The sequence below is a fragment of the Capra hircus genome, chromosome 18, assembly GCF_001704415.2.
Source record: "Capra hircus breed San Clemente chromosome 18, ASM170441v1, whole genome shotgun sequence".
Taxonomy (NCBI): Eukaryota; Metazoa; Chordata; class Mammalia; order Artiodactyla; family Bovidae; genus Capra; species Capra hircus.
Genome location: NC_030825.1, coordinates 25434807 through 26011522, shown reverse-complemented (window position 1 = coordinate 26011522; position 576716 = coordinate 25434807). Strand labels below are relative to the sequence as shown.

Here is a 576716-nt window from a genome sequence, read left to right as displayed (position 1 = left end):
CTATCAGGCTCCTCTGTCCATGGGATTCTCCAGACAAGAATACTGGAGTGGGTTGCCATGCCCTCCTCCAGGGGATCTTCCCTACCCAGGAATTGAACCCACGCCTCCTGCATTGCAGGCAGATTCTTTTACTGCTGAGCCATCAGGGAAGTCCAAAACAGTGATATCTGCCTGGAACAGTGCAGCCTGCAGGCACCAGCTATTACATCAGAGTGTGTAAAACAGACCAGCTGGAGAAGAAGGTCTTTAACCATCGTTCTGTCACTGTTTGATGTCAACCCAGTCACCCCCATGCCCCCAAGTCTTGATTTCCTGATCTTTAATACAAGAGATCTGGGCTAGGTAAGTTCCAAGTAAGTATTCTATCCTAGGGTCTAGAGCTGGAAAGCAAGGATTCATGTTACTCTAAAACCTTCCATATGAACACTATCAGTCCAGACATCCCACCTGAGGATTCTCATTCTGGAGAAAACTCTCACAAGTCGTTAAGCTGAGAGGGACTCCCCTTCCGTGTACAGAAGTAAGAGACCTCCAGGATAAATCATCTCCCATTCCCTTGTCCAAGATCTCAAAGGACCTGACACCTTCTGTGTGCCACTTCTGGGCCAAGAATCGATACTGCAAACACTTGGGTCACAGTCCTAGTTCTGTTAATAGTTGACAATGCAACTCTTAAACAAGACCCCTGTATGGACTTATTGCCCCACCAATAAAACAGAGTTCATGATCCTGCCTATCTCCCTGGACAATTGAGAAGAAGGAGGTAAAATGGAAAGACATACTTTGAGCAGAATAAAACTCCCTACCAAGATAAGGGAATCTTACCTTTGCGGGAGGAAAGCCAGAGACACGTTACCTTCTAAATCCTTGGGGTCCAGAACCAACCTTTTTTCCCCCGCGCTTGTATGGTGCTACTCAGACCACTAGATGGCGGTAGCTATCATTTGCAGATTCAGAAAGAAGGGTGTGGGAGAGCCAGGGGGCCGCCTGCTTTAAGAAAACTAGGCCAAAGCAGGCTCGTTACATCACCTCTAATGGAAGCAGCCAGTTCAGTCTGGATTTTTCTTTATTGCAGGCGATGGTGCAGGGAAACTTCCTGGTTCCCTGTGCTGAAATTAGCACATTTCAGCACTAATTCAGGGCTGAAATCAGTCTTTATCTCCCAGGGAGAGGTCCTAGAGTCTGTCCCACCTTCCCTGGGTACAGGCCTTTCTCCTCCTCCATCTGCCCCACAGTACTCTCAGCCCCATGCTTGAAGTGCACTTCTTGTCCTACCTTTAACTCTCAATTTAGTTCTTCAAGCACTCATGTCTGCTTATAGCCAGGGCCACTGTAAGTGTACCAGGCCCTAACCTCAAAGGAAAAATGGAGAGCTACAGGCTGTTGAGAACCTCTGCCCCTCACTTGCTAAATGCATGGTTTTGAACAAGACATTCTAATTCTGTTCTTTACTTCCCTTAATTTTAAAATGGGATTAATCATTGTCTTTTTAAAACCACGAATCCTGGTTTTTACAGCTCTTGGAACAGGGTCTGGCATGTTGTAGGCAATAGTAATGATTCATTGAGCACCTAGTGGGTACATTATCTGATTTAATGCCCATACCAATGGTCCAGAGAAGTTAAACAATATGGCCAAGGTTGCACAGCATCTCAGAAGTAAAGGCAGGATTTGAACCAGGTTCTGTCTGACCCCAGGAGCCCTGCCTTCTGCTGCTCTTGAAGAGAGAAAACAAGCACCCAAATGTAGGAAATGGAGAGATGAGTGAATCAGCAAACTGCACTGTCAGTCCCAGGGTACCTGCAAATCAGCCGTCCTGAACTGTGTCATTCAGGTCTCAGAGATCTCTTGCGGATCAACTCTAGCACTCCCTTAGGCTTTGAGAACTGGGGCAAGACCCCTTATAGAGGCCGCAGACTTTTTCATCTATAAAATAAGGCAGCTTGATAGATCACTACTGTGCACCTGCTCAGTTGTCAGAATCAATTGGGGTCCTTCTTAAAAGGATGGATCTTTGGGAGGGACCCCACTTTAGAGATGCTAAAATAGACTCTCCAGGGGAGGGATTGGAACTTCAATATTTTTAACAAGTGACTCTTGATTCTCAGGACCAAGAAAATTAGAAGAAAACATCCTAGGTCCGGATGGTCTTAGAAGTTCTCCCAGTTCTGTCTATATTTCTGCACTACCTCTCATCTGGGCTCCTGACCCACCACCACGAACACCACAGACCCTCTCCCTCTGTCCTCCCATCTGATCCCCTGAGTATCCCACCCCACATGGACTTGATCACTCCTTCCTTCCTGTAAGGCACTCAGCTTCTCAAGGGAGCCGAAGCTGTATAAATAATAAATGGAATTTACAGTAGCATTTAGAATTCACTTAAGCACTAGAAACACAGTAGCAGTGAAGTCTTCTTAAAAATCATCCTTTCATTGGGTAAGAAAGAACAAAGATAGCTTCTCTCTTGACTTTCCTAACATACAAATCTGGATATTTTGACATGATTTGATTCTCAGTGTCCACAATGTCCTTTGGAAGGTACCATTTCCACTGTCAGAACAGCAGTGCCCTGCTGCCCCAGTCTGATATACCCAGGAGCCCTAGGCCAAAACATGCTTCAGGCCAAGGACAGGGCTACTAGCCCCATGTCCTGGAGGAAGGCCTTGTGGAAAGACTGAGAAAGATGTACCAAAGCAAAAAGCCAACCTCAGCCTTATAAAACCAGATTCTCCTGTGAATCCCAATTCTTGCTTTTCCTGTATGCATAGTCCTCAAATGGTACTGTTGAGCAATGCTGGCTTCTCATTTCTCCTTCTTTCTGCGACAGTCTCCATCTCAGCCTCCACTAACCACTGTCCCCAGTACTCAAAATTCTTACTGTTAGGCTAAGTCTTTGAGTTAAGGAAATGTTTTCTGGGAGAGTTAGTACCCTGGGCTGGGTTTTGGAAGGCTGGTGCAGTCCACTATGGCCATGATAATGCAGTGTAACAAGCCATCCCAATACTCAGTGGTTTAAAAACAGTTACTTATTCTCACTCACACATGTGTGTTGACGGGGCAGCCCTGCTGATCTCATTCGGCTGGTCTCAGCTCAGCAGTCTGGCTATGGCCTTCGGTTTGGCCCAGGTCTGCTTCATGTGCTACGCTAAGTCGCTTCAGTCGTGTCCGACTCTGTGCGACCCCATAGATAGCAGCCCACCAGGCTCCCTCGTCCCTGGGATTCTCCAGGCAAGAACACTGGAGTGGGTTGCCATTTCCTTCTCCAATGCATGAAAGTGAAAAGGGAAAGCTAAGTCGCTCAGTCATGTCCAACTCTTGGGACCCCATAGATTGCAGCCTACCAAGCTCCTCTGTCCATGGGATTTTCCAGGCAAGAGTACTGGAGTGGGGTGCCATTGCATCCCTCAACTCTTGGACCAGTGGACTAACTGGAGCAAGTTTCTCTTGTGGTGAATGGCAGAAGCCAAAGAAGGCAAGTCCTCAGCTCAAGCTAATCTCAAGCCACTGCTGGCATCACATTGGTTCACAGTCCATTGACTAGGGCAAAAGGTAAAGTATACACCCTGCTCTACAAGAGGCCAGAGTGCATCAGAACATAGGCTGAGTGCAAGAAGGTAAGAACAGAAAAGGAGTCAGGCACCATGGCTTTAGTCCCTGCAGGTGAAATGACACAGGGACAATGTGAAATGATCCTGGAGCAGCTGGATCAGGCTCATATGGAATTAACTCAAGCCATAGAGGCATGACCACAGTAATGTCTCCATGGGGAGAGGGGTGGTAAGGAAGGAGAAAATGTAAATCAGAAAAAATAAAAAATCAACAGTCTCCAAGTAGGCAGCACATCACTGCCTGGACTTTGACTTACTTAATGCCTTCTCTCTCCATTTCCCAGGGTGAAAACCCACGTGAGAGGTGCATGACCTCTTCTTTGTCACAACTGGTTGTTTCCTTTAGACAAATCACAGCTTTATAAAAGATCAGACTGGGAAGCGACTCTGGATGACCATCTTATCCCACCTCCTCAGCTTCCAGAGAGAAAAAGAGTCTTGTGGTGGGTCATTAGTCAAGAAAGAAGCAGAATGAGGAATACTGACTGTGCTTAAGCAATTTCCCCACTTGATACTCCTTCAAACAGCCGGGTAATTAAGATTTCATGTATTCAACAAACACTTGCTTAGCACCTATTCTGTGCCAAGCACTGTTCTAGGTGTTAGGGATAAAGAAGTGAACAAAACACCTCTCCTGAAGTTTCCATTCTACTGAGGGAGGGGGCACAGGCAACAAATAAGCAAAAAGTAAATTCACTGTGTGGTGATAAGCATGGTGACAAACAAGCTGAGTGAGGGGAAATAAGTGTTAACACTGGGGCTGTAGTGGGAGGAAGGTGGTGTCGTATACAGATGGTCAAGAAAATTCTCACACATGGAGATGACATTTGATCAGTGCTATGGTCTGAATGTGTCCCCCCACCCCCCAAAGTCATACACTGAAATCCCAATCCCTGAGATAATGGTATTAAGTGGTGTGGCCTTTGGAGGTGATTAGGTCATGAGGGTGGAGCCCTCCAGATTGGGATTAGTGCCCTTAAAAGGAGACCCCACAGGGACTTCCCTGGCAGTTCAATGGTCAAGGATTCACACTTCCATTGCAGGGGACATGGGTTTGATACCTGGTATTGGAACTAAGATCCCAAATGCCATGTGGTACAGCCAAAAAATAAATTAAAATAACAGAGAGACCCCACAGAGCTTCCTTGCCCATTCTGCCATGTGAGGATACAATGAGAAGTCTGCAACTTGGAGGAGGGCCCTCACCTGACTATGCTGGCACCTTGGACTTCCTGCCTCCAGAATGGTGAGAAATAAATATTTTCTGTTTATAAACCACCCAGTCTGTGGTGTTTTGCTATAGTAGCTCGAACAGATTAAGACAGTTAGGAAGCTGAAAGAAGCAAAGGGGCAACCGAGAAAATATCTGGGCCTTTTTGGCAGAGAGATCAACAAGCACAAAGGTCCTGAGTCAGGAATGAACTTGGCAGGGAGCAAGGTGAGCAAAGGAGATTTTGTGGTAGAAGAGGTCAGCAGGACAGCATGGGGGCAGGACCGGGTCATGGAGGGCCTTTGGGGCTGGAACGGTTAATTTATGTGTCAACGTGACTGGGCTACGGATGCCCAGATAGCTTCTAAAACATTATTTCTGAGTGCATCTGTGAGGGTATTTCTGGATAAAACTAGCATTTGATTCAGTATACTATGTAAAGAACATTCTCCGTCACCAATGGGGGTGGGCATCGCCCAGTCTCTTAAGGGACCACGTAGAATAAAAAGGCAAAAGAAAGAATTTCTTCTCTCTTTTCTTGAGCTGAGACTTCCATTTTCTCTTGCCCTTGGACACCGGTGCTCCTGTTCTCAGGCCTTCAGGACTTACACCAGTGCCCCCTCCCCGGCTTGATCCCCCACCCCTCCCACAACCGACATTCAGACCTTCAGCCTTGGACTAAATCATGCCACCACTTTCCTGGTTCTCCAGCTTGCAGACGTCAGACTATGAACTTCTCAGCCTCCATAACCACATGAGCCGATTTCTGTAATAGATCTCCCCTTTATATCCATACCTATATACCTGTATCTATATCTATGTCTACCTGTATCCTATTGGTTCTGGTTCTCTGGAGAATGCTGACAAGGGCCATAAAAGAACTGAGAATTTGCTCCAGATAAGATAGGGGATATTGCAAGGTTTTGAGCCAAGGAGACACATGATTGGATTTTGGTTTTAAAAGATCACTTTGGACACTGTGTTGAGAACAGACTGTAGAGGCTAAAGGTGGAGGCTGAAAGTCTGTTTGACTTGGCAGCAGTTTCCAAGCCAGCAATGGTAGTAGTGGCTGGGACCAGGGGTTGGCATCCCTGGTGGTGAGAAAGGGTGAGATTTGGGATTATTTCGATGGTAAAGCTGAGAGGATTCCCTGACAGATTGAAAGTATGGTGTTAGAGATAGGATTCAGAAAAGACTCCAGGAAGAGTTTTATCTTGAGCAACTGGAAGTGGTAGTCACCCTTTTCTGAGTTGGGGAAAGCTATAGAAGTAGATTTGGGTAGGCAAATCAGAATGCAGGTAGAAAAGGCAGTTACTTCCTCTGCCTCCTGATTGCTGGGGTCTAGCCTCACACAACTCAGCTATCCACATCCAGGGCAGGTTAAATGGTTTCTGTAGCCAAACACACCCACAGTGGTACTTTCCTCTGACAGACTTAGTGATTTCCAGTAAATTCTTGATTCTAGGATGGGATCTCCAGGAAGTAGACTCAGATAAAGTTTAGCATGCTGGAGGACTTTTTTAGAGAGTCCTCTTGGGATCAACAGCTGTGGAATGAAGGAAAGGAAGCTGACTGGGCAGAGGAAGTGATGAGATGCAGTGTCAACAGAAGTGTGAGGAGATCTGAAAATGAGATAATCCTTCAGAACTGCCAGAGCTGGGGTGAGAAGCCTGGGCAAGGGAACTGCCTGCTGCCCAGGAAAGGATGTGACCTGAGAAAGAAGTCACTCTCTTCATCTGAGGCAATCCTGAAAGGGCTGAGAGCTGACATCTGTATTCCTAAGTCATTGCCAGAGCTGGGGAAATACATTCTTTATTTCAGAAGGAGGATCTGGGTGCTGGATCAAAATGTCCACCACATTTCCTTGTGTAAGTCACAGGAGGCACGCTAGTTTCTCTATGTCCAGTTCTTCTGCACTAACTCATGGCTGGTCAGCAAGTGGCAAATCCACGTGAGTTCACAGAATTTCCAAGCAGTGGTGAAACAGAAGAATATCTTAACAATGGAAGTGAACTCAGAGGGAATTCTTAAGGATGCCACAGTGGAGCCATGGGCTGTCACGCAGCTGTCAACCCAGATCCTGTAGTCACATATTTTACAGTCTTGGTTTAACACATCAGTCTTGGACTTGATGGTCCAGTGGTCACGAATCCGCCTGCCAATGCAGGGGACATGGGTTCAGTCCCTGGTCTGGGAAGACTCCACATGCTGTGGAGCAACTAAGTCCGTGTGCTGCAACTGCTGAGCCTGGGTGCTGTGACAACTGAAGCCCACACACCCTAGAGTCTGCATTCTGCAACAAGAGAAACCACCGCAATGAGAGGCAGCTAGAGAGGAGCCCCCACTCACTGCAGTGAAGACCCAGTGCAGCCAAAAATAAATAAATTGATTAATTAATAATTTTTTTAAAAACAGGCTTTTAAAAATTAGTTTTCACTATATGAAAAACTCAGGAAGTTAGGTAAAAATTGTGAATCAAGTACAATCTTTACATTCTCCTTCTTATCCTAAATGCTTAGAAAGAAAAATTAAAAGAAAGAATAATAATAATCATAAGCATTGATGATTATATAAATAAAATACAATATAAATAGACTATATGCTTAATAATATAGTGATATATAATAAAAATCCATAACAGTATTGAAACAAGAAGGGATGCTCAGACTGAAAACTGTTAGGAATCCCTTAAAAGACAAGGAAGGATAGGAAGGACTTAAAATAGACCACCACCACCCAGATCCTCCTTCTGAAATAAAGAATGTATTTCCCCAGCTCTGGCAATGACTTAGGAATACAGATGTCAGCTATCAGCGCTTTCAGGATTGCCTCAGATGAAGAGAGTGACTTCTTTCTCAGGTCACATCCTTTCCTGGGCAACAGGCAGTTCCCTTGCCCAGGCTTCTCACCCCAGCTCTGGCAGTTCTGACTTAAGATAGGACTTAGGACTTAAGATAGGAAGGACTTAAAAAAGAAACCACATCTTACCTAGCTGTACAAAGGAGAAGCTTTCTACAAAAAGTGGGGGGAGCAGCCTCAGGAGGTCCAAGGATGATCAATAAGGTGATTGTTACCAAAGAAACTCAACACTATAAAAGAAAAGTACTAAATTTAATAGTTGAAAACTACATGTAGCATGAAGAACTAAATTCAACAAACTGAAGAACTAAAAACCCATGGAAGGAATCAATGAAACAAATGAAAAAAGACTTTAGGAAAGTCTAATTAGTATTCTTATGTGAGGCGCTATTGCATATATACAAAATCATCAACTAGAAGTCTTGGAAATAACAAACTTGCGTATTGAAATAAAAAACTCAGCATATGGGCTGAATATCAGAATAGATAGAACTAAAGAGCAAATTACTAAACTAAGATATGGAACCAACGGCTTCTCCCAGAACAAAGCACGGAAAGCAACAGAGGTGGAAAGTAAGAAGAAAGTAGAGAGATGGAGAATGAATCCAACGCGTTCTAGAAAAAGGGGAAAACTAAAATGAAGGATAAGTACTCAGGTAAGAAGTCAGGGGGAGAAATTCTGGAAAACAAACAAACGTGAAAGTCTCTAGATTGAAAGGGCCATCAAGTAAGTGGTGAGCAAGTTAAAGTTTAAAAAGATCTACATTTAGGTTGGATGGCATCACTGACTCAATGAACACGAGTCTGAACAAACTCAAGGAGATAGTGAAAGACAGGGAAGCCAGGCGTACTGCAGTTCATGGGGTTGTAAAGAGTCAGACACGACTTAGCGACGCAAGGCCGACGTTTAGTTATCTTGTGGACATTTTTACAAGAAGAGACAAGTTGTCCATCCAGACAAAACTGATTCCTCGCAAAGGAATGAGAATCAAGTGTTATCAAAATTCTCACTGGCACCACTGAATGCAACAGGCAGTAGAACAATAGTCCTAGAGATCTAAGGGAATTTATTTTTAACCTGGAATTTGATGTTCAGTAAAACTATCTTTGAAGTAAGAGAGGAAATAAAGATACTGTCAAACATGCCAGAAAGAATTCTTAGACAAGATGGAACCATATAAATGAAAAAAGGAATCCAAGAGGGCTTACATATTTTATCCAAATATGGGTTTCAAGTCACGTTAAGAAAAGGAATCCAAAAGAATTAAGAAATCTTACTAATGGAAATGTATGATGATATTAAAACAGAATCATTAATATTTTGTAACTAAAACCCCAAACCCTATCAACATGTTGAGTGCTGGAGAGGAGAGAAGAAAGATTAGCAGGAGAAAGGAAGTAAAAGGCGTTAGTATTCTTCACTGAAAGAATGTAAGTAGTGCTTGATTCTAGATATCATTGTGCCTCTCAAAAACTCGCCCAGCCTATTACAGTTGATTGAAAGTATGCAAATGAGATCCATGACTTCCAAACATTAGAGAAAAACGGAAAAGAAAAGTACATTTAATAATTTTTTTTTTAAAGAAAAGGGCAAGAGAGAGACTTCCCTGGTGCTGCTGTGGATGGAAATCTGCCTGCCAAAGCAAGAGACGTGGGTTTGATCCCTGATCCAGGAAGATCCCACATGCCCCAGGGCAACCGCGCCCGTGTACACCACGACTGGGCCTGTGTGCCGAGACTACCGGAGTCCACGCGCCTAGAGTCTGTGCTCTGCAGCAGGAGGAGCTGCCACGAAGGGCCGCCCTCGCACCCAGCGCAGAGCGCCCCAGCTCGCCGTAACTGGAGAAAGACCGTGCGCAGCAACGAAGACCCAGCACAGCCGAAAGTAAAGATAAAATAAGTAAATATTAAAATAAAAAGGCGAGATGGGGGGAACCACGAATGTATGATAAATAAAAAGCACGAAAATTGGCAGGAATAAGTTAAAAATACATTAGTAATATCAATAGCATGAGTGGCTTAAATGCCTATTGGATGAGAGAGACTATTAAGTTTAAAAATAAAAGCTTATATGCGAAGATTAAAAGTTAAAGGATGAAAATAGCTATGCCATGCAAATACCAATAAAAACAAAGTAGGCAGAGTTGTAATAATATCAAACCAAATAGAACCCAAGGGAAAAAACAAGAAAAGGAACTGAATAGTCTGGGGCAAGACTGAGACTTGTGGGGAGGATAGAAAGTAGAAAGGACACAGAGTACATCAAGAATGGGGAAAAAAACATACTAGATAAAGTATATTTTAAATTAAAGAGAATATATGTGCTAATTTATACCAAAGCATTTGGAAATCCAGATGAATCGGATAATTTTCTAGAAAGCAATAAATCACAAAAATTGGCTCAAAAGAAAAAAAATCATGAAAGAACAATAATCATATGAGAAATATAAATAGTCATGATAACTCTATCCTCATAAAGTGCACCAAAGTGAGAAAATTTACAGTTTTGAATGTCCTACAAAACATTCAAGAAATCCAGAATTCCGTGCCATATATTATTCCACTTTAATAAGAAGACAGAAATTACCCAACTCATTTTATGTGGTTAGCATAATCCAATTCCAAAACTGGACAGGGAAAACAGATACAAAAGGGGAAAATCCACAGGCCAATTATAGCTTATGATAAAGACGCAAAAACTCTAAACAAAATAACAGAATATTAAAACCAGTACTGCATTGTGAGCAGGTATATAAGAAAGAAACAGTAAAACAGCATCCAGGTTTCTGACTCGACTGAAATCCTTTCAACAGATCATTTCAACTGATACTGAAATTTAATAAAATTTAACATCCATTTCTGATTTAAAAGAAAAAACTGACTTAATAATGTTCTCTACTATAGACCCACAGCACACATCAAAGTTAATGGTAAATTACCAGAAACAATCCTATTACAGTCAGGATTAAGGCAAGGGCACCCATAAACTCTGCCACTTTTCAATAGTGTACTGAGGGCTTACTTGTGGCGAAAGACAAAAAAAAAAAAAAAAAGGAAATAAACACATTGCTGAACAGAAAGAGACAAAACGAACAGTATTTGCAGTCAATATAACCATCTACCTAGGAAACCCACTAGAACCAACAGGCTAGTATAATCAAACATAAATTTACCCAGATGACAGATATAAAATCAGCACACAAAATTAGTAGCTCTCATATTCCATAGCAACAACTAATTAGAACATGCACTTTATAACCTGATCCACAAAAGGGAAAAAAATAACCTGAAAGACATCTCAGACAAACTTAAAAAATACCAGCAGAAGAAGCTTTAGGACATGAAGGAAAACCTGGATAAGCATGAAGGCTGCAAAACTGCTAGGGTGGAGTAGAGCTTAAATTTTGTTGTTTGTCGTTGTTTAGTCACTAGATATGTCCGGCTCTTTTGTGACCCCACAGACTGTAGCCTACCAGGCTCCTCTGTCCATGGGATTTTTCAGGGCAAGAGTACTGGAGTGGGTTGCCATTTCCTTCTCCAGGGGATCTTCCCGACCCAAGGATGGAACCCAAGTCTCCTGTTATCTCCTGCATTGTCAGGCAGATTCTTAACCACTAACACCACCAGGGAAGCAGAGCTTAAATACCTGTCTTTTAAAGCCCTATTTGTCTAACACTAACACCAGATTCTAGCTCAGCTGGTAAAGAACCCACCTGCAATGCAGGAGACCCAGATTTGATTCCTGGGTTGGGAAGATCTGCTAGCAAATGGATAGGCTGCTGCTGCTGCTGCTGCTGCTAAGTCGCATCAGCCGTGTCCGACTCTGTGCGACCCCATAGACGGCAGCCTACAAGGCTCCACCATCCCTGGGATTCTCCAGGCAAGAACACTGGAGTGGGTTGCCATTTCCTTCTCCAATGAATGGAAGTGAAAAGTGAAAGTGAAGTCGCTGTCATGTCTGACTCAGCGACCCCATGGACTGCAGCCTACCAGGCTCCTCTGTCCATGGGATTTTCCAGGCAAGATTACTGGAGTGGGGTGCCAATGCCTTCGCCGGAATGGATAGGCTACCCACTCCAGTATTCTTGGGCTTCCCTTGTGGCTCAGCCGGTAAAGAATCTGCCCACAATGCGGGAGACCTGGGTTCCATCCCTGGGTTGGGAAGATCCCCTGGAGAAGGGAAAGCCTGCCCACTCCAATATTCTGGCCTGGAGAATTCCATGGACTATATAGTCCATGGGGTCACAAAGAGTTGGATACGACTGAACAACTTTCACTTTCAGGACCAGATTCAGACAACAAAGGCCTAGACCAAAAAACTTGCCTTTTAAGTCAAGTGTACAGGGCTTTGTAGATGGAAGGCTTTGTTAGCAATTGGGAAAATTAAGAAAATGTCTTTTCAGGAAGAAAAATGAGGGCATGCACTGGGAACAGAGGAGAGCAGAAAAAAAGACTGGGGGACATGGAAAACAAAACTTGCAGACTTGATAAAGTTCAAGTTCATTGTGGGCCCTGACCAAGGTGAGACCTGGAGTGGAAGAGGAGGAGGTCTCTGTCCCCACATATACCCCTCAAAGCCGTGGTGGCCAAACAGATGGCACACAGCACATTTTTGAACTACTTTTTAACACAGCCACTTTTTTTTTGCCTGCTTGCTCTTTATTCCTCTAGTCAAAAGTTCCACCAGCTGTCACTGTCTCAAAGAAAATGTCAGGGGTTTGTGGCTGCCTGTGCCTCTCCTCAGGGAGGGGGCCAGGGAAACTCAGCCTGCTGTAGCCTGGCTACAGGACAGGTGAAGCAGCTGAGAGGGTGGGCTCCTCACCAAAATAAACCCACCAAGGGGGTCCACAGCCAATCCGTCTCCCATAGTCACTCGGTCCAGGTGGAAACATACATACTTCCCAAAGCACTTTTCCTCCTATTTCCTTGCCTCCTTCCTGACATTCCTGAGAGGCCAATATTATTCCCATTTCAAAGGGAGAACAAAGGGGAAGTCTGGCTTCAGGGCTTTCAAGCTGTGTGACCTTGGAAAACTCCTTTTCCCTCTCTGGGTCTCAGTTTCCCTGCTGCAAAATTGACCAAAGGTCCTTCAAAGTCCTCCCAATCAGGGTCGCACAGAGTTGGACACGACTGAAGCGACTTAGCAGCAGCAGCAGACAATTGCCTAGTATCAGGAAAACAGCACTGGGACTTCCCTGAGGGTTCAGTGGCTAAGACTCCACGCTCCCAACGCAGGAGGCCCAAGTTGGACACCTGGTCAGGGATCTAGAACCTGCATGCCACAGCTAAGATCCTGTGTGCTATACCTAAGACCCGGTGCAGCCAAATAAACTAAGAATAATGATGATGATGAAAGGAAGACAGCCCTGAGCCTTCTCTCTGAATGACAGCTCCTGCTGCTTCTCTATGTTTCTGCTAAAGAGGATACACCAAGGAAATCAGAACCTGGGAACTGGGGGAAGCTACCAAACTAGGTCCTGTTCTTTTAGCATTTTTTTCCCTCTCCAAACACCCATCAGTAACCTCTTTAAGTGACAGCCAAATAGGACAGTTGGTTTCTTGCTGAATCAAAAGAAAGAAAGACAAAAATTTGATGAGTAATTTGCTGAACCTAATCTCTGCTCCACCCCAAACCTTTTGAAATTACACATTTAAACTGATTTAGAGAACTTTAAAGATGCATTTAAAATTTCTTTCCCCCTTGTTTAACTATATAATTGTTTTCACTCATAATAATCTTCTCTCGGAGGCGTATGCTTGACTTATTTAATAACTCCTTCTCCACATTTCAACTAATCCATTAGTGATATGGAGCTCAACATTCCATTACCCACAGTAAATTTCTGCCATTAAATAGCCACATGTCACATGGAGGAAAGGAGATACCTGGATGGCCCTGCCGACCCAGGGCAGCATCGGAGCTCAGCCCCGGAGCCTGCTCCAGGTCTGCCTCTGGGTTCCTTATTCCAGCCCTAGGAGTCAAGATATTGATCCGGCCAACCTGGAGCTGACCCAGAAAGACAAAGTAGGAGGGGCCATTCCAGAAGGGGTGGGGCTGGGGTACAGGCAGTTGGAGCCGAGGCAGGGAGCAGGCAAACAGAGCGGGTAGCCAGGACTGCCCTTGGGCTTAATACAAGGCCTCAGCAGCCCAGCTGGGCTTGACACAGAGCCCCAGTCCTCCTGCGCATCGTGTACACGGCACAGCTGATAAAGAAAAGTCAAACGTGTTTACTGCTTTTCTCCACCGTTGCCAGCTGGCTGCATTCTCAGGGGGCACTGAAGCTTGGCTTACAAGCTGATGGCACCTCTGCTCATTGACAACAGGCAGCTCCATCATGGGGAGAAAGAACAGAATCATTAACTGGGGAACCTTGGAGTCAGAGGGAAAAGAGACCTCAGAGGCCATTGATTCCAGGAGTTCTCAAGCTTTGCTGTGTGTCTGCATCACCTCTAGAGATGGCTGAATCTTTAAGGAACACCCAGGTAAAGCTAATGCATCCAGAAGTGATCTGGTTTCCTGGTTCTCAACATTAGCTATATGATATAATGACCTGGGAAGTTTTAAAAGTACCAATTTCTGGCCTCACTCCATACCAGTTAATTCAGAATTTCTGGCTATAGGCCTGGGACACAAGAATTATTGAAAAGCTACCCTGGTGATTACAATGGGCCATCAGGATTGAAAACAACTGATCTGGGCATCTTACAGAAAATATACCATGGCCCAGAGAGGTGTTAAAACTTGCCCCATGTCCCAGAGCAAGTGAGAGAGAGAGAGAGAGAGAGCAAGCTGTATAGAATCCAGGTGGCCGTTAGTCCGATGTGAGCTCTCGGCGCCTGCTGGGATATGTGAGAGTAAGGAAGATGGCCAGCGTCACCCAGGAAGCTTGACGCTCTGAAATGTCAGCCACTCTGCAGGGGATGAGCGTTCAGAAGATTGTGCCCTAGATAGTGTCAGAGCTGCTGACCCAAAACCACACTTTTAATAGCAAGAGTCCAGATCCCATTTGTAATGCCTCCTCCTTCCTTTTGGATCTCAGTGCTCATCCATCAGGCATCAACCACTGGTCCTTCCCGGTCTCTGCACAGAACGGAGCCATGGAAATGAGCACACTGTCTTCTGCACCTTAGGGAGGCATCCCAAATATTGTGAGTGAATGGCAGGTTTGGTAAATCTTATTTCCTGTCCAGACTGTGAGTGCTCTGAGGGCAGCTCTGAGCCCCCTTCTCTTGCATCCCTTGGCTTGTGGTTCAGGACAGCAAGATAGAAAAGGCTCCACATGGCCCTGGGCAAGTCACTTCTTTGCAGGAGTCCCATCCGTAATATCTGAATCCTAACACTCACCTCCTAGGACATCGTTAGGATTTAAGTGAAACATCAGAAGTGCCCAGCCCAGAAAGTGAAAGTGAAGTCGTTCAGTCATGTCCGACTATTTGCGACCCCATGGACTGTAGCCTATCAGGCTCCTCCATCCATGGGATTTTCCAGGCAAGAGTGCTGGAGAGTTTTGCCATTTCCTTCTCCAGGGGATCTTCCCAACCCAGGGATTGAACCCGGGTCTTCCACATTGCAGACCCTTTACCATCTGAGCCACCAGGGAAGCCCAGCCCAGAAGGGAAGTACAAAAAGTAGTTGACTATCTCAATTTCTGTACAGGAATGGCACATCAAGGGAGATGCTGAACTAGGATTGCCTGGGTTCCAATTCAGTCTGTACCACTTCTTAGACCTGAAGCTTTCTGACCTTGACTTTCTCTTCTGTATGATAACTGCAAGAGACACAAAGGATTGCTGTGAAGGTTAAATTAGAGGGTGCATTTAGGGCTTCCCTGGCGGCTCAGTGATAAAGAATCAGCCTGCAATGCAGGAGACGCAGGTTTGATCCCTGATCCTGGAAGATCCCACATGCCACGGAGCTACTAAGCCCATGTGCCACAACTAGTGAGCCTGTGCTCTAGAGCCCAGGAGCCACAACTACTGAAGCCTCCATGCCCTAGAACCCACGCTCCACAATCAGGGAACCCATTGGAGGGAGACACCTGGGCACCAAGCTAGAGAGTAGCCCCTGCTCCCTGCAGCTAGAGAAAAGCCTGTGCCGCAGAGCCCCAGCACAGTCAAAAATAGATAAAATTATGTAAAAACAGAAAGTGCATTTAGAGCACTGAGCACATGGTAAGCACTCGGTAAACATTAGCTATTATTACTACTGCTGACCCCAGCCTCCTTCATGTCATTTTCAGATTCATATCCCTGCAATTTATGTAAACTTGCTCCCTGACTCATGGCAGGTGCTCCATACTTGTTGGTTGAGTATCCAGGATGGTCTAGAAATGACTCATAATTGAAACAGTGTCTTGAAGAAGAGGTAGACACTTTGCCAGGGGCAGGCAAGCTACAAACTGTAGGCCAAATCAGTCCCCATCTGTTGTTGCACAGCCCACGAAGTAAAAATGGTTTTTATACTTTTATATAGTTGGGGCAAAATCAAAAGAATAATAATATTTTGTGCAAAGTAAAAATCAGATAAAATACAAATTTCTGTATCCATAAATAAAGTGTTCTTGGAACACATCAACACCCATTCATTTATGTATTGTTGATGGGTGCTTTCCCTTGCTCCAGTGGAAGAGCTGAGTAGTAGTGACAGACCATAAGGCCCACCAAGCCTAAAATATTTATTTTTAGGTCCTTTACAGGAAAAGGTTGCCAGCTCCTGTGATAAACATTTAAAATATTTTGAAGAGTTGAGAGAGAGTGAAAGTAAGAAAGAAAAGGAAGGAGAAAGAAAGAGATTAGCTTGGTGGAAGAGGAAGCTACTAATAACCTGACTGAGCCTTAGTCCATTTGGGCTGCTATAATTAATTGCCATCTACTGGGTGGTTTAAACAAAAACATTTATTTCTCACAGTTCTGGAGGCTGAGAAGTCCAATATCAAGGTGTTGACAGGTCTGGTGTCTGGACTGCAGATGGCCATCTGCCCGCTGTGTCCCCACAGGGCAGGAAACCAGCTCTCTCCTGTCTCTTTTCACAGGGGTACTAATCCCATCATGAAAGCACCCCTCTCATGACCTCATCTAAACCTGGTTTCCCCTCCAAGGCCCATTTCCAAATACCATCACATTGGAGATTCGGGTTTCAACATAAATTTGGGGAGGGGGGAGAAAACACAGGCATTTAGTCTATTGCACAGAGTTATCCAAAGAGGATATATAAGGCCTTGAAAAGGGTCATTTGTTCCCACTCCGTTGGACACCTACTTCTGAGATACTTTTAGGGGTTGCAAGCATTAGAACAGGGAGCTGGTAGATGATCTTTAAGCCTCTTCCACCCCTGAGATGCCCAGAATTTATGACTCAGATGCCCTCGAGGCCAGAGAATTCCAAGGTGACTCTACTCCAGGGGTCTGATGCCTTCAGGCTATCCCATTACATTCTTTCTGCACCACCAGTCCTGGGGTAAACCAATAGCTGATGGCCATTACTGACAAGAAAAGTTATTTCTGATTCACCAAGTCTCAACGCTTTTGATGAGTCATTCTCCCAATGAAAAGTGATATTGCAGTTATATATGATTTTCTGTCGCCTTTCTCTGTGGAACCACATTGATCTATTTCTCATTCGAAGCCATAAGGTCCTGATATACCTGCAGTCTGACCTTCCATCTGAAAAAGTCCTATCAGCTCTCTTGACTTGAGAACTCCCATCATGGGATAAACAGGGGCGGATTCTGATTAATGTTAATAGCTCAGCTGGTTAAGAATCTGCCTGCAATGCAGGAGACCCCGGTTCGATTCCTGGATTGGGAGGATCTGCTGAAGAAGGGATAGGCTACCCACTCCAGTATTCTTGGGCTTCCCTTGTGGCTCAGCTGGTAAAGACTCTGCCCGCAATGCGGGAGACCTGGGTTCAATCCCTGGGTTGGGAAGATACCCTAGAGAAGGGAAAGGCTACCCATTCCACTATTCTGGCCTGGAGAATTCCATGGACTATACAGTCCATGGGGTTGCAAAGAGTCGGACATGACTGAGCACCTTTCACTTTCCCTTTCCTGGGTATAAGCACAGAGTCTGCTCTTCAAAACTGTTCTACCCACGAAAGGTTGTTTGAGGTGAACAAATAAAGTAAAGCCACAGAAGGAGCAAACAGAAGCCCTAGATAGCTTAGAGTAACCTCAGGGGATCAAAAGAGCTGGAGAACAGGTTGGTGTGATTAATAAAATTTTCTGTCATCTCAGAAGGTATGAGTCAGGTTTTATTGTAACAATGCCATGCAACAAACAGTCCCAAAATTACAGCGCCTTACAACAAATAAGCAGTCATTTCCTAATCATGGGTCACCTGTAGTTGGCCATTCTCAGCTGGGTTTAGAAGCATTCAATAAATGAGATTGGACTCATGCTTCGGGATGTTTCAGATCTCCTCTGTGTGTCTTCCATCAGGGCTGGGGCATGTTCTTCTCACAATGCAGAACACAGCTCCAAGAGGGCTGGAGAAACTCACTAAACCTCTTTAAGTCTCAGCTTGGAACTTTCACAAAACCTCCTCCCACATCTCATTGGTCAGAGCAAGTCATATGATCAAGCCCCACATCGATGGGGCATGGAAGTATACGACATGGAGAAGCCATGCTGCTGCTGTTGCCAGGGCATAAATGAAGGAAGAATTATGGACAAAAGCACACTGCAGGATGGGATGACCTGAGTGCCTTTACTTCCCAAGCTTTGCTGTCAGGATCCATTTTCTTTCTCACTTGGTAGAGCTAAAGGATCATGAAGGAATCTCCGTCTGATGATGGAGGACATGGCTGGTGTGGACCATTGCTGGAACACCATTGGTCCCATCTACTCCTGGAGATAAGGGAGGTGATGAATAATGAGAGGTGAAGCTAACCTTTATGAGAGGTGAAGCTAACTCCTCTAGAATGTGAAGAAAAACTGACTACATAAATACATTTTCCCATCTCTCCACCTGCTTGAAAGATTCTGTTTAACTGGTTAATTCTAGTTAGTTGGCTTCCAGTTTACTGAGATTATATCTTGTAAGCATTTTTATCACCCACTTAGCACGTGGTGTTATTTCTGAATAGCCAGGATAATGATAAAATAAAAGACTACAGTCCTTTTCACATGCTTGCTTCTTAACTGTTTAAAATTAGCTCTTTTGACACAATCAACCATTCTGTGAAGTGAGAACAAAGGAAAGATAAGAACTATTTTAAAAGTGCTGACATGACACCATCAACAATAGCCCAGCTCCAGTTCGGGCCTTCTTGGCTGCTTTGACAACCCTGTATGATCACAAGCCTGGATTAGACTTGAGGGCACCAAACCAGGCACCAGGAGATGGTGCCACCATATGTCCGTGAAGCAGAGGTCTAGGGACAAAGCCCTGAAAAGTGGCATGTAGACCAGGAGCATGACACAGACTAGAATCCTCCTGATGCTCTGGGTTCCTTCATGGGGCTGGCTTCCTTGAACCAGTTTCCTACTTGGCATGGATGCCCTACAGTCTCCTACTTAGGGGTCCTTGTTAACCCTGAGAGTTTCCCTGAGCAGAGAAATAAATACATGGCCTTGCATTGTCCCACCTGGAGAAGGGAATGGCTACCGACTCCAGTATTCTTGCTTGGAGAATCCCATGGACAGGGGAGCCTGGTGAGCTATAGTCCAGGCGTTGCAAAGAACTGGACACATCTAAGCATTGTCCCTGACCCATCTTATTGACAGCAGGTGAAGATTCATCTTGACCACCCCAGGCAGTGGGAAGATGGCCTCTCAGAGCTAGCCTTTGTTCCCTCTCCACTAAGGCCTTTTATGCCATTATTCATCAATAGAAGATCGACTCTCACCACAGATTTTTTTTTTTTTTTTGGCTATGCATGCTGCATGCGGGATCTTAGTTCCCCGACCAGGGACTGAGCCTGTGGCCCCTGTATTGAGAGCATGGAGTCTAAACATTGAATCACCAGGGAGGTCCCCCACCATAAAATTTTAAAGTAGAAAAGAAACACATGTTACATGGTCTCTTTCTCTCTTCAGCTGTCAAGGTGTACATGCTTGCTTGCATGCTAAGTTGCTTTAGCCATGTTCAGCTCTTTGCAACCCTATGGACTGTGGTCCGCCAGGCTCCTCCGTCCATGGGATTCTCTAAGCAAGAATACAGGAGTGGGTTGCCATGCCCTCCTCCAGGGGATCTTCCCAACCCAGGGATCAAACTCTAGTCTCTTATGTCTCCTGCACTGGCAGGCGGGTTCTTTACCATTAGCACTACCTGGGAAGTTCTATCAAGGTGTACACCTCATACTAAAAGAATAGTCCACTTCACACACATAGTAACACCAGCCACATGACCCTGGCTAACCAGCTAAGCCTTCACTTCTTAAGAGCATCATTTGTAAAATGGGAATCAGTCTCACCAGGCTGCTTGGAAGTTGCCCAGAGATTTGAGTTTGAGTCTTTTATCAATCTTTATTTCTGTAACAAGTTAGTTCAGCTCTTTCTACTTTAATAACCTCTGTTATAAAATGGGAATACTAGTTAATCATTAAGGGTGCCAGCTCTAAACATCCATGAAATGTCATCAGATTGTTCAATTAATTTGATTAACCTACAGAAGATTTTCATATACAATAAAATATACAGTGTATTAGAACTATCATTTTAATTAGTATGCCACATTATATAATTTATGTACCTAAATTGCTTTTTGTCAAATACAGGTGTGCTAATACACCTGGAAATGATGTGACAAGTTGTGTCCCAGTACACACCTCTGAGACTTAATTTGATTTGGAGATTAATAAAGCATGGAAGTTGCCCCTCTCTTGAGGTTACAGTGTTTTAAATACCGATTGCCTTGTGAAATGGATTTGGGGACTATTACAGCAATCCAAGCTGACCAGAGGGGAGAAAGTTGCCATTGCAACACTTTGTTTCCTGATGCCTGCTTCAGTCAAGACGCGACAATAGGCTGTGCTCTGGCCTAAGGAGAGGGGCGCAGGTTCACTGCCTCAACTCCCACCCAGCTAGACCAAGAACAGACTTGCTTTGGTGGTGGATTGGGGCCCAACAAAGGAAGGGTTTTCCAGGCAGGAATGTGAGCTTCATAGATGCAGGGACTGAATCTGCTTGCTGTATAGAGCTGGGCACACAGGTCATCAGTGATATTTGTGGAGTGGAAGAAGTAAGGAGCAGTAAGACTTTATGAAGATTCCAGGAGGACCCAGGCAGAAGGTGAGGTGACTTCTTGCTGGGGATATTGCCCAGAGGAGTCATGCATTTGTTGCAGGAAGGGGAACCCCTTCCAGGGCTGAAGAGTGAGCTCTTGTCTAACACTCGGAAATGAATTATCCAAGGAGACAAATGAGCTGACAAAGCAGGAGATGTTATTGGTAAGGGGTGCCCAGGCAGAGAGCAAGAGGGTAAGGGGAACCCAGGAGGACTGCTCTGCCATGGGGCTCACAGCCTCGAGTTTTATGGTGATGGAATTAATTTCCGGGTTGTCTCTGGCCAATCACTCTGACTCCAGGTCCTTCCTGGTGGCACATGCATTGCTCAGCCCAAAATGGATTCCAGTGAGGAGGATTCTGGGAGGTTGGTAGGACACATGGGATCTCCTTTTGACCTTTTCTTGATGGTGGCTTGTTATTTCCCTGCGCCTTACCAGGACTTCATGTCATAAAATAACTCATGGAAGTGGTTACTATGGTGCCTAGCCAGGGTGGATGGTTTGAGTCAGTTGTTCCCCCTAAACACATTCAGTGGGGACCAGGGATCTTTAAGGTCTATATGAACCCTGAGATTCTACCTGGACCTGCAAGGATGAGTGCAAAATAGGCAGCAGATGGGAGACAAGACAGTCCCTTTTCATGTAGGTTCAGAGGCACGATGTGGTGTTGGCTGGTTCACATCTGGCTGGGTGCCTTTCTCTTCTGGAAGAGGGACTCTTTATTTATTTATTTTCAATCTATTTATTTTCCAATTGAGGGATAATTGCTTTACAGAATTTTGTTGTTTTCTGTCAAACATCAACATGAATCAGCCATAGATGTACATATGTCCCCTTCAAGAGGGATTCTTTAAATTTACCTCTGTCTGAGCTGCTGGTGGAATGAATCACAGAATTCAGTACAGGGTGGGAGAAGCATGGTCTAAGCTATAGGCAGGACCATAAGAAGAATCAAAGCTTGGACCCTATATTAGTTTCCCAAGACTGCTGTAACAAAGCACCACAAACTGGTGGCTTTAAACAACAGAAGTTTATTCTCTCACATTTAGAGAGGCTAAAAGTCTAAAATCAAGGTGCTGGCAGGGCCATGCTCTCTTTGAAGGATTCAGGGAAGAAATCTTCTTGTCTTCTCCCAGCTTCTGGTGGTTGCCAGCAAGCCTTGGAGATACTTGCAGCTGTAACAGTCCAGTCCCTACCTCTGATTTCACATGGCCTTTTCCTCTGTGTCTCTGTGTTTCTCTGTCCAAATTTCCCTCTTGTTAAAAGTACAGCAGTCATGGGATTAGGGTTCACTCTAATCCAGTATGATCTTATCCTAATTAATTACATCTGCTAAATTCAAAAGCAGAGATATTACTTTGCCGACTAAGCTCCGTCTAGTCAAGGCTATAGTTTTTCCAGTAGTCATGTATGGATGTGAGAGTTGGACTGTGAAGAAGGCTGAGTGCCGAAGAATTGATGCGTTTGAACTGTGGTTTTGGAGAAGACTCTTGAGAGTCCCTTGGACTGCAAGGAGATCCAACCAGTCCATTCTGAAGGAGATCAGCCCTGGGATTTCTTTGGAAGGGATGATGCTAAAGCTGAAACTCCAGCACTTTGGCCACCTCATGCGAAGAGTTGACTCATTGGAAAAGACCCTGATGCTGGGAGGGATTGGGGGCAGGAGGAGAAGGGGACGACTGAGGATGAGATGGCTGGATGGCATCACGGACTTGATGGACGTGAGTCTGAGTGAACTCCGAGAGTTGGTGATGGACAGGGAGGCCTGGCGTGCTGCAATTCATGGGGTCGCAAAGAGTGGGACACAACTGAGCGACTGAACTGAACTGAACTGAAGACTCTATTTCCTAATAAGGTCCACATTCTGAGGATCCAGGTGGACATTAAGTTTTGGGGGGACACTGTTTGATTCAATACAGCCTGAGGACTCTGATAGGACACTCTCCAAGCTTGGAGCATGGACCTCATAGCCTAGTCTCTCCAAACCTGCAACCTCTGCCCTCCTGGGGCTCCCTCTGACAGCTTCTGCAACTAACATGCTGGCCTCTGGGGGCGCTGTGCCTCCTTTAACCCTCCCTCCGCCTCCATCTCCCCACCCCAGCCCGAGTTACAGATAGCCAATCTAAAGGTTCCCTCAAGTTCAGAGGGAGGTTCTTGCTTTGCTCCTGTTCGTCGCCATAGGGCAGAGATTCTCTAAGACCCCCACCACCCAGAGTGACCACAGGGGCATGAAAATACCTGAAGTCACGTGAACCCAAGAGAGGCAGATCGCTGAGGACAGCGTTCCTTCCTTCCCGCTGTCCTGAATGTTCTGGCCCCTCCCACAGTGGCGTTCTGGCCCTTCCCCATTGGGAGGGGGCATAGCTTGATTCTCCTGCAGTAAACCTCAGTGTCTGGGTGTCGTGGAGCAGGGCTGCTCTCCTGCTGCTTAGGCCTGAGATCGGTGGAGCAGTGGAAGAAAAGATAGTGGGTGAAATTAGAACACAAAAGGACTTCTCCCTCCCCCTGGTAGCCAGTGGAATGCTGTTCTATTGGTTCCATGTGATGACTGAATTGCCTTTTCACTGAGGGATGAGTAGATCTTTAAAAGGCAGGTAATGTAAGCTAATGGTTTCAAGAAAATGCAGCCTATCAAAGGGACCATAAAAGAAAGTGGTGTTAATGGTTATGCTGCTAAGAATCTAGGGAGCAGCTCTCAATTTAATACTAAGAAAACCTCCCAGGTGCCTACTGCTACCTGCTCCCGTTGTCTCTCTCAACAACCTAATAAACTGGCAGAAATCAGTCACCCCCACTTCACAGATGGGGACGTGGATCTTCGGAAATCTAATATGAACTAGCAGGAAATGGCTCCTTAAGAGTATCCACACAGTACCTTTGGTTTACAGATGAGGAAAATGAGATCAGAAATGGTCACACACTGAGCCAAGTTTACACAGCTGGTAAGATGCCCAACTGGAATTCAAATTTGTCTGACTCTGAGTCCAGGGCTCTTTACATGACACTGCGTGATGATGTGGTTTGTGGTTTGTTCAGGTTCCCACAGTTAGTGGGTATTAAAATGAAGACTTCAACCAGGTCTTCCAACTTCTGGTCCAGCCTCTTTCCCACTGTGTTCCTTGAGGTCTCAGCAGGAACTTGCACGCAGTCACCAGCTCAGTCTCCTTTTTGCTTCACCTTCATAGATGATCACTCCAGGACTTTTTTCCAGGAGCTGGGACTCCATGGGTCCAGGCAGGATCGGAGGCCCCATGCCTAACCACTTGTTGGAAGGGTAAGTCCTGATCTTTACAACACAACCAGGCTATGTTCTCAAATTGGGCCAGAACATTTGTTATTTCGCATCAACTCTGAACACTCAATAGAAGAGAAAAAGTGGGACACTTTGGAACTGGCTTTCCTCTGTGCCAACAAAGTGCCATTATTTTAACTTCATTTGTGTGGTACAAATGAGAAGGAGATAAATGTCGTGTTCTAGCCAGAGTCTATTAGTGGGTATGGACTGCAACATGGAAATACTGTGCAATCTGGCTGGGTAAGGAACAGGGAAGAGCTGCACCCAAATATCTCGGCTCTTAAATTCCTGCTGCCTGGGATTTCTGAACCGTGAAGGAAGATAAAAATGCACGTGGTATATTACACAGCTACAGCTAGTTGCCTTTATATTTTTTAATTACATACAAATTCTGATTGGGTAACTTTGGGCATGTCTCTCAATCTCTTTGGGACTTAATTTTCTCATCTGTAAAACTGAGACAATATCTGACCTCCCTGCTACACTACGTATTTTGGTGTTAGAATTAAATAAGAAAATGAATAGAAAATTGCAGTTGTTCCACAGATGTTATTGATTGTACATTATGTATTGTAGTTACACAAAATAATTAGGCACCTAAGTAATCTTGCTTGCTTGCATAGTCGCTTCAGTTGTGTTCAGCTCTCTGTGACGCTGTGGACCAAGGCCTGCAAGGCTCCTCTGTCTATGGGATTCTCCAGACAAGAATTCTGGAGTGGGTTGCCATTTCCTTCTCCACCTAAGTAACCTAGATTCATGTTATAAGTATGTGTCTGCTGTGCTCAGTTGCTTCAGTCGTGTCTGACTCTTTGGACTGTAGCCTGCCAGACTCCTCTGTCCATGGCATTCTCCAAGCAAGAATACTGGAGTATGTCGCTGTGCCCTCCTCCAGGGGATCTTCCCAACCCAGGAACTAAACCCATATCTCTGGCATGCTCCTGCATTGCAGGCAGGTTCTTTACCCACTGAGCCACCTGGGAAGTCTATAAGTATGTAATTCAAACTAAAATATGTTGCCTTTTCACCTCCCTGATGTAACTAATCCCATGAGATTCAATAGGAAAAAGGAAGGGATGCTTAAGCCTCGATTCTTTTGTTTTGATTTAATAAATTTTCACTGAAATACAGTGTATCATATAAAAAGTACTTGATTAATTTTTCCAAAGTGAACATACTTACCATCAGCACCCAGATCAACAATTATTATCAACCCCTCAGAAGCCTCCCCTAATATTCCTTCCCACTTAACTACCATCAACTCTTCCCCAAAGTTACCATTACTCTGAATGCTAATATTATTACTAAATTTAACTGTTTGAACTTTGATAAACAGAATCGTACAGTATATACGCTTTGGGGTCTGGCTTCTTTCAATATTACATTAGTGGAATTCATCCAACACATTTTGTATAGCAGTAGCATATTTGGTTTCATTGTTGTATAGTATTCCATTTGTGAAAATACATTTATCCATTCTATTGTTGATAGACTTGTGCATTGTTCTCAGTTTGCAGCTAATACAAATAATGGTTCACATGTATATACATTTTTGTTGAAGATGTAACTGGGAGAGGAACACTGGGTTATAGAGTACTGAGGGCTTAGCTTTATCAAATATTGGCAAATATGCCCCAAAGTGATTGTTCTAATTTGTACCCAGATCAGAGGTGTGAGTTCCAGTTACTACACATCCTTAACAGCACTTGATTTTTTTTTAAACTGAGGTTACATTGGTTTATAACATTATATAACATTATATTTAGACTTCCGTAAATACTACAATGTACTTACCACCAAAAGTTTAGTTTCCATCACTGTACAGTTGATACCCTTTACCCATTTTGCCCTCTTCCCACCCCCATTTCCATTCTGTTAACCCCTACTCTGTTCTTTGTATCTGTGTTTTTGTTGTCGCTTTCTTGTGTTTGTTCATTTAATTTTTTAATATTCTACATATGATTGAAGTCATATGGTATTTCTCTTTTTCCATCTGACTCATTCCATTTACCGTAATACCCTCAAGATCCATCCATGCTGTCGTAAATGGCAAGATTTCACTTTTTTTATGGTCGGATAGTATTATTGAGGTTTTGCATGTTTTTATAAGTGGTAAGGCTAGTCATTTCTCTTACTTATGAATACTTTTCTTATTATTCTGGTTTGTTTATTTTTTCAAGTGAATTTTGGAATAAGCTTCTTTGATTAAAACAAAACTCCAAATATCTTACTATGCTCACATTAAATGTATGAATTAAATTAGGAAGAATTGGCCTTTTTTTTGAGAACTAATATTTTATTTGTAAGTTTTTCTATCCCTTTCAGTTTTCACTTGATGTTTGTATATTGATCCTTCTTTCCTGATTTTGTTTTCTAATGATTTAGCTATCTTAGTTTTTCAAAGAACTAGACTTGCGGATGTCCCTGGTGGTTCAATGATTAAGAATCTACCTGTCAGTTCAGGGGACACAGGTTTGATTCCTGGTCTGGGAAGATTTCACATGCTATGGGGCACATAGCCCCATGCAGCACAACTACTGAAGCCTCTGCACCTGGAACCTGTTCTCCACAATAAGAGAAGCCACTGCGATTAGAAGTGTGCACACTGCCAACTGGAGAGAAGCCCCCGCTAGCCACTAGAGAAAGCCCACACAGAGACCCAGAGCGGTCAAAAATAAATAAATAAAGATTTTTAAAAGAACTAGATTTGGGATTAGTTTGTTAGTACTGTTTATCTGTTTTCTAATTCATTAATTTCTATTTTTATCATTAGCACTATTTCTGATAGCTTTCAATTTATTTTTGTATGGTTTTTATAACTTTTTGAGCAGTGCTTAAATTTGTTTTTTATTCTCTCTTTTTTTTTGTTTGATTATGATTTTCCTGTCTACATTGATTTAGCTGTGTATTCGTTTCCTGCTGCTGCCATTAAAAAATACTGTATACTGGGTGGCTTAGATAATAGAAATACATTGCCTCACAGTTCTGCAGGCAAGACATCAAAGACCAAGTTGTTGGTAGGGTTAGTTTCTCCTAAAGCTATAAAACAGAGGAGTTCTATGCCTCTCCCCTGGCTTCTGGCGGGTTGTTGGCAATCTTTGGTGTTCCTTGGCTTGTAGCATCACCCCCATCTCTGTCTTTATCTTCACATAGTGCTCTCCCTGTGTGTGTCTTTGTGAACAAGTTCCCCTTTTCATGAGGACACTAGTCATATTGATTTTGGGCCCACCCTAATGACCTCATTTTAACTTGATTACCTCTACAAAGGCCCCATCTCCCTAAAAGGTGACATTCTAGGTACTGGGAGTTAGAACTTCCACATATGATTAGAAGGTGGGACACCATTCAACCCATAACAGACTGTGTCCACAAATCTGCATAAAGAGTACTTTCATTATTGTTGTTGCCTAAGACAGTCTTCCATTTCTGTTTTATTTCCCTCTTTGAGAGTTTAAGAGAGCCTTTAAAAAATTTCCACATGGAAGGAACTTTCTCCTTTCTATTTTGTTATCAGTGTTTAGTGAATTGTATGATATATAATTTAATAGTTACAAGATGTTATCCAAACTGCATCTAAATTTGAGAATTTATTGAAGATTTATTTATGGGTCAATGTACAGTTGGTTTCTATGAAAACTGTCACAGCTTTTGGGGAAAACAAAATGTTTATTCTTTGGTTACACAGTTTAATTAGTTCTATCTCATTAGTTACTTAAATATTCTTATCTTTATTTATTTTTGTCTTCTTGATCTATTCTTACAGAATGAATTATATTCCTCTTCTACTTATATATGTCTGCCTATTTCTTGCATCTCTTGTAACTTCTGCTTTATAAATGTGGAAACTATATTATTTGGTATATTGATATTTACAAATGTTGTCTTAGTCAAACTCATAAAATCAGAGTAGATTGGTTGTTACCAGGCCCTGGGGGGTGGGGAAAATAGAAAGATCAAAAGTAGAAATGTTTTTGCTATAAAATGAGTAAGTTCTGGAGTTCTCATATACAGCATGGTGACTATAGTTAAAATGTTATATTGTATACTTGAAATTTGCTTAGACAGTAGATATTAAAAGTTCTCAGTGCAAAAAAGTAACTATGTGAAGTGACATGTGTTAAGCAACACTATTGCAATCACCATTTCACATATATATAGATGCTGCTGCTGCTGCTGCTAAGTCGCTTCAGTTGTGTCAGACTTTGTGCGACCCCATGGACTGCAGCCCACCAAGCTCCTCTGTCCATGGGATTTTCCAAGCCATTGCCTTCTCCGATATATATATATATATATATATATATATATATATATCTCATCATGCTGTATACCTTAAAATTATACAATGTCATTTGTCAACTGTATTTCAGTAAAGTTGGAAGAAAATATTGTCTTTATTGAATTAGACTCCTTAGATTACAATATATCTTTCTTTTTCATTTAATGATCTTTGTACTGAATGTCACCTTATCTGTCCTGTTATTGTTCAGTCACTAAGCTGTGTCCAACTCTTTCAACCCAATGGACTGCAGCACACAGGCTTCCCTGTCCTTCACCATCCCCAGAAATTTGCTCAGATTCATGTCCTTTGAGTCAGTGATGTTATCTAACCATCTCATCCTCTGCTGCCCTCTTCTCCTTTTGCCTTCAATCTTTCCGGCATCAGGATCTTTTCCAATGAGTTGGCTCTTCACATCAAATGGCCAAAGTATTGGAACTTCGGCTTCAGCATCAGTCCTTCCAATGAATATTCAGAATTGATCTCCTTTAGAATTGACTGCTTTGATCTCCTTGCGGTCTAAGGGATTCTCAAGCATCTTCTCCAGCACCACAGTTTGAAAGAATCAATTCTTCAGCACTCAGTCTTCTTTATGGTCCAACTCTCACATCTGTACACAACTACTGAAAAAACCATCGCTTTGACTGTATGGATATTTGTCGGCAAAGTGATGTCTCTGCTTTTTAATATGCTGTCTAGGTTTGTCATAGTTTTCCATCCAAGAAGTAAGCGTCGTTTAATTTAATGGCTGCAGTCACCATCTGCAGTGATTTTGGAGCCCAAGAAAATAAAATATGCCACTGCTTCCACTTTTCCCCATCTATGAAGTGATGGGACCAGATGCCATGATTTTAGTTTTTTTAATGTCGAGTTTTAAGCCAGATTTCTCACTCTCCTCTTTCATCCCCATCAAGAAACTCTAGTTCCTCTTCACTTTCTGCCATTAGAGTGGTATCATATGCATATCTGAGGTTATTGATATTTCTCCCAGCAATCTTGATTCCAGCTTGTGATTCATCCAGCTCAGCATTTCACATGATGTGTTCTGCATATAAGTTAAATAAACAGGGTGACAATATATAGCCTTGTCATATTCCTTTCCCAGTTTTGAACCAGTCAGTTGTTCCATGTCTGCTTTTGACGGTTTCTTCTTGACTTGCAGACAGGTTTCTCAGAAGACAGGTAAGGTGGTCTGGTATTCCCATCTCTTTAAGAATTCTCCACAGTTTGTTGTGATCCACACAGTCAAGAGCTTAAGCGTAGTCAATGAAGCAGAAGTAGATGTTCTTCTGGAATTTCCTTGCTTTCTCTAAGATCCAATAAATGCTGGCAATTTGATCTCTGGTTCCTTTGCCTTTTCTAAACCCAGCCTGTATATCTGGAAGTTCTCAGTTCACATACTGTTGAAGCCAAGCTTGAAGGATTTTGAGCATAATCTCACTAGCCTGGGAAATGAGCACAATTGTACAGTAGTTTGAACATTCTTTGGCATTGCCCTTCTTTGGGATTGGAATGAAAACTACCTTTTCCAGTCCTGTGGCCACTGCTGAATTTTCCAGATTTCTGACATATTGGGTGTAGCACTTTAATAGCATAATCTTTTAGGATTTGAAATAGCTCAGCTGGAATTTCATCACCTCCACTGGTCTTGTGTGATGTTTCATAAGGCCCACTTGACTTCAGACTCCAGGATGTCAGGTTCTGGGTGACTGACTACACCATTGTGGTTATCTAGGTCATTTGACCTAGATAATCACAATAAGAAAAGTTATGACCAACCCAGATAGCATATTCAAAAGCAGAGATATTACTTTGCCGACTAAGGTCCATCTAGTCAAGGCTATGGTTTTTCCAGTGGTCACGTATGGATGTGAGAGTTGGACTGTGAAGAAGGCTGAGTGCCGAAGAATTGATGCGTTTGAACTGTGGTGTTGGAGAAGACTCTTGAGAGTCCTTTGGACTGCAAGGAAATCCAACCAGTCCATTCTGAAGGAGATCAGCCCTGGGATTTCTTTGGAGGGAATGATGCTAAAGCTGAAACTCCAGTACTTTGGCCACCTCATGCGAAGAGTTGACTCATTGGAAAAGACCCTGATGCAGGGAAGGATTGGGGGCAGGAGGAAAAGGGGATGACAGAGGATGAGATGGCTGGATGGCATCACTGACTCGATGGACCTGAGTCTGAGTGAACTCCGGGAGTTGGTGATGGACAGGGAGGCCTGGCGTGCTGCGATTCATGGGGTCGCAAAGAGTCGGACACGACTGAGCGACTGAACTGAACTGAACTGAGGTCATTAGTATAGTTTTTTTGGTATAGTTCTGTGTATTCTTGCCACTTCTTTTTAATCTCTTCTGCTTCTGTTAGGTCCTTACCATTTCTGTCCTTTATCATGCCCATGCTTGCATGAAATGTTCCCTTGATATCTCCAATCAAGGAGAGATCTTGAAGAGATCTCCAGTCTTTCCCATTCTATCATTTCCCTCTGCTTCTTTGCACTGGTCACTTAAGAAGGCCTTCTTATCTCTCCTTGCTATTCTCTGGAACTCTGCATTCAGTATATCTGTTCTGAACTCCATCTTATCTGATATTGAGATAGCTACCTTAACTTTCTTTGTGTCTATATTTCCCTGGTGCATATTTGTTTTTCTGTGGTTTTGTTTTACATGTATTTCTTACATATAACATAGGGTTGGGTTTGCTTTCTGATTCATTCTGAAAATCATTTTATTGCAGTAAAATTTACTCTAATAACAGGTCAGATATGCTTGGTCTTTGTTCTATCATATTAATTTTACCATGTTGTGATTGAATAGCTATAGTTTTTAAAAATATTTCATTATGTGGTCTATAGTTATTTTGTGTCTTGTTACTCTGATATTTGGAAAACTCAGCAGTGGCCACAGGACTGGAAAAGGTCAGTTTTCATTCCAATCCTAAAGAAAGGCAATGCCAAAGAATGCTCAAACTACCTCACAATTGCACTCATCTCACACGCTAGTAAAGTAATGCTCAAAATTCTCCAAGCCAGGCTTCAGCAATATGTGAACCATGAACTTCCTGATGTTCAAGCTGGTTTTAGAAAAGGCAAAGGAACCAGAGATCGAATTGCCAATATCTGCTGGATCATTGAAAAAGCAAGAGAGTTCCAGAAAAACATCTATTTCTGCTTTATTGACTATGCCAAAGCCCTTGACTTTGTGGATCACAATAAACTGTGGACAATTCTGAAAGAGATGGGAATACCAGACCACCTGACCTGCCTCTTGAGAAATCTGTATGCAGGTCAGGAAGCAACAGTTAGAACTGGACATGGAACAACAGACTGGTTCCAAATAGGAAAAGGAGTACGTCAAGGCTGTATATTGTCACCCTGCTTATTTAACTTCTATGCAGAGTACATCATGAGAAACGCTGGGCTGGAAGAAGCACAAGCTGGAATCAAGATTGTCGGGAGAAATATTAATAACCTCAGATATGCAGATGACACCACCCTTATGGCACAAAGTGAAAAGGAACTAAAAAGCCTCTGGATGAAAGTGAAAGAGGAGAGTGAAAAAGTTGGCTTAAAGCTCAACATTCAGAAAATGAAGATCATGGCATCCAGTCCCATCACTTCATGGGAAGTAGATGAGGAAACAGTGGAAAAGGTGTCAGACTTTATTTTTGGGGGCTCCAAAATCACTGCAGATCACAGATGGTGATTGCAGCCATGAAATTAAAAGATGCTTACTCCTTGGAACGAAAGTTATGACCAACCTAGATAGCATATTGAAAAGCAGAGACATTGCTTTGCCGACTAAGGTCCGTCTAGCCAAGGCTATGGTTTTTCCAGTGGTCATGTATGGATGTGAGAGTTGGACTGTGAAGAAAGCTGAGTGCCGAAGAATTGATGCTTTTGAACTGTGGTGTTGGAGAAGACTCTTGAGAGTCCCTTGGACTGCAAGGAGATCCAACCAGTCCATTCTAAAGGAGACCAGTCTTGGGTGTTCATTGGAAGGACTGATGTTGAAGGTGAAACTCCAATATTTTGGCCACCTGATGTGAAGAGCTGACTCACTGGAAAAGATCCTGATGCTGGGAGGGATTGGGGGCAGGAGGAGAAGGGGACAACAGAGGATGAAATGGCTGGATGGCATCACCGACTCAATGGACATGAGTTTGAGTGAACTCCGGGAGTTGGTGATGGACAGGGAGGCCTGGCGTACTGTGATTCATGGGGTCGCAAAGACTCAGACATGACTGAACGACTGAACTGAACTGAACTCTGATATTTAGAAAGATTTGTATTTTTGTTCTAACAGTCGCCTTTACAAGTATCAGTTCAGTTGTTCAGTCAGGTCCGACTCTTTGCAACCCCATGGACTGTAGCATACCAGGCTTCCCTGTCCATCACCAACTCCTGGAGCTTGCTCAAACTCATGTCCATCGAGTCGGTGATGCCATGCAACCATCTCATCCTCTGTGGTCCCCTTCTCCTCCTGCCTTCAATATTTTCCAGCATCAGGGTCTTCTCCAGTTAGTCAGTTCTTCGCATCAGGTGGCCAAAGTATTGGAGTTTCAGCTTCAGCATCAGTCCTTCCAAAGAATATTCAGGACTGATTTCCTTTAGGATTGACTGGTTGGATCTCCTTGCAGTCCAAGGGACTCTCAAGAGTCTTCTCCAACACCACAAGTATAGTACCATTTTAATGCCCTTAGCTCTCTATTCCCTTAGTTAGTTCTTTGAAGTGAAGTTGTTCAGTCGTGTCCAACTCTTTGCGACCGTGGACTGTAGCCCACCAGGCTCCTCTGTCCATGGGATTCTCCAGGCAAGAATACTGGAGTGGGTTGCCATTTCCTTCTCCAGCTTTACCACAAGCAATAGTGGAATGATTGTATTTTCTTTCCTTCCCTTGTCATATTTCTTAGTTTTCCTACATAGCTCATAGATGAGGCCACCAGTGATAATCAATAAACATTGATCAACTACTATACTTTTCTAAAAACAAAACCCAACAAAACAGACCACTCAGTGTCTGGAAAAAAATCTCTTTCGTCCTCTGCCTGAATATCTAATGCTGGCTTGTCTAGAACCAGCCACAAGTCCTGTTTGAAAACATTTTCCCTGGACGTAAAGACAGGAACCTGGACCTTGGAAAGTGAGAATTGCTGTATGTAGGTGCACCTGTCATGCCCACATTCTCCTCTTTGATTCAGCCCCTGATTTCTCCATCGCCCAAGCTCTGAACAATCAGAGCAGCAGTAAAACCAGCAATAAGTGGGAGTAACCAGGACTGGATCTCAAAACTGTTCCGAGGACCTGGCCTCATCAAGTACAAAGTTACAAGATCGAAAGGACTAGAGGTACAAGTCAGGAAATAGAAGTACATTTTAGAGACACACCTGATTACCAGAATGAGTCCGCAAACAATAAGTGCTGGAGAAGGTGCAGAGAAAAGTGTTCCCTCTACACTATTGGTGGGAATGTAAATTGGTACAACTACAACCACTATAGAGAACAGTATGGAGGTTCCTTAAAAAGCTAAAAATAGAGTTGAAAATATGATCCAACTATCCCACTCTTGGGCATATGTCTGGAGGAAACCATAATTTGAAAACATACATGTACCTCAACGTTCACAGTAGCAATCTTTACAACAGCCAAGATATGGAAGCAACCTAAATGTCTGTTGACAGAGGAATGGATCAAGAATATGTGGTACACATATACAGTGGAGTATTACTCAGTCATAAAAGAATAAAATAATGCCATTTGCAGCAACATGGATGGATCTATAAATAGAAGTTCCCATATTAAGTGAAGTAAGTCAGACAGAAGAAGACTAATATCATATCACTCATATGTCAAGTCTAATAAAAAATGATACAAATGAACTTATTTACAAAACAGAAAAAGATTTACACACTTTGAAAACAAACTTACGGTTACCAAAGTGGAAAGGTGTCATGTCAATGTAGGGCAAAACCAATACAGCATTGTAAAGTTAAAAAAAAAAAGGTGGAAAGGTGGAGGCGAGGGATAAATAAGGAGTTTGGGATTAACATAAACACACTACTGTATAGCATAGGAAATTCTACTCAATATTCTGTAATAATCTAAATGAGAGAAGAATTTGAAAAAGAGTGGACACATGTGTGTGTATATATAACTGAATCATTTTGTTGTACACCTGAAACTAATACAACATTATGAATCAACTACACTCCAATATAAAATAAAAATTAAAAAAGAATGAGTCCAAAGGCTTACATGACCTACTGCACCTGCCTTACCTACCTATAGGGTGACCACTGGTCTTGATGAACAGTTTTGCTTTGTGCCTGTTGAACCAAAGGATTTCAGTTTGGATAACAAATTATAGACTCACCTCATCCCAAAACCATGTGTGTGATTGACAAAGGTGCCAGGTAGTCTTGGTCTTCGTTTTCATCATAACTGGAAAGCATACATGATCTGCCATTGACTAGCTGTCTTTCTGGCTAAGTTAAGTGTCCTAATCTGTAAAATAAAGACAAAAAGAGAGTGAGTTTATTGAGCTCAAGAGTCTCTTTTGTTAGTACATCAGAAGTGTAGTTTTACTCAGCTTCGTCATTTTTTTCATTAAGATCAAATTATTTAGGTCATGGCTATTTTAAGAGTCAAAATCAAAATGGACAAAAAAGCAATCAGTTGTGTGATTATATGCAGACAAGAACCATTATTACTGCAAGAGGATTTCTGGCACTTTCCTTTAGAAAAAAAGAGAATTAAGCATTCTATTGATTTTTAGAGTTAGGTTCATAGAAAGGTCTTTTCCACCAACGCAGTGATGTGTACAAGGTATACAGTGTCCCTGAGGACCGCAGGTCCTGCTTGACAGGAACTAGGATTTGAGAGGGATGGTTCATGTGCTCACAAAAATCTCCAGCATAAGAGTTTCAGGCAAAAGCCAATATGTGGGAGGCTCTGAGGGCCTTAATTAAAAGGTCAATCAATTTTTTTCCAAGGTAATTTTATAGTGTGCATTAAAAGAATTCATGATCTGTTCTCTCCGTTTGGGTGGAGTTCAAACCTACTGGAGCACATGGTCCTGTGTCTAAGGAACAACAAGTAACAACAGATACTCATTAGACAAAGTTGCATCAACCTGACAGACACTGCAGTCCACCCCCACTTTCAACTTCTTTTAGAATCTATCTTTAAGGGGAAAAGTCTCTCGATAAGACTCAGAGCTTTGGACTCTCCTGTTTGGGAAAACTTTTCAAAGTATCTCAGTACACATCCCTTCTCTCGAATGAGTTGGTCATTTGCCTAATTCTTCTCTAGATGCTGCCACCCCTCCAGACCAAGAGTCAGCAAACTTTTTCTGTAAAGGGCCAGGTAGCAAATATTTGGGGTTTAGCAAGCCATATGATCTCTGTAGTAACTGTTCAACTCTGCGGTTGGAGCCATAGATAATACCTAAAGAAATGGGTATGGCTGTGTTTTAATATAATTGTATTTATGAACACTAAACTGGAATTTTAATTTCTTATAATTTTTATGGGTCATGAAATGTTATTGTTTTGATTTTCTTTCAACCGTTTGACAATATAACAATTGCTGTTAGCTGGCAGGTTGTACAAAAATGAGTGAACCAAACTGGGCCCATGGGCCATAGCTTGCCAACCTCTCTTCTATATCATGAACAACTTGAGGACAAGGACTCAATCATAATCATCTTACTATCTCCTAGGATTTCACTCAGTATCTGACACTTTTGAGGCATCCAAAACAGTGGAGGAAGAAGTGAGCAATGGAGACCATGAAAAAGACAGCAGATCCATCTATCACACTATAAAATAAGCCCTTCACATTGTTCTGTGTATGGGTATTGGAAGGGAGGATGTGTGAGGGCTAATAGTATCATTTTGGAGTCAGAAAGACCTGGGTTTTACTCGCAGGTCCACCATTTTCTGGCTTGGGGCCAGGCAAGCAAGTGAATATCTGGATGCATTGTGTGTGTGTGTAAATAATAGAAAAACAACCAATGGTGGTTTGAACATAGCAGATATTCATTGTCTTGCTTATCAAGAAGCCTAGACATAGTGGTTCCAAGGCTTGTTTGGTGGCTCAACAATGTCACTGAAGTCACACAGTTTATATTCTGACATCCTGAGCCATTGGCTTTTCATCTATATGTGTGTCACCTTTGGTCACAAATGGCTGTCCTAGTTTTCAGCTTATTTACATGTTCAAGCCAGGAATATGAGGAAGTGCCAGCTCAGTCTCCTCTCATCCTGCCATCAGGAGGCCATTGTCTTATCTAGAACATTCCAAGCAGGTATCCTTTATGTTCTCTGTGTGCAGACCTGGGCTGTGTGGCAAAGGAGGCGAGCCTTTACTGTGGGAAGCAAGGGAAGATGGAATTGGGAACGGTTTGGGGAGACCCTTAACAGTGTCCATCTCACAGTCTGTTGTGAGGACAAATGAGGTGACGTGTGAGAAGCACTGGCACGTGGGTACTCAGTCAACTGCGGCTACCATTATCAGTAGGACTAACAATAGTTTCAAAATCCTAAAATACAATCCCTACAGTGTCAGTATGAAAACTGTTATTTCTCAGATGAAGTCAGAAAGCCTCCATACTCTCATTTCACTGTAATTACATATAGTTAAAATTAATGAATATTGAGTTGGAAGAGAGAGAATGTGTATGTGTGTGTTGGGTTATTGATTTATTTCATACTACATATGTACATGGAGCTATATATACACATATATGTGCATTAAAATTAAATGAGAAAAACCGGGTGATGCCAGGTATGCTCCACATCCCGCTTGTTGAATTAGATAACTCAGTCACTTTCCCCAGGCTTAAAGTCTGAGTCATCCTTCCCTCTCTCTTTGCCTTCCCTGGCCAGTCAATAAGCCCTATAGATTTTTCACTACAATATGCCTCATATTTGTCCTCTATTTTCCAGAACCCAAGCACAAGCTTTATCACCTCTTGTCCAGATGACTGCAATAGACTGCTAAGTATTCTTTTGTCCCTAGTTGTTCTATCTGCTACCAAGCCAATCCACTCCCTCCTTCTTCCCAGAGTTATCTTCCAGAAGCAAAGCTCTGACCATGCCATTTTCTTGCTCACAATCTTTCAGTGGTTTACCAATGCCTTCAAATTTCAAACTCCTCATGTTATTCAAGGTGTTCCTGACCTGTCCCCAACCTCCTTTCTTGCCCTCTCTCATCCTCACTCACTCTTCTCCTCACATGCACAGTACAGCTCACTTAGAACTTGCCTTCTGTTCTCTGAACCATCCCCTCCCCCACCCCCATGCATCGTTGCTCACACTGCTCCATCTCTGCTTTTCCAGATATAGGAATGATGGGTAGTTTCCATTTTAGGTTACATTGAAAATGTGCTTGTGGGTAACTACAAGAAGTTTGGAATTTTATGGACTATAATTTGTGTAAAACTGTCTGATTAAATCAATAAACAGTCAATCATTGCCTCTGATGTTTTTCTAGTCCAGGGATAGTCAAATGTACTGACGATCTACAACTTAAAATTGAAATGCCCTATCCATCAAATGAGTTAGGAAGGAGACACCTGATTCAGGCCAGCAGGCTCAGCACCTGGACATTGCAGCGAGCTGGTTGGAGCTCAGCTTGGTTCTCCCTTTATAGAGATATCAGAAGGCTTTTGTATGGCAGAGGGTTGGAGTTTTCTGTGCTGGTCCAGGCGGTGTAGTGGTAAAGAATCTTCCTGCCAATGCAGGAGACATAAGAGACGTGGGTTCAATCCCTGGGTCGAGAAGATCCCCTGGAGAAGCAAATGGCAACAAGCTCCAGTATTCTTGCCTGGAGAATCCCAATGGACAGAGGAGCCTGGTGGGGTACAGCCGATGGGGTCGCAAAGAGTCGGCAATGACCCAGTGACTAAGCAAGTGCGCGCACGCGCGCACACACACACACACACACACACACACACACACACACACACACAAATCAGGAAGGGAGCCACTGCATTTGGTGCCAGGTGCTGTGACAGATGTGCCATTCTGTTGTCTAGTTAACTCTCCCAACAGCTCTGTAAGGTAGGCATGCTTATTATCTCTGTTTTCTAGTGGAGATGAAAGAGTCAAAGATGAATAAATTCTTAAGGTCACAATGCTGGGGTGTAAAACCAAGTCTGTCTGACTCCAACATTTTCTGTACATCTTCTTGTGTATCCAAGATTACACGGCAGGTAAGTGACTAAATTTGGATCAGCTTCCATCAAGGATGCCACAGAATGCATTTGTACAGAGGGCAAGAAACTGGGCCAGATGAACTTGGGAAATCTCTCCCAGTAAGGGGATTCTAAGAGTCGATGCTCATGGGATGGGCCATCAGAAGAGGACTCCTCCTCAGCTGTTGGAGGACTTTTCTTCATTCAGATCTAATATGAAATTCAAGCCAGAAGAGCTCAGCTATCACTCTTCACATGACTTCAGTTTCAGTGTAGTTACTTTCAGCATCAACCTCACTCCCATATTCTAGCATTTTGCTGTTCAGTCACTCAGCTGTGTCTGACTCTTTTACAACTCCATGGACTGCAGCACGCCAGGCTTCCCTGCCTTTCACTATCTCTCAGTTTGTTCAAACTCATGTCTGTTGAGTCAATGATGCCATCCAGCCATCTCATCCTCTATCACCTCCTTCTCCTTCTGCTCTCAATCTTTCCCAGCATCAAGGTCTTTTCCAGTGAGCAATGCCACTCCCCATGATATATTGTTTCATGTTTGTATGATGACATGAAGTTGCTCTGTCATTTCCGACTCTTTGTGATCCAATGGACTGCAGCCTACCAGGCTCCTCCGTCCGTGGAATTTTCCAAGCAAGAGTACTCGAGTGGGTTGCCACTTCCCTCTCCAACGTTTGTATGACTAATCCTTAAAGACAGATCACAAAAACTAGACAGTAGTAATCAGCTCTTTTCCTCTTTGTGAGCAAGTGTAACTCCAGCTTTTCCTGTTTTACATAATTACTCTCACATAATTTATCAGGCTAGAGATTGTCTGAAGTTTGGTTGATCTAGACTAGGTTCAATTAGGCTTGACTCCAGGCCATGAATTAGGTCTGTTTCACGTAGTTCTTATTCCTCTGGGGCCAGCCTCTGGGGCATGTCTTCCTTATGGCAATGAGGAAGCACAAAGGAGGGTAAAAACCCAGTCACCCAAGACATTTCAAGCCTCTTCCTGAATCACATCCTCTTATTTCCCAATGGCCGAAAAGTTATGTGGGGACTTCCCTGGTGGCCCAGTGATTAAGAATACGCCCACCAGAGCAGGGGACAGGGGTTCCATCCCTTGTCTGGGAAGATCCCACATGCCACAGGGAAACTAAGTCTGTGTGCCACAACCACTGAAGCCTGTACACCTAGGGCCCATGCTCTGCAACATGAGAAGCCACCGCAGTGAGAAGCCTGCGCACTGCAGCTAGAGAGAAGCCCCTCTTGCCACAACAAGAGAAATCCCACGAGCAGCAAGGAAAACCCAGTGCAGCCAAAAAATAAGTAACTAACTAAATAAATAAAAATTTAAAACTTGTCAATGTATACACGCACATACAATATACACAGATACGTGTGTATAAACACACACACATGTATGGGAATGTGTGTCTATGCGTGCATGGGTGCTTATATGTACATATGTACCCAAATTGGCACACAGCTGCTGTGGTCACTGCAGCCACAGACCACAGTCCATCTCAAGCCACACTGACTGCCCAGGAGCTGCGGGCTTCTTCACACTCTTACACGTTCTTTTTGGAAACAGATAAAGAGGTCATTCACAACCTGTGGTCGAGTGTGAGCCTCTCCTCTAGGCTGTCTCCCTTCACTTGACATCCAAGACCCCAGAATCAGCGCCAGGAATGTGGCCAGAGAATTCAGTCGTGCAGCTTCAGTCTTCAAACAGAAGAGACAGACTTTGGGGGTTCGATCCACCAGCCAAAAATATAAGACACAAAGGAGGGGGTATATCTTCAGCCACAATTCAGTAGCTGAACCCCTCAGCCCTTGAGCTGTCTGTTTTAAATACTGATTACAGTCTGTCGTATCTCTCTGTTGTTTGCAGGGAAGGGTTGGGGTCTCAGTCAATCTCTCCCTCTTTCCCTCAACTTTTCTATGACTACTTCCCTGAGGGCAAAATGCCTACTCCCTTACATCGCTTCAATTCTTCATCTTCTTTTTCATTTCCTCCCATTTCTTCCTGTCTCTACTTCTTTGTAATGGTAGCTACAAATACTTGTGGGAAGTTTCTTAATTATTTAACACATTTGTAGTCAATTTCCCAGATTTGATGAGCGTGCCACCCTGGAGCTCTCCAAGAAGCCAGGCCTCTCATTTTCCCCACCAGCCCTGGCCCTCAGGGGTTTAACATTTAATGGTTCTCTCATCACCTCACCCTGTAATTCACTAGTCTGATTTATTATACTTGGCTGAGGACCTGGAACCTACATTCAGAACAGGTTTCAGCTGTATACGTTGAAATTAAATGGCACATCTCTAATTGGGGGCTTCTCATTTCACGTGCATGTGTGCATGGTAAGTCGCTTCAGTCATGTCCAGCTCTTTACAACCCTATGGACTGTAGCTCGCCAGGCTCCTCTGTCCATGGGATTCCCCAGGTAAGAATACTGCAGTGGGTTGCCATGCCCTCCTCCAAGGGATCTTCCCGACCCAGGGATCAAGCCCTCATCTCTTATGTCTCCTGCTTTGGCAGGCAGGTTCTTTACCATTCACACCACCTGGGAAGCCTCCCTTATTTCATGCATGGCACCAGAAATCAAACATCCTCTCTCCTGCTTGCTTTTGTGTGTGTGTTGGTGTATTCCTAACAAAAGTTTAAATTCCTAAAAATTTAATTTAATTATTCTAAAAAATCTTGGCTTTAGACAACTTCTGTAGCTAGTAGATTATGCCAATAAAAATTTACTCTATACTTACTATGTGTAAGATGTTGGTCTGGAGATGCTGCTGCTGCTAAGTCGCTTCAGCCGTGTCCGACTCTGGTCGACCCCATAGACGGCAGCCCACCAGTCTCCCCCGTTCCTGGGATTCTCCAGGCAAGAACACTGGAGTGGGTTGCCATTTCCTTCTCCAATGCATGAAAGTGAAAAGTGAGAGTGAAGTCGCTCAGTCGTGCCCGACTCTTAGCGACCCCATGGACTGCAGCCCACCAGGCTCCTCTGTCCATGGGATTTTCCAGGCAAGAGTACTGGAGTGGGGTGCCATCACCTTCTCCGTGGTCTGGAGCAGGTTGGGGCAAATTATAGCCCATGGGATTTTGTAAATCAAGTTTTGTTGGAACACAGCCACATCCCTTTGCTTATATATTGTCCACGGTGGCTTTCAAGCCAAAATGCCAGAATTGAGCACTAGCGATAAAGATCATATGGTCTGCAAAGCCTAAAATATTTATTATCCAGTCATGGTCTAGACACTGGACAGTTGGCTGCAAGCCGTCTGAAGAATCTCACTAGTTCTTGTAGCATTCACTGCAAACATTGCTGTTGCTGTTGTTTAGTGACTAAGTCGTGTCTGACTCTGGTGACTCCTAAATCTGGCAGCTCTCTTTGGACCTCTCTCCCAAGTTCCACAGTTACATTTGCAACACTTTTTAGACAGCTCTACATGCCATCCCAATATTCTACTGACTCCTCAAGCCCAGTCTCCCCATGTGAACCTCTTCTCATGGTGTCACCACCAACAGATCCTGGGTTTCAATCACCTGAGACACCCCTGGATCTTCCCTGTCCCTCAGCTGCACATGTAACCACCACTACTGCATTTATGTATCTCATTATCTGTCCCCCTTATGTCATCCTTGCCGCCACACTCCCTTAGTTTCCTGCCTACACCAGAGCAGACGTTTCCCCTCTTTACCCCTGGGATCACCTCAGACCCAAGGGTGAGGACCAACCAAACTGAGGCGGAAAAGAAGCACATGATACGTAACTTTTCATATGATTTGGGAGAACAACCCTTATACTCTGAAAATAATAAGAGTCAACACTTACAGAGCACTTACTATGCTTCAGGTGCAGTTTTATGTAATTTCTGTCGTTCAACATTTTGATCCTCATAACAGTTGTACTAGTTAGACACTCTGACAAATTTGAGCAAACTCTGGGAGACAGTGTCCATGGGGCTGCAAAGAGCTGGACATGACTTAGCTACTGAACAACAAAAAACAACAACTTTCCCATACCCATTTGACAGATGGAGACATTGAGGCTTGATGACATTGAATAACTTACATAAATTCACAGGGAAACAAGGAGAGAAGCCAGGATGCAAACCGAGAAAGAAGGGCTCCAGAGTTCATGCTCTTAACCACTGTGCTACACTGCCTCTGCTGAGCCCAAAGCTTTATTTATTGTGCCAGGATCACCAACATGGAACCACAAGTCAGTCTGGGTGACAGCTTCTTTACTGCCTGGATGACTCCTGAGAAAAATGTAGATTATTCTGACCCAAAGGACTTTATACTGGTACTCCAGGAGAGGGGCTGCCCAAACCCCAGGCCTCTCCTTCTGGTGTAGAAGTGGGGCCCAGGGGCTCAAGACAAAGATGAAACCCAGAAACCCCAGAGCTTCATTTGTGAGAGAACAGCATTTCAGAATGTGGCTAGAATAGTTAGGACAATTATAACACTTAAGCAGACTTTCTCCTGCATTTGTCTGCAATAAAATCCATTACCAAGTTGTCTTTCTGCTCCCTGATCTGTCTGTCACTCTTCAAGCTTTTATCATGAATAGCAACACTTAAATATTCAGCAAGTGCCCTGCAGAGCACTAAATACCAAAAGCACACATAAAGGTCACGGTCTCAAAGCCCTCCTTACTCCCGGGAATTTACAGTTTAAGAGGCAAGACCCCAAAGCTGAACCTCATACGACGTGGCCTAAATATGCAGAAAGAAATTATTTCTTGCCACGTTTTTTTCAGTTTTGACTTTCTTCTGTCTTTGTTGGGTATTGCCAAGAGGAAAAGGCAGGTAAAGTGACATATTTAATTCATCTGAACAAAACATATTAAGAATCTACTCTGTCCAAAGCTTTATGCTTAGTACAGAAAAAAACAGGAGTGCCAAATAATTCCTACCTTCAAGAAGTTTCTTTTGAGCAGAGAGATGAGTTACATATCTATGTAAATAATAGTACCATATCATTGCCCCAGAAAGTATACACAAGGGAAATAATAATAAAAGCCACTCATTGAGTCCCCGCTATATGTCAGGAACTTTATGTTCAGTGTTGCAAGCCTTCTGACATCTCAAAAGATCTTTACAACAGCTCCGCAAGGCTGGGATATTATTAGCCCCATTTTACAAATGAGGAAACTGAGGCTAAGAGAAGTTGAGTAGCCTGCCCTACAAGTGGAAGAGCTGGGATTTAGATCCAAGTCATTTGGACTCTGGGCTTCCCAGGTGGCACTAGTGGTAAGGAACCCACCAGCCAATGGAGGAGACATAAGAGATGTAGGTTCAATCCCTGGGTTGGGAAGATCCCCTAGAGGGCATGGCAGCCCACTCCAGTATTCCTGCCTGGAGAATCCCCATGGACAGAGGAGCCTGACAGGCTACAATCCATAGGGTTGCACAGAGTCGGACACAACTGAAGTGACTTAGCACGCATGCACATGCATTCAAACTCCAAAGCCCATAGTAGATACACTGTCTGAGTTCCTTTTTGTCCCAAACAGTGAATAGAATATTAATAAGGATTAAATGGGCCAGTCAGTACATCCCAAGCAGAGGGAAGAGCCTGAGGGTGAGCTGGGGGCACAGAAGACTGTGAGGGGTGTGCCTTGGGTGGAAAGGTGAGGGAACTTGGTGGACGTAAGTCATAAAGGCAGGTTGGGGTTTTGACTGGATATTATAGAGGGTCTATCGTTTGATGCCTGCTGGCCTACCAGAATGGTGGCTTCTCCAGAGCACATTGCATTTGGGGACATAAAAACAGCCTCACAAAGCTCTGACTTTTTCTGATTTTAAGCCAAATCATGTTCTTCTCCCTCAGCACTGCTCCTATAACCTTTTTTAGCACAACCACATCTTCAGCAATTTGAAGCCAAGCAAACATGGTCATTCGGGACAGGTCACTTGTCCTTGCGAGGGGCCTTCATGCTCTGGTGACAGAGATAGTTGGCACGCGGCTTCCCTCCAGCTAACCCCTTTGCCCTCTGAGAAGAGTAGTTACTGCCTTGCATCTCTGCCTCATAAAAGGGGAATGGAATTGGCTGTGGGCAATCTGTTGGGATTGGTCTGTGGCATGTTGCATTAGTGTTTGAAGTATGGTCTTCAGAAAGTATGTTTCCATTTGTTGTACTTGACCATGATCAGAGAGTCAGCTTCAAAGAAAAGAAAGAACAGAGTTTGAACTCTACTTATTGGATGAAAAGCAGATAAGCAGGGGTAGGGCAGGAAGCAAATTGTGGAAGAGACTCAATCTGTATTTTCAATAACAATGGCCAGTTAAACACTGCTCAGATTATGTCTGATGTGCAGGAAGACTCCAGGTCATTGGAGGAAGGCGCATGAATCCAGGAGACAAATCTCCACACAATAGCAACCTCAAAGGTCAAAAGAGGTCAGATTTGATCGCAGCTGAAAGGAACAATGGAGATTAGCCCCTCAATTTTTTGTATTTTATTTATTTTTTCATATTAGAGGATAATTACTTAAAAATATTGTGATGGTTTCTGCCAGGCATCAACAAGAATCGGCATTACATGTACAAACGTCCCTTTCCTTTTGAACCTCCCTCCCACCTCCCTTCCCATCCCATCCCTCTAGGTTGTCACAGAGCACTGGCTTTGGGTTCTTTTAAAGCTGGAACAGCTAAAGCCCGGGGGTGCAAAGACTTAGTCAAGGCCACACAGATGGTGAGCAATGGGACGAGGTTTGAAGTATCTTGCTTTCTAGTCTTGGGTTTGTTTGACATCAAGCTGCCCTCTAGGAGAATGTGACTGTGAGCAAACAGTAAATGTTTTAAGATGTCAGAAACCTGGGTGTGGGTGTAAAAGGCCAAGGATGGCTTCAAGGAGGACATGGAGCGATGTAAAATAGGTGGAGAGCAGAGGGCATTGTAGCTAAAGGGGGAATGCCCTCTACCTGCCCAGAATGTGCCAAGCCTGGTATCTCAGTGTCAGGAAAAGAAGTAAGCAGATTCTTGTGGCCAAAATAAATTGCTACAGCAGTAAAATTAAATCCCCTTTCCGGAAGAAATGGAAACCTTTGTAAGAGATGAGAAATCTAAACCTTTGTGCCTCAGCTTAACTGATTTAAGAAACCAACAGTTCCTTGCAAGGTTGAAGAGAGAAGGAAGAAAATACTAGGCTTGCCTCCTCACTTAAAGGAAGAGGATTTTCCTGCTGGCAGCTACACACATCTATGAAGCACCTCAAGGGCTGTGTCCCTAGTAGGACAGCCAGAGCAGAGACAACTCCCCCCCAAACCTCGAGGGGCCGGGTTGAGCTTCCCCTGAGTCTGACTTATTCACCAGTGGGTGACAAGGAGCTCAAGAGACCTGAGTCACCCTTGCTAATCGTTTCATTTCATTGGCCCATAACAAATCTCCCTCAGCCAGAATGGGATGCAACCTCTAATAAAATAATGCAGGTGAGATAGCAGCTACCATGGAGAAGCATTTATATGATGAGTCTGGATGAAGAGTGTAGAACCCACGCCCAAAGCAGGATGACAACAGTGATGTAAACTATACACAAGGAGGAATTAAGACTGAAAAGAAATACTCATGCTATTGTGTTCAGTTAGTGGGATTATGGATGCTTTTATAAATCTTTTAAAATAATCTTTATTATTCTTTTAAAGCTTTAGTTATTAATTTACTGATGGCTGTGCCGGGTCTCTGGTGCTGCACACACACGTTCTCTACCTGCAGTATGAGGGCTTCTCGCCGTGGCGGCTTCTCTCAGTGCGGCGCATAGGCTCTGGAGGGCAGGCTCGGCAGTTGCGGTGCACGGGCTTAGTTGTGTGCGGACTCTTACCAGGGCAGGGATCAAGCCTGTATCCCCTGCACTGGCAGGTGGATTCCTAACCACTGGACCACCAGGGAAGTCCTAAAACAATTTTTATTACAATTACATGTGATTTAAAGAAAGATAAATACATTTTGCAATACTTTTAGCAACTGTGCTTGCTTCTCTCTGCAAGCCACTCCCAGCATACATGGAGCCAGTTAAAGAAATAGGCAATGTTTTCTTCAGCACTCACTCCCCTCCCCCAATGCCCTCTCTTTAATATCTTCATTTTATACCCTGTATTATCTCTCTCAGGCCTAATTCTGTAACCATTATCACCGACTCCTGACTTCTCCCTCTCCTTCTTCCTGCCCCCTACCTTACCAAAATATTTCCTAGTAGTGAAGCTGTCCCCACTGTTCAGCAGTGCAGCAGTTAACCTGGTGAAGGAAGGTGTTCATAGAGGTAGGTGGCTCTCCAGGATAATATTAATATATTTTCTTAATACCTGGATAATCTCCAAAGACAGACGCTGTCAGTTCCTTCTGTCTTTGCACACATATGTTACTCCCTCTCCTTAGAACTGTGCTGGCCTTGATGAACTGCTTGACCAATAAAATGAAGTGGAAGTACCATGCTGGGTTTCTGAGATCAGGTCATAAGAAATCTTGCAGCTTCCTCCAGGCTCTCTTGGAACACTCACTCTTAGGATACTCTTTTCCAGCAGTCAGCTGCCATGTGATGAGAAGTCCAAGCCACAGAAAGAGACTAAGTATAGATGGTCCAGTATAGTCAACAAGTATAGACAGTCCAACAGCTGACATCAACTGTCAGACATGAGTGCAACATTTTGGACATGCAGCCCAGTCAAGCCTTCAGATGACTGCAGCTTCCGCCTGCATAGGATTAAAACTGTATGAGACCTCAAGTGAAAGGCACCCAGCCAGCTCATTCAGTCCAAATTACCAACAAAAATAACAGCTGGATGTTTTCAGACATCAAGTGTGAGGGCGGTTTTTTTAATGTATCAGTAGACAGGAGAACATTTTTTTAAATACTTTTTTTAGGTAGGATGACAAAACTGCAGTTTCTATGGTCCTTGATTTGGTGGAAGATTCTGAGAAGGATGCTTTTCTGCTCAATCATTTCTTTAATCATTCATTCATTCACCTAACGTACACATTGTGAAGAACACGTCATATAAGGCACTCTGCCAGATGCCAGGTAGTACAGCAAAGGATCAGAAATAGCCCATGCAAAACCTGTATTTCATCAAAGGTATTGACATGTTATATAAAAGTGTTACAGTTACTTGAATTTGGATGGGCCAGGTGGACAAGATCTGAATATATATGCATGTTTGGGTACAAAGGCATCGAAGAAAATGAGAATAATATGATGATGGCAAAGCTCCTGAATCAAGACAGCAGGGAGTAAGCAAGGGAAGCAAGAGAAAGCCCTCTAGTTTGATTAGAAGGTAAGGAGCCCTAAGGAGAATGGTGGTCAATAGGGCTGGCTGGGAAAGAGGGAAACTGGCCCTTGAGCAGGTCTCATCTAAACCACATGATCAATATGTCCCTGAAGGCTAAGTTCAATGTGATCTGTGTTCTCTGCCACAGACCAGTCACTGATTGCTTTGCTGAGAGACTAGAGACTAAAGAATGCAAGAATCAAGTCTAAATAAATCCCCAAGGAATTCAAACTGCCCATCTTCCTGTGTATAAATCATGGCCCTCAATGCATTTATGAGCTGTGGCAAAATTTACCACCCATTGATATTGATGATGGGCCCATGAAGACGCTATTAGGTGGGAAAAGATGGTTATAGCTCAGAGTTAATGGGTGAACGAATCAACCCCACTAAACTTCTCGGAAAGGGCTAGAGTTGGAGCTGGATAAGGGCTATAGACATAGCTTCCAAAATATAAGCTGACTTAGATCCTAACACCGCTGGTAAATGCAGTGTGAACTTGCAAGTCACTCTTCCTCACTGAGACTCAGTTTCTCCACTTGCACAAGGCAGAGTATCGCTGAGGTTGCTTTAAGCTCTGATATTTCATGATCCTAAGGTTGGACTGTGAAGAAGGCTGAGCGCTGAAGAATTGATGCTTTTGAACTGTGGTGTTGGAGAAGACTCTTGAGAGTCCCTTGGACTGCAAGGAGATCCAACCAGTCCATTCTGAAGGAGATCAGCCCTGGGATTTCTTTGGAAGGAATGATGCTGAAGCTGAAACTCCAGTACTTTGGCCACCTCATGTGAAGAGTTGACTCACTGGAAAAAACTCTGATGCTGGGAGGGATTGGGGGCGGGAGGAGAAGGGGACGACAGAGGATGAGATGGCTGGATGGCATCACGGACTCTAAGGACATGAGTCTGAGTGAACTCCGGGAGTTGGTGATGGACAGGGAGGCCTGGCGTGCTGCGATTCATGAGGTTGCAAAGAGTCGGACATGACTGAGCGACTGAACTGAACTGAAGGGACAGTGACATGTTACATGAATGGGAGAAAAGGGGTGACATAGGACCTGACTCTCACACATGCACCATCAACTCTAAACTCATCCATGGAATTCTCACCGAATCCTAATGACATCATTGTTTGGGGTGCAGTGCATGACTTGGCGCTTGGCTGAGAGTAAAACTAAACCTCAGATACCCACAGAGGTGACTTTTCCCCAGAGCATCTGAAGCCCACGAGCCCACGTTTCTCCCTGTACATCTCACTCCAGAGGTCAAGGTCCATTACTGCATGCTTCAATGTGATGAGGTTAGATTTAGCCTCATGCATAAAACACTGTCATAATTCAGTAGGAGAGGGGGCATTCTTATCAGATTTCCTTCTCTGTCTCCTCAGGAATGTAATATAACTTCTTTTCACCACACCATAAATTTACTTCAATGAGTCAAAAAATCAGCTTCTCATCAATATTTAAACGGGTCACTAACAGCCTGTATTTTACTACAATCTCCCAACTTATGATGGTCTGACATGTGATTTTTTTTGACTTTACAATGATTGCAAAAATGATACAAGTGGACTTCCCTGGTGGTTCAGTGGTTGAGAATCCACCTGCCAATGCAGGGGACATGAGTTTGACCCCTGGCCCAGGAAGATTCCACATGCTGTGGGGAAACAGCCTGCGGGCCACAGCTGCTGAAGCCCTCATGGTCTAGAGCCTCTGCTCTGCCACAAGAGAAGCCACTGCAAAGAGAAGCCCACACATCTCAGCTAGAGAGTAACCCCTGCTTGCTGCAACCAGAGAAAGCCCATGCACAGCAGTGAAAACCCAGCACAGTCAAAAAATTTTTTTTCAAAATTTAAAAAAAAAAATTAAAAATTAAATGGGATTGGTAAATATGTTTTTAAAAAGCAAGACATATTCAATAGAAACCATACATTAAATTTTGAATCTTGATCTTTTCCCAGGCTAGTGATATGCTGTAGGATGCTCTCTTGTAATGCTGGACAGAGGCAGCGAGCCACAGCTCCCAGTCAGCCACACCATCACCAGGATAAACAGCCAATAACACAACCATCACATACCCGGACAATCATTCTGTTTTCCACATTTAGAAAAATTTTCAATAAATTACGTGAGATAATCAACACCTTATTTTTAAATAGAATTGTGCTATGTGATTTTGCCCAACTGTAGGCTAGTGTGTTCTGAGCATATTGAAGGTAGCTGAGGTTATTAAATGCACTTTTGACTTAAGATATATTTAACTTACAATGGATTTATCAGGATGTAATCCTTATCAAATCCAGTAAGATCTGTATAAACAAGAAGTCAGGAAGTTCAGGATAAAATGAATTACCAGCTCACTGATTTACAAGATGAGTGCCCTCAGTTCTTTAATTTGAGGAAAGAGTAGAAGTTTATTTAAGATTACATGAAACTTCACGACAAGGCAGGCCTCAGTATCTCTAAGTTTGAATACTGAGATGCGCTTGCTTACACACCGAAAAGGGCTCCTCGGGGACCACACAGAGACACAGCGTTTGCTAGCAGCAGGGTGTGGTCACCCTGTGCTGCTCCAGAAGTGATGTTCCCTTCACCATCGCTGTGGGTTGCCACCCTGTCAGTCAATTTAGCACCACGTGCCACCTTTTCTCTCTTTCCAGGTAACCAGGTAGGATTCAGAGGGAAAGATGAAGGGTGTAGGAAACCCCCCACTCCTCATCAATTCTGACTTGTGGAAAGTAGTGGTGAAACGGGTCATCCAAGCAAAGTTTACTTTGGACTCTTCACTTTGATGCATTCCTTGACGTTTGCCTCCAAACTGTCTCCTCCTTCTTCCTTTGAACAGATGAGAGTTTAAGTAAGAAAGGGTAGGGTTTTGTTTGGAGGAAAGACAACTGTGTAGAAAGACAGCCTGATGCCTTATTCCAAAAATCAAGAGACAAGGGACTTCCTTGGTGGTCCAGTAGCTAAAACTCTGCACTCCCAATGCAAGGGACCCGGGTTTGATCCATGATGGGGGAACTAGATCCCAAACACTACAGCAAAGATTGAAGCTTCCGTGTGCTGCAACTAAGACCCAGCGCAGCCAAAGAAAAATTAATAAATATTAAAAAAATAAAAATCAACAGACAGTTCTGAGAATCAAGAGATAGTGACTAAAAGCCAAGAAATAATGGCTAAGACACTGAAGCCTCATTGCTGCTGCTGCTGCTGCTGCAGCTAAGTCACTTCAGTCGTGTCCAAATCTATGCAACCCCATAGACGGCAGCCGACTAGGCTCCGCCATCCCTGGGATTCTCCAGGCAAGAACACTGGAGTGGGTTGCCATTTCCTTCTCCAATGCATGAAAGTGAAAAGTGAAAGTGAAGTCACTCAGTCGTGTCCGACTCTTTGAGACCCCATGGACTGCAGCCTACCAGGCTCCTCTGTCCATGGGATTTTCCAGACAAGAGTACTGGAGTGGGTTGCCATTGCCTTCTCCAGAAGCCTCACTGTCTGAGTTCAAATCCCACCTCTGCCTCTCAGTATAAGTGTGATGTTAGGCATATTACTTAATCTGTTTAGGTTTATAAAACAGTTTCCTGATCTATAAAACAGTGAGAGTAACAATGCTTACTGTATGGGGACGCAGGGATGATGAAGTGCCGTGACACACAGAAAGCAATAGAGCAGTTCCTGGCATATGCTCCAAGTTTGCTCTTTTATTCCTGTGAAGGGTTCTGTAGCTACCAAGATACCATAGTGGTCCAGTGGCTAAGAGTCTACACCCCCAATGCAAGGGGCACAGGTTCAATCTCTGGTTGGGGAACTAACATTCTACAAGCAGCATGGCACAGCCTTAGAAAAAATGTTAATAAAATACAAAAACATTCTTTTTAAAGAAAGATAACAGGACTTTCCTGGAGGTCCAGTGGTTAAAACTTCACTTTCCAGTGAAAGGGGAGCAGGTTTTCAATCCATGATCAGGAAGCTAAGATCCCACATATCTCGTGGGCAAAAAACCAACATAAAACAGAAATAATACTGCAACACATTCAATAAAGGCTTTTAACATGATCCACATCAAAAAAAATAATAAACGCCAGATAACCATAAAATTGAGCTGGTTCCACACCAGCTGGCCTCCTAGAAGACTGTGACCACCCCCAAAGAATAACCTTTCCAGGTCCTTCCCACTACAGAACTATACAAGTCACGGCCAACTTCCAGCCTCAACCCCTGGGTTGAGGAAGGGGAGTAAACAGTGGAAGAGTTGAGGCTGCCCTGACATGTGCAGGGCACTGACAAAAGCTATGACTAGAAAAACCAAGGTTTGCTTGATTCCCATGCCAGCTCTGGCTTGGACTATATGAGTGATCCCTGTGGTGGCTGTCCTGGATGACTTCCACGGTCCTTTCCAATTCTAAGATTCCGACCCCCTGGAGCCCAGGGAGATGCTGGCTGCCATGGCTCCTATGTCTTTGGAAAATCCTGGTCTGCAGCTTTCATGCCCGCTTCAGTCCATAGGACTGGGCTCATTCCAGGTCCCAGCTGCCTTCAGTTCATACCTCTCTCTGTCCTAACATGAGATGATGTCATTGGAGAGTTTGTGTCCTTTAAACCTGCCGCATTTCTAGGTACCCAAATATTCTGGGACCCTATGAACCACAGGCCATTAATCACATCCTTTTTGCCTTCACAAAGATTAGCTCTTTTCAGGGGAAACACTGAGATAACTACATTAGACTTGTTTTTCAGCCCTGCCCAAAATAACGACATATGTTTTCTGGGTTATGTCAGCTCACTGAGCTGTCAAAGACACTTGAGAGAAATCAAATGTTCTTCGACGATAGTGTTGTCACACACCTCACACGTAACGTACTCGCTGCGTCTTTTAAAGCCCCACAGAGTCAAGAAAAGACAGAGGACAGGAGTGCAGGAAAGAATCCTATGTGTACTCAAGCATTATTCCTCCAGCTTGAATCTATGAGCTTTAAAGATACATCTGAGGGACTTCTCTGCTGGGCCAGTGATTAGGAGTCTGCCTTGCAATGCAGCAGACATGAGATCGATCCCTGGTCAGGGAACTAGGATCCCATGTGCCAAGGAGCAACGAAGCCTGCTCACCGCAATTAGAGAGACTGTGTGCCACAAGGAAAGATCTCTTGTGATACGAGGAAGATCCTGAGGGCCATAACTAAGATGCAATGCAGCCAAATAAATAAATGAACATCCAATAGAATCTCAGTTCTTACCTGAATTAAGCTAGGTAAACTAGTTGGCAATCCGCATTGAGTGAGAACTTTGCTGAGTCAGCAGAAAGGAGACTGCTGCACACTTGGTGCTTTCCCTGCTCTCCTGACTTGGCAGTTAATGGGCCTCTTGGTGACAAATGAAGACACAGAGTGACTTCCAGCATTTGTGCTAGAATGTGAATGACTTGTGTAAGGAGCTTTATTGGATTTTAGGCAGGTGAGTGATAGCCTTCCCACATCATAAGCCCTTGTCAAATGTATCCTGACTGATTGATATTTTCTCTCACTTTATGGGCTCCCTTAAGGAATGAATTCAGTTGAAAAGAACAATGCACAATTTCTACTTAATTAGACATGTTTTCTATAAAACTGAAAATATTTATTAAGATATACAAGTATAGATATTAATTTGAATTACCATAAATGCCATACTTAAATGTGCTGCTTATTTCAAACCCAGACACGTACATATGTGTATATAATTAGATGCTTTACTCACTGAGGCTGGACTTTCTGGAGTGACTATTTAAACTAGTGGTTCTCTACCTTATGGATATTCCTGGACATTTTGAGAATCTCTTGGAAGTTATCAACCCCTCCCTGCAAAATGCATCCACAGACAACATGTTGCTTACATGTTAAATACAGATTCCCTGGAGCCCATTTACAAACCTTCCTCTTTCCCTCCACTCCCAGGGTCTATGGACTCAGGTCAAGTGACTTAGCAGCAGCAGCAGCAGTGGAGAAACAGCCATAGAGAATAGACTTATGGACATGGAAGAGGGGAGGAGAGAGTGAGATGTATGGAAAGAGTAACATGCAAACTTACATTACCATATAAGAAATAGATAGCCAACAGGAATTTGCTGTATGGCTCTGGAAACTCAAACAGGGGCTCTGTATCAACCTAGAGGGATGGGATGGGGCAGGATATGGGAGGGAGGTTCAAAAGGGAGGGACTATACATATACCTATGGCTGATTCATGTTGAAGTTTGACAGAAAACAACAAAATTCTGTAAAGCAATTATCTTTCAATAAAAAAATAAAAACAAACAAACAAAAAAGAACCTCTGACTTGGTTCTCAGTCCTAGATCGAGCTTAAATACTGTGCTTTTCTCTCCTTGGGTTTTTAATAGCACTATGAGTTTGAGCAAAACCCCTTCCCTAACCCAAATATAGTTTTAAGTCCGAGATTCAGAGATGCTTAGCATCAAAAGGTCACATGTATTTTCCTTATTATGGTTTCAATTGCCCTAACAAAGATTTATTTCAAAAATGAATGTTGTGCCTTTATTTTCCTTCTAACTTGTCTGTCTGGGAAACTATTTTTTTCACCTTGTAGCCAAGAAAAGAAAAGAAAAGAGAAAACTACTGAAGAATAAAAATGACTTGTTAATCTTCAGAAAACCCATGTTTTGGTTTCCTCTAATTAGTAGAGGTTAATTTTCCCTCTCTTTAGACAAACATGTTTCAAGTTCCTGTACTCTTTTCTAATCAAAAGTCTAAAATATGGTTATGACTCTTTCTGTTGAAGGATAACTGTTTTACAATGTTGTAGTGGTCTCTACAAAGAAAGCTGAGCACTGAAGAATTGATGCTTTTGAACTGTAGTGTTGGAGAAGACTCTTGAGAGCCCCTTGGACTGCAAGGAGATCCAACCAGTCCATCCTGAAGGAGATCAGTCCTGAGTGTTCACTGGAAGGACTGACGCTAAAGCTGAAACTCCAGTACTTTGGCCACCTCATGCGAAGAGCTGACTCATTGGAGAAGACTCTGACGCTGGGAGGGATTGGGGGCAGGAGGAGAAGGGGACGACAGAGGATGAGATGGCTGGATGGCATCACCAACTCGATGGACGTGAGTTTGAGTGAACTCTAGGAGTTGGTGATGGACAGGGAGGCCTGGCGTGCTGCAATTCATGGGGTCGCAAAGAGTCGGACACAACTGAGCGACTGAACTGAACTGGACCATACGTCAGGTTATGATTCTCATTAAAGACTCCTCTGTGATGTAAACTCTGTTGCCTTTGTTGCAGAGTTCCTCTACCACCATCTTTGAAAGGAACACTATCACTTTACACAGACCACAGACAGGTGTTAAACAGATATACTCTTTTTATTAGGCTGTATGTCTTCAAATCTGGTGTCTGAAATGGTTATTCAGGCCATTCAAATTGGACAAGGCAGAAAGTGAAGCTCAGAGCTAGTTTTCAGGTCTGTGGAAACAAAGCCGCTGATTCTAACCTTGCAGAATTGCCAGGAGGATTAAAGGACACAGTGTTTGTAAAGTACCTGGCACAACACCTGTTCAGTTCAGTTCAGTCACTCAGTCATGGCCAACTCTTTGTGACCCCGTGGACTGCAGCATGCCAGGCTTTCCTGTCCATCATCAATTCCCAGAGTTTGTTCAAACTCATGACCATCAAGTTAGTGATGCCATCCAACCATCTCATCCTCTGTCGTTCCCTTCTCCTCCTGCCTTCAGTCTTTCCAAGCATCAGGGTCTTTTCTAATAAGTCAGTTCTTCACATCACGTGGCCAAAGTATTGGAGCTTCAGCATGAATATTCAGGACTGATTTTCTTTAGGACTGACTGCTTTGATCTCCTTGCAATTCAAGGGACTTTCAAGAGTCCTCTCCAACACCACAGTTCAAAAGCATCATTTCTTCAGCGTTCAGTCTTCTTTATAGTACAACTCTCACATCCATACATGACTACTGAAAAAACCACAGCTTTGACTATATGGACCTTCAGGTGTTGACTATATGAACAACACCTGTTACACAGCTGCTAACAGAAACTGTCCAATGGGCTCTAGCAAGGGAAACTACAACACCACGGACAGCTCCTTGTGGTCTGCCATTTTGGAGGCCTTCCTAGATGAGCAAGATTCTATGGTTCTTAAAACGACCTTGACCACTTAGACAACCTCTGGCTTTCTGTGACAAGGGATTCATCCTCTTCTTTATCTCTGTGTGCACCTCACCAGATGGGAGGCTCATCAAAGGGATCTAAGTTGTTCAGAGGTTTTGCTGAATTAGAGACTTGGGTTTCTTTTCAGTATCCCATGGTGAAGTCCCCAGCTGATGATTCTTCATAGATCCTTTTTCCCTCCAGGCAAGTCCAGGGGAGTTTGGGACTCTTTGTTCTGACTCCACCCTAAAGACTGTATTTCTTGACTAACCATCCATTTCTCAGGGAGAATAATCTGGCCCTACCCTATACCTTCCTTGGTCTGGTGTGTGGGCTTCAAGGGCAATTTCCTACTACATTTAGGACAGCCAGCTCCTACAAGTGAAAATACCAGCCAAGGCACTATCTTTCTAAATAAAACGCTGACTAAATGTTAGCAGGCTTCTTCATCAGAACAAGGCAGGAGCTGTGAGGGGGCACTGAACAAACATGTCGATGTGCTCTTTGCTGACAGTTGTCAGCTGCTTGGACCCCTGCCACGTGCTGCTGCATGTGGTTGCCCACCCAGGAGCACGTGCATGTACGCCCCATTCCCCCACCCCTCTCCAAGAGAGAGTTCTTGACTCTTTGGTGCCAGCACTACTTGTTAGCAATATAGGTGGTTCTGTAGTTTTGCTCCAGAAAAAATATATATATTTTAAAATTAGAATTTCATAAAGTGAGTGTCACTTTGTTACTGACTGGTATTCATTTTCAATGGTCCCCTGACTGCAAATGTCTCTAGGTACTTCAGATTCCAGCCAGTCTGTCTCCTGACAAACTAGTTCTGTTAGTTGTTAGGAGTTTGATCATCACTTATCAACTTTCCCTAAGACATGTATTAGTACTATTTCCCTAGACAATAGTAATAGCCTCATGCTTTTCTACCTTTTTTTCTCCACTTTCAACCCAGATTATACAAAGCTGCCAGATTAATTTTCTTAAAAGTTTACCTAGGCATATATAGCCCTGCTTAAAATTCTTGTTTTTATTTATTTATTTTAAAATTTTATTTTAATTTATTTATTTAGACTGTGGTAGGTTTTAGTTGCTCATGCAGGCTCTTCATTGCCCTGAGGCATGTGCTATGTTGGTTCCCTGACCAGGGATCATACTGGTATCCCCTGCATTGGAAGGCAGATTCTTAACCACTGCACCACCAGGAAGCCCCCAAATCCTTGTTTTTAATGGCTCTTCATTGGCTACAAAATTACAAACAAACTCCTCACCCTGGTATTCTTCTTGATATGGCTTCAGCCAGCTTTTCCTGCTATTTTTTTCTAGTAATTACCCCTGCCATATGCCATCTGGATTCATTAATAATTCCTAAATAAGGGTATCCTTGTAACTTTATTCATGTTTCTTGTCTTTCTGGAACAAATTCCTCTTTCTTATAAAATTTTTCCATTTTTCTGGATACAGGTATATGTATGGCTGAGTTGCTTTGCTGTGCACCTGAAGCTATCACAACATTCTTAATTGACTACAATCCAATATAAAATAAAAACTTTAAAAAAATTCTCCCATTCTTCAAAGTCACCACAAACCCCATTCCTTTGTATTATCTTTGCTAGGTAACAGTAAAAGCTAACATTTAGTAAGCACTTAGGACATGCCAGGCACAGGCTAAGTGCATTATAGGCATTACACATCATTTATTTCCAGCAAAATTAACCTATTATAGTCTATGTTTTGCAATATTAGGAAGGTTTAAGAAGTTGGACTTCTTGCCCAGAGTGTTAGAACTACTGAGTAGTGAGGCAGGCTTTAAACCCAGGTAGCCTGAGTTTGCAGACCTCAGCTTTAAATCACTCTCCTGTCCTGCTACAGTCAACCTCTAGCATTTGATTAACTCCTATAGTATTTTCCTTACTCCACACCTATCTTATATTATAATTATCATCTGTGTGTTTTTCTTCCTTTCCTTCACTCTGGATAGTGAACATATTACCAACTTGGCTCTATTCATTGATATCAATAACCAGCACAATGCCTGAAACTGTAGCGGAAAGAACTTTGAAATAGCCACTAAAATATGCAGGTATTTTAGATGAAAGAGGGAACCTGATCTATTCCCAGAGGTCTGTGATTATGAGAGGGAGCAGGGTAAATTTCATTGAAAATACATTCTGCAGCCCTTGAGAAATGCCTACCTGCTCGGGGCAAGAGGTTAAGGAGCTAATATCCCTTCAGTCAGGGGGGCTGGCTGCAGGGGGTTGCATTTTCCACCCTTCCTGTCTTTCCTTGTCCAAAGGGACTGTGATGGGACAACAGCAAACCCACTCAGAGAGCAAGAGTCAGGATGCGGTTCACCTCAGAGAATGAATGTATGGCCTGGGAAGCCAGCCAAGCCTCTGGCTGAGGCTGAGCTGTCCAGAAACTGGACCAAGGCAAGTAAGGATGCAAAGGAGGGGGCGGACAGCTGATCCATTGATGAGGTTCTTTCATGCTCTGGTGGTATCAGAGTCCCAGCACCCACAAATTAGGTGATTTAAGAAAAATGTGATAAAAGTACCCTTCTCAAGAGTACAGTAAGGTATAGGAAAGCCATAAGGGTGGTGCTGTGTCCTGGGGTGTGCAGCAGTAGGGCTATTACACCCCCAGGTCTGAAAGCCAGGGAAGGAATGGAGAACTTGGAGGCAGAGCAACTGTCTGAGAAGAGCAATGACGTTCAGTCAAGGGACATGGCAACTCAACACAAGGTTGCTAGCAGGAAAATACCCCAACTTGACTCTTCTTTCTCCCTCTAATCTACATCTTCACTTCGCCATTGGTTGAGCCTAACTATCATGAGAGAGCAAGGAAGCCCACTGATGTCACCCATAGAGGTCAGCCTCCCCAGGCACAGGGCTGGAGGGTGGATCTGGAAGGGCCAAAGAAAGACAAGGGAGTCAGAGCTATGGCCCAGCCTCAGTGACCTTGTCAACAAGGTACAGACTCTCAGAACAGGTTATGGACTGAATTGTGCCTCCCCAGCTGCAGTCCATGGGGTTGCAAGGAGTTGGACATAACTTAGTGACAGAACAACAACAACCTGTAAATTCACGTTGAAAACTTAACCCTCAGAGTGACTATATTTGGAAATAAGGCCTGTAGAGAGGTAATTCAGGCTAAATGAAGACATAAGGGTGGGGCCTAATCCAACAGAACTGGTGACTGGTAAGAAGAAGAAGAGACACTGGTGATGAACACACAGAGGAAAGGCCCTGTGAGAACAGAACACGATGTCTTCTTGTCTGCAAGCCAAAAAAAAGGCCTCAGGAGAAACCAACCTGCCAACACCTTGATCTTGGATGTCTAGCCTCCAGAACTGCAAGAAAACAAATTTCTGTTCTTTGAGCCACCTAGCCTGTGGAATTTTGTTACGGCAGCTCTAGCCAACTAAGACAGAGCAAGAGGGAATATTAGATAACATCCTACCTGACACTCTTACGTCACAGGGGAGGAGTCTGAGCAGTAAGAGGAGATGTGCCTTCCCTAAAACTCCAGTCACCTAGAGGCAGATTGGGACTAGAACCCAACCTGGCAGACTCCTAGGCCAGGTCCTTCCACAACACCCAGAAACTCCAAGGTGGTGATCATGAGTGAAATCCAACTTAGTTAAACATTTTGTTAGGCTTATAACCAGTACTGAGTTTTAACTGAGTTAGTTTCCAACTGTGAAAAATCAGGAGATTTCACATTAGTATCTAGATATTCAACTTCTCTTTAAACATCAGAAGATGCAGGGATTCTGGGCCCATGCTCTAGCCTGGCTATGCGGAGCCTGAACTAAGTTAAGCACTCTGCTTCTAAGACATCCAAAGCAACGCGTCCACCAGGTTGCTTTACTCAGTTTCTGTCTGGCTCCCGTAAGCAACTTCTACTATCAGCCCCTGACCGCAAGCTATTTTTCAAAAGGAACACACATGGCTACCAATAACTAATCAATAGGCTGCACCTCACAGGAAATACATACAGTCAGTTGAGACTTGGGAAGTAAGACTGTCCTCAGAGAGTTAAACTGTGAAGTCAGCCCACAGTTGTGTAGGGCAGAGTTAGGCTAAATTGTCTGAGAGAGATGAATGCCCCTTAGGTGTGCCACACAGGACAGGAACCTGACTGCATGTGTGACACACTGAAGAAAGAAGGTGTCAATAGGCCTGGGGCTGGCCAGTCATAGAAACTTAGAAAGTAGAGTCAGGGATTTCCCTACCGGCACAGTGGATAAGAATTCACCTGCTAGTGCAGGGGTCATGGGATCGATCTCTGGTCCAGGAAGATTCCACACGCTGAGAAAAACTAAACCCTCGCATCATAACTACTGAGCCCACACTCTAGAGCCCGCAAACTGCAACTACTGAGCCTGCATGCGATGACCACTAAAGCCAGTGTGCCTAGAGCCTGGGCTCTGCAGCAAGAGAAGCCGCTGCAATGAGAACCCCACGCAGTGCAGCAAAGAGCAGCCCCAAACTGCCACAACCAGAGAAAGCCAGGCAAAAGCAATGAAGACCCAGTGCAGCCAAAAAGAGATAAATAAAATAACAATCTAAAAAAAGAACAGAAAGAAAATAAGAGCCAGAGCAAAACCTGCTGACCACCACCAGGCAGCATTGAGGAAGGAAGAACTATAGTCAGAAATACAGCTGGACCATTCCCAGGACAGATAAGATCTGCCATGCCATAAGACTATAGCCCATTAACAATCTGAATCATCTTTTGCTACTTACTCTGGGCCCATGCTCATCAAACCACCGCCTCATCAGACTCTTGCTACCATGTAGAAAATTACTAGTCCCTCTTCATGCACCCAGGGATGGGTGATCGCTGGTTTCCTTGCGCTTCCACATGCTCATTTTCTGATCGATTACATCAGTTTTGGAAGATTGATGAAAGGCTCACACCTCTGAAGATCAATTTGACTCTCTGTGCCCTGAAAAACCTAGTTTCTAAGCCTGCAAGATTGAGAGCCAGATGTTCCCCTGGAGGTCTCTTGGGAGCCCAGCAAGCTGGCCTTCCTGGCGAGTTTCCTCTCTGCTCCCTTCCTCTGTCCCCACACATGCCAGAACCTCATCTTTGGCCATATGGCCTCACTTAATAATAATAGTAATAATAATACATAAGCAATTTAACAGGGGTCTTCTTAACACAGTGCCCTAATGAAAAGGAGAAATACTTTAATCTGCATATCTACGTGTGGCTATTTAATTAAAATTAAATAAAAATTTAAAATTCAATTCTTCAGTCATACTAGCCACATTTCAAGTATTTGATAGCTACATGCAGCTAGTGGTTGTTGTATTGGACAGCTCAGTTGGAGAACATTTCTAGCATTGCAGAAAGTTCTTTAGGATAGTGGCAAGATTGATGATAGAATTCAGATAAGACAGAGAGATAAACATAAGCAGAAGGACTCCTTGTTGTTGTTATTCAGTCACTAAATCATGTCTGACTCTTGGCAACCCTGTGGACTGCAGCAAGCCAGGCTCCACTGTTCTCCACTATCTCACTGAGTTTGCTCAAATTCATGTCCACTGAGTCAGTCATCTCATCCTCTGCTGCCCTCTTCTCCTTTTGCCTTCAATCTTTGCCAGCATCAGGATCTTTTCCAGTAAGTCAGCTCTTCACATCAGGTGGTCAAAGTATTGAAATTTCAACTTTAGCATCAGTCCTTCCAATGGATAGTTGGGTTGATTTCCTTTAGGCTTGGCTGGTTTGAGCTCCTTGCAGTCCAAGAGACTCTCAAGAGTCTTGTTCAGCATCACAGTTTGAAAGCACCAATTCTTCAGCATTCATTCTTCTTCATGGTCCAGCTCTTATATCCATACATGACTACTGAAAAAACCATTGTTCTCAACTCACACTTCTGTTTCTAGATTCTGCATCTGTAGGTGAGGCCTGGCCACTTGCAGGTTCATAGTAAGTGATGAGAATGAGTGGTAAGAGGCTCAGGTCAGTTTCCCAGGGATACTGACTGACTGCCATGCCTCACCATCTAGAGATTAACTTGAACCTCAGCTGAGAGGGAGTTCTTTACAAACCTTTCATCACTCAGGCAGCTGAGTGCCTGCAAAATTGCCAAAGTTTGGACTAAGCTCTCAACACCTCGTCACCACGATCTCATACCTACTGAAACTCCACAAAGGGGGGTCTCAGGACAGATGAGGGCTTCCCTGGTAGCCCAGTTGGTAAAGAATCTGCCTGTAATGCAGAAGACTCTGGTTCAATTCCTGGGTCAGAAAGATCTGCTGGAGAAGGGATAGGCTACTCACTCCAGTATTCTTGGGTTTCCTGGGTGGTTCAGCTGGTAAAGAATCCGCCTGCAATGTGGGAGACTTGTGTTCAAGCCCTGGGTTGGGAAGATCCCCTGGAGAAGGAAAGGCTACCTGCTCCAGTATTCTGACCTGAAGAATTCCATGGACCATATAGTCCATGGGGTCGCAAAGAGTCGGACATGACTGAGTGACTTTCACTTTCAGGGACAGATGAGGACCAAGTTCTCTCATCCAGATGGCCCTGCACAGGCTTCCCAAGCAATTAGTTCATTTGCTCTGTGTCAGAACTTGGTGAGAATGGCAGGGCAGGATTACAGATATTACAGATGAGGAAACTAAAGCTCGGGGGATTTAGATAAGTTGTCCTTGGTCAAGGCTGAGAAGTTTCAGGCGAAGTCAGGATTTGAGTCTTGATTTCCCAGCTCCTGGGTGAGAGCTTCTTCTGCTTGCACTGTGGTGCCTCTTTATAAACAGCTTCCCACCCTAGTGCTCTGTGACAGCCTAGAGGTGGCAGGATGAGGTGGGGGATAGAAGGAGGTTCAAGAGGGAAGGAACGTATATTTATTTATGTCTCATTCACATTGTTTTATGGCAGAAACCAACACAATGTTGTAAAGCAATTAACAACTATCCTCCAATTAAAAATTTTTTTAAAAAAGAAGAGCTCCCAAGTTTGCAAACCATTTGCCCAAGTGGCACAGGGTTTGGACACATGGTACAGAAGCTGGAAGAAGGAAGGATGTCTCTGTACTTCTGTGCTCTTCATGGCAAAGCAGTGGATGAAGATACAGAGGAGTCCCAGATTAGAGGACCAAGGGGAGAACAGAGGGAAAGGGGGGAGGGACCTAGGAAACACATTTCCCTTATAACAGGAGCTCTGCTTTCCAATCTGTAGTGCAGGGAAAATGCTAATTGTCCCTTCCCAACCGCGCAGACAGGCTAGAACAATAGAGTGAAACCATGGATGAGAAAATCATTGGGAAGATGGTCAGAAGCTCAGAGGATTATAAACCTCCTGCTTCTCAGAACCCAAACAAATAAAGCTAAAATAAACAGACATTTTTCTCAGCCTTTTACTTTCATGAAAGAGATAAATGTCAAAGAAATCAGGCTTACATCAGACAGATTATATATAAATTTACCCCAGGAGTCCACGTGTCAGCAAAAGTTCAGTTCGGCCTCCTATATTTGCCCAGTTGGAATCCTAAATAATGAGAATTACTCATAATAATGTAACAAGACCCTACCAGGCTATGATGGATCTTCCGAATCATGAGAAGCAGTCCTAGGACTTTCCTACAGCAGATTTCACTGCAGTATAGTTATCTGGACACCGGCAAAATGTACTGCGTAGTACATGTGACAGTCCTCTTTCAACAGAATAGTGTGCGTGTGTGTGTGTGTGTGTGTGTGTACTGTTGGTGCTCAGTTGTGTCTGACTCTTTGGACCCCATGGACTGTAGCCCTCCAGGCTCCTCTGTCCATGGGATTGCCCAGACCAGAATACTGGAGTGGGTTGCCATTTTTTTCTCCAGAGGATCCTCCCCACCCAGGCATTAAACCCATACCTCCTGTGTCTCCTGCATTGCAGGCATATTTTTTTTTACTGCTCAGCCACTGGGGAAGTCCTTGACAGAATATTACATTTTTTTTCTTATCATTCTGGATGATGGGGGTGTTAATCTACTATGGAAGAATTATTTGGATTTGTCTTTGAGCTTTTTGAAAAAAGTGGGGAGAAAAATTCAATTTTCCCTGAGTTTTATAGGCTGCCATGGACAATGCTTTAACAAGATTGGGTGAGGCAAGTCTCACGTAAAGATAAGGTTCTAGGGATAAAAGAGAAAAACAGACAAAAGGGAAAATAGTGTATGTTTGTGTGTGTGTGTGTGAGAGAGACAGACAGACAGACAGACACAGGGACAGAGAAGAGAAAGAAGGAGAGAAACTGAGCTAACAGTAACACCTCTTCCAGTAAGTCCTGGACCATCAAGATCCTCCTTGTGAGCAAAGGGATTTCTAAGACCCCCAGAGAGTTTACAGGGCTCCATTCAATGCTCACAAAGCAGAAGTCTACATACAGCTAATAGCCTTCCCCAGTCACGCCAATTCCAATCTGAGAAAGAGTCTTTCTGAAGCAAAGGCAGGGCAAGTAGCTGACAAGACCAAACTTTATCGAGTGTCATGCTGTCTAATGCAATTCTCCAGGCAACATTTCTTGACTTTTCACATGGTTCTCATTTCAGCTCAGGCTTATTGATCTCCTGCCAGATGATCCAGATAGCTATATGTGCTGTTTACTGAGGTGTTTTGATTGGTGCCCTGTATTAACCACCCTTCAGCCAAATGGGGATCCCATTCCTTCTCACCTCTCTGGTTTCCCCTTATCTTGTCATTAGAACAGGATGTACACCTGGAGGCTTGTATTACACTTTGAGGGATGTGACTCTTGTCCTAAGTTATCTTGCTATGGTCTGAATATTTGTGAAGCTCCCAAACTGATATGTTGAAACCCAGTTTCCAAGGTAATGGTATTATGAGATAGGGCCTTGGGGAGGTGATTAGGTCATGAGGGTCAAGTCTGTGAATGGGATTGGTGCCCTTATGAAAGCTGCCTGAGAAGGCTCCTGTGCCCCTTCCACCATGTGAGGCCGCAGCCAGAAGTAGCAAATCTGCAACCCAGGAAAGGGCCATCACTAGAACACAACCGCATTGGTACCTGATCTTAGACATCCAGCCTCTAGCACTGTGATAAATAATTTTCTGTTTTTTTCTAGTCTATGTTATCTTGTTACCGCAGCCTGAATGGACTAAGACATACCTCTTCTCCCCAAGTCAAAACCATCTAATTCACTCACTTAACAGAGGTTTTAGTGACCACTAAGTGTTCATACCAAACCTGTTCCCTTCAACACAGTTAAATTATTAGAGTTCACCTAATTCCAATTTCCTATGTAAATGTCTGTGTGTGTGTATTTAGGAAAAGGGTTGATATATTAGTGTATACAAATATAAGCTACACTCTGTAAACAAACAAGAGAAATGTCATTGTGACTATCTAGACTTTTCTATATTCAAAATGTACACATTTCTAATCTCTCTGGACTCTAGAAAGGGTTCTCTAGTGATCTCTATCTACGGGTTTTCCCTGACCTTGACAAGAATGGAGCTCCAGGAAGACAAGGATTAGAAGGCTCAAGTGGAAGCCTTGCCTTCTGCAGGGATCACAGGAGGAGAAATGGAGAAAAGGAAGGATATAGATGCCATCAAAATGAACTGAGTCAACAACTGTGGAGACAATGTCTCATCGTGGACAGAATAAAGTCTGAGAGTCAAAATGGCTGGGCTCCAGTTTCGATCTGCCACCTACCTACTTACTGCTCTTCCCTGAAGGCACCTAACCTTTCTGAGCCTCAGACTTTTATCTGGAAAATGAAGATGAAAAGTGCCTATGTCCCTCTGAGAAAGAATTGAGGCTACACTTGTGAAAGTACTTCATTAAGCATGGTTTCTGTCAGGCTTCACTAGGGTATGCTGTAGTGACAAACAACCCCCCAAAATCTCAGTGTAATGCCCACAAAGTCTATTTCCTTCATAGCACGTTCTCCATGGCAGTGGGGCCCCACTCCTCATGGTCTCAAAGACCCCGGGGGTGGCAGGCTCTGTGCTGACAGCTGTTCCACAGCCCCCAGGCCAGTGGGAAGGGAACGTGCTGAAGTGTGCACAGACTCTTAACTCTTCCACTGGAAGTAACCCACTTCACTTCTGCTCACATGTCACTCACTAGTCAAGTCACATGCCACACATAACTTCACAAGAGAGAAGGGCAGTTCTTCCATTGTTGTTTTCAGTTGCTAAGACATGTCCGATTCTTTCGCAACCCCATGGAGTGTAGCCCGCCAGGCTCCTCTGTCCATGGGATTTCCCAGGCAAGAATACTGGAGAAGGTTGCCATTTTCCTCAGGTTGACTCAGAGATTGAACCTGCGCCTCTTGCATTGGTGGGTGGAGTCTTTACACTGAGCCATCAGGGAAGCCCTGTGTATCCCACAAGGATCATTAAATGATTATTACTTAATTCTGGTCCCTGTATTAGTTGAAATAGAAAGTGCCATCATCGTCCCCTTTGAGATGCCATCACTTCTTGCTTGACTCTGCATCATCAAGAACTATCCCAAGTTGCATCCCAAATGTATCCTTTTCAGTGCTGATTTTTTCAGCACCATTCTCTACCTCAATGTCTAGACTAAAGACCAAGTCCTTTTACACAACACTCTTCAGTCCTCCCTGCCCACACACTGTACACCTTTCTCCTCATCCACATACCACACTATATCTTCCCTTCCACCTCCTCATAATCCCATAGAGCTGAAAGACAGTTTAAGAATCATTCGCCTAATTCCCATATTTTACAAATGCGTGAATGAAGGTCCAGAAAAATTACGAAGCCTCTCTGCTGGGACCACATATGTCCAGGCAGAGCTCAGGATCCTGCTTTTAGAGTAGCTCTACTTCTAGTCTTCCAAATTCTCCCCTAATATGGAGCAGAATCTTACCATTCTCCTTACAGATGACTATTGCTAGATGTTTAGAATTGATAAAGACAATTATTAGCTGATGATTTACGGTCTGATTACTGTAAACTTGACAATGGAGATCAGATGACTGAGATTTGTTTTCAGAGTTCTTTAAATGAAGAAATTTTCTGCCCAAAAGTTGGCCAGTTTTTGTTTTAGAACCATATACTCTGGAGTTCCCTGGTGGTCCAATGGTTAAGAATCCACTTGCCAGTGCAGGAGACAGGTTCAAGCCCTGGTCTGGGAAGTTTCCACATGCCACGGGGCAACTAAGCCCATGTGTCACAACTACTGAACCTGCGCTCTAGGGCCCAAGCGCCACAACTACCAAAGCTCTCACACCTGGGGCCCACGCTCCAAAAGAGAAGCTACCACAGTGAAAAGCCTGCTCACTGCAACTAGAGAACAGTCCATGCAGCAAAGACCCAGTACAGCCAAAAATAAATACATACACACATAATTTAAAAATGACAAAAAAAGAACATTTTACCATGACTTCTTGAAGTGTCTTCTCCAGAAGTTCTCAGCTTCTCAAAGGGAAAAGCATTAAACTTACTCTGCAGTTGGTGATAGCCTTGCTAAAAGTTCTAGCCTTTCCAGTACAGTCACTGGGCACTGAACACTGATTTTTGACAAGTGTATCAGAGTACTGAAGGGAAATAGATGGCATAGTTTCATAGAGGAACTAGTTACACAGTTGCAAACAAGATGGAGAGAAACCACAAGAAATAGTGCAGTTCCTCAGAGACAGCAGTAGCAGGGGAATTTCACCCCCAGGCCTTCAGGGGTGAGAAAGGGGTCCAGTCATGGGTCCCAGAAGCAGAGAACAACTATGCAGGAAGGGCCACCTGATGGGCGCTGTGGTTTTCAGCTGAAGGCAGCAGCTGGTCTGTGGTGAAACCAGAGGGAGAAATGCAGGGATTGATACCCTGGCTTTGCTCTGCTTCCTCCTTCAGTGTTTCCCACCAAGGCTCCCCTCAGGCCAGAGGACAAGGAAGCTCTTAGATTTAGTCCAAGCAGATCACTTTCCTGAGTCAGAGAATGATGGGTAAACGCACCTGGAGAGGTAAAGGGAATATTTTTCAGCACAACTTATCCCAACTCTATCTCTAAAAGTTGTCTTACAAATATACCCAAAGGTAAAGATTCTTCCAAAGACCAGCTCCTCTTCCTGCCTCCAAGTAAAATACTGCATACAATCCTGAAAGGCCAGAACTCCAATCTTAAATATTTAGAGATTCATTTTCTCACAGCTGTCATTTGCAGGGAAAAATCTTCTCATCTAATTTAAGCCCATCTTGCTACATGTTAAACTCATCCGAGGAGCTGAAACATGGTGACTCCACTGGTAAAGAGAAGCACAGTGGATTAAGAATGAGAAGATGGAGTCTAGTCTTTACTTTGTTGCTGTCTGTGGTACCTGAGGCAAATCATTTCATCAATCTGTGCTTCTCTTAGCCTTTGGGTATTTCACCAAAAGAAAATTATTGTCTTTTAGGTGGTCTAGAAAAAAATCACACTGACACCAGGGAAATTTTTTTCATGATTATATCATATATCATAAAATATAAGACTTTTCAAGATATCCTTGAAGATGACCATTTAATACTTCCTCTCACCTAGTCATTTATTTAACATGGTCTAACCTTATTTTTTACAGTTTTTTCTCATAAGCTGTGTTTTCAGCTTTCTAGAATTTTCCTTGGTCCTCATCAAAATGAATTTATCTCTCATTAACTTCTTTTTTAAAGTATCATTTCTAAGGGAATAAGTCTTGGTTGCTTAAAGTATTCCTGGGTATTTCGGGGGCTTCCCAAGTGACTCAGTGGTAAAGAATCTTCCTGGAGATGCAGGAGACGTGGGTTTGATCTCTGGGTTGGGAAGATCCCCTGCAGGAGGGAATGGCAAGCCACGCCAGTATTCTTGCCTGGAGAATCCCATGGACAGAGGCTGAGCATGCTGTCACAGCGCTTATACCACTTGCAATTTTCTCCTCAATTCACTGGCAACAGAGTCTTTTAAATGTCTTTCATTTGAGAATGTCTTGATTTTCCCCTTCAGTCCTGAAGGATATTTTCACTGGGTATACTATTTCTTTCAGTATTTTGGGGGAAAAAATACTGTGCTGCTTTCTTCTGGCCTCCATGGCTTCAGTTGAGAAATCTGCTATTATTTCACTTTTCTCCCCTAGATATAACATACCATACTCTAGTTCCTTTCAAGATTTTCACTCAGTTTACAATCTTCCTGGTTCTTATGCGGCAAGTTATTTTGTATTGAAACTTGGACATTTTTTGTAGTAAGTTATGAGACTCTGGATCTTATTTAAACCTTTTGTTTTAACTGGCTTTCTCTGACATCACTCCAGCAGAAAAAGGGATGATGCCTGTTTGTTACTTTCAGACAGAGGTAAAAAAAAAACAGGTTTCCCACTCAGATCTTGTTGACAGCCAAAGTGAAGCTGGTGATGAGGGAGCTGCTGTAGCTGCTGAGCAATGGCAGGCGCTCTGGCTCCCCAGATAGTTTCCGCTAGCATCAGGGAGGCACGGCCTCGTTCCTGCTGGGTGATGGTGAGAGGCCTGAATCTCCACTAAAACGCCTCTGGAACCACTCCAGCACCGAGGGAAGAGAAGCCTCATTACTGCCAAGTATAACTGGAAGTCCAGTCTCCCATACTTCCCTAGCGGTCTCCACTGACACCATGGTTGCAGAAGGGAAGAGCTGGCCCACCAGATCATAGGGATGAACGCTCCAGTCCTCTGCTCAGCTTTATCTGACACCAGCCCAGCAGGGATGTTGGATGCCTCATGACCACCTCAGAAGGGTGATAGTCAAGACTCCTCATTTGACCTGTGTTGGGATTGGGCCATAGCCTTTTTTCCATGGTGTTTGGCTAAAGTACAGATTGATTACTGTCTAAAAATATTTCTTGTCAGGCTGTCTTTTTCCCAATACAATAGTCAGAGACAGCAGGATTTTGTTGGGGTTTTGTTTGTGCTCATGGTGTTTCTGGGTTGCTGAATTCTTCAATTTCAAACTTGGGACATATGACTTATAAAGAAAACCAGGAAACTCACCACTGTGTCTCTCCTTCTTGAGTCCCAAGTTCTCAAGCCAATCTGTCTTCTTCCACTTTTTAGAACCTTTTCATGCTTGTGTTGTATAAAGTGCCCAGGATTTTAGTTGTACTTTGCAGGAGTAATAGAGAAAAGTACATGTATTCCATCTTCCCAGGGGTGGGAGTTGCCCACTGTATATTTTTAAAATCTGGATTTACTGCCATTTCAAAAACATTTAAAAAACCAGAAGATTTCAAATAACAATCCAGAGATCTGGCTTCTCTTAAAAAATTAGAATAATCTGGCAATATTGGGCCCTCTCTCCAAAATGGAAACAAGTGGCTAGAGCTGCACTGTCCATTAAGATAGCCCACTAGCCACATGTGGCTATTATTAAAGTTTAAATTTAAATTAACTAAAATTTCATAAATTAAAAATTCAATTCCTCAGTCACATTAGTCACATGTGACTAGTGGCTGCCATATTGGACAGGGTAGGTATAGGACATTTCCATCAATATAAAAAGTTCTACTGCACAGCACTGGGCTTACATGTGATGGGGGCACGCCTGCTCCAGTTTGCCAACTCCCCACCACTTGATAACATATAAGACCATTAGACCTCATCTGCTGACAAATTTGTGTTTATAATCCTTGGCTTAAAAGATCAGTAGATTTTTGACTTGTGAAGATACAGGAACAAGCAAACCAGATGGAAAGCACAGCAGGAGCAATGACACAGAGGAGGAGGAGCTGTGGTCCTGGAAAGTCAAGGCAATTAGATTTGGATAGACAGTGGGAGAAGAATCGGGGAAGAAAAGCAAGGTAGAGAATGCCTTAGCAGAAAGGAGACATGGTTACAGTCCCTACTTTACCTCTAACTAGCTGTGGGACCGGGCTCAGAGATTAACCTCTGCTCTACAGGCCTCATCAAACCTCACCTTGGACCATTCTAGCCTTTGCTCTCTGTGATCTAGCTAGGTTGACTTTCTCTCAGGTCCATGGATGCCCCAAGCAACTTGCTTCTTTGGGACCTTCACACTGCCTGGACCAAACTACATCCCAAGTTTCACCCCCACATGCTGGGCCAACTCCACTCCACCAGTCGACCTCAGGGAAGCTTCCCCTAAACCTCAACTAGGTGAGGTTCCCAAACATTTGTGCTCAAAGTGCCGGGTTCAACTTCACTGTACTCATCACACGTCCACCATCACCTACTAGAGAAGGTATTTATCTGTTTATCTCCCCCTCAACCTGGTTCTGAGTTCTGTGAGACCTGGGACCACAGCCATCATGTTTACTGCAGTTTCTGAACTGGCAGAGCAACTGACACAGAGTGATGGGCACAGAGTAAACACTTGCGCAAACACGAATTGCATAACGGTATGAAAGTTATTCATACCTTACTTTCTGTCTCACCAAAATGGAAGCAATAGCAATTACTGCCCCTGCATTACAAACATGTTTGGAGGAAAAAGCAAGGTAGAGAGGTTATTTTTAAATTTAAGACCGAAAAGCTACAAACAATTTAATTATTGAAAGGAAAGCTGTTCGTTACCAACCATGAAACTCTGGTGACCTGGTTAAAAATGGATATGCTCCAGAACTCAGGGGCTAAACTGAGGCTCCAGAGTTGATAGAAAGTGACTAGAGAGCACTGCTATGAGCTTTCCCTTAGTAATAGCTGATTGATTACTGCATGTTTTGCTTGGTTTTACCTATCTCGTGGGCTTCCCTGGTGGCTCAACAGTAAAGAATCTCCCTGCCAGTGTAGGAGACCAGGGTTTGAACCCTGTGTTGGAAAGATCCCCTGGAGGAGGAAATGGCAACCCACTCCAATATTCTTGCCTGGAGAATTCCATGGACAGAGGAGCCTGGTGGGCTATAGTACATGGTGTTGCAAAAGAGTCAGACATGACTTAGTGACTAAACAACAACAACAACAATCTTGTAGCTTAATTTGTTTTAATCTAAAATTTTATAGATTTCATTCCATCTGGAGATACATTTTATGTCTTAGCTAATTACCTCCAAGTCAATCAAAGAGTAACAAACCTTCTGGACCTCAGTCTCCCCATCTGTTAAATAAGAATAATAATCGATGCTCTATTAAACTCACAGGTTTGTGGAGATAACTGAGACAACTCATAGGAACACAGCTGACTATGTTCAAACTATAATGTGCTGTGAAACAGTTCAGTTCAGTTGCTCAGTTGTATCCGACTCTTTACGACCCCATAAATAGCAGTATGCTAGGCTTCCCCGTCTATCACCAACTCCTAGAGCTGGCTCAAACTCATATCCATCAAGTTGGTGATACCATCCAACCATCTCATCCTCTGTCATCTCCTTCTCTTCCTGCCTTCAATCTTTCCCAGCATCACGGTCTTTTCCAGTGAGTCAGTTCTTTGCATCAGCTGGCCAAAGTATTGGCGCTTCAGCTTCAGCATCAGTCCTTCCAATGAATATTCAGGACAGATTTCCTGTAGGATTGACTGGTTTGATCTCCTTGCTGTCCAAGGGGACACAGTGGGGTGTTCTTATCTAGAAGCAGTACTTCAGCTTCTTCCCCAGGACATCGTGTTTGTCCTGTGAAAGGATCGACCCAAAAGTATCCAATCTGAGGAGCACTGAAAGAATTCTGACCTCCAACAGTGCCAGGAAGATAACAAATGCATAGCAAGCTTTGCTAGGACTATCTTTTGTGTCAGGGGACCCCACCTGGGGAAAGCTTGGGACAATGACTACTTCTGACCCACAATCAGACACCAACAACCAAACACTGGGTGCTTTTGCTTCACCTCCTGTGGTGAATAACTGCAAAGGCAGAGTGAAACAACACCAAGAGGGATAGATCTGTTGAGCCTCACAATGTGTGAGTGAGACCTTTTGTTTTATTTCCACGTTCCTATCCCCCTCTGGGACAAGGTGAGGCGGGGATGTTGGCAACATTCACCTCTCAGTACAGCAGAGGGCAGTGGTGCTCTCACTGCAGTCCACACCCAATCCAGTCTGGAAGGCGGGGCAGGTCCTCCAGGGTGTGTGCGCAGGGCAACCGCTCAGGAGGACGGGTCTGGCTCTCTGATACTCGGAATTAGCCCTGCTGATCCTCCTTCCTCCCCAACCCCAGTGACCCCCCAACCCTGGCCAAAATACACACAAGCATACATACACACATTCAGACACAGAGACATACGTACATACACACACACACACCCACACACACCCACAAACACACACAGAAGGAATTTTCCAAATTAATCCCTACAAACTACTGTAACTTAAACCATTTAACATCTATATAGGACCAAAAAAAAAAAAAACCAACAACAACCTGGATTATAGCTTAAGGTTCGGAAGCCTGAAGCTGTCCTTTAGCCAAGCAAAGAGATGAGTTTGTTCTACGCGACAGCCAGGAGTTGATGTGACTAGTGTCCTGAGGTCCATGCTTAGTTGCTCAGTCCTGTCTGACTCCTCACAATCTTATGGACTGTAGCCCACCAGGCCCCTCTGTCCATGGGATTTCCTAGGCAAGAATACTGGAGTGGGTTTCCATGCCCTCCAGGAGATCTTGCTGATCCAGGATCAAACCCGCATCTCTTCTGTCTCCTGCTTTGCAGGTGGATTATTTACCCTTTGAACCACTGGGGATTCCCCCAGAGGTCAACAAACCCTATTCTAGCCCCAACACTGCCACTGTGTGTCTGATACAACTGAAGGCCCCTCTCTCCCTGTGCTCCAGGTGCCTCTACCTGAAATGAGGCTGTCAGTGGAAACTTCTTGACTCTGTGTTCCCCCTGCTTCCTTCATCTTCCTAATGGCAGACAGGGGAGGTGCTCTCTCTCTAGTCCCCAAGCGGGGCATAAAACTAGAAGGGCTTGGGCGAGCTCCTTGCCTTCTTTCTAAAGGTACTTAAAATGAGTCTGGGCACCTGTGGAGTGCAGGGCATGGTTTTAAGGTATGTGGGTTTATTCGACTAAATTAGAAATCAGGAAAGAGGTCAAAAGGAAGTCAGGTGATGATTTTAAAGAAAACTGAATCCGTCCTGTCATTTACCTCTGATAGGTGGGATCCCAGAGGAGCCTGGGTTAATGGAGGGATTCGGAGTTGGGGTATTAAACCTGCAGTTTTTGCTCTAGGAAATAGGCTTTAGAAGGATGGGCTGAGGGAAGCAGGGCCAGATTTCAACAAAATTATGAGGTCGGTGACTTCTGTTCCGTGTTTCTCCCTCCCATTGAGGGCACCTTCATGACCCATTTTCAGGAAAGCCATCCAATGGCTTCGTGACAGACACAACTCCCTCCTGACTACTCCCAGGCACTGCTTCCCGTCCCCGCAAAACTGCCCTGGTTAAGCCTAGTTCTCTAGATGTCACCTGATTTCAATGTAGGGAAATGCCTTTGGGTCCCTAAAAGCCACTTCATTTCAACAAATAGGTGTTCCTATCTACGAGGGGCCAGACCTGTGTTAGAGACAAAAATAGGACGTGGTCCTTTCCACAAAGGGCAGCTCCAAGGGTGACACTTGAGAATGTCCCTTTCTACCTCTGTTCCCTGACTATCGTAAGCAGTGAGCTTGCCCACTTCAGGTGGACTTGAGATCCAAGTTGGCTTTGAGCCCGCCCTTCCACAGTCCTACAGTCGTCCAGCAGGAGCGAGCGTTCTGCCAGGGCCCGTTCATCATCTCCTCCGCATATTGAATTGAACATCTGAACCCAAGAGCTCACCGTGTCTTCTCCATTTCCGATCACAGGGTCCAAATGCCCTGCTTATTGATAATGCATTTGGAAATCTGTTTTCTTCCTTCTCTGAGGGAATTGTATAAAATGTCCATTTCCTCAAACCAAAGCATTTCCAAGAGAATTAGCCAATTTGCTGATGTATTAAAAAATAACAGCGTAACAAAGGAAGAGACGGCTTGGACTGTGCAGGAGACCATCAGAAAATGAATTCACAGATTTTAAACTTACAAAGCAGAGTATCCTAGTGTAACGGAGCAATAGTATGTGCCCCTATTTTTGCAACTGAGGCAACTGAAGTTGCCCTTCTGTCAGTCAGAAGACCCGGATTATCATTTCTGGAGGTTTGAGGATGGAGCCCTCCTAACAGAGCTCACGTCTTTGAGCATTAGCATGGTACTGCTCTTAGTATAGGAGAAGACAAGCACCCCACTCCAGTACTCTTGCCTGGAAAATCCCATGGGCGGAGGAGCTTGGTAGGCTGCAGTCCATGGGGTCGTGAAGAGTCGGACACAACTGAGCGACTTCACTTTCAATTTTCACTTTCATGCATTGGAGAAGGAAATGGCAACCCACTCCAGTGTTCTTGCCTGGAGAATCCCAGGGACGGGGGAGCCTGGTGGGCTGCCGTCTATGGGGTCGCACAGAATCGGACACGACTGAAGCGACTTAGCAGTAGCAGCTCTTAGTATGCTGGGTGTGGCTGGGAGGACTGGGCACTCATGCCCAGTGGCTCAGCTCTTACCACCTGTATGGCAAGTGAGAGGTGCTTAGAACACCAGGCTTTTCATTAGAACCCCACAGAGGGGATATGAGGAGCAATGGGGAGAGTGGCTCTGCCCCCAGTCCCAATGGCCAGGATCTGAGCCAGGTACCTTCCCTTCTCCAGGTCTCAATTTCCTCACCTATAAAATTATAGCTTTGGCTCTTGAACCAGACCTAGTCTGTAACAAAGTTTTTGTTGAAGTGGGGAAAGATGAGGACTGTGCAGTCAGTGCCTCTTAAAGCCAAACATATTCTGTTTAAGAGACTGTTCTCAACCTTGACCTCAGGTTTTTCTTATGGACTTCCCAGGTGGTTCAGTGGTAAAGAATTCACCTGCCAATGCAGGAGATGTGGGTTTGATCCCTGGGTAGGGAAGATCCCCTGGAGTAGTAAATGGTAACTGACTCTAGTATTCTTCCCTGGGAAATCCCATGGACAGAGGATCCTGGCGGGGTACAGTCCACGGGGCCGCAATAGAGTCAGACACGACTTAGCAACTAAACAACAATAATGTTAAAACTTCATTTAAAAATTAGATTATCATACAAACGAATGACAGTTAAGTTTTATTTGCTTTGTTTTGTTTTACTGTCTCAAGTCAGGAAAATGGAAAAAAAAAACAACACTGCAATTCTTTTTCAGTCCTCAAAATATCTTATCAGTTGTACTGGCCCACCAAATTGAGAGGATAGAAACCTATAGATTGGATAGTCTCTAAGCTCACTTATGGTTGATTTCCACCCCTGCTGGTGGTAAGCTCAGCACTGCCCTTACTAAGAAAAGGAGTAGTTGTTTGTCTATTTTTCTTATGGTCCTCAACTGCACCTAGATTCACAAGGCAGCTTTTAAAACATGTTAAATCCCCAGGGCTCTCTCTCCCCTTGTTGTTCAGTTGCTCAGTTGTGTCTGACTCTTTGCAACCCCACAGACTGTAGCACAACAGGCTTCCCTGTCCTTCACCATCATCTGCCAGAGCTTACTCAAACTCATGTCCATTGAGTCAGTGATGCCAGCCAACCATCACATCCTCTGTCATCCCCTTCTTCTCCTTCTGCCTTCAATCTTTCCCAGCATCAGGGTCTTTTCCAATGAGTCAGCTTTTCCCATCAGGTGGCCAAAGTATTGGAGCTTCAGCTTCAGCATCAGTCCTTCTAATGAATATGCGGGGTTGATTTTCCTTAGGATTGACTTGTTTGAGATCCTTGCTGTCCAAGGGACTCTCAAGAGTCTTCTCCAGCATCACAGTTCGAGTGAGGCCCAGGCAAGGAGAGTGAGGCCCAGGTAAGGGGAGTGAGGCCCAGGCAAGGGGACTTTGTTAAAAGGCAATACCACTGATGTGAAGCTGGGAATGAGAACCACGGACAGAGGCATTCACAGGCCTGACTGTATAATAGTATTACTTGAGAAGATGTTCATAAAAATTCAGATTCCTAGTCTTTACTCTGGATTTACTAAATCAGAAGAAACTCTAGAGCTCAAGGAATCTTCATTTTCAAAAGCTTACCAAGCAAGACCATTGCAGCCAGGCTCCAGATAGATCTTAAGTACAGGTAACTATTACATATTAAATACTGAGGAACCTCAGAAAGTCTCACTGCTCCTCTAGGCATCTTTCTGATATAAAGGTAACATTTGAAATGTCAGCACTTAGGATCCATTCATTGCCCCATAGCATCTGCCTTAAGAATGTCTCTGTTCAGAAGGTCAAGGACGTCATCCAGTACCTTTCATTCCAGACAGATCTCTGAATTTGTGGAACTGGAGGGGGAATGGGCAGGCAATGCAGAAAAAGATGAGAAAGTGCCAGAAAGATAGATTTCTCTGCCCACTCCCTTGTCCTGCCTGGCCCCGGGTGTGTTTTATATTTGAACAACTTTTCAGGAGTTGTGGCTGTGATGCAGACTGTCTATATACTCTACGACACAGACCCCCAAACCCCACGTACGATGCAGCCAGGCCACTGGCCACAGAGGGCCAATGCAACTTCCCAGTGACAGCAAACCCGGAAGCGAGAGGTTCAGCAAAGCTCTGGTTGTCTTCAATTAATATTTGTATCAGCTTAAGCCTCCCTCTGAGATGCTGAGATCTCTGTTTGCCTTGTTCCTAAGCAAGGCCCAAAGGAGTTGGAAACCTTCACAAAATTATATTAAGGGTCCAAAGGCTTTTGCATGAATGAAGTGGTTGAGATAAGATCTATTATAAAACAGACCTATGATCAAAGAAGGCAAGGAACTGTATCCAGAGCACTGTGCCACTTACCTCCAAATCCTCATGAAATTCCCATGAGAGCACCCAAGGTTGAACTAAGGTCCTAGAGAGTTGCTACCCTCAAAACACCTCCCACCAAAACCAGCAGCCCCCACAGATCTGTCCTTCTTAGCCCAGACTTCCAGCCCAGGGTCAGGACATGGTTGTTTAGAAAAGGCAATGGCATACTTCAGGATACTGAACTGGTTCCTGAGGGATGAACATAGAATCTTTCATTCATTCAACAATTCATTCAGCCCTAACTCTGTAAAAGGCACTCTTCTAATCACTTTGATATTAATTAATTTACCTTAAAGTATCTTTTAAGATAGGTATCATCATTAGCTACATATCATAGAGAAAGAAACTAAAACACAGAAGGCTAAATCAGTTCTAAAAAAAACACACAGGTAGCACATGTTGGAGTCAGGATTCAAACCCAGAAAGCCTGGCTTCTGAAACATCTGCCAGACCCTGAGCTAGATAGTTTTGAATATAAGGGTGGATCGTACCACAGAGTCCCAGGATGGTGAAGGGTTATTTTTGAGGCCAGAGAGCAGTGGGAAGGGCTATGGGAAGTAGATTCCTCCTTGATACCCTTTGGCTTTGGGAAAGCCTGTTCCCCTCTCCAACCCCAGCTTATCTACCTATAAAATGTAAGGACAGTCTAAATATTCTCTAAAATGTTCTTAGCTCAAAAAAAGATAAAAATATAAAGTAGTGGGCTAGACAGCGGAACACAGTGGGCAGGACATTTTATATGGATGAGGCAGAAGTGGTATAAAGAGGGGATGCAGGGCTTCCCTGGTGGCCCAGCGATTAAAAATCTACCCTTCAGTGCAAGAGACATCAGTCTGATACCTGGCCTGGGAAGATCCCACATGCCACGGGGCGACTGATCTCATATGTCACAACTAATGAGCCCCACTCTGGAGCCCCCAAGCCACAACGATTGAGCCCACGTGCAGCAACTACTGAAGCCCACATACCCTAGGATCTGTGCTCCAAAACAAGAGAAGCCACCACAGAGAGAAGCCCCCACACTGCAGCTGGGGAATACTTCCTGCCGACCGCAAATAGAGAAACCCAGAATGCAGCAGTGAAGACCCAGAGGGGATACAACCCCTCAAAGCTGTAAAGAGCCACTCTGTCCTCCATAATCTGAGGGAAACCACATCTAGTACCCTTCTTTAAAATCTGGGAGGTTCATGCAGTACCCATGAGAGGGCAAAGGGAAAAAAACAGGAGCAGCCTTCCCTCCACTCCCCAGTGAGTTTCCTTTAAAAGATGTATCAACTCTCACTAAAAAAGAAATTAGACACGCGGGCAGTTTAAGATAAGGACTTTGCTGGTCATTTCAGTGTACATGTTCCCAACAGCCAACAGTATCAAATATTCATCCCCATCTGAAAGTAACCCTGCCAGGGCATCTGAAAAGTGCATTTGCTAAATACCTAAACATCTGGACAGCAGCCTTTCCAGAGGAATCAGAGCCAGAGAAAGCAGAGCCAGAGCTCAAAGTGACAGAGCAACTAGCTTAAGCAGATGAAAGGACAGAGGTGGCCAGAAAAGATCACCCCAGCTAGGCTGCCATTGAGTGGGGTGGGCTGGTATGAAAAGAGCATTGGCAACAAGCCTCTTGTTTACAGCAGTCTCTTCGGCTAACAAACAAAATGTGTTGGTCTTTCTATCACTCCAAGGTCAAAAATGAACCTTCTGTCCCGTCTTTATTCCAATCAGAAGATCTAATTCTAGGCCACAATTTTGGCTTGGCAAAGCACAGCCAACACCCTTTGAGATGTGCTGCACTTCTGTAGATTAACTTGGGTCAGTTCCCACAACAGCAATCAGCCTGGGACCTGATTCTCTTGGCTGAGCATAATCTCCAGCCACGGATACCCAAGACCCCCTCTTCCTCTCCTCCTTGCCTCTCCTTTCCTCTTCTCCATCTCCCTGTCTGTCTCTCTTAAAGCTATCATGAACTTTTTCAAAACAAATACAGTGAAAACGGTTCAGAAGCTCCTCAGAAAGGTAAATATAATGTTATCCTGTGACCCTGCAGTGATTCTTCTCCTAGATATCTATCCAGGAGAACTGAAGACATGTGGCCACGCCAAAATGTCCACAGCAGTGCCTCTCACAATAGCCAACAGTGGAAACAACGCAAATGCTTGTCACTGGGTGAATGAATAAACAAAATGTGGTAAATCCATACAATGGAGAATTATTTGGCCCTAAAAAGGAATGGAGTACTTATATGCTGTAGTGTGGATAAACCTCAAAAACATTATGCTAAATGAAAGAAGCCAGTTACAAAAGACCATACATCGTACAATTCCATTTATATGAAATGTCCAGAGGAGGTAATCTGTAGAGGCAGAAGCAGATTAGTGGTTGCTTAGGGATGGAGTGGGCTTCCCAGGTGGCTCAGTGTAAAGAATCTGCCTGCCAAGCAGGAGACGTGGGTTCAATCCCTGGGTTGGAAAGATCCTCTGGAGGAGGAAATGGCAACTTACTCCAGTATTCTTGCTTTAGAAATCCCACAGACAGAGCGCTACAACCATGGGGTTGTAGAGTCCATGGGGTGTCAGAGTCGGATACAACTTACAGGCTAAACAACAACAAGGGCTGGAGTGACTGCTTACAAGTATGGGGTTTCCTTTTAAGGAGACAACACTGCGCTAAAGTTAGATTTTGGTAGTTCTTGAACAACCCTGTGAAATACTGAAAAAAGGAGCCATACACTCTAAGCGGGTGAATTACATGACATATGAATCATAGCTCAATAAATGTGTTTTTAAAATGAATATACTACTTATATATACCTAGAAATGCAATATAATAAAGCTTACAGGATATTTAAGTGGATTACATTTTTACACAATTTTAGAGAAAATGGATGTGAAATTTTCTATTACCTCTTTCTTCCTTTTCTCACTGTGGGGAGATGTTCTCACAAAAGTGGGAAGTAATTGCCTAATGCCTTTCACCTCAAATTTCAGTTTCAAACAGAAGTAAATCAGATATTTTTGTGATAGACACCACAAGAAACGAATATTGCTTCAGCCAAAACCAAGAATGATGGAACCTGAATATATTGAAGGATTTGTCATTTTTAATACAATTTGAGAAAACAGAAATTTAAGTCAGCTATAGAAGTTTCCATATAGCCAAAGCTATGGTTTTTCCAGTAGTCATGTATGGATGTGAGAGTTGGACCATAAAGAAGGCTGAGCGCTGAAGAACTGATGCTTTCGAACTGTGGTGCTGGGGAAGACTTTTGAGAATCCCTTGAACAGCAAGGAGATCAAACAAGCCAATCCTAAAGGAAATCAACCCTGAATATTCATGGGAAAGACTGACGCTGAAGCTCCAAAACTTTGGCCACTTGATGAGAAGGGCCGACTCACTGGAGAAGAGCTGACTCATTGGAAAAGACCCTGATGCTGGGAAAGATTGAGGGCAGGAGGGAAAGGGGGCAATAGAGGATGAGATGAGCGTCTCTGACTCAATGGATATGAATTTGCATAAATTCCGAGAGATAGTGAAGGACAGGGAAACCTGCCGTGCTGCAGTCCATGGGGTTGCAGAGAGTCAGACACGACTCAGTGACTGAACAACAAGTTAAAATGAGGTGATTCAAGTGGCCCCTAATCCATTATGACTGGTGTCCTCATAAGGAGACAGAGACACACAGAGGGAAGGCCATGTGAGGACACCTGGAGAAGACAGACACCTACAAGCCCAGCAGAGAGGCCACAGGAGAAACCAGCGCTGCTGGCATCTGGATCCCAGACTCCCAGCCTACAGAACCATGAGAAAAGGCCCTGTTGCTTAAGCCTCCCCCTTGCTGTGACAGCCCTAACAAACAAATATAGTAAGAGTAAGATAAGATAATCAAGTGGTCTTGTATTAAGCATCACTTATGAGCTCATACTTCGGAGAAGGCAATGGCACCCCACTCCAGTACTCTTGCCTGGCAAATCCCATGGACAGAGGAGCCTGGTGGGCTGCAGTCCTTGGGGTCGCTAAGAGTCGGACACAACTAAGAGACTTCACTTTCACTTTTCACTTTCATGCATTAGAGAAGGAAATGGCAACCCACTCCAGTATTCTTGCCTGGAGGATCCCAGGGACGGGGGAGCCTGGCTGGCTGCTGTCTATGGGGTCGCACAGAGTCGGACACGACTGAAGCAACTTAGTAGCAGCAGTATGAGCTCATACTTATGTTAGGTTCTTCCATCTATAGGAAAACCCAAACACTTGGTCTCTGTCTCAAGAATCTTATGATGAATTAGAAGAAACATAAGTTCATAAGATGGTGACTATACTACTCAACACTTTTCACTGGGAAAGGAGAGCTCAACAAGCTATGGTCAAGGCAGTCTTATACTAGAAGACGTGGGCTGTAAGTGGGTCAGCATCCACTATTCCAAACAGTAATAAACAGTATTACTGAGTATAAACAGTATTACTGAGTATAAACAGTAATAAAGGGCCAGCAGTCTTGATAAGATGGAGCTCACTGGAAACCTTACCCAGAGGAATTACAAGAAATCAATGGCACAGAAGTCATTTCCAGCAAGGTGAGAAGGCAATGGATGGGTAAGAACTGGAGGCACAGAAACAGAGAAGAGGAGGAAAATAAAAATGATCACCATTAGGAAGAGTGACAGGACAGAAAAAGAAGGTGGTTGTTTTGCTTTTTAATTTTTATTGGGGTATAGTTGCTTTACAATCTTGTGTTAGTTTCTGCTGTACAGTGAAGTGAATCAGCCATGTGTATACACATTTCCCCTCTTCTTCGGATCTTCTTCCCATTTAGGTCCCCACAGGGCACTGAGCAAAGTTCCCAGTGCTATACAGTAGGTTCTCACTAGCGGTCTCTCTCATACATAGTATTGTGTACATATATCAATCCCAATTTCCCAGTTCATTCCACCACCTTCCCTTCCTCCCTTGGTATCCATACATTTGTTCTCTACATCTGTGTCTCTGTTTATGCTTTGCAAACAGGTTCTATACCACCTTCAGTGCTTATTCTGGTTCCAAATTCCTGGATTTGTGGGAGAAACTAACTACATAGTCTGAGGTAAAAAGAGGAGTGAGAAGTTGAGGAAATGGATGCAATCTTCCATGCTAAGATGTGTCTTTAAAAGACAACTCTGTCAACAATGTAAGGAGTGGATAGAAGGCAGAAAAAGAAGGCAGAGAAACCAGTTTGGATTATGGTTATAATTCATTCACGAAATGACAGGAGCATGAACTAAACAGCACCAGCTGTACTGGAGGAGAGAACACTGAGGATGCCTTAACCCCTTCTCCACTGGGAGAGCTTCAACTCTGAGAAATAAAGAGATGAAAATCTGTCGACGGACATTGCTTGGTGGTATTGATTGAGCCATGTTAGGCTATCAATTCCTAACATTTCTTCCTTGTGTTGTAAGACATGGCTATTTATCTTCAGTCTTCGATCCTGGATAAGATGATTCTTTGCTAGAAAAGAAAATCTAAGAGATAAATGAGGGCCTACAAGTGGCCACACAGCAAGAACCACTGTAGTGTCACTATCGAGGTCAAAATACCTAACTCAGTTCCACATAGGTATCACAGACCCTGTAGCAACTACAGCCTTAGCCACACTTTATGACACTGCTTATATTCTGTTATGTTGTGTTTTTTTTTTAAACCATTTACTGTGAGTGAACCTGAGTCTCTATGTTGAATATATAGTATAAGTACAATGAAGATAGTTGGCCTTGACTGTCTTTTGCTTCAGTGACCCTGCCCCTGTCATGAGGTCAAATGTTATTTACTAATTTCTCCTACCTAGGGGCACCTGTTGGGAATTAGATTCAGTAGCCAGAGTGCAGCACGCTGGGGAGACAGCAATAGGATGATGTCATTCTCTTGGGGACACCATGTCAGGCTGCCTTGGTGCTTCAGAGCCCAGGTGTTTAATTCATTAACTACTGTTCAGATGGGTGACTGGGGAGATACCTGAAATGATCCGCTAGCTGTAACCACTGAGGGCAGAGACTGACAAGCTGAGGAAAGCAGGTCATTAGCAAAGGTGAGTTCTGTGGCCCCTTCACTCCTCGTGACATCTCACAGAGGCTATGGAACTGTCTTCCTCAGAGTCTTTATGAATGCTCTTTAGTGGCAGGAAGATGGGCTCTGTGACCACCAGAGACTCTGATGTTCATCCACCAGACGTTGACCATGAGTCTCTGTCCCCCTTTTGGGTGAATCCAACTGGGACAAGTTGGTCACCTTATGAGATTCTGCCTTCTAAACCTTGTCATTTGCTCATCTGAGGTGACTTTAAGCAAATCCTAATTTCTTCATGTAGCAGAGTTGCATCCTGTTGAAGCCAGCCAGCTTGACATGCTATTGGGCCCATTGCTTTATATTTTGGAGTCCAAAATTGCTTTACACTTTGGAGTCCAAATATTTATAAGAAACAAAGTTGATTATATCAGTGCCTTGATGCACACCATCATTATCACCTCTTGCATTTCTCTACCACGTTTCCTTCCAAAGGATATTCACAGCTATGGTCTCCTTTCATCTTAACAACATTGTGAAAGAGAAAAGGTAGGTCAAAGCGTGTTAGTTGCTCAGTCGTGTCCAACTCTTTGCGACCCTATGGACTGTAGCTCTCCAGGCTCCTCTTCCATGGAATTTTCCAGGCAAGAATACTGGAGTGGATTGCCATTTCCTTCAAAGAGACATGGAAACTATCCTGATCCCCATTCAACACACAAACAGAATCCCAGAAAGAAGTGACTTTCCTGAGGTCCCCCTGTGAGTGAGCAGGTGATCCTGGCCTCTGAGTTACTGCCCGGCAACTGAGAGTCCTCGCACTGGAGTAACACTGAACGCTGATGATGCACAGCCCCGTGGTGTCTTTGGTGCCCTACTCTGGCTCTGGTCTCTCTTAGAGAGCAGATTCAGTGTTTCACAATCACATGGGTCTTTCTTTAAGTGAACACTGATGAGACTTTAAAGGTGGAGTAATTGGGCTGATAAGATAATGAGCCCTAAAGTGGATAATAATATTGAGCTCTAGAAGGGATAATAGTATTGATCTGCCTATCAGGCCTGTTGGGAGGATTAGCTCACTGGCAATTGGGAAGAACTTTGCAATGAAGGAACATAAATGATAGCACATTTGGGAGTCCCCTTGTTCCCTTTGGAATAACTCCCTGGAGTGATTTAAGCAGTCATAAGATGCTATGGCAACCTAGGCCTGCCTAATGGAAACTGTCATTTCTATATTCCTCCTTCAATTCCATATTCTTTACCTCAACCATCAGGAGAGGACTTGTCTTCTTTAAAAATGAAGTACAGTGAGAAAGCATTGACTTTTAGGCTTCTGGTGAGAAGCACTGTCATGGGGGAAATTCTAGGTGCTTTTAAGAACACTATCTAGAGACACTCTTGTCTGTGGTCATCGAAGTAATGGGTGGAAGAATGATCCTTAGAAGAGCAATCAGAGATGGCTGTGAAGGGCTCTGCCAACTGGGGGCTCAAGAGAGGCTGATACGAGGCTTTGGGTTTGTGATTCTTTACTGTCGTCAGGGAAACATTAGCTCTCTCTCACGCACTTCCATAGTTCATGTGGGAAAGCTACTCTGCTGTTTTCACGATGTCATTATTATAGTACTATGGGTTTCAGAGTAGGTGTTCAATACATGCTGATTGATGGATGTTCTGGTGTTCGTACATGTATCATTGCTTCCCCACAAGCAAGTTTTTCCTGTTTTGGCAAATGCTTTGCCATATTCTCTCTGTCCTAAAGCCCTTGTGAAAAACACATGAATGAATGCAGTGATTAGCTCAGGGTCAAAGCTCGAAAATGGCTAAACCAAGATGGCCCCAGAGCTTCCAACACCAAGCCTAGATAGAGGCCCTTCCATTCTGCAGCCTGGCCAGCCATAGCCAGGTTGCAATCCAATCACACGCCTTCCGGAGGACTGTAATGGAAAAACCACTCCTGGGCTTCTCCTTCACTCTCATGATACCCCCATGGTCACAACACTCCTGACACCAGCTGTCGGGAGTGGCTTCCTCACACAAAGCAATGCTCTGCAACACTAACTGGAGTGTCCTGCAATTCGATTCAGTTCTAATACTGACTGGAGCTCGTGTAGATCCACAAGATTGCCCCTACTTCAGACACCAAGTGCAGTTATAAGAGGTAGGTCCCCAGGCTACCCACAAATTCTACCCATCTTGGCTACAAATTACAAGTTCCCATGACCCACCCCCACCCAGGATTCAATTATTTGCTAGAACAGCTCATAGCATTCAGGGAAATAGTTACTTACTGTACTGCTTTATTACATCATACAGGGTATGATACAGTATACAGGCAAATAGCCAGATGAAGAGATAGATAGGGCAAGGTTGGGGGTGGGGTGGTCCTGAGTGCATGAGCTTCTGTCCCTCTGGGTTGGGATGCATTACTCTCCCAGAACATGGATGTGAACCATTCTGGAAGTTCTCTGAAGCCCACACTGTTGGAATTTTTATGCAAGCTTCACATAAGCACAATAAATTATTAACTTGATTTCTAGCCCCTTTCCTCTTCCCCTTTCAAGAGGGTGGGGAGGTGGGAGGAGATGCACTGAAAGTCTGCATTTCCCCCATGACCGAAAGTCCTAAGTTTTGAATCATGGTTTGGTCTTTCTGGTGACCAGCCCCATGCAGGAGCCCACCAGGAGTCACCTCATTAAAACAGAAGACAGTCTTCAGTTCAGTTCAGTCATTCAGTCATGTCTGACTCTTTGCAACCCCATGAATCACAGCACACCAGGCCTCCCTGTCCATCACCATCTCCCGGAGTTCACTCAGACTCAAGTCCATCGAGTCAGTGATGCCACCCAGCCATCTCATCCTCTGTCGTCCCCTTCTCCTCCTGCCCCCAATCCCTCCCAGCATCAGAATCTTTTCCAATGAGTCAACTCTTTGCATGAGGTGGCCAAAGTACTGGAGTTTCAGCTTTAGCATCATTCCTTCCAAAGAACACCCAGGGTTGATTTCCTTTAGAATGGACTGGTTGCATTGCAACCATCTCCTTGCAGTCCAACGGACTGGAGTTTCAGCTTTAGCATCATTCCTTCCAAAGAACACCCAGGTTTGATTTCCTTTAGAATGGACTGGTTGCATTGCAACCATCTCCTTGCAGTCCAAGGGACTCTCAAGAGTCTTCTCCAACACCACAGTTCAAAAGCATCAATTCTTTGGCACTCAGCTTTCTTCACAGTCCAACTCTTTATCACCCTGTAAATTCCAAGGGATTTAGCAGCTCAGTTTCAGACGCTTCTATCACTCAGGATATGACAAGGGTTTTAGAAGCTCTACATCAGGAACTAGGGTCAGAGACTAAATGTCAGAACAAAAGATTCTCCTAGCGCCTCTATTTAAAAGGGTTTTAGGTGCTCTGTGCCAGGAACTGGGGACAGAGACCAATATACATATTTCCTATTACTTCCCTGTGCTTGTGTTTATTTTCTCTGTGTTCTAACCAGCTGAGCTAAGTATGCCCTTAACAGTGGTGAACCACTCCATGGAGGCCAGCATGCCAGGAGCCTAGCCTCCCTGGTATCCGCAAAGGGTCCTCTGGTGGACACCTGCATGCCTCCTTTTACACAGAAAAGTGAAGTTCACTTTTGTATTCCAGTTTCTTGCATTCCCCCTCCCAGCTTTTCAATTTCTACCTTCTCAAAGGCATTAAAAAAAAAAGTTTTAAAATTACTTAGAAATTGAAGCAAGATTGCCTAGTTATTGATTCAAATTTTGGCAGGTCTGACTCAGAGCTGTCTCTTTCATTCCTGCCACCAATTCTGTTGGCTGAAGAGGGATTCCAAGGATCTGGGATGTAATCAAATAACCCAAGAATCCCCATCTCCTCCCCGAGAAGGGGAATTTAATATTTCCATCCTACTTGAGGTTTCATTACTAGGATGTTACCTGGAACTTCAGTTTTTCTCTCTCCATTGTGGGATTTTGCTTAAGCTAGTATTTTTGGTTCCTTGCTCCTGTATCTTGACAGCAGACAACAAACAACCTCTAAATATTCACAGAATGGCAAGAACTGGGTTTAGTCGGCATTTTGGCAGATAAACACAGTAACAGTGGCCTCAGAAGCCCTGCTACTGGGGATATGATAGGGAATGTGCTGCGGCAGAGAAATCCTACACTTTGTGCCATCTTCTGCATAGAGAAAGAATCTGTGTCTATTGCATCTTATAAGAAAAACGAGATATCAAGAGACAATAAGATAATAGTAATGAGTCAGTTTGTGTGTTAAAAGGTTTGAGACATAATCATACAGATCTGAATCTACTTATTTTCTCAGCTTACTTTAGCAAATTTTCTTTGCTTGGTTTCTATGGAAACTGGAAGCTGCACATGAGCCAGAGACACTCAATAGTCTTCCTTGGCAGGCATGTCCATTTCAGATTTCTCTGCTTTAAGTGATAACCTATTGTAACTACTAGGAGTAAAATAATAATAATCTATACACTGTACTCTCAGAATCATCACTGAGGTCAGTGTTGATGGCTACCATTGTTGAGCCCTTGCTGAGTTCCAGGGCATACACTAAACAATTGTAGACCTGAACTCACTTCCCAGTAGACCTGTGGGTTTGCTGTATGTAACTGTCAGTCCAGCCAGTAGAAGGCAAACCACTCCAGGTATTTCCAATGGAAGGGACTGGATACAAGGAGTTAGTTACGCATGTGACAGAATAGCTGAGAGGTCAAACTGAGGGCTGTGAGGCAGCTCAGAGAGGAGTGAAAAAAGGAAGGAAGCTGCACCAATTCTGAGGCTCGAGAGACAACAGGAGGAGGTAGTGTTTCCAGTGCCTAGAAGTTGAGAACTGTTAGGAATGAGAAATATCATGAGGACTGCATACAGGAGTTGAGACCGTTGAGGCAGGGGTTGCCTGGTGGGTCCTGGAACTACAGAGGAGACACAAATACCTACTACCAGCACTTCACAGGAAGCAGAGAGGGAAAGAGAGAGAACACCCTGGCTTCTCTCTTCTTCTTGCCCTCATTTCTAAGCGATCTTCTGTCAAGACTTCCTACTGACTGAACCTGCACAGAAGCCAGAGGGCAAGAGATCTGGGAAATAAGTTCCTCTGTGATACAGAAGAGAGCAGAGGAACTGTGGGGGTGCATCTGAGAACAAATTAGCAGTTGGTTAACAGATTATCTGGAGAAGGAAATGGCAACCTGCTCCAGTATCCTTGCCTGGAAAATTTCGTGGACAGAAATTTTCTGCAGTTCAAGGAGGGCTGCAGTTCAAGAGGTCACAAAGAGTTGGACACAACTGAGCAACTGAGCACCAGCACCAGCAAAGTATTACTATACCCATTCCATGGATAAGAAAACTGAGTCACAGGCGATTTTCTTAAGACAAATGCTAGTCAGTTAAATGAGTCATTATCTGGTTAGGAGTATATGCTCTCAACAACTTTATGATTTCCTTTCTGTAGAGAGGAAAATGACTTCCCCATGCTCATGGCAATTCTGTTTCACTTGCCCTTCACCTCAGTAGACCCAGTGGATTATGAGAATTTTAAACTGCGGTGGTCAGTTCATCTGAAATTTGCCCATTTGGGGGGTCCTGGATATTTATTTGATGTGTGTTTATTCCCGATGTTTCAGTCTGACCACATATTGTCATCTATACCTTTAGTCATAAAAATGTGAAAAGGGCCATTTACTCATTAGTGACACAGACCTAAGAGTTAGAGGAAGATGGGACTGGTGTGAAATCTCACCTTTCTCATATTTTCTAGAGAACTGGACTATGAGGCAATGGGGGAAAACGGACAGAAATTCCAAGTTCCTATTTTCTCCCTTCATGTGTGACCATTTGCCACTGCTAAACCTGTAAGAAAAATTTATCAGCTTTGTCAAAAATTTCTATCAATTCATCATGCTTCTGAACTAGGGGAAGAAGACCATTTAGCTGAAAGATACCTTGGAAAACCTAGCAGAAAACTATTTCATTTAATAACAAGGGTAGACTCCTCTCAAAGGCATTCATATTTTAAGAGAGTTTACTTTAAAAACCAATAAACCTTCTAATATAAGTATTTTCAGTGACTGGTTATGGAGGAGAACTCTTTTTTGATAAATCATTCTACTGTTTTTCTTTAAATTTATGCTCTATGTGCAGGAACCTCTGTATTTGGAAAGCATTTTGGGCCTTTGTGGGAATTTCAATAAGATAATACACACAGAGCTGCTGGACCACAACAGGCTGTTAAATGATTGTATTCATTGTAGTCATTGTCATCATCACCACCACAACTATGCCTGATTTTCAAAAAGGTGTACAGAAAGACTGGCATAGTCAGGAAGCTTTCTGCAGGAGAATGGCCTTCTGCTAGGTCTTAAAGGCACTTCTTTTACTTTTAACATCTACAAGTGTCTAGTCTTTTCAGGTAAAGACATATAATAACCAATTTCCAGGACCTGAAAATCCAGATGGCGGCAGAGAATATATGACAGGTTCATATTTGCTACAATTTCAGTCTGGACCGAAGGAAGAGGGTTTGATTATTCAAGTTATTTTAAAACTGCTTTAATTATACTTTGTTGAAACCCTAAGAGTAGGTTTTTAAAAAGTAAAAAACAGCAAAGAACCTCAGCACTCTGTTTTTCCAAGATGATTCGGTTTCAAGAGAAGTTGGTAAAGCGATCTGATCTACCTGCATCGAGCTATCCTACAGAGAAAAGCTTTCTGGAGAGACATACACACACAGAAATAGGCCGAATCTTTCCTCCCCAGAACCAGATAAAAAACAGTTACCTTCCTCATATCATGGGAAGCGGACCCATCTCAGCCCTTGTTATTGGTGCCAAGAAATGGTATCAAAGGGAGGAAAGCTATGCTTCCACCTTCCCATGGAAAATTCCAGCTGGAGGAAGGGGAGAGACAAAAGGCAGGGTTTTGCCCAGGAGAGCAGGCACACAGCTAAGCCCCTCCTTCAGCAGCCTTGCTGCCCTCACTCAGACCTGGCCAAGCACCACTGCAGAGGTGACGCCAGCCCTGGTGTGGAAGGAACACTTTGGAGGGTGGTGACAAGGCTCTCAGGTTGTCAGAGCAACAAAGCTCCCTCCATCTTTCCAGGCCTGAAACCATTCATACTCCCTTACTCAGTCAGAGTGGAAGGTGGCAGACTCTTCATACTTTTAGGATACTGATATGTAAAGCTCTCCTCCAGGCATTACCCTCAGGCTGCAAATGGACTATCTGCTGACCTAACAGCAGGGCCACGAGAGGATGGGCATCGTGAGCAGCTTGTCTGGACCGCCCCACGGTGCTGTGCAAGTCCAGCTTCTGCTGTATTTTTTTGGGCCTCTACTTCCTGGAGCTTCACACTCTCCACTGGGCTCACATGTTTTCCTTCATTTCCATGGCCCCAATTCTACCTCTCAGTCCATCCATGATAACCACAGAGGCTTTCCAATGGTCACTCCTTCCTCTGACCTCTCATAGCTTTTAATTTAAGAAATTAGTTGCTTTTTACACTGATTCTTAGATATGTCTTTATTTTCACTCTACTGGTTACTGTGTTTCCACTGTGTTTATGCTCAAAAACACTTGCTAGATAAATGAACAAATGACAATTTGGAATCAGAGAAAATGGTCCAGGCATGGTTCTGTGGAGAGTGTGACTGAGGAGGGCTCCAGGAAAGATGCTGGGAAGCCTGGAGGGTGCCTGAGGAGCATGCCATGTGCTCTAGGGCAGAGAGGCCTCAACAGGAGAAAGAGGGGCTCTAAAAACAAATCCTGACACCTGACAATGCCTGTAGACACCTGATGGGTAGTCAGGATCCCTTGGTTTGCAAGTCACAGAAAGTTAACTCAAACTGACTTAAGCAAGAAGGGAATTATTGGCCTTCATGGATGAGAAGGATGCTGGAGTGGCTCAGAGAACAGAAAGAAGAGTTCTAGGAACCAAAACTCTAGGCCAAAAGGCCTAGGTGGTGCAGTGGCAAAGAATCTGCCTGCCAATGCAGAGATGCAAGAGATGCAGGTTTGATCTTTGGGTCGGAAAGATCCCCTGCATGCGGAAGTGGCAACCCAGTCCAGTACTCTTGCCTAGGAAGTCCCACGGACAGAGGAGCCTGCTGGGCTACACTCTGTGGGGTCGCAAGAGTTGGACATAACTAAGTTAAGGACAAGAAGAAGGACAATGGATGAGAAGGATGCAGGAGTGACTCACAGAATGGAAAGCAGAATTCCAGGAACCATAACTCTAGAATAGAAAATGCAAACCCACTGAAATGGATAGAAAGTGCCTTTCTCCTCTCCTCTCCTCCTTGTGTCAAAATCTCAGATATGTTCATCTCACTTGAGAACTCTTTCTTTTTACTCTCTCTCCTCCTTCTCTTTCTCTCTCTCCATCTCTATCTCATTGTATCTCTATCTCATTGTGTCTCTATCAAAGTTCCTTTCTCTTTCACATGAAAGAATTTCTCTCCACATATCAGAGAAAACAATTCTTGGCAACTCCAGACATATACTTTTGGTGATTTAAAATGAAGGAAATGAAGGAAAACTAGCCTTCCACCTCCAATCAGAAGATTCCATGCAATGTTGCCAGTGAGCCTGGATGCTATGCACACAGCCTTCCGATGAGTTACTGTAGTGTGACGACAGAGTCTAGACAACATGACTGATGGCTGTACCAGGACCACATGGAGGGAGGAAACAAGAACACTAGTAGCTCATGTTGTTAGCAAAAACCAGGGCCTGGGTAAGAGCTCTAGGAAAGGGTGGAGAGAACTTAGAACCAGTTTCGGGCAGTTCAGTTCAGTTCAGTTGCTCAGTCGTGTCCGACTCTTTGCAACCCCATAGACTGCAGCATGCCAGGCCTCCCTGTCCATTACCAACTCCTGGAGTTTACCCAAACTCATGTCCATTGAGTCCGTGATGCCATCCAGCCATCTCATCCTCTGTCATCCCCTTCTCCTCCTACCTTCATGTTTCTCAGCATCAGAGTCTTTTCAAATGAGTCAGTTCTTCTCATCAGGTGGCCAAACTATTGGAGTTTCAGCTTCAGCATCAGTCCTTCCAATGACTGATCTCCTTTAAGACGGACTGACTGGATCTCCTTGCTGTTCAAGGGACTCTCAAGAGCCTTCTCCAACACCACAGTTCAAAAGCATCAATTCTTCGGTGCTCAGCTTTCTTTCAGGGGTGATATCAAAACTAGGGATAAGCAGGCAGCAAAAAAAGAGGCCTTCCCAAAACTTTCTAGGCTTTTGTCTTCTAGGGACATGCCACCTAAAATGATCTCAGCCCAGTAACTTACAACATGTCAACACAGGTATTATGAAATACCTTTCATGCTAAAGCTAAAGCTCCAATACTTTGGCCACTTGATGCAAAGAGCTAACTCATTGGAAAAGACCCTGATGCTGGGAAATATTGAAGGCGAGAGGAGAAAAGGGTAGCAGAGGGTGAGATGGTTAGATGGCATCACTGACTCAATGGACATGAATTTGAGCAAACTCCAGGAGACGGTGGAGGACAGAGGAGCCTGGTGTATTGCAGTCCATGGGGCTGCAAACAATTGGACACAACTTAGTGACTGAACAACAACAACTTCAAAATTACAATACATCGACCTCTAGGTCTTGTTTTTGGTATGCTCATAAAAAGCATATATTACTATATCATTATTTTACTTTATAACAATTTAAAACCTGTATTTCAATATAACTGGCTTCCTTTGGACTCCTATGTATTTTGTGCACATCAAAGCATTATTCTGAGAAGGGGTCTATAGGCTTCACCAGATTGCCAGAGGGGTCTATGGCACAGAAAAGGCTATGAGCCCCTGTTTTAGTTGACTGTCAGATGCTGAACCGCTTGGTTTAATCCTCTAATTTTTACAGCATTTCCTCTATTTTCTGTATTTTTGTCTTTTTGTTCTACTTTCTGCACAATTTCCCCAATTTGATCTTCTGATACCATTCTCTGACTATTTTATTTCTGCAGCATTCCCCTTGATAATATCCTGGTCTTATTCCAGAGTTGTTCCATCTTCTCATCTATTAGGCTATCAATTCTAGGGTGTAATTTATTCCTGCTGATCTTTAGCTGTCTGCTCACATAGGGAAAAAACACTACAAAGCGACTGGGATTTCTGTACACAAATGAAAGGGTTATTGGATGGTGGCTTCACTGTGGGGTTTGCAAGCAGGGACCATTTCATTGTGGGATTCCCTACATGTCAGAATCTGTGACTTTCCTTTTGGGGAAGCCTATCTATCTAGAGGAATGTTCTAATTCCATGCTTGGAGGGAGTAGGCATATAGGGTCAGCATCCTAGCAGCCCCCCAGTAAGGACCCTAGGCCTTACCCCTCATTCTCCATCTAGCTTCCGGCTCTTCTCTGCTGTCTCTTGCTCTTCTCTCAAACTGGATTCTCTCTGGTTCAATTACCCAGGAATTAAATCTCCTGTTTCCTGCTGGAGCAGAAGAGAAACAACTGTCTGGCTGTTTGGACTGGGGAAAGAGACCTCCTGAGATAAATCTTCAGCCTTTTCCTCCTATGTTCCTTCCCACCCTCTCCCAGCTTTGAGAGTTGATTGGTGCCTCCTGTCCCTGAGCCTTCCAACTATTTTTGGAAGCAAGCAGGCCTGCTTCTTCTTAGCTGTCTCCTCTGTGGGCATCATTATCCACTCTGGCGAGACAGCACTCAACCCCCTACTCTTCATGTATTGTTGATCTTTCTTGTCCGGTATCACATTCTCTCCTTTTGTCTTTGTCCCTGTAGGTTTATACCCCTTCTTTTAGTGGGGCTTGGGGAGGGACCAGAGGTTATAGGGCATAATCTGCCATGTTTATCCACATTTCTCACTTCAGCCCAAAGAATAAAAAAAGACACCATCAGCCTTGTACTGATACTTGTTGGGACTTTTATGTACAACTCAGTGTTTCCGTGAGGGAATGGCTGTCGTGAGCTTTGGCTGGCACCCAGTAACCAGTATGTCAGTTCCCAACCTGATAATGATTACCCTGAAACTGCAGGAACTGAACCATACGATTATAAAGGAAGGAGAGAAATCCAGTGTCCAAAAGGGCCATCTTCAGACTGAGTTGGGAATGTCCACCTCTTCCAGGCGGACTGCCCAGACGGAGGGAGCAGAGGTAGAAATCACCCTCTCTGTCCCCAAACACGATACACACTTGACAGCCCACCTAACATTCTCCTCATAACTGCTTCCCCAAAGCCTTGCTCTGTACTTCAATATAACCACAAGGTTTCACTGTTCTGTTTATATACTGGTTCTATGGATGCTATTCTATTGACAGTGTATCCTCCTGAGGCAGTTTGTGTGTTTGCTGAATAGCTACCCAAATATCTCAATTCAAGCACAAATTCTTGCAGCACCAGATTTAAAATATTGATATTCTGATGAGGAGAACAAATTAAGTTGAGAAGGACAGGAAAGAAATCTGATATACTTCCTTGTTTTTTTTTTTTAAGAACAAGAATGCAAGCATCTAAAATAATGTGTCTAGACTCTTATACATATTTCTTGAAAGTAAAAGGAAAGTCTTGTATTTCTATGGCACTTTTCTTCAGAGGGTATCAAAGCTCTTTCCTTTAAAATTATACAAAAGAGAGACTTCCCTGGTGGTCCCGTGGTTAAGAATTTGGCTGCCATTGCAGGAGATGCGGGTTCAATCACTGGTCGGGGAAGATCCCACATGCTGTGGGGCGACTAAGCCTGCTCACCACAGCTATTGAGCCTGTGCTCGGCAACAAGAGAAGCCATCACCGTGAGAAGCCTGTGCATCACAGCTAGAGTGTAGCCATGCTCACTGTAACTAGAGGAAGCCTGCGCACAGCAGCAAAGACTTAGCACAGCCAAAAATAAATAAATTAATTAAAAAATTAAAAATAAACTATACAAAAGAAAACAAAGGCTCCAGATACAAATGTTTTGGTGTCTGTGCAGCAAGTCCTTGTTATTATTTAAAGACATGAAAACATAGATCCTTAGACAGACTGGAGCTGAGTTCACTTCAAAAGCTGGGGCTTGGAGGGGACCGAGGATTTCTTTCAAAGCCCTATGGCCCCACCATGAACCACTGAGCAGCTGGGAGTGCTGGCCCCTCAGGTGTTGCCACAATCCTCCTCGGCCTCCACCTGAGGCTGGGGTTTAAAAGATGAAAGATGGACCAAGTGAAACAAGGTGAATGGTTCCAATTATGACGAAAGAAAACAGAGTATTTTGAAATTTGCCAGAACTCTGGGTGGATTTTCTGTAATATGCATCATGGTCATGGGGGCTATTTTCTGGGATCTGATGAAAAATCAGAGGTGAGTTTTTGGTTTGAGGACATTTTTAGAAATAATAGCCTAATAGCTTAAAGTATAAGGTTAAAAAAAGAAAACGTCCTGGCCACAGCTTCCTACTGTACTGACAAGAAAGTCCAGTGCTGGCCAAATGTCATCTGAGCCATAGGCTTACTACACATTTTATTGGAGTAAAATTAAGTAGAACTGGCAACACAGAGAAAGGCCACAGTGAATTATTTGACCACAAGTTGTCACATCAGGGCCATTCTGAGACTGCTGTGCCCCCACAATAGACAGGTCCAGGTGGAGAAACTCCCAGAACCCTGCCAATCTGTGGGAAGAGGCTGTGAGCACCGTGGACAGAGCAGCGGCCAGTGGTGGACATTTCCATATGGGAGAAGTATCTCCCTGGAGATATCAATTACAGGCTAGAGGATTGTAAAATTCCTCCACTCTAGAGACCCACTCTAAACATAAACTACACGGATAGTGGCTTTTCACTCATTGATGTGAACAGAAATCAGAGCTGGTTGCTTCTCGTAAATTTCAGAATCTTTCTGAAGGAGAGAAAATAATGGGTGTTATATTCCTCTTTTCTATACTTAGGCTTTTTTTTTAATCTAATACGTCTTTTTAATTTAATTAATTAGTTCATTTATGGCTGAACTGGGTCTTCGTTGCTGCGTGGGCTTTCTCTAGCTGCGGCGAGAGGGGGCTACTCTCTGTTGCAGTGCACAGGCTTCTCATTGCGGTGGCTTCCCTTGCTTCGGAGCACGGGCTTTGTAGTGCAGTTCATGGGCTTAGTTGCTCTGTGGTATGTGGGATCTTCCCCGACCAGGGATTGAACCTCTGCCCCCTGCATTGGCAAGTGTAATCTCATCTACTGCACCATGAGCAAAGTCCCTGGATTTAGGTTTAATTTATTAAACTTCCACCCAAAATATAGGACCTGGGTCACCACCAGGTAAGGTTATGCAGGCTGTGCTCTGAACTCCAGGACATTCTTACATCATAAATAGTAACTATAAATGAAGCCTGATCAGAGACGCTTCCCATTTTCAGACACTGTCATCACAAAGCACCATATAAAAGTTACACGATGAAAGAACAGACCCTAACAATTACTGTCAAGACTAACTACAGTCTGAGGCTCCAGTCTCAGGGTCTCTGAATAACCATTATTCTAGGCCAGGTTCTATTGCCAGAAGTAGGGACATGAGTGCTGTGGATGTTGCAGGGTCAACCCCAGGCAGGCCTGTTTCCATATTAGCCTCCACTTCTTCCCCAAGGCTGCAGCTCCCCCTAGCCCCTGTGGAGGCAGCCTGGCCGAACTCTGGATGCTTCCTTTCTGATCTGACCAGGATATGCTCTAAGGCCCCCACAGAGACTATAACTTTCTCTCTTCCAAGTGCAACACAGCTCTCTGGCTTCTCAGAGCTGACTGCCTCCCTAATACCATCTTTGCAAGGGTATCATCAACCACATCTGGGCTCTAAGCATCCTGGAAGAACAGCCTACAGTCTTCTCAGAGCCCGTCTCTACCCATCAGCTGAAGTCAGCCGGCACTTCTGGCTCCATGATTTAAATACATGGACTAATTTTGTCCTGCCTGGTATTCATCGTGACCTGTCAGTAAAGTCATGGAAATTCATCCTGCAAGAAGCATACCCCATTCTCCATGGAATAACAAACCACTTTAGCTGCTCCTCAAACCTCTGCCTTAAGCAGACACTGAGCACTGAGCACTCACAAACCCAGCACACTTCATGCACACTTCATATGATGACCATTGAAATATATATTCATATTGACAGCACATCACTTTTATTTATCTAAGCCTTGGGCACCAAGACCATGTGAGTTTGAAATATTCTAATAAACAGTCTTTCTGATTTCAACCTCTATTCTTCTTGCTCACAATCACTCTCCAGCAATGCAGTATTCCATTTTCCTTTCCCCATCTTCATTTCTATGAAGATAAAAGCATTTGAAATCAGTAGTTGAAATTACCTACATTTCAACCACTCTGTTGGAAGTTGAAATCTCTTTGTTTCCCTTCTTGATTTCTCTGTGCATACATAGTGTTAGATATAATTGCCTTTCATGATCTAAGATCATGGTGATACTTCCCCAAAAGACAAGTGAAAATGAAAACCATTGTCACCATCTTCACCAACATCATTATTGCCATCTACCATGATCCTGGTGAGCCTTTGCATCATTTTGGCCAACCCTATCTAGTGTCTGATAACTTCTCAGGTAAATAAAAGTCCTGACACCTGCCTGGGTTTTGTCCTCTCAGTCTGTCCTTCACAGCCACACTGTGGAGTACTTTCTAATAATAAAAATAATAAAAACAACAACACTTGTTTAAGTGCTTGCTATGTGCCAAGCACTGTTCTAAACCAATTGCACCTTGTATCTCATTTAATCCCCCTGAAATCCCTTTGCAGTACCTATCATCAATATCCTCATTTTACAAATGAAGAAACTGAAGCACAAGGGATTGAGCCATTTGGCCCAGGTGACATGGCTGACAAGGATTCAGACCTAAGCAGTCTAGCTCCAGAGCATACAGGCTGAGCCCTAACACCACCAGGAATCTGTATGAACAGCCATCACTTAGCTAAGCTGGAGCAAAGCAGTGCACAGTTCCTCATGTTTATCGACAGATCCCTCTTTAGAGACATGGGTTCTCAGAGAAAAAATGTTCTGCACCTCACTGGATCTTCCCCTGATGGTACCACTATGCTGCTGGCCAGACCAGACCTGCAAACCTTCAAGGGACTCTAGTGAAATGTCCCTCTGGCCTGCCCCAGTTCCCTCAGCATGCGCAGTGTCCCCCAGGCCCTCATTCCCACCTATCATCTTTGGATCATGGTCTGTACATCCAGCACTGTGTTTCCAGGCAGCCCTGCAAGTTTTCACAATCCATTACCTCCTTTTCCTGCCCGCCCTACAAGTTTCACATGCCCGCCCAATCAGTCCATCTCTATGCTAATTGCCCTTTCAAAGCTAACATTTCCAAATGGCAAGAGAAGTTCAGAGTCATTTAAAGGAAAAATAGGCATACATGAGACGTACCATGAAAATCTTGGACTTAAAAAAAATCTCATCCTTACTCTGGCTGTAGAAATAGTGAGCACAGGAGGCCTCCTATTTATTGTTTTTCCCACAGAAGCCAGTTTCAGTTCAGTTCCCACTGTTTCATAACACGAGAGCTCAACTTACATACTTCCAAACAGAGGGATGGGTCCTTGGTTTTGTTTTCTTCTTTCCTCAAGAAAAAGCCTCAATCTCAGTTGCAGGCTTAAATAGACTTAATACCCATAAGCCCCATAAGCTCTGGCATGCCACAAATAGTTCTTTTCATCAGAAACTGCAAATCACAATTCTACTGTAAAATCCAGAGCTGCTCTGATAGCTGCCCAGGGCACTGAGCATGGGGCCTCGCATTTAGTGGCATTTAATAAAGATTTGTTGATGGACTGCTTGATCTGGGTCTCCCATATCAGGTGTAGCTTGAGTTTCTTAGATTTTTTTTTTTTAAGGGATTTCAACTAAGATTTAACAGTCTGGTGCAGTCTTAATGCACCAACTTCTCCATTCCCACAGACCTTTAGGCCCAGGATCTTAAAACCTATTTATGATGCCTGAGTTTCAAAGCAACTATGGGACCAGAGGGCAAGAAGGCAGGCAGGACAATCCAGAAAAAGCCCCTACACCGTCTGGGCCACAGCACAGTGTCCTCATGACAGAGGGGTCCTCTAGATGATCAGAGAAGAGTAAACCAAAACTCCATTGTGATGGTTGAGAGCTTTGGAGTGAGGAATCCAGACTTTATCACTCATAGCCTTGTGACCTTAGGCAGGTTACTCAGCATCTCTGTGCAGAAGCTTCTTCATCCAAGCAGTTCAGAGGATTAAATGAGGAAACAAGTGTGAAGCCCTTGAGACAGTATTTGGAATGACAAAAGCATCATTTGTATTTTAAATAACTAGTGTAGCAATACAGCAAAGGAAATTTTACCATGCTTTTAGTGTTATAAAAACTGAGGGTCCATACATACCAATTATGGGAGCTTAACTCACCAGAACGTTCAATTAAACAGACACATTACTCTCCCAAAATGCCAGACAAATTAGAGCTCATGGTTCATATGAAAGAGCTGAACAGAACAGAAACCAAGTAGGGAAGTGAATTTATTTATAAGTGAATTTAATTGGGATCCCCAAAAACTAAAGGTGCTAAATACTGTGCTTAATACTTTTAAAATGAAGTTGTAACTTCAGGGACAGGCACATCATATGAGTTATTCCAACTTTTAATAACACTTTGTCATCACAATGGGCTTCCCTGTTGGCTCAGCTGGTAAAGAATCTGCCTGCAATGCCGGAGACCTGGGTTTGATCCCTAGATTGGGAAGACCCCCTGGAGAAGAGAACAGCTACCCACTTCAGTATTCTGGCCTGGAGAATGCCATGGATGTACAGTCCATGGGGTTACGAAGAGTCTGACACAACTGAGTGACTTTCATTTTTCATCACAGTGGAAGAAAGAAAGCTGAGTTACTGATTTTCTATTTCAGTCATCAGACTTTAGCAAGAAAATTTAAGGGAGAGGGATAGATATATACAGTTAGAAAGTGATTAAGACCATGTAAACACAGCTGTTGATTAAAAAAAAACACAGGTAAGGAAATTCCTAGAAAAATTAAATGTAATAAATCAGCAGGCAGGATAAAATGGATCCCTAAGCAGTGAAGAAACTTATTAATAGACTTGCTGAACCACTAACAACTCAGAAAAGTAATAGTGAGCTAGGACAGAAATTTTACAATATGTCTTGATGTGAGCTTTGGAAAGAGAAGACTTTTGGGTGACTAGTAACTTCCAGGGAAAGAGGAGCTGTGAAATGACAAGGGTGGAAGTGGCAGAGAGTTTCCCTTCTTGGCCTCTCTCTGTGGTTACGACATCATGTTTCAAGGATGGATCATTGTCAGAGTTAGAATAACCTGAAAGAAATCAATTCCCCGAGTATTTATTGAGCTTCTCTCATGTCCGAGGCACCATGCCAAGTGAGAGATGCAAAGATGAGCAAGTTTGGTCCTAGATCTCCAGAAACATCCAGACCATGAGGGACAACAGCTGTGAGCACAGTAACACCAGGTAAAAGGCAATCAATAACTGTAGCCGAGTTACACACAGCACATACACTTAAACAGGAGGGAGGTGAATTTACACCAAGAATATCAAGGATAGCTTTCTGGAGGTGGTATTTGACCTGACCTTGAAGGATGGATAGGTAAAAAGCTTCAGGCATGGTAAGAGCATTCATTCAACTGTTCATCCACCTATCACCCATCTATCCATCCATCCAACCATCCAACTATCCATGCTATTAACAAATAGTTACTGGGCACTTTCAAGGCAAATAGAAAGGGGAAAAGTGGAAACAGTGACAGATTTTATTTTCCTGGGCTCTAAAATCACTGCAGATGGCGAATGCAGCCATGAAATTAAAAGACACTTGCTCCTGAGAAGGAAAGCTATGACAAACTTAACGTAATAAAAAGCAGAGACATCACTTTGCTAACAAAGGTGTATATAGTCAAAGCTGTGGTTTATCCATAGTCATATACAAATGTGAGTTGGACCATTAAAGAAGGCTGAGCACTGAAGAGTTGATACTTTCAAACTGTGGTGCTGGAGAAGTTTCTTGAGAGTCCCTTGGATGGCAAGGAGATCAACCAGTCAATCCTAAAGGAAATCAACCCTGAATATTCACTGGAAGGACTGACCCTGAAGCTGAAGCTCCAATACTTTGACCATCTAATGAGAAGAGGTGACTCATTGGAAAAGACCCTGATGCTGGGAAATACTGAGGGCAGGAGGAGAAGGAGGCAATAGAGGTTGAAATGGTTGGATGGCATCACCGACTCAATGGACATGAGTTTGAGCCAAGTCTGGGAGATAGGGGAGGACAGAGGAGGCTGGCATGCTGCAGTTCATGGGGTCGCAGAGTCAGACACAACTGAGTGACTGAACAACAACTCTGGGCACTTACTTTCTGCCAGGTACTGTGCTGGCTGTTGATGGCAGAATTTTGAGTAAGAAGAGACAGAATCCCTACCCTTGGGAGCTTCTCAGGAGGCAAACATTGACGAAAGCATAAAACCTTCAGATATAAACTGCAGTGTAATATTGTCATGAGGGGTGGTCCAAGGTTCTGGCTCGCTAGAGTCTAAGGCTCTAACAGGAACATTTGACCATGGCAGAGAAATTATGGAAGGCTTTGACTGTGAAGTGATCAGTGGAATTGAGATCCTAGGGGTTAAGGGTAGGGGGAGAGTTGGAGACACCCGGGGAGAGTTGGAGACACCCAGGCAGAGAGAGAGGATGGCAGCATTCCCAACTGAGGAAGTGGTGCATTTCACAGTGGGAAAGAAGCAGTGAGAACAGGTTGAAACAGTCCAGGAAGGCTGGAGGGTGTAGCATGGGATGAGCAGTGTGCAGAGATGAGGCCAGAGGGAAGAGCGGGGCATGGGGGTCTTGGAGCCTTGATGAGAAGCTCCCAACCTTTACTCTAGGAAATATTCTTAGACTACTTTAACTAGAAACAGTCTTAGAAATATTTTAATTGGTGTCATTATATGGGTGGGGGGAGGCAAGAGGTGGCATGGTGAGAGTTTTATTTTAGACAGATTGTTTGGCTGAAATGTGAAGACTGGGGGCTTCCCTGGTGGCTCAGTGGTAGAGAATCTGCCTGCCAGTGCAAGAGATGCAGGAGACATGGGTTCGATCCTTGGGTTGGGAAGATCCCCTGGAGGGTGAAATGAAGACCCACTCCAGTATTCTTGCCTGGACAATCCATGGACAGAGGAGCCTGGCACATTATAGTCCATGAGGTCGCAGGATTGGACATGACTGAACGGCTAAGCACACACGCATGTGGAGACTGGATTAGGGCCACAGAGGGTGAGCCAGAGGTTCAGCATGAGACACAGTTGGTGGTGGCCAGGACTGGGTGAGCAGCAGTGGGGATGGGGAGAAATGACCTCAGGAGATATGTAAGGCTAAGTCAACAGGACCGGAAGGCAGGCTGCAGGGCTTTGGTATGAGAGAGGGAGATGTCAAATTTACTTCTGGTTTTTAGACCTGGACAAATGGAAGCACTGATCCTAGGTAGGGCAGAGCGTGGTAGAGAGACTAGCTGTGAGGAGCCTGAGGTGTGCAGGTGGGGTCAATATGTATTTCCCCCAGTAGACTGTTAAGTCCCCCAAGGGCAGGACTCTGCCTTTTTTAACTCAACATTGTGTCCTTGGCAAGCAGTATGGTGTCTGACAGACAGCAAATGCTCAGTAGCCATTTATTGAGTGGACAGTTGGATGAGCGAATGATTTTTTGAGGTGCTTTAAGACATCTGAGGCTTGATGGCTCAGAGGGTAAAGAATCCACCGGCAGTACAGAAGACACAGGAAACTTGGGCTCAATCCTTGGGTCAGGAAGATCCCCTGGAGAAAGGAAATGGCAACCCACTCCAGTATTCTTGCCTGCAAAATCCCATGGACAGAGGAGCCTGGCGGGCTACAGTCCAAAGGGCTGCAAAGAGTTGGACATGACTGAGCGACTAAGCACAGCACAAGACAACTGAGAGATGCTGGGTAGAAAGCTGGATAGATGGGCTGCAGTTCAGGAGAGAGGTCGGGACAGGAGCTATAGATGCATGATCTACCCCAGGAGGGTAACTCCAAGGAGAAGATGAAGAGGTCCTGGATTCAGCCTTCAGAAATTTCAACAAAACAGGTCAGGGCCAGGTAGCAGAAGGAAGGCGTACGAAAAGGAGAAAGAGAAAGGGCAGTCAGAGAGAGTATTTCTAGAAGGAAAGGGTGGTCAATGGTGTCAATGGCAAGTAAGATGAGAACTGAAGAATGTCCTTTGGATTTAGCAGCACTGAGGTCATCAGTGACCTTTGTGGGAGCTGTTTTTGTGAAGCAATGGGGTGGAAGCCAGATTGGAGGGGGTGAGGAGTGGGAGGTGATGAAACAGCCACAGGGAGTAGACACAAGTCTTAGGAGAAGTTTGGCGGTGAAGAGGAGGAGAGAGGCGGGGCGATGCTGAGCAAATGCAGGAATGTGCCCAGCAGGTTTGAGACGTTAAAACAGCCTAGACTGCAGTGTTACGTGGCAGCCTGGATGGTAGGGGAAGGGTGTTTGGGGGAGAATGGATACATTATATGTATGGCTGAGTCCATTCGCTGTTCACCTGAAACTATCACATTGTTAATTGGTTATACTCCAATACAAAATAAAATATTAAAAACAAAAACACCGAACAGTCTAGTATGGCTAGAACAGTGATACCTGTGCCTTTTTTTTTTTTTTCTGTCCCAATATCTCCTGAGGAATAGACATCCCAGGTTCTTAACAGAAATCAGACTATCATGAGAAGGAGCTGATTTCATTGGGGTGATGAGCTTGAGTTTTGGAGATCTTAATTTTGGGGGGCTTATGGAGCAGGCAGGGGAGAGTGATGTCAGTATGGTGGTGGGAAATACAATCTAGGGCAGCGCTGACAAACTGCAGGCCCCGAATCCAGTCCCTCATTTATTCTCAATATGCCAGCCCTTGAGCTAAGAATGGCTTTTACATTTTTAAAAGTGAAAGTCGCTCAGTTGTGTCCGACTTTTTGCAACCCCATGGATTATACAGTCCATGGAATTCTCCAGGCCAGAATACTGGAGTGGATAGCCATTTCCTTCTCCAGGGGATCTTCCCAACCCCAGAGATTAAACAGGTCTCCCGCATTGCAGACATATTCTTTACCCTTACATTTTTAAATGGTTGAAAAATCAAAAGGAGAATAATATTTCATGATATGTAAAAAGTGTATGAAGGTCACATTTCAGTGTCTGTAAATAAAATTTTATTGGAATTAGTTTATAGCCACACTCATTCATGTATATATCATCTAAGGCTGTTTTTGTACCACTGCCATAGAGCTAAATAGTTGCAACAGACCAATCGGCCCTCACAGCTTAAAATGTTGACTATCTGGCCAACCCTTAGCCAAAGCCAGACGAGGGCAATCAAAGCAATTTCCTGACAGCCAATTTTGGGGAAAGCATCAAGTTAAAGGGGTCCAGATCACCCTGCACATTAAAGGAAACCACTTGCTGGCCATTTGTGGAGAGGGGATGCCAACAGTCTGATAGCTCTGGGTCCAGGAGGGGCATCTGTCCCGCCTCATCATGCCCCCTGCTCACTGATGTCATGAATGGGAACCCACAGGGCTCAGCGTAAAGGAGACTTCTTCAGGGAAACATTCTCCTTCCCTTCCCCAACTGCCTCTCAGCCATCTTAAACAGAGCTCCTTGCACGTCTCCATTACAGCATTTATTGCCATGGTAATGAAATAATTATTTGTAGAATTCTTGGTTCACTGCCTGTCTCTCCCTCTAGGCTGGGAGCCACTCTGTTGTAATGACTAAGAGAACAGATTCGGGAGACAGGCTGCTCGGTTCGATTCTGGTTCTACCATTTACAGGCAGGTTATCTGCGGCTCATTTACACTCTCCTGGCTTTGGTTTCCTCCACAGTAAAATGGGGACAGTGAGAATCTGTACCATTTGGGGAGGGCTGCAGGATTAAACAAGATAATAAAATAATAAGACACAAGCTGCTTGGAGCAGTGCCTACGATCTACTAAGTGCCCAAGAAATATATCATTGTTGGTAACTGTTTGGATAAGGGAAGGAGTCGTAAAGGAGTGGGAGAAAACAAAGGTAAAACCTGAATTTGGGGGCAACTGTGGGGACAGTGATGTCATTTCTGGAGATAGGAAACACAGGAAGCGGAGGAGGTTTGGAGAATTTGCCGTGTCTGAGGTGCCTGGGGACAGCCAAGCGACAACACAAGGCAGACAGGTAGATGTGGGGCTCAGCAGAGATTGTGGGGTTGAGTGAAGGGTTGGAAGAGTCTGGAGGCTTGAAATAGCTGGGAGAAATAGCTGTGGGAGAAACATAAGACTGCAGGGTTGTGGTTCTGGCCTATGTAAACAGGCAGATGGCAGACCAGGGGGTTTCTCAGCCCTCATAATTGTGTTAGCCAACTCCTCATCATAAATCTCTTTCCATACCTCTATATGTAGCCTATTGGTTTTGGAGAACTCTAATACAGTATCCTTGGGTACAATTTCCTGAAAAGCCTTCTGTAGGTGAATTCAAGTTGCTAGTGAATGCCACTTTCTCCTGTCTCACCTGTCTTACCTGAGAAGCACTAGGAAAGGGGAGACTTGCAGGGAATCATTGCTACTCTCCCCCTACCCAGAATCTTCTCTCCTGTGGGAGTTAGCAGCTAGAAGAACAGAACTATAGCAGGAAGAAATCTCTAGATATCTACACATCTAGCAATTGGACCTTTTTACCTTCCCTTTTTGACCTTCTTAACAATTCTAATTAAAATATCCTCATGTTATAGGTGAGGACTCTGGGGCTTGGAGAAATGAAATTCCTTGTCCAAGATCATACAGCTAATAAATAGCTGAGTGAGGATTCAAAATTAGGAAGGTCTATGTGGTTCCTAGCAACCCACTCCAGTATTCTTGCCTGAGAAATCCCACAGACAGAGGAGCCTGGCAGGCTATAGTCCATGGGTCACAAAGAGGAGAACATGACTTAGTGACTAAACAGCATGTGGCTCCTAAGCTGCCCTTGGCAGGATTCTCCAGAAAAATAGAACCAATAGGTTGTGTGTGTGTGTGTGTATGTGTATGTGCATACACAATTCTGGATGCTGACAAGTCCCAAGATCCACAGGGTAAACTGGCAAGTTGGAGACCCAGCTGATGCAATAGCTCCAGTCCAAAGAACAGCAGCACTGGGATCCAGGAAGAACCATTTTCCTGCACATGAGGGAAATCATGATGGTACTGCCTTGCCCCTTCTTCTTTTCTTTGATTTTTCAGCTCGGAAGTCTTCCTGGGTTTGATGGTCATCTCCTACCTCTCAGGCCTCCTCTTCCTTATTTTTTTATGGATAAAATATTTCATCCCCCCAAATATTTTGTTTATTCCTATGAGCATAATGGCTCAGCTATGAAGCTCCCTTGACCAACCCTTCTGCTGGACTGCCGAGCCATTTGTGACCTGCAGATACAATAAATTCAGAGACTACATAATTGCTGCTTAGCCCATGGGTCACATTAACTTGGCCTTGTGTGACTCTTCATGATGGTTCCTAGACACAACAACTGAGTCTGTGACCAGGGAGCTCATGGAGGAAAGAAAGCATGGTTTCTAACACCTTATAACAATGACATCTTATTCCCAAAGGAGGAGGTCCAAGGCTTTGGACTTCACCAGGTGCTTTGATTCTTCAGGAAACCCCTGTCCCAATATCATTTTCTAGCCTTAAACACCAGCAAAACTTCCCAGATAGACAGACCCATAGAACTTCTCTAACTCTGTTTTGTGTTCAGCACTTATTAACTCTGTGATAACCAAAGAAATTTATAAGTGGCTCCTAGAACTCTGCTTTTGATCATGATGGAATAACTGGTGCCTGGCAATATACATCTTTATAATACTGAGCAAAATGAATGAAACACTTCTTTAGACAGTGAACAACATGTACAACCCTAACCTTAATCAACAAACACATGAAATGATGCTAAACATTACTAATTACTAGAGAAATGAAAATCAACACTATAAGGAGGTTTCACCTCACATTGGTCAGAATGGCCATCATCAAAAAAATCTACAAACCATAAATGCTTGAGAGGGTATGGAGAAAAGGGAGCACTCCTATACTGTTGGTAGAAGTGTAGACTGGTACAGCCACTGTGGAGAACTGTATGGATGTTCCTTAACAATCTAAAAATAGAACTACAACATGACCCAGCAATCCCATTCCTCAGCATATACCAGGAGAAAGCCATCACTCAAATAGACACACACACCCCAATGTTCATTGCAGCACAATTTATAATAACCAGGACCTGCAACCTAAGCATCCTTCAGCAGAGGAATGGATAAAGAAGACGTGGTGCATGCATACATTGGAACATTAGCCAATGTGGATGAACCTAGAGACTGTCATACAGAGAGAAGGAAGTCAGAAAGAGAAAAACATCATGTAATGTCACTTATACATGGAACCTAGAAAAATGATACAGATGAACTTATCTGCAAGGCAGAAATAGAGACACAGATATAGAGAACGAATATAGGAACACCAATCAGGGAAAGGGGTGAAATGAATTGGGAGATTGGGATTGATATACACACACTATTATGTATAAAGCAGATAATTAATGAGAACCTACTGTATAGCACAGGAACTCTAGCTGATGCTTTGTGGTGACCTAAATGGGAAGGAAATCCAAAAAAGAGGGGATATATGTATATGTAGATCTGATTCACTTTGCTGTACAGCAGAAACTAAGGCAACATTGTAAAGCAACTATACTCCAATAAAAATTAGTAAAAAAAAGAAAGTGAAAAGCAAGCCACAGTCTGCGAGCAAATATTTACAATACATAAACCTGATAGGACTTAGATAAAAATATAGAAAGAGCCCTCAAAACTTCACAATTAAAAAGACAATCAAACTTTTTTAAAGGTAAAATTTTCAGTAGATAATTTCACAAAAAATGTGAATGATCAATAAGCAGATGAAAGTGTATTCAAATCTTAAATCATCAAGAAAATTCAAATTGTAACTATAATGAGATGTGACTACATAGTCATTAAACTTTAAACGGCTGACAATGCCAAGTATGTGGTGAGGCTGTGGAGCAACTGGGACTTTCATACTACTGGTAGGCATGTAAAATAGAGTAATCACTTTGGGAAATGATTTATCAGTTTCAAAATAAAATTAAACATGCACTTTCACTCCCAGGTATACACCCAAGAGAATAAAAACATGTCCACACTAAAACATGTGCATGAACACTTATAGCTGCTATATTCACAACAGCCAAAAATTGGAAACAATCCCAATATCAATCAACATGTGAAATTATAAACAAGTTGTGGTATAGCTAGTGGAATATTAATCAGCATCCAAAAATCATGAACTCTTGATACACACAATATGGAAAAATCTCTAAAACACTGTGCTGAGCAAAAAAAAAACACAAAAGAATACACTCTTTGTGACTAAACTTATGTGGAGTTCAAAAACAGGCAAAACCAACCTGTAATAATAAGTGGGTCAGGGGGTGAAGAGACTGACTGTGTAGTGGCACAGAAGGACTTTTGGGGTGTTGGAAATGCTCTCCACCTTCGCTGTGGTGATGATTAAGTTACATGGGTATGTACATTTGTCAAAACTTACTGAAAAGTTTTAAGCAGATAGATTTTATAATGTATGTTACACCTCAACAAATTTTAATAAAGAGGTTTTCATTCCTAAAAGGAGACTGTAGTTCAGTTGGGGAAACTGGATTGGAAATGAGAAGGAACCCTTATAATCACTCACAAGTCAGAAGGGCATTGGGTACTAATTTATACCTTGCACCGTGGTGCTGTGGAGAGCTCAGGAGAGGTAGGTGAGCAGTCAGTATACCTTTCAGAGGGAACCCATCCCAGGATCTGGAAGGAAAGGGAGAATCTGAGGCGTGGGGAGAAGGCTTGGGGTCTCCAAGGACAGATTCTCCATAGTGGTGTGGAAATGTGGATGGCCTCCACTGTGGTCATGCAGACGACTGTAGTTAATTCAGATGAAGTGAGATATGGGAAAGGAATAGAATAGAAAGTCTTAGAAGCAGACCAAAAAGCACATAAAGCTGAAGATGGGCATTCTTGTGAGTTCTGCGCTGGGCAATGGCAAATGGGAGCGACCCAGCTGCGGCAGGTTATCAGAGACCAAGAATCCGTGAAGGAGGCCCTTGCAGGTGTGCAGACATAGACGGTTACAGGCACACTGTAGAGTATAGACCTGGGGAAACACAGGGAGGGGAAGAACTGAGAACAGTCTGATGAGCACAAGCCTTTGGGAGCTGCTGACTCTATCTTCAGAAACTTCTGAGCCATGGAGGGGCAGCCACCCCCAGGGAACAGAGCTCAGACTCTGAAGTCCACACTCTTTAGCTCCAAGCCTGGTTCTATTACAAACCAACTTGGCGAAATTTTTTAAAGCACCTCAAATTTTACTTTCCTTATATATAATATGGGAATAATAATTCTTAATTTGTGGGATTATTGAGAGGATTAGAGGTAAGGTAGGTGGAGCATCTGGTGCAACTACTACTACTACTAAGTTGCTTCAGTCGTGTCCGGCTCTGTGTGACCCCAGAGATGGCAGCCCACCAGGCTCCCCCATTCTTGGGATTCTCAAGGCAAGAACACTGGAGTGGGTTGCCATTTCCTTCTCCAATGTATGAAAGTGAAAAGTGAAAGTGAAGTTGCTCAGTCGTGTCCGACCCTCAGCAACCCCACGGACTGCAGCCTACCGGGCTCCTCTGTCCATGGGATTTTCCAGGCAAGAGTACTGGAGTGGGGTGCCATTGCCTTCTCCGATCTGGTGCAAAGGAGATATTAAATGACAGACATTGTGATGAGTCCTGGGCTGATCAGAGACTCCTGGGACCACCGTATAAGATGTCTCCTTTCAGAAGGGTCTTGGCCGGCGGCGGAGGAAGGGGTGGTGGGGGCCACAATTTCACTGGATGAGTGAAATGAAAAAATTAACATACACAGAAACACACCAGTATACTAGCCATCAAGGACAAGCAACACAAGGTGTAAACATATTTACATATGTGCTGTGTGGGGCCACAAAAAGAGAGGTGAGGTGGGGTCCTCTCACTAACAAAGGACCAGGGGGTCTGATTATGGGTCAAAGGGGTTCATAATTTGAAGTTTCTCTCTTGGGAGAAGGATGCCTTTTTAATTTTCAAATTGACTGAGAGTAGCCTACTTAGCCCAACATCTCTGTCATTAAGCGGCCCCCTCAATGCTCTGACGCAGGCGTCTGGCTCTTGGAGAATCCTCAGAGACCATTGCTCCAGAATATTATCACCAGGGAGGGGCATGTGGTGGGGATGTCAGGCAAGCACAAACTTAATGTAGCTGCTCAGATCTAGGGAAGATTATTTTCTCTATGTTGAAATAGGCAGGCAGGCATTTACTGATATCTAGTGTTTACAAGGTGAGCACTGTGCTAAGAGGCTTTATCTGGATTGTCTGGAATAACCATTCGTTCATTCAACAATTATTTATTAAGTTCCAACAGGCACTGTGTGGGATGCTAGGGATGCTTGGGGATCAGGGTGACAGATAGGTAAGCAGATCATAACCATGAGGGACAAGTATCACCTGAGAGTCTGGAAGACTCCGGCAAAAGCGGGTGAGTACTTTTGTGCAACAAAACCCAGGGTTCCGCAAAATACAAGCCCACTTTTCCAGCTGGATACCAGCTCCCCACTGGAGTCACCTTCACCTCCTCTCTGTCCCTCACTAACAAAGCCAAACCAGATACAGAGACGTGAACTGAAAAGGTGTAAAGGACTTACAGGGCCAATTGCTCAGCGTCCCCCTTTGAGCAGGAAACCCAGCCACTGCCGTCCCCACAGACCCCATCTCCTCTGTCTAGCTCTTAAGAGTTGACTCCAGCCTGTAATAGTCTTTCCCCCACCTTTCGCTCCCACTAACAATATACTTAGGTGCCAGAAAGTACTTTACCAAGCTAATTAGAGCTGTGTGTTAAGTAAGAGTCAATGATCTCTGAGCAAGGGCCCAAAAGGCTCCTCTGTGTGGAAAGAGAAGCTCTGTAATGCAGAAGCCAGCTGCTCAGGGATCTAGCTCATCTCCTCCCCGTCTTGTTCCAAACGGATGATCCTGCCTCCTACCTGGGTGCCACAGATGAGGTTAAACAACTGTTTGGATGAGCATGACCCAGGGTTGCCTTAGTCTATTTGAACAGCACATGGGAGAAGATGGAGGGGCGAGAGAAGGGTGATGTGCACTCGGCCGGCAGAATCTCCTGCAGGAAATCACTGACGCCAGCCGGCATCTCCAGGCCTCTGCCAGGCTGTTTCTCCCGCTCTCCTATCTCTCGGGGGTTGGCCATCCCGCTGGGGCTTGCCAGCTCTGAAAGACAAAGAGGGCAAAGCTCTCAGCCTGCTGTGTACCTACCTTCAACACGTCCCCCCACAAAATCACCCACAAACACTGGTCTGGCCAGGGGTAGGGGTGGGAGGAAGTGTGTGGCAATCCTCTTTTCTTTAGAAATAGGATTGGAAATGGGGTAATCGTCTAAATGGGCAGTCCTGATGAGTCGATAAGCATAACTCCCATTTTTATTACGGTGATGAGGCTGCCTGAGTGAGGGTAATCCCTCTCCTGGGCTCCGGGGGAGATTGCCAGGCAGCCAGTCGCCACCCCGCCCTCCACCACGGCTGCATTAGTCTGATGGGAAGAGGCACTGAGCTCTAGACGACTGCATTTCATAATGGCATTTAAAAGCCCAGATCCTCGGGTCATGCCAGAGTCCAGGACACTGCTGACCAAGCTCCCTCTCCCCTTGACACTGGTCCCCCAAACACTGAAGGGAGAGATGGTCTGAAAGCAGGGCTGCCCTCAGTCATGTAAGGTGTAAAAGGCATGAGGAATAGACCCCAAATTAAAATGGCTCGAGCAAACAGGGTAGCATGGAAAAACCTCTGGGTTCTAGCCTCAGCCAAGCCACTAAGTCTTGAGTCCTCAGTTACCTCAACTGCATTATGTGGTTTCTCGGTTTCCTCGTCGGCATTTCTGCTTTGCCATGTGAAAGAGAGATTCATGACTCTCCCAGCTGGCCGGGAATTCCACCCTAATAGAGTACTTCCTTTGTGTTTGAAAGGATGTTTTATCCTTTTACACCTCCCTTGAAATTATAATCTTCCATTTTACTAATGAATGCCTTAAGGGAGAGGACAACCTAGTGGCAACTGGAAGAAAGGCCCTGAGATGAGGACAGGCAGGCGAGGGGTGGCCTTGTGTTCCAGGAAAAGGCAAGGGGTTCAGGAAAGGAATCAGAAAGACCCCCAAGGTCACATCATCTGGGGCCCACCGTGTGGGCAAAGTCCACATGGCAATGGTTGAGGTCCAGGCAGATGGACTGAGGTTAGGGCAGCTGGTTCTGCTGATGGCAGGTCTCTGGACCTTCAGAATAAGTCATGGACCTTGTGTGCTCATTTGGCTCCTGGGTGGAGTCTTTATCGCTCCCCATTCACTCATTTACTCAAGCACAGATCAGTCAAGAGGCCACAAGGCATGGCAAATTAAGACTGGATTTAGATGCAGAAGCTGAGCCCTAGCTGCAGCGCCAACATTTACTTGTCACGTGACACTAACAAGGCATGTCACCATTCTGAGCTGCAAAATAAGGCAAGTGCCTGCCTTGCATGCTTCACAGTCAGCCTTGCTACCATGCATGCCTCCAGGGGGTGTCGTTCCGTGGGGGTCTATAGGAGTGGCACCAGTCAGAACTGGGCAATGCAAAACTGGCACAACCAAACGTTGCAACCCTGCTTGTAGTTAAAAGATATCAAATGACACATTAGCCAAGAACACTATTAAGACAACAGTGTTATTATTGGTGTATTGGTCATACTGTAAAAGGCGATACTGATCCACAAAAGACATTTATAAAAAGTTAAAATTTCTTGGCATCAGGATTTCCCTGGTGGTCCAGTGATTAAGACTCCATCTTGCAATGCAGGGGACATGGGCTCAATCTCTGGTGGGGAACTAAGATCCCACATGCCCACGAGCCACAGTTAAAGAGTCCATACGCCACAATGAAAGATCTGCATGACACAATGAAGATCTAAGACCTGACACAGCCAAATAAATTGGGAAAAAAATTTTAATTTAGTGGCATAAATTTTAAAAAATTAAAAACTTAGTGGCATAATCTAGTTTCGTATTCTGTCTAACAGTGATGGAGCAGTAGAACAACCCATACAATCCTAATGCTGTTGTTGTGATTCAGGCCTACAGGACCCACAAAAAATAATAAGCAGGGGCTTCCCGGGTGGCTCTGACGGTAAAGAATCTGCCTAGAGAAGGGAATGGCTACCCACTTCAGTATTCTTCCCTGGAGGGTTCCATGGAAAGAGCAGCCTGGTAGGCTACAGTTCATGGGGTTGCAAAGAGTCAGACACAATTGAGCAACTAACACTTTCACTTTACTTTCCCTGGTGGTCCAGTGGTTAGGACTCTGTGCTTCCAATACTGGGGGCCCAGGTTTAATCTCTGGTCAGGGAACTAAGATCCCGCAAGCTGCACAGTGCAGCCAAACAAAAAAAGAAAGAAAAGTGTAAGCAAAATAAGAGGTGTGGCCCCAAGCCCAGGTCTGACCTGGTGGTCCCAAGACCACTCTGCCCTCCATATTACACCCATTTCAAAATACCCTTCATTTTAAGACACCCAGAATCTCAGTTAAGCCAGGCCTCCACTGATAGACTTCTCAGATCAGGACTGGAAGGTGGGGATCAGATATGTTTAGCCCCAAAGGAGGTTCCTCAGATTTCGCACCCCTCACACACCAATTCACCATCAGCTCAGGGCAGCAAGTCTAAAGAATATCCACTCCTCTTAACCTTCCACAGGCCACAACTGCCTGGGAAAGGAGAAAGACCCACAGATTCATGACTCCACCACACTGCCACTACCCCATCAGTTTCAAAACCCTCTCCATTCTTCCCCACATCGGTGACCTTGGGGTCAGACAGATTAAATATGTTAAACCATGTAAAGCCCCTTGATCCACTGTTTCCATCCTTAAGGGGGGAAAACAGAAATGGGAAATACTAAAAGCATTTGTCCCCTCCTCTCCAGTTTTCCTCTCATAGCCCCAGGGCAGGGCATCTTCAGCAGATGCTTCCAAAAGCGTTGCCCTAGTTCTAAGATCTTCTGCCTCTACGCTACATTCCTCCTCAGAGCTACTCCTCTAACACACAGCTCCTGGGCTGTCACATGCTTGTGTCCCAGGCTGCTCAGCACCCCCGTGCCTAGGTGACAATATCCTGAGCCAGCTTCACCTCTGGCTACTTCTTCCCCTGGGGTGGCCCTCCATTCATGAACAACCATTGTGCATTCACTCGACCAATGCATGATTAACGGAAGTCGTAAGGCAATGCGCTGGGTATCAGCACTGTGGCAGAGAGCAAACCCAGCCAGGCATCCCAGAGCCTACAACCTTCCAGGGAAAACAGACACGCATCAAATGACCACAAAAGTACATGTATGGTTACAAACTGATATTTGATAAGCAAATGTGTTCAGAAATATACACGGTGGAAGGGCTGAAGTAGTCTGGGGGATCAGAGAAGGTTCCCCTGAAGGAGTGATATTTGAGCGATATCTGAAAAATGAGAAGGGACAACTTAGGCAATGCGGGTGGGAGGGGCAGCCGCAACAGAAGAGAGGATTCCTGCCAAGGGAGTTGCCTGGGCCTGGGGCCGCTGAGGAGCAGAAAGAAGGCTGGTACTGCTGAGCACAGAGGTGGGGTTGCTGGTCCAAGGTGCGGCAGGGAAGTCGCCAGGGGTCAGTTTATGAGGGGTCTTAGAGGCTCTACTGAGGGTATGGGTCTTTATCATGAGAGAAATGAGACAGCATTAAGAGGTTTTATGCAGGGGAGGAGGGGAGTTAGGGAGCGTGGGACATAATCAGATTTGCCTTTTCAAATGCTCACTCCAGCTGCTGTGGGGAGAAGGGGATGGGGGCACAGAGTGGGTGTGGGGACCCAGTGAGGAGGGAACTGCATCCCTCTCAGGCAGGTGATACAGATGTAAACTTGGACTGGGAGCTGGGAGTGACGAGTGAGCCGAGAAAATAAATTTACCAAACCCGAGTATAGCTAACCAGATGGATGGGCGGTGCCATCTGGAACGATGGAACATCGGAAGGTGACCAGATTGGGTAAAAAGATCCTGAGGTCAGTTGAGGACATAATGGGTTTCGGGAGCCCTTGAGGCCTCCCCGTGGAAAGACAAGTGATAGATGGGTCTGGGCTGGAGATGTACGTTTCCAGAGCCATCTGCACCCAGATTGCAATGGAAAATGTGAACATGAATGAGACTGCATTATGTCACCACGGTCACCTTCTCCCTCCAGTTGCTCCAGCTGTGCCTGCCCACACACAAGAAGAGCAGGTCGCTGCTGGTTCATAGTGACCCCTCAGGCCTCTGTACTCACTCCTGCTGCTATAGGGCTCCTTGCATCACTTTGTGGCCACTCCTTTACATGTCTTCCCCACTAATGGTCCAGCAACACCTTGGGGACAGAGACACCGAACACCAAGCTAAGGAGTTTATACTTGACCCTGTGGTAACTGAGCATTGCCTAGAGACATCACTCTGTGATGGTTAATTTCATGTCAACTTGCGTGGCCCTCAGCGTTGCCCAGATTAAAAGTTACTTCTGGGTGTCTGTGAGGATATCTCCAGATGTGATTAGCACTAGAATCAGTGAACTCAGTAAAATAGGTTGCCCTCCCCAATGCGGGTAGGCATCATGCCGTTCATCGAGTGTATGAATGGAACAAGAGGTGGAAGAAGGAGAAATCTGCTCCCTTCTCCTGCCTCACTACTTAAGCTAGCACATCTATTCTCCTGCTTTCAAACTGAGATTTACATCATCAGCTCCTCTGGTTCTCAGGCCTTCAGACTCACACTGAATTATACCACTGGCTTTTCTGGGTCTCCAGCTTGCAGACAGAAGATCATGAGACGTCTCAGCCTCCATAATGACATGAGCCAATTTCTCATAATAAATCTCATTTTAGATAGAAAAAATAGATGGGCAAATAGATCATAGAAAATTGAAGAGAAAAAGAGAGAGAGAGTGAGAGAGACAGAGATCCTATTGGTTCTGTTTCCCTGGAGAATCCTATTACATCTTTTTCTCCCCAAAGCAATGCCATGGAGAGTGGGGTTTCAGGATTAGTGCTCACCAAAGCGCCCACTGGCATCTGTAGGTCTATGAAGGACGACACTGGACAAGGAAAACAACTAAATATCTTTGTGCTGACATGGTGTGTGTTCAGTCGCTAAGTCATGTCCGACTCTTTGGGACCCTGTGGACTGTGTAGCTCACCAGGCTCCTCTGTCCATGACATTTCTTAGGGAGGGATACTGGATTGGGTAGCCATTTCCTTCTCTAGGGGATCTTCCAAACCCAGGGACTGAACCCATGTCTCCTTCATCACCTGCACTGGCAGGCAAATTCTTTACCACTGAGTCACCTGGGAAGCCCTTTGCTGACATGGAACCTCAGATAACAAAGGCTCATCCCTTACATTTGTATAATACCTAAGAATAGACATTTTGTACTAATACATTTATTTTCACAACAGTCTCATGTAATTAATAGGATGAGGAGACAGAGCAGTTAAGGGCTTTGACGAAAATCAGAGAAAACTCACAGAGGCAAATCTAGGACTGGAACTCAAGCCACTTCCTCAGAACCCAAAGCTTGAGGGTGCCCAGCCTCCTGGCACTTGCCTCGACAGGGTCCCTCTTTCACCAGCCACCACACTGACTACCTGAGTCTGCCAGCCCTGCCAGGTCCTTTCCCAGAAAAGACAGAGCTTTGGAACAAGCAGTGATGACATTGATTATCCCAAACCCGAGGCAGGGGTGTCTGGATCCTTTCCTGAATGCGCTTGCTCAGCAGCACCCCTGCCCTCACCCCTACCACCCCTCATTCCAAGAAAGATATGTACGGTTGTTCATTAACAGGAAGGGAAAATCATTCCCTGTGGATTTCTGCAGTCTCATTTTCCTAGCTTGTCAAATGCCAGCAGCAAGCCAGTCTGGCTGCACTGTTAGATTGGCTCTCTCTTATTTTGTAGTGTTTTGCAGATTGCAGCAGTCTTTCTTTTTTCTCCCAGTTGGGCAAAAACATATCACCTTTGAGCTTCCTGGTATATCATTCAAAAGATTTCTCTGTTGAACTTGAACTGCATAATATAGTATTCTCGTCTGCTATCACAAGTCATATTTTTGTCTCCAAGAAAGAACACGAAAGTTATTTTAAACACCATATTCTGTGAGAAAAATATAGTTAAATAAATAAACAGAAAACTTTTCAATATGCCATGCAAAGCCTAAAAAGCATGCTGTTCTAAATATGATAATTTCCAGTTATTATATTTACATCCCCCCTCCCTTTTTTTCCTCCTTCAATTCTTTTGTCACTAAGGAAGTTGGAATTTGTGTCTTTTTCTCAAAGACCTGTCTCTTGCTGCTGAGTTTCTCTACACCTGAATTCACACATCTCCCACATCATGACAATTACTTCCATGGTAACCACTCATGACATCATAGACACAAGCTGACCGCCAGAGAAACAAGAGCTACTGAGACCCTGCTGGAGGCATATGGCCTGTGTGATCTAAGGGATTCCAAGGCAAGAACAAAGGGAACTTTGTCTTGAGGTTCTAACGGAAACGTCATTCTTGAGATCTATTCTTATATTTTAATATTTCTTGGAGCTTCTCACTGCCCAGAAGCCTGTGAATATGGTCAAAGGGCCATGATATTTTTAAAATGGCGCCACAGCACCTGCACCCAAAAACAGACTAATAGGACCAACAGACTTCAGCCTGAAGACATAAATCCCTAACAATGGTATTTCTCACAGTCAAAAGAGGACTCTTCAAACGGTTCCACAGTTTTACAGGAAATGATATATTCATGGAAAGTCTTTTTTTCTTTAACTTTTTCTTAACTATCCACTCCCCCACCCAAATAAATCGCTCAAAGCCTCAAGCCAAGGTTAACAGTTCTTAATTTTGCAAATAGCAGGCAAAAAGAAGTGTGGACACATCACCCGTGTGTGACACGCACACCACACAAACAGCCCAGAGAAGAATGGACGTGTTTTGTTGCAAGGCAGTGGTAAGATGCGAGATGAATGCTAACATCCAGTTTTCCTGGGCATGTGTCTCTGCAAACGGCCCCAGCTTAGGGACTTAAAATCTTATTCCAAATACTATTAGATATATCAGGGCTCTCAAAATATGAATTTCAAGTTGGAAACATCAAAGCACATTGTTTACTGAAAGCACTGTGGCTTCCCCCACTGTGGCTTTCGTAAGATGTTAGTGTAAAATTCAGGCTGCTTTAATCTCTGAGATTGAAAAAAGAAAGAAAGGAAAAGAAAAGTGCAGCTTAAAGAGAAACTGAACACATAATCTGGGAGCTAAAAAGTAAACATTACCCAGTGAGCTCCTCAATTTAATTACTGACCTGAGAATTTCAATTTACATGTGTTTTAATTATCCACAGAAGGCCTCACCTATTATTCTCTGAATACAAAACTTAAAAGCAGACAAAATGGAGGAGGAAAGGCTTATTCAAGGGCTTCCAAGGATTAATCTTTGCATTCTTCTCATTTTTTTCCCGAATTTGGTAATAAAATTTGTCACGGAGTATTTGATCTTAGGGAAAAACTGAGCTCAACTTGGTGAACACAAACTACTTCTAACCATTATTTTAGCAAATAATTTCAGAAGCACAGGGCTCTAGCAGAAGGCTATATAGATCTCTGCATAGAACTCTGCATGAATAAAATAATACAACTGTTTCCTATTTGCTTTATCCTGTTGGCATCATCAACTCAATGGACATGAATTTGAGCAAACTCCAGGAGATACTGGGAAGCCTGGCATGCTGCAGTCCATGGGGTCTCAAAGAGTTGGACACGACTGAGCAACTGAACAACAACCTGTTTTCTTACTGAGTGAATGAGTGGGTGAGTGAATGAAAGTTTCAGAACTCCATTACTCATCATGCCTTTTATGTCCTTAAACTTCTACTTGCATTTTTAGAGTATGTTAGCTTGTTTTGCTTGCCCATGTTGGGTGGTCAGTTTCTACCAATAGAAAAAGAAGAGCAAAACTTAATTTTAATTGATGTTAGTTAAAAAAATGTCACTCCAGATTTCTAAAAAGTAGAATTCTCAACATGATTGGGCATTGCCAAAACTTTAAGGAGGCTTTGAATAGCTATAAGTGACTTATCACAGTCTCACAATGGAGAAAGTATTTTTTCATTGTGAAGGAAAAACGTTTTTATTAAGGCTAGAGTCCCTGGTTGGCAACCCAGCTAACCAGTCAACATCTGTTCAAGCAGGAGCTGCTACAATGGGTAAGGAACTCTGCTAAATGCTTTCAGGAATAAAAAGCTGTCATATGGTTTTTGAGGAGTTACTTAAGAGAAAGAGGACCTCTCGACATGTGGAAACCATCAGTTATAGTCAGTATGTGCTTTGAAAGTTCCAAGGAAAGAAGATCACTTCTGAGTAGGAGGATCATTGTTGGGTTCGCAGAAATCTAATAGTGTTAATCTGAGAGGATTCAGCAAGAATCCATGGAGAGACATAATATATGCAATGAACCAGACCCAGAAGTCTGGGTGTATTTAGAATAATGAGCAGAGGACTGGCTTTGTTGAGCGTCTGTTGTGGGCAGGGTGCAGAACAGAAAGAGTACCTTGTGAATCAAGCCACATATTTAAGAGTGGAGAATATGGTCAACCTATACTCCCAGGATCTGAGTGAAAGTCAGAGCAGAGGAGGAAATGGGTGGCAAGAGTCTACAGCAAGAGCTCTCAAGGAGACATCCACAGCTTAAGGTAGAGACATGGTCACTGTGTGTTTCTCAGGCAGGAGACAAGGGAAAGAAGAAATGTGGTCAATCACTAAGCCATTGAGCTGTGAGAACCTGCCCAAGTTTGTCCTGTTGGTCTGGAATGAGTTTTTCTGGGCCCCCCAAAATGGCAGCGGCTTCCACCCAGTAGCTTCTTAAAGGCATCACTCTACTTCCAACACTTGTACCAGCCATGACATATTAGAATGCACTGGCTGCTGCTTCTGGGATGGCCACAACCCAAAGACAGCTTGTTAGGAACCATGTGCTTGCCAACCACAAAGTCCTCAGGTCTTCAGCAAAGTTGGGGACACTTGGCAGGATCTTTGGTCCCCAAAGTAATGATGGAAAGAACTCTGGGCTAGAAGTCAAGAGAGCGAGTACTGGCTGATCCTTGCCTGAGCATTAACTGCCTGTGGACTCTAGGCGAACCTCTTCCTCTCTCACAGTCCAATGTCATTCATCAAATGAGAAGGTTGGACCAAATACTTACTTCTATATTTTTTATTCTGTGAACTGGGGTCTACTGACTGTCCCAAGTTCATGTAGCTACATAAAAGTGAGAGCCTAGACCAAATTCTGGGTCTCCTGTCCTATTAATCCAGTATTCTTTTCACAACGCTGGGCTGCACAAGCAGGAGATGTTAATGGAAACAGTTAACACTAAGTGGCCACTGCAGGCCAGTGTGTCTGTACTCTCCCCAGTTAGTCCTCATATCAATCATTTGAGCTGAAGTTGTCAAATCACTTTACTGATAGGAAACAAACCCAGAAAGATTAAGACTTTTGCCTATAATAACAAAATGAGCCCACGTAAAGCCAAGATTTGAAGTCAAGCAGTCCAATTCCAGGACCCATTATCTTCATCTCTACTCTCCACACCACAGGCTAGAATTAGAAGGAGCAACAGAGCTACATAAAAGACATGGGACCTTAAAATAGAAAGCATGGCAGTCTTCCAGTGGTGAATTCACACTGCAAGTATGAGAGCTTTCAGGAGAAATATTTTTGGTCAGTGTTGCTTGCCTGCATACCTCCCTTTCCCTTCCCACAGATGACCACATGAACAGTCCCTGGGGGATCATTTATGAGCCAGTGGTCTTCACTGTGGTCTGATTGGAGTATGGATAATGACCACATAGAAAATCAGGAGTCAGTGGCCTCCTGGCTGACAATCCCATCTTATAAGACAAGGAAAATAAAAATCATCACTAAGTATTTTTACTACAAAATAAAACCTGAGAGGAGGCATCCTCTTGAAATCAGGGAACCACGCCAACGTCACCCTTAGGTGCATAAGTGAACATGGACTAGAACACATCTCAGACTCCTGGCTGCGGTGAGTCAGACATTATTTTAAATATAATAGAGGGAGAAGGTACTTACAAAACTCTAAAATTTCATTCAGATGACTATGCTACACAATCTCTATACTTTTTACCTACGACATCAAAGATCGCTATTCTAAGAGGTTTATGAGTTGTTTTTGAGTAGATTTTCCTGTTGCTAATAAAAATTGCAAGAACCCTGGATGAAGGCTGGTAACCTTTCTTGTAGTCCAGTGCTTCCACCAACTTGCCACTTGACCTTGGCCGGTCACGTGACTCTCCTGAGCCGTGGTTCCTCACCTGGGGTGAGGGGGCTGATCTTGTCCCAGTTCTGTAGTTCTGGGAGCCAGCCAAGGACCAAGAGCCCTTGAATCGTGTTTAGCTAGATTAGAGCCACAGAACAAAATTGTGATCCATGGGGATTCAATTCAAGTAAGAGACGAGAGGCTGTGAATGCTCTTCTGAAAAAGGAATTAAGTTCAGATAAAAATCTGCGCCTCTGTCTGGGTCTGGAAGCTTGGCTTGGTACTGACCTGCTGTCAAGCCTTGGGGGCTCCTCAATCTATCCACACAGCAGGGACAGTGAAGGCTCCTTCCCTGGAGGGATGTTTGCATGAAGCAAAGCATTGCAATCCTAGGTGACCTCCCTGGAGGGAAGGTTTTGCCTCCTTCTCTGGGAGAGCTTTAGCAGTACAGATAGAGTACATGAGGTAATGAGCTGGGTAGAACATGGCTGAGAGGAAAGCCAGATACGATGCCGGTGAAACTTTCTGGGGTGGGAGCAGAAGCCCCCTATCATACTTCATGATTCTGCCTCATCAGACTATGGGTTTTCCCATAGTTCTGCCCGAAAAACTCCTTGTTGCTTCTTGATGGCCATACACTTGGATGATCTACCTAACCTTCCAGTTCTGGATTATGTTTGCCAAAACCTGTATTTCTCTGAGTTTCTAGGATCTTCCTAATGCTGTCCTAGGGAAGCAGGTTACCATTATTCAGAGTTCAGTACTATTTTCAATACAATACAATACTCTAAGTACAGAATTATACTTAGGCACTTTAAAAAGAACTTCACATTTCCAGCTAAGAGTGGAAGGCACTGTTCCTGTTCATTAATGTGCTTTCCTAGACATCTCTATTTATCTACAAAACAACCTTAGGAGGTCACATTGTTATTTCCATTCAACAGATGAGGAAACTGAGGCAGAGAGAGCACACAGTTTGCCCAAGACTAGCCACTTGGTAAATGGTAGGGCTTAGCTTCAAACTCAGGCAGTGGCTCCAGAAGGAATGTCCTTAACCCCTAGGCTTGCTGTTTCAGCATCAGCCCTGCTCAAAACTGGAGAATTCATAACATCTCTCAACCTGAGGAAAGGATGCTCGAGGTCTGTAGGCTTTCAGAATTATCTGGAGCACTTCATGCTCTATCAGACTCTCCAAGGCCCTACTAGTTTCCTCTGAGTTTTCATCTGAGTCACTGAAGAGTACTCTTCAAAGTAGGATTGTAAGTGACAGCATAAAATGTATTCAAGACCAGATACCAAATCTTGTACCAGTTTAGACCTACAGGTAGAGACAACTCTGTCTAAATATATATTTATATAAGCCTTTTATCATCACTGTATACCAACATCTATTATTTTTGACTTCTAATGGATGGTCAACAAGTGTTAAATTAATAAATTTATCAATAAATTAATGAATAAATAACTTAATCAAAAATTTCAAGTTAAAACCCTTTTTTTAATACACAATAAGATGTTGTTATTCTTGGAAAACACATATCTTCAGTGTCTGCCATGTTCCTAGCACTATGCTGGCCATTGTATGCGCCAAAAGGAGGCAGTTAAGAGAAACCCCACAGTTGGAAGTTACAGTTGAAGTGGGAAAACAACTAGACTGCAATATATTCTAACTTCACAGAAACATTTGACACTATCCCATGTCTCAGGATAATCGAATGTGTTCTAGATTTATTCTATATATTTTAATTGATTTGAGCTAGGTAAATGGTCAAATCCATTTTGGAAATGAGAAAACGAAGTATGGAAAAGTTAAGTTAATTGCCAAAAATCACACATGAATGAAAATTTCTGCACTATGGATTGCTATTGGGGAAACTGTTTGGTCAAGGTAAACCACATTTTTTGTAAGTGGATTTGTAAGGGTTTTGTGATCTTGGCTATTAAAGTCCACAGACAGGCATTATGGCCACGTATCTCATACTTATATATAGTACCTCACACTTTCCAAGGAGCTTTACATATATTATCTCATTTATCTTTATAATAAGTTATGATATAATGCTATTCTCATTTTACAGATAAAGAAACTGACACCCAGCAGAATTGAGAGACATGTCCAGGGTCATTCCATGAATTAATCAGAGCTGGAAATAGAAAAAAAAAAATCTCATTTGTAATTTAGGGCTTTTTCCTTTAAACCCACACTGGTATAATAAATGGTATATAACAAAATGTTTAGTTTGTGCTCCGCTGCCAATGAATCTATGTACATAAGTTTTTAAAAAGTGATTGACATGAGCCTCGTTAGGCCTGCAAGTTTTGAGGACAGAAAGGCATAAGAGGATCAGCAGGGGTGGGGGGGGTACTCTCCAGGTCAAAAGTACTATAATTTTATGATCCTACAGAATAAAAAATAAAGAGAAGACTACTTTGCTGATAAAATGGGGATAAAGAGTAAAAATAGTCCAGAAAATGTGCTTCGAATAGGAGATCCTACAAAAATTGGTCCTAGGAGTCCCCACAAGATCTGCAAAGAAGAAGCCCTCAGAACATGCTCACTGTTTCATGGAAGCTGGAGTAACCCAGACCCAACCTTCTTTCCTAAGAATGGTATTTCAACCTAGAAGCTTCTTATTTAAATTGAAAGGTGGAAAAGACAATTACTTACTTGATCAGTAGAGAATTCCAAAGATAATTTACTCCAAGTAAAAGATTTCATTGCTAGATATTACTTATGATTGAACAATAGGTATCATTAGGTAAGAGAATTTTGAAGAGGAATGAGTAAGCTTCTCTGCAGAAATGAATACAGAAATCTGTCCTTGATCATCTTGATCAGAGTAATGACAGCAGGAGTAGGAAACCTACAAAGATGTTTTGATAAACTTACTCAGTCGGGTGCCCTAATATTTACATGTAAGTTTCAACTAAGGATTCTTCAAGGAAGTAAAATAACTCAATAGTTGTAAAAAGACAGACTGCCCCTGTTTCAGCTCCTTTCACTTGCTAGTATGTAATTTATCTATAAATTGTTACTCTCCTCTAGTTCTGACTATATAAATTTCAAATGAGATGAATTAGGACAGGATCAAAGATAAGAACTCAAGTTGAATAGTACTTTAGAAGATAGCTGCCATAGAAGATGGCTTTTAAAAACACATAAGATGTTTAGGAGGAATGTTCCATGGTTAGGAGGATATTAAAAGGGAAAAGGCATCCTTCAAGACACGTGTTTTCTGAAAACTATACAGTTCTTTAGGAGAAGGTCTTGGACTACGAAAAATAGTTGGCAAGAGATGGCACCCTATTACTGCATACCACTGGGAGTTTAGGCTAGAATTTACAATTTTGGCTTTAAGCAGGACACTCAGTGTCCTGGCCATCGTCTATAAAAGATTGGCTGTGAATTTTGCCAAGGACTTGTTCACATTTCAGCTGACCAAGATTTTTAATAATTGTATGACTTCCAAACCACCTATTCTGAGGTCTTCTGCAGCAGCCCATGGGAAACAAAAGCCTTCATACTCATTTCTATTTCTCCTTTGACTGGCTCCAGCAAACAGTCTCCTCTCTCTAGGGATTCTTGATAAATATGTAGCACATAAAGAGAGCAAGGCAGGGGTTCAATCTGTGACAGGAAGGATAGAAACCATGGTACCTTCATAGGACTCTCAACAGATACTCACTGCACAGAGGGCTTGAAGGAACTATGAGATTGCTGTTACTGTGGCAACCATGCATGCCTAAATGAGCAACAAAATTAATAGTCCTAACAGGCTTTGGTGGCATCAACAGGATGACAACATTTGCGTTTACTAGGGGGATGTGTACTCTCAATTGCAATTCTACTGAGATATGGTTCTCACATAAAGAAAAACAGTGTCCATTAAGGGCAAATAAACAGAATAACCATCAAGTACTTGCCACATAAACTTCTCCAAGCCAAGGGCAAGGGCCATGTTATTCTGCCTTCCTGCTAAAGTTAAAAGGCACCTTTCAAGTTCCCAGGTCTTTTTGTGACATTCTATTTAATTTTATCATGCTATTGCTAGTCTCCTATCAAGCTTTTGTTGTAAGCAGATAAGGCTAAAGGGGGAGCTGAGAGGAAGCAGAATGAGACTCAAAAAGGAAGAAAGTAAAATTAGCTATAACGCATAATTGGACCCTGCTTGGCCTTGAAGAAGGCACAATACATGTTAATTAAGTAGATTAATATGTTGTTTGCTGAAGGGGCTATTCTAGACAGCAGGAAGTAAGTTTAAAACAGGTAAGAACTGTTTTTTTCTGGACTAAAGTTAGTTAAGCCATTGCTCTGAACAACTGGATAAATTTTATCCTTGGATGGAGATAGGGAATGGGTGGGGGGAAGAAAACTTTTCTTGGGATGTTAGATGATATTACAAAACCCACTGGGCTAAACAACTTTTAGATCATGAAGGATTTTCCAGAAATTTCCCAGTCACTGTTCTATTAATTGATCCGTGTATTGGCCGTGCAGATAAGTTTAACACTCTGATCCAATATAAGACAGAAGATTTATTCCCCAAATGTTTATTACAATTATGTGACAGAATTGGTTACTCCAAGAGTTGAAATGAGACTGTTTCAGGTTAAATAACTTGTCCAAAGTTCTGGGAAATGTCTACATGGGGAATAAAGTCTTCATCAGGTAGTATTGAAATGACGTTTAAAGCCTGGTACTAATGAGCTGGGCTACATGCGTGGGTTGGCTGCCTTAGAACAGAGGCAGGTCAGCTCTTCAATCAGACATGCTAATGCCAGTCAGTCCACACAGAAATACATCCAAGTTTGCCAAAAAGTGTAAGTAAAAACACGTAATGTGCTCCATGCAAACCCACTGGGCCTCAGAGTAAGTGCGTACACTGCTAATAGCAGATTCACGATTTCACCTTCTTTTTAAAAGAATAAAGCACACACACATACCAATGTTTACAAATCTCACATAACAAATGATTCCTGAAAAGTGCTCTAAAGTAGATATTTAAGTACTATAGAATGAGTCAGATTCATACTGGTATGAATGAATTTTATGATTTTAGAACTTTATGATTTTACAATCAGCCAAACACATGGTAAGTCTGAAAACAAATAGGCAAATAAATAAACTCCGCCTTCATTACAAAAGCAAAAGGATATATTCTTTAAATACTGCATTATGAATTGTGAGAGATGCATGTAAGGATAAGCTGTCATCTTAAAGTTCCTTCCCCTTTCTATGCACCACCCATAAGAACCTGCTGTTATGATAAGCCTATAATATATTTTATAGAACATATGTAGGTGACAATATAAAAATAATCATATAATATTTATAGTAAAAATCTTCCATGGTTAATGTCCTGTTTCTCTATCTGGGTGTCTGTTACATGGATAGATTAATTTTATGAAAATTCATTGAGTTATATACAATTTTCTGAATGTATGTTAGACTTCAGCAGAGTTTTCTGAAAATTTTTTCTTGTGACTGCACTGCTGAAGTATACGGGTAGTTGTATGTTGCTTTAGAGCTAACAAATTTATTGCAATAAGTGTGAATGTGAAAAAATTTTCATAAAGTAATCATATTTTAAATGCATCACATAAATTCATTATTTAAATAAAAGGTGTGGATTATATCAATAGCTCTGGCTTGGCCACTAACTAGTGGTTGAATCTGAGCCTCTTTGTGCCTTATTTTCTCTCTCATCTAAAAAGGGTTAGATGAGCTACAGTCCAGCGTCATTTCCAGCTTCAGTGTTACATGATACCCGGTAACGGGCCAAATGAGAAGTGAGAATTCTTTGGTGAATCTTTCTGTAAAGCAACAAGCCACTTCCTGGTTTATCTCTTTTGCAGACAAGCGTTTCATGAGGGGTGGGGAGACAGCTGGAGTGAACAAAAGCTTGACTAAAGTGATAGTCTTGACACATAGGCTCTGTTAACCACAAGAAAGCCTCTGTCTAGTCATATAATTCTGGAGTCCCAAAGAAAGGAGAAGCTGCTGGGTATTTCCTCCATTAGAATCTGACAATTCACTACGATGAGGATTAACCTCTTCCTGCCAGAAGAACTGTGCAGTTTTCAGTGGAACTAAGTTTAGTCAAGGGCTTCCCAGATGGCACAATGGTAAAGAATCTACCTGCCAATGCAGGAGATGCAGGTTAGATCCCTGGGTTGGGAAGATCCCCTGGAGGAGAAAATGGCAACCCACTCCAGGATTCTTGCCTGGGAAATCCCATGGACAGGGGAGCCAGGCGGGTTCCAGTTCATAGGGTCACAAAGGGTCAGACAACTTAGCGACTCAACAACAACAACAAAAGTTCAGTTAAAAGACTACTCCTTCCATAAACATTTATTGAGCTCCTGCTGAATGCCAAGCTTCCTGGTAGCTGCCGGGGATGAACTGGCAAGACAGGCCGATGGGATCCTGCCCCATGGATCTCAGGAGTTTGTGGGAAACAGACAAGTGAACAAGCCACTGCAGGCGGCCTTGCATGATAAGTCTATAGAGGGAGAAATGGGAGGTGTGACTGAGCAAGCCCAGGAAGAGCACATAACCAGCTGGGGCAGGAGGTATCAGGGAGGTTTTCTGGAGCAAGTGATGTCTAAATAATGAGTAGGAGCTAGCCACGTAAACATGTTTAAATCACATGCTGAGAGGCAGTATAGCCAAGAGTAGGCTCAGGAGTCAGACTACTCAGCTTCAACTCCCTGTGCTAACACTTTTAGCTGTGTGAGCCTGGGTAGGTCTCTTACATGCTCATTAAGCCTCATTTTCCTCATCTGCAAAATGGGAATGATATTACTCAAGGGTTGTTGTAAGGATTAAGTGAGAGAATCCATGTGAGCCCTAAGACAGTGCCTAACAACTACTACTACTACTGTCATTACTAATAGACAGATGTGGGAAAAGGACAGCACGATGCCTGTGCATAGACTGGCCCAAAGAGGACCAAGAATGTAGCTATGTGGTGTCCTGAGGTTAGTCCAGCCCAGCTGGAGAGAAGACAGGGAGGACGCCATGAGACGAGGCTGGCATGGAAAGCAGGGACCAGTGGGCAAAAAGCCCTGAGGGCTGTGTTGAGGAGTCTGGAGTCCATCCTGCAGGAATGAGAGCACTGAAGTGTTCTAAAAAGAGAAGTTCATGATAGTTCACTACCCACATTTATCAATAGAGGAGAAGTGAGCTTGCTTACATAAAAATTATTTTACCCCAAAGAATTGAGAATTCCACATCCACTAGCCATTTCCTCTCAGAGGATGAGCTCCGGTTGGAATTCAATAGCTTACTAACATCCAAGGATTCCCTTCTGTTGGTAGGTTGGAGATGCTGGATGCTCAAACAAACGCAGTTAATTCTGGAGAGGCATCACTGAAATAATGTAATTCAGCCGGAGACCCAGTTCAGAAAATTAACATAGTATATCTTTTCATGAGCCATGAGCTGTAATATACAGCAGACCTCTCTTGAGTATTAAACTTGCTCTATTAGATTACAGAAAATCCCAGACAACTAGCCCTGCTCTGGCTGGAGTTTTGTAGAACGTGTATCTCTTTTTCCCTACAAGGAAGAGCAAGTGTATACCACAGCTGCAGAGCCTTATGTAACACAGGATGCAAGATACACACTTCTTATCCTGACTAATAGGGACCAACTATGGCTTCTTGGGATGGATGTAAGGACTGACATGACTCAATATTCATAAATGATATGGAAGAAGAAATAAACAATAAACCTCTAACTCAGACAAACTTAAATGCTTCTGGGTAGTTTAATGCCAAGGTGCCATGGACCAAATGTAGGGGGAGTGGGCAGGAGAAGGGTGGCAGATGTGATGCAAGTGTATTTTGAATAGAATGATACAAATCCTCCTAGTAAAAGGATGAACTGCCAATTAGAACCAGAAAGTGACACCTGGAATTACAGTGTCCCCCTCATTAGGCTGGCTTCCCTCATGGCTCATATGGTAAAGAATCTGCCTGCAATGTAGGAGGCCTGGATTCAAGCCCTGGGTGGGGAAGATCCCCTGGAGAAGGAAACGGCAATCCACTCAAGGATTCTTGCCTGGAGAATACCCTGGACAGAGGAATCTGGTGGGCTACAGTCCATGGGGTCACAAAGAGTCAGACATGACCGAGCGACTAATACTTTCACTTCACTTTCTTTCCCTATTAGCCACTGAAGCCAGAAAATTTGGGGTATCATCAAGGAGAGGACTGAAAGCAGGAGAGAAAGCAAACCACCATTCTTCAGTCCTCTCAGCCAAAATGGAGGCGCATCTACTCCTGAAAAGCTCTGTAGCTTGATGGCTATGCACCAAGAAATAGAGAACAGAACCTGCTGCCATATTTACACATCTCCTGTTTGTCCACCGGACTCAATGAAATCACATATACTATTTTGCACACATCAATAGTATTTGTTAAACATTAGTAGCAAATGCCGTTTTGTTCATGCATTTGGTGAGTAATTTGCTACAAACCAGCTCAATGCAAATAGCCACACTAACAACTGGGGGCAATATCAAAGATGAGATATGTACACTGAACTCAAGTGGCTTACTGCCTAGTAGATGAACTATGGACATTAACTATAGCACAAGGCACAAAGGAATAAAAACCACAACAAAAAGGAGCAGTTAAGTGTTATAGTAACATCCTACACATATTTAGAGGACATTATGTCAAAAAATCACACACACACACACACATATACATATATATACATATAAAATCTATTTGTATTTAATTGCATTCATTTTAAGGCTTAACCTGGACTGTGATGGTCATTGTTATTTTACTGACAATTCCATTCATGCCCAAAGCCAGTGGCTGATATTGATCAGCAGTTCATAGCGGCAACAGGAAGCTGGGAAGTTTCTGAATGAGGCTGAACTCCAGAGCTATTACCAATAGTGAATATTAAGAGGATGAATTTTTTTTATGATGCCAGAAAGTAGAAAGGCAAGGGAGCTTTTGAGTGAGATCAGCCATTGTTTCTGCTGTCTTAGCCTTCAGGGCACTTGGTTTCTTCTGCAACTGCTAGAAAGTAAAAGAGCCATGCTCAAAAGCACTCTTTAATGGAGGGGAATAAAAATCAGGCTCATTGTCAGGATCAAGTAGCTAACATCCTGTTGCCAGCTAAGTCAGCTTATAGAAGTCATTTACTATATTAATACCAAAAACTCTGTCCTCTCTTGCCCTAGCCCATACCAAAGGTACACATTGGATTTAGGAGATTAATCCTGCTTGCAGAACTGCCAGCTCCCTCCAGCTTTCATAATCAGAGTTCAGGGGGGAAAGTAGTGATACTGTCATAGGGCTTGAGAGAGACATGTCTTTGAGAATATGAAATTTCCATATCCTCAAAGTAAAATACTCCAAGGAAACCAGGTATAGAAAAAGGATTTTTCATTTGTACTTAGATACACATAGGAAACAAGCTACCTTTGCAGTTATCAATGACTTTAATTAATTACCTCTTTAATTAATGCAAATAGATAGACTTACTCTGTTCTCCATTGTTTCTACCATTACTTTGCTTTTGCCTCTGGGTGTATTAGTTGGGGGGAGAGGGGTATATATATATATATATATATATATACACACACACACACATATATATGTGTGTGTGTGTCTCAGTCAATAGAATGCATTTAACTGAGAATTGAGTTGCTATGTGTAATAAAATCACCTTTCAGAACAGAATAAATCTCTTAAAATCACATATTTAAAGAATATGAGGACTGGAAGATGGCGGAGGAATAGGACGGGAAGACCACTTTCTCCCTCACAAATTCCTCAAAAGAGCATTTCAACGCTGAGCAAACTCCACAAAACAACTTCTGAATGCTGGCAGAGGACATCAGGCAACCAGAAAAGCAGACCATTGTCTTCGAAAACAGTGAACCTCTCTGGAAGTCCCTCAATGTGGAGAAACTTTTCATCTTTAACTTAGATGTTTTATCATCGGTGCTGTATAGATGGAGAAATCTAGAGGCTACTGTAAAAATAAAACTGAAAACCAGAAGCAGGAGGCTTAAGTCCAAAGCCTGAGAACATCAGGGAACTTCTGAATTCAGGGAACATTAATAGGAGTTCATCAAACACCTCCATACCTACACTAAAGAAAATGAAGAGTTTCCCTGATGGCCCAGTAGATAAAGAATCTACGGGCAATACAAGAGGCCCAAGAGATGTGGGTTCAAGATCCCCTGGAGGAGGAAATGGCAACCCACTCCAGTATTCTTGCCTGGGAAATCCCACGGACAGAGGAGTCATGGTTCCTCTGGGTATCTTTGCAGTTCGAAGGGTCGCAAAGAGTCAGACATGACTAAGCACAGCAGTATTAAAAATTTTAGCATTGAAAGCAGTTGAAATAATCTATCAAGGTATGTTACAAGTGATATGTAAGATTTTTTTTTAAGTTGAATATATGACCTCTATTTCAAAAGACACAATCTAGTTGGGAAGACAAGTTTTAAAATATATACAAAATAATGGCTCAGGAAACTCAAACAGGGGCTCTGAATCAATCTAGAGGGGTGGGATGGGGTGGGAGATGGGAGGGAGGTTCAAAAGGGAGGGGATATACGTATACCTATGTCTGATTCATGTTGAGGTTTGACAGAAAACAACAAAATTCTGTAAAGCAATTATCCTTCAATCAAAAACTGAAGTAAAAAAAATTATGTATATATACAAGATAACTATAAGACTTAAAAATATTAGAATAGGACCAACATGTCTAAGTCTCAAAAGTTTAAGGGGTAGAAAAGAATGAGTGTAAATGTTAAATTTCACTTCCAAAGAACTTGGGGTTGGTAGAAAATCACCAAGGCTTTAGGAATTTCTACTTTTCAGCTAGACCCACTGTGAGACAGGGTAAACTTGTCGACCCTACTAGGCAATAGTTTTGCAGTTTTGTGTTCCGTTTTGGGTATTTTTAATTTTACGGTTTATGCTAAATGTAACAACATTTTTTTAATATTGTAAATATTCTTTGCCATCCCATCCCTAAAGATGATTATAATAAAAGAGTTTCAATTACTTAGAGAATATGCACAATGTTCAAATCATATTTCATCTGGTTTCTTTTATTTTAAGGAGGTATTACCTTTTCCGGGTTCTGTAAAATAGGGGAGCTACAGAATTACAAACCCATTCTGTGCTAAATAGGATAAGCATGCTGTTTTGGAAAAACAGTGATTCCATTTTGTGGGTGATTTAATTAACAACTGAATTTGTAGCTTCAGTTTAAATAAAATAGAAGTCTTAGTTGCTAACCAAAACAACACTAAAACTTGAGTTTTAAAATGTCGTAGTTTGGGATTCTTAGTTCTCTGTCTCCCTTCTCTCTTTCATCTCTATTATGCAAAGAGCCCAGAAAGTCACAAAACTTAGAAGAGACCTCAAAACCAAGACTGAACATTTGGATTCAAATTGCAGAGGAGGAAAAGGAACATTTTAGAGAACTGTGGTGGATATGACTGTTGTTATTGCTTTAAATCAGTTTGAGCACATGGTGCATTTTAAGTAAGTCATTTGCCTGGCTTGTGTTATTTTTTATAAATAAACATAAAAGTATAATCTTAAATGCATGGTGAGAATACAGACAATTGCTTTTACTTTTATAATTGGGAGTCAGCTGTGTCTCAAAATACAGTGAGTCTGAAAACCAGCCACTCTGGGGATGACACACTGTATGCATTTAAAATAACACGGGAGTAGGACTTCCTTAGTAAAACAATAGACCTGTGGTCACTGCACTGGTGTCTGTAAGTTTCTGTTTTCTGTTTCTAGAGTTCCCAGCAATACGGACAAAGATATTCATGTTTTTTTAAAAATGCTGATGTCGTTGCTGTTCAGGCATTAAGTCGTCCAACTCTTTTCCACCCATGCACTGCAGCACCCCAGGCTTCCCTGTCCTTCACCATCTCCCAGAGTTTGCTCAAACTCATGTTCATTGAGTCCGTGATGCTATCTAACCATCTCATCCTCTGCCGCCCTCTACTCCTTTTGCCTTCAGTCTTTCCCAGCATCAGGGTCTCTTCCAATGAGTCAGCTCTTCACATTAGGTGGCCAAAGTACTGGAGCTTCAGCTTCAGCATCAGTCCTTCCAGTGAATATTCAGGGTTGAATTTCCTTTAGGATTGACTGCTTTGATCCTCAATTATTTTGTTACTAATTTTAAAAACTAAAGTATCCCCAAACTATCCAACTCCACATTCACACACACAAATTATAGCATCATAGTTGAAAGCTTCTAAGTCTAATTACTGTGCCAATATTAAGATGATAATACACCCCATTCTGTATTACTCAAAGACTAATTATCTAGGCCAGACACTTAAGCTTGTCCCTATTCCCTTGGTTTTCTGCCATTTGGCTATTTTAAGGTTCATTAGCCTCTTCACACTCAGGGCAGAGAAAATAAAAGAAGATGAAACTCAAATCAGCAAACTTAAAACTTTTCACATGATCTAGTAAAAATGATGGGAGGAGAGAGGAGAGAGAGTTAATGTGACATTCAAGGTTCTCCGTATATTCATTTACTCACAATGTTCTCTTTCTCCAGTGATAAGCTGACCAGATATCTTGAATTAAGCAAAATAACACTTGATTTTGACTCCTTTTTTTTTGACTCTTTGACCTTCCTATTCTTTCACTTTATTGATTAATTTTGTACCACGGATGCCAGTTCTTCCTCCCTTTGTCCTTTCTTCTCCTTTTCCTTTCTCACTGTCAGCAGGAGCTACATTTATTTACTAAATGGCACTCCTTTACTTCTGACATTGAAGGGAATCCCTAAGAGTTCCAAGCCTTTCCCATCACACTTTTAACTCAACTAACTTTGTGAAGCTAGCCCCTATATAACCTAAATGCCCATACTTAGAACAGTAGCTGGAAATACTATGGTATACCTATGCTTAAGGAGAAGGCAATGGCAACCCACTCCAGTACTCTTGCCTGGAAAATCCCATGGATGGAGGAGCCTGGTATGCTAGCCCTAGCAGAGAATGGGAGGCAGCTCTTTAACCCCTCCCTGGATTGCAAGTTTTATCATGTCTTCAATACCCTATCTGAAATTTTGGCACTTTAGCTATTCATGTAGATATTTAAGATGACCTATTATCCAACTCTCCCTTAACCCCCTTCCCACTATATATATACTTATGCAAATGACAAAATCTTCAGCCATTGAATACAAACCAAAGCATTCATTCTTCAGTCCTGCCTCCCCACAATTGGTTGTTCACCAGCCAAAGGCAAAACAGTTTCGTGAGGCTCAAATTGTCAAGAATTTAATCAAAAGCTTACACCACAGAGAGGATGGATCCCCAGAGAATAATATGCCAATGAACAAGATCCCTCAAACTCATCAAATTCATCTTCCATTGGCTTTACGTAGGCACCAAGACCTCTGTTAAGCCTGCAATTTTCTGTCTGACATGAGGAACCACAGTCTGCTAAAGAGCCCAAAACTTGAAGGGTAATGACCTGTTCTTCTCCACACCTCTAAATTCTAAAAGGTATATCATAGTTTCAGGATAATGAGGGAAGAGCAGGAGAATTCATGTTATAGGTAACATGCTCATTCTTATAGTCTATTCTAGTCTGGTCTATGTGATGTGATATGATGATTCACATAGCTATTTATCCATATCTATATCTCACAGAGACTAAGTGGTTTAAGGGCATCATCTCTAATCATCAGAGCAACCCTGAGATAGGTACTATTAATATCTATCACACATGAAAAACTGAAGCTCCGCTTAACAAGGAAATGACAGAACTGGCTTCAAATACAAATTGTCTGAATCCAGAGTCCATGCTCATTCTATTACATTATTATTACACAGCCCAACCCTGGGCTTCTTGCCCATTTATCTAATCTTATTCTCCCATTTTTCCCATACCTCAAGCTGTCACCAGCCAAATCTTGTTGGAGTCAGTCTATAAATAAACCCTCATTTCTGTGTAACTGATCACTTAAGACCACTCTAACTTCACCCTGACCTGCCTCTTAAGAAACCTATATGCAGGTCAGGAAGCAAAAGTTAGAACTGGACATGGAAAAACACACTGGTTCCAAATAAGAAAAGGAGTATGTCAAGGCTGTATATTGTCACCCTGCTTATTTAACTTCTATGCAGAGTACATCATGAGAAATGCTGGGCTGGAAGAAGCACAAGCTGGAATCAAGATTGCCGGGAGAAATATCAATAACCTCAGATATGCAGATGATACCACCCTTATGGCAGAAAGTGAACAGGAACTAAAAAGCCTCTTGATGAAAGTGAAAGAGGAGAGTGAAAAAGTTGGCTTAAAGCTCAACATTCAGAAAACGAAGATCATCATGGCATCTGGTCCCAGCATGTCATGGGAGATAGATGGGGAAACAGTGGAAGCAGTGTCAGACTTTATTTTTGGGGGCTCCAAAATCACTGCAGATGGTGACTGCAGCCATGAAATTAAAAGATGCTTACTCCTTGGAACGAAAGTTATGACCAACATAGATAGGATATTCAAAAGCAGAGATATTACTTTGCCAACAAAGGTCCATCTAGTCAAGGCTATGGTTTTTCCAGTGGTCATGCATGGATGTGAGAGTTGGACTGTGAAGAAAGCTGAGTGCCAAAGAATTGATGCTTTTGAACTGTGGTGTTGGAGAAGACTCTTGAGAGTCCCTTGGACTGCAAGGAGATCCAACCAGGCCATTCTAAAGGAGACCAGTTCTGGGTGTTCATTGGAAGGACTGATGCTGAGGCTGAAACTCCAATACTTTGGCCACTCATGAAAGAGTTGACTCATTGGAAAAGACTCTGATGCTTGGAGGGATTGAGGGCAGGAGGAGAAGGGGACGACAGAGGATGAGATGACTGGAAGGCATCACCGACTCAATCGACATGAGTTTGGGTGAACTCCGGGAGTTGGTGATGGACAGGGAGGCCTGGCGTGCTGTGATTCATGGGGTTGCAAAGAGTCGGACACTACTGAGCGACTGAACTGAACTGAACTGTGAACTTCACCCAGGCTTTGGCATACAGATTATAGCTCTTTCCAAGATTCTCCAACCCAGGCCTAGATTCCCATTGATAAGACTCTTTTCCAGATGGACTTTTTACAAACTCTATCATGAAGAGCAAGGGACAAGACTATAAAATGGTATTGACTACAGAAATGTAAATGGCATATGGAAGCATAGATGACAAAGAAACAAGAATACAGTATAAAACATCCAGGAAGTTTACATGAACAGCAAGATGCCAGTGAGTAATGAAATATAGCAACAATTGATACAGCAATCAAGATAAGTAAAATAAAATATTATACACATTCCTGAAGACCCCAGGTAGACTTGAACACAAGCAAAGATTTCTTTTCTTGGATAGGATGATGCAACCTCATAAATATGTTGGCTCTGCCTAAGTTTAGTTATAAATGTAATTCAATATCAATAAAAATATCAACAAGATTTTCTATGGAGTTAGATAAGCTGAAACTAAAGTTCACATGGAAAAACAGTCATGCAAGAATAGCCAGAAAAATACTGTAAAACAAAAACCATGAGGTCATGGTAAGAGGGGGAAATAGCTCAACCAGACATTAAAATATACTAGAAAGCGTGCAAGATCCTATTTAGCCTATTTAGGTTAGATAAAGATTTTTAATCATGGTCCAAAACCCAGAGGTGTTATAAGAAAAGATTAATAAATGTGACTACATCGAAAATTTTTTATCTGGCAAAAGAAAAAACACTAGAAACAAAGTTAAAAGACTTTGACAAATGAGAAAATATTTGCAACATATACCACATACAATGGGCTAATATTTCTAATCACTTCATGGCATGGTCCCATCACTTAATGGCAAATAGAAGGAGAAAAAGTAGAGGCAGTGACAGATTTCATTCTGTTGGGCTCCAAAATCACTGCAGATGGTGACTGCAACCACGAAATTAAAAGACGCTTGCTCCTTGGAAGGAAAGCTGAGACAAACCTAGACAGTGTATTAAAAAGTAGAGACATCACTTTGCTGATATAGGTCTGTATAGTTAAAGCTATAGTTTTTCTGATAGTCACGTATAGATGTGAAAGTTGGATCATAAAGCAAGCTGAAAGCTAAAGAATTGATGCTTTCGAATTGTGGTGCTGAAGAAGACTCTTGAGAGTCCCTTGGACTGCAAGGAGATCCAACTAGTCCATCCTAAAGGAAATCAACCCTGAATATTCATTGGAAGGACTGATGCTGACGCTGAAGCGCCAATACTTTGACCACCCGATGTGGTCAGATGTTTTTCATTGGAAAAGACCCCGATGCTGGGAAAGATTGAGGGCAGGAGGAGAAGGGGGTGACAGGATGAGATGGTCAGATAGCATCACTGACTCAATGGACAAGAAGCTGGGCAAACTCTAGGAGTTAGTGGAGGACAGAGAAGCCTGTTGTTCAGAGAGCTGAACAACAAAAACATTTCTAATACATAAAGAAGTCTTTAAAATTGAGAGACAATGTGCTAAAAATGAACAGACACACAGAGAGACCATGATTTAAAGTGGCCCTTAAAAGTGAAAGTGAAAGTTGCTCAGTCATGTCCAACTCTTTGCGACACCATAGACTGCAGTCTGGAATTCTCCAGGCCAGAATACTGGAGTGGGTAGCCTTTCCCTTCTCCAGAGGATCTTCCCAGCTCAGGGATCAAACCCAAGTCTCATGTATTGCAGGCAGATTCTTTACCAGCTGAGCCACAAGGGAAGCCCAAGAATGCTGGAGTGGGTAGCCTATCCTGTCTCCAGGGGATCTTCCCAACCCAGGAATTGGACTGGGGCCTCCTGCATTTCAGGTGGATTCTTTACCAACTAAGCTAACAGAGAAGCCCCTTAAACATGCAAAAATGATCAAACTCACTCATTAGAGGAATGCAGATGAAAACACTGAAATATCAATTCTCACTTATTAGATGGGTAGAAATTTGAAAGCATGACAACATATCCTCTCGGCAAGTCTGTGGGGAAACAGACACTCTCATATATTGCTGACGGGAAGGCAAACTGATATAACCTTTCCGGAGAATAATTTGGCCATATCTAACAAAACTACGTATGCATGTACCTTTTGATCCAGCATTTCCACTTCTGGGAATCTAGCCTGATGATGCATCTCCGACAATTCAAAAATACAGATTCACAAGATTATTCATTGCAACACTGTAGTTGCAGGATAGAAGAGACAATCTAAACGCCCATACTTAGGACAGTAGCTGGCAATACTATGGTACTTCCACACAATGGAGTACTGCGTTATGTGTAGCTGGAAACAAGGATAAGGAAAATCTCTACAAACTGGTATGGAGAGATTTCCAGGATACATTGTTAAGCAAAAAAAAATAATAGAAGAGAAAATTACAAAGAGTATCTACAGTATACTACACTTCAAGTAAGGGAAAAGGGGAACGTAAGAAAACATGTATCTGCCCATTTGTGCAAAAGGAATACAGGAAGAATTAACCAGTAACGAATAAGCATGGTTACTTTCTGGCTGTTGGTGGGAATAGAGAGGAAAAAAGAGAGCAGGGAAAGGGAAGTAAGGCTGGTAGGAGCAACACTTCTCTGAATACATCTTTTTATATAACCCTGACTCTTAGAACTATGGTGCAGTTTCACAGTACTATATACTCTGTGGATAATGAGAGGCAGCTTTCCTACTATCAGAGAAAGAAGTTACGACTCAGGAGAAGGGAAGGCCAGAACAAACCCTATAGCATTAAATTGGAATTGGAGGTATCAGTACTCATTCATGGATTATAATACATATACAGATGAGTGTGTGTTTGTGTATGCATGTTCAGTTACCAGTTGTGTCTGACTCTTTGTTACCCCATGGACTGTAGCCTGCCAGGCTCCTCTGTCCATGGGATTTTCCCAGCAAGAAGACTGGAGTGGGTTACCACTTCCTCCTCCAAGGGATCTTCCTGACCACACAGATATAAGTATATGTGTACATGTGTGGTTGTCTACATACATACATTTCCTAGTTCTGTCTACTTGAGAGAGCCTGGAAAAAATGATACCCAGTAGCAATAAGAATACCTAGCGCCCAAATTTGACAGGGACCAGGGCTCCCTGGAAAAGTGGCTGGTTTCAGAGCTGGGGCAGGAAATATACAAGATGAGCCTGGAACACCTTGTGGAGAAAGGTAGTGTTGTTTGTTTATTGTTTGGTTGCTCAGTTGCGCCTGAGTCTTTGCGATGTCATGGACTGTAGCCCCCAGGCTCCTCTGTCCATGGGATTTCCCAGGCAAGGATACTAGAGTGGGTTGTCATTTTCTTCTCCAAAGGATCATCCCAACCCAGGGATCGAACCCATGTCTCCTGCATTGGCAGTTGGGTTCTTTACCACTGAGTCATCAGAAAAGTAGAAAGAAAGAAAGTGAAGTTGCTCAGTCGTGTTTGACTCTCTGCAACCCCATGGACTGTAGCCTACCAGGCTCCTCCATCCACAGAATTTTCCAGGCAAGAGTACTGGAGTAGGTTGCCACTTCCTTCTCTACAGTAAGTAGGGTGAGGTGAGGTGAAGTCGCTCAGTCGTGTCCGACTCTTTGCGACCCCATGGACTGTAACCTACTAGGCTTCTCCATCCATGGGATTCTCCAGGCAAGAATACTGGAGTGGATTGCCATTTCCTTCTCCAAGGGATCTTCCCGACCCAGGGATTGAACCCAGGTCTCCCACATTGGAGGCAGACGCTTTAACCTCTGAGCCACCGATAAATGCCTTACAGTAAGAAGGGAAGTGCTCAAAAAAAGTGACACAGAAGTCAACCTGAAGGAGCTCCCAATGGCCAAAGATGGGACAATGGGAACAATAAAAAGATAATAATAATAGTAATGGTTTATAATCCCTAAAATATAAAATAAATATCCATGATTCAATATTAATCTAAATAATCAAGCAAAACTAAGCAGGGGATAACCCCTGGATGAGAGCATGGCAACCCGCTCTAGTATTTTGCCTGGAGAATCCCCATACACAGAGGAGCCTGGTGGGCTGCAGTCCATGCATCATAAAGAGTCAGACGTGACTGAGCAACTAAGCACAGCAGAGCACAAGCAGGGGATAAGCCCGTTACAGAAAGACAAACTTTGTAATATTACTTTTATATGACATTTCTAAAGTAATAAAATTCATGGGGACAGAAAGTATTGATAGAATGGTAGAGGCAGGAGCTGGAAATCAGTGTTTAACAGGTACAGAGTTTCAGTTGGAGAAGATAAAAACATATGTGGAGATGGATGGTTGTGATGCTTGCACAACAATTTGAATGTACTTTATACCACAAAATTGTACATTAAATATGGTTAAAGTGGTATATTTTGTGTAATATAGATTTTGCCACAAAAATTTTGAATGCATTTAAAAAGCAAAAATGAAAATAAATAATAAACAAAAGAGAAGGCCTAGCTCTTTCTTAGAGTCAAAATCTAATTAATAAATGTAGAAGAAATAGGGAAAATAAAATCTCCAGCAGACAAACATTAGCATACTAATTGCTGCAGCAAGAATTATAGATAAATGTTAAAAATTCTTGGGCAAAAGTATGACGAGAAACAGAATGTTTGCATAGTCAGAGTATCTCCCCAAAGATACTTATTAATTACAAAGGGAAAAATAGTAACTTTGAAGTGTAAAAGCTTGGCAGACACCATCTTGGCTATGTGATCAAAGTTAACACCATCCCTAGTAATGCATATTGACACGGAGAACACAGCATTGATTCTGTGATATTCCTGCCAAAATGCATATCCTAAACCCAATCACGAGGAAACATCAGACAAACAAAAATGGAGGGACATTCTACAAAAAGACTGGTCTCTAAATACCCAAAGAATCAAGATCATTAAAATCAAGGAAAGACTGAGGAACAGTTTGGGAATGAAGAAGACCTAAAGGGACATGACAACTACATGTCACTAATTTCTAATTATTTCCTATAAAGAATATCATTGGGACATTCAGAGAAAGTGAAATGAAGCCTGAATATTATTAGATGGTGGTAATATGTCAGTGTTAATTTCCTGGTTTTGATGGTTGCATTATACTCATATAGGAAAAAGTCCAAATGTGCAGGAAATGTCCACTAAAGTACACAGGAATAACAGAACATCAGGTCAGCAAAACATTCTTTTTTGTGGTAAAGGAAGTTACTTTTCTTAATTTGAACATATATAAATTTGTAATCTCAAAATAAAAAGATAGTAACTATTATAAAGAGATAGAAAACTAGAAAACATGGAAGAGTGGGAGAAGCTCCAGTGAGTGCCTCGTGGAATTCCAGAAGCAGAGAGTAGGGAAGCGGCAGAAAGGCATCATTGGAAGAACTAACAGCTGAGAATGGCTAAGAATTTTTCAGGCTGAAGAGTAAAGAAAGACATGAGTCCCCAGAGAGAATGTTTATATCAACTGCTGAGACAGAAAAACAAAAATAAACCCACATCTAAGCATACATAGTGAAAATTCAGAACAGCAGGGATAAAGAAAAAATCCTAAATGCTACCAGGAGAGAAGACAGATTACCTACAAAGCAGCAGTCATTAAACTGAAAGCAGGCTTCTCATCAGCGAATTGACGCCAGCAGACAGTGGGGAAATAGCTTCCAAATGATGAGTGAAAATAATGAGAATTGTCTATAGAGCAAAACCAGTGCTGCTTCAACTGAAGTAGGTCATGAAAGTATACACTTCAGCGAGAAGAAAAATGAACCCAGAAGGAGTGAGATATAAGGGGCATAATTAGCAAAAAAATTAACAAAATGAATTGGTAAATCTATTTAGGTATTGGTTGCTAATGATAATCAAAACAACAACAACAACTAATTTTGTACCTTTAAATACTGGTAAAATTAAAATCCTGGATGACAATAAAATGGCAGATTCAAGGAAGGATTCTGTGGGTAAAGTCTGCTAAATTCATTGTCTTGCTCAGAAGGAGACAGAGATACTAAAGAGTGATGGAAAGCTTAATGTGTATGTTTAAAATGTGAAGAAATTATTTTTAAATACCCAGGCTCAAAAAATTTTAAACTGCTGGGGAGGAGATGGAGAAAAGAATAATAAAAATGTATAAATCTCAGAGCAATAAAGGATAAAAAAAGATGTAGGTAAAAAGCTTGGTAAATAGCAAGTAACATAAGATGGTGGAAATAGGTCTAACCATGTCATAATCACAATCAAGGGAAACAATAAATTCAGCTATTCAAGAAAGTTGCGGTAACTATGGATAAAGAAACAAACATTAGCAATTGGCTACTTCCAAGAGATAGACCTAAAGAAAATACAGAAAGGTTAAAAATAAAGAGATGAGAAAAGGCAAATACTAACAAAAGAAGGGCTTCCCTGGTGGCTCAGCAGTGAAGAATCTGCCTGCAATGCAGGAGACATAGGTTTGATCCCTGGCTCGGGAATATCTCCTAGAGAAGGAAATGGCAACTCACTCCGGTATTCTTGCCTGGGAAATCCCATGGACAGAGGAGTCTGGTGGGCTACAGTCCATGGGGTTGCAAAGAGTTGGACATGACTTAAAGATTAAAAAACATCAAAACAAAAGAAATCTAGAGAGCAATACTGATAGCAGATAAAATGGAAAATAAGGCTAAAAGCATTAATGGAGATAAAAGTCTTCACTTTAAAATGAGTTTTTTAAAGTCTCCAAGCAAATATAACTATCATGAACTTGTATGCATCTACTAATACAGTTCAAATTGTATGCATCTACGAATACAAATTAAAAGGTGATACAATCACAAAGAAAATTGGATAAATTCTCATTTATAGTGGGAAATTTTAACACAACTCTCTTAGACTCTGATAGAGAAATCAAACAAAACAATTAACAAACATGATATATTTGACAGCTACATTAAGAGAACACTACACCAGAAGACTCTTTGAGAGTCCCTTGGACTGCAAGGAGATCCAACCAGTACATCCTAAAGGAGACCAGTCCTGGGTGTTCACTGGAAGGACTGATGCTGAAGCTGAAACTCCAATATTTTGGCCACCTCATGCGAAGAGTTGACTCATTGGAAAAGACCCTGATGCTGGGAGGGATTGGGAGCAGGAGAAGAAGGGGACGACAGAGGATGAGACGGCTGGATGGCATCACCGACTCGATGGACATGAGTTTGGGTGAACTCCGGGAGTTGGTGATGGACAGGGAGGCCTAGCGTGCTGCGATTCATGGGGTCGCAAAGAGTCGGACATGACTGAGCGACTGAACTGAACTGAACACCCCCCAAAAGAGCGATTATACATTTTTTGATGTATATGTGGCATATTTACCAAAAAAATTAAGTCACAAAGAAAGTTTAAACAAAATTCAAAAAATCAGCAGTACATAGTTTGCATATTCTGACCACAATGCAATTAAATTAGAATCAAGAAGAAAAGACAGTAACAATAAAACACCCTATATTTAGAAATGATTTTGCACTTTTAAATAATCAAATGTTAAGGAATAAATTACAATGGGAATTATAAAAGGTTTAGACTGAATGACAGTGAAAATACTTGTTCTCTGAAAGTGCTCCTTCAAAACTCCTAGGATGGGTGGGCAATACCAACCCTGAACCTTCTCACCTCTACTCCCCTAGCCCATTCACCTAGAGCTAAGGCTGCAACAGGCAAATTTCCTTTCTGCCTACCTTGAGAATATGAGTGGAGTAGATTTTTTCCAGTTTAAACACTAAATGGTCACTTTTCAGGTCCTGGACTCATTCTGGAGGTCTTTAATCCAACTTCTCATCTTGCTTGAAACCTTAGCTTTCTCTCCTACTCCCCATTTGGATCTATTAAAAGTGAAACTCAAAGGATTAAAAACAACAAGGGAATCTAAGGTTTTTCTTACTTTCTTTCCACAATACATCTTAAGATTTTTAAAAATGTTTTATTCAGCATTTTAGATGTTTGTATTAGGGGGGCTTCCTGGAATAGCCAGTCTCCTTTTGCCCCAAATGGAGTGCCACCAATAATCAAGTTACCAGCCCCCCTGTGCTTAGCTTCCTCTTCTATTAAATGGGGTTAATAATTTATCTTATAAATTTGTTGTGGGAGTCAATAAGTAATGCATGGAAAGCTCCTGGCACTAGTAAGTGCTCAAAAAAATAATAAAATGCTGACTATTACCAGCAGCAATTATAGTGTGAACTTGGTTCCAATAAAGCAAGTACCCCCCTCAAAAAATCAATATCACAGAGCAATCTCACTGATGAATATACATGGAAAATTCTCTAGTAAAAATATAAGTTAAGCAAATTAAATCCAAAAGGGTATAAAAGAGCACAAAATAGCCAGTAGGTTTATCTCTGGTGACATCACTTAAAAATGGAAATTAACCAATATAGTTGACCATAACAAAAGATTAAAGGAAGAATCTACATGATTATCCTAACAGATGCAGTCAAAACAACATAGTTTAATCAGCATTCATTATAATTACTCTCAACAATGTAGGAGTAGAGGATTTCCTTAATAGATAGTCTCAATTAATGACATCATTCAAGATGCTTCTATTCTTATTTTTTCTGCACTTGATACAATATTCTTAGAGAAATGTTAATGTGTCTCACTATGATTATATATTTTTTTCTTTTCCCTTATGTTTCTTCTGATTTTTTGCTTGATGTGTCTTTGCTTCTTTGCTGTTAGGTGTTTAATGGTTTATGATGTCTATCTTCTTCATGAATTGTACCTTTTGTCATTAAAAATATTCACCTTTGTTTCATTTAAAAATATATGAATAAATAAATTTAACAACAAAAAATAGATAGCTACAAAATACTAAAAGCAAACATCAGAAAGCAGTGTTTCCACAGAAGTTACAAATAAAACAAAGAAGTCTGCTTTCACTGTATTTAATATTATACTGGAGTTTCCAGACCTCTGCTGTCCAATAGAAATTTACTGAAAGCTACATATGCATTTTAATATTTTCAAGCAAGCACATTTAAAAAAGTAAAAAGAAACAGCAGAAATTAACTTTAATAATATATTTTATTTAACCTAGATATCCAAATTAATATCATTTCAACATGTAATCAACATAAGAATTATTAATGAAACATTTCACATTCTTTTTTCACATTAAGTCTTCAAAATCTGGTGTGTGTCTTACTCTTTCAGCACAGCTCAGAATAGCCACATTTCAAATGCTCAATAGGCCCAAGGGAAAAGGTGCTAGGCCTCATATGTAATCAAGGAAACTCACCAGATTGACAAAAATGTAAAGGTCTGACAATGACAAATTTTGGCAAAGATAAGGAGGACTCATACATTGCTGGTAAAATGTTCTACCATTTGGAGAACAATATTAATACCTGAAAATGTGAATAACATTCACCTCGATGAGTCTACTTCTAGACATATACTTTAGGGAAATTCTTCCCTGTGTAAATTAATATTTTTTAAGATGGTCTCTTCAGTATTGTTCGTATTATAGTAGGAAGAAAAATCGGAAATGCTCTAAATAGTCACAGGTAGAAAAAGAGACAAATTGAGGTATGCTTACACAATGGAATAATATATAGCAGCTAAAACAAACTAAAATAGATCAAGTCCCAAACCAATAATAGAACAATGTGTACAGCATGATAACATTTATGGAGAATTTACCAAATGTATAAAAAATACTACATACATATTAAGCAGATTCTATAGCTGCTGCAGCTGCTGCTAAGTCGCTTCAGTCATGTCCGACTCTGTGCGACCCCATAGACGGCAGCCCACCAGCCTCCCCCGTCCCTGGGATTCTCCAGGCAAGAACACTGGAGTGGGTTGCCATTTCCTTCTCCAACGCATGAAAGTGAAAAGTGAAAGTGAAGTCACTCAGTTGTGTCCGACCCATGGACTGCAGTGCACCAGGCTCCTCCATCCATGGGATTTTCCAGGCAAGGGTACTGGAGTGGGGTGCCATTGCTTTCTCTGGATTCTATAGCTAGTAAAATATAAACAATATAGTGGATGATTGCCCAGCAGAATCATAATAGTGGTGCCTCTGGGAAGAAACAGAGGGAAAGAAATAAGTTGAGAAAAGAAGACATCAAAGATTTATCAGTAAAGCATTACTTCTTTAATTAAAATAAATCTGAAGCAAATATTACAGTGTCACTTGGAAATTCTGCTTGATGGCTCCATTGGTATTTCACAGTATTGTCTTCAGCACTCTTGTATTTTTGAAAGTTTTCATAACAGTAATCATAAAGTCCTTCTTGCAATCCTTGTATTAAGGATGAATATTTCTTACTAACTCTAAAAGATCAGAACATTTGCTATTAAAAGGAAACAAATGTAACTCTACACATGATCTGTGTGTATACCCACACATGGACACACACACGTACGTGGCAGAAGTCCAGTCTTCTGCTATCAGACATGCCATGACCTGTGTCCAGAACTGTCTGGCACATAACTGGCATTCCATTAGCACAGGTTCGATGAATGCATAAAGTGTGTTGTGCTGCTGGGTGGGACTTCAAGAGTCAATTTGCATGATGGGAGGTTTGCCACTCATGCACTGTGATTGCTTAAGAATGAGAATTTGCTTTTGCAGGTACATTTGAGGGTTCATCATGGGGAACAGAATACTCCAACTGAGGTCATTGCTTTCTGGAAAGAGGAAAGATGTCTAATTTAAAGGAGAAGTGACTTGTCCCTACTTTACTCTGAACACAGCAATTCTCCTTTGGTAGCCAAGTGACAAAGTGCATCACCCATTGGATGAGCATGAGCGAGAGGCAGAAAGGATGTTTTCCCTAATTCCTCAGACACAGCATGGCTTTGACTCAGAAAGGACTCCAGGAGACTTGTATTTATGTTGGTCCTTCAAGAATTTGCCACAGAAAGCTGCATATAGCTCTACTGGTAGAGCTTCATAGCAACTTGATCTGACATCACATAGTTTTTTGGTGTCTCTTTCCCATACAAAACATTTATGTAGCATAAAAGCTGAATCTAACAATAATTTATAGAAAGATAAACAGATGAAAGATGGGTGACAGATAGAGATAATGTGGATAGATACAGAGATATCTTCCCCTCACTTGAGAAGATTTCCACTCTTAGATAAAATAAAGCCGCCAAAAGATTGAACAAATATGCCAAAACTCATGAGACTTCTCTGTTAAAAAAAAGGTGAGAACCTCAGGAATGTTTTGCAATTAACCATGCTCCATGCATAACAAACCTAAATATGCGAATTGGCAACCAGATCTGCAGATAGTGTAAAGAAGCGGGTTTTGGGTGCTTCACGTTGTCTTTTTTGGCTTCAAGTTAAGAGGATCAAGATGTGGTTTCAATTTTCGATGTGCTAATTATGTTTGTCAACTGTGAGCTTTGCTTAATTAATTAGTCATGCAAATTTAACTTTAGTATTTTTGCACATCTAAATCATTACTATAGCAATTAAAAAGCTGCTTTGATTAGCTCCTTCACAGTGTGTAGCACAGCATCCTTTTGTCAACTTCCTTTTGACAATCTAGGTTTGTGTACTGTTTAGAGAAAATGTATTCTATATGTTTGGGAAAAAGTAAAAACCAAGACAGGTGACAGTGAAGGTGGCCTAGCAGTGAAAGATAAGTCAGCAACTCTTGGCACCACACAATCAGCAAATGCAGACTAGAAACTGTAATAGCACATGTTCAGGAGGAGTTCCCAGGGGTGGAGAGAGTTGGCATGTGGAACAGTCAGGAACATGAATCTTTTGATAAATTAAGCTGAAAAGATGAGAAGTAGAGATTTATATGTCTTTGCCCTAAAATCAATGTCAAAACTTATAAAGCATCAAAGGAACCAGGCTGGTCCCTGTCTGGGATACCTAGCCTGACCCTCATCAGCTCAGTTCAGTTCAGTTCAGTCGCTCAGTCGTGTCTGACTCTTTGCGACCCCATGAATCACAGCACGCCAGGCCTCCCTGTCCATCACCAACTCCTGGAGTTCACTCAGACTCACGTCCATCGAGTCAGTGATGTCATCTAGCCATCTCATCCTCTGTCGTCCCCTTCTCCTCCTGCCCCCAATTCCTCCCAGCATCAGAGTCTTTTCCAATGAGTTAACTCTTCCCATGAGGTGGCCAAAGTACCGGAGTTTCAGTTTTAGCATCATTCCTTCCAAAGAACACCCAGGGCTGATCTTCCAAATGGACTGGTTGGATCTCCTTGCAGTCCAAGGGACTCTCAAGAGTCTTCTCCAGCACCATAGTTCAAAAGCATACTGCCACAAAGACAGACATATAGATCAATGGAACAAAATAGAAAGCCCAGAGATAAATCCACACACATATGGACACCTTATCTTTGACAAAGGAGGCAAGAATATACAATGGAGTAAAGACAATCTCTTTAACAAGTGGTGCTGGGAAAACTGGTCAACCACTTGTAAAAGAATGAAACTAGATCACTTTCTATCACCGTACACAAAAATAAACTCAAAATGGATTAAAGATCTAAATGTAAGATCAGAAACTATAAAACTCCTAGAGGAGAACATAGGCAAAACACTCTCAGACATAAATCACAGCAGGATCCTCTATGATCCACCTCCCAGAATTCTGGAAATAAAAGCAAAAATAAACAAATGGGATCTAATTAAAATGAAAAGCTTCTGCACAACAAAGGAAAATATAAGCAAGGTGAAAAGACAGCCTTCTGAATGGGAGAAAATAAGAGCAAATGAAGCAACTGACAAACAACTAATCTCAAAAATATACAAGCAACTTCTGCAGCTCAATTCCAGAAAAATAAATGACCCAATCAAAAAGTGGGCCAAAGAACTAAATAGACATTTCTCCAAAGAAGACATACAGTTGGCTAACAAACACATGAAAAGATGCTCAACATCACTCATTATTAGAGAAATGCAAATCAAAACCACAATGAGGTACCACTTCACACCAGTCAGAATGTCTGCGATCCAAAAATCTGCAAGCAATAAATGCTGGAGAGGGTGTGGAGAAAAGGGAACCCTCCTACACTGTTGGTGGGAATGCAAACTAGTACAGCCACTATGGAGAACAGTCTGGAGATTCCTTAAAAAATTGCAAATAGAACTACCTTATGACCCAGCAATCCCACTTCTGGGCATACACACCGAGGAAACCAGAATTGAAAGAGACACATGTACCCCAATGTTCATCGCAGCACTGTTTATAATAGCCAGGACATGGAAACAACCTAGATGTCCATCAGCAGATGAATGGATAAGAAAGTTGTGGTACATATACACAATGGAGTATTACTCAGCCGTTAAAAAGAATTCATTTGAATCAGTTCTGATGAGATGGATGAAACTGGAGCCAATTATACAGAGTGAAGTAAGCCAGAAAGAAAAACACCAATACAGTATACTAACACATATATATGGAATTTAGGAAGATGGCAATGACGACCCTGTATGCAAGACAGGAAAAAAGACACAGATGTGTATAACGGACTTTTGGACTCAGAGGGAGAGGGAGAGGGTGGGATGATTTGGGAGAATGGGAATTCTAACATGTATACTGTCATGTAAGAATTGAATCACCAGTCCATGTCTGACGTAGGGTGCAGCTTGCTTGGGGCTGGTGCATGGGGATGACCCAGAGAGATGTTGTGGGGAGGGAGGTGGGAAGGGGGTTCATGTTTGGGAACGCATGTAAGAATTAAAGATTTTAAAATTTAAAAAATAAAAAAAATTAAAAAAAATTAAAAAAATAAATTATGAAAAAACAAAACAAAACAAAACAAAAGCATTAATTCTCCCGTGCTCAGCCTTCTTCACGGTCCAACTCTCACATCCATACATGACCACTGGAAAAACCATAGCATTGACTAGATGCACCTTTGTTGGCAAAGTAATGTCTCTGCTTTTCAATATGCTATCTAGGTTGGTCATAACTTTTCTTCCAAGGAGTAAGTGTCTTTTAATTTCATGGCTGCAGTCACCATCTGCAGTGATTTTGGAGCCCCAGAAATAAAGTCTGACACTGTTTCTGCTGTTTCCCCATCTATTTCCCATGAAGTGATGGGACCAGATGCCATGATCTTCGTTTTCTGAATGTTGAGCTTTAAGCCAACTTTTTCACTCTCCACTTTCACTTTCATCAAGAGGCTTTTTAGTTCCTCTTCACTTTCTGCCATAAGGGTGGTGTCATCTGCATACCTGAGGTTATTGATATTTCTCCCGGCAATCTTGATTCCAGCTTGTGCTTCTTCCAGCCCAGCGTTTCTCATACTCACTAATAAATACTGTGGCCAGGTGGAGCTAGGGCCATTTCACACTTTAACAAGCCCAACTGTCAGAAACATTTTATAATTTTAGCTTGAACTTCCTTTTAATTGCTAAAATGATGTGTTTCCCCATGAACCACCTGTGTGGTTCATGGATGCAGTATGACCCTCCTTTCTCCAGAGTGAGAATCTGACACATACTGGGATTTAATTTATTTCTCCCACCCCACATTGGACAGTAGTAGCAAATTTAAGAACACAATCACACACAATCAAGTCGTTCAGGCATGTCTGACTCTTTGTGATTCCATGGACTAACAAATATAGGTTTTTAGCCCTCCCTGAAGAGATATATGTCAACCAGATCTTTCCACCTGTTCCTCTCGCCATCAACTTTACAGGCCAGAGGATGGCAAATGACAGTTATGATGTTTTAAAAGCACGAAACAGCAACTATTTAGAGAATATGGTGCCATTTCTCATTTTAAAGTCATCCCCAAAGGCTAATAAGTTCACACATTTGGTTTCTCTCAAAGGGTCACCAGCACATCTCTAATAGAATCCAGCTGTGGAATAGAGAATAATATAACAATGTTTCACCTAACAAGTGGATGACCCACAGGTGGCAAATGAAAAACTACTGCTGAATGTTGTAAGGTACATTTAAAGAGAGGTGGGGAAACACCTTTGAGTGACTTATGGAAAACTCAGTGCCAACAAGGATAAATAAAAGGATGGAAAAAGATGGAGAAGGGAAGGGTTTCTTATAAAATCTCCAATGAGTAAACAAAACAAAACACAACCCTATGCGTTTCCTGAGCACTCCAGAACAGGTGATTAAGGTATCAGTCAGACTGAAACAAAGGTGGCCCTGTCATTCAGAAATGTGAATGTCTTAAATAGAGAAATATAATAACTAAAAAGGCATGACTTGAATCCCACAATCCCTTGATACTCCAAATCCTCCAGTACCCTGAAAAAACAAATTGATTTTCAAACACTTCTCAATAAATTTGTCTCTTAAAATATCCCAGATATTTGGATACACAGATACATGTACACATATGTGCTGAATACATTCCAATTATATTCGAGTCTTACTCTCTCCACCTCCTCACTTCTCAGCCCACTGCAATCTGGGTTCCACTGAAAATGATGCTGCTAAAGTCACCCAAACCTCTCCATTTGCCAAATCAAGGGAAGACTTCTGTGTATCTCATAAGTCTTTCTGATAGCACTGGACAGTCTCTCCCTTCTTGAAATTTTGTGACCAAAGCTTCATTGGTAACACTTTTTCCTGTTTTTTCTCTCTCATTCATTCATTCATTCACTCTCTCTCCCTTCTCATTCTCTTTCACTGCCTCTTCTAGCATTCCTAAAAGGTGAGAGCCCCAGGGGTTCTACTCCAGTCCCCTTCTCTTTCTCCTAGATTCCTAATGGTAGATCTAAGCCAGAAGCCTGGGAATTATTCCATTATGTCATTGTCTTCATCTCCACATTCAATGTACCTCAAGTTCTATTTATTTCATAACTTCTTCTGTCCAGCCTCCCTACTCTCTAACGTTTTGTCCAAACTGCAACCAGAGTGAGATTTCCAAGAAGCAAATCTGATTATATCACTCTCTTGCCTGACACCCTACAGTGTGTTTCCCCACCAAATATAGCTTTGGATTTCTAACTTGTTTTTAAGGAATACTTTCTACCATTAAAAAAAATTATTTTCTAATTTGAGAAAGATTATTTTAAAATGTGTTGTTTTCTGCCATACAACAACATGAATCAACCATAATTATACATATATCCCCTCTAACTTTTCTGCACTGAGAGAAGGGGAATTGCGTATAACAGCACAATGCCTGGCACCTAGTATGTGCTAAATAAACATTTGTTGAGTAAAATGAAGTCCAACTTAAAACATGCACACATGTGAAGCTGAGTGGTTTCTACTGAAGTAGGAGTAGGAGCAACTTCCTTCCTGTTAGGCTGGATCACATTCCCACCAACACCTCAGGTGCATCTGTGAATACTCTGATGTGCTAGAGCATACCTGGAAAACTAAAAACCTGAGTCTCCTAACTTGGCCACAGACCTTTAGCAAAATGATTTTTACCCATTCTCCAACATCATTTCCAACTGCTCTCCATTTTCATCTTCAAGCCATGCCTGGACATGCAAGGGCTTTGCACTTGTAGTTCTTTCTGCCTAGAATGTTCTTACCCTTCTTGATATCCTAGAAAACCCCAACCTATTCCTCAAGACCAGGTCATTCTGATTCCATAAGGAGAATGTATCGTTCCATTCCTGCCATAAACATATCTCATACATATCATTTTATAAAGCTGCTGCTGCTGCTGCTAAGTCGCTTCAGTCGTGTCCAACTCTGTGCAACCCCATAGACGGCAGCCCACAAGGCTCCCCCATCCCTGGGATTCTCAAGGCAAGAACACTGGAGTGGGTTGCCTCCAAGGCATGAAAGTGAAAAGCTATCATACTCTAAAGCAATTCATGTCTATAGGCACATATGCACTACTGGGCTATGAAGGCAAGAATTATTTCTGTTTTTCCTTTATAACCCAGGGCCTAGCAAAGTGCCCAGCTGTTGTTCAGTCACTCGGTTGTGCCCAACTCCTTTGTGACCTCATGGATTGTAGCCCACCAGTCTCCTCTGTTCATGGGATTTCCCAGGCAAGAATACTGGAGTGGGTTGCCATTTCCTTCTCCAGGGGATCTTCTTGACTCAGGGATCAAACTTATGTTTCCTGCATTGGCAGGCAGATTCTTTACCACTGAATCACCAGGGAAGCGGCTCAGTAACCAGGAGTTATCCAATACATGCTTGCATGAATAAACAATATTCTATAGGAACAAATCATTCTTTTAGTTCATATCCTTTCTGTAATGAGGTGGAGAATAAACAGTTCTTAACTCTATCAGGTCACATTATTTTGTCCCATGTTAAAAAATGGCCAGCTAATCTATGTTTCAACAGAAATGAATTGTGATTAAGCCTTAAGGACTCACCTTAATATTTAGGAAGAATGTTAGTCTTTTTAATTGAAAATAAGATGCCTGAAATCTAATGGATTATTATAACTGTCCTCCTGGGAACTATTGAAATAACGTCTTACATCTTAGATTTTATACAATGAAATAAACAAGACAGGAAAAACATGTGGTTCATATTCGTGCAATGTGGATGAGATCAACAGAGCAAAATAATCTGATCCCCTAGTAGATTCAGATGAGGGCCATCTCTTTAATGATATAAAATAGGAAATGAGAAGTATCAAATGCAAATTTTAAAAATTTGATAGCAAAATTTAACTCAAGCTATGCAAAAGAGTCTTTTTCCCAGGCCATTAAAAAGTATCTAATTCTTCTCCATTGGTCTCCAGAGTCAGTATTTTGCATCAATACTTGTATTAGTTTCTTATGATTCTGAAATTCAATGTGTTGGCCTGGTGGATGATTTTGTCATTCACTTTTAAGGCAATTTTTCAATTATGTAGCAGAGAATCATATTTATCTTTGACATATATCACTCAATCACGCTACAGTAACAAGTGGTTTACCTACCACTTTACTGTTATTTGCTGTTTAGTCACTAAGCCATGTTCGACTCTTTCGCGACCCACATGGGCTTAGCCTGCCAGGCTCCTCTGCCCACGAGATTTTTCAGGCAAGAATACTGGAGTGGGTTGCCATTTCTTTCTCCAGGGGATCTTCTTGACCCAGGGATCAAATCTGTGCATCCTTCATTGGCAGGTGGATTCTTTACCACTTTATTAACTAAAAATTATATGGTATAATCCAAGACTTCTGTACATATGAACATAATGCACTTGATGTTCACAAAAATGGCACTGCAGGACCCAGAAGTACCCTCTGAATCAGGGAACAGAGATGAAATCAATCCGTTGACTTTTCCTTCAAATCCAAGTGTACATTACTGTATTCTAATTTCCTGAAAAATTATAATTCTTATAGAAAATACAGGGAGTATATATGTGTATATGTGTAGAATATTTGTTTGTAATACCCAGTCAACCAATCATGACCTGTAATGGGAAACTTACTATAAATTTGGTGTTCTCAAAGTATGCTCTAGAGACCTTTGAGGAAACTGGATAAATTTTCAAAAGCTCCATAATGTAAAAATTACATTTATAATAATAATAAGATATGATTTGTCCTTTTCCTTCTCATACTCTCACAACTTGGAGTTTTCCAAAGGCTACAGGATTGGAACAGATTGAATGTGGAAGAAGATAAGAGAATCCAGTTGTCTTCTGGAGCCAAACATTAAAGATATTTGCAAAATGCAAAACAATCTAATTGTGTTTTGGAAAATATAATTACATTTCATAAAATATGTTATTAATATTAAAATGAAATGGGAAATTTTGGAATTTATTGTGCTTCCTAAATCTGATGAGTTGTCTTTTATCTATCCTGTAAAATTCTCACCTTATCAAACATTTCCTATTTCCTCCAATCTCTTCTCCACCTAGAATGCCCACACAATGTATGCTGATCTTTTTCATGTTCACATGTTCATCATTTTTCATATTTTCCACCCTTGTAACTTTGTACTTCATTTTGGAAACTTCCTTTAGATCTTTCCAGTTTGTTAATTTTTTTCAAAACTGAGTCTAATTTTCTTAATTAACCCTGCTATTGCATTCCAAAATTTAAGTTCTGCTTTGTTTCTTTTTTAAATCTGTCAGGTCTTGTGTGTATTTTGAGTTACATGTTACTTCTGACATATATTATTTCCTTAAACCTTTTAAAAATATAAAATTCATTTAATATTCATTATCTGAAAATCCTGCTAATAGTGCTGTTTTTCTCTTACATTTATGCATGGAAATCTGTCCTTTCCTGTACAATGCAACTTTGGATTGTGTGTTTATGTTCAATCAAATCTTTTACCTACAGGAGCTAGGTTGAAGACACAAGTCTTTAGAGAGGACTTGTATTCACTTCTATTAAGCACCCAAGGTGCCCAAGGTAGTATATATTAGAACCCCCTCATCCACTTGAGGGCATGTCTGTGGCTATAAATTCTTAGGAGAAACTTTTTTTCCAACTGTATCATCAGGCTAGGCCAGAGAATTTGCTTTACAATCTCTTCTTGCAGGTTTTTTTTTTTTTCTCCAATCCATCTTTTCATGGCAGATATAGTGCTTGGAGATTTCAGTTTCATGTGAAGGTCTTGCTTTCACCGTGATTCTCCACTTTTGCTGTGACCAAAGTCTTATCTTCATGTGGCTGTTAAACACTGAGCATCCTGGTTACCAGGAACAGCAAATGTCCCTGCACATCTGTGGCTTCAGTGACTGCTTCCTCTCTTGCTTTTCAGCAACTTCCATTTTGGTCCCTGGGGATTTGCCTTACTATTTTTGCAAGCCTAGCAGATGAGATATTTGTTACATATTGTTTACTATTATAGGTGTCTTTTCCAAGAAGGTTTTCAGATTATCTAGTTTGCCATATTGGTGTCTTTTTTGAGGTTTTCAGATTACCTAGTTTGCCATACTGCCCAAGAATATAAATTGGTACAAGATTTCTGAAAGGTATATATAGCTTGAAATACATATACACCTTGACCTAGAAATTCTACTTCAAGAAATTTATTCTTTGGATAGAAATTTGGTAATATCAATCAAAGTTTAACCCAGTAATTCTGCTTTATAGGAATTTATCCTAAAAAAATATATGTACTCATACTTGAATAGAATGCCATATGAATAATACTATTTGTTCCAGTAGGCTTAGCAAAAGATTAAAGATTGTAAACACCTCAAATGTCCATCATTGGGAGACTGGTTGAATAAATTACTTCCACAATATTCTGCAATAGTTAAAGAGAATTTAAAAGATCCATATGACCTGATATGGAAAGATGTTTATGATGCAAGTTGTCTGATTTCTTTGCATAAAAAAGTACAAGGTATATATGTGCTTATATAGTCAGTAGAAGCTTCTGAAAAGATACACAATTAACCATTAACAGCAGTTTCTTCTCTAGGGAGTGGAATTGAACCATTGCTATATAAACATTGTTTCTAAATGACTAATTTGCTAATTTAAAATGATTTTTTAGCAATTTATTAATATCAACTTCTTACTACTTTACTATCACCAGCAGTGTTCCTGGAGGCATATGAAAATAAAGTCCTGGGATTTCCCTGTTGGTCCACTGGCTAGAACTCTGCCCTCCCAATGCAGGGGGCCAGGTTCAATGCCTGCTTGGAGAGCTAGACCCTACATGGCACAATTGAGAGTTCAGAGGCTGCACTTAAAGATCCCGTAAGCTGCAACTAAATCCTGAGTGTCGCAACTAAGACCTGGTGGAGACAGATAAATAAATTTTTAAAAAAGAAAGTAAAGTCCTTCTCTCCAAAATGTTGTACAGCTCTTATCATCCACTACCTGTCTGTCACTCCTCGCCAGCCCCTTACCTGTCAATTATTACTCCAGATAATCTTGTTGTCCTCTGTTGATGTCGCTAGACCACTCACTACCTAATGCTCTAAATACAGTGCTACAGACTGAAACGGATAGATTTCTTACTCCCACCTGTCCTGAGAAGGAATGGTTTGTGGTGTACATGAAAGTCTTAGATTTTAAAGGCCACACTAATGCATAGGGAAAGGAAGGACTCACTGAAGACTAAGTGAAGCCAGGCCTATTACTTTGACTATGTCACAGTTTAATCAGCAGGAGATACTTATTTCAACATCTGAGTTCAGATGTAGCTTCTGGCTAGAGCCTGAATTTTCAATGAGCAACTTAATTTGTAAGGACCAGTAGCTGAGTTAGGCACATATGCAGCTGGAAAGATCTTTGGGCATGAGCCTGAAGGCTTTCCTTTGAACATCTTCATTCTTTCACAGGATGAACTCCTAGTGATGACAGCATCAGAGTTACTTAATTTCCTGTTATATTTAAATGCACAAATACTGTGACACAGCCATGTAATTTTACCTAGCTTTTCACATACTGAAATGCTACTTCCTTTCTCATCTTCCTTGAACTAGGCTTCAAGAAAGCCTATGTTAATGGAAGCTAATGCTTCAAGGAAGCATTAGCACTATGATGAAAGCAGGCACAGATATTATTCTACACCTGGACTACAATTTTCACCATTTTGTGATGCTATGTCATGAACTATATGTTTAAGATATTGTTGCAGAAATAGGTTGTTTTGATTATGGGAGGATTGTTTTATTGTTGTGGTTTTTTTGAAGTTTATTTTGTTTTGAGAAATAATGGAGAAACAGATCAGAAGAAAAGAGAAATTTTCCTTTTATGAGGATGATTATTTCCCTTTTGAGTTTTTCCTAATAGTATTATACTATTTAAATAGAGTTCAAAAACATGCAAAAGAATACTATACATTATCTCTGAATGCATGCATGCAAATCAGTGATAAAACCATACTTGCCTATAAACAGTATAAAATTACAGGAGATTTGTGTCTTATATTTTCCCACAGCAAAGCCTTAGATCATGATTGGATGTAGGGCATTTATTGAGGGGTTATCCCAGGGAGTAGAGTGAAGGAGCAGGGAGAATGAGATAGAAAAGGAGAAAGCCAGGAAAGGATGTGTGATTGAAGTCATTGCTTTAGGCAAAATGGTTCACCTTTACTGGGACCTGAGAATTGCCTCTTCTAAGGGCATTAATACAGGGTTCCACCTCCTTTGGTTCATCTTTTTCCTGAGGGTGTTATTTCTCCCACACCTTTTTTTCCCAAGAAATAGTTTCTGACATGGTTTGATTTCAGCTTTCCTGAAGTATAATTTACAAATAAAATTGTAATATATTTAAAGTGTACAATGTAATTATTTGATAAATGCATATATTGTGAAAAGTTTCCCACAATTGAGTTAATTAACACATCCATCAACTCACATATTTACCTTTCTTTGTGATGACATTTAAGTACTATTAAGTACTATTCTATTAGCAAATTTTAATTATACACTAACAGAGTTATCAACTGTAGTCAGCATGTTATACATTAGATCCTAAGACCCTATTCATCTTTAACTGAAAGTTAAGTACCTTTTACCAGTCTCCCCTAATCACCCCAAATCCCAGCCCTGGAAACCACCACTCTATCCTCGGTTTTTGACTTTGACTTTTAAAAATATTCCACATATAAGTGATACCATGCCATATTTGTCATTGTCTGTCTCACTTATTTTTCTCTCCAGTAATCCATTGTTAAGTATTTAGAAACAAAACTGATTTTTGTGTATTAATATTATACCATACAACTTTACTGAACTCATTTGTTAGTACTAATAGTTTATTTAGTGGAGTCTTTAGGATTTTCTAATGTATTATCATGTCATCAGCAAACAGAGATAATTTTACTTCTTCCTTTCCAATTTGGATGCCTTTATTTCTTTTTCTTGCCTAACTGTTCTGGCTAGGCTTTCCAGTATTATGTTGAACAAAAGTGATGAGAGTGGGTATGCTTAATCTTATTCCTGATCTTAGAGGGAAAGCTTTTATCTTTTCGCCATTGAGTATGACGTTAGTTGTGAGTTTGAAATATACCACCTTGATTGGGTTAAAGTGTGTTTTACCAATACTAAGTTTATTGAGTGAGGTTTTATCATAGAAGAATTTTTATCATAAAAGAATTTTGTCAAATGTTTTTTTACGTCTATTGAAATAATCATGTGATTTTTATCCTTCATTTTGTTAATGCAATGTATCTAATCTATTGAGTTATAAATGTTGAAACATCTTTGTATTCCTGGGATAAATACCATTTGATCTTGGTGTATGGTCTTTTTAATATACTGCTGAATTTCGATGGCTAATATTTTGTTGAGGATTTTTACATCTTTGTTCATCAGACACAGTAACCTATAGTTTTTCTTATATTGTCCTTATCTGACTTTGGTACTAGGGTAATACTGGACTCATAAAATGAGTTTGAAAATGTTCCCTTCATTTCTATTTTTGGAAGAGTTTGAGAAGTATTGAAAAGGATGGGTATTAACTCTTTAAATGTTTGGTAGAATTCACCAGTGAAGTCATTTTATCTTGGACTTTTCTTTGTTGGAAAGTTTTGATTACTATAAGTCTCCTGACTACTAACTGGTCTGTTCAGGTTTTCCATTTCACCATGATCTCCTTTCAGAAGGACAGGGAGGCCTGATGTAATGCAGTCCATGCAGTTACAAAGAGTCGGACATGACTGGGCAACTGAACAACAACTCCCTTCAGAAGTGTTAATATTTACGCATTTAGGTGGGCTCATGTTGGGTGCATAACTGTTTACAACTGCTATATGCTCTTGTTAAAATGATCCCTTTACCATTATATAATGAGAACATTTTTGTCTTTGCTACAGTTTGGGGCTTAAGGTCTGTCTTCTCTGATATATACAGCTACTCTTGCTTTCTTTTGGTTTCCATTTGCATGGAATGTCTTTTTTATCCCCTCACTTTCAGTCTATGCATTTCTTTAAAGCTGAAGTGAGTCTCTTGTAGAAAACCCAACCCAGCATACAGTTGGGTTTTCTTTTTTATCCATTCAATAACTCTATGCTTTTTGCCTGGAAGAGTTAGTCTCAGTTCAGCTCAGTTCAGTCGCTCAGTCGTGTCTGACTCTTTGAGACCCCATGAATTGCAGCACGCTAGGCCTCCCTGTCCATCACCAACTCCTGGAGTTCACTCAGACTCACGTCCATTGAGTCAGTGATGTCATCCAGCCATCTCATCCTTTGTCATCCCCTTCTCCTCCTGCCCCCAATCCCTCCCAGCATCAAAGTCTTTTCCAATGAGTCAACTCTTCCCATGAGGTGGCCAAAGTACTGGAGTTTCAGCTTTAGCATCATTCCTTCCAAAGAAATCCCAGGGTTGATCTCCTTCCAAATGGACTGGTTGGATCTCCTTGCAGTCCAAGGGACTCTCAAGAGTCTTCTCCAACACCACAGTTCAAAAGCATCAATTCTTTGATGCTCAGCCTTCTTCACAGTCCAATTCTCACATCCATACATGACTACTGGAAAAACCATAGCCTTGACTAGACGGACCTTAGTCGGCAAAGTAATGTCTCTGCTTTTCAATATGCTATCTAGGTTGGTCATAACTTTTCTTCCAAGGAGTAAGCGTCTTTTAAATTCATGGCTGCAGTCACCACCTGCAGTGATTTTGGAGCCCCCCAAAATAAAGTCTGACACTGTTTCCACTGTTTCCCCATCTATCTCCCATGGAGTGATGGGACCGGATGCCATGATCTTCATTTTCTGAATGTTGAGCTTTAAGCCAACTTTTTCACTTCTCCTATTTTACTTTCATCAAGAGGCTTTTTAGTTCCTCTTCACTTTCTGCCATAAAAGTGGTGTTATCTGCATATCTGAGGTTATTGATATTTCTCCCGGCAATCTTGATTCCAGCTTGTGTTTCTTCCAGTTCAGCGTTTCTCATGATGTACTCTGCATAGAAGTTAAATAAGCAGGGTGACAATATACAGCCTTGACGTACTCCTTTTCCTATTTGGAACCAGTCTGTTGTTCCATGTCCAGTTCTAACTGTTGCTTCCTGGCCTGCATACAGATTTCTCAAGAGGCAGGTTAAGTGGTCTGGTATTCCCATCTCTCTCAGAATTTTCCACAGTTTATTGTGATCCACACAGTCAAAGGCTTTGGCATAGTCAATAAAGCAGAAATTGATGTTTTTCTGGAACTCTCTTGCTTTTTCCATGATCCATGTAAAGTGATTATTGATAGGTTTGGCCATTTAGTTCATTACATACTGGCTGCTTTGTAGTTCCTTCATTCTTTTCTTCCTCTCTTGCCTTCTTGCATTGTTATTTAATGACTTTCTGTACCGGTATATGTTGATTCTTTTTCCTTTATATTTTGTATTTACTATAAGCTTTTTGTTTTGTGGTTACCATGAGGTTATATAAAATAGTTTACAGTTGTAATAATCTATTTTAAGCTGATAAAAACAATTTAAAATGCATACAGAAGCTCTACATTTTTATACTCCCCCTACATTTTATGTTTTTGATGTCACAATTTACGTCTTTTTATACTGTTGCTCCATTATCAAATTATTGTATTAAAGTTTTAATACTTTTGCCTTTTAACATTTTTACTAGTTATAAATTTACCCATCATCATTACAATATTAGAGTATTCCAAATTTAATGGCATATTTACCTTTACCAGAGAGTTTTTTACTTTCATGTGCTTTTTTTGTGTTACTAATTAGCATCCTTTCATTTCAGCTTGAAGAATTCCTTTTAATATTTCTTGTAAGACTTGTCTAGTAATAATAAAACTTTTCAGCTTTTCTTTGTCTGGAAGACTCTTTATCTTTTCTTCAGTTCTGAAGGTCAATTTTGCTGGGTAGGGTATTCTTGACACCCTGTTTGACAGGGTTTTTTTTTTTTTTTTTTTCTTTTGTTACATGGAAAGTATCATCCCACTCCATTCTGGCCTGCAAAGTCTCTGCTGAAAAACCTGCTAATAATTTTATGGGGGTTCCCCTTGTACATAACAAGTTGCTTTTAAAAATTTAATTGTAGTATGTCTGCATGTGGGTCTCTTTAGATTCATCTTATTTAGTATTCATTTGACTTCCTGGATCTGGATGTCTGCTTCTTTCCCCAGAGTTTGCAGCCATTATTTCTTTGAATATGCTTTTGCTCTTTTTTTTTTTTTTCCTTTTTTCCTTCTCAGACTCTTATAATGAGCTTATTGGTCCACTTATTGGTGTTTCATAAGTCCCTTAAGCTATCTTCACTCTTTTCCATTATTTTCTTTTTTCCCCTCTTATGGGATGAATTCGACTTTAAGTTTGCTGATCCTTCTTTCCACTTGGTTAGTCTGCTATTGAACTCTACTGAATTTTTCAGTTTAGTCATTTTACTCTTGAAAAACATGATTTGTTTGATACTTTTAATATTTTCTATCTTTCTGTTGAAATCCTAACTTTTAAAATGTATTGCTCTCCTGACCTTGGTGAGCATCTTTATGATTGTTATTTTAACTCCTTATCAGGTAAATCATTCATGTCCATTTCATTAAGGTTGGTTTCTAGAAATTTATCTTGGTTTTTTGTTTAATACATCTTCCCTTTCCTTGACTTGTTTTCTGCACATTAGATAAAATAACAACCTTACTGAATCTGAATAGACTGGTTGCAAATATAAGATGAACATCATCAATCAATCTGCCCCAAGCTTCTGGTGGTCTCTCAAATTTCTGTAATTGTCCAAACCACTGTCTTTGTTCTTACTGGCTATAATAGAGGATATACCAAGATTTATCAGTGTTCCAAAGGGGAAGATCACAGTCAGCACATAGATGCAAGCTGACTAGAAGCTAGCTAGACCATCAGATAGCAACTAGGAAAGTATGTAGTTAAACCCCTCCAGGGAGAACTTGGGAGATGAGCATTTTTGCCTGTTCCCTCTGCACTGAACCCGAGTGTATAGTCATGGAGGAGTGTGCCTGAACCTATTTAAAAACTGTTTCTTGCTACAGTTCTATGTGACCCATAGGTTATCAGTGCCAGGTGATCCAGAGGCCCATCCCTCCGCTTGCAGTTGCAAAAGCTGGGGTGCCAAGCAAGGCACAAGTTCCTTCCAGAGAGATATTGGCCATCTGGTTTTACCACTAGAATGAACCATAAGGAGAAGGTGAAAGAGACACCCACCAGGCTCTGTGGGGGATTATAGCTAGCCCCCAGATGTGTGCAAATTAGAAACCAGACCCTTGGGCAGTAGGTTGTAAAGTATGTAGCCAGTCTGCTTCAAAGGAAAGAATGGAAGATGGGCATCTTTGCCTGCTCCATATGTACTGAGCCATGGAAGGACAGCCTCAGGTAGTGCTCACTTACACATTAAAAACTACATCTTTGTTGATCATAGTCCTGTGGGTCTTGTGGATGAAAGTCCTATTGATTTTCAGAGTTAGGTGTTTTAGAAGCCCATCTCTTGATTAGGGAATGTTAAAGGCTGGGACCCTATATATGTAATCCAAACCCTCTGCACCTCAGGAAGAAGCTGGGAGTTAGATGTTCACTCCCAATTGTATGGTGCTGTGCCAAGGATGGGGCTTGGCTATAAAAAGAGAGTATATTTTAGCCTTTCCTACTCATTTCGGTGTGGGTATTTTTTCAGTTACCTGATTGTAGAAGTTACTCAGCTAATTTCTAAATGTCTCTCAGAGGGAATTGCTCTATGTGTAGCTGTACATTAGGTGTATCCATATGAGAGGGAAGTCCCATGTTTCTATCTTGGTCTCTCTTCAATTTTTAGTTTTAGTTTTAGTCACATCAAAGTCCGTGAGATTTGACAGTGAGGTCTTAGAGGATACAGACATGTTTAAATAAAGATAGCTCTATGTGTAGCTGTACATTAGGTGTATCCATATGAGAGGGAAGTCCCATGTTTCTATCTTGGTCTCTCTTCAATTTTTAGTTTTAGTTTTAGTCACATCAAAGTCCGTGAGATTTGACAGTGAGGTCTTAGAGGATGCAGACATGTTTAAATAAAGATAGCAGTTTGTGAGATAATGTGGTCTATGGACACAAAATAAAAATCACACCAAGCCAGATGGTTTAATAGAAAAACATAGATAAACCTCTAATGATCATTATCTTCAAGTTTTTCAAGAGAATACAAAAACATGGAAAATTTCCTAACCATTTTAATGAGGATGATTAACTGTCATCAAGACTGAAAAAGTAAATTAGAAAGGAAATTGCTAACTCAGCTCATTTCTGAACATATTTACAAAAATCATAAATAAGATACTAGCATACAAAACCCAATAATTTACACCCATAAATGTAAATATATGTATACATATATATAGTGTTACCAAGTAAAATTTATCCTAAGAATTCAAGTCTAGCTTAATATTAGAAAATCTTTTAATATATTTTAACACATTTACAGACTAGAGGAGAAAAACCATTAATTCCCTTATTACATGTAGAAAAAGTATCATTAAATTTAGTACATCATCATCATAAAAAAGAAAAGTCCTCAAAAAATCAGGAATGAAAGCAGATTTCCTAACCTGAAAAAAGCATATTTTAAAACTCTATAGAAAATGTCACAATTAATAATGAAACTTTAGAAGCATTTCTCTTGAGACCAAGAAAGAAGAGAAAAATGGTTGTTATCACAATTATTCAACACTGTCCTGGTAGTCCTAGCCAGTGGAATAAGATGGGAAAAGAAATAAATGAAACTTCAAAGAATTACAAAGTAATTATTGTTATGTAGGTCCAAAAATTTATGAAGGCCTTGGGCTGATTAGAGATATTTCTACACAGAGTAAATCTTCCTTTCTAAACTAGAATTCCCAACTACACTTCCCAGACTCCTTTGCTATTAGGTATATAGAACTGGGTGTTGAGCACGGTGTCATGTTATTAATTATGCTTCTTTCATACTCAGAAGAGCTCTGATTCGGATGATAAACCATACATTCATCTCAATTACATGGGCAAAAAAGCAACATGTAGAGATTTGTTTGGTAGTAGCAATCATGACATAGATCTTTAGCCCTTAGCTATGGAAGCCTGAGTTTAGCAACTTCTGTATTAGGGTGGAGAATATACAGCTCCAGAGCCAGTAGCTAGCATTTAAACATGCATTCGAGGTGATTCTAATGCATGCCCAAGTTTAAGGGCCATCTCTCTCCAAGAATTCTTGTCCATATGCATAAGAAGAGATACCTAAAGATGTTTACCACAATACTATTTGTAATATTAAAAGAAGTGGAAAGAACCCTGGCATCTTCAGTAAGGCAAGGGATAAATGGCTTTATTTATGAATGAGCTAGGGATAAATCTCAACAATCTAATGCTCAATGGAAAAACCAAGTTGTAAAAGGACTTATATGGCATGATGCCATTTGTTTAAAATTTTGAAACACACAGGACCACAGAATATTTTATGATTTTTACATAATTTTTTAAAAACAGAAAAGTATTAAGTGAATCCCACATACCAATTTGGGACTAGTGGTTACTTCTAAGGAGGAAGAGAAGGAAATGGTTTAAGGGCATCCTTTAATATTTTATAGGAAAATATGCTAGTATTTTAGTATTTATTAAAACTGGGTGATGGGTTCATGATTTTGGTTATACTTCCCATATTTTTCTTCATATTTAGAAAAATCAGAGTTAAAATACATGTTTATTTTTTGGTTAACTTTCACTTGATAAAATGCTTTTATAAAACATCCAGCAATGTGGCTGTGTTTCATTTCCAGAGACCTACTGTCAGACAGAAGCTCAGTCCACAATCAAAAGTAAAATGTTAGATTAAGCACCTCAGTAAATATGTATTTTAAGTTCAGTTTGTATTCAACTTGACCCCTGGAATTGCTGACAGCCAACAATTTAGGGAGGACAAAATATATTAAAACTACAGGAGTAACACACGTATGGGACAGGCTTGCCTTGTATATTACATGAGATCTAATGTTTCTTAAATAAGGAGTCTGGGTAAAGCATTTTGTAAAATAAATAATTATCCTTGAATCCACTAGTAAGTTCCTGAAATATTACATATCTATAAAAGCATATAAACTAGAAAACTCAGCTTTCTGCCATTGCTAAAATTTTATATCACTGAAGGGGTAATTCAAGAACACCTTGGGGGAAGAAAGCCAAAACATGAGACTAACCTATCTATTTATCCATCTATGTTTTTCCTCCATCTATCCATCAGGTGCTCAGGTACACATCTAATATGGTTATCACACACTGATTCCAGACTGTGCCAGCATTTAGTATTCAAGTGAAAAATCCATGACTGTTAATTTATAAATACTACATTGATGTGTAATGAGTAACTATTTTAAGAAATGTATATGTTTCTAGGATTTTATTTATTTAGTCTTATAAAATGTATTACTCAAGTGAACTTAATAGAGTACACATAATGTTTTTACTAATCTTATTGTATGAAATATTTATGTATTGTTAATATTTACCTACCTAATCAAATATTTATAACCTTGAAGAAATGCAAAAACTGCTAAAGTGTGAAGATCTCTGAGAAATGGTACTCATGAGACATCAGAGAAGAACTCACAAAGACTAGGAGGTTGAAATGAAGTGTTAGGAAAAAAAGAAGGCAGAAAAAGTGGAAGAAAGGCAATTTTAAAACAGACAAGAGTGAAGCACTGTAGTAGGAATCATTAAAGAGAAGTTCTAGGTTCACCTCCTTAACTAGGTGTAAACGAACATAGGTAATATAAAAGATGAGAAGTACTACTCTGCAGACTACAGCTCATGATACTGGCACAAAAGTTAAGTCCATTGAACAAATTCATTAAATGTGGTCATGGTGGGATATTTCCCTGTTCAGTTCAGTTCGGTTCAGTCGATCAGTCGTGTCTGACTCTTTGCGACACTATGAACCACAGTATACCAGGCCTCCCTGTTCATCACCAACTCCCAGAGTTCACCCAAACCCATGTCCATTGAGTTGATGGTGCCATACACTCATCTCATCCTCTGTTGTCCCCTTCTCCTCCTGCCCTCAATCTTTCCCAGCATCAGGGTCTTTTCCAGTGAGTCAGCTCTTCACATCAGGTGGCCAAAGGATTGGAGTTTCAGCTTCAACATCAGTCCTACCAATGAACACCCAGGACTGATCTCCTGTAGGATGGACTGGTTGGATCTCCTTGCAGTCCAAGGGACTCTCAAGAGTCTTCTCCAACACCACAGTTCAAAAGCATCAATTCTTTGGCACTCAGCTTTCTTTACAGTCCAACTCTCACATCCATACATGACCACTGGAAAAACCATAGCCTTGATTGGACGGGCCTTTGTTGACAAAATAATGTCTCTGCTTTTTAATATGCTGTCTAGGTTGGTCATAACTTTCCTTCCAAAGGAGTGTCTTTTAATTTTATGGCTGCAATCACCATCTGCAGTGATTTTGGAGCCCAGAAAAATAAAGTCAGCCACTGTTTCCCCATCTATTTGCCATGAAGTGATGGGACCAGATGCCATGATCTTAGTTTTCTGAATGCTGAGCTTTAAGCCAACTTTTTTCACTGCCTTCTTTCACTTTCATCAAGAGGCTCTTTAGTTCTTCTTCACTTTCTGTCACATTTCCCTGTAATATGTACTTAGTTGTGAGAGCTGTTTCATTGCATACACAAGAAGTAAAAAAATAGAGTACAGAGATGAAATCACAGTCTGCATTTAGTCACAACCATATAGCTCCCTCAAATTTAACAATTAGACCAATTAAGTATTGTGTTTATCATCCAATATAATAAGAAAAAATGTGTTGCTAGTTTATCAATTACAATTAAGAGCTGCTAGGACTATTATGTTCAGTAGTTTATGTCTTGAATCTTTTTAAAATAATAAGAATCATAATGCAAACTTTCACAGAGTAGCACAGGTTTTAAACAGGAAAACTTGAGGTTGAAACAGAAAAACCTCCCAAAACTTTAAAGTAAAGGAGATGACAATCATCACAAGCTTACACTCAATGTCTATCAGTAGTTGCTTTGCAGCCCTAACAAGACTGGTATGTCCTCTTAACCGAGGGTGTTGACTGTAGTGTGTTGGAAAAAAAAAAAAAAAAAAGCAAATCTCCCTGAAGTTCTTTCCAAATTAGATGGGAACCAAATGTGAGGGGCCTTGAACCAAGGAAAATACCAGCTGGTTCAGGTACAGTTAGAAATGTCTTGGTTTGTTTGTTTTTGTTTTTTGCTGGTTTAAGCCTTTAAATATATAGTACAATTTGTTTCTAAACAAATTGATTTGTTAGGTGGAGCTTAGTCTTTGCTCGCGTTGGAAAGAGCGTTATTCAAAAGAACCACCCAAAATTTGGGGCTTATATTCCATTCCCCTGAGGCAAATATTTTAAAATATTTTAGCCATTTCTCTTTGTGATTATCTTCATATTTCTAAATATGTGTTACATCTTGATTGATCAGTTTTGGACACTGACTATGTGATTTGGTGAGAATGTAGCTCACTTTCATCTATCTTCCTCTCTGTGTTTTCCCATCATAAATATATCCCATGCTTTCCTTTTAAATAAAAGCAATACAATTTACGTTAATTGAACATTTAAATACTGCTCACTGCTGAGTTAGATGGTTGACCATGATTACTTCTCCTTTTTCTGGAGCCAATACTTTTTCCTCCTTAGAATCTGTTAGGATTTTTTTGGTTGTTGTATTGTTCTAGTGGCTAGATCTTCCCATGCCCTTTAATGGCAATAATTCAGCTTTCCATGCAGTGAAAGCAAACAGATGATCACTTTCCCTGGAGCCCTCCACACTCCCTGTCAGTCTGGACTGATTGCTCTCTAGGCTTAATACACAGCTGTATCCTGGGATTTTCCTTCAGGACCACACTAAGGATTCCCTATACATTCCTCCTGTTTTCCAGAATCCCACACCTTTTCTTTCTTGAGTTAACCTCTCATTGTGATGGAGTACATCCACCTGCAGCTTCCTGAGAAAAGATTAATGGATACAGAAAGAAGCTGAGGGATTTCACCATTCATGTGCACATTTTAACCTAATCTCCCTGTTTTCAGTCTAGGATCTCACTTCTCAATAGGTTCTTACTAAATGAAAATTATTTCAAAGAAAGCAACTTTTAAAGATAAAGCTTTATTTCATTTGTAAGAACTAGGATCTGTTGCAGGGGAAAAGGGGATTTATAGGTCACAAACTTGTAGTATTTGGAGTAAAGGGTCTTTACTATAAGTCACAGCATAGAAATGATACAGTTTATGATGTAAGGGCATTTTTCAGTACATGATATAGAAAGAAAAGGTCTTCCTGGACTGGGGTGGGGATGAGGGGCAGGGGTATCTAAGGGTAAAATAGCCAGAAAGTGGAGTTTAAGTAAAAATCTACTTTTTGCTTAATCATCTTGGAATCAAAACCCCAAGGGATAATGGAAACTCTCGGGCCTTAGGAAATGTGGTTGGGCAGAGTATAGCCCAGGAAATGCAATATGAAGGTCAAGGCCAAATGTGCTGAGAAGATGCCCTTGATTTAAATCAGATCTAACTTATACAAAGTTAGAGTGATGGGAAAAACAGAGAATGTGCCTTGGCTTCTATTTCTCTCCTAGAAGTAGCCTCGGGTTCCATACCATCTTGGAACAGCATAGTTAGAAGCAATATATCTTATGGTACTCTGGTTAGGCTTGGGCCAGGGCACAGAGGGGTGCCTGCCTTCTTTGCCAGTCAGCAATCTGAAACCCTGGTGAGATTTTTCAGGTTAATAACAAACACATTGCTGACATGGGTGAGGATATGGAAGCTGAACATGACTGAAGACTGTTCACAAAGGGCCTATTTTCCTGTTCAGATGATCCCTTTTTATCTAGCTGAAGTGAAAACTGAGTTATTCATTCTAAAATACAGTGGGCCAAGAACAAATCTGTCAGCGAGACTTAAGTAAACAAACTTTTGGCATTCTTCTCAGCAAGTCAGACATCCTTTCTCTTTTTCTAGAGCGCATATGAAAGCCCTTAAGAGACTCTGAGTGAGGCATTCAATGACTGATCATCTGGTAACAGAAAAAACACCTGGGCTGAAGCTTGCAAAAGAGGCTTCTAGTCTTGTGCACTGTATTGGTGGGAATGTAAACTGTTACAGCCACTATGGAAAACAGTATGGAAGCTCTGCAAAAAAAACCTACCATGTCATTCAGCAATTCCATTTCTGAGTATATATTCAAAGGAAAAGAAATCACTATCTCAAAGAGATATCTGAACTCAAGTGCTCATTGCAGTATTATTCACAATAGCAAGAAGTGGAAACATCCTCAGTATTTATCAACTGACAAATGCATAAAGAAAATGTGAAAGCTATATATGATAATAATGGAATACTATTCAACCGTTATAAAAAGAAATCCTGACCTTCGCAACAACACGGATGAACCTAGAGAGCAGTATGCTAAGTGAAATAAGCGAGACACAGAATGGAAATACCACATGATCTACCTTCGTTGTTTAGTCGCTAAGTTTTGTCCGACTCTTCACGAACCCCATGGACTGTAGCCTGCCAGGCTCCTCTGTTCATGGGATTTCCCAGGCAAGAATAATGGAATGGGTTGCCATTTCCTTCTCCAGGCGATCTTCCAGACCCAGGGATGAAACCCGCGAATCCTGCATTGGCAGGTGGATTCTCTGCCACTAAGCCAGCAGGGTACAAAATTTCAATTATGTAAGATAATAAGTTCTGAAGATCTAATGTATAGCATGGTGACTACAGTTAACAATACTGTACTGTATACACACTGGTTCCAAATAGGAAAAGGAGTACGTCAAGGCTGTATATTGTCACCCTGCTTATTTAACTTCTATGCAGAGTACATCATGAGAAACTCTGGGCTGGAAGAAGCACAAGCTGGAATCAAGATTGCCGGGAGAAATATCAATAACCTCAGATATGCAGATGATACCACCCTTATGGCAGAAAGTGAAAAGGAACTAAAAAGCCTCTTGATGAAAATGAAAGTGGAGAGTGAAAAAGTTGGCTTAAAGCTCAACATTCAGAAAACTAGGATCATGGCATCTGGTCCTATCACTTCATGGGAAATAGAGGGGAAAACAGTGGAAATAGTGTCAGACTTTATTTTTGAGGGGCTCCAAAATCACTGCAGATGGTGATTGCAGCCATGAAATTAAAAGACACTTACTCCTTGGAAGAAAAGTTATGACCAACCTAGATAGCATATTCAAAAGCAGAGACATGACTTTGTCAACAAAGGTCTCTCTAGTCAGGGCTATAGTTTTTCCAGTGGTCTTGTATGGATGTGAGAGTTGGACTGTGAAGAAAGCTGAGCACCAAAGAGTTGATGCTTTTGAACTGTGGTGTTGGAGAAGACTCTTGAGAGTCCCTTGGACTGCAAGGAGATCCAACCAGTCCATTCTAAAGGAGATCAGCCCTGGGTGTTCTTTGGAAGGACTGATGCTAAAGCTGAAACTCAAATACTTTGGCCACCTCATGGGAAGGGTTGACTCATTGGAAAAGACTCTGATGCTGGGAGGGATTGGGGGCAGGAGGAGAAGGGGACAACAGAGGATGAGATGGCTGGATGGCATCACCGACTTGATGGACAAGAGTTTGGGTGAACTCTGGGAGTCGGTGATGGACAGGGAGGCCTAGCGTGCTGCAATTCATGGGGTCGCAAAGAATCGGACATGACTGAGTAACTGAACTGAACTGAACTGTATACTTGAAATCTAATAAAATAGCAAATCTTGGGTTCTCATCACACACAAAAAAGATGGTTAACTATGTTGAGTGGTATGTTAATTACCTTGATTATAGTGATCACAATGTATTTGTATATCAAAACATCATACACTCCACCTTATACATTTCTATTTGTCAATTATACCTCAACAAAACTGAAAAAAGAGTGGTTTCCAATCTATTTTCTCGGTAACTAACTCTGTGACCTTAAAACAGTCATGTTTCTTCTCTCAGCTTCAGTTAACTCATTTGTAATTGAAGGGGATGAACTTGCCTTTCTCCTATGGGTCATCTGTGTACTTCAGCAGAAAAACCAGCTGAATATTTTTAGGTAGCTCAAATGAATAAAAATTAGATTTCAATCACATTGCTGTTATTAAGTGGCTACCTAATCAGACCCCTCCTTCATCCCAAATTCATCTGTAATGATTTAAATTGTAACTTACAGGTTTTGAACTGCTCGCTTATTTATTCCCCCCTTTTCTCCATATGTGGTAAGTGGGACAGGCATTCTATCTCCATTGCTTTCTTCCTGGGGAAAGGTACAATTCTTACGCTACGGTCCTGGTAGTCTGTGGCAGCAATTCTCCAGAGGGCACCTATCACAAATGCTCACTCCTGGGCCCTACTCTAGAACTACTAAATCAGAAACTCTGAGATTCAGGCCCTGGGACTTGCTTTTCTGACAAAACACCTCAAGGTGAGTTTTATACATTTTGTGAATTCAAGAATCACCAGTTTATGGAGAAACATTTGAGGCCCTATTACATGTCAGGCACTATACTGCTTTGCTTTTATTCTTTCATTTAATCCTCGTAACAACTCAGTGAAGAATATATAGTTTGTAAATAAACTTTTTTTTACATAATTTTAGATTTAAGAAAAGTTGCAAAAATAGCAGTGATAGTATCCACCTGCCATAGTTTCAGTGGCCCCTATTGCTATTATTTACATTACTGTGGTTAGTGCTTCAAAATGGAGAAACCAACACTGGTAAATTAGTATTAACTAAACTCTATCGTCTTTTTTTCTTTCCTAGGATCTCGTCTAGGATACCACATTGCATTCAATTGTTGTATCCCCTCTGGTTTGCGACAGTTTCCTGTTTTTGTTTTTCATGACCTTGATAGTTTTAAGAAATGCTGGTCAGGTATTTTGTAGAGTGTTCCTCAAATTAGGTGTGTCTGATGTTTTTCTCACAAGGAGATTTGGGTTATGGGGTTTTTGAAAGAATACCACAAAGGGGAAGTCTTTCTCATCACATAAGAGGGTACATGATATCCATGTGATATCACTTGGTGATGTTAACAAAGTATATGTTTGTAATCCCTACTCAACCATTTAGGAAACAAAATTTTATCAAGTGTTCTGCAACTGTTAAGTGATGAAATTGGGGTAAAATTTCATTTTTTCCCCCCTCTGTCATTTTGGTTGCAAGTGACCATTCCAGCTTTATCATCCCTGCATAAAACTCTCCATTTCAGCTTGACTTGTCCTTTCCTTATGTTATTTTATGCTCTACTCAACCCCCATGCTTTCTAAGTCCTTCAGTGTTCAGATCACTGTTCAGATATCCAATCTGCTCTTTGAAACTCTCCATGACCCCCAACATACTTCTCTTTCATAAAATCTTGAAGTGCCTTCTATCTGCCCCTCTAATCTTTCACTTTGCATATACTGTCTTAACCTCTGTCTTTCCAAGCTAAAATGGAATGATAATGGAGAGACCAAACTACACGTGACTTCAAGTGCTCCTGAGTTCAGTGACCTTGGTATCTCACCAACTGTTCTTACCTCTTCAATCTTCCACACCATAGTCAGAGGAATGCTTCTAAACTGCAAACCTAATTATGCCATTACCTTATTTAAAACTCAATGCCTGTAGACTATTTACAAAATAGTGTCCAATTATTTGATTCTGATATATGAGGCCCTTCATGCTCTGCTCCTTGGCTACCATTTCACCTTGTTTCTAGCCAGCACCCTGCTCACAACACCACATCCTGCACTTCAGTCAGGAAGAACTGGTGGCAATTTCTAAGTAGCCTGTGACTGTTCTGAGCCTTCTGCCTTTGCATCTGCTCTGTTGTCAGTGAGGATGCTGCTGCAGAAGACTCTAATTCAAAGTGGTCGATAGAACAAAAACAGCTATAACATCATGTGACAGGAAGTTGAAAAGATTGTTCAGAACCCAACAATATCATTGAAGATGCTGGTTCTTTTTACTGTCTCTTTGCTTTGCCATCCTCAGAAATTTTGATTTGCCCTCAGATTGGCTCCCTTCATGTCACAAGATGACTGCGGTGGTTCTAAGCATCACTTCCAAGAACAGCAATATCGGGGTCGGGGGGTGGCAAGGAGAAGAGCTATCTCTTTCAGTGTTTCCTTCTTAAGGGCAAGAAGCATTTCCTAAGGCTTCCCAGCAGGTTTCCTTTTATATCTCATTGGCCAGAATTGGTTCATATGCCCAGCCCTAGGCTAATCAAACAAGAGGAGTGGACTTACCATAAATGGTTTAACCAATCAGCACTTCCTTCTGAAGGCAGCAATAGGATCACTCTCCCTTGGGTCAAGCAGGTGAGGAGACACTTGAGCAAATTCTCGGCACTTCCAGAAAGAAAGAAGGTAATGTGTGCCGAGCGGGCAGCTGATAGTGGCTTCCACACTATTCTTGCTGCCTTATCTTTCTTGTCTACTAGATGGACTCTTCACTTTTAAGACTCACTTTGAATATTACCTCTTCCAGGAAGCCTTCTCTGATATCATCAAGCAAAATGGACTGCTTCAATCTCTGAGCTCCCATATTATTGGGGTCATACCTCTACTACAGCTCTTAATATACAATTCTGCTACCTTCAGAAAAAGTGAAAACTTGGAAAAAGGCACCATGTTCCATAAGGCTTTTGAGCTCAAGCTTTTGAAAGAAAAAGAGAGAAGGAAAGAGGAAGGGAGAGAGGGAGGGAGGAAGCAACTTAAATTCTCTGAGTCTCAGGCTGTTCACCTGTTAAAATAGGGATAATTTTAATTCCCAATGACTGTTTTTTCCAAGTTTTTTTTTTTTTAATGTGGACCATTTTTTGAAAGCGCCTACTGAACTTGTTACAACATTGTCTCTGTTTTATGTTTTGGTGTTTTGTATGTGGGATTTTAGCTCTCTGACCAGGAATGGAACCCACACCTCCTGCATTGGAAGGCAAAGTTAACCACTGGACCAACAGGGAAGTCCCTTGCTAGTTGTTTTAAAGATTAAATGGGACAATATACAGAAAGTACCAAACACAGTTCTTAACATAGTTTTCCTTACATTTTTGGAGAACATGTACTCATCTTGTGTTTTTAAAATACCATCATCTCACCTTTCACACACATTTCCTAACAGAATGCTTTGTATATACATAGTTGCTCAATAAATGTGTTGATAATTTGCATCAATCTTAAAAAATACAGATTACTGAATAAATTAAACAACCAGCCTAGTTTGCCATGTCCTGATTTCCTTTATTAGACTGGCTTAGAGAACTTTTTAATAACATTTCCTAAATTCTCTATTAACAGAACTCTTAATTGAGGCTTTTCCTACAACTATCCAGAACATTAGCTCTGTGCTCACTGCTTCAGTGACCTTTCACTAGGCACTCTTTGCTTTTCCACACCACTCTCTTCAGTATTCTGGGCTTCATTTCAGATCTGTCCTTCTGAGGTATGCCTTCCTCCCCTTCCTAACACTTCTTTGTGGCTAAAAATAGGTGATGTCCCTTCGGAGGAAAAACACTTGGCAAATCAGCTAGCTTTAACAGGTACAGCTTTAGATTGTCTCTGCAAGATTGAGGCATGGATGGATTAAATAAAGGAAGAAGTTCGCCACCGTTTCTTTCTCTCTATGTACCCCTGCATTCCTCAAAGTTTACAAAATATGTAAAAATAGAAATACCACACTCATCAAAAATGCACAAGCTAAAGGATGCTGAGACTTTGCAGAATGCTAAAGAGTAAATAAAACAGCCAGCTCAGAAGATCATCAGAAAGCATGTTGAGGAGACATTTGATTAAAGGGCCCTACGCCATCCAGCAACCTGGGACTGGAGCTGTTGATTATTGTGATTTAACAAATGCTCTTTTCCATGGAAAAGTGGAGCATGTAATGGTGGCCAGTTTCCTGTAGACTATAATGGATATCTGTAGGATGTCTCTCACCTAGACTTGCTCTTGATATGATACTATACTCTCAGCTTGGGTTCTGCCTACGCTTAGTTCCTTATACACTCTGTGAAATTTTGTGACATTAACCCTGAAAGAGGCATCAGCATATCACCTAAAATAGCCTTCTCGTTGATCAGATATTTGCTTTGAAATACTCTTATTTCCCTGCATGTGAAAACTGTCTACCAGATACCATATTTAATACTCCTTACCTCTGGCATACATGTGAATGAATATATATGTATGGGTCGATTCTTATCTCTAAGGGGATCAGGGCATGAACATGTAGTTTTAATGTCCTTTTAAAATATTTATTTATTCATTCAACTTTTGGCTACACTGGTTCTTTGTTGCTGTGGGTGGATTTTCTTTAGTTGCAGCAAGCAGGGGCACTCTCTAGTTGCTACGTGCAGTCTCCTGGCGGTGGCTTCTCTTTTTGTGGAACATGGGCTCTAGGGTGCAGAGGCATAGTTGGCCCACAGCATGTGGAATCTCCCCAGACCAGGGATGGAACCCATGTCTCCTGCATTGGCAGGCAGATTCTTAACCACTGGACTACCAGGGAAATCCAAACATGTTGCTTTATTCGTGCACTAATTTGTATATACACATACCTGAAAATGAACGTTTTTACAGCTTGGCACTTCTGAAACTCATCTCAAGCTGCATTGTCCTAATTTCTTTGAATGAAAGTAGCAAAGTTGCAGCACTAACTAAAATTGCTCAAAGGCCTCAATTTACAGGTAACTAGTCCAATTTAGTATCAAATTAAATCCTATTCTGTTTCATCTATTAGCAGCTGTGTCGACCTGCCTGTCAACTACTATCTTCTGATCTTCTGTCTTTAATTCAAAAATCATTCTACCTTCTCTTTATTTTCTAGAGTTCATGCTAAGTTCCCTGCCTGTTGTTTGGTATTGCACACACATTCCTATGGTCACAGTTTCCGTAGCTTGATTTGCGTGGTTTCTGGTTATCTGTCAAAGAGATTCTTCAGGCGTATAAATAGTCCAAACAGTGAATCACAGAAAAATGGGTATGGTGTCAGGGTAAGGTGTGAAGAATGTGAAGTATTCCTCAGTGAAGATTGATATTATCATAAAATCATAAGGCAAAAAAGAATAAATCAACATGCCAACAACAATATCACTGATGGGCCATCCAACTATTAACATCTCCAGTGTTGGGGGACTGAGAGCCATCCCCAAACATGCCTTCTGATCATGACAACACTCTCTTGTACATCAAAGTCATATGTCTTGCTGTTGTTTCTCCCACTCAAGTATTCGTCAAAAGTCCATCAGAGTGTTAACCTATAGTGGTTAGCCACTGAGTCTCTGAACCCCTTGAGAATCTAATGAAAATGATGGATCTATTTCAAAAATTGCACATGCAAAATTAATTTTTTTTTCAATTTCAGGGAGCTCACAAGTTCTGTGATGCTCATCCATCCATGGACTCCCTGGCAAAAATTCCTCACTATTGAGGACTTGTCCTGGGTACAGAAGCAGGGTAGAAATAATCCATGGTTTCTTCCTTCAAGGAGCTTACTTTCTAATAGCAAATGCTTGTGAAACATCTCACAGCAATAAGGCAATATACGGTAAAGTACTCATCATACACAGAGGGACAGAAAATTCTACCCTTGCTTATTTAGCAGGACAGAAGTCCTTATGTGTGGCCACCACACACTCACATTTTACAAGGGAAATAAAAGCCTTCTACTGTGTTCTCAGAAGCATCATCTGATGGCTAATACCAGGACAAAGGAGGAGACTGCTGGTCATGGTCTGGTACATGGCACTCAATAAAAGTTTGGTGAAGTAAATGACCCAAGAATAAAATGCCCCTTGATCTTCTGAGGAGAAAGTTGAAAAGAAAAATAAAAATATTTCATTCTTTTCCAAGCTTTTTTAGGAATAGCATGCTCTCCTCCAGGGGATCTTCCCCACCCAGGGATCAAACCCAGGGCTCCCACATTGCAGGTGGATTCTTTACTGTCTGAGCCACCAGATTTTTGCTTAAGTAAAAGGATATTACATAAAGACAAAATCTTGCAAGGGGGTCAAAGTAGTTAAAACTCTACCAACTATAAATGACATATTCCCTTTAACTTCTTACAATGTCTTTCTCCAGAAAAATCAAAGATTTTTGCATTATGTAAAGAGATTTGAAAATACGAATTAAAATCCCAGCTCTACCACCCAACAACTGTGTTACTTTGATCAAATCACCTAGCCAATCTGAGCCTCTATTTTGTCACCAGTAAAACCGGGGTAATAAAACCAGCCCCATTACCTTCCATGGTTGAAAGAGGTTTGCATGAGATGATGCACATGAAAAGAGCCTTTTAAAAGTCTGTGTCTGTTCTAGGCAATATAGCTTCATCCAGAAGAGATGCTTACCTGGTGATAGTTGGGTCTCTTTCCACTTGCTCAGCATCATACTTCTGAGGTCAGATTAGAGTAGTGGGTGTAAGAATTAAGATCACTCCTGCACCTCAGTTCAGCTCTACCAGAGTCATAATCAGCTAAAAAGCATCTGAGTTACCCCTCATTTCATGAACATTCAAAGCTGTTTATCTGGAGGAAAGCAAAGACGTATATGATGATTTGTTCCAAAGTCTAGGGGGGCAGTATAAACAGTCAGCAGCTGAATTCAGAGACTCCAGGGCTCCCACTTTGTTATTCAATAGCCAATCAACAGTTCTTAACACACTAGATTATAAGTATATCTTTATAATAGGGTTGATAAACAAACTTAATAAAGGGGGAAAACAGTCCTTATTTTTAAAATTAACATATACAGAGTCCGGCGAGTTCAGAGAAATAGCAATTCAGAAGTGTAATCCTGGACAGATGGCTGCTCTCCACATGCTATCTCTGAGAAGGATTTTTTCAAGGTAAATAGAAATAAATGCTTTGTGTACCAAAATACAGATCTCACAAGAAGCATTTTCCAGCATGAAACAATTTTCTTATTAATTACATTTTTATGACACAGACAAAAACTGGTGTGTGAGCTACTTCAAGGCATTCACTGTTATTTCATCATTAAATTACTCTTATTACTAGACAATATGTTCAAGCTACTTCTAAGATATTCAAGTTATTGTAAATCTGCCCATTTTATCCCTTCATTCCTACCCCACCTTCACTTGGTTCTTAACAACATGAAGCCAGTTTGTCTCTCTTTGAAATGTGCCTTTTAGAACCAATAAAGTATGAGTATGTTTAAAAGAATAATACATATTATTGTTTAACTTATTTACTCACCAAATGTACTTCAGGGATCTACACAAAGGGTAAAAGACAATTCTGTCACTGATTATATGACATGAAAGACAGCTCATAACTTCTCCTAGCTTCAGTTTCATCATCAATAATAATAGTACCTGACTTGCTCACTTGACAAGCCTGTGTATGAATATGCTCATTTGTTTATTCATTCATTCAACAAATACGCATCGAGCTCTACTCTGTGCTGAGCACTGGCATGGTGCTACAGATAACATAGTAAACCAAAGACATGTCCCAACTTTTTGAGGCTAATTTATCATTATTCACAGAGGGAAACTAAAGTGAGAGGTCTTATCTGAACAGGAGAGTGAGAGAAAGACATACTAATTTTGGAGCCATTAGAGGCTGGCTTCCTTTTGCCCAGAGCTACAGGTTAGGCTCCAGAGAAATGGCATGGATGACAAGAGAAAAACTTTATCAAATATGCAAAAAGGACCACCTCATAATTGATTCATATCCATACTGGCACAAAACACAAGTTAAAATACAATCCAAAACATTTTTTCCTCTGGGTGTGACTTTTTTCCCCAGAACTGCTCGTAGTGTTTTTTTTTTTTTTGGAAGGGAGATGTTATAACTTTAAACACATGTTTAAACTTTAAATGAGTAAACAAATGTAGCATTCTAAACAACACAGCACGGTGTGACATCTTCTCTAGTTCAGAATTTTCCAAAATGTGGTACGCAGACCATTGCAAAACATGAAATTATTTTAGGTAGTATGTAGACAAAATTTTAATAATCATATATCTACTTTAATTTATATCAGAAAAAAACATAATATATCAAAACCATGATTTCACTGATATTCAGGCTTTAGTATGAGGCTTAAAATAGGTAGCACTATATACAGTCTACTTTATACAGCCCACATGAATTACAGGAGCAGGGCTTAGGCAGGCCCATGAATGTTTTCCAATCTTCCATCATAACTTTAGAGACAGAGGAAGAAGTAGAAGTGAATTGAATTTTGTATCTTCAATGTCCACATGTATTGCAGCAATCTATCCATACTGTTACTGAAAACAATAGAGATGGTCTTGCGGGAAGTACTGACTGATACAGCTTGTGTCCCTTGCTCCTTTAAGGCAATGTTGTGCCCACTGGGATGAGATTCTCAAATTGGCTAACCCTAAGCTTTATTGCCCCCTCTGGAATCTGGGGCTGGAGCAAATCTACTTAAACTATATAAACTAACAATGGAGGAGATGTGATTCTACAAAAAGAAAAGTGAAGGACAGTTCCTTGTATGTATAACGAGTAGAACAAGTCTTACATTAGAAATTGTGGTGTCAATTAAATAAATATTTTGCCCTATTGACTCAGGGAGTGGCTCAAAGAAAGTGCTCACCAAATGGCGGCACTAGTAGTGGTAGTAATAATTGCTATTATTATTTGTTAGCATGATGGTTGTTGTTGTTGTTATAGTAGTGGTTTTCTAAAGCAGTTTCAGGGTCACATTTCTAACTTAATTATTCTATCAAACCAGAAATGAAGGATAATTATTTGACTATAACCTTTGGAGAGTCATTAATCCAAGGCGGCACTCAGTTCAATTATATCCTTAATTTGTTTATCATCTCCATGCATAATTAAGGCACTCAATTATCACAAAAAATTTTAAATGTCTTACCAAATAGCTTTTGATTTGTTCTTAAGTGACAGTTTTATCATAAAATAATTTAATCTAACGTATGCAACAATAGTGTTAGTATTTACAGTAATACTATATTTACAATAAATTGTGATGCATTTTTCATAGAGTCCTTGCAATCTTATGGGTTAGTTTAAGTGTTTATAGTTTCAAAATTAAAAGTAGTGATTATCTTGATAAAACATATCAGCAAGAACTTAGTAATATGGGAATGCAAACTAGTACAACCACTATGGAAAACAGTGTGGAGATTCCTTAAAAAATTGCAAATAGAACTGCCTTATGACCCAGCAATCCCACTGCTGGGCATACACACCGAGGAAACCAGAATTGAAAGAGACACATGTACCCCAATGTTCATCGCAGCACTGTTTATAATAGCCAGGACATGGAAACAACCTAGATGTCCATCAGCAGATGAATGGATAAGAAAGTTGTGGTACATATACACAATGGAGTATTACTCAGCCGTTAAAAAGAATACATTTGAATCAGTTCTGATGAGATGGATGAAACTGGAGCCGATTATACAGAGCGAAGTAAGCCAGAAAGAAAAACACCAATACAGTATACTAACACATATATACGGAATTTAGAAAGATGGCAATGATGACCCTGTATGCAAGACAGCAAAAAAGACACAGCTGTGTATGGCGGACTTTTGGACTCAGAGGGAGAGGGAGAGGGTGGGATGATTTGGGAGAATGGCATTGAAACATGTATACTATCATGTAAGAATCAAATCACCAGTCTATATCCAATGCAGGAAACAGCATGCTTGGGGCTGGTGCACGGGGATGACCCAGAGGGATGTTGTGGGGAGGGAGGTGGGAGGGAGGTTCATGTTTGGGATCACATGGACACCCGTGATGGATTCATGTCAATGTATGGCAAAACCAAAACAGTATTGTAAAGTAAAATAAAGTAAAAAAAAAAAAAAAAAAGAACTTAGTAATATTGCTAGAATCTTTACTTTTTAAAAAGCGCATTCTGTGGTTAGGAAGAAGAGTTAAGCCAAACATGAAGACTAAAAAAAAAGAAACAAAGTTGGTTATCCCTCTGTAGATCAAGGATAGTACTACATACATCTTTTAAGTAAACCAATTAATTGAAGATTTACGATAAGACAGACATAAACATAAAATTAACCAAAATATTTCTAGTTAAACAATGTATGAATAAAACATATTTGGTTCATAATTTTATGAGTAAAGATCATCTGCTAGATTATCATGAAAAAACACAAAAATATAAAGCATTGAAAAATTCAATTTAAAAAATATAGATTCAATATATTTCTTTTATAAAGACCTATAAGATCTTTTAGAACTAAAACCCCAAAAAGATGTCCTTTTCATTATAGGGGACTGGAATGCAAAAGTAGGAAATCAAGAAACACCTGGAGTAACAGGCAAATTTGGCCTTGGAATGCAGAATGAAGCAGGGCAAAGACTAATAAGAGTTTTGCCAAGAAAATGCACTGGTCATACCAAACACCCTCTTCCAACAACATAACAGAAGACTCTACACATGGACATCACCAGATGGTCAACACCAAAATCAGATTGATTATATTCTTGGCAGCCAAAGATGGAGAAGCTCTATACAGTCAGCAAAAACAAGACCAGGAGCTGACTGTGGCTCAGATCATGAACTCCTTATTACCAATTTCAGACTTAAATTGAAGAAAGTGGAGAAAACCACTTTCTAGACCATTCAGGTATGACCTAAATCAAATCCCTTATGATTATACAGTGGAAGTGAGAAATAGATTTAAGGGACTAGATCTGATAGACAGAGTGCCTGAGGAACTATGGAATGAGGTTCGTGACACTGTACAGGAGACAGGGATCAAGACCATCCCCATGGAAAAGAAATGCAAAAAAAGCAAAATGGCTGTCTGGGGAGGCCTTACAAATAGCTGTGAAAAGAAGAGAAGCAAAAAGCAAAGGAGAAGAGGAAAGATATAAGCATCTGAATGCAGAGTTCCAAAGAATAGCAAGAAGAGATAAGAAAGCCTTCCTCAGCAATCAATGCAAAGAAATAGAGGAAAAGAACAGAATGGGAAAGACTAGAGATCTCTTCAAGAAAATTAGAGACACCAAGGGAACATTTCATGCAAATATGGGCTCGATAAATGACAGAAATGGTACGGACCTAACAGAAGCAGAAGATATTAAGAGGTGGCAAGAATACACAGAACTATACAAAAAAGATCTTCCTGACCAAGATAATCACGATGGTGTGATCACTCACCTAGAGCCAGACATCCTGGAATGTGAAGTCAACTGGGCCTTAGAAAGCATCACTACGAACAAAGCTAGTGGAGGTGATGGAATTCCAGTTGAGATATTTCAAATTCTGAAAAATGATGCTGTGAAACTGCTGCACTCAATATGCCAGCAAATTTGGAAAACTCAGCAGTGGCCACAGGACTGGAAAAGGTCAGTTTTCATTCCAATTCTGAAGAAAGGCAATGCCAAAGAATGCTCAAACTACCGCACAATTGCACTCATCTCACATGCTAGTAAAGTAATGCTCAAAATTCTCCAAGCCAGGCTTCAGCAACACGTGAACTGTGAACTTCCAGATGTTCAAGCTGGTTTTAGAAAAGGCAGAGGAACCAGAGATCAAATTGCCAACATCTGCTGGTTCATCAAAAAAGCAAGAGAGTTCCAGAAAAACATCAATTTCTGCTTTAGTGACTATGCCAAAGCTTTTGACTGGGTGGATCACAATAAACTGTGGAAAATTCTGAAAGAGATGGGAATACCAGACCACCTGACCTGCCTCTTGAGAAATCTGTATGCAGGTCAGGAAGCAAAAGTTAGAACTGGACATGGAACAACAGACTGGTTCCAAATAGGAAAAGGAGTATGTCAAGGCTGTATATTGTCACCCTGCTTATTTAACTTCTATGCAGAGTACATCATGAGAAACGCTGGGCTGGAAGAAGCACAAGCTGGAATCAAGATTGCCAGGAGAAATATCAATCACCTCAGATATGCAGATGACACCATCCTTATGGCAGAAAGTGAAGAGGAACTAAAAAGTCTCTTGATGAAAGTAAAAGAGGAGAGTGAAAAAGTTGGCTTAAAGCTCAACATTCAGAAAACGAAGATCATGGCATCCGGTCCCATCACTTCATGGGAAATAGAAGGGGAAACAGTGGAAACAGTGTCAGACTTTATTTTGGGGGGCTCCAAAATCATTGCAGATGGTGACTGCAGCCATGAAATTAAAAGACGCTTACTCCTTGGAAGAAAAGTTATGACCAACCTAGATAGAATATTGAAAAGCAGAGATATTACTTTGCCGACTAAGGTCCGTCTAGCCAAGGCTATGGTTTTTCCTGTGGTCATGTATGGATGTGAAAGTTGGACTGTGAAGAAGGCTGAGCGCCAAAGAATTAATGCTTTTGAACTGTGGTGTTGGAGAAGACTCTTGAGAGTCCCTTGGACTGCAAGGAGATCCAACCAGTCCATTCTAAAGGAGATCAACCCTGGGATTTCTTTGGAGGGACTGATGCTAAAGCTGAAACTCCAGTACTTTGGCCACCTCATGGGAAGAGTTGACTCATTGGAAAAGACTCTGATGCTGGGAGGGATTGAGGGCAGGAGGAGAAGGGGATGACAGAGGACGAAATGGCTGGATGGCATCACTGACTTGATGGACGTGAGTCTGAGTGAACTCCGGGAGTTGGTGATGGACAGGGAGGCCTGGCGTGCTGCGATTCATGGGGTCGCAAAGAGTTGGACACGACGGAGCGACTGAACTGAACTGTTATTTCTTTTACCTTCATTACTGTAAACCTTGACAAATTTCAGGAGAAATGAGACAAAGTGGGTGAAATATTATCTAAATACCATAAACTTTAAGTATTTTAGAACAAGTCATTGAAGGAATTTTAAAATTCTGAAATCACTGCAGATGGTGACTGCAGCCATGAAATCAAGACGCTTACTCCTTGGAAGAAAAGTTATGACCAACATACACAGCATATTCAAAAGCAGAGACATGACTTTGCCAACAAAGGTCCGTCTAGTCAATGCTATGGTTTTCCCAGTAGTCATGTATGGATGTGAGAGTTGGACTGTGAAGAAAGCTGAGTGCCAAACTATTGATGCGTTTGAACTGTGGTGTTGGAGAAGACTCTTGAGAGTCCCTTGGACTGCAAGGAGATCCAACCAGTCCATTCTAAAGGAGATCAGCCCTGGGTGTTCTTTGGAAGGAGTGATGGTAAAGCTGAAACTCCAGTACTTTGGCCACCTCATAGGAAGAGTTGACTCATTGGAAAAGACTCTGATGCCTGGAGGGATCGGGGGCAGGAGGAGAAGGGGACGACAGAGGATAAGATGGCTGGATGACATCACTGACTCGATCGATGTGAGTTTGAGTGAACTCTGGGAGATGGTGATGGACAGGGAGGCCTGGCGTGCTGCGATTTATGGGGTCGCAAAGAGTCGGACACGACTGAGCGACTGAACTGAACTGAACTGAATTGCTCCTGATTTTTTAAAATGTAAAAGTGATTGCCAAAGGAAGCAAAGAATAAGTTTATCTTATAGTTAAATCCTATCTGTCAAATAAATTATAAATTATAATAAATATTAAATTATAAAAATAAATTATAATAAATATAACCTTAGGTCTCCTACCTTTAAATAGTGAAGGCAGTTATAAAGTCCCCTGGAGGGCAAAGCCATTTCTGTTTGTGGCTTTTTTATGTTCGAGTGCTTCCTCACTTTGAATCAGTTTTTTAGGAACACCAAATACCAAAGTGTACATCTATAGTATATACTTTATTAGTGATATAAATGCATGTGGCTTTCTACCAAAAACCTCAACTGAATTAAAAGAAGCACTGGGGTTTTGGTTTTAGTAAAGAATTGTGAGCTCCTTTTTCTTTAGAACATTTACATCTATGTTCACAAGGGATCAGTTCAGTTCAGTTCAGTTGCTCAGTCGTGTCTGATTCTTTGTGACCCCATGAATCACAGCACGCCAGGCCTCCCTGTCCATCACCAACTCCCGGAGTTCATCCAAACTCATGTCCATCGTGTTGGTGATGCCATTCAGCCATCTCATCCTCTGTTGTCCCCTTCTCCTCCTGCCCCCAATCCCTCCCAGCATCAGAGTCTTTTCCAATGAGTCAACTCTTCCCATGAGGTGGCCAAAGTACTGGAGTTTCAGCTTTAGCATCAGTCCTTCCAAAGAACATCCAGGACTGATCTCCTTCAGAATGGACTGGTTGGATCTCCTTGCAGTCCAAGGGACTCTCAAGAGTCTTCTCCAACACCACAGTTCAAACGCATCAATTCTTTGGCACTCAGCTTTCTTCACAGTCCAACTTTCACATCCATACATGACCACTGGAAAAACCATAACCTTGAGTAGATGGACCTTAGTCGGCAAAGTCATGTCTCTGCTTTTGAATATGCTGTGTATGTTGGTCATAACTTGCCTTCCAAGGAGTAAGTGTCTTTTAATTTCATGGCTATGCATTGGTCTCTAATTTTCTTTTATTGTAATGTTGTCTGGTTCTGGTATCAAGGTGATACTGGCCTTATAGAATGAGTTGGGAAGTATTCCTTTCTCTTCAATTTTATGGACGTGTTTGTGAGAATTTTTTTTTTTTTCTCCTCTTCCTTGAAAGTTTAGCAGAATTCCCAAGTGAATCTAATTGGGCCTGTCATTTTTTTCATGGGAATATTTTTAACTACAAATTTAATTTCTTTAACAGATATGAGGTCATTCAGATTATCTATTTTTTCTTGAGAGGGCTTTGATAGTTTTTGTCTTTCAAAATGAATTTGCTAATTTCTTTTAAGTTGTTGAATTATTAGTATCTAAGTTTTTTATAATACTCTCTCATTATCCTTATTAATACTAGCATAATATGTAATGATGCCACTTCTCTCATTGTTGGAATTAGTAATTTGTATCCTAAATCTTTTTTTCCTTAAGAGTCTGGCTAGAGGTTTATCAATTTTAACTGATCTTCCCAAATAAGCAACTTTTTATTTCATTTCTTTTTCTCTACTTTTCTGTTTTATATTTCACTGATCTTCGTTCTGATCTTTACTCTTTTCTTTCTTTGAAATAAATGCAAAGTGCTGATGGAGACAATAATTCATACATTTCTAAAACACCCTGTTTACTTCACCACAAGAAATTAGAACCCAAATTATGAGCAAAATCTGGACTCTAAATTGTGGTATACGTGAATGACTAGTCAGAGTTCAGTTAGCGAGGTATTAGAACCTCTATAAAGTTTTTAATGAGTAGAAAAACAGAAACAAAAATAATATTCTAAAATGTAACTGATTATAATATTCAGAAATTCCTCATGGTAAAGCAATTTTTTCATGATCTGTCAAAATCAAGTTTGGTTAGTAATGGTATGGGGCCTAAGGAAGGATCAAGTCCCAGCGAATAGAACTGTGGTCTCAAATTGTGGTTTTTATACTATCTACTCCAAAATTATTTAGGGGTATGTGTTTAAATGCAGATGTCTAAGCCTGATTTCACAGAGTTACTGAATTACAATCTCTAAAGGTAGAACCCCAGAACCTGCACTTCTAATAAGCACTCTTGGTGATTTTCATGCACATTAAAGTTTGAGAATGACTATATGTAATCCCATTGGGACCAGGCAGGATATTAGGTCTACTCAATAAGCACCAAAAATAAAAAATCTAAATATGCAGGCAAGATATGGTATCAAGGGAATCTGACAGTAAGTAGATGGTTCATGCAGACTACTATAGGAGTGGGAGGAAGGCCCTACAATGTAAACATGTGGAAATCCAAAAGAGGAGCAATTTGTTAGGAGTCAGGCACCGACAATAGGTAAAGTTTCAAGTAAACTGACGATGGGCATCAGAGAAATAGCAATTTGTAAGGATCCAGTTGTGCAGACTTGGGTTTCAGGATTTGGTTCGAAGTTCCATGAGGTTGAGAAGATCAAAGAAGAACTCCAATCCCAAAGCAGAGTCAGAGTCAGATACAAGAACCTAACAAATGCTATTACCTGAATCAGTCATAGGACCAAGTTGAGAGCCTACTACTCAGGGCCAGCGTAAGCTCAGAGAAGGACCATTGCAGAGACTTATTTGAAGGTCAGCCACTGAGTAGCTTAACAAGGGGTTCTTGGATTTCTCTGCTTATGGCCTGTATCAGTCTGGGACCTGTTACAAGGGTTAGCTTCCCCCAGGGAGCTAAGTGCTCCTGATGAAAGAACTGGAAAAGATCTACCTGACCCAAGTTCTCATCTCCTACTTGAACTCTTTTTCAGACATAAGCCTCAGGATGTTGCCACAGAGGTAACAGTGGTTTTTCTCAATAGTTCTAATAATGGCAGCCAGCTGTGAAAGAGGCGGATTCCTAAATAGTATAGGTCCCTGAGGTGAACAAGGGGCACCTGGATTCCAGAGCCAACAGCAAGTTCTCTTCACTCCCAAGGAATTCTGAAATATCACAGCCTAGAGTAGAGAAGCCAGGTCCCCTCTGTGCAACTCCACTTTTCTTTAAAGTACCAGATCACTTTTTCAGTGAAAGAAAAACTAATTTTTAAGTCACTGTTGAAGGAACCCATAAATCCTCTCTTCCATGCTTAAGTTCCTTCATGCTTAGAGACTGATCTCTCTAAGCACAGGCTGAATTCCTCCATTCCCTCGAAGAAACCCTTGCAACAAGTAGGCAGGGAGCAACTAGTATTCATTAACCAAATGATTACTAACCTAGCAGATATGATTTGGGAGTGTGGAAAGTGAGGGAAGAATTGGGAGAACTGTCAGAACCAGTGCCAAAGAAAATCGCAATAAGAGCAGGGCTGAATAGAAGTCGGAGAGGCTGTTGGGAGAAGGCCGACCACACTTCAAGCTCATCTGCCCCTTTGGTTACTTACCCCTGGCTGTCTCACTCCTGGATCTATGCTACTCCCTTGGCATTCGCCCCGCCCCCACCCCCACCAGCCCCATGGGATGTTTCCCACTCATCCTATTCACCCACAAAGAAATACTCTCAAAATCAATTGGGTGGTGATTACGAGCCATTATGTGCCTGCTGTGCTTATGGCACCCCACTCCAGTACTCTTGCCTGGAAAATCCCATGGACGGAGGAGCCTGGTAGGCTGTAGTTCATGGGGTAGCTAAGAGTCGGACACGACTGAGCGACTTCACTTTCACTTTTCACTTTCATGCATTGGAGAAGGCAATGGCACCCCACTCCAGTGTTCTTCCCTGGAGAATCCCAGGGATGAGGGAGCCTGGAGGGCTGCCGTCTATGGGGTCGCACAGAGTCGGACATGACTGAAGCGACTTAGCAGCAGCAGCAGCAGCAGTGCTTAAAGAGACATAAGGCAATTTGGAGAAAACCTTTCAAGATAGGCTTTAAAAAAAATTCTAGTATATCCAGGAGTGGTATCACTTCTAAGTTGAAAAATCAGAATCAATCTACAGTCCTTACAGTCCTTTCATAATACTGGCTTGTTTTGTTTACAAAGATGTTATATTTCTAAAGCAAATGCCATTAAGAAGTATGAAAAATTCACTCTTGATCTGAAGAGAAAAAAACGAAAAGGGAACCATTTCAGTAGTGGAACCAACAGACTCAGATCAAAGAACTGAACGGGTTTGTAACGTTTTCTTGCTTTGCCCTGCGGAAGGACCTGTTGCTCTCCCTTCAATAGTTTCCTAAATGTCCCTCTCCAGGGTCTCTGTTCACTGAACTCAGAATTATGGATGTAGATCAGAGAATATGTTTAAAATTCAACTCCTCAATTGAGGAAATTGGGGCCTGGAAAGAAAACAGAATTTCCCGAACCAAGATTAAAAGTTTTGTTTCTCAATTCCTAGCCCAGTGCTCTCTTCCCTCTGTTGACTTGATGTTAGTGGTTTGTTTGGTTTTTTTTTTTCACTTTTGAAAATTACTTTCCCAAACATATTGGGACTAAAATTTTTCAATATCTTCCTTTAATTATTATATATATCATCTACTCCCTATTTCTGGTTGTTATCTTTATGAGGGAGAGAGTGTTGCAAAACATGGAGAATATTTTGACAATTATGCACTACAAAGATAACCTATTTTATATAAAGAACTACAAACAACTTGGAATAAATATCTTGGGATCATAAATTGTTTAAAGTTCACTTATAATGATCAATAATATCTGACAAAGGGGGAGAGGAGTATTGAGTAAAGCAATAGCTCACTAAATTATAAATAATATAATTGGTTTAGGTGCTATTTAAAAGAGCAACTTAAAAAGAACCTGAAAAAGAGTATATATACATACATACGTATAACAATCACTTTATGTATACCAGAAACTAACCCAACATTGTAAATCAACTATACTTCAATTTTTAAAAAAGAGCAACTTAGACATAATCTTTGAACTTTGGATCTTAGGCATAATGCGACAGAAAGAACACTGTTTTGGAATTCAGAAAATTAGGGTGACCATCCTGATTATACAATTTACCAGCTACATGATCTTGAATAAATCACTTGAACTCCCATAAGTTTACTTTTATTATGCATAAAATATAAATAGAAATCTTGGCTATTTCAAAGGGTTGTTAAAAGAATCAAATTAAATAATGTGTGAGGGAGAGTGCTATAATTCAAAGATCAGGGCCTATATGCACTGTGATGGCAGGGGACCAAGTGTGTTATATTCAACAATGTATTCCCAGTGCGTTCCCGGAACAGAGTCTGGTACACAGTAAACACAATAAATATGTATTAAATAAATGAAGGCAATGATAGGGAAATTTTCATTCTTATCATTCTTTTCTAACTGGAGAAATGTTTATCCTGGGATTAATCCAAGTACTGGAGTGGAGCAGAGGTGGGAGAAGCAAAAAAGAAGGAAAGAAGGATTCACCAACCCTTTGATTCACATCTCTGCTAAAACAGAAACAGAGGTGGCAGAAGCAAAGAAAGGATGATCAAACTGAACAATCCCCAAATGTACCCTTTTTCTTTCCCTGCACCTATTCCATTTCTCAATCCATGAAAACTACTTCCACTATTAATCAATTTTTTAAGATTGCCTTTGGCCATCTACATCTTTAATTTTGGCCATTTTATACCATTACATTCAGTGTTTTCATTGAAATCTGCATATGTCCTCTCTTTGGTCACTAGAAAAAGTGCTGTTATAAATTTACTATTGGATGTAACTAATTCAAAGTCCTCCCTCCTCTTTTTTCTTTCCTCTTCTGTTAGCCTTCTCCAAAGGCTACAGTGGCCAAGGGGAAAGACAGCCAACTGCAAGCTTCCTTGAGAGGAAAACCAGTTCTTTCTGCTTCAAGGTCTGAATGATCCTAGTTAAAAGTCCTACAGGACTGGCTGGAAACACATCTCTCTCTGAATTACCCTTCTTCAATTTTATTGATGTGCTCCATCACACACACAGGAATTTCATAAAAATGTTTTTCCCTGCCACAGAGGTCAGGGTTTTACAGGGCCTTGGGGAATAGATAATACGCCTAAATGTCCACACAACTGAAGAACCATGTTTCCCCACTGGAACACTACGTTCTCAGTACTTGGCAGACTTTGGGAACACCCCAAACCACATGTGCTTTAGAGGATGCAGACAGGTCACAAAATTAAATCAGTCTGGTCTGGCCAAACACCCTCAACCTACTTCTAGTAAGTTTGAATTAATTGATAGCTTAGCCCTCTTCCAGTCACACTGGTTACAGACGATCCAAACTGGTTTTAACTGAATTCATATAAACTCACCTCTGTTTTGCTTTCACAATTGCAACTGTTAGGAACAAACAAAAACATTTTTATCTTTAAAAAGCAATGCAGTAATAAGACTGGCCCTTGAGCTTACAGAAGACTAATGAGATAATGTCTAAAATGTGTTTGAGCTGCATGTGTGAAAGGCTCTATGGAGATAGAAAATATGATAAATAATGCAAGAATTCTTTGTGTCAGGAAATCTCCTGTCTTCTGGAGGACTCAATAAATATTAAATAAATACTTTACAAACATGTACCTGCTAATCACCCGAAGATGGGCACAATAAAGGACAGAAATGGTAGGGACCTAATAGAAGCAGAAGATATAAAGAAGAGGTGGCAAGAATACACAGAAGAGCTATACAAAAATTACCTTCATGACCCAGACAATCACGATGGAGTGATCACTCACCTAGAGCCAGACATCCTGGAACGTGAAGTCAAGTGGGCCTTAGGAATCATCACTACAAACAAAGCTAGTGGAGGTGATGGAATTCCAGTTAAGCTACTTCAAATCCTAAAAGATGATGCTATGAAAGTGCTGCACTCAATATGCCAGCAAATTTGGAAAACTCAGCAGTGGCCACAGGACTGGAAAAGGTCAGTTTTCATTCCAATCCCAAAGAAAGGCAATGCCAAAGAATGCTCAAACTAACACACAATTGTATTCATCTCACACGCTAGCAAAGTAACACTCAAAATTCTCCAAGCCAGGCTTCAACACCTCAACAGTATGTGAATGGTGAACTTTCAGATGTTCAAGCTGGATTTAGAAACAGCAGAGGAACCAGAGATCAAATTGCCAACATCTGTTGGATCATCGAAAAAGCAAGAGTTCCAGAAAAACATCTGCTTCTACAAGGGCTTCCCTTGTAGCTCAGTTGGTAAAGAATCTACCTGCAGTGCAGGAGATGCGGGTTCAATCCCCAGGTTGGGAAGAGCCCCTGGAGAAGGAAATGGCAACCAACTCCAGTATCCTTTCCTGGAAAATCTCATGGACAGAGGAGCGTGGTGGGCTGCAGTCCATGGGGTCGCAAAGAGTCGGACACAACAGAGTGACTAACACTTACTTACTTACTCTGCTTTATTGACTACTCCAAATCCTTTGACTGTGTGGATCACAACAAACTGTAGAAAATTTTTAAAGAGGTGGGAATACCAGACCACCCGAACTGCCTCCTGAGAAATTTGTATGCAGGTTAAGAAGCAATAGTTAGAACTGGACATGGAAAGGAGTACATCAAGGATGTATATTGTTACCCTGCTTACTTAACTTATATGCAGAGTACATCATGAGAAATGCTGGGCTGGATGAAGCACAAGCTGGAATCAAGATTGCCTGGAGAAATATCAATAACCTCAGATATGCAGATTATACCACCCTTATGGCAGAAAGTGAAGAAAAACTAAAGAGCCTCTTGATGAAAGTGAAAGAGGAGAGTGAAAAAGTTGGCTTAAAGCTCAACATTCAGAAAATGAAGATCATGGAATCTGGTCCCATCACTTCATGGGAAATAGATGGGGAAACAGTGGAAACAGTGAGAGACTTTATTTTGGGGTGCTTCAAAATCACTGCAGATAGTGACTGCAGCCATGAAATTAAAAGATGCATATTCCTTGGAAGAAAAGTTATGACCAACCTAGATAGCATATTAAAAAGCAGAGATATTACTTTGCCAACAAAGGTCCATCTACTCAAAGCTATGGTTTTTCCAGTAGTCATGTATGGATATGAGAATTGGACCATAAAGAAAGCTGAGCACCGAAGAATTGATGGTTTTGAACTATGGTGTTGGAGAAGACTCTTGAGAGTCCCTTGGACAGCAAGGAGATCCAACCAGTCCATCCTAAAGGAAATCAGTCCTGAATATTCACTGGAAGGACTGATGCTGAAGCTGAAACTCCAATACTTTGGCCACCTGATGTGAAGAATTGACTCATTTGAAAAGTCCCCAATGCTGGGAAAGATTGAACACAAGAGGAGAAGGGGACGACAGAGGATGAGATGGTTGGATGGCATCACTGACTCAATGGACATGAGTTTGAGTAAACTCCAGGAGTTGGTGATGGACAGGGAGGCCTGGCGTGTTGCAGTCCATGGGCTCACAAAGAGTCAGACACAACTGAGCAACTAAACTGAACTGAACTTACAAACATGTACCTGCTAATCATATCAGTCAAAGCTAGCTCAGGTAAATTGAAAAGTCCTATTACACTTATTATAACAAATAAGAATCTTGGTTTCTGATGAAAGATTTTCCAAGAAAATGCCAACAGGGATCAGGGCCATTAAGTAATGCCTTTACTTTAAGCCAAGCCTCCAACTTCAATTTCAGCTCTTGGTCAGTTTTACCAATGTGAAAGCACCAGCGCTAACCCCCTTCAACTTTCTACTTAATTTAAGCCAAATGCATCCCTGTGGGAGTTTCCTGCTATCCTAAATTGAGAAAAATCATAAAGCATACCCTCTTTGGGGTTCTTGAACCATCAAATACACTCAACAAATAATGTTCTCAACAGTGACTGCATAATGGACTTCAATAACTTAAGAGCTCAACTCAATTACCTACAAGTCTTCAGGAAAGTCCCTTCATCTAAAAGTACAAAAATCCTTTATTTCTTCCCATGTCATCTTTTATTCTAACAACGATAAACTATTTTTTTTCATAAAGTCCACAAAACAACAAATGAGAGAAGAAATTTAGGGAAAAATATTCTGATGAGAACTTCAGAGACATTTGGTATATGCTCTTCTCACAAGTTCCTAAATACCAATACATTTCCCATTTGTTTGTTTAAAATCAGTATCATTTTTCAGAAACTTACTTGAAAAGAAGTCATCACCTCTTTGAAATCACCCAATCACTAAACGCTTTCTAGAATTAAGTCATAAAATTTCCATTAGAAAAACCAAAAAGTCTCAGAACTGGGAAAAACTTTGCTATATGATCTGCTTTAGCCCTTGCATAGAGACAGGTGAATTTGGTTAATAATCATTAGAACTGATGATCTGTGGACAATGGGCCATGCTTGACCTTTTGGGATATATAGGAAGTGATAACTCCCTCCCCTCATAGGAGTTTAAAGTCCAGTGATGTGTTTCCTAAGTGCATCTCTTGACGGAGAATGTATGATCTTAAAAATGAACATTTCCAGGCTCCACCTGAGACTCACTGAATCAGAAATTCTAGACATTGAATCAGCAATCTGCATTTTAGAAAGCAACCCACATGGAACTCTGCTCAATGTTATGTGCCAGCCTGGGTGGGAGGGGTGTTTTAGGGAGAATGGATACACGTATATGTATGGCTGAGTCCCTTCGCTATTCACCCGAAACTATCATAAACATTGTTAATTGCTGTACCCCAATACAAAATGTTTTTGGTGTTAAAAAAAAAAACAAAAATAAAATTTTTAAAAAATCCAAAGAAAAAGAAAGCATCCAAAATAATTTGTATACACAATAACATTTGATAATCACTGCTTTGGTAGGTCTGAGAGATGTGCACAAAATAATACTAATATCACCCAGAGAAGCACTGAATATTAATAGGTTAATTAATTAATAGGGGTTAGTCCTATTAATATCTTCTAGGGAGATAGGCAATGGCACTTCCATGCATTGGAGAAGGAAATGGCAACCCACTTCAGTATTCTTGCCTGGAGAATCCCAGGGATGGGGAAGCCTGGTGGGCTGCCGTCTATGGGGTTGCACAGAGTTGGACACGACTGAAGCAACTTTAGCAGCAGCAGCAGCAGCAGCAGGGACATAAAGGGAATTGGATCAGCATCTTCCCTAATGCCAGATATTTATCAGAAACTCTAAGTCGTGTCTTAGCCTTGCCCAGACGACCTTCTAAATTATATTCACCACTAAGTTAGAGTGTAAGCTATCAATTAAAAAAATAAAATAAAAACCCTAATGCAGAAACTTAAAAAGTCTCTAGTGATCTACCATTCTCCCCCAAATGCCTAATACATATGACATTTAGTTTGGTTTCATTTTGCTCATGAACCACATATTTTAGTCTATTTTCTTCCTGTGAGGAGAATAGTGTTCATACTGCTGCTGCTAAGTCTCTTCAGTCATGTCCGACTCTGTGCAACCGCATAGACGGCAGCCCACTAGGCTCCTCTCTCCAATGCATGAAAGTGAAAGTGAAAGTGAAGTTGCTCAGTCGTGCCCGACTCTTAGCGACCCCATGGACTGCAGCCCACCAGGCTCCTCCATCCATGTGATTTTCCAGGTTAGAGTACTGGAGTGCGTTGCCATTGCCTTCTCCAATAGTGTTCATAAGGAATAGTAATTTTCATAAATTTTTCCTTTGACAGAAATACAAAAACTACCAAAGAAAATTTAAATTCAGAAACAGGTAAGATATTTGGACTTTATATATGTAAATATATGTAATCGGAGAAGGCAATGGCACCCCACTCCAGTACTCTTGCCTGGAAAATCCCATGGACGGAGGAGCCTGGTAGGCTGCAGTCCATGGGGTCGCTGAGAGTTGAACATGACTCAGTGACTTCACTTTCACTTTCATGCATTGGAGAAGGCAATGGCAACCCACTCCAGTGTTCTTGCCTGGAGAATCCCAGGGATGGAGGAGCCTGGTGGGCTGCCGTTTATGGGGTCGCACAGAATCGGACACGACTGAAGGGACTTAGCAGCAGCAGCAGCGATATTAATTAACACAGATTCTCTACAAGACCTAACACTTTGTGTACAGAAAAATCATTTAGGGAGTGGCTACCAATGCAGATTTTAGAGTAGTCTGATTTGGCAGAATTAAGATTAACTGAATTTTTAACAAGCACCCCAGTTGGTTCTGATGTGAATGGTTTTGAAACATTCCAGGGATTTCAAGATTGCAGGAAGCCAAGCTCATGTCTAAACCTCTCTTTGAGTCTAAATCAATACATTAAACACAGTAGGTGGTAAATACATGCACATTTGATTAAAGTAACCACAAAAGGTAACAAATAGGGAAATTCAGTTCATCACATCAGAGCCCATATTTTGTAAGTCAGAGCTGGATCTTGCTTATATCATAAATTACTGTCCTCCAGAGTTAGGAGCCACATGTATAAAAGCAACTCATTGTAGGCTTTTGTTGTTTCTTTTAGAGAGAGTTATAAAATATGCTGACCATATACTTTTGAAATTAAAAACATGCTGAACAGGCTATAGTTGATCTAAAGTGGGGTAAATGAAAATTATTCTTTTGGTCAACAGTAACAATCAGAGAAATAATTCCGAAGATCATATAAAATAAAAGTAAGTGAAATCTGTCCCTGATTACTCCTGATGTTAGGACTGTTAATTTCCTCATTCCCACAGGAATTAACTGTGGACAAATTAAACATGTATGGCATTATCTAATCATTAATAATTCATTGAGAACTGAGATGTTGTCATCCTCACTTCTTTTGGCGAGGGAGACCAGAATATGATTGGTTTCTGGAGTTGTAAGCTTTCTGTGAGTCTAGGAAGCATTACATATATAGACATATATATAATAAGTACATGCAAAATGTTATCTTTCAAATGGTCCACAAACCTGTAAAAGGAATCTTGGATTAGTACTTCATGACTGTATGACCTTGAACAATTTATTCAGTCCCTTGGAGGCTCTGTTTTCTCAGCTGTAAAATGGGAACCCAGGCTGATATGGGCCCAGGCTCTTTCCACTCAGCCATGATGCTCCAACACCACAGTCCCTAACTGAGGTTTACATGGAAGGATCACAAGAGATAATTTTCATAAAAGTGCTCTGTAAGCTGTAAAGCACCACACAGGTGAAGTGGATTATTATTAGTATTTTATGAAGCCCAGCTATTAAGATGCAAAGTGACCCAGGAAAAGAAAACAGTGTACACAAACCTGAAATACAACATCTACAGTGCCTAGAACATCACGTTGTTCATGGCAGGCAGGTGCTTAATAAGTACTGAGTGAGTAAAGAAAAAACACAAACACAAGTTTGTATTTCCACCATACTAGGTATGACACCAATAAGGAATAAATATACCAAAAATCAAAGACAGTTTGATTCAACCATATAAACCACAATGCCCCAAGAGTCTAAGTTCTTAAAATAAAAATTACTTGACATGAAGGAGCATTAAAATGTAAAATATGACCCACCATTTACAAAGAAATGGCTATGGTCTTACCTCTTCATTATTTCAGATGCAGGTTTTCAGGGACTGCAGAATCTGGGTGAGGTGGCTTAATTTTTTTCCTATATCTGATAGATCTGCATAATCATCCTAACAACCTTTAAAAGAAATAACAAATTATACAGAATGTTGGTTAGCTAAGCTGTTTGAATCTGGGAGACTGATTTTTAGTGACACCCAGATTTTAAAGAAACCATATTTTTCCCCTAAACTCCCCTCCTTTACACACAAGGTAGGGGTGGGGGTGGGGAAGAAGGGAAGTTATTTACTTCATAAAACAATTCTCTATAGGGGACTTTTGTTAGTTTTCTAGAACATGTAAAATGTGATCTAAGTGTAAATATTCAAATTACATTACATACAACTTTTGACATAAATAGCTATTTGTGGAATTAGGCAAACCCAAACTGGGAAACAACAAACTGAAAAATACAGGAGGGAAAATGTTTTCTTCTGGGTGGGCCTTAATTGCCTTTTTTTCCCCATTGCAAACGTATTTTTATGTTGGGTAACGTTTCTAAAAACAGGGGTGTTTTTTCTATTGTTGAAATGAAACAAACAAGTTCGCTTTTAGAGCCACAAAAATGCCCAACTGTTAGGAAAAAAACAACAACAACACGTTTTCCACTGGCCGCCTGCCTCTCCTATCCCCATGCAATCTTTCCCATTGGCCCCTTTCTCTAGGAGTGCCCCTGAGGCTGCCTGATGGAACTGATTGTAAAACCATTTTGTGCAGTGAGAACTATTTAATAGTTTCTTCAAAATCACCCAGACCACACAGAATATGCCCAACTCTTGGAGACGTGTACGTGTTTCCTCAGTATTGCATGAGCTGTACACTAACTGACCCAGGTTTCTGGGTTTTTATTTTAAAAAGAGATGGGGGAGTATTTTAAAACAGGAAGAGGAGGAAACTCTTCTCTTACCGAAAATTTACTCAAATTCATTTAACTTATCTGTGTTTTGGGAGATAGGCTACAATCAAACTAAACCCTCCAAAATGAGAAAAGCAAGTGTTGAGGAAGTAAGCATCACTCCATGAAAACCTGTCCTGCCCATCGAAAAGCTTCTCAGCATGGGAACTGTCGCGTGTGCTGCCCCCTCGTCCGGGAATCACGGAGCAGGGTCCGCGAGGGCAAAGGGAAGCAGAGGCTCCTTGAGAACTGGCCCTGTCTTTGTCTTAACCGTCTGTGTTCCTCTCTTCACAGCCTACTTCTCTCACATACTAGGTGCTCAATAAATGTAGGACGCAGGAAGCGAAAAATCCGAATCTGCCCCCAATCCTCAAGGGCGAATGACAGGGAACGCAGGTTTCCTCAGAACCACCGTCTCCTCAGTGGGGCCACCTGACCTCAGCCGTTACGGCCCCAGCAGCAGGAGAGCAACCAAGAAGGTGAGCTGCCGGAGCCAAGATGGAGAAGAAACGGGAGAGGCAGGGAGGCGGCGCCGGCCCGCAGCTAGTGGACCCACCTGACCGCGGCGCGGGCCACCCAGCCCCGCGCTCCCATCGACCAGAGGCCCGGGGCCGCCGGCGCGTGGGGCCGGGGCGGAGGCGGGGGCGGGGAGGGGCGCCGCGGCGCGAGCCCGGCCCCCGGCCCCGCCCCCGCTAGGCCTGCACGAGCCCACCTCTGGGAGCCTCGGGCCTTGCGGGGAGTGGGGGGAGGGGAGGCCGCGCCACGCGCGCGCCGCCGCTAGTTGACGCGGGCCCCGACGCGCGCGCCTCCCCCGCCCCCCGCCCCTCCCGGTCCCGGGGGCCCGGCGCGCGGCCCTGCTGACGTCAGCGGGCGGCTGGCGGTGCGGGGTGCGCAGAGCCGCTGGCGCACTCGCGCGCTGCGCTCGCTTGTTCCCCCCTCCCGGCCTGTGCGCGCGCGCTCGCTCGCTCGCTCTCCCTTCATTTTTTTCTCCCCTCCCTCCCAGCCTCTCTCCTCTCTCTCCCCCTCGAGCTCCTGGCTGCCCGCGGCTCCCTCTCGCTCTCCCTCTCTCTCCGGTAGGCTCCGTCGAGCGATGCGAGCTCTGGGAGACAGCGACGCCGCCTCCCGCTAGAGACCTGCCCCCCGGCCCGGCCCCGTGCCCAGCCCTGCCCAGCGCGCGGGGGTCGGCGAAGGCGCCGCGGACGCACCAACGGCGGAGGATCCGCGATGCAAATGCACTAGCGGCACCCCCTAACTCACTCCCTCCACACCCCGCGCCGCCTCCTCCTCCGGCAGCAGCGGTAGAAGGACCCACCCTGCCCCCCCACCCCACCCTCCGCCGACTCCGGCTCCTGCCTCGACTATTATTTTATTTATTTTGGGTCGTGCACAAGCCTCAGTGCCTGCAGCCCGCGCCTCCTCGGACCGCGGGCGCCTCCTCCCTCGGTTCCGGAGCCCGAGACCCCGGCCACCTTCGCCTCGACACCCCCAGAGCCCCGCCAGCTGCCGCGAGTCTCCGCGGCTGGGAGCTTGTTAGAGGCTGTCTTTTTGGGGGGTTCTGGTTTCTCGACATTTTTGTTTTCAGCCAAGGGGAGGCTATCGTGATTTTTTCCCCTTTGAGCCCAGGTTCTGCTCTTTGGGGGGGTGGGGGGCGCGCCGAGCCGGGGAGCCGTGCCAGCCGAGTCGTGCGGGCTGTGGCAGGGAAGGGGCCACCATGGGATGTACTCTGAGCGCAGAGGAGCGAGCCGCCCTCGAGCGGAGCAAGGCGATTGAGAAAAACCTCAAAGAGGATGGCATCAGCGCCGCTAAAGACGTGAAATTACTCCTGCTGGGTAAGGACCGGGGCTGCCACCCCCATCCCTCGACCCCGGCCACTCTGCACCCCCCAACCAGTCCCCCGACCCCGCTCGCTCCTGGGGAGACCTGGCCCGCGAGTTGGCACCACGATGTGCCCACGATCGCCCACTCTTTAGCATGTCTTACCCCCTTCCCCCTGCAGCCCCCCCCCCCGCCCCGTTCCCCTAAGCTGACACTCACCAATTTCCCCCCCCCCGCTGTCTGTCCCAACAGGGGCTGGAGAATCAGGAAAAAGCACCATTGTGAAGCAGATGAAGTAAGTCCCTGTGGTATTGGGATTTGTACTTTTATTAAGCGTAATTTTTAAAATGAATTTTATTACCTTGTTCACTTCACATCACTCTCCAGGCCCGGTTTTTAATTCGTGTACACACACACACACACACACACACACACACACGCCCCTGAATTTGACTCCCCTCTACCAGGCCCTGCGTTGGTTCTGGGTCCTCCACCCCAGCTGCCGGGGTGGGTGTTTTTTTTTTCTCCCCAAGGGGGTGGAGGGAAGGGGAGCGCCTGTAGTTGTATGAATGACAATGTCCGCCATATTGATCAGAACATCACATTATTGGCATGATTATGGTCATTACTCTTGTTTGTGGGACGTTTCCTGTGTATGGCTGCCTCCATTTCTGTTTCTGTGTCTCTGTTTCATTCTGCATATCTCTCTCTCCTTCTTCCACCCCCCTCCGCCCACTCTACATCCATAATCCCATTTACCCCTGCTCTTCTCCTGGGGCAGTGATTTTTGAACTTGGCAAAAACATGGAGGGGACCCAGCCCTAGGCTGGGGTGGAGTATCAGGTGTCTGCTGTTCATGGATTTGGTGCTGAATTAGAGGCTGTGGTTTCTGCCCCCTCACCTCAAAAAGACGAAGGTTGGGGGAAGGGGCATGTGGTAGGGGCAGGGGTGGACTTCGAATCGAATGAGACTGGCACAGATGTATCCAAGGTAGAGGTGGAAGATAGGACGCTGGATGTGAGGTTAAATGCCCGCCCCTTGCTGCCCCTTCCTTCTCCCCCACCTTCCCAGCCTTTGCTCTCCTGACACTGGCAGTTTTCGTTCACTCTCTGGCCTTTATCAATGTAGTTATTTACACTCTGCATAGGCTGTGTTCCATGTAATCTACCCACAATGCGGATTTCAGGCCCCACTTGCCACACCACCCCCTTCTGCCTTAGATATCAGTTTCCCCTCCTAATTAACTGGAGGTGGATTTGAGTGATGGTTGAAAATTAAAACAAAATGGGATATTCCTTCCTTTTCACACTTGCTCAGTAAGGAGCCTCGCCCCTCCTTGCTATACTCCCGGGCTTCTTGCCCCATCCACTCCTGGTTAGCAGTTCCTGGTGAGCCCACAGGCAGCTTTGCTTGGGGAGGGGGTGTCTTTAGGAAAAGGGAGTGCGCCTCGGGCCTCCTGGCCCTGCTGCTTCCGTTGTCTTGTCAGTTCGGGACGGAGGAGTTCGTTAAGACCGTTTAGCGAAGATTCCACGTCGCTTTGCTGTGACACCTTCGTGCACACACAGCTCCTAATTAGGGGTTGCTGTGCAGTAAACAAAAATGATTATTTTTCAACTTGACAGAATAGCCGAAGTAATTGCATCCCGTAGGAAAATAATGGAAAATAAAAACCCCTTTCGCAGAAAGGTGGGTGGGAGACAGGGACGAAGCATGCTTGCGATTTCAAAACCAATATGCAAAAAATCTTGCATGTGTAACAGGCATGACAAGCGGGTTCTAGGAGGCGCCATGATGGTAGGGAGTAGCGACTCGGAGACAATTTCTCCCGTCGGCTTGACATGTTCTTATTTTTGTTCTAGAGCTCCCTGGGGCTTTCTTTGCAGAGGCCCCTCGGCTTGCCGCACCCCACTGAGCTATGGGTAATTTGGCCTGGGGCTTCTCTGGAGCTTGTGCAACCCAAATGGATGGGGAGGCGGGGCCTGGGGAATTGCACTTTGCAACAAGGTGCATATTGCATCTGCCAGGAGCTCTTGCAGGTCGGTAGATGCAAGCAGCACCACACCTTTCTCCCAGCGGGGGACATTTCAAAACTTCAGAACTCTGTAATCTGCAGTGGCCGACTTGAAGCCGGGTAGAAGCCCCAGCCACCGGAGCGGGGTGAGGTTTCAGGCGCTGCGAGTGGTGGACAGCGCCCAGCCGAGGCCGGAAAAGTCGATGAGGCTCAGCTCGGTGGCGCTCGGCTCGGCTCGGCGGATTCTGGGCGCGGGGCTCGGAGGGACTCGGCAGTGTTCGGAACCGAGCTGGGGCCCCGGCGGAGAGAGCCGAGCTTCTTCGACGAGGGGACCGAAGGCTTTCGGAACCACTCGGGTGAAGGGAGAGGGGATAAAATGACGGGTAGGCTCCAGTCTGGAAATTAACTTTGCATCTGCCAAAGCAACTCCTTACCTGCTTTTCCTGAACAAGCCCCATAAACTAGGCTGATTTAATAAGAAGTGTAAAAATATATACCGACTTCCCTGAAGGGTACCTTTCCTTTTTTATTCAAAGAGAGCCACGCTTTCCAAGGAGATAGGTGTGCCATTTTAGAATGAAAATTCCTAATTGTGTAATGAAGGCTGTATTTAGACTTCCCTGGAAAAGTCTTAAGGGACTTATAGTTGGTTACACGAGAGAAAAACAATTTAAAAAAAATCAAGCATTAGATGTTTCGGATGGTTAAATCAGATGACCTGGCACTTTTTCTCTTTTCCCTGCACTCCCCCGATCCTACCCCCCTCCCCCCCCCCCCCCATCATCCCACAGGACGCCTTTTTGGAGAAAGATCAGGCAAAGTTGAGATTTTTGTAGGTAAAACTGTGAGTATATTTTCTAAAATACATCAGTTCTGTCTAGAAAGTGAGCAGAGTTTGCTCACAAAAGGTCAGTCAGAAAGATTTCTGGCCCACCTAAATTTTGCAGCTAGGGTACCTGCGCCGTGTCCTGCTGAAGCATTCATGAATGGCTGCTCTTCCTATGAGCCCTCCAGCTCGGCTTGAAATAAATCAGATCAGGGCCTTGTGCCAAGCTGGATGCAGAACTTGTTTTATTAACCACAAAATGTGGGATTGGTGTCACTGTATCCTAGTGACAAATTCCTGTGAGTCCTCCCTCGAAGAGGTGATTTTCCAGATCACCACTTGGCTGAGCATCAGTTGAGTCAGGAGAACTGTACTGTTTTCTGGGTGGGGCTGGCCCTGAAAATCTAGGTGGCGTTTACAGAGTGCAATTTTGGGCTTGCCTGGGCAACACAATGGGTGACCAACCTATCAGACCATACTTAGGAGTTAATCAGGATGCTGTTTTATTTCACCTGGGCAAAGGCAGTTAGCGCGTTCTCTGTGGGTGATGTCCTGTGAGAACCTGATAACTTCCTAACAGGGACTAGGGTCTAATGGCTCAGCCTTTTGCATTGAGAAGACTATTGATAGGGAAACATCTCTAGATTCTTTGAAGTCAGCATTTCCAAAAGAGTAAAGAGCCACTCTATTCAGCCTACCTTCTTATCCGTCTTATGGCATGCTGATTATAAGAAGGACGAGACTTCCATGTATGCCCCTGCTAACTGAAATTGTATGGAAAAGCCTGGCTGCAGATGCTGCTTAGAACAAAGTGTTAACACCCATATCAGCTTAGGATATCAGTGCAGGGAGACTGATCTTTGAAATTCTTTTGCCTGACATTTTGCAGTGGGAAATGTGCATCCACCAAGAGATGCCACAGGTTAGATTGTCATTGAAAACCCTGATCCCTAATACTTTCTTAAAATTTGCATTTGAATATAGCTTGCTAGGTTTTATTCCCCCCACCTCCCCTTTCATGAGTGGGCTTCTCTGGTAACTCGGCGGGTAAAGAATCCACCTGCAATGCAAGAGACCCAGGTTTGATTCCTAGATCAGGAAGATCCCCTGGAGAAGGGATAGGCTACCCACTCCAGTATTCTTGAGCTTGTCTGGTGACTCAGATGATAAAGAATCTGCCTGCATTGTGGGAGACCTGGGTTTGATCCCTGGGTTGGGAAGATCCCCTGGAGAAGGGCATAGCAATTCACTCCAGTATTCTTGCCTGGAGAATCCCTGTGGACAGAGGAGCTTGGCGGGCAATAGTCCATGGGGTCACAAAGAGTCAAACATGACTGAGGGACTTAAGCACAGCAGAGCACATGTGATCGTGAACCAGTGTTTGGTAGTTCTCTGTCAGATAATCCAGAACATTTCTGTACTGAGAAATAAGCAGTGATCATTGAGATAGCAAAATACATTTTATACATACCATGAGTAATCAGTGACTTTTTTGTGTGCAGCATTTTAAATAATTTTGCCTGTTAGGAGGTCATGACCTCACCTGTGATACAGCCTCGTCATTTTTGCAGTCAGGGGACTTTTATTGAGACTAATCAAAGTTTTAACAATAAGTGTTAATTTTAATTAATCACCAAACCCTCCCAAAGAACTCTCTCAGGGCATTATATGTGGAATCAACATAATCCCTTTAAGCAACTTCCCATTCTGAACAAACATTGACAACTACTTGGACTGTCTACCTGATGAAAATGTGAAATGAACCGTGAAGTAGCTGCGGGCACCACAGTTTGTCCTCATTTGAGGTGTTGAGCTTTCTCTGATGTCCTGTTTGGGCTATCTGTTGTCTCTAGAGCATTTAGTGAATTTTTAGGGGAGCTAGAGAGTCCGAAGGTGGCAATGAGGCATGGCTTGCTAGCTGGTAAGCTTTATGTAGATGGATGCAGTAAAGTGGAACACTTTGGATGTGTGTTCTTTTCCAAGGTGCTTGCTCAGTGCCATTAGTAAATCACAACTTATGGATTTGCCTGGTAAAGATGTCATTGCTCATACAAATAGCCCTGCCCTTACAGTAGGAAGCGATTCTGAGGACAGACCCTACCAGACAGGGAAGGCGATTTTAAGATTGCCGAAAGCTGGTAGTTTCCTCCTACCAGCTGACTCTGACTTTGTGATTCGGGTGTGGATTGTTTGGCTTGGGTTCAGGGCAAGCCTGTGTTCATTCAACACACTGCTGTTTGGCACCTGCTAAGTGGCAGGCGTGAGTGGAGATGAGTAGCAACTTGGAACCGTCGGTAAAAGTACAGTGGTCTGGAAGGGCGTTTCCTGCACATCCCCAACGGGTCCCATGTTGAGGCAGCATTCCCCTGAGAGCTGCTCTTCTAGATCTGTGAACTTGTTTCTGCAATCATCTCTTTGGCTGCTCTGCTCGCCCTCCCCTTCCTCCTGTCTCCATGTTTATCCAAATGGATGCACTTTGCTCTCTGGAGACATTGTGAGAGCAAACAGAATGTCAGATCAAGTAGCAGAAGCATTCTCTTTTGCTGATGGATGGTGCTCTCTTCCTCCTTACTGTTCACTGAGCTGTAAACACCAGCAGACCTTCCTGCCAGAAGAGTAGCCCACAGTCCACCTGATCTCCTCAGGAATCAGCTGTGGAATTCTTGAACCTCTGTCACCTGTCGGATTCTGAAATTGAACCCGTGTGCTTATTGAAAGGGTGTTGCCGATGAGATTAAATGGATGAAACTTCATACAAGATTGACAAGACTCCAGAGAAATCCAGAATTTCTAGTCTCTATTGTAGGGCTAGATTAGGTTTATAGTGCCCAGAGTTAGAGGACTTTTTTTTTTTTTTTAAGTGCTTGGAGCTCCCCAGATTATATTGTGCATCTTAGCCACACCTGCTAAGGACAGGTTCATTTACATTTTTCTGCAGCTCACAGGGCCTGTTAACACTGGAGATTTAATATGAGCAGAAGAAGGTCTTATTTTTCTGATGTATGTTCCATCCATCTAATTCAGGGACTTGGTTTCCTCTCTCCAGGTGTTTTCAATCTCACATTCCTTAGAAATCTAGACAGACCATGATCACAAGAGCACATTTCAATCCAAAAGACAGTAGACAAACTGCTGAGATGATTTCAAACTGAAAAAAAAATTTTTTTTGAAAGGATTACTCCAGAATTTGACACTAGCAAAGAACAAATTTTGATTTTGAAAAAATTTTTTTTAATTTTTGAATATATTTAAACACATACTACATGGATTTTAAAATGGCTAGCAGATGCTATATGAAGAGCACTTCACCTCACTTTATTGATTGCATTGCCATAAAAAGCTTTAAAGTGCTCAAACTCCATTCTAAGAATTTATTCCAACCAGTATCACATTCTTATTTTATTTTGTGTCTCTCATTCATGCACAGTAGTGGATAGGAAAGAAATCTCTTGAGAAATGGCAGGAGGAAGGAGCAGTGGCCTTCTACAGGTTCAAAGAGATAGGTAAGGTTCCTGTTGAGAAAAGTGGTTTAGCTGGTTTTTAAAACCGAGAGGTGGTTAGCAGCTTGGACTCTGTAACCAGGCTGCTTGACTTCATATCTTGACTCTACCACTCACTAGATGCCTGCTCTTAAACTTCAGTTTTTGTGCCCCAGTTTTCTTCCATGTGAAATGGGGTGGACAGTAAAAATAACTAACAGGGTTGTAAGCATTAAGGGATGCAATATATGAAATGCCCTTATAACAGTTTTTGAGAAATCATCTTACAAATGTCAGCTACAGTTTTGATTCCTTTGATTGATGAGTGGGTGTTTCCTTCCCATATGGAATTCTCAAGGATGTGGGCCATAGCTTGCCGGAGAGCCAGAACAGGGGTGCTGTGGTTCACGCTCAGGCCTTTTTCCCCTTGCCTGCTCTGCAGCGTCAGTTATATAACTAACTGTGTTGTCATAAGTGATGTGACATTTTTGAAGCCGCAGCTGCTTCAGCCCAGGAGGCTGGAGTGATGTTACAGGGAGTGGAAGAGAGCACTGGACCAGGAGTCGAGACAAGTCGCTCTGCTCCTGCCTCTCTGGGGGCCCCGTTTTGTCGAGTAGTTGGCCCAGTGCTGCCCCAAGCTCCTTTTCTGTTCTAAGTGGTCAAGGAAACTGGGAATTACCTCTAAGTTCAGGGTCTTGAGGTCTTTGATGCAAGGTTCTAAACATAGAAGAATCAATTCTGGCTCCCTCCTGAGTAGGGGTTGGGGGTACCCATGAAAGCTCTCTTAAGGCCAAGATAATTGCAGAATAGCAACCTCAACCACAAAGCTTTGTCAGCCAGGAAAGTCAGAGTCCTGAAAGGCATTTAGAGAAAACCACCTCTAACCAAACTTTTCATGCAGACATGCTTCTCAAACCAAAGAGGAGGATCTGAAAGTATCCTGTGATTGAAAAACAAGATGTTTCTGGGAGGAGGAACCCAGTGACATGTCAGAGGAAGAAGTGGTTTGTCTGTGGCTTCCAGGATGCTTAGCAAAAGAGACAGCCCTGGCTTCTACCCGAGATGGGATGGCTGCATAGACAAGAAGGAACCTGCCCAAGTTCAGGTGCTCAAGCGCCATGAAGTCGAGGGATTTGTAGAAGGGGTAAAGGGTAGGGTCAGGAGGGCTGTGTTTTAATTTTGGTTCCTTCTCTAGCTTGACTTTGGGCAAGTCATTTAGCCCCTCTGAGTCTGTCTGTTCATCTCTTCCTTAGGATATGGGCTAGAATTTCTCAGGCTTCTTTCAGGTTTCTAGCTCAGTAACTGCAAAGAGAAACCTAGAAGCCTGAAATGCAGGGGGAGAATAGTGGGAGTGTTTACCACCCACAGCTTTTTATCTGCGGAGCCATCTTTAGTTCTAATTTCTTTATGGAAAAGAGGGAAAACGTTGTGCTTCTTATAGCACCAAAAATAAAATCCTGCAAGGCTAATAGTCAGTACCCTGATTTTGTCCCCCTGCTCACTTGATTTCTCAACCAAGAATGGAGAAAAGGGGAATAATATATATAAGGATAGAGGTCCATGGCCAAGAATTTACCCTGGATTCTCTGCTGATGGCTTGACCAGCAGATAAGTTTTCTGTGGAAAACTGTTACTTATCGGAACAACTTTCCCATGCTGTAAGATCAACCTGGGCCACCTGCCTTCAGAATCGTAGAGCACTAATATTTATTACACATTAATTAGATGTTGATGTGTCTGTCTCCCTTCCTAGTCTGGGTATCCCCTCCCTACCAGAGCTCCCTAAGAGAAGGAATGGTGACTTATTTTTGCCCATCATACAGCACTGAGCCCAGTGTCTGGCACAAAAGAGATGCTTAATAAATGTTAATTTAAGAAAGAGAAAGAACTGAGGCATGCAAAGAATGTGAACTCATTTCTACATAGGACTGAATAATAGTATTGAAAGCCTTTGGTCTTAAATTGTGTTCATCATTTTCAGTCCCCTGTTATCTTCATTTGTTTCTTCTCATCAACCCATGATGAAATAGTCATCAGTCCCATGTTACAGATAAGAAAGTGAGGCACAGAGAAGCTAGGTGACTTACTCAAGGTCACACAGCTTAGTAGGTGACAGCAATATGTTAAGATCATGATTTGTCTAACTCCAAAACCTGTATCCATTCTATTCTAACCCTGCACAGCTGTTACTAGATCACTGCTTGTATGGGCAATAGAGAGCTGGCAGTCTGGGACACTGTACCATCAGCAGATGGGGTGGCATGAGCCTTGGTTGAGGTCAGTGGCTGAGAGAAGAGCAAGTGCTTGGTTGGTGCTGGATCCCTTCTGGAGGTGGTGGTCACCATGGCATATCACATTGATTCTCAGTGCTCCCTAACCACCATCTGGACAGCTCCTGAAATAATTTCCATTCCAGCCTCAGAAGTGTGGGCCTTTAGTAGGTGACAGCAGAGAGGAACTGCCACTGAAGGCTCTGACTCTGGTGGAAGGAAGTGGTCAGAGAAGAGAAAAACAGGATAATAGGATATCCATCCATCCATCTGCTCACCCAGAAGCATTTACTGAGCACCAGGTATGAGTTAGACATATATATGGAGGTATGGAGGAAGGTCTTAGTCCCTGCTCTTGCAGAACTCAGTCAAAAGGAAGATACGTGTAAAAGACACTTCTACTTCAGAGCAGGAAGTGTCATGAGGCTGTGGGAGAACAGAGGGTACCTTCTCTAGGCGGGAGGTTCAGGGACATTGGCCAAGAGAAATGCCACGTGGGCTCAGTCTTGATGAGTGGTAGTTAGCAGGTGGAGGACAGGAATGCCAGGCAGATGGACCAGCATCCAAGAAGATACTGAGCTATGTCGCCATGTGGAACATGTTGGGATGTGGAATAATTTGGTGTGATTTGAGCACCGTATATGAAAGGAGTGTCAAGAGACGGAGGATGACAGATGAGACAGATCTCTTGTGAAGGTCCTTGTACCGAGGACTTTGAATTTTATTCTCAATATAATGAGATGCCAGCAAAGGGTCTTTTTTTTTTTTAATTGAAGTTTAACTGACATGACATTATACTAGTTTCAACTATACAGTGAAATGATTCAGTATTTGTATGTGTTGCAGAATGATCACCACAGTAAGCCTACTTAACATCCATCACCATGCAGAGTTAGTTGTTTGTTTTTTTGTTTTTTTTTAACCTTGTGATGAGAACTTTCAAGAACCAGAAGGTTTTAAAGAAATGGGTGGCAGGATGACTTTGCACGTTAGAAAGATCACCTGTGTGACTGGAAGGAGTCAGGTTCTAAGGTTGGGAGACCAGATGGAAAGTTATTTCTGTGACTGTGATCCAGCAGGGAAGAGTTTAAGAACTAAACTAAAGCAGTGGTAGCAGGAGGTGAAAAAAGGAGACAGATTTAAGAGCTATTTGCACAGTGGAATAATTGAATTTTTTTGGATGATCAATTGGAATGGTATTGAGGGGGCTGTACATTTTAAAGGCTGTACACAAAAATGAGTCCAGGATTCCTGCCTTGGGCCACTGGTGGGTTGGTAGTGCCAGTCCCTGAGATGGAGAAATGAAGGAGGAAGAGGGAAGGCTCGGGGAGAAAAACGCTGACTTATTTGGTCATGTTGATGATTCTTGTGGATAGGCTAAGTGGAGATCCCTGGCAGGCAGGCGGTTGGATAGTGGATGAGGAAATAGGGTGCACCTGAGGAGAAGGGTCAGTTTGGAATTCTGTGGTGCTTGCGGGCAGTGAGAGCCACGGGGGCTGGTAATCTCACCCGGCGGAGTGAGAGAGGGAGAGAAGGCACAGGATGCGCACAGACCGCCCCTGACGCAGTTCCAGAAACGGAGGACCATCTAGGGAGAGGAGCCTATGATGGAAACCAGCAAGGAGGGAGCCAAGAGATGGAAAAGAAAAACCAAGAGAAAGCAGTATCATGGGAGCCAAGGAAGAGAACAGTTTCAAGAAGGCGAGGAAATGGTTAGTTGAGTTAGATACTGCAACAGTCAAATATGAGGAAGACTGGCAGATGCCCTCTGGGTCTGGAAAGTTGGCAGTGACCGTGGCAAGAACAGTTTCAATAGAATGGTGGGAGAAAAGCCAAAATGCAGTGGGGTTAAGCAAGTGGGACTGAGGAAGTTGAGGCCAGAAGTGGAGTCTTGGAAAAGAAATTGGAGCTATATAAGGAAGGGCAGAGACAGAAGGGAGGAGAGAGGTAGTGGGGCTTGGGGAGGGTTTATTTGACTTCATTTGGCTCCCGTGGAGGGACTTGGATCCACTGAGAACCCGTAAAGAAAGAGCCCAGACTGAGGGGGATGTGGAAGGTAGAGGAAGGAGGAAGTGGTAGGAGGGGCAGAGCCCAGAGAGGATGGTCAGGGAGAAAGTGCAGAGTCAGGATGAGCAACTTGATCTGGACATGAACTCACATCCCTTCTCCTGAGACTGACAGAAAGATCATAAGCACGAGGAGTGTATACAGAAATTTGGGGGTGGGATGGTGGGAACAAAAAGTTGGAGTTCCTGCCTTGTCATTTGTTTTTCTCTGTAAAGTAGGGAGAATTAAAAAGCAGCGGTGCTCATTTAACAAACACCAAAGGCTGGTAATCTCTGTTCAAACCGCTAATATGTTCATTTACTCAATATTTATCCAGCACCGGTTGTGTGTTAGGCACTGTTTCAGGTGCTTGGAGATTTGGTAGTGAGCAAGTCTGCCCCAGGGGAATGAGGCCACCACTTCATAAACAAATAATTGGACATAGTAATTGCAGACTGTGAAAGTTTTCTGGAGTCACACCTTGGAGTGACGTCTTAAACTGTTCGCCTAGGGATCCAATTCCTGCCCTCAGAGAGTTAGAGGAGACAAGTCAGTGCACAGAAGAGGCAAAAGTGGAGTTTGATTCAGACAAGGGCTCAGGATGAAGCCTGGAGGCACCAGGTAGAGAAATGAGAGCTGCTATCACTGCTGATAGAAATGGGCATGTGACCAGACCTTGCCGTTCACAAAATCCCATACCCCTGGCCCAGAGGATGGGGTGTGACTCAGTCCAGGTCGGCCAGAGTCCTTCTCTGGGATTTTACAGTCCCTGTGTGAAAGGAGCTCTTCCGCTGGGACCCCAGCAAGGTCCTCACCAGATTGAATTGATGGTAGCCCGGAGCTATCTGCGGCCATGTTTCCACATCTGCATTACTCTCTGCAGAAAGGAAGCTTACCTATTGTGGGAGAGACTTCAGGATATGGGGGAATGGAGAGAAAGAGGAAAGGAGAGAAGGGAAGCCAGAAAGACATTTAAATATTATTATAGCAGTCTCTGAAGCTGGCTCTATGCACCGGACAGTTATGTGAACCAATAAATTCCGTCTTCTTTACATAGACTAATTTGAGCTGGAATCCTCTCCTTTACAACCAAAACCATTTTGAAAATGGATAAGGTCCTCCAGGAAGACGAAACAGTATGAGCTAGAGCACAAAAGCACAGCTCGAACATGCAGGCTGCTGTCATGGGGATAGGGCAGTCCTGTGTGACTGGAATTGGGGTTGGGGGGGATGTGAGGAGAAGTGTGTAAAGGGTGAGTGGAGCTGGGTTGTAGGCTTCCCTGCACACTTGGCTTCAGGGTACACTGAATCCATGGTAGGGACACTAACCTTCTCCCTACATGGTAGGGTAGTAGGGTGCCAAGTTGGGAGAGCTTGAAGAGGGACACCAGAAAAGAGGCTTAAAAGCAGAGAGAGAAAAATTCTGTAGTCTGCACTAGAGGATCGCTAGGAGAGGCAATGAGGAATTGGGTGCAGGAGAGATTTTGGCAGAATAGTTGAGACCTGGTGTCCAGTTGGACATGGGGAAAGAAGAATAGATCTGAGAAGTCCCCCCAGTTTGGAACCTGGATGATAGAACTTAGTTATGCCATCAAGTTAGGAGGCATAGGAGTAGGGAGGGAAGTGGTAGGAGAAAGATGGCAAGTCAGACCACCGGTACGAATTTCAGGTCCTTCCCAGATGACGTTTGTGTTCCCAGTTTTCTTGGGGAAGTCATTCTGCCATTTAGAAGAGAGGTCAGGTCTAGAAGGAGAGTGGGGCTGGGCTGACCTGCGTGGTAAGACCATGAGAGTCAGTGGGTGCAGTGTCCCTGGAGAGAGTCTGCAGATGGAGAGAAGGGCTCTCAGGGAAGGAGCCTCCCCTATTGTGGAGGTGAAGCCTTTGACAGATGCAGAGGCACCTGTCTTTGACAGACACGGAGGTAGGTTCCCCGGGAAAGGGGCTGGAGGTCCCCAGAGGAGTGCAAGGAGACCACGCCATGTGTGCAAGGAGACCACGCCATGTGTGCTGCAGGAAGTTCTGTGTGGTGTGTTCTGTTCATGGCATTGCCCCATTAGGTGAAGACTGAGAACAGACCATTGTATTGGGTGGGCCAAAAAGTTCGTTTGAGTTTTTCCATAAGATGTAAAGGAAAAACGCAATTGAATTTTTGGCCAATCCAGAATTTGTTGATTGAGGCTATTTCTTCTGCTGATGCTGCTAAGTCGCTTCAGTTGTGTCCGACTCTGTGCGACCCCATAGACGGCAACCCACCAGGCTCCCCTGTCCCTGGGATTCTCCAGGCAAGAACACTGGAGTGGGTTGCCATTTCCTTCTCCGATCCATGAAAGTGAAAAGTGAAAGTGAAGTTGCTCAGTCGTGTCCGACTCCTAGCGACCCCATGGACCGCAGCCCACCAGGTTGCTCTGTCCATGGGATTTTCCAGGCAAGAGTACTGGAGTGGGGTGCCATTGCCTTCTCTGGATTGAGGCTATTACTGGCCTTGGAAAGAGCAGTTTCAATGGAGGGGAAGGGATAAACGCCAAATTGAAAGAACATTTTTGGGTGGAGATAAGGCTGAACTGGGATTAAAGACAAGTTTGACCCCAGCTCTGTCCCTGTTTGGCTTGGAGGCCTCAGGCAAGTTCCTGCACATCTCTGGGACTTAGTACCTTCATATATAAAATTAGGAAACTGGGGCTTCCCTGGTGGTCCAGTGGTTACGAAACCGCCTTGCAATGCAAGGGACGTGGGCTTGGTCCCTTGTCTGGGAAGGCCCCACATGCCGAGGAGCACCTGTGCAAACAGCTATGGAGCCTGTGCTCTAGGTCCTGGGAGCCGCAGCTGCTGAAGCCGCAAGTGCTGAGGCCCGGTCACCCTAGACAGAGCCTGTGTGTGCTCTGCAACGAGAGAAGCCACCGCAGTGAGAGGCCCACGCACCGCAAGTACAGAGTAGTCCCCGGTTGCCGCAACTAGAGAAAGCTCACGCAGAGCAGTGAAGACCCAGAGCAGCCAAAACATAAGTGAATCTTAAAAAGATAATAAAATTAGGAAACTGGACGGAATGATCTATAAGCTTCTGCTCAAGTCTCGAGGTCATAATTTAAATTTTGCTGTCCAGCAGAACAGATGTTCTTGTGGTAAAGGAATCCCCTGCCTTCTCCCTTGGCCACCCTCAACTGAGATAATAAATTATAACAAAATCAAGCTCTCAGAACTGCAGTGCTAACTGAGACCAAAAACTGGGACATCAGCTCAGGGAACTGTGGACACCAGGGCGTGTTGCATCCACGTGTGTACTCCACTGAGAGCGTGGGGCCCTGCGAGGCAGGAATTTGTCTCGTAATACTGTCAGGGTTTGTAGGACCAGGGTCCTGTGAGGCTCTTCCAAGGGGAAGAGTGTAAGACAGAATAACCCCTGGTGTCCCCGTCTCTTTGAATGCACATGGGTGGGAGAAAAAAGGACCATGAGTCTGAGCTGGCTGTGGGGGGATAGTTCCAGCCAAGTAGGCAAAGAGGAGTTGGAGGGACCCCAGCCTCAGGAGAGGAACAAGCCTGAGGGAACCAAAGGGCCAGAATGGGAGGGGCCTGGCTCTGTGTCCCAGGCACTTTGTGACTGCATCACTGGGGCCTTTGGGGAAAGGACGGTAGAATGGCAGTAGGGAGACCCTGGTTCAGAGTTGTGGCCAGCCCTCCTACCAAATAGAAAGTCTGTTTCTTCTTTGAATCATCTTAGAGTTTCAGTCACACAGACCTCACCAGTCTCTATTTCTTCAGCACACATGTGTTCATTCTATGAATACCAATGGAAGACCAATCATGGGTTGGCGTTTTCTAAGTTTCTAAGAACAGAGCTCTTAACTCTGTTCTCTGTTCTCTAAAATCAACAGTCTCCCTGTCTTTAAGGATCTTTCAGCTTTAGAGAAGGGGGGTAGACAAGTAAGTGAATAAGCAAGGTCGTTTCATGTAGTGATAAATTCCAGTAGAAGAAGCTGGGCTTGAACAGTGGAGAGTGGTTAGAGGAGATAAGGGAAAGAGAGCTGGTCAGGAAAGGGCTGAGGAAGAGGGAAGAACATATGCAAAGGCCCTGGGGCAGAAATGAGCAAAAAGGCAGCCAGGGAGGCTGGACCACAGGGAAGAAAACGTGGCATAAAATGGGATTAAAGAAGCTGCGAGGAGCCACCAGGCAAGCCAGGGAGAAGCATTTGGGTTTCAGAATGCCCTGGGGGCCTTAAAACGTGGGACAACTTGACATGATGTACATATTAAAAAAAAAATTCCTCTGCATTCTGGAAAAAGCAAAACCATAGTGACAGACATCACATCAATGGTTTCTAGGGATGATAGGAGAGGAAGATTGACTCTGAGGGGAAACAAGGGAACTTTGGGAGGTGAGAGAAACTACTCTCTCAATTGATGGTTACACAATTGTATATGTTTACCAAAACCCATCAAACTATCTACCCCCAAAAGAGTGAATTTTCTGTAAGCAAGTTATACTTCAGTAAATCTGACTTGTAAAATGTCCATTTTTTTTTAAGGAATCCACCGGCCGTGCAGTGGTTAGGATTCCGTATTTCCACTTCAGGGGGCATGGAACTAGTCAGGGAACTAAGATCTGGCATGCTACATGGCACAGTCAAAAAAAAAAAAAAAAACCCAGTTATTAATTAAGGGGGAGAAAAGAATCGCAGTAAGCTGTAACAAAATCCATCTGGCTCCATTGCTATGTGGCTGTTGAACGACAGAGCCAGGCTTGCACAGCGCAAGCAGTACACCCACCGCTGGTCTTACAACTGAGCCTATATTGTGTGCTGTTCCTGAAGGCTTCCGTAAGTCAGTTTATTGATGTGTGTTCCTAGTTTTCCTGTTCACATAGCTTTCCTTTAAAACTGGTTTGAAAGCGCAGTGTGGGTGGAAAGCGTCTGCTGCTTTTGTGTGGGCCCATGGCAAATGCTTACTACCCATTACACCCCTTACCTTTCAGTGGCACTCTTGAGTTTACAGGCTGCTTCGACACTCGCTATCACCTTTGAGCCTTACAACAGTCTTGTCAGGCTGCACAGACATTCCCGTATCCCCATTTTACAGATGAAAAAACTGAGGTGAAAGTATAGCACTATCAGGAAAGCATGAATTTTGGAGATCTTGGCTTTGCCATTTGTTGGCGATCATGTACTTTGGGGGAAATTATTTAATCTCTCTGAACCTTAGTGTCCGAATCATTAAAAAGAGATTAAAAAAAAAAATTAAACACATTGCAGATATACTGTAAGGATTAAATGCAGCAACACAGCTAAAAGCATTTAGCATAATGTTGAAGTTCCTTAGATGGTCATAGTATTTTTACTATCAGTGAGAGAGGTGAGGCGAGAGAGCCCATATAGGCCATCAGTGCGTGCTTGCTCAGTTGTGTCCGACTTTGCGACCCCATGGACTGAAATCCACCAGGCTCCTCTGTCCATGGAATTTTCCAGGCAAGAATACTGGAGTAGGTTGTCATTTACGACTCCAGGCTTCTTCTTGACCCAGGGATCAAACCCGAGTCTCTTGTGTCTCCTTCATTGGCAGGTGATTCTTTACCACTAGTGCCTCGTGAAAAAAAGTGATTTTTTTAAGACGATATGGCCAGGACACAACAGAGCCAGAGCCTGGTTTTTCTCCCTTCGGGTGTGCCTCTTCTTCCATCACATTAGTACCTTCTTTCTGGTTTTTAATTGGTTTGTCCAGAGCTAATTACTTTTTAAATTTTTTACATTTATATTTTTAATTGGTGGAAAATTAGTTTACAATTTTGTGTTGGTTTCTGCCATACAACACTCGAATCAGTCATAATTATACCCCTCTAGGTCAATACAGAGTGCCAGACTGGACTTCCTGTGTTATTTAGCAACTTCCCACTATTTTACACATGATAACATATATATATCTGTGCCGCTTTCTCAGTCCGTCCTATGCTCATCTTCCCCCACTGTGTCCACACGTTTGTTCTTGACTAGGTTCATCGGTACCATTTTTCTAGATTCCATATATATATGTTAATATACAATACTTGTTTTTCTCTTTCTGACTTACTTCACTCTGAATAAGAGGCTTTAGGTTCATCCACCTCACTTCAACTGACTCAAATTTATTCCTTTTTAATGACTGAGTAATATTTCCTTGTATAAATGTACCACAACTCCCTTATCCGTTCATCTGTTGACGGACATCTAGGTTGCCTCCATATCCTGGCTATTATAAATATTGTTGCAGTGAACATTGGAGGGCATGTGTCTTTTAGAATTATGGTTTTCTCATGGTATATGCCCAGTAGTGGGGTTGTAGGATGATATAGTAGGTTTATTCCTAGTTTTTTAAGGAATCTCCACATTGTTTTCCCTAACGGCTATATCAGTTTACATTCCCACCAACAGTGAGGGAGGGAGCTGATTCGTTTTTTACCAGCACAGGTCCTTTAGTGCAGTCATTGGTTAGGTTGGCAGATATTTATTGGGCGTGCACTGCGTGCTCCACGTATGCACAGGATACAGTGGTGAGCCAAGACAGGCTCCATGGTTGCCCTCAAGGGCAGAGATGCCCTTAAGTTCATTGGCCTCACAGCCAGCTGAGAGGTGAAGGGTGCTGAGGGAGCACCTAAGTAGCTTTGAAGTATGGAAAGGCTTCTGGAGGATGTAATGTTGAATTATTTTCTTTCTTTGGCAAAAACACTTTTGTCATGACATAGATCAATACATATACAAAATACGCATTAATCTTTCATGCTTAACGAGCTTTTGGAAAGCATGCACTCGTGTAAAGAAGATCCGCAGATACACCTGCTCAGTCGCAGCTCTCCCCCACTCCCCACTGCCTCGACTTCCACGACGTTCCCTTGCTTTTTGTATAGTGTGTCACCCATGCGTGCATCTTCTTATCGTAAAGTTTCTTTTTACCTGCTTTTGGCCTAGTCGGACTCCTACTGTTATGTGTTAAGTTGCAGCTTTCCTTCAACATTGTGTTTGTGATGTTTACTCAAGTTGTCGTACATAGCTATAGTTCATTTTTATTGCTGTGTAGTATTTTATAGCATTTTCTCCCAAATATTTATAATTTTCTATGTGGCATTCACAAATACTTGTGTATACTCATGAACTTGCCAGATATTATTCAGTTCACTGGTGTACAACATATACCATTATATACCAGCTCTGAAGACCCTGCAGTTTATTTATCCATTCTACTGTTGATGTGCCTTTGGGTTATTTTGAGTTTGGGGCAATTGTGAAGGATGCTGCTGTGAATACCCATGTAGATTTATATCCTGAGGCACCTACATTTGTAAATGGTTATTTGAAGTGGAATTGCTGGAAATCTTCAGCTATATTAGATAATGCCACAGTGGTTTCCATAGTGGTTATTCCATTTTACATTTGCACTAGCAGAGAGAATTCCTGTTGTTCTAAATCCTTGCCAGTATTTGGTATTGTCAAACTTTTAAATTTTTTGCCTAGTTGATAGTATTTCATTGTGGTTTTACTTTACATGCTCTACTAATGAGGTTAGTACAGGTTAGAACAGCTTGTCATATATTTATTGGACATTGGATTTCCTTTTCTGTGACGCACCCTATTCTTGTTTCTTTTTTAAAACTTAGGTTGTATTTTTCTCATTAATTTGTAGGAGTTCTTTATATGTTCTGGAGAGTAGTCCTTTTCCAGTTTTATTCATGTAAATATTACCTCCCTTTGTCCTTTCACTTTGTTAATGATGTATTATGAGTTTTTAGAAAGGTTCTTTTTAAAAACACCCTGTTTGTTTTTGGCTGTGCTGCGTCTTCACTGTTATGGGGGCTTTTGTCTAGTTGTGGCGAGCAGGGGCTGCTCTCTAGCTGCAGTGTGCGGGCTTCTCATTGTGGTGGCTTCCCTTGTTGCAGAGCATGAGCTCAGGAGTTGAGGCCCCTGGGCTCTGGAACACAGGCTCAGGAGTTGTGGTGCTCCTGGGGATTTGGGATCTTCCTGGATCACAGATCAAACCTGTATCTCTTCCACTGGCAGGTGGATTCTTAACCACTGAGCTCCTAGGGCTCAGTGACAAAAGAAGAAGCCTCAAAATTCTTATTTTTAATGTTAGATTTTTCAGTCTTCCTCTTTTGGGTTAGTATTTTTTGTGTCCTGTTTAAGAGATCTGTGTTTTACCTAGAGATGACAAAACTTACTTTCTCTTCCTCTTCAAAAAGCTTGGAAGCTTTTTCCTTCCATATTTTGGTGCTCAATTCATCTGTAATTGATTCTTGTGTATGGTATAAGATAGGGTTCCAGTTTCATTTTTTTCCCCCTGAATGGATACCCATTTGTCCCAGCAACACGTGTTGAAAAAGAGAGGTTTTTTTCGGTCACTGATCTGAATAACCACCTCTGTCATATGTCAGATGTTTGTGTACACAGGGGCCTGTTTCTTGACTCTCTGTTCCAGTCCATCAGACTCTTAATTCCTAGGCCGTTGCCACACTATCTTGATTACTGTAGCTTTATAGCAAGTCTGGATATTTGGTTTAGTAAATCCACCCCCCCCTCCCCCCGCCCACCTTGGTCTTTGTGAGTGGTTTGGCTGTTCTCAGTCCTTTATGTTTGCATGTAAATGTTAAAATCAATTTATGTAACACACACACACATACTGCTGTTGGAATTTTGATTTGTATTTCTTGCTTTCTTTCTATTCTGGGTAGAATTGATATCTTTACATCTTGAGTCCTCCTGATCTATGAGTGTGTGACATTTCACCACTTATTTAGATTGTCATAATTTCTCCTAAAATATTTATAAGGTTTCCCATAGAGGGCTTACATACTTTCTGTTAAATTTATAGCTAGATACTTGATATTTACGATGGTCTTCTCCCCTTTCCTCAGTCCCAGACTCTCCCTGCTCCAGATAGGAATACAGGTCAGCCAACATGTTTTTGGCAGCAACCATAGCAAGTCTGGTCTTTTGATTGGAAAGCCTTCCTTCCTAAGGTGATGGTAGAAGCATTTGAATTGCATTTTGTATCTGTTGCTGGTGTACGGAAATAACAGTTGGTTTTGTGTATTGATTTTGTATTCATCAACCTTACTTAATTTTTATTTAAATTCTAATGTTTTCTTATAGATTGTAAGGCCTAGAGAAGGGAGTGACTGTCCAGGTTCCCATGGCTAGCTAACATCAGAGCAAGAATGAGTGTGCTCCCATTTCTCCCTTAACTTCCCCAGAGAGAATATTCCAAGGAAGGGTTGGAAGAAGCCAATGGGGAGAAGGAAATAACGTTTCTTGAACATTTATTATTTAAGATGTTTAATAAACATGATTGGACTTCCCTGGTGGCTCAGATGGTAAAGAATCTGCCTGCAGTGCAGGAGGCCTGCGTTGGATCCCTGGGTCAGGAAGATTCCCTGGAGAAGGAAATGGCAACCCACTCCAGTATTCTTGCCTGGAGAATCCCATGGACAGAGGAGCCTGGTGGGCCCAAGTCCATGGGGTCCAAAGAATTGGACATGACTGAGCAACTAACCCAGTATAGGATCAGCTTAACTCTTGCTGGTAGCAGGTTACTGGTTATCCCTATTTTAATTCTTTTTTATTTTTTTAATCTGACTGATCCTAGTCGTCATTGTGGCATGCAGGATCTTTAGTTGTGGCATGTGGGATCTAGTCCCCTGAACGGGGGTAGAATCCGGGCCCCTTGCTTTGGGAGCACAGAGTCTTGTTAGACATTGGACCACTCCGAGAAGTCCCTGGTTATCCCCATTTTAGAGTTGAAGAAAGTGAGACTCAGAGGTTATCTGGAAGACTTGTATAGGGTCACACCTTGGTTCATAACTGAGCAGACATTCCAGAGTTGGAGGGGTCCTGTTGCTCTGTCATGTGTATACCAGTCAGCATACCTACATTTGGGGTTAGAACTCCCTGGGCCTCCCATCCGATCTGCCATGCTGTCTTCCAGAGCCCAGCCCTTGCAGGTCTGTGCTGCCGCTAATGAGGCCGTCCTAGCATCTTTGGACTCAGGCAGGCCTGCTTTTTGTCAGCTCTTGGGTTACATTCCTACCCAAAGTCCTGAAATCAGTCTCCACCTCTGCCCCACTACGTAGTTCCGTCTCAACTGAGAAAATGAGTTCACAACTTGTTGGGTTCTAGGAACCAAATTAGGTGTTGCCCTGGGCCTCTGTTGCAGTCCTGGCTTGAAAATACGATTGTGGTTTTTATGAGCCTGCTTTGTTATACAGTGAAGTAGAGAGAATTTATGGTCAAAGTCCTTCCCAGCACCCCTGCCCCCAATGGCAGGGGCTGCCTGCAGGCAAGGAGGTTTGCTGTTGCTGGCTGTGCAAAGGAATTGTGCAATGCTCTGTTTGTGAACGCAGCCCAGCCGCACTCTATTCAGTGTGACAGCTTCCTACTCGGGAACACACGGCCCTTCATGGGGTGACTGTAAATTATGCAACCCCAGAGCTAAACAATGAGGAGTCATGGGGAAAAGGAAGGGACCAGCTGGATCGTAGCCTGGACCTGAGATGAGAGCGTGCAGACTTCGGCTGCTTGGCGATGGATGGGAGGAAGGTCTTTGGCAATTGAGAAAAGCCAGGAAGTCCTGTCACAGTGCTACTTGTGAAAGTGGGTTTTACTTTATAAAAAAAAAAAGTCAATGTTCCTTTCAAGCTCTATTTATCAATTCAGGGAGAGGTTTAGGAACTAGGAGGGACATTTGCAAAAGAAAGTGGTCATATGGTGTTACCAAAAGTAACTGAATGCTCAACACTGTATTTAACCTTTGTCCTGGTGGCCCCAAGTCATCACTTTTTGCTATCGCTTTGGTGCTAAAAGCCAGCAGTGCCCCTGAGGGCAATTGATGGGCAGACTGTTTCCTCCCTACCCGCCCCCCCCACCCCCTGCAAATGGTCCTGGAATGTAATTAATTCTGCTTTGATATGCTTTATATAACTTTCTCATCTCTTCACTTGCTGTCATCTGTCCCTTCTTGCTCTTTTAGCGTTCCTACCTCAGAGGTTACTTCCCCTTCTTCTTCTACCCTGATTTTGCAGTGGCCTGGAATGAAATGACTGGCTTTGTCACAGCAGTGTGTAGGGCAGAAAGAAACAGGATATCAGCGAGGACCTGAGGAACTCTTGTAGAGTGCTTATGCTGTGGTACTTGGACTTTCCGTGTTTCTGCTTGCTTATGACATGGGATTAGTATGTAAAAATGAATTGACAACCATGAAATGCTTTACAAATGTATACGACGGTGACAAGGTTCCTGCTGTACAATCTGCTGCTCAGAGTTCCTCATTGTCCTTCGTGGCTCCTGGCAAAACACTCCCAGAAATTGCTGGACAAGTGGCTCCCAGATAAGAGTGACGTACTGTCATTTGTTGTAGCAGATGTTGGCCTGACTTCAGCAGCAAGGAGCTAATGTGAAGAATCTCTGTAGCAGAAGTGCTCTGCTTGGCCCTTTCTGTAAAATGGCATGGGTGCCACACAGTGTCAGACTGTAACCCTCCCCAATGGTGGGCACCATGGCCATATGCTCACCGGCATGAGAACTTAAGGTCTCTGAGCACAGCCAGGCCAGATGTGTTTGCTACCTTCTGGTCAAGAACCACACTAGCAATTCTTCCAGGGAAGAGGGAGTGTGAATGGCTATTTTCAGATGTTTGTGGTCTTTGCCCTGAAGTGTGTGAAACCATTTGGTTAAAAAGCTTTCCACCAACATTATCGTTCATTCATGTTTCTACTCTGCAGGTCTTTATTGAGCTCATACCTTGTAGGGAAGGGGGATAGAGAATGTGGAGGGGTTTTTCAAAGAGGTCAGGAAGGCCACACCAAGAAGATGAAATTGGAGCAGAGACTTGGTGGAGGGGAGGGAGCCAGCCGTGTACAGTGAGGGAAGACTGTTGTTCAGTCCAGTTGCTCAGTCGTGTCCAACTCTTTGCGACCCCATGGACCGCAACACGCCAGGCTTCCCTGTCTATCACCAACTCTGGAGCTTGCTCAAACTCATGTCTGTCAAGTTGGTGATGCCACCCAACCATCTCATCCTCTGTCATCCCCTTCTCCTGCCTTCAGTCTTTCCCAGCATCAGAGTCTTTTCCAATGGGTCAGTTCTTCACATCAAGTGGCCAAAGTATTGGAGCTTCAGAGTGTTGTAGACAGAGGGAATAGGAAGTGCGAAGGTGCTAGGCCAGGAAGTGTGCCTGTATGTGGGAGGGAACCACAAGGAAGTTTCCATACTAGAGTCACAGATGAACCAGGAAAATGGGTGCCAAGTGGTTACTTAGAATGTGGTCTGATCTAAAGGCGAGGTCAGAAAGAAAGCTCTCTGACAAACCCTTGCAGACCCTTGTTTTATGGATATGAGGACTGTTATTCCCCTGCAAGGCCTGGTGCATGGGGGTTGGGGGAGCCTTGGTGATCTGTGTGTGTGTGTGTATCCTGACAGAGGAGGGACAAAAAAGGGAAGGAGCCCTCCCAGGGATGAAGTGGGTGGACTCTGCATGGCCTCAGAAGGACAGTCATTTCTGGCTGGGCTTCAGGAGCCAAGCACAGGGTCGAGGTGCAGATCCCTGGCAGTCAGAAGCTCAGGGCAAGCTTCTCCAAGTGTAGCCCAAACGCTTAGTGGTCTGCAGGTGAACACATATGTTAATGTGTTTACTTTCATGTGTTTTAGGACCAGAAGCCCCTAATATGTCAAAACCATGGTCTTATAGATAATTATAGTGTAGAATGACATTTAAGCAGAATTTTTTTTAAAAAAGAGAATAAAAATCGTTCAGTGGCCAGAGGAAAAAAAAAAAAGACGCTGACTCTGAGCAGCGGTTCTGCCCTCTTGAGGCTGGGGGTGCCTGGGCAGAGCTCCTCCATGTCATCCTGGGAGCAGCAGCAGTGTCTGTATACCCACCCAGGTCCGTAAGCCAGCACCTGCCTGCAGGTGTGTCTGTCCCACTGCCTGCACCCAGCCAGGGCCCCTCACGGCCATCTCTGGCTCAGCCTTTCTCTGAGTCTGGTGCCTGGAGTCTTCTCTCACTGCCCTGTGCAGCCACCTCATGTGGGTCTGAAACCCTGCCCGCCGAGCCCACTCTGGGATGCCTACCTCTGGCATCCCTCCATCTCTCCATCTGTGCTGGAGGCCCAGGCAGGCCCCTGCTGTCTTCTGTGTGTGTAGGTCCGACCTCTGAGGACCAGCTCAGTCTCCTCTGCTCCGCAGGCCGTTGCTCTCGAGGCTCCCCGGTGCCAGGATCTCTGTTCTCCAGATTGTCTTGAGCGCGAATCCGCACCACACTGGGCAGTATCTTAATATACTGTCATGGTCGTGTAGAGATACCCCGGTTTACCTGGGTGTCATCCACGCGTGGTGCACGCACGTGCACTGTTCCTAGACTGCCCTGCTCCCGTGAGCCTAGTGGGGCGCACTGCACGTGAGCTGTGCGCAGAGAAGCCCCGTGGGCGGGAGGGCGCATGCGCCCGCTTTGCTGCCAGCCCTGCCTGGGTGGCATCCTGGCTGTGCCACCTTCCAGTGAGTAGGTTGGAGGCATGTAGGAAGCAGAGAAGAAGGTATGTAACCCAGCCCTGAAAAAAAAGTGAAAGTATTAGTCGCTCAGTTGTGTCCGGCTCTTTGTGACCCCAGGGACTGTAGCCTTCTAGGCTCCTCTGTCCATGGGATTCTCTAGGCAAGAGTACCCCATGCTCTCCTCCAGGGGGTCTTTCCGACCCGGGGATTGAAGCCAGGTCTCCTGCATTGCAGGTAGATTCTGTCTGAGCTACCAGGGAAGGCACATAATAATAATTATGGTTGTTATTGTTTACCAGTTGCAAACATTTGGTATGTTTAGGACTTGTTTCTTCACCTAGGTTGTCACCTTCCTGTGGAGGGAATCCCAATTCTACTCTTTTCTACCCCACAAGCTAAATAGGTCCATGGTGTGCAGTGAATATTCGGGATTTACACCATCAGTAGAGCAGCCCATTTACACTGTTGTGGGTTTTCTTGTAAATTGCCTATTGGGCCTGGAAGATGTGTTAGCAACTGTTATATGAAACTCCACTATACATGTGTGCTACATATTATTTGTACATGTGGGTCCCCAGTTGACTAAGACTGGCTGAGCATATGAAGCCACAGCTTTTTATTGAGCACTTACTGTACGCAGTGGGAGGGAAGGGCTTTGCTGCCCCTGCTTCTGTGGAGACTTCCTCTCTGGTTGCCCTGTCTCCTCTCTCCAGAGCCTAGGCTTGGCTCTTTGCTCCCTTTCCCTACAGATCTTGGAAATTTCAATTACTTCCCGCAGATGCTAGGGCCAGGTCCAAGCAGTAGAAGAATTTGTGGCAGGGCTCCAGTGCGAAGCCCTTCCTTCCCACACTAGGGGCAAAAAAAAAAATCTAAAATAATATCTTGATCTAGGCAGTGGTTACAAAGGTTATAATCTATAGAAATGAATGGAGCTGTATACCTAGGATTTTATGTAAATTATATGTCAGTTTCTTAGGACTGCCCTGGAAGTCCAGTGGTTAAGACTTTGCCTTCCAATGCAGGGGTTGTGGGTACGATCCCTGACCGGAAAGCTAAGATCCCACATCCCTTGGGGCCAAAAAACCCAAACAGAAAACAGAAACCATGTGGTAACAAATTCAATAAAGACTTTTAAAATGGTCCACATCAAAAAAAAGATTATCTCAGTTTCTTGAAAAGTAATAATAGTGTGTTCTATTAAGCAAAGGGAGGTCCAGGAAACTAAGTGATGCTCCTTTGAGTCTGTCAGCCTCAGAGAATCTAATGCTGGGGGCAACAGGGAGCAGTACTCTGTGGGGCACGTGTTTGAGTCTTCAGAAGAGAAAGGCGTGCCCCATACTGCCTAGATTTCCCCCCTCCCTGCTGGCGTCAGCCATCTGTGAACCTGCCTCATCCCCCACGTTTGCAGCTGGAGGGGCAGAGCTGGAAGGAGATGCCCCAGCGCCCGCTGCAGAGTCCCTGAGCTGCCAGCACGTGTGTTCCCGGGCACAGCCCGCTCTTGTGCACAAACCTCCTGCCACTCGGAAGTGCAGGCACTCAAGTCCTGTCTCTGCTCCTTGCCAGGCTAGAAATCGGCAAGTCTAGACCCTCAGTAAGCCCCTTGGGGGATGAGGGGGTCATCCTCTGTAAAATGGTGGTAAGACCTCCTATGTTATCTCATATGGTTGTCAGGAGCAGCAAATGAGATCCTGAATGTGAAAGTTTTTGATAGACTGTATAAGCAAAGTGGACCCCCAAGCCCAGCTTCATTCCTGGGTTTTGAGGGGCAGTAAAGCCCAGTGGTTCAGTGTGCAGGTGCTGGAGGTGGACTGGCCTGCCTGGCCCAGCCACTTACTACCTGCATGACCTTGGCAAGCTGTGCACCCTCCTGGTACCTCAGTTTCCTGAGATGTGAAATAGGAGTAGTGACAGCACTTGGCCCACATCATTGAGCAAAGGATTAGACAAGTAAATCCAGGTAAAGCACTTGGATCAGGGCTCAGTTACGCAGTTCATGTTACCGTGGGGCAAGATTCTTTGGTAAGCCTCGAAAGGACGTCTTTAGTGGCCAGAAATCAAAAAAGAAAACAAAAACCAGAACAGGTCTTATTTGAATATAACTGTTTCATGCACTAGCTATATTTTGCATGATTAGGGAACTTGAGATTATTTGCTATATTTGGTAATTTTTTCATCCTGAAAAACCTTTAATCTTTCGAGTTTGTCTAATAAGTAAAAGTCCCCTGTGACATGTCCTTGCTTCAAGAGTTTCTGCTGCAGGATCAGTTGTGAGCACTCTGATTTACAATTCAGCAAAAAGTGACGGACTGGGGATTCTTGTTCAATTCAAGGTGATTGCTGCTTAGTCATTTTTAACAGGACACCAGATTTAGCTCAGTGCTTGCAGTGAGGGAGTGTGCATATCAGCTCAGGACGCTGCTTACACAGGCAGAGCCTCTGCGGCTTTCTGTTCTGTGAGCCTGGCTTCTAGAAGCTCATACACGGCTGACGCAGTGGCCTCTGTGCTGCCCAGGGGGGCAAGGGACCCCTAGCACTAGAGTCGCATCGTTGAGTCTCTCTTCACCCAGGTTTTTGGTGAGTATCTGTGAAGGCCCGGGCTGGGGACTGTAGGAAAATGCAGAGAAGGAGTAAGAGGCCAGGTTCCCTGAAGGTCTGCCAAGTGGCAGGTGTTTTATATGCATTAAGATTATTTAGTCATCAGGCCTTACACCGAGACGTAGGTATTATGACTCCCTTTTTACAGACGAGAAGACTAAAGCAAGGTTAAGTCAGTTGTCCAGGGTCACTGTCTTGCGGTGTAGCCCAGGGGCTGACCTCAAGAGCTTTCCTAGGACCCTCGGTTGTACTGTCCCAGGGCTGCCGTTCCCCTCGTGTTACGTGTGAATGACACCCCCAGATCTTATTCCTGAGTAAACTTAAAAATCAAGTAGGAGGGGACTTCCCTGGTGGTCCAGTGGTTAAGAATCCATCTGCCAGTGCAGGGGACACAGGTTCCATCCCTGGTCCGGGAAGATCTACGCATCGTGGGGCAACTAAGCCCGTGCGTTGCAGTGACTGAAGCCTGTGCGCCCACAGCCCATGCTCTGTAACAGGACAGCCACCGCAACGGGAAGCCCTCGCGCCACGGCTGGAGCATAGCCCCTCCTCGTCACACCTGGAGGAAAGCCTGCACACAGTAACGAAGACCCGGTGCAGCCACCAATAACTTCTTACTTTAAAAAAGGAAAAAAAGGAATCAAGTAGGCGAGATAAAACATAAATAATTCAACCACAACACATGATATAAATCCAGTAAGGGACAGAGCTGTGTGTGTGCCGTGGAGGGCAGAGGCGCTTACTCAGGGGGAGACAGAGGAGATGCCAAACAACTCGTGATCCGAAATCAGTTCTGTTGTGCCTTGTGCTCTGATCCAGATGTCCAAGTGTGTCTTTCAGATATTCTTAGAATTGCCATTAAACAGTTATCAAGCTGTGCCTGGCCCCAGGTGGGCTCAGAAAGTCTCTCAAACATCCCACCTCTTCGTTTCCTCCCTGTGCTCTGCGGGAGATGGGCGATGCCCTACTGTGCTAAGGAGAGCTGCTCCACCCTGAAAACTAGATGCCCGGCTGGCTCACACTTTCTCGAGCAAGGAGGTGATTTGTTTGTGGGCCTCAAATGTCTTTCCTGGTAGGTGGGGATGGACCATCACCCACCCTTTGGGTGCTCCCAGGGGTGTTGAGTTGTAGGGATGGGTAGGAAATGAGGTACCAGCATCAGTGGAGAAAAGGGATAATGTTCTCCTGTGGTGATAAATTTGGCAAGAAAGGTCCCAACATGAAACTCTGCACAAAATGAGGGCTTCTTTGGTGGTCCAGTGGTTAAGAATCTGCCTACCATTCCAGGGGACACGGGTTCGATCCCAGTTCCGATTTGATCCCATAGCCATGCGGTAACTAAGCCCATGTGCCCCAGCAAGAGAAACCACCACAGTAGGAAGCCAGTGCAACGAAACAAAGGGTAGTCCTCGCACACAGCAATGAAGAGCCCAGCACAGCCAAGATAAGTGAATTAAAAAGCTACACAGGAGGAGAGATGATGAGACCTGATGGTGAGCTTGGGGCATAACCATGCTACCCACTGTGATAACTGACTCCGTGGGCTGGCTCAAGAAGTGCATTTGCTGGGCACCCGTGACAGCTCAGCAGTGACTCACGGCTCCCTGGGGCCTGATTCCCTAGGTCAGGCTCCAGGTTATGCGTGACCTGGCCCCTCCCGCGCCTCCAGCCTCTGGCCTTCCCTTTCCTCCTTGTCTGCTGAAACCACGCTGATCTTTCCTTGGTTTCTGTGACAGATTCTGTTTGCTCACTTTCACCTCCAGGCCTTTGTCCATGCCGGGCCCTATTCCTGGAGCCCCTTTTACCCTGCTCTTTGCCTGGCCAGTTCCTACTCCCCATCCAGGCCTCAGCAGACACGTAACTTCACAGAAGCCTTCTGTGAACCGTGGGCCGCTGGCGTTTCCATCGCACGTGGAACAGAACGACTTTCTCTTGTGTCTGGTAATGAGATCTTTCCTTCTGCCACCTTCTGCCCTGTCTCCAGATAAAGGAAGGAAAGGAAATCTGACTTGTCCTAGGTCGAGGAATGCTGCAGAAGTGAAGACTGGAGCCAGTGCCTCTTGACTGTTGAGGCAGGACCATGTCCACTGCCGCCTTCTGCTTTTCTCTGTGGTTCTGTCATGGCTCTGATTTCCTGTATGCTCTGGAAGAATCCTGAAAACCCCCAACCTGTGAAATAGCCCCTGAGAGAGAAGCATCTGGAAGTGTGTACTTCACCTGGAGCAGCAGGAAAAAACCCTGCCCCATGGTTCCTGTCGGTAGGGAAGGCCCTGGTGCCTTGGGCTCACCAAGATTTGAGAATTTGAATCAATGGAACTCGAGGAGCCCTGGTCAGTCCAAAAATCCAACAGAACAGAGAACAGTATATGTCAGCCTGATGCTGAGAAACAACGGGACTAGGCTATTAGCTCCAGAAACACGACAGGAGAGGTAGAAAATGACAAAGCTCCCCATAGCTCTTTGGACAGCCCTGCAGGACAGATGGTTCTGGTCTCTTTTTGCTGGTGAAGAAACTGAAGTTGGAGGCAAACCTGGTACCAGGACTGAGATTGCCTAGCCTGGGGATCTGCCGGGATACCCATCCGACTGCAAAAATTCATCCCCCATCTCCGCCACGTGCTTTTCCTCCCCGCCCCCCCACCCACCCCCCCACCCCCCTACCCAACCCCATGAAGAATTCACCTCAGGTGGTGCTTTCAAAATCGTTCTTTTAAAAATCGTTTACCAAGAACCTACTATGGCCGGGTCCCATGACAAGTTCCAGGCTTTCAGAACAAAGTGGTACTTGAACTTCCAAGAGTTTCTCAGAGGCTCCAGGAGGAGTTTAGGTCCTAAAAGCAGCATCCTTAGTGTCTTTTGGGTCTCAGGTTGCTTTGAGAAACTGATGGAAGCTGTGAAGAGTATCTTCAGAAAAAACAGAATCTCTTCAGTCTCCTGCACTGTTCTGAGTTCATAAAGACAGTATTTGTCTATCGGGGGTAATAGTCTCCCAAAGGTAGGCTGTGGACCTGCCACACCTGGGCTTGACGGCAGGTTAAGAAACTGGACCAGATAATGGGATTGTGGCCTTGTTCTTTGAGAACAGCTATTAGTTCTCCCAAGGCAGCTTGTCACAGTGAACAGAGGATGGGGGCACGGCTGTGACTTTGTGGTCATGGTTCTCATGTTGGCAAAGTTGTACACGTGCCAGTGTTCCGTGGTCTTTAATTTTTCCTCTCCCCAGGGTGTGGGAGGAAACCGAGGCAGAGAGGAGGGTAGCCAGCACCAGAGCCAACAGTGGTGCTTAGAGAGAATGCAGCCATTGGACCCAAGCCTTCACGGGGTGCGGGGGGATGGGGCATGGGGGGAGGAGGCCCAGTGGGGTGTGGGAGAAACTTAGGAAAAAAGCGCAGAAGTTTTGCAATGGGATTTAACAGCGTTTTAAAAAGAGCTCAACTTTGAGATGAACAGGAGGCTGAGAAAGCCTTTATAAGGTCTTCCTAAATGATGCTGACAGCTAAGAGTGGCATGCCCCTGAGAGTCTATGATTATCTCGAAGGAACGATCTTTATAGGAGCCTTATTAAGCACAGAGCGTGTCAGTGGGAGGAGCAGCACAGTGTTCACAGCTCTAGAGGGCAAGTGAGGCAGCTCCCCGATCTGCAGTGAGCTTTGCAGCCCTTTCCCGTTATTTCCTTAGCAGACTGTCGGGCTGTGGGGCTGGTGCGGGACGCCCTTGCTCCCTAGAAACCGAGGAACACTAGGGTTGTGAGCGCAGGAGATGGTGGGCTGCCCATCTAAAGGTATTCTTAAACCCTTAAAAAGATAACAATAGCATAAAGTAAGCCCTTCTTTGGGCCTGGGGTTTACCCCTCTACAGCCAGGGTGATGGGACACTCTAAATTAGAATGCCCCCCCACCCCAAGCTCTGGGGCCCTGGGATTCCCTGGATCGGTGGCCTCCAAGAAAGAGCAGGAAAGCCATGGCCTGGTGAGGTCTTCTCCCATTCACATGTGCAGGGAATCTGTCAGCCCCGCTGAAGGCTCACCCTGGAGCCTGGCAGCCTGTGCGACCATCTCAGGTGGAAATGCAGACGTGGAGCAGAGGGTAAACCCAGAGGAGACAGGTCTGGGGAGAGCAGGAGAGCGTGGAGTCCAGTCCCTTTTGGATAACGCAGGGAAGCAGGGCAGCGTCACTTAGCTGCTAGACTGTTATGGCTGATGAGCAGGGTGACAGTAGGACCATGTTTTGAGGGCTTGCTGTGTACCAGGCGTGGTGAATTGGTGTCATCTTGTGCACTCTCCAGGTGGCTCCCAGGTGGCTCAGTGGTAAAGAATCTGCCTGCTAATGCAGGAACACGAGATGTGGGTTCAGTCCCTGGGTTGGGAAGGTCCCGTATTCTCACCTGTAAAAATCCCATGGACAGAGGAGCCTGGCGGGTTACAGTCCATGGAATCACAAAAGAGACACAACTGAGCAACTGAGCACACATAGACGTGCGTTCTCCACGAGACTAGCATCACGGTGTGGCTGAGTGTCCATGTTACACACCAGGTCCTCCATAGAATGCAAACCTTGAAGCCCCAGCAGCCAGCTCCAGTACCTTCTGAGTGTGTAGCAACTGTAGTGGTTTTCAGTGACTGCTGCCCCCGTATCACCACAAAGTGTCATGACTTAAAGCAGGACACAGTTATTCTGTTAGCAAGCTCTAGGTCAGAAGTCTGGTACAGGTCTCACCAGTCTGAAATCAAGGTATTGGCAGTCTGTGTTCCTCTCTGGAGTCTGCAGGGAGAGTCCATTTCTTGCTCTTTTTGTATTATTGGTGGAATTCAATTCCTTGCAGTTGTAGGAGTCCCCTCCTCCTCTTGAATGTAAACTGAGAGCTGTCCCTAACTTCTGGAGGCCCCCGCGCTCATTGGCTTGTGGCCCCTTTCCTCTACTTTCAGAGCCAGACGCGGCTAGTTGAGTCCTTCTTCATCACGTCTCTCTGATCCCTCTTCTAGCTCTGCGTCTCTCTCTGACCCAATTGGGAGAGCTCCTCTGCTTTTAAGGACCCATGTGATTAGATTGGGCCTATCTGGATAATCCAGGATAATCTCCTCTTCTCAGTGTCCATAACCTTAATGACATCTGCAAAGCCCCTGCAAAGGTTCCAGGGATTAGGGTGTGACTGTCTTTGTCACAATGACTTAGGGAAAAGGGCTTGTCTTCCTACTTTTGTTTGCCATTCCCCCTGGAGAAGGAAATAGCTACCCACTCCCGTATTCTGGCCTGGAGAATCCCATGGACAGAGGAGCCTGGCGGGCTATAGTCCATGGTGTCGAAAAGAGCTGAACACAACTGAGCGACCATCACTCACTCACTCCTGGTTTTGTGAGGCGAGGAAGGTGATGGTGCTTGCCTCTGGGTTGTGATACTCAGTCCAGACACCTCGGTAAATGCTTCGTTGTAGGAATTGTCACCAAATCTGTTTTGTATTGAGGAAACTGAGACTTAAGGGATGTTAAGTCTCTTAACGAGGAATAAGATTCAAAATTCCTTGAGGGAAAGGACTACATGTCCCCCATGGTACCTAACAGCGCCTGGCCCAGAAAAGATGCTCAGGGAAGGTAGGTTGGATGAACGACCGAGGACCAGAAAGAATGAATTGTATGAGCACCCTCAGAGGCAGAGAGTGTCACAGATGGAGGGACTCTTAGAGGTCACCAGTCCCAGCCCCTCATGCATAGCTGGGGATCCGAGGCTTCGTGGGGAAGGGCCCTTTCTCCCGTGATGCCTCGGAATGGCAGAGCCCCAGATGGAGCCTGTGCCTCTGTGCCCAGTGCATCCTCCTCTGCGCCAGGCTGTGTCCACTTCTGTCGGGCTTTCTAGACCCTGTGGTCTCAGCTAGGCTGGCAGCCAGTCCTGTGGGATAGAGGTGTTGACTCTGACCCCTGGTCCAGCCTTGGAGGGCGGATCTGACACAGATGAGTGAGAGCCCCCATTCTTTCCTCCTGGAGGTGGCTGGTGGCAAGGCCTTTCTGTAGTTTGTTCCTCAGGCTTTGGTAGATTCCCTAGGCAGTGATGCAGTAGGACAGCAAGCAGATGCCTGACCCGCTCACGCTGCATCAGTGTGTCCCTTGCTTTGATATGAAGCTGCATGGCAGAGTCAAGGGACCTGAGTTCAGGCTGCTCACTTAGAGTGTTATGGGACCAGGGACCATTTGGCTCTTTGGGGTTCGGCTGCACCATCTCTAACCCATGTGGACACCTCCAGGGTCCCAGGGGACGACCCTGGGTTTCCAGGCCCTTTCAGAGAGATGGTTTGAAAACACTCACATCAGACTCCAGGCTGAGATGCACTGTTGTTACCAGGGCTCCCTGGCTCTGCTCAGGCTGAGGGCAGCTCGGCAGCCAGTGAGATCTTTCTGGGCAGCTGGTGGTGTCCTCTGTCTCCACGAGAGCCAGCTCAGGCGGGCTGGGTGGTGCACAGTATCTCCAGGCTCTTGGCCGTGCCAGGCTGCCCCTGACACGGGGCAGCCACGGGAAAAGCAGCTAACATCTCTGTAGAGCAGAATGTGGTATTTATGCTGTCTCACTGGAATGAAGGCTTTGTCATCGTGTCTGGTTGTTGGAGAAGAGTTGAGCAAAGTCAGAACTGTTCTTTTCTGGGCAGCCCATGTCAAGTGTTACGGTGTCAGCAGTAGCAGGACGAACGGAAGGTGCTGTGGGTAGGACCAGGAAAGGGGTACTAGTGTGTGTTCCTCCTGGGTGCCAGGCCTGGGCTCAGCACTCGCTTTGACAGTGGTCCCTTGAGGCAGGTATGATTTTCCTAGTCTTGCAGGTGGGGAGGTGGCGGCTCCCTGGCCACCCGGCGGGTAGCAGCAGCAGTTATCTGGGCTCTAACTAGTTGAATCCGAGCTTCACTTGGTTGTCAGATCAACACCAAGGTGTGTGCCTTCTCTCCAGATCCGATGGGCCTGGAACATCTTCCCCGCCTTCTGATGGGAGGCTGGAGTCCATTCTAGCAGAGAGGGGCCGGGCGAAACAGTGGGTTCATCACCATAGACCCACTTATCAGTGATGCTGGGTGTAGTGATCCCACACCAGTAACAGGGCTGTAAGAGCAAGAGTCAGGGTCCTCAGCCTCAGGGAGCTGCCATTCCAGTTTCAGCAAGACAGACAAGCACAAAGACAGGAAGTTGCAGGTACCCAAGGCCAACCAGAGGATAAGAGAGGGAAGTGTGATGGTGGATAGCTGGGGAGTGGCTTTAGCTAAGGTGGTCAGGGAGGCCTTCCTGAAGGAGTGAAACCTGAGCTTAGACTCCATTGGCGAGAAGGGGCAGCCCTGCAGAGACCTGGGGAGAGAACTTTCCAAACAGAAGGAATGGGACAGGGGTGAGCATGTGATGACCTGGAGACAGGAAGACTTGCCAGGACTGAAGCCCATTGAGTGAGGGAGAGGGCGGAGGGAAGGGCCCTCAGGAAGTTTCTCTGAGCATGATGAGAAGCTGTTGCAGGGAGTTAATCAGAAGAGAGATGCTCTGATTGGTACTTGGAAAGTTCACTCTGGCTGCTCTGGGGAGGATGGTGGTGGAAAGGCACAAAAGAGAGCAGGGTGACAGGAAGTGGGCCGGTATGGTCTTCCAGGTGGCTAAGAGGGGGTGGTGACTGGGACCTGCGGTGTGGTGGTGGACCGTGAGACATTACTGGAATCAGGCTATTTGGGAGGTAGAGTCAATCGGGCTTGCATATAACGAGGACAGTGGGATGCCGGTAAGCCATCTGGGGTGGGAGGGAAGCCCTCATTAGCAGTGGGCCGGTCTCTGGGGTGTAATATCCCCACCATGGCTGATTTCAGGCTCCCAGTCTCACAGTTAGCTCTGTGAGCCCATCCTTGCCAGCTCCAACACACTCCTGGGTTCGGCCATGGGAGGGTGAGGAGGTGAGAACTGCTGAGTAGCATCCCAGGGTCTTTGGTCTGAGCGTCTGGGTGGCAATGATGCCATCCATGGAGCTGGGAAAGACCAGAGGTTGAGAGAAAGAGGCTGGGACAGCAGTGGGGGAGTGGTCCTTTTCTGGCCATGTTAAATTTTGGATACATGCTTTAGATTAGACCGGCTTCTCTGGTGGCTCAGTGGTAAGGAGTCTGCCTGCAATGCCGAAGATCCAGGCTTGATCCCTGAGTTGGGAAGACCCTCTGGAGAAGGGAATGGCTACCCACTCCAGTATTCTTGCCTGGAGAATTCCATGGACAGAGGAGCCTGGCGAGCTACCGTGCATGGGGTCCCAAAGAGTCAGACAGAAATTAGTTACTAAAAAACAACATCACATTAGACATCTGTTTTGTAAGTTCTGAGCAGTTGCATGCTTTATCTCATTTTAATGCTAGTCCTTCCAGTACCTATCTATGAGTTTGCTGGTTTCTTCTCCATGTACAGAACAAAAGGGGCCAAAAAAACTGAAGTGAGGTTGCACAGCCAGTGAATGGCAGAGCTGAGTTTGAACTGAACTGATTTGATGCTGCCCCAAGAGTCTAACCACTGCAGAAACCACTCCATCCTCAGCTCTTCACTACTCTTCTTAGGATGTTGCAAGTGGGTCTTTATAATGTTTTGGAACATTCTTCAGGCTAGAGATTACAGTAGGGCTGACCACACCCACCTTTGGCTGCGTTGTGTGGGATGGGGTTTTTTGACAAGGGAGAGCTTTTCCTGTTTGAATCATTTTGTTTTATTGGCCTAAAAAAACATAGGAGAAAGCTGTAATTGCCTTAGATGAGCGTGTACTCCCCGCTGCCACCCCCACGCCCTCCATTCCCTCCTGTGTCACCACCTGCCTGCTCTGCACATGTTACTGGCTTGGCCCAGGAGGCATTGAGGTGTCCCTTGCTCAGGAGGAACGCAGCTGTGGCGGCCTCCACAGGGGCTCTTGGTTTGGTCCTAGCATGTCAGGGAGTGAGCCGCTAGGCTCCAGTCCCAACCTCCATGCCTGAGCCTGCCCCCAGGGTGTCAGGGGTGTTTGATTTGCACGTTCAGTGGCTCCCTTCCAGAGCCAGCCACCAAAGTCACCCTGTTCTTGAGCACTGAGAATTGTGATCATTTGAGTCAGTAAAAGCTGAAACTGTCCCATCCCAGCAATATTGCTGTTATTAATTTGCTAACAAAATGAGGCATGGGGGCATTGTTTGTCTCCATTCACAGCCTTCTGGCCTGTCTTGCTGGTGATATAACCAATGACATGGTGCACTTGAGCATCGCACGGCTCGGCTGGCGCTGAGTGAAACTCCAGGGAGGAGCTGAGAGGCACGCACAGCCGGCTGCCATGGCTGCATCTGCCTGGCTCCCCTGGATCGAGAGGGCCGTGCTGGGCTGGGTTACCCGAGCGGCATAGCAGGGTTGACAGGAAGGCGCCACCCCAGAGCTGGCATGACCAGGTCGCCCCGCACACTGCTCTGGAGCCGACGGCACTTGCCTGAGCCAGGGAGGGAGGCCAGCCTGCCTCCATCTGGGCAGGTCCTTGCATTCCAAGTGCAACCGGAGGTGAGAGATCCCGGGCTTGGTCAGAGCCTGGACCGACGGTAGGTGGAGGCTGACCTCTCGAGCAGCAGGGCTCTGCAAGCATTTCAGATTCAGCCTGCAGAAAAACATCTTTTTCGTACAAGGTGTTTCAGTCTGTATCCCCAGTAGGTGTATTTTAATATTATGTAAATTAAGATACTTAAGGACAAATAGAAAAAGTTAAGTAAAAATGATAACACTTTCTCCTATGCCCCCATGGGTCCTGGCAGTGGGTGTATTTTAATATTATGTAAATTAGGACAAATAGAAAAGTTAAGTAAAAATGATAACACTTTCTCCTATGCCCCCATGGGCCCCGGCAGTGGGTGTATTTTTATATTATGTATATTAAGACGCTTAAGGACAAACAGAAAAAGTTAAGTACAAGTGATAACTGGAAATGATAACACTATCTCCTATGCCCCTGTGGGTCCTGGCAGTATCCTCCCTTCCCTCTTGGCCAACCTAGAGCTCGTGCAGCCGGAAGAGCACCAGGGAGTCAGAATCCTGGGTGCTGAGTCTCAGGTCTGCTTGTTAATCACCTGCATGCTGTGCGCACGTCTCCTCGCCTCACTGGCTCCCTTCCTTCAGGTCTGTGCAAATGTCACTTTCTCGGTCCTTTTCAGAACCCACCCCCCCATCCTATGGTAGATCCCAGCCCTCTCCTTCACCCCGCTTTGTAGTTCCTAGAAGTCCTTACTGCTACCTGTGATGTTTATATATTTTGTTTGTTTGCTGTCTGTCTTCCCCCACGTATGCTCCAGGGGAGTGGGGGTTGTCTGTCGTTCTCTGTGGTGTGCCTGGCACACAGTAGGAACTCAATAAATATTCATTGGTTAAATGAATTAACCTCCTCTGTGTCATGTAATGCTGCTTAGTGCACTTTTGTGATGGAGGAGAAAGAACCAATAACTGTAACGCTTGAAAGGAGGTTTTAGAGGGTGGAAGTGGAATTGTTCTAAGGGGTGTCTGCTTTGATGGAAAACATCACTGTTGCCTTTAACCATGGTTGAGGGTCAGGAGCTGCAAGTCATTGAATCTCTGCTGACTGCCAGGTGCGGTTCCAGGAGAAGATGGCTAGCTAGGTAGGTAGGTAGATAAAAAGAAAGAATTTAATCTTAACAGTAACCCATTGTGGTAAATTCATTCTCTGCATTTTACAGATTTTAAACTTGAGATTCTGGGCCTCAAGTTTGTTTTTGGGTTAGAGTGATTCTGCTCTGAGCCCACCTCCAAATTGTTCTCAGTCAGTCACCCTGGGTTTCAGAGTGTCAGGTCCTGGCCACAAAGAGGTCTAAATAGAATCTCAAGTGCAACTAACTCCAGAATGCCTAAACCCATGGGGCACAGTTCAGACACCCAGTGAGTATCAGTGGAATGAAAGATAGCCCAGGCATTTATACCCCTAAAGCTTGTTAAGTTTTTCTGCCAAGTAGCCTTTGTGATGGAGAAGGGACTAGTGACCCACTCCAGTACTCTTGCCTGGAAAATCCCATGGACAGAGGAGCCTGGTAGGCTGCAGTCCACGGGGTCGCGAAGAGTCGGACACGACTGAGCGACTTACACTTTCACTTTTCACTTTCATGCATTGGAAAAGGAAATGGCAACCCACTCCAGTGTTCTTGCCTGGAGAATCCCAAGGACAGGAGCCTGGTAGGCTGCCGTCTATGGGGTCGCACAGAGTCGGACATGACTGATGTGACTTAGCAGCAGCAGCAGCAGCCTTTGTGATAAAGAACCATGCCAGGTGGTACTAGTGGTGCCATCCCAGGTGGCGCTAGAGGTAAAGAACCTGCCTACCAATACAGGAGATTTAAGAGGCACAGGTTCAATTCCTCCATCAGGAAGATCCCCTGGAGGAGGGCATGGCAGTCCACTCCAGTATTTTTGCCTGGAGACTCCTGTGGACAGAGGAGCCTGGCAGGCTACAGTTCATAGGGTTACAAAGAGTCCGACACGGCTGGGGCGACTTAGCAGCAGCCCTTGTGGAAGAGGCTGGCAAGTGTGCACACAGAAAGGTCAAAGGGCAGCACCTGAAGCAAGCTCAGAGATTCTTTGATGTCTAGCTTTTCATTAAAAAAAATTAATATGAATTTTTGTATTGCCTTTATATTGTAAAGCAAACTCCCCTTTTTACTATAAAAATGATGCTTTTCATTATTTAGCAACCTCCATTTTGTAATTTTTTTAAAACTCCAGTTAAAACTGCTGCTCTGTGTTCAGCTCGTTCAGGTGGTATGCTCCTGGTGTGAGTTTTGTGCACCCAGGGGACGTTCAGCCCAGTGTGCAGGGGCCCCAGTGGCACCTGGTGTGGGGCCCGGTCTCTGGCACAGCCCTCGGCAGGCTCTCATGCCACTTGTCCCTGGGTAAACATGGCCTGTCCAGAGGAGACGGCATGTTCGCTTCCAAGCCCGGGCCATCTGTTGTTTCAGACCTGCGTGGTGGCTGCACCTGGGCAGACGGGGCCTTCAGCAAACAGTGCCTTGCCAGCCCCCTGATAAGGGGTTGCTTCTCAAGCAGATTTTATAGCTCTGCCCTTCATCCCCAATCACAGAGTGGGTGGAGAGAGTATGAAATATCCCCGGAGCTGTCGGAATAACCTTTAGAGTCTGTTTTATATAAACCAGAGGTCCAGAGCACGGTACATGAAATGGACCTCTGAGACTCGGCCCACAAGACTTTGATGTCGGAGAGCCGAGGACCTCCCAGAAGGACCTCTTTGTGGGTTAATGCTTCAGCGACTGCGTTTCCAGTCATCCTCTCTGGTGTGGGAGAGACGGCGTTCCTCTGACTCTTAGAGGTTTCTCCACTCTCTGTGTCTTTGCCTCTTCGTGGAAACTCAGTCCATGCTAGTCCAGAGCCATGCAGTGGTTTAGGACCAGAAGGGCTCTTAGAGACCCTTTAGGCCTCGCATTTCACAGATGGAAAACTGAGAGCCGGAGACAGACAGGGAGGCCCCACCCCACTGTCACCTGCCAGTCTGCAGTCTCACAGTCCAGGGCTATGGATGGGGGCCCCTGAGTATCTGTCTCTGCTGGGAAAGAGCTGACATGCTGTTCTCTTTTCCTGTCTGGTTAACCTCTGCCCCATGGATCCATCACAAAGCCAGGTCGCAGAGACACAGTGGGAGGGGAGGAGAACGGGATGTTCAGGTCCACAAAGAGGATGCTGCTGTGGCCTGGGCAGTTTGACTTTCTCTCTGTGAAGCGCTCGGTTGGTCCCTGTTCAGACCTCTCCATGGCCAGGTCTCCTGACACTCTGAAACCCAGGGTGACTGGCTTTGCGAACAGTCTGGAGGTGGGCTCAGAGCAGAGTCACTCCCTGCTCCAGAATGACTCCCTTCATTCAGGTCTCTGCCCAAATGTCACCTCCTCCAAGAGGCCTTCCATGATACTCTACCTTTTAACAGAGCATCCTTCATCTCCCGCTGTTCCCACACCCTGCTTTAATTCTTCACTTACGACCACCTCTCATGTGCTTATTTGTCGTTTTCTATTTTCCTTCTCTAGAACACACATTCCCTGAGAGCCCAGCGCGGGTCTGGTTTGTTCACTGCTGTACCCCCACAGCCTGGAACAGTACCTGGCATGCTCTGTTGCTTATTAAGTATTTGTTGACTGAAGGAAAGAAGGAGTGGGGGAATGGGAAGGACGGAGTACACTGTGAGGGTGCTGAGAAGGTGGGAACCAAGGGGAAGGCAGCGTGCGGGCCCTAGGGCCTTTGCAGACCATGGAGCTCAGGCGCTGATGGACTAGGAGGGGGCAGGGGGCGCTGGGGTGGAGAGGCAGCGACAGGGCTGGGGTTTGGGGCCAGATCCTGGGGGGAGAGACGGCGTGCCCTGCCCTCTGAATCACCTAGACAACCCCGAACACAGAATGCTCAGAGCTGCTTCAAGGCGGTCATCTGTGATTCTTTCAGAATCACCAGGCTCAGTGCTGGGTGCTGGCATATGAGGTTGAGTGTTTTAGGTTCCCTACTGGCCCAGCCTGTATTTCTGCAGGGGCCTCTGCTCCTTTTAGGCATGATGCCCTTCCCACTCTGTAGGGCAGGGCCCCTGGCAAGAAGGTGCCTGGTCTCAGGGGACACGTGTGTCTCAGTTACTGTGTCATCCCCAGCACTGTCCACCAGCACTGCTCCCAGTGACAGGTCAGAGGGAGAAATACAATATGGGAGTTGGAGGGCCCCCCAGACCATCTGGTCCTTTCCCATCTATTGCAGAAGGGTGAGTGGGGCCCGACGCCCAGTGGTAAAGAACCTATCTAAAGGGCACATAGCAAGACAGTTGCAGAACCCAGACTAGAACCTTCTCCCTCACTTTCTTTTAAGTTCTATAGTATTGCTGATCTTTTGATGTTCCCTCCCTCCTACAGCCTTCCCTGTTTAAAAAAAATCCCCCAAACCCTGGCAAGGACCTCCTGCTGTCTACTCTAATATGCTTGACCCACTGAAGACTTGTAACTCTGGGGTAGTTGCTGGAGGAAATTCATGCATTTTCAAAAATTGTGCCCAGTAAGAAAAATGGGACTTCTGGCAGAGAAAGTGGTTCCAGTGAGTCAGGTGTTTCCTAGGTTCATAGTCCCTGGAATTCTGGTTTCCTGAGCCTTGAGCCTTCATTCTACACCTCCCCCCAGAATAGTTGTACAGTCAAATGAGAAAATGCTACCTCCTGCATCCCTGTCTTAGAGAGACACAGTGGTCTTTAACATATTAAATGCTCTGAGAAGTTCTGTAGTTAAAAAAAAAAAAACCCAGCAGCTCTTTGTGTATAATTCAGAGTTTCCCACACTTGTTTGACCTCAGAACTCTTTCTGCATGAAAAACTGCTGGCCTGTCTTAGAGCTGGTCTTCATCCAACCACAGATTAACTAGATCATTCACACAAGGTGGTGTCCAACTTTTGCTGTTTATACACTCCTGTTTTTTTTTTTCAGCTTTAATAGTAAAAGTATATTTTCAAAAATAGGTCATAAGGCCTTTTCAAAAGGGGTGGGGTGCCCTCCGATCAGCCTTTCACTGCTTCTAACTAGAAGGACGGAAGAAAGCTTCACAAAGATATCCCCTCTTTATATCCTGTGATTCTGTTTTTATTGTCCTAAGAAAGCCTACAGGCACTTTCCATTTCGTGAGTAAAACATGTTCTCTGCACAAATGGCTTTCAAGACAGGCCAAAAAGGATTCCCCGTCGGGAAATGGCATCAGTGCTGCTCACATAGCTCAGGAGTCAGAGCGTAGAGCGTTAAGTGGGTCTCAGTCCTGCCTTCCCCATGGGAAGGAACTTCTGTCTTTCTGTCTGCTCCCCTGTTAAGTGGGATGCTCTTAGTAGGGTCTGTGAGCCTATGGTTGTCTTGAGGGTTACACAGGATCCATGTTGAGCATTTAAGTGGTATCCAGTGCAAAGCCAGGGCTTACTGAGAGCGCCCCTGTTAATAATCACCCCTGCACTGAGGGCTCTGCTTCAGCCGCAGTTGTGTTCTGTTCACCCCTGTACCCCCAGTGTCTACAACAGGGGCTGGCACATAGTTGATGCTTATCTGGTAAAGATGCTGGTTGAATGCCTGAGAAAATGAACAGATGGGCTGCCCTGTGTGGAGAGCAGAGCACCTTTCTGAGAGTCAGATTCCAGCAGAGCAGGCCCCTTGGTACAAGTGAGCGGCCTTCCGTGGGGCAGGGCGGTTGTCTCCTCTGCCTCTTCCTTCCGGCCCACAAATGAGAGGATGCAGGCCACAGTGGGGAATCCAGAAGCAGGAGGTGATTTCCTGGAAGGTAGTGGTGTCATCTGAGCGTTGTGGGCTTCGAGGCTCCAAGCCTTGTGGATTTCTGTTCTTGGTGACTACTCGAGGTCTGTGTTTCTCCCAGCTGGAGAGTGTGCAGCAGGAGAACTGCTTACCTAGGGAGGGCCATCGCCAGAAATTTGCTGCCAGGTGTGGAGTGTGGGGTGGGCTGCTTTGGGAGGCAAAGCACCCCTGGCTGTCCAAGGGGCCCCCAGAGTCCCTTGGCCCGTTTGACATCCTAGCTCCCAAAGGCACCACATTTGTTGCCTCCTCTGTGAGTTGGCACCACAAAGTGGCATGCGAACCCTTGGCCTGCTGGTGTTGACTTTACCCTCTCTTGAGAAAACAAAACCGAGGCACTGGACCAAAACAAGCAGTGCAGACTCTGTGCCGACCAGGCTCTGGTGGGAAGTGTGTTATTGATTTGCCCATGGCTGCTCTCTGCCTTCAGTTACCCAAGCTCTGCCTGTCTCCTGGGCTGGGACGTTAACTCCACTCCATTCCATCCAGACACCTACACTTGCTTTGTTGTTACTCCTGATGGAGCCAGGGTTCTCCCAGAGTTAGGGACTTCCGAGGACTGTGAGTGGCACAGCCCACCAGGTCTCTGCTCTGGCCGGAGGTGGGGGGTCACACCCCCGGCCCACCCTCTCTGGCTGGAGGACCCAGTAGCAACCAGTCAGTTCAGGGAGAGGCGAAGGCCTGAGTCAGACTTGTGTGGCCTGCCAGGCCCATGGCCTTGGCCCCTGGCCCAGAATTGTCCTCAGGCTGGGGAGACTTATGGCCCAGTCTCATGGGTGCAGGTCTCTGGGGAGGGGGTGGCCTGCAGCTGAGTGCTGTCTCTCAGGAAGTGTAGCTGGAAAGAGAGGTTACTGTGATTCAGCCAGGCCTGAAGATCCTCAGGCCCTCCCATGGGGTTCTGACGGCCAGTTTAGGGCGCTCTTACCAAAGACGGACACCTGGATGCACCTGTGAGCCATTTCAGTACTGACTCAGCTCTCAGCTCTGTAGCTTCCATTTTCCCAGTCCTGAGCTCAGTTGCTTCTTGAACCCAGAGGGTGTTCTGTGAGGGGCTAGGAGTTCTGAGGTCCAGACTTGACTTGACCAGCCCTCTCCTCTACCCTCCCCACAAGACTCCTGCTCTAGTGACCTCCAGGGATGTGCAGGGGGCCCTTTCCAAATTCACAGATTCTCCAGGAGAGTACTCCAGCCTTAGAAGCCAAGGAAACCACCTTGCTGTCTCCCCACCGTCATCCGTCTGAATCAGAGACCTGTCTCCCTTGGGGTGACAAGCACACAGCCGTCTGCACCTGGCCTGCACCTGGCTAGCTAATGTTCAGCCACCTGCTTGCCCAGAAAATGTGATTTGCCTCTCTCCCCCGACACCCCCTCACCCGACCCATCAGAGTTTAAATGTGGCGCCAGTGCTTGAGTTCTAGAAATGACACTGTTCTCTGACCAGGCAGAGATGCCTCGCCACAACTCACAGCTCTCAGGGTGCCTTTGGAGGTGGGGGAGAAGGTATTAAGCTCAGCCTTCTGAAGGCTGATGATGGAGGTACATTCTTTATCCTATCATCTGGCTCCCTCAGAGAAATTCAGTACTTCCCTCGGATCACAGCAGGGCTTTAGGATGTTACTGAAAAGCTCAGTCTGTGTAGATCATCCAGAAACTTGAGATAGATTGAGACTTACTCTTAGACAAGATGGAGCTTAGAAGAGTGTGCAGCCTGGCCCGTTTACAGAGGAGGAAGCTGATGCCCACAGAGACCACAAGGATATAGAGAGCGCTAGGGCACCTGGAGGGCGGCCTGAGCGCGCCGCCTCCACTCTTTCAGCCTCTGCCCACACCCTTTTTCCCCTTGGCTCATTAGAGCAGATTGTTGTTATTTAGTTGCTAAGCCGTGTCCAACTCTGTGATCCTACTCTTTGTGGACTGTATAGCCTGCCAGGATCCTCTGTCCATGGAATTTCCCAGGCAAGAATGCTGGAGTGGGTTGCCATTTCCTTCTCCAGGGGATCTTCCTGACCCAGGAATCGAACCCTGCATTGTAGGCGGATTCTTTACCACTGGGCCAGCTGGGAAGCTCCCTTTATAGCATGTACCAATCTAAGGCTTGTCTCCAAAGGAGTGCTTATGGTGGGTTACTCACTAGGAGAGAACTCTCTCTTTCCATAGGATTTTGATGGAAATGTGTGTAGAGTATGCCCCACCCTCCTCTGGTCTCCCTGGCTGTTCTACTGTGCACACTGCACCCTCTGCCCCCAGCACCCAGCTCTCTGCAGGGGTAACCTCACCTTACAGCTAGGCACTTGCCCTGTTGGACTAAGATGAATGTGCACTGATTCTGGCAGGAGGTTAGATATTCATCTTCATCGCTTGACCTGTGTGGATCTCATGGGCATATGTAAAATAGGAGGGGAAATGGAGTGGCACTTTATGTGCATGACTTGAGTGAGTCTCTTTCATCTGAAATCATCACAAAGACAGATCAAGACGGCCCTGTTTAGGACTGCCTGGTGGTCCAGTGGCTACGGCTCTGTGCTTTCAATGCAGGTAGCACAGGTTCAATCCCTGGTGGGGGAACTAACAGCCCACATGCCGAACGGTGCATGGTCAAAAATAAGTAAATAAATAAGACTATCCTGTTTTTATCTGAGATGGTGACTCTTTTGAGTCATAGCACATTTTGACACAGGGAAGCTAAACATCAGTCTTAAGATATATACATTGTCAGCCCAAGTCTCCCCTTGAGTTCAGGCAGTCAATCTTTACTTCTCAAGTAAAGTGGAAACAGTGTTCTCCCATCACTGCTTCCTAGATCTTTCCTGAAGTTGCCAAACTGATGGACCTTTACTGGCAAATCCACAGTGATCTACTTTGAGGAGAAGACGTTAAGGGTATGGGAATACTCACTGTAGTATAAATTGAAGAATCTCACCATAGGAAGGACTTGCAAGATGGATCATGTTGGAGAAAAGGGAGACGCTATTAAATTGTATCTTTTTTATTTCCCCACCATACACACACACACAAGTATACACACACTCATAGCATTCAGTTTCAGCCATGGAACTCACTGTCAGTAGTAGTTTGGAAGAAAAGAAGGGCAAGTAGAGGTGTCCTTCTTAGGGACCTTAGAGAGGCCCAGCAGTGACTGCCAACTATGTCTGAATAGCATTGATTCAGGCCCGCCCGGTCACTTTAATTGGCTAAGGTCAGAGAAATGAAGCACCAGCCTTTGGTTCTCCTGCAAACAAGCCTCCTAATTCCCAGTCGAGTGCTGTGTTTCACTATAATGTGTTACTTCTCTCCTGGAGTGACCTTTCCAAGCTGGTTCATGACTCACCAGAGCAAATTGGGTCTCCTGGCACTGTAATCACACAAGCAGCTTTGTTCCCAAACTCAGTGGTCCTCTGTGATCATCACACACCTTATGGCTTTGGATGGTTTATCTTTGTTTCTCAGAGTTAGCCTCATCAATGGAGACTCAAGTTTTAGCACCATTAAATATTTTCAGGTTCTGGAAAAGGCAGTCAGAAGTGCCTTGTTGTTGTCGTTCGGTCACTCAGTCATGTCTGCCTCTTGACCCCATGAACTGCAGCACGCAGGGCTTCCCTGTCCTTCGCTATCTCCCTGAGTTTGCTCAAACGCATGTCCATTGAGTCAGTGATGCTATCTAACCACCTCAACCTCTGTCTCCTCCTCCTTCTGCCTTCAGTCTTCCCCAGCATCAAGGTCTTTTCCAGTGAGTTGGCTATTTGCATCAGGTGGCCAAAGTATTGGAGTTTCAGCTTCAGCATCAGTCCTTCCAATGAGTATTCAGGGTTGATTTCCTTTAGGATTGACTGGTTTGACCTCCTTGCTGTCCAAGGGACTCTGAAGAGGCTTCTGCAGAAGTGCTTTAGCCAGCGGTGCAGTGTTGGTGGAGTGTGTGGGCTTGTGCATCTGGGTGTCTGTGTCTAGTTCTACCACTTACTGCTAGGTGATCTTGGAGAAGTTTATATAATTTATCTGGGCCTCAGGTACTTCATCCAAAAGATGGGAGTAATAATAGGACCTAATTTATAGAGTTGTTGTGAGGATTGAGTTGTATGCCGTACATAAAGTGCTCATTAGCATGTTGCTGGCACATAGGGAGCACTCACAGAATGTTTGCTATCCTCATCATCATTTTATTCTTTGCTCTCTTGTGTTTAGATTGGTCTCTCTTAGAGCTGTAGACATTATCACCCAATGCAGATAAATATGAAGAATCAAAGAACTAGAGTAGTGACATTCACCTAGTGGGGTGTGTGCAGTCTTCCAACAGACATTTATTAAGCACTTACTTGTGTGCAAGGCATAGAGTGCACGTTGGGATGAATAAGACAGATGTGATCCTACTTTCATGAATCCTACCCTCTTGGCGGGGAGACAGGCATTTAATGGGTACTCAACAGTGTGCAGAGTGCTACAACACGGATGCCCTGTTTCTGACAGAGGAGGGAGAGGGGAGAAATCACACATCCTGGTGGCCACCTCCACTCTGCCAACCAGGAGAATGCAACAGTCTCCCTGGAAATCCATCTGGGTAAATTTAACTCTAGGGGGAAAAACACAGCCGTTCCATTTCCAAACTGGAATTCTCCCCCATGTGTTTTTGGGAAGCGCAGATGCCTTGGCATTTCCCTCTAACAATAACAGAGATTGTTCACAATTATGAATGGTTTTGGTTGACTTCAGCTCCAACAAAACCATGAATCATTTCATAACTCCTGAAATTGCAAAGAAATAAAAGACTTTCTGGCTCTAGAAGAAAAAAAAAATGGACAAGTTATAGAGCACAGATTCGTCTAATTAAATGTGAATTCTTTTTTGTTTGTTTGTTTGTTTAACAGCTGCATATTGCAGGGCCAGCTGGCAATGGATAAAAAAAGCCAGTTCAGTGTCTGGGTACCTGGGGTACCCCTTGCACAGTCTCATGTGTGTAATCCATGACTGGCTATCCATAACCTCCTCTCTCCATCCGTCTTAAAGCTTTGAGCCAGAAGCATTATTTCATACATTTTACCATGTCCTAAGGAAGTGAGGGTAAAAGGAAATACATGGGCTGAGGCTCGTGTGACAGGGACTCTCCATCATGAATCCCCATCCCAGATCCCCATTGCACATACACCCTTAGGTGGGACCACCTTTTCCAGCAGATTTTTTGATGACTCCTGATACCAGGCCATAAGATGAAATTTTCTAAAGATGGGGTAATGAGGGTCAGGCTTTCCCAATTTGTGGCAGTCCTATGAAGTGCCATTTGAGGGACAGGCTAGCAGCTTCTTCTCTTCCCTCTTAATCTAGAAAGGTACATCTTTTCTTTAAAAAAAAAAAAAATGTGCGTCTTGGCCGTAACCACCCTGATGCCCTTGCCCATGCATGCATTCAGAGGCACAGCTGGGTTCTAATATCCCAGAGCTGAGACCAGATGGAGAGTGGGGGCAAAAACATGAGAACAGTGTCACAGTCTCCAAATCTTGCCTTCCATTGCATTGACATTGCTATAAGCATTTGTTGAAAAGGTGCTTCTTTTGGGAAACAGGCTCAGGGGTGCCAACTCTGCTTCCAACCCCTGGTCCAGTTCCACCCTGGAGGGTACAAAACAGACCACAGTAGACTGAGACTCGTTGGCATAGCATGTCCTAGCACACACACATTTATCCTTAATAACACAATTAATACTTTATTGTCACAGATAAATTAGAGTATTAAAGACATCAAAATGGAAGAACATTAATATAACCTGTATTCCCACTACACAAGGAAGCCACAGTTGGCATTTTGGGATATGTAGTTCCAGATTTCTTTCAATGCAGGAATGTGTGTCTTTAAACAAAAATTAATATCAAACTGAACACATAATTTTGTTACCCCTCTTTACACTCAGTATACACGCTGAACATTTACCCATGTCAACAAAAATAATGGCATATCCCTTTGTACTGCACTCTTGGCAAATCTTCCTTTTATTTCTCTCTTCTTGCTGTCAGAGACAGAGACAAGGAAAAAACTCACTTCACCGTTGGGTTGCAGACTCCCATCCTCAGCACCTCTAAAAGTTTGCACTGACCCATCACAGACACTCTACCTAAGACCCTTCCCACCCTGAATTGTAATTATGAGGATGCTGAATCCATCCACCACTATCAAGGTAAAATGCACCACCATCTTTGGCACCATGGAGATGGCCTTGGGTACCACTTAGAAAACGTACTCAGATTTTCTTAACAAAGAAAAGGGGACTACATTTTGAGATAACTCTCTTTGGTGATCAGATACTTATAAAAAGAAGCCAGGTCAGCATTCCCCTTTCCAGCGTAGGCTTCTTGCAGCTGGAAAAACCCTTCCGTGGACAGAGAGGGTCCTAGTGACATAGTGAACAGGATTCTCCAGCTGCCGAGCCTGCAGGGTCTGGTAAGACACCACTAGATAAGAATATTTGTCCCCTTTTGAAGCCTAAATCCAGAGGTGCTGAAGCATCACATTCTTCAGGTTTTAAAGAAGAATTGTTTCAGTGATGAGTTCTAGAGATAATTGCTGAGTGTGTATTATTCTGGGAGAAAAAGAAGAACTTCCATATTTAGAACAAACTGGCTAATGTGGGAACTACACATGTAATCCAGGTGCTAGACCCTTATAAATGTCATTCATTATCACTGGATCCTTCAGCCCTGGCTCTCTTTTCCAGAGTGGATGAATAAGATTGCCATTTATTCATTGAAAGATAGAACAGATAGCATACAGCATCTGGGGAAGGTTCCTCTGCAGATGCTGTGATAGTGCCTTTAAGGTGGGGGAGGGTTTCAGTAAATGTCTTTGAGCTACTCAAAGAGGGAGTCCTGTCTCCACAAAGGTGCTTGCAGGTCAAGCTTTTTAAATCAGAACAACTTGCCATTGTCCCCTTGTACCACAGAAGGTGGAAACGTGGGTGGTCTGGAAAGTTTAGGAGGAGGCTTCGTACAACACAGTCTGGATTCAGGGCAGGGGCCCAGCCAGCTCCTGATGTCTGAGGAAGACATGGGGACTCTTCTCCAAGTACATCTGAAAGCCACCTCAGTAGCCCCTGGAGAAGTGTCTTCTTGTTGGTTTCAGCTCAGTCTGTGTGGGGCTTTACACTCAGTATACACGCTGAACATTTACCCATGTCAACAAAAAATAATGGCGTATCCCTTTGTACTGCACTCTTGGCAAATCTTCCTTTTATTTCTCTCTTCTTGCTGTCAGAGACAGAGACAAGGAAAAAACACACTTCACTGTTGGGTTGCAGACTCACATCTTCAGCACCTCTAAAAGTTTGCACTCAGTGTTACACTCTGTGATAGTGGTAGGCAGAGGCAGACTTGGAGACCCTTCCTCTTGTGGACCCCATTCCCTGGACCCTGTTTGTCCACTGAGTTATGGAAGGCATTGTGCTGCCCTCCATATCCAGAATGTCATTGGGCGCCTCTTCTGTGGCCTTGCCTCCAAGTGTCTACAAATGTGAACACCTGTAACTTTACCACCTGGGGTGGTATCAGTTTTCAACCACTTCCCTAAAATGTCCTGTCAGTCCTTCATGGCCCTGTGTTAAATGCTCTTAGTAGGTGGTGGGTCCCATATGTATATCCATTGGAGCATGTCAGTTTGTTGGCATTTCTTCTGTCATCCTGAACTTTGACCTGCGTCTCATATTGGAGTCTCATTTTCCCCATTTCTGTAAACTTGCCAGTTCCTTCGTGGAATCCCTATACAAGGTCCTAAATGGAGCTCCATGACTCGATCTTGGTTTAATTGATTGGTCTTAGATTGTGATTTCCTCTCTCTCAAGGCTCAGGGCTATTCATAGCCAGGTGCTCAGGATGGCAAGATTGTGAGCGGTGAAGCCAGCCAGGGTGTTCTCCTGGAGTGGGGTCGTCCTCCAGGACCCAGGTGTGGGACGGGTATTTGGAAAGTTTAATAGGACAAGGTCTCTATGGGCTCTGCTTTGATTCAGCTCAGCTCAGGGAGGCCAGCCTTTGTGTGGAGGGAGAACACAGGTGAGAGCCAAGGCCGGGGTGCCTCCAGCGGAAGGGAGCGCCTTCCAAGGGCCGGCGCTGGCGTCGTCCAGCTCTCCCTGGGGCTCTGCACTCTGCGCTCTGTGAGCTCGGTGGTCTTGAGGAGCAGGGGCAGGCCTTGAGCACAAGCAGTGCCTTGACTGCCTCCCAACAGGAGCCATGCAGGGCTCTCCGGTGACCCTCCTGAGCTCTGACGCTGGTCCTGCAGAGTTTTTTAGGGTGAGTTCAAAGCACTTTGGGTGGGTGGCAATGCCCGGTGCCTGTGTTGTGACTCTTAGCATCAGAGAATGCCAAGATGGTTGAGCAGTAGAGCTGGAGGGTGAAGCGTCCTTTCTTGAGCCCCTTCCTCAGCCTGGTGTGCAGCACTGGAGATGCAGGGGTCACGGCACGTAGCGCGGCACTCTGTCACCAAGTGGAGGGAAGTGAGCCTCTTTCCGTTCTCTTTCAGGCCTTCTGACCAAGTTGAGGAGAGAGCTTCAGCTGGGCACTAGGATGTCTTTAAATCCCTCCAAGTCTCGCTAATCTTTTTTTTTAAAAACAAAGAGCATTTTATTCTGTGGTCTTAAATTTTACAATTTTGTTTCTATTGTATTTGCTTTCATCATTATCTCCTACTTAAAGCCTGTGATACTGGTTTTTTTTCATTTAAGGAAGTCATATAAAATTTCTTCTTTAAATAATAAGATACATCTGTTTCCAGCATGTGGAATTAAACTACTGGACTAATCAAGTAGGATGATACGTGTCTATGGCCAGAAATGACGAGGGTGGCCCTTGGGTGACTCAAGTTGGAGAAATGCTAAATAAGAGCTACTCTTTTCCTTACCATGCCATCCAATGTCCCTTTCTTGCCAAGGTAGCTGAGAAGGCATTTCAGTTTGAGTGTGTGTGGTTTATGTCACACACGGGAGCTCCCAATTACAGGCCTGTGGGAGCTGAAGGGAGTAGAGGTCGTGCTGTCCTCTGGCAGAGACTTCAACCTTGAGCCTCAGTAGGAAGCTCCGCTTGGAAAAAAGCAAAGTCCCGGACTCAGGAGTCCCTGTAGCAAACCTGACGGCAGCCTGCATTCTAGCGTGGTTGCCAGCAGAGTTGGGGTGCTGTGGACGTCACTCAGCCTGCTCTCTGGGGCCCAACCGAAAACACTTAGGCAAACGTGAATTGAACCCTTATTACGGGCTGGCACTTCACATGAGTTGTCTTATTTACTTCTCATAATGATAAAAGGTAATAGTAATAATAGTAGTAATAAGAGGAGGAGAAGGAAGAAAAAGATGGGGAAAAGGTTAATATTTATTGAGCACTCTACCCCAGATGATCTACAGATTCGGTGCAGGGCCTTTCAGGATCTCAGATGCCTTCTTTGTGGAAACTGACAAGCCTATTCTAAAATTCATGTAGAATTTCAAGGGACCCAGGATAGCCAAGACAACCCTGAAAAAGAAAAATAAAGTATGACCTATACCTCCCAATACTACAAAGCAACAGTAATCAAGACAGCATGGTCCTGGCACAGGGTGGACATACAGATCAATGGAATAGAAAAAAGAGTCCAGAAATAAACATATGCATATGTGGTCAACTGGGTTTTACAAGGGTACCTTATTCAGTGAAGAAATAAAATCTTTTAAAAAAATGGTGCTGAAACTGAATAGCCACATACAAAAGAATGAAGTTGGACCCTTACCTCACACCATGTATGAAAAGTAACCCAAAATGAATCATAGACCAAAACATAAAAGCCAAAAGTATAAAACAGAAATAAATCTTCATGAGTTTGGTAAAGAGTTCTTAGCTATGACAGCCAAAACGAAACAAGAGAAGAGAATAATAAACTGGACTTTATAAAAATTATAATTTTTGTGCTTCAGAGTACATCATCAAGACAGTGCAAAGACAACTCAAAGGGTGGGAGAGCATGTTTGTAACTCATGTATCCAGAAAGGGGTTTGTATCCAAAATACATAAAGAACTCTTAAAACTCAATCATAAAATGGCAGATACCCCAATTTAAAAATGGTCAAATGATCTGAACAGACAGCTCTCCAAAGATAACATATGAGTGGCCAATAAGCACATGAAAAGATGCTTAACATCAGTAGCCATCAGTGAAAGGCAAATCAAAACCACTGAACACTCTGTAGGATGGCTAGAATCAAGAAGATAACAGCCAGTGTTGGTCAAGGATGTGGAGCAGCTGGGACCTCATACACTACTGATGGGAATGTAAAGTGATGCAGCTGGAAAGCAACCTGGCAGCTCCTCCAGTGATTAAACATAGAGTTGCCTTATGGCTGTACAGCGTGACTTTATGACTTCATGGTTGGAAAACAACCCAAGTAGACAAATGGATAAGCAGAATGCGGTATATCCATACAACGGACTGTTATCCAACTATAAAAAGAAATGAGGTACTTACACATGGTACAACATGGATAAACACTGAAAGCATTATGCTCAGGGAAAAAAAGCCAGTCATAAAAGACCACATATTATATGATTCTGTTCATATGGAAGTCCTGAATAGAGAAATTGATAGAGACAGAAGGTAGATTACTGGTTTCTCAGCTGTGGGGAGGGGTGTGGGGGAAGAGGGGGAGGAAGAGGGGTGGTAACTTAGGGCTTCAAGGTTTCTTTTTTAAGTAATAAAAATGTTCCAGAATTGACTGTGGTGATGGTTTGCACCTATCTGTGAACATGCCAAGAATCCTTGAACTATATGTCTTAAATAGGTGAATTGTATGATATGCTAATTATATCTCAATACAGCTGTTAAAAATATTTATTGAGTCCTTACTAGGTGCCAGGCAGAGTTCTAAGCATTTGTGCCCACATTAACTCATTTTATTCTCACGATCACCCAATGAGGTAAGCCCTGTTGTATGGATATATTCCCCCATTTTACAACTGAGGAAACTGAGGCGGAGTTGCCCAGGGGACTGTTCTCAGCTTAGCACATAAGGAAAATGAAGCACAGGTGTTCAGTGCTGCATCTCTGCCCATGCAGCGAGTGCAGAGTGAAGAATTGCAATCGGGTACCGGACTCTAGCTCTCAGCTGCTCACCATGCTGTTCTAGAGGTAAAGGAGGGGGGTCACTACTCCAGTGGGTCACAAAGAGGAAGCCCCAGAAACACTGTCTAGATGACCATCCGCACTAATTCACTGCGACTTTGGTGAAGGCAGAGCATTACTGGGCCTCCGTGCCTTCATCCCTTCAACCGTGTCTTAGGCTCGATGCAAGGAGGGGTTCTTGAAGGTACTAATGAGGATCTGTGGACAACCTTTAGCATTAAAAAAAATATATTCTAGCAGGATCCTATCTGTTATCAGGCCTTGCCGGCTAACGAGACCACAGGGCGTCTTTGCTCTTGGCTGGTGTTACATCCAACCAGGGCGGTAACCCTTGGTTACCTCAGGCTGATGAGAAGCTCTGATTAGCAGTTACGTATCTGACTCTGCTTAGCAAGAACAAGAAACTGAATCCTTCATTGCTTGAGAAGTGCCGTGTGGTGGAATAAGCCTGGTTCAAAGCCCATTTTGGGGCCACTGGGTGGGGACGGCCAGTTGCAGGTCGGGCAGCTTCCACCTTTCTGTCAGACAGTGATTCTCCAAGGTCACTGGATCCCCAGGAGACTTGTCCTGTGCTGGACCCTCAGCTTTCTAGTCACTCAGATCCTAACAAAGGAAGCATTATCTTGCTACCCAGGAATTCCCTGTGGAAGGTGGGAGCCCAGGTGGGCAGGAGTGGGGGTGGGGAAGCAACCACCGTAGCCAGGCTGGGCGAGTGCTTTGCTGTGAGGAAGAGAGGCAGGGCCCTCCGTGCTCGGAACCACCAGTTTTCCTCTTACTGCAGGCAGAGGGCAGGGCCCGGGCCCCGCTCATCAGTGCCGTACTTGACTTGGCCATGCCTGGGGAGCTCTGAAAATAAGCCAGGTTAGGAAAATGGCCTCGGGTCAGCTCCTGCACTAGTGTTCTATGGCACCAAGTTTCCCAGCTCTACTAAAACGTTCTCCACTGACTGAAGTGGTGCCTGTAGGATCGGCCTATGCTAGAGCCTTAGGACAACTGAGGCAGGAAGAAGCCCTCAAACAACATTTATTTTATAGATGAGGAAGCCCTTCGGGTTTGTTTAAAGAGCTGCCTCGACCACCACTTTTGGCCTGGAGAGAGGTGGTAGCCTGCTGTAGGCTGCTGATGCTCATCTGATAGGATCATTTTTATCCATGCGCAGGAATCAGCAAGGGCCGCTTCTACTCCCTGCAACTGCTGGACTCAGTTTGGATGGAATTTATCTTGCGATCACAGCCTCGGTGTTCCGCTTGACTCAGCTTGGTTGGGGTGATGCTCAGGTCTTTTGTAGAAGAGTGCATGGCCCTGGCCAGTTAAAGAGTGGCCTGCCCTAGAGTGGCCAGAACATGCTGCTCACTGACTCATTCGTTAACTCACGGACGTAGCAGACCTTACCCCAGGAACTTGGGGAAGTACCAAAGCAGTTCTTGTGAATATGTTCCTGACCCAGAAAGAACTGACGGGTGTACTGAGGAAGGTAAACGCACGTACTCATCAAGGCAGAAAATATTTGGACCAGTGGGAGGGCTGGGGCACTTGAACAAAGAAGGAGCTGCTATGGGATTGCTAGAGGCCCATGGGAGGTTTTCTGGAGGAGATAGCATTTGAGCTGCCCCTGAGGAATAAGTAAGATTTGGGAACTGATACGGTGTACTTTCTCTGTCAAAACACGGCCCACTGAGAACAAAAAAACAAAGCAGTTGAGACATTCCCAGTGCCAAGACTGGAAGCTGGAGCTGGACAATGAGGCAGGAGAGGGGTCCTTGAAGATTACCAGGGTAATCACTCCCCTCTTCCCCATCTCCAAATGGTGGGGCTGATGAGACAGACGGTCAGCCGCTTCCTGCTCTGACTTCTGAAAATCCAGTCCAGGCTGCTTGTTTTTTAGGAGCACTCTACATGCATTAGGTGCTGAGCAGGAGCACGTGCTGTGCTGAGTGCTTTGTTTGCACCAGAAACACCCAGTGAGGCTTAGAGATCAAGTCGCTTGCTCACCAGGTTCATCCAGCCACTTAGCAAATAATGAAACGTCTGTGTGCCAGATACTGCCCTAGGCATAAAACACTGAGCAGCGCAAACACACCCTCCGCACCTGTGGGGTTATAAAGTTTTATGGAGGAGAGGGTCACTAAACACACGACCGGATGTTCTTATAAACTTCGGAAAACCAGTAGGTCTGTAACAGATTCGGTGTGTTCTGGTAAGGGGCAGTCGGACTCAGATGCAGATCGTTCAGAGCCTGTTCCATACAGATTGCCCAGCCTCTTACCAGCGGGGTAGTCTTTGCAGGGCCCCTGCACAGTCAGGGACAGAAGTCAGGTCTCCACCCTCCTAGGTCACAGGCTCCCTGCTACTCGGGTTACTGTCTCAGGATACACACCTGTCCGCACGACTGATGGGAAAACATGGCTCACTCCCTCATGCCCTCTTTGAGGGGAGGTTGGTCCTAATACCCAGCTCTTCTTTCCATCCACCTTCTAGGAGCTCCCAAGTCCCAGGTCTTGCTAACACAGTTGATGAGCTTTCCTCAAATGTCACGTCATGGAAAACTGCTGCTGAAATCTGCCGGCTGCAGTCACAAAGGGCATCAGCGAGAAAGCCTCTTCCATGGGGGGCCTGAGTTCATGGTAACATAACAGGGTTACAGTCCAAGATACTGGAGTCCGGTGCATACAGGCCAGGATCCTGCTGCTGGAGTCCCTGGGCCCTGCCACTGCCCGCGACAAGAGGATGCTGGATGTCCAAGTTCAGTGTCTCTGGCTAAAAGCAGCTCTAGGAAGCTTCCCAGCTAGGGGCCGAGAAGGACAGGGAGCCAGTGTGCTCAAGAACTGAAGGTGCTTTTCCTCTGCTGGGGTTGTGCTCAAGGAGAGGCTCATGGCACTGCAGCCCCCAGACCCCTGCCATGGACCTTGCCCCCCGGACCCCTGCCGTGGACCTTGTTCTCTGTGCTTCCATGTTCTCCCTCGGGTGACAGTCCCTCTGTGCCCAGTCCGCTGGCCTTTCTTCCCTACTCACCCTCCTTTCCTTGCCTACAGCCCTTCCCCCTAGTACAGCCCTCTCATCTCTCTGCCCTGGACATCAGCGTCTTCAGAAAGATTTTCTAAAGAGCAAAACTGTAATTTATGTTTGTTAACGAAACGAATTAATCAGTGAGGCCTTTTTATTATGTAATGTTTTGTCCATAAAAAGAATAAATGACATCAATATAAGGTATTAATAAAATGCCCATCCTGCTGAGTTAAATCTCCTGTGCGGCCCTTCCCCAGGGTAACAGCCTCTCCAACTGGCCATGTTTCCTCTTCCCAGTCTTTACAAAGAGGTCCCACTTGGTCATACTGTTCTAGAAACACTGTGAAAGCATTTCTTATCAGAGATAATCTTAGGTAGTGACTCCTCATCGTCACACACACACACTCACTGCACTGTCCAGAGTTCACAGGCTGGCTGTCCTGAGCAGAGCAGAGCCCTAAGCTGTCGCCTGCCTGCGGTGCGTGGTTTCCCTTACCTGGAATAACCTCTGCCCACACGGCCCACGGCTCTGCCTGTCACGCCCACCTCTTGTTCTAGGCCCCGGAGTGTCATGGTTTTCCAGAAGCCTCACCTGATTTCTCCAAGCTCTGCTCCCTCCTCCTCTGAGCCCCTTTAGAACATGGCTGGTTTTTCCTTTTCTCCTGAGGCAACTGACATATTGCTGCTTTCTATTAAGGTTTGTTTTTCCCAGATCTTATCTCACACAGTGGATTATAAGCTTCTTGTGGACAGCCCTGTGTCTGAATTTGCAGGGCCCAGCAGAGCGCCTTGCGCATAATGGATGCTCAGCACATAACTGGACCACAGGGACTTGAACAGCCCTCCTCCAAAGCCCACTTCACACCCTCTTCCCTGAAATCCTATAAAAATAGGCACCCCTGTGTCTCCCTAGGAAGTTAGGGGCTCCTTAAGTAGGAATGTGGTCGACTCTTGGAAAATGCTGCCTGGGTGAGTGAATATTTGCAATTATTCTGCCCAAGATTGAGAATTATATTCAGTGCTTCCTAAGGCCAAAAGTCATTTAACCTATATCACTTCTTGATAATTATCCCCCATGTAGTGATATTCGGAATTAGAAATGAAATAGCATGTAAAGTTAAAGCGATTTTGATGTCAAATGCGCATTTTCACAAGCACCAGTTGAAGATTGTGGTTCTCTTGTCATTCAGAAAGTTTCTTTTGTTGAAGTACATTTTATTTACCATGTTGTGTTAATTACTGCTGTACAGCAAAGTGATTCCGTTGTACATGCGTGTGTGTGTATGCACACATCCTTTTCTCGACATTCTTTTCCATTATGGTTTGTTATAGGGTACTGAATATAGTTCTCTGTGCTACACAGTAGGACCTTGTTGTTTATCCATCCTGTATATGAAAGCTTACATCTGTTAACCCAGTCCCCCACTCCATCCCTCCCCCACCCCGCTTCCCCTTGGCTATCACCAGTCTGCTCCCTGCGTCCGTGATTTCATTCCTGTTTGATAGGTGCACTCATCTGTGTCGTAGTTTAGATCCTACCTCTAAGTGATACCATATGGCAGTTGTCTTTCCCTCAGACTTACTTTGCTTCGTGTGATCATCTCTGGGCCCATCCATGTAGTTGCACATGGCAGTATCTCATTCTTTTCTGTGGCTGAGTAGTATTCCTCTCTGTGTGTGTATCTGTATAGATATAGGTATATTGGCTGGCCAAAAAGTTCATTTGGGTTTTTCCATAGCATCCTGTGGAAAAACCCTAATGAGCTTTTTGACCAACCCCGTATGCACCACATCTGCTTTAGCCGTTCATCTGTCAGTGGCCAGTTAGGTGGTTTCCACGTCTTGTCTGTTATGAATAGCACTGCTGTGAACATAGGGGTACATGTATCTCTTTGAATTATAGTTTTGTCTGGACACATGCCCAGGATTGGGATTGCTGGATCATATGGTAACTCTATTTTTAGTTTTCTGAGGAACCTCCATACTGTTTTCCACAGTGGCTGCATCAACTTGCATTTTCACCGACAGTGTAGGAGGGTTCCTGTTTATAAAGGTTTGAAGTCTCTCTGTAGATATCTTTGGTGATAAGGGGTTCTGAAGGAGATTTTGTCTGCACGTCTCGCTTGTTGGCACCTTTAACAAAACACCAGCTGCTTTGTTTTAAATGACACTGCTAAGAAGAACATGTACCGTTCTTTGAAATGGTTTTTGACCTTTTGGTCAAAATGGTTATACCTTTAAATTGGACCATCATTAACAGTGGTTAGAGAGTTTAACATACAAAAGCTTCCACCACCCATAACTGCTATTTCTGGTTTTCTCTGATACTTTCCAACCCTTGTCCATATGTAGCAAGGAAACTTTCATTTCTGCCAGGAATGAAATTGAAGCGGTGATGTGATCACGTTGTAGACAAACTTTCTGAATACCCACAAAATCCTGTGCTGAGAGTGGTGTGTGCTCATTACCCTGTGTGACACCAAAGACTGTAGCCCACTAGGCTCCTCCATCCATGGGATTTTCTAGGCAAGAATACTGGAGTGGGTTGCCTTTTCCTCCTCCAGGGGATCTTGCTGATCCAGGGATCAAACTTGCGTCTCTTGTGTTTCCTGCATTAGCATGTGGGTTCTTTTACCACTGAGCCACTGGTTCAGGACTCAAAAAAGAGCTTGTCCCCTGAACAGATGTCTACTCGGTGTCTGCTGTGTGGCTGGAGCTGCTCTGGTTCCCAGGGTGCCACCATGTATAAGGCGGAGGCCCAGCTCTCAGAGATGGGGAAGCAGGCACCAAAGAGATTAAAAAAAAAAATAGCATGTTGCCTGTGAAGAAAGATAAAGCCAAGTAAGAGAGAAGGAGCTGCTATTCTAGGTGGGTGGTCAGAGACATCCCCTCCCAGGTAGCTTTGAAGCAGAGATTTGAAAGATATCTGGGAGTGAGGGCAATGTCTTTGGCAGAAGGAGCAGCCAATAAAAAGTGCAAAGGCCCTGAGGTGGGAGCATTTCTGATGCGTTTCAGGAACCAACAGAGGCTTGGGTGGCTGGAGAGTGCTGGGCATGGGATGGGGAAATAGGCGGTCAGGTGAGGGTGCGGGAGGCTGGGGTTGGCCGTGTCAGAGGCTGCAGTAAGGACTTGGACTTTTATTCTGAGTGTGATGGTGCCTTTGGAAAGCACAGACTTCACTGTGGAGAACAGCCCAGGGACAAGGAGTGGGCCCGGGGAGATGACTGGGGGCCTGAAGGAGTTGTTTGAGAAAGGGGCTCTGGTGGCCCGGACCAGGGCGATGGTGATCTAGGGGTAAGGCAGTAGAGTGGCCAGGTTCTGAGGGTGTTTTGAAGGTGAAGCCAACAAGATTTCCTTTCCTACTGAATGTGAATGTGCAAGGGAGAGGAGTTGAGGGTGAATTCAAGATTTTGACCTGAGTAGCTGATAAGATGGAGATGCTGCTAAATAAGACCACAGGAGAAACTGGTTTGGGCAGCAAAATCAGGAGTTTTGTGTGGTCATGAGAAGCTGGGCAAGCCTTCTCCTAAGTTTGTGGCAGACAACCCCCAAATGTGGCCTCAGCATCTCCTTGACACTGTGCTTCAACCCACACCCAGGAGGAAGACTTTGCTTTCCTGATGTTGACAGAGAATCCAGTGAGGGTGTGCTGGCTAGGGCAGTGCTGGGGGACAGGTGGGATCTGGGAAAGTTCCAAGGAGGAGAGGAGCTTGAAGTGAGCTTTCATATCAGGCGGTTGTGGTTGCAGGTGACAGAAACCCAACTCAAAATGGCTTAAACCGTGTAGGAAATGACTAGCTCACATATCAAGAAGTCTGGAGAACAAGCAATCCCGAGGTTGCCCAGTGCCGCCGTCAGGGACCCACGTCCTTCTCTCTTTTCGTTCCGCCAGCCTTAGCACTTAGCGGGCACTCTCACAGCTCCAGGCATCCTGGCTTCTCATGCCTACATCCAAGGGCATCCCAAGGAAGGAATTATTGAAGAGCTCAGAGGCCTGGGCAGTTAGAATAGCAGGTGCACTTATGCAGAAGGTGGACCGTCCTCAGCTTAAACCCTGTGCTGGGGCCAGGTGTCGTCGATGGCTCTTGGGTAGAAGGTGGAGCACGCAGAACAGTCTCTTCCTTTGGAAAACACATCCTGAAACTGTTTTTGTTGTTCCCACCTTCATTCAGGTTGTGTATCAGACCCTTTCAGTTGCGAATGATAGACATCCCTACCCATCACTGAAAAGTGTGGATCCAAGGACTTGAAAGATGCCGTCAGCACTAGTGTCTGTCTTCTCTGCCTTCCTCTCTGTTAACTTTGCCCTCAGATGGGCTCACCCTCAGGGCCTCAGCTTCGAATCCCATGGGAACTGTGTTTCCTTACTGGACATCCCCGGAAAAGGCTCACTGCACGTGCTTCTGTTCCTATCCTTGGACGAACCATCGTGGCTCTGGGGAGTGCAGTGTGCCCAGACCCCACCTTAACAACACTGAACAGAATGAGTGAAAGGTGGCACTCCAAACTCTTGATGAAAGAACAGTTGGTAGTCCCAAGCCACAAACATCAACCCAAGATTCTACTTCCACGTTCAAGAAATGTCTCACATATTTTGTTTTGACATCCCCTTGTGTGTTTACGGGCTTCCCTGGTGGCTCAGAGGTTAAAGCATCTGCCTCCAATGCGGGAGACCCAGGTTCGATCCCTGGGTCGGGAAGATCCCCTGGAGAAGGAAATGGTAACCCACTCCAGTATTCTTGCCTAGAGAATCCCATGGACAGAGCAGCCTGGCAGGCTACAGTCCACGGGGTCGCAAAGAGTCGGACACGACTGAGCGACTTCACTCCACTTCACTTGTGTGTTTACAGACTACAGCAGGCTATCTCAGACATGTCAGTCAGTAAAGGTTGTGGGGAGAGATTTGGGGACTATCCCACATTACAGAAGGGGGTCAGAGAACTTAATGACTTACTCTGAGTTGTCCAGGTAGTAAAGACCTTTGAATCCAGGTCTTCTGACCCCAGGTTCAGTGTTGTGGTCTACTCTGCCAGCAAAATTGCCGATTACATCGAAGACTCACTGTGAATCTGTGTGCATATTTGATGAAAGAAGTTCTTTAAACTGCACAAATGAGATCAAGTTGAAGAGTCAACTCAAGGATTCCCCGTCACTTGAAGGCTCAAGATATGTAAATGGTAAAAGAAAGAATGTCATTAAGCTCAAGGGCATGTTTTAATAACACTTAATTAACTTCTTTAAAGTAGCAAATCTTTTCCCCTCCTGCTGAGATAGGTCCTGGGAAGAAGGATTGTCATATCCCCAGGTGGCTAAGGACCAGGAGGATTTTCCTCACAGCCTCCTTTGTAAAGAAAAGCTTGGGGACTTCCATGGTGGTCCCATGGTTAAGAATCCACCTGTCAGTGCAGGGACATGGATTTGACCCCTGGTCCAGGAAGATCCCACGTGCCGTGGAGGAGGTAAGCCCATGTGCTGTAGCTACTGAAGCCCGTGTGCCTGGAGCCGATGCCTCAACTGGGGAAGCCACTGCAATGAGAAGCCCGTGCACCACAAGGAAGAGTAACCCCCGCTCGCCGCAACCAGAGAAAAGCCCACACAGCAGCGAAGGCCCAGCACAGCCAAAGATTTAACTATTTAAAAGTTAAAAAAGCTTGGCTGTAGCCAAGTCTCCTCTCGCTCCCCAGCCTCACCCTGCCCTGGCCAACATACAAACCATCGTCAGCTGAGGGTGTTAGATCGTGGGCCAGAATTCAGTCTGCCCCCAAGGCTGGCACCCCGAGGTTTTTCCTGCAGGAGTTGATTCCACGCCAAGTGGGGTTATCTGCCCACCCGCATCTCTCCCTGAGCTCCAACTGCAGCCGATCCGCCAAGCCGCCACTTTCTCTCGTGAACAAGTGGCTCCAGGCTGGATTCTGAGGCACCCCGTTAGATTTCTGGGTTTGGGGAAGTATTTTGGGAGGATCTTAGATGGAACCAGAAGGCTTCAGGCTGGAGGGCATCAGCTACAGTCTCCAATTCTCTGAGGCCCTGTTGTACAGACAACAAGTTAGACTTGTTCCCTCCAGGAGGAGCAGCGGGCAGATAAGTTACAGGGAGAGCAAGGAATCATCCTCCCACTCGCACAGTAGGGTCACGCGGGGGATAGAGGGGATTCTAGCATCAGACGAGCTGAACAGGCCGGAAATGTGTTTATGATTCACTGAGCACATAAATGAAGGCCCAAGGTAATTGTAGGTCCTCCACTGTCTCCCCACTGGTTGTTAGCCTCCGGATGACAGAGCAGTAGCGGGGCCAGCTCTTCTGACTCCGTGTCCCCAGGTTGGCCCCCCGATGCCAGGCTGCTGGCAGGACCCCCTCAGATGAGGGTTAGAGGAAGCCGCGAGTCCTGGGCTGGGCTGGCAGGCTTAGGCCACTAGGCCCCGGGGGAGCGGGCTAGCTGGGCTGGCAGCGCCTCGGTAAGAGCGCAGGCTTTGGGGTGAAACAGGAGCTGGCACCTGCCGCCTACTACCTGTGTGACCTTGAGCAAGTGAGCTCATCTCTCTCAGCTGCCACTTCCTCCTCTCTGACATGGGAGTAATCATCGTACCCTCCTCAGGAGCTGTGGTGAGGATGAAATGAGACAGTGTGTGTGAACCACCCAGCACGACGTTTGGCACAGAGGAAATTGCTCAGTGTGTTCAGGCAGTGAGGCCGCTGACGTCTTCCACCCCGTGTCCCAGTCCTGCCCAGGGTCTTGGGAGCAATGCCCGGGTACCATCCCGCTCTGAGGAGTGTGGCCTCACCGAGCTGGCCCACCAGGAGCAGCTCATCCGCCTGCCCGTGTCAGGGATACTCAGGCGGGCTCCCAGACGCCCGCCTCACCTTCCTCCCGGCCCCAGCCCCGTCCCGCTGTACCCGTCTCAGGGGGCAGCTTGGTGGGCCCTATGTTCACAGGGAGGGATGCCTAGCTGCTTTGCTGAATGGTCCTCCCATAGCCCCCAGGGCCCATGTGGCGGGTGGAATCAGAGGAGGCGCCGTGCTGGAGCCAGGTTCTGAGGTGGCAGTGGGGCTTCCAGGGAGGGGCCCACCTGCTTGCCTCATGCCAGGAGTGTAGCTGAGGAGTTGCTCCTGCCTGACCTCTGAGTGGCCGACGAGCCAGCAGCAGCTGCTGCATCTGGAGCCAAGTGTTGGAGCCTGGAACTGCGTCACCCCCTGCTTGGGGGCCCTCTAGCCTGGCCCAGATTTTGGCCAGCTCTCCTGAAAAGGCTCCCTGAAGGACCCTGGGTCTGGTGCCAGGACCCATCACCCCCGCCCTCTCTCCTCCTGGCCCGCCCGCAGCAGCGTGTGACTCCTCTTATCACAGAGATTAGCGGGGAGGAAGCCTGCTTGTGGAGACAGAAGGCTGAAGGTGAGCCCCGCCGCGGGCGCCTGCCCGCTGGTGACCTTGAGCAAGTCACATTTTCTTTCCAAACATGCTTGTTTGCCTGGAAGAAGAGAGGGAGAAGAGAACAGCTATCCTTTCTCCGTAATAGGGTATGTGTGAATGTCACATAAAATAACCATAAGGCAGCACTTGGTTGTTTGAGAAGATGTTAAAGAAAGTCAGAGGTGAATCAGAAATGAAAAGACTCTTTCCAGCCCAGTTAAGCAGATACTGACCACTCTTTTCATCTATTTGGAGTGAAAGCAGGCACTCTCCTGGACCACCCTGCTAGTTTCAAGGCTGAAACTGCAACTGCTGGGTCTCGCTCAGTTGACCCTCCAGTGGGAGGTCTGCACAGACCTGGGATGTCTCGGAGGTCTGGCCCTGACCTAGTGGGCTACATGTTTCTGTTCTCCTGTGAAAGCGGAGCTGAGGGATGCGTGGGTGACTAAGTGGGATGGGGGAGCCAGCACTGAGGCCCTACATCCTCCCCAGCCTGGGTAGGGGTGGTGGGGAGGTGTCAGGTCTTCCTGGGATTCAGCTTCCAGTAAAAAACGCAAAACAAAACAACCTTGTTGAAATTTTAACTGAAACTTGTATTAAATTTCAATATATAAAGGAAGAGATTTTAAAAATAGTACATATTCCCATTCAAGAACATATATCTTTTCTTCAAATCTGGTTTTATAGCCTTCAGTAAAAATTTTTTTTACTATTATTATGTTTTAGTAATTAAAAAAAAATTTCCTTTTGGCCGCTCCAGGTCTCCCTGGCTGCATTCAGGTTTTCCCTAGCTGTGGTGAGTGGGGGCCACTCTCTGGGTTGTGCTGCACGGGCTTATTGCACTGGCTTCTCTTGCTGCGGAGCACAGGCTCTAAGGCACGGAGGCTTTAGTAGTTGTGCTCCATGGGTTTAGTTGCCCTGTGGCATATGGGATCTTCCTAGACCAGGGATCAAACCTATGTTTCCTGCGTTTTCAGATGGGTTCCGAACCACTGGAGCACCAGGAAAATCCCCAAATGTCTTTTTTTGAAGTATATCATACCTAGCGCGGGTGTGCTAAGTCGCTTTAATTGTGTCCCACTCTTTTCAACCCAGTGGACTATAGTCCACCAGGTTCCTCTGTCCATGGGATTCTCCAGGCAAGAATACTGGAGTGGGTTGCCATGCCTTCCTCCAGGGGATCTTCCCTACCCAGGGGTCAAACTGCCAGTTCTTTACCACTAGCTCCACCTGGGAAAAGACACAAACCCTAATGTACAGCCTGATGGATTTTCACAGGTGCACACACCAGCACCCAGCGTGGCCTGCACTCCTCTCTTTCCACCATTGCCTCCACTGTCCTTGACCTCCAGCCGCTTAGGTCAGTTTTGCCTGTTGCGTATTCTGCAAATGGAACCATTCAGTGCATACTCTTTTGTTTTTGTCTTTTAGTTGACACTGAGGTTTATCCACAGTGTTGGGTATAGTTGCTGTTTCTTCTCGCTGTGTATAGTGTTACATTGTGTGGCTAACCTCAGTTCTATTCATTCCTTCTCCACGTGATGGGGATGACTTCCAGTTCTGCCCTATCACCAGCCATGCTGCTAGGATCATTTGTGTTCATCGCTCTGGGTGAACTTAGGCATACATTTCTCTTGGGTACGTACCTAGGAATAGAACTGGTGGGCAGTAAGATTTTTATAGTTTTCTTCATGTAGGTTCTGTAAGTTTCTTGTATAATTTATTCTTAGGTATTTATAATTTTGTCACTGTTGTAGATAGGCTATTTTTTAATGTTCTCTTTTTGGTATTTATGACTAGAAAAAAACATTAATTTTTGAATATTTATCTTGGATCCAGCCACCTTACCAATTTTCTTATTAATTGTAGGAGACCTTTTTTTTCTTCTTTTTTGCAGTAGTCTCTTAGATTTTCTGGATACCCAAATATCATCAAAGAAATTACTTTAGTTCTTATTTGACAACAATGATACTGCTTTCTTGCTATACTACTTTAGATAGTAGGGATAGATCATGATAAATAATAATGCTGATTACACTCATCCTTATCTAGTTCTACATTTTAGTTAAAATGATTTAAAAATATCCCTGTTTATAATCATGTTTGCTGCTAGATTTTGATTAATAGTTACTATTTTGTATAAATCATTAGCTTCTATTCCTGGTTTGTAATGAGAAATTATCTAAATTTTACCAAATACCTTTTCAGCATCTGTTAATTGTGGTTGCCATGGATAATGATGTTGAACCATTTTACGTGTCTGGGTTTAGTTGTAACATGTTTTTTTTCTTTTGATACTTCAGTTCAGTCGCTCAGTCGTGTCCGACTCTTTGCGACCCCATGAATCGCAGCACGCCGGGCCTCCCTGTCCATCACCAACTCCCAGAGTTCACTCAGACTCACTTCTATCGAGTCAGTGATGCCATCCAGCCATCTCATCCTCTGTTGTCCCCTTCTCCTCCTGCCCCCAATCCCTCCCAGCATCAAAGTCTTTTCCAACGAGTCAACTCTTCGCATGAGGTGGCCAAAGTACTGGAGCTTCAGCTTTAGCATCATTCCTTCCAAAGAAATCCCAGGGTTGATCTTCTTCAGAATGGACTGGTTGGATCTCCTTGCAGTCCAAGGGACTCTCAAGAGTCCTCTCCAACACCACAGTTCAAAAGCACCAATTCTTCGGTGCTCAGCTTTCTTCACAGTCCAACTCTCACATCCATACATGACTACTGGAAAAACCATAGCCTTGACTAGACAGACCTTAGTCGGCAAAGTAGTGTCTCTGCTTTTGAATATGCTATCTAGGTTGGTTATAACTTTTCTTCCAAGGAGTAGGCATCTTTTAATTTCATGGCTGCTTAGCTAGATTCAATTATGTAGATAATTTTTGCATCAAGTTTAATAAATGAGAATGGTTTATAGTTTTCTTTCTTGTGCTATCTTCTTATGTTTTAATAGAGTTTAGTGGCTTCATAGCACTAATTAGGGAACTCTCCATCTTTTAATATGACCTAGAATCCTTGAAATGATGTTGCAATTATCTGCCGTTTAAAGACTGGATAAAATTCATTGACTCTATCTGGCACTAAATACCTAGCACCATTTTCAATAGTAGATCTTTGATCAGTTTCCAGTTTTTCTGTGATACTTTGTCTTTTCAAACGCTCCTTTTCCTCTTTGGTGGGTTTTAGTGATGTGCGTTTGTCTATGCAGTTACCAGATTTCCAGGTTTGTGGCCATGTGGTACTCTTTGATGGTTTTGCTCTTCTCTTCTGTCGCTTTGGTTGGATCTTCTTTCTCATTTCTGATCTTTGTAAGTTTACTCTTTTCCTCTTAGTCTCATGAGAGTTTTATTTTACTTACTTTCAGTTTTGGCAGTTATTTATACTCTCCACTCTTCTACTATTTTTTAATCTTACTAATTCTAGCTTTTAACTTACTGGTTTGTAATCATGTTTCTTCCATTTTGGTTTGTTCTTTTTGTAATCTCTTAAGAAGAGGACCAAATTTCTTTATTTTTCATATCCCTTCTTTAATCATAGAGGCTTTGAATTTAGCTCTGAGCATGACTTTTGCTTTGCCCCATGGGGATTGATATGAACTACTTTCTAGCTATTTTGTCATTTCCCTTTTGATTTCCTCTTCAATCCTAGATTTTTTCTAGGAGTGGGCTCCTTCATTTCTAGGTCAATATTTTTCTTCTCACTTTTTCAATCTCTAAGTTTATTGATTGTGATTAGATATTGTGATGTATAAAAGCTCTCCTTTGTAAAATTTATGAAGGTGTTATCTCTTCAACCCAACATGTCATCAATTTTTGTAAATGATCCAGTCCATTAAAATCGTTTATTTTATGTTTTAAGGGGTGTAAGGTCCTGCATATTTCTAGAAATTCAAATTATATAATTCATTTTCTTTAGTTAATATTTGCCTATAAGATTTGTCCATTTCTGAAATAGACATTTTTGAAATTTTCCATCAGCTTTTTGTTTATTCCATTTCTGATACACGTTTTATATATTTAGCTTCTCTGTTGTCAAATGCATACAAGTTTCTGATGGTTGTTAACTTTTTCATAAAGTATTCCTTTTATCATTCCAAATACCTTCATCCTCTGCATTATTTTTCAGCTAAAATTCCCCTTTATCTAATTAATCTTGACACTCATGCTTTCCTTCTGTTTGCATTTGCCTGGTATCTATTTGTCTTTGTATTTATTTTCAACATTTTTACATACCTTTATTTAGATTCTTAAAAACATTGTGTACCTGGGCTTTGTTTTTTGTTCTGATTTTTCAATCCAATCTGACATCTTCTTCATTAACTGATGTACTTGATTTTATTCCTTCCATCTTATGATGTGTTTTTAATTTCCTTCCATCACTGTTTCCATGTTTTCTTTTCTCTTGTTTGTGCTGGTTTCATGTATTAATAGTTGCTTTGCATTTCCCTTGTCAGTTTGGAAGTTCTCTACTTTTCCATTTTATTAAAGGTTACATTCTTTCCCTCTAGATTCATAATCAAATGCATATTGCCCTACTATTATTTGAAAGCAAGATGACACAAATAACCATTTCTCCCTGGGAGTTGCTCCATTTCTTCTCTCGTTTTCTCCACGTCAGTGGAATGAGACCTTAGAATCACGTCCCTGACCCCTGCTTAAGATGAGACCTTGGAAGATTTTTACTCCCTTCCTTTTCAACCCTTTGATTTTGTTAGGATAATTTAATATTTTTAGCCATGGGCTGTGGTTGGAATTTCCCTGATAGTATGTCCCTTCTATTTTCAGAGTCCTCATTTATTGGCTCTGTTCCCGGAGAGTCCACCTTTCTCCGTTCAGATTGAGGAGAAAGGGGAGGGAGCAAGTGTGTGAGCAAACGTCCATATCTGTCATTCTTTCCTGACCTGTTCACTTTCCCCATGTTGAGGTCTGTTCTGGTGCATATTTGTTGCCTTAAATATTTTCCACAGGTGGGATGTGTGGGTGATAAACTTCACAGACTCTTCAGTTCAGTCGCTCAGTCATGTCCGACTCTTTGCGACCCCATGAACCGCAGTATGCCAGGCCTCCCTGTCCATCACCAACTCCGGGAGTCTGCCCAAACCCATGTCCATCGAGTCAGTGATGCCATCCAAGCATTTCATCCTCTGTCCTCCCCTTCTCCTCCTGCCCTCAATCTTTCCCAGCATCAGGGTCTTTTCCAATGAGTCAGCTCTTCGCATCAGGTAGCCAGAGTATTGGAGTTTCAGCTTCAACATCAGTCCTTCCAATGAACACCCAGGACTGATCTCCTTTAAGATGGACTGGTTGGATCTCCTTGCAGTCCAAGGGACTCTCAAGAGTCTTCTCCAACACCACAGTTCAAAAGCATCAATTCTTCAGCGCTCAGCTTTCTTCACAGTCCAACTCTCACATCCATGCGTGACCACTGGAAAAACCATAGCCTTGACTAGACGGACCTTTGTTGGCAAAGTAATGTCTCTGCTTTTTAATGTGCTGTCTAGGTTAGTCATAACTTTTCTTCCAAGGAGTAAGCGTCTTTTAATTTCATGGCTGCAGTCACCATCTGCAGTGATTTTGGAGCCCAGAAAAATAAAGTCAGCCATTATTTCCACTGTTTCCCCATCTATTTGCCATGAAGTGATGGGACCAGATGCCATGATCTTAGTTTTCTAAATATTGAGCTTTAAGCCAACTTTTTCACTCTCCTCTTTCACTTTCATCAAGAGGCTCCTTAGTTCTTCTTCACTTTCTGCCATAAGGGTGGTGTCATCTGCATGTCTGAGGTTATTGATATTTCTCCAGGCAATCTTGATTCCAGCTTGTGCTTCCTCCAGCCCAGTGTTCCTCATGATGTACTCTGCATATAAGTTAAATAAGCAGGGTGACAATATACAGCCTTGATGTACTCCTTTTCCTATTTGGAACCAGTCTGTTGTTCCATGTCCAGTTATAACGGTTGCTTCCTGATCTGCATACAGGTTTCTCAAGAGGCAGGTTAGGTGGTCTGGTATTCCCATCTCTCTCAGAATTTTCCACAGTTTATTGTGATCCACACAGTGAAAGGCTTTGGCATAGTCAATAAAGCAGAAATAGATGTTTTTCTGGAACTCTCTTGCTTTTTCCATGATCCAGCGGATGTTGGCAATTTGATCTCTGGTTCCTCTGCCTTTTCTGAAACCAGCTTGAACATCAGAGAGTTCACGGTTCATGTATTGCTGAAGCCTGGCTTGGAGAATTTTGAGCATTACTCTTGCATACCTGCAATTATCTTTTGCCTTGGAAAATATTGAAAGTATTTGTGGGGCTTTGCTTCTCTTTTTTGAATGGTTGGTACGTAGTACTCTACTCTTTTAATTTGCAATGTTTCAGAGGAGAAGTCAGACGTGTTATTTTTTTCCATTACAGGTAATATGTTCTTTCTGTCTAGAAACATTTAGGGTTTTGTATTCATCTTCAAAGTTGAATTATGCCAGGATAACCTGTTATATACATGTCTTTGGGTCATCCTTCCTAGAACTCTATGAGTCCTTTCAGTCTGTAGACATGGGTTTTTTTTCTTGGCTCCGGGAAATTATCTTCTATTTCAATAGAATTATCTTCTATTATTTCTTAATCACTGGCTCTCCTCCATCCATTCCATTTCTTTCTTCTAGAACTTCTAATATCCTCAAGTTAGATATCCCTGGGTCTGTCCTCCAGGTCTTTTATATCCGTTGTTGTTGTTCAGTTGCCAAGTTGTGTCCAACTCTCTGAGACCCCGTGATCTGCAGCACACCAAGCTTCCCTGTCCTTCACTGTCTCTCTGAGTTTGCTCAAACTCATGTCCATTGAGTCAGTGATGACATCCAACCATCTTATCCTCTTGCCCTCGATCTTTCCCAGTACCAGGGTCTTTTCCATGGAGTCAGTTCATCACATCAGGTGGCCAAAGTATTGGAGCTTCAGCTTTAGCATCCATCCTTCCAATGAATATTCAGGGTTGATTTCCTTTAGGATTGACTGGTTGGATCTCCTTGCAGTCCAAGGGACTCTCAGGAGTCTTCTCCAACACCACAGTTCAAAAGCATCAATTCTTCAGCACTCAGCCTCCTTTATGGTCCAGCTCTTACATCCATACATGACTACTGAAAAAACTATAGCTTTGACTATATGGACCTTTGTCAGTAAAGTGATGTATCTGCTTTTTAATACGCTGTCTAGGTTTGTCATAGCTTTTCTTCCAAGGAGCGAGCGTCTTTTAATCTCATGGCTGCAGCCACCATCCGTGCATTGGGCTGTGGCGTGCAGGCTTCTCTCTCGCTGTGGTGTGTGGGCTCTAGAGCGCAGGCTCAGTAGTTGCATCACATGAGCTAGTTGACCTTTGGCATATGGGATCTTAGTTCCTTGACCAGGGATCCAACCCATGTCCCCTGCGTTGAAAAGCAGATTCTTAACCACTCGACCTCCAGGCACGTCCCCGTCCTCCAGGTCATGAATCCTGTCTCTCCCTACTTTTGTTCTGTACTTGAAGATGCTTTTTCCTTTTGGTCTTCCAGGCCACTAATTCACGTCTCAACAGGGACTCACCTACTATAGTTGGAAAGCCGTTTATGTCTTCCCTGACTTGCTTTAGGACACATGCGCTTTTCTTTTTGACCTGTCGTTTGTCTCTTGGAGCACGTGCACTGTTTATTCTGACTGGTCTTTTTCTGCTGGGACTTTGAGCATGTTGTGAACTTTTCATTGTTTCTGGTTGTGGAGCCCAGAGTCACAGCTCTCCACTGTAGAGTGCCGCTGCCCTTGCCCTCTGGGCCAGTGGGTCCAGAAAGGCAAGCCAGTGGTCTGCTCCTGGGACACCTGGGAGGAATCTCTTCTCCCTGGGCTCCCTGTTCTCCTTCAGCCCCAGGGCCAGCGGGAGTGCAGCCCACTTATCCAGCTCCTGTTCCTGAGGTCCAAGAGACCTGGGCCAGCCAGGCAAAGCCAGTTTCAAACTCCCCATCCCTACCCCCAGGTTACCCCACACGTGCCGGTTCCACAGCTCTCTCTTGGTCAGTCTCTTCCCAGTATCTACAGCTTTTGATTCTTTTTTTTTTTAATTTTTTATTTTGTTTTGGGATGGTGCTAGTGGTAAAGAACCCACCTGCCAATGCAGGAGACTTACGAGATGTGAGTTTGACCCTGGGTGGAGAAGATCCCTTGGAGGAGGGCATGGCAACCCACTCCAGTATTCTTACCTGGAGAATCCCATGGACACAGGAACCTGGCAGGCTGTAGTCTGTGGGGGTCTCACAGTGTCGGACACAGCTGAAGCAACTTAGCATGCATGCATAGCCAGTTAACAGTGTTCTCATAGTTTCAGGAAAACAGTGAAGGGACTCAACCGTACATATACGTGTATCTATCCATTCTCTGCTAAACCCCCCTCCCATCCAGGCTGCCACATAACATTGAGCAGAGTTCCCTGTGCTATACACTAGGTCCTTGTTGGTTATCTATTTTAAATATCAGCTTTTGATTCTTGCTCCAAAGCTCTCTTAAACAGCTCTTGAGGTAAAAGAGAGAGATCCTCACCCCAGTGTTTCGCTTTTATTTCCCACATGTACCCCCATCTACCCAAAGCCCTCAGCAGTTCTCTGGTTCAGGATGGGCAGAGAGATTAGAGATGCTGGTCTCTTTCAGGATATCCCTGCTATCCACTCTCAGTTTCCAGTGGGTCTGCTGAGACTGGATCACCCCCTACCCACCCCTTCCTCTGAGCAGGCTCTTGTTGTGAGTGGCCCCTGGGACCCCAGCATCCCCCCACATGCTAAAGCCCCCTCCACTCCTTCATCCACTTGAATCACGTCAGACGCCAGACTAGATTCCAGAATCATATGCTCCAGGGTCCCTTGCATTGAAGACTGGGCAGTGCTAATGCCTCCAAGATGATTTACGATAGGAAGAAGGACCCAATTTCTCTAGCACTGAATTTATGACGGAAAAGTTTTGGTTTTTTTTTTTCTCAATTCTCTTTCAGTTTTTCCTGAGTTGGATGTTACTATGTCTGTGACACCTTTTTAACACTTACACATCTTCCTTTTAATAAAAAGGAGAGCTGGTAGCATGCTCAGAGTCTTTGGTAGGCAACAGAATTTGCCTTCAACTGGGGCGAGAGGAGGAGAGATTTGGTGGGAAAACCGGTAGTTCAGTAAGGAATCCATTTAGTCTATAACACCTTTTGTATATCTCAGTGGAGATATTGGGTTGGCAGGCCAAGGTCTGAGCCCTGGGTCATCCCAGTGTTTAGAGACTAGATTCCTTCCTCCTTGCCATCCCATGCACAGGTAACTTTCCCACTGGTTGGCTAAGTGCCTTCTCATTGGCTCACTCAAGAGATTTGCTTCCCATCACTTCTGAAGCACTTCTCGGCAGCCAAGGCCACGTGATCATCATTAGTGCTCCATGTGTCTGACCACGTAGCACTTAAGTGCAGCCGTGGACTGTGGCCAAGCTTCCCACTATGCAGACCCTCCTGATTGGCTGTGCATCTTGTCAAATCCTTGGCGTGTGTCATACCCTCCTATGAGGCGGCGTTGAAAGATGGGGGCAAGCTGGACCTGTTTCACAAATTGGAATGTGGTTCCCCATAAACTCCAAGTTCCTCAGGCCTGTCAAACTCCTGGCCATATTTGTTATTATTATTCCCACCCATATTTATTAGGATAACAAAAAAATCAGCCATTAGTTTAGCGCTTTTCCTCCCTAGCAACATGCTGGTAATGTATAGTCTACCAGAACTGTGGCTAACACCACCAGCTGGGGTCACAGTGCCCACAGGGCCAGCAAGCAGTCCACCGAGGGCTGCAGATCACCCGAGAGCACTGGTCCTGCCCACTGCAGCAGCCACACTCAGGTCCCACCTGACAAGGCAGATCAACACGTCCATTTTTTTTTTTTGCTAGAGAAACTGGAAATTAGTATCTCTTAGTGAGAATTCTCCTGATTTATAAACATTCTCTCCAATTAAAAAAAAACAAAAACAAAAACAAAACTTAAGCTAAACAAAAAACAAAACCACTGCGGGCCAAACAAAACATCTCTCTCTCTGGCCCAAATCCAGGGTGCACATGGCTAGTTGCAGGCCTCTGCTCTGGGACAGTGGACCAAACAGTCACTTCGATACTCATACCTCCCCCATTACTGTGAAACGGGACCACTAACAGGGTATTAGGATGGAGGTTATAATTCCACCTGCGGCTCTGCTGCTAACCAGCTTCAAGACTGGCCAAGCAGTAGGTTAACCTCCCCAAGCCTCAGTTTCCTTATATGTAAAACGGGGATAACTGTGTTCCTTATCCCTGAGATGTTTTTGTTATAAGGATTAAATGAAATATTATACATAGATGCCTAGTACAAAGCTGGTGTTAAGTTAATAGGAACTATTAGTATTGTTCAAATAGTATCTGTAAAAATGCTTGGAAAACCCAAAAGGGAGCGTTGGGTCACTTGTCACTGTGCTGTGTCGTGACTCGCCAGCCAGCTCAGAAAGCCCCTTGCCATGTTTCGACAGCAGGGCCGGCCTGAGAACGGCCTTGTCCAGTCTTGCTCCTTTATTTTGTTTGAGGTCATGATGGTAATGATAAGATTCCTGAAGCCCTGAGACTTGCTGTTGATGAAGGCCCAGCGCCACATCCCTACAGCTTCCCAGCTCTGACCCACTCTAGGTCTCTGAGTGGGCCCCTCCCGTCCCAGGATCGAGGGGTGCTGAGGAGACAGGGAGAATGTCTGTCATCTGTTTGGGGAGGAGTGAGGCGTTGGGCCGGGTGTCATGAAGGTTCAGTTTGACGTTGCGCATGGGAGTCCCACACAGCCCTGGGCTCCAGAGCCCTGCTGGGGCTGCTCCTTTCCCCGTGGACCTCATGGTCCAGGCTGCACCTGCATGAGCACTGCTGGGCACACGTCTGGCTTCAGACGGTCCTCGATCGTAGCCTTAGAGCATGGTGATGGCCTTGAAATAACACACCCCACACCAGGAAGCAGGACATTTGTTTATACGTTCTTGCGTGATCAACCAAAGAGTCTCAGGGACGTTTGGTGATTCCCATGAGGCGGCCAGTCTGTGTTGGAGCTGGGGATGCTGGAGCCGGTGCAGGAATGGCCTGGCTTTTGAGGGCACGGGCAGCGCCACTGCCTGGCACTGCAGCCATTGCCTTGGAATAGGACCTGGTACACCGTCAGCTTCACACACGCTGGGAACGCTGCCTCCTCGACGTGGGGCACGATCTTCACTACAGAGGGAAAGGCTGTGCCTTGCACTTAGGAGATGTTGGGGAAGTGCTCACTGAATTGAAGTCCATTCTTGGGAGCCCTGTTTGGGTTCACATTCAATGTTGGAAAACCATGTGTCTTCTGTGCCCCTTCCCGCCATCCTTCCGGGGCTCTAATCATCCCTGCGCCCAGACCGTGCTGATCAACATGTGTGTGGGAGCAAGCGCATGGAATGCAAAAGTGTCTTAGAACAGCTATCTCAGTAGTCAGCTCTGGTGCTAATAAGCAAAAATAAATTTGGTGGGAAGACACAGTGTCAGGGCCTCCCAGGACAGACCCATTCATTCATTCACTGTTTACTCCTTCCGCACCTGGGAGTCTGGCTCTGGGGCAGGAGGGAGAATCTGAGCTGGATTCTGCCTTTGAGAGGCTTTCCCACAGTGAGAGGGGCTGAGGTGCGTTGTAAGCAATAGGAACATCAGGTAGAGAGCGGTGAGTAGAGCAGACGCAGTGCCGTGAGGGGCCAGCAGAAGGGTCAGGGCAGGGCATTCATTTGATGAGGATTAAGCTGTGACACTGCAAAGGTATTAAAGACATACAGACTAAGGGGCCAGTATAGTCATAGTCCTAGAGAAGGGCATGGCGACCCACTCCAGTATTCTTGCCTGGAAATCCCCATGGACAGAGGAGCCTGGAAGGCTACAGTCTATGCAGTCATGTAGAGTCAGACATGACTGAATAACCAACACTTTCACTTTTCATATGGTTATAATAACCTCCTGATTGTGGGGACCCCTTCCCAATGCCTTTCCCCTCCTTTCCAGTTGGTCAGAAGTCTTGCCCCTCACTAGCCTGGTCTCCTTCCTCTGAATGTGCTTGATGATATCAGTATTCCTTGGAAATTGTGGTCCACAGTCTGTCCATACGATAGTTAGGAGCTTGGGCTTTTGGAAACACCCGCCTTTACCTGCTGCAGGACCTTGAGAAAGTGCATGAACCTGGCTGTGAGCCAGTTTCCTCATCCGTAAGATGGAGCTGACACGAAGATTCACACAGCTGTGCTGAACTGGATACTGAGAGCTGAGGTCCCAAGGGTGTTGGGAGGATTGAATTCGTGAGTGTGCAGCCCTTCCTTGGCACAGTGCTGGCACCTGTGGGGTCGGCAGGTGCTGGCCATCCATAGTCTCCCTTAGGGCCCGGCCCTCCTTGCTCCTGGTATGGCTGAGCAGTGCAATTCCAGTGGGCTTGGAAGACAGGCAGTGTGCGTTTTTCTTTTGTCTCTACCTGAAATCCTAATGAGGAGCGCCTGACCAAGTGGACATATTCTCAGGATGGCAGCTTGTGAGGCATCCCAATGGACTGCTTGATTTCAGTGTGAGCCGTGTGGGGCTTAATTCACATTTAAATCCCTCAGCCGCCAGCCTGTGGACTAGGCAGGAGTAGGTCTGCTCCTCAGCAGCGGCTCAGAGATCACGATGAAGCACCGGGCTCTACTTAGCCTCCTGCAGGCCTCACAGACGAGCAGAAGAACCATCAGCTGAGCCCCAACTCCATGACCTGCCGGCCTCAGCCGTGGCAAAGACAAGGCCGAGAGGGTACAGCTCTGCCCCACCTGCAACCCAAGTGGGTGCCTTCGACCTCAGGAGGAGAACACACGGCCCCGCCCCAGATCCCTGGAGAGGAGAGCTGAAGTGGGAGCTTGCAAAGTGCTGTTTGCAGACTTTCTGTTTTGTGTCATGATCATATGCTAGTGGTTTTGCATTAGGATCTTGGGTCTGCCTGAGAAAGTCTGGGGTGGGAAACTGGGACTGTTTGAATTCACTGGCATCCTCTCTGGGCCACGTCCGCCGCCAGGGAAGGAAGGCTGGCTGTGCTGTGCTGTGCTGCACGTTTCTGGGACTCTATTTCTCTGTCTGGCAGGACAGGCCCTCACCTGGAAATCGCCTCACTGTCTCTCAAAGACTCAACAAACGGGTGACACAGGGAGCCAGAAGAGCGCAGCTCACGTGGCACCGCCAGAAAAGCTCAGAGGCCCGAGGGCAGATGGGCTCCTCCGGGAAGCTGGCGTGGCCACGGACCACTGCCGTTAGGTTAGGTCTGGGGGAGACACGTGAGTTACTCTGGAGAGGAGTGTGAATTCAGACTGCCATTTGGCTGGCTTCACCACGACCGTTTCCCTGGAGGGCGGGAGAAATGCACTTTCCCCAGGGAGCCCTGTCTCAGTGACCTGTGCCTTTTGCCTTGACTTCTCCTCTTTGGCAGGGAGCTGAGAAGGGCCTTTTTGTTTGTCTCTTTGTTTCAGAACAAATGCTCACCTAGCACGGTCCACCGTCTGGAGCAGTGCTTGGGAGGCTCCGTGGAGGATCTCAAAAGCTGCCCCCTGTGTGCGGGCCAGGCAGCCCGAACCAGAGAACAGGAGGTGCTTTCCATGCCCTCTTTGTCTCTGCCAGTCGGTAGTGGTGTTTTGGTGTCCTTCCTGCCTGATCAGTGGGAAACAGGGAAAGCAGAACAAGTCCTCACTTAAAAATAACAGGAAGGGAAAAACCAAGAGCCTTTGAAAAGTCTATTCCAGGCTGCCTGGGTCTGTGATTTAGAAGAGAAGCAAGGAGAGTGAAGTTCCCGATTTGGAGGCGGGGGGGGGGGGGGGGGGGGGGGTTGGGGGACAGCAGAGTGCGCTTTGGGAGCCTCTGGTCCCTGGAACACGTAGGAAAGAAAGTGATCCCCACGTTGGCTTGGCCACTGTGAGATGGGATGGGGCAGAGACTTTGCTGCAGGGCTGTAGCCCGCAGAGCCCCCAGGAGTTACCAGCAGTGTGCAGTCTCTGCACCCTCTTTCACATCAGCGAGTGTCTGTGGCTGGTCCAGTGTCCTGCTGCCATCCTTCCAAACAAACTCCCAAGGGCTAGACAGTATATCTGCCGTCATCACAATGTCTGGTTGCTAAGAGCCAAAACCTACCTCTCAGTGACTGAAGCGCTGAAAGAAGCAGGTTGGCTCGTGTAACTGAATAGCCTAGGGATATACTAGCATCAGGCACGGCTGGATCCAGGTGCACTCAGCACTGACTGGCCAGGTGTGAATCAGGAGCCCACCTCTGGAACTTAGGCTCGGGATAGGGACATTCCGTAAAGTGGGAGGAAGGATGGTTCTCCAAAGAGAAGGAGAATAGAAGCTGGGTGAGCAAAACCAGCAGCCGCCACACCAGCCCTCATTAGCTGTTTACAAAGCTCACTGTTGCTCACAGGCGTTTTCCACAGTGAGTCACCGCTGCACCCCACAGCGAGTGGTGAGGGAACCAGGAAGAACCCAGAGAGGAGCCCTCCCACGGACTGTCAGGGTCCAACCTGGTCTGCTTAAACCACAGAGCCTTCCAGCTGTGTCAGAAAGGGAGATGTTCTAGGTGGCCATCTCACCTGTGAGCTGTCGGCCAGCAACTGCGGGCTCTGGTGGTCTTTGCTGTCTTCCCTGGGGTTCAGGAGACTGCATCCCAGGGCTAATGAGCAAGGTCATAAATAATGAATGAAAATGCTGGAGGCAGGAAGGGTTTCTTCCCCAAGGATTGAACAAGAGGAGCAAAGCGCTGCAGCTTTACTCACGCTTTCTCCACAGAATACAAGCAGAAAGCTGTGCAAACTGCCCCCTGGTGTATAACATTATCCATAGATTAGACGTAACGCACTAATAAGAATACTTCATTTCATTATGTCAGAGGAGGAGGAAAGGGCGATCCAGCAGCTGCCCTCATCAAGCAGATGGGAAACCAGAAGTGTTGCTTAGATTCAGGCAGTAAAATCGACATTGAACCGATTTGCCTCACTCACAGGCTTTTATTGTGTTTAATGAAAGCTCACGTCTTTACATAAGGCATCATAAAGTGGGCTTGGGAGCCATGATGCTCTCCGTCATCTTTGCAGCACAACCAATGAGTGTCACAGCTGGGCTTCAAAACACGACCGTGGATTTTCCCAGAAGCGATGTGGAGTGGGCAGTCTAAGGTGTCTGTCCGTCCTCACCCTTCCTTAGAAAACGTACAAGAACCAGGATATTAATGTTCAAGGAGGGCAGGCCCCTGCCGGTGAGGAAGGGAGGGGATCTGGTTAATCACTAGGAAAAGGGCCACAGTTTCTGGGTCCTCAGGAAAAAAAAACGTTCAGCACCCAAAGTGGCAAAGCTGGGTGGAGCGCTACGAAGTGGCATTGGGCTGGGGAAGAGCGCCTGTTTCCTGGCTCACAATTTAAAGGCTGTGTCCCTTTGCAGAGAGGAGTCGTGTGTAGAACCTGCTGTCTTAGAGCTGCCAAGGTCCTAGGTGCTCACTTGTTTCAGTCAGCTCTTCAACCAGCGTTTATTGGTCTTTCACTGTGTGCTCAGCGCTGCTGATGGTGCTGTGGTCAGTGAGACCGATGGGGTCCCTGCCCTGAGGGAGCTCGTTGGAATGTGAGGAAACAGATAACATACATGTAAATTATGTTATATGAGGTGATGGGGTGATTGTGACTGTTTTGAAAGGAAATAAGATGAAGACAGGGAACTTTGGAGGGCCTCTTAGTGGATGGAGGAGGTGACCTCTGAGCAGACCTTAAACTCAGCGAGAGATGCAGGCCCCTATTTCACAGCTCCTTGATCTTGTATCCACCAGGAGCTGCTTGGATTGCTTGCCTCCCCTGTTTTGTGATCTGTTTTACCCGCTGGAAGACATAGAGATGACCACGGAGCTTGGTTAACCTGAGTGAAGCAGGATGACGACAGGGAGCTGACTCTACCCAGGCCTGAAGCTGGCACCTGACCAGTCCTGGAGGCTAGGGCAGCACACATGGGAAGTGAATCCAGTGGTTAGGAATGCACTTTACAATGCAGGGCACACAGGTTTGATTCCTGGTTGGGGAACTAAGATCCCACATGCTGGTGCGCAACTAAGGCCTGACCCAGTTAAATAAGTAAGTTTTTTTTTTTTATTAAATGGACCCAGAGCCCCAGGGACTCACTCCAGCTGGTCGGTAGCAGAGCCACAACCAGACCCCTGGCGTCCTGAGTTACCAAACTGGGGTTGCAGCTGCCACAAGAAATGCCGGTGCTTCCTAACAACACGAGCATGGGAAGAGCCGGGGCTGAAATCCGAGGGTGGGTTGGGGGGCGAAGGGTGTCCTCGTAGGAGGTTGGCAGAACTTCCTCGAAGGACTTCCTTGGACCCCGTGGAGGCGTCCCAGGCCAGGGTGGGTGGGGCCGGCTTTCCTCCCATTTCACCTGGGGTCACAGTGCTTGTTAGTGACCAAACTGCATAAGAACCCAGGTCTTCTGCCTCCAAGTTCAAGACATGATGATGTCTCTAACCCAAGGCTGGGGTTCCAGGAATCAGACCACTCACGCTACCCAAAGAAGGAAAAGGAACAGCCTCGTAACGGCAGTGCTGAGAGCATCACGCCGCCCCCTCCAGTGAGAGCCCCTGTGCCCACCCTGCCCCGGCCCCGGGAGGCTTGGGAGAGGGCAGGGTCCACGCTGGTTTCCAGATAGTGGCCGCAGAGGCTGTGTGCTGGAAGCACAGCAAGTCCTGGCCTTGCCCCTGGCTCCGTCTGGTGACAGTTGGCAGCTGACATCTTTGCTCCTGGCCCGAGTTCCCCCTCATTAAAAATGGCATCTTTATAACAGATTTCTGCAAGTCACTGTCAATAGGACGTATCCCTTGTTTTGTGCCAGTCATTCCCCTGGGGGATTGGTCTGCCTGATACGATTCTTTTTGCATTCCCTCCTCTTCTATGCTATTCTAATATTAGAATATCAAGTTTTAAATCTAACCTTAATTACTAAGGGATCTTATTTATTTTTTTTAGATAATTTTTCTCATACCATACAACGTCACCCCACAGTTACATGGATGGGTTTCCAGTCAAGTCTTGCATGTCTTCTTTACAAACAGCTGAAAGACCCCATGGTGCTCACATGCTTCACTTGAGCCCAGCCTGGAAGGCCGGGAGTCGCTCAGCCTTTGGCTTGTTCTCTGCAGGTTTCCTAGCATTCTGCCTTCTCTGGGAGGGGTAGGCTCACAAGCAGCCCAAATGGCCCCTGATAGGGGTTTGGTTGAATGACACAGGGCCCATTCAGATGATGGGACCCCCAAGCAGCCAGACAACTCCTGGTTTTCTCTGGGGAAACAGGAAGCAGATGGACTCCTGGGTGAGAGGACTGAACTTTACACTCACCTGTGGATGGGCCTTCCCTCCAGGTGATGGGGTAATGGCTAAGTTTTTCCTTCTTGTTTTCCTAGCTGTGTGAGTTGGACTCTATGAGTGTTCCAAGAATAGGCCTTTCAGGGAGGACTAGAGAAGTCAGGGAAAGAGGAGGGAAAGCTGCTACTTTAAAGTGACTTCTCTGGTGGTACAGTGGTTAAGGCTCTTCTGCTTGGTTGCAGATGGCTCAAGCTCAGTCCCTGGTTGAGGAACTAAGATCCCCGTATGCCATGCAGTACAGCCAAAAAATAATAAAGTGGCCTATGCTTAGAGCAGAACTGGTGTAATTCAAGATGGCTCAGGGTGGTACATAGATGAACTTTTTAAAAGAATTTTAATAGGTGACTGCATAACATATTTTTAAAAACTTTGAGTAGTACATTAGCCCTACATATCAGGACCCCGCTTGCTCTCTCTGACCTCATCCTTGCTACTTTCTTGGCTACTTACTTCATTCCAGCCCCACTGGCTCCTCACCATACTTCTAACACACAAAGAGCCCCAAGACATTTGCATAAGCCTGAAATGCTCTTCCTCACATATATGCAAGATCCACTCCATCTCATCCTTCAGGTCTCGGTTCCGCATGTCACCTCATTTCCTGGCTCCTAACTCTTCACACCCGTTTTGTGTTTATCACTGTAATACTTCTTTCTTTGTTTACCAGACTGCATCCATTGAAATTAGGGATATGTGTGACCTGTTGCCCACTGCCTTGTGGGTGCAGTGTGAACAGCACCTGGCACCTAATGTTCATCTCTGCAGGTGAGAGGAGGAGGAAGCCATGGGTGGGAGATTGGACGCAATAATCCCGAGGTGGCTCCAGCTCGGCCAGTCAAGGAAACAGCCTTTATGCCTAGAGTAGAGCAAAGCTTCCAGCCTCCCATGAGGGGCCTCCAGGTCTCAGCGCATCTACACTCTTGGGACTCTGGGAAATCAGAGCGTTAGTTACACCAGTAACTTACACCAGTTCTGCTCTAAGCATAGACCACTTTATTATTTTTTGGCTGTACTGCATGGCATACAGGGATCTTAGTTCCTCAACCAGGGACTGAGCTTGAGCCATCTGCAACCAAGCAGAAGAGTCTTAACCACTGTACCACCAGATGCTGGGAAACCCAGCATCATTACTTAGTAAGATACATGCGTCATGCCTCTGCCCAGCTGGTTGTCTCTAAGCCAGTCATTCACATCATGGATACCCTCTGGCTCCAGCCCCTCACTCATTTAGGCCAGGGCTCTGCTGCCCTGGATGGGTGGGGGACCCACGGCCTGGGAGACAAGGTGCTTGGTCTCCCTGGCACTGATTAGTCTGTGACTTTTAAATAATACTAGCGACTGGCAGGTACTAGGCCCAACTGTGTGCCAGGCCTTCCCCACACGTGCTTTCGTACTACAGACAGCCCTGCACAGACAGGCGTCATCTCCATTTTCCAGAGGCGAGACCTAGGCCCGCGATGGTTAACTTGCCTGCGATCCACAGGGCTAGTGAGGAGGAGAGTCAGGGTGTACCCGTCTCCTAACGGGTGCTCAGTCTCTGTTGTAGAATGCATGAAATGAATGACTAGTGTGCTCTAGGGGATTTGGCTGCTGTGGGTCCTGGAAACACCACCCTCACCCCCTCGCCCCTACCCCTGCCCTCCGCAGTCCCTCTGGACCACTGCTGACTGCCCCGCTTCATCTTCAGTCTTGGTGGCATCCACCAAACTGGGGGCCAGAGTCTCTCCTGCAAGTCACACCTCACTGGGGATTGGCCTTCATCAGTGAGAGTATGTACAAGAACAGAGTCAGTGGGGCTCCAAAGGAGGCGGGGTTCAGCATGGCCAGCCCCACCCCCATACAAACACACAGGTCAGCTCGGGTGCCTCCCCTCTGCCATGCCAACCTCAACCTGCTCTGCTGGTCCTGCCAGTGCCCATAGCCTGGCTGGTGTTTGCAGTGCTTCCCCATTGAGTTAACTTGCTGTTTGTACTTTACCATGAGACACAATGAAATCCTCCCTCCAAGGGAGCATCAGCCCTGTGCCAGCACCAGACCCAGACCGGCCCTCCTGACTGGGCTCTCTGGCTTCTAGTCCCACCTGCCGGTCCATGAAGTGCTTCTGTCCATTTAGCACGGTTTCCCGGCGCCCCATGTGCCAGCCGGCTGCTCTGGAAGACATGCAGAGCGCACACTGACCCTCCACGGCGCCGCCTCTGCCTGTGCCGTCCCCCCCCCCCTCCCCCACCCCAAAGTCCCATCCCCCTCCCGGTCTCTCCCACCAGCTCCTGCTCCACTTGGGATGCCGCCTCCCCAAGAGGTGGGCCCTGCACCCACCCTGCACCGCTGCTCTAGGTCCTTCTCTTGTAGCTCTTCATGGGTTTATTTTTCTTCTTGGGTAGCACTTACTCCAGTTATAATTTAGATACCCATTTTTAAAAGTATCTCTTGGATATCTTACCTTCCACAGTCGAGCTCCACAAGGGCAGGGCTTCACATCGATCAGGTCACTCTTATATCCCCAGGACTTACCTGGTACATGGTCAGTCCCTGAAAAATATATGAAAAGTGAATTAGGGACAGGATGAAGAAGCTTACAAAATATCCTTTGAGAAGCCTCAAAGGTGGGAACTAGAGCTTTTAAGGCAAAAGGGGAAACAAAAATCTTTCCGTTTTGCAACTGATTGATGTTCTTCTCACCTGGCATCTGTCACCCATCACCTCACCTGTCTCGGGGATGCACTAAGGTGGACGACAGGCCTATGACACAGTGTGAGGGTCTCTGGAAATTCTGTCCCTCCTCTGCCACAAGCTCCCCGTGTGACTGTAGGCAAGTCTCTCCTCTCTAAGTCACGGTCACCTACCCAGGCAGGGGGCATCATGGTAGGAGCATGACCTTTCTCATCAGACTGTCTCAGGCTTGATGTGACAGTTCTGCAGTGTTGCTAGTGTTCTGTACCCCTCTGACCTGCCATCCTTAGGGTGGAGGCATTTAGCCTCATGGTCACAACATGGCTGCCGTGGCTCCAGTATTTACGTCTTCACACAACCACATATAAAGGCAGGACGCCACAGAATGGCTGGTTAAGGGGCAGCCGGGAGACGGGGACAGTGGAAAAGTGGACCAGAAAGCCGTTCTCAAAGGCCTCTCACTGGAATAAGAAGAGAAACTCCTTCCCAGGGGCATTTCTAGCTAACTTCCCTTCAATCTTACTCACTTGAGCTGGTTCACATGGTCACTTTTAGCTGCAAGAGAAGTTTTCCTTATGACTGTTGGATGGCAGTCAGCATGTCTTGACACACACATCCTTCAGTTAGTTCAGTTCAATTGTTCAGTCATGTCCAACTCTTTGCAAACCCATGGACTGCAGCATACCAGGCTTCCCTGTCCATCATCAACTCCCAGAGCTTGCTGAAACTCATGTCCATTGAGTCGGTGATGCCATCCAACTATCTCAGCTTCTGTCATCCCCTTCTCCTCCATCCTTCAGTCCTTCCCAGCATCAGGGTCTTTTCCAGTGAGTCAGTTCTTTACATCAGGTAGCCAAAGTATTGGAGTTTCAGGTTCAGCATCAGTCCTTCCAGTGAATATTCAGGACTCATTTCCTTTAGGATGGACTGGTTGGATCTCCTTGCAGTCCAAGGGACTCTCAAGAGTCTTCTCCAACACCATAGTTCAAAAGCATCAATTCTTCGGTGCTCAGCTTTCTTTGTAGTCCAGTTCTCACATCTGTACATGACTACTGGAAAAACCATAGCTTTGACTAGACGGACCTTTGTTGGCAAAGTAATGTCTCTGCTTTTTAATATACTGTCTAGGTTGGTCATAGCTTTTCTTCCAAGGAACAAGCGTCTTTTAATTTCATGGCTGCAGTCACCATCTGCAGTGATTTTGAAGCCCCCCCAAAAGTCTCTCACTGTTTCCACTGTTTCCCCATCTATTTGCCATGAAGTGATGGGACTGGATGCCATGATCTTAGTTTTCTGAACGTTGAGTTTTCAGCCAACTTTTTCACTCTCCTCTTTCACTTTCATCAAGAGGCTCTTTAGTTCTTCTTTGCTTTCTGCCATAAGTGTGGTGTCATCTGTATATCTGAGGTTATTGGTATTTCTCCCGGCAATCTTGATTTCAGCTTTTGCTTCATCCAGCCCAGCATTTCTCATGATGTACTCTGCATACAAGTTAAACAAGCAGGGTGACAATATACAGCCTTGACGTACTCCTTTCCTGATCTGGAACCAGTCTGTTGTTCCATGTCCAGTTCTAACTGTTGCTTCCTGACCTGCATACAGTTTTCTCAGGCAGGTCAGGTGGTCTGGTATTCCCATCTCTTGAAGAATTTTCCAGTTTGTTGTGATCCACACAGTCAAAGGCTTTGGCATAGTCAATAAAGCAGAAATAGATGTTTTTCTGGAACTCTCTTGCTTTTTCCATGATCCAGTGGATGTTGGCAATTTGATCTCTGGTTCCCCTGCCATTTCTAAATCCAGCTTGAACATCTGAAAGTTCATTGTTCACATACTGTTGAAGACTGGCTTGGAGAATTTTGAGTGTTACTTTGCTAGGGTGTGAGATGAGTACAATTGTGCCAAAGTGAACATTCTTTGGCATTGCCTTTCTTTGGGATTGGAATGAAAACTGACCTTTTCCAGTCCTGTGGCCACTGCTAGTTTTCCAAATTTGCTGGCATATTGAGTGCAGCACTTTCACAGCATCATCTTTTAGGATTTGAAATAGCTCCACTGGAATTCCATCACCTCCACTAGCTTTGTTCATAGTGTTGTTTCCTAAGGCCCACTTGACTTCACATTCCAGGATGTCTGGCTCTAGGTGAGTGATCACACCATTGTGGTTATCTGGGTCATGAAGATCTTTTTTGTTTAGTTCTTCTGTGTATTCTTTCCACCTCTTCTTAATATCTTCTGCTTCTGTTAGGTCCATACCATTTCTGTCTTTTATTGTGCCCATCTTTGCATGAAATGTTCCCTTGGTGTCTCTAATTTTCTTGAAGAGATCTCTAGTCTTTCCCATTCTGTTGTTTTCCTCTATTTGTTTGCATTGATCACTGAGGAAGGCTTTCTTATCTCTCTTTGTTGTTCTTTGGAACTCTGCATTCAAATGGCTATATCTTTCCTTTTCTCCTTTGCCTTTCACTTCTCTTCTTTTCTCAGCTATATGTAGGGCCTCTTCAGACAACCATCTTGCCTTTTTGCATTTCTTTTTCTAGGGGATGGTCTTGATCCCTGTCTCCTGTACAATGTAATGAACCTCCATCCATAGTTCTTCAGGCTCTCTATCAGATCTAATCCCTTGAATGTATTTGTCACATCCATTGTATAATTGTAAGGGATTTGATTTGGGTCATACCTAAATGATCTGGTGGTGGTCTCAACTTTCTTCAGCTTAAGTCTGAATTTGGCAGTAAGGAGTTCATGATGTGAGCCACAGTCAGCTCCCAGTCTTGTTTTTGCTGACTGTATCGAGCTTCTCTATCTTTAGCTGCAAAGAATATAATCTGATTTTGGTATTGACCATCTGGTGATGTCCATGTGTAGAGTTTTCTCTTGTGTTGTTGGAAGAGGGTGCTTGCTGTGATCAGTGCGTTCTCTTGGCAAAACTCTGTTAGCCTTTGCCCTGCTTCATTTTGTACTCTAAGGCCAAATTTGCCTGTTACTCCAGGTGTTTCTTGACTTCCCACTTTTGCATTCCAATCACCTATGATGAAAAAGACATCTTTTTTGGGTGTTGGTTCTAGAAGGTCTTGTAGGTCTTCACAGAACTGTTCAACTTCAGCTTCTTCAGCATTACTGGTTGGGGCATAAACTTGGATTACCATGGTATTGAATGGTTTGCCTTGGAAATGAATAGAGATCTTTCTGTCATTTTTGAGACTGCATCCAGGTACTGCATATTGGACTCTTTTTTTTTTTTTACTATGACGACTACATTTCTTCTAAGGGATTCTTACCCACAGTAGTAGATATAGTGGTCATCTGAGTTAAATTCACCCATTCCGGTCCATCCTAAAATGTTGATGATCACTCTTGCCGTCTCCTGTTTGACCACTTCCAATTTGCCTTGATTCATGGACCTAACATTCCAGATTGCTATGCAGTATTGTTCTTTACAGCGTCGGACTTTACTTCCATCACCAATCGCATCCACAAATGGGTGTTGTTTTTTGCTTTGGCTCTGTCTCTTCATTCTTTCTGGAGTTATTTCTCCACTGATCTCCAGTAGCATTTTGGGCGCCTATCCACCTGGGGAGTTCATCTTTCAGTGTCCTATCTTTTTACCTTTTCATACTGTTCATGGGGTTCTCAAGGCAAGAATACTGAAGTGGTTTGCTATTCCCGTCTCCAGGGGACCATTTTTTGTCAGAACTCTCCACTGTGACCCATCCGTCTTGGATGGCCCTTCATGGCATGGCTCATAGTTTCATTGAGTTAGACAAGGCTGTGGTCCATGTGATCAGATTGGTTAGTTTTCTGTGATTGTGGTTTTCATTCTGTCTGCTCTCTGATGGATAAGGATAAGAGGCTTATGGAAGCTTCCTAATGGGAGAGACTGACTGGGAAACTGGGTCTTGTTCTGCTGGGCGGGGCCATGCTCAGTAAATCTCTAATCCAATTTTCTGTTGATGGGCGGAGCAGTGTTCCCTCCCTGTTGTTTGACCTGAGGCCAAACTGTGGTGGAAAAGGCAATGGCACCCCACTCCAGCACTCTTGCCTGGAAAATCCCATGGATGGAGGAGCCTGGTAGGCTGCAGTCCATGGGGTTGCTAAGAGTCGGACACAACTGAGCGACTTCACGTTCACTTTTCACTTTCATGCATTGGAGAAGGAAATGGCAACCCACTCCAGTGTTCTTGCCTGGAGAATCCCAGGGACAGGGAAGCCTGGTGGGCTGCCGTCTGTGGGGTCACGCAGAGTTGGACACAACTGAAGCGACTCAGCAGCAGCAGCAGACTGTGGTGGAGGTAATGAAGACACTGGTGACCTCCTTCGAAAGGTCCCGTGCATGCACTGTGCACTTAGTGCCCCCTGCCTATAGCAGGCCACCACCAACCCACACCTCCGCCGAAGACGCCTGGACACTCACGGGCAAGTCTGGGTCAGTCTCTTGTGGGGTCACTGCTCCTTTCTCTTGCATCCTGGTGTGCACAGACTTTTGTTTGTGCCCTCCAAGAGTCTGATTCCCCAGCCCTGTGTGAGTTCTGGTGGCTCTATGGTGGGGTTAATGGTGAGCTCCTCCAAGAGGGCTTATGCCACACCCAGGTCTACTGCACCCGGAGCCCCTGCCCCTGCAGCAGGCCACGGCTGGCTGTACCTCCACAGGAGACACTCAAGCACAGTTCTGGCTCAGTCTCGGTGGGGTCTCTGGGTCCTGGTGTGCACAAGGTTTGTTTGAGCCCTCCGGGCATCTCTGGCCAGTATGGGATTTGATTCTAAACGTGATTTCGCCCCTCCTGCCATCTTCCTGGGGCTTCTCCTTTACCTTTGGACTTGGGGTATCTTTCCTTGGTGGGATCCAACATTCTCCTGTCAGTGGTTGTTTAGCAGTGAGTTGTAATTTTGGAGTTCTTGGAGAAGATGAGCACATGTCCTTTTACTCCGCTGTCTTGTAGAATTTCAACCCTTCAGTTGGCCCTTGGCAACCCTTTCAACCCTTCAGTTGGCCTTTGGGAAATGCCACTTGTTACTGTTAACTCTCATGTTCTCCGCACCAGCTTTCTCACTTGGCCTGGAACAGAAGTCCTAAGCAGGCAGGGACCAGGCTGAACCCAAGTGAAACACATCAGAAAATTCCTAATGATTGATGACTATCCCTTGTTACTTGATTCTTCTCTTCTGTTAAACAGTGTCTATCTCCCACTGAACATGATTTGTTGTTCTTTCAAGTAACACACACACATTTTTAATGAAACAAAACATAAGAAAGTAAAGAAAAAATCAAAAGTGATCTTGGTGATACCCATGTTAAGCATCCTCCTGTGCCATCTTTTCTCTCCCGCGCCTTCTGCCTCCTCTTACCAGCATCATCACACACGGATCTAGCTTTACACAAATGGCTGTGCGGGGCACACTCTGCGCTATGCCTGGTGCTTTCATCTTACAGTCTTGTTCAGATCCAGTGCTCCGGTGGGTTCTGTGAAGCCCCTGATTGCTGGTATGTGGTTCATTAACTCACTGGCATCTCACTGTTGACTGTTTGCTTGAAGCTGCATTCTCTGGAGCCAGGGTGGTCAATTCCCCCATCCACTGGGGAGGGTGGTGGCTCCAGGGCCAGAGCCCCATTACACATCAGGTCTCCCTGACAAAGGGAAACCCTCATCAGCGGTCACACCAGTGAAGCTCTGGGCACCAAGGCTAACCCAGGCAGCCCGCTTATGATCAGAAGTGCCTTCTGTCACCTCATGAAGCAGTCCCCATTCAGGAGGCTCAGCCTTCACTTCGCTACTGCTCCTGTGAGTGAGCAGATTATCTGCTCCAGTCTGGACAGGGCCCCCTCCCCCCTGCCCTGGCTTCCTTGCTGTGGCCACGAGCCCTGCTTCCTTCTCCCAGGGGGCAGGGGTTCTCCCATAGTGTCTGACCTCCCTGCTGCCCTGCAGCCCCTGGTCACTTTCTGTCCTCAGGAAGACAGACACAGGACACCCTGTCCTTTCTCCCTCAGTCCCACTCACCAAATACGATGATAACAGTCCTAGTAACAGCTGCACTGATTGCTTCCTGTGTCGGGCCCCAGCGAGGATAGTTACTATTAATTACCAAGCCCCTCTCCATGGAAAGTTAAGGAAACTGAAGCACCAGGCAATGAAGGCAATTGCCCCGTCACACAGCTCAAGTCTGGCTCCAAAAGCACCCTCTTCGTCTGAACTCTTAAGGGGATTATCGTGGAGGATGGAGTGACAGACCCGATGCAGGGGACAGGGTGCTGAGAAAAGGAGGCCGAGAAGGGGCATTTAATCCACCGTGGAGATGGAGTGAAAAATCGTGTTCCCGCAGCTTAGCGTCTGTGAGTCTGTGAACCTCCAGAAGTTGGGCGGAGGGTGTGTGTGTGGTAAAACCGTGTGTCTTGGTTCATTTGTCACAGTGTCAGAGGCATCCGTGATTCAGAGCGGGGACGGCTGCCGGGCCAGATGATCCTCCAGGGTCCCTTCCCGGTCCCGAGCCTGTGGTTCTGTGACCATATAAGGCCGTGGTGCCTGGGGAGCCTCAGTGCTGCCGAGTGCAGTCCTGCATGGAGAAGGGGAAGCAGAGAGCAAAGGGAGCCCCAGCCCAGGCCCCCTCGCAGGTCCCCAGGACAACAGAGAGAGGAGCAGGGTAGGGGAGGCCGGGGGACCCTCCCTGGTTGCCTCTTCCCAGAAACCTCACGTGAGCTCACTGCTGCCCTCCCATGCTCTCCCCATCTCTGCGTGGGTTCTCCTCCCTCGGTTGCGTTGCCAGGTTTCCAGAGTCCCACCAAAGCTGGACACTCAGGGCTGCAGAGTCAGCCTTGCTTGCTCCTGGGTTTCTTCTGCTCTGGCAGCTTGGGAAACCCCTCAGAGCCCCTAACCCTAGTGCAAGTGTACTAGGAGATGGCCTAGTGTGGAGTGGGCACCAAGGCGGCCTCTAGCCTGGTCCACCTCTGCGATGCTAGCTCTGCAGATATAAGGAATCCAGTGGGTTCCCACTCCACCCCCCCACACCCCCGCACAGACACAGATACACACAGACACACACACACACACACATGCTCACACACACACACCTGTCTTCTTTAGCGAGCTCCTTGGAGAGGGGCAGATCTTGTGCCCCAGTGTAATCTTGCTTGTGGAGTTACATCCCATATTCTCTGACTTCAGAGAACCACCCTGTGTCAGAGTCTGTTCAGAGCCAACCCTGTGTCAGCTGATAAGGAGAGTGGGAACTGAGATGGAGGACCGACAGACAGGCTGCTGGTATGGACAGAAAGTTAATAAACAAGTGTACTAGGAGATGGCCTCCCAAGGTGCAAAACATATTTTGGTCATGACTGTGTTGGTTGTAAGTGACAGAAACCCAAATCAAATCAGCTTATGCAAAAATAAGAGGGAGTCAGAGAACTCGTGTCCCTCGAAAGTGTCAGGACAGGGCTAGCTTCAGGAACAGCTGGATCCAGTCATCAGGGGCTGTCTCTGGGACTTGGTTCTGTGCCCCTGTCACTCAGCTGTGTAGATGGCGCTCAGTTTGTCTGAGGCTGCTGCAGTGTGAGATGCTGGAGCTGCCACTGACCATTACTAAGGTGCCCCGTGCAGACTCATTCCTGCTTTCCAGATCCCATCCTCATCTCTTCCAGGGCTAGACTTGGGCTGCCACAAGAAGCCCGACTCCCCCAGGCTACCTCTCCAACCCCTGTGCCTCCTTTCCTCGCCCCACACCCCTTGGACTGATATAGGAGGTGTTTTGATGCTAACTTTGTGTGTGAAATCTCTGGGTTCTCAGGGAACCTGGATATAGGAATTCTAGCAGAAGAAGCATCCTGCGTCTCAGCATCCACGTGGTAGGTACAAGCACGGCCTCAAATGCCACTGTCACCCTTGCCAGCTGTGTGACCTCGGGTGACTGGGTTAACCTTTCTGAGCCTTTGTTGCCTTCCTCTATTGAGATAAAAATTATCTCCTGGGATTGTTTTGAAGATTAGATGTGATAGTACATGCAAAGCCCTTGGCACAGAGAGTAAACCCTTAAACATTAGTGGCTATTGTGGTTCTGCTTCTCTTATACCACCAATGAAGGAAATTCTCTTTAAGGGACTTTGACTTTCGAATGAAGGTATCATTACTAACAGCTACTGTATATTATTGTTGTTGTTTGTTGTTGCTAAGCTGTGCCCGACTCTTTGTGACCCCATTATAGCCCGCCAGGCCCCTCTGTCCATGGGATCCCAGTTGAGGATACTAGAGTGGGATGCCATTTCCTTCTCCAGGGGATCTTCTCAAACCAGGGGTCAAACCTGCGTCTCCTGCATTGGCAGGTGGATTCTTTACTGCTTAGCCCCCAGAGAAGCCCACCATATATTACATACTTGCAGTGAAGTGAAGTGAAACTCACTCAGTCATGTTCAACTCTGCGACCCCATCAACCGTATAGTCCATGGAATTCTCCAGGCCAGAATACTGGAGCGGGTAGCCTTTCCCTTCTCCAGAGGATCTTCCCAACCCAGGGATCAAACCCAGGTCTCCTGCCTTGCAGGAAGATTCTTTACCTACTGAGCCACAAGGGAAGCCCAAGAATACTGGAGTGGGTAGCCCATCCCTTCTCCAGGGGATTTTCCTGAACCAGGAACCAAACTGGGGTCTTTCCTGCATTGCAGGTGGATTCTTTACCAACTGAGCTATGAGGGAAGCCCTACTATATACAATAGGCACTTTACATTTATTTCTCACAATGAGTTCTTGTAGTTGAAGAAACCAAAGCCTGAGGAGTTAAATCCTTTCCTAGGAACACACAGCTCATGAGTGATGGAGTTGGCGTCACCCACATTCTTCTGACTCCTCAGATCTGACCACTGCTCTACTCTTTTCTCCCCGGAATGAGATGGGAAATAGAAAATAAAGAAGCCTTAAGTGATACTTTTAAGGATAAATGATTCAAATCAATGCTGAGGCAGAGTTGGGGGAGAAGAATGTGGCATGAAAGAAATACTGAAGGACTTTTACTAAAAAAGTGCAGCGTTTTTCTCTGAATAGTAGCATTATGAATATTACTTACTTTCGGTGTTGTTATGCATGGTGCAGCTTTTCTAGGGTTGAGTCAGAGGGAACGGAAGGTATAAAATTCTACCCTGAAGCAAGAAGCCCAATTTTAAGCTAATATAAGCCAGCATGAACAAGTTATGCAACCAGTAATCATGATTTGAGCAGTTTTTGCCCAAATTGCATCATTTTTGTAAGCCCCAAATGAAGCTTTCTTATTTGAGGGCACCCCAGGCACCTGTGAGGCCTTCCAGGCAGTATTTGGTCTAGCCCACCCCGAGGCTTGAGGTGTGGCAAAAAGGACCGTGTGCTTAGTTAGAGAGCCGGGTTCTGTTCCGGCATTTGGCTCTTACTGTTTTTGCTGACAGCCATTAGGCCGGTTACCCAGTCTTACTCAGTCTCAATACAGATGGATAGAATAAAAGTCTACCCTCCCTACCTTGTCAGGTGCTGTAAAGGTTAATACTAACAGGTGTGAAAAAATAACCCTAGTGGAAGGAGATCCTGTAGGCGGCCAAGGAGCTAGAGAGCATTCCCAGGAGAGTAGCAAGGCCGGCTGGTCCAAAGCAAAGCATGAAAAACTCATGGAGCCGGCTTCCTGCAAGAGTGTGTCATGGGAACCAGCAGATCCAGGCTGCACCTCTTAGGGCACCCAGAGTTCCCACCCTCTGAGGAGAGTCGGGCCGTGGAGGCTTTTTAGTGATGGCTCTGGCGTTCACAGTATGCATCTTATCAGGCTTTCCTTTCAAGCAATTTCATGCTTTCTTGTTGTTGTTTAGTCACTAAGTCACGTTCGATTCTTTGTGACCCCATGGACTGTGTGTAGCCAGCCAGGCCCCTCTGCCCATGGGATTTCCCAGGCAAGAACACTGGAATGGGTTGCCATTTCCTTCTCCAAAGATCTTTCTGACCCAGGGATTGAACCTGTGCCTCCTGCACTGACAGACATTGGCATACAGACTCTTTACCGCTAAGCCACGAGAGAAGCAGTATAACGCGCCTTCTCGTGTAATATAAGAATTGTTCAGCAACATATTTCCATTTTATCCCTCCCTTCCTTTGTGCTATTGTTGCATAGATTTTACTTCTACGTTTCCATATGCATGTCACAATACATCTTTCAGCCTTTCTCCTCTCTCTGCTTCGGTTTTGATGGTTTCCATTGCTGTGTCTTCGAGTTCATTCTTCTTTGGGGTGTCTCATCTGCTGTTAGTCCCTGTCAGTGAAATTTTTATTTCAGATACTGTATTTTCATTTCTAGATACTCTGTTTTGCTCTTTTTCATATCTTCCATTTCTCTACTCATTATGTTCATGTTTTCCTTTAGTTTCTTGAGAATATTTTAGATAGCTGTTTTTGAGGTCTCATTTGTTAATGCCATCATCTCTGACACTTCTGAGTTTGCTTCTGTTGACTAATTTGTCTCCTGGTTATGGATCACACTTTCCTCCTCCTTTGCATATCCAGAAATGTTTTTATTGGATGCTGGATACTATGAATATTAGATTGGTAAGTATCTGGATTTCACCGTCCTCTTAAGGAGTGTTAGATTTTATTCTGTCATGCAGTTATTGACTTGTGGGTCAATTTGGGTTTTTCTTTGAGACTCATTTTTGAGTTCTGTCAGGGGCAGGTCTAAAAGTAGCCTTTACTACTGAGGAGTGAGCCTTCTGGGGTCTCTGCCAAATGCCCTGGGGGTTTAACTCTGCATTCTGACTAATGGGAACTTGCACCACTCAGACTTGGGTGAGCTTTGGGACGGGTCTACCTTAGAAGCTCCCTGACGCATGTTTCTTCTCAAGTTTGTAGAGTCTCACTCGGTTCAGCCAAAGGCTCAAAAAGACCCCCAATCAGATATGTGGAGCTCCGTGTCTCGCTGTCTCTCTCTCCTCTCCTCTTTCCTCTCAGGGACTCTGCACCTCAGCCTTCCAGAACTTTTCCCTTTACCCCATGTGCTCAGGAAGGCGGCTATACTGTGCACGGGCCCTCCCTCCCCGCGCTGAGGTCTGGTGGATGCCTCCGGGCAGAAAGCCAAGGCGATCACAGGACTCATCCCTCACAGGACTCGCCACGCTCGCTTCCCTTCCGTCCCAGATCACAAGTCCCGCGCTGCTTATTCTCCAGTGTCTGAAAGCCCTTGTTTCACGTATTTTGTCCAGATCTCTAGTTGTTTACAGTGGGAACTAACAATTCCCTTTGAGATTCCCTCTAGGGTAGTACACATCCATGATGCAAACTGGATGTATACTCAAAAACTTGTACAAAGCTGGATTTAAGGCTAATAAAAGACAGTCAAAAGGCAGTGGGGTCATTTTGATCTGCTTCTTAGAGAAGCTCAGGATAAAGGCTCACAACCCAGCACCAAGTCACATTTTATAATAGAAATCGTTACTATCCATCAGCTGACCTGGGGATAAGTAAACATGGTATATCTGTAGGTGGAATCTGGTTTGACAGTAAAAAGGAAGGGAGTGCTGACGGATGCGACAGCACAGGTGAATACAGATGAACACGCCAAGTGAAGGAAACTAGTCGCAAAAGACGACACTTCGTCTGGTCACATGTATGTGAAATGTCTCGAGTAGACAAATTTGTAAAATCAGAAGGCAGATCAGATGAGCGGTTGCTTCCTGCTGGAGGTGGGGGATGGAGTGACTGCTAATGGGTACAGGATTTCTTTGGGGGAGGACAAAAACATTCTGAAATTAGAGATCACTGCCCAACCTTGTGAATACACTAAGGAATGGTGAATCTCACGTTTCCCACGGGTGGATTATATGGTCTGTGAACTCTTATCTCAGTAAAACTGTTTATAGAGAGAGAGACTTACTAGCAGTGTTCTCCAGTACCGAAGCACATGCAAGGCTGGAGAAGGGCTGCAGAGGTAGTAAGGGAGTCTGAGCTATTACACAGGTGGATGTACACGTCACAGGTGGTATTCAGTCTTGGACTGAAAAACGTGACCACAGGAGAGTTTGCAGTTTACTGGCAGATGACTAATGTTGGATGTGTGTGTGTGTTCGTGTGCGTGCGTGCTCAATTGTGTCCGACTCTTCATGACCCCACAGACTGTAGTCTGCCAGGCTCCTCTGTCCATGGGATTCTCCAGGCAAGAATACTGGAGTGGGTTGCCATTCCCTTCTCCAGGGGATCCTCCCAACCCAGGGATCAAACCCACGTCTCTTGCATTTCCTGCATTGGCAGGTGGATTCTTTGCCACTGTGTCAGCTAGGAAGCCCCTAATGTTGGGTGTTAGTCTTAAAATCCATTTGTCTTTTCTTAATTACCTCAACCGTGAGCAGATTCTTGCAGAGTCTTAGTTTTACCCCCTTTCTAGTTTTCTCTGCTTCCTGGGCCCTTGTCAGCAATGGGCACCATCTGCCGGGCTCAGGGGCCTCAGGGCATGTCCTCCCTCAGCCTTGACCCCAGCTGAGCCTGAGCGCAGAAGGGCGCTGAGTGTTGCGCGGTCTCTGGGAGCTGCAGCGTCACCTCCGTGTCCTCCGTGTCAGGTTCAGAGCCACCAGAACAAGGGCAACACAGTGGCCACATCCCAACCGAGGGTGGAGAGCAGGCCCTCTGCTTCACAGCCACCAGAACAAGGGCGACACAGTGCTCACATCCCAACCGAGGGTGAACAGGCCCCCTCCTTCTGCTGGCTCTTCTGTTGTCAAAGATGAAGGTGGTTCATTTGAAGTGAGTGACCTTACCTTCGTTAAAAGCAGTGGAAGTTTGCTGTGAGAGAAAAATGTGTTCTTCATCTGCAGGCTTTTTTCAGGGTCTTCAACAGTATGCTCCTGAGTGGATATTTAAGCTAAAACCCTGAGCTTTGCTTAAAAATACTATTGGCAAGACTTCCCTGGTGACTTAATGGTTGAGAAATCCGCCTGCTGATACAGGGAACAGGGGTTCAGTCCCTGGCCTGGGAAGATTCCACATGCCTCGGGGCAGCCAAGCCCGTGTGCCACAGCCACTAAGCCCGTGCCCTCGAGGCCTCACCCCACAACAAGAGAAGCCGCGCACCGCAGCTGGAGAGTGGCCGCCACTCACCGCGACCAGAGAAAGCCCACACACAGCACCGCAGACCTAGAGCAGCCAAAAGTAAATAGTAAAATATTCATGACAAGCATACATTGAGTGTTCAGTGTGTGTTCTGAGTGCTTTCAAGTGTTGTCAACCCCTGGACTGATCTTGCTTCCATGGTATATAGGGAATATAAACAGACTGCCTTTCTTTTTTCCACAATTTTGTTTTTTAAATTTTTCGGTAATTCCAGTAGATTTTTCCTTCAGATATTGTGGTGTGACCACAGCAGCTCAGTAACTCAGCATCCAGGTTGGACCAGGCCCTCAGCCAGCTAAGCCAGGAGGTTGGCCGGGGATTGGGGGGAAGTAGAGAGGGAGGGGAGGGGATGGCCTCCCACATCTGCCACGCTCATTGCCAGGTGAGGCCAGTGCGCTCATCAGACATGCTGTGTGTGGTTTCCCTCTAGGATCATCCACGAAGACGGCTTCTCTGGCGAAGACGTGAAGCAGTACAAGCCGGTGGTCTACAGCAACACCATCCAGTCCCTGGCAGCCATCGTCCGGGCCATGGACACTCTGGGCATCGAGTACGGTGACAAGGAGCGAAAGGTAGGCCTGTCCCTGCTCCCCGCATGTCCTCTCTATGGGGCCGGGCTGCCGTATGGGGACGGGGCGAGACTGTGCTCTGTCACCAGCCAGGGCACCCATCCACCTGGCCAGTGCAGCCCAACAGGGGGCTCCGGTGGTGGGCAAACCGCCACAGCACAATCGCGACGGAGACGACAAACCCAGAATTCCAGGGTTTATTATGTAGATGAGAAAGGGTTGGTGACACTGCCCTAAATCGTGACCCTCACCACATTGTCCAAGTACATGCCCTTGGGCAACTCACTTGAACAGAAAAATATATTTTTAGGCACTACAAGCCCCACCTGGCCACCATCTCCCCTCCTTCGGGCAGCTTTCCTTTCCTTGCCAGCGGTGGGGGCAGCTGTTCAAACCCACTCTCTTCCTCCTTTGCACCAGGGGGCTGTGTTTTCCCTGCCTCCAAGGTGAGTCTGAGGACCAGGGGCACTCTCCTTCCTGCAGGAAGTTGGCATCCTAGAACAGGGACAGTTTTCAGTTGAGTTTCCAGGCTTCTGATAGGTGGTGAATGGAATAAGTCATAAAAACTCTTATTTGCAAATGTCTGCATTCACTGAAGTTACACAGCTATACTGGAAAAGCCAAATAAAAGGGGCGAGGGGAAACAGCCTTGGAAAGTTCTCTGCAGGAGTGGCTCTTTGTCTCCTGCTGGGACTCTGAATCCCAACCATCCTCTCCTTGTGACCTGAAGTGTGAGGTGGGGAGCAGGTGGAGGCCGTCGAGTGCCTGGGCCCCTCGTTGGAGCCTCTGGATAGAGAGCGTTAAGCTCCGGTTCCCATGTGGCTTGGTTGTGCACTGTGTATATATCCTTTCTTTGCCAAAAAATCACCTCCCTCATGGAGGAAAACCATCCTCACCTTCGCTGGGTGTAATAAATCATCTGTGACAGATAGCTTTAAATGTAAAATTCAATGTTATATGCACAAAATCCTAATTCTCTGCGACAATCATCCCAGCTCAGGTATCGCCTTCCCCCCGGAGGAGGGGAAAGTGAGTGACTGAGGATGTCCAGGGCCAGCCTGGGGCGGGGAAGCCAGGCGCTGCCCCTCAGGGAGGAAACCCTTCTCCCTGGGGATGGGCTTTGGTTTTGGTCCCAGAGCCAGGACCATGGAATGAGGGACACTGCGAGCTCTTAAGTTTTGTTTGCACTAAGAATTCACTGAGGATACAGTGTGCCAGGCCTTGCTGGAGATGTGTGTGTATGAGTCACTCATTCGTGTCCAACTCTTAGGACCCCATGGACTATAGCCTGCCAGGCTCCTCTGTCCATGGGATTCTCCAGGCATGAATGCTGGAGTGGGTTGCCATTTCCTTCTCCAGGACAGTAGAACTGGAGAGACCAGTCAGCAAAGAGCAGCCCAGATCATCAGATGTAGCCAAGACAGGTTACAGGACTTCATTCATTTTAATAATAATGGTCACAACAGTAACACCAGTAGCTCTCTTGTACTGAGCACCTACTAGAGGCCAGGCACTGTGCCATAAGCACTTTGCAAGTATTAACTCACTTTTGTCAACTCGGGCGGGCGTTAAAGCAGGAAATGCCCGGTCTGATCTTCAGACATGGGACAGGCCTTTGGTCTCTCTGTCTGTCTTTTGGTCAAAGAAAGCTTAGTGCCTGAATCTCAGTTAACCAGATGACACAGTGCAGAAGGCTCACATGTCCATAGCACACACTTCACACAAACACACCCACCCACCACAGCCTTCGAGACCTTCCAAGAGTGTGTGTGTTCACTGCCATGCCCACCTCTCAAGCAACTCTTCCTTCCTCAGAACCTCCTGCCCTGATTATAACCCAAAACAGCGTGACTTTGAAATGCTTTTCTCCTTCAGTTTTGGAAAACGTCTGTTGTTCCTGGAGGATTTTGTTTTCCCAGTTTATTATCCTGAGTAGGGAGGTGGTTGCTTGGGTATTGCTAGGAACATGACGTGCTAAGGTCTATACCGCGGGGCCCATCCGGCTGTTTCTTGTGTGGTGGAGACAGCCCTCAAGTAGAGGGTTGGGAAAGGCTCCACTGAGAAGGGAGGCCGAGAACAGAACGGGTGCTCCCTGGAGCCGGAGGAGCTGGAGCCCAGTCCTCTGCCGGCAGGTGGCACCACGGCACTCAGGCTTATCAGGAAGTCCTCCAGGCCCCGGGACATCTCCTCCTGCTGTATTTCACCTTAGGCCACAGTGAGCCAGGCAGCAGGAGAAGGTGTTCCCTGGGAGTGGCCTGGTGTGGATTTGCTGTCTAGGAGCTGCTTGCAGGGACCCCCCCACCCCACCCCCGCCCACCTGCCTGTGTATCAGCTGTGGGGGGTTTGGAGAGTGAGGTGGAAGGGGGCAACTACTTCACACTAGATGGCCAGGGAAGGTTCCCCTGAACCTGAAAGGGATATTTGTGATGAAAAGACCTCGAGAAGGAGCCGAGGAGGAGCCGTGGGAGGAAGAGAAACAGAGGCTCCAAGCAGACACCACCAGGCCCTAAGAGAAAGTGAGCCTGGTGAGTTGAGAGTGAGAAGTGAAAAAAAAAATAAGAGGCACAGAGAGGCAAAACGATTTATCCAAGGTCATTCAGCACAGAATCCGTATTTATAGATTTGTAACCCTAAGGAAACTATGATCCATGTGGCTCAGGTCCAGGGCAGAGCCCCATTTAAAGAGGCACAGTACAGCCAGGCAACACAAAGCTTCAGAGCCCTGTTCTTCGGAGTCTCTCCCAAAACTCAGGGTACTCAGAGGACAGCCCCCACTGCTCGTCTCACAGGGCCTTTCCTGCCTTCCCCCGTCTGTCTCAGTCCTGCTCTCTTGAACCGCTTTCTTCCTAAGCTTTCTTCCTAAGTGCCCCGACACCGTCTCTCTACACACCACCACGAGCCTGCCAGGCTCTCCCCCTCCTGCCCTCTTTAGTCTTCTCACTTGTCCGTCTCTGCCTCCTGCCCTCTCCCTCCCTATCCCCATCTCTCTCTTCCCGTCTCCAGCTGTCTCTCCGTGGCTCCTTCTCCCTGGGTCTTTCTCCCCTTTCTCCACCTCCTTCCTCCGCCTCCTCCCCACCCCTCTCTGCATCTCTGTCTCCCTCCTTCCTCCCCGCTCTCCCTGCTCACCCCAGCTCATTGTCATGTAAATTGTCCTAAACTTTTGAGAGGATCTTCCCCTCCCTCTTCTCCCTCCATCCTACGCCCAGGGCCTGCATCTGCATCATAAAAGCAGAGAACCTCATCTGGCAGAACTGGCCTCAACCCTGACACTGGAACAAAGTCTGGGGGAAACTGGACAATCAGAGGATTAGGAAGTTCATTTGGGCAAGCCGAGGATGGGGAAAGTCTATGAACACTCCCTTGTGATGAATTTGATCACACCCATGTGTATATAGAAATACACACAAATTTATGTCCAAATGCAATGTATACTTGCATATGTAAAGCACATTATAATGGGACAATAGCAAAGAAGTAATGCTTTGAACTTGTGTGAGGCTTTATTCAGTTGAAAAACCCTCTCATTTTCATTTTTCCTTTGTGCATGTCCTATTTCTCCCACTAAATTTTGAACTCCCTATGGGCAGAATATAGGTCTTACCCATCTAGTACAGTGCCTGACACAGGAAGTATTGGATAAACTGCATTCCAATCCCAGTTCAACCACCAACTGTATGGCCCTGGGTACATTATAGCTTCCTTGGGATTTCTGTCTGTAAGATGGGCATAATTCTGATACTGTCCCCTTTCATCTGGTGTTAAGGTTAGATGAGGTGACGCACGTGAAATGCTGGGACAGCGCCTGACACGTCCAGCACCTAACCGGCAGTCCGGGGCCAGTGCCCTAAGTGGGGCTAAGATCAGTGCTGGTGCTGGAATTGCTACCCAGTCTCTGCCGGTTCACCAAGGGGCTTCGTTGGAGTGCCCCCTCCCTGCCCTGAGATGAGATATGGTACTCTTTGAGGAGGCAGAATCAGATTTCACACTTAGATTCCAGAACGTCACAGAATCTCCTCTGGTAAGAGAAACCTTGCCATTTAAGTCACACAGTGGAGCACTGAACACGGTCTCCTTTTGAATCAGGGAAATGCTGTGATGCTGTCTCCACGGCGCAGCACTGTGTACCCTGTAGTTCACAAGAATTCTGAAACAGATGGAAACAAGGATGCTCTCTAGTCTGTATCTGCCTGAGTTCCTTGGGGTCTAGAGAAACCTCAGCGGGTGTTTTCAGGTCTGATGGGGGGCTGGGGAGGTGACAAATGAAGGCCCAAACCTGAGGCCGGAAAGAGGCTTCCTCCAGGCAGCAGCACGTACACCACGATGTGCTAGACGCTGCCACTCTTCCGCTGTAGCAGGCCAGCCCCAGCCCAGCTCTGACCCTCTGCCCACCCAGGCTACAGAGCTTGAAACTCCTCCGTTTAAGACCATCTAAGTCTGGTGCTCCATTTTGCAGATGAGAGCCCCACCTGGCCCCGACAGGAAAGAGACTTACTCCAGGGATGACGTGGCAGGCCGGCACTAGAGTTTGAGGTTTTCTGAATCTCTGCTCAGTTCTCTTTCCATCTCAGCAGCCTGCCCAAAATCACTCAGCCAACCTGGGGCCTTGTTGTCTTTCATTTGGTGGGTCAGCCAGTCATCCCACAAATACTCAGTGAGCAGTCACAACACCCCTGGCAGACAGTGCATGGGGAGGCAGGGTTAGATGCAAAAATGAAAGAGGGAGCCCACCCTTTGATTTGCAAGGCCTCCCCAGCTCTGCAGTGCAGCCAGGTCTGCTTGCTTCCTGTCATCTGAGACTGGATCAGGCCCCAGGCCCTGGGTTTGGGGCAGGTGTCTGTTTTTTAAGCCCTGCCATAAAGAGTGCCACACCTGGCTGCTAGTACCTTGGCCCAGGTTGGCAGCACAAGTGGCTCTTCCTGGCCTTCCTCCAAAAAGACCAACTCAGAGGAACAGCAGGTTTCAAGATGGGAAAGGAAGAGGCGGGGGATTAAAATGCCAGGTTTTGAGATGGCCCTTTAATGCCTCTCCTTCTTAGCCTCTTTTTGGGTTTCCACAGCTGAAGATAGTCGCTCCCTCCTCTGAACACGGTCGTTCTGGAGCTCCAGACCCAGCCGTCTCCCGGCACTCTGCAGCCGGACGGGGAAGGAGGGGAGCCTGAGGGCCAGGACGGTCTTATCTACCTGTACATTCACGCATTCATTCATCCACATAGGTATTCCCGCAGGGGTGAGCAAGACCCAATCCCTGCCACCAGGGCGTAGGCAAGGAGGACAGATGCTTCAGTAGACAATGGTGTTTTCCTTTGATTTGGTTTTAATTTTTACTTATTTGTTGGCTGTGCTGGGTCTTGGTTGCTGTGCACAGGCTTTCGCTAGTTCCGGCAAGCTTGTGGTGTGGGGGCTTCTCCTTGCGGTGGCTTTGCTTGTTGCAGAGCATGGGCTCTAGGGCGCTCGGGCTTTAGTGATTGTGGCGCATGGACTTAGTTGCTCTGCAGCACGTGGAATCTTCCTGGACCAGGGGTCGAACCTGCAGCCTGTGCTTTGGCAGGTGGATTCTCAACCCCTGGACCACCAGGGAAGTCCGGTAGACGGTGTTTTTTCTTTTCATCAAAATGTGGTGATATTGATGCTCCTCAGTGGGTTGTCTTGAGGACTAAATGACTACTAAATGCAAGATCTTAGAGTAGAGCCCGGCACCCAGTAGGTACTCAGGAAAGCTTAGCTGTTGTTAGCATTGTGTGCCTTGAAGCAGAGTGACAACTACTCTAGTTTTCGAAGGTTGGTTAGACATTACAGATGAATGCCGGAAGTGAGGTATCCCCCTGGCTGAGGGCAGGGATCTGAGCAGTCATGGGAGGAGCCCTGCCTTTGCCTGGGTTTTGTCCTCCTGTCAATGCTCATCCTTAAGAATCAGGAAAGCAGGAGCCAGCTTGGGCTTCTCTATGTGATTGGCATTTAATGAAGGGGCACTCATGAGAAGAGGATGGTTCTCTTCCAGAGAGCTTTGAGGGCTAAACAGAAAACCATTTTTCTGAGTCTTGATAAAATGCTGAGCCCTTCCCTGCCTTCATAAGTCAAGTGTTGGGAACACACGAGGATATTTCCTTATTGATGGAGGGTCATAGTGGGCCTCAAGGTTCTCTCCATGGATGTCAGAGATTGTGGTCCAGGCCCAGAGACAAAGGACATTCCAGTAGAAGGCTGGGCCTAATATGCCACCCTGGGACATTCGTATAGACACCTTACCTTGAGCAAGTCACAGAGCTCCTCTGAGTTGCACTGTGTAAGTTAGGATGTATTTGGCTGCTAGTGAAGACCACCCAACTGTCGGTGTCCTTGACAGTAGCTACTAAGTCACTTCAGTCGTGTCCGACTCTGTGTGACCCCGTAGACGGCAGCCCACCAGGCTGTTCTGTCCCTGGGATCCTCCAGGCAAGAACACTGGAGTGGGTTGCCATTTCCTTCTCCAGTGCATGAAAGCAAAAAGTGAAAGTGAAGTCGCTCAGTCGTGTCCGACTTAGTGACTCCATGGATTGCAGCCTACCAGGCCCTTCTGTCCATGGGATTTTCCAGGCAAGAGTACTGGAGTTGGGTGCCATTGCCTTCTCCACCTTGACAGTAGGGACACCGTCAATTCCTGGACAGGGACTCGTGAGAGATGGTGGCCCTGGGGCTCCTCGAAGCATCAGGCCTGGGTCCACCCTGCAGGGCCCTCTGGTTGCTCGTGGCTCCAGGTAACACCTCCCACAGGGACTCCAGGGCAGAAGAACACGTTGCCCAACTTCGAACCACACATTGGCCTAGCAGGAGGGAGCTGAGGAAAACAAAAATGTGGCTTTTTTTGGCTCTAGTAGGACACAGAGGCAAGAGAGAAGGGGGCTGAGGGATGGCACCAGTCACCGCCGGCCACTTTGCCTGTGAGCTGCTGTGGGGATCTGTAAGAATGTGGAAGCAGATGTGCTGAGTTGGTGGGAAGTCCCGTCTAGAGGCTAGAAATGTGGTACGGTTGGGGAGCTACTCTGGGGAAAGTGTGCTCCTCCAAGCTGGGACACGGGGTCGTAACTTCTTCTCTGGTTTCTGCCTTTGTTTGCCCATTTTAGTCTTCTCCGGCCGATATAGCAACAATACCATAGATGGGTGGCTTAAACAACAGGAACATATTTCTCACAGTTCTGGAGGCTGCGAAGTCCAAGGTCAGGGTGGCAGCAGATGAGGTGTCTGGGGAGGACCCCTTACTAGTTCACAGACAGCTGTCTTCTCACCGTGTCCTCTCGAGACGGAAGGACTGGGATTGATCTCTGGAGTCTCTTATAAAGGCATTCGTCCGCAGTCTCCTCCCAGACGCCCCGCCTCCTAATATCAGGACAGTGGGGATTAGGTTTTTACATAGGAATTTTGAGAGGACACGGTCGATCTATAGTACCCACATCAGAAGCTGGAATGTTGTCCCAAGGGGCACTGGAGAGGAGAAGATGGTTGGTGGCAGGTAAATCTCCTGGCAGCGCAAAGCTATGCCAGAGTGTCTGGGAGGAATGTCCGTGCAGAGGAACCTGGGGTGCGGCTCACTGAAGAGAGCAGGGCAGTCCACCCCGCGACCACCACCCACCCGGCCTGGCACCCCGGCTTCCCTGGGCAGGCTGGGTGACTGCCGCGCCTGGCCTCCATCCGGCCCCTCCATGGCATGGCTCGTGGAATGAGTGGGTGTTCAGGCCTGCGCCTCAGCCAGTCTCCACACATTCATCGTCTGTAGAAAGAGGTGTGGAATTTTAAAAAGAAAAAAGGAAACCTAACGACTCCAACTAACAGTAAATGAAAACCACAGGCAGTGGTGTCTTGCGCTTTGGTCTCCTCCTTCCCTCCCTTTCTCTTTCTCTTTCTCTCTCACAGTAGCGTACACTCCCCTCGTCTGTCTCTCCCTGTAAGCCCTGAATTACCCGGCTCTAATGGTGAAAATAATGTTATGACTGTGGAAAAAATGGTGAAAAAAATGTTATGACTATGCAAGTGAATATTTCCGAGCATCAGGATAGGGGGTCCCCACTAGTGGCCTTTCCCTTGAGTATATAAGGGGCCCACATGACAGCCCTCAGTCTACCCCCACCCCCTGCATTTCCACTGGCTACCCCACAGGAAAGCCAAGAGCCTCCTCTTTGGAGCGGGAGTGTTGGGGGCACATCTTTTGGGCTCCAGGTGGCAAACAAGCTGCCAAGGATCTCGCCCAGCCTCGGAAGACATAAAGGACAGCTCAGAGAGGCCTGCCTGGCCAATGCTCATGTGCTGAGGCTCCTGGCATGTTGAAAAATGAAGAATTCTTAAAATAAGGCCACAAAATTGTAAATTTTTAACGGGCTTCCTCTGGTGGCTCAGACTTAAAAGAATTTGTCTGCAATGCAGGAGACCCAGGTTCCATCCCTGGGTTGGGAAGATCCCCTGGAGAAGGAAGTGGCAACTCACTCCAGTAATCTTGCCTGGAGAATCCCATGGACAGAGGAGCCTGGTGGGCCACAGTCCATGGGGTCACAAAACTGAGTGACTAACACTTCTAAATGTATACTTACCAAATTAATACTTTGGACCCACCATTAATGCAATGCAGTATAATTTTGCTACCCAGAACATAATCAGAGGAGCTATAAGAATGTTAGTACACAGTGCAGGGCTGGCTGCACGGTCCCATAGGGGACCCAGGTTCAAGCCTAGTGGTGAGCACTGTCACCGTTCACCCCGGAGGGCGGTCTCTCCCTGACCACGTCTGTTACCTAATTTGATCCAAACTCCACATTGGAGCCCCTTGTGGATGACGGACCCTTTCTGAGGGACCTGGTGTTTTACAGAGGAGCCAGGGGACCCAGAGGTGGACTTTGGCTCATTGTGGGGTGTCAGGGGTGTGCTGAGGCAGCCGTGTGGGTGAGATGGAGAGGGTGGCCGCGGAGTGGTGTCTGGGGCCCTCCGCAGCTCGAAGGCCCCGCGCTCTGCATGCCTGGGCCGGAGGGGTGTAGTCCCACACAGGCAGGGTGGCGGTGGCTTCCCCAGGAAAACCAGTGCCTGTCTGCCCTTGTCATAACCACACACACCCATCTTCCTCTTTACTCGGCTCCTTCCCCTCTTATTTATTTACGCCTCCACAACCTACTGGGGTCTTGCACCACTGCTGAAGACCCCCTCTGGATAAGATAGGACACTCTTGGTCACCAAAGATAAGAAAGACAATCAAACTGGCTTGTGAAAGCGAAAAAACACTCCCCGGGTCCAGGGAGGAAGAAGCCCAGAGGGGCTGCTGCAGGGGAGGCTCCACCAGCGGCTCTGATGAGCTGCCCTGGCTCCTCTTCATTTCCTCCGTCCCCCGCGGCCTTCCCGTTGGACCCACAAAATCACTTCTCATCTTGCAAGAAAATGGCTGTCAGAGTTACATCACCACCTCCTCCCACTCCCCCCCGGCCCCGACCCTGGAGCATCCCTGAATGTGCAGAGCAGAGGGTGTGCTCTTGCACACCCTTCCCTGAGAAGCCACTTAGATCCTGGGAGTTGCCCTCTCTTCTTGGCCCCACTGAGATCACATACCCATCCCTGAACATCCCTGAGCCAGTCACTGTGACCAAGGGGATGCGGTACTCTGATTGCCTGAAGGGTTCCTGGGACCAGAGTGAATTCCCCAGGAGCTCATGAAACAGGAAATGGAAGCAGAAGAAAGAGATGCTGGGGAGGCCACCATAGCCATCCTGAGTACTCTCCTTGACTTCAGCACTGCCCACTGTGTCTGATTCCTATCATATTGGTGGATGGCTAGCCACACTCAAGCTACTATAGCAGGATTATGACGTAACCCAGTTGGGCTGGAGCCAGAGCTGCTCCTCCCCTAGTGGCCTTTTCCTCCAGTGGGCCAGCCAGGATCCCAGGTGCAGCCCCCAGCCCACCACTCACCCTTCCCTTCTCGCCTTTCAGCTGGGGCTGTGCAGGGGGTGATGACAGAATGGGGGGTGAAGGCAGGTGGAAGACATGGGCCTGTGTGTGGGTATATCTCCTGGGAGACTCCAGTTTTCCCAGCCCACCTGAGCCAGCAGGGACCTTAGCCATGCGCCAGTCAAGGCTTTATTTAGAGCCAGACCAGTGCAGTTGTAGAGGGCCATGCCCAGGGGGAGGCAGCTCGGCAGGGGTCAGAGCCAGGGCTCAGAGTCAGAGATATAACCTTGAGTCTTGGCCTTGCCTGTCGTCAGCTTTAGACTTCAGGGTGGTCACTTGGCTCACTCAACCTCAGGTTCCTCATCTGGAAACTGAAGGTAATAATAACAATGACCTACTCACGGGGCTGTTACGGTTGAAGAATTCATAGATGTTGAGGGCTAATCATGGGGCTTGGCACTCAGTAAGTGTGCAGTAATCAGCTCTTGTTTTCGTCTTCCTCTCACCCACACATCACCCCCTGGCTGGTGAAGGGAGAGCCAGGACTAGAAGCCCGGCTGTGACCATTGTTTCAGAACTGGGCATAGAGCTAGTGCCGAGGCCACTGAACAAGTCAAAGAGGCGGCTCAGTCCCTGCCCGCCCCCCCAAATTCCCCGTCGTCGGCTCTGGTTCCAGGCTGGGGAGCAAGGTGTGTGCCCTGGCCCCTGTCTCTCTTCCTGGCTTTGCAGGAGTGGAGCTGAGGAAGGCTGCTCCTGAACCGGGGTCCTGCAAGGCCCGAGACAGAAGCCTAAAGAGGTAGACCCAGGGAGAGAGGAGGCAGGACCCCAGAGAGGAGAGAGGCAGTTGGCCCTGGGTGACAGTCCCCCAGAAACACTTGAGATGGTTCTTCCTGAGTAGGAAGGTTGACCCCCGTCAGGTGTCCCAGCGTCAGTGGGGTGCCTGGCCCAGAGCACATGCTCCCTAAATGCTCACTGCTTTGTTCCTCTGTATTAAGACTGTCCCTGATCTGAGAACATTATTCCCACCATAAACCCTACCTAGTCCCTGCAGCTGTAAGTATCTTTTCCATCTCCTGGGCACCTTCAGATTCTCTCTATTTCATTGGTTGTCTCACTTGTTCTATTTTTTTTAAGTTCTTATTGAATTTATTATGGTATTTCTTCTGTCTTATGTTTTGTTTTTTCGGCCGTGAGGCATGTTGGGTCTTAGCTCCCAAACCAGAGATCATACCCACACACCCTGCATTGGAAGGCGAAGTCTTAACCACGGTACAGCCAGGGAAGCCCCCTCACTTGTTCATTTGAGAAACACGTGCTGTGGCCTTCTGTGCACTAGCAGTGTGTCAGGCACTGGGTGAACAGGAATGAGCAGAGATGAGCAGACTGGCCTCAGTTTCCTCATCTGTAAAATAGGGGTTTTTCTATACTTGGGACAACAAATGCCACAGACAGGGAGTCCTGCCATGCCACATGCTTGTCCAGGCACAGCATGAACATGTTTCCAGCTCTGACGGGCACAGACCCTTCTGGCTCAGACAGCAAACACGCATCACCCAGCACGAGCGCTGGCCGTCAGCCCCTCTACGTCCTCGTTCCCGAGTGAGCCCAGGAGCAGCTGACAGCCCTAGAGGAGCTGTGGATTAGGAGCGTTTGCACAACCAGACTCTCCTCCCCCAGTGTCTCTGGTCCGAGGTCCCTGGGGCACAGTCCTGAAATAGCTCACTGCCAAATTAGGTCCCGCTTTTCCAGCTCTGTGGGCACCCTCCCCCTTCTTGCCCAGGCCTCTGTCTTCCTTCCCTTCTCCTTCCTGCTGCACTTCCCTGCCGGGTGCCTGGACCAGCTGGTGCCCTTGATGACAACCAGCCGAGGAGAGGAAGGTGGCTCTCTGCGCCCAGCTCTGCAGACTAGGGTGCCTGCTGGGGGCCCAGGTGCCCTCCATCCCAACCCCAGCTGTTCTCAGGGTCCAGGTTGTGCACCTGAGTGAGCAGTACCTTGATTCCCGGATACGGCCCTCCCTGGGGCCACGTCCAAGCGTCTCTTCTGCAGCAGGGAGCCTCGTGATAAGGTTTCAGCCTCTTGTGTCTTCTCGTATGGAACCACAGCGTGCATCCTCCGAGTGAGGTTCTGTGTGTCGTGGGACACAGAGCATACGCTCAGGAGTCAGGCAAGTGCAAGGTCAACACTGGATCCTCTTTTATCTTTGTGGCCTCAGGCACGTCCCTTAAGTACCCTGAATTTGAACCTCAGTTTCATCCTCTGTAAAATGGAAATAATACCAGTGTTTATCAGCCAGGGTGCAGGTTTCCCTGCTGTTACAAAGACCCCTAAGTAACAGTGGCATGAATAAGATGAACACACGTTTCTCTCCTGCCTGAGCAGCCCGGCTGGGCGCTGGGCAGGCCCTTCTGCCCTGTTGCTCTGTCACACTCAGGGTCTCTGCCCCCGTTCCAGGCCTGAGGTGCTGCCCCTGCTACCCCTCCTAGCCCGTGCTGTGCTGCGTGCTGTGCTTAGCTGCTCAGTCGTGTTCCATTCTTTGCGACCCCATGGACTGCAGCCTGCCAGGCTCCTCTGTCTATGGGGATTCTCCAGGAGAGAATACTGGAGTGGGTTGCCATGCCCTCCTCCAGCGGACCTTCCCAACCCAGTGATCGAACCCAGGTCTTCCTCATTGCAGAACATGGGAAGAAGGGTGGGTTTGGCTTAGAGAAGGTCCTGAGTGTCAGGGTGAGGAGTATGGATGCTCATGGCCTGGACCAGGGGGGTGTTTGCATTAGGGGAAGGGCCTGCGGCCAGCAAAGGCTCCATGGAGACTGCCTGCCTGGCGGGCAGGAGAGGTGCAGGCCCCTCTCTGGACCTTGTTGCGTCATGTCAGTGCACTTCTGGTTTACTTCTTCTCCAAGACCCAGTGGCGTTGAAGGTCCTGGCCCAGCACGTCAGAATCTCAGACCCTCTTCCACCAGCTACTCCGGGGCAAGCCTCCCTGCAGTATGAGCGTCCCATGGTGCCCAGCGCCTCCTGCTGGACCTGCAAAGGGCGTCCTGTCCCCGGAGGCCCCTTCTCTTCCAGCGATGCTTCCTTTACATCCGCATCTCTCACTGTCTGCAGCAGCCCTACTAGAGTTTGATCCCAGCTTTCTCAGTGCACACTTCACTGTGAACGTACAGTTTTGTGCTGGAGGAACTGTTGACACTCTTGTGGCTGGGATTCCTCAGACAGTCATCCCTTGATGTGATGGAGCAACACTCTTTCTCATTGAGTAAGTTTAGGGGCACGGACTGTGTCTCCTCTTGGGGAGCCACAAAGGTACTCAGAGCCCAGCAGAAAGGAGGCTTGTTGACGTGTGTCTCATCCAGAGTTTCCCAAACTTTTGGGGTTTTTTGGAATAATCTTATGAAGTTTTTGGTTCACATACTGTTGAAGTTTAGCTTGAAGGATTTTGAGCATTACCTTGCTAGCATGTGAAGTGAGTGCAGTTGTGCAGTAAGTAGTTGGAACATTCCTTGGCATTGCCCTGCTTTGGGATTGGAATGAAAACTGACCTTTTCCAGTCCTGTGGCCACTGCTGAGTTTTCCAAATCTGCTGGCATATTGAGTGCAGCACTTTCACAGCATCATCTTTTAGGATTTGAAATAGCTCAGCTGGAAGTCGATCACCTCCACTAGCTTTGTTGGTCGTAATGCTTCCTTGGCCAGCTCCTGGGGGCTTGCCAGTCGTAGGGGTGGGCAGGTGGAAAGACCACTCCAAGTGTCATTTTCCAGAGTGAGCCAGGAAGCAAGGCCCAAAGCTCATCCTTGGGCTGTAAGTCCTAGACGTTTCGAAGCTGGATAGGGAGAAGAGAATCAGATCTAGCCTTTGTGTGGAGGCTGTTTGTCCTGGAAAAGCTGGGGAGGTGGGAGATCACAGCCTCCCCACTCCATCCCAGCCCTTCTCTTACCTGCCACCCAGCTGGATGGGGAGAACACCCAGCATGGGGACCCATCTTCTCTCACTGTGACTCTCTGGCACATGGAGGGGCAGGAGCCCAGTCCTTCTGGGCCCCCCAGGAACTCAGGGAGAGGCAGGGTCTTTGTCAGATTAGGGTCAGGCTTGAGCTGGAGGTGTAGCAGGCCTCAGCTCATGGCAACCCACTCCAGTATTCTTGCCTGGAGAATCCCATGAATAGAGGAGCCTGGTGGGCTGTAGTCCATGGGGTCGCACAGAGCTGGACACGACTGAAGTGATTTAGCATGCACACCCGCAGGCCTCAGCTTATGGCAGAAGAACACTGATGCTTCACAGGAAAGCTGGGCTTCGGGCCCTGCCCCCAGCTTACTCTGTGACCTCAGGCAAGTCCTTCATCCTACAGTTGCTACTGAGGAGCCAGAGGGCCTCTAGATCTCCCCTCTACCCTGCCCCCCCATTTCAGTTCCATAACTTCTAGAAAGTTCTGTAAATCCTTCTGGCAAAACTTAAATGCTCAGCTTAGGTATTGCCAAGCCTCTTTTTCCCTTGTATCCAAAAGAGAAAGAATCCCCTGTGTTGCAAAGGTGGCGCAAATTAAAGGCTGACTTGTCTAGGGGAGGGAGTGGTGCTGGACAGCTGGCAGACAGTAGTCAGCGGTGGAGGCAGCCCCACTGTGGGCACCCAGGGCACACCAGGCTCCTCCTAGGCCAGGGCCTGGGGCTGTAGATATAGGTGCAATGACAGCCTAGGAGGAGCCTGGTGTGGGGTGACACGTGGGCCACCAAGCCATGGGCATAAAGCCACTAAATCAAGCAGAAAAACACTGTCAGGTATCACTGTCGCCGCATCTGTGCCAAGGGTAAGCCGTGTTGCAGGGCTGCGGGGGGAGATGAACACGAATGGCCCCGGGAAGCTGTCAGCTCCCTCTGATCACTAGGGCAGGCTCCCTGGGGGCCAGGGAGTGGGCGGTGGATTTCAGGAGCCATTCACTTGATGAGAATGAGATGGCAGAGTGTACAGAGCCGGTTCAGGGTGGGGGCATGAGGCCAGCGATGCTTCTGGGCTTCATCACAGACGTCGCGCACACAATTCATTGACTGACCCATGCCCTCAGCCCAGACCTCATGATTTACGCACACAAGGAGCTCACAGACTTGCATAGTGCTCAGCCTCACGCTCTGTAGCCACTGTCCACTGGTGGAGCCCAGTGCTGCTTTCTGAACCCGATGTGACCTGGGGGAAGGTACCCATCTGCTCTGTGCTGCTTGTTTTTAATCTGTAGAATTGGGATAATACCAGTTCTTAACCTCATGCTTGGGACAACAATGTGAAGGGCTTGAACAGTGCCTAAACACTAGTATGCAAAAGCTCTTTGTATTAGCTCAGGCTGCCATAACTGAACGTAGACTGGATAGATTGAACGACAGAAATGTATTTCTCATAGCTCTGAAGGCCAGAAGCCCAGTATTGAGGTTCTGGTCCAAATAGGTTCTGGTGAGAGCTCTCCTTCTGGCTTACAGACAGCCACTTTCTTTTACTGTCTCCCCACATGGCCTATCCTAGGTAAACACACCTGCAGAGGGTAGGGAGTGAGAGCTCTCTGAGATCTCTGATAAGGGTGCTAACCCCATCAGGTCAGGGCCCCATCCTTATGATCCCATTTAACCTTCATTCCTTACTCCTAAGTTCAGCCACACCGGGGGTTAGGGCTTCAGCATACGAATATTTGGCGGACACATACATTCAGTCTATAACACTCTTACCTAAAAACAAAAAAACAAAAACAAAACAAACAAACAAAAAAACCACTCTTACCTTAGGAAGATTTAGCCTTTATGATCTATACCCTGATTTGGCCCTTGGTAATGAAGTTGCCTGGCATATATGAGGTCTTTAGCAGTTACACAGCTCTGTGATGAACCCCTTAAGGGGAGGAATCCTTTGTTTGCCAGCTCCAAGCCCTGTGTTTGGCACAAAGGTAAATCCCTTTTACTACTGCCATCTTTGTGCTCTGGACCTCCCACCTGTGGGGCAGGTATAACAGGTGTTCACACATGAGGAAACTTGAGGCTCAGAGAATTCAGATGACTGGCCCAGAGTCAAGCAGCTAGTCAGTGGCAGAACTGTTGTTGGGCCCAGATATCTCAGAACCTGCCCACTGCCCTTTCTGCTGTGGGTATGAACCCCGTGAGTTCAGAGGCAAAAATCGGATTGTGGAAGACCAGAATGGATTTGGATCCTGACTTGTAGAGCCACCTTCTTCAGAGACCATCTCTCAGGCCTGAGTTTTCTCAGCTACTGAGTGAAAAGCATACACCCCCCCCTCCAGAGTTTGTGCAGCAAGGAGAGCAGGTCACACAGGGGACACGTGCGAGAGGCGATACCTACCAGAAGCTGGCTCTGTGCATCTTCCCCTGGAACATGGACCCTCTTCAGACGGGACACAGAGCACAGGACCCCGAAAGGAAGCCTCATACCCGAGCAGCCACCCTCAGCCCCTGGCCACCCCAGGCTCCTTTCTGTCCCTGTGGATTTGCCTGTTCTGGACATTTAATTGCAGTGAAATCATTTGGTGTGTCCTCTTTTGTGTCTGACTTCTTTTCACCCAGCATTATATTTGCAAGGCTCATCCAATGTTATACATCGAATAATATTCCATTGTATTGGAATTTGGATATATCAGACTTTGTTCACACGCTTATTATATGATGGACCTTTTTGTTTCCACTTTTGGGCTATCCTAGTAATCATGCTGCTGTGAACATTCATGCAAAAGTTACTGTGTGGTCACACTTTTATTTCTTTGTGGTGTATACCTAGGAGTGGAACTCATGGGCCATATGTGAAGTCTGTTTTTCTGTTTTAACTTTCCAAGGAAGTATATAACTGTTTTCCAAAGTGGCCACACCATTCTTTATCACCATAAGCAGTATGTGAGTGTTCCAGTTTCTCCACATTCTCACTTACATTTGTTTTTTGTCCAGCTTTTTTATTGTAGCCATCCTGTTGGGTGTAAAGTAGTGTTGCAGAGTGGTTTTAATTTGTGTTTCCCTAATGACTAAGGATATTGAGCATCTTTTCATGTTATTAGCTATCTGTATATCTTCTTTGGAGAAATGTCTGTTCAGAACCTTTGTCCACTTCTAAATTGGGCTATTTGTCTTACTGTTGAGTTGTAAGAGTTCTTTATACATTCTGGACACCAGTCCTGTATCAGATGATTGGCAAATATTTTCTCCCCATCTGTGGGTTATCTTTCCCCTCCCTGGATGATACCCCTTCAAGTCTACCCACTTCTTCCCCTAAACCTTACTTGGGCCTCTTTCTTTTTTTTTCCTAACATTTATTTATTTGTTTAGCTGCTCCAGGTCTCCGTGTGGAATCTTCAGTCTTCATTGCAGCCTGTGGGCTCTTCGATTGTAGCACGTGAGCTCTTTGGTCTGGATTGAACCCAGACCATCTGAATTGGGAGCGCGCATTCTTAGCTCCTGGACCGCCAGGGATGTCCTGGGCCTCCTCCTTTTCCGGTCTTACTCATCTTTTTCACCAGCTCACCTGGAGCTACAGGAACTGCCTCTTCCTTGCTTTGTGGACAATGTTCCCAGCAGGTTCTCACCCAGTCAGCAGCCCCAGCTGCACCCAGACTGTGGTGGCCCTGGGTTAGAGGGCTCTGTGTTGGTCAGACGAGTGCTGCCCACAGCCCCGCAGGGTGAGAGTGTCAGGGTAGAGAGACCACCACACGCTAAGCATGCACTGGGCACTCGATGCTTTGCTCGCATCATCCCACCGCATCTGCAAACAGTCTCAAAAGATGCTAGTATTTTGTCTTCCCTGTGCAAAATGGTGCCAGGATTTGCTCTTTGAGTTGTGTGGCTGCAGAGCATGTGTGCGGCTCACAGGCAGCAAGTTTGCTTCTGCTGTCCTGTTTGGTAAATGTCAACTCCGAGAGGAGCCCAGTGTTGTTAAAAAATCCTAGAGGATGTATTGGTCCCTTCCTAGTACTAAGTCCCATTATAGTAGCAGCAGAGTTTGCTTGACATTCTGAAAAACACCTGACTTCACCTGCTGTACCAACCGACCCCTAAATCTCAATGGTTCAACACAGTAAAGGAATGTTTCTTGTTCACATCACTGCCTAATGTGAAAGGTGAGGGTGCTCTGGCTCTCCTCTGCTCTGTGGCTCTGCCAGCCCCACCAGCCTTGGGGTCTCCTAATAACTGGCCAAGCAGACAGGGAAAATTGGGGTTGGGGTGGGGACAGATCACCTTCCATTGGCTAGAACTTGGTCATCTAGTCACAGGATCTGGACAGTGTCTAGCTGTGACCTCAGAAAGAAAAGCCAGAATGCTCTTGTCACAGGAAGCCAGTGTCTGGCACAGCCTGTGGACGGGGATTTTAGCTCAGTTGCCTCCAGCTCCTGTGGTGAGAGGTGCATGTTCCTGGCGCTCCTGGCCCTGTTTATCTCCTCCTCAGTGGGGACCCAGCAGAGTTGTGGGGGCCACACAGTGAAAGAGCAGCGCTTCTCTGTGACCCAGTGGAGTAAACCTGGACTTGGCTGTTGGTGGTGATAAAGCCTCCCCGTCTCCTCTGTCCCAACTCCGTGGAAACGGGCTGCCTGCCAGCACCTGCATGCATGATAGCCCTGGAACTCTGATTCCATATGCTGTGTTCTAGGAGCTTCTGTTAATGTCATTTCTCGAGCTGTTGTTTCTCAAGTCTCATACACACACTTTGGCGGATGTGAGCTACATACAAACCTTGATTTTTACTGTCATTCTATGTCTGTTGTAATGGGTATTATTAAAAAGTCACATCAAACTCATAATTTCACACAAATAACCATTGAAGATGAGGCTGATATCAGAGCTCTACTGGCATGAAAAAAGAAGTGGCACCCGAAGGACTGAGTCTGGGAACATGGCATAGGGTGAAAAGGCGCAGATGCCAGACTGCCTTGGGGAACTGTGGTTCCAGGGCTGGCAAGCTGTGTGACCACCCCACACCGAGTATGTTCATGCAGTATAGACAGAGCCTAGGGTGGTTAAGGTGTTAAACAACGGGCAGCAGTATGTGGCATGTGCTACGAGTTTAGTGTGTGTTAGGCATTAGGACACAATGCATCGTGTCACTGACTGTACCCAAATCCTGTACCAGCTGTTATTACTGCCATTTTACAGATGAGCAGAGAAAGGCTGAGTCACGTCCCCAGCTAGCAGCAGAGCCAGGCCCTGGCCCGCAGTGTGGCTGACTCCCAGGCTGGTCTCTGCGGGGGGCGTCCAGTCATGGCCCCGCTCTGGCACTAACTTAGGAGTCTGCGTCTGGCAGGCCTCATCCCTCTCTGAGCCCCTGTATGCACGCGGCAGGAGGTCCGCTTAGTGGTTTGTGCAGCACCCGGCTCGCAGAATGTAGGGCTGCTGTCCTCACTTCAGCCACAGCAGAAGCCTTTGCCGAAAACAAACAGAAATAAAACGGAGCTGGACCAGATGCAGTCTCGATGCCTACAGGCTTTGCCTGTCCCTGACCCCCTGCCTGACTGTGGATTCTTGCTGTTGTCTCTCTCCACAACACCTGGGTACTTTATTGTGACCAAACTTGTGATGTAACCCAAGTATGAATGCTCAGTCGTGTCCAACTCTTTGCAATCCTATGGACCATAGCCCCCCAGGCTCCTCTGTCCATTGGATTCTCCAGGCAAGCATACTAGAGTGGGTTGCCATTTCCTTCTCCAACCCAAGTAGAGGCCATCATTTATCCACCTAATTATCTGTTGATGGATATTTGAATTATTTCTCTTCTAGGGTTAATGTGAATTAATACTGCTAGAACACTGATGTACAGGTTTTTGCTATACTTCTCTTACTACTTACTTATAAATGGAATTGCCCAGTCATCTGGTAAGGATATGTTAACTTTATAAGAAGCTTCCTAACTGGTTTCTGAAGTGGTTGTACCCTTTAAACCACCAGCATTGTAGGAGAGAGTTCCTGTTGCCCTGTACTCTCACCAACACTTGGAATTGTCAGTCCTTTTATGTTTTAGCTATACTAGTTTGTCGGAGAAGGCAATGGCACCCCACTCCAGTACTCTTGCCTGGAAAATCCCATGGACAGAGGAGCCTGGTAGGCTGCTGCAGTCCGTGGGGTCGAGAAGACTCGGACACAGCTGAGCGACTTCACTTTCACTTTTCACTTTCATGCACTGGAGAAGGAAATGGCAACCCACTCCAGTGTTCTTGCCTGGAGAATCCCAGGGACGGGTAACCTGATGGGCTGCCGTCTATGGGGTCACACAGAATCGGACACGACTGACGCGACTTAGCAGCAGCAGCAGATTAGTTTGAATGTAGTAGTATTTCATTGTGCCTTTAATTTTCATTTCCCTGATGACTAGTGATATCTGGCACCATTTGTATATCTTCTCTATAAACTATCTGTTCATACCTTTTTATTCTTCCCTTTTCAGGGGTTGTTAGTCATCTTATTAATGAGTTGTAAGAGGTTTTTATTTTCTATTTTTCCATGGGGGTGGGGAATACATTTTTATGCTTAAAATGTTTTTCGCTAGTCAGCAATTGTAAAGAGTTTTTTAAAAAATCTCTCCTGGATGCAAGTTCTCTGTCAGATATATGTATTGTGACTATTTTCTCCAGTTTGTGGCCTCCCTTTATCGAACATTTTTAAGTGTATTAATTAATGAAGGTGATTCGTTGACTCTCAGGCTTCCATCTCTAGCTCATACCTCTCTTTTGAGCTTGAAGGACCCTTTTCTAATTCCTTTGGCTGCAAAGTCCCTTTATCTGCAGGTGAAGAGGCAGTGTGGTGTTAGGGGTAGACCTGTGGACTTTGGGGTCAGGCCATCCTGGGTCCAAGTCCCGGCTCCAGGGCTCATGAGCGGGTAGATCTTACCCTCTGCTCTGAGCCTTGGTTTCCTGGTTTGGAAAAAGGGGGACAATAAACAATCATCCCCTTGGGCTGTTGTGAAACTTAAGCATGAGGATGATGGTAAAGCACCGAATGAGGGCGCTATACCTGTTGGTGTGCCTGTCACCAAGGGGCAATGTTCCTTCAGCCCTCGGGCTCCAGCCCAGACCAGTCCAGGTGGCAGAGCCAGCTGCCTCTGTCCTCCTTTATGTTGAAAGCACCATGCTCCTCGCCGTTACCCAGGGCTGGACACCTCGGACCTCTCTGTTCCTCCTGTGTCCCACTTCCCTATCCAACCCTAACCCTTCCCCTCTCTGCCCAGCCTCTGCCCTGGGCAGGCCTCCTTCTCAGTCTTCATAGCTCTGGGAAAAGCTCCTTACCAAGACAGTCTCCCTGCCTTCTGCCTCCCCCATCTCCCACCCTGCGTCACCAAAGGCTCCGTTTCTGAATCTGAACCCTGCAGCCCCAGGGTGCATGTTTGGGGGAGCCCACTTTGTGAGGGCGGGGCTCAGCGGTCACCAGCTTCTTCTCTGGTTATAAATAACAGGCTCTATTCTTAGGCTACCGCCAGTTACTTCTCCTCCCCTACCTCCCAGCAGAGCCTCCATCGGAGACCTTGGCTGTCCTTCCTGGAGACAAGCCATTCCTTGGCCTTTGGCAGGACCCATTCCTTTGATACGTGATCAGAAAATTCAATTATAAAACCAATTACCAATTTCCTGAGCTTTACAAGGGAGACATGAAAGTTTGATTGAGTTTGAATTCCTGTTCGGCTGATTGCCAGCAGAGGCCACATGGGCTTGTGGGAAATTTTCTTGTTGATTCTGTTTTGTTTTGTGGCTACACTCTTGGGGAGAGAGGGGCCCACTGGTTTTGTGTGGTAGGATTTTTTTTTTTTTTAACCACCCCTCCAACTTGCTAAATGGCTTTTCCCCTGTTGTGATGCATGAGATGTAAATCCCCCAAAGACCCGTTGCCAGGGCGACAGGCTCCGGAATTGAGCTCAGCTAAACAAAGTCCTTTAGCATTGAAGGTTGAAGCACTTGTTTCTCATGCAGAGTTGGGTTCTAGGGGCCCTCAACGAGGCTGCGTTCAAAGTCGCCTGCCCAACAGGGACAGAGAAGGGGTTGTCTCACTGGTCACTGTGGAGTAGCTTCAGCAGGGTGGCTGGGCTGTCTGTTTCCAGCCCCTGCCCAGGGAACACACAGATGCTGAGGCCAAGGATCAAGGGTCAAAGCCCTGGAGCCCCTGAGCTGCTTCTGCCCAGCTGATAACCTCTCCCCAGAACCTGCAGGGCCCTGACAGCCAGGGTCAAGGGCAGGGGGGACTAGAAAGCAGACCTTCATCTCTACTTTGGGCACCTGAATGGAGCCTGTGATGGTGGCTGACCGGGAGTCCGGGTCAGAGTCTGAGTTGGTTTTGGGGTCCAGGTTCCCTCCCTAGGAACAAACTTGAGAGGATTCAGTGTTTGGAAGCTGAAGCCATTCCAGGACTCTTCCTACAAGAGACTCATTATCCCAGACTGGGAATGAGGCCCCATTCAAAACTGTCTGCCCCGGACCTGAAGTGCCCCAGTTAGAGATGCAGCCCTCTGGGTTTTAAAGACTGTTAAGTCTCTAGGAAGCCTGGTTGAAGTACTGATACCCCTCGAGAGAAGATCATTTCCCAGTGGGAACTAGCCATCAGCAAACTGAGAGAACGGCCCTCTGGGAGCAGGATGTGGGATTCCCCAGGCCCAGGGCAGAGGCAGGTGACCTCCACCTGCCTCCTTCAAGGCCAGGCCCACAAGTGACCCCTCAGATGGAAAATGCTTGCACCTCTGCTGCCCACACGGTACCCCACACCTCACACAGCACTCATAGCCCACCTCACCACACAGCGGCCTCATGAGCCAGCCACCCTGACCCCGCCGTTGCACTGGGGTTCCGAGGGGTCCAGTGCTGTCCAGCCCCACGCTGCTGGTGAATGCAGACTCTGCCCTTGGCCCTGGGACTTCCGCGTCCTGCCTGCTCCTCTGCACTTGCAGCCTGCAGCCTCCAGCCGCACTGAGGCCACCGACACAGTGCACCCGCTTTGTTTGACTGTTTTGCTTTGTGCGTGTTTGTTTTTACAAGGTGAGAATTTTTTTGTAAGGCTTGAATTTGGGCTTTTTTTTTCCCCTCTCTCTCTTTCTTTTTTAATGAAACTGTTACAGCTTCCCAGTGGAGCGGTAATTAGGAAATTCTGGGTTAGTCAGCTAGGCAGAATTGACAAATAACCAGGCAGTGCTAGATGGAGGACTCTTTCCCCTCCTTTGAAATTCACGTTTTGCCAGATTGAGGGGGGACAGGAGAGAAGTTGCAAAGATGGGAAAATTGTGTGCAGCTGGGCTGGACCATTGAGGGTGGACTCTCTCCTTTATGTAGAACTAGACAAGAAGAAAAAGTCAGTTATCGTTGCATACAGCATGATTGTTTTAAAGGTGCAGATGTGAGTAGGGTGGGAAGGGCAGGGGAGCAGGTAAGGGAGGAACCAGGTTGGGGTCTAGGCTTTGACAGGAGATTGGCACCCCAGGTGGGGTAAGGCCTCCTGAACAGGTCCCTGGAGGGACCCCGCCTTTGCCCCTGCCCCACTTGTACTTCTGACCGACAGTGATGACAGCAGGACGGTAGCCACTGTGTCATGTGAGGAGCACATGCAGGCGGGCACCGTGCCCGACGCTGTTTGTTTGTGATGGCCTTCATTTCCATTCTTCATTTTAATAGTGACATGTTTATTATAATATGAATCCAAAAAGTATGTAGCCCGCTTAGCTCATGATTACCCAGTGTAGGGACTTAACTTGTTTAAAAAGGGAGTCAAATGAAATACATACTACACAGCTAAGGCCAGGGGTATTACGCTGGTTGGGCAGAAATGACGAAAGCAGAACAGAAAGGAGTGAAGTTGGGGAACGTGAGCCTGAATCTGTGGGCGCTAGGCAGGTGATGTGTTTATGCTCCTTTTACAGCTAGGAAACTGGGGCTCAGCCAGGTAGAGTGACTTGCCCACAGTCACACAGCTGGTTGGTGGCAGAGCCAGGACCAAGCCCCAGGCCTGCCTGACTCCAGAGATAGGTCAGCAACCCCAGCAAGGCTCAGAGCCCACAGCCCAGGTGAGTATGCTTGTCTCGGTGCTCCAGGTGAAGCCCCCAGCGTAGGGCCCCGAGCCAGCTTTCCTGGGACTGTGGCTGGAGAAAGAAAGCTTCTCTAGCTCCTCGTTCAAGGGCTGATGGAGATGAATCCACTTGGGAGGGGGCTCTGGGCTTGCTTCCTCCAATCAGTTGCATTTAATCCTCTCAAATAAAAGCCTTTTCAGAAAGCACCTGGCACACTGCTGCATGTGACTGGCAGAGCTGCGATGCCCAGGACCGTCTGTGCCTGCGGCGGTCCCAGCCCAGCTCCACCCAACCCCGAGGGCCCTCCTGGTCTCCCTGTCCTTTCTTCCCTGGGCTCTCACAGCCCTTCCTTTCCTTCTTTGTTTCTTGTCTCTGAATCACTTTTTCCAATAAGCTGCATACTCAGTATATCAAGTAACTCCCTGAATGATCTCTGAAAGACTCCTGGGGACTGAAGGAGTCTTTATAAATATAAGTGCATTTGTATTGATGTGGGGCCGAGATTTCAGAGCAGCATGAAGTTCGCAGGGGGAGTCGGCCGAATGGCCTCCTCCATGCAATCTAGATGGTGACGACACAGCAGCTTCAGCAGGGTGAAAACTGTCACACGAGCAACTTTGCAAGGTCTGTTACTCCCCTGGGAGAAACCAGCCCAGTTCACCCAGGCCTGGGGCAGCTGCAATCAGACAATCAGAACAGATCTTGTGGCTCAGAAACCATTGCGGTTCCCATGTTGTGTGGTCAACCGGGCTCCTAACTGGGAATTCTGGGGCTGCCACCCTAGAAATAAAAGGCAGGCTGGCAGTTGGTTTGTGTGTGTGCTTGTGTGTGTTTAACCAGGTTATTTCTCTAAAGAAAACTCTTTGCTTTTGTCACCTCTCAAAGGGGCCTCCGACAATCCTAAAAAGGTTACACTAAAGACCCACTATATGGCAGGCACATAAGCTGCTAGCTGAGGCCTGTGGAGAGAGTAATTCTCACTGAACTTAGAGTTGCATAGAAACATATACACGGACATATGTAAAATAGATAGCCAGTGGGAATTTACTGTGACACAGGGAACCCAAACCGGGGCTCGGTGACAACCAAGAGTTTAGAGATAGGAAATGAATTTGTAAACAAGAAGATCTGAGAGACGAGACACAAACAAGTAAACAGAAAAAGCCAGATAGTGCTCAAGCAGTGCAGAAGATTTAAATACGAAGGTTCCATGAATGGGTGGCCACTGGAAGTCGAGGTGGTAACCCGCCAGCTCCTTGCTTCGGCTGTGACAGCTGCCACCCACTGACAGCTCATCATGTGCCGGGCTCTGTCCTAAAGGGCTTACATTATTTCCTTTAACCCTCCCAACTCCCTGAGAAGTTGGGACTGTTGCACAGTTTCAGTTGGTAAGGCTTGGTGAGTTTACACAGACATCTAGTGAGAGAGCCAGACCAAAATCTAATGCTCAGTTCAGTTCAGTCACTCAGTCGTGTCTTATTCTTTGAGACCCCATGGACTGTAGCACGCCAGGCTTCCCTGTCCATCACCAAGTCCCGGAGCCTACTCAGACACACGTCGATGATGCCATCCAACCATCTCATTCTATCGTCCCCTACTCCTCCCGCCTTCAATCTGTCCCAGCATCAGGGTCTTTTCCAGTGAGTCAGTTCTTTGAATCAGATGGCCAAAGTATTGAAGTTTCAGCTTCAACTAGTCCTTCCAATGAATATTCAGGACTAATTTCCTTTAGGATGGGCTTGGTGGATCTTCTTGCAGTCCAGAGGACTCTCAAGAGTCTTCACCAACACCACAATTCAAAGCATCAGTTCTTCGGTGCTCAGCTTTCTTTATAGTCCAGCTCTCACATCCATACATGACTACTGGAAAAAACCATAGCTTTGACTAGATGAGCCTTTGTTGGCAAAGTAATGTCTCTGCTGTTTAATATGCTGTCTGCTGCTGCTGCTACTAAGTCACTTCAGTTGTGTCCGACTCTGTGCGACCACATAAACACCAGCCCACCAGGCTCTTCCATCCATGGGATTTTCCAGGCAAGAGTACTGGAGTGGGGTGCCATTGCCTTCTCTGAATATATGCTGTCTAGGTTGGTCATAACTTGTCTTCCAAGGAGCAAGCATCTTTTAATTTCATGGCTGCAGTCACCATCTGCAGTGATTTTTGGAGCCCACAAAAAATAAAGTCTCTCGCTGTTTCCATTATTTCCCCATTTATTTGTTATGAAGTGATGGGACCGGATGCCATGATCTTAGCTTTCTGAATGTTGAGTTTTCAGCCAACTTTTTCACTGTCCTCTTTCACTTTCATCAAGAAGCTCTTTAGTTTTTCTGCCATAAGGGTGGTGTCATCTGCATATCTGAGGTTATTGATATTTCTCTTGGCAATTTTGATTCCAGCTTGTGCTTCTTCCAGCCCAGCGTTTCTCATGATGTACTCTGCATACAAGTTAAAATAAGCAGGGTGACAATATACAGCCTTGACGTACTCCTTTCCTGATTTGGAACCAGTCTGCTGTCCCATGTCCGGTTCTAACTGTTGCTTCCTGACCTGCATACAGGTTTCTCAGGAGGCAGGTCAGGTGGTCTGGTATTCCCATCTCTTGAAGAATTTTCCAGTTTGTTGTGATCCACACAGTCAAAGGCTTTGGCATAGTCAATAAAGCAGTAGATGTTTTTCTGGAACTCTTGCTTTTTCGATGATCCAACGGATGTTGGCAATTTGATCTCTGGTTCCCCTGCCATTTCTAAATCCAGCTTGAACATCTGGAAGTTCACGGTTCACGTACTGCTGAAGCCTGGCTGGGAGAATTTTGAATGTTATTTTGCTAGCGTGTGAGATGAGTGCAATTGTGCAGTAGTCTGAGCATTCTTTGGCGTTGCCTTTCTTTGGGATTGGAATCAAAACTGACCTTTTCCAGTCCTGTGGCCACTTCTGAGTTTTCCAAATTTGCTGGCATATTGAGTGTAGCACTTTCACAGCATCATCTTTTAGGATTTGAAATAGCTCAACTGGAATTCCATCACCTCCACTAGCTTTGTTCATAGTGTTGTTACCCAAGGCCCACTTGACTTCACATTCCAGGATGTCTGGCTCTAGGTGAGTGATCACACCATCGTGGTTATCTGGGTCACAAAGATCTTTTCTGTATAGTTCTTCTGTGTATTCTTGCCATCTCTTCTTAATATCTTCTGCTTCTGTTAGGTCCATACCATTTCTGTCCTTTATTGTGCCCATCTTTGCATGAAATGTTCCCTTGGTGTCTCTAATTTTCTTGAAGAGGTCTCTAGTCTTTCTCATTCTGTTGGGAAATCTGAGGCTGCCCATGTCCAAATGCTTCAGTGGGTAAAACACCTCCCTCTCCAGACCTCATTTTTCTCATCCATAAAAATGGGACGATTCTGTCCTTGGCTTATCCCTGAGAAGCAAAGAGAGCAGTTTTTAGAACATAAACTTCTGTACAAATAGACCTGAAGGTGCCTAGGTGGAGCTGATGGCATGTCTGTGGTTTTACAGATGTTCCTGAGTTTTCTGAGACCCTGTCAGGGCTTCCAGTGGAACCATCAATGTGACGAGTTTCCCTGAAACCTCACTTCACTTAGCTAAAGAGTTTGCCTTTTCTCCCACTCTCCTGTCAGAGTTCCAGGGACAACACTTTTAGTTCCAGAAACCTGACACCCACAGCCACCGGTCCCTGAGGTTGCGGTTCTCACTGCTCACTTGCTGCCAAGGGGCCACAGGCTCACCTCTCTCAGCCCAGTGCCAGGTCTCATCCCTTGGACCTCTGGGAGCCCCAACATTTGCCTGCATGGCCAGCGTGAGCACAGGCCGACCCGTGTGGCCAATGAAAACACAGGCTGACTGGTGCTGACAGCAGCTGATGCTTGGACACAGGCTGATGGCATCGGATAGTTACAGTGACCTAGAACGCCGAGTCTGGGCCGCCCTTAGCCCTGCCACTGATGGAGGGTTTTTGATGTTAGCCCTCTGAGAGTATTAATGGAAAGTGTAACCCGCTTCATCAAGTACCTTGGGGTGACTTGGATGTGCTTCTAAGGATCAGAGCCCTTACAGACAGGGTACGGTAGAGCCAAGAGCACAGGTTTTGGGAGTGAGAAAGATCTAGACACACCCCAACTCTAGCCTCCAGGTTTGGGACCATGCCATTTATTTGCCTCTTTATCTTCCTCTGCCCTGTTCTCGTTTATCTAGGGGCTCTAGGAGGTAGGGCCATTCTTCGCTTAACCCTCTAAGCACTTACTGATCAGAAAGTAGATAATTTTGTTCATTATTACCGTGTGTGTGTATCTGTGCACAGGGAAACTGGTGTTTTTTTGTTTTTATGTATTTGTTTGTGGTTTCTTATTTTGCTTTGGTGAATTATTTTTAACCAGCACCCTGACTTGTCCTTGTTTTACTGTGCATTCCTTCCACATGGGACACAGCCCTACAGCTCTGCTTGATTGAGGGGTTCAGTCACGGCAGCCCTAGGTATTCGTGACTCATAGACCACAGTGGCCGTTATGTTGCATTCTTACTCCATGTCAGGCCAGGTGCCTGACTGCACTAACGTTGAAAACACCCAGAGTCCTATGCCGTTGTAATCCCATGTCACAGAAGCCAATACTGAGGCTCAGAGAGGCTGTTGGCTTGGTCCCAGAATCCAGTGTCTCTCACCATGTTGCTGTCTGGAAACATGACTGTAGCTGAAAGTCCTGGGGCCTTGGGTGCCCCCACCCAAGGGTCCCCCTACCCCATCCAGACCGTGGCACCTGCATCCCATCTCACTTTGATGTGAGCGGTCTTATGCATGTGCAGCTCAGAATCTGCCCCTTCAAGCCCCACTGACAGCCCCATCCCATCCTCAGGGTTCAGTTCTCAGAGGCTCCAGTGCCAGCCCGGGCAGACTGAAGTTCCCTGGGCCCCAGCTACTTGGCAGTTCAGACAACGGCATCTCCCTAATGGGCTTCATCCACACCTTCTCTACCCGGATGGGCCCCACATCCCAACCAGCCTGAGCTGAGTCATACCTCCTTGCTGGGAGCCACCAGCTGGACCAGAGAGGACCCTACAGCCCTTCCCCTCTGTGTCTTCTGTGTACATTTTCCAACTTGTAAAATGACGGCATGGAGACAGCATCACTTCTGAGGGTCTCTCCAGTTCCATATTACACACCCTCACCGTCCCTCATCTGCTGACTGTGGTGGCCTCCTTGGGGTTCTTTCTGTGGCCACTAGCCGAGCTCTCCCACGCCCCACCTGGCTGCACAGAGCAGCCAGAGTGAGCTTTCAAAACCAGAATAGGCTTTCTCACCCCTCCATTAAGCCATCCCATGGTTTCCCACCAAATTTGGGATGAAAGTCCAACCCCTTGTTGTGGTCAACAGCGCCCAATGGGAGCTGGGGGCTGGCACGCTGCTCAGAAGGTGCCTGGAGCACAGGCGGCTTGCCAGCCCACCTGCTGTTAGGCCCTGGTACCCACATCACCCAAAGCGTCCCTCTGTGTCCTGATCCCTCACCCAGCCTTTGTCCTCAGCTTGATGCTCAATGCTTGCCCTGACATTTCCCTTTTCTTACGTGTCCCAAATTGTTAAAAACAGCTGCTTTACAATTATTTGAATGAATCATGGGAAAATCATTTTTTTGCTGTCTATAATAATTCCACCTTAGATTTTTCTGGGAGGATACAATGCTGTGACGAGCCCCCAGCGTGCACCCTATGTGCACCAGCGTGCTCGCAGCCTCAACTTGTGAGTGTCCCGGCGTCACTGGAACTCCCTCTGGCCCGCATACAGGGTCCTCCAGGGTACCCTGAGGTGCAGGGGTGGAGAAGGCCCATGGGAGCCACAAGCTGCCTTCAAGTGCAAATGCCGCCACTTCTCGACAGTGAGACCACCCCCAGAGGGATCGAAGTCTTGTTTTCAAGACCGACACACAGAAGCCCATTTGGCAACTCACTGGTGCGACTCACAGCCGCCGTGTCAGCACTCAAGGAGAGGCAGGCGTGGGAGCTGGTGCAGCACCTTCCCAGAGCAGAGACTCCCTGCACCCCCCACAGCATGTCCTGGAGCAGGTGGGTTACAGGTGTGCCCAGGGAATCCTCTCCTGCGTGTGCAGGAGGTGCTATACAGATCATCATTCTCCACTGGACCCTGACATGTTGAGGGACCAGCCCACAGGAGGCAAAGCCTGAGTGGGCATCATAGGTGGTGAGCTCTTGGGGAGAGATTTCAACGTTAGGGGGAGGAGAGCCCCTCACGACTGCTGGACGTGTTAAGTACTTGCACGCTTGTGCAGCGTCACACAGTGTGATGGTTTCGGCCACCTCAGGATCACGTCCAAGGAGAGGCACAGAGGCGGCCTGTGTGCCCCACTGACCCTGCGCCCTCTTCATGCCTAGCATCCCTGACAGTCAGTCCCAGCACTGAGCCTGGCCTCGGCCTCCTCTCTAGATGACTGCGTCAGGCAGCCCTTGAGTTGAAGCCAGCTTCCCAGCTCTGGCATGCCCGGTTTAGTCGCTAGATCATGTCTGACTCTTTGTGACCCCGTGGACTTTAGCCCGTCAGGCTCCTCTGTCCATGGATGCTGGCGTGGGTTGCCATTTCCTTCTCCAGGGGATCTTCTGGACCCAGGGATTGAACCCGCATCTCCTGCATTGTAGGTGGATTCTTTACCATTGAGCCACCAGGGAAGCCTGGTCTGCCCAGTGCTGGTCCCTTATTTCAGAGCCTGGCAAGGGAGAGTGAGCTGGAAGGCCACGTGGGAAAACACCCATCTTGCACCGCAAGTTTGTAACCCCGGCTGTAGCACTCGTTGGCTCCTTCCCTCAAGTTCATTTGTCGCACCTGCTGTGTGCCCTGCTCAGTGGTAGCTCCTGAATGCACGAGGGAGCCAGACTTAGGTGCTCAGGACCCAGAGAGAGGAAGCACAGGCCCTGGAGGGTGGTGATAGCCCCCTCATCGGGAGGAGCAAGACTCGACAGCCCCAGGGCTTCAGTGGGGCCCTATGTCTGTGCCCCAGTTCATTCTCAGGGGCTTTGCCAGCCATTCTGGACGCCTGTGTTCCATCATTCCTTGCTGGAATCCTTGCCCCAAATTCCAGTCTTGTCTCCAGGGCCGACCAAGACCCATCGCCTTGAGGCAGGCAGATCCCCAATTCCTCATCAAGCCAGTATTTTGGGGGTATCATTTATCATTTATTTAGGGAGTTCATGGAAACCCTGGTTTTATAGGTTTTCTATTAAGGGGCATTTCTTTCTATATTGTTCTGAATCAGGGATATATTAGCTGCACCAGGCATAGCCTCGGGTTTTCATTTTGGGGAGCTGGCTTTCATGTCCATCATCTGTGACAAGAGGACCCTGGTTCCTCTTAGCCCCTGTGGGGAGAAGGGCCCATCTGGACGTCATTACACGGTTAGGCTGAGAAGCCAGTTTACAAGTTCCATTTTGTTTTTCTCTTTTTTAGTGTTGACCAACATTCTCCACTTTTCTGCAGTTCAGTTTTCATTTTCAGGACTCCCAGCTAGACAACTTCTTGGAAGGAATATGAGAGGATTTGAAATGCAGACAATAAAACAAATCCCCTCTTCCCTGAAAACAGCCCTACACCATGCACAGCTCAGTTTCAGAACTCCACGGACCACCCGACTTGGCCTGGCGGGGAGCCGGTCCCCACATGTGTGCCCCACACGTGTGTGGTTGTATCCCTGTTCAGCTGGCAGAGGTGGGCACCCAGGAAGGACAGCACCCAGCACTGCTAGAGTGAAGCCAGCTCGTTCCCCTGTGGTTGCTGTGGAGGCATCCAGGACACAGGGGCTTCTGTGCACACCTGTGGCATTTCAGCCCCTCTCATGACTAGTCTGCCCCGTAACTGCTCTCCCTGGTTTCCTGTTGAGGCGAGCAGAGACCTTGAGACCAGGCAGTCCCTCATCTGCTTCCCAACCCCATCTTTGGTTCACCCTGGTACTGCCAAGCCTCCCAAGGACAAGGAAACAATGGCATCATTTCTTCATCCCATAGGCAGCACCTTGTCAGTGAACAAACTAGTTGGCAAAGCAGATGCAAGCCCTGCTGGTAGGGAGCTCACAGTCTCTCTGGGAAGATAAATAGCCAGTAGATGAATGAATTCTAGCAGGTAAATAAATGTGTCTACTTACACACTGTGATAAGTTCTGTTTAAGGGAATAATGTTGACATGAGAACAGTAGGAAGCACCTGCTTGAGATGGGGTTGGGGGTCATCAGGGAGCAATTTCTGGGTGGGGGAAGTTGGGGGGAATGTTACTTTTATTAATTTTTATTTTTACTTTATTTTGCTTTACGATACTGTATTGATTTTGCCATACATTGACATGAGTCAGCCACGGGTGTACATGAGTTCCCAATCCTGAACCCCCCTCCCACCTCCCACCCAGAATGTTACTTTTAAACTGAGACTGGAAAATAAGAACAGGTCTCTCAAAGTCTTGAGGAAGCAGGAGGAACCATGCAAAGGCCCTGAGGTGGAAATGAGCTTGGCAGCTGTGTTGCAAAGCCTAGAGAAAGGGTGGCCAGGAGATTCAGGGAAATGAGGGCAGGGGAGCCTTGGGATAAGATTCAAGGGGAGGCAGGTCCCAGATCCTGTGTGGCCTTGTAGGTAGGGTTTGGAATGGTGGAAAGAGAACCCCCGCTCCCACCCCCAGGAGACCCCATCTTGGCTGCTGTATCTGTTTGTTAGGGCTGTCACAGCAAGGGGGAGGCGTAAGCAACAGGGCCTTTTCTCGTGGTTCAGTAGGCTGGGAGTCTGGGATCCAGATGCCAGCAGCGCTGGTTTCTCCTGTGGCCTCTCTGCTGGGCTTGTAAGTGTCTGTCTTCTCTGGGTGTCCTCACATGGACTTCCCTCTGTGTGTCCCTGTCTCCTTATGAGGACACCAGTCATAACTGATTAGGGGCCATGCGAATTACCTCCTTTTAACTTCTTGTTCAGTTGCTCAGTCGTGTCCGACTCTCTGGACCCCATGGACTGCAGCATGCCAGGCCTCCCTGTCCATCACCATCTCCCAGAGCTTGCTCAGACTCATGTCCATTGAGTTGGTGATGCCATCCAACCATCTCATCCTCTGTCGCCCCCTTCTCCTCAGGGCCCTCAGTCTTTCCCAGCATCAGAGTTTCCTCCAGTGAATTGGGTCTTTGCATCACATGGCCAAAGTAGTGGAACTTCAGCTTCAGCATCAGTCCTTCCAGTGATACTTCAGGGTTGATTTCTTTTATGATTGACTGATGTGATCTTCTTGCAGTCTAAGGGACTCGTAAGAGTCATAGCACCATGATTTGAAAGCATCAATTCTTCGGCGCTTAGCCTTCTTTATGGTGCAACTCACATCCACACATGACTACTGGAAAAGTCATAGCTTTGACTATACAGACCTTTGTTGACAAAGTGATGTCTCTTCTTTTTCAATATGCTGTCTAGATTTATCATAACTTTTTTTTCAAGGAGCAAGCATCTTTTAATTTCGTGGCTTCAGCTACTATCTGCAGTGATTTTGGAGCCCCCCCCAAAATAAAATCTGTCATTGTTTCTACTTTTCCCCATTCTATTTGCCATAAAGTGATGAGACCAGATGCCATGGTCTTCGCTTTTTGAATGCTGAGATTTAAGCCAGGTTTTAATCTCTTTAAAGACCTGAGGTTCTGAGTGTTTAGGGCTTTAACATGTGAATTTGGAAGGACACCATGAAGCTCATAACCTGACTGTCTCTTTGAGGACTGGATTTGGCTGGGGAACAGCATAGTCAAATGCCCCCAAGGCAGAGGAGATAGTCCTAGGCTGCCCGCAGTCTCTTTGTTGAAAGAGCTAATTAGCAAATGTTTAGGGGCGTCAAAGACTTAATGGCACCAAACAGACGTTCTCATCCTCGGTTAATCAGAATCTTTGAGAGTTGGAATGGGAGTGATTCAGTGGTTATTACTGCAGGTCCCCAGTGGCCTACACTTGGGGGGACATTGCCAGGCAGGGCAGAGTCTAGGCAGGGAAGTAGGTGACAAACTGGATTAAGGAAGGTGGCTGGGGCTAGCTAAGCCCTCCCAGGCTCCTTTGTGTTTTTCCCCAAACTCTAGCATAGCCCCATTGCCTAGCTGAGAGGCCCAGACAGCCTGGTGCTGAATTAACTGGAGGGAATTGAATTAACAACAGACCTCAGGACCTTCCTTCTTCAGACCCCTCAGGTCAGTGAATTCTCAGCTTCCAGAGCCAGGGGGCAGCCGAACCCTAGCTACCAGAGAATTGGGCGTGTGCAGGTGTCTGCAGACTCACAGATTAGCCTTGGTGAGACTCACAGACTCGCTTTATGCCAAAGATAAAAATAACCAAAAGGAGGGAAACATCCTAGAGAAATTACCTTGAAATTCAGAAAACATGAAGCCAGGCTTCATCTAATTAAGATGACATTTTAAAAGGGGGTAGGGGGGTCTGGGGACGCCTCGGTGGCATTTTAAATTGCAAGCTGATTGTGCAGCCTCTAATTTTGGTTCTGAGCCATTTCCAGTTGGAACAGAGGACCCGACTTCAAAGGCACCGCCTACCGCTGGTGGGGGGAAGAGGGTGAAAAGAGCAGCGGGGGGCCTGGGGCACACTGTGACTGAGACTCTGGCAAACGCTTGCGCTTGCAGGCTGGGTTGGGCCCCTCCTGCAACCCTGGAGGACCTGCTGTGCCTTTTAGGGGATCAGTAGAGCCGCTCCTGGGAGGACAGCTAATTGAGGCAGTGGCCTTGTCCTTGGAGAGTGAGCTTTTGTCCAGCCTGGGGATGCCCACCAGGCAGAGCTCTGGCCTGGGTTGGCTGCAGGTCTCCCCACTACTCCAGTCTCTCCCTGATGCCATAGAAACAAACAGGCTTGGTTCTCAAGTAACAGTCCCTAGCGCCCTCGTGGGGAGGGGTCTACTCCCTCCAGGGGACTTCTTTCTGCCAGCCTTTAAGGCCTAGCAGGTGGAGAAGGCCTGCTCTTTCCTCCCAGAATCCTGGGAGCGGCAGGCCCAGTCCCTTTCAACTTAGAAGGCAGGTGGGAGGATCTCTGAGTTGGAGGAAGTTGTCTGACTCGCCCTTCCCCAGGACACAAAATAACTGCTCCCCGGCTCTCAGGACATGGCGGCCTCAGGTGTGTGTGGAGGCAGCTGCCCTCGGGGGCTCCTGCATGTCCTCCCCACTTTTGTCCTCCCCGAGTCACCTCAAAAGATAGCATTACTCAGCAGACGTACTGTTACAGTAACTCAGGCTACTAGCATTGGTCTGCACACATGCTCACATGAACGCACACCATGGCTGAAGCATTTTACAGTTCAGAGAGCACACGCCCCCCGACCCTGGGTTCTCACAGAAACCCTGGGGGGCGGACATGACATGGAGACCACCACCACTCAGAGCTAAGGAGGCACAGACCGTTGAAGTGATATGCCCCCGTCTTTGGAGGCCAGCTCCTTGCGTTTGCTACAAATCCCACGTGGACTTGTGTCACTCGCTCCACTGGACCCCCCCGCCCCCACCGCCCCCACCGCCCCCACCGCCCCCAGCTTCTGACCCGCCGGCTAGCTTTCTGTTCCACACCCTCCCTCTGTTCTCCATCTCGCTCTCTCAGCCAAGTCTTTATCCTGTTCCTCTGCAGGGAGACGGGGTGGCGAGGTGGCTGATGAGCCAGAGGTGGGCAACAGATGGAGGGAGTTCTAGGAGGTGGGCGGGTGACGTGGCCTTGGTCACACCATAGTCTGGAGCTGTGGAGGGTCTCGTGATGGTGATTAAGTGCTCTCGGTAGTGGACTGATTAGAGGGAGGGAGCCCGGCGACTCGTGGGACCCCTGAGGTCCTCCATCCTGGAGAGGAGGTGCGGCCTTGGAGGGGAGTCAGACCGTTCTGGGGAAAGATGACAGTTCTTGAGGCTTGTTGGCTGCAGGAGCAAAAGAAGTGAAGAGGGTGGAGCTGGCCTTGGGGCCTCCAGCTTGTGTGATGGGAACACGGAGTTGCCTTTGAGAGGCAGTGTGTCCCCAGAGTGGTACAGGTGCTCCCGCGGGGGGTGGGCTTGGGGGGGCCACACATGTTCACCTAGAGGTTCCTGCAGACCACTGCCTTCTGTTTGAATAGTTTTGTTTTTTGCCTTCACAATTATTTTTCCTTTTTAATTTTTACTGGAGTATAGTTGATTTACAATTTGTGTTGGTTTCAGGCGTACAGCAAAGTGATTCAGTTATACGCTGTTAGACTTTTTCCAACATAGACCATTACAGAATATTGAATAGAGTTCCCTGGGCTACATAGTAGCTTCTTCCTAGTCGATCGATTTTATATACGATAGTGTATATATGCCAGCCCCAGTTTCCCAATGTATCCCTCCCCACCCCCATCCCCTGGTAACCATACATTTGTTTTCTACATCTGTAATGTCTGAGTTGGAGAAGGCGATGGCACCCCACTCCAGTACTTCTGCCTGGAAAATCCCATGGACAGAGGAGCCTGGTGGGCTGCAGTCCATGGGGTCGCTAAGAGTCGGACACAACTGAGTGACTTCACGTTCACTTTTCACTTTCATGCATTGGAGAAGGAAATGGCAACCCATTCCAGTGTTCTTGCCTGGAGAATCCCAGGGACGGGGGAGCCTGGTGGGCTGCCGTCTATGGGGTCGCACAGAGTCGGACATGACTGAAGCGACTTAGCAGCAGCAGCAATGTTTGGGTAGTTTTGTGTGTTTTAACATATATTAGAAAAATTAGCACACCAACCTGTGATTTCGTGGATTATTGTTGAGGATAATATATATTTTTTCATTTATTGATATTAGTTGATTTACAATGTTGTGTTAGTTTCATGGGTACAGCAATATGACTCAGTTATACATAGTTACATATATATATTTTTTTGTTTGTTATTCATGGCTATGCTGGGTCTTCGTTGCTATGTGCATGTTTTCTCTAGTTGCGGTGAGCAGGGTCTACTCTCCAGGTGTGGGGTGTGAGCTTTTCATTGCAGTGGTTTCTCTTGTTGCAGAATGCGGGCTCTAGAGCACAGGCCTCAGTAGTTGTGGCACCCAGGCTTAGCTGCCTTGATGCTGTGGAATCTTCCCGGACCAGGGATCAAACCCATGTCCCCTGCTGTGGCAGGTGGGCTATTAACCACTGGCCACCAGAGAAGCCCTATATATGTATATCTATATATTTTATATTCTTTCCCATTACAGATTGTTACAAGATGTTGAGTGTAGTTCCCTGTTCTATACAGTAGGTCCTTGTCGGACACTATTTTATATATAGTATTGTGTATATTTTAATCCCAAAGTGCTAATTTATCCCTCCTTTGATAACCCCCCTTTGAAAACCATATGTTTGTTTTCTGTGTCTGTCGCTCTGTTTCCGTTCTGTAAATAAGTTCGTTTGTTTCATACTTTAGAGTCTTCATATAAGTGATATCATGTGATATTTATCTTTCTCTGATTTACTTCCCTAAGTATGATCATCTCTCTAGGTTCATCCATGTTGCTACGAATGGCCTTATTTCATTATTTTTAAAGGCTGAATAATATTACATGTCTTTTATAGGATAAGCTGTGTTTTTTAAAATGAGTTTATTTAATGTCACTTTTAAAAATGAAATAAGCGGCAGTGGTCATTTGCTGGTGCAGCAGGAATCGAGCCTGAGATGGGAAGGAAGGCCATGATGGGGACAGTGTGATGGGAAACCAGGAGTCGGGGAGGGCTGGGCTGGTCAGGAATGCGCTGAATGGAGTAGAGGGGCCTGTGGACCCAGGCTCACTGCACAGAGGAGGGGCTGGCGCTGTCTGGGCCAGCGAGAAGGTGACTTGTGGAAGTAGGAAGAGTTTTGAGGACTGAAGAATGTAAGTGTCCGGTGGAAGGACAGGAGCCCACAAGGGAGGCAGGGGAGCTCGCTGCCCAGGAAGCAGCATCCACAGGGCCCAGAGCCCCGAGAGAAGAGCACGAGCAGAGGGCAGGCAGTGGGGGAGGCACTCAGAGCGCAGCGGGAAGGCAGGAGGAGGGGGGAGCAGAGGACAGCGGCCCGGGGGGCAGGGCCAGAGCAAGGCCCGCGAGCGAGTGCTGCGGGAAGGTGAGAGAGAAGACCCCAGCGAGCAGCGAGGGAGTGAGGGGGTGCAGTCGGGGCGCGGATGAAGCGTCCACAGAAATGGCCTGAGAGGACTGATGTGGGATGCGGCGCAGTGTGACTTCCTTTTCAGGGTTTGGCTGAAGTTCATGTGGAGGCTGGGTGGGGTCCCAGAGGCCTGAGAAGGACAGTCCTGGGTGTGGATTCAGTGGTCCCGGGGACTGGGTCCTTCTGGCCTCCCCGCAGGCAGGCAGAGAGAACAGCCCCCTCACTGGAGGGCAAGTGCTCACTCAGCCACGGGGCTGCTGGAGACAGGTGGGCAGGGTGGATGCCCTCCCTCCTTCCTTCTGTCCGTTCAGCCAGCCTGGGGGTTGGGCATGTACCTGCTGCTCCCTGCTCCCTTCCAAGAGAACGTTGGCAGCTAGGAGACCAGAAGTCACCATGACAACAGAGCTCCTTACTGGCCCAGAGCCCCTGGTTCTTCTGCATCTGTATCCAGGCTGTTTGAGGCGATAGCCTCAAGTGGGCTGCTGAAGGTGGGGAGCCAGGGCAGAGGAGGCAGACTCGCTACTGCCACCTCCCCACCCAAGGCCAAGAAGGCAAAGACGCCCCTACGTCCCCCGAGAACATGCCACATGCCTCTTAGAAGCTGGGACTGCCAGGGAGCTCATTCCCGTTGGAAGCCAAAACCAGGGAACCAAGGAGGGAGGCAGGGACAGAGAAGGAAACAGGAGGCCTGCAGCTGGTGGAAGCTGGAGCCTGTGGCCTGCCCCCAGACCTGTGCTGCCCGCCAGCCAGCAGCGACAGACCCGGTAAATCAGGGTGGCTCTCCAGGCTTCACCGGGCCTGCTGGCGAGGCCCTGACGCTGGGAGGAGGGTCCGGGCTGGCAGAACTGTAAGTGAAGTAAGCTGTACCCGGCCTCCCAGCTCCAGGGCTTGCTTCTTCTGCCCCGTGTCCTGAGGACACACTGGCTGTGTGCCCATTTTATGCTGGGGACTGTGGGACGGCCCTTCCCAGTGAGTAGACACATTTGAGCTCACATGATGGACAAACATTGATTTTTATCTCAGTTGGACACGACTAACACTGAGCAACTCAACTTTCATTTTTTGTCACTTCAGTCTCATGGAGAGGGTAGTGTCTTGCTCACTGAAGCAATAAAAGAGGGATTCAGTTCAGTTTAGTTCAGGCGCTCAGTCGTGTCCAACTCTTTGTGACCTCATGAATTGCAGCACTCCAGGCCTCCCTATCCACCAACTCCCAGAGTTCACTCAAACTCATGTCCATCGAGTCAGTGATGCTATCCAGCCATCTCATCCTCTGTTGTCCCCTTCTCTTCCTGCCCCCAATCCCTCCCAGCATCAGGGTCTTTTCCAACGAGTCAACTCTTCACATGAGGCAGCCAGAATATTGGAGTTTCAGCTTTAGCATCAGTCCTTCACACCCAGGGCTGATCCCCTTTAGAATGGCCTGGTTGGATCTCCTTGCAGTCCAAAGGACTCTCAAGAGTCTTCTCCAACACCACAGTTCAAAAGCATCAATTCTTTGGCACTCAGCTTTTGTCACAGTCCAACTCTCACATCCATACATGACCACTGGAAAAACCATAGCCTTGACTAGACGGACCTTTGTTGGCAAAGTAATGTCTCTGTTTTTGAATATGCTTTCTAGATTGGTCATAACTTTCCTTCCAAGGAATAAGCGTCTTTTAATTTCATGGCTTTAGTCACCATCTTCAGTGATTTTGGAGCCCCCAAAAATAAAGTCTGACACTGTTTCCACTGTTTCCCCATCTATTTCCCATGACGTGATGGGACCAGATACCATGATCTTCATTTTCTGAATGTTGAGCTTTAGGCCAACTTTTTCACTCTCCTCTTTCACTTTCATCAGGAGGCTTTTTAGTTCCTCTTCGCTATCTGCCATAAGGGTGGTATCGTCTGTAAATCTGAGGCTGATATTTCTCTTAGTAATCTTGATTCCAGCTTGTGCTTCTTCCAGCCCAGAGTTTCTCATGATGTACTCTGCATATAAGTTTAATAAGCAGGGTGACAATATACAGCCTTGACGTACTCCTTTAACTAAAGTACAGGTAATTCATAACCGAGGACTGAACAGAGGTCAGAAGTCACGTAGCGAGCAACAGCCAGGAGAGGAAGAACACTGGAGGGTGTATTGGTCAGGGTACCACTAGCTGCTGCAGCAAGTATGTCCCAAGGGCTTCATGCGTCAAATGCGACAGGCTATGTCTTGCTCATCTAATGGTCTAGGCAGCTGCTCTCAGTGGGTGCATGGCTCTCCGCATGATATTCATGACACCAAATCTTCTGTCTTAGGGCTGTTTCCCCCCCAAGATTTTGTCATCCTCTGCATTCAGGGGCAGGAGGCGCACATGCACCCGAGGGGCCAGGGCCAGGCCCAGGAGCGGCGCGTTGCACCGTGCCGCGCCTTCACCCTCCACAGACTCCTGCTCAGTTTAGGAGGCAGGCTGTGGCCCGCAGGAGAGTAACACACCCAGGGCCCACAAGAGGGCCAAAACGCAGCCCACCTTCTCACTGAGCCATGTGTGTTAATCACTTAGTCGTGTCCGACTCTTTGTGACCCCATGGACTGCAGCCTGCCAGGCTCCTCTGTCCATGGGATTCTCCAGGCAAGAATAACGACTGGATTGCCACTTCCTTCTCCATCACTGAGCCGTGAGGCCTGAAGAAAACTTCCTTTTTCTGACCCCAAGGAAGGTGCCATGTGGATGGGCCTCTACCCTGGCCGGGGCATGGAAAGGGGTGAGAGGGGAGAGAGAGAGCAACCTGAGCTTGGGCGGCGCTTTCGGCACCCCCTTTGGCACCCTGCCATTTCAGAGAGTGAGGCCAGACCCTAGGGGTGCAGGGGCCGTGGCTGCCCTTCTCGCTCAGGGAGCCCTGTGCTGCTGCGCCTCAGCGTCAGGTCGAGCTGAGGCCTGGTCATTGCCCAGTGGGCACCTGACCACCTCGCTACGCCCAGGTCTGTGCAGCCTTGTCCCACCCCGCATTGCAGGGCCCATGACCCCCTGGTGTCCACATCAGGTGGTGAGACTGTCAGAGGCTACGTGGAGAGGGGAGGACTCTCACACTGATCTCTGCCTCAGAGGAGGCTGCCGAGGTGGTGGCCCTGGGCTGAGCAGCTCCCTGTGGGCCGACTTCACGTGAGAGTTAGATGCCCCCGGGGCTTCACTCAGCCCCCAGCCTCCCCCAACCCTGCATTCCTCTCATGGTTAGTGCTGGGCATCGAGGGAGCTGGCAGCCAGCCTGGCCCCACTGTGCCCTCCTGCTCCTGCCCGCCCAGGGTGGCCCCCTGGAACCTCTGCTGGGGCACAGCCGCGGGCACCACCCTGCCTCGCCGTGTTTTGGTTGCCCCGCCTATTTGTCACCCTTGTTTTTTACACCTGTCGCCATCCCACCTGCCTCATGGAAACACTGCAGCATCAGCAGGCTGACGCCAGTCCCCAGGGTGTGCACCAGCCGGGCCCCCAGGGAGCTCCAGCCCCTGAGCAGCAGGGCAGGGCAGGTGATGGCAGCAAGAGTGGAAGTATGAAACTCCCAGAAGATAACATAGGAGGCAATCTGCACGGCCTTGGGTGTGATGACGCCTCTACGTACAGCACCAGAGACACAGTCCATGAAAGAATTGATAAACCGGCCTTCATAAAATTAAAAACTCTTCTGTGAAAGGCCAAAGTCAAGAGGATAAGAAGACAAGCCTTGGACTCGGACAAAATATTTGCCCCCCCCCCCAAAAAAAAAATATATATGTTCAATAAAGAGCTTTTATCCAAAGTATACAAAGAACCCTTAAAATTCAACAAGAAAGCAAACAATCTGATTTTAAGATGAGCCCAAAACCTTAACAGACACCTCACCAAAGAAGGTCTATGGATAGCCAATATGCATATGAAAAGGTACTCCACATCATACGTTATCAGAGAAGTGCAAGCTAAAGCAAGAGGGAGACACCCCTACACACCTATGAATGACCGAAACCTGGAACACCGACCACACCAGATGGGGAGGATGTAACAGCAGCAACCCTCAGGCCTTGCCGATGGTCCGGTCACGTTGGAAGAGCTTGGTGGCTTCTTAGAAAACTAAACATACTCCTGCCATACAACCCAGCCATCATGTTCCTTTATATTTACCCAAAAGATTTGAAAGCTGATGTCCGCGTAGAAAGCCTGCACCCAGATGTTTACAGCAGCTTTATTGATAATTGCCAAAACTTGGAAGCAACCAAAAGGTCCTTCAGTAGGTGAATGGATAAGTAAACTGGGGTACACCCAGACAATGAAATATTATTCAGCACTAAAAAGAAATGAGTGATCAAGTCAAGAAAAGACGTGGAAGAATCTGAAAAGCAACCACTAAGGGGAAGAAACGGACCTGAAATGGATCCATCAGATTGTACTGTATGATTCCAACTACATGACTTTCTCTAAAGGGTAAAACAGTGGAGACAGTAAAAAGATCAGGGTCTGGGGAGGGACAGATGAACAGGTAGAGCACAGAGGCGTTTTAGGGCAGTCACAGTACACTGTATGATACCGCAGTTATAGATACACGTCATTATGCACTTGTCTACACCCATGGAATGTGAGTTGGAGCAAACTCCGGGAGATAGTGAAGTTCAGGGAAGCCTGGCGTGCTGCAGTCCATGGGGTTGCAAAGAGTCAGACACAACTTAGCGACTGACCAACAACAAGAGTAAAACCAAAGGTTAACAGCAGGCTTTGGGTGATTATAATATGTTGGTATAGGTTCATCTTTTTTTTTTTTTTTAATTAAGTATACCATTGTAGTGAGTGATGTCAGTAATGGGGGAGGCTCTAGGGTTATGTGGGAAATCTCTGTACCCTCCTCGTAATTAAGTCTCTTAAAAAAAATCCATTGGTTTACTTTGCTCTTTTAATGGGTCAACCATGCCACATTTTTGACATCATTTTGATCATTTGGAAAATAGTGTTTCAGAATTATGCACATCTTCCAAACGGTGACACTTTTCAATGGAGAATATAAAAAAACTTGCATTTGTTAAATCAGTGTCTGTCTTACCAGAAAAGTCTTCAGGTGTTGGAAAGCTGTCAAACTTATGGTATTAAGTACAAGCTTTCCAAAAGTCTGGTTCTTCCCTTGGAAGCTGGAATTTTTTCATTTTGGTAGCAAATTTGTTAGGTGTTTTCCTTGAAGCAATAGGCTAGCTTGATATTTTAGAAACTGTCTTCCAAAGACCAAGTGTGAACTACCTAAATTTGTCTGTCGGTCATTCTTTCAAGTTCAAGTGGTGTCTTGTGAACAAAAAGGAACCATTGTGGCTGGCAGGGCAGCCTTTCGCATGCCTTCCCTCCAGACAAGCATCACCTGCAATTTGCAGGAGCCTCCCCGTTTCATCAGAGAATATGAAAAAGACGTGTGTGCCACAGTAGGGCTTTTAATTCACAATTGTGACTGCTTCCTCAAGGACAGTCTTTGTTTCTTAATCCTTGTTTATTTTCGGCTGTGTCGGGTCTTAGCTGCCGCCCGTGGGCCTCTCTCCAGTTGTGACGAGAAGGCTCCAGTCCAGAGCACAGGAGCTGAGTCACAGCAGCGCACGAGCTCAGTGGCCCCGGCCGCCTGTGGGATCTTAGTTCTCTGACCGGGGATCAAATCCACACACCCTGCCTTGGAAGCACAGAGTCTTAACCCACTGGCCCACTGGCCCACCAGGGAACTCCCGTGGACATACTTAAATGTCTTGGGAAACCAGCACTGGTTTTACTGTGACTGCGCGGTGGCCAAGAACAGAATGGCGGTTCGTTTAGTTTGGTGCCACTGCTTCCTGTCGAAGGGTGCCGTCTGGTCTCTCATCAGTGTGGCCATTAATACCTTCGGAGGGGCCAGTAACATCGTCAGAGTTAGGAAAACAGTTTTGCTCTTAGGGACCCCTCAGAGGCCCCCAGGGGTGTGAGAACCACTGATCCAGCCAACCCTGTCCCTGTGCCTTTGAGGACAGGGGCTCTGAAAACAGATGGGACCCGCCCAGGGTCAGAGCATGGATGCCTGGTGCGCTGCCCCGGGCTGTGTCCCTCAGGTCCTGAAGGCAGGTGACGTGCTCTTGTCAAATGAAAACATCATCTCATCACTTAAGCGGATGGCGTGGGGACTGATGTCCCCAGTGAGGAGACAAGGAAAGAGAAGGGGGTGTCAGCAAATAAGCCTGAGGAGAGGAACCACCCACCAAGCTTGCTGTCCCCAGGGCCCACCAGCCTCCCGTCACCCCTGCCATCTGCACACTGCTCCAGCTTCCATCTTTTCTCTTCCATAATTGTGTGTTAATATCTCACAGCCGAGGCGGCTCTAATTAAACTCCTCAGCATCGTCACTGTGTGTTCTGAAGAGCCGAGCTTGGCCGTTATCACTTGTCTTTCCCTTTGACTGAGCTCTGTGTGGGTAATTTCATTCTGCCCTTGTTCATTTCTTAGAAACTTAGCCTATCCAATTTTAGTTCTTTTCTCCTGTCTTAGAACATTGAGCTCAGGAGGCAGAGGGCGAGGCTGTGGGAATGTGTGCTCCACTCACCTTAAGGTTTATTTTGGCCTGAATAGAGCCTGCTTGGTGCTTCAGCTGTCCTCCGCGCACCCCCCACCCCGGCCCCCATTTAGAAGGCCACACAGGAACATAGACTGCAGGTCTGGACCCACCCAGGGGAGAAGGGCAACAGGAGAAAGTGACACCACATGAGGTGGTAATTAGGGTCTTGGACAAGCGTGCATGCCACTCCATCCTCGGGATCCGAGGTGATCAGAAGCCGTGGTGACATAAACATACCACCACCCCTGGGCAGCTAGGACAGCCGCCACCTTACACCGCCTGGCTGTGCCAGTCACCCACCCAGGACACCCCCCTGCGCTCAGGCCAGCCGTCACCTCTGCAGTCCCTGCTCGACCCCATCTACACTGGCCTTGGTGTAGCTGCTGCTAAGTCGCTTCAGTCGTGTCCGACTCTCTTCGACCCCATAGACGGCAGCCCACCAGGCTCCCCCGTCCCTGGGATTATCCAGGCAAGAACACTGGAGTGGGTTGCCATTTCCTTCTCCAATGCAGGAAAGTGAAAAGTGAAAGTGAAGTTGCTCAGTCGTGTCCGACTCTCTTCGACCCCATAGACTGCAGCCTACCAGGCTCCTCTGTCCATGGAATTTTCCAGGCAAGAGTACTGGAGTGGGGTGCCATCGCCTTCTCTGGGCCTCGGTGTTACCCTGCCCCATACCCGCCAGTCTCCCTGCCCCAACCTCTGCTAAGGAGGCTTTAGGAGACGCATATAGCAGCTTCACCTAAGAACCGCAAAGCTGGTGAGAAGACTGGGGGCCCAAAAATGTCCCTGGCCCCACCCTTGGGGAGGGTTAGCATCCGCTCAGTAAGGCTTCCTCCCCGAGCCACCCCTTGATGGCCCAGGCTGCCCCCAGCCTCTGCCCTGGGGGTGGGAGGTCCACAGTTCATGCTGGCTCAGTCTGTGTGCGGGCTCCTGGACCACCCGTGTGGGCTTGGGTGCCAGTCTTCATTTCATGTCTCAGGGCTGCGTGGACTCTGAACCCACCGTTGTCCACAGGCCCTGTTGATGGCCCAAAGGGTGTCTGATGCCCCCTGGCAAGGCCCTTAGCTTCCCCTTTAATTCCCTCCTCAGGGAAATCCAGTCTCTGAGCAGTGCCTGCCTTGGGGGCACAGCCGACCCACGACTGCCTGTCTTCCAGATGGACCCCTCTCACCTGCCCTGCCCGCAGCAGTGTGTCCTTGAGTGGCCCTCACTCAGCGGCTGCCTCCTCGGAGGAGCCTCCTGACTCCAGAGCCTGGTTGGTGTGTCTGCACCCCCATCGGACAGCAGGCTCAGGGTGGGAAGCGGGGAGGCAGTTTCCAGACCCTGCTGTCCCCTGTGTCCCCGGCGCCCAGTCCTGGGCTCAGCCAGCCTGCTGAGCAGACATTCGCTGCCGTAGCACTGGTCCTTCTGCTGAGCTTGGGCCAGGGCCAGGGGTGGGAAACCACACCAGTCACAGGGGCTGACACTCGGCTTCTGAGTGGAAACTTTTAGGTGTGTGAGAGCTGGAACTCAGGTCAAAGTCACCCCCACCCCCACCCCACCCCCACAACCCCTGGTTCTTGAAGATACATAGTAAACCAGCGGGCAAAGCTGCTTCTATAAACAATTGGAAGATCCAAGGGTTTTGAGACTGAAAAGGGTGTGATCCTCCAGAAAGTGAGATTCTTGGGACTTACCTAGTGGCTCAGTGGCTAAGAATCTGCCTGCCAACGCAGGAGTCACGGGTTTGATCCCGAGTCCAAATGCTCCAGGGCAGCTAAGCTTATGCACCCCACAGCTGTTGAGCCCGCATGCTTTAGAGCCCACACTCGGCAACGACGGGAAGCCCACACACAGCAGTGAAGACCCAGCACAGCCAAAAATAAATTAAAATTTTTAAAAGATTGATTAAAAATAAAATAAGTGAGGTTCTTTAGAAAATCCAGTCTTCCTTCCGCCCCTTCAGAGGCAGCCTAGGCCCCAAACAGAGAAAGCTCTCAGAGGGGCTTAGGACAAGTACATCCCTGAGGAGCCCAGTAGATCCAGCTGGAGGCCTTAGGAGAGTCTTCCTTTACAAGGCCCTGGGCGCCTGACAAAGACCAGACCTCGGGACAGAGCGAGGGGCTGTCAAGGGGGCAGTTCTCCCCCGATGTGTTCGGGGCTGGGGAGAGGCAGGCTGCCTCCCCCTATGCCTAAAGATTTCTCTTCCTAGTGAACATGAACATTCCTAAGGCGGGGACCCCACTGGGTAGTGGGTGTACGTACGGTGGATAAGTGAGTGACTGGGTGGATGAACAGGTGGATGGCTACACAGATCAGAGAGGAGTGAAAGGAATGAAGAGGGTGCAGACGTGAAGAACGAAGGGGTGGACAGACAGACACTATGAAAGGGCAGACGGGAGGCGAGGGGTGTCCGGGTGGGTATGGGAGTAAGTTGATAGATGAACAGGGTGGCTGATGGGCGATGATGTCATGGGTGGGTGGACACATGACGTTGAGGAGGTAGGTACCCTGGATGGGGCCGTGGGATGTGTGGATGGATGGCTGGCTGAAGAAGGGATGGGCACAGCCGAAAGGAGGCAAGATTAGAAACAGCAGCAAATCCTTGGTTCTGCTGTTGGATCTTTCCAGGGAGACAAGAAGGCTCCCTTCACTGAGACAGATGGTAGACCTGTGGGGTCCTCCAGCTCTCCTAGAGACCCTGTCTGCCTGACAGTGTGCTCAGGTACAGGCCTTTGCTAAGTCCCAGCAAAGAAAGAGCCCCATGCGTGCACAGCCCCCAACTGCTAATTGCCTGTAGTGCCCTAGGTTTTGCCACCAACAAAGAAAACCCGTTACAAATGTCTAAAGTACACCTGGGGGGGACCACGTCCACTGAGAGTCACAGCTTGGCGCCATCTGCCAGCCCAGGGCCAGGGAAGCAGGGGTGAGGGAGTGCACTCCTCTCTTCCTCACCCCAGTGGCAGCGAGGAAGGGAGAGGCCAGGACCACAGAGTTTCCTGAGATGCTCAGATCTGGACGACATGAACGAAGTGCCTGGAAAGGTGCCCCCTGCCATTCTCCACCTGCTGACCTTGCAGCACACAGGCTGGGCCTCCAGCAGCAGGGGTCTCTCAGCCCCTTTCACTGGAGGAACAGAGTCCATGCCCCCCGTCTGGCTCTTGGGCTGGGCTTGTGCAGCAGCCCTGCGCCTCCTGTTGGCCTGTGCACTTCTGCCCCCTGGCGGGAGCTGAAGCTACTGCAATGCATGTGGCCGGACAGGGCAGGATGGAGACTTCCTTTGCAACCAGAGGACTGTGCGTGTGTGTATGTGTCTGCATGTACACACATGCACACACTCAGACTTCACTTGGCCTAAAAGATTAGAGGAGGAAAGCTCTGAAAGATCCAAAGCAGCTCCTCAAACAGAAGGGGTTATTATTATAATTACTATGATTATTGTTATCAAGATTATCCTGCTTGCCTGAGAAGCCTTGTACAAAGCAGGCTAATTTTATGTCAGCTTGTTGTTTGTGTCTCAGGGACCTCATCTTTGCTTATAAAAACTAACGTTTGCAGGGCTCTTTATGTTGCAGAGCTGTGTCACGTTGATTTAGCCTTTCATCTGCGCAAACAGCCCCGTGAGCTGGGAACTAACGAGAGCAGAAGCTCGGGGAGCGGGGAGGTTAAGCGGTCTGTCCAAGGTCACAGGTCTGAAAAACAGCAGAGCCAGCGGTGAACCTGGGTCACCTGACTGAAAATCCCTGTTCGCTCCCCTCCCATATCCTTTGCATTTTGTCTCTTGAGAGGGAAAGGCTCTTTTTCATGCTTTAGCTCTAAGCCCCTTTGCTCTGAAGAGAGGGGAGGAGTTTTGCAGACCAAGTTCTTATCATGCACTCCGCCGTCCCAGTTTCAGACGATGTGTCCATGGTGGGTGGGGAGCGGCGGCAGCAGCAAGGACTGGCCTGGCGTGTGAGCAGATGTGTGTGGTATTGGTTGCCAGTGGCTCAGCCAGGCTGATTCCCGCTTCCCTTGGTCACCCCGCAATCACCCCCGGTGTGGCACAGGACAGGCAGGCACCAGCCACATCTCTGAGCAGGGTGAACAGGAGACATTAGGCAAGAGAAGTGGGTGCAGGGGGCTCTCCTGTGGTCCAGGACGTGGGAGACGGGCAGGGCCATGGGAGCCTCCAGCCCTCCTCGTAGTATGGAGATGGCTTTCAGGAAGGAGAGCCCCTCAGCCATGGACGTCAGCGGGCAGCCCCACCAACTGGCCCCTGCATCATGGGCGCTGCTTTCCAAGTGTGTGTGAACATTAAGATATCATTTAGCCAGAAACCTTGTACCGGCTCTGATGTCGGGTACAAGAGAAGTGTCGATGCTGACTTTAAACCACTGACCCTGGGGAGGAGAATCCTGGCCCTGAAAGTTAGTCACAGACTCTCCTGTGCCCCAAGCCTCCTGATCCAAAGCCTATCAGAACGGCGTCTTGCCTGCAGTTCATAGTCTGAAACGCAGGGTCCCAGACACGCATTTCTCAACCTCTCACCCCTTCCATGGCCCCGGCCCCCAGGCGTCCTGAGGAGGCCAGGTTGGCCTCCTCTGGTCCCCAGGTGGCTGGGGAGCTGGGGCCCGGCCCGGCCCGCCCCTCAGGCCGTCCTGCGCTAGTGCCCTCTGCCTGCTCCCACGACAGGAGGGAGCCCTGTGAAGAAAGTGGTGAGACTGCCACCCTGGTTTTTAGAGGGGGACGCTGAGCCTCAGAGAGGGTAAGACCCCACTCAAGCCAGGAGCCCAGTTGTGGATGGAGCCTTGAGCCTGTGGCCTGAGCCCCGCAAAGTCCGCATGGAACAAACTAGAAGCCCAGGGCAGGAATGACCAAAGAGGGCTGTGGGAAAAGGAGGGAGACTTGTTGGGGGTTGGGGGGGCATGGGAACCGGACATCACAGCATGGGCAGCCCCAGCAGGTGGACAGTGGTGGCCGTGGAGGGCCGGGCACACTGGGCACGTTGTGCCTGCTGGACCCACGCCACGGGCATGTGGGTCTGAGGAAACGCGGCATCTCGCCCATTCACTGGGAGCGCCCCTCCGGCCCTGGAGGCCATGGAGGAGAGAAGGGCCCGCTCCCTCAGTGCTGTTTCCCTGGCCCTGGGCCAGCAGATAGCTCCCTGACTGTGGCCCTCGGTGAGAGTGGTGCCCCACAGGGGCATGTTAGACACTTGTCTGTAGCAGTGGCAGTGACTGGCCCGGGCCTGAGGTGTGTGACAGCGCCCGCAGTGACGAGTGTCCTGCACCCAGCCCACCACGCAGGGACCACTGGGCGCGGCGTCAGTGGACAGCCTCCCCCAGCTCCTGTGTAGAACTGTCTCCAGGAGCCCAGCAGACAGCCCCTGGATGTGACCAGTGTCCCCAGCCCGTCTTGGTGCTCCCCCCACAGGAACTAGCGCAGCACGTGGGCCAGTGCATGTGCCCAGGGCATGGTCCAGACAGGAAGAGGGGAAGGGAATCAGATGCCAGAGGGACTGTGTGGACCACAGTAATGGGAGGAGGTGAGCCTGGTATTGGTCTCAACACACCAGGAAGTGTAGCACTCTTTGAGGTTATTGTACAAAAGTATACCAACCAAACAAAAACACATCCTCAACTGGGTTAAGAAAGAGTCAGAGGATTGATTGATGGAGGTAACTGGAAAGCCAGAGATGTGTGTGGCTGCAGGTACAGCTGGATCCAGGTGTTGACGTGTCATCGGGACTTGGGGTGCTTCCCTCTCTCGGCCCTGCTTTCCTCAGGGATGGCTCCACATTCAGGTGGGTCCTTCCTTGGAGGGTCTCTCCTGATAGTTTATGCAGGTGTCCTGGGGCTGGTCAGGTTAGTCTCACTTGATGGATTGGGATTCTTTGTCCACCCGGAACTGCTCACTAAGGGCAGAGGGATGGATTGGCCAGGCCCAGACTGTATGTCCATGCCGAGACCATGGGACAGAGACCACCCCACCCGGACTGCTCAGGCTGAGTTGGGGAGGAGTACTCCCCTTCAGGGGAGCAGAGGCTCTGGTATCAGAAAAGGAGGGACTGGAAGCCCCACCGGTGGAGGAGGCAGCCGCCCAGCAGAAAAGGGTGCAGATCAGAGGCACTGGGCCCTCTGCAGCCACCTTGAAGCTGGTCACCGCCACCAGTGGGAGCACAGGGTGTGTTTTCCACAGAAGCTTGCCCCAGCATCCTCCACGGAGCAAATCTGCACAGGTGGGGCTGCCCCAGTCCACGCACCTGCTGCGTCACACCCCCTGCTGCCAGGACAGCTGGGCGTGCTCTGACCAGTGAGAGGGGCAGTGCCGTGGGGACTGTAGCTGAGAGCAAGCTGTGGGAAGATGCGCCCCCCACCCCCCAACTGGCCCAGGAGGGGACTCGGACAGGAAGGTCAGGCCCAGTGTGAGCCCCACCCTCCCAGGGCCCCAAAGGCAGGAAGACAAAGGGACAAGGGCCCCCCTCTGGCTCTATTAATTGCTTGTTAGCTTGACCCCCCAGGGCTGGCCAGGCCTGGCAGCTACCACAGTCCTCCAGGTGCATTGGCATGACCCCTCCTTCCCGCCACCCTCACCCTTCCTTCTCTCTTACCCATGGCCCACACCTTTGCTCAGGGTGGTGAGGTGAGGGGCTGGGCTGGGCACCAGTGTCTGAGATGCAAGTCCAGGGCTGTCTCCTGGAGCACAGTAGGTTTAACTCTGGGTCTAGGCAAGCCCAGGGCTGTCCGCTGGAGCACAGTAGGGATTAACCGTGGGCCCAGGAAAGTCCAGGGCTGTCCCCTGGAGCACAGTGGGGGTAACCCTGGGCCCAGGCTCTCCCACTTAGCAGCATGTGACCTTGAGCCTCAATCTCCCCATCTGCTAAACAGGATGGCTCCCTAGCAGAGCTGTTGCTGTGGTTGACCTAGACACACTGTTGTTGAGACGGACGAGATTAGAAGACTTGGGAGACATAGTGCATGGAGTGAGAAACTCGGGTCATGCCTGGTAGTAAGATGCCAAGGACCCATGCATCTCACAAATACTGCAGAGCACCAACTGTGTACAGAGCATTGTGAGATGGGGGTGCCCTGAATAAGCAGAAAGCCGAGGGACAGGCACAGGCAGCGCCAGCTGTGACATATGGTGTGGTTGGTGCACCAGACTCCACCTGGGGGCATAGAGGAGGGCTTCCCTGAGCAAGTGCCGGTAAGATGGAGAGGGGCAGAGCCCGGGGAAGGATGGTCTGGCTGGGTGGAGCACCCTGAGGCAAGATGACCCTGACTGCTTGGGGAACAGAGGAAAGGCTGTGTGCTTAGAGGACCAGGAGAGGGGAAAGGTGGGAGGTGGGCTGAACAGAGCGCAGTCAGGCCGGGGCTTTGGAGGTCATGGTAAGGAGTTTGGAATTTAGAAATAATGGGAAGCTATTGAGAGTTTAAACAGAGAGAGTTATTGTATCCATTAGAATTAGGTTTGACTGTGAATATCTGAGACCTAGAAAACAGTGATTTAAATGAGCTAGAAGTTAAAAAAAAAAGCAAAAAGTAAAAGTAAGAAAAAGGAAAATGCGGAAGGTATGGAGGGTCTACAAAGTTGTCAAGGACCTGACTGTTTTTAGATCGCCAGTCCACTGTCCCTCGGGTATAGATCTTATCTTCATGACCCATGATGGCTGCTAGAGCTCCAGCCATCACAGGTTTCAGGAAGGAAGGAAGAAGTGAGAGAAAAGGGGTGCATCTTCCCTTACAAAGCCTTTTCCAAAGACCTCACTACACTTGGGTTGATCTCTCCATGGGTAAAACTGGTCACATGGTCACATTTTTGCCACAAGCAAAAAGAGGAGATGCCATCTTTAAGTTGGATATCAGTGTCCCCAGTTGGAAAAATGGGGAGTTCTTTTTCTACAGCCTCCCTGCTGACTGTGGTGTGGCAGACAGACAGAAGAGAAGCAAGAGGGAGGCAAGGAACCCTTGGGAGGGGGGCCAGGAACAGCCAGGAAGAGACCAGGGGGTGGCTTGGACTCAGGGGTGTCCCAGAGGAGATGGGGAGAAGTGGATATGGGGATGGAGGTGGGTGACTTGAGTCTCAGTGGCTGGGCCGATCGTGGTGCCATGCACTGAGCTGGGGAGACGGAAGGGAGAGCAAGGGCCGATTGAGAGGTGTCGCCAGCACAAGACCCCTACCACCACACCTCGGTGATGAGGCGGAGCCAGGAGGACAGCTCCAGGCTGCCCTTCCCCAGACCGTGCACCGCATCCCACTGGAATGCAGTTCCCAGGATTCCACGTCAGACATAGAGGAGCACCAAGTGGCTCCTGCAGGCGCACGTTTCTAAACCACACCCTCTAGTGGCCTGGCTGAGGCATAACATGGCTCTAGGTGGGAGGGTGTCTCCCCCTAGCAGAAGTCTGGCCCTGCCCACCACCCTCTGGTCCCCGAGTCCCTTCTCTCTGGATCAGGCAGAAACCTTGACAGTGGGGTCCAAAGGAAGAAGTTTGGGAAACTGGCCAGGTTTCTCCCCGTCATTCCTCACATGGGCGAGCCTTGCTGAGGTCACACGAGCACATGGAGCAGCATCAGTGTGTGGGCCCTGACTCACAGGCCTGTTTTTAGCCCCAGGTGGAGGCACCACCCCTGCTCCCCCACCCGTGCCTCCCTGAGTCACCGCCTGCTTCAGGCACTCAGCGCCTGGGTCCCAGGGCCAGCTTTCCGGTGGCTGCCCGCAGGAGAGGCTCGGGTGCTAGAGAGGGGCCGGGACCCACGCCCTCCTGGTGGGAGGCTTGGGAATCTGAGGGTTGGGGTCTGTGGGACACTGACCCTAGGAAGCTGGGTCTGGGCTGGCATCATGGGCCAGGCCTGCTTGCCTCCAGGCTAGTTACAGCTTCCTTCCCAGGGCAGGCATGCAGTAGGGGACACAGTGCCTGCACCTTCACGTTGACCTGCTGCATTAGACAGGCCCTGACGCGTGAATAGCTACTGAGCTGACAGCTCGATTCTGAAAGTTTCCACCGAAGGCTTTGCCCCCTACATACCTTGGTAGAGACCCATGGACAGAGAAGCCTGGCAGGCTGCAGTCCGTGGGGTCACACAGTCACACAACTGAAGCAACTTAACACACACACAAGCACCTTGGTAGAGAATCTTTTGTCAGCTATGCACCTTCCAGGTGTTGACCTTACCCCCTTCCTTCGTGTCTTTCCCACCCCGAAGGCCACCTGCAGATTGCCACCTCCTGCTCACTTCCTGAGCCATGAGCCGTGGCCTGCGGGGGAGGGGGGTGTCTGTCTCTCTTGGTATCTTGGAGGGTGGTGGGGTTCAAAGGACTCGAGAGTGGGGTCACCGGCCAGTGGTCATTGTTGTGCCCACAGATAAAAGACTCTGTCCGTGTCCTCATCTCCTCACAGGCTGATGCCAAGATGGTGTGTGACGTGGTGAGTCGGATGGAAGACACGGAGCCCTTCTCTCCAGAGCTGCTCTCCGCCATGATGCGACTCTGGGGCGACTCGGGGATCCAGGAGTGCTTCAACAGGTCTCGGGAGTATCAGCTCAATGACTCTGCCAAATAGTGAGTGTCCTGGGCAGGCAGGAGGCCACCAGCAGGGCAGCGATGTAGCGTGGAAGGGGCTTGGGGCGGGCACTGTGGGACAAGAAGGCGTCCTGGGCTGAGGTTGGAACCGCTGTGAGATGCTTTGCCTTGTATGTCAGGAAGGAAGGAGAAGGGCCATCTCCTCCTGCCCATCCCCTGCCCCCCATGATGAGAAGGAGGCCAGGGAAGTCAGGGGCACAAGAGACAGCTAACAGCAGGGCTCCCAGAGGGCCAGGGCCATCACCCGCCTGCCCTGGAGTGGGCCGGGCCGCCCCCACCCCCCCGAAGGAAGGTTTTCAGTGCAGCAACATTTTTTTTCCCCTGGAGAATCCTTGACCCCGTAAGTACTAATCAAGGGCAACAGGCAGAAAATAACTTACGTGGTTTTCTTTTTGAGAAAATAATAAGCTTTCTATTTCTGTCTTTAAAAATAAGGAATATGTAACCATCAGACAAGTGAAATAATAGGCATACACTTTAATACTGCATTACAACTAATAAGGAAAAGTAGAGGACAGAGGGGAGAGATCGACCTCAGGGCAGGAAAGAAGGGGGGGTGAAGCACTGAACGCCAGAGAGAGTGGGTGGGCAAGAGAGGGGAGGGCAGAGAGGTGGCCCTTCCAGTGACCATGGGGCCACATGACTGCCCACTGCAGCCGAGTCACTCCAGGCGTCTGGAGGTTTACATGTCCTTGGCCCCTGGATCAGGGCTCCAGGGAATGGTCCTCAGTGGTCAGAGATGCGTCTTCTGTTTGAAGACACTGGGATTGCATTCCAGCTTTCAGGAAACGCACTCACGTTTACAGACTCGTGCCCAGGTTTTCAGTGGGCATGAGACACATGTTCTCCAACACTGATCTGCTCAGCCTCCTCTCAGCCGGGGCCCCTTTGCCCCCCAGGACACACCAGCAGTGGTCTGGAGAGGTTTTCAGTTGTCCTGATGAGGGTGGTGCTATCGGCATCTAGTGGGTAGAGGCCAGGGATGCTGCTGACTTCCTAGAGACTCATTGTACAGCCCTCCACAGCAAAGAACTATCACACCCACAGTGTCAGTAGCGCCGAGAGTAAGAAACGGTGGTCTCCATGGTGCCGATGTAGAGGAGGCCAGCACCGAGAAGGCAGCTTCCAGTAACAGACACTGAGACGTGGCCACTGGCCATGAGGACAGCCGACAAACCAGGGGCTCGCCTTCCCCCCCTGCACACCTAGATTGTCCCGGGGGCAAGCGCTTGTGTCCTGTGAGTCCCAGGTGGTAGTGACCCAGGCCCCAGTCCCTGATGAGCCCCTGGGACAACTTGGTGGCGGGGATGTGAGCCCAGAGGCTCAAGTCCACACGCAAATCATAGATTCTGACCCAGGTGTCCCCCCAGCCCCCAGCCAGTCAGGCCTCTCCCACTCCCTGCCCCCCACTCAGCCTTAGTCCAGACCCTTCCCATCCCCCCACTACCCTCAGGGGCACCTCAGGACATCAAATCGTGCCCCCCACTTAAATGATTGCCACTTAACTAATCAGAATATCAATCCATTGCAAAAAAAAAAATTTTTTAACAGTATAGAAAGGTATAAAATTCATAGTAGACTCCTCTTCCCAGGGCTGTCCCCCTCCCACTGTTAACTATCTCTGTTTGTTTGTCCCAGTGATGTCCAGAAAACCTGACCTGCCTGCTCTCAATGGTGTTTAATGGCTGCAGCTGGGAAAGCTGAGGAATTGAGCTCCCCTCCCTGCCTCCCATTTTTCCTTCCTTCCTTCACTCTTCTCCACTTCCACCCCCAGTTTTTTGGCTAGCTACAGGGTTATTTTTAGTTCTTCTGGTAGTTACCTTGATAAGTCAAAAGGAGCGACTTGAGCGAGTGCTTGTCAACTCCCCCAGGTGAGCTGAGGACGCGGCCCTCTGCTCTCTGGGAGGGGCTCTGCCCAGGGAAGGGGGGCCCGCAGGCAGGTTCCGAAGGCCCTCGGACACTTTCTGGTCCGGGGTTGCTTTGCTGTTGTAGTTTCAGCTGCTAGCCCTCGTCTTCTGACAGAGTCTGGGGCCTGAGGTAGATGTCTTGTGATGGAAGGGAGAGAGGCCTAACAGGGCCGTCGCCTGGCACAACTCTGGGTGACATACACACCTCACACACACACATTCTCACATACACCTCACACACACACACACACACACAAATTCTCACACCCTAGACAAAGACACCATGCACTGTCATACTCACCTCACACACACACACTCACACCCGACCTACACACCACAGACACACTGTCACATACACCTCCCACACACCCCCTCACACGCACACATACCTCACACACATACACATATACCTCACACACACACGCACATACACCTCCCACACACACCCTCACACACCCCCTCACACGCACACACACACCTCACACACATACACATATACCTCACACACACATACATGCACATACACCTCACACACATACACCTCACACACATAGATCACACACACCCTCACACGCACATACACACCTCACACACACACATTCTCACATATACCTCACACACACACACGCATTCTCACATACACCTCATACACACCACACACACACACACACACACACACAAATTCTCACACCCTAGACAAAAACACCACACACTCTCATACTCCTCACACACACACACACACTCACACCCGACCTACACACCACAGACACACTATCACATACACGTCACACACACACCTCACACACATACACATATACCTCACACGCACTCTCACACACATGCACATACACCTCCCACACATACACCTCCCACACAGCTCACACACCCTCACATGCACACACACCTCACACACACACATTCTCACATACACCTCACACATACACACACACATTCTCACATACACCTCATACACACCTCACACACACACACACAAATTCTCACACCCTAGACAAAGACACCACACACTTTCATACTCACCTCACACACACACACTCACACCCAACCTACACACCACAGACACACTGTCACATACACCTCACACACACACCCTCACACGCACACAAACACCTCACACACATACACATATACCTCACACACGCACACACATGCACATACACCTCCCACACATACACCTCCCACACACACACACACACACCCCCTAGACATGCATACCACACACATACACACCTTACACACACACACCCCTCATTCACACATACACACACACTCTCACACCCTAGACATACACACCACACATACACACACCCTCACACACATGCACATACACCTCACACACATACACCTCACACACAAACACACACACACACCCTAGACATACACACCACACACACACACACCCCCCCTAGACATACATACCACACACACACACACACACCTCACACACACACACATACTCTCTCACACCCTAGACATATACACCACACACACACACACACACACACACACACACACTCTTACACTCTAGACAGTGTGAGTGGCTCCCCAAGGCCCGGAGCTCAGTTGCCGCCCAGCCGGCCTCTCACGTTACGGGGAGGCTCCAGGGCTCGGGGTGAGGGGACGCCATCCGGCCTAGGTCTCCCTCTGTCGTGGGTCTTTGAACACAGCCAGCACTCCCTCTCCCCTCTGAACGATGGCTCCAAGACAGGTCCTGGAAGCCCAGAACCCCCAGCACCTGCCAGCCAGGGCTGTAAAAGGTAGTTAGTTCCATCGTGTGGGAGGATCATTTTTCCCCAGACCCGGGTCCCCACTGGAGATGTGCCTGTAAAGCACCCTTCCATTCAGAGCCCTCCAGAGCGAAAGCCCAGACTCACACTGAGCTCAGGGGCCTGTGTGCTGTGCCGTCACCTCCGTCACCCTCTCCAGCCTCAGTGCTCACCGCCTGCCCTGCCCTGCCCCATGTATAGCCTCTCCCCGACTCCTGTCCAGAGCCTGCAGGCCCGGCTCCTCCTCCACGGTGGATGTGGCCTCTGCGCCCACCTGTCCTTCTGCCGGACCACGAGAGGCTCATCCCCTCACTGCCCTCCGTCTCCTCTCGAATGTTATCCTGCTCCACGAGCCTTCACCAGCCACCTGATACCAAACAGCGGCCCCCAGCCGGCCTCCCCCTATGATAGTCTGAGCCTTCCCTCCTGACACTTACCACCTCCTGACATGTTGTACAGCTTACTGCTCTGCTAATTGCCTCATGCGCACACACCCAGGAACAGAGGCTCCAGGAGGTGGGGCCTGTGCCCCACAGTACCCAGGACAGTCGGCAGGCAGTAGACACAGCAGGTGCACAGTCCCCTGAGCGCACCCTCTACCCTCCCATGGCCGCCTCCCTGCATGAGGCTCAGCCAGAGAGATGGAGGGCCAGGCTGTCTGCCTAAAGGAGGGTTCCCCAGCTGGAACGGGGCCAAGACCAGAGGCTCCCAGCCCAGGTCTCCAGCTGGGGATGACAGGAGGAGGCTCCTGAAACCAGCACCGCTTCTGGGCAAAGGCAGCTTGGGCAGAGGAGGGGCACGTACAGAGAGGTTAGGAGGACCTGCTCCAGGCTGAGGTTGGAGGCCGCCCAGATCCCCATGGGCCTGGCGAGGAGGCTCCACGGCGGCCAGGGCTTTCAGGTCTGCTCTGCCATCTCAGCCTCCCTCCTTTCACGGCGGAGACAAGGCCTGGAGGCCTGTGTAAGAGCACTGGCTCTGCAGTTGGGCAGACCCAGTCTTGACCCCCCAGCAGTGTCATCCCCTTTCTAGGAGTGTGGCTTCAAGCTCACCTTCCCTGAACCTGGGACCGACATCGGCTATGTTTACCTAGGGAGAATTCTCATAAGGATTTGAGGCAGCTTGGATTGTTGGTTTACCAGTGGACACCCTCCTTAGAGGGTGCCTCCTGGAGGCATCTGCCCTTCCAAGCCCCGCCCTTCCAGCGGGTCTAGAGTGGGTGCTGATGCAGCTGGGCCCCTCTGTGCACAGCCTGGGACTCCCACATCACGCCATGACTCAGACCCTCAAGGTTGCTCCCTGTGGGCTGCATGTGACTCTCCCTGCACAGGGAATGGGTTGCCCAGCTGGCCCTGAGGGTCCCTGAATCTTCCTGCCAGTCTGAGCGAGCTCCCTCCTTCCTAGTTTCCTGGATCCCCCTGACTTAGGGTTCAAACCTTAACCCGTACCAACCCCTAAAGCCTTTCCAGCGTGTGGCCTTGGAGGACCAAATGCACAGGCCAGGTCTGTCTCCAGGGCAAGTGATGGCATGGCAGGGGCCTTGATGCCTAAGGTACCAGCGAGGCCCCGCCCCTGCCTGTCTGTGTGGCTTCTGGGCCTCCCTCCCAGGAGCATCAGATGGGAAGATGCGACAGCCCCCTGGTAAACCTGAGGAGTGTGAGAGGTGGGTGGAGGCACAGAGGGCCTCTGGGAAGCACTGCAGGGTACTGTTAGGAGGTGGGATCCAAAACCCTGACTCAGGGCTGGGCCAGGCACTCACCTTCATTAGAAAACCTGAGTTTTCTAATCTAGGAAATAATACATTTACCTTAAGAAATTAAGGGTGGAACATGATAATGCACAGAAAGACTAGAAGCTAACTTTAGCCCATTGTTATTTTAAGATGAAGGAATGACAGTGTTAGAAACACGTGTGTGCGTGCTAGGTTGCTTCATTCATGTCCGACTCTTTGGGAGCCTATGGACTGTAGCCCACCAGGCTTCTATGGGATTCTCCAGGCAAGAATACTAGGCTGGGTTGCCATGCCCTCCTCCAGGGGATCTTCCCGACCCAAGGAACAAACCCGAGTCTCTTACATCTCCGCATTGGCAGGCAGTTTCTTTACCACTAGCACCACCTGAAAGCCCATAAACATGTTAGTCTCATTGAAAAGTCTGACTTGTCTGAGTGAGGCTGGAACTGCGTGCGAAGCCCTTGGTCTGAGTTAGAGGCTCTGAGCGCCTGAGGCCGGGACGTGAGCGTCTCTTCCTCAGCTCCGCCCCACGCCTGGCCCTGGACGGGTGATGCCGTCCCTCCCTGGCTTGGGTCGGGGCTGGCGCTCTGGGAGGGCAGTGCCCACACCTGGTCCACAGTCCCCGTGTGCTGCCGTCCCCAGCTACCTGGACAGCCTGGACCGGATCGGGGCCGCCGACTACCAGCCCACCGAGCAGGACATCCTCCGAACCAGGGTCAAAACCACCGGCATCGTAGAAACCCACTTCACGTTCAAGAACCTCCACTTCAGGTGAGGGCCAGGGAGACTCCCCATCCCTGGAGAGGGTGCTAAGACACGGGCGACCCCTGCCTCCCAGCCTCAGCTCATCTGGCGCATTCCTGTCTCAGGGAGCTCTCAAGTTGGGACAAGCATTTGGATGCGAGAAGGGACCTGTGTGTACCCCTCTTTGCCACCAAGGTCGGGGGCTGTGGTGAGCAGGGAGGCCTCCTAGAAGAAGCATCCTGGAGAGGGGCTCTGAGAAACAGGGAGGATTCAAGTGGACACAGGAGGGGAGTCCTGTCCCTGCCTGACTTCTGACGGGGAGGATGGTGGATCCCAGGTGGTCTTTGAAGGCATGGAGGCGTGGGGGATAAGAGCGGGCGAACCTAAGCAACATGTTTTGTGTGACCCAAGGACCCATGTCATCTCAGAACTAGAAGGGGCTTGGAGATCAGCTGGCCCACCTTCTCCAGGTATATAGGGGAAACTGAGACCTGGAGGAGCAAGTCTGTTCCCGAGCACAGGACATAGCTCAGGCCCAGGGTCTGAGCACCGTAGGCCCTGCCAGGGCGTCATAGCACCACCTGGGGCAGCTTGCATGCCCTGAGGCCTGGGTGCCCCTAGCTGCCTCCAGCTGCCTCCTGGGTGTGGTTTCTGGGTGTTGGGTGGAACAGGAGGAGAGGCCAGGATAGCCGGGACAGTAGACCAGTAGACTCGAGTGAGGCCACTGCCTGGCCCTGCCCAGCCTGAGGCCCAGCCCCTGCCTGCTCCCACCCAGACAAAGGGCTGGAGTTCTGTCTCCATCCCCGTGAGGCTGCCTGAGGCCTCCCGTGAACCCGAGGAAGGCAGGGATGGCAGGCAGCCCCATGAGATGCCCCTGTGCCCTAGTCCCTCAGTCTCTCCCACTTACCGATCAGGGCAGAGGGTGTGGAGCTGGGCTGGGGGCGCCTGGCCCGCAGCAGCTGAGAGTATGTGCTGTGGAGGGGCCTCAGAGACCATCACCAGGGCCCAGTATTTCAGATGGAGAAGCAGGGTTCAAGGGAGGTGGTGACGGGATGAGGACCGGACCTGTGTCCTTGCTCCAGGTCCGCTGTGGGCTTCGGCCTGCAGCTGCTCTCCTCTATCAGCGGGTCGGGGCCCAGCCCACCCCGGCAGCTGTGCGTCAGGCCTGGGATCTTCACTCAGGGCGTTAGATGTGAGGTTGACCTCGCACTTCCAGGACCAAATCCCCTCTGCCACCATCTCCCCTGACAGCTCTCATGCCCCGGGGGATGATGCTGAGAAGGGGTGAGGGAGGGCGGGCACAGAGCAGAGAGACAGACGTTGACAGCCAGATGTCTGCAGACCGACATTGGTCTCACCCCAACTCCCGCCGGCACCCTGCACTCAACCCCTTGCTGCTTCACTGGGCCTCCACGTGGGAGCTGCAGGTCCCTGCCCACCTCCCTCTGTGCCTCCCAGGCTGCTCTGGGGTTTCCCCGGACCACAGACGTGAACAGACATGCTCAGAAAGCTGGAGGCTTGTGAAGGCACGTCCAGCCGAGGTCACCCCTTCGCGACAGCGCTGAGATGCAGGGGCGGGTCTTGGCGTCGCTGTGTGGGGCACCACCCAGTCCCGGGGCAGAGCAGTGATGGCCACCCCACCCCGAGGGTGCCGTGCTCGGTCCTCAGCCCGAAGCGAGGCTCCTTGGGAGGCTTGCTGTGTGCACAGCAGCCTTCCTCCCTGACCCCGCAGTTTGACCAGTGTCCCCACACCTGCTGGGGTCTCCCTACCCCCACCCCCAGCTCTCCTGTCTTCCCGGTAGGCTGTTTGACGTCGGGGGCCAGCGGTCTGAGCGCAAGAAGTGGATCCACTGCTTCGAGGACGTCACGGCCATCATCTTCTGCGTCGCGCTCAGCGGCTATGACCAGGTGCTCCATGAAGACGAGACCACGGTGAGTGGCCCCAGCCCGCCCGGCCTCAGTGGCCCACGGTGCCTCTCGGGTGGAGCCGGCTGCAGGGGTGGGGGTCCGTCCTTGGCTTGGTTGTTCCCACCTCTCTCCTGACTTCAGCCAGATGCCTCATGATGCCAGTGCAGTGAAGGCAGCCTTGGGCCCCCTGCCAGAGGCTGTGTGCAGATGCCGGGGCACAGGCAGCAAGGGCCTCTGCAGTAAACACAGCAGAGTCGCAGAGGCCGTCAGGCTAGAACCAAGTTAAGCAAATCCTAAATGAAATCAGGGTGCAGTCAAGCAAGAATTTATGTAAGACAGAAATAGCAGTTCTTAGCCCCGACAGCCCTCCCTGAGCAGTGGACAGGGCTGGCAGAGGGTTGGGCCGTGGGCCAGGGCTCATGGTGAATGACAGGGTGGGGGGCACAGGCCCCTCCCCTGGAGGGCGCCAGCCTGGGTTCCCACCTTCCGTCTCTGCGTCTTCAGTCTGGGGCCTCGGAGAACTGCCAGGCTGGGGGGAACTTCAGAGGGGGGCCCTCTCTGCAGGGGGTGCTGCCTTTCTCTGGGCCTGACCTTGGTTTGCTGCTGGATTCAGGGAGCACCCTCTCTATCTTAGGGGTGTAACCATCATACCCGCCTGGTGGGGTGTGGGCAGTGGGGTGAGAATCTTCAAGGACTTGGAACCGTCTCTGGCTTAGCAGCCCTGGGCTGGTGGTTGTGTCGTCCCTGAGGGTTGTCCTGAGCCGGGGTCCCACTGAGCTGCCCACAGAGAGGTGGGCCTGGTGGGGTCTCAGGAGGCAAGCACCCGCTGAGGTGGGGCTTCTGGGCCGTGGGGTCACATCCTTGGCGATCGTTAGCTCCTGTGTGTGATGCAGGCAGGCACAGACCCCTGGCACTGAGGTTTTGGGACTGGGCTTGTCAGGGTGGGCCTTGAGCAAGGCTGTCTTCTTTCCGGGTCTGTCTCGTCGTCGGTCCTGCCTGCCGGTCCCACGGGGCTGCTACTGAGGTCTGCTGGGCTTTGGGGTGTGGTGGTATGGGAAGAGGCGCCGCCGTGTGGAGAGGTCGGGCTTATGCAGTGACGGTGCCGTGGTTAGATGGGGCCAGAGCCACCGGCCGGGTGGGCCGTCAGCACTTGCGCCGCATGCTGACCTGTCGCCCCTGCCTTTTCTCCTTCGGCACCTGGAACACTTCCGAGCGGGGCATCAGCAGGAACCCCACAAACCCTGCTGTGTTCCGGGGCGAGGCTCTGGGACCCCAGGTGTGCAGCTCTTTGTAACGCTGGCACTGTTCTCAGTGGCCTCAGGAGCCGTGGTGTCTAAGACCCCCAGACCTGGACCTACTGACTATCCCGAAGCCCAGCTCGGCTCCTGCTGCCCCCATAAGGCACCGCACACAGAGACCACCCCAGCCCATCTCTCACTGATCCACTGTTGACCCTGCTTCTGGACCCACTGTTCACAGCCCGCCGGGCCACCGTGTGGTCTGAGCTCCATTTGGCTCATCTCTTCTCCTTGCTGCTCCTGGGAGTGGGAAGCAGGGCTGGTGCAGGAAGCTGATGCTGCTGTGAGTTTGAAAGAAAACCAAGCAGTGGAGTGTCGAGGGCCCCAGGCCTCTTCCCGGAGACCCGTCCGGCTCAGTCCCAAGGCCCAAGGCCCTCTCAGGAAGGGGTGCGCACTGGCCTCCGGAGCATGGGCAGAGCAGAGGATGTCGGAGCGGGTCTGGCAGCCACGGGGTCCCAAGCTCTGTGGCCTGGGAGTCTCAAGTGAACCCAGCAGGTGCTGGGCCTCACGCTCAGACGGCCTTCCCGGCCTGCCGGCCCGCCAGCCCTGTGCCAGCTCCTCACCAGCTCTTGCTCTGGCGCAGGGCCCATTCTGGAGCACCTTCCTCCTCGCCCTCCTACTTTCACTGTCTCTGTCCCATCCTCTCCCTCGGCTCCTCCCCCGTTTCCCTGCCCTTCTTCACAAAGGCTGGGTCCGAGGACAGGAAGCCACAGCATGTGGGGTTGCGAATGGGCTCTTCCTGGGTTCCTTTCCACCCGGGAGAGAGCGGCAGCCTCTCCAGAGCTCGGGCGTTGGCATCACCACTCGACAAGAGCCTGCAGAGGCAGCTCCTTGCCATGGTGCCAGTGAGAATAGCGCCCTGCCTGTGTGTCCAGGGCCAGGTGGACATAGCCCGGGGTCTAGCGCCACCGCTGACGCCGTGGGAGCGTGGCAGCCACCCCACCTGCTCCTCTGTAAAGTGGAGCCCATGACAAGAGGCCTCTGGGCGGCTCTGAGGACCCCTGGGGCTAGGGGCTGTAAGAGTGCCTGCGCTCGCTCGGGACCCTTCACGTAGCAGACGGCAGCTGCAGCACGACTCTGCCCAAGAGCACCCCTTGAGGCCAAGTGGTGGGACTCGCACGTGCTGCCTCCGGGAGCAAGAGCTCCAGCCGCTGACCCGTCCTTGGTTGTCCACCTTCCTCTCTGGTCGGCCCTGCCCCGCCCTCCCAGGCCGGAGGAGGTGGGGGGTGAGAATTGGGGCTGCCTGAGAAAAAGGTGTCTGGGGGCTCCTGGAGCTTGGCCAGGAACCGTGGGGCTGGTGGCTGCCCGCCCACCAGCTGGCCACCCTGCCTGCCACAGCCCGGACCCCTGCGGCCCTGGGCCTCACTTGCCACAACTTCTCAGCAGCAGCACCGTCACCGCCGCCTGCAGGGCCTTAACTTGCCAAACCAAGGCCAAACCCATGAGCAGATTCTGAGAGACGCTGCAAGTCGGGCAGGTATGAAGCGCCTCCTTCCAGCTGAGACCGTCAGCTAAGAGTTGAAAGCAGCAGGTTCCCAGGGCACCGCCGGGTGACTTTGCTGTGAAGCCTGCCCCTACTCCCGCGTCCCACCCTCCTCACCGGCCAGCCTAGGCTGGTGCGCCCCACCTCGCCTTCCATCTCCAGCCACACGGTCCACAGACCTGGGGCGGCCGTGGTCTCTGGAGCCTGCCCTGGAGGCCCTCCAGACAGATCGGCTTTGACTTCCTGGCCTGAGACTGGTTGAACTAATTTGGAGTTTTGGGGTTTTTTTTTCCCTCTCTTTCCTTCTCATGTTTTCTGGGTTTTTTATCTTCCTCTCTGTTTTAATCTGTTTTGCTGGCTTTCATCTTGGGGTTCTTCTGGCCCCTCTACTGGGAACACAGTCTCGATAAGCAGCTCACACAGAGCTGCCCCCAGCCCAGCCACGGCCCAGGCAACCCACCCGGTCCTCAACCAGACCAAGGCCACAGCAAGAGCACTCCCCCGACGCTGTCCCCCTGGTGTCTGCTTCCAACTCTGGATTAATGCGAGGATCCCTCAGTCCTCGGTTAATGTTTCCCAGCTGAATGCGTGCATCCTCCCGCCCCCGCTGGTGGAGCCGAGTGCGACCCCCTGTAGAGCCGTCTGCATGCCCCGCGGTCCCCCGTGGGCATGTGGAGGGTGGCGGGGCCCTGCCCCCGCGTGCATGGTGCATGTCCCCTCCATGGTGGGCTGGAGTCACTCCGGCGACCTCACTGCTCCCGCCCAGGTCAGCCCTCTCTGGGGAAGGCACAGTGTTGCCCCACCCTGCCCTGCTCCCCGCTCCACCCCCACCCCACCCGCGTGTCGAATGCAGCAGGGACCAGGTCCTTGTCCTTGTGGGTCCTTGCGTCTCTGTCCCTGGTGGTGCGTTCAGCCGTGTTGGCAGGCCGCCCCTCGCTTGTCCCTCTGTGTCACTGGCCGCGGTGGCTCAGGGCCCCGGCGCCACGCAGGCCTCACTCGCCTCTCCCCCACTCTGTTGCAGAACCGCATGCACGAGTCGCTGAAGCTCTTCGACAGCATCTGCAACAACAAATGGTTCACGGACACGTCCATCATCCTGTTTCTTAACAAGAAGGACATATTCGAAGAGAAGATCAGGAAGTCTCCGCTCACCATCTGCTTTCCGGAGTACACAGGTAGAGACGGCCGCTTCCCGCAGGGACTGCAGGGGCCTCTCAGTCCCCCTTCACCACGTGCTGCAGACGCACCAGGCTCTGCCCCAGAGGGTCTAGCACAGAGCCGAAGGCGGGTCCCCTGCCTCCCCATAACGTGCTGTAGCAAGGGGCCCGGGGCAGCCAGCTGGGCTTCCTAGTCAGAGGAAGCAGGGCTGGAATCCTGGCTTGGCCACTTACAAGTCCTTGACCCTGGCAGCCTCTGGACCTCAGCTTAGTCGTCTGTATGTAGAGCTTGTCAGTACAGCGGTAACACCAAGATGATACTTGGGTGAAAATGGGGCTTTGAGCCAGACAGCCCAGGGTTATCTGCCCCAGCTCTGCCACTCACAGCAGGTTATACAACCTCTCAGAGCCTCAGTTTCCACATCTGTGAGATGGGTAATCACCGTGATTATCCATCCCTTCCTCCCAGAGTTGCCAGGAGGACAAAGTGAGCAGGAATGAGTTGATTAGCATGGCAGTGGGCGCGTAGTAAGTGCTCACCGAACACGCTTTTGTGACCGTGTTGACAACTGAGAAGTACCCTGAGGGCACCCCACATGGGTAGTTATGAGTCAAAAAGCCTGCTGGATGCGAGAGCCTCATAAACGGTCCTGCTCACACCTCGCTGCAGAGGACGCTGTGACCGACGGAGGCCACCTTTGTCACGGTTGTGGCAGGGTCACCCAGCTCGGGTAGCTGGGCAGCCTGACCAGGCCCCCGTGGAGCAGCAGCATGGCTGGAGTAGCCCACTGGCCCACTGGCTCTGCAGGATGGCCAGGGCCTGGTCAGAGAGACAAGTGGAAGCAGAAGTGGGCATCTCCAGCCTGCCCAGCCCCCAGCCTGGAGAGCACAGGGGGAATCAGAGTCCCAGCTTGGTGTAGGGGAGCCTCCAGGCTGAACCCCAATTCCCCAGGAGTGGACGTGGGGGCCACGGCTCAGAGCTGGGCAAGTGGTGCAGCTTACTGTCTCTCCCCTTCCTCGAGATTAGGCTGACGGCCCCCGGACCAGACCCCAGCAGCACACGGCCAGAGGCGGGCCGGGCTCAGCACCCTGTGCACACACCAGTCGGCCTCTGCTTAGTCACGTATGAATTGTGGAGGGTCCGAGCATCCCACCCTAGGTGACCAAGACTGTGGCCCGCAGGGCAGCAAGAAGCAAGGGAGTCAGTCACCAAGGCCAGTTTGGTGCTGACGAGGTCCCAGGGACCCTCTCCCTCACCTCCGGCCCAGATTTAGGAAAGAGCTGTGGTCTAGTAGGCCCTCCAGGTCTGTGCCCCTGTGCCAAGGGGTTAGGTACCCCCCATCTCCACAGGCGTGCCCCTCCCAGGTTTCTGGTTTGCACTGCGGCTCCAAACCCAGCCCCTTCCCTCCCTCCCTCGGCGGGTCTGGCGACCCTGCCTGGGCCTGTGGAGGCTTCAGGCAAAGCCAGGAGTCCCTTCTGTTCCTCCCTGAACAGCAGCTGCTCTCCTGAAACCCCACAGAGCAGTGTGGCAGCAAGTCAGGGGGCCAGACAGTTCATCCCTGGAAGGTGGACTTGAGAAGGAGGCAGGAGGGGATGAGAGGAAAGAGGCCAGGGCAGCTTGCGAGCACTGCTGAGTGTCCACCCGGCTTGCCCAGCAGCGGCCAAGGGCGAGGGCACACCTGTCTGCTCTGAGGAGTGGCCGCTGGCAGAGGACAGCCTGCAGGGGCTGGCAGAATTCTGATCCCCTGTGAGCGCTGGTGCAGGCTTCTTTGGGCAGGACCCCCAGGAAGGAAGCATGTTTGCGTCAGGAACATATAGGTGCATCTATAAAAGTTGAAACGAGTTCTGTGAAACAGCACCCCACCCTTAGTGCCGGTGAGACCCAGTGAGGTCTGTGCTCTCGCTTCCTTCATGTTTTTAAACTGGACATGAGCCGCAGACTTGATTTCATAACCTGCTGTTGGTTGCGCTGAGCTGTCTTTAGGTTCCTCCTGCAAGGGAGTCACTAAGGGGCCCCTGGTGTCCACTCCCTGGCCTATGGCCTGACTGGCACCCAGGTGGGGGCCTCACCTCACCAGCTCCCGACCTGGTCTCTCCTGCAGGCCCAAACTCCTTCACAGAAGCCGTGGCTTATATCCAGGCCCAGTATGAGAGCAAGAACAAGTCCGCCCACAAGGAGATCTACACCCATGTCACCTGTGCCACCGACACCAACAACATCCAGTTTGTCTTTGATGCCGTGACGGACGTCATCATCGCCAAAAACCTTCGGGGCTGTGGCCTCTACTGAGCCCCGGCCTCGCTGCCCAGCCCCCTGCCGCCCTGCTGCCCCAGCCCACCCTGGAGCCCACGCTCCACCACCTCCCAGCCCACTCTCTGCCCTCGACAAGGAAGCGCCAGCGGCTGGCACCAGGGGGGTGGACAGGAAGCGCCCTCCACGGCCACCCTGGCCCCAGATGCCAGAACGTGGTAATGGGGCTGGTCGGGACGCCGAGTGCCCACACCTGCCGTAACGGGTGACTCGCCAGCCTTTGCTTCGTCGCCGGGTCTCTTCCCTGGGGGAGAGGGCTGTGGGGTCAAGGCCGCCGGAGTGGGTGTGTGCTCTACGTGCGGTGATTCACGCTCGAAGTCTTGGGGTCTCTTCCTGTCATCTGAGGCTGTGCAGGGTTGGGGGCGGTGGGAGCCACTGCTCAGCTTTTCTTGGGGTCTCTCTGGTCGAGGGCAGCTCCGTCACCAAAAAGCCAGGGTGGGACCAGGCCACCAGCTGTGTGTGGGTCTGGGGGTGCTCAGGCCTTGGCCACTGCCTCCCTTCCTCCTCCCCTCGGATCTCCACCCCCTGGAGCCAGCCCTTCCTTCTCTGGGCTCCCCAGTACCCTCCTGGGGAACCCCCACCCCCAACTCTCGTAGGTCTGCAAATGCTTCTGAGACTGACTTCTTGCAGAGGTGTCTGAGGGGTGGTGGGAAGGGTTGAGTCCCGCGGTACCTGGACAGAGGTCGGTGGGGGAAAGCCGTGGGGAGAGGAGGCCCAGACTGCCATGGGGGCCTCACACCCCGCCTTTGCAGGCCCCAGGGTGGTTCCTCTACTTCTGCCCTCAGCCGGGTCTCAGGCAGCCATTCTGGAGTGTGAGGGGATGTGCTTTTTTGTCTTGAATTCAGGGTGAATCCAGTGCAAACATGCTGGGGTCCCAGGGGGCCTGGGGACTGGAGATCCTGGGGTGGAGGAGGCCCAGGAGAGGTGTGGACACGGCCCCTGTAGCCAATGTCCCAGCCTCCTCCTGTCTTGGTGAAGAAATAGAGTCTGTTCGCAGCCTTTGGGGTCCCGCCAGCTCAGGGGGCAGAGGAAGGCACGTGGACAGGCCCACCACACTGGAGTGCCCTGTGAGGGGTGCAGCCTGGACCCCACACACACACCCAGTCCCCTCCTCTGGACCAAGAGTCCTCAGACCCCTTGGAGGAGCTTTGCTCCTGAGATACCTGAGCAGAAAAGGGTGGGGTGACTCCTCCTGGTGACTCAGGCCCTGGCTGGCCTGGGATGGTGAACACACCACCCCCTCTCTCCTGGGTGCCCCTCCTGGCTGATGCTGCCAACCCACAGCCTGGCAAATGCTCCATGTGCTTGGGTGGTGGCTCTGCCCCTTGAATGATGGCTCTGCCTGGGGAGACATATGTGCCCATGGGAAGAGAGGGGCTACCCCTCGAGGGGGCTCCAGCTCCTCCCTCCTCAGGCCCTCTGCTCCTCCAGCCCCCACACTGGGCTCTGCTCGGTCCTGGGTCAGGCAGCACCCCTGAACTCCCAGCGCAGCCCCCGACTGCCCTGCAGCCAGGAGCCCTGGGCTGCTTGTTTCCCACAGGCAGAGCTCTGGGTGGTGCAGTGGAGAGCCAGGGCACCTGCCCTAGTGCCAGATGCCTTCAGGGGTGGCTGAGCCCCGTCCCCCACCTGGCTCTCCACTGCTGCCCCTGGTCTTGTGGGAACTCGCCAAGCATCCAGGAGCCGCCCTGCCAGCCCAGGTCCATTTCGGTCTTGTCTGCCTTGCTGTGTGCTGTGCCTTGTACCAGGTGCTGGGTCGTGGCAGAGATCAGGCCCCTGGAGCCAAATGCCTCCATGTCCCATATGGGCAGCCCAGGCCATCTTGCCCAGTGCTGAAGACGTTGCTGTTAGTTCTGGACACCACCACCCTGGGTATGACCAACTGTGCCCCTCAGTCTGTCCTATGACTCCAGGCTCAAAAGCAGCTGACAGGCCCCATCTCTAAGGCCGTCATCCTGGAGATGGCGGTCACCAGCTCTCCTGGGCAGCAGGCAGGTGGGAGGTCCCCGGACCGCAGCCCACCCTGCCTGCAGCATTAGGAGGCTGGGGAGCTGGGTGCTTGGGGCCTTCCTGCCCCTCTGTCCCCTGGGTGGCCTGTTCTGTCTCTGCCCTGCTCAGCTGCTTGTGCTGTTCCTGCCCTCTGACCCGGGCCTGCCCAGGCGTCCCTGGCTGTCTAGTCACAGCCCCCAAGGAGCAGGTGTCTGGGGTGAAATTCCCTCCTGTCCACTGGCATCTCCCGTCCGCATCGTCACAGGTGGCTCCACCCTGCGGAGGAGCGGCTGAGGTGACAGACAAGTTTTGGCTCCGTCGTGGGTGTGGTGGTGCTAGGGGCAGTGTTATGAGTGACCAGACCAGGTGGCCCCATGTGTGGCCCCCAGAGGCCATGCTTCCGCCCTCTGAGGGCCTCTAGTCATCAGGCCAAAGGGAACCTGGTTCTGGGAGGGGCGCCCACGCCGAGCCCTTGAAGGCTGCACCTGCCACCTGGATGCCTGTGGGCAGCGTCTGTGTCCTGCGCCGACTGCCCTGGAAAGAGCGGGCGCTTGGCCTTCCCACCGAGAGCAGGGAGGGGCCCCAAGGCACTCTGGCCTGACTGGAGGGGGCACTGCCTGAGGCCCGCGAAGAGTCTCAGTGGAGCCTCCTCCCTGAGGAAAGAGCAGGGACTGCCCCAGCCCTGAGCAGACAGCATGGCTTGGGGTGTCTTGCCAACAGCTCGGACAGTACAGTTCTAGGGCCTCCTTCCACGGAGCACTAGAGGCCTAGCACCCTGGCCCCCTGCGCTCTCTGGCCGCAGCAGAGCCTGGGGCCCGTGGCCACATGCGGGCAGGAGGCACAGCTCGGGCAGACGACCACCCTGGTATCTGGTGCCAGGATACCCCGGTATCTGGGCCTCCCAGCGCCCAGCGCCAACCACCCCCCCCCGCCCATATCCAGCTCCACGCCCCAGAAACTGGAGGCACCCTGCCCCCACGGCGGTCCTCTGTGACTCCACAAGTGCCCTGCCTACCTGGAGCCCCCACAACAAGGCTGTCCGTAAACCCCCAGCGGGGAGGACCAGGCATCAGCTCGCCTAGGCCCTTCCCTTCTACCAGGGTGAGTCCTGCAAGGGGAGACTTCACCCCTCCCTGCCCTGGGACAGTTTCTGCCTGGTGCGTGATCCTGCCAGTTCTCCACTCTGGCCCGTGTCTCTCCTGGCCCCTCCCTCTTCTCTGGCCTGACCCAGGGCAGGCCAAGCACATGCCTCTTGGTGAGTAAATCCACTGCAGTCCGGGCCCCGGCCTTTTCTCCAGACCAGGCAGTGTTTTGCCCCCTCTCTGCGAGGTAGGGCACACGAAGCCTCCTCAGGTGGCCCCTGCCCTTCCCTGAGCCTTCTGAATGCCGTCAGGCACAGCCTGGCAGTTCTCAGGAACTGAGGCCCGAGGCTCCAGCTCCAGGGCCAACAGAGATTCAACCTGGGGTGCCAGAGGCCAGCACCCCCCAGACAGTCCCCCTGACGTCAACCCACAGGCCTACAGAGAGAAGGGTCCAGCTGCCCATGGCAATGAGACCAGATAGGACAGCCAGATCAGGAACAGGGTCTGTGAGCTGCTGCCCTTGACTCCACCCTCACCCCTAGAAAGGTGAGTCTCAGTCCTCTGGGCCAGGAACAAAGTAAGGCCTTCCCTTGGGGGCTCCAGGCAGACCCCACCCCAACAGGTGAAGGCCCCTGTCGGGGGAGGGCCTGGCCCCGGGCAGAAGCAGAGAGGGCCCACCCAGACCCTGTGCACCCAGACCACCAGCCTGAACGCACAGCCCGTTCCCTGCAGAGCCAGCGGCTCACAGGCACCGCTCTCCTATGGCCTGTCCTCTCATTGCCCCCCACACCCCTGCACCCCCGTTCCTGCCACCTCCCCGAGCAGCCAGGCCTTTCACCTCCCTCTCTCCTCTGCCTCGGTCCCCCTGCGTCCTCCCCTCCTGTGCCCGGCAGAGGTGGGCCTGGGCACCCCCTTCCTTCCTTAGCAAACCTCCTGTCTTAGGTACAGTGGTCCCACCTCCCAGCCCCACCACCACCCACCCCATATTAACTGTAATTTTGTAAGAAGAGTGACTCGTTGGTTTAATAAATCTCTAGTCATTGTAATAATTTATTGGCTGACGTAATGTATTTATTAGTCACCTACCATTAATAAAAAGTGCCAGCTTTTTCTAGTGTGAGTGTGGTGTGTTGTATCAGTGCCCAAGTTGCTTCTGCCGGGCACCCTACCTCATGCTGCGTGTCCTGGGGCCGGACTGCGGGCTACCCGGCAGAGGGCACAGTGCACCAGGGCAGAGGGATTCCAGGTGCCAGGGGGTGTGGTGAGGGCAGAGGCTGCCCTGTCCATCCAGAGGGCTTGGCGCCAGCCACTGGCCACACTCTGCTGGCGAGTGGGAGAGACAGGAAGGTGATGCTGAGCTGGGGTGGGTGCTGTCGCCTGGCTGTGACCCCTGGCTTCCTTCTCTTCTCTCAGATGTTGACATCACTTCTGAACGTGTTCTGGCATCCGTGTTCTCTGGGCAAGCATGTACGGACAGGCTGGGCTCTTGGTTCCTTGGCAGTGGGTTCCAGTGGGTTCAGAGTGATGAGCGGTGAGGCCTGCGGGGTGAGGAGGGGGTCTCAGTGCCGGCGCCTCCCCTCCCCACCACCGTCCCTGCATCTCCCTCCGTCCAGGCTCACCCCCCAGGTCTGCCCAGGGAGCCTCACTGCCTGCAGGCCCCTCTCCTGCTCTGTGCCGCTCGCTCGCTCGCTTGGAACCGGGACCTCTTCAAGGGTGTGCACTTTCTCTCCATGACTAGACTGTGCGCTCTCTGTGAGCAGGAGCCTGTGCTGGTCATTCCGGCAGCCCCACAGACGGCTGCACACTGACCCTGCTGGTGTGAGCGGGAAGAGCGCCCGCCCTGCAGCCCCGGGGCGGGCAGGGGCCGAGCCTTAGCCTAGTGGGACTTGAAGCCGGGCAGCTGGCCTGAATCGTTCGTTTGGACCAACGCTTGGCGGCCTCCAGACCTTTCAGCCCAGCCCAGCCCATGTGCCATATGGTCAGAGTCCCTACTCTCAGCTCAGGTCTCTATGGGGGCCTCTTCTGGTTCTGGGAGTGCCCTGGGCATGTGTCCCCAACATGCCCCCCCACGTCTATAGATCGAATTGAGCTAGTTGGGCAGCAAGGTGGGACCTTGCCTCTGGCCATGGGCTTCCAGCTTGTGGTTGAGCAGCTGTAGGCCAAGGTGCTGCTGCGTGGTGGGGAGGCGTTTCCTGTGGAATCCTTGGCTTGGAGCGGCTCTGCTCTGCTTCCCTGGTGGGCCAGGGACCCTGGGTGTTCCCAGCCCTGGCCCCGAGCAGCACCTGCTTGACCTCCTAGGAAACCTCTGCCTGCCCGCTTCTGAACAGGCTCCACTGAAATGGCACCAGGGGGAAGTGTCATGCGTTTTCTCTACTCGAGGGTGACTATGCAGTGACCGACCCGCAGAATCTGGGTGGGGGATTGAGAATGAAATGGACTGGCTGAGGCCAGGAGGATAGTAAGACTATAGGAGTCTGCCAGATGTGTGCGGCAGGTCCCAGAGGCTGCAGTAAAACCATTGTCTAGGGGCCCCTGAGGGGCAGCTGAGACCCAAGACCACCCCCTCCACCAACTGGCTTTGGCTGTAAGAACAAGGGTTTGGTGCCAATGCCTCTTCCAGGTCACCGGGATAACAACCCAGCCATGCAAGAGATGGACAAAGACATGCGAGGCCGGCCGTTTATTCTGACCATTTATTCTGGAGCCCGCAGGCTACTCACGCTGGCTGGAGAGACCCACTGTGTTGCAGAAGCTGTGGTCTGACCCAGAGTCGGGGCCACGTCTCTGTCCTTCCTAGTCCCAGCCCTGTCACCTCTGTGTCCCCTAAGGATTAATGGGGTTAAATGACATGAGGCAGGGAAGAGCTGGCAGAGTGGGACTCGGTGACAGGTGGTGGTCACTTCACATTCAAGCAGCCCACTCGGCTCCACTGCCTGCTTGTCTATCTCCAGGGATAACGCCCAGAGATGCCCACACCACTGCTCTGCTTATTCTTATTCTGGTTAGAATAAGGTCGTCCTTGCCCAGGGCAGAAGGCTGTCCCCAGGGTCCTGCTTGATTGGGAGTGCACATCCTTTTGGTTCATTTACTAAACAAACTCCTGTGTGCAAAGCAGTTCTGCACGGCTTTCAGCTCTCGTGACCTGACCTGTGGTTGAGTTTGACCCAGCCCAAGGGAGTGCGGCCATCCCCCAGGCAGCCTGTGCAGTAGCATTTCCCCAGTCCCCGGAGGGTGCTGGCAGGAGTCACAGGAAGGGCCTAGAGCCCCTCTCCACTCCCGGAGGACACCGCCACCCACAGGTTAGGCCCAGCAGGAAAGGTGTGGACCGGAAGGCAAGAGCACAGATCTCACGCTCCTGTCCAGCAATCCCCCCAACACACACACATGCACGTGTACACACACACGTACGCACACAGACGCAGGGAGACCCTCTCATGGCTTCGGACTCTGCAGAGGGGAGGGTTGGTCTCCCTGTCCTCAGCCTCTCCCAGGGAGCCCTGGTTGGTTCCCAGTCCTCTCTCTGCCACCGGCCCCGAGACGGGAGCATGGGTTGCTCTGAACACTGGACACAGGAAGCGCCGTGCTGTGCGGGACGTTCTACCTGTCCGCCTTCCGAGGAGCCGTTGGGGCCCAGCAGCCCTTCTGAGCCTCCAGGTAGCCCCGATCCTCCCTCTCCTGCCTAACTGTCGTCTTCTCTCTCCCTGTCTCCGTCTGTCCCTCTCGCTGTCTGTCTGGCTCTCTCCCCTCCCCGCCTGGGGCTGCAGAACCGCATGCACGAGTCTCTCATGCTCTTCGACTCCATCTGCAACAACAAGTTCTTCATCGATACCTCCATCATTCTCTTCCTCAACAAGAAAGACCTCTTTGGGGAGAAGATCAAGAAGTCACCTCTGACCATCTGCTTTCCCGAATACACAGGTGGGTGCCGCGTGGGCCTGCCAGGGACCTGCATCTCCCGGGCATCTGGCAGGTGGGGAGGGGCTAGAAGAGGCGAGGGTGCCGCCCTGGGCGTAGTGGGAAATGAACCCTCACGATGCTCGCACGTTGTGACCAGGTGACTTGGAGGGACGTGGCAAGATCGGGAGGCCGGACCGCCCCCCAGATTCCCCCTCTGCTTTCGTCCTGGCCTCCCATCTCCCCAGCACCCCTCCTTAACTCCTGCCCTGGGCCTCTGCCGGGCCACACAGCCTATTTTCCTGCACTAGAAAGGGTGCACCCGTGCCTGATGAGTGGGGCCCGGGCCGCCTCAGCCCTGCTCCCCACCTCCACCAGCATCCCACCTACCCTCTCCTGCTCTCCCTCCATCCTGGCCTTTTCCCCAGTCAAACCACCCTGACTCTGCAGGCCTCCTCCCACCCTGCCTCTCTGCCTCTCTTCCACGCCTTCTCAGGGGCTTTTCCTTCCCAGCTGGCTGGCTCAAGGGGAGTGTGTCACACACCCCCGTGATAAGGCTGTCTCTGGCAGCTGATGGAGGCTGGCTGTGTAGGATGGCCCAGCTCTGACCTCCTGCTTAAAGGCTGGAGCAGCACTGATGGGAGGCCAGAGCCCAGCCTTTGTTGCCCTGGGGACTGGGAAGCTTCTAGGGGCTCCTCGGGTGGCACCAGAGGATGTGTCCCGGGGGGCTCAGTCGGAAACCCTCTCTCCCTGACAGCCCCAGGGCATAGGCTCAGCTCCCAGGGTGACATGGGTCCTCAAATCCAGCCCGATTCCAGGAGCAGTGGATGCTGCCCTCCAATCCCCGCCAACCTCCTCCATTACTGGGGAGAGTCCGCCCTCACCCTTGGGTGTGGAGGAGGGTGCACTGGCCTGTTCTGAGCACTGCCTGTCTCCCCTGTGTGAACCTGCCGGCTACCCACCCTTCCCAGGCTGTAGGGAGGCTGAAGCGGCCTCTGGAGCCAGACCACAACCTGGGGCAGGTTAATCGCCTGTGTGTGTGTCATCAGGGCCCCACAGTAGGCAGGAACCCCCACCGCTTGGGGGGAGCACAGGGAGGAATGGAGAGGATGGCACCCACTTGCCAGGCCTGCCCCACGCCTGCCATCAGCACCTCAGTACCATCCAAAGGATGGACACCACAAACGGGGGCACTGGCCGTGTTCGAGGTGCCCTCTGCAGGGCGGGGCGAGTCCAGGCGGGCATGGGGGGTGGCCAGGGTGGGATGAGCCAGGCCGTATCCCCTCTTGGCAGCTACCTCTCCCAGCCCCAGCAAGGACCTTCAGGACCACTTGGGTCCTCAAAAAGTGGTCACTAGATGGGGCTCGGCAGCCCCTCTCAGGCCAGTGCCACCTCCGAGGGCTCTTCCTTGTCCCCAGGGAACTGGTGCCCCTGGAGCCCAACTCAGGACACGGCCTGAGGAGTGGTCAGGCTCGTTGCCGGGTTGTGTGGGGTGGTGGACATGCCCAGGTGAAGTCAGTCTGACTCTGGGAAACACTTGAGTGCTTCAGGATCTCCAGAGAGATCCAGCTTGAGTTCGGGGAACATGATGGGTGACAAATGGTCAATGAGGTGGCCCCTGAGGGTGCCTAGGCCTGTGGGGACGAAACCAGCTGGAGGGGCTGGGGTGCGCAGGTGGGTTTCGGGATGTCTCGGGAGCTCTGAGGGACCGTCGGGCTGTGTAAGGGCACGGACTCAGTGGATGCTGACAAGGGAGGAACGGGCACCCTCAGAGTCACTCCTGGGCACTTTTCACCTCGACGGGTGCTGTCTTGGCCCCCTATGCACGGGAGGGCCATTGGTGGGGTCCTCCCTGGGGCTGTGTCTAGTTCCTGAGCCGCCCCCAACTTAATGCTTCACTGGTGGCCAGCCAGCGGTGGAGTTGCAGCTCTCTGCCCTGTGGGCTGTCCAGAGCTGGTCTCTGCCCTGACCCCTACCCAGGGGTGTCTCCACCGCTTAGCCCTGATCCCTCACATTTAATTATCTGGCTGTAGACACTTTCCAGCGCCCAAGCTGCAGATCCCCCTGTGACTCATTGGAGACTAGGGCAGCTGTAGGGGTGGGTGGAGGAGGTGTAGCCGCCCACCCTTAACGTCAGACTGTATCATTTCCATGCTGGCCAGCTCCTAGGGGCACTGAAGAAAATGGGGCAACTATACTTGGACGAGCTTTTAGGCAGTTCTGGGTTAGTCCATGATTTTTTTTTTTTTTTTAATGTTGTTAGAAAACCACAGAATAGAGATATGGGGCTTGGGTTGCAACTCATGGGCAAACTGTCCTTACGTCATCCAGATACCCCCACCAGACCCTGGCCAGGACCGAAGGAGCATCCAAGGAATTGGGGGTGCCAGTGGGGCCCCAGTTAGTATTACAATACCACCAGCCCCTGAAACTTCCTACCTGGGGATGGAGGGTACCCATGCCCCCAGTCCTGGTCACTCACGTTTAGCATGGGGACTGCTTAAAGACAGTCCTGGCCGTACCAGTGGAGGAAGCATTCAGGAAAGTGTAGACATGGCGCCCCGCACGCCCAGAGCCGCCGCCCCACCCAAAACACCTGCAGGAGCAGCAGCAGGTCTGGTTTGGACCAGGGCTGAGCGCTGTGAAGGGCAGACCCGCCGGCCTCGGTGTGCTGCCTGTGGCCGCTGTCTGCCCGGGGCCTGTGGGGGCCGCGTGTGAACACAGAGGGAAAGACCTGGGAAGACCTGGGGAAGCCAGGGGATCGCGCAGCTGTGTGTGGTTTTTAACGTGAGCTGTGACTCTGCCTTGGAGGAGGGCCCCAGGCAGCCTCCTGGAGAAGGTCAGGGCTGAGTCTCCAGCCCACCCACCCCCAAGCCCGCTCTCACCAGGGCCTCCCCCCAACCCCTGCTCTGTCTCCTTACAGGCTCCAACACCTATGAAGATGCCGCCGCCTACATCCAAGCACAATTTGAAAGCAAAAACCGCTCACCCAACAAAGAAATTTATTGTCACATGACTTGTGCCACAGACACAAATAATATCCAGGTGGTATTCGACGCCGTCACCGACATCATCATTGCCAACAACCTCCGGGGCTGCGGCTTGTACTGACCTCTTGTCCTGTATAGCAACCTATTTGGTAATGATTCCAGCACTCACAGAAAAGCTTGCACACATACACACACACCCTGCCCCCCCCCACACTAACAAATGCAAGTTGGTAAACAAATTCCAAAAAGGCATAACAAACCTTATATATATAGACAAATATATATTAAAGTTTTTTTAGTCTGTACTAGAAAGAGCTTCAGACAGAACCGACCACCATTCCATTGCTCATCAGTTTCCTGGGACAGCACCTGAGTGTGCACTTATGCGCATACACACACATACACACGCACTGCGATCCAAGTCCTGATTTGGGAGTCCGTCCTTTTAAGAACAGCCACATGCTTTTACACTCTGAGACCCATTTCTGTGAGCAGGGGGAAGGCGAGGAAAGCCCTGGCCTCAGTCCAGCCTTTTCTCTGCTTCACCCACTCGGGCTGTGTGCTCTTGGTTCTGTCCTGCACTTGTGTGAGTTCCAAAACTGTTTTTTAAAAAGTGGCCAGCACCCCCAAATGTCTCCCTGCCCCATACTTTGCAACAAGAGAAAACTTAAGGATGCTTCTCTTTTGGGTGGCGGAGGTTGTTAACTTCAAGAATTTAGAAGAATCATTGCTCCGATCAATCCACTGTCTCCTGAGTTTTCTTTATTCATGTTAACAAGGCAAGAGTCAGAGAAAAGGGAGACTTGGTTTGCTTCCCACCTGCAGCTGAGGGGAGGGGCCGTCACAGCACAGGGTCCCCTGCAGAGCTGAAGCCGCTCCTCAGGCTCCCCTTCCAAGAGGGCCGGGGCAGGGTCCCTGGGGTGAGGCCTCCCAAGGGGGCCCGGGCAAGGCTTCCCTTGGGTTCCAGATCCCCCTGCAACGCTGCCCCATCCTGCCCCCACCCCCACGTCATTAAACACGCTGGAGGGTTTTTCGGTCGGTTGGTTGGTTGGTGTTCTAAATCAAGGAAAATGGTCCGACTGGACCCCTTGTCTCTCTCTCTACAGACTGCTTCACGGACTCTTTGCTGTTGACGATCTCCTGGTAGCATGACCTTTTGGCCTTTGTAAGACACAGCCTTTCTGTATCAAGCCCCCTGTCTAACCCACGACCCAGAGTGACTGACGGCTGTGTATTTCTCTAGAATGCTGTAGAATCCGGTTTTAGTTTGAGTCTTTACATTTAGAATTTGAAAGGAAAGGAAGAACATTTCTCATGTGCTTTGTAGTGTTTAAAAAAAAAAAGAGGATAAAGGAAAACTCACCATCTCATCCATCTTTTTTTTTTCCCTTTGTGAAATAAACATATACACCTGCAGCCTCGCCCACCCCACCTGCAGAGGTGCCACCTGTCCACACCCTGGGCGCTGGTTCCCGGCGTGTGCTCAGGCCCTGCTTTCCCAATGAAGCCTCCATGCCCACAGCACCCCCCTGCCCAGCCCCGAGACACTCAGACCACACGCTCACTCGGGGTTTGTACAGATAAAGCACAGCTCTCACTGGCCAGTAGCTGCCCCCAAAGGATACAGAACATATACATAAATAGAGCCCAACAGAAAACAGTTTCCCCCTCATTCCCTTCCTACAGAGTCCCTTTATCTTTTTTTTTTAGTTGTTTTAGGTTTTGGTTTTCTTTTTGTCCTGATGAGCACTATGTATTACACACCAGATCAGCTTTCGTAGTCTTTGGGAACCGGGTTGTGGTTTTTCCTGCTGACATTTTCACTTCTCCGTCTCTCAGATGGATGCTCCGTGTGTGTGTGTGTGCGTGTGTGTGTGTGTGTGTGCGCGCGTACGCACACCCCTCCACCTTTTCCTTTGTTTCAGTGACCTGTGTTCACTCTTTCTCATGTGGGGATGTTTGTGCTGCAGATAAAAAACAAAAATTTTTAAATACCACAAGATGGGGGAAAAAAAAAAACAAAAAAAATTAAAAAAAAAAGATGGAATGTAATGTTTACATGAAAGCCACAGTTCTCATGATCAGTCCAATGTCATTTCTACTTTGACTAGTATCCAAACCCCAAACCTCTTCACGGTTCACTTTTAAGACAATATTTGCTGAAGAAGACCAGTCACAGCCATTTCAGATAAAGAGGCAAAAAGACAAAACACAAAAAACTTAAAATGCAGAAAAAAAAAAAAAAACTTGGAAAAAAAAAAAAGGAAAAAAAAGAAAAAAAAGCCCACGGGTCTTTCTAAGCCTTTCTATTCCCAATCGGTGAGGTTTCTGTGATATCTTACACACTGCCAGTCTACTTCTCTGACTAATGGAAAATTCATGTGTAGCTCAATAAAGAGAATGTTTGTCTGTATTCCTGAGTCTCACCCTCGGGCTTCATTCTGACAGGAAAGGGGAGGGACTTGACCGGGCCACAGACACTGGGAGGCTGGTGCGTAGGGTTGTGAGTGCCGGATTAAGGACCCTTCGTCCTGGACCTTCCCCACGCCTGTGCCAGTGTTGCCATCAAGGGGGAACCAGCTGAGCGCAGCCACCTGGGAGCAGGGCGGGTAGAGGAATGGGCCACTCTAGCCTGCAGTGCCCCCTTCCTCCTGGTCCAGCACCCTCTCATTGGAAGGGCAGGTTTCCTGCTATTATGTGATCCTGTACCCAGGGGCTCCACCACAGCATAATGGGTGGTCCCAAGGATGAGGCCAAACTGCCCCAGCCCTCTGCACCCAAAGGGTCATGTGCACTCACTCGGACATCTTGCAAAGCCTCCCCTGTTGCACCTGAATGCTGGCAGTCCCCAGCAGGCCAAACACACACGGGACGACCCAGACCAGCACAGCCTGGCGCACGGAGTCAGTTCTCCAGTCCCTGGGTCACCATGTTTCTGCTGCAGTTAAACTGCAAGTCAGTTGAGGCTGGGATCTGGAGGGAACACAGCTCAGCAAAATCCTGCGTCAGGTCCTTGGATCACTTAGTAGCCAAGCAGTCAAGTGCTCCACCCAGGAGATGGCAGGGGCTGGGTGAAGTCAATTAAGTGGAATCCTCCACACACCAGCAGCCCAGGAAGGCCTCTCCCTGGCACTGCCAGTGGCCTTTTAAATCTGGTGAGGATGGCAGGTAGGGGCTAATACTGCTGCAGAAATTGTGGAGTAATAAGAGGCTAGTCCCCTTCAGTTACAAAGAATGGATCCAGGAGCTCCTTAGCCAGGACAAGCCTGCTGGTGAGCCAGCCAGGCCCGGCCCTCCCCCAGGGCTTTTCCCACCAACTTCCCTCACCCCAACTTATCTGCAGAAGGAGGCACACGATCTCAGTTGATGGGAACCCTGCACTCTCAGGACTTGACTGAGAAGAAGCTTGACTTCAGGACACAGGTCTGGGGGGGTTACAGATGAAAGGCTGAAGGATACCATGATTTCTACATGTGGCATCACCTGAATTTCTCAAAAAAGAAGCCATAGGGTAACAGGGTTCTTGCCCAATCTGCTTGTGAATTCTGTAGCTAAAAACTACAGACGTTTCTTTGACCTTACTTAAAACGGAATCCAGAAGCATTTTGCTAGGAAAGGGTGCAGGGAAAGACCAATTATTAGAACAAGACACGTGGGGGTGGAGTCTATGCGTCATGGTTTCCAGATGCTCCACAAGTAACTAATGTGCAGTCAAGTTCAGAACCACTCCTAAGAAAGAGTGAGGAGATGGGAGATGAAGGTGTCCAGAGGCAGGCAGGCTGAGTTGTCCCTTGACCTAGCTGGGCAGCAGGGCCAGGGCTCCTTGTGCGTGCGAGGCCCTGCTCCACAGAGCTCTCAGCTTTACCCAGAGAGGACCACATCTGCTGGCCGAAGATCGAAGAGCACATGGTCTACCCAGCTCAAGTGGGAAGCCAGGTCCGTGTGGCCACCTGCACACCCAGAATCCATATCAACAGAACTAGAACATCCACAAAGATCATGGGTCTCTACGGTACATAAAAGCCTCAAAATCAGAGGAGGGGGAAACCAAACTGGGAACCCAAGATGTCAAAAGGGTCAAAAGAAAATGAAGGGAGCGAGGGAGACCACTTCCAGAAGAGCCCAGAGAGGGCAAGGGCCCCTCCACCACCATTCAGAGCACCCAGACGCCCTCGGTTTACAGACCTGAACCAGCTGCCTGGCCTCCTCAGCAAAGCATGCTGGAGAAGCTGGCACGGCCAAGGGGCTGGGGGCGGGGGCCATCCCATGGCGTTGGGGGGCTGGCCTAGCATCCTGCCCTTGCCTTTAGTCTGTCCCAGATATCCCCAAGAAGTGACAGAAGCCAAGAGACAGTAAGTGCACAGAATCCTTTCCTATGCAGGTGTAAAATCTAAGGGTGAATTTAGGACCTCTCTTTGGGGTTGTTTTAAAGGCATGTCTCTCCTGTGATCACTGTCATACTGCTGTATTCCATTGTCTCAGGACCCTCTAAAATTGACTCCAAAACATTCTTTCACACATCTGAAACATAAGAACACACGGAATTGGTATCATCTTTAAAGGTACACATCACACACACACACAAAATTATAAAGAAAAACCCACCAACCAAAACAGAACATACAACATCAAAACAATCTAATTTCTGCACTTCTGAAGAAAACTGCCTTAGCTCCAAGCCACACACAACACCACACTAGGACAGTTTGCTTTTTATTATTATTATTCTTGTTGTTTTACAGTAAAAACAAATAGCTATGCTCTCAGCAAAACAAATTTTAAAAGAAAAAAAAAATCACAGAAATTTACTAATAGCATTTCAAGATAAGGCTTTCGAAAGATTTATTGAAATAAATTATCTCAGCCTAAACACGTACTCATCGCTCTATTTTCAGTTACTTCTCAACATCCTAAAAACTTTGTTATGTAAAATACATTTAACTTTGCCAATTTTAGGTAATACTGGATTCTTCCCAAAAGGACTACCATAAAACTATGCTTTCAAACATTAAAAAAAAAAAAGAAAACTTAATCCAGTAGGACATAAAACTGAACTATTGCGTGTTTCAAACCCTTCAAGTGAAATTTGTCAAGGATTTGATAAAGTTCAGATCTGGGTCTGCTCCAAGGCAGGTGGAGGCAACACCTCACCTTTTAACCAACACAGTTATGAAAATGAAGGGCTCCAGGGAAGAAAGCTACAAAAGGTATCATTTATTTCTTCAATGAAGCTCTCCAAGAAGTACTCTCCCATCCCCAAAGACCAAACCCACAGCCTTTGGCATTGCCTAATTGACTTTACCAAAGAATTAAAACCACGAACCAAAGCTTGCTGCTTAACCCTGTCAGCGCCGACCTTCCCCATGTCTGGGGGCAGGTGGGCAGGGGACAATGAAATACAGAGAGGAGAGGATGGACACGCAGGGCGTACTCATAGATGGAGGAGCACCAGCATTAACGGAAGTAAAGCCAGCTCTGGACGGGGGCTCGGAAAGTCCCGGATGTCCTGGGACACAACTGTCACCTCCTCACACCACATCCCTGGGCTTTCCCTTGCTCTGCTCCAGGTATCGAACCAAACATGGTTTTTCCATGAGGCCCCGCCAGCCCAGGGGTCCAGAAGCCTGTAGCTCTGGCCTCACTCTGTGACATTCTGAATGCCTCCTCACTAAGAACAGCAGCTGGACAACAGAAATTACCCAGTGGTGTGGAGTCAGGCTCTGTCTGTCCATCTCCACGCTGCTTTGTATGGATCCCCCCGCCTCCAACCCCCATCTGCTGCACACACACTTCCTGCCACATTTGGAGCTAAAGACACTGGCATCTGTTATGACTTCTGCATAAGGCAGTCATGGACGTTGCCTGCTTCAGGTCTTTGGTTGCCCACCTCCTCTTGATCCTCCCCACCCCTCCAAAGTCCAGTCAATGCAGAAGAGATCATGCCTAGAGTTAAAATGTGCAGTGTTTCTAAGGGAAGAAAAATGTCACATAGAAAGTATTACAAAAAAGGATTAAATCTGTCAGCTGTCCAAACACTATTAAGACCACATGCTTTATACAGCGGTGATGCAGTCAAGCCTGCTTCTTCACACAGCAGGCGCAACTGGGGACAGGCCTCTTCAGCAGGCCGGGCACGCGGCTCGGGCGGAGGCGGCGAGGAAGGCAAGGAAGCGCTAGGAAGTCTGCTGCTTCTGAAGTCTCCGCTCGGCTGCAGCGGCCAGCATCCTTCGACGCAGGGTCACAGGGTCAGAGGTCGTCCCTTCTGAGGGGAGGCAGCTCTCTGAGGCCGAGTCATCTTCAGAACTTCTGTTCAAGAAACGCCTACCAAAAACCAAAGGTGCAAGTGAGGGACCCAGGCAGCTCTGGAAGGCAGGCACACAGACACACACTATGTGCTTCCGTAATTCCCCCTTCCCCGGCACGGCCATGAAGTCACTCAGCACCACCCCGTAAACAAGACACCCAGCCCTGAACGGAAGGGCGGAAGGTCTCTGCAGCGGAGGCTGCTCAGCCCCTCCCTCTCCTCCACCCCCCGCACACACACAGCATGACGTCCCTACTCACCAGGCTGGCGCTGGGCACCAAACCCACCCACAGGAACACACCAGCCCTGTCACCAAATGTTTAACTACCCAGTGCCTGCCAAGTCAAGAGAACATTCTCCCTCTGGCTGCCCCCACCCGGGGCTGGGGCTTGCGGGGATGTAGCCGTGCTCCAAGGCTGGCCGTGCAGAGTGGCCAGGATGGAGGACTCGGGAGCTGGGCACCAGGCCGGCATGAGGCCCTCGAGGCCTTGGTTTGTTCAGCTTCAAGTCTGTTTAATGGGGATAATCACCGTGCTCCCTCTTAGAGTTAAGAGAATGAGAAAGTAGTTAACATAAAGGGTCTAGAACACGCTGGCACAGAAGTACTAAGCACGGGAGTGTGGGTTAAAGCGCCCACAGGGGACGCTGGCAGCGCTGGCCAGAGGTTATCAGGTGGCCCAGTATTACCAGATCCTCTGGCTTTTCAGCAGAGATTTGAAACTGGAAACTGCAGGTGACAGGCGCTAATGCTCCAACGCTGGCATCTATGGCTAGGACGCTCAGGTCCCGGGACTGGACGGGAGGTGCCCCGCAACGGGACTGTGGGCCCACTCACCTCCGCGCCTGCTGCAGGAGGTCATCCTTGCGTTGCACCAGCATGCGCTGCCTCTCGTCCGCAGACTTGGAGAAGCGGCTGCCCCGGGCCTCAAAGTCCTCCCCCTCACTGGGCTCCACCTCCAGCTCGCCGAAGTCCAGCGCCTCCTCCAGCCGAGGACTGAGGTCCAGCGGCACCCGCTCGGCCTGGACACAAGGAAGCAAGGGGTTGCTGTGAGCAGTCCAGCTCCCCACCTGACCGGAGCCCCTCGTGATGCTCTTCTAGACCCCAAAGGAGACAGGCTGCCAGGCAGGGACCGACAAACACATGTCAGCAGACACGGGTTCCTGATGGGCAGGGCCTGGCTCACCACGGCATGTTCAACACTGGGGAGTAAGTGAAGGATTACCATATGGAAAACAGAAGCTCCTCGAAACTGTACTGTCGGAAGACACACAAGTTAACTACTAATTTGCATTCTGGGAATTTTCTGTTCACCACTACTTATGGCTCTAAAACTTCAGCAAGTCTTACCACATGTACTGCACAAATTTTATACCCTCATTTGATTCTGAGAACAGCTAGGCAGATAAGAAGGGTAAATTCTTAGTATCTTTTTTAAAACAGACATGAGATACTATGCTTGAGTCACAGGATGTAATAATGGGGCTCTCTCCATTATAGCTGCAGCTGTGAAGGCCAAGACAATGCCCAAGGCCCTTCGCAGGCTCGGTTAGGGGCCATCTGTGTTGCTCGTGCTTCCAGACCCAGGCTGGCCAGCATCAGCCCAAGGCAAAGACAGAGTTGAGGAGCAAGTGGCTGAGAAGCCTGTTTTAAAGAGTTTCTGGTGGGAGCGCTTCTCCGGCTTCTCAGATGAGCAAGGGAGGAACGTCAAGAAAATCCCGGGGCCTGACTTACACGCCCTAGACGCCGGGGGACATGGGGGCCAGTGATGACTCTCACACACCTGAGAGACCTAGCAGGAAGAAACCGGCTTGCAGCAGATTTTAAAAAGGCTTTGACGGGAACAACTGTAAGGTCCGCCAACTCTAAGGCACCACTGTGTGCGCTCTGGGGAGGAGACATGGGTCCTACGGGAGGATCTAGCCCAGGGCTGCTGAAAGACTGCCCAAGAGGACCACTGGAAGGGGTGAGGGGGCCCCAAGAAGTAAGGGCTTGCTGTTGAAAGACAGTCCAAGTTCAAAGGAAGAATACTCAAGGTTTCTGGTGCTGGACAGGGCAGAAAGATCTCTAAATAACAGCTGTAACACACACACACACCCACCCACCCACCCTGGGGTCACATGGCCCATCCTAACCCTCTCTCCTCCTGAGTCTGATCCTAGAGGAGCTGGGAAGAAGAGCCGATGAGTGGAGGTGGAGGCAGAGATGGAAGGAAGGGCATGGAACCCCACCCTCAGGCCCCCACAGGCCTCCAAGCCTGATCCATGCAGGCCTGAGCTTGGGCAGAGGGAAGGCCTCGAATTAACAGGAAGAGCTGATCTGCTGACTGGGCTAAATCGAGGTGTTTATTAAATGACTGTCTGTTTTCCAAGAACTTACTACTTCCTGAGAACAGCCAAAAGTGTTATATAGCAAGCTTCTTTGTGAAACAAGTACTTTAATTTCACTACATTAAAAAAAAAAAAGTCAGAAACCTTCAGGCTCACTTTGAAAAGAAAGTTGGGAAATCAAGACAGAAACTGAACGTGCTGTACCCACAAGGCCACCCAGTAAGCCCAGCATCTAAATCGGAGCTAAGCCAGCCACGAAAACTGGAAAGGCAGCGGTCCCCTTCTTCAGAAGCCAGACACTATTTTACCAGTGCTGCACAACCCCGCTACAGATCCGGGTGTGAACGCTTCAACTCAGCAGCAGGCCTGAAGAAGTCTTAGGAGTTTTCAGTGTTTCCCGCTTGTAGGGAAAGACACGTGAGGTGAAAGCAGCTGCTTCCGAAGAGCCCTGACTCCCACTGGAGGGCAGGCAGTGCCGTCCTCGGACCCCTTCCCTGTGTGGGGAGCCCCACACATCTCACACACATGAGGAAATGCGAAGACAGGGTTGCTTGGGGGTTTTCAGTCCCTTAAGAAAGTTTCCAGCAAGTACAGTCATCGATAAGCAAACGGGAATTCCAAAAAACGAGTGTGAACTGGCACCCCCAGGCTGTGGGGTGAAGAGCTCAGGGTGGAGGCACCTCTTCCCCGCACAGCAGACAAGGGAGCTGTTTTCGGTTGGAGGCATTCACCCCAGGTCACCCAGAGTGGTTATCTAGACAGATTTGGTTCCCAAGATAACTATGCTTCTCCCCACCCCGGGGGTCTCCTGTTTGTGAAATGTGTGGAAGTTCCTGCAAATGCTGAGCTCCACAAGAGAGATGTAGGGGAGAATAACCTGATGATCTCGGCTCTGGAGAGTGGGGCCCGCGTGGTCACCCCGAGTCCCGGGCCAGCCCCTCCACACCCTTCCTAGTGCTACATTCAAGTTCATGGTGGCAGGCCTGGCCAGGAGAGCATGGCCCCTTTCTCCTCCAGGTCCTGAGGACAGTCCCCAGGGAGTGGGCTGCCGGCCACACCCGGGCACAGTGAGGTTTGTTAGCCTCACATGCTGAGACAGGACTGGCATACAGCCTGCTCACTACTCAAGCGCTGTCACACCAACATCAGAGGTGGACGAAGCCCACCGCCAGGCACCCCACCCCACTCCTCCACGCTCTCTAGGGCACAGGCCTTACCTGAACAGAAGCTTCTCCGTCCTCCTGCTCACCGTTTGGCCTTTCCACGGGGCTGTTCAATGCGGGCCTGATGCTCTCTGATCGCTGAAAGAGACACAGCAGCACAGACAATGCAGAGCCGCTCTGAACTCAAGGAACAGGTACAGGGGGGCCTGGGGTGGTGGGGAGGAGCTACTGCCCCCACAGGCTGAGTCCAACCAATCCCCGGCGTCCAAGACACGAGAATGCTGGATTAATGACCCGACAAAGGAGTCGAGGCCTCAGTCCGAGAGTTATCAACGTTTAATTTCCCTTTCGGTAATAATAACTGCACAACAACAGCAAAACACAACAGGAGGACAGACAGGCCACTGTGGGAAAGCCCTGACACGGCCATCTCATCCACCTCAACATCCCATCAACTAGGTGCCGCTGTCCTCACGCTCAGCCAGGCTGAGACCCTGGCCGACACGGCAGACACCTCGGGACCCTGCCCTCGATCCTGCAGGTCTGTCCCCTCGGTGCCGGCTAGCTGGTTTCTGTATTTCATCGCCCAAGGACTCGCTCTGGCTGTGTGAGGGATCTCCGCACTCCTCAGAGGAGGGCCTCTGCCGACAACTGATGGGAACTGGCACATAAACACCCCAGCTCCTCTTCCCTCAGGAGGCACATGAACTCTACACTGGATCCCAGAAGCCTCCAGTGGCCTCGAGCTCTAGACACCCACGATGCTGACCTGCTGGACAAGTCCTTAACCCACCTCACAGTCCCACTTGCTGCCTGTGTTTCCTAGACTCCTTCCCATGGTTCCAAGAAAATGTTAGTCACTCAGTCATGTCCAACTTAATGATCCAATGGACTACATACAGTCCACCAGGCTCCTATGTCTATGGAGTTCTCCAGGCAAGAATACTGGAGTGGGTAGCCATTGCCTTCTCCAGGGGATCTTCCCAACCCAGGGACTGAACCCAGGTCTCTTGCATTGCAGGCAGATTCTTTACCATCTGAGCCACCAGGGAAGTACTGCATGGTTCCCAGAACACTTCTCAAATTAACTACTGGCATCCAAATCCTTCTCAGCGTCTGCTCTTAGAGCAACAGCCAGTTCCTACAGGTAAGGAACACAGAACCACCTCTAATACCTCAAGCCCTTCAACTACCAATTCCAGGCTTATTCCCTCTTCAAAGATTCTCACATTTTAAGATTTTTACTAACAGATTTCCATGTTTTGGCATATCAAAACTGAGTAATTTCTTGGTATTTGATAGCCTGCATGTGGCTCAGTCACTTAGTCGTGTCTGACTCTTTATGACCCCACGGACTATAGCCCGCCAGGCTCCTCTGGCCATGGGACTCTCTAGGTAAGAATACTGGAGTGGGTTGCTGTTTCCTCCTCCAGGGGATCTTCCTGACCCAGGGATCCAATGCACATCGCCTGCAGTGGCAGGTGGATTCTTTACCACTGAGCCACTTGGGAAGCTCTAATCACATATTCACTCCTTGGTCCTGCTGGAAAGCTTGTCTTTAAAATGTCAATACTTCTTGTACCCATCAAAGAGGTTTTATGATGGGCCAGCAGACAAGATCTTTTTTTGAAAAGTGAAAAACACAAGCCTCACACAGAGAGGAACTATACCCAGTGGAAAGCCACACTGATGTGCAAAGCCAGCTGAGGGTGCTATCTCCCACAGCCAGGGTTGGCAAACTGCAGCCTATAGGACAAGTTCCTCCAACAGTTTCTGTAAATAAAGTTTTACTGGAACACAGTCATGTACATTCATTTCCATATTGTCCACGGCTACTTCAGCACTGCAGCATGGAACTAAGAAGTTACAACAGTTAATGCATGGCTTGTAAGGCCTAAAATACTTCAATCTGCTAGAAAAAGACTGCCAATCCTTGTCCAAAAGTGAACTGATACTACGATCTCCTGGGCTGGAGAGGGCAGACTGGTTTGGGATATACATCTGCATAAAAAATCAGCCAAATATTTGTGTCCTTGTCTTCAGCCAGGCCTCCTGGATGAGTCTGTTTTCAATCATAATTTGGAAAGTTAGGGAATTCACAGAAACCCTTCATCAAGTCATAAATGATACTCAGCTGTTAAGTAACTAAAATGTTAATTTAGAAGATTAAACCTTGGTGAGGACAGAATTCACTTGTTATGCCTGAACCTCAGTTTACCTGTGTGGGAAAAGGTACTTGAATCCGTCCTTCCAGAATGTTGTCTGTTGTTATCTCAACCGAGCGCGTCAGCTGGAGGTCTTGTAGCACCAGGTGGTATGGCACCTGGGGAAACATCTCTTGAATCTGATGAGCCTGCAGGGATACAAAGAGGCCACGGACGCGGTCACTCTGCACAATTACTCCCTGAGGTGGCGGGGTGAGGCAGGCTCTGGGCACTGAACTCGGTGACCTGCCGTGAAAACACAAGGACGGAGGCCACTGCCATGCCGCAGATCATCGCCACACGGAGGACTTCTGCAGAAGGCCGAGCGGAAAACTTGGTGACGGCATCAACTCCAAACAGAAAAAGCACAGAAACACGCCCCTCAGGCAGACTGAATTAGAATATTCTAGCTTTAAAAAGTATTCATTTTATTCAATCCTAGGGTTTGGCACCAAAAAAAAAAAAAAAAAAAAAAAAAGCTCAGTAACAGGTATACAAACATATTCCCCTTAAAGTTATATATTCCTAGAAGGAACAACAGATGAAATTCAAATGTGTTGTGTGAAAAACGTTCCACTCAAAAGGCTATGTACTGTAAAACGGTGACAGTGTTAGTTGCTCAGTCGTGTCCGACTCTTTGCGACCCCACAGACTCTAGCCTGTCAGGCTCCTCTTTTTCTGGGATTCTCCAGGAAAGAATACTGGAATGGGTTGCCATTCCCTTCTCCAGGGGAATCTTCCCAACCCAGGGATCGAACCTGGGTCTCCCACATTGCAGGCAGATTCTTTACAGTCTAAGGATTCCATTTATATGACATTCCAGAATAAGCAAGATTATAAGGGTAGAAAACTTGTAGGTGGTTCCGAGAGGCGGGGGGTGGAAGCAGAAGTGATTGATTACAAAGGGGCACAATGGAATCTGAGGGGAGGGGGAATGGAGCTGCCCTGTATTTTGATTATGGTGCTGGTTACACTACTGAATGGGTCTGACAAAACTCATAGGGATGGTTACTAAAAACTCTGAACTTACTGCATGTAAGTTACACTGTGGCCAGCGGGGGTGGCGGCGGGGGTGGGGTGTGGTGCGGGTAAGATTCTAAAGAATGTGATTGCTAACACTGCTCCAGAGCTGAAGTTCTCAAACTGTGCTCTAGAAATGTCACAGAGGCCGTCAGGGCTCTAGGTGGTCACATGTACAAAGGGGAGCAGGCAGAGACCTCGCACGCCACCACCTGTACTTTCATTTGAGCAGCTCCAGATTTTTTTCTCATGCATGTATATTTATTTTACAAATACTTATATTCAGGGTTTTATATGTGGAAAAAGTCCCAATGATCCAAAGAAAAAATGAGGAGGAAAAATAGAACTGCTTCGGGGGCACAAGAAAGTCTACTGTTGGGAGAGGACCATGTTGTCATAACTGTAGAAAGAGGGGGAATATGTCTCAATGTCAGACCGAGAGAGGAAAGACCAGGGTGAAACTTGCTTAAAGCTTTGCTTGGGTCACTGTTGGGGCAGAGAGGGCAAGACACGTGTCTAGCACAGAAGGACCTGGTGCTCTGCTGTCCTGGGATCCCTATATTGTTTCTATGAACATGAGTTGATAATCTTTCAAAACCCAGACCAAGTCAAAGCTAACTGGGCAACAGTCCACAACAACCTGGATTATCAAATAACATTCTTCTCTATTCATAAACAGCTCCCCCTTCGTTTCCCAAATAAAGTCAGTCCAAAGCATTTCTCCCAAACTACATATTAGACCTTTATAAAAAATATATTGTGCCAGTAAATCAGTTGTGCTAAAAACAGACTATTCCAATCCACTGTGGATGGGGAGGAAGAACACCAGGACCTGTCTGTTTAGAATTCTAAACGCATCAACTCCAAGGTAATTCTCATTCCTGGGAGGTTTATGCGCCCATGGACTCTGACTTTCTTAAGGGGGCAGGTGAGGTGATCAGCCTGAAGAGCTTCAACATCTGACTGAGCCTAAAGTACCCACGCAGAGCACCGGGGCGGTCGCATTCCCAGGCCAGCTGCTCTCACGACGTTCCTCTCTCTCTCTCTGCTGATGACCTGGCTGAGTGCTTCACTGAGACAGCAGAAGCCAGCAGGAAGCCAGGTCTTTTAATGGTCAAAATCATATACAATCACCCATCTTAACCATTTTTAAGTGTACAGCAGTGTTAACTACACACACACTGCCGTGCGAGACATCCCCAGAGTACCTTCATCTTGGCAAAACCACAGCTCTAACACCCACTTAAGGGCAACTCCCCACTGCCCCTTCCCCAGGCAGCCATTCTACTTCCTGTTTCTAAGAGTCTGAGTAATTTAGATACCTCATGTGAGTGGAATCACGCAGTATTTGTCTTTCTTTGTAACTAGCTGATTTCACTTAGCACAATATCCTCAAAGTTTTTTGGCTGGCTGAATCATACTCCCATTGTGTTCTATTGTGACCATTTTCATAATCCATTCATCTCTTATGGACACGTAGGTTGTGTCTACCTAAATGGTTACTATGCTCCATGCCTTAGAAAAAAAACAACTGTATCTCAAAATGACATGCCTGCAGCCATGTCCACCCCTCCTCCAATCAAGGTGAATGGATGCCTCTCTCCTGGCTCTGGCGCCCAGCCCATCCTCCACCGCAAGAACTGTGCCTTCAGTTAACTTTGTTCTGTACCATTAATCTCTCCCCCTCTAGTGATCACTCCTATTTGCATGCCAAGCATGCTTTAGGATCTTTTTAAAAAGACTCTTGGGTACAGAAAAGAACTAAGAGCAGGGTCTCAAAGAGATATCTGTACACCAATATTCAGAGTCCCATTACTCATGACAGCTAAAGCATGGAAGCAACTCAAGTGTACACTGACAGATGAATGGATAACCCAAATGTGGTCTGTCCATATAAGCAGATATTTATTCAGCCTTAACAAGGAAACTCTGACACATGCTACATCACAGCTGAACCTTGAGAACATAAAGCTTAGTAAAATAAGCCAGTCACCAAAAAAAAATTTATGATTCTGCTTAAATGAGGTCCCTAGAGTCAAATTCATAGAGAAAGAAAAGAGAATGGTGGCTGCCAGGGGCTAGGAAGGAGAGAACGGGGAGTTCCTGCTTATTGGGTTAGCGCTTCAGTTTTGCAAGATGAAGAGTTCTGGAAATGGATGGTGGTGAGAGCTGCATACAAATATGAATATACTTAACACCACTGAACTGTACACTTCAGGGTGGTTAAGTGTATGGTATGTGACGCACTGGAAAAGACTCATGCTGGGAAAGATTCAGGGCATGAGGAGAAGGGGGCAACAGAGGATGAGACGGTTGGATGGCATCACTGACTCAATGGACATGAGTTTGAGCAAACTCCAGGAGATGGTGAAGAACAGGGAAGCCTGGTATGCTGCACTTCATGGGGTTGCAGAGAATCGACACGACTGAGCAGCTGAACAACAAACAACAAAAAATAAAAATAAAATAAAAAAGATGACCCGTGGGGAAAAGAAAAAGAATATATACTTAGCACTTGCGTCTAAGTGTATGTAAGCATTGTGAGAGAACACAACACAGAAAAACTGATCAAAAGCGTTATTCCCTGAGAGGAGGGAGTCTGGGCAGATGGAGGCAAGGACGGGACTGTGACTTCACCAGACACTCTCTATAGGTTTTGGTTTTGATTTTGGGGGTGTTTTTGGTCATGGCTCAAAGCATGGGGGATCTTATTTCACTGACCAGGGATGGAACCTATGCCCTCTGCAGTGGAAGCACGGAGTCTTACCACTGACCCACCAGGGAAATTCCCTACAGGTTCTGAAATGTGTGGATCAATGGCCTGCTCAAAAATCTTAAAGAAAAAAAAAAAAAATCAACCAAAACTCCTCTGATGGCACACCCCTATTAAGCTACCACCTTACTTCTTTGTACCATCTTGTAACACACTGCCAGCTACTGAGTGTCTTCAGCTCCCACTCATTTTCCAATCCAACAATCTAGAATTCAACCCCTCAAGCCATGGAAACTGCTTGTTCCTCTCCAGCTGATAACCACCTCCACTCTGGCACACTCAAGATGCACCTCTGACTTCATCTGCTAAGAATTACCACACGCCCGACCTGCCTCTTCTCCTGGGGTTTCCTTCCTTCTCAATCGCCACCACGGCTCCTCTCTCTCTGCCAGTCCTCAGCCCTGAGCCCTCTTCCCTTCGTGAGCCACCTTCTTTCCCCTGAAGAGATCTAGTCCCCTACAACTTAAAGCTCCCAAATGTCTCTCTCCAGCTGGATCTCTTTCTTGAGGTCCGCAACTGTCTACATGACATCTCTACTTGGCTGACCCACGGACACCCCAACGTCCCCAGCCAAACAGAAGGCCGAGGTCCCGTCCTCCATCTGCTCCTCCCTCAGTCCTGCCCATCTCAATACCTGGTACAACTGTCTGCTCAGTTGCTTAACTGAAAACCAACACTCCCCCCGCCCTACTACCCTACATCCAAACCAAAAGCACTGTCAAGACCTATCAGTTCATTTTCAAAAAGTCTTCAATCTGCCATTTCTTTTCATCTTAATTTCCAACACCCTGGTCTAAGCCACCATCCTTTTTTGCCTGAACTATTGCAACAGCCTCCTCACTGGTCTTACTGGTTCCATTTCCGCCCCATAAATGTCATTCTCTCAGAAGTAAATTCTTTTCTGCTAACAGTCCGTCAGTCACAGTCACCTGGGGGAGGAAAAAAAAAAAGCCCCAAATGGCCCAGTAACACTTTCATTACAGAATCCAAACTGGACTGTGGCCTACACATCCCCACATGACCTGCTCTGCAACCTTGATTATGTCACAGTCTGAAATGTGTGGATCAAAGGCCTGCTCAAAAATCTTAAAGAAAAAAAAAAATCAACCAAAACTCCTCTGATGGCACACCCCTATTAAGCTACCACCTTACTTCTTTGTACCATCTTGTAACACACTGCCAGCTACTGAGTGTCTTCAGCTCCCACTCATTTTCCAATCCAACAATCTAGAATTCAACCCCTCAAGCCATGGAAACTGCTTGTTCCTCTCCAGCTGACTTACACGCTCCAACCACAATCACTTCCCTTAGTTTCCAGAACATTCTCACCTCATGGCCATTGCACCTTCTGTTTCCACTGTCTCCTTTCCACCCTTCCTGTCTCAGCTTAAATATCACCTCTTGAGTCTTCTCTGAATGTCTCTTCTAGAACAGTCTGTGCTCACCACTCCACATTACCTGCCCTGCAGCCTGCAAAACCCCTCATTGGCAATGACATCGTCTGTCTGTGTTTACAGTCGGTCTCCCTCTCTCCCCCCATGAAGAAGTCACACTTCTTGAGAGCAGGACCCCTGTCCACCCTGTTGACACTCCAGGTGCGACGCAATTTGTTGACACAACACAGAGCCCATCTTGGGAACAGGCTTTCACTACACATTTGCTGACTAAATACACTAAGATAAGTTAATGGACAAACAAACGAACCAATGACTCTCTAAAGTACTGGCCAGGCCCGCCCATGTCAACCAGAGGCCCTATTCGGGCAGGAGTAACACAGTTTACATTTTTAAGACTCTTGCATTTATCATCATAATGAACACTACATTTCAACAGTGGTGAATCAGTGAAGATCAGATGACAAAGCTTTAGAAAATACACAGAATCTTGAAGTATTTGGACAATATCCTTGAATGAGCCAAGAGCATGCCTCAGCATCTCACGGTGTATGTGTTTGTGTATATAAACATACACACTTCTGTCCACAGCCATATATGCATGTATAAGGGTGTGTGTGAATGTATACTCAGTTATTTATTTTGGGAAGGGAGGAGATGGAGTCAAAATAACACATTTGGTAGGCCTACTACAATTTTTAACAAAAATCACATTCACTCAAGTCAGTAACTCCCCAAATACTTGTGGTGAACATTAAGGCGCCCCAAGACCAGCGAAGATCACAGGAGTGCCCCTAGTAGTGCTCACAAAAGGTCACATTATCTGCCACATCAGTAAAATGCAGGCTCGCTTCCAAACCAGTTTCAATTTTTTTTCTTGGTAATTATTTAAATTGTGTTTTAAAGTTTTTACAGCGTTATGTTGGTTTCTGCCATACAGCCATGCACATCAGCCATAACTATACATACACCCTCCTCTCCTAGCCTCCTTCCGCTCCTCCCGTCCCACCCCCCCGGGTCGTCACAGAGCGCCGCACTGGGCTCCCCGTGCCGCACAGTAACTTCTCAGCAGCTCTCCGCCTTGCACTTCTCAGCATACATGTGCTGATGCTGCTTTCCCCTTTGTCCCACTCTCTCCCTCTACATCTGTGTCTCCATTCCTTCCCTGCAAGTAAGTCAATTTCAATTCTAGAACACAGGAATTGAAGTGGTCCCGATGAATAAGATGCCCCTGAAAACACTGTCGTTTTGCCAGAGCAGAGTGAGACCAGCCGGGTCACGCACACGGCACACACTCTCCAGCTTCTCCTTCCCTCCTGATTAATAAGCTCCTTCTGAAAGCAGTGAGCGCTCCTTACCATTGCATTGAGCTGGGAGTTGCTTGCCTGTGTAATGCCTAGAATGTTGGTGGTGTGCATCACTTCGACTGAGAAACTCGGCAGCCAACTCGCGATCCGGGACCCTGAAACAAACAAGAATCCAGCACGGTTTGAGAGGCCTCCCTCCTCACGTTAGCTACCATGTGAGTATCACTACTAGCTGGGGCTTCCTTTACACCAGGCCTCTGACCAAGTGTCAATTCTCACTAAAACCCCACCTGGGTTAATTATTATTACTCCTATTTTACTCTTCTCAGGGATTTGACTCCAGTACTCCTGTTGGTCCCCAAGGCACTCAGAAGTGAGGTGACTTGTCCAAGATCCAGCATCTAGTTATGGTGGCCAGGACCTGAAGCCACACAGTCAGGTTCCAGGACACTTCACCGCTGGGCTTGCCCTCGCCCCAGTGGCCCTGGACCCACACAACACGGCGTCCCTCCCACAGCCCGCGCTGTCAGGAAGGTGCTCAGGGCTGCAAAGCTGCTACAGGAGCTGACCTTTCACTCTTTTTACACTACTCATAAACACTACTCATCGGGGGACATCATTTTCATGAAGTAGTTTCTACTTAATAATCTGGTTTAAAGACTTTCTTTTTCTCATTCAAAATGCTTCTCCAACAGCACTACAACACAGGCTATTGGACTAAGGGTACCAAGAAGTCTGCTGCTGCTGCCATGGCCCTAAGGAAGGGGATCCTAAGCTATAAGATCTTGGGTGTCGGCACTAAAACAGCCCCATGTCAAGCCATACATTTAAGGAGGACTTCCCTCTCCTTCACAAAGGAGCACTGAGGCCAGCAATGTAAAACAAGCTGAAGGGCCACTCAAAAGTCTTGCCTGGACAGTTTGTGCCCAAGAAAAAACAGGATACTTATTTCATATACTTACTAAGGAGAAATAAAGTTGCCTTTATCAATTTGGACTGTTTTCATTAATAATTCATAAAAATTAGCTTACATAGCCAGAACCCATGTCCAAGATCTGCTTGTCTATTTCAGAAGTCTGATGAGGAAGAGGCCTTAATTAGCAGGCACAAAGCAGCCCCTCTACACCTGCTCAGCCAGCCAGGCAGTCACCATCCCCTCTTCTCAGAGATGGACTCCGCTCCTCTGGTCCTTCCTATCAGGGATTTCAACATGTTGCCACTCCCGCTGTGCCCCACCCTTGGAAACTCAAATCAGAGACGGGAAGAGCAATCCTTCTCAACAAATAGTCTAGGGATACCTACTTTAGAGTAGAAATGTGAACTCAGCATTTAGTGGTATTGAAACTGATGAAATCAGCAATGCGCCAAGGTAATGTGAATTAAGGGATGATAAACCAGTTCCTGATATGGTGCCCATGATCTTAGAATTTTAAGTGTGGTTTTATCATGAATACAACTCTTTCCAACATTCTGGAAGGCTGAACATTCATATCTCACAGACAAAGCAAGAGGCTTCCGGCTCCGATTCTCCTCCTAGTACTCACTGGAACGATTATTTAGTGACCCCTCATTATATGCTTAAGTATTATACCAATGCAATAAATTATTAGCAATGGTTAACTATTAAAGTGATTAAGCTCCCTCCTGCAGGCATGGCTGATTCAACTCTAACTACTTCCACCTCCCTGCACCCCCTTCCTCCCCCAATTCACATAGAATCTAGCAAAGTGCCTGGTATAGACTAACTCCTCAGTGTTATCCATTCCATACTTACTGAACACTGTCAATCCAAACTGAAATACATTATTAAACTTGTCCGTACAGGACAAGTTATAATGAAAACAGCCTCCCCTAAGAGGAGAACATCCTGCGGGGGGGGAGGGGGGGGCGGTTTTAGAGGCTGAAACCAACTAACCGTCGAAGTGGAAGAAGTGATTGTGCTGGTTTAAGCGAGGTCTGCCTTCGGCTGCCGCCACAGGAACCAAATTCTCATCCAGGTTCTCTCCTGGATGGTCTTCCCGGACACGATTATTGTCAGCAATGTTAAGAGACATCCTGCATGTGGGGCAGGAGGTGTCTTGTTCTAGCCAGGAACGAAGACAGGAGCTACCAAAAAGTCCAAAACAAGATATTCTTAGCATATTTTGTGAGAATTCACCAGAAGTACTCTGAATGTATCAGTGAGTTGTAATTTTACTTTCTATTCACCATTAGCAAGATTTAAACGTCGAGAAACACTTGCTGACATTGCTTCTCGCCCTGCTTCACCCTAATCTACTTCTGGTGTATCCTGCTCTGAACATCAATTCGTTAACATACATCTACAAGATTGAAGGTATGACCCTTTTTCAGTAAGACTTCCTCATACAGCTCACCATTTTCCTCTCCAGCTCAATTTGACTAACTTCCAGTCCAACACCCTTGCCTCTCATGTCTTTGAATCCTCTATTCCAATGATCTGTTCTCTCATTCTACTTGAGCTACCCACTAACATGGTCATAATCTTGGCCTTCTCATCAAAATCGTGACTTCAAAGCTCTTATTCTCCAGCTTACTATCTCTCTGCCAGAAGAGTAAATGACAGTAATGTTCGAAAATAATGAATGTGGGAATTCAACTCTATCACATTTTGAAATAATAAAGTACCTATAATTACTGTTTGTGATCATGCAACTATTAGCCAAATAAATGATATTTTTAAAAGTTCACATCCCTTTAATCAACACCCTTAAATCACACTTCTAGTTACACCAGCCTTGTGTGGGGCTCCAAAAGTATGTAAAATCCTTGCCTTCCAATAATGCTACACTTTTCATAAGCAAATCTAATTTTACTTCATACCTCCAGCTCAAATGGATCAGTGACCTAAACGTAAGGGATAAAACCATAAACCTATTAGAAAAAAACTATCATGAATTCAGATTTGGCAATGGATTCTTAGATCTGATACTCAAACTATGAGCTACAAAAGAAAGAATGGGTAAATTGGATTTCATTCGAAATTTAAAAGGTATACATCAGAGGATATTACCAAGTGAGAAGACAAGCTACCGAATGGGAGAAAATATTTGCAAATCATACATCTGATAAGGGTTTAGTAACCAGAATACATAAAGAACTCTTACAACTCATCAATAGAAAGAAAAACAACCCAAATAAAATAGGATAATCTGACTTCAACAGACATTCTCCAAAGAGAATGCACAAATGCACCAACAAGCATGTGAAACAATGATCAGCACCGCTGGGTAATAAAGAAATGAAATGCAAATCAAACCACAATGAGAAACCACTTTACAACCTAATGTAAAATGTAAACAGGTATACTAGCTATAGAAAACAGTACGATAGCTCCTCAAAAACACGGAATTATCACATGATCCAGCAACTCCACCTCTAGGTATATACCCTAAAGAACTGAAAGCAGGGTCTTGAAAAGAAATGTGTACCCCCATGTTCAAAGCAGCATTATTAGCCTGAGAAGGCAGAAACCACCTAAATGTCTGTTGACAGACGAATGGAGAAACACAATGTGATACACACACACAATGGAATACTGTTCAGCTTTAGAAAGGCAGGAAATTCTGACATGTTACATCATGGATGAACCTTGAAGACATTCAAGTTGCTCAGTCGTGTCCGACTCTTTGCGACCCCATGAATCACAGCATGCCGGGCCTCCCTGTCCATCACCAACTCCTGGAGTCCACCCAAACTCATGTGCACTGAGTTGGTGATGCCATCCAGCCATCTCATCCTCTGTCTTCCCCTTCTCCTCCTGCCTCCAATCCCTCCCAGCATCAGGGTCTTTTCCAATGAGTCATCTCTTCCCATGAGGTAGCCTAAGTACTGGAGTTTCAGCTTTAGCATCAGTCCTTCCAAAGAACACCCAGGACTGATCTCCTTTAGAATGGACTGGTTGGATCTTCTTGGAGTCCAAGGGACTCTCAAGAGTCTTTTCCAACACCACAGTTCAAAAGCATCAATTGTTTGGCACTCAGCTTTCTTCACAGTCCAACTCTCACATCCATACATGACCACTGGAAAAACCATAGCCTTGACTAGACGGACCTTTGTTGGCAAAGTAGTATCTCTGCTTTTGAATATGCTGTCTAGGTTGGTCATAACTTTCCTTCCAAGGAGTAAGCGTCTTTTAATTTCATGGCTGCAATCAACATCTGCAGTGATTTTGGAGCCCCAAAAAATAGTCTGACACTGTTTCCACTGCTTCCCCATCTATTTTCCATGAAGTGATGGGACCAGATGTCATAATCTTAGTTTTCTGAATGTTGAGCTTTAAGCCAACTTTTTCACTCTCCACTTTCACTTTCATCAAGAGGCTTTTTAGTTCCTCTTCACTTTCTGCCATTACACTAAGTGAAAAAAGCCAGACATAAAAATATTGTCCGATGTGCTATTCTGTGATAGCTGACAGAAAATAGAAAGGTAGTTGCCAAGGACTGAGGAGAAGGGGAGACTGTGGAGTTACTGTTTAATGGGTATAGAGTTTCAGCCTGGGAAGATGAAAATGTTCTGGAGATGGATTGTGGTAAAGGTTGCCCAACAACGTGAATGTACTCAATGTCACTGAACTGGTACACTTAAAAATGCTTAAATGGTAAAATTTATGTTACGTAAACATTTTCGAGGGTTTCCCTGGTGGCTCAGATGGCGAAGTATCTGCCTGAAATGCAAGAGACCTGGGTTCAATCCCTAGGTCACGAAGATCCCTGGAGAAGGGAATGGCTACCCACTCCAGGATTCTTATCTGGAGAATTTCACGGACAGAGGAGCCTAGTGGGCTACAATCCATGAGGTCACAAAGAGTTGGACACAACTGAGCAACTAACACTTTCACTTCATACATATTTTACCACAATAAAAACATCACATTTGAGAACTACCATTAAAAAACCCCCCACCATAATGAGATACCACTTCCTACCAACTAAAATAGCGATAAGAGGAAATAACAGAAAACATTAAGTATTGTTGAGGATCTGAAGAAACTGGAACCCTCATACATTGCTGATAGGATGTAAAATGGTGCAGCTGCTGTGGGAAAATCTGGTCGTTCTTCAAGGAGTTAAACATAGAATTACCCTATGACTCAGCAGTTTCACTCCTAAATATATACTGAAAAGAATTAAAAACAGGTACTCCAACAGATATAGATATCTGTTCACAGATGTTTATATTAATAGCAGCATCATTTGGAATAGCTAAAAAGTGGAAGAATGGAGAGTCCATCAATGGATGAATGAATAAACAGATTGTTCAATTATTATAAAAATATTTAACACAGTCATGAAAACGAATGACAGTACTGAAATATGCTACACCTTGGATGACTTTGAAATTTTTATGCTTAGTAAAAGAAGGCAGTCACAAGAAGTCACATATTGCATGATTCTTTCATAAGGACTTTCCAGAAAAGGCAAACCCACAGAGACAGGGAGCAGATTACTGGCTAGGTAATGTGGAGAGGAAAGAATGGGGAGTGACTTTCTGTAACGGATATGGGGGTTATTCTGGGGTGATAAGCAAGTTTTGAACTTACAGAAGAGTGGTGGCTGGCCACACTGTGAGTGCAGTAAACGCCACTGAACTGTATACTCTAGAATGGCTGATTGTATGCTATATGAATTTTGCCTCAATTAAAAAAAGTAAATCCTAAAATTAATCTAATTAAATGCTTGAAAGCATTTCTTCTGGAGTGAAATATGCTCTTTTGAGTTATTCTTCCAAACTTTCTCCAAGCTCCTTAGGAACTATCTGAAAGCTTTTGAGAAATTCGTGTGTCTCTGGTCTTCCAACCTCATCAATCAGCACCATCATCCATCCAGCCGCTCAGCTGCAAAACTAGAAGAATCCTCGACACCTTACGTTCCCCACTCTCTCACAGCCAGTCTGCACCATGCGCCTCCTGCTCCTCCTCACGCCTGTCCACCCACCTCCTGCTCCTCTTCCACTGCTCTAGCCCACACGCCTCTTGGCGCCCATCCGAACCCCAGCAGCCCTTACTAACTGGCCTCCCTGACCTTTCCCAGCTGCAATATCTGATCCCGAACCCCTACTTTAAAACCTTCCATGGCCCTCAGTTCCCTGCAAGGTGACGCAAGCGTGCGTCTTCTGCCTCAGCAAACACCACTCCCAACTCTGACATTCTGAGCTCCTGCCACACGGATTCTCTTTCATTCCGTGGATACTCCCTTTTGCTTTAGTAATGTTCCCTCTATCTCAAAGGCTCCTCCCCTGATCCCTTCTTCTGATGCCTTCACGCCTACTCACTGTCAAGAGTCACCTTCTCCAGGTGTCAGATTCCTTTGTTACACGCTCTCAAGGACCACATTCTTTTTCTTTAGAGCACCTGTCTCAATTTATCCTTACATGCTCATAAACACTCCTGCTTAATCATGTCTATCTCCTCCATGAGGCTGAACACCTTGTGAAACAAAGATCACCTCTGTCATTTTAACATTATTTCCCGGAAGCCAACTCAGCAGCCAGCACATTAAAAAAAAAAAATCAATAAATTTGTTGAGCTATTGATACTCCAGCTCCAAAATCTTTCTAACATTAAAAAGGAGAAGAAAAACTATTTGGGAATACAAATAAAGAAAGGAAGATTAAAGATGTAAAGATTATAACTTTCTCAATATCCAAGATTGACCATAGATACAAAAGGTCAAGAGATACTTCAAGGTCTATCAACATGAAAAACATCCCATCTACTAACAGAATAATTTAGGATTTAGGTTGAACAGACACAGTCCATATGAGAACTCTAAAAATGAACAACATTAGGAGGTGAGGACTGCAACAGCAAGAGACAAGGGGACAGGAGAGCCTGTACTGCACACAGATCTGGTCCAGCCGTGGAGGTTCTGTAATCCCTGATGACACAGTCACAGTTCCGGGCTGCTCACTGTCTCTGGTCTGATCCCCATCCCATCACACTGCCCTGGTGTGTGTTTCTATGTTGCTTCTGGGCATGCGCGAAATGCACAAATAAATATCCTCACCTCAATAAAGGTGAGAAAAGGGAATACGCTATTGGAAAGCGAGGATTCCTCCACTCCTTTGTTTTAAGTCTTAGGGGCCTATGTGTTATACCTCAGAGCTTACACAGACAAGGAATGTGAAGACAGCTAACACATCCAGAAATTGAGATGGCAAACTGAGTGGGGAACAATCCTGCCATGTAGGGAAGAGGCTGAGAGGAAAGGCAGACACTCCCAGGTCCCCACCCCACTCAGTACCAGCACCGTGGCCAGTCTGGGGGAACGCGCCCACTCTTCAGCTAAGCTTGGTCTTAAGCCCCGGCACAAGAAGCATCCTCGTGGCCTGGACAGAACACGAGTCCCATGTGGCCCCCTGCAAAGCTCCTACTTGTGGAAAAGATGTCCACAGGGCAGTTTCCTCGCAGCCTGCATGGAGTCCCAGCAGATGGCGCAGTCATCGTTATTGACAGCCAGCTCCTCTGGAGTTGCCACTGCAAACCTGTAAGGAAAAAACCGAAAACCATCACAGAGCGCTCCTGGCAGGGATCTCTGTCAATCCCACAAACACTGAGCATCACTTGCATCACAGATTTCACCTTTCCATCAGCACAGAGGAGTCACGTTCAACATGAAATCTCCACCCACAAAAACCATGACAACCACGCTCTCTCCAGAGGTCATCAAAGAGCAAGAAACCCATACACAGAAACTGACTGTGTCGTAACGTAACGGCCCTCGTTGATGACGGCATGAGCGGACATTTCTGGGTAGATGAGAGGAGTTAAGACACCTCAGAGAGCCAAACTGCTCCCCTGCACACAAAAAGGATGGCTGTTAATCTCACAACTTTCAGGCTGGGTTTAGTCTCAGGATGCCAAGTGAACACCTCAGTGAGGTTAATAGTGTGAGAGACAGAATGTGTGTTTGTGTGTGTGGATGTAAGCATGCATGTGTAAGGAATAAAAAGGGCAGAAGCCCAAGGAGACTTCCATTTAAAAATAATGATGATAAAAATAACGTTGTAATAAAAGAACCTAATATTTACCCAGTACTATTCTAAGTATATTATGTTCATTATCCCACTGAATCCACCCAACATTCCAGGAAGAAGGTATTGTTATTATTCCTAGGCTTAAGCAACCCAGGCACAGGGAGCTAAGTAAATTGTCCAGAATTACACGGTAACTAAGCGGGCTTCACATCTAGGCAGTCTGACTCCCGAGCCTGCACTCTTCACCATTCCATTAACAGCTGAAAAAAGCAGGGATATAACCCAGGATCTGTTATTATTAAAGATCTCAAAAGTGTCAACATGGGCGGCGTCAACCTGCTGACTCACCTGGCTTCCATGTTCCCGACCACTCGCAAGTAGTTCTTGTGCCGGCGGATGCGACGCTGTACTTCATGAAACAGGTAACGCAGCTGCATGAAGATGACCAAGCTGGCCATGGACAACCAGATGTTGCCAAACAACTTGATGAGAGGGAGAGAGAGTAAAATGCACAATGAAGGTCAACGCGAACTGGCTAGCGCTAAGGGCGAGGCCAGCAACGGAAGGTCTGAGTCGTGGGTAAAGGTGAGCAGGAGCAGCCACTGGCGAAGCAAACGCGCACACTTCTCTCACGACTCTCAACACTGCCCATGCTCTTCATTCCATCCACAGCCATCTGTTCTGAGGAACTCACCAGAAAGTTTAAAGCTTTATGCCAAATGATGTACATTCATGCAATTATAAAACAGAAAATCAGGAAACAGACCAAATGCCCAGCAGGGGAACAGTTATACTGTGAACTCACATAATGTAATATTATATATTCATTACATGTATCATAAAGTATAATTATATCCTATTATATTGTATATATAACATTTTGAAGATTAATAAAATGGGTAAATAATATTTTAAGTGAAAAGAGGAAAAAAGTACTTCAAAAAAACTAATATATGACCAAAAAATTATATAAAGATGTGAAGAGGCAAACAACTGAATAAAATCTAAATACTCTTATTATGGGAGCAGGGTGTTCAATGGCTAGGGGTAGAGAATTGAAGAAAGTAAAGTGGTCAAAAGGTACAAACTTTCAGTTATAAGATAAAAACTTAGTGGGGATATAACATATGACATGATAACTATAGTTATAACAGTGCTGTATAATGTATTTCAATTAAATCATCATACTTCTGTCACGGAATTTTTATCTTAAAGGTATTAAAATGATTTAGAAGAAATGTTGCTAGCATAGGAAGGTGCACAGAATACAACAGCTACAAAAACCTAAGCTATATGCCCAATACATGATGAACACATGGCTGTGAATAAATAAAGAAGCAGTAACCACAAAAAAAAGTCAACACTTAACTTTGGACATTTGTTGGTGGGGTGGGGGGGGGGGCGGGCTTTTTTTTTTTAAGTATGTTTTCAAAGTCATTTTTTAAAAGTACACTTAGAAATGTGCTATGTTCAACTCCCAAATTTTTAAATGCTACTTTTACTGGCTTACTATATAAACAAATTGCCCATCAAATATGTTGATTCTCACCATTCTGAGATCACTGAAGTGCTAACCAGGGAAGCAGGTTTTCAACATGGTGATTTCTTGCACACCAAAGTAAAATGCAAACAATGAAGTAGGAGAAATTAAGAATAAAGACTTTGCTTTTAATTACAAACATGGAACATTTATGCATCCATGAAGCAGCTAACACTGTGGGAGTCCCCTTTACCACCTACAAAGTAACTGCTAAATATCAGAAGCCATAGAATCTATGAGGAGAGGAATTCTCTTAATACCAAGCTAAAAGAATTATCTACTGACTTTGTCAGCAGAGTGAGTTAAGTCTCCTGGGAGGACAGCCCTCTTGAGCTGGGCACCAAAGCTGTTCCACACTGTTTTACACCCATTGGCCAGGAAGAAAAAAAAAGGGGAGGGGCACAGTTGCATCATTTTCATAGTCTTTTAAGTGGGTCATCCACAAATGTTTCACTTATTAAACTCTGTACTAAACAGAGTTCCTGATTCTAAAAACCTTAGCTCTCTCTGTAGGAGTTCCCTCTGGGAAACTTACCAACATGTGAATATGGTGCATGAGGTCCAAGGACAAGAGAGTGAGCTCCATGACGAAATCTGTGTAATAGACATACGTCCCCTTTCCTTCCCATGTCCCTTCATGGTTGAGGTCCCAGAGGTGAATTACGTATCTGCCATGAACAGAGAAGAATCGTGTTAATGATTTACTGTCACAATTGAATTTGTTTTAAATAGGATAGAGTCATGTTTTTACAAATTTTTTACATGTTATATTTTAAAATCAACTGTACGAGTAGACTTCCATCACCTCCCTCCCAAATTTCTACTCACCGTAAAATCACATGGGCAGTCCTCACTGTCACAAGAAGAGACTATTTTAAAAAAGAGAGATTTTTTTTTTCCTTTTAGTAAAGTTTAGGATTGCTCAGACCAAATTAACTTTTGCAAAATGATAAAAGACAAACATTTCTCAGTTCAATTAAAAAGCAGGTTGTTCAATGGCTGTCGGGGTGAGGGGGACTTGGAGGATGGCAGTCACAAGCTACCAGTTATAAGGTAAATAAGTACGGGGGAGGTAACGTATAACATGACTACAGGCAATAGTGCTGTGTCGTACACTTCAAAGTTGTGAACAGAGGACATCCTAAAAAGTTTCATCACAGGGAAAAAAATATTGTGGGAGTATTAAGAGGATACTTATTGTGGTAATAATCATTTCACAAATTATTATCATCATTATGTTGTACACCTTAAACTTATACAGACTGTATATCTCATTAAAACTGAAAGAAAAAAAAAAGCAAGTTACCAACCATTTTAGTCCATGTGCTTCAAATTTGCATTGAATATTCTCATGACCTAGAAACTCAACTTTTATTGAGCCTTTTCCTGTTTATAGGTGACAACCAACTACACCTGTCCAGCTCCTGGGGATGCCTTCCACAGTCTTGAGGTCACTGAGTTTGACAATCACTTCTATTTTGTACAGCACTGAATCATCGTAACTGATAACCTGAAGAGGCTGTCTGAATGCCTGGTGACCATTTACTCAAGGTGAGGTTTACACCCTGCTATCCTAGACATCTACAAGTCCCTGCCTGCTGCATAATGCTTTCTGCACCCTGTTCACTGACACAGAAGAAAACCGAATGCGGAAATCAATAACAAAATAAGACCTTCATGGTATTTTGCATTATAGAAACCGATGCTAAGAAAAGTTTCCTCTTAATCTAGAATTAAACATAAACATTCTTAGAGATTAGAAAACTTTCATTTACAAATAGAAAATATTTTGCACAGAAGAAAAACACTATAAAAACATGATTTAGTTCAAAATATCAAATCTATAAGATGGTATTTTATCTTAAGAACTTAATGAGCTAAAATAAAAATATGTACTATGACCCAATAGATCTATTTTAAGTATCTTTATTTTTAGGTATAGCTTTTTTAAAGTTTGGCCTAGTAGTAATTAAAAGCTCAAGAAACAAAGAAGGAAAACAATGTACTTACACTACATTATACTCCAAAATGAACACTATTAAGCAAAATAAATTTTAATCCTATTCTAACAAATTCCCAATTAGCAGTTTAAACTTACAGTTTTGATATTAGCCATCTATTAATAGTGATACTAGATATCTATTATTTCATTCTTTCATTAATAGCAATTATGGACAAGATAAAAGTGTTTCTCCTTTGGCCTGAAAAAAAAAGCAAATATAGCCACTGAAAAGAAAGAACATACAAAAAATCTGATTTCCATTGAACAGAAATTGGTATTTTCAGAAAGGTTTTTAAAAGTACATTTTAAATATACATGTATATCTCAGATTATTCTCTGAAAATAATTAATACAGTTTCCATATTTATTGTATTATTTTGTAAAACCTTAATTTATGGCCTATCTAAACTAACCAATTACAGGTGGTAGTTAAGTCACTAAGCTAAGTCCAACTCTTTGCAACCCCCTGGACTGTAGCAGGTCAGGCTCCTCTGTCCATAGGATTTCCCAGGCAGGATTACTGGAGTGAGTTGCCATTTCCTACTCCAAACCAATTACAGGGTATTTCCCTATTGTTACCAAGCACTGCTTCTTAAGGAGAAAACCTTTCCCACTTTGAAGTCATAGACCTTGGATTATGCTAATTTTACCACTTTGGAACTTTTAGCAGTTTAGCTTCCATGCCATTTTTCCATTCATAAACAGGCATGTAAGGTATTTACAACAATCCCCAGTGTACAGTAAGCACTATGTATAACTGCTGGCAAAAATAATTACAGCTGACCCTTGGGCAACAGAGGAGTGCCTAATTTATCGTCAGCCCTCCATATCCAATTCCTCTGCATCTGTGGATTCAACCACCCAGGGACCGGGTAGTACTTCCTCCTGAAAAATATCCACATGTAAGTGGACCCACACAGTTCACATGTTGTTCAAGGGTCAACTGTAGTTTTTATTAGGCTGTAGCAAGGATTACATGAAATAACACACATAGAAGCATTCAGTACCAGAACCCAATCTAAAACAAAGGAACTCCAAAAATGTTTGTTAAAATGAAAGACCAGCTATCCATCACGGGTGAAAAATAATCTGTCAACCACCCTCTAGCTTCCTTGGAAGTACACGGGAACACACCAGAGCAAAAGCCTATGTCTGTATCTTACCTCTGCAGCCATGAAAGCCAACGTGTGCATCCCATGGGTGTAGCCCGTGACGCAACAGACGACTGCTAACCCGCAGCAGGAAAGCAACATGGCGATCAGGAGGGACAGAACTCGGCCGTGGCTGCTCATGGGGGTGGTGGGAGAAAAAGAAAGCTGGAAGGACAGAACAGAAGACAGAAGCTCGTTCTTCAGCATGGCAGGGTTAGACCTGACCGAGAAACTCGAGGTTAATCTCGGTGTCTTTGTTGGGAGGTCTGCACAGAAAAGTATCCCATTACCAGATGGTCAGAATTCTCCAGCCAACCTCAATATGAGTATGCGCTGATACCTTGAGATCTTCACCGTTTAATTTAGGGACCATAACAATATCCATGATATTTTCATCTCAAATTCTCAAGAATCCTCCTACTGGTGGGGTTACAAGCCTCTAGAAGCAACTTGCCAGAGTTCTGTCATTCTCCTTCTGGCTTCAACAGGACTCTGGGCAACACCATGTTCTGTCTTGCTCTTTCTCAATCTTGCTCTAATCCTAACCCCTCAAAGTCAGCTGGGGGGACATTCCTAGCCTGTTCACAGCTGGGACAACTGACGTGTACTCCAGGTGAAGACAGACCACTATCATCGTGCTACGTTAATGGTACACAAGCAGAGGCAACAGCTTGGAGAAGGGAGGTCTGGAGCTGTGACTCCTGAGCAGGAGACTGTAGATACCAAACCAGCTGGGGAGACAAGCAGCACCTGTTCATGGCCCAGGATGGGCGCTGAACAGCTCAAGGCTGTGGAACTGAGATCAACCCACAAAGAGGTGCAAGGACCACCATGGTCCATGAAGACCGCATAAAGAAAGGGGCAAAGAGCACTGTGGGGTGGGTTTCACAGAGCAGTAGGATGGCAGGTGCCCATCTGCTCTGGATCTATGAGATTAGTTCGGGAGCACTCAGGAATGAAGATTCTCCTGCACAACTCTGTAGCCAAAAGGCAGAACTTATACCCAGATAGAAAAGGATTCACTTCTCCAGCGACCAAGGGAGCAAAGGGAGCTACCTCAGCGCTGGCCCGGGGGTGGAAACAACATACACTAGTCAGAAAGAGGAGCCCCAAGGGCCAGAGTAAGAAGGGAAAAAACGGAAGGAGATTAGAAAGCATCTGGAAGAGATCAGCTATTTTTTCAGTTTAAGCTTCCCTTTCACTGCGATCAAAACAGTTTGTGTTAGGTGAACTGACCCCATGTGGGCTGTCATGTAACACTACTGGGGAGGGGACAAAGCCTCCTGAGGGGACATTGTCCCTGCATGCCTTGGGTGCTGCAGAAAGTTCCTCAAGAAACAGGCAGGGGGTGCCTGAGCCAGGAGCCTTCCCTGGGAGAGCTGTCCTGCACACGTGTGTCCCGGCTCATTCATATGACACCACTCAGACCTGCCATGTGTATGCCTAAGCAGGAAAAGAAGAGCTTGGGTAAAAACTCACATATTCAAACCGGTCCTTGCAGAGCTGAACCATCAGGTGCAGAAATACTAGTCCAGCAAACCAGAGGCACCACATGACCACTTCTTCCACTGTTTGGACATTCAGCACCCCGAAAATGAAAATGAACTTGTAGAAAATAAAATTCCAAAACTTGTCTTTGAGGTGCTAAAAAGGAAAATATTTGTAAAGGTGAGTACCATTACACCTAACCCGTTCTAGAGATGGTAAGCTGGCTTTTAAGGAGGAGAGAATATTCTATTCTCTGTTTTCTAATGCACACTGTCTGAATGGACCACTTTGGTGGTTACAGATGGTCATTGAAATGTTTTTTCACCATCCAAAAAATATTGCAATGAATATCTTTGTACAAGATTCTATTTATTCAGCAATCAATGGTTATGGGTGTTGTTATAGTTTCTAATTATAAGTGCACATGCCCACATAAGTATATCTGCTTCACTGTACTCTTTCTTACACTGAGAATGTCCAGTTTTAAAAATATTTACCGTCCTGAAAAAAAAAGAAGGGCAACGAGGAGCATCAACCCAACAGATATTAAAAAGCACCATCAAAAAAATAAAAAATAAAAAAAATAAAAATAAAAAGCACCATCAAGTGTGGTGGTGGAACCCCAGTGTGGAGGAGGATGGAAACATGGTCCCTAAGGTACTTAGTTTTTAAACTGTGCAAATGTTTTACCAATTCAAAATTTTAAACAGAAAGAAAAGCAAAATTGAAAAAAAAAAACAGAAAAAATTGAACCCACATGTGGAACACATTGATAGCAAGACTATTTAAAGATAAGAGTTATTTTGAGAACTTTAAAACACTGTACTGTGCCTAGACACCCTTTGTTCAGAGAATAAAATGAACTAGGAATCCTTAGTGAATGTCTGTTTCCAGATCTGGGGCAGGAAGCATGAGGTGAAGCTAGAACATTCTGTGCCCTGGTTTTGAACCTTTGTTCCACCATCTATTTCCTGTGTGGCTTTGGTTACCATCCCCATGCTTTGGTTTCCCATCTCTAAGACAGGTCTTATAACAATAGCACATATCTCATAGAATAGTTGGGGAAACTAAGTAAGTTAATACATATATTGTGCTTAGACAAACGCCACAGTAGGCATTAAGTGCATTAAAAAAAAAAATCCTTGTTCTACACCACCACTTAACAGTTTAATATTTGTCCCATTTTAGGTATTCAATGTCTTTGCCCCTAGTATTTACTCTACTTCTTCAACATTAAGCACCCAGAGAGTAAACCCATGTCAACTCTGTAGTGCTCTAACTCAAAACAGTGCTTAGTAAATACTACAGGATGACTCTGGTCAAAAATGGTCATCACAGAACAACATGAAAGGTGTGATCTATACAGAAAAAAGAGATGAGTGACAAATGTGCCACTTATGATTACCTCCAGGTATTTAAAAATCTCTGTAATACTTCAAGGTTAGTTTTCTGTAAATTTTGAACTGGTATTTAACATTTTAGGAAACATAAAGTGGTACATAAGGCTCACGGCTGCCAGAACAATCCACCAACAATTGGACAGCTTGCTTGCCCTGACTGATTTCTTGCCCACAAGTTAAAACAGAAGCATCAAAGAAAGCTTTTGGGGACTACCCTGTTGGTCCAATGGCTGGGGGCCTGAGTTTGATCCCTGGTCACGGAACTAGATCCCACATGCCACAACTAAGATCTGGTGCAGCCAAATACACAAATTAAATTAAAAAAATTTTTAAAGTTTTTGTATGCTATGAAAAAAACTATGTTCTGTTAATCCCATCTGGGAGACCTCTGGAGTTGATATTTTGCAGAAAGTGCTCAATACTCACTAATGAAAAATAGGGGGGAAAACAAACAGCCCTGCTCTTCACAGCATCTGAGGGCTTAATCACACAGTAACTGCATTTTAACTCTGCCCAGGACCTCAGCTGACTTGACAACAAGAGATTTGGGTTGAAAAGGGTATGTAAGGGGTGAGGCCACTGTGAACTGTTAATGTATTGACAGTAGGTTTTTGTGTCTTACCACTGGAATAAGACAAAGTACAACATAATTCTGCTCATATGTTATCGTTAAAAAGGCCAGTTCTAAAGTCTTACTTTAAAACACACTATTCTACACTCTATCCACTAAAATCCTTTGGGGAACTGCCAATCTGCACAGTATGTTCGTGGCATTAATTCTTTAATGAAAGCACATCCTGCTCATATATACATTCTGAGAATAAGGTTCAAAGGTCAGACTATCTCACCTGAACACTGACTTGCAAAATGGGGAATCTTAATATTCCTTTCCAAAGGGAAAAACTAAAATCTCTCAGTAAATTCCTTTGGAAAAGTACCCATATTCTAAAGAATGGTATACATACAATTATTCAAAAAAAAGTCAGAGCTTCTTTCAGAATTACCTCATAAATGTCATGGGGAAACAGCACTGACTACAGACTGCGGGCTACAGGAAGTATTTTACCAATGCCGAATCTCCTGATGTTAATCATTGTCCTATGGTCATACAAGAAAAGGCCCTTGCTCTCAGGAAACATATACTGCACTATTTGAGGTTCTATATGATGTCCCCAGTTTACTCTCAAACAGATGAGAAAAAACATATCTAGATAAAAGGTGAATATATATAGATAAGAGGTGAATAGATATAGATATTTATATATAGATAAAAGGTGAATGTTAGAGCAAATGGGGCAAAATGTTAGTAACTCTGAATCTGGAAAAAATCTATATGGGAGTTCTTCATACTATTTGTGTAACTTTTCTGTAAGTTTGAAATTATACCCAAGAAAGTTTTTGTTTTTTTAACCTAGCCACAAGGATGCATCCTTGCTGTGTGGACTTACCTGTCTTTCGCTCACTCGAAGAGGGCCGAACACGATACACTGGATTAGCTTAGCCACCAACATCAAAATGCAGCAAGCAGTATTCACTAGGACCTGTACACAAACCAAAGAAAGGAAGTTTATTTCCTCTTGTTGAAAAATAAATGCAGCTCTAAAAATTTTCTATTGGGAATTCAGCCAACATTTCTAATGACTGAACCTTTCCAGTTTTCTACCAGTACAAGATCAGTAACTTCTGAAGAGGCACATTTTTATAGGTGGTAGGGGTATGGATGAGGAGTAGGGAGGAAAGGTACCAGCTTGGTGGTTAACTCACAGAGCCCTGTCCCAGTGTGTACCCTTCAGAAGGCCATCATCCCCTTCAGTCTTAACTGAATTGAGCGTAAACTCTGTACTGCATGTGTAAAACCGTATACACCTTAGAAAACCGTATCTTCGAGGCATATCAATTCTCACATTAAGATTTTGAACAGTCTAGAAGAAAACATTTCCAGAAAATGTAGTTATCATGAACAGTAAAAGTCCAGCACCCAAACTTCCTACACTGCTCTGTTCAAAAACAGGAAATAGGGAGAAGAGGGTGAATGGTCACTAAGAGTCTACCAGATCATGGAGAATTGAGAATCAAAAACATACACATTCTCAAATATACTGCAATGGGACAAAAGATACCTGTGCTTGGTGCTGGCCTTAAGGGAAAGGTTCTGGGGCATTCGAGGGGAGCAGAACCAAGAAAGCAGGAAGAAAGAAGAAAACTGGCAGGAGGAGCTGAGAACTGCAACCATGAGACGCCAATGACAGTGCAAGGCCTTCTTCACCAGCAAGTGGAGAATTTCCTTAGTAACCAAGAAAGACCTTACACCCAAACAACAAATCTAATGCTTACAAATGAAACTGTGGGCTGCCCCAGCTCAGAAGTTAGTCTGGCACACCACCTTACTGATGCTCCAATGATTTTTAAAACCAAAGAGTCTGAAAAAGCCAAAAGGACCTTGATGCAGAACTGTACAGAGGACTTTTAGTTAGAGCAAATGAAAATGAACACCAGCGACAGAACAGACTGAAGCAGTCTGTTCAGTCTTTGTTTCACTAAGTGTACAGGAAGGTGGAGGTGCCAGATTCCTCTTCCCAGGTCATCCATCCCTCTACTTCTAAAAGAAGCAAACGATGTTTTCAAAATGAGTAAATAAAGCAAGGTGACAGAAGAGGGTAATATAAGGAAGGAAACTCCCTAGGATCTCTTCAGGTTGCTCTTTGTACTTGACATTACCCAGCCCTTTGGTAACCCTGATGCAATATGTATCATGAACGGTAGCCCTGATTCATTACAAAAGAATAAATTATGTTTAGTTACATTCTGCCTGTCTAATGGGACAAGGAAGCATGGGATGTATTTTCAAAGAACTAAAACAAAAATAGTGCTGAAAAACGAAACTGTTCTGGTAATTAATTTCTTCAGATAACTGGAAAAAAAACGAAATTAGCTATCCAAAACATCCTAACCTCCTTAAGTATTGTGGAACAGCCCTATTCAAAACATTTCAACAAATTGGATAGAATACTAAATTTTAAGGAGATGAAATGGATGTTTAAAAGGCTCATCTTCCTTGTGCTCTAAATCAGTTAGTGGGAACCCCAATCATGTCACTTAAGGAAAAAATGCCATAGACAAAACTACAACCACAGTTCCTCATGCCATATACCCCAGCTAAACCGGATTTTTAAAATCAGCCAAACACCCATTCTCAGCCTAATTACAACACAATTTTTTAAAAAGTCTTCCTGTTTTTGCAGGTAGGCATATGAAATGCAGAAATAAATTCAACATATTTAGCACCTACCGGAGAAGGCAATGGCACCCCACTCCAGTACTCTTGCTTGGAAAATTCCATGGACGGAGGAGCCTGGTGGGCTGCAGTCCATGGGGTTGCTAAGAGTTGGACACGACTGAGCGACTTCACTCTCACTTTTCACATTCATGCATTGGAGAAGGAAATGGCAACCCACTCCTGTGTTCTTGCCTGGAGAATCCCAGGGACGGGGGAGCCTGGTGGGCTGCCGTCTATGGGGTCACAAAGAGTCGGACACGACTGAAGTGACTTAGCAGCAGCAGCAGCACCTACATGTTAAAGGTATGTGGGAGGTTAAAAGAAATGAAGTTGATTTGGACCCTGCACTCAAAGAGCTGTTAGGATCCACAGGACACAGAACTTGGTCAACATCTAACAGGCCAAGCCAGCTGCTCTCCTGAGAACAACAGGAGAAATCAAATTTAGGGTCACTCAACCATTTCTCTAACCTAAACAGTTTTCTCACATACCCTGGGGTAAAAAATAAGCAATAAAGTATTACTTCTCATTTAAAACTGTTTTTCAGTTTTCCTAAGTTCAAAGATAAGGTATAAAAACTTTGTAACTCTGATTTACCAAAAAAAAAAAAAAAAAAAAGGTGAAAGTCTCTGATAATTCCATCATTAGTAGATAATCATTTCTACTTTAAATATAAATGGTAGATTTAAAAATCAGCATGGCTAAGAAGGGGAAAAGATATTGATACTAGTAAACTGATATTAGGAAGAGATTTTACATAAAAAAGAAAAAGATAATATTTTGTGAACTTTATATGAAAGTGAAAGCTATACAAGATTGGAAGTAACTAAAGATTTTAAGATCATGAAAATGTGCTTTTAAAACACCTCAGTTCAGCTGAGTTGCTCAGTCGTGTCTCACTCTTTGTGACCCCATGGACTGCAGCATGCCAGGCCTCCCTCTCCATCACCAACTCTCAGAGTTGACCCAAACTCATGTCCATTGAGTCAATGATGCCATCCAACCATCTCATCCTCTGTCGTCCCCTTCACCTTCAAGCTTTCCCAGCATCAGAGTCTTTTCAAATAAGTTAGTTCTTTGCATCAGGTAGCCAAAGCATTGGAGTTTCAGCTTCAACATCACTCCTTCTAATGAACTCTCAGGACTGATCTCCTTTAGGATGTACTGGTTGGATCTCCTTCCAGTCCAAGGGACTCTCAAGAGTCTTCTCCAACACCACAGTTCAAAAGAATCAATTCTTCAGCACTCAGCTTTCTTTACAGTCCAAGTCTCACATCCACACACGACTACTGGAAAAACTATAGCCTTGACTAGACAGACCTTTGTTGGCAAAGTAATGTCTCTGTTTTTTAATATGCTGCCTAGGTTGGTCGTGAAGAGCTGGACACGACTGAGTGACTTCACTTTCACTTTTCACTTTCATTCACTGGAGAAGGAAATGGCAACCCACTCCAGTGTTCTTGCCTGGAGAATCCCAGGGACAGAGGAGCCTGGTGGGCTGCCGTATATGGGGTCACACAGAGTCAGACACGACTGAAGCAACTTAGCAGCAGCAGCAGCAGGTTGGTCATCACTTTCCTTCCAAGGAGTAAGCGTCTTTTAATTTCATGGCTGCAGTCACCACCTGCAGTGATTCTGGAGCCCCAAAATATAAAGTCTGACACTGTTTCCACTGTTTCCCCATCTATTTGCCATGAAGTAATGGCACCAGATGCCATGATCTTAGTTTTCTGAATGTTGAGTTTTCAGCCAAATTTTTCACTCTCCTCTTTTACTTTCATCAAGAGGCTCTTAGTTCCTCTTCGATTTCTGCCATAAGGGTGGTGTCCTCTGCATATCTGAAGTTATTGGTATTTCTCCCACCAATTTTGATTCCAGCTTGTGCTTCATCCAGCTCAGCATCTGGCATGATGTACTCTCCATATAAGTTTAATAAGCAGGGTGACAATATGCAGCCTTGACGTACCCCTTTCCCAATTTGGAACCAATCTGTTTTTCCATGTCCACTTCTAACTGTTGCTTCTTGACCTGCATACAGATTTCTCAGAAGGCAGGTCAGGTAGTCTGGTATTCCTGGCTCTTGAAGAATTCTCTTCTACTTACAGAAAAAAATGTCAATTTCACACATACTGTCATTCCAATACATATATAAATTTCAAAACTGACAGAGCCTTGAAAAATTGAAAATACAGGAAGAAACATAATTCAAGATGTCTTCATTTAAAAGTAAATCCCTGGATTAACATATAAACACTATCATATATAAAGTGCTTCCCTGATAGCTCAGTTAGTAAAAAATCCGCCTGCACTGCAGGAGACCCCAGTTCAATTCCTGGGTCAGAAACATCCACTGGAGAAGGGACAGGCTACCCACTCCAGTATTCTGGCCTGGAGAATTCCACGGACTGTATAGTCCATGGGGTCGCAAAGAGTTGGACATGACTGAGTGACTTTCACTTTCACTATATATAAAATAGATTGGCAACAAGGACGTACTGCATAGCACAGGCAACTCTACTCAATATTCTGTAATAACCTATATGAGAACAGAATATGGAAAAGAAGGGATACATGTGCATGTATAACAGTCACTTAGCTGTACACAAGAAACACAACACTATACATCTACTATATTCCCTATAAAATTAAAAGCAAATTGCAAATCAGACCCCACTAGGTCATCAGTGATATTCTTACAGAAACAACACTCCAGTCCATATTTAAACCAATAAAACCATGACAAACCTTCTCACCTTCAATAATCAAAATGAGACTCACTTTCAACAGGTCTAGTCTGAACTTGATCTTTACAGACCACAGTAAAAGTACTAACCTCCTTCTATAATCCTCCCTTGTGGGCAGAATCCAAACTTACATGTAAATAAATCTAAGTTTAAGGAGCTCACTGGAACACTGTTTATAACACCAGAAAAATGGAAAACAATTACATGGCCATTAGGGAGAATCGTTCAATAAAGTATAAAAACAGCCATTCAATGGAATACAATGAAGCCAGGAAAACTAACTCAGAAGTTCTACATTTACTAGCATTATATAGAACCTTCAAGATAACTTGCTCACTGTAAAAAAGCAAAGTGTAGAAATGTGATTACTATGCTACTTTCTGTGCAAAAAAGAAAAGAATATGTATACATACTATGGGCTTCCCTGGTGGCTCAACGATAAAGAACCCATCTGCCAATGCAGGAGATGTGGGTTCAATCCCTGGGTCGGGAAGATCCCCTGGAGAAGGAAATGGTAACCTATTCCAGTATTCTTGCCTGGAGAATTTCATGGACAGAGGAGCCTGGCAGGCTATATAGTCTCTGATGTCACAAAAGACTCAGACATGACTTAGCGACTAAACAACAACAACATATATACCATGCTGTATATATACTATATATATCTGTGCAATATGTTAATGCGAACTGCATCAAGGACTAGACCAATCTGGGTATTTCTTAATTTTCTACTTAACACCAGCACCAATTACAAGAAACTGGTAAGGGCCACTTCGAGGGGAGGGAGGCAGGTAAGAGGGAGAGGGAGATTTACTTTTCATTGTAGACATCACTTGTGCACCTTTTGCCTTCTGCACCATAAGCATACATCATTTATTAATTTTTTTAAGTTAAGAATCTATTGGAAAAAAATAATCTATTCAAGTTTAGAATCTAACCTGACCAGTCCTGAAGTTTCACATTACTTTTCTCATTGTACCATGGGAGACAGATAAGTAGCAAACCCAAACTGGGCAGCCTAAGTCACAAGTTAACCCGGTATAACACACTGTATCTCTACTATATTAAAATGCTTCAGAAAAGTTTCTCCTATCTATAGCAGTGTTTAAAAAAAAAACTTTAATATTTTTTGAAAATCTCACCAAATGCCTTTATTTATTCTTGTCTACACAAAATAAAAACAAGTTTTCCTAGTCCTTGAGTAGTCTTAACGAAACAGACCAGGTAGTAATGACCCAAGGGACCCTACTGAAGCAAGCTTAAAGTAATTCCCTTTGCTCTGCTGCTGCTGCTAAGTCGCTTCAGTTGTGTCCGACTCTGCGCGACCCCATAGACGGCAGACCACCAGGCTCCCCTGTCCCTGGGATTCTCCAGGCAAGAACACAGGAGTGGGTTGCCATTTCCTTCTCCAATGCATGAAGGTGAAAATTGAAAGTGAAGTCGCTCAGTCATTTCCGACTGCTAGCGACCCCATGGACTACAGCCTACCAGGCTCCTCCAACCATGGGATTTTCCAGGCAAGAGTACTGGAGTGGGGTGCCATTGCCTTCTCCGTCCCTTTGCTCTAAAGGCCCCATAAGAAAACTTTTCTCCCAGAACAGCTCTACTGTTCACCTAGAAGAAACAGAAACTAAGTTATGAGACAGGCTGGTCTGCAAGGAAGAGAAGAGGTGCTAACAGACAGCTTGGCCATGTTTATCTCTGTGTGACCCCGTGGGTGTTTCTGATTCTATAAAATGCGGGCTACCAATGGGTCATTGTACATTCCTGGTGGCTCAGACGGTAAAGCGTCTGCCCGCAATGTGGGAGACCCAGGTTCGATTCCTGGGTTGGGAAGGTCCCCTGGAGAAGGAAATGGCAACCCACCCCAGTATTCTTGCCTAGAAAACTCCATGGACAGAGGAGCCTGGTGGGCTACAGTCCATGGGGTCGCAAAGAGCTGGACATGACTGAGCAACTTCACTTAATGGGGCATTATTTATGACCTTGTGACAAAATGCAATTCAACTCCCAGGAACCCATTCAAGGATACAATTGATATGGATATTACTTAGTCTCCTACTTAATACCAACACTACCTACCTCCCAGCCCCCACCCCCACAACACACACACACACAAACACATCTTTTATCAGTGTCCTCTTTTAAGGACACTCAGTTCAGATCAGTTGCACAGTCATGTCCAACTCCTTGCAACCCCATGAATCGCAGCACGCCAGGCCTCCCAGTCCATCACCAACTCCCGGAGTTTACTCAAACTCATGTCCATCGAGTCAGTGATGCCATCCAGTCATCTCATCCTCTGTCGTCCCCTTCTCCTCCTGCCCCCAATCCCTCCCAGCATCAGGGTCTTTTCCAATGAGTCAACCCAGGACTGATCTCCTTCAGAATGGACTGGTTAGATCTCCCTGCAGTCCAAGGGACTCCCAAGAGTCTTCTCCAACACCACAGTTCAAAAGCATCAATTCTTTGGCGCTCAGCTTTCTTCACAGTCCAACTCTCACATCCATACATGACCATTGGAAAAATCATAGCCTTGACTAGACGGACCTTTGTTGACAAAATAATGTCTCTGCTCTTGAATATGCTCTCTAGGTTGGTCATAACTTTCCTTCCAAGGAGCTAAGCATCTTTTAATTTCATGGCTGCAGTCACCATCTGCAGTGATTTTGGAGCCCCAAAAAATAAAGTCGGACACTGTTTCCACTGTTTCCCCATCTATTTCCCATGAAGTGATGGAACCAGATGCCATGATCTTCGTTTTCTGAATGTTGAGCTTTAAGCCAACTTTTTCACTCTCCACTTTCACTTTCATCAAGAGGCTTTTTAGTTCCTCTTCACTTTCTGCCATAAGGGTGGTGTCATCTGCATATCTGAGGTTATTGATATTTCTCCCAGCAATCTTGATTCCAGCTTGTTCTTCTTCCAGCCCAGGGTTTCTCATGATGTACTCTGCATAGAAGTTAAATAAGCAGGGTGACAATATACAGCCTTGACATACTCCTTTTTCTATTGTGAACCAGTCTGTTGTTCCATGTCCAGTTCTAACTGTTGCTTCCTGACCTACATGTAGGTTTCTCAAGAGGCAGGTCAGGTGGTCTGGTATTCCCATCTCTTGAATAATTTTGCACAGTTTATTGTGATCCACACAGTCAAAGGCTTTGGCATACTCAATAAAGCAGAAATAGATGTTTTTCTGGAACTCTCTTGCTTTTTCCATGATCCAGCGGATGTTGGCAATTTGATCTCTGGCTCCTCTGCCTTTTCTAAAACCAGCTTGAACACCTGGAAGTTCACGGTTCACGTATTGCTGAAGCCTGGCTTGGAGAATTTTGAGCATTACTTTACTAGCATGTGAGAAGAGTGCAACTGTGTAGCAGTTTGAGCATTCTTTGGCATTGCTATTCTTTGGGATTGGAATGAAAACTGACCTTTTCCAGTCCTGTGGCCACTGCTGAGTTTTCCAAATTTGCTGGCATATTGAGTGCAGCACTTTCACAGCATCATCTTTCAGGATTTGAAATAGCTCAACTGGAATTCCATCACCTCCACTAGCTTTGTTCGTAGTGATGCTCTCTAAGGCCCACTTAACTTCACATTCCAGGATGTCTGGCTCTAGATGATCACACCATCGTGATTATCCGGGTCATGAAGATCTTTTTTGTACAGTGCTTCTGTGTATTCTTGCCACCTCTTAATATCCTCTGCTTCTGTTAGGTCCATACCATTTCTGTCCTTTATCGAGCCCATCTTTGCATGAAATGTTCCCTTGGTGTCTCTAATTTTCTTGAAGAGATCTCTAGTCTTTCCTATTCTGTTGTTTTCCTCTATTTCTTTGCTTTGATTGCTGAGGAAGGCTTTCTTATCTCTCCTTGCTATTCTTTGGAACTCTGCATTCAGATGCTTATATCTTTCCTTTTCTCCTTTGCTTTTCACTTCTCTTCTTTTCACAGCTATTTGTAAGGCCTCCCCAGACAGCCATTTTGCTTTTTTGCATTTCTTTTCCATGGGGATGGTCTTGATCACTGCCTCCTGTACAATGTCATGAACCTCCGTCCATAGTTCATCAGGCACTCTATCAGATCTACTGTCTTAAATCTAGTTCTCACTTCCACTGTATAATCATAAGGAATTTGATTTAGTGTAGTGGTTTTCCCCACTTTCTGCAATTTAAGTCTGAATTTGGCAATAAGTTCATGATCTGAGCCACAGTCAGCTCCCGGTCTTGTTTTTGCTGACTGTATAGAGTTTCTCCATCTTTGGCTCCAAAGAATATAGTCAATCTGATTTTGGTGTTGACCATCTGGTGATGTCCATGTGTAGAGTCTTCTCTTGTGTTGTTGGAAGAGGGTGTTTGCTATGACCAGTGTGTTCTCTTGGCAAAACTCTATTAGCCTTTGCCCTGCTTCATTCTGTATTCCAAGGCCAAATTTGCCTGTTATTCCAGGTGTTTCTTGACTTCCTACTTTTGCATTCCAGTCCCCTATAATGAAAAGGACATCTTTTTTGGGTGTTAGTTCTAAAAGATCTTGTAGGTCTTCATAGAACTGTTCAACTTCAGCTTCTTCAGCATTACTGGTTGGGGCATAGGCTTGGATTACTGTGATATTGAATGGTTTGCTTCAGAAACAAAGAGAGGTCATTTTTGAGATTGCATCCAAGTACTGCATTTCGGACTCTTTTGTTGCCCATGATGGCTACTCCATTTCTTCTAAGGGATTCCTGCCCGCAGTAGTAGATATAGTGGTCATCTGAGTTAAATTCACCAATTCCAGTCCATTTTATTTCACTGATTCCTAGAATGTCGACATTCACTCTTGCCATCTCCTGTTTGACCACTTCCAATTTGCCTTGATTCATGGACCTAACATTCCAGGTTCCTATGCAATATTGCTCTTTACAGCATCGGACCTTGCTTCTATCACCATTCACATCCACAACTGGGTATTGTTTTTGCTTTGGCTCCATCCCTTCATTCTTTCTGGAGTTATTTATCCACTGACCTCCTGTAGCATATTGGGCACCTACCAACCTGGGGAGTTCCCCTTTCAGTATCCTATCATTTTGCCTTTTCATATTGTTCATGGGGTTCTCAAGACAAGAATACTGAAGTGGTTTGCCATTCCCTTCTCCAGTGGAGCACACTCTGTCAGACCTCTCCACCATGACCCGCCCGTCTGGGGTGGCACCACAGGGCACGGCTTAGTTTCACTAAGTTAGACAAGGCTGTGGTCCATGTGATCAGATTGACTAGTTTTCTGTGAGTATGGTTTCAGTGTGTCTGCCCTCTGATGCCCTCTCACAACACCTACCGTCTTACTTGGGTTTCTCTTACCTTGGACGTGGGATAAGAGACGGACTGCAACACTGGAATGTTACTTTTCTGCAGGCCCCAGTGACAAGCATAAAATGCCAATAATGCATTCCCCTCCTTATTACACTGATAATTGTGTTCCTCTTTTCACAACATTGAGGAAATAAATGAGATTACATATATAAAGCATATAGCACACATCTAGCAAGCAATTCAATAGCTATCTCCTTGCCCCTCACTCTAGAGATTTTTCCTGTATTTTTCGGTTGTTTATCTAGGCTTATGTCCTATCATTTACAAGTTTACTCTTTTTCTTAAGTTGCCCCAAACATTTCTGGAGCTAACATTTTTCTCTCTTCTTTGGAATATTCATCTTATCAACACTCAAACCTAGCAAATTACTTTCAGTTCTCAGGTTGTATAATTATGTGAAGATGGGCTCTTTAAGGCAAGAGTCAGAAACTTTTTCTCTAATGGGCTATTAGACAGTAAATATTTTAGGCTTTGTAGGCCACATGCTCTCAGTCACATAGTCTTCCTTTAAAAAAAAAATTTTTTTTAATGTAAAAACCAATATTAGCTAATAGGCCAAATGGGCCAACAAGGTTTGCTAATCTCTGCTCTCAGTGATCAGTTCTCTTTTATCCATTTTCATTTTCGGTGACTTTTTCCTTTGACATTTCTATTTCAACTATTCTATTTGCATCTAATTAAGTCATCAGAACCTTAAAATTTGTTCCATATTTCTGTTTCTCTATTTTACCACTTCCTGCTCTTACCATTTTAAAAGCAAAAATAAAAGTGGAAGAAAAAAAAAAACAGAACGGAACAGGAAAAAAAAAAACAAAAAAAAGGAGAAAATAATGAAACTAATGAGTAAGATTAGCAAAGTTGAAAAACCAGAAACACCTGAACAATTCAAAACAATGATGGAAAAGGATCAGGAGACACTTTAATGGAAGGGACATCTGAACAATGTAAAATTAGCCTAGAAATAAATAACAAAATAAAACCTAATCTGGAATGAAAGTTTGGAATGGAAGTTCTAGAAAGACATAAAGAAAAAAACAAGACAAATCTGGGTATTTGTTAAGAGTAACACACTGAGAACCTCCCCTCAAACCTGTTCTCAATATCCATGCCAGAGGGCCACCAGGAGAGCTCTCCTCGGAGCTGGAGTCTTTAATCCATCTTCCCCACTGCTGCCATAGGTGCCCCCTGAAAAAATCGTCTCATCATGACAGCGCCTTCTCCCCTCTACTCCCACTGAAACCCTTCTGCCCATGAAATAACGTTCACACTCCTTAACAGAGCAGGCAAGGTTTACATAACCTGACCTTCACCCCCTACCCCATCCTCTCCCTGATCAGCCCATCCTCTCCCTGATCAGTTTCTCAACCATTAACGAGAGGAAAATCACTAGGACATTAATTAGAAAGAAGACATATTCCTAGCTATTTTCATCTAAACTGTGCCCTATGAAAATAAGTTTTAGAGAGCAATATGCAAAATAATAGCTAGCAGGGTTTTACAAACTGGCAGAAAGATTGTTTTTTTTTTGTCTTGCTTGGTTTTTAAAAACTGAATGAGTGTCCTTGGGCAGAGCAAAACAAAAACAAAAACAAAAAACAGGATCCATTTTAACAAAGACTCCACCATGTATTCACTTAATTATGCTATCTGGCAGGTCTCAGAGGAAGGCTTTGGAGATTGCAACTCCTATTCCGCTACTAGAGCAGAAACTTAAGTAATGGGTGATGAGGGAAACTGATAATGCACACATGGAAGGTCTGAAGGGAAGTGAAGTCGCTCAGTCGTGTCCGACTCTTCGCGACCCCATGGACTGCAGCCTACCAGGCTCCTCCGTCCATGGGATCTTCCAGGCAAGAGTACTGGAGTGGGGTGCCACTGCCTTCTCCAAGGAACCAAGGAAAACCAAGATAAAAGTGTGAAAACCACAGAGGAAAAGATGGAAGAACAGCAGCAAGACCAACTGAGAAAAGAAAAAAAAATCATCCTCGGAGAGGAAGAAATCATAAACTCACTGGAGGCAAGATCTCTGTTGAAAAAGCTGGGAAGAAAAGGAAATTTTCTTAAAAATCATAATTTTCACAGAAAATCAGCAGGCTTTAATGTTTTATGTTTATGTAATGTTTTATGAAGAGGTGCTAACCTTGGAACTGGAATGAGTTTTGTACAAAGAGACTGGGGGGGTAATCATTAAACAATACTGCTGCTGCTGCTGCCAAGTCGCTTCAGTCGTGTCTGACTCTGTGCAACCCCATAGACGGCCTCCCACCAGGCTCCCCCGTCCCTGGGATTCTCAAGGCAAGAATATTGGAGTGGGTTGCCATTTCCTTCTCCAATGCATGAAAGTGAAAAGTGAAAGTGAAGTCGCTCAGTTGTGCCGGACTCTTAGCGACCCCATGGACTGCAGCCCACCAGGCTCCTCTGTCCATGGGATTTTCCAGGCAAGAGTACTGGAGTGGGTTGCCATTGCCTTCTCCGATTAAGCAATACTAGTAGCAGCAGCAGCAGCAGCAGTTGTTAAACACTATAGCAGTTCCATCTCAAAGGCTTACTTGTATCTTATACTTAGATATATATATATATATCAAAGACTATATTATAATCTCAACATTTGACAAAAGCACTCTTCACATTACTTTATCTGCTAATTAAAATGCAAAAAACAGATTTTTAAAAATCTAGGTTTAACATACATTAAACAAGAGACATGGGTTGAGTTCTTTCTCTTCTCCCTTCTTCCCTACTCTAAGGTTCAGCTTTACACAGCAGTGGAAGAAGGGAACCTCACCCTTCCCTTCCTTCTACTAATCTTCATCAGAAGGACCAAGAGACTTAATCTACACCCACAGAGTTCATAAATCCCACTGCTTCCTGATGAAGCACAGTGGGATTAATTACAACAAATGAGCTGTGTATCATTCCGTATACTTGGAATATTAACCCCAGTCATTTACAGCCGACTCTCAACCGAAATGGGAACTTACAGGAGGAGACAAGACTCAAGACACCACAGCAAACCCTAGGGACAGACTTCAGTCCCAGAACAACTTTTCCTGATCACTGTGGGATTTCTATGTGGCATTCAAAGGCCAAGGTGGAAACCAAGTTCCTTAGCCAAAATACTGTTGATCTGCCCGCCTGAAATTATCTGTTCTAATAAGTGAAACTAGCATTTATGCCTCCTAAACGCTGCTTATCTTACACTGGCAGACAAACTGGAAACCTTGTTTTAACATGGATCACTAGCAGGAGAAACCCTGAGTTAAAACGAAGAGACATCTCCGGACTCCAAATGTTTTGGCTGCCTTCAGACATCAAAGGAAACTTTCATGAATCACCAGGTAAAAAGCAGCAGGAAAGGAAGCACAGTCTTGTATTTGTTGTAGGTCCACTCAAAGAGGACAATAATAAAGAAAGAAAAAAAAAAACGCTGTGGGAGACGGTCCCTCTCCAAACAACGTCCAAACACACTCAGATGCCCAAAATTCTCCTATGCTCAACAACTGATATTCTCTTTTCTCTTTACACGTGAAACGCGATAACATCTCCCTGCCTGACCGCGTCCGAAAAGCCTTCCCAACTCCGGGGTAACTGACTGCCCTTTGAGGTCTTCCAGTTACTTCCTGGTGGCCCCCCAGCAACCCCAACTCGGCCCCCCATATTTTACTTCTCCCCCGATTCCCAACCCTCCCCCACCTCCTCCCCCCCCCTGCCCGTCCCTGGCCGGCCGCCGCGTTCCCTTGCGCCCCGCCCCCTGCGCCTCCCCAACCCCGTCCCAAAGTCCCTTCCGCAGGCCCTCAAAGACCACCCGCCCCCGGGGACCCGCTGCCCCTCACGACCCCACCGCCACACCCCAACCCTCACCGGGTCCCACGGAGGCCGTACGCGGGCGGGCCCCCCCCCGCCTCACACTCCGGGGTCCGGGGGGGGAGGGGACCCCGGCCCCAGCCACGCCCCCCACAGATAATGGGTGACATGGCGGCCCCCACCCCTCGCCCCGCTCCGCTCCTCCTCGGCGGGCCCGGCATCCTCGCTCACCCACACGAACAGGCTGTCCGAGAGCAGGTACTGGGCCACGTCGCGGGCCCGGGGTCCCCCGGCGCTCGGCCGGACGAGCGCGGCCGGGTCTGGCTGCACCGGGGCCGTTACCGGCTCCGCCTCTGTGGGCCCGGGCCCGGGCCCGGCCTCGGGCTGACTGAGAGCGCGGTAGGCGCTGACGATGGTGCCGACCAAGGCCAGGCCGCTGAGGCCCGTGTAGGTGCGGAGGCTGGGCCAGGGGAAGCGCTCGAGGAAGAGCAGCGGCATGGCGGCAGCGGCGGCTTCCAGCCCCCAGGTCTCCCCGCGCTGCGGCCGGGTCCCGGCGGCCTCGCGAACGGCGCCCACGAGCTCTGGCGTCGCTGCCGCCGCCGCCGCCGCCACCGCGCCGGGCCGGGCCGGGCCGCTCCTGGCCGCTCCGCCCCGCGCCTCTCCCGCTGCTGCCCCTGCCGGCGCGGAAGAGCCTCGGCTGGCTCGGGGCTGGCCGCCGCCCCCAGCAGGGTGCGGGCGGGACGGGCGCGGGGGCGCGGCCTCGGTCCCCCGCCCCCAGCGGTCGCTCTGCCGCCTAGTTGGCGGAGGCCCCGGCCGCAGGCCCTGCGGCCCAGCACCCAGCATTATCTTCCGCCGACACTCTAGCTCGGCCTGGCCCGCGGACGCTCAGGGCACCCGCCCCGGGCCGGGCCCAAGCGTCACTCAGGCCCGACGGCGCTGACGGGCGGTCGAGCGCTGGCCGCGTGGGCCCACCCGCGGGACGCGGGGACCCGGGCCACCGGGCGTCCGGCCACTTGTCCTTAGTTTCCTTAACCTCCCCGTAAGCAGGTTACCCCAGAGCCTCCCTGTGGGCCTGGGAGCTTCCCAAGTGGCTGAAAGAGGAGACAGTGCTCAGGGAATAATAGAAGCCCTGGCCCCATGGAAAGACAATAAATCAACACTCTCAAATTCCTCGCAAATAAAGTTTCTGCTGTTTACTAGTAACACCCGGCGAAGTCTAAAGTGAACCTGAGTTCAGTTCAGTTCAGTCGCTCAGTCGTGTCCGACTCTTTGCGACCCCTTGAACCGCAGCACGGCAGGCCTCCCTGTCTATCACCAACTCCCGGAGTCCACCCAAACCCAAGTCCATTGTGTCGGTGATGCCATCTAACCATCTCATCCTCTGTCGTCCTCTTCTCCTCCTGCCCTCAATCTTTCCCAGCATGAGGGTCTTCTCTCAAATGAGTCAGCTCTTCGTATCAGGTGGCCAAAGTACTGGAGTTTTAGCTTCAACATCAGGAAATAAAAATGTGTTCCCTCATACCCCAGGTAGGAATGTAACATAGTGAGGATACTTTGGAAAGTGATGTCAGCTCTTCAAAAAGTTTAAACCTAAGAGTGACCATTTGACCTAGCAATTCCATTCCTAGGTGGTATACCCAAGAGAAATGAAAACACACTGCCACACAAAACGTCCACACAATTGTCAATAACAACGTTATTCTTAACAGTCAAAGTTAGAAACAACCCTAATGTCACTCAAGGGACGAATAGATAAATAAGGGATTACCCCCTAAAATGGAATAGTAGTCAGCCATGAAAATGAAGTAGGGAAACATGCTGCAAGGACAAAGCTTGAAAATGTGCTAAGTATAAGCATAGACACAAATGGCCACATAGTGCAAGTCCATTTATATGAAATGTCCAGCATAGGCAAAAACATAAAGTAGGTTAATGACTGATGAGCAATAGGGAGATGAGGAAACAGGTATAAAAGCTAAACATGGATTTCTTTTTGAGGTGATGAAAATGTTCTAAAACTTTAGTGACTGTAGCAGAACTCTGAATATACTAAAAATCTTCATTTGTATAGTTATATGGTGAATTATGTAAATTATAGCCCAATAAGGCTGTAACAACAAAAAAGACAGGGGAAAAAAAAAAAAAAGAACTACAGAACAAAAGTGCTACCTTGGGGGGTAGCACTTATTCCTTGTTGTATCTCTAAGGCCTTGACAAGTGCCTGATGTAGAGTAGGTGTTCATTAAATATTTGTCGAGTCTTACAAACTTTCAAAGGCAAAAGACTATGTTCAAAGTCTCATGCCTAATATTCTAATACTAAAAGTTTATTAGTTAGAAAACAAAAGATGGTTCAGCTCAAGGTTATTACTATCCAATTTGCAATATTTAGAAACATCCTATTAAAGGCCTTGTGATGAACACAACAGTTTGGCTTTTACCAGGGATGGAGGATGAGCGCCTACACACACACACACACTTTTTCATATGAGATCTGTATGATTACACTTTCGGTGCCCTTTGATTCTCTATCTGCAGCCATTTGATTAAAATGCTAAACTTACAATTGTATTGGTAAATTAAAATTTCACTTTGAAAAAGGGATTGTAATTTTCCACAGAAGTAAATGTTCTACTTTATCTGACTCTCCCATAAATTTTAAACCACACTATCCTACAATCCACATTCAATCCAAGTCACAATACAGTTACAAAATATCATACACTAAACTTGTCAAATCTTAATCGGCTATTAAGACATGCAGATGACACCACCCTTATGGCAGAAAGTGAAGAGGAGCTAAAAAGCCTCTTGATGAAGTGAAAGAGGAGAGTGAAAAAGTTGGCTTAAAGCTCAACATTCAGAAAACTAAGATCATGGCATCTAGTCCCATCACTTCATGGGAAATAGATGGGGAAACAGTGTCAAACTTTATTTTGGGGGGCTCCAAAATCACTGCAGATGGTGACTGCAGCCATGAAATTAAAAGAGGCTTACTCCTTGGAAGGAAAGTTATGACCAACCTAGATAGCATATTGAAAAGCAGAGAAATTACTTTGCCAATGAAGGTCCGTCTAGTCAAGGCTATGGTTTTTCCAGTAGTCATGTATGGATGTGAGAGTTGGACTGTGAAGAAAGCCGAGCACGGAAGAATTGATGCTTTTGAACTGTGGTGTTGGAGAAGACTCTTGAAGAATCCCTTGGACTGCAAGGAGATCCAACCAGTCCATTCTAAAGATCAGCCCTGGGTGTTCTTTGGAAGGAATGATGCTAAAGCTGAAACTCCAGTACTTTGGCCACCTGATTCGAAGAGTTGACTCATTGGGAAAGACTCTGATGCTGGGAGGGATTGGGGACAGGAGGAGAAGGGGACCACAGAGGATGAGATGGCTGGATGGCATCACTGACTCGATGGACGTGAGTTTGAGTGAACTCTTGGAGTTGGTGATGGACAGGGAGGCCTGGCGTGCTCAGATTCATGGGGCCGCAGAGTCGGACACGACTGAGCGACTGAACTGAAGGTACAATATTCTACCATCTTGAATTCGAAGTGCTATACTCTGAATTGTATTTTGAGAGAACCATTACTAAGTGTTAAAACTAGGCAACCTGTTTTCTGGAATGACACTGTATTTAATAATAGCAGCTTTTAACATTTGATTCTGACTATATAATAAGCATGGCTTCCTGGCTCAGTGGTAAAGAATCTGCCTGCAATGCAGGATATGCAGGTTCAATCCCTGGCTCAGGGAAGATCCCCTGGAGAAGGAACTGGCAACTCACGCCAGTATTCTTGCCTGGGAATCCCATGCACAGAGGAGCCTGGGGGGCTACAGTCTACTGGGTCACAAGAACCGGATGTGATTTAGTGACTACACAAAATTTTATAGTCTAAATATTAAACTTTCAGAAGCCTGAAATTCCTGAAGATTCAATATGAGAATATGTGACATTAACCCAACTAAATAAGGTTATTTTTTATTTGCATTTTAAGATTTTAGAGGTTGGTGTCTAGACATTTTACTAGGGTAATAATTAGTATTTGTTCTACCAACATTTTGTCCTTACCCACTCCAAGTAGCTAGCCAGGCTTTGCACATCCTTCCCTCAAGGATTTTTTTTTCCCAAGGATAGAACTCATTTTCTAAAGTCAACCAATGCTCTTGGTTCTTGGTACTGCTTCCTGCATCATCATGGGAGCAGGAAAGGAAACAAGACTCAGAGGGATGAATACTAGTGTGCTTAGGAAGGTTGGACCATAAGCATAGGAGCCACTTGCATCATCTGGTTCTAAGGCTTGTGTGTCAGGGAGGCAATTGGATGAATATTCATGGAGTCCATGATGGTAGTTAGAGGTCTCCCCACCTTCACCTTCATTTCAGAGTACCATTTATCCTTCCTGGATTCTTACGACTTTGGGTAGGCCCCTACTCCCAATAATGACTGAGACTGAATTCCCTGCCATCTTTATAGGATGGGGGCTCTGATCTGGCTTGATTTAAAGGAAATAAATGCAGCATTTCAGATAAACCAGAGTTGTGAGGATTCATTATTTAGATACATTATTGTTTTCATTTTTTTAAATATCCAAAATCCTTCTATATCCATGACCTCACTTGACTTTCACCCTGCCATGAGAAAGGCCGAGCAGTTTTCACGTTAAGGTTCTGAACAGCCTAGAACCTGTTCTAATCGAACCTAATCTAATCCAGTAGCCTTCGTTGTTTGCCCATAGCATTGGTGTTTTCATTAGCTTGACCAATGTGTTCCACTACTGAATCCAGCAGAGGGGAAAAAATAACCAAGTCACGTTCGTTGTACACGTATAATTTTTCATAGCTCTATGGTGCCTGCTGTAAAATATACTAGTAAAATTTTCAGAAAAATTTCACAATAACTTTATCAGGTTTGTTCAACCTTTGTTCAATTTATTACACATATGCTCAAGTTCTGAGTTACTATTACAATGATGGAATTAAATTACAAAGTGTTACAGAAGTAGCAAGCATGGTGTCACAGACCATCATGACCTTCAAGCAAATTTGATTAAAAGAAAAAAAAAAAAAGTCAATACTCTATGGAAACTGAGGCTTCCAATTATATAACACAGTTAGCAAAATTGTATGTCTACCTGTAAATCCCAGTCTTCAAGTTCCAAGTCCTTTCACATTGCAGAAAATGACCCTTTCACCTCACAGGAAACTGAATCTGCCTAAGACCACTGCCAACACACAAGGGAGGAATGTGAGAGGAGGGCAACATAGACGTTCCAGGTCTTCAGGTCCTTGCTGTTACGCTAGTTGTCTCTTACCTAATGTAATGGCCCCTGGCCAACGACACTGAAAAAGAATCACGCAGGATTTCTAATGGCATACTATGGTTAGTAGCCACACACAAAAGTCAGAGTCATTCTGTTTTGATTTTTTTATTGAAATGACAATAAAATAAAATAAAAAAAGAACAGTGAACATTTTAATCACTTTTAACTTTACAATTATAAAAATATAACCAAAACTTCAGTTTCTTTTATACATTTTTCTATAAACTTAACACCAGAGTAATTCTCAAAGCCAAACTATAAATGATTCTTGTACACTATGATGTGAACACAGCAACCAAAGTTTAAGTTTTAAAGCACTGATCTTTCCCTTAAGAGAACATGATACATTTTCCCAACTTAACTCTAGTCTCACAATACAATCCAACACTAAAATACAATGACATCTCAACTGGCTTAATCTAGACTTACTTAGGTTTTAGTTTTCTTTTTCCCCAAAACAAGCTAGATGAATATAATACAAGCTAATATTAAAGTGTGTTTTATGGCTCAAGTCAAATTATAATATGATGCTTTGTATTATGTATTTAACAAAAGCAAGGAGCTTCAAATGAGTCCAGTTTAACCCAAATGATGAGTGATGTAAAACATGTGGAATAATTATGGGAAGCCAAACCTTACACTTATAAAAGCTGACTTGTATTTAAGTCAAAGCCCACTAAGCCTCTTCTGGAAAATGCAATATGCAAAATTTCGTGCTCTCGGAAGTGGTCTTAGTGAGGGGCATAAACTGTTCCAAACACTATGAATGAGTGAAAACATCAAGTTTGAGGAACTCCAAGGAGGAAAAGGTACTCCAAGCATTTCGTCTCAAGTGACTGAGCAAGTACTTTAAAAAACAGGCATTAAAAAACTGAAAGCATAGTGAGTCACACTATTTAAGGGAATTTTAAGTGAATGGCTGGCTAGCTGGTTTGCTGAATCTGAGGAACTCCACCTTTCACTTCTGACTAAACATATAAGAAAACAGACTGGCCAGTTTGGTTATGTTTGATCCAAAAAAAATACTAACTCAACAAAACTCTTAAACATAAAAAAGGAATTACTGCAACACACAATGCTGTAATAATTACAAGGGAAGACAACGATAAAAAGTAAAAAAATCTTTTAACTGTTGTCAAAAGATGGATTCAGACACAGAATTGTCATTATGATATTTCAAGTATCATCCACTTATTAAAAAAAATCAAGTCTTCATCACATAGAAACAAAAATTTCACTTTTCTTCAAAGGGATGTCAATCGTAAATATGATTTATAACATTTGAGTAAAACTTTATTTTTTTCCCCTCAATCTGTTGAATACTTTCCAATGTGATTTAGTAGTTTTATATAGAATATGCACTACTTACTCAGGGAAAAGAACATGGCATATAGTGTAATTATACAATGCAAAAGAAGGCTTTCATTTACAAACAAACCTGGAAAATAAGGCATTCAAACATAAGTCATTTAAAACTAGTCAGTATTGATTATGTATAGAATTGGAATGAACATTTAAGACTGTTAGTTCTTGAAGAAATGATAAGAACTTACATATCAAAGTGTTAACTGAACAGTACCCTGTACCCTCTTTCTAATGGACTACATCAAATTTGAACTTCCCCAGTTCTATTTTCATCAGGAAACCTAACGAGAGCATTGGGATACAACTATAACAAGTTCAAAAACAAGTTTTTAAAATGTGTATTATGAATTTTAACTCAAAATCAGATCTATTATATTCCAGGTTGGTAACTCCAGCTTACTATTTTTCTCACGTAAGCCCCAAGGTATGGATGACTCAAGCACTTACTTTACTGGAGGTAATGATCAAGAAAGGATTTCTAGGTCAAAGCTTGAGTTACAAAAGGACATGAGTGGCCTCAAATCCGATGACATTTCAACTCTAACACTCCTTACTGACACCACTTCAAATCACACCACAAAAGTCTGCCTCTCTTCATTTTCCCCAAAAGGCATGAGCTAACACACCTGAAAGTGGTCACCATAGCTTTCCAACTGGAGGCTAGAAACAATCATGGAAGGTAGACTGGAGATTGAGCCATGTCCATCTCTGTCTTCTCCAATCTTGTAGGATGCATCAGTGAGCTCAACAGTAAAACTACAGTTAGCTAGAAACATATGAATGTGAAGCAGAATGGCAGAACTGTTACACTTGAAGGAGGGGGACTATCCACAGAAACGGGGGCTCTTTCAAAGGCAATCCCTGGTCATTTTTGGTCCTGGAGACAGGTGCTCACCCATTAGTAGGCACAGTTATAGCCACTATTAGATTCACAACCGTGTGAAGGTTTCTTAGGACCTCACCTAAATGAAGCTAAATGTTTAAAATTGCTCAGTTGCTCTTTGTCTCATTTTCTCAAGCCTAAATAGGAAGAATATATGATGTATCTTTCACGTCACCCAATATTCAGGAGAATAGCTCTGTCATCAGTACCATAAAGAAGCACAACTAACCAAAAGTTTGTTTCTATCTATGAAAAACATAACTAGCAATCTATTTTAGTAGCTGCATCTTAGAAGACTTCCTTTACATTAAATCTACAATCAACCATTTATAATAAGGCATACACAATGTACTATTAAGCAATAACAAGGCCAATTCTTTTCCCTTAAGAATTTTTTTTATTCCCTCAAATTTGATCCTAATTTAACTGTGCTTTTAAGATTCTTAAATTTGGTATCTTTCTCATAGGCTGACAAAATCTAACTCTGATTATTCCAAAATATTTTTGAAAAGGTTTTATGTCACTTTTTAAAACCAAACTTTCATCTCATTGGCTATAACTCCACATTAATTGAAATAACAAATTTTATAATCCAAGAGTTCAAAACCTACCAGACCCACTTTTAGAAACTTCCTTCACAGATCACCATTTCACCACAGTCATAAAAATAACTTAAGACACATAATTTCACAAGAGCACAGATAATGAATACTTCCATTAGGGGGGTGTTAAATTGAGTCCTGGGACCTCTTTTTATACCAATTCCCACGACATTCCCCGACCGAGTCAATTTTAACAGTTTCCTGCATGGCTAACGTCTGTTGCATGTGAAATAAGGTCTAGCTATGCTGGTATAAAATGTACTCATCAGTAATACACTTGGAGTTCTGCTGTGATATAACTCATAGAGAGTGTAAAATTGGTATAGCAGTTGCACCTTGGATTTAATCAAGCAAATCTAGTTCCCCAAAGTAACAGACAATTCTCATCACAAAAATCTACAACATGGTCTTGGGAGTATACCCCCAAGAATGGTATCAGAGCAAAGGGTCCCACTTAAGCCTTCGCTTACAGCTTGACTGACCTTAATCTGCCATTATATCTTAACATTCACCTGTTTAGCTGGGGAAAAGGAATCCTTGCCTGTAAGAATTTTACAAGTGTAATGTGAAATTAAAAATCAAAACAACAAAAAAACATAGAAAGAAGTCCACTTTCTTTAATGTTGTACAAAAAATATTTGTGTAGAACCAAAAGTAAACTAAACAATATCACATTTGTTTACAGCACAATCTAGCTTTTCATATTAACTTTACTATTCAGACCATAGAAAGTAGGTGGTAATTTCAGGACTGGGAAAGGGATAACACCAAAAAAACTTCAGGGATGTTTCTTCTACACTGTGTATAGCTGTGCTCACTGAGACGGCTTCTCTTACTTCTCTGCTGTGCAGCAACTCAGTTGTATATAAAATTGAACCTGAATTTTAAAAAGAACAATATCTTTATTAAAAACAGTATTATTTACATTTTTTCTACCTTAGATAAATTTATCCGGACATTAAAACTCTCCCTTGATATTTTGGGCATTTTCTACATAGACACCCTTTTCTTCCACTTGTCATATCTTACATTCAATACTGCTGAATACTTATAACGTAAAAAAATTCTAATAGTGTAAGTTTGATTATCCACTTTCCTTGAGGGAAGTAAACATTTTTATACCTCATTGTATTCTGACCACCCAGCACAATTACTGTTACCTGACAGTAGATGGATCATTTTAAATAAATGAATAACATGACTTTTTTCATATCCCATACTTCAGTGTGTAACCCATCAACAGACCAAAGCAGAGGAACAAAAGATGAAGTCTGACTTCAGTGCCAGAACAGAAAGACCATTTCACACTAAACACGCTTTCACAGAAGGCCAAGATCACAACCGAAATTGTTTTTAAAGTAACATTTGTTAAGCATTTACCAGGTGCCTGGCATTATTCTAAGCACTTTATTATATGTTATTTCACCTAGTCCTTATAAATCTATGAAGCTGGGTCTACCATCCCCCTTTACAGGTGAAGAAATAGGTATAATAATTTGTTAGAGACCACACTGCCCGGAAGCAATGACGGTAGAATTCAAATCCACACACTGACTGTAGAATGCATATTATTAACCACTATGTTATTCTATGAGTCCTATCTGACAAGGACCTCAACCAGTGTAAGTCAATTTAAAAAACAAAACAACACACATTTCTCATCACTTCATCTGCCTTAAAAAAAATTAAACTCCATGTAAAAATTCAGGACTTAATCCTAAATGCCCCAACTTGGACCTAAATAGATTTCCCAATGAGTAATGAGAATACTCATTAAGACAAGAGATTCAATTCTCCACAGTTTTATATACACAACTTCCATCATATTTATTATACATTGTTGACTACGATTTTACCATCTCTTCTTTGAACGATGGTTTCAAACTAACCTGTAGAAAATACCAGATTTGGAGAAGAACAGATGCACATATACCAGAATGTCATGCTGCAACTTAAGGTCTGAGGACACAGTCATCTTTGGCTTAATCCACACAAGACCTAGGGATCCATCTACTGTCTTAGTTTCCTTGAAGACCAAAATTTATGAACTATCCCTCCTCAAGTGGCTTGAATTATTTTAAATCTGGCAGTTTAGATGCAACAAATAAAAAAGCCCAAGTCTTCATACCTGCTCAAAAGCTGGGGGAGACTAGAAATGATGGGTCCATATCCAGGTGCATTGTCGTATAGTTCAAACAGCGGTGCAGCCACCAGCTTGTAATTTTTAGGGACTGCAAACAAGGCTAAAACAAAAACAGTGTTTATTGGCTAAAATAAAAAGTATTCATTTCCTACACTTCCTTATATAAACACTGCTTCTACTTCACTAGTAATCACTAATTTTACATTTGAGAAACTTCTGAGGAAGAAAATAATTCTCATTAACACATTTTCGTTGTGTCTTTTAAGCAAAGGTCAGTCACAGCTTTGAAATGGACTCTAAAGAAATTCATGCTGTTAACAACCAAGAGCACCCTATGAGTGCTGGCTCTGGGAGAAAGGGGAGGAGACCCTTGATCTTCTAATTTATTTTGAATTTCATTTTACAAGTATCAAAAACCAGAGTAGCTGTTAATGTGCACAACAGAGCTAAAGACTCTATTATTAAAAAAATCAATTAATCTGTCTCCTAAAATTTTATCACAATGTGAAATTAATACCAGCAGCTAAACAGTTATTAAAAATACTATAATCTGATATTTTTGGCTCCAGTTATTTACTCTTCCCCAGTAACATAACTGGCCTATCCAAGAAAAACTAGGTAATTGTGGATAAAAATGGTATGCGTTTTTAGTTTTACAATAAATCCCCAAATTCAAGTAACTTGAGGAAAATCACAAATAGAGGTATCCTTGATACTACACTACAGAAGTTTTTAGATGGCTGCCTTCAAGAATAAAGTAACTTACCTTTCTCTTGAAGCTGAACCAGAAACAACTTCTTATGTTCCTTAGGTTTTGTAATATGTGCAGGAATATATGGATACTAAAATAACAAGAGAATAATTTGTAGTTGCCAAGACATCCCTGACACCTCCCAAGCCTCCACTGACCAACTTCTCCCATTTTAGACTTTAAGCTCAAGTATCAGGCCTGAAGACCAGCTTCTTTATAACCCCAACAGAATTTTAACATGTACACCATGGCTTCATCTATTTCTTATGTGTTTATCCCCTAATACAGTGTAAACTCCCTGAAGAAGAATCCTTTCTAGTTTTCCCTTTACCTAACGGATCTGGTACCTAACGGATGAATAAATACATGCTTTAATAAATATAAAATATCAAGCAGTAAATGATTGAGTCACAGAAACAATTATAGGTTGACAAGTTTAAACACAATGAAGTCTGACATAAGTATTTATAGTAATAGTTGTCTTTTAAAAACATATCATTACAAAGTTAAATTTGCTAGAATCCTGATGCAGACCATGTTTACTAAATAAAAAGTTTAAATACAATGAGGTGCTCAACAGGAAATTTCTCCCCACAATCACCACACCCCCCACATGGAACAATGCTGCAGGAACACTGGATGAGCAGTCTGTCAGCTGAACAAAGTCAAATTGTTTGTGAAAATGGAGAAAATATTTTGAAGAATGCAAAGGAAGAAGAGAATTACAGAGGGAAGGTTGCTACCTGAGAAAGAAGAATTTTACACAAAGAATTCTGAAAGTCTAAGATAAAGATTTCTTCTGCTGCTGCTGTGCACACATAATGAAACCTCTCCTGCATCTCCCCATAATACATTCAGAGAAGCCTACCTTCCTTTCTGAAGTATTTGAGGGCAGGGGAATTTAAAAAGTGCTAAAAACAGGCATAATGGGAAAGAAGGATAAAAACAGAGGCTGCCAAAAGGAGGTATCAGCATCCCCATTTCTGTAAGAAACTTGTACAGAGACTAAGTATCCTTCCCAGAATGATACAGTTAAGCAATGATGCCAGGATTCAGCTGATTCTATCCAACTCACACCTAACTGGAAAAGCCTATTCCCACTGCGCCATCCCAATGGGACCTAAACAGTCCTCCGACTACAGTAACTCCACACCAGAGCCATGCCCAGGGTGTAACGAATCATGAGCCCTCTGCACATGATCGTGAAGACCATGCACGCTGGCATCAGAGAGACCCAGCGAGGAGAGCGTGCTTCCAAGCAACAGGAGTGTGGGCAGCAGGGACGGAGCAGCCAGAAGGAACAGGGCTGCTCAAGCGTGACCACGAGCTAACTGGTGGGGGTGAGTGACAGCTAATGGGATTTGTTCACTTTTACTATGCTACTTTTGTACATATTTGAAATTTTCCTTTAAAAGAAAAAATGCTTGGCTTTCATTTTTTAATTTAAATTAACGAGAGAAAAAAGGAAATTTCAAGTCAAATTCGAACTTTTTAAATGGCTAGAATTAAATCAGTTTCCTACTTCCCCAAATGCTCAGCAAATGTAACTGAACACTGACCTGAGGAGGCTCAAAATTTGGTCTCCACCAGTTGCCAATGCAGTCATCGATGACCCAGTCTTGCAGGACTCCATCCTGACGACCCAGTATCTGTCAAAAAGAAATGATAAAGCCAGTAAACTAAATATACATACCAATGAATATCCTTCTTCAGTGAAGAAGGTATTTTTCACAACACGCCTAATAGAGATGAATAGCTAATATGCCCCCATATAGATTTCCTTTTACAATGTATCTGTGTCATTCTGCCCAAGACATAAACTATTGGTTCAAAACTGGCAAGCTAGCATCAACATGATGATGGAGGACCAACTCATCTGTTCTGTGCCTTGGCACTGAAAATCAAAGACTAATTACCTATATCAACCAACGGCATACAACAGTTTTCTAGAATCAGCTATAGCTTTTGTAAATCACCCACCTAACCAAGCTATAGAAATAAGAATGCAAAATTCAGTTTTCATTTCCATAAATCTGTGTATCACAAGATTAAATTTAACTTAATCAGAGTTATGCTCTACACATTTTAATTAGCCAAAAATGGTTTTACAAAGTTCATGACAAGAAAAAGCAGTTAAAAAGCAGTTAACTGTCCCACTTTACCATTCCCACTGGCTACAACTTTCAACTCTTAGCCGTTTTTCCCCCTGATATTTGCCTCATTTTTAAAAGCATTCTTCTCGTTTTTAAATAAACTGTTTATCTCAGTTTTAGGTTTATAGAAAAGTGGAAGCCTAGAACTAGGGAAGCCCTAGAACTCCAGCTGTGAATCAGAGCTGAGAACATCTACAGATTGAAGAGACTTCCCAGATATACCACAGCCAGTTTTCCCTACTATTAACATCTTACATTAAGATAGCGTATTTGTCACAGCCAAGGAACCAACACTGATAACCTTATTATTAACTGAAGTCCGTATTTTCATCAGATGACCTTCATTTTCACCTAATGTCTTCTTTTTTCAGTTCCAGAATCCCACCCAGGATATTACATTATATTTGCATTTCTCCTCAGGCTTCTCTAAGACTGACAGTTTCTCAGACTTTCCTTATTTTTGATAACCTTCAGTTTCAAGGAGTAGGAGTTAGGCATTTTGTATTATAGAATGTCCCTCTATTAGACCGAGATTTCAGATTTCAGGGAACTGGGGAAGGAAAATCACAGAGGTAATGTTTCATTCTCATCACATCATTGCAAGGGGGTACATTCCATTAATATGATTTATCACTGATATTAACCTTGATCACCTGGCTGAGGTAATATTTGTCAAGCTCTCTACTATACTTTTTAATAGTTACATTTTTAATATTTTTATGACCATTTCTTGATTGTTTTTCATTTTTAAAAACCTTTAAAAAAATTTAACACTCTCTACTATGGAACAAGAATTTAGATCTTAAAACCATATTCCCCACTGATACTTTCTCTTCTACCATGCTCCCATTGTCAGTATTTAAGTCAACATTCAGTATTTAATATGACTTGGTGAATCAGCAGAAGATTTATTAAACTATAATTACACACCCCTACTTGAACAACTCTTTCCTTCAGAGACAATACTCATTTCATTCACTACCACTAATTCATTCCCCACATTCTCCACAAGAGCTTAAATTTCTTCTCAATTCAAATATTATTCTATCAAATATTATTCTATTTTCCTAAGAGACATTTTTCTATCATTCTGCTTCAATCTGTAGGTGCTCTCAGCCCTGATTCACAGCTGGAGTTCTATGGCTTCTCTTGTTCTCTCTCCTGTGTTATTAGAGCCTCTCTATATTCTTAACCCTGTCCCTTCTTTCTTTGTTCATTCTTTCATTTTAGTGGTGAATATTCTCCATCCACTAGCTTCCTAAAAAAAGGTACAAAAGACATCACCTTTATAGAAACTCTGCCGGGCTGGAAATAACTTTATCTGCACACTTGACTTATAGTTTGATTAGATAAAAAAAGTCTCAGATGGACACTATGTACTTTCAGATTTATGCAGGAATGCTCCATGATGACTTAGCTTCTGGTATTGTTTCTGGGAGGCTGATACCATTTCTGACTTTAATGTTCTTGTATTTAACCCAGGTCTACCCATTCCTTCTCCCCAACTTTGGAAACTTTCAGGATTCCTCTCTTTACCCTTTTTCTAGAAAGGACAGTAGGTCTTTTCAATCTGAAAACTAATGATTAGGTTTGGGAAACTTTCTTGAATTATTGCTTTGCTAATTCCTTTTCCTCTGTTTTATTTATCCAGGTTAGATTTCATTTTTTTAATTGAATTATAGTTGCTTAACAATGTTTCAGGTGTACAGCAGCATGATTCAGTTATCCATATATATATATATATATCCTTTTTCAGATTTTTGTTCCACTATAGGTTATTACAAGATACTGAATATAGCTTTCTTTGCTATATAGTAGATCCTTATTGTTTCTACAGTTTATACTGATCCTTTTCTTTTACCTATGTTCTTTTTGTTCTACTTTCTGGTAGATTTCAACTCTATTCTTTAACTCACTACTCAATTTTTAATTCTGCCTTTTAAAAAAATTACTCATGAGTCCTCTTTTGTTGGCTGTATAGTCTTTTCTAATGGCACACTGTTCTGCAGATACAATGTCTCCTTTTATCACATCAATAATATTAATTATAATTCTGCAGATAGATGAATTTTCTGTTTCTGCTAAGTTCCCTTTGCTTCTTTTGCTCTTTCCTGTTTAGAAGTTTTCCCCAAAAGCCTGGTGATACTGGTTACCTGCTTGCAATAAAGGGTAAAATAACCTGCTTAACTGACAACTCTGTGTACATGAGTGACCAGGCTACCCTAGTTCTTTGGGTAGATTCCCAAATATTATCTATCATCAAAGTATTCTTTGGAACTCTCCATTTTCTCCAGGGGAAAAAAAAACACAAAAAACTTCTAATCTTCAGCCTGGGGTATATAAAACTAGCTGTTAACACTATCAGCCTAGTAGAAGTCTCACTATCCAGGCTGTAACTTCACTTATTCTCCCCACCTCCTTAACTTTTTCATTGCTTAGTGTTTTCCAATTTAACCTCTACTAAGAATTAATCAGCAGCCAGTCTCTGCCTAAATGTAAAGTAGGGAAGATGATCTAGGTACATCAATAATCCTATGCAGACTGCCAGTCAATTCAGCTTTCAGTCCATGCACACCCCCTCTTTCACAAGTACCCCCAATTCCTAAGCTTTTCTGATGTTCTAGAGTGCTGGGTCCTTGACTGCCCTTCTGGGAGGCTACGGTTTTGGCTAAGTCAATTATGATTCGCTCATCTGCCTTCTACCTTCAAACACTTTTTCCTTGTTACTGTCTCATTTTACATTCCATCAACTTACTGGACTTTTATCTTTCTAAAACCCCTTTAATGTTTTTTGGTGGAGTTATAAGAAAAAGCTGAGGTAAGTTCAATCTATCGTATGTAAGCTGAGGTAGGTTCAATCTATTGTATATAAATGAAAGTTCAAACACAGCACAATATTTAAGACTAACACTGCATTTTAGAAATACTAAAAAACTAGTCAAAGTGGAAGAAATACAGGTTTTAGTTTTGTCTCCTTTCTGTATTTGCCAAGGATTTTGCACAGAATATGTACAAGTTTTGTAACTAACGGGGGTTGCATGCTAAGAAAGAAAACTATTTATTAATGAAACAGCCTACAACCTCAAAAACCTCCAGCATCTATATGCATCTGGCCCCAGGTCTTTAGAGACAGACATTAGAAGAGCTTCTAAAAAGTAACAACCTGGGCAAAGCCTAAAAGGTATGTGCAAAAATGAAAACAGGTATGTAACAGGAATCATTCTCCTGTCAAAATTCCAACACCTACTCTGGAATAAAATTACCTGCATTCAAATCTCCAGCTTCACCACACACTAGCTGTAAAACATCAAGGAAGCTACTTGCACTTTCTGTGCCCTAATTTATCAGTAAAACAGGATTAATAGCACCCACTTCCTAATGCTATTATGATGTTTAAACAAATTATTGCATGTAAAGTACTTAGAACATTGCTTAGCAGTCAATACTCAGTAAATGTTGTTTTATTAACCATTATTGCTACATCAACTATTTCAATGGAAAATAATGCTATGACAAAGTATAAGTTCAACTTACAGAAAATAAACATTGTACTAACACTCTGAATTTATGTTTTACTTATAGAAAACTAAATATTTAAAATAAACTCATCCTTTTCAAGGCATAAAAAAATCTGACTATGCATTAAGTTGACGGTATTTAGATGAGCATTAATGAAATCATCAAAGTGGTTAAACAGAAAAATACCTCTGTCATTAAGCGTTTTAGTCCTTCAACTTCATCTTCTCCTGGATTAAGCTCACCACCAGGTCTGTATAAAGGTTAAAATTTCAGCTTTCAACTTGTATTGACAATTTTGGTTAACAGGAAAAACACAATAATTACTATTTCTATCAAGTAGCTTCGTAACACATTTCGGTGTCACATAAGGCAATTAAAGCAAACAAATGTCAAATGGAGGGGGAAGAATGTGCTAGAAAACGGAATTCATGTCCATTCACGAGATTCACAGTAGACAAACCCTAGTCTTAAAATATGTACCAGAACATAAACATCACATAGTTGCTGGAAACCAGTACATCCCAATTTTTTCTCTCTGGAAGTTATCTAGTGACAATGGAGTCTAGAAATGCTGAGAAAGCAGTGGACCCACATTCTCTAGATCTGAAAAATGCGGCATTTTTTAAGAATTCCAAACTAAGTATTTTAGAACACTCTTTTTGGTACAATCTAGTCAAACAGTTGTGGACTAAACATACTGAGAGATTTATAAACTTAAATGAGAAAACTAAACAATCTATAAAAATGTAAAGCATTTTAAGAACAGGAAACACTATTGATCCTAAGCAAGAAATAATATCAACTGTTCTCAGTAATGCTACAAAGACATCTAGAAATTGAACTTGGACTCGTTTGTTTCATAGGGCTTCTCTCAAGCCCAGTCATTAGCATCAACAATACAGAGAAACATGCAGATTTCTAGTTAGACCATTCTAGTTAGACCACAGTGTTCATAAATGAACACTGCAATGGAGAAAAAAAATGCTTTTGAGTTTCTCTTCCAAAAGACTCCAGTAACAGCCATGTTTGTTGAGACAAATGGCTAAAAGCTAAAGCTGTATTAAAGCTGCATAAAACAGCCATCTTATTAAAAGTTGTTCATTTCCAATGACACTTACAATTTGAAGAACGTTGTTCCCAGCTGTAGCAGTAACACATGGGGTAGCCGGTGCTCATGGACAATCAAAACACCTTCTACAGTCCTCCTCATGCCAATTTTATCAAATTCCTCCCTCATGCGCTGAAATCTGGCTGCAACAGAGCTGTCCTTCTCATAGAGAGGCTCTTTTGTACCAAAAGTGTAATTGGTAAGAGGGTACCTGTGATCCAAAGACAGACATCTGAGAACTGTAGACCATAAATTACTAGGACAGACACCAATCACATAAAAGAAACCTTGGTAAAAAGTGTATATATATTGCACTTAGAGACAAAGAATTTGAACAAAGTTAAACAACTAGTTAATAAGAGAGCAGAGAAGGAAATGGCAACCCACTCCAGTGTTCTTGCCTGAAGAATCCCAGGGACGGGGGAGCCTGATGGGCTGCCATCTCTGGGGTTGCACAGAGTCAGACACGCTGAAGTGACTCAGCAGCAGCAGCAGAGATTAGAATCTAGCTCTCTGGACTCTAAAACCAGAACTTTCATTAGCTCAAGCTGTTACTTCCTACTTGAACTCTCAAGTATAGATGAAGTGAAGTGAAGGGAAGTCGTCTTCGACTCTTTGTGACCCCATAGACTGTAGCCTACCAGGATCCTCTGTCCATGGGATTTTCCAGGCAATAGTACTGGAGTGGATTGCCATTTCCTTCTCCAGGGGATCTTCCCAACCCAGGGCTCGAAGCCGGGTCTCCCGCATTGTAGATAGACGCTTTACCGTCTGAGCCACCAGTTCAGGTCAAGTATAGATGACAATATCCTTAAAGCTCTTAAATGCACACAGTAGTGGCTATCTGAATAACTGGCAATCCTCTGGTTTTAGATGCTAACACTGTCAACCTGGCTAATGTGCCCTTGGGCTCCTCTACCAATCTAATCATAAATTCTATTAATTATGGGTGCTAATGGCTTATGTTTTTTCCTACAAACTGAGCCACCACTTTCCACAATCTCCCCAGTTATTTTCTATTTGTCCCAGTCAACTATCATCAGAGTTTCCTGGTAACTTTCTTCTTCGGATGAACTTTTCTTTCCCTTCTAAGATGTTGAGCCTTCTGCATTTCTTCTATTCAGTATCTTTATTCTTCCCTTCTCTTCATTTGAATCTTTTGCTGACTAGATGTAATATAAACATTCTCTACTTTTTTTATCAAGTATTCAAAATATAACATATTGAAAAGTTTTCTTCTTGCCTAGTAAATATTTTTTCCTTAAAAACAGTTTAAAAACTCATATTTCATCACAGGTATCACCTTGTAACCCTTTGATCATAAGACTTACAGAAAGCAGCCTTTGATTATAAATCTTTGGGTAAGAATGCTTTGGCCACACTTGCCTGTCCCCAACATATCTTGTCTACCAAAACACCTTGTGTTAGAAGTCAACAACTACATAACTAATCCACTAAACTATTCTTAGAAGGGGAACAAATCAAGGTTGCCAAAATGTTAAAGAAAAAAAAATTTACTTTAATTCCAGAAGCCAAATTCCAGGCATAAGTGAAGCAGCACTAAAGTAACTAAAATAAACTATTTCCAAGGTGCTCTAAAGATTTTAGGACCTTCCCCAGTAGACTCAATGCTAAACCTAACACCTTCATCATGAGTAGCAGCAACTCCACATAGCACTCTGTGCCCTGCAATTAAAAAAAAAAAAAAAAGGCTTTATATACGTTGACATTCAGTTCTCACCACCTGAATTAGAATTAAAGACAGCTCTAATACATCTCTATTGCAAACCCAGCTCTCACATCAAGAGATGCCATTAAGATGAAATATAAGGCTGTTCAGCTGTGAAGTCGGTGCCAGCCCAGACACATCTGTAGTACTCCCATCCTACTGTGAGCTTTGTAGAGCAGGGACTACACCTGACTTCCTCACCACTGTCTACCCAGCATTAACCCTAGTGCCTGCTACAAACTAAGCATTCATGCAATATTTGCTCATAAAATATACTGGAGGAGAGAGAACTTATTTTCAACTTAGGCCCTTACTCAACCAGGTCAACTGAATTCACAACACAATTCTTTCTGAATACTGTGATTATACAGGAGAGGGAAAGTACTGCAAATCCATTAACTCATAACTTTAATGGAGCAAAAATTGAAACATTTCCACCAAGTTAGTTCAACATAATGGCTTGATGAAAAACAACCGAATAATCAAGGTAAAGCAAGGTAAAACTGTGACCACTAACAATAATAACCGATGAAAGTAATACAGAAGCTGTGCTTTCACATTTTTTAAAAAAACATTTAGCCATTCTATTTCATGGGAATACTATGAGGATTTTTCTAAAGATGTGATATGAAATTAAAATGCTATTATGTTAGTGTAATAGCTAGAGATATTAACTTGTATGTGTATGCTCAGTCGCTCAGTCATATCCAACTCTTTGCCACCCCTTGGACCACAGCCCAACAGGCTCTTCTGTCCATGAGATTTTCAAGGCAAGAATACTGGGGGGGTTGCCATTTCCTCCTCCAGGCGATCTTCCTGACCCAGGGATCAAAACGGTATCTTCTGTTCTGCACTGGCTAGTGGATTCTCTACCGCTAGTGCCACCTGGGAAGTCCGTTAACATATATAGTGTCTACTACTTGTATGAAGTGAAGTGAAGCCGCTTTGTCGTGTCCGACTCTTTGCGACCCCATGGGCTGTAGCCTGCCAAGCTCCTCTGTCCATAGGATTCTCCAGGCAAGAATAACGGAGCAGTTTGCCATATCCTTCTCCAGGGGATCTTCCCAACCCAAGGATCAAAACTGGTTCTCCTGCACTGCCGGCAGACTTTTACCATCTGAGCCACTAGGGAATTCCTATCACTTGAATACTATCTACTAGTTCCAGATTTCATAAACCCAACGTTTTTATTACCTAAATTTCCATCACCTGTTCTGTCAAATAAAACAAACCCATCTTTTCAATTCAAATTCCTTTTGAGCAAATTTCATTTATTTGAAGATAAAAAAGAGAAACACCTAATGTTCCCTACCAAAACACCACTATCAGTAAATCTTTGCATCCTTTCAATACTGACCAACATAAAGTGCTCATTTTCCTCCATTAGCTCGGCACCATGGTGCCTCTCAAACTCTCAGAAATGATTTTTTTTTTTTTTTTTAAGAAAAAGCATACTGATAATTTCCTGAGCAAGACATAGCCCAAATTTCAATTCCCTGCCACAGTTTACTTTTGAGAGTGGCTTCGAAATGCAATGGCTTGAAGCGCTTAAACAATAAGATGTTAAAAGTAAAATGCAGCCCACAATGGGTTCTTTGGAGCTACATTTTGTAGGACTGAAAGGGCTTCCCAGGTGGCTCAGTGGTAAAGAATCCGCCTGCCAGGCAAGAGACGCGGGTTCGATCCCTGGGTCGGGAAGATCCTCTGGAGAAGGGAATGGCAATCCACTCTAGTATTCTGGCGTGGAAAATCCCATGGACAAAGGAGCCTGGAAGTCTGCAGTCCCTGGGACGCCGAAGAGTCAGACACAGCTTAGACCTCCAAGGTCTGAAAGCCCATCTACAATGAAAGCCCCAGCCCCCTCCCAAGCTGGGGCCTCCTGGCTGCTCGGATGCTGTCGCTGCGGCGAAGACATGTAACGGAACATGGGGGAAGTCAGACAGCCCTAAGCAGATGAATAAAATGTATTCAGGAGCCGACACTCAATAAAGCAACAGAGGAAAAGACTAAGCCTGCGCGTTATAGCTAGATCTCGAAAGCTTACTATTAAAGCAAAGCCTGAACGGCAAAAACGATACTACGTTTTATCACTTACACCAAATAAAAACACACAAAATGTCACATACGCGCCGTTAAAGGATAAACACCACGGTTTGCGGCTGGTTATCTCCACAGACGTGGGGAAAGAATGAGTTCAGAGCGTTTTCTACAATGAATGCAGGGGCATGGAAACAAGCCATCTTTCCAGGAAAGGGAAAGCCCTCTCAAGTAGGGCTCTAGCCTGTGGCGCTGGAGGGGGAGGAAGGGGAGGCCGCCGAGGGCGCGCCAGAAGACTGGAGTCTTTAGGGGCGCTCACGACCAAGGGGATGCAGATAGAACGGCGCGCGAGGGCCAGGCCGCACTTACAGGTTGATGGTGCGCTCCAGGGTGAGGGGCTTGGTCTGCTGAATGTACTTGTTGCCGAACTGGGTGACTCCCCGGGGCCAGCCGGTCTGCGAGCGATTGGGCGGCACCACAGACATGCTGGCGAGCTCGGGCACTAGCAGCGAGCGGAAAACGGGAGGCAGGGAGACTTTCCCTGTGTGAGCAGCGGTTGTCTGCGTCCCACTCAGCAGACGCCGGCGGCCATTAACAAGAGAAAGCCGAAGGAGGCGTACGCACGCCGGAAGAGCAACCGGAGCCTCTGGCGGCAGGAAATAGAAAGGCGGTTTCCTATCCCCAACGATCCAATCACTGCTGGGATAGCTGCAGTATCTGGAGCTTCCATTGGTAAATCAGGTACTGGTTCCGCCTTCCTTTACCTCAGTGCTTTCTATTGGATAGCGGTAGGGAAACACGGGAAAGGAGGCATTCTGGGAATTATAGTCTCCTTAGGAAAAGAGCTGCTACCTCAGCGTGCCGTGGGTGTTGTAGCTAGCAAAGAGATGAACGGAAAGCGGCCTGCTGAGCCCGGTTCTGACCGGGCGGGGAAGAAAGTAAAGAAGGAGGTGATGGCTAAGTTCTCGGATGCTGTCACAGAGGAAACTTTGAAAAAGCAAGTGGCTGAGGCCTGGAGTCGCAGGACGCCATTCCGCCACGGTAAGCGGGCGCTGTGCAGAGGGAGGCGCAGCGCCGGGTTGGGGGCCGCTGAAGAAGTCCTGGCAGTCGAGCAACAAGCCTACAGTACAAGAGGCTCTTGGAGAGAACGTGACTTTGGCCACCTTCGACTCTCCTGCCTGGCCTGCTGTCGCTTTTTAATCCAAGTTCTTTTAGCTTTAGAAACCCAGTAGAGAAAGAAATGTAGGCCAGGAAGTTTCAGGAAGTAGACGGCCTGCAAATTGGTGGAAATTCTGAAATTAGAGATTAGCGAATTAGCACCTTCTTCACTCTTTGTGCGTCTTTGGGCAATGAGTTCAGCTCCTTACTGTGTAAACTAAGATCAGTTCAGTAGCTCAGTCGTGTCCGACTCTCTGCGACCCAATGAACTGCAGCGTGCCAGGCTTCCCTGTCAATCACGAACTCCCGGAGCTTATTCAAACTCATGTCCATCGAGTTGGTGATGCCCTCCAAACATCTCATTTTTGGTCGCCCCCTTGTCCTCCCGCCTTCAGTCTCTCCCAGCATCAAGGTCTTTTCCAATGAGTCAGTTCTAAGTATCAGGTGGCCAAAGTATTGGAGTTTCAGCTTCAGCATCAGTCCTTCCAATGAATATTCAGGACTGATTTCCCTTAGGATGGACTGGTTGGATCTTCTTGCAGTCCAAGGAGTCTTCTCCAAACCACAATTCAAAATTATCAGTTCTTTGGCCCTCAACTTTCTTTATAGGCCAACTCTCACATCCATACATGACTACTGGAAAAACCATAGCTTTGGTTAGACGGACCTTTGTTGGCAAAGTAATGTCTCTGCTTTTGAATATGCTGTCTAGGTTGATCATAACTTTCTTCCACGAAGCAAGCGTCTTTTAATTTCATGGCTGCAGTCACCATCTGCAGTAATTTTGGAACCTCAGAAAATAAAGTCTCACTGTTTCCACTGTTTCTCCATCTATCTGCCGTGAAGTCATGGGACCGGATGCCGTGATCTTAGTTTTCTCAATGTTGAGTTTTAAGCCAACTTATGCACTCCTCTTTTACTTTCATCAAGAGGCTCTTTAGTTCTTCTTCACTTTCTGCCGTAAGGGTGGTGTCATCTACGTATCTCAGATTATTGATATTTCTCCTGGCAATGTTGATTCCAGCTTGTGCTTCATCCAGCCCGGCATTTGGCATGATGTACTCTGCATATAAGTTAAATAAGCAGGGTGACAATATATAGCCTTGATGTACTCCTTTTCTTATCTGGAACCAATCTGTTGTTCCATGTCCAGTTCTAACTGTTGCTTCTTGACTTGCATACAGATTTCTCAGGAGACAGGGAAGGTGGTCTAATATTCCCACCTCTTTAAGAATTTTCGGTGCTCTTCCCCGGGCTGTTCACTGCAGGACCGACTCCGGTGCCCCCGCCACCCGCGAAGCCGCCGCCACCGCCCCGGGACCGGCTGTATGGTTAGGCCACAATCTTCAATGAGTAGACATATTCCTCAGTTCTGTGGTGTTCTCGGTCACACATTTATGGAGTTTCTGAAGGGCAGTGGAGATTACTGCCAGGCACAGCACGACCTCTATGCAGACAGGTGAACAGAAATTCATTACTGCTCAACCAAGAAGCCCCCATAAGACTGGTTAACCTGGACACAGAGGTGTTGAATTGAAATCCACAGAGCATTTTTATACAAGAATTCTGATCTGGATGGGGTAAACCTCAGTGCACTTCCTTTCCATTGCCTCAGTATTACTGGATTGAAGAATTGCTGCTTCTTGTTAAGAGGTTCATTCATTCATTACTCCCAACTTCATACATAAAAGCACTGAGAATTTCAAGTGGAGTATATTAAAGTTGACTGTGTTTCTTTGCATCATTTCTGTATTCAATTTTTTAAATTCTTTCATATCCCTATTGAGTGTTTTTTAAGTAAATTAACATGGCTCGAATGAACCGCCCAGCTCCTGTGGAAGTTACATACAGGAGCATGAGATTTCTTATTACACACAACCTAACTAATGCAACGTTAAGCAAATTTATAGAGGAACTTAAGAAGTATGGAGTTACCACAATTGTAAGAGTATGTGAAGCAACTTACAACACTACTCTTGTGGAGAAAGAAGGCATCCGTGTTCTCGATTGGCCTTTTGATGATGGCGCACCACCATCTAACCAGATTGTTGATAATTGATTAAGTCTTGTGAAAATTAAGTTTCGTGAAGACCCTGGTTGTTGTATTGCTGTTCATTGTGTTGCAGGCCTTGGCAGAGCTCCAGTGCTTGTTGCCCTAGCATTAATTGAAGGTGGAATGAAATACGAAGATGCAGTACAGTTCATAAGACAAAAGCGGCGAGGAGCTTTTAACAGCAAGCAACTTTTGTATTTGGAGAAGTATCATCCTAAAATGCGGCTGCGCTCCAAAGACTCCAGTGGGCATAGAAACAACTGTTGCATTCAGTAAAACCAGGGTGCATGATGCCATTGATTGGAAGTGGAACCTGAGATGGAATGGAATTTGTCGTATATAGCAGATAGCCCGGTTGACTTGGTGAATAAGTCTGATGAAGCTTCCATAGGAGTGGTGAAAAGCAGTTTCACCAGGCCATAGGCCTGGCAGAGTTGTAGTCTCTGTTCAGGTTATGATCAACCTATGTGGATACTAAAGAATTCTTGCTGTTCAGCATTTAATATGTGCTTATAATTTATACCAATTGACCTTTCCTGAAATCATGCAGTATTGAGTCATGTCATTAAATCTGTTTCCATGCCAGAATCTTACCAATATATAAGAAATTTAGAAAGACTAGGTGCCAAAATACCCAGCACAATACTTGTATATTTTTAGTATCATATAGAACAAATCCCAGGAACTATGAACACTCTGGACCTTATGTGGTTTATTCCTTGCATCATTTCAAACAGAAAATAGGGCCTATGAGGTTTGTTTGCTCACAATATGTTTACATCTCCCACATTCATACCAGTATACATCAGATTTGCTCCCTTTTTATTAACCAAGTCTTATTTAATATCTTTCTATAAATCTCATTTTATGTTGTAGAAGGCCTCCATTTTGAAAATCTACATTGTACAGAAGCACATGTCTTTAATGTCTCCAGACAAAAGCCTTACAGTTCATTTTAATGTTTGCACTTTGGGGTGCAACTTACAGGGAGGGCCTGAAAAAAGAATGGGAGGGGGCTATTAAGTATCTTTAGTAAAATGTTGCCTTTGTCTTGTGCAGAACATGTAGAATATGTGCTTTAATTTAGTAAATATTTTTTTAAAAGGTAGAAATACTTTGTTACTGTAACTAAAACAATTCTTAAATCAAAATTTCTGAAATTCGTGTAATTTTTTTTCATACTTACCTGAAGTTGTTTACCGACTTAGTTTTGTTTGAAGTGTGATTCCCAGCCTCTCTTGCAAAAAAAAAAAAGTGGGTTCTGCTAATGAATTGAGCAGACATTTAATATTTTATATACCTTTTGAGCTGTGTAACTTAATATTTGGATACTTGACAATTTGTTTTATTATGTAATTGATAAAATGGTGATGTGTATTAACGTTAGCTCAACCATATATTTATACTGTCTGGGAACAGGTGGTTATAGTTCTGTGGGAGAAATAATTTGTCAGTGTTCACCAGCTTGTAAAAATCTAGTGCAAGAGCTTAAACATTAAATAAATGATGATATGCATTTATCGTCAAAAAAAAAAAAGAATTTTCCACAGTTTGTTGTGATCTACACAGTCAAAGGCATAGTCAGTTGGCATAGTCAATGAAGTAGATGTTTTTCTGGAACACTTTTGCTTCTTCAATGATCCAACGGATGTTGGCAATTTGATCTGGTTCCTCTGCCTTTTCTAAATCCAGCTTGAACATCTGGAAGTTCATGGTTCACATGCTGTTGAAGCCTGGCTTGGAGAATTTTGAGTGTTACTTTGCTAGTGTGTGAGATGAGTGCAACTGTGTGGTAGTTTGAGCATTCTTTGGCATTGTCTTTCTTTGGGATTGGAATGAAAACTGACCTTTTCCAGGCCTGTGGCCACTGCTGAGTTTTCCAAATTTCCTGGCATATTGAGTGCAGCACTTTCACAGCATCATCTTTTAGGATTTGAAATAGCTCAACTGGAATTCTATCACCTCCATTAGCTTTGTTCATAATGATGCTTCCTGAGGCCCACTTGACTTCACATTCCAGGATGTCTGGCTCTAGGTGAGTGATCACACCATCGTGATTATCTGGGTTGTGAAGCTCTGTTTTGTACAGTTCTTCTGTGTATTCTTGCCACCTTTTCTTAATATCTTCTGCTTCTGTTAGGTCCATACCGTTTCTGTTCTTATGGTGCTTCTGTTAGGTCCATACCATTTCTGTTCTTATGGTGCCCATCTATGCATAAAATGTTTCCTTAGTGTCTCTAATTTTCTTGAAGAGATCTCTAGTCTTTCCCATTCTGATGTTTTCCTCTATTTGTTTGCATTGATCACTGATAAGGCTTTCTTATCTCTCCTTGCTGTTCTTTGGAACTGCATTCAAATGAATCTATCTTTCCTTTTCTCCTTTGCCTTTCACTTCTTTTCTTTTGTCAAGTATTTTTAAGCCTCCTTGGACAACCATTTTGCCTTTTAATCTATACTATTTCTTGCCGGGAGCCAGCGTGAGGAATCCCACCCATGGCAAAGGTCATGAGGAAGGAAGCCCGACAAAACGCAAAGGCGTGATCTGGCTTCAGGGGTTCCCCCTGAGTTTTCCTGAACATCCACCCCCCAAAACCAGAGTCGGCCTGATTTTATTGTACTGTGCTTTCCACTCTTCTGACGTTCTCTGGAAAAAGTTAATTCAGGGCTTCAGTCTCCTGCATATGAAAGGAATGTTTCAGCTCAGACCCCTCTGATGGCTCTCTAACTTGCCTGACAGGTTCCCCCGGACTTTCTACAACTTGTGAATTGCTCACAGCCCCCCAGCCGCGAGAGGCACAAAGCTTAAAGCATCTTAAAGATAGTCTTTTCTAAAGAGCTAAAAATTATACTGGTGACGGGTTTTCACTGTTGACTCAATGACTGCTGCCAGGCCTCCATATTCTTTATCTTTTAGGCACCTGGGAGGATATTAATCAATGTAATCAGGATGCAGAAATAGGAATATAGTAGTTTTGATGTTAGCAACACTAGACTTTTGAGTTAATTACTTTTCTCTTTGTTATAAATCACTGTACTCCTTTTACTTGTTATAAATTGTATCCTTGCTATGTAAGAATGTAACTATATTTAGTGCTTTCTGAGAGTGGCACCAGACTTTGGGAAGAACAACACTATTACCCTTATCAGAAAAGGGCCATAAAATGTTAATTGGCCTTCTGGCCAGAAGATGATGTAAATCACCTAAGACTTGTATATACAACTAAGTATGCAGAGAAAAAGCCTGGTCTTGATAAGAGTCAAGGCTGCTGACGCTGCATAATTTTGTATTACCCATTGATCTCTGTGTACAATCAAAAGGTATATAAGGCCTTTCCGGACAATAGAGGTGGGGCCAGTCATTGGAAAGTCTGGTTTCCCCCGTGTCTTCTTTTCTTACTCTATTTTCTGGCTGAATTCCCATCTGGGGCACGGAGGCTTGCCGTGTCTACTTACTTGCCCCAGCTTCTAAGATCCATGAGAGAGGGAGCCCAAGGCAGGGCACTCTCCGCTATTCAAACGGATGCCGGTGGCCTGACGTAGATGGTGCAGACTTCTTGTCCTGATGTTTTATTGGCTTTCCACGTAAACCAAGTTATTCAGCCTCTTTTCTCCACTAAATTTTCCTACTATACTATTTCTTCTTAATTTTTTTTATATTTCTAAATAAATAAGTTTTTCCTCGCCTACTCCATCTCCCCTTTGAATTCCCTGGATCCACCGGGGCAGGACCCCAGCAATTTCTCTGGGAAAGATGAGAGTGATTAATGAGCTAATGCCTGCATGTATCAATACATATTTTTCTGAGTAAGGACCAGTAAGCATTTGGACACCTAGTTGAGTGGCTTTTGCGTGTTTTTCCTCTGAAGGTGATGCTTGTTTGTCCTGTGATAGCATAGCCAGAGCATTTGTTGAGAGCTGCCTGATAGTAGGCACCTGGGCTTACTCAGTTTTGCAGGCCTGTAGTTCAACAGCATGACCCACGGAAGTAAACATGGTTTGAACAAAGGAAGGAACCTGCCTCAAATGATTTCATCCTCAGCTTCAAATATCACCTTGTAAGATAAGGACTCTGCTTAATGCATCATGCTTTTGCTTCTAAAGTTTGCCAGGTTTGTTGTTTCATTGGTTAAGTGCTTTAAGGAGATGAGTCTTGGGTGTTCCGGATGCACATATAAAGTGATGGCTTCATGTTTAAGCTCTATACACCAGGGATTTTGTAGTTTCCTTCTGTGTGGGATAGAGATAGTGATGGGGTCTACCTTAAAACTGTTGAAAAGACTAAACAAGATAATACCTGTAAGCTTTACACTATCAGACCCTACTGTGCCTGGCACCTGGTGTGTGGTGGCGGCAGTGAGTTTTATTAGAGGGGTACATAATCTCTCCCACCAGACTTAGTGGGTGAAACATTGAGATAAAACTCAAGGAGTTAGGGTTATGCCTGACCCTTTAAAAAAAAAAATACATACATATATATATATATATATATATATATAATGACTTCCTCTAGCAGTACTTTAGGGAAAGAAAAAGGATTGAAAAAAAATTTCCAGCCAGTATTGCTATTCTCTTTTCAATTTGCTACTTTCATTTGAAGTTTAGGGGGAAATGAATTAAGACTGAAATGCATTCAGCTGAGTAAGTAAGCAGTGAACTAAAAAACTCTCCAAAAGAGCAGGAGTCTTAATTTAGTGACATCACCTATACTCATCTTAAGGCCTAACATTGTTAAGCACAATACCTTCGAAAAGTAGTATTGAGTGGGAAGAGAAAAGAAAAAGAACTTATAGTTCTTCCCCAAAATCTTTGATTTTAGGTGCTAAGTTTCCAAAAATTCATCACCATCCCTTTTGTATTCTCTCTGCTGTGCTGTTCATGAGTCAAAAATACAAGAAGTAAAAGTCACGGATAACACTTTCTTCCCAACAGAAGCCATTGTCATGGACATGGACCCCTTTCTTCACTGCGTGATCCCAAACTTCATCCAAAGCCAAAACTTCTTGGAAGGACTTCAGAAGGAACTTTTGAACTTGGACTTCCATGAAAAGTATAATGATTTATATAAATTCCAGCAGGTATTTATGCCCCTTTCACATTAGCTTTTTCACTTCAGAAAGTCGTTGTCTATAAGAATCATTCATTACCATATCGACTTGAGGTTTTAGTTTGGGTTTTCCACTGGGGGTCCTGGTCTGGTCTTGACGTTGTTAAAAGCATTCATTTATTTAACATAACCTGAGTGTTTACTATGTGTTCAGTTCAGTCGCTCAGTCGTGTCCGACTCTTTGCGACCCCATGAATCGCAGCACGCCAGGCCTCCCTGTCCATCACCAACTCCCGGAGCTCACTTAGATTCACGTCCATCGAGTCAGTGATGCCATCCAGCCATCTCATCCTCTGTCATCTCCTTCTCCTCCTGCCCCCAGTCCCTCCCAGCATCAGGGTCTTTTCCAGTGAGTCAACTCTTCGCATGAGGTGGCCAAAGTACTGGAGTTTCAGCTTTAGCATCATTCCTTCCAAAGAAAACCCAGGACTGATCTCCTTTAGGATGGACTGGTTGGATCTCCTTGCAGTCCGAGGGATTCTCAAGAGTCTTCTCCAACACCACAGTTCAAAAGCATCAATTCTTCAGTGCTCAGCTTTCTTCACAGTCCAACTCTCACATCCATACATGACCACAGGAAAAACCATAGCCTTGACTAGACGGACCTTTGTTGGCAAAGTAATGTCTCTGCTTTTCAATATGCTATCTAGGTTATGTGTTAGGTGTTACTAAGTATTATGGGGGAGTCTTTGCCAGTTACTGCCCTGAAAGCCTTTAAAATTTAAAATTATAGAGGTGGTAGTGATGGTGAAAGGTAGTCAAGTACAGTAAGCTGATAAGTACATTTTGGGGAGTGATATAATAAAGAGAGTAGTGCACTGGAAGATAGTGTGTTAGTTGCTCAGTTGTATCTGACCCTTTTGCAACCCCATGGACTGTAGCCTGCCAGGCTTCTCTGTCTGTGGGATTTCCCAGGCAAGAATACTAGAGTAGCCATTTCCTTCTCCAGGAGATCTTCCTGACTTAGGGACTGAACCCGGGTCTCCTGCATTGCAGGCAGATTCGTTACTGTTTGAGCCACTAACCAATTAAATTTTTGAGTTCGTGTCTTGTTTAGGTGGATTTATGTATTGTCATATGTCTTGTAGAGAGTTAGATCTAGTCTTTTTAAATTGGTGGACGATTGAATTTGACAGAAGACTAACTCAAAATCAAGGCTTGTTTTCCTGCTGTTAGAAGCCAGGCCCATGCTAGGTTTAAAAATATATAGGTCATTGGTTTCCCCAGTTTGGGAGGATATTTTTCATTGCGGGGTATACATCACTCTTGGAGGTCTTTATAAAACCTTAAAGACAGTCCTTAAAATCACAAAAAAAGTGAGGATGAAGAGCTATCTTGTTTTTTTTCCATTTTCCCTTTTATTTCTTCTAATCTAGGGTAAAAGTAACAAATTCCTCTGTCTTGCGTTTAGTCTTTTGCACTCGAGCTGGTTGTGTCCCCCAGTCTATCTCTGGGCCTTTTATATGTATGATTTAATCTGGTTAAGTACACAAATGACGTTCTCTTTTTAATTCTGGAAATCTAATGAAAAATAGCTTGTATTCATAGTGAAGTTGTAAAAGTTAATAAAAATCATAGTCATCTATCTTTATAATTATATTAAATTTGATAACACTAGGCCTCTTTTGTTGATTTAGGGCTATATGCATATCCGATTACTGAAATTGAGAAGCCAAACTGGTTTTTACTTAATGCAATTCGGTAGATGGAAAATACTTCTGTGAAGTCCATGAGAGGCGAAATAGTAGAAACGGCCCTAAGGTAACGAGGGAAAAAGAAGCAGCCATTACTTTAGATACCAACGGTGCTTCATGGAACTTGTGTGAATAATTTTTCACTGTGCTCACTGTGGGACTTCTTCACCCGAAGACAGTAAATATAAACCTGCTTTCCATCTCCTGTCCCATCAGACTTCACTTATAGCCCTTTTTCTTTGCTTATGCTATGAATTGACTTGATAATGGGGCCTATAACAACTTCCAGTTCTCCTGACCAAGTTAGTCATTAGGAGTGGCCTGATTTTTCCTTTGTTTTTCACTTTACATTCAGGATACTTTACGTTCACACTCATTTTCCTTCTGCCTCACTGGCAAGTCCTCCTTAGTTCCCTTCGGCAGGTCCTCCGTTGGTACCTGGCTTCTTAATGACAGAATACTCTAGGACTTCGCCCTTGGAGACTCCAGGGAGTCTCATGGCTTTGCCTCCACTTTTGGATATCTGTTAAGTGTTTCACACTTTCAAAAACTAAACTTCTTGTCTTTTCGCCCTAAATCTGCTCCACCTACAGTTTCCCCCGTCTCAGTTGATGAACATCAGTCTTTCCAGTGACCCAGGCCAGAAACCTTGAGGTTATCCTTCATTCCTCGCTCACACCTCTTCTCCATTCCAGTGGAAAGTTCTTTTGGATCTACTGTCAGAATATATTCAGAAAAATACACTTTTCACTTCCACTGCTAACAGCTGTCACCTGACCCAAGCCTTTTCTCTCACCAGGATTATCCTGTTGGTGGACTAACTACTCTCCTTGCTTCTACCCTTGGCCCACGTACAGCCATTGTGTTTGTTTAAAATGTTAATGGACCCAAGAAAATTGAAATCATTTGCTCACATAAAAATTTGTACTCAGATTTCAAAGCAGCAATGTTTATAATAGCCAAAAAGTAGAAACACCCAGTGTCCATCAACTGATGATGAATGGATAGATCAAGGTGGTATGTCTATACAGTGGAATATTATTCGGCCAGAAAAAGGAGGAAGTACTAAATACTGCTGCAACGTGGGTAAACTTTGAAATCAAGCTCAGTGAAAGAAGCTAGATACAGAAGGCCACATATAGTGCGATTCCATTTATAGGTAATAACCAGCAAAACGTATAGAGTACATTAGTGATTGCCAGGAGCTGGGGGATGGAGATGGGGAATGACTGCCTAATAGGTAAAGGGTTTCTTTTTGGTATGATGAAAATATTCTAGAATTAGATAATGGGAGTAGGAAATGGCAACCCACTCCAGTTTTCTTGCCTAGAGAATTCCATGGACAGAGGAGCCTGGCAGGCTACAGTCTGCAGGGTTGCAAAGAGTCAGATATAACTGAGCATGCATGCATGATAGATGCACATGTGAAAATACTAAAAGCCCCCTGAATTGCATTCTTGGAGATGTTAAAATAGTAAATTCTATGTTACATGAATTTCATCTCAGTTCTAAAAAGTTTTGTTCAAAATCTCCTTAAGGTTCTCATTTCTCTGAGCAAAAACCAGAGTGGTTGTACGTCTCCCATTACATCTTTGGCCCCACCTCCTGCTGCTTCCCTCGAACTCACTAAGCCACATCCTGTGATTTCTTCAACAGGCCAGGCATTCTTCCCACTCAGGACATTGAATCTGCTTTGCTGAGATCTTCCCTGAGTTCACTTCCCACCTTCCTTCAAGCCTCTGCTGCACATGCATGAAGTCTAACTTGGCCACCAAATTTATATTGCAAGCCCTTCCCTGCTCTCAGCACTCCTGGTCCGTCATACTCTGCTTTATTTTCCCATGACATTCCTCACCTTTTTTATTCTAATAATCAATTTGTAATGTTTATTGTCTTTCCCCCACAAGAATGTATAAGCTCCACTATAATACTTTTGTAACTATTTGTGGAGTGAATAAGGCACAGAGAGGCTAAGCAGCATGCCCAAGTCACAGAGCTGCCAAATGGAGGGGGCCGTGTGTCAACCCCAGGCAATTTGGCTTCAGAGTCCAGGCTTTTAGTGACATTGCTGGACTGCCAGCATGCTCCCTCCCTAAACTGCTCTGCTCTGTGCGTTTGATTTATGAAGGAAATCCTTTTTTTGTTTTTTCATGGTCAAGTCTGATGATCTGAAGAAGAGAAGAGAGCCCCACATCTGTGCTTTAAGGTAAAGGAGTACTCATACTTGCTGGGTGCCGAGTATGTGCCAGGCAAAGGAGTAAGTGCTTTAAATGTTACATCATGCCATCTTTGTTGGCATTATTGTCTCCTTTTGTAGAGGAGGAAACAGAAAGTAAGTAATTTCTTCAAAGTTATCTAGGGGAAAATGGAGCCGAGATACAGATCCATGTCTGTCTGATTCCATGGCCAAAGTTTCCAGTGATAAAATGGCCATGTTAGTAACCAGGAAAACAATACTGGCGGTACCATCTTTCACATTGTCAGGTTGACATATCTAAAACAAAAGCTCCAGTGTTGACAGAAGTGTAGATATACAATGCTGCAATTTTTCTTGGAAGATAGTTTTGAAAAATGTATCAAAACCCTTAAAATTATGCTTTCTTTTTGTAGTATAATTCCACATACAAGAATTTGTCCTGTGAAAATAAGGATGTGCTCAAAGATTCCATACAAGATTGTTTATCATAAGTGAATAATTACATACAAATTAAATGGCCATCCATCAAGAGTTATACAGATAATGGTACAGAACAAAGTGGAAAACTATACCGTTAAATAAGCAAGCTCCAGGAGTTGCTGATGGACAGGGAATCTTGGTGTGCTGCAGTCCATGGGGTCTCAGAGTCAGACACAACTAAGTGACTGGACTGAACTAATACCATTAAATGTTCAACACATGAGTATAGTAGTTGTTTCATCAATTCCAAGACACTTTTTTTTTTTTTTTTTACATTTTAATCTTTCTGAGACTCAGTATCCCACATAATTACTGTTTTGTCCCAGTTTAATTTACAGCGTTTTTTGAAGTGATTTATAAAATGTGATACTGCTGGCAAAGGCATAGGCTAGAAAAATATAAAGAGAAAGAAGTTAAAAATAGCACACAAGGTGTGATCTCATTTGAAAAAAAGAAACGTTTACCTGTATACCTATGTGTATACAAAGAAAAAGACTTGTAAGAATGGTATGTTTAAATCTGGCTAATAGGATTAAATAGTGGCAGTCTGCACAGATTACTTCTTCTAAAACCTAAAGTATTTGTTAACTGTAACAGTTCACAGTTATTTAGGCCTTTTTTCCTCCATGACCATGCTTTTAGGGCATTGTCTCATTAGTTCACACCACGCCTCTGATAAGCATGTCTTTCCTCTGGGATTAAGTTACATTCTGTACCCAAAAGGTAATAGCCAGATGGTGTGAATGATGGAATTCCTTGTCTTCACAGAAAGGTGACCTTTTTTTTCCCTGTTAGGTTTTATGATTTCTCTCATGAATACTGTTAACAAATGAGAATGATGGCAGAAAATAGCCCTATAATTGTGACACCTTCATGGGATGACCAGAGGAAGAGCTTTCTATGGAATAAATTTGTGGCAGCTGATGTTACCAGTAAAAGAGGGATGAAAGGCTTTGATAATATCAGTTGCATAAACGTTTAAGACTCAAGACTTTGACCACCCACTTTACCTGAAGCCTGGTTTACAGTTTGCTTTGCTGGTCTATTCTGATTTGCAACTCTGCCTGTAAAACTTACATGGCACTTATGGTTGGACTAACAAGTACAATATATTCTGGAACGTTCTGGATTGGGTAGTATACAGTATAAAAATATATTTGGTAATAAAATTTCAGGGGATCAACCTGGAGACTTGATCTTTAGTTATTAACAGCACAATTGCATTTTATGGGGATTTCAGTTATGTACATTTGAATTAAGATGATTGAAACAGTGTTTTCTCTTCATGTACAAAATTTGAACTAGTATAAACCCTTTAAAAATATTTTTAAAAATATTTTCCCCAATTTTATGGAGATAAAATTGACATAAAAATGTTGGTCCATCAAAGTTAACCTAATTTCAGAGTTTAGTGAGTCTTAAATTGTGTTAGAGTTCTATACAGAGCCACTTTAGCTGTAAATGGGAATGTTCAACCATCTTTTCTTTGGTATCATCTTAGTATCAGAACTTATATGAAAAAAGTTTATTATTACACAATTAGCATAGTAGTCACCATTACTGTAGTTTAAAGTTTTTAATCCTCAACAGTGCTACCCACCCAGGTGTTCATTAAATAACAGAGCTAGTGTTAGTGCTGAAAAGCATGTCTAGAAGTCAGTAACTTTGGACTAGAACATTGGTATTCTGCTGTCAAAGGCCAGACCGCTACCATGATAGGGCAATACTATAAATTTAGGAGGAAAAAAATAAGCTGAAACAGTAGAACAAAATATATTACAGTAGAGAGGTCTGCATTTATTTCTCTGGGAATACTAGTCTTAAACTTGGCAAGTTTAAAGTGAAGAACATTCTCAAGAATGGCTCTTAAATTAACCAAAACCTGCAGGAAAAAATATTTATGTCATAGATCGAAATGGAGCCCCCATCATGGTGTAACAAGTTATTTTTTGTTTACATTCCTAGGAAAATTCTGTTTGAACATTTCCGGTCTTGGATTTCAGACATTTCCAAGATTGACCTGGAGTCAACCATTGACATGTCCTGTGCTAAATACGAATTCTCAGGTAAGAGAGATAAAACCTTGTTGTCGCTGAGATTTAAAGGCTTTAACTAAACGATTATGGGAAGACAGTGTCAGTGTTGCAAAATCCTAGACTATGTATCCCTTCATAGTGTTAGGATATTCTTAGTGAGGATGGTCTGACCCAGCTCAGATAGAGAAATGTCCATCTTGGAAGGTATAAGGCAGGGTTCTCTTTGGGAGTGTGATGAGAGCTATGACTGTTGTAACCAAGCAAAGTTAGCGTTCCCACTTCACACAGAGCCAAACTTTCTTTCTTTCTTTTTGGTCGTGTTGGGTCTTTATTGCTGTGCCTGGGCTTTCTCTAGTTGCTGTAGGTGGGGGCTACTGTCTAGTTTTGATGTGTGGGCTTCGCATTTGGTGGCTTCTCGTGTTGCAGTACACAGGCCCTAGAGCATGAGGGCTTAGTTGCTCCATAGCATGTGGGATCTTCCTGGACCAGGGATTGACCCATGTCCCCAGCATTAGCAGGTGGATTCTTAACGACTGGACCACCAGGGAAGTCCCATAAAGCCAAACTCTTGACAGTAGTCTTTGCAGCAAAATAAGAACGCCAAGCAAGGAGAATGGGCAGCTAACACTCAAAAAAAAAAAAAAAAAGTGAACTTCCTAGTAGCTTTCAGGGAAGGATTTTTAAAGACAAGGCAGAGGGTTTTCAGATGCATAATGGCTCATGGACCTTCTGATTGGTTGGTGGTGAGGTAGCAGTGATAATGTCAGGAATCTCAGTCATCGACCTTCTGGTTCCAGCCAGTCTGGGGGCTCCGTGTTGCTTGTGGTCAGCCTGATGTTACCATCCTCCACCTCATCCTGGTGGTGAGGGGGTTGTCTTAGTTTCTGAAGAATAGCTCAGAAATGTGCATCAAATTCTTGTCTCTGCCCCTTCAGGAGGAATTAGGAGTCCTGTGACTGTTGTGTCCTAATCATTAACTGTTTGAGCCTGCTCTTTGGAACTTGGGGATGCCTAGGAGACAAGCCTTTTTTTTTCCATAAGCAAGAAATGGAGGACACAGAAGGGCTTTTGTGTCCAGGAAGGCCCTGCAGGATCCTGCTCCATTTCAGTATTTTCAGAAAAATGCTAATAATGCATATACACATAAACTTTGCATATGGTATCAGGAAATTCAAAGGTGATATTGTAAACTCACTCTTATACTTCCTAGGAAACAAGTGTCCCCTCAGTGCCTTTTTTTTCTTTTGAAGGTAATAAATGAACATATTCTTTTTTTTTTTTGAATTTCTGTTGGAGTATATATGTCATTTACAATGTTGTGTTACTTTCAGCTATATAGCAAAGTGTATGATTTATACATATACATATATCCACTCTGTTTTTTAGATTCTTCTCCCTTATAGGCCATTACAGAGCATTGAGTAGAGTTCCTGGTTCTTTATAGTAGGTCTTTTATTAGTTATCTGTTCTATATATGTAGTGTGTATATGTCAGTCCCAATCACCCAGTTTATCCCTCTCTGAATATATTCTTAAGGATAAAAAGTCAAACAATATACCGTGTCAAGCAGTATAGAGTGTAATCCACGATAGTCCCCCCTCACTTTCTCCTTGTCCTCACATGTCCACTGTCACCAGTTGGGGATGCATCCTTCCAGCTCCCTTTCTGAGCATGTACATGTCCTTTTGAAAGCATGTTTGATTTTCAGCTGGAAGGATAAGTGTTTTGGGTTGTTTTGTTTTTACTGAATAAAATTTTGATTTGGGTTTACTCTCATACATTGTCCTGGAGAAGTACAAATTGGTAACAACATTTTGAGGATAACTTAGACATATAGTCATGTCACATCCCTTTTTTTAAAACAATTATTTATCTGGCTGTGCTAGGTCTTAGTAGTGGCATGTGGGATCTAGTTCTCTGACCAGGGATCAAACCTGGTCTCCCTGCATTGGGAGTACGGAGTCTTAGCCGCTGGACCACCAGGGAAGTTTCTCATATGCCCCTTTTTTCGGGGTTCGGGGAGTAATTTGAAGTAGTTTCAAACAGATAAATGGTGAGAATAATACAAATGAATTTTTTCTGTTTTACTTAAGAATAGGTTGCCTTTAGGATTCTCTGTGACCCCCTGAATACTTCAGTAACTCCTGCAACAAGGACCTTCTCCTACATGATAGTAATGAACAATCAGAATCAGGAATTAGGTTTGATATGTCACTCCCATCTAATCCACAGGCTCCATTCAGGTTCTGTGGTTTGGTCCTTTATTAGCAAAAGGGTCCTGTCCAGGGCTGTGCATAGCATTTAGTTCTCCTGTCGTCTTAGTCTCCTTAAGTCTACAACTGTCCCTGTTCCCTTGACTTTTATGATCCTGATGCTTCTCACAGTTTACAGATGAGTTACATCGTAAAACTCCCCTCCGTTTGGGTGTGTCTGCTGATTCCTCATGTGTGCTTCTTTCTGCATCTTATCATGCAGTAGATAGTGTGTCATGTTACCAGTGCTTAATAAGTGATTACTTAATTAAGGTGGTGGCTGACATCAGGTTTTTCCACTGTAAACTTGTCCTTGTCTTTAAGGTAATAAGTATTTTGTAGGGAGACACTTTATGTAAATATCCCATTTCTTATTAAAATTTGATTCACTTGTTTTAGCATCCATTGATTTTTTTTCTTAATATATTTTATTGACGTATATCTGACAGTGTTTCAAGTGCACAGCAAGGTGATTCAGTTACACATACATAATTTTTGAAATTATTTCCCATTATAGCTTATTACAAGATATTTATTGACTGTAGTTACCTGTGCTATGGGCTTCCCTTGTGGCCCCACTAGTAAAGAATCTACCTGTAATGTGAGAGACCTGGGTTCAGTCCCTGGGCTGGGAAGATCCCCTGGAGAAGGGAAAGGCTACTCAGTCCAGTATTTTGGCTTGAAGAATTCCATGAACTGTATAGTCCATGGGGTCGCAAAGAGTTGGGCATGACTGAGTGACTTTCACTTCGCTTCCCTGCTAGATATAGTAAACCTTTGTTGTTTGTTGCATATCTGTTTTTTTTAAATTAGGAATAGAGCATTCTGTTCATACTAAGTCAAAAAAGTAGAATCAAAATGTCATACATTTTTTAGTTAGGCAAAAATTCATAAGTTTTTAAAAATATATTTATTATACATATATATATATACACAAAAGCTTTTCTATTATGCTTGATAAAGGCTTGAGAAAGAACATTAAAAAAAAAGGTGGAGAAACTGGAAAACATAAACTAAATGAAATGGCAGCACTGAATATGAAATAGAAAAAGTGAAACAAAACTAGATAAAAGTGAAAGATCATCATATAGTTCAGTTGTTTTTAAACGTGGCTGCTCATTAGAAATATACCTGGAGCTCTGGAGAAAAAAAGCAATGCCTGGTCATTTGTATTTTTCAAAAAATTCCAAGATAAGTCTGACATACATCTGGATTTTAAAAAGTGACTATAGGTTTTTCTATTAAATCATAGTGGTACAGAGTTCTGTTATTTTTCTGTTGATCAATCATGATACAGTGGTATCAAGTGAGTAATAGTTACATAATCACAATAGTAAAAGATGCTTTTCAGTTTTCACAATCAATAGCCAGATAGAAAAATGAAAGATAATTACAGTTGCAGGCCATAAAGGGAACATGATTAACCTAACAGTATAAAATAATTAGATATGGTCTGGGGAGTCAAGCAGAGTAATGTGGTAAGCGGAAATGCATACATGCACCTGTTTTCATCCTCCCTTACCATTTCTTAATTGTTTTGGGTTTATTTTCTGTAGATCTTTTCCTTCTTTTGTGTTTCTTGCCTAGAGAAGTTCCTTTAGCATTTGTTGTAAAGCTGGTTTGGTGGTGCTGAATTCTCTTAACTTTTGCTTGTCTGTAAAGCTGTTGATTTCTCCATCAAATCTGATTGAGAGACTTGCTGGGCAGAGTATTCTTGGTTGTAGGTTCTTCCCTTTCATCACTTGAAATATATCCTGCCATCCCCTTCTGGTTTGTAACGTTTCTGTTGAGAAATCACCTGACAGCCTGATGGAAGTTCCCTTGTATGTTGTTTGTTGTTTTTCCCTTGTTGCTTTTAATATTTTGTCTCTGTCTTTAAGTTTTGTCAGTTTGATCACTGTGTCTCAGTGTGTTCCTCCTTGAGTTTATCCTGCCTGGGACTCCATGCTTCCTGGACTTGGTTGACTGTTTCCTTTCTGATGTTAGGGAAGGTTTCAGCTATTACCTCTTCAAATATTTTCTTAGGTCCTCTCTCTCTTAGGTCCTCCCTCTCTCTTCTCCTTCTGGGGCCTCTATAATTCGAATGTAGGTGCATTTAATGTTGTCCCAGAGGTCTCTTAGGCTGTCTTCATTTCTTTTCATCCTTTTTTCTATATTCTGCTCTGTGGCAGTGATTTCCACCATTCTGTCCTCCAGGTCATTTATCCGTTCTTTTGCCTCAGTTATTCTGCTATTGATTCCTTCTAGTGTATTATTCATCTCTGTTTGTTTGTTCTTTATTTCTTCTAGGTCTTTGGCAGACATTTCTTGCATCTTCTCCATTGTTTTCCTGAGATCCTGGAATGTCTTCACTATCATTATTCTGAATTCTTTTTCTGGCAGGTTGACTATCTCCTGCCAGAAAAAACATTTAGTTGTTTTTGTAGTGTTTTATCTTCTCCCTTCATCTGGGACATAACTTTCTGCTTTTTCATCCTGATAACTTTCTGTAATGTGGTTTTTGTTCTAGCTGTGGGATTGTGGTTCTTCTTGCTTCTTCTGTCTGCTCTCTGATGGAGGAGGCTAAGAGGCTTGTATAAGCCTCTTGATGGGAGGGACTGGGAAAAACTGGGTCTTGGCTCTGATGGGCAGGGCCTTGCTCCATAAAGCTGTAATCCAATTATCTGCTGATGGGTGGGGTTTCCCTCTCTGTTTGGCCTGAGGCAGCACTGCTGGGGGGTCTGCAGGCTCTATGGTGGGCTTAATGGTGACCTCCAAGAGGGCTTATGCCAAGGGGGACCTTCCCAGACTGCTACTGCCAGTAGCATCCCTGTGGTGAGCCCCTGCCAACCCACGCCTCCACAGGAGACCCTTCAACACCAGCAGGTAGCTTTGGTTCAGTCTCCTGTGGGGCCCCTGCTCCTTTTCCCTGGGTCCTGGTGTGTGCACGGTTTTGTTTAAGACTAGTGTCTGTTTCCCCCAGTCCTGGGGAAATACTATAATTAAATCCCACTGGCCTTCCAGGTCAGAGTCCCTGGGGATTCCCAGTCCCTTTGTCAGATCTCCAGGCTGAGAAGCCTGATGTGGGGTTCCGAAGCTTCACAACAGTGAGAGAGCTTCTTTAGTATTATTTTTCTTCAGTTTGTGGGCCACCCATCCTCTGGGTATGGGATTTGATTTTATTGTGATCGCACCCCCTCCTATCATATCACTGTGGCTTCTTCTTTTGACATGGGGTATTGTGTTTTGGTGGGTCCAGCTTCCTCCTATCAATGGTTGTTCAACAGCTAGTTGCAGTTTTGGTGCTCTCGCAGGAGGGGATGAGCGCATGTCCTTCTTGCACCATCTTGAACTGGAAGCCCGCTATTTTTATTACATTATTACTGTGCAGGTTGCCAGATGGTGGTTTTTCTAATAAAATAATTTCTTTTCTATTATTAGTTGTTATTCTTTTGTAAATAAAACATTGCCATCTCCCCAGTTATTTACTCATTTAAAAAAATTTATATTTATTTGGCTGCATCTGATCTTAGTTGCGGCATGTGGAACCTTTTGTTACAGCACTTGGGCTCAGGAGTTTCAGTGTGTGGAGACCTCAGGGAATGTGGGATCCTCATTCCCTGACCAAGGGTTGAACCAACATCCCATGCATTGCAAGATGGATTCTTAACCACTGGGCCACCGGGAAAGTCCCTACCCATTTATTTATGTCAGTGTGAATTTAAAAGTTACTATCTATGTAATGGTTCCTGTCATTATGTTGATGCCCATATTGTCCTCGATTTGATCAAGGGGACCTTTGTGTCCTTCTAACATGTCCTTATGTCACTCAACGAAACGTAGGTTGCTCGCTGTGCACAGCAAAGCCAATCTGCTGGCTCCGGGTCGTGGTAAGGAAAAGTACAGCGTTTATTCCAGGGCACCAGACAAGGGCACAGGTGGCTTGTCCACAGAACACCCAAGCTCCCCGATGGAGTTTAGTGGAGGGTTTTTAAAGGCAGAGTGGGGTGAGAGGGCCCCAGGGTGTGTCGTCAGCTTGCGCACAGTTCTCTGATTGGTGCAAGGTGGAGTAACAAGATGAGATCACAGGTTGGCATCTTCTGTCTAAAGGTGCCAGCCAATCTGGGGGCTACATGTTCATGGTCAGCTTTTCTCATCTGGTTGGGGGTAGGGGGTTGTCTGTATACAAACAGCTTAGGAATGTGAGTCAGACTTACCTTTACCTTTGAGACAGCTGGGAGCCCTTGTGACTGATGCCTTCAGTTACAGCTGCTCTCCTGTCTGCCTGCCCTGTCTTTGTTTCTGTGTTCTGTGTTTCTCAGTCCTGCTGGGCCTGCTGTTCGCTGCACGTGGGGGAGCATAGGCAGGTCGCAGTTTATTTCCAGAGCCCCTTTTTCCAATGAGCAATAAGCAGGGGATACCAAGAGGTGGGTTGCTGGGAAGGCCACTATGTGGGTTTGCTCAGTTTCATACATCATCCTTATTGTATCTTACTTTCTAGCAAAACACAATTTTCCAAGTTTATCTTAATTTTCCTGTGTCTTGATCTGGAGCTGGCAGTTCTTCCAAAGAACGTGGGTTCTTTCATATATATAATTTATATATATATATTGTGTGTATGTATATTTATATATATTATACATATATATATATGAAAGAATGAATTCACATTGATTCCTCCAGTTTCATTTCCATACTATAGGGTTCATTCTATATTTCTTTTTCCAAATTTATAAATCTGTTCTTCACTTTTGAGAAATCTGTTTTCCATTAATTTCAATATGCTTCTGTATTAAAATAGTCCCTCCGTGTGGAAGGATCTCACTTCACCAATAGCACCCATTACCCTCACCCACCTTGCATGGATGCCTGCCTTGTTCAGTCATACCTAATGGCTTTTAGAAGTTTAGCTCAAGAAATGGTACTGTATAACTCAGAGAACCCTACTCAGTGCTCTGTGGTGACTTAAATGGGAAGGAAATTCAAAAAAGAGAAGGTATATGTATATATATAGCTGATTCACTTTGCTGTACAGCAGAAATGAATACAACATTGTAAAACATCTATATTGTTGTTGTTGTTGTTCAGTCGCTAAGTCAACTGAACAAAGTGTCCAGCTCTTTGCGACCCCAAGGACTGCAGCATGCCAGGCTTCCCTGTCCTTCACTGTCTCCCAGAATTTTCTCAAACTCATGTCTGTTGAGTCGGTGATGCCATCCAACCATCTCAGCCTCTGCCGCCTTCCTCTCCTTTTGCCCTCAATCTTTCCCAGCAAGAGTGTCTTTTCCAGTGAGTCGGCTCTTCTCATCAGGTAGCAAAAGTACAAGAGCTTCAGCATCAGTCCTTCCAGTGAATATTCAGGGTTGATCTCCTTCAGAATGGACTGGTTGGATCTCCTTGTAGTCCAAGGGACTCTCGAGTCTTCTTTAGCACCACATTTCAAAAGCATCAATTCTTCGGCACTCAGCCTTCTTTATGGCCCAGCTCTCACATCCATACATGACTACAGGAAAAACCATGGCTTTGACTCGATGGACCTTTGTGGTAAAGTAATGTCTCTGCTTTTTAATATGATTATTTTATCATAGCTTTTCTTCCAGGGAACCAGCGTCTTTTAATTTTGTGGCTGCAGTCACCGACCGCAGTGATTTTGAAGCCCAAGAAAATAAAACCTGTCACTTGTTTCCATTGTTTCCCCATCTATTTGCCATGAAGCGACTGGATGCCATGATCTTAGTTTTTTGAATGTTGAGTTTTAAGCCAGCTTTTTCACTCTCCTCTTTCACCTTCATCAAGAGGCTCTTTAGTTCTTCTTCGCTTTCTTCCGTAAGGGTGGTGTCATCTGCATGTCTGAGGTTATTGATATTTCTCCTAGCAATCTTGATTCCAGCTTGTGCTTCATCCAGCCTGGCATTTCACATGATATACTCTGCGTATAAGTTAAATAAGCAGGGTGACAGTATACAGTCTTGATGAACTCCTTTCCCTATTGGGAAGCAGTCCATTGTTCCATGTCCGGATCTAATTTTTGCTTGTTGTCATGCATACAGGTTTTTCAGGAGACAGGGCAGGTGATCTGATATTCCCATCTCTTTCAGAATTTTCCATGGTTTCTTGTAATCCACATAGTAAAAGGCTTTAGCATAGTCAATGAAGCAGAAGTATATGTTTTTTTGGAATTCCCTTGCTTTTTCTGTGATCCAGTAGGTGTTGGCAGTTTGATCTCTGGTTCCTCTGCCTTTTCTAAATCCATCTTGTACAACTGAAAGTTCTTGGTTCATGTACTGCTAAAGCCTAGCTTGAAGGATTTTGAACTTTTTTTTAAAATTTATTTTGTTTTTTAATTGATGGATAATTGCTTTACAAAATTTTGTTGTTTTCTGTCAAACATAAACATGAATCAGCCATAGGTATACATATGTCCTCTCCCTCTTGAACCTCCTTCCCACTGCCCTCCCCATCCCACCCCTCTAGGTTGATATAGAGCCCGTTTAAGTTCCCTGAGACATACAGCAAATTCCCATTGGCTATTTTACATATGGTACAAGTTTCCATGTTACTTTTGCCATACATCTCACCCTCTCTCCTTCCCTCTCCCCATGTCCATAAGTCTGTTCTCTATTTCTTCATTGCTGCCTTGCAAATAAATTCATCAGTATCATCTTTCTAGATTCCATATATATTTGTTGCTGCTACTGCTACTGCTGCTAAGTCGCTTCAGTCGTGTCCAACTCTGTGCGACCCCAGAGACGGCAGCCCACCAGGCTCCCCCGTCCCTGGGATTCTCCAGGCAAGAACACTGGAGTGGGTTGCCATTTCCTTCTCCAATGCAGGAAAGTGAAAAGTGAAAGAGCAGTTGCTCAGTCGTGTCCGACTCCTAGCAACCCCATAGACTGCAGCCTACCAGGCTCCTCCATCCATGGGATTTTCCAGGCAAGAGTACTGGAGTGGGTTGCCATTGCCTTCTCCGATATATTTGTTAGTATGTGATATTTATCTTTCTCTTTCTGACATACTTCACTCTGTATAATAGGATCTAGGTTCATCCACCTCATTAGAACTGACTCAGATATGTTCCTTTTTATGGCTGAGTAATATTCCGCTGTATATATGTACCCCAGCTTCTTTATCCATTCATCTGTTTATGGACATCTAGGTTGCTTCCATGTTCTAACTATTGTTAATAGTGCTGCAGTGAACCTTGGGGTACATGTATCTCTTTCAGTTTTGGTATCCTCAGGGTGTATGCCTAGGAGTGGGATTGCTCGGTCATATGGTGGTTTTATTCCTAGTTTTTTAAGGAATCTCTATACCGTATTCCACTGTGGCTGTATATTCCCACCAGCAGTGCAAGAGGGTTCCCTTTTCTCCACACCCTCTCCAGCATTTATTGTTTGTAGACTTTTTGATGATGGCCATTCTGACAGGTGTGAGGTGATATCTCATTGTAGTTTGGTTTGCATTTCTCTAATGAGCGATGTTGAGCATCTTTTCATGTGTTTGTTAGCCATTTGGGATTTTGAGCATAATCTTGCTGGCATGTTTATTGAGTGCAGTTATATGATTATCTGAACATTCTTTGGCATTGCCTTTCTTTGGGATTGGAATGAAAACTGACCTTTTTCTAGTCTTGTGGGCACTGCTGAGTTTTCCAAATTTACTGGCATGTTGAGCACAATGTTGAGTCATCTTGTAGGATTTGAAATAGCTCAGCTGAAATTCCATCACCTCTACTAGGTTTGTCTGTAGTAATACTTCCTGAGGCCCACATTACTTCATACTCTAGAGTGACTGGCTCTAGGTGAGTGACCGCACCATCACGGTTATCTGGGTCATTAAGACCATTTTTATACAGTTCTTCTGTGTATTCTTGCCACCTCTTCTTAATATCTTCTGCTTCTCTTAGGTCCATACCATTTCTGTCCTTTATTGTGTCCATCTTCACATGAAATGTTCCCTTGGTATCTCCAATTTTCTTGAAGAAATCTCTATAGTCTTTCCCATTTTATTGCTTTCCTCTATTTCTTTGAATTGTTCACTTAAGAAGTCTTTCTTATTTCTCCTTGCTGTTCTCTAGATCTCTGCGTTCAGTTTGGTATATCTTTCCCTTTCTCCTTTGTCTTTTACTTCTTTTCTTTCTTAGTAAGGCCTCCTCAGACAGCCACTTTGCCATCTTGCATTTCCTTTTTTGGGGGATGGTTTTGGTCACCACCTCCTATACAGTGTTAAGCACCTCTGTCCTTAGTTCTTCAAGCACTCTACCAGATCTAATGCCTTGAATCTAATTTGTCACCTCTACTGTATAATCATCAGTTCAGTTCAGTTACTCAGACGTGTCCAACTCTTTGCGACCCCATGGACTGCAGCACGCCAGGCCTCCTTGTCCACACCAACTCCCAGAGTTTACTTAAACTCATGTCCATTGAGTTGGTGATGCTATCCAACCATCTTATCCTCTGTCGTCCCCTTCTCCTCCTGCCTTCAATCTTTCCCAGCATCAGGGTGTTTTCAGATGAGTCAGCTCTTCAAATCAGGTGACCCCAGGTATTGGAGTTTCAGCTTCAGTATCATTCCTTCCAATGAACATTCAGGACTGATTTCCTTTAGGATAGACTGGTTGGATCTCCTTGCAGTCCAGAGGAGCCAGAGGTCAAATTGCCAACATTTGCTAGATCATGGAAAAAGCAAGAGAGTTCCAGAAAAACATCTATTTCTGCTTTATTGACTATGCCAAAGCCTTTGACTGTGTGGATCACAAGAAACTGAAAAATTCTGAAAGAGGTCAGAATACCAGACCACCTGATCTGCCTCTTGAGAAATCTGTAAGCAGGTCAGGAAGCAATAGTTAGAACTGGACATGGAACAACAGACTGGTTCCAGATAAGAAAAGGAGTACATCAAGGCTATATATTGTCACCCTGCTTATTTAACTTACATGCAGAGTGCATCATGAGAAATGCTGGGCTGGAAGAAGCACAAGGTGGAATCAAGATTGCCGGGAGAAATATCAGTAACCTCAGATATGCAGATAACACCACCCTTATGGCAGAAAGTGAAGAGGAACTAAAGAGCCTCTTGATGAAAGTGAAAGAGGAGAGTGAAAAAGTTGGCTTAAAGCTCAACATTCAGAAAACGAAGATCATGGCATCTGGTCCCATCACTTCATGGCAAATAGATGGGGAAACAGTGGCAGACTTCATTTTTGGGGGCTCCAAAATCATTGCAGTTGGTGACTGCAGCCATGAAATTAAAAGACTGTTACTCCTTGTAAGGAAAGTTATGACCAACTTAGACAGCATGTTAAAAAGCAGAGACATTACTTTGCCAACAAAGGTCCGTCTAGTCAAGACTGTGGTTTTTCCAGTAGTCATATATGGATGTGAGAGTTGTATAATCATAAGGGATTTGATTTTGGTCATATCTGAAGGGCCTAGTGATTTTCCATACTTTCTTCAATTTGAACCTGAATTTTTCAGTAAGGAGCTGATGATCTGAGCCACAGTCAGCTCCTGGTCTTGTTTTTCCTGACTATATAGAACTTCTCCATCTTCTCTGCAAAGAATATAATCAGTCTGATTTCGGTATTGGCCATCTGGTGATGTCCATGTGTAGAGTTGTCTCTTGTGTTGTTGGAAGAGGGTTTTTGCTATGACCATGTATTCTCTTGGCAAAACTGTTAGCTTTTGCCCTGCCTCACTTTGTACTCTAGGCCAAACTTTCCTGTTGCTCCAGATATCTCTTTACTTTCCACTTTTGCATTCCAGTCCCCTATGATGAAAAGGACATCTTTTGTGTGTGGATGTATGTGTTCTAGAAGGTTTTATAGGTCTTCATAGAATCGTTCAGCTTCTTCAGCATTAGTGGTTGGCGTGTAGACTTGGATTAATGTGATGTTGCATGGTTTGCCTTGGAAGAGATGACAGGCATTTATAGTGATATGGAAAAGACATTTGCCATATAATTTTTAAAAAAAAGTCAACAAAAGAACCACTGTAGGATACTGTTTTTAAAAGGCAAATACATGTATGTTGGGAAAATACTGGAGGTGACCATCCCTGAGTCTGTGTGGTGGTCTGTGTTTTTAGAGTTTTCTACATTGACAGTTTTATTTCTGTAATTATGAAAGAGGGGAAATGGTGTTGTAGAGCTGGAGGAGCTGCCGTTACAGAGGACCAGCAGATGGACTGATAATAAGCGCAGAGGCAGGCGGCTGTTCATTGCCCATGCGGGGACATCATGGTGTGCGCTCATCTGTTACAGATGCCCTGCTCTGTCACGATGATGAGCTGGAAGGGCGCCGGATCGCCTTCATTCTTTACCTGGTTCCTCCCTGGGATGCGAGCTTGGGGGGCACCCTGGACCTGTTCAGCGTTGACGGTAAGACAGAAGCATGCACTTCAACACCAGCAGACACTTCCGAGCTCTTAGACGCAATGTCTGTTCTCGTCAGAGGAGATGGAAGCCATCTGTTACCCTAACAACCACAGGGGGATCGAATGCCTGACAGCCACCTCTCTGGGTTGTGCTTGAAATAATCGGTCCTCCAGAGATAAACTGGGGTTGATTTAAGATGAGCAACAGTCAAACCCTGGTTCTGAATGCTGGCCATGGGAGTGTAGAGCACATGTACAGCCACCCTTGGTTATGAATCTCCAGGACCAGTCCATCTGCCAGGAGGTCAGGGTCCTTTTTTGTTTGTTTTTAATGACTGACACCAGAACTTGACTCCAGAAATCGTTCAGAACTTTTTCCAGCTTTCATCAGTAATGCATGGTGGAGTAAGAACAGACGTCGCCTAGCGGAACTGTGTTAAGAGAAACAGATGGAAGGGGGTGGCATTTGGGAATCTGAAGGGGACATCTAGCTACCCTTAGAAATTTGCGAATTGTCGAGGTGGAAACAAGGCAGCCTGGAAGTGGTTAATGATGATGAAGCTCGTTTATGGATGTGTTTTCTCCCGGCGCAGAACACTTTCAGCCGAAGCAGATTGTCAAGTCCCTTATCCCTTCGTGGAACACCCTGGTTTTCTTTGAAGTGTCTCCAGTATCCTTTCACCAGGTAAAGACTGTAAGCCACAAATACATTGACTGCCAAGGAGCATGCTTTTCAGTCTCCCAGTGTCTAAATGTGGCAGCTTCCGGGTGGTTTCCACACCTGGTGTGAAGGGTCCTGAAATCAGTGAGCCATGGCTAGTAATCTTCCCCCCTCGTCTTTATGTTGATGTGCTGCTGGTCTTGTCCTCTCAGGTGTCTGAGGTCTTGTCTGAAGAAAAGTCACGTTTGTCCATCAGCGGCTGGTTTCATGGTCCTTCTCTGACCAGGCCTCCCACCTACTTTGAGCCTCTCATAGCTCGGAGCCCTCACATCCCACAAGATGTAAGGATAAATTCTTGTTGCTGGGATTCTCATCTTAGAAGCTGTGGCGTATCATTTGCTTTTCTCTTTTTTATTTATTTGGCTGCACTGGGTCTTCATTGCAGTGGGACCTAGTACCCTGACCAGGAATTGTACCCAGGCCCCCTGAATTGGGAGTATGGAGTCTTATTTTACTGGTATGACATGGTGGCAGAACAAAAGCAGAGGGAATTATTAACTTAGCCTTCACATCTGCTGCTCCTTTCCAGCATGAAATTTTGTATGATTGGATCAACCCTACTTATCTTGACATGGAATACCAAGCTCAAATTCAAGAAGAATTTGAGGAAAGCTCTGAAATTCTCCTAAAAGAATTCCTTCAGGTAGGCCAGCAAATCCTGTCTGATAATACCATGTCTGGCACATAGCCTTGCTTCTTGGGTGGTGAACAGGCATCACTCAGAGAGCTTTTAGTCTTTGTTTTGTTCCTGGTTAGAATTTTATATCATCCTTTTCGAATGGTGAAATGATACTAGCTAACATTGGTACCAGTTGCATGTTAGTAGGCTGAGTCTCTTGGGTGTTTATTCCCCAGTTCTCTATACTCTTAGTCACACACACACACACTCTGTCTCACTCACACATTTGTATACTGTGGGGGAGTGGTATGTAGTTCCCACCCTATTCATTTTGATGACTGGTGCTATTACTTTTAAATAATAGATTACTAATTAACAAATTAGTAATACATGTTTGAGAATGACGAGGTGGCAGCTTACAGTGGAAAGAGACCTAGGTTAGAAGTCAGAAGACTGTATTCACGTCTTGACTCTGATTTTACTGACCTCAGCAAATATCTAAAGGTCTCAGCTTGTATTTCATCATCAGTTAAACTGGGATAATACCTGCCTTGCCTATCCTGAAGAGCTGTCCTGAGGGCTGAATGAGATCATGCAGACAGGTGTGGTGCTTCCCAGGTGACCCTGGGTCCCATGGAATCACAGTCCCAAGAGTTGTCCCTCCATTAAAAAAAGGTTGAGACACACTACATCCTGCCTCTTGGAATTATATAGCAGATAATAGCATATTAAGGAATTTGAGAAGTATTATAGTAAATGAACTTTTTAAATCCTATTTAATTCAACTTACCTAAACCATGCTTTAGGATCCTCTTTCCTGTTTCACAACTGATAGGATTACTGTTTGTAGAGCACTCCTTAGAAAACTGCATTTAAACAAGTACTTACAAAAGCCTCTTATGGAGAATATTTAGATTAATTAGTTTCCTGTACTATACTGAACTTTTTAAATTTAGAATGCTGATTAAATGAAGGGAATGAATAGAGGCCTAAAGAATCTGTATTATTACATAGACATTTTCATTAAAACAGTGTATCAGTTATAAAGTATAGTATATTAATTTAATTAGTTATAACTATATTAATGCAGTTTTTCTCCTCACATGAATTAAAGAATCTGCATTAGGATCCTTGTTTTATAAATGCAGGAATCCTAGAGGTCTAGCAGTTTGACATAAGACATACAGGTACATAAGGTAGTGGCCCAAATTGACACTCAGGTCTCTTGGCTAAAGCATCCTGCTCTGGCTTCACCCTGTCAGGACTGGGGGATCTGATGTGAAAGGGATGAAGAAGGTCACCTGGCCCTGTTGGGAATGGGCCAGAATGATTCTGCAGAGCTGCTGTAGCTGCAGCAACCAGTATGGGATCTAGAAAGTTCTGCTAAATGCTGCTTCATTTTCTCATTCTCCAGCCTGAGAAATTTGCAGAGGTGTGTGAGGCTTTGGAGAGAGGACGTGTGGAATGGAGCAGCCGAGGTCCCCCTAACAAAAGGTAGAACTCGTTTAGGACATTTGCTTCTGCATTTAGCATCTACCTGGTCTGTCTATGAGGCTCACCTCCAATTATAGGACATTTGCCCTAATGTTTTGTTCTCAGGCACATCCAGTAAGAGACCCTAACAGAATCTGTTTTTTTAAGTGTTATATGTCTTTTATACCTCAGATTTTTAAACATTTATTTATTGGCTTTGCTGGGTCTTTGTTGCTACACTCAGGTTTTCTCTAGTGGTGGCGAGCGGGGGCTACTTTCTAGTTGTGGCATGACGGTGTCTCACTGCGGTGGTTTCTCTTGTTGCAGAGCACATGCTCTAGAGCATACAGGCTTCAGTAGTTGCTCCACAGCATGTGGGATCTTCCCAGACCAGGGATCGAACCAGTGTCCCCTGCACTGCAAGGTGGATTCTTAGACAGTGGACCACCAGGGAAGTCTAGAATCTCACTGTGTAACAAATTAGGATTGAGTAAGCTATGCCAAGGTTCGGGAAGAGAGGTACAAAGCTAATGATCAGCTCTCATCCCGTGAGTGATGTTCCATCCATGTAATGTGATGCACACCTTGATGAGCACCTTGCGTTGCTGCCCTACAGGTTTTACGAGAAGGCTGAGGAAAGCCAGCTTCCTGACATCCTGAGGGACTGCATGGCACTGTTCCGCTCCGAGGCGATGTTCCTGCTGCTCTCCAACTTCACAGGCCTGAAGCTTCACTTTCTGGCACCTTCAGAAGATGAGCCTGAGGACAAAAAGGAGCGAGATGGAGCCTCTGCTGCTGAGAACACTGAAGAAGGGACTAGTCACAGCTCTTCTGAGCCAGAGAACAGTCGGGGGGCCACCAGCGACAGCAGTCTACAGAGCAATGGACCGACAGACCCAGAGGAAGATGAAGCAAAGAAAGGTGAGCTGCTGTTATGTTCTGTCCTTATTTTACCATTAGGTATTCACAATTCAGTGGTTTATTCATTCAACAGGTATTTCTTAAGCACTTACTATGCGCTAGGCCCTGCTTCTGGACTTGGGAGAAGCAGACAGACAAGGTCTCAGCTCTCCCTGAGCCCATATATTCTAGTAGGGGAGAGGCCAGAGATTAAACGATACACAAACAACAAGATGTCAAATGAGGATAGTTGCGGTGCAGGAAATCTGAGCAGGGTTGCATGCGGAGGAAAGACCAGGTTACCTCTTGGATGCAGGGCAGTCTGGATGAGCTGTCATCCTAAGCTCAGGTCTGAATGACAAGACAGATCTGTGGGAAGAGCATTCTGGGCAGGAAGTACAGCCAGCTAACAGTTTTATTAGGCTAACAGTAGTACAAATGGTAGAGAGAAATACCATTGGTTTTGCCTAAACTTACTCTAAAACACAAGAACATAAAGGAGCGGAAGTGGAAGGTGAGTGGTTTCTTCCTGCTGAGAACCAGTATCACCCTAAGAAAAACTTGCTTGAACTTGGACTGATAGGTAGAAGGAAATTATTAAAAGCAAAGAAAGTTTAATCATCTTTTAAACAGATGGAATGGACACATGACATTAAACCAGTAAAATGTACACCACCAAGAGTGAACCCTAATGTAAACTGTGGGCATCAGTTAATAACTAGTCTCTCAATACTGGTCAGTTGTAACCATCCCACTAAGACAGGATGTTAACAATCGAGGAAACTGATAGGGAGGGGCAGGGTTTGTGTGTGACAGGGAGAGGGGAACTGTACTTTCTGGGAAATTTAATTTTTCTATAAACTGCTCTAAAAAATTCTACTGAAATAATTACGTTATTTTAAAAAATGGAGTTGGGGGGCAACTGAAGTATATACTCCATCTGAAATTCATGGTAAAGAGAAATAAAGTCAACTTTTTTTCATTATAAGGCTGATGTATTATATATAGTATTATAATAGAGCCACAGGTCAGCTGAAGGATTGTAGACATGGTTTCTCTTTAGTGCTGTACTGCTCCTAATTATCATTCTTTTGCAAGCTAGCAGTGGTATCAAGGTAATTTTTTTCTGACCTCCTGTTATGTTTTTCTTAGAATCAAGTGTTCCCACATGCCAGGGGGAACTGAGGCATTGGAAGACTGGTCACTACACTTTAATCCATGACAACAGCAAGACTGAATTTGCCCTGGACTTACTGCTCTATTGTGGCTGTGAAGGTAAGAGGGACAGTCGCTCCCGAGAGACCCTCTCTAACTGAACCAATTCAGAAGTTATCTGCCTTGGTTATGATCTCAGATCACAGGAGCTCTATGTTGGGTCTTAAGGGTCATGAATTTCAGTCTTCCAGCTCAGAGTACTGTTCGTACCTGTGACTGAGGTATAGGAGATGGACCAAATAATAATTCCTAAGGAATCCCCAGAGCTTTTATGTAAGTGTCCTTCCAGGTATATTTTATATTTTAGTTTTCAGTTTTTACTCAGTGTTGGTTGAATGATAAATTCAGGCTCCTAAGTCACAGTTGGGTACGACTCAACTCCCAGATCCCCCAGTGTTAAGCAGCATGGAACCAATGATTCAAACAGATGATGTAACTCTTGCGGTGAGAGCTTTCTGAATGCTGTTTGTTTGCCCTTTGTAAGGCTGGAAGCCGGAGTATGGTGGCTTTACCTCCTACATTGCCAAAGGAGAAGACGAAGAGGTAAGTTGCTTCCTTTTTAGTTCTTAAAAATGTTTTCATTCTTCAGAGACCCAGCTTTTCTGACTTTCTGCCAGTGTCTTTAGCTGATAAATCCATGTTGTTCTGTCTGGCAGTGGTTCTAATTTCTAGTAGAAAGTACTCAGCATGCAGTAAAGATGGTAAAGGATAATCCCTAGGCATTCTACCCCGCTAAGAAATTCCAAGTAAATGAAGAGTCAGGTGGTACATTTTCATGCATCTTTGAAGGTAGGAAAACTTAGGTGCATTAGGTAAAACCTTTCTGGGTATGTACTGGAATGGGGCTTGCTGGAATATGTCTTGACAGCCAGAGCAATAGTTCTAATAAAGGATCTTTTAAAAGATCCCTATTCACCAGTTTGAATATTTGATATGGAAACATCTGTTTAAGAAAAGAGGTGAGAATCATCTGTGTTCTGATATATCATTGTTTTTACCTGTTTCAGCTGCTAACAGTGAATCCAGAAAACAACTCTTTGGCACTGGTCTACAGAGATAGGGAAACTCTGAAATTTGTCAAGCACATTAACCACCGAAGCCTAGAACAAAAGAAAAGTTTTCCAAACGGAACAGGCTTCTGGGACTTTTCATTTGTCTATTATGAATGACAAAACAGGGCAAAGCTGGAAAAAGACCTTTCCTGAGTACTGGCACAGCTGGAAGAGTTAAGACGTCGCGTGAAGGAGAGCCACGCGGTGACCTGTGTGACAGCGGTCTTAAAAACTGTGTGTGACTGTCCTTTAGTAGGGCTCATAATGATTGTCATCAGTTTAGACCTTGAGCTTGGAGCTAGGTACTTACCTCTTGATGTTTTCTTTTTAAAGGGTTTTGTCTTTAACATTCAGTTCTTCATTTTCCATATTGGCTTCTTCAATGATTAAAACATGTGTGACGTAAAATAGACATGACATAAAAGTACCATTTTAACCATTTTGAAGTGTCTAGTTCAGTGGCATTAGGTACGTTCACATGGTCGTGCAGCCTTCACCACCATCCATCTGCTGAACTTTCCCATCTTTCCCAGCTGCACCTCTGTCCTGATTAAATAGTAATCCCTGCTTTCCCCTCCCCCAGCCTGTGGAAGCCACCATTCTACTTTGTCTCTAGGTATCTACTAACTCATGTTCCTCATAAGACAAATAATATTTGTCTTTTTGTGACTGGCTTAATTTCACTTAGTGTAAAATCTTCAAGCTTCACCCATGTTTCCAGTGGTTGATTTTTTAAAAGTATGTGTGTATACATATATAGTCATAAATTTATGACTAGTTTCTGTCCTTCCCAATGTCATTGGTTTAGAGGATTATAGAACCTCACACCCCCTTTGATTCTAGGCCCCTTTAGCTTCCTCCCACTGCCTATGGCTTTGTTTCACTGTGACTCTGGACTGTATAGACTTAAGACAATGTTTAGTATATTCCCTTGGAAAATAGCCTGGTCTGAAACCACATGGCCCCGAGAGACTCACGGTCAGTGAAAAGGATGGCTACTTGTGCCCTGTGCAGTGGTGTCCAGGTGCCCATGACTGCGCCATGCTGGAGTCGCGCCTCCAGTGTAACCAAATGATTCTAATCTCATATGTGACTTTGATTTCCCAAGTACTGTAGAGTCATCTGTCAAACTAGCCTTTCTTTAAGAGACCGGGTGTTAAAGGCCATATTGCACTGCCAAGCAGCTGTCCTTTGTTGTATTCTTTCTCCCCTGAACTGTTGAAGGGGGTTGTATGACGCCTGCCACCTGCATGCATGGGTGCGCATGCATGGGTGCGCATGCATGGGTGCGCATGCATGGGTGCTCAGTGTCGCTGCATGAGTAATCCAAGATGCTGTTTTCATTTCCATTCCAGTGCTCCCTGCTTGTTAACTTTTCCTTTTTTACATTTATTATGAGCTACTGCAGTAGCTTTTATTTTGGATTTTACAAATTAACAGGAAAAGCATTGAGCTTTGTCCTTTTTATCTCCTAAAACTTTTGAGTACTAAAATTTGCATTTAAATGAACAGTTTCACTTTCTTTAGGCTGATGGTTTAAAAATTTTGATCTTGCACCTCAATTGGTAAAAAAAAAAGTTTTAGCATGTATGTTTATTATATGGGGTATTTATAAATTTTACACACTTCCTATACTAATATACAGTATTGGTTGTTATAAAACAGTAATTTTTAAAAGATGAACTAAAATAATACCTAGAACTGGTTCTTATATATAGTCTTTCCCACTGACATGGTGGGAACCATTCTTCATGCATACTGGTTTCGGGACCACAATATTTTAACCATAGCATAGTGACACTCAGGTGGGATTACAACTACTACTTTGTTGGTTTAAATTTCCAAGCTTGCCTTTTAAGTTCCTGCAGACTGAAGGACATCCTGTAATGTTACTTTTGTTAACATAAAAATATGTTTATGTTAGTGGCATAAACCCAGGAATAGGGCTGAGCAGGTGTGTGCCAAGTATGGAAAACAGTTTGAGATTCATTGTTCTAGGTAACATCTAAGAGCTGTGGAGCACTGAGTCTAAGTCTTAGCATCCTACACAAGCATTAAAATGTACTTATTACATTCTCCTTAATCTCAGTGTGTTGATGGCCTATCAGCACATTTTCCATACACTACGGCATCCTGGTGTCCAAGGGGAGAGAATCCCTGAGAGCCAGACTGTGATGTTTCTGTCAGTTACATCACCTACGGTACCTCTTAGGCTGTGAAAGATCGTGTAACTTGGAGGTCACTTCTCTGCACTGAAGGTACCGAGTGATGAAGTTGTTTTTCCTTAGTATTTCATCCTTCATCTTAGTTTTTTTAGGGCCTGGAGCCACTGTGGACAACTGTTAAGCAGCAAAAGAGGAATTACAACATGGGCATCTTTTTTATACTTACTTCTTGCAGGTACAAGCTATGATGCTCACCTGTAAAAATGTCATTTCTTAATTCTTATAATTCCTTTCAATAAAGGAAGATATTTTCCCCCCAAAGAGAATAGCTCTTTTTATCAGATTATCTCTGTAACACATGTTCATTGTGGAGAACACAACATATAAAAACATAAAGGTCACCTGGAATCCCACCAGCCTGTGACAGCCACTGTGTGCTGTGTAATGTCTCAGTTTGGCTAGACTGAACTACATTTCCCAGGATTCCAAAACCTCTTTCCAGTTAGAAAGTCTGTCGCTAAATCGTGTCTGACCCTTCGCAATCCCAGGGACTATAGCCCACCAGGCTCCTCTGTCCAAGGGATTTTCCAGGTGAGAATACTGGAGTGGGTTTCCAGTTAGACTGAGCCCCAATTTCTTGTGCAAGACGGAGGGCCAGAATGAAGCAGTAGTCACACACATTGTACCTCACACACATTGTACTGAGTAACTTCCCTGGTGGCTCACTTTCTCAATGTGAATCCACGTCTGCGCCTGCAACTGCTCCACTTTCCACTGGCTCTTCTTTCAACTTCTCTGATGCAGGGTCTCCCCTACACCATCAAGGTCAGGCAAGAACTGACATAGATTTTAATGTGTCCTGGTGGGCTCCAACTTGTTCTTCCCAACGCTACATCCTTTGCGACTGCCTGTCCTGTGCACTTCAGCTTCCAGCATCAGACTAGAAAACTTAACTTTGCCACTCCCTACAGCTGTGTAAGGTCAAGTCTCCTTGACAGATTTCCTTTATCATGTCAACCATTATGTAAATTAAGAACATTTTCATAGTTATTTTGACAGCATATTAGTATTTCTGTTGAGAAGGAAAATTAAGTATTTAAGGAAGAATCCTATAAATAATCTAATTTCAATCCCTCATTTAAAGATGTAGAAAAATGAAATGCAGACAAGAAAGAGGCTGTTAACACTTTGAACTTGGATTTTCTACAGCTTGTAGCTTCCCTCCCAAACTCCTCTGAATGTGGTATTTCTTTCCCAAAGAGTACTGAAAAATAACAATGCTTGGGCTGCCTCTGCCAGACCAGCATTTCCTCAACAAATAAGTTTTGGCTGCAGTATCTCTTCACTGTCATTATATACTTACCACTATTACAACTGAGAAAATACAAACCCTGTTAAAAGGGTTCTTGGTAGAGTGAGTGACACCAGAGGCAGGCCCTTCAGCCTGTGTGAACTGGACATTTCTATGAAAACAGATGATTGCTTCTCTGATTTAAAATCAGTCCACACAGAGTAGTTTTGAAAACTACTTGGAACTTGCCCATGTGGCTTCATTTCAGGAATAGCAGATTTCTGTACCACACAGATGAAAAGATGACTCATGAGCTGAGCATATAGTGCAGGCAGGGGCCAGATGGGGAAGAGGCAAAAATGCAAAACACCATGCTGCCATGGTGTCTTACTGTACATTAGTGTCAGAGTGGGACTGGAGTCGACTTAGTTTTGTGATCACAGGACTCTGCACTGGCAGATTTATAACTGCTAATTATAAGATGTGAAATGTTAATAATGCTGAAAATCATTCTGGTACAGTACTTCTGCTGCTGCTGCTGCTGCTAAGTCGCTTCAGTCGTGTCCGACTCTGTGTGACCGCATAGACGGCAGCCCATAGGTTTGCATAATAGTTGTCGAGATCCTAGTTCTTTCACTTCTGGAGCTACTGACAGGCTTACTGAGAACAGACACTTCACGGAGGATAGCAGGTGCTTTTCTCTGCTCAAGGGATTGGCGCAGTACCATAGGAGGACAGAGCTGATTAAGATGCAGCCCTGCTCTCACTTAATAGAGGATTTATATAAACGTAGAATATAATAAGAGTTAAAGAACAGACATGGGAGAGGAAAGGTCTCCTGAGAGAGCATTTGAACTGAGCCTTGATGTACCAGAGGGCTTCTCTGGTGGCTCAGACAGTAAAGACTCTGCCTGCAATGCGGAAGACCCAGGTTTGCTCCCTGGGTTGGGAAGATCCCCTGGAGAAGGACACGGCAAGAAGCATCCTCCCAGATACCAGAATCCTCAAGCTTCTAAATGAAAGCAGAGCGTTCACTTAAAGCTACAACAAAACTCAGCAACGAAACAGAACTTAAGCTTTGGCTTCTAGAAGGCACTCAGATCCTCTCACCACAGAAAAATACGGCAACAAAATAGAGAACTGATAACCAAACACTTCTTTTCCCTAAACTGAACGTGAATGACGTCTAAGAGGATAAAAAGTTTTATCCTTTTTATCATTATCCTGGATTAATGTTTTATGAACAACTGTCATCGCATCTAGCATTTACTCACTGGGGAACAGTTTGAAATAGCAGAAAGGGCCATGACTACTTGGTTTCAGACTCCACCCTGCAACTTACCAACCACTGGGACCCTGTGGAAAACATTCTGCCTCTCTGAGCTCAGAGACAATAATGAGATGATTAGATTATTGCGAAAGTAACCTATTTATAATCTACAGATCAGGACTGTGAAAGATACCCTGCTGCAGAGTGACTCCTTCAAGCCTTGTCCATGAACATTTTTAGGTCGTAAGGAGTTTGGGGGCTGAAGAACAGCAGAATGACCTTTAATGAGATGATTCCTTAAGGGTCCCTAAAAATAAACAATGCCATACAATTTAAAACCAGCACCAGGCTTCCCTGGTGGTCCAGTGGATAAGAATCTGGCTGCCAATGCAGAGGACACAGGTTCAATCCCCAGTCTGGGAAGATTTCACATTCCACTAAGCCCAGGTGCCACAGCTACTGAAGCATGTGCTCCTGGAGTCCGGGCTCCACAACAAGAGAAGCCCGGGCACCAAACCAGAGTGGCCGCCGCTTGCTGAAACAAGAGACAGCCCATGTGCAGCAACGAGCACCCAGCGCAGCCAACATATATAAATAGAATTTCAAAAAATAAAAAGCAAATGCTTTTAGAAAAACCAGCACCAACTAGAGATCATCATCTTAAAAGGTGTAAGTCAGACTACAGCTAACCAGAAAAAGACCCCACAGTGGGACTTGAGCTTGCTGGTAACTTTGTGACTCTAGTAAGTACTTAGTCCCTGCACTTCAGTCTCCTCATCTTCGAAGCAAATAAAAGATACTTTACTACTCTGGAGATTATGGAAAATAATATACGAGGATGTCTTTTGAGCTTACAGATTTCAAAGTGCAAAACAAAAGGTGTTATAGGGGCTTGGTCTCATAAAAATTAGAACTCTAAAAGCTCAAATTTCAGAAGTAGAAGAGGTGATCCTCCATGGCCACATGGAGGACACTAGTAAAGTTACTTTGCCACAGAGGAAAGGCCTAGCCTCTGTATGTTCTCTATGGGGTTGCATATTGGTCAATATTCTAATGCAGAGCACAGGTTAGACAACTTGCTAGACAATTTTAATAAAAGGATTACAGCGTGCCAGGTGATTTACAGAATTACTAAGATGGTTGAACAAAAAACCTGTAGGATGCAATTCCAGAATATCTATACTGCAGAGGAGCTGCTCCTACCAGATCAGGAAGGTAGGTGCTTGTGAAACTAGGAGGCACCCTGTATTAGCTACATAAATACAGGACTGCCTGACTTTGAGCCACTAAATCAGCTACTGCTACTGGATCTGAATAGCTTAACTGTGCTCCATTCAAGAAACCTTGTGCCAAACCAGGAAGCTGCCACTATAGCTTCAGAGTCCCACATCATGCCAGCTCTTCTACCATCCAGAATCTTATTTCTGCTAAATGGGCAAACCTCAGAGACAGAGAACCTCTGCTGTAACCCACACTGGTCAAATGCATGCCCCAGCATTTCATTTTTCTCATTTCACATTTCAAGTGTGAAACAGAAGCTGAATCAAACCTCGATCACCAGCTGAAAACTGGAGAAATCTGTTTTAGCTTTCTGCTCTTCATAGGAAAAGAAAGTCGTCATACTTGAAGAAAACTGGAATAGATAATTCTGAGCCAAACCTCCGTGACTGCTTTAAGAATTCGCTCACTTCTCCACATTCGGCTCTGAAAATTCCAAACTTTTCTGTTTTGTTATACAGAGAATTTGATCCATCTTTGGACCCAAGTCTACAACATTCCTACTGTAAATAAGTTCTTAATAGATCCATATTTGGGACCTCCCTGGTGGTCCAGTCGTTAAGAATCTGCCAGGGGACATGGGTTTGATCCCTGGTTGGGGGATTAAGGATCCCACTTGCCATGAGGCAGCTAAGCCTGTGCCCAGGCCCAACAGCTAGAGAGTCCATGTGCCACAATTAAGACCCTATGCAGCCAAGTAAATAATTGAAAAATAAATATTCTCAATAAGTTGACGGGAGGTTTTACAAAAAGGTGCACAAAATGAATATCCAATTTTTGTTTTTCTCCACACAATACAAATGGTTTTATGCAGTCCTGATGTGATTCATACAGTCAACACAAAGTGCAACACCTTTATGTTTTAATGGAAAAGTAGATAATAATTTTTAATTACAATTTTAAGAAAAGATGTATCTATAAACTGACTTTACATACATACAGAAAAACTGGACTTTGAAGCCCTAATGTTTCAAAAGTGTTCATTTCCCTCCATACAAACCAGTATTACTCAGCAACAGTACAACTGATTTTAAAAAAATAGAAAGTGAATACAGTTCTAAGAGGCAATGCTTTGTCTCTTCATTGGTACAACTCACCAAGGTTGTTTTTGCCCTCAGCACCCTGGGTTCACCAGGATGTGATCCAAAGCAAACCAGCCTTGAAGTTTAAGGAAACCTTTTCTAGGAACCTGGTTCCCTGTCTCTCCCCTCCTATGAAGAAGCTGTCCCCACCCGCATGATTCGGAACAGCATGTTGATGTTGTTGCTTCGGATCGCGTCCCGACAAGCAGTGATCACCTGGTTCTTTGGTTTTCCAACTGTCAGAGAAGAAACACCATATCCACGTGAGCCAAAGGATGATTAAAGCGAAATTATCAACCAGAAGCCATCTTTAAAACAACATAAAACCAGGGTAGAGAAGAGTTAGAGATATACAGTGCTTAATTTTTAAAAAGTGCTTATTTTCGGCTACACTGGGCCTCTGTTGCGGCACTCCGGCTTTTCGAGCTGTGAGGAGCGGGGCTGCTCTCCAGTCGCAGTGCATGGGTCTCTTGCTGCAGTGGCTTCTGATGCTGCAGAGCACAGGCTCTAGGGTGCTGGGGCTCAGTAGCTGTGGTGCACGGGCTTAACTGTTCCATGGCCGGTGGAATCTTCCCTGACCAGGGATGGAACCCATGTACCCCACACCGGCAGGCGGATGCTCAACCACTGAACCAGGAAGTCCTAGATAGTACAAATTTATCTTATCTTACCATTCCCTAGAAAAGATATTCTCATGCAGAACTTTAATCACAAACCGAGCTTTGAGACCATTTTATACCTAGAAACTTGTTTTACAGAAAAGGGTCAAACCTTATATCCACTTAGCAAAGATTGTTTCTAAAAGGAAGTCAAAGCACTGACCCAAAACAGCAGATTCCAATAGAAGTACTTAAGGCTTTCCTCTTGGGAATATGTCACTCAGTTTTTCTTCTGAGGATGCAGCAAGTTCGGGAAGATCCCACATGCCTTGGGACAACTAAGCCCGTGCACCCCAACACTGAGCCTGTGCTCTAGAGCCCATGTGCTGCAACTCCTGGGCTCCCTGCGCCTAGGACCAGTGCTGGTTTCTGCTAGCCACAGCTGGAGAAGGCCCAAACACAGCAACGAAGACCCTGCTGCTGCTGCTAAGTCACTTCAGTTGTGTCCGACTCTGTGCGACCCCATAGACAGCAGCCCACCAGGCTCCCCCGTCCCTGGGATTCTCCAGGCAAGAACACTGGAGTGGGTTGCCATTTCCTTCTCCAATAATGAAGACCCTATATAGCCAAAAATAAACAAATCTTAAAAAAAAAAAAACAAAGTTTTTTACCATCTGAAGTTGGCAAACTAAAGCCAAACAGTAGGCTGGCTAAACTCAAGTGAATGGTACCAACTCAAATATGAAAGGTATCTTTATAGATACAAGCCCTGATAGGAGTTCTTGAAGCTACCACCATCTTTAATGGTTCTTGCCCAGAAATTAAAGAAGAGCTGCAGTGCTACAAAAAGAGACTTACCACGCAGACGACCTGCTCTTTGAATGGCTTGATTTACTGCTTTGAGGCTTCCCAACAGTTCTGTGTGATTGTTACAGCGAATTTTATATCCATTGAGCAAGTCTTTATTAAGGTCATAGAGTTCCATATAGCGATTCTTCATTGTTTTCCTGTGTACATCAATAGGTTAACATGACTAGACCTCAGTATGGCAGGCTTAAATGAAAAGATGTGCAAACTTCTTAGACATATTTAATAAAGGATCAAACCAGATTTTTAGCTGTACTGTCATTAAAACAGTAAAAACAGGGTAACTGCTAAAGTCTGCTTTGAAAACACTGAGCATATTCTATGAACTATTCTGTTTCTTCCAAATGAAGACAAGTGGCCTTCCTTGGTTATTAATCCATGGTTTGTTTGAATTTAGGAACCAAGAATTATCATGCCCATGATATAAGGGGTGGGGAAAAGTCAGCAAGGTGACAGGCTATATTCCAAGCTTCAGACTAATGCTGACAGTTTCTTATCAAGCTAAATATACACTTACTATACAACCCAGCAATCACATTATGACACATTTCACCCGAAAGAATGGAAACATGTCTGTAAAAAACCTGTATGCAAATATTTATAGCAGCTTTATTCTCAATCACCAAAGTCTGGAAGCAACCCAAATCTCAATTAATCGGTGGGATATTGACCAAGTATGGGTATCAATACAATAGAATAGTCAGCAATAAAATGGAATGAACTACTGGTAACTTACAACATGAATGAACCTCAACGGCATTATGGAACCTGAAAGAAGCCAGACTCAAAAGGTTGATGCCACGTATATGGATTCCATTTATATTGTCTGATTCCATTTATGTGACAGTTTGGGAAAGATAAAACTATAGTAAGAGAAACTGAGAAATACTTGATTTCGGTAGTAGCAACACAATTGTATAAATTTCCCCAAATTTATTGAAGTGACACGACTCTTCACGACCCCATGGACTGTAGACTATCAGGCTCCTTCGTCCATGGGATTTTCCAGGCAAGAGTGCTGGAGTGGATTGCCATTTCCTTCTCCAGGGGATCTTCCCGACCCAGGAATCGAACCCGGGTCTCCCGCATTGCAGGCAGACGCTTTACCATTTGAGCCACCAGGGAAGCCCAAACCTACATGTATATTATAAATTACAGGTCAACCAACTTGGCTTTAAAAAATAAAAACCGTGTGCATCTGACAGTTTCTAAACGAAATATAAATCAAGAAAAAAGGAATTTTAGGGGTTGGTCACTTCCTTCTAGTTTTTTTTTTTTGTCGCTCAGTCATGTCCGACTCTTGGTGACCCCGTAACTGCAGCCTGCCAGGTTCCTCTAGCAGGAAGATAGCCAGGAATTATCCAGGCAAGACTACTGGAGTGGGTAGCCATTCCCTTCTCCAGGGGATCTTCCCAACCCAGGAATTGAATCTGGGTCTCCCGCACTGCAGGCAGATTCTTTACCGTCTGAGCCACCAGGGAAGCACAGTCAAATGCCTAAGGCCAACAACATCTCTTTGCCTTAAAAAAAAAAAAATAGCCAGAGAGAGAAAAAAATGGGGAGCCCTAGAGATAAAGGTGGCAAGAAAAAGCACCTGTCCTGGCCATGGTACATACTCACATGTCCCTCATCAGACGGGCATCTTCAGCTCGGACCAGCAAACTACGGATCAGATTAGAGTTATCAGCCATGTCAGCACTGAGCTTCTGATGCGCTGAGTGGTATTCATCCACCTGGAAACCATAAACACCCAGGAATTTAAAAGGCCTCACCAACTTCCTGAAAACTAAATAAATTGATAAGGAACTGTCTTCTCTATACGGAGGCCCTGTTTTTTCTGCCATTCACTTGTTCTATCTTAACTATCCTCTGTTGTTTCACCTCCTCTTCAGTGAAATACTTAAAATGACATTCTGTGTCAAGCTCTTCCACATCTTAGCATTGTGAGCCCAAGCCACACAAACACTAACATTTTAGAGGTTTGGGGTGGGGATGTTGTAAATGGGGACCCATCACAAGCCTTACTTTTGATTTTGGGTTCTTTGTTGTTGTTCAGTCGATAAGTCACATCTGATTCTTTGCAACCCCATGGACTGTAGCCCGCCAGACTCTTCTGTCCATGAGGTTTTTCAGGCAAGAATACTGGAGTGGGTTGCCATTTCCTTCTCCAGGGGATCTCCCTGACCCAGGAATCAAATTCGTGTCTCCTGTATTGTCAGGCAGATTCTTTACCACTGAGCCATGTGGGAAAGCACTAAGACAGAATGCAAAGTATATACAACAGATAAGATGAAAGGCTAGCAAAGGAAACTGTTAATATATATATTTTTCAAGTATCCTTCCAAACCAAGCACAGAAAGCAAGTGCTTACGCTAACCACTCACTTTTATAAAAGAAATCCTTTAACTCATGAATTCTCTAATACTAGCTCAATTTTTAGTTTAAGAATTTTCCAAAGTTCTTTAAGACATGACTATCATGTAATGTATGTACATTTGTAGTTTCATTAATGTAACAGAAATACTGCAAACATTATTTGAACACCGTGTTCTCACAAATTCATCCACCAGGTGCCCTCACCTTAACTAGCACCTTTCGTAATTCTTCAAAGTAGACAGGGAAATCAGCTTCGACCTGAAGGTCTTCGATAGCAAAAAACGATGCCATCGACTGGATGATATCACCAGCCAAATCGATATCATCAGTATTTACAGTGATCTATCAACAGGAAAAAAGACAGTTAACATCCTCAGATAGCTGGAACAGTACCTGAACTTCCCCATATTCAACACATTTATTGAAACATAAATTTATATGCAGTGATAAAAAGTAGGTCCAGCCCTCAAGAAAATAACATTATTTCTAGCAACAGGCCAAAAACAAAAAAAGAATCAATCCTTTTGCCTTATAAATGGAACAACAAAGTCATTCAATGAAAACCTTTTGTTCTCTGTATTCCTAAACCATCCCAAAGTGAAAGTGAAGTCGCTCAGTCATATCCGACTCTTTTCGACCCCATGGACTGTAGCCTACCAAGCTCCTCTGTCCATAGGATTTTCCAGGCAATACTACTGGAGTGGATTGCCATTTCCTTCTCCAGAGGATCTTCCCAACCCAGGGATCGAACCCGGGTCTCCCGCATTGTAGACAGATGCTTTACCGTCTGAGCCACCAGGGAAGTCCAAACTAGGTGACAAACAGGTGAAGGGAAGTGGGGGAGAGAGGTAGAAAACCGCTGATCTACATTAAACGCCTCTGTCAGAGGTGATAACAGTCTAGGTTGAGACACGTGGTTTTACGACCTTGAGACTGGTGCCACCCGCCTTGCTTAACACTGAGTGTTGTAAACGTTTACATGAGAAATCTGTGTCCATGACAGTAAAAATTACCTCTCCACTAAGTTTTATCTTTATATACAGCTGGCCACCATTCCGTAGGGAGGTGAAACACACTTGAAATGGAGCGTTCTGCATGTTAGTATCCTCTGGTAACAGAAAGTTCTGGTTGAGCCACATAACAACCTTAAAGACGAAGAGTGTGAAATGAATTTCCACTTTTTAAGTACAGTCATTAAGAGTTACCCTTCTTTCTAGTTTTACTACTTGGTTTAAAAAAAACAACAATTACAGCTTTTCCCCCACCAAGAAAACACTACTCATACTTCTTTTTCCCACCTGATACGTGTAATAAGTAACATGCACAATTACATCTGGTCCCATAGCATTAATTTTCTACTCAGACATGTATTTTAAAATTTTTTAATTTATTTATTTAGTTTTACTTTTTGGGTGCACTGTGTGGCATTTGGGACCTTAGTTCCTCAACCACAGATTGAACCCAAGCCCCTGTAGTGAAGCATAGAGTCTTAACCGCTGGATCAGCAGGGAAGTCCCCTACTTAGACATAACCTTATATGCAATGTAGACACGATTCAAGTATGATGCTAATTCTGTTTCAATGAGAGCTATTCTGTGGCTCTAGCCTGCTTAAAATCATTCCACTCCACCCTTTAAAACATTTGCACGCACAGACACAGAGATAACATCCACATTATAAGAATAAATCTTAATATAAATAATAGTAATACTTTACAGTGGTTTATAACACAGGTCCCACATAAGATCCACTTGTGAGGCATTTTGGAAGGGGCCACCTGTAGAGTTTCAAGTTTCACAGACCAGTAAGGGGCCTGAGAATTTCCATGATTAAAAAGCCTCACTGAGAATTCTAAAGTTCAGTCAAGGTTAAAATCCACAGGTATTACTAGTTCTTTAACCTTTACAAAGTGCTGTTATACCAATTCTGTAATCCTCAGGGGCCCCCTGTGAGGTAATATTATCCTCAATGAGGGGAATTCCACAAGACCCCTAAGAATTTACTTAGTTAAGGTAGCACTTGAACCCCCACAGTATTCCCATTTCCAGGGGCCACTCTCTTTCCATTCTGATGCAGGCTCCTCTTAAAACACCAGATCTGGGCAATCCCACTAAGACTAACAAAAAAAAGAGGAGTAAGAAACAGAGGAATTCACCTCTGACTAAGGATTGCTTAGGTAAGTAACTTCCAATTAATGACTCAAAATAAATATTTCTGAATTGATTAGCCAAGATAAATATTTTTGAATAATTTTTTCAAAATGGAAGAAGATATTTTAGCAACATTTTTGAGACTTGTTGTAAACTATCCAACTCCAACCTAACTCCTTCATGTCATTATTTACTAAAACCAAGTAACACACTCATGTAATTTCCCCTTTTCTGTGAAATAATGTCACAGAGTCTACAGTGCAAACAGGTTGCAGAGAGAAAAGCCAGACACTCACCCTCTGGGCCCGTTCTGCAATGATAAAGTTGACGTAACTGAGGGGCTCACTGGCGGGGTCCGGGCTGGTGAGCACATACATGGAGAATCGGGGTAGCTGTCTTGTCAGCTCAAACACGTGAAACTGGGTGCTACGGCCAACCAACATAATAGAAGAGAACTGTTTGTGCTGAATGTTATTTCAAAGGGAAAGGCCCCCCAGATAAACATAAGGTCACTACTGAGTCAAGCTGTTACTTATGGATTTCACTAAAGAAACTGTCTACTCTCCTCCCCCCAACCCTGCCTCAAAAAAAAAAAAAAAAAAAAATTGAGAGTTCAAGTCCCACAGTAACGGGGTTTGGGATTTAGAGGCGTGAGTCTGTGTATACATATGCACACACCCAGGGTTTACAACACCCAAAAAGGAATGTGAAAAGGTTTCTATCTTCCACAAATCTAGTGCTCTTCTTCACTGGCTAAGGTTACATATGACTGTCATATAACAGAACTTAAACCCCCATAGTCTTGGTGGCCAAAACTATCCATTAAGTGTACTTTTGGAATTGCTGTGAATATGAAATCATCTGACTAAAGCCAGAAATAATCATTTCAAACTTAAATACTTTTTATTTATTTTTTGGAAAGATTTCAAATTAGAGAAATAAGAAGCCATGGGAAACCTTGCCTGGGTGGAAAGAGCCGTTAAGTGGCTTCTCTGGCCCCGGAGAATCCATGGCAAGAGGGGAAATCTACACTTTGTACTGTCCTCTCAGTGCTGCCTGGACATGACCTGCAATGTGCAAAGGGTCACCTGCTCCTGTAGCCCACGAAGGTTTTCAAGTGCAGGTCCACGGGGATGTCCTTCGGAGGTGTGATGGGGATGCGGACGGAGCTGGAGAGGTGGTGGACACTGGGGTGCACCACGTGGCTTTCACCCGCAAAAATGCCCTCCGCGAAAATCAACACTGCTCGGATGATGGTGTCTGCAGGGAAGAGAGAAGACAGCAGTCCAAGAGCCGCTCCCAGGCGACACAGGCGCCAATGACCACCAGCCGTGTGTCAGTAACGCCTTACCATTAGAGGTGGAAATGCACAACTCAGCGTGGGCGGCCTGCGCCTCACTCCCCAGGTTGACGGAGAGGGCGGTGTGGAGTTTGGTGTTGGCAGGGATCACGCCCCGATGCCCATCAGCCTCGTTCAGTGGACTGCTCAGCTCAGCCTGCAAAACACGCAACCCCCCACTTCCAACTCAGTCCCCAGAACAGTGAACTCATGTCAATTTTAAAAACAGCTATCTGGCTTCGGAAGACACATCCCCTGTATCTTATATTCATCTGAGTCTTTAAATGTCAGAGAACTCACCCAAAGGAAAATACCCTCATCCCTTCCTGTGGTTAGGGACCACTGCCCCCTAGCACGCCGTTTACATTCTAAAAACTTATTTATTTACTGGCTATGCTGGGTCTTCGTTGCTGTGTGGGCTTTCTCTCTAGCTGCAGCGCGAGGGTTTCTCACTGCAGTGGCTTCTCTTGTTGCAGAGCGTGGGCTCTAGGGTGCTCGGGTTCAGTACTTGCAGCTCCCGGGCTCTAGAGCACAGGCTCAGTAGTTGTGGCGCACGGGCTTAAGTGCCCCGAGGCACTAAGCATCTTCCTAACGAGGGATCAAACCCATGTCTCCTGCATAGGCAGGCAGAGTCCTTACCACTGAGCCACCAGGGAAGCCACCCACCTTTTACATTGTTCTGTATTATTCTGTTTTAAATGACTAAAGAAACTCACTTAGTGTAGCAAATTCAAATAGTTATACATGATGCAACAAATTAAATCCTACTCCCCAGCTCACCCTCCAGCTAGTCGGGTAAGTACACGTACACACATACACACACACACAACAGCAGACCCAGAGTCTCTGCAGGTGTCCACGTTTGTTATTTGTGGTTGAAAAAGATACTCTAAACATACTATTCTTGCTTCCCTTCATTCCATAATACCAGACATCCTTCCACATTGGTCCACATGTATATACTTCATTCTTTTGAGCTGCTTAATATTCCCCAGCCCACCCTCCCTATGACTGACCAAAATTTACCATTGCTTCCAACTGTTCCCTGCTACAAACAGCACTACAGTGTGTTTGAACACTCGTGCAAATCTCTCTCTGGCTGAGCTCCCCGGCAGAGGGATTTCTGGGTTAAAGGATACGTGCCCTCTTCATTCTGACGCTGGCAGAAGGGCCAGGCCATCCGCCCGCGCACCAGCGGGGAGGGGGAGACCATGCCCCGCCAGATGCGGAGACCCTCCTTTCCCAACTGCCCATCCTCCTGGTCACTCTCAGCCTCTCAGCCTCCCGCGTGCCCGTCCCATCAGGTCCGACCTTGGCGTTTTCCTCATAGTTGCGGAGCTCCAGCAGCAGGTTCTGTTTCTTCTGACTCAGCTCTCGGATCAGGTCCTGCTCTACGCTGATGTCCATGAGGTTGCCTCTCATCTCAGCCGTGCCCGGCAGGTAGCCCCGGACTGACAGGAGGGGAAAAAAAAACCCACAGGACTGAGGGAGGGCCCAGGCACAGCCAGGTCTTACTTTTAAGTCATCAATGACCTAGTCTTAAAACCTAAGTTCTCATCTCCCCAACTCAGGTGAATTCTTTAGGACCAAAGGGTATCAACACAAACACTTTATGGTGAAATCTCCTGGGATTCTGACCCAATCAGACTGAGAAATCTGACTTCTCAAAGATCTCTCCTATCCCAATTTACTTTCTCCATCCACCGAGCAGCAGATTAACTGCTGGCAGCCATCCATCCGGTAATCTCCCTCCACCACACCAGCAATCGCAGATGAAAAGTTGTCCTTAAAGATGACCTCCCCAGTCCGGTCACTTCGAGCATCGACCTAAAAATAGAACAAGAACTTGAAAATAGCTTCTGCTCTAGGTTCTTAAAAATGACACAAAATTTTCAAGTACAATCAGCTTTAGTCTAGAAGTTTTTAAGAGGGCTCCAAGGAGGGGACTTCCCTGGTGGTCTAGTGGTTAGGAATCCACCTTCCAGTGCAGGGGATGAGAGTTTGATCCCTGGTCAGGGAACTAAGATCCTACATGCCACTGGGCAACTAAGCCCTCTCGCCACAATTAGAGAGCCTGCACACTGCAGCGAAGGATTCCTCAAGCTGCAACTAAGACCTGATGTACCCAAATTAAAAAAAAATTTTTTTTAATGAGTACTCCAAGGGGCTCCCCCTGTGTCTTCTCAATACATACCTATAACCAAGGGGCCAAGGGACCTCACTCAGCTCTGTTTTTCCTTAAAAGCTGTTTTACATACTGGCCTAGTATTTCATTTGGAGAAGTGGGTTGGCTGAGAGACGGTACTTTTAGAAAATATATAACACAGTGTGAGAGCCCAAACTTCCCAGGTTCGAATTCCAGCTTTGCCACTCACTACCTGTGGGATCTTGGGCAAACCTCTTTAACCACTCTGGACTTAGCTTCCTCATTTGGAGATCAACAATAAGAACATGAGGAAAATAACTATATCTACATGTCAGGGTTGTAACAAGGTCTAAAAGGGTTAACATGTGTTAAGCAGGTAGAACAGGGACTGGCACGTAAAGGTATACAAGACATATTAGCTCTATATACAAATTTCACCTTTATTATATATAAATATATAAAATACATTACACCTAAAATTTTTATTTATTTGGCTGTGCTGTGTCTTAGCTGTGGCATCAAACTCTTAGCTGCAGCATGGGATTTAGTTCCCTGACCAGGGATCAAACCTGGCTCCCTGCATTGGGAGTGTGGAGTCTTAATCACTGTTCCACCAGGGAAGTCCCCAGTTATATCTAAAGGTTGAAAAATGCCAAGCAAGCCCAATCTCTCACCATCCACGCTTCTGGAATAGCCCTGTTTAAGGTCCCTTTGCCACGTGAGCTACTGAGATACTGCAGAGAGCCCTATAATCATCCACATCTCTTCCCAGAGGAGTCAGATAAATGCATCACTGACCCTTCAGAAACGAGTGCACCACAAAACAACAGGGAAGGAGAACCACCTAAAGTGAGCTTTCATTCTAATCAAGAACACATGCATTATTGATGAAAGGCTGCTGCTGCTAAGTGGCTTCAGCCGTGTCCGACTCTGTGCAACCCCACAGACTGCAGCCTACCAGGCTCCTGCATCTATGAGATTCTCCAGGCAACAGTACTGGAGTGGGTTGCCATTGCTTCTCCATGATAAAAGGCTGGCTAGCTACAGAAACAGAGCAAGCATCTCAGTGACCACTATTTTTGCCTTTTCATAAACAGCCTTCTGGGCAAAATTTTGCAGTGAAAAACACACTAATTTAGGTCATAGCTTACTACCCGCTCCTACCCCTTGGCTGGAGAATACCATGCTCTTAATAACAACATCAGGTCAGCCTGAAAATTATGGATGCAATGAATAGCCTGTACTGACCAGAGTTCTTCACACATTAACAGAAGCCTCGAACTCAGACTGAACTGAACTTGCTTCATTCTAACTTCTCCATGACCTTCAGCACTGCGTTTCTATAATTTCTAGCAAATAAGAGGGTTAACTTGCTAACTAAGAAACAGGGCTACAAATCTGTTTTTCTGCGGATTTTCTATTCTTTTGCTTTATCAACATGAAAGTTTTGCCATGGAAAAAATGACCCTCCAACTCAACAAATGACCTACTAAAGAAAAAGTTAGTTGGCTAGTTGCATTTAAATTAAGTAATTTTGCACCTATGTTCACCCGGTGGATCTATATTCCTTTTAATGTTGTTTCTGTTGAGTGCAGACAACAAGTGTTCCACTTATGTAATGAACTGTATAGTTTGCTTATCTTTTGTATGGCTTAGAACATACAAATTATGACTATGTAATAGAAATTTCTTAAAATTTTGAAAGCATTTAACTAGACAGACTTCAAGGTTTAGAGTCAGATCTGAAGGTTACTTTAGATAACTTAAGTAGTTTTCTAATTCTTGAATCAATCATAATAATTTATATTCCCCCAGAATAGGGTCCCCTTTTATGGGTTTTCAAGTTTCTTAATAAGCAACTACACAGTCTTCCTCTGTAATTTTTAACACCTATACCAAAAACAAAACCAAGTGGAGAAGTAGGAACCAACATAACAGTTTTTTAGAATCTGTTCTTCACACAGCACCAAAAGAAGGTTACAAGACACTGGCCAAAAGTGAAGAAAAATCAAAGAAAAAAAGCTAGAACTAGCTGATCTCCTTCAGGCAATCAGCACTGACAGATGAAAGAGCTAGGGCAAATGGTATCCACGGAGATCTGGCAGCTCCTTCGGCAGTTTCTAACAAGACAATCCTGACTTGCCAAGAGACTGTACAAAGTTCTGGTTTTAAGTTAAAAAAGGAAAGAAGCAAAAAAAAAAAAAAAATCCTAGTTTGAAGTTATAGCTTGGAAAACAATGATAACATAACTCTTCCCACTAATTCTAAGATTTTAGTCAAACTTGAAGATTTACCAGAAAAGAGCTACATACACAGTTCACTACTAGCTTACAAAAAATCCTTTATTTTACTTGCCTAGGCCTATGATCAACTTGATTGATTCCCATCCCTTCAAGTAAGGGAGTTAGACCTTCCCTGGAGATCTTCCCTCAAATAGGGCTTATAAACCGAAAGGACACTCACTCACTCTGCAGTGCTGACTACCAGAGCAGGAAGGAAAAATCTAGGAAGATTATGAAGTTAAATTTGAAAGCACAGCCAAGGAACTCAAGTGCATATTCTCGTGTTTGGAGTCATACAGCCAATATATTACTTTAAATTATACTTGAACACTACTATTTAAACTTACCTTCCCATTGGACCAACCAGTTATCAGTTCACACACTCCATCAGAGTTAAGGTCAAAAGCATGAATACTCATGGCATGATTTTTGGACTGAAAAGGAATTTCAATAATTAGTATAGAAGTCTCTCAATAAGTATAAAATTCTTGAATATCAGAGGCTATATCATACAAACTTTAATTCTCCAGTATCGGGCTGTTTTGTCATACACTCCAACGGTGCCATTGGAAAGGGCATAACCAAATCGACTGCCATACATGGGGCAAAGAGAGGTGATGATCTGCAAAAAATAATGAAAAAGATAAAGTTCATTAAGGCTCAATTTAGTGCAAAGTGACTTTATAAAACTGCATACCTTGCCACAAGTGTGTTAAAATTAGGTTTAAATGCACTACCAATCCATTAGTGGGGAATGTGTGCTTCTCTATGATCCATGTCCTCTATTCAGATTTGGATCATAAGAATTAAACTCACAAAGTTTACTGTTTTAGATCAAGCATATGTAGCAAATTTCAACAAATTATTTTTTTAAATGATAAAATCGAAAAATTGAGGAAACAGACTACGTACACAAGATCTGGAATTTGTAAAATTCCACACACTAGATCAAATATTTTAATGATTATTTCAATTTCCTTACCTTACAATATCCTACAATCTAAATTTTAAAAGGACTTATAAAATCCACAATTAATTATCTTTTAAGAGTATACTTTTCCAAGGTATAATTTACTGTTTACTAGAAGAAAACATGAGGAGAGGTGAGGAGATACACCTCGTCCAAGGTAAGGAACAGTGGCTGTGCTTTGCTGGAGCAGCTGTGAAGATACCCCACGTCCAAGGTAAGAGAAACCCAAGTAAGACGGTAGGTATTGCGAGAGGGCATCAGAGGGCAGACACACTGAAACCATACTCACAGAAAACTAGTCAATCTGATCACATGCACCACAGCCTTGTCTAACTCAATGAAACTAAGCCATGCCCTGTGGGGCCACCCCAGACGGGCGGGTCATGGTGGAGAGGTCTGACAGAATGTGCTCCACTGGAGAAGGGAATGGCAAACCATTTGAGTATTCTTGCCTTGAGAACCCCATGAACAATATGAAAAGGCAAAATGACAGGATACTGAAAGAGGAACTCCCCAGGTGGGTAGGTACCCAATATGCTACTGGAGATCAGTGGAGAAATAACTCCAGAAAGAATGAAGGGATGGAGCCAAAGCAAAAACAATTCCCAGCTGTGGATGTGACTGGTGATAGAAACAAGGTCTGATGCTGTAAAGAGCAATATTGCATAGGAACCTGGAATGTTAGGTCCATGAATCAAGGCAAATTGGAAGTGGTCAAACAAGAGATGGCAAGAGTGAACGTCGACATTCTAGGAATCAGCGAACTAAAATGGACTGGAATGGGTGACTTTAACTCAGATGACCATTATATCTACTACTGTGGGCAGGAATCCCTTAGAAGAAATGGAATAGCCATCATGGTCAACAAAAGAGTCCGAAATGCAGTACTTGGATGCAATCTCAAAACGACAGAATGATATCAGTTCGTTTCCAAGGCAAATCATTCAATATCACAGTAATCCAAGCCTATGCCCCAACCAGTAATGCTGAAGAAGCTGAAGTTGAACAGTTCTATGAAGACCTACAAGACCTTTTAGAACTAACATCCAAAAAAGATGTCCTTTTCATTAGAGGGGATTGGAATGCAAAAAGTAGGAAGTCAAGAAACACCTGGAGTAACAGGCAAATTTGGCCTTGGAGTACAGAATGAAGCAGGGCAAAGGCTAATAGAGTTTTGCCAAGAAAACACACTGGTCATAGCAAACACCCTCTTCCAACAACACAAGAGAAGACTCTACACAGGGACATTACCAGACGGTCAACACCGAAATCAGATTGATTATATTCTTTGCAGCCAAAGATGGAGAAGCTCTATACAGTCAGCAAAAACAAGACTGGGAGCTGACTGTGGCTCAGATCATGAACTCCTTATTGCCAAATTCAGACTTAAATTGAAGAAAGTGGGGGAAACCACTAGACCATTCAGGTATGACCTAAATCAAATCCCTTATGATTATACAGTGGAAGTGAGAAATAGATTTAAGGGACTAGATCTGATAGAGTGCCTGATGAACTATGGACGGAGGTTCATGACATTGTACAGGAGACAGGGATCAAGACCATCCCCATAGAAAAGAAATGCAAAAAAGCAAAATGGCTGTCTGGGGAGGCCTTACAAATAGCTGTGAAAAGAAGAGAGGCGAAAAGCAAAGGAGAAAAAGAAAGATATAAGCATTTGAATGCAGAGTTCCAAAGAATAGCAAGAAGAGATAAGAAAGCCTTCCTCAGCGATCAATGCAAGGAATAGAGGAAAACAACAGAATGGGAAAGACTAGAGATCTCTTCAAGAAAATTAGAGATACCAAGGGAATATTTCATGCAAAGATGGGCTCGATAAAGGACAGAAATGGTCTGGACCTAACAGAAGCAGAAGATATTAAGAAGAGGTGGCAAGAATACACAGAAGAACTATACAAAAAAGAGCTTCATGACCCAGATAATCATGATGGTATAATCACTCACCTAGAGCCAGACATCGTGGAATGCAAAGTCAAGTGGGCCTTAGAGAGCATCACTACGAACAAAGCTAGCGGAGGTGATGGAATTCCAGTTGAGCTATTTCAAATCCCGAAAGATGATGCTGTGAAAGTGCTACACTCAAGATGCCAGCAAATTTGGAAAACTCAGCAGTGGCCACAGGTCTGGGAAAGGTCCGTTTTCATTCCAATTCCAAAGAAAGGCAATGCCAAAGAATGCTCAAACTACCGCACAATTGCACTCATCTCACACGCTAGTAAAGTAATGCTCAAAATTCTCCAAGCCAGGCTTCAGCAATACGTGAACCATGAATTCCAGATGTTCAAGCTGGTTTTAGAAAAGGCAGAGGAACCAGAGATCAAATGGCCAACATCCGCTGGATCATGGAAAAAGCAAGAGAGTTCCAGAAAAACATCTATTTCTGCTTTATTGACTATGCCAAAGCCTATGACTATGTGGATCACAATAAACGGTGGAAAATTCTGAAAGAGATGGGAATACCGGACCACCTGACCTGCCTCTTGAGAACCCTGTATGCAGGTCAGGAAGCAACAGTTAGAACTGGACACGGAACAACAGACTGGTTCCAAATAGGAAAAGGAGTACGTCAAGGCTATATATTGTCACCCTGCTTATTTAACTTACATGCAGAGCACATCATGAGAAACGCTGGGCGGGAAGAAGCACAACCTGCAATCAAGATTGCTGGGAGAAATATCAATCACCTCAGATAGGCAGATGACATCACCCTTATGGCAAAAAGTGAAGAGGAACTAAAAAGCCTCTTGATGAAAGTGAAAGAGGACACTGAAAAAGTTGGCTTAAAGCTCAATATTCAGGAAACAAAGATCATGGCATCTGGTCCCATCACTTCATGGGAAATAGATGGGGAAACACTGTCAGACTTTATTTTTTGGGGCTCCAAAATCACTGCAGATGGTGACTGCAGCCATGAAATTAAAACACGCTTACTCCTTGGAAGGAAAGTTATGACCAACTTAGATAGCATATTCAAAAGCAGAGACATTACTCTGCCAACAAAGGTCTGTCTAGTCAAGGCTATGGTTTTTCCCGTGGTCATGGATGGATGTGAGAGTTGGACTGTGAAGAAAGCTGAGCGCCGAAGAATTGATGCTTTTGAACTGTGGTATTAGAGAAGACTCTTGAGAGTCCCTTGGACTGCAAGGAGATCCAACCAGTCCATTCTGAAGGAGATCAGCCCCGGGATTTCTTTGGAAGCAATGATGCTAAAGCTGAAGCTCCAGTACTTTGGACACCTCATGCGAAGAGTTGACTCATTGGAAAAGACTCTGATGCTGGGAGGGATTGGGGCAGGAGGAGAAGGAGACGACAGAGGATGAGATGGCTGGATGGCATCACCAACTCAATGAACATGAGTCTGAGTGAACTCCATGAGTTGGTGATGGACAGGGAGGCCTGGCGTGCTACGATTCATTGGGTTGCAAAGAGTCGGACATGACTGAGCGGCTGAAGTGAACTGAGAAGAAAACATAATCCTTTAAAAAGCAAAATCCCAGAATACCATGGATTTGTACATATCTAACAATATACAGAGTGCATATGTTATACTAGAGTATTAACAGGACTGTGAAGAGGATTTAACACACTTAAGAGAATTTACAATTACAATTTACAAAATCTACAGTTTTAGATACTGAACAAAATTGTCCTTAAAAGTTAAAGCCACAGTTTAAAGATATCTATGACCCTGCAGATCTACTTTCTAATTCTGACTAATGTAAGAGATAATAAACTGTATAAAGTAGAGAATAGTTATGTAATTTCTTCTACACCTACAGCTTTTCTATAAAGCCACCCACTTCACTTAACTCTGAATACAAAGTGCCATGTGGGACTCCAGAATTATTTAGCTCAAGGCATTCTTTTGGCAGTACTCTTCACAATTTCGCTGATGTGCAAAAACAGATGTGAACTCAGAGCAAAATCAAACCAAGAGGACAAGAAAACGGCCCTGAAATGAACAATCTTATACAGTCCCCATTTTCCTAAATTTAGCCCATTTCCCTAGATCCCTTAGTCCTTTATAAGGTCACTAGTTTCTTCTTTTGTGGACTAGAGGATCAACAGGCATGTCAAATTCCTCGCCATTATTTCATGTTGTCCTGTCCTTTTCTAGGACATGGGAAAAAGGTGTTTCACAGAATGTACTCCTCTCGCATCTAGTATTGACAATCAACAGAAATCCAACAAAACCTCAGTGATTCCCCAAATGGGAAAAGATTTACTATGAATTTAAATGAAAGGGAAACGGTAGTGCAGAACCCAGCACCTACAGGCCAATTCTCAAGCTGGCAATCCCCTTCAACAATCTAATGAAAGGGAAGGACCATCTCTCTAGAAAAGCAGGCATGAAATGCAGCCAGGTACACAAAATCGCCAGATGGACACACATCTTCAGCCACACTTTGCTTTGGGCACTCACTTCTCCCCTCCATTTTCCTCTACCACAACCGTCAGCTTACAAGCATAAAAAATGTGAGTACATAAGAAGTAGAGTCAGATTAAGTAAAAAGCTACAGTAAAAGTGAAGAAGTGAAGTCGTTCAGTCGTGTCCAACTCTTTGCAGCCTCATGGACTGTAGCCTATGACACTCCTCTGTCCACGGGATTTTCCAGGCAAGGTACTGGAGTGGGTTGCCATTTCCTTCTCCAGGGGATCTTCCCGACCCAGGGATCAAATCCGGGTCTCCCACATTGTAGGCAGATGCTTTACCATCTGAGCCACAAGGGAAGTCCACAGTAAGGGTAAACCCTTCAGAATCACAGATAACACTTTATATATGAATATGCACGTTTTGCTTTTTGGTCTTCCTTTTGCAGGCAGGGGAACAGAAGCCTGATGTTCCTAAACAGCTTTTGTAAGCAAAGAGAACCAACGATGAGTTCTCGTCCCAAGGGGAGCTCTCAGGCCGTTGCCTTCAATCTTTTCCGATACAGCCTCCCAAACAACGGCTGATTGATTTCTGCACAATACCACCATTTCGATCTCTAAGACTTTCTTCTGTTGTTTTTCTTTTCTGTCCACTTACAGGGTTCCCAAGCCAATGCTCCTTTATTTCCGTCTCCTTCCTTAATTTCAGTTCAGTTCAGTCGCTCAGTCGTGTCCAACTCTTTGCGACCTCATGAATCGCAGCACGCCAGGCCTCCCTGTCCATCACCAGCTCCCGGAATTCACCCAAACTCATGTCCATCGAGTCAGTGATGCCATCCAGCCATCTCATCCTCTGTCGTCCCCTTCTCCTCCTGCCCCTAATCCCTCCCAGCATCAGAGTCTTTTCCAATGAGTCAACTCTTTGCATGAGGTGGTCAAAGTACTGGAGTTTCAGCTTTAGCATCATTCCTTCCAAAGAAATCCCAGGGCTGATCTCCTTCAGAATGGACTGGTTGGATCTCCTTGCAGCCCAAGGGACTCTCAAGAGTCTTCTCCAACACCACAGTTCAAAAGCATCAATTCTTCGGCGCTCACCTTTCTTCACAGTCCAACTCTCACATCCATCCATGACCACGGGAAAAACCATAGCCTTGACTAGACAGACCTTTGTTGGCAAAGTAATGTCTCTGCTTTTGAATATGCTATCTAAGTTGGTCATAACTTTCCTTCCAAGGAGTAAGCGTGTTTTAATTTCATGGCTGCAGTCACCATCTTCAGTGATTCTGGAGCCCCCAAAAATAAGGTCTGACACTGTTTCCACTGTTTCCCCATCTATTTCCCACGAAGTGATGGGACCAGATGCCATGACCTTCGTTTTCTGAATGTTGAGCTTTAAGCCAACTTTTTCACTCTCCTCTTTCACTTTCATCAAGAGGCTTTTTAGTTCCTCTTCACTTTCTGCCATAAAGGTGGTGTCATCTGCCTATCTGAGGTTATTGATATTTCTCCTTAATTTAGAATATCCTAATTATCTTTTTGGTTTCCATCTTGCCCAATCCTGGAAAACCAGCAGCAAATAAATATCCTAAGAATACCAAACCATAGGGATAAGGGCAGTCTTTAGACACTGTTTAAAAAAAAGATAACTCTCAGAAACATTTCCATTTGAATTACATGAGTAATTCTAATCACAAAGAAACTAGTCAAGTTCTCTGACATCTAGTTTTTAAGTCTACCAACAGAAATGTGCCTAAGAAGTACTTAATTTGAATGAAGAGAAAAACTCTAAAACCCTCATATACACAGTTCATTCAATATTCAATCCCATTTAATACACATGATAAGAAGCAGGAGGACCTGACCATGCCACTTAATAGCCATGAGCTTTTGAGAGTAACTTTACCAAGAAATGTAACATGTTCCCTCATCTGTAAAAGGAGAACTACTGATTCCTTCATAATTGTGCTGCTGTTGGATTAAATGAGTAGCTCATGTAAATAACTTAGAACAGTGTCTGACATATGTCAGGTACACAATAAATGGTTGCCATTGTTGTTATTATATAATAGCTCACTAAAAGAAATACTTTTTGTGCTCCATAATTTTTGTCTAATCAAGTGTTTTCAAAATATATCTTTTTAATTTTTTCACTGGAGTACAATTGCTTTATAATTAGTCTCTGCTGTACAACAATGTGACTGAGCTGGATATATACATATATGCTCTCCCTCTAGAGCCTCCCTCCCACCTCCCCATCCCTCTGGGTCATTAGAGAGCACTGAGTCAAAATATATCTCGATATAGGATATTTAAAGGCTTCTTTCTCTGTAACATACTGCTCTATTTAATCCCCATAGTCTTTACCGTAAAACTGGGTAGTGAAATGTCCCAGCACTCTCATTTTATGCTACATTTAACTATGCTAATCTGTCAAGGTTATCATGATTCTGAGGTGGTGCTTACCTCTGTTTCTGACATTTCTGCCACAATCTCATCTTCTTTGAAAACTCGGATATCAAAATCCTCAGATCCAACAAGAAGCTGAACGGGGAAAAAAAATCAGGCATATTTAGTTCAGTAAGTGAAGACAGCAAAATTTCCATAAATAAAACAAAAAAATTGCATGATACTCTGTATGCTGCTAAAGGCACCCAGGAATTCCAACTTCTCGGTGATGGATGCTCAGAAAGGATCCTTCCAACGAGAAGGTCACGAGTTGGTCAGTGAAGAAACAGTGGTTACTACATTGGTCCTGTCCCGTGGGCACCTCCCACCAGAACAAGTTCTTTCACCAGGCACCTGGCTCAGCATCCATCTGCCTGCAGGTGGAAGCCCTGCTTCAAAAGCCAGAGCCCAGTACCTGCAGACAGTCGGAGGGTAAGTCAATGTCCAACACAGTGCGTCACTGGCTGCTCAAGAGGTTGATTTCTAGAGAAACTGCTACAGTAATTTAAAAAGCTAAAGGCCAATCTCTAAAACGTCCAGATTCCTGAAAAAGTTGGCCAAAACTGAGAAGTAAGTACGATATGATTTTAACACATTGGAATCAAGTTATAAGACTATGAATGAGACTGTGCTCCCAACAACTCTTCTGCCCTCTCCCCCATCAGGGGTCTTTGAAATATGGTCTTGATCTCTGTATTTGACAAACATAAATGAATTACTGTTCAAAAGAGAGGAGAAAGACAAATGAGGCCAATTAGTTCATCATTCAGGCAACAGAACAGCAAAATCAACCATGAGAAGCTAACACTTCTCTCAAAGCTAAGCTCACTGTCCTGGGGAAATGTATGTACTCAGCTAAGCCATACACACAAGAGAAGGGTCTCCTCCCCCACATACCTCTTTCTTCCCATCACCATCAAAGTCACACAAGGCCAAGGAGTGAACGTTATCTCCAGTCACCTGAAAATAAAACCCAAGTCATTACTACGCCATTTCTTTTCACTTAATCCAAACATAGGAGCTACATGAAAGACAGGACAAAATAAACCATGAATTCAAAATTCACATTACTCACAGCCTTTTTTTGATGTATAAAATTATAAATACTGTTTTATTTTGTTTCCATTATTCATTACTGTCCGTGGTTAAACAAACAAGCAAACAAGACCTAAAGAACATTAAAAAAAGTAAAAATGTTTAAGAGTACTAAAGAGAGTATTTCGTTCTTCATACCGTCCAGAAGACATCATTTCCTTCATGATTGAAACCCTGCAGAGCACAATTTCCACCAATAATTGCAAGAGGGGAGGTAATGTCTCCCAACATCCCCAGCACAATTGCACTGGCCCCATCTGCTACCTAAGAAGAACAACAAAAGAGACAAACCCTCAGACACAATGCTGCACAGGCACACTGGAGGCAAGCACATCCTTTTTATCTGGAAACTCAAAGGCTTCTGTCATCATTTCTGAGAAGCCACCAGGTCTCCTGAGAAGCAAGCCAGAGCTGTCCATCGAGGACAGTGTCTGTGGCTAACATGGCTTATGCAAGGATGAGCACTGACTCAGGACAAACTCAGGCCCTTGGTCTCTCACACTAACCTGCTATGAAAACCTACTCTAAAACCCCAGGCTCTCTTGGACCACCAAGTTCTAGAGGCCAAATTCTTAGAGAATCAGACTTATGCCATTAAAACACCCAAACTTTTATAATCTATTTTAACCACTTTAGATGGAAATCTACTAATACTGATTAATTAGTTCTCTTACTACTGCTCATTGTTACTTTTAAGTACTAAAAACTACAAGCACCTATAGGCCCACCATTCTGAACTAGTACATGCCTCAGACTTCTTGAATAAAGTCCATAAGCACAATTTGATGAAAATGTTTTAAAACTGATTGTGGTGAAGGTTACACAAGTCTCTGAATAAACTGAAAACTGCTGGACTGTATGCTTTAAATAGGTGAACCGTACGGTATGTGAATTATATCTTAATCAATCTGTTATAGAAAAAAGGTACATGTCTATATCATGATCCCATTTTGTAAACAAAGAATTCACTCACAAATACTAAGTAAAAAGTCAGGATAAATCAATCAAGAGTTAAGTGTTATTTCCAAATGAAGAAATTATGGGTGACTATTTTTACTTTGCTTATATTTTTATGTAATGAATACGGATTATCTTGTGTATAAGACTGTATTGAGTATTAAAGTTGCAGCAGCCTGAGGATGGGAGGCTATGTAAGTGCTTCTCCTGGAAACTGCTATACTAAACTTCAATGCAAAGCTGCCAGGAGACCTGTTTGCTGGCTTTCTGGCTGCTGGCTGAATTTTTAATGATGAATCTTGACAGATGAACATATCAACAGATAACTCTGTTGTTTTTCAGTCGCTAAGTCATTTCCAACTCTTTTGCAACCCCACGGACTGTAACCTGCCAGGCTTCTCTGTCCATGGGATTTCCCAGGCAAGAATACTGGGGTGGGTTGCCATGTCCTTCTCCGAGGGATCTTCCCGACCCAGGGATCGAACCCGCACCTCCAGCGTTGGCAGGTGGGTTCCTTACCACTGAGCCACCAGGGAAGCTATCAACAGATAATACCTCCTGAAAGATAATCTGGAGAATCACCAAATGATTACCAACCATGACCAAATAAGTAAGTGTCAAGGAGATGTAAATAGCAAAACGTGCATTTTTAACTACACTACAAAAGCCACATAATAAACCCAAATAAATGTCTGATCTCTTTCAAGCGTTAAAAAAAATAAAAAACCAGTGGACGTTAACGGGAAGTGGGTGTTTTATGGTCATAAAGGGATATACTTGCCTCTCTGTAGAACAAATCTGAATTATTGTAGACATCATAAGCCAACAGATTGGTCTGTGTTCCCACTAAAAGAGCATCATAGCCAAGTTCAGGGTTCAGTACTCCTGCGGTCAGGCAGCTGACTGTCTGGTTAATGTTAAGAAGTGAAACATCTGACTCCAGGGGGCTCTGGAGGACCCTGGGTGCACCGAGATGCTGGCTCCGTGAATGAGGGTTGTGAATAAAAACCTACAAGAAAAAGTTAATTACATCCCCTTAACATTAAAAAAAATGCAAAATTAACATATATTTTTATTAAAAGGCTCAGGTTATTAACAGATTACCAATGTTAACAAGAAGGGATTTAATCATCCACCAAACTTAAAAACACCCATACACAGTTCTGTGCATGGCTGGCTTTCAATCACTTCAAACTGTGGAAATCCAATGGCTCTCAGCCTTGTAACGACCAAAATAATGGCCAAGATCTAGCTGTCACTTCCCAGGGCAGCTTACATACAACCAGCCGGCAGGACATTCAAGCACTCTTACAAATCAGCCTTTTCCTGGTCAAACTATAGGAAGTTGCTATCAGTTACGATGAGATTGCGCACACACACAAAGACCAGAGAAAACTGAGTAATAAACACTTCATTATCTTTCAGCGCAACACCCAACAAATTCACTTCCTAACCCTTAAAACTGATCGGTAGTAAATCTTATAATCCTAAGGGTCACACAAAGCAAGCTTCTTGAAGGCTTTCATAATACAAGTAGACAGAATTAATTAAGTCAAAGTTAATTAATCTAGCAGTTTCAACTATCACAAACATAATCATCTGAGTGTCCTACAAATCTTTAAATTTCCCTAGGCTTCGTATGTAAAAGGAGGTTTAGACTAGAAGCAGCATTCTCAAGAGGGGCAATGTTGCTCCCAAGATGGGTAACTGGGTTTGGGGTGGGAGGGATCTGAGACATTAGGCCACAGATATAAAGTATAGAAATTTCATTAGGGAAATTTTCATTTTCTGAAAAAAAAAAAAAAAAAAAAAAAGATGAGAAACTAGAGATCCCTTAAGCCCCCATCTAGTTCTAAAACTTGCTAATTTCATTTTACTTATTTATTTTTGGCTGTGCCGAGTCTCTGTTGCTACGAGCAGGCTTTTTCCCCAGTTGCCGTGAACAGGGGCTGCTCTCTCGCAGCAGGGCGCAGGCTTCTCCTTGTGGCGGCTTCTCTTGTTGCGGAGCACGGGCACTACGGTTCGTGGGCTTCGGCAGCTGTGGCCCCCAGGCTTGAGAGCACAGGCTCAATAGTTGCGGTTCACGGGCTTAGTTGCTCTGAGAAAATTTTCTAATTTTAAATGAGCATTTCAACTCTTCGGTGTAAATCTGTAACCCGGAGAGGCTGGTTTGGTTGCTCACCACTCAAAAGGCTAATACCCAAGAGACAAGTGTTGGTGGGAAAGGAAATTTTGCTTTATTCAAGAGGCCAGCAACCTGGGAAGAAGGTGGACTAACATCCTAAGACCATCTTCAAGTTGCCAGATAGGAGAGAAAAGTTTTAAAGGCAATGTGGGCAGGAGGGGGCCGCAGGGCATGTGAGCAGCTTGCACACAACTCTTGGACTGGTTGGCATCAAGGGGAGGTCTTAAGCCTCACCTGTCTTCTAGTTTCAACCCAGTCTGGGGTCTATATGCTCATGATCAGCAGTTTCCAACTGGTAGGGGTCTGCTTCCTGTATAAACAACTTAGGAACGTGTGCCAGACCCTCACAGCTTTCAGGGAACTGGGAGTTTGGTAATTCTACCGTCCAAACTGTTGCCAGTTTCCCAGCTCAAAAACTTGTTTCTACACCTTTACATTCCTAAACATTAACACTTGAGCCAGCCTTCTGAGACTCAAGGGAGGCCTGGGAGACTAAAGCTTTACAACAAACAAGAAGTAGAGGACAAGGCTGGTTGGGAGGGGGCTGTCCCAGGAAGGCCCACTAGGGTCCAGCTTGGTTACAGTCTCCCCTTTCCTCTGATACTCCTCAAGCCTGAGGGTGTGGAACAAGAAAGGAAATAAGAGTTCTGGATAGAGAAGCTAATCATAAACTCAGTAGAGGAACTCAATTTTAGGGGACTTGGTTTTACATCCAAGCAGGATTAATTTTAAATTATTATCTAAGCAAGGTAACCTGTTCAACAAAAGATAATTTTTACAAGGCTTATTAGATTTAGATGTTCATTGACAGACAACTGGATAAAGAAGTTGCGGTGCATATATACAATGGAATACTACTCAGCCGTAAAAAAGGAACAAATTTTAAGTCAGCTGAACAAAGGTGGATGAGCCTAGAGTCTGTCATACAGGGTGAAGTAAGTCAGAAAGAGAAAAACATATATCATATATAAAAGCATACTTATGGAAACTAAAAGATGGAACTGATGAACCTATTTGCAGGGCAGGAATAGAGACGCAGACATAGAGAACACAGTGGGGGAAGGAGAAGGTGGCAGGAATTGAGACAGCAGCATTGAGACATACACATCACCATATGTAAAACAGACAGCTGGGGGAAGTCGCTGTGTAACACAGCAAGCTGAACCTGGGGCTCTGTGACAACCTAGAGGGGTGGGATGGGTGAGGTGAGGAGTGGAAGGGAGGTTCAAGAGGGAGGGGATATATGTATACATATGGCTGATTCACGTTGTTTACGGCAGAAACAAACACAACCTTGGAAAGCAATTATCCTCCGATTAAAAATAAATTTTAAAAAAAGACTGATGAGAAACCTATAGAAAAGGTGTGTAGCTACTGACTACTGTGTTCACATTCTCATTTGTGTAATACTTTACAACATGCTTTTATCAACATTACTGCCTTTAGTCCTCTGGATATACAGAAGAGGTCAGAGGGGTTACGGCCTTTCCTTTCCCAAGGTCTCACCACCGATAAGTGACAGGAGTGAGACACAAGCCTGGTGTCAGGCTCCAGCCATCTCCAGCCATATCTTACTTCCTTTCATAATAGTTCTGAACAAAAGAATTCTTACTAAGTCTTCTAGTAATTAGAAAGGCTGAAAAAGAACAGCAAGAAAAATAACCTGTGGACGTCACGCTCATTGTTATTGGGATGAAAGGAGTTTGAGCTTTGCTGCCAGAGTCCCAGGCGTCTGGTTCCTCCCTAGCCCCCTTCCACGGAAATCAGTGCCCAGGAGACTCATCTGGCCACAGGCTCAGTCACTGCCAGGGCCTTTATGCAGGGGTCCGCTGGTGGCCCAGGGGCAAAGAATCTGCCTGCCAATACCAGAGACCCACGAGACTCGAGTTCGACCCCTGGGTTGGGAAGATCCCCTGGAGGAGGAAATGCCAACCCACTCCTGCATTCTTGCCTAGAAAATTCCATGGACAGATGTGCCTGATGGGGTCCATGAGGTCACCAAGAGTCAGACATGACTGAGCACACAGGCGCACATGCACGCACACACGCACACACACACACAGAGCCTTCAAGCCAAAGAACTGGCTGTAGCTTACACGTTTGTTCTAGCTGAGGGGGTGCTGCTGCAATATATATTCTATGGTGAGAGGAAACATGTCTCAGATGAACTATGTTCATCCTGCAAGAAACCCCTTTTCAAAATATCCTTGCTCAGGTGCAGAGACCAGATCTCAATAAGTCAGCCCCACCTTCACAACAGAGTCCCACAGAAAATGACAAAATCTTGTTTCTAAAGACATGGGCCCCCACAGTCAAGGAGGGCTTCAGTCTTACCAGAGACATTTGTTTTTAAAGGAAATTATATTTTTGTGTGTTGTTTGGATCATAAAATGGTGCCAACTTGTTTAAGTCTAAAGATCAGGTCAGAACTTCTCAGATCTGCTTTTGAAGTTCTGAATATAAAGTACCTGATTAGAGAACATAGGAATTTCCATCTCTCCCTTTCTCCCCCGTCTTCAGAAGCTGACCTAGATTAAGGTGTCCCTGCCTCCCTCTCTAGGTCACATTCTAATGAAAGGGTTTCCAGAGAAACCTGCTTCCACTCCCTGCATCTCTGTTGCAGTACCACCCCAGTAATCCTTCATCTAAAACATAAACCAAATCCCAATCACCCACTTTATCAAAAACCAAGGTCTCTGCTGTGGCCTATGAGGGCCTATATGATCCAACTACTGGCCACCTCACTGCCTCCCTCAATCCATTCCAGTCCCAGAAGCCTTCCTGTGTTTCTGGAACACACCAAGTATACCCTCTACCTCAAAGCCCGTGTGTACTTGCTGACACACTTAACTCCACCTCTCTGCAGGGGCTTGTTTCATTTCCTTCAAACCTCTGATCCACAGTTATCCTATCAGGAGCCTACCTGATCACCCTGTCTCAAACAGCCATTACCCCTCTGCAGACTGTGTGTATCTGTTAACTATCTGGCTCGTTCTCTCAAATGTAACCTCCAAGGGAATGGACAGAAGTGTTAACGGCTCAGTCGTGTCCAACTCTTTGCAGCCCCATGGACCATAGCCGGCCAGGCTCCTCTGTCCATGGGATTTCCCAGGCAAGAATACTGGAGTGGGTTCCCACTTCCTTCTCCAGTGGCTCTTCCTGACCCTGGAATCGAACTCGTGTCTCCTGTGTCTCCTGCACTGGGCGGCGGGTTCTTTACCACTAGCGCCACCTGGGAATAAAACCAGTAAGACTTTTCTGTCACTTTCACCCTTGTAGCTGCAGAGTTAAGAACAGTGCCCAGCGCACAGCTCAGTAAACTCAGTAAACTCAGGGGTGAACTAATGTCAATGGGAACTTTTCAGCCCATTTATGTAGCTGCTGTGTACCTACAGAAAAACCAATACGAATTTCTTTCTGGTATTTGTCAGGGTCTCCTCACATTATCACAGCTAACATTAGTGCCAGGCTCTATGCTAAATGCTTTCCTCCATTATACAACTTAATTTAAATGAATCACTACGTTTTAACTGATGTATCCCAAGGCGGAGCAAATCAGAAAACATATATTGGAGGTGGAAGTGTCTTGAAAACTATAAATCATTATATAAATGTCAACTTGTTAAATCCAAGCTGGATCAGAGAACAGGCACTCTAATCTCATTTCTACCACTTTCCAGTTGAGCAACCTCAAACATTGCTTTGAACCTCTCTGAACCATTATTTCTAATCAGTAAAGTGGGAGTAATAAAAAGAAAATAACAGCTAACAATTAGTGACTACTGCCTATATGCCAAGAGCATGACACATAATAACTTACTTAATCCTCTTAACAACTCTATGTGGTAGATACTATTAAGTACCTTGCCCAAGGTCATGAAATCAGTAGGTACCAAAGCCAGGATCTACCACACCGGTGCTATGCTACAGCAGTTGGCAATTTAGCAAGGACGCTGAGATAATTAATGTAATAAGGCTTTGTAACTGTTAGCAGTCATTAAGCTCGGCGTCACTGTATTCCATGTTTTTCGGGCATTCCTCCATCAGCACATAGTGCCCTGATTTGCCCTGTCTGTTGTCCCTCTGGACCAGAAGCTTTCTGAAAATACGGACTCCAGCTTTCTCTCTGAATCCCCAAGATCTAGTACAAAGAAGGTGTTCAGTAAGTCTGGTGAGATGTTGAATGACCGTATCTTTTTCGTCTCCGCGACGCCCACACTTTGCACAGCACAGGGTATACAGTAAGCCCCTAATAGGTACTTAGTGAATAAATTACAGGAAGAGACATGAATGTACATGGATAAAGATCAAAGGAGCAATCTGAATCATTTAAGTTAGAGATATCTATTTTTTTTTTCCTGCCGTAGAGTTGTTTGCCTCTAAGAGGCAGTCTGAGATGGTAGGACGTTCTCAGCGAAGGGCAGAGACTCTGGGCTCCTCCATTACTGCTAACCCTGACCAAGGCCTTCCCTGCAGGGGACTTCTCTTCTCTATGCTCCCTATCCGTAAAGAGACTGCAACATCATCGAGTCTAAGAGCCTGAAGACAAGTTAACTGTTCAGAAGGGCCGTTCCGCTTTGTTATTCAGGATTTCTGCGCAGAACGGAGAGCTGGCTAGACTACCGACCCGTTGCCTGGCAACCCTGGCTGGGGGCGGGGTCTGAGAATGAGCGGCGGGACTGCCAGGACGCGGCCCGCGGAAGTCGTGGGGACTCCTGGGGCCCGGGCCCCGTGCGGGTGGGAATGGGTGGGAGCGGTTACCTTGCCCGCTTGGGTAGCGGCCGCCAGGCACGGGTGAGTCCCGTCGTAGCGCCCTACGGCCACCATGCGGGGGCTGATTTTGTGGCGCAGTTTCAGGGTGAACACGGGCTGCAGCATGTTGGCGGCGGTTCAAGAGAAGAGGGCTAGTGGCCCGAGACCGGCGCTGCGGACCCGGCCTCAGCGAGGCGTTGAGAGGCGCGGAGACCGGACCGGACCGGTCTGGCTACATCAGGCGAGGCGGGAAACTGATGCGAACTTGACTCGGACCCCAGGCCGCGAGCTCTTTCTGCGGCTGCGCAGGCCCGCCCACCGAGTTCTGCAGCTGCGCGGTCGGGCCTCAAGCGCTGCTGCGGCTGAACTCGCGGGTAGGGTCTTGCCATTTTCCTGCTGTAACTTACCAGCGTTGGGTTCAACTCAACTACGGGTCTACCGTGGAGGTGTTTGAGCCATCGCACCCCTGGGGCTTCTTATTCTAGCAGCACCACAACCAAGCTGCCCAACTGTTGCAGCCTACATTTATTTCTATCTACTCCATTCCAAGGGCTTATTCAATAAATATACCGTGAATGTGTGTGTTAGTCGCTCAGGCATGTCCGACTCCTTGCGACCCTATGGACTGTAGCCCGCCAAGCTCCTCTGTCCATGAAATTCTCTAGGCAAGAAATACTGGAGTGGGTAGCCATTCGCTTCTCCAGGGGATCTTCCCCAGCCAGGGATCGAACCCGCATCTCTTGCATTGCAGGCAGATTACCTTCTGAGCCACCAGAGAAGTCCAAGGGGGCGACTAGCATCACCAGCTCAATGAAAAGGAGTTTGAGCAAACTGCGGGAGACAGTGAAGGACAGGCAAGCCTGGCTCACTGCAGTCCTTGGGGTCACAAAGAGTTGGACATGATTTAGTGACTGAACGACAAAAATGCCTTGAATATCTACACTTCTTACTTTAGCTGTTATGTTGATGCCCACAGTAATTACTTAATATATCAATCCTCTGGGGGGAAAAATCATACTTTAAACTCTCATCTTTAAGTAGTTCTTTATCAATTTCTTAGCATTCCTTCAGACATTTATTTTTTGAGACTTTACTATGTTTACAGAGGATGAGATGGTTGGATGGCATCACCGATTCAATGGACAAGAGTTGAGTAAACTCTGGGAGTTGGTGATAGACAGGGAGGCCTGGTATGGGGTCGCGAAAAGTTGGACAAGATTGAGCGACTGAACTGAACTATGTGTCAGGCCCTATTCTAGAAGTAGAGATATGGCAGTAAACATAAGACAAACCTCCCGTCTCCTGAAGCTGACATACAAGTCAGAGGAGACAAACACTAAATGGGAAATGCATGTGGGAAGTCTTTTGGTGGTAAGTGGTAAAGAGGAAAGAGAGATGGAAGTTTGGAGAAAGCGCAATTTTAAGTAAGGTAGTAGGGAGACTTCCCTGGTAGTTTAGTGGTTAAGAATTTGCCTGCCAGTGCAGGGAACATGGGTTCTATTCCTGGTCCAGGAAGATTCCACATGCCAAGGGGCGACTAAGCCTGTGTGCCACGACTACTGAGCCTGCACACCTAGAGCCCACGTTCTGCAACGACAGAAGCCATCGGAATGAGAAGCCTGTGAACTGCAACTAGGGAAAGTGAAAGTTGCTCAGTCATGTCCCACTCTTTGTGATCTCATGGAATGTAGCCTGCCAGCTTCCCATGTCCATGGAATTCTCCAGACCAGAGTACTGGAGTGGGCAGCCATTCCCTTCTCCAGGGGTTCTTCCCAACCCAGGGATTGAACCCAGGTCTCCCTCATTGCAGGTGGGTTCTATACCATCTGAGCCACCAAGAAAGCAACAGAGAGTAGCAGAGAGTAACCCACAATCACTGCAACTAGAGAAAGCCCATGCACCACAACAAAGACCCAGCCAGCCAAAATAAATAATTTTTAAAAATATGGTGGTAGGGAAGAGACCTCACTGAGAAAGTGACATTCAGGCAAGAATCTAAAAGCGAATCAGTTTTGAGGAAGTGTGTTTCAGCAGAGGAAATTCAGGTGCAAAGACACTAAGGGATCGCTCTGGCTGACTTCTAAAAATAAACATTTAAGGCTGAGGGATGAGATGAGTGGGAACCAACAGAGGAGACTGAGAAGGAAGCTAAGTGAAGAGAATGTTGCCAGGAGGAGGAAAATCACTGTGTCAGATGTTGAAGGTAGGTCTTGAAAGATGGGCTCTAGAATATTCTTGATATTTGCCTTTTGCAATTATAGCTGTTCAAATGAGCATCTTTTTTCAAGCCTATGGGGGGTGTCCACGACTAGTTGTAATCTCTTTGGGAGATAATGTCTAAAGACTAAATTTGAGGGCCCTGATGGAATGTAGGGCTTTCCTCATAGCTCAGTTGGTAAAGAATCCGCCTGCAATGCAGGAGACCCCAGTTCAATTCCTGAGTCAGGTAGATCCCCTGGAGAAGTGATAGGCTACCCACTCCAGTATTCTTGGGCTTCCCTGGTGTCTCAACTGGTAAAGAATCCGCCTGCAATGCAGGAGACCTGGGTTCAATCCCTGGGTCGGGAAGATATCCTAGAGAAGGAAATGGCAACTCATTCCAGTACCCTTGCCTGGAAAGTCCCATGAATGGAGGAGCCTGGTTGACTACAGTCCATGGGATTACAAAGAGTCAGACACAACTGAGCGACTTCACTTTCTTTTCCTCCCCTCAACCCCTAGACTCTGTCTCCAGGAAGGCATCATCTCACTGAATCCACTTTGCTAATAGCTGAGCACAGGCTGACAGGCCATCTCTCCTAGAACAGCTTGAAAAGAATAAATCTCTAATAGAGGTCATCTCACATTTACTGAAGGTCTCCATATGCTAAGTCAGTGTTCAATGAATTAGGGACATTAGGGACACTGTGGCAATCCAGAAAGACATACTCTGTGCCCTTATAGAAGTTACACCTAGAAATATATTTGTTTGCTAATACACTACCATAACAAAATACTACGAACTGGGTAGCTTCAATAACAAAAATTTGTGTGATCACAGTTCTAAAGGCTGGAAGTCCAAGATGCCAAAACAGGTGATTTCTCCTGGAGCCTCTATCCTCGGCTTGCAAATGGCCACCCTCTTGCTACCTCTTCCTACAGTACCTCTGTGCATTCACCCTTCTTTGTGTGCCCAAATTTCCTCTTCTTCTGAGGACAGCAGTCATATTGGATCAGGGCCTGCCCTAAGGATCTCATTTTAACATAATCACCTGTTTAAAGGTCCCATCTCCAGATACAGTCACATTCTGGGGTATAGGGGTCAGGACTTCAACAAATGAATTGAGGGGGACACAATTCAGTCTGTAACAAGGGGACAGGGAGCAACAGACATTAAACATGAAAGCAAGTACGATTGCTTTTTCTGGAGATAAAGCTGATACGCCAAGGCTCAGAAAAGGCTTTTCAGAGGAAATGACATTTGAACCAAGAGCTCCGTGACAAGACAGTGGCAGCCAAGAGAAGATGTGGGGGAAGGTCGTTCCAAACAGAGGGAACAGCTGGGTCCAAGGCCCAGGGATGGGCATGTTTGAAGATCAGAAACACAATAAGGCGGCTGGAGCCTAGTGAGTGAGAAAGAGGCCAGGAGGGGCCACACCAGGAAGCTTGCTTGTTGGTCTTTAGCAGGCAGACAGCAGATATCCATGGCCTGCTGGTTATCCATGTAAGGGTGGTCTTAGACTCTGTCCACCGTGCTGAGCCTCACTCACTCTGTACCGCCTGGGTGGTCTGCAAGAGTTGCTTTCACTCTTCACTGCAGGACAGTACCAACACCAGCAGCAGCAGCACTGAACATTTAATAAGCACTTTCTAGGTGCCACTCCAAGCACTTTATATGGGCCTTCCCTGGTGGTCCAGTGGTTAAGAATCTGCCTGCCAATGCAGAAGACACAGGTTCGATCCCTGGTCTGGGAACATTCCACATGCTGCAGGGCAACTAAGCCCATGGGCCACAACTACTGAGCCCGTGCTCCACAACAAGAGAACCCACCGCAGTAAGAAGCTGGCACACCACAACTAGAAAGTAGTCCCTGCTCCCCACAACTGGAGAAAACCCTCAAGCAGCAACAAAGACCCAGTGGAGCCAAAAATAAACAAAGCTAATTTTAAAAACTAAGAAAAATAAATGATTAAAAAATACTTCATATGGATCATCTCTTAATCCTCCAATAACCCTGTGAGGCAGGTCCTTGCCATTTGACAGATGACAAACCCTTACCAGTATCACCTCCTCCCTTCATAACTCTTCACTGGCTCCTCATTTTTAGCCAAAGTAAGTTCAAGCTCTTTGAGAGATGACACAAAGCCCTTCAAGTTCTGACCCCTGCTGGCCTCTGCAGCCTCCTCTTCTACTGCCTCTTGCCACAAGCTCACTCCCTCCTCACAGGCTTTCTTGGCCTCTCTGCCTTTGCTCACACCGGCCCTCTGCCTGAAGCATTCTCACCCTCACCTCATAGGTTGGACGGCACCACTGCAGGGGGTCGCAGCTGGGGGTCTCTCTCACAGCGGCTGTCACATTTGGGAGGTACCCGCCGTTCCTCTGTGCTTCCATCAGTCCCCCAACGATATCATCCACCATACTGGGGCTACTTGAGTCTTTGCATCATATCCCTACCCACTCCAGTATTCTTGTCAGGAAAATGCCATGAACAGAGGAGCCTGGCAAGCCTGGCATCCATGGGGTTGCAGAGGTGGACACGATTTAGCAATTAAACAGCAACAACATCACAACCCTAATTAGAAACAGCATGGATCCACAGAAGGGCAGAGAATCCTCATCTAAACCCTGATCAGGGCAGGAGACTTGGAAGCCTTCCAACAAGGGCCAGGAGAGGCTGGCCCACAGTCTTTCTCTACCTCTCATACCCCACTAGGAATCACTGGCTTTTCAGAGAGGGCATATCTTCACATTTCTGAGATCTGAGGCTCCTTCCTGGGGACCCAGGACTTGGAGGGGAGGGGCTGGCTGTAGGTTGGCAGCAGTCCATAGCAGGGAAGCCCACAAGCCTTGACAGCCTGCAGATCTGGGTTCAAATTCCTCCTCAGTCAATCCCTAGCTGAGACTGAGGCCCATCATTTAATCCTCCTGCTCACATTTATTGAGGGCCTTCTCTGTGCCAGGCACTGGACACACTAACTGACTGGGTCCTCACAGCCACCCTCTGAGAGAGATTCTGTCATCATCCCGCTTTATAAGAGAGAAAACTGAGTGGTGAGAGGTCCCATAACCTAAGCCCAAGGCCACACAGCTGGTAAGTGGCAGAACCAGGGTGGCCAGCCCAGGGGGTCCGAGCTCCAGAGTCTGAGCCATGAGTCTCCTGCAGTCAACACCCCAAGTACTTGTGTCTCTTTTAAAAAAGAGAAAGATGAATAATAGTACTACTTCTGGAGAATATTGTTGTGGGAATTAGACCAACTAATATAAATAAAGCATTTAAAGCAATGCCTGGCCCTTAATAAGAGATCCCATAAATGGTTATTATCATTGTTATCATAAGGTTATTAATTTTACCTCTAGGTGAAAAGGCTGCTTTTGACCTGTTGCTCAGTCGCTTGGTCGTTTCTGACTCCTTGTGATCCCATGGACTGCAGCATGCCAGGCTTCCCTGTCCTTCACCATGTCCTGGAGCTTGCTCAAACTCATGTCCATTGAATTGGTGATGCCATCCAACTATCTCATCCTCTGTCGCCCTCTCCTCCTCCTGCCCTCAATCTTTCCCAGCATCATCAAGGTTGCTATTGTAATATTCAGTTCAGTCGCTCAGTTGTGGCCGACTCTTTGTGAACCCATGGCCTGCAGCACGCCAGGCTTCCCTGTCCATCACCAACTCACGGAGCTTGCTCAAACTCATGCCTAAGTCGGTGATGCCATCCAACTATATTGTAATATAGTTGGTAACTTTTCTCTCTCTCTCTCTTTTTTTAAGAGTAGGTGGCTTAATTCCCAATATCCTTTCAGGTCTGGGATCAGAAAACCAAACTCACTAATTAAAGGCTTGTGGGACTAGGTGAGACAGAGAATTTAGAACCTGAGTTACAGGGGCCTCTGGTCACATCTGCTACTGCCTTCACCTCGCCTATGCAAAGCACGCCCACTAGAGGGTGTGCAGGTGTAAAGAAAGGAGGCTCTCACACATTAGGACTCAGGATTAAAGGCCTAGAGGGAACTGGGGTGGACGGCCCCTAGGACCCGAGGCCTCCACTGGTCCAGTCAACATCAGGATGTAGACTGGGGCAAGGATCAGCCGGAGATGGAGTTCTGCCTTTTTATTTACGCACTGTGATGTTTGCTGTGGTTATAGCAAGCTTGCTTTACTTTTGTGATAAAACGTGTACACTACTTAAAAATAAAGGAGTATGAGGGTGAGGGCTCTCTGTGCCCTTTGGAGATCCACAGCCTCTCCCTACCAGTTGCCCCAGAACCTGCCAGTAAAGGACCCCAGGCTCAAGTTTCCCTGACATTAAGAGAGTTGCCATTAGCATCCCTCCACAACACCTGGAGGGCAGGGGCCGGGACACTGGGGCAGAGCACAGCGCACAGAGCCTGGCTGTGTGAGAACGGTTCACAGGCAGCCTCCTTGGATGCCCGATCCATCCGTCTCTCATCACATGACTCCCTGCCGACTGTGGGATGCCGGGGCTGTGAGGTGAGGCCATTCACATGGCTCTTTGTCAGTCCATGTCACTCACAAGAAATGAGTACAAAACTCGTATTCAAAGCCTCGTCACAGCATGTCACGTATGCAAAACAGAAACAGCTGCTTTGGGGTCAGCAGACAGGAAAAAGCTACATCATCATCATCATCATAGGAGCTATATCTGTGGAACACTTCCCGTGTAGCAGACTCTCAATTATTCACTTGTATTTTCACAAGTGCCCAGTGCCCCAGTGCATTCTCTCGCTCTCACACACAGCATTTCTGCTTTATTTTCTTCATAGTGTTTATCTCTTTCTGAGCTGATCTTCCTTAATTCTTTTTTTAGAAAACGCCTATTTATTTTTATTTTATATCCTGGCTGCGGTGGGTCTTCGTTGCTGCACCAGGGCTTTCTCCAGTTGCGGCGAGCGGGCGCTGCTCTCTAGCTGTGCTGCTCGCGCTTCTCACTGAGGTGGGTTCTCTTATTGCAGAGCGCAGGCTCTCGGCATATGGGCTCTGGAGTTGCAACTCGAAGACTCCAGAGTGCGGCCTCCACAGTTGTAATGCACGGGCTTAGTTGCTCTGAGACACGTGGAATCTTCCTGACCAGGGATCAAACTGGGGTCCCTTGCATTGCAAGGTGGATTCATAATCACTAGACCACCAGGGAAGACCCTCCCTTTAAAAAAAAAAAAAAGATTTTTTTATTTCTATTTTATTTCCTTCTTTCTTTCTTTGGCTTTGCCACTCGGCTTGCAAGATCTTAGTTCCCTGACCAGGGGTAGAATCTGTGCCCCTAAAGTGTAAGCTTGGAGTCCTAACCGTTGAACCACCAGGGAATTCCCCCATTATTTCTTTACTGTTTTTTGGGTTTTGTTTTTTTTTTTTTTTTTTTGTCTCTCTGAGCTAGAATTCAAGTCTCTTGTCCACTTTTGGTAGGGAAGCCCAGTCCCTATCTACCCCTACACTGCTGCCTCGAGAGAAATCAGGCAGATGGGGGTCAATGTATTATTTTATCCCTGGTAGGAAATGATAATGGAGAATGTGACTTCTACATGCCGGAAAATGAGCTGGCTAATCCTGAATGCCAGCATCGGGAGATATGTTCATCCCTGGAAAGCCACCCGCCACGTCCTAAGGGCAGGCCTCTCTCACCACACATCTGGAGGTAGGCAGGCCAGCTCTCTGGAGGCGGCTGAGCTGCACACCCCAGGAGTAAGAGCGGAACAGCGGGAGCCAAGGACACCAGGACTGCTGCGCCCTGTTCTTGCCCTCTCTGCAAAGAATACTCCAGCTTAATGTCATCCAAGCATCTTAAGCACTTTCTGACAAAAAGGGAATGCACTTTATTATTTTATTATTTCTTTTCTCTGGCCACACCACGCGCCATGTGGGATCCTAGTTCCCCAGACCCCATGCTGTGGAGGCGCAGCATCCAATCTAATGGACCACCAGGCAAGTCCATGGCTGCAGTTTAGATATCTGGTCGATGAATGATGGTCGATTCAGACAAGTCAGCATTCACTTAAATAACTCACTGGCAGGACTTACTGCACCACCTTACAGTTCCCTCCACCCAGAATGCTCAGCTCGCAGGTCATTTCAAGCCTGACTCCCATGTGTCCATCAGATTTCAGCTCAACACTTTCCTTCTCAAATAGGCCTGCCCAGGGCCCTCATCTTTCTCTCTCATGACCCTGCTTCTCTTAACCCCACCCTGTAGGACAGGCCTTCATAATTTCTCCCCACCGAAAGATTCAAAATAGATCCTATGGTTTTGTACTACTGAGCATTGAGAAGTGATGCCTCTTTCTTTTTCTTGTTTTTGTACCATGACACCCACAAGACCATGCTTGACATTGTGGGCATAATCTAAGCATGATTCACGATGAGCCAGAGCCTCCTGAAGCACAGAGGGGCCCATGGGGGAGTGATTACCGTCTTTGTGCATGAGGGTACTCATTGGTTTTGTTGTTTTAGCTGCTAAGCCGCATCTGACCCTTTTGCAACAGCATGGGCTGTACTCCTCCAGGCTCCTCTGTCCATGGGATTTCCTAGGCAAGGATACTGAAGTGGGTTGCCATTTCCTTCTCCAGGGGATCTTCCTGCCCCAAGTATCGAACCTGTGTCCCCTGCACCGGTAGGCGAATTCTTCACCACTGAGTCACCAGGGAAGCCCACAGATGAGGACCAAGAGTCAAGTTTCTTTCTATAGAAACAACAATAAACAACCACTTTGATGCATCACATTCTCACCGATTTAGTAAGTTACATTTAAAGACTTTTTAGGAAAGTAAAGACTTTTTTCTAGCAGGATTTAAATATTATAAAAAGCCGTGCCAAAGATTTCACTTAAAGATACATATTTTGATCGAGTTTTGTTCTTGTTCTAATACTTTCTGGCTTTACGCATAAGCTTTTGATTTTGAAGTCCTTATGTAACGTACATGAGTTGTGTTTTTTTTTAATCTAAAAATCTACTCTCTTTAATCTTTTTGTTGTTGTCATTTATAAAAAACTCCTTCCACAGTCATCTCCACCTGCCAAGCCCACAGTGGTAAGGTATTGATTGATGGGAAGGTGTGGCCAGAGATGTGCTGACAAGTCGGCTCTGCCAGGGCAATGAAGACCCAAGAGTCTTCAAGTGATTTTTAAATTAGAGGAGCCCACACAGGATAGAGGGCCTTCCAGGTGGCTCAGTGGTAAAGAATCTGCCTGCCAATGCAGGAGACACAAGTTTGATCCCTGGGTTGGGAAGATCCCCTGGCAAAGGAAATGGCAACCCACTCCAGTATTTTTGCCTGGATAATCCCATGGACAGAGGAGCCTGGCAAGCTACAGTCCATGGAGTCAAAAAGATTCAGACACAACTGAGCAACTAAACAACAAAACAACACAGGATGGCAGTAGTCCAACATCCAAGGAGCAGCGGAACTGGTTCCTGGCCCAGTCCACCCCCGGGTTCAGATCAAAGCTGATGGCTGGAGTCTGTTCCAGTTTCCAAGAAGTGTGCTCTTTATTGCTCCCTGGGGCCATACATGGGTGTGGGCAGCATGGGACGCTGGCTGAGACTTGCCTCGGCTTTTGTAACCTCCTACTTGGATAGAAAGTCAACCTCTGGGCACCTGGTCTGGGAAGTTTGAGTTTTCTATCTTTGTAGGAACTCCTGAAAGCAGTGTGTAGCTTTGCAGATCTGAGCTCTCTTATCTTCAGGGGACATAGCATACTAAAGGCAACTCCAAGTTTCATTTGCATAGTCATGTCATTTCCCAGGAGGAAGGGGCCAGAGAGATGGCCAACCCAAGCTTCTAACCAAGGCAAGAATCACCATCCAGACCCTGTTTGAATATGTCCCTCGATTTAAGGGCTTATGAGTCTCATGGAGGCCATTACATCTGAACATGATTCTCAGAAATCTCTTCTTATATTGGTCCACGTATCAATCTTTCTGTAGAAATAGACAGAAGGACTTCATTGCTCTCCCCATGTGGGCTCCTCGGGGGTTTAAAGACGTATCATCTTCCCTCCATGAGTTTTTTTATGCTAAGTACCCCAAGGTGGATCCTTCACAGGTTTGGGAGTTTGGGAGGATGAAATCTCTAGTTCCTTACCCACCTGGACACATTGAACTGTTACTTCTTCCTTAAAGAGCCTGCTTTGAAATGAATAGAACTTAAAAGACAATAGAACCTATTGTTCTATTGTCTCCAGGCTTCACTGGTGGCTCAGTGGTAAAGAATCTCCCCACCAACGCAGGAGACACAGGTTTGAGCCCTAGTCCAGAAAGATCCCATATGCCTTGGAGCAGCTAAGCCCATGCACCACAGCTACTAAGCCTGTGCTCCAGAGCCAGAGAGCCACAGGTGCTGAAGCCCTCAGCCCTGGAGCACGTGCTCCGAAGCAAGAAAAGCCACTGCAATGAGGAGCCCACTCACTGCCACTGGAGAGCAGCCCCAACTGGCTGCAACTAGAGAAAGTCGCAGAGCAATGAAGAGCCAGCAACAAATAAACTACTAAAAAACCTTCAGATCAGACCCATGACATGGGTTCTATTATTATCCCCATTTTACAGTCGAGAAAACTGAGGTACAGAATCCACGCTCTGCAACAAGAGAAGCCACTGCATGAGACGTCCTCAAACCACAACTAGAGAGAAGCTCACACAGCAACAGAGACCCAGCACGGCCAAACACAAATAAATAAACAAAATTATTTTTAAAGACTTTTGTCTCACTTTTAAGTTTTTTTTTTTTAATTGTGGACCATGTTAAAGTCTTTACTGAATTTGTTACAATATTGTTTCTGTTTCATGTTTTGATTTTTTTTAGCCAGGAGGCATGTGGGATCCTAGCTTCCCAACCTGGGATGAAACTCACACCCTCTGCATCAGAAGGCAAAGTCTTAACTGCTGGACCACCAGGGAAGTCCCTTGAGGAGCAGAGCTTTAAAGCAGATATGATGTTTTATGAGTCCTCCCCTCCTACACACAGAGACGTCCTTACCCTCCACCTGCCTCAAGCTCCCAGGGATAAAGCAGAGGCAATGACAACAGCACCACCCAGAGAACAGGGGTGTCAGGCCGCCGTGACATTCTCCAACAGCGACACCAGGGGACAAAGATCAGAGCTATTTTTTGAAAGACAAAAGCAAATGGCCAAAGTGCTCAAGCATCATGGGTTTCTGCAAGACAGAAGCGACATGCTCAGTGGGCTGAATGAAGGTGCGGACAGGACTTGGGAAACCAACATGGGAAAAGGAGGCACCTGAACTGTATCCCCCGCAAAAAGGGGTGATGAATTTCTAACTCCCAGTGTCTCAGAATGTGACCTTATTTGGAATCGGGGGTCTTTACAAAAATAATCAAGTTAAAAGAGGTTGTTGTTGTTTAGTCTCTGAGTCGTGTCTGACTCTTTTGAGACTCCAATGACTGTAGCCCACAAGGCTCCTCTGCCCATGAGATTTCCTAGGCAAGAATACTGCAGTGGGGACTTCCCTGGTGGTCCAGTGGTTAAGACTCTGCCTGTCAATGCAGGGGACATGGATGCGATCCCCTGTCTAGGAAGATCCCGCATGCCTCAGAGCAACCAAGCCTGTGCGCCACAACTACTGAGCCTGTGCACCATAATGAGAGGAACCACTGCAATGAGAAGCCCACTCACCACAACTAGAGAAAGCTCGCATAGCCGTGAACACCCAGTGTAGCCATAAATAAATAAATAAAATTATATATAAAAATAAATAAATAATATATAATATAACATATAAATAATAAATAAATGTATAAATAATAATAAACAAAAATATAAATAATATATATAAATAAAATTATATATATAAGAATATATGTATATATATATATAAGAATATTGGAGTGGGTTGCCATGTCCTTCTCCAGGCGATTTTCCTGATCCAGGGGTCGAACCCAAGTCTCCTGCATTGGCAGGTGGATTCTTTGCCTCTGACCCACCAGGGAAGCAGAGAAGAGGTCATTAGGACACCATAATCCAATGACTAGGGGCCTTACAACTGGGGAATATTTGGACACAGACATGCACAGACAGAACTCCACGTGAAGATGAAGGCAGAGATCAGGGTGATGCTTCGACAAGCAAACGTACATAAAAAAATGGCCAGCAGACCATCAGAAACTAGGAGAGAGACACGGAGCAGATTCTCTCTGTCAGACTTCAGAAGGAATCAATCCTGCTGACACCTCAGTCCTAGACTTCTAGCCTCCAGAACTACGAGACAATACGTTTCTGTTGTCCAAGTCCTTCAGGTTGTGGTACTCCATTATGGTGGCCCTATGGAACGAATAAACCACCTCTAGGCCTAAAGTCAACAAAGATCATGGCATCCGGTCCCATCACTTCATGACAAATAGATGGGGAAACAGCGGAAACAGTGGCTGACTATTTTTCTGGGCTCCAAAATCAATGCAGATAGTGATTGTAGTCATGAAATTAAAATGTCGGTTACTCCTTGGAAGGAAAGGTATGACCAACCTAGACAACATATTGAAAAGCAGAGACATTACTTTGTCAACAATGGTCCGTCTAGTCAAGGCTATGGTTTTTCCAGTGGTCATGTATGGATGTGAGAGTTGGACTATAAAGCAAGCTGAGTGCCGAAGAATTGATGGTTTTGAACTGTGGTGTTGGAGAAGACTCTTGAGAGTCCCCTGGACTGCAAGGAGATCCGACCAGTCCATCCTAAAGGAAATCAGTCCTGAATATTCATTGGAAGGAATGAATGCTGAAGCTAAAACTCCAATACTTTGGCCACCTGATACAAAGAGTTGACTCATCTGAAAAGACCCTGATGCTGGGAAAGACTGAGGGGAGGAGGAGAAGGGGGCAACAGAGGATGAGATGGTTGGATGGCATCACCAACTCAACGGACATGGGTTAGGGTGGACTCTAGGAGTTGGTGATGGACACGGAGGCCTGGCATGCCGCGGTTCATGGGGTCGCAAAGAGTCGGACACGACTGAGCGACTGAAATGAAATGAACTGAACTGAAGGCCTAAAGACACGAGGAAAGGAAGCCATGTCTCAGATGCCCAGGGAGGGTGAGCCTGACAGGAGCTGTATTCACTGAGGTGGCAATGTAAGGAGGGAGCCAAGCAATAAAGACCCCCTTGCTTTTTCTTCCCACCCTCCAGCCTCCTACAACACCTCAGCCAGCAGGCAAGGGCAATGGGAGACACACAGAGAAATCTGCTGGATTGGCCAAAGAGGTTGTTTGGGTTTTAACATAGCATCTGATGGAAAAGTCACCCCCTGGTGGCTCAGACAGTAAAGAATCTGCCTGCAGTGCAGGAGACCCAGGTTTGATCCCTCGGTTGGGAAGATCCCCTGGAGGAGGAAATGGCAATCCATTCCAGTATTCTTGCCTGGGAAATCCCAATGGACAGAGGAGCTTGGTGGGCTACAGTCTATGGGGTTGCAAAGAGTTGGATATGACTGAGTGACTACACTTATGGAAAAACCCAAACAAATTTTGGGGCCAACCTGATACTCAGAGGGGAGCATTGTCTGTATTTTTCTTGGGAACCGATGTGGGATTCTCAGCTGAAAGAGCAGGAAGAGGACTCAGGAGCACCAAATCCAACTCTCTTATCTGACCCCTGAGGAAACCAAATCCCAAAGAGGGGTGCGGCAATGTGGCCAATTAAATGCAAGGGATTCTGGATTCTGAGTCATGACACGCACTCCTTCTGAACATCAGGGCTGTTTTTTGTTTTACTGTTGTTGTCGTGCCCTTTGACTCACGCATCCTAACCTCTTTAGCACAATGTCTCTTAAAAATCTTAATTTGAGACTTGAAAAGGTAACACTTTGACAGCATATCACATTCAGTTCGGTTCAGTTGCTCAGGTGTGTCCAACTCTGTGACCCCATGGACTGCACAGCACACGAGGCTTCCCCCTCCATCACCAACTCCTAGAGCTTGCTCAAACTCATGTCCATCACTTCAGTGATGCCATCCAACCATCTCATCCTCTGTCGTCCCCTTCTCCTCCTGCCTTCAATCTTTCCCAGCATTAAGGTCTTTTCCAAGAAGTCTGTTCTTCTCATCAGATGGCCAAATTACTGGAGTTTCAGCTTCAGCATCAGTCCTTCCAATACATATTCAGGACTAATTTCCTTTAGGATTGACTAGTTTGATCTCCTCGCAGCCCAAGGGACTCTCCAGACTCTTCTCCAACAGCATACCGCATTAAAAGCTATCAAAGCATATGCAGAAGGAGGTGGGGGGATTGGAATCCTTGTGCACTGCTGATGGGAATGGAGAATGATGTAGCCTCTGGGGAAAACTGTGAGATGATTCTTCAAAAACCTAAGCATAGGATTATCATATGACCCAGCAATTCCACCTCTAGGTATAGATCCAAAAGGTTTGGAAACAGGTACTACTTAAACAGATACTTGTATACGAATGTTCAAGCAGCATTATTCACAATAGCCAAAAGCGGCAACAAACCATCTGCCCACAGATGAATGGGTAATTCATATGTGAAATATACGTCTATCATTGATAATATGTGACTGAAGAGGGAATTCTCTGGCAGTCCAGTGATTAAGACTCTGCCTTCCAATGCAGGGGGGTGGCTTCAATCTCTGGCTGGGGAACTAAGATTCCACATGCTGTAGGGTGTGGCCAAAACTTTTAAAAATAAAGCTTGTTTTTTTAAAAATATATATGATTGAGCATTATTCAGCCATATAACAGAGTAAAGTACCAAAACATGCTATCGTACAGCATGGATGAACCTTGAAGACATTATGCTAAGTGAAATAAGCCAGACACAAAAGGACAAGTATACATGATTCCACTTACATAAGGTACTAGCATAGACAAATTCATAAAGAGAGAAAATAAAGGTTACCAGGGGCTGGAGGGGAGAAAAGAATAGGGAGTTAGTATTTAATGGGTATAGTTTCTCTTTGGGATGATAAAAAAAGTTCTTAAAATAAGTAGAGGTGACAATTATATAACGTTGTAAATGTGCTTAATGATACTGAATTACATGCTAAAAATTATAACATTTATGTTATGCATATTTTACCATTTTATATATATGTATAGGCTGTGCATAGTTGCTTTGTGACTCCATGGACTGCAGCCTGCCAGGCTCCTGTGTCCGTGGGGATTCTCCAGTTAAGAATACTGGAGTGGGTTTCCATGCCCTTTTCCAGGGGATCTTCCCAACCCAGGGATCAAACCCAGGTCTCTCACATTGCAGGCGGATTCTTTACCATCTGAGCGACCAAGGAATCCCAAGAATACTGGAGTGGGTAGCCAATCCCCTCTCCAGGGGATTGTCCCAAGCCAGGAATCGAACCAGGGTCTCCTGCATTGTAGGTGGGTTCTTCACCAGCTGAGCTACCAGGGAAGCCCATATATATATGTGTACACATACACACACACACACACATATATAAAGTTATAAAGCCCATATATATGTGTGTACGCACACACACACACATATAAAAGAGTTATATTAGGCCTCCAATTAAAATAAATAAATTTTTTTTTAAAGAAAAAAAATTATATTGGGTTAGCAGGAAGTTTTTCCATAAGATGTTATGGAAAACCCTAACAAACTTTCTGGCTAACCCAAAACAGTGAAAAGGAAGTCTACCTATCACCACAACCCTTGCCACTAAGATCCCTTCCCTGAAGACCAATTTCCTAGGTCTCCTGAAAACAATCTGTGACTGCACAGATAAGCCCTCTCCTCCTACATATACCCTTCTCCCTAACTTTTGTTTCCTCCATAAATGGTAGCATACTAGACACAGGGTTTTATATTTTGCCTTTTGCACTTAACAATATGCTTTGGAAAGCACCTTTATTTTCTTTATAAGGCCACAGAGGGTATTCTTGCACAAAGCTTTTTACACAGAAAGTGTCTAAGTAACACTTGAAGATGATAACATTAGCATTTTACTAAGGTACAATGTCTTCACTCTAGAGAGTGAATTAGAAATGAGAGAATTTCAGAAATCTGCCAAGCATATAATAAAGAAGTGAGGATATAGTCTTGTTGTCCAGTGGTTAGGACTCCATGCTTTCACTGCCAAGGGCCTGTGTTCAATCCCTGGTTGAGGATCTAAGATCCCACACACCACACAGCACAGCCAAAACAGAAAACAAAGATTTATAGAGGCCACATCAGGAAAAAGGTCCTTTGAAAAATGTTGGTATAATAATAGTCAACACCTATAAAACTCCTACCAAGTGACAATTTCTGTCTTACACATATTAACATATTTAATCCTCACAACAACCTTATGATGTAGGTGCTATTATCAATTATTTCCATTTTACAGGTCAGGACTCCCAGGCATGAAGTAGTAAGTGACTGGCCCAAGATTACAGAGCTAACGAATGACAGAAAAGGGACCGCGCCCGCAGACTGGGGCTCCAGGACCCCTGTTAGTGTTCACTACATCACCACGGCCCTGCTGCCTCTCGAGCACACAAACATTTATGGAATGGCACACCAGGACCAGGGCTTCCTCCCCAGGGGAAGAATGACGCTTTTGACAAAAGCCTCAAGCTCATAAGTTAACGACTGCAACAGGCACACAGTTCGCCCTCCTGCAAAACAGAGAACTGATCATGTTAAAAGAGAAGAAGAGGACTTCCTTCGTGGTCCGGTGGTTGAGGATCCACCTGCCAACGCAGGGGACATGGCTTCGATCCCTGATCTGGGAAGATTCCACATGCTGTGGAGCAACGAAGCCCGTGTGTTCACAACTACTGCAGCCCGAGTGCCTGGAGGCCACAAGAACCCACCACAATGAGAAGCTCGCACACTGTAACTAGAGAGGAGCCCCCACTCACCACAACTAGAGAAAGCCCGTGTGCAGCCACGAAGACCCAGTGTAGCCAAAAAGAAGGAAAAAAAAAAAAAAGAGAGGAGTATATGGAATGTTCTAGAAGTTAGGGAGGAAAGACAAGGAACCCCAAAATGCCCCGAGGAGGAAGTAGCATCTGAAGATGAAGGGAAGCAATGTTTATGGAGCAGCTATCCCACACCAGCCACTTGACATGTGAACTGCTCCCAACAACCATATTATCACCCGCACTTCATACATGAAAAAGACTGATGCTCCCAGAGATGCTTTAAAGGGGTGAAGCCAGGATCCGCTCCCAGGCTGGTCTCCAGGGTGGGGCCCAGCCACCGGCCTGGCAGAGCGCTCCCCATGCCAATGACATCAGCTCTCCTCTGTCAGGCTGTGGGATCTTGAGTCAGCTTGGTGTGAATCGTAACCAACTAATAAGCCAAAAGCACTTTGAAGATGACATTGCCCGTAAAAAAGGGCTGGTTCCCACAGGTGCAGGCTTTCAAGGCAGGGACAGTTTGCGGGGAGGCTTCAGTGATGACAATGCAGGAACAGGGTCGAGATTCCTGGGCAGAGGAGCCTTGAGCCAGGAGGCTGAGCTTCCAGGCCATTCCAAAAATTTCCTTCCCTGGCCCCAGAGGTGCCCACAATTGACAGCAGAGGTGCCCAAATGTCAGTCTTCTGTGAATACTCGCCCTAAATTTTGTCATAACTGCATTCTGCCTGTGTTGTAATTTACCCAGTCTTTTCATTACATTGATTCAGTTAAAAATGATTCATCCTAAGCACAAATCTTGTGCAATTATAAATGCCATGTGTTAGTTGCATTTTTTTCTAATACGCATTAAAGCCAATTAAAATAACTAAAATAACAATGCTTTTCCATATATCATCTTAAAGCCTCTCCCTCTGGGAAACCCAGGCTACAGCACCTGTCTCCCTGGTAAGCAGAGGATTCACTAATGCCACTCTTCCTCTTGCTTAGGACTTTGAGAAAGTCCCTTTTATTTCTTTGGGCCTCAGTTTCCCCATCTCCAGATTCCTTACAGCTCTTACATAATGTGGTGGTGAAACGTACAGATTCAAGTCATTCAGCCTGGATCAGAATTCCTGCCTTCCCTTTCTTGGCAGTGTGACTCCAGGCCAGTCACAAAACTCACCTCTGCCTCAGCTGCACTATCTGTGAAATGGGGACAACTTCACAGGACTATTGCAGGCCCTTCTCTAAGGAGCCTCCCCTGACTGCCCGATTGTACACTCCACGTGTCCCCTGCCCCTGGCAACTTCTGACCCCTCTTTACGCTTCTCTACTTGTCCTTTACTCCATGGCAGCTATTACCTCCTAACAAACTATATGATTGGTTGCTTGAGTATGTTTATTTTTTCCCCCCTGCTCTTCTCTAAGAACATAAATTCCATGAGAGCTGGAATAGTCACCAGTTTTGTTCACTGATGTATTCCCAAGCACCTAGACACACACGCACCTTTTAAACTGGGGGAGCTATAGTGGTTATCCTGCAGTTTGGACGTCACCGTCTATGACTGAGCTCGTCTGTTTCCCCACAGCCCACCCACACAGCATATTTCACATTTTGAGATCCCTGCCAATCATATACATTCTATAAAAATGATATATAGTTGTAGCTTGAATTTGCATTTCTACTAGTAGAAGTGTAGATGAGTGTCTTATCACTTGGCTCTAAGAGCCATTTCCATTATTTATTTCTATCATCTCTCCCTGCACACACATGAATGGTCTAAATTTTCTGCCACAGACCCAGCCCTTCCACAGGGAAATCCATGGTGCCCATCTCAGGTTGAGCCCTCTTTGGAGCCCTCTGAGGACTGAAAAGAACAGGGTCCATATCTCCTGGTGCATCCAGATCACAACCATGCCCAATGACTCAAGTATCACTTTGGGTTTTCTAACTGTAAATTAAGGGCAATAATTTATGATAGTTGGACCATAAAGAAGGCTGAGCACTGAAGAATTGATGCTTTCAAATTGTGGTGCTGGAGAAGACTCCTGAGAGTCCCTTGGACTGCAAGGAGATCAAACCAATCAATCCTAAAGGAATTCAACCCTGAATAATCACTGGAAGGAGTAATGCTGAAACTGAAGTTTTAATACTTTGGCCACCTGATGCGAAGAGCTGACTTACTGGAAAAGACCCTAGGAAAGATTGAGGGCAGGAGTAGAGGGGATGACAGAGGAAGAGACGGTTGGATGTCATCACTGACATGAGTTTGAGAAACTTAGGGAGATAGTGAAGGACAGGAAAGCCTGCTGCTGCTGCTAAGTCACTTCAGTTGTATCCGACTCCGTGCGATAGACGGCAGCCCGCCAGGTTCCCCCGTCCCTGGGATTCTCCAGGCAAGAACACTGGAGTGGGTTGCCATTTCCTTCTCCAGTGCATGAAAGTGAAAAGTGAAGTCGCTCAGTCGTGTCCGACTCTTCACGACCCCATGGACTGCAGCCCACCAGGCTCCTCCACCCATGGGATTTAGTGTGCTGCAATTCATGGGGTCTCAAAGAGTCGCACATGACCCAGGACTGAACAGCAACAAGCAGGAAGGTGACTCAGCCCAGGCCCAGGGCAGCCCCCAGTGCCCCCAGCAGCAGGCTGCAGGGGCCTGCCCCACTGCAGGACTGTCCTTGAACTTTGTCACGCTCCTGCCTACCCACCCTGAGGAACAGAACTTCTTGGTCCTCTGGGTTTCTGTTTTCTCCCCATGTCTGTAAAAAGCTGTGTGCTGGGAACAGAACACTTCATTCAAAGGAAGCCTTGAATGGCCCTTCTGTGATGCATCAATTCCAGGAACCAGCTCAGTATTCTCTGGAAGAGAAAAGACTTGGGACAAAAGCGGGCATCTTAAGATCCCTGGAGGCCAGGTCCTTGTTAATTAGTCCCTGGCATCTTTGCCTCCTCAGTATGTGAACAGAGCTTCTGCTCCTCAAGCTCCCTCGTGACCCAGCTCTGTCTTGATGTTAATATTAGAGGCAGGTTTTTTTTCTCTCCAGCACTTGGAAGGAGAGCTCCACAGAACAGGGCTTTTTCTACCTGAAAACGTGGCTGAGGATGGTATTTCCAAGTGCCCATCGTTATCCTGACCATGCACCCATGGTGGACAAAGCCCAAACTTCCAAACAGATATACCAGGGCTCAAATCCTTGCTCTGTCCCTTCCTGGCTGGATGATCTTGGCAGATGACCTCTCTGAGCCAGTATTTCATCACCATTTGGATCCACAATAGCACCTACTTTGCAGGTGAAATGCTGGTGTCTTGAGATAAAGAAAGGATGCAGAAAGGACATTTGGAGATCACAGAAGATGTATTCATTGGCCAGGCTTTCCTCGGAGCAACCATTGAGTCCAGAATAATGCAAGCAAATCCTAACATTTCTTTTTGGGTTGAAACTCATCAACTTCCTATTACCTTATTATTCTCAAAGTAAAAAAAAAAAAAAAATTGCCCTGGCTCCTAGGACCCATGAAAGCTGGACCTGTACACTCCTAACCACCAAACCACCACAAGGCCATGGGCTCTGAGGTCCCAGAAGTGTGGGCCCGAATTCAGGTCTAGGAACACTTAAGAGTACACCCACCCTTCTCCGCCTCCACTAGAAGCTCCCTCAACCTCGCTAACCCTTGCTCCAATACTCAGCTTTCAACTGAAGCATCACTATTTTGGAGTTAGGTGTGGGTTCCTAAAACTAGGGGTGGATTACTGGCTCCTATGACCCCCTTCAAGTTCCATCTTGTAACAAGCATTGCTTATGTTTGACTCCATGTTTTCCTTGCGAAGCTGCAAGTTCCACAACGGTGACTTTCTAGAGCCAACACTGCAACTCCTGTGACTGGCTTCTAGAAGGGACCCACTGTGTTTCTGGGCAAAGACAGAAAGGGAACAGAAGAGGAAGGAGGGAAAGGACCAGGGGCTCCCTGGAATCTCACAGCATTTCTACCTAGGGAAGACCCCCTGGAGACTGAGGAGGGTGGATATATAACTTGGTGGTACTTTAAGAAGCAACCCCTTCTGAACTTTGTTATTTAGCTGCTAAGTCCTGTACGACACTTTTGAGACCCCACGGACTGTAGCCTGCTAGGCTCCTCTGTTCATGGGATTCTCCAGGCAAGAATACTATAGTGGGTTGCCATGCCCTCCTCCAGGGGATCTTTCCAACCCAGGGATCAAACTGGTGTCTCCCTCTGAACTTTGGTGGGTGCTTTACTCTTGGAAGCTTCAAAGTCATTTACAAACCTTAACTACCCCATATATTAGAGCCCCAGGGAGCCACTAAACTTGGCCTCAACCCTCCCATTTGCAAATTAGAGAAACTGAGTCTTCCAGTTAAAAGCATGCCTGAAGGCAAAAAAGAAATCAGCCTAAAAGGCTGCCCATTCCTCACGAAACCACAGGGTGGAGCAAGAACTGGAAGCAGAGAGGACTTGGGGCCTCAGTTTACCTCCCAGGGCGAGGGAACACCACCCATTCCATAATTCCTTAAATCTCTACTGTGGGTGTACTCAGCAACGCTGAAGAGCTGAAGTTCAATGATTCTATGGAGACCTACAAGACCTTTTAGAACTAACACCCAAAAAAGATGTCCTTTTCATTATAGGGGACTGGAATGCAAAAGTAGGACGTCAAGAAACACCTGGAGTAACAGGCAAATTTGCCCTTGGAATACGGAATGAAGCAGGTCAAAGACTAATAGAGTTTCGCCAAGAAAATGCACTGGTCATAGCAAACACCCTCTTCCAACAACACAAGAGAAAACTCTACACATGGACATCACCAGATGGTCAACACTGAAATGAGATTGATTATATTCTTTGCAGCCAAAGATGGAGAAGCTCTATGCAGTCAACAAAACAAGACCAGGAGCTGACTGTGGCTCAGATCATGAACTCCTTATTGCCAAATTCAGACTTAAATTTAGACCATGCCAGTATGACCTAAATCAAATCCCTTATGATTATACAGTGGGGGTGAGAAATAGATTTAAGGGACTAGATCTGATAGAGTGCCTGAAGAACTATGGATGGAGGTTCATGACATTGTACAGGAGACAGGGATCAAGACCATCCCCATGGAAAAGAAATGCAAAAAAGCAAAAAGGCTGTCTGGGGAGGCCTTACAAATAGCTGAGCTGTGAAAAGAAGAGAGGCGAAAAGCAAAGGAGAAAAGGAAAGATATAAGCATCTGAATGCAGAGTTCCAAAGAATAGCAAGAAGAGATAAGAAAGCCTTCCTCAGCGATCAATGCAAAGAAATAGAGAAAAACAACAGAATGGGAAAGACTAGAGATCTCTTCAAGAAAATTAGAGATACCAAGGGAACATTTCATGCAAAGATGGGCTCAATAAAGGACAGAAATGGTCTGGACCTAACAGAAGCAGAAGATATTAAGAAGAGGTGGCAAGAATACGCAGAAGAACTGTACAAAAAAGAGCTTCATGACCCAGATAATCATGATGGTGTGATCACTCACCTAGAGCCAGACATCGTGGAATGCAAAGTCAAGTGGGCCTTAGAAAACATCACTATGAACAAAGCTAGCGGAGGTGATGGAATTCCAGTGGAGCTATTTCAAATCCTGAAAGATGATGCTGTGAAAGTGCTGTACTCAAGATGCCAGCAAATTTGGAAAACTCAGCAGTGGCCACAGGACTGGAAAAGGTCAATTTTCATTCCAATTCCAAAGAAAGGCAATGCCAAAGAATGCTCAAACTACCACACAATTGCACTCATCTCACATGCTAGTAAAGTAATGCTCAAAATTCTCCAAGCCAGGCTTCAGCAATACGTGAACCGTGAACTTCCCGATGTTCAAGCTGGTTTTAGAAAAGGCAGAGGAACCAGAGATCAAATGGCCAACATCCGCTGGATCATGGAAAAAGCAAGAGAGTTCCAGAAAAACATCTATTTCTGCTTTATTTTCTATGCCAAAGCCTATGACTGTGTGGATCACAATAAACTGTGGAAAATTCTGAAAGAGATGGGAATACCGGACCACCTGACCTGCCTCTTGAGAAACCTATATGCAGGTCAGGAAGCAACAGTTAGAACTGGACATGGAACAACAGACTGTTTCCAAATAGGAAAAGGAGTACATCAGGGCTGTATACTGTCACCCTGCTTATTTAACTTCTATGCAGAGTACATCATGAGAAACTCTGGGCTGGAAGAAGCACAAGCTGGAATCAAGATTGCTGGGAGAAACATCAATAACCTCAGATATGCAGATGACACCACCCTTATGGCAAAAAGTGAAGAGGAACTAAAAAGCCTCTTGATGAAACTGAAAGAGCAGAGTGAAAAAGTTGGCTTAAAGCTCAACATTCAGAAAACGAAGATCATGGCATCTGGTCCCATCACTTCATGGAAATAGGTGGGGAAACAGTGGAAACAGTGTCAGACTTTGTTTTTTTGGGCTCCAAAATCATTGCAGATGGTGACTGCAGCCATGAAATTAAAAGACACTTACTCCATGGAAGAAAAGTGATGACCAACCTAGATAGCATATTCAAAAGCAGAGACATTACTTTGCCAACAAAGGTCCGTCTAGTCAAGGCTATGGTTTTTCCTGTGGTCATGTAGGGATGTGAGAGTTGGACTGAGAAGAAAGCTCAGCGCTGAAGAATTAATGCTTTTGAAGTGTGGTGTTGGAGAAGACTCTTGAGAGTCCCTTGGACTGCAAGGAGATCCAACCAGTCCATTCTGAAGGAGATCAGCCCTGGGATTTCTTAGGAAGGACTGATGCTAAAGCTGAAACTCCAGTACTTTGACCACCTCATGGGAAGAGTTGACTCATTGGAAAAGACTGTGATTCTGGGAGGGATTGGGGGCAGGAGGAGAAGGGGACGACAGAGGATGAGATGGCTGGATGGCATCACTGACTCGATGGACGTGAATCTGAGTGAACTCTAGGAGTTGGTGATGGACAGGGAGGCCTGGCGTGCTACGATTCATGGAGTTGCAAAGAGTCGGACACGACTGAGTGACTGAACTGAACTGAACTGAACTGATGCCTCCAAGAGGCAGCACCAGGGAGGATAAGTTCAGTCCTCAAATTGAACTTATGAACTTATGTGTTGTGGAGACCTCAATGTTTTGTTTTGTTTCTTTTTAAAAAAAGATTTTTAAATAAAAATCTAGAATTGAGAGTTCTCTTCAAAAAACAAAGGTCTGGCAATACTGGCCAAGATTTCTTTTTCACATGTGCAAGGCTGGCTGGAGCTAAGCAGTAACTGCCTTTTTTTTTAATTGAAAAAATTTTAAATTAAAAACATTTTTTTTTCTTTTTGGCACACCACTTGGCATATGGGATCTTAGTTCACCAACCAGGCACTGAACCCGCACCCACTGCAGTGAAGCCCGGAGTCTTAACCACTGGATCGTCAGGGAAGCCTCACGACTGCCTCCTTTACACAAGTGTGTGGTCGCCGTTTGCCAGTCTCCACTACTCCCTCTTGTCTCCCATTTGGCTCACTTCTTTCAACCACGAAACCTGCTGATCCCTGTGTACATCTGAATCACAGTTCTTAAAGTATCTCCTCCTCTTCAGTCACAGCTGCTAGTTGCCCTGGACTTCTCTGGGTCTTTCAAAAGAGTCAAGCTCTTCCAGCCACAGGGCCTTTGCACATGCTGTTCTCTCTGCCTGGAACACAGAGTTGGGTTCCCCTTAATGTACCTGTAGTTATCTCTCATGTCACAAATCACAACTTACAATTATTCATATGTGTGCTTATTTATTTGTCTCTGTCTCCCCTATTAAAATAGAGGTCCAGGGAGGGCAAGGATAGTTTGGTGTTACAGATTGCAGCGTTTGCAGTATGCATCCCAGAACCTGGCCCATCTTAGGAAATTGGTAAATTTTTGTGATATGAATGAATGCTGGAATGCATGAGTAAGATTCTGCCAGGCTTGGGGGCGTCCATTCAGTGTCCATTCAGGGGCCAATCTTCCCTCTTTACCTGCAGGGTTAGTAAGAGGATATCATTTTCCTAGCCTCTCCATGGGATTCACTCAAGCCCATGTTGAGCAGGCCCATATGTTCCCTTGTTCTAGAAGCTCTGGGATGAGAGGTGAGTGAGAGCACTTAGGGGCATTTGCATTCAAAACCTGGGTACATTGGTCAGGCAAGTAAACAGTGACTAAAGGGATCAAAGGGATGATGAGATGACAGAGCCTCAAAGTGCGGCTTCTTCTAGATGGAGAAAAGGAGACTGGAGTTAAATCTATAAATTCCCAGAGTGGATGCAGAGGTAAGGGATGATGGACACCCAACCTCAACTATTAGAAGGAGAGCCTCCCCCTTTAAGTTTAAAAGAGTTTAAGGCAAAGAAAAGCCACACACACTCCCCAAGCTACTTTGCTCAGAAGGACATTATGAAGGTGGCAGGGCTGAGGCTGGGCTGAGGGGCCTTTTACAAATGTGTGGTCAATGTTCAGCCAATTCTGGATGGAAGGGATGACATGAAAGCACAGCAGCATTCCTCTCCTTGCAAGTGCCCGCCAGAGCTGATCAAAGCAAAAGTGCTCTCAGGAATTCCCTGGTGGTCCAGTGGTTTGGACTCTGGGCTTTCATTGCCAAGGGCCCAGATTTAGCTCCTGGTCGGGGACCTAAGATCCCTCAAGCCACATGGTGTGGGCCCCGCCCCCCCCCCCAAAAAAAAGCAAGAGAGCTGGGCTAAATGAATTCAAATAACTCTTTATTTGATGCTTCTAGTATCTCCAAGCTGTACCTGACCCACATTGAAAAAGTTCATCTTCTAGGCTTGGGGGTCAGCCTCTCCTAGAGAGATAGCCACAGGGAGAGGATGGTGACCACGAAGTAGGTTTGGCATCTCATGCTGGATGCATGGAGTGAGGTCTCAAAAGAGGACAGAGGGATGAGGGATGACAGGATTCACCAGGATCTGGTCAATTATCTGCTCCTGAGTTCCCAAATCCCAAGAGGAAGCAATCTTCATCCTTGGCCAAACTCCTCATCCCCTCAGCTTCTCCTGGTCTCCTGCTGCAGTTCTTCCCTTTAGACCCCGGTAAAACCAGAAAGATGAGCTAGAGCACAAATGTGGGATTTGCAGGTGAAAGCTAGGGGTGCTGGAGAAAGCTGCTTGTGAGAAGAGGTGACTGGTTTCTGCTCACCACAAGAAGGACTTTTCTGAAGACTAATGCTTGCAAAAAGGGGGGAGGCTTTCTCCAAAGGTAATGAGCTCCCCGTCACTGGAGGAGTACAAGTAAGGCCCCAGAAGCTATTTTCATGGCACTTGTAGATGGGATTCCAGTAGTAAGTACTGCCAATGTTCTTCACTGGGTGGTCTCCAATGGCCTTCAGAGAGAGGTATTCAGACTGCCTAACACTGTATGCAAAGTGTTTTTCTGGATGAGCATCTCCCCCAACCCAGGAAAATGTTCATAACTTTCTTCAACTTCTAAAAAGTGTTTATGACTGAAAAATTTTAATTACTAAGAACTGATGAGGTCCATCATTTCTCAAACCTGGCTGCCCAACTGAACATCTGAAGAGTTTAAAAAAAAAAAAAAAAAAAAAGGAAGCCCTCCTCGGATCCCATTCCAAGCCCATTGCATCAGAATCCCTAAGTACTTGTGTTTTTTATTAATAAAAATTGCCTCTCTGTAATTTTGATACCCTCAACCAGAGACTGGTCTGAAATCTCTAGAAAATGGTAAGCAAAGGTCTTAGCCCTGGTGGCTCAGAGGTTAAAGTGTCTGCCTTCAATGCAGGAGACCCAGGTTCGATCCCTGGGTCGGGAAGATCCCCTGGAGAAGGAAATGGTAATCCACTCCAGTATTCTTGCCTGGAGAATCCCATGGACGGAGAAGCCTAGTAGGTTACAGTCCACGGGATCGCAAAGAGTCGGACAAGACTGAGTGACTTCACCTCACCTCACCTCACCTCATACACTCCTGAAGCTTTAGAATTCTATGCCAGAGGTCACAAAATAGGACCCAATAGGCTGCTCTGGGCTATGGATATGATTGTTCGTGAGGAGAGTATCCTAATATAATAAAGAAACAACTTTGATCACTGTTTAAAAATTAGAATATTCACACACATACACAACCTTCAGTTTCCCATTTCTCCTACACAATCAGAAGAGAGCAAAATTTGACCCTCATTCCCAAATCCTAGTATTCGACTGGAGCTTAGACAACTAGCCACACTCAGAGAAGACTCTTGAGAGTCCCTTGGACAGCAAGGAGATCAAACCAGTCAATCCTAAAGGAAATCAACCCTGAATATTCATTGGAAAGACTGATGCTGAAGCTCCAATACTTTGGCCACCTGATGCGAAGAACTGAGTGACTCACTGGAAAAGACCCTGATGCTGGGCAAGATTGAGGGCAGGAAGAGAAGGGGGTGACAGAGGATGAGATGGTTGGTTGGCATCACTGACTGAGTAGTTATGAGTTTGATCAAACTCCAGGAGATAGAGAAGGACAGGGAAGCCTGGCATGTTGCAGTCCATGGGGTTGCAGATAGTCGGACACGACTTAGCAATTGAACAATGACCACCACCGCAGTCTATTACTATAATCAGTTTACTTTGCTCTTATGCATTAAGATCAAAGTCTTACCTTGACTTGCCCCTGAAGTCAAGGTAGTTGGAGACCCCTGTTTGAGGTTTCCCCTGAAATTCACCAGCTTGGGAGATCCTCCGGTGACTCCCCAGTTGGGACAGGGGCCATCTGCTCTTGGCTAGGCTGGGACCTGAAGGACCTCAGGTCTAAACTTCCCCAGCCCCCTGCCTCCCACCCTGCTGACATCTAGGAGTTGTCCTGTCACTCCAGCACCGGGGCCAAGGACTTCAAAGTCAAACAAGATCCAAACTGAACTGGCACTAATCCTCTTCAGTCTCGACCTCTTTTCTTCTGCCAGGCAGAACCTTCTCGTCTCTGTTGGCTTCCTATTAAAATTAACAAGCATTGCAGGCAGACATCAAAGGCAGAGTTGTGCCTTTAATAGTCCAGGCAGGCCCAGGCTGTGATCACGGCCCCTCCCCCTCTTCCAACCGAACTGGGGAAAATGGTACAGCTGCAACTGCCAAAATCAGAACAATGGCCATCCCCATCTGTTGGATATGGGCACCATGGAAAATTCCAGGCAAGCGGAACATCTTCACAGCAGTTTTCTTCAAAGTGCCCTGCAGAAACTGGCCAATTATTCTTAAGAGGCACCCTTAGAAGAGTGGGTGATTATCCCCATTTTATTGGCAGGGAAACTGAGGTCAAATGGCTTGCCCAAGACCAGACAGAGAAAGACGGAGATGGAGTCAGAGCAGTGGCAGCACACATCTATGTCCATCTGAGGCTCACTCAGACCTGTATCTGGCCCAGCGTTCTAGCACACCCAGGTGTTCCTGCCCAGCTGGGCTGTTGTGGCCAACCCTCCTGGTTCTCACGCTGGGTTTCCCAGACCCAAATTTCACAAGACACTAGTAGCCCCGCAGGTGTGGAGGGAGATGACAGGCTCTATCATCAACCCCTTTGCCATGCAGGAAATGACTGCAGTGGATAATTGCTCTCCTCTATACAACCTTCAAACTGTGGCCTTTGTTTCCTCTCCCTGACATTAATTGGAGAGGATCTGATTATTTTCAGAGAACTATGTATTTATCTTGGAGAAATCAACAAAGTTAATACCTAGTATACCATGGTTCTGAGTTGTTAGTGAAATCCCTGCTAGGTGGGGGAGGGCTCTGTGGGTTGAGCCTTGGTTCCTCTCCCTGAAGGGCCTGTTCAAACAGAAGTCCCTAGACCTGGAGGGTTTTGAAACTGCAGAAAATATTGGTCTGGCGAGCCTTCTGTTGGGAGAACATGCCGCTGGGGCTGCAAGGCCTGGGCTGCTGAATTCCCTCCCACATCTTTGGAGGGAAAGCACAGCTACAAGTGCCTGCAGACAATTAATAATTGTTGAAATTTCTCCAAAAAGTGACTTTGAACCCAAAGCTGTAGATACAAACTGCTTTGGGTGGGGTTCGGGGGGCGGGTGTTGGCAGAGGGGACTTCCCCTCTAGAAATCTAAGAAACAGAGATCTTCTAAACAAGCTGTCTCAGGACTTCCCTGGCAGTCCAGTGGTTACCACTCCGAGCTTCCAATGCAAGGGACGCAGGTTCGATCCCTGGTCGGGGACTAAGATTCCACATGCCACATGGCATGGCCAATCAAAAACTGTCTCTTTATGCACACCTAGAACAGAGCTGAGAGAGGCCCTAGTGGTCATCTAGCAATGACCACCCCCTCGTTGTTTCAGGTAGCCTGTGGCCCAGGGCTGGGAAGTGACCTTGTGAGTGAGCAATCCCAGTGAGTGAGTTTAGAGACACTCAGTCGCCCTGACTTCCTAGCTTCTTGCACTAAGAGAGAAAAACAGAAGAAACAAGAGAAAGGGTGAGATGTGAGAGGACAAACGGGGAGTGAGAGAAGAGGAGGAGAAGGGAGGAAGAGAAAGAAGAAAGGAAATCAGGAGAAGAGATGGAGAGAAAGGAAAGCAGGAGAAACAGAGAGTGAGAGAAGTTTACTTCACCATCTGACCATGCTGGCCTGTGATGCTCCCCAGCGGCTTCTTCCCTGGTGCCTCACCTTGCCAATGACACAATAAATCTTCTCTGCACCCTTGGGTGGGGCAGGAGGCACTGAGGGGGGCCCTCAGAAGTTGCTTACCCCAAGCAGGAGGTTCTGCAAATGGCCTCACTCCACAGACACCTAAGAGATGTCAAAGGCCCTGGGAAATTTCCCTCCTCGATTCATCATCTGGCCCAGCGGATCTGCACTGTGGATGAAATGGTGGCTAGGGCACTTCCCCTTTGGGATCTCAGACTCCCAATCTGTAAACGGGGTTGGGACTGAGACAAGGTCTGGCCCACACAATTGCCCTTACAGCTCTGGCATTCTAGAATGACCTTCATTCCAGGAATTCTGCTTCCTCCTTTTCTCGAGGACCATTACAGAGCAAACCCTAAATGCCTTGCTAGGAATCAATTTCAGCCGGAATGAAGGGTTTCTAAAGTAAGAGGATAAAGTGCAGGAGCCCGATATGAGCTTTGTCGAGGGGTCCCCAGTGGGCCTGCAGAAGACTCGAAGGCTGCAGATGCAGCTGCGTCAGCCACCCCGCCCCCTCCTCCCCAACTTGAGTCTATCCTTCCTGGGGGTACATCAGGATGTTCATCTTCCTCATCAACCAAGGTCACCATGAGCCTCCTGAATGGGGAATCATTAAAAAATCAGAAATGTGGAAAGACACAGACCTGCCACATGTTTGGGAAAATGATATGTAGACTGATCCCGAAGCAGATGGCTCAGCACTCCTTACCGAGTGATTGTGGAATGCAGCGTTTGAGGAAGAAGAGCGGACCACGTAGAGGAGACCTGAGGGGCCACGAGTCTTATGATAGTATGCTCAGCCTCATTAGGGAACTGCAAACCAGCAGCCAAGGAAATGCCATTTCACATCTGTCAGACTGGCAAAAATTAAGTCTGGCAGCACCGAGTATTAACAAAGCCATGGAGAACTGGACACCTGAGTACACTGGTCATGGGATTGTAAACCCCTGCGGTGAGCAATTTGGAAAGACCTAGTAAAGCAGAACAAGGCTGTCCCCTTCAATCCTGTAAGTCCCCTCCTAGGTACACCCCCTAGAGAAACCCTGGCACATTTCACGAACAGAAACACGTACGCATGGATATTTACTGCAGCGGTGTTTACAACAATGACAAAGTAGACAGGAAAGTACAAAACCCATCAGCTGGACAAATTGTGAAGTAGTCATGTAGTAGAATAATATAAAGCAGCTAAAACCATAAATCTCAAAACGCTGAGCCAAAAAAGTAAAAAAAAAAAAATTGTAAAAAGCTACATTGAGAATGATGTCATTTTATAGAAGGTTTATAAACCTGTAAAACAAGAGTATGTAATTTTTATAGATGTGTACCTATGCAGTAAAAGCAGGAAAACATGCATGGGCATGATAAACACTTCATGAGATTGGCTCCTGGGTTTGGTGGGGGAGTAAGAATGAGATATGGAAAGTTTACACAGGCAGTTTCTACTCTGATTATTTTGTTCCTTTGAAAATTAAAGTGAACAGAACTTGTTAATATCTGATAACATTGGAAGGTTCTGTGTTTAATTTTCTGTTATCTGTTTTTGAAATCATTTCGAATTTTAAGAATACCTTTAAAAAGAGAAAACAACACTATGGAGAACAGTATGGAGGTTCCTTGAAAAAGTGAAAACAAAACTACTGTATGATCCAGGGATCCCACTCCTGGACACGTATCCAGAGAAAACCACAATTCAAGAAGACATACACAGCCCAGTGCTCACGACAGCACTCTTTATAATAGCCAAGACGTGGTAGCAGTCTAAATGTCCATCAGTAGAGGAATAAAGATGTGGTATACATCATGATTGAATATTACGCAGTTATACAGAATGAAATAATGCCATTTGCAGTAATATGGATGGACCTCGAGATTATCACACTATGTGAAATAAGTCAGAGAAAAAATAAATATATGATCTATATGTGGAATCTAAAAAAATGATGATATTAATCAACTTATTTTTAAACAGAAACAGACTCCCAGACTTTGAAAACAAACTTATGCTTACCAAAGGGGAAATATTGGGTTGGGGGGGAGGGATAAATTAGGATCTTGGGATTAACACATACAGACTGCTATATATATAGATTTTTCTGGTGGCTCAGCAGTAGAGAACCCATCTGCCAATGCAGGAGATGTAAGAGACGCAAGTTCGATCCCTGGGTCAAGAAGATCCCCTGGACCCCTGGAGGAGGGCATGGCAACCCACTCCAGTGTTCTTGCCTTGGAGAATCCCCATGGACAGAGGAGCCCTGGCCGGCTACAAGCTATAGGGTCGCACAGAGTTGGACATGACTGAAGCACTACTACACATAAAATAGATAATCAATAAGGACCTACTATTAAGCACAGAGAACTCTACTCGATATTCTGTAATAAACTGTATGAGAAAAGAATCTGATACAGCGTGGATATATGTAAAACTGAATCAGTTTGCTCTACACTTGCAACCTACACAACATTGTTAATCAACTATACTCTAATATAAAAATTCTGAAGTGCTATTTAGATTCACATGTAGTGGATTTATTATTGTTATTTTAAAGAATAAAGAAATGTTTTGAAACAGAAGAAAACAAGAAAGCACATTGGGCCTGAGATCTAATTGGGATTCCAGGGGCATATTTGGAAGGTCCCACTGTTCCCTGGGGCAAGGCCATTAACCTGGAAGGCACGGCTCATGTCACCAGTGATCCAACTGGTTCTAGCTATAACAACTGCCTCCCCCAGTCCCCAGATAAAATCATTATAAGAGCAATGGCATGGGGAGGTGGGTGGGATGTACAAGATAAAATGAATTTTAAAAAGAAGAGCTGCCCTGTTTAAACCGGGGTGGGGAGGGTAGACAGGAAAGGGACCTAGAATCCCACCTGCAGCAGCCCCAGCCAGACACCTCCATGAAGCCCTAGGGTTCTGGGCCTCCCAGGCAAACACCTCGAATCCAGCTCCAGCGTTCCATGAGGGACCCAGAGGTCACCTAGATGGGGAGAAATGAAGGGCTGAGACCAGGATGAGGCAAGGGAGGCACCTCGGGGACAACGTTTAGGGAAGTACTCACTCCCGGGGTCATTCCCGTGCCACGTCCTCACAGAAACCCTGCCTGCCTTCTCCCTCTCTGGCAGCTACCAACACGCTTGCTGCCCCTCTTGGAAAGCAAGTTCGTGAGGACCAGGCCCTGCGTCTGGCTCAGTGACTCCATCCAGAGGGAGAACCCAAAGCTGAGCACATAGTAGGCCCTGAATATGTTTGCTGAATAACTGATTGAGGGAAGGAAGGGAGGAAGAGGGATGGAGAGGATAAGATAAGGGAGGATGGACAGAGGAGAGCCTCCTGCGCCCTCTCCAAAGGCCAGCCAACCTGGACCAGCCACCGCGCTGCTGGGGGCCGTGAGCGTGAGCACTTGGCGGCTTTGGCTTTACTCATCCTCCCTTGGGGCCGTGTGCAAAAGCAGATGGTTTCACTTGCCCAGTGGGTACTGAATTACAGCTGTGGGGCTGGAGTCCTATGTAATTAGCCAGCAGCCGCCAGCCCTGCAGAGTCTGTGACGCCTGCCCAGGGCGCAGGTGGTTGGGCACCCAGCAAGCTAGCTCCTAATTAGCGGTGGCCTGCTTTTTTACAGTCCACGGTGCTGGGACCCACCTCCTCCCAGGCTGGTTTCCCCATGGGCTGTGGGGTTCTGTACTGGGGTTCCATGAGTGCAAATAGGGGCCAGAAAAGCAGAAGAGTGTGTGAGTGTGTGACAGTGTGAGTGTGTGTGTGTGTGTTGGTTGTGGGGACAGCACTTTTCAGAACTCTCCTGGTGTGTGTGTGTTGGCTGTGGGAAGAGCATTTCTCAGAATTATCCTGAGAGAAGACAGCCCCAGCCACCCTTGTCTGTACAGCTTGCTCCGGGCCTCTGCCTGTCTCTCTCCCTTTCTCTCACATGTAACACACATTGTTACCTTAGGTGATCGAACAAATCTTTGGAAAAAACATAAAGGAAATGGGAAGAACCTTCGAGTTTGTCAAAATCTACAGAACCTCTTCTGCTGCTAAGATCTTTAAAAATGCCCTCAGGACAGTCTTCAGAGCTTGGATCACACAGAGGAAGGCATCTCGTGACCCCAGCAGGGGAGGGGTAATCAGCACATGGGGGTAGGGGCTGCCCAACCAGCCTCCCACCCCAAAGCCCAACCTGCCAGGGTGTGGGGCTCAGTGTGGGGGTTCACGCCTCTGCGCCATGCTTCTTCATCTTCTGTAGCAAAGATGCTGGCCCCTTATATTCTCCATGGCTCCCTACTTCTCCTTTGATCTGTCTACCCTAGAATCTCCTGTCCTGCTCTATCTCGCTCCTAAAGACGCCAGCCTCATGTTTGGAAAGGTGACAGGCCTTACCAAAGCACCGAGGCTGAACTCCAGGCACATCTGACTCTGGTTTAAGCTGCCTATCAATAGGTCATTCCACTGTAAACATGAAATCTTTTTTAAACAACTATTTCTTAAAAAAAATTTTTTTTTTTTTTTTTAATCTGACTGCCCTGGGTCTTAGCTGTAGCATGTGGGATCTAGCTCCCTGACCAGGAATCACACCTAGGCCCTCTGTATTGGGAGCATGGACCCTCAGCCACTGGCCCACCAGGGAAGTCTCATAAGCATGAAATCTTAACAATACCTACCACTCTTCAAGCACGTGGTGTGTTAAATGCTTCATTTTCTTGTAATCCTCACCACAGTTCCATGAGTAGACCCAGTTATCTCCATTTCATAGTGGAGGTTCCCAGAGATAAGGGAACTTGCCTGAGGTTGTATGGCAAGCAGATGGAGGAGCCAGAGTGGAAACCATGGGTGAAGGTCAGGAGCCCACTATGCTCTCTCTTGCTAGAGTGTAACAGACTAATGAGACGTGAAGTCAGTGTGAGGACCACTAGACCAGGGCTTACTTTCTGGATGTTAATGAACGGTAAAGTTGGGAGGCAGAGACATGCAAATTGTACCTCAGGGAAGTATCATTGCACATCACACTTATCAGATAGGCAAACATTTCAAAGTCTGAATATAGGAAGTACTAAAGGAGGAGGTAGGGAGATGGTGAATCTCAGAAATTGTTAGAGAGAGTGCAAATTAACATCTTTGGAGAGCAGTTGCCCCTTATAACTTAGCCATCCTCCTTCCAGGGATGAGTGAGGCTTATACACTCATGTACATGATATGAGTGGAGATGTTCCTTGCAGCATCTTTATTTTTTCAACTTTTTAGCCCATACTGTGCAGCATGTAGAATCTTGGTTCCCTAACCAGAGGTTGAATCTGTGCCCCCTGCAGTGGGAGTGCAGATTATTAACCACTGGACCACCAGGGAAGTCCCATAGCAGCACTTTTTTTTAAAAGAAATATTTTATTTTTATTTATTTTGGCTCTACCATGTGACTTGTGGGATCTTAGTTCCCCGACTAGGTATCAAACCCAGGCCTTGAACAGGGAAAGTGCAGAGTCCTAACTACTGGACAACCAGGGAATTCCCGAGCAGCATTCTCATAATAAAGAAAATGTGGTAGAAAGGGCCCAAGTCAGATGCGAGAAAGCCAGTCAAGAAATGAGTGCTCAGTCTTCATAGGAGGTGATGGAGGCAGATAAGACGCTGCTCTGGTTGGAGGTGAGGCAGGCAGCAAGAGCTCCCTGGGGAGTTAGAGAAGCTATTTGATGGCTACGTGGAGATGTCAAGTAGCAGCCGGAAATACAAGCCTGCAGTTCAAAAGAGAGGCCCGGGCTGGGAATGTGAGTGGGGAGTTACCAGCAAGAGGTGGTATTTGAAGCCACAATCCTGTTAATTTTTTATGTCTTACAAATAAAAGAGCTGAAGCAAATATGACAATGTTGACATCTGTTAATTCTGGGTGGTAGAACAGGGATGTTTGTAGTACTATTCTTTGTACTTTTTAGTGTGCTTGAACTTCTATAATAAAATTAATTAATAAAGAGTATAGAAAACCACAAGGTACCAAACTGCTCAACAGTTCTGTCATGCGTGCCTCAGACCTCGGGAGTGGGTGCTGGTAGTGAGTCAGGGAGCCATGTTCAAATCCCCCCCGCCACCAGCCTAAGCTAGGTGACCAAGGTTGACCCTGTCACTCCGGGCCTCTGTTTTCCCAGTGGGGTAAGAAGCTGGCCCATGACTTCTCAGGGTTCTCCCAGCGCTGACCATGTCAATTCAAGCTGGTGGCCTCTGGGGTCCCTGCCTGCTTTTGTCCACCCACATCTTATGTTTAGTCCTATAGGGGAAGCCAGAAATACTCAATAAGACAGCCTCATAGGTGGAAGGTCAACTCGGACTCCAAACAGATACAAACTGCTGCCACGGAAGTCAGAAAAAAAAGATAATGCCCCATGGTCCCCATGCCCTGAGATCCAAAAGGAATTAGGCTGAGCTTAAAAGTTGGGAACGCAGAGACTAAAACTCTCCACAATATTTACTGCTGATGAATGCACCCCACAGAGCCTGAAATGAATGGGTGAGCGGCTGAACCAGTTGTAATAGACACAGATAAGAATAATAGTAATAGTGAAATAATGATAATACTTGTGTCAGATTCTGAATTAAGGGCTGAATATACATTTGCTCATCTCAGTCTCGCAGTGAGAGTGCCCTGGGGTTATGATTTTCATGAGCTACACTTTTGCCGATGAGGGAACTGGAGCTCATAGAGGTTAAGCAACTTGCCCCAAATCAGGCAGCGGGAATTCCCTGGTGGCACAGCGGATAAGAATTTGCCGGCCAATGCAGGGGGATACCGGTTCGATCCCTGATCTGGGAAAATCCCACATGCCGAGGAGCATACAAAACCTGTGTACCACAACTACTGAGCCTGTGCTCCACTAAAAGAGAAGCTACCACAATGAGCGGCTGGCACATCGCAACAAAGGGTAGCCCTCACTCACCGCAACTAGCAAAAGCCTGCACAAAGCAACCAAGACCCAGCCCAGCCAAAAAATTAAATAAGTAAACACAAATTAGTTTTTAAAAATTATACAGCAAAGGAAGAGAACCAGGATCAGGGCCCAGGGAGCATGACTCCAGATCACAAGCTCTGGCCCACTCTCAGTGAGCGACGAGGCCCTTTAAGTCTATTCAACAAGAGCCAGAAAAGGCAGCCCACATGTAACTCTATGAATTGAGTCATTTACTCACCATCAGCTCATAGATATTCATCAAACACCCACTGCATGGGCAGCGCTCAGTGTGCCTGGCCACACGGAGGCCGAGATGAGTAAGCACGGCATCTGTTCGTGAGAAGCCTGTGGTCCGGAGAGAGGTCAGTCTATAAACCAACATAATAAAAACCTGTAGGTAGCTTCAGGCTGCCCCTGGGGAGACGCCCATGTCCAGAGGGGCCCTGTGTGGGGAAGCGTGGTGACCTGAGAGAGGTGTGCAGTGACCGCAGCATCTTCATCGACCATCAGCACCAAGGCCCACCCTCTCCTCCCCCAGTCCCTGAGTCCCAGCACTTCCGGCAGAAACTGCTGGGTGCAGGACAGCAGGTGTCTAGCTAGGACTTCTCAAGCAGTATTAGTGGTAAAGAACCCACCTGCCGATGCAGGAGGTATAAGAGACGCGGGCTCAATCCCTGGGTGGGGAAGACCCCCTGGAGGAGGAAGTGGCAACCCACTCCAGTATGCTTGCCTGGGGAATCCCAAGGGCAGAGCAGCCTGGCGGGCTATGGTCCATGGGGTCCCAAAGAGTCAGACACAACTGAGTGAGCACACACAGCTTTGACGTTCATGGAAGGGGGAGAAGATGATGACCCTGTCATTTTAGGCTAACAGGTGGTATGTTAGCTTCTTCTGCGGAAAAATCCATTACCTTGTTCTGAGAAAACAACTTTCCCATCCGTATGGAGAGGCCAGCAGTGGAGGGGGAGATATTTAGGGCTCAATGGTGGCCACAGAAGGACTACTTAGGCAGGCCTGCTTCTTTACAGAGAAGTTCTTACCTCAGGATCCCTGGAGGGTGGGGGAGGAGGCCCTGCAATGGGATTCAGGAGATCCACAAATCCTTGGAACTTGTGAGGAAAAATGTATTTGTGCATTTTTAGGAGGCTGAGATTTGTGCTGATTTGTGAAATTTTGTGTTGATTAGGGGCTTCCCAGGTGGCACTGCTGCTGCTGCTGCTGCTAAGTCGCTTCAGTCGTGTCCGACTCTTGTGCCCCCATAGACAGCAGCCCACCAGGCTCCCCCGTCCCTGGGATTCTCTAGGCAAGAACACTGGAGTGGGTTGCCATTTCCTTCTCCAATGCATGTAAGTGAAAAGTCAAAGTGAAGTCGCTCAGTCGTGTCCGACTCTTCACGACCCCATGGACTGCAGCCTACCAGGCTCCTCCGTCCATGGGATTTTCCAGGCAAGAGTACTGGAGTGGGGTGCCACTGCCTTCTCTGCAGGTGGCACTAGTGGTAAAGAACCCACCTGCCAGTGCAGGAGATGTGAGATGCGGGCTCGATCCCTGAGTCAGGAAGATCCCCTGGAGGAGGGCATGGCTACCCACTCCAGTATTCTTGCCTGGAGAATCCCATGGACAGAGGAGCCTGGTGCACTATGGTCCACAGGATCACAAAGATGGGACATGTCTGAAGCAACTGAGCACGCATGCAGGTTCTGGCTAGAACTTTCATCAGACTTTCAAAGCGCCTCTGGAATCCCCCCAAAAGGCTAAAGATCACATCTCTGAAGAAATACAGGCATCTCTCAGTATCTGGTGGGTGCCAAATCCACGGATGGTGAAATCCTGGGGATCCGTGGAAGAGGGTGAGTTACATTCCACCTTCAGCATCCTCAGGTTCCACCGCTGCGGGAATGGAGAGAGTTGTATCTATTTTCTAAGCGCAGATTTAAGTTATGCCCTCCAGTCATGCCATGTTCCAGGGGTGGTATGTGTGTTCTTGCTTTCCTGTTGCCCTGCAGAGATCAGGAGCTGAGACCCAGAAGATGGCCCAAAGGGCAGAGGGGCCCCTGGATGTGTGTCCCTAGGGCCTAGGGGCCTCCATGAAACAGGATCTCGACAGCCCAGGTACAGTCACAGGCACTCTCCTGCCCGATGGCACACATGGTTGTTTCAATTCACACAGCCCAGAAACTGGGAAACACTGTCATGCTTGGTGATTGGATTTTGATACTATCATTTAGTTGGGGCCTTAAGCAACACTGCAGTGTCAGTCATCCAAGGAAGAAGCAACTCCCGGCTCAAGAGTAAGCAGAGAGGAGAGGTGGCTTAGATAGGGGGAAGGGAAGTCCTTTCCTTTTTCTAGGTTCATTTAGTTGGACCAGACCCTCTAAGGCATTCGTATCTGCTACAGGGGACACCCAAGAGTGGGGGGCGGGGAAGAAGCTGGGCCTGTGAAGAGATGGGCGGGGACTGAGCAGGAAATCCAAGCATGAGGAGAGAGATCCAGCCTCTGGACTCAAAGCGCAGCCCTGCCCAGTCATGGGTTTCCTGGGATGAGATGGCCTCCTGACCTTCTGTGCCATTAGCTCTGTTTTTACTCACCTCCTGGCTCCACAGTGTCCAGACAGTGCTGGCCCTTGGAAGGTGTTGAATGAATGAATGGGCCTGGATTCCCTGCTAGGGGCTGTGAACTCCTTTTGGGCAGCGGCCTCCTGGGGATCACTGCAATGTGGCCCCTACCTACCCCTCCCCAGTGCCCCGATGACCATGGGCTGCTCACCAGCTCTCAGCTCAAACATGGCTCCATGGTTCAGACTGTGGCCCCAGCGATCCTTGTGGATGAGGAATGGAGACCCCACTAACCTACAAGTAAGAGGAACTACCTTCCCTGTTTGTGGCCAGAACGGCTCTTTGGCCTTTCAGGATGAGGAGAAGGGGGCAAACCAGAGGAGGCTAGTCCTGGGCCCCTACGAATGTTTAGTGGGCAGCGCAAGAATATAAGTGGGGGTCCACACACTACCAGGTGAAAACATTTGAAAGGTATAATCAAATACATCAAACACATTCTATTCCCTAATCTTAACAAAGAGCTTCATCGCAACCTAGAAGGCAGGGGTGCCGGGAGATCTGCCCTGTGGCCCCCAGCCCCAATCTGTGGCCCTTCTCCCTTCTCTCCCCACCCCAGCTCCTTCCCTCCACACCCCTGCAGGCACCAGCCCACACATTCAAACTCTGCCTGTACCCCCAGCAAACAGCCACCCTTGGCCATCCCTCAGGCTCCAGGGACACACACTGGCTACAGATCTGCCCATGGAAGTCTGGGGGGGGAGAACTGAGCAAATCCTTAGAAGGAAGCAGGCTTGGGATGATAGAAAATTCCAGAATCCAGGGCGCTCCAGGTGCGGTCTAGAAAGAGAGGTTATAGGCTCTGGGTGGGCACTTGCTCATGACTTTGGGAGGCGGTGATTAAGGGGGGAGAGGTCTTGAGTGGAACCTTCTAAACCCAGGGTCCAGGTAGAGGCCCCCACCTTCCCGTGGTAAGGGCTTCTACAGTAAACCAGGGGGCAGAGAATGAGACCTGGGCCAGGGTAGGAACAGCCCCTGTGAAAGAGGGAGCAGAAAGAGCAGGTAATGGACTTCTCCGGTCGTCCCATGGTATAGAATCTGCCTGCCAATGCAGTGGACCTGGGTTCGATCCCAGATCCAGGAAGATCCCACATGTTGTGGGGCAGATAAGCCCAGGTTCTACAGCCATTGAGCCGGTGCTCTGCCAACAAGAGAACCCACTGCAATGAGAAGCCCCTGCTCCACAACTAGAGAGTAGCCCCTCCCTCTGCAATGAGAGAAAGTTCACACAGCAATGAAGATTCAGTGCAGCCAAAACTAAAAATAAATAAAATTTTAAGAGAGAAATAGCAAGTAATAGCACATGAAGGATTTGGAGAAGAGACATAGGTAACTCCATATGTGACTGCGATTTGAGCCTGAGTCTGGCTCTCTGACACCTTGGCAGGTGGGCAGGTACAGCCACCTGCACTCCTTGTGAAAAGCTGCCTAGATGACTGCACGGCTCACCTTCTCCTCTGCCAACCCCCAGCCCATGGCTGGGCCGTGTGCAGGGCGTCTGGCCCCAGGGAGAGGTGGGGTGAGCCCAGGTCTACACCCACATGGCTATAAATAAGGAGCCTCTGGCGACTGCTCATCAGCCTCCCTTCCCCAGCTGTGACCACGCCGGAGCCTCTCAGCCGCTTGGACCATGGACTCCGGAGAATGCACCTGCATGTCTGGTGAGTAAGGATGCCCGCCCTGGGATTCTGTGACCTCTCACCAGTTCCCTACAAAGAGGCTGCAGGACTGAGGTCAATGCTTCTCTTCTTCCAATTAGAGGCACCAATGGGGCTTGTCTCAGACTGGCCACCTCTGGGGCAGCACCCGCTCTCTGCTGGATACCCGCTTGTTTTACTAGAATTAATAACCTGGCTTAGGAATGACCATCAGGGGAACTAGGGGCAAGCCTCTGAGGGCAGCCACCGGGCCAGAAGGGAAAGAGCTCTGGCCCAGGGCAATCTGTTTTTGCTTCATTGCTTCCATCCACTCCTGATACTTATTTCCAAGCCTCAGTTTCTTCATCTGAAAACTAGGGTTACTCATTCCCAGCTGCGCACCTTCCAGGGTGGCTGTGAAAGTGCTAAAATCATGAAGCTTTTGCAGATATCAGGGGAGTTATTAGAAGCATATGTGAACTCCTGAGTCTGAAAACTGCTTAATTCCACAGAGGCATGTTGGCCAGGAGAAGCAAGGTTGGGGTTCAGAGCTACCTTGGGTTTTGTGACCTTCAGAAATGGTATCAAGAAATCTCACAAGCTTCCCTGGTCTGTCCCCAAAATTTGCCCAAAAGTTTACAGAAGCTTCCAGTATCTTGATACTCAGAGCAGTAAGTAAGATGATTTTTTAAAAATATAGATGTTTTAATGATATGGAAACAAGTAGCAGCTGTGGCTCTTGCTTTGGGTTTGTTTATAGTCTTTGCTCTTCCTCCTACCCATTTAGGATTTCATCTTGCCTGATACCTTGAAAATGTGAGGATGGTACTAAGGGCTTTGACAGCCCCCAGAGGAACTTGGACAGTGTTAGTCGCTCAGTTGTGTCCAGCTCTTTGTAACCCCATGGACTGTAGCCTGTCAGGCTCCTCTGTCCATACTGGAGTGGGTCACCATTCCCTTCTCCGGGGATCTTCCAAACTTAGGAATCAAACCCAAGTCTCCTGCATTGCTGGCAGATTCATTACCGTCTGAGCCACCAGGGAAGCCCATTGGCCTAACCTGCTGCTGCTGCTGCCACCAAGTCACTTCAGTCGTGTCCGACTCTGTGTGACCCCATAGACGACAGCCCATCAGGCTCCCTGTCCCTGGGATTCTTCAGCCCAAGAACACTGGAGTGGGTTGCCATTTCCTTCTCCAATGCATGAAAGTGAAAAGTGAGAGTGAAGTCGCTCAGTCGTGCCCGACTCTTAGCGACCCCATGGACTGCAGCCCACCAGGCTCCTCTGTCCATGGGATTTTCCAGGCAAGGGTACTGGAGTGGGGTGCCATTGCCTTCTCCGTTGGCCTAACCTAGTTGTTTTCAAACCTGATGGTACATCAGAATCATCTGGGTTGCTTTTGAAAAATACTGACTCCCTTTCCCCACCCAGACCTATGAATCAGAATGCATCTTAATGAGTACCCCTGGGGATGCTGATGTAGCCTCCCAGTTTCCGACCATGCGCTGTGACTGGGAACCACTGGATGGTCTTCACCCCTGGGATGATTCTCAGCAGCCTCTTCACACTCTTGTCCAGCCTCTGTCCAAGGCTACCCCAGACCCCCAGCACCACGATGGCCTGCAGCAAGCCTGTGTGCCCCCTCCACCTTGACACTCATGTCTGTGGCTCTGCCCTTTCTTTTTAGGAGGAACCTGCGCCTGTGGAGACAACTGCAAATGCACAACTTGCAGCTGTAAAACGTGTCGAAAAAGTGAGTCTGGGGCCCACGGGCACTGCTGGCTGGGAGCTGGGAGAGTCTGCGTCTGCCATCCACCACTCCCCAGCCATGGCAGGATGGAGGGGTTCCTGGGTGCCTTTTTCCCATTCTGGAGAGATTTGAAATGAAAGCTGAGTCCCCTGGACTGCAGCCCACCTGAGGCATCCATTCCAGGGGTTTGGAGAGGAAGAGGGCTGAGAGAAGGTTCCAGCCAGCCCAGTAGTGAAGGGGAAAGAGTACCAGCCTGGTGTTATGGATCGGCCACTGTCCAGTGGTCTCAGGCCAACCCTTTCCCCTCCCTGGCCTCTGATGGACTGTGGGTGACCCCTGAGGTTCCTTCCAGCTCTAAACATCCCACCACTTCCTGTCCCAGTTTTTTTTTTTTTTTTTTTTTGCTTATGTGGATCAGAGCCTGTGTGTGACATGCTCTTCTTTTTCTACTTCCTGCTAAGTGGTGCAGGGGGAAGCGGTCAGATAAGGGTGATGACCCAAAGTTCATCTTGTGTGTCTCCTGTCCCTTTCAGGCTGCTGTCCTTGCTGCCCCCCAGGCTGTGCCAAGTGTGCCCGGGGCTGCATCTGCAAAGGGGCGTCAGACAAATGCAGCTGCTGCCCCTGAAATGCATCCGTAATGCTGGTGACGAGGCCCGGGAAGCATGTGTACAGCTCATTAGCCAAGGAGTTTGAATGATTGTACAATAGGTTGTGCTTTTTATATATTTGCCCACGTTGGGTGTTGGTGACATTCACAGAAAGTGTTTGGAGCAATAAAGTTTTCACTCGTGGTTGTCTGATGACTCAGAGCAATGTTTTACCCCAACTCAGGAGGACCACGTAGGGCTAGCCCCATGCAGATATGGCAGTCACCAGCCTGGACCCATTCAGCAGATGGCTGCTAACGCTGAGATCCTGCCACACTGCCTGAGGGTTTCCTCCTTCAGCATGAGCTTGCGTGATGCATGCACAGGGCAGGCCACCCCTGGTAACAGCCCTCAACCAATCACAAACAGGACATAGTGGATTAATACCTCCAGCATCTTTACAATTACAGTGGGACAAATCTGAGGCATGTTCTATACTGGCCCCCAACAGAAGTCCTCAGCAGCACTGAACTTCAGTAGCCCACGGAGGTAACCTGCTCATTAACATCCTCGTTGGCTTTCTTCCTCTCTGCCTCATTTCTCCATTCTCCTGCCAGGGCCTCCCAGAGAAACTGCCTGTACAGCATACACTTTTGGGGAAACCCAATCTTAGCCAGCCTCTCCTGGAATAGTGGAATAGTGTTGACCCCAAATGCTTTGTATGAATGGAGCTATTTAAGGGACTTCAGCATTGAACCATTGGAGAAGGAAATGGCAACCCACTCCAGTGTTCTTGCCTGGAGAATCCCAGGGATGATGGAGCCTGGTGGGCTGCCGTCTGTGGGGTTGCACAGAGTCGGACACGACTGAAGCGACTTAGCAGCAGCAGCAGCATTGAACCAGCAGTGAGCACGTAAGAAATCTGTGCAGAGCTGAAGAAGATAGATCCCCATGGCCAAAGCGCTGAGGGCATTAGCAGTTTAGTTGTCTGGATCCACCTTTAGCGCAGGGTGACTGGGCAGATATGGACTTTAACATTGCGTGATGTTCTTGCATTTCACAGAGGTCAATGTGAAGAGACTGAGGCTATATCTCCCCCACCACCTTCCCAGATTGCTGACACATGTATCAGAGCTTTCACTCCACCAGCACAATCTGATTAAGTTTAATGATAATGAGTCCTGCCACTCTGTACACTTAAATGCACCAGCCCCCGTGCTGAGCTGTGCACACACGTGCTCTTCATTTAATCCCTACAGTGGCCTTCCACATGGCCTTCCACATTGTGGGTGTGTGGAAGAATCTTTGATTTTTTTTTTTAACACACACACACACACACACACACACATCCTGGGAGACTTGACAAGTGTTTTCTCTTATAAACTCTCTCCCAAGTGTTTTTTCCATTCAAGAAAGAAAAGCAGGTAGATGAAAAAATTGAAAGTTTAAACAACCAAAAAATAAAGTGACAAAAGAAAAACTGGATGAAACAGAAGGGGTTATAGAAAATATGGGAGACACAGCAAAAACGTCACACACACCTCCACCATGGTGGCACTGCCCAAGACAGCCAAGACTCGTGACTACTTCTTTTTCTGATTCACTGAGCCTAGCACCATACCTGGGACCCCTTAGAGCAGGGGTCTAAAACACCCATAAAAATTCACTAACATCAATGAACGTTATTCTCCCTAAAAATACTCATATGTGGGTACGACCTCAGGCAATCTTACTTATGATGTTAGGGAGTTCATAGCCCCCAAAGCCATCTCTGGACCCCCAGGAAATCCTGATTAAGAAGCTATGGTTCATGGCAGGGATGGGCTGGGATGAATTGGGAGACTGGGACGGACATGTATACACTACCATGTGTAAAATAGAGAGCGAGTGGGAAGCTGCTGTAAATGCACGGGGAGCTCAGCTCAGTGCTCTGTGATGGCCTAGAGGGGTGGGATGGAGTGGGGTGGGAGGAGGTCCAAGAGGGAGGGGATATATGTGTACATATAGCTGCTTCACTTTGTTGGACAGCAGAGACTAACACTTCATTGTAAAGCAACTTTACAATTAAAAAAATTAAAAAAAAGAATCTATGGTCCACGTGATCTGTTACTTAAAAGAAGGCACTCTAATGATAGATTAAAATACTGAGCCCAGTACCACCTATGCATTACTTCAGTTAATCGTCACATGATTCCACGAGGTCAGTACTCTTATCAACCCCATTTTACAGGTGAGGAAACCAAGGAATATAGAGGTTAAATGACTTGCCCGAGACCCCCTGGCTAGTTGTGTAGAATTGAGATTTGAACCCAGGTCTGACAGACCCCAAAGCCATGTCCTGAGAGCAAGTGCAGGTGTGAAAAACAGCTTCCAGGCTGAAGTCCCCTATGCTGGCCCTGGGGAGAAAGTGGGATGAGTTCACACTCACCCATCTCACCATCCTCAACAGAGCAGAAGGTAAACTCACGGTTGGGGAGGGTGTTTGTCCATGCTGCCAAGGGCCTGAGACCAGAGCAGCCATCTGCACCACTGGCCTAGATCAAGGTGACCCAGAAGCAGGAGCAGGAAAGAATGAAGCCTTCTCCAAGGGTGTCCTGTGGGGCCGGGCTCAGCCAGGAAAACAAGGAGCAGGCCTTACTGTGTGCTTCCTGGCGCTGGGTGTTTTCATAAGCCACACTGTCATCCTTTCTGTTTGGAAATTATCTGGGGCCTGCCTGCGAAGACTCCCAGTCTGCCCATGAATTGAGCTTTATTTATTTATTTTTTTAGTTTTTCCTTGATGCGACTTCATATTTTTTAATATAAATTTATTTATTTTAATTGGAGGCTAATTACTTTACAATATTCTATTGGTTTTGCCATACATTGACATGAATCCACCACGGGTGTACATGTGTTCCCCATCCTGAAACCCCCTTCCACCTCCCTCTCCATTCCATCCCTCTGGGTCATCCCAGTGCACCAGCCCTGAGCATCCTGTATCCTGCATCAAACCTGGACTGGTGATTAATTTCACATATGATATTATACATGTTTCAATGCCATTCTCCCAAATCACCCCACCCTCGCCCTCTCCCAGAGTCCAAAAGACTGTTCTATACATCTGTGTCTCTTTTGCTATCTCGCATACAGGGTTATCGTTACCATCTTTCCAAATTCCATATATATATGTGTTAGTATACTGTATTGGTGTTTTTCTTTCTGGTTTACTTCACTCTGTATAATAGGCTCCAGTTTCATCCACCTCATTAGAACTGATTCAAATGTATTCTTTTTCATGGCTGAGTAATACTCCATTGTGTATATGTACCACAGCTTTCTTGGCCATTCATCTGCTGATGGACATCTAGGTTGCTTCCATGTCCTGGCTATTATAAACAGTGCTGCGATGAACATTGGGGTACACGTGTCTCTTCCAATTCTGGTTTCCTCAGTGTATATGCCTAGCAGTGGGATTGCTGGGTCATATGGCAGTTCTATTCCCAGTTTTTAAGGAATCTCCACACTGTTCTCCATAGTGGCTGTACTAGTTTGCATTCCCATCAACAATATAAGAGGGCTCCCTTTTCTATACACCCTCTCCAGAATTTATTGCTTGTAGACTTTTGGATCGCAGCCATTCTGACTGGTGTGAAGTGGTGCCTCATTGTGGTTTTGATTTGAATTTCTCTGATAATGAGTGATGTTGAGCATCTTTTCATGTGTTTGTTAGCCATCTGTATGTCTTCTCTGGAGAAATGTCTGTTTTGTTCTTCAGCCCACTTTTTTCATTGGGTCGTTTATTTTTCTGGAATTGAGCTGCAGGAGTTGCTTGTATATTTTTTAGATTAATTATTTGTTAGTTGCTTCATTTGCTATTATTTTCTCCCATTGTGAAGGCTGTCTTTTCACCTTGCTTATAGTTTCCTTTGTTGTGCAAAAGCTTTTAAGTTTAATTAGGTCCCATTTGTTTATTTTTGCTTCTATTTCCAATATTCTGGGAGGTGGGTCATAGAGGATCCTGCTGTGATTTATATCGGAGAGTGTTTTGCCTATGTTCTCCTCTAGGAGTTTTATAATTTCTGGTCTTACGTTTAGATCTTTAATCCATTTTGAGTTTATTTTTGTGTATGGTGTTAGAAAGTGTTCTGGGGGGGGTGGTCCTAAGATGGCAAAGAAATAGGATGGGGAGACCACTTTCTCCCCCACAAATTCATCAAAAGAACATTTAAACACTCAGTAAATTCCACAAAACAACTTCTGAATGCCGGCAGAGGACATCAGGCACCCAGAAGAGCAGCCCATTGTCTTCGAAAGGAGGTAGGAAAAAATATAAAAGACAAAAAAAGAGACAAAAGAGGTAGGGACAGAGCTCTGTCCTGGGAAGGGAGTCTTGAAAAAAGAGAAGTTTCCCAACACCAGGAAACACTCTCACTGCCGAGTCTGTGGTGAGCCTTGGAAGCACAGAGGGCAACATAACAGGGAGGAAAAATAAATAAATAATTAAAACCCACAGATTACGAGCCCAGTGGTAACTCCCCCAGCAGAGAAGCAGCGCAGATGCCTGCATCTGTCACTAGCAAGCGGGGGCTGGGCATTGCTTAGAGTAAGGATCTGGCCTGAATGCCCCGAGGGCAATCTGAGCAAACTAACTTGGGCTAGCAAACCAGACTGTGGGATAGCTACCACGCGAAAAGCTCTAACATAAGACACCACCAGGACCACGCACAGAACAAAGGACTGAACAGAACTAGCCGACGGCAGACCATCCCCCTCCAGTGACAGGCAGCCAGAGCCGGAAGGGGGCAATCGCAGCCCCAGAGAGACATTATCTACCAGGCTTCTTTGCTAACTAAGACTTCTTGGGGTTCTGGACAGTCATCATCTGCCTGAGAAGGTGCGCCAGTTGTACACCCAGAAAACCGAGTGGCAGGGACGGGGGAGGCGATAAGTTGCAGCGACCACGCTTGCCAAACACCTCATCACCTGAGCTGCTCGGACCTGGGAAGGGCACAAAAGGCAGGCCCAACCAAGTCTGCACCTCTGAGGACTACCCGAGTGCCTGAGCCTGAGCGGCTTAGACCTGGGAGGTGCATGCAGCCCAGGGCCGGCCTCCAGTGGTTCCTGGCAGAGCAACCTAGAGCCTGAGCAGTGTGGGCAGGAAGGGCACAGGCGCTGTGAGCGAGGGCAGGCCCAGTGTGGCTGAGGCACTGCGAGCACACGCCAGTGTTATTTGTTTGCAGCGTCCCTCGCTCCCCACAGCACAACTGAACAAATGAGCCTATAAAAAGTGTCCACCACCACCCCCTTTGTGTCAGGGCAGAAATCAGACACTGAAGAGACCAGCAAAAAGAAGCAGCTAAAACAGAGGGAACCGCCTTGGAAGTGACAGGTGCAATAGATTAAAACCCTGTCATTAGTATCGACTACATAGGAAGGGGCCTATAGATCTAGAGAAATATAAGCAGGACCAAGGAACTATCCAAAATGAACTGACCCCACAATACCCACAACAACACCAGAGAAAGTCCTAGATATATTTTTACTATTTTTATGATCATTCTCATTTTTTTTTTTTTAATTTTTAAGTCCTCTATCATTCCTCTTGGGCTTCCCTGGTGGCTCAGATGGTAAAGCGTCTGCCTGCAATGCGGGAGACCCGGGTTTGATTCCTGGGTCGGGAAGATCCCCTGGAGAAGGAAATGGCAATCCACTCTAGCACTTTTGCCTGGAAAATCCCATGGATGGAGGAGCCTGATGGGCTACAGTCCATGGGGTCGCAAAGAGTCGGACACAACTGAGCAACTTCACTTTCACTTTCATTACTCCTCTAATTTTCACTTTTATAACCTACTATTACTTTGGGGAAAAAAAAGACATATTTTTTAAAGCAAATTCATATATATATATTTTAAAATAATTTTTGTGACTTTCTTTCTTTCTTTTTTTCTTTTCTTTAATATTGTATTTTTGAAATTCCAAACTCTAGATTTTTAATCTTTGCTTTTTGGTATTTGTTATCAATTTTGTACCTTTAAGAACCCAATCTTCAGTACCCATTTTTACTTGGGAGTGAGATTACTGGCTTGACTGCTCTCTCCCCCTTTGGACTCTCCTTTTCCTCCACCAGGTCGCCTCTGTCTCCTGCCTACCCCCTCTCTTCTCTACCCAACTCTGTGAATCTCTGTGTGTTCCAGATGGTGGAGAACACTTAGGGAACTGATTACTGGCTGGATCTGTCTCTCTCCTTTTGATTCCCCCCTTTATCCTCCTGGCCACCTCTGTCTCCTTCCTCCCTCTTCTCTTCTCTGTATAACTCCATGAACATATCTGAGCGGTCCAGTTGTGGAGAGCACATAAGGAAGTGATTACTGACTAGCTTGCTCTCTCCTCTATTGATTCCACCTCATCTCATTCGGGTCACCTCTAACTCCCTCTTTCCTCTTATCTTCTCCATGTAACTCTTTGAACTTCTCTGGGTGTCCCTCACTGTGGAGAAACTTTTCATCTTTAACCTAGAAGTTTTATCAACAGTGCTGTATAGAAGAAGAAGTCTTGAGACTACTGTAAAAATAAGACTGAAACCCAGAAGCAGGAGGCTTCAGTCCAAATCCTAAGAACACCAGAGAACTCCTGACTCCAGGGAACATTAATTGGTAGGAGCTCATCAAACGCCTCCATACCTGCACTGAAACCAAGCACCACCCAAGGGCCAACAAGTTCCAGAGCAAGACATACCACACAAATTCTCCAGCAACACAGGAACACAGCCCTGAGCTCCAATATACAGGCTCCCAAAGTCACTCCAAAACCATTGACATCTCATAACTCATTACTGAACACTTCATTGCGCTCCAGAGAGAAGAAATCCAGCTCCACCCACCAGAACACCGACACAGCCTTTCCCTAACCAGGAAACCTTGACAAGCCACCCGTACAACCCCACCCACAGCGAGGAAACTCCACAATAAAGAGAACTCCACAAACTGCCAGAATACAGAAAGGCCACCCCAAACACAGCAATATAAACAACATGAAGAGACAGAGGAATATACAGCAGACAAAGGAACAGGATAAATGCCCACCAAACCACAAAAGAGGAAGAGATAGGGAATCTACCTGGTTAAGAATTCCGAATAATGATAGTGAATATGATCCAAAATCTTGAAAACAAAATGGAATCACAGATAAATAGCCTGGAGACAAGGATTGAGAAGAAGCAAGAAAGGTTTAACAAGGACCTAGAAGAAATAAAAAAGAGTCAATATATAATGAATAATGCAATAAATGAGACCAAAAACACTCTGGAGGCAACAAATAGTAGAATAACAGAGGCAGAAGATAGGGTTAGTGAAGTAGAAGATAGAATGGTAGAAATAAATGAATCAGAGAGGAAAAAAGAAAAACGAATTAAAAGAAATGAGGACAATCTCAGAGACCTCCAGGACAATATGAAATGCTCTAACATTCGAATTATAGGAGTCCCAGAAGAAGAAGACAAAAAGAAAGGCCATGAGAAAATACTTGAGGAGATAATAGTCAAAAACTCCCCTATAATGGGGAAGGAAATAATCACCCAAGTCCAAGAAACCCAGAGAGTCCCAAACAGGATAAACCCAAGGCAAAACACCCCAAGACACATATTAATCAAATTAATAAAGATCAAACACAAAGAACAAATATTAAAAGCAGCAAGGGAAAAACAACAAATAACACGCAAGGAGATTCCCATAATGATAACAGCTGATCTTTCAATAGAAACTCTTCAGGCCAGGAGGGAATGGCAAGACATACTTAAAATAATGAAAGAAAAGAATCTACAACCCAGATTACTGTACCCAGCAAGGATCTCATTCAAATATGAAGGAGAAATCAAAAGCTATACAGACAAGCAAAAGCTGAGAATTCAGCACCACCAAAAGGGTGTATAAACTTGAACCCAAAACAATAAAGTAAATGGCAATGGTATCATACTTATCAATAATTACCTTAAATGTAAATGGGTTGAATGCCCCAACCAAAAGACAAAGACTGGCTGAATGGATACAAAAACAAGACCCCTATATATGTTGTCTACAAGAGACCCACCTCAAAACAGGGGATACATACAGACTGAAAGTGAAGGGCTGGAAAAAGATATTCCACGCAAATAGAGACCAAAAGAAAGCAGGAGTAGCAATACTCATTTCAGATAAAATAGACTTTAAAACAAAGGCTGTGAAAAGAGACAAAGAAGGACACTACATAATGATCAAAGGATCAATCCAAGAAGGTATAACAATTATAAATATATATGCACTCAACATAGTAGCACTGCAATATGTAAGACAAATGCTAACAAGTATGAAAGGGGAAATTAACAATAACACAATAATAGTGGGTGACTTTAATACCCCACTCACACCTATGGATAGATCAACTAAACAGGAAACTAACAAGGAAACACAAACTTTAAATGATACAATAGACCAGTTAGACCTAATTGATATCTATAGGACATTTCACCCCAAAACAATGAATTTCACCTTTTTCTCAAGTGCTCATGGAACCTTCTCCAGGATAGATCACATCCTGGGCCATAAATCTAGCCTTGGTAAATTAAAAAAAATTGAAATCATTCCAAGCATCTTTTCTGACCACCATGCAGTAAGATTAGATCTCAATTACAGGAGAAAAATTATTAAAAATTCCAACATATGGAGGCTGAACAACACGCTGCTGAATAACGAACAAATCACAGAAGAAATCAAAAAAGAAATCAAAATATGCATAGAAACAAATGAAAATGAAAACACAACAACCCAAAACCTGTGGGACACTGTAAAAGCAGTGACAAGGGGAAGGTTCATAGCAATACAGGCATACCTCAAGAAGCAAGAAAAAAGTCAAATAAATAACCTAGCGCTATACCTAAAGCAACTAGAAAAGGAAGAAATGAAGAACCCCAGGATTAGGAGAAGGAAAGAAATTTTAAAAATTAGGGCAGAAACAAATGCAAAAGAAACGAAAGAGACCATAGTAAAAATCAACAAAGCCAAAAGCTGGTTCTTTGAGAGGATAAATAAAATTGACAAACCATTAGCCAGACTCATCAAGAAACAAAGGGAGAAAAGTCAAATCAATAAAATTAGAAATGAAAATGGAGAGATCACAACAGACAACACAGAAATACAAAGGATCGTAAGAGACTACTATCAGCAGTTATATGCCAATAAAATGGACAACGTGGAAGAAATGGACAAATTCTTAGAAAAGTACAACTTTCCAAAACTGAACCAGGAAGAAATAGAACATCTTAACAGATCCATCCGGAGAAGGCAATGGCACCCCACTCCAGTTCTCTTGCCTGGAAAATCCCATGGACAGAGGAGCCTGGTAGGCTGCAGTCCATGGGGTCACTGAGAGTTGGACATGACTCAGTGACTTCACTTTCATTTTTCACTTTCATGCATTGGAGAAGGAAATGGCAACCCACTCCAGTGTTCTTGCCTGGAGAATCCCAGGGAAGGCGGAGCCTGGTGGGCTGCCATCTATGGGGTCACACAGAGTCGGACACGACTGAAGTGACTTTAGCAGTAGCAACAGACCCATCACAAGCACGGAAATTGAAACTGTAATCAGAAATCTTCCAGCAAACAAAAGCCCAGGTCCAGATGGCTTCACAGCTGAATTCTAGCAAAAATTTAGAGAAGAGCTGACACCTATCCTACACAAACTCTTCTAGAAAATTGCAGTGGAAGGTAAACTTCCAAACTCATTCTATGAGGCCACCGTCACCCTAATACCAAAACCTGAAAAGGTGCCACAAAAAAAGAAAACTACAGGCCAATATCACTGATGAACATAGATGCAAAAATCCTTAACAAAATTCTAGTAATCAGAATCCAACAACACATTAAAAGATCATTCACCATGACCAAGTGGGCTTTATCCCAGGGATGCAAGGATTCTTCAATATCCACAAATCAATCAATGTAATACACCATATTAACAAATTGAAAAATAAAAGCCATATGACTATCTCAATAGATGCAGATAAAGCCTCTGACAAAATTCAACATCCATTTATGATAAAGACCCTCCAGAAATAAGGAACAGAAGGAACATACCTCAACATAATAAAAGCTATCTATGACAAACCCATAGTTCATCAGGCACTCTATCTATCAGATCTAGGCCCTTAAATCTATTTCTCACTTCTACTGTATAATCATAAGGGATTTGATTTAGGTCATACCGGCATGGTCTAGCAGTTTTCCCTACTTTCTTCAATTTAAGTCTGAATTTGGTAATAAGGAGTTCATGATCTGAGCCACAGTCAGCTCCTGGTCTTGTTTTTGTTGACTGTATAGAGCTTCTCCATCTTTGGCTACATAGAATATAATCAATCTGATTTCGGTGTTGACCATCTGGTGATGTCCATGTGTAGAGTCTTCTCTTGTGTTGTTGGAAGAGGATGTTTGCTATGACCAGTGCATTTTCTTGGCAAAACACTATTAGTCTTTGCCTGCTTCATTCTGCATTCCAAGGCCAAATTTGCCTGTTACTCCAGGTGTTTCTTGACTTCCTACTTTTGCATTCCAAATGCAAAAAAGCAAAATGGCTGTCTGGGGAGGCCTTACAAATAGCCGTGAAGAGAAGAGAGGCAAAAAGCAAAGGAGAAAAGGAAAGATATAGGCATCTAAATGCAGAGTTCCAAAGAATAGCAAGTAGAGATAAGAAAGCCTTCTTCAGCGATCAATGCAAAGAAATAGAGGAAAACAACAGATTGGGAAAGACTAGAGATCTCTTCAAGAAAATTAGAGATATCAAGGGAACATTTCATGCAAAGATGGGCTTGATAAAGGACAGAAATGGTCTGGACCTAACAGAAGCAGAAGATATTAAGAAGAGGTGGCAAGAATACACAGAAGAACTGTACAAAAAAGATCTTCACAACCCAGATAGTCATGATGATGTGATCACTAATCTAGAACCAGACATCTTGGAATGTGAAGTCAGGCGGGCCTTAGAAAACATCACTACGAACAAAGCTAGTGGAGGTGATGGAATTCCAATTAAGCTGTTTCTAATCCTGAAAGATGATGCTGTGAAAGTGCTACACTCAATATGCCAGCAAATTTGGAAAACTCAGCAGTGGCCACAGGACTGGAAAAGGTCAGTTTTCATTCCACTTCCAAAGAAAGGCAATGCCAAAGAAGGCTCAAACTACTGCACAATTGCACTCATCTCACATGCTAGTAAAGTAATGCTTAAAATTCTCCAAGCCAGGTTCCAGCAATACGTGAACCGTGAACTCCCTGACGTTCAAGCTGGTTTTATAAAAGGCAGAGGAACCAGAGATCAAATTGCTAACATCTGCTGGATCATGGAAAAAGCAAGAGAGTTCCAGAAAAACATCTATTTCTGCTTTATTAACTATGCCAAAGCCTTTGACTGTGTGGATCACAATAAACTGTGGAAAATTCTGAAAGAAATGGGAATACCAGACCACCTGACCTGCCTCTTGAGAAACCTATATGCAGGTCAGGGAGCAACAGTTAGAACTGGACATGGAACAACAGACTGTTTCCAAATAGGAAAAGGAGTACGTCAAGGCTGTATATTATCACCCTGCTTATTGAACTTATATGCAGAGTACATCATGAGAAACGCTGAACTGGAAGAAACACAAGCTGGAATCAAGATTGCTGGGAGAAATATCAATAACCTCAGATAGGCAGATGACACCACCCTTATGGCAGAAAGTGAAGAGGAGCTAAAAAGCCTCTTGATGAAACTGAAAGAAGAGAGCGAAAAAGTTGGCTTAAAGCTCAACATTCAGAAAATGAAGATCATGGCATCTGGTCCCATCACTTCATGGGAAATAGATGGGGAAACAGTAGAAACAGTGTCAGACTTTATTTCTCTGGGCTCCAAAATCACTGCAGATGGTGACTGCAGCCATGAAATTAAAAGATGCTTACTCCTTGGAAGAAAAGTTATGACCAACCTAGATAGCATATTCAAAAGCAGAGACATTACTTTGCCAACAAAGGTCCGTCTAGTCAAGGCTATGGTTTTTCCTGTGGTCATGCATGGATGTGAGAGTTGGACTGTGAAGAAGGCTGAGTGCTGAAGAATTGATGCTTTTGAAGTGTGGTGTTGGAGAAGACTCTTGAGAGTCCCTTGGACTGCAAGGAGATCCAACCAGTCCATTCTGAAGAAGATCAGCCCTGGGATTTCTTAGGAAGGACTGATGCTAAAGCTGAAACTCCAGTACTTTGGCCACCTCATGCAAAGAGTTGGCTCATTGGAAAAGACTCTGATGCTGGGAGGGATTGGGGGCAGGAGGAGAAGGGGACGACCAAGGATGAGATGGCTGGATGGCATCACGGACTCAATGGATGTGAGTCTGAGTGAACTCCGGGAGATGGTGATGAACAGGGAGGCCTGGCGTGCTGTGATTCATGGGGTCTCAAAGAGTCAGACACGACTAAGAGACTCAACTGAACTGAATGACAAACCCACAGCAAAGATTATTCTCCTTGGTGAAAAATTGAAAGCATTTCCCCTAAAGTCAGGAATAAGACAAGGGTGCCCACTCTCACCAACACTATTCAACAGAGTTTTGGAAGTTTTGGCCACAGAAATCAGAGCAGAAAAAGAAATAAATGGAATCCAAATTGGAAAAGAAGAAGTAAAACTCTCACTGTTTGCAGATGACATAATCCTCTACATCGAAAACCCTAAAGACTCCACCAGAAAATTACTAGAGCTAATCAATTAATATAGTAAAGTTGTAGGATATAAAAGCAACACACAGAAATCCCTTGCATTCCTATACACTAATAATGAGAAAATAGAAAGAGAAATTAAGGAAACAATTCCATTCACCATTGCAACGAAAAGAATAAAATACTTAGGAATATATCTACCTAAAGAAACTAAAGACCTATATATAGAAAACTGTAAAACACTGATGAAAGAAATCAAAGAGGACACTAACAGATGGAGAAATATACCATGTTCATGGATCGGAAGAATTAATATAGTGAAGATGAGTATACTATCCAAAGCAATCTATAGATTCAATGCAATCCCTGTCAAGCTATCAATGGTATTTTTCACAGAGCTAGAACAAATAATTTCACAATTTGTATGGAAATACAAAAAAAACCTCAAATAGCCAAAGCAATCTTGAGAAAGAAGAATGGAACTGGAGGAATCAACCTGCCTGACTTCAGGCTCTATTACAAAGCCGCAGTCATCAAGACAGTATGGTACTGGCACAAAGACAGAAATATAGATCAATGGAACAAAATAGAAAGCCCAGAGATAAATCCACACATCTATGGACACTTTATCTTTGACAAAGGAGGCAAGAATATACAATGGATTAAAGACAATCTCTTTAACAAGTCATTTCTTTTAATTCATTTTTCTTGTTTCCTGTTTCGTTTATTATACCATTCTATCTTCTCCCTCACTAATCCTATCTTCTGCCTCCATTATTCTACTGTTGGTTCCCTCCAGAGTGTTTTTGATCTCATTTATTGCATTATTCATTATATATTGACTCTTTATTTCTTCTAGGTCCTTGTTAAACATTTCTTGCATCTTCTCAATCCTTGTCTCCAGGCTATTTATCTGTAACTCCATTTTGTTTTCAAGATTTTGGATCATATTCACTGTCATTATTCGGAATTCTTTATCAGGTAGACTCTTTGCCTCTTTTGTTTGGTTTGGTGGGCATTTATCCTGTTCCTTTACCTGCTGGGTATTTCTCTGTCTCTTCATCTCGTTTTTATTGTTGAGTTTGATTTGGCCTTTCTGTATTCTGGCAGTTTGTGGAGTTCTCTTGATTGTGGAGTCTCCTCACTGTGGGTGGGATTGTACAGGTAGCTTGTCAAGGTTTCCTGGTTAGGGAAGCTTGTGTTGGTGTTCTGGTGGGTGGAGCTGGATTTCTTCTCTCTGGAGTGCAATGAAGTATCCAGTAATGAGTTGTGAGATGTCAATGGGTTTGGAGTGACTTTGGGCAGCCTGTATATTGGAGCTCAGGGCTGTGTTCCTGTGTTGCTGGAGAATTTGTGTGGTATGTCTTGCTCTGGAACTTTTTGGCCCTTGGGTGGTGCTTGGTTTCAGTGTAGGTATGGAGGCATTTGATGAGCTCCTACCAACTAATGTTCCCTGGAGTTAGGAGTTCTCTGGTGTTCTCAGGATTTGGACTTAAGCCTCCTGCCCCTGGTTTTTGGTCTTATTCTTACATAGCCTCATGACTTCTCCATCTATACAGCACCAATGATAAAACATCTAGGTTAGAGATGAATAGTTTTTCCACAGTGAGGGACACCCAGAGAGGTTCAAAGAGTTACATGGAGAAGGGAAGAGAGAGGAGGGAAATAGAGGTGACCAGGAGGAGAAGAGGGGGAATCAAAAAGGAGAGAGCAAGCTAGTCAGTAATCACTTCCTTATGTGCTCTCCACAGTCTGGACTGTTCAGAGATGTTCATGGAGTTATACAGAGAAGAGAAGAGGGAGGAAGGAGACAGAGGTGGCCAGGAGGATAAAGGGAGGAATCAAAAGGAGAGAGACAGATCCAGCCAGTAATCAGTTCCCTAAGTGTTCTCCACAGTCCGGAACACACAAAGAGATTCACAGAGTTGGGTAAAGAAGAGAAGGGGGAGGTAGGAGATAGAGGGGACCTGGTGGAAAAAAAGGAGAGTCCTAAGAGGGAGAGAGCAGTCAAGCAAGTAATCTCGCTCCCAAGTAGAAATGGGTACTGAAGATTGGGTTCTTAAAGGTACAAAATTGATAACAAATACCAAAAAGCAAAAATTAAAAATCTAGAGTAGAGTTTAGATTCTCAAAAATACAATATGAAAGAAAAAAGTCACAAAAGTTATTTATATATATATATATATATATATATATATAAAGTTTGCTTTAAAAAATAGGGTCTTCTTTTTGCAAAGTAACAGGGGTTACACAGAGTCGGACATGACTGAAGCGACTTGGCAGCAGTAGCAGTAGGTTATAAAAATGAAAATTAAAAGAGTAATAGAGGACTTAAATTTTTTTTAATTTAAAGAATGATAATAGTAAAAATATATCTAGGACTTTCTCTGGTGTTGTTGTGGACAGTGTGGGGTTAGTTCATTTTCAGATAGTTCCTTGATCCAGCTTATACTTCTGAAGATTTATAGGCCCCTTCCTATGTAGGCGGTGGTAACTACAGGGTTTTAACCTATTGCACCTGTCACTTCCGAGGCGGTTCCCTCTGTTTTAGCTTCTTCTGTTTGCTGCTCTCTTCAGTGTCTAATTTCCACCCTGACATGAGGGGGCGGTGGTGGACACTTTTTTAGGCTCACTTCTTCAGTTGTGCTGTGGGGAGGGAGGAACACTGCAACGAATAACACTGGCACGTGCTCACCTTGTGTCGGCCACACTGGGTTTGCCCCCGCTCACGGCATGTGCGCTTTCCCTGTCTACACTGCTTAGGCTCTAGGTTGCTCTGCCAGGAAATGTCTGAGGCTGGCTCTGGGTTGAATGCACTTCCCAGGTCTAAGCTGCTCAGGTTCAGGCACTTGGGTAGTCCTCAGAGGTGCAGACTCGGTTGGGCCTGCGTTTTGTGCCCTTCCCAGGTCTGAGCAGCTCAGGTGACCAGGTGTTTGGCAAGAGCGGTCCCTGTGACTTATGGCCTCCCCCGTCCCTGCCGCTCGGTTTTCTGGGCGTACAGCTGGTGCACCTTCTCAGATGTGCCGTGTGTCTCTTCTGGGGAGCTGATCTCTGGCTGCGACCCTCCCAGAGGATGTTGACCGTCCAGAGTCCCAAGAAGTCTCGGTTAGCAACGAAGCCTGCTTGCAGTTTGGTAGATGATACCTCTCTGGGGCCGCGACTGGCCCCTTCTGGCTCTGGCTGCCCTCGCCTGCCTGTCTGTCTCCAGCGGGGGATGGGCCGATCCGCAGCCGGCTAGCTCTGTTCAGTCCTTTGTTCTGCGAGCGGGCCTGGCGGTGTCTTAGGTTAAGGCTTTCGCAGTGTTTCCTGGTGTTTGGAAACTTCTTTTTTAAGACTCCCTTCCTGGGACAGATCTCCGTCCCTACCTCTTTTGTCTCTCTTTTTATCTTTCATATTTTTTCCTACCTCCTTTTGAAGACAATGGGCTGCTTTTCTGGGTGCCTGATGTCCTCTGCCAGCATTCAGAAGTTGTTTTGTGGAATTTACTCAGCGTTCAAATGTTCTTTTGATGAATTTGTGGGGGAGAAAGTGGTGTCCCCGTCCTATTCCTCGGCCACCTTATGACCGCCCCCTAGATTGAGCTTTAGATGCAGCATCTCAGTGCAACAGAAAAGACTTGGGAGTTGGACCCTCCACCCCCCACCCCCCGCTGGCTGTGTGACCTTG

At 45.4% G+C, this 576716-nt stretch overlaps 6 protein-coding genes and 1 pseudogene across 11 annotated transcripts; 4 read left to right on the top strand and 3 right to left on the bottom strand.

Moving 5' to 3' along the window:
- GNAO1 (G protein subunit alpha o1) lies at nt 200734-379791 on the top strand. Of its 4 annotated transcripts, XM_018062013.1 has the most exons (9): nt 200734-201689; nt 201928-201970; nt 298860-299001; nt 352924-353084; nt 359168-359296; nt 361072-361201; nt 374259-374412; nt 377312-377527; nt 378485-379791. In XM_018062013.1, exons 1-8 carry the CDS (start codon nt 201572-201574, stop codon nt 377497-377499), a joined length of 1065 nt encoding a protein of 354 aa, XP_017917502.1. In that variant the 5' UTR covers nt 200734-201571; the 3' UTR covers nt 377500-377527; nt 378485-379791. The 4 variants fall into 4 exon arrangements, with proteins under 4 accessions (XP_017917502.1, XP_017917501.1, XP_017917504.1 ...); XM_018062012.1 differs by having other exon boundaries at nt 377312-379791; XM_018062015.1 differs by lacking the exon at nt 374259-374412 and adding an exon at nt 364980-365133 and having other exon boundaries at nt 377312-379791.
- AMFR (autocrine motility factor receptor) lies at nt 382075-427305 on the bottom strand. Its single transcript, XM_018062011.1, has 14 exons — nt 426851-427305; nt 412896-412988; nt 410039-410203; nt 408572-408724; nt 406235-406275; nt 405942-406074; nt 404215-404348; nt 403264-403374; nt 397787-397977; nt 395923-396026; nt 389392-389526; nt 387228-387311; nt 384518-384702; nt 382075-383699 (listed from the first exon to the last, which is right to left on the bottom strand). The coding sequence occupies exons 1-14, from the start codon at nt 427115-427117 to the stop codon at nt 383552-383554; spliced, it is 1944 nt and encodes a 647-aa protein (XP_017917500.1). The 5' UTR covers nt 427118-427305; the 3' UTR covers nt 382075-383551.
- On the bottom strand, nt 435337-448873 carry NUDT21 (nudix hydrolase 21). Its single transcript, XM_005691995.3, has 7 exons — nt 448598-448873; nt 444473-444673; nt 443541-443604; nt 439242-439331; nt 437698-437773; nt 436917-437031; nt 435337-435665 (listed from the first exon to the last, which is right to left on the bottom strand). The coding sequence occupies exons 1-7, from the start codon at nt 448711-448713 to the stop codon at nt 435644-435646; spliced, it is 684 nt and encodes a 227-aa protein (XP_005692052.1). The 5' UTR covers nt 448714-448873; the 3' UTR covers nt 435337-435643.
- Nucleotides 449050-481975, top strand: OGFOD1 (2-oxoglutarate and iron dependent oxygenase domain containing 1). Of its 3 annotated transcripts, XM_005691996.3 has the most exons (13): nt 449050-449269; nt 456369-456514; nt 460397-460443; nt 462880-462980; nt 475442-475558; nt 476148-476239; nt 476428-476556; nt 476805-476918; nt 478309-478388; nt 478984-479288; nt 480420-480542; nt 480967-481025; nt 481490-481975. In XM_005691996.3, exons 1-13 carry the CDS (start codon nt 449116-449118, stop codon nt 481649-481651), a joined length of 1629 nt encoding a protein of 542 aa, XP_005692053.1. In that variant the 5' UTR covers nt 449050-449115; the 3' UTR covers nt 481652-481975. The 3 variants fall into 3 exon arrangements, with proteins under 3 accessions (XP_005692053.1, XP_017917498.1, XP_017917499.1); XM_018062009.1 differs by lacking the exon at nt 476428-476556; XM_018062010.1 differs by lacking the exons at nt 449050-449269; nt 460397-460443 and having other exon boundaries at nt 456412-456514.
- On the top strand, nt 450600-452693 carry LOC108633173 (annotated as a pseudogene).
- BBS2 (Bardet-Biedl syndrome 2) lies at nt 488384-517502 on the bottom strand. Its single transcript, XM_018062007.1, has 17 exons — nt 517182-517502; nt 511017-511244; nt 509417-509542; nt 509081-509143; nt 508202-508279; nt 500897-501001; nt 500727-500813; nt 497643-497778; nt 497263-497402; nt 495964-496108; nt 495701-495872; nt 494909-495038; nt 493476-493607; nt 492667-492804; nt 491707-491819; nt 490078-490226; nt 488384-488856 (listed from the first exon to the last, which is right to left on the bottom strand). Exons 1-17 carry the CDS (start codon nt 517296-517298, stop codon nt 488750-488752), a joined length of 2166 nt encoding a protein of 721 aa, XP_017917496.1. The 5' UTR covers nt 517299-517502; the 3' UTR covers nt 488384-488749.
- On the top strand, nt 557942-560571 carry MT4 (metallothionein 4). The gene is made up of 3 exons (XM_018062008.1): nt 557942-558043; nt 559706-559771; nt 560302-560571. The coding sequence occupies exons 1-3, from the start codon at nt 558013-558015 to the stop codon at nt 560391-560393; spliced, it is 189 nt and encodes a 62-aa protein (XP_017917497.1). The 5' UTR covers nt 557942-558012; the 3' UTR covers nt 560394-560571.

What these genes read in the sequence shown, in the direction of transcription:
- GNAO1 (XM_018062013.1), top strand. Translation starts at nt 201,572, where the DNA reads ATGGGATGTACTCTGAGCGCAGAGGAGCGAGCCGCCCTCGAGCGGAGC. An exon ending in ACCATTGTGAAGCAGATGAA is followed by an intron (nt 201,971 to 298,859) that starts GTAAGTCCCTGT and finishes GTTTCCCTCTAG; the next exon opens with GATCATCCACGAAGACGGCT. An exon ending in CTCAATGACTCTGCCAAATA is followed by an intron (nt 353,085 to 359,167) that starts GTGAGTGTCCTG and finishes TGCCGTCCCCAG; the next exon opens with CTACCTGGACAGCCTGGACC.
- AMFR (XM_018062011.1), bottom strand. Translation starts at nt 427,117, where the DNA reads ATGCCGCTGCTCTTCCTCGAGCGCTTCCCCTGGCCCAGCCTCCGCACC. An exon ending in GCAAGGACCGGTTTGAATAT is followed by an intron (nt 408,725 to 410,038) that starts GTGAGTTTTTAC and finishes CTGTCCTTCCAG; the next exon opens with CTTTCTTTTTCTCCCACCAC. An exon ending in TCACTTCTTCCACTTCGACG is followed by an intron (nt 396,027 to 397,786) that starts GTTAGTTGGTTT and finishes TGTTTGTTTCAG; the next exon opens with GGTCCCGGATCGCGAGTTGG.
- NUDT21 (XM_005691995.3), bottom strand. Translation starts at nt 448,713, where the DNA reads ATGTCTGTGGTGCCGCCCAATCGCTCGCAGACCGGCTGGCCCCGGGGA. An exon ending in CTGGAGCGCACCATCAACCT is followed by an intron (nt 444,674 to 448,597) that starts GTAAGTGCGGCC and finishes TTTGGATCACAG; the next exon opens with GTACCCTCTTACCAATTACA. An exon ending in TAAAACGCTTAATGACAGAG is followed by an intron (nt 439,332 to 443,540) that starts GTATTTTTCTGT and finishes TCTTTTTGACAG; the next exon opens with ATACTGGGTCGTCAGGATGG.
- OGFOD1 (XM_005691996.3), top strand. Translation starts at nt 449,116, where the DNA reads ATGAACGGAAAGCGGCCTGCTGAGCCCGGTTCTGACCGGGCGGGGAAG. An exon ending in CTCCAGTATCCTTTCACCAG is followed by an intron (nt 476,240 to 476,427) that starts GTAAAGACTGTA and finishes TTGTCCTCTCAG; the next exon opens with GTGTCTGAGGTCTTGTCTGA. An exon ending in GCCCTCACATCCCACAAGAT is followed by an intron (nt 476,557 to 476,804) that starts GTAAGGATAAAT and finishes GCTCCTTTCCAG; the next exon opens with CATGAAATTTTGTATGATTG.
- BBS2 (XM_018062007.1), bottom strand. Translation starts at nt 517,298, where the DNA reads ATGCTGCAGCCCGTGTTCACCCTGAAACTGCGCCACAAAATCAGCCCC. An exon ending in ATGGTGATGGGAAGAAAGAG is followed by an intron (nt 508,280 to 509,080) that starts GTATGTGGGGGA and finishes TTCCCCGTTCAG; the next exon opens with CTTCTTGTTGGATCTGAGGA. An exon ending in CTGGTTGGTCCAATGGGAAG is followed by an intron (nt 497,779 to 500,726) that starts GTAAGTTTAAAT and finishes TTCTATTTTTAG; the next exon opens with GTCGATGCTCGAAGTGACCG.
- MT4 (XM_018062008.1), top strand. Translation starts at nt 558,013, where the DNA reads ATGGACTCCGGAGAATGCACCTGCATGTCTG. An exon ending in AGAATGCACCTGCATGTCTG is followed by an intron (nt 558,044 to 559,705) that starts GTGAGTAAGGAT and finishes CTTTCTTTTTAG; the next exon opens with GAGGAACCTGCGCCTGTGGA. An exon ending in CTGTAAAACGTGTCGAAAAA is followed by an intron (nt 559,772 to 560,301) that starts GTGAGTCTGGGG and finishes TGTCCCTTTCAG; the next exon opens with GCTGCTGTCCTTGCTGCCCC.